At 40.4% G+C, this 522,846-nt stretch overlaps 2 protein-coding genes, 1 non-coding gene and 1 pseudogene across 12 annotated transcripts; all 4 read left to right on the top strand.

The window, feature by feature from the left end:
* The first annotated feature begins 33,872 nt into the window (after positions 1-33,872).
* On the top strand, positions 33,873-45,220 carry LOC105078487 (cleavage and polyadenylation specificity factor subunit 7 pseudogene; annotated as a pseudogene).
* Positions 45,221-87,343: 42,123 nt separating this feature from the next.
* TMX1 (thioredoxin related transmembrane protein 1) lies at positions 87,344-121,166 on the top strand. Of its 3 annotated transcripts, XR_012507528.1 has the most exons (9): positions 87,383-87,638; positions 90,409-90,524; positions 91,863-91,908; positions 93,873-94,001; positions 95,923-95,968; positions 96,068-96,169; positions 96,280-96,346; positions 102,100-106,148; positions 120,164-121,166. XR_012507528.1 is itself a non-coding variant. In XM_010966975.3 (8 exons), the coding sequence occupies exons 1-8, from the start codon at positions 87,386-87,388 to the stop codon at positions 99,129-99,131; spliced, it is 765 nt and encodes a 254-aa protein (XP_010965277.1). In that variant the 5' UTR covers positions 87,344-87,385; the 3' UTR covers positions 99,132-100,636. The 3 variants fall into 3 exon arrangements, 2 of the variants coding, with proteins under 2 accessions (XP_010965277.1, XP_010965276.1); XM_010966975.3 differs by lacking the exons at positions 102,100-106,148; positions 120,164-121,166 and adding an exon at positions 98,953-100,636 and having other exon boundaries at positions 87,344-87,465; XM_010966974.3 differs by lacking the exons at positions 102,100-106,148; positions 120,164-121,166 and adding an exon at positions 98,953-100,636.
* Positions 90,646-90,779, top strand: LOC123611855 (small nucleolar RNA SNORA70). Its single transcript, XR_006718953.1, has one exon. It is a non-coding gene; the product is annotated as a small nucleolar RNA SNORA70 (small nucleolar RNA).
* On the top strand, positions 102,195-494,507 carry FRMD6 (FERM domain containing 6). 8 transcript variants are annotated; one of them, XM_010966970.3, is made up of 19 exons: positions 102,195-102,209; positions 281,114-281,373; positions 281,633-281,700; positions 282,350-282,447; positions 409,154-409,228; positions 440,695-440,738; positions 458,928-459,173; positions 465,102-465,192; positions 467,182-467,285; positions 468,254-468,330; positions 470,534-470,720; positions 475,239-475,394; positions 478,603-478,668; positions 479,562-479,630; positions 482,044-482,218; positions 486,578-486,913; positions 487,655-487,786; positions 489,308-489,399; positions 491,524-494,507. In XM_010966970.3, exons 7-19 carry the CDS (start codon positions 459,075-459,077, stop codon positions 491,806-491,808), a joined length of 1,869 nt encoding a protein of 622 aa, XP_010965272.2. In that variant the 5' UTR covers positions 102,195-102,209; positions 281,114-281,373; positions 281,633-281,700; positions 282,350-282,447; positions 409,154-409,228; positions 440,695-440,738; positions 458,928-459,074; the 3' UTR covers positions 491,809-494,507. The 8 variants fall into 8 exon arrangements, with proteins under 8 accessions (XP_010965272.2, XP_045360233.2, XP_045360234.2 ...); XM_045504277.2 differs by lacking the exon at positions 440,695-440,738; XM_045504278.2 differs by lacking the exons at positions 102,195-102,209; positions 281,114-281,373; positions 281,633-281,700; positions 440,695-440,738 and adding an exon at positions 281,944-282,088.
* Positions 494,508-522,846: the final 28,339 nt, after the last annotated feature.

Genomic DNA, 522,846 nt, shown 5'->3' with positions numbered 1-522,846 from the left:
GTTGACTTGATGGTGGAGGACCAAAACAAACAAACCATCTTTAAGTGACATTGTGACATTCTGTAGTAACTTATTTGAAGTAGCACTTGGCTGCCTTTGGCTGAGTGATTTATGAAGTAAATGACAAAATTTCTTTCCAACTTCTAACAAGTCTTCCAATTTTCCATCCTCCAAAAAAGAGATAACTTGATTACATGCAGCTCATTTAAATCACTTTACTGTGCAGGAAAAAAGAAGGAAAAAAAAAAAAAAAAGAAAGAAAGAAAGGGGGAAAAAAAGAAAGAAAAAAGAAAGAAAGAAAAAGACTGCTTATAACCCTGCCCTTGGAGAAATAGTCCTGTAAACTAGGTTATCTTTCCAACACCTTCTTCAATTGCAATGAGAACAGCACATGATCACTGGGGGAAAAACAGTTCTCACTGTTATTTCAGGTTATGCTTATCACAAATGCTCTGTGATTTATTTTTAACATAGCTTTTAACTAGTTGAGTCCAGAGCATCCAAAGGCATATGTATTCTGTTTACAGACACTGAACTTCTTCATGTGAGTTTGGAACATTACCTGTATCTGCAGGATATCTGTAACTTATAGATCCCAAGAGAACTTGCTAATAAAAAAAGTAATTATTAATAAATTGTTAGAAAGGAGTGTCAGTAGCATCCATAATTTACAAGCCTTTAAATGACTTTTATATGTATTTGGCCAATTGTAGTAGCCTTTGGGTCAGTGCTTTGGATGTTTCAAGGTGAGCAGCTGTTACTCTTTTTATGAGTTTGAACTTTATCACAGTATACCATCTGCTATGGATTGAATGTTTATGTTTCTCCAAAGTTCCTATCTTGAAATCCTAACCCCCAAGGTGATGGTGTGGCCCTTGGCAGAGCCTTCATGAATGGGATTAATGCCCTTATAAGAGTGGACCAAGAAAGATCTCTTGCCCCCTTCCATCATGTCAGGTTACCATGTGAAAACCACCACTGTGAGGAAGCAGACCCTCACCAGATACCAGATTTACTGGCAATTTGGTTTTGTACTTCCTAGACTCCAGAACTCTGAGAGATTAATTTCTGTTGTTTATAAACTACCCAGTCTGTGGTGTTTTGTTTCAGAAGCCCGAACAGACTAAGACACTATCTAAGAGGTCTGTTTATTAGCAGGAAGCTTACGCTTAGTTCAAGTAAAATACAGTCTTAGGGAATGTCTGTGGTGTAATACCCTATTGGTTTCACAGAAAATCAATAGAATGAAGATTAGAATATAGTCAATATACAAAAATTTGATCTGTCATGAAATACATTGAGATGATTTAAGTGTTAGATCTATTTGGTCAGGAATCAGCTAAATCAATCCCAGGAGATTTAAATGACTATCATTTATTTAGTGTTCATACTATTCCAGGCAATGAGTTTATTTATTTATATACATTATCTAGTTCAATATCTATAATAATGAAAGGAGATGGGTACAATTATCTCCATTTTAAAGATGAGTAAATTGAGGATAAGTGAAGTACTGAAGGTCAAATATTAGTGAGGCTGGGATTTCTTTCTTTGTTCATTCATTCATTCATTCATTCATGCATTCAACAAATGCTGAGCTCCACTGTCAGGTTCTGTGTGTGATAAATACCAAAATGATTTTTGTTAACTTCTATGCTTATTCTGTTTACCTTCCCTGAGAGTTTATCATTTTCTTGAATTTATTTCTCTAAAATATTTTGATACTTCCCCCTCATGTTGCAGTAGTTGGCCATAACGTTCTTTAAAGCCCTCCAATAGGTTGTGTTTGAAGGGAAATAAAAATCTGAATGTAGCTGACATTACAGAAATATCACAGGGAATATCTTCTCTCTTCCAGCTGGTGATCAGCCCATGCCCTGAAGCAGGAGGATTGGTAGCCCTGGGGTGACTGCAGATGTTCTCATGTGTGTAAAGTGCCTGATTATCCCCTGAAACTTACTATTCACCCAAATGATGCTCTTTGGCAAGAAATTGAGCAAATTTAAAAGGTACTAGCAGCTTTTCCATGTTTTTTTTAAGACAAATGTTTTCCAATGAAAAATGTAGGTGTTTTCCTATTTACTTTTGACTACAGTGCTCAATTATTAACACAACAGTCTCTGATTCTAAAGAATGAACACTCAGAGAAGAAATAATTCTCTCCTTCTCCCCACATTCTCTTCTACAGCCACAAATCCTTAGTGACAGGGGGAAAAAATCAGTGAAAGGAGCTGATTATAGGCTCTGGTAAGACTCTATGACACATAGATAAAAAATATTCCGTGTTTACTTTGTAATTACTTTGTAATTAAGGATATTGCTGAATGTGGCTTGTAGAAGTTGCATTATTTGAAAGTAATGGAGGTGATGTTCTATTTCAAAAGAAATTTTGAGGAAACTTTTTTTAATGGGGTAATTTAACCCCTTAATATTTAAACTTGTAATGTTTGTACCATCCTTTAATAACCTCCATATTTATTTATTGTGAATATTCTTTTGTCTTTTTAATTATGCAATAATTAAAGTAACTTAAGTGTTTTGCCTTAAATTTAGTACTACTGGAAGATGACCTTATTCAAATTCTGTAGTATTTCTAACTAAGTTTTATATTTCTATATTTCTAAGTAATATAGAACTAATACTTTGGAAAGGGTAGACAGGAGACTCTGGGAAGATGGAAGTTTAATGAATCATATATTAAGGTAAAACAGTTGGAGGATAAATCCAGGAGACCCAACTTGTGAATAATAGGAATCCTAGAAAGAAGAAAAGGCACAGATGGAGGAAAAGTCACAACTGAAAAAATAATTTTCCTGAGTCAAATAAAGATACATGAGATTATAGATGGAAAAGATTTCAGAATTATATATGACCTTTTCTAGGAAAAAACGTTTCAGATCATTTTCTCCCCAGGGTGAATGAGAATAGGCTCTGGGGGACACAATACTTAGAGCATCCTGTACAAGTTCTTGGAATAAGCAGAAAGTCAGAACCACTTGTTACATGATGGCATCTAAATGGTATAAAATAGAGCTTACACTCATTTGGGGGAGGAAAATTGCTAAAATATGGCTGCACTACTTCTAGAGATTTTATTATTAATTCCTGTTCTTTGATATGAATTTTTACTCAAATTTCAAGCAGAAGATATCTATGCCTTAAAATAAAATACAAGTTTAATGTAATAAGCATATTGATTTAATATTTAAGCAAAGAAGAAACATAATAATACCTTTGGGATGGTACCTAATTTATCACTAATAGTTTCATGTATTAGATGTCATTTGGCTCTCATAACCCTGGTGAGTAAGTGACCATCTTTATAGAAACAAAGGTTCTTAAAAATTAAGTAATGTGCCCAGGGCCATGAAGAAGGCATTGGGCTAGAACTCAGGTCATACATAGAAATAGCCCAACCAACTTGTAAGAGAACATTTTGTTGTCATAATTTCTAATAGTAGCACTCTACTATGCAATGTTTTCGCAGCTTCAGTGACATTTATAGGGTAGTTACATAGTAAAATATGATGCCAATTTTTATGAAGTGGCTAATATTTATTGCTCCATATTTCTCTTCCTTGTTGCCACCAATGGATACTATATTAGAAAGCCTTTATGTAGATTTTGGGATAGTTTCATTTATTGCTGGTTTTTGAGCCCCAGATTTTCCAGTTTTACTAATCAACTTCTGATGAGAGACTGAATGAGCAAGATCATTTTTCTTGCCCCAAATCCGTGATTCAGATCTCTTTGAATTGCTTATAATCACCTCTTAATTGATTGGCTATTAAATTATTTTATAACACTTCACAAATTTGGATGTACATTTGGTTCTTTACTGCAACCTCCAATTATGCTGGAATAATTATTTTTGCAGTGTAGATGACAAATAATTATTTATGGGTTGAATGAAAATCCTCTTGTACATTTTTACAGATTCAGTAACTAACATGGGCTTTTATTTGAGTGGCATGTTTGTGGTTTTGAAAATAGCTGGTTCTCTAAAATGACAGTTAAAAAAAATCTGAGTAGAGATAATTATGGGTTTAATTTAAAAAAATAACGCAACCAATTAAAAATATTTATTGCTGTCTTGGTGATTATGAGAGACCAAAGGAAGATGTCCTTGCCCTCTAAGAGTGAATGTTTATTAGAGAATAATACAAAATCACTCATGATCACAGTATAAGACCATAAGTGCCAGAAAATGGTTCCACTGTGTCTTGAGGGGTCAAAGGAGGGAGGGAGCACATATGGGTGAGGTTATGAAGTCTTCATAGGTTGGATTCAGAAGAAAGGGGTGGGGAAGAATATTTAGTAGGGTACACAGTAAGCAGAGAAGTTGGAGTTTGGAGCTTTTGCAGATAAAATTTATAGTAAAGAAAATCAACCCAGTATTATTATTTTAGTGCATAGGACACAAGAACATATGGATGGAAGAAGGACCTAGATTTTTTTCCAAAAGGGCAGAAACATGTCCACAAGTCTTAGCATCCCCTAAAGACTCAGAATAATTGCTTGCTAACTGACAAAAATCTGATACTCTCCAGAGTCTAGAAAGGAAGAAGGGAATTTAACAATATATTTTTAATAAAAAAATATGTATGTTAATTATTTAAAGAATAAACAACTTAGAACCAAGAATTGAAGTACTTTTCCTTTTGGGTACTCTATGTCTTTTATTGTAGAGCTAAGGTAGGCTCTCATAGCATTTATTCAGGTTACTCAAATATTGCAATCTTCTCTTTGAGTTCCTCCATTCCAGATGCTGTGTGCAGTGAAAGAAGCATGACTATTGGGATCAGACAGAGCTGGATGTGAACCCACTTACTAGGCACAAGAACATGGGTATCAATTTCATGAAGATATTGTCTTTCTCATTGCTGTGTATCCCAAGAGTGTAGAACAGTGCCTGAATATAATGAGTGCTTCGTAAATATTTGTTCAGTGAATTAATGATCCCTTTGAACCTCAGTTTTCTCATTAATATAGTGGAAAACATAATACCTAACTCAAAAAGTTGTACTGAGAAATTAAATAAGAAAATATGCCTATGGTCCAGCAATCCCACTGCAGGGCATGTCTGGAAAAAACTAATTTGAAAAGATACATGCACCCCATTGTTCATGGCTGCACTATTTACAATAGCCAAGACATGGAAACAACCTAAATGTCCATCGATAGATGACTGGATAAAGAAGTTGTGGTATATGTATACATGGGAATACTATTCAGTCATAAAGAATAAAATAATCAAACCAAGTGAAGTAAGCCAGAAAGAGAGAAAAATATCATATAATATCACTTATATGTGGAATTAAAAAAGGACACAAATGAACTTATTTACAAAACAGAAACAGACACAGACATAGAAGACAAACTTATGGTTACTGGGGGAAAGACGGTAGGTAGGGATAAACTGGGAATTGAGATTTGCAGAATTACTAACTACTCTATACAAAATAGATAAACAACAAGGTCTTACTGTATAGCACAGGGAACTATATTCAATATCTTATATTGGCCTATAACAAAAAAATATGAAAAGGAATATGTATATGTATAAGTGAATCCTATGCCGTACACCAGAAATTTACACATATTGTAAATAGACTATACTTCAATAAAAAAAAAAATAAACATCTCTAACACAGTACCTTTCATGAACTAGGTTTCTAAAAAACATGACTTTCTTTTCATCCTCAGATTGATATGCACTAACTGAATCTTTATTAATTAATTTATTTTCTGTTTTTATGACTATACATCTGATTTTTTAATACATATGATCTAATATCTGTAGGTCCAAGGGCACCATGGAAATGTGTCTTTATGTGGATTGGGACAAAGAAACCAGTGTTGGCTGTGATACTTTTTGCTGGCTGAGCCAAAGCCTATGCTGAGAGAAATGGAGATGAGGCACAGAATGACAGTGGGGTGAATCTGATTCTCGGCTCTGTGCCTGCCTGGGAATGCCAGTGGGTTCCCCTGTTTTTGATGACATGACCAACTTAATTTAGTTTTACAAAAATGAGAGCAGGCTAGTTGATCTAGGCTTTGTCCATTAAAGCTGCTCAAGTTAGAAATAAGTCACTTAAAGGGCTAGCTCCTTTTATTTAATATAGATAAAACTCCTATCCTGATAATTCCATTGAATTTTATGAAAATTCAATACAATAAAATGTGGGCCAAAAACTGTACTAGATGTGAGGGATACAAGGGTAAATAAGTTATAAGAGTAAGTTCATTCTGTTTTTAGATTCAGGATAAGATTTGCAAGTGACAAAGAAGAAGAAATAGTGAGGCTTTCCTGTGTAGGTCGATCAACCTTTTAGAATAGCTTAGATATGCCCACAAAAGTGGCTACTCTCAGGCCCATAGCCAGATATGCCTCTGAGAAGCAGAAGTTGGCTCAACTTCAAAAATTAAAGTCTCCCACCGCCATACCTTAGATGGCCAGTCTAACCTCTGATGCTAGAGAAATGAAAAGTTCCCATGCTCATTGCAAGACCCACTTCTATTCCTATTAATAAGTGACTGGCAGTGGGCTGTCCTTTCCTGTCCCCAGGGATTGACAGGGAAATGCCCATTTCCTCTAGAGTAAATAGGTGAAAACTTTCTTCTCTTGCTACTAAGGGCAGAGATGGATCCAATATATTATTAAACTGAATACTGAGCATCTCATTTGGAAATATCTGCATTCTAGTCAATGCTCACAAGGCAGTTTCCCAGCAAACAATACATGAGTATTTGCTTAGTTTGGAGATTTTCACCAAAAAAAAAAAAAAAAAAAAAAAAAAGAAAGAAAGAAAGAAAGAAAGAAAGAAAAAGGAATCTGTTCCATTGATGTTATCACTGCTAAAGACAAAAAAAAATTCCCTTTTAAATGACACTATCTCCAATTCAAGTCTCCATCACCTGCTGCAGGAGCTGATTAAGCCTGGCATCGTAAGTACCTGTGGTTTGTTAGTGACTGCATGTCTGTGAAGGTGCAGACTTGAGTCACATTTTTTTGTGACTTCTTTGTCTCATAGTCTGTTAATGAGTATCTACTAAATGCTTATGGGGAGCATTACATTATACTTGCTGCTTTTAATTTCATTTTATTCTTTTAGTTACTATTCTAAGGGAATTCTGTAATTGAGCTGGCCATAACTGTATTGTCTGGTGCATTCTTTTGCATGTATGATGTAATAGATCTGTTTGTGAGTGCATATGAAGATTTTATCAGGTCCTGCAAAAGAGTATCTCAGGACATTCGTGGAAGCTGTCACATCCAATTCTCTCAATCCAAATTCCTCCATGAACCACTAAAAAAAAATTCAGAGGATTAGATCATTATCAGCTTTTGTCTTCTTTCATTAGTATAGCCTAAAAGAATTCAAAAAATAAAAACATACTGACTGGTTGATAGAATTGACTGACAAGTTACAATATGATGAAAGGAGAGACAGTATAGTCAAGTCAGACACAAAACCAGTGGCGTGGGGCATCACTGAATCAAAGACTGTTGGTGTGCACTTGCAAACCAAGCTTACCCATGAATAGCTAAGCCATCCTAGGGAATGAGGTCACCTGAACAGTCAGAGAAGCTTCTTGGAGACTGAAGGATATAATACAAAAGGAAATCAAGTGTGGTCCTGCCTTTCACTGTCATGTTTCAGTAAGAGATTTAAATGGAGAGTGGCTAAGCTGAATAAACCTATTTGATTCATTATGTAAGAAAGGCAGAAAACAAATATATCTTTACTAGGTTCAGCAATTTAGTGAGCAAAAATACACGTGCAATAAAGTTTCAGTTCTAGCATTTATAATAACCACAAGTCAGTCTTTCTTCTCTCTTCTGGTACATCATGGGGAGGTGTCAGGCTAACAGGAGCTGAGGGAACGTGTCACCACGATCATTTCTGTACTGACAGAGATAATGAGAAATGGTTTTCTGCAAGGCTCATGTAAACAACCACTTACAACAGAGAATTTCACTTCAATTACAAAGGAGGTTACTTCTCAAAGAGGAAATAAAAGAAGTCTAGAATGTCAAATCTTGCTGTTTTTCTTTTGTTACACTACTTCTCCAAAGATTTTAACTTATATTCATTTTGGGTTAATTCTGGATTTGAGGAGGTGCTGAATTGTCAGGCCAGTGATACACTCTTAACAGCCATGTCTAGAGGCCTGAGATGAGAAAGGGACCTGGTCCTCCCTTCTTCTCAGCCTCTCCGTTCAGGATTTCTTGAGTCTGTTGCACAATGCAATCAGCCATACTGCACAGGGAAATAGATAAGAGATAGACAGCTAATTGAGAAGGGGAGGTGTAGTGGGCTTTGGGTACCAGAGAGTAGATGAGTGGGCCTAGCAAGAGGAACGGGGAGGACAGAACAGAAGGTAGAGCTGCAGGATGGGTGACATTATGGACTCAAGAGTAATGAATGGAGGTATCTAGTGCCAGAGTTGGGACAGACGGACAAAGAAGGGATGCTCTCTGCTGCTGAGAAGGAATGGCCAGGGGTAGACTGTGCACACTGGGACTCAGAAGAAGGCCGCATCGGGTTTTATGTTTTGACGTTGTGTACCTGGCTTTTTCAACCTCAGCTTTACTTCCATTCGATAAAAGCAAGGGGAAAGCCTCAAAATATGCAGTGGATGCTAATGTGCTCACCTCTAAAATCCTAGAACCCAGAGATCCAAAGTGGCTCTGTTCCTGCTTCCTGGGGGGATGCAAAGCAACCGGACATATTTATACTGACTGTGTAGATTACCTTGTGGGAAATAGTTTTGAGTGATCTGTTTCATAGCCTTTTTTTGTATAAAACTGTGGGATAGGAGAAATGGTATACGTTTTAGTGATGTCTTCCCTTCCCATTAGGGAGTTTTGATTGCTAGAGAAACCATTTATACTAAAAAGAACTTAAACATTAAAATTCAGAATGTTTGTCTGAAATTTAATGTGCCTGACTCGAAACCATAGTTATTAGATAACTGTCCTCCCAGTCAAGACATTTACCTGAGAACCTACACTTAAGAGGCTTTCTCAGAAAATTAATTAGAAACAAGCTACTTCCTTATTCATATAAATGGTTTAATAAACTAGTGGTTTTAGCATAATCACTCATGGTTCTTTAAATTTTATTTCATTTGTTGGTGCAGACCCTTCTCACCTCTTTTATTGCAGGATAGATTTTTCTTATATCTCCCCATAATTCTTGTCTACATTTTGGAGACCAAGACCACACCTGTAGATTCTGATGCCAACTGTATGGGAATTAAGGGCCCCTTTGGAATGAGAAGTCGCCAATGTTGTGTGATCCAGTAGCAGATATGTTTTGAGTATCTATGGTGTGAAGACAAGTCATGGTACTGATTTCGTTCATCCATAACCAGTTAAAATTCTACTGTAATAGTAGTACTGATAATACTTGATGAAGTGTAAGTGCCAGGTACCATACAGACACTGTGCCAACCAATAATGTATATTGTCTCATTTAATCCTCACAATCATTTCATGAGATAGGCATTACCATCTCCATCTACGGCTGAGAAAACTGAAGCTCAGATAGTTAACTGCCTGAGGTTTCACAGCTCCTAAGTGGAAAAGTCGAGATTGTAACACAAGTTTGACCAACTCCTATACCACTTGTATTAGTCTGCTGGGGCTGCCATAACAAAATACCACACACCAGGGGGCTTAAACAAGACATTTATTGCCTCCCAGTTCTGGAGGCTGGAAGTCAAAGATCAAAGTGTCAACAGGGTTGGTTTCTTCTAAGATGTCTCTCCTTGGCTTGTAGATAGCTATCTTCTCCCTTTGTCTTCACATGGTCTTCCCTCGACTTGTCGGTGTCCTAATCTCCTCTTCTTATAAGGACACCAGTCATACTGGTTAAGGCCCACCCCAATGATGTCATATAACTTTAACTACTTCTTTAGAGACTCTATCTCCAAATACAGCCAAATTCTGAGTTACCTGGGGTTAGGACTTCAACATATAAATTCTGAGGGGAACACACTTCAACCCATAATTCTTTAATCCATAAAGAGGAAATATTAGGCCACTAGGCATTTCTATTCTGGTATAAACTAGTTTTTCTCCAACTAATTTCCTCTAGGAATATCTGGATGATGAAACTAATGGAGAAAGTTGGGGCACTAAGTCCTTTAGAGAATGACAAAAAATGAGAAGGAAAGGGGTCCTGGAGATTCTAGTAAGCTGGTATCTCCTTGTTTGCTATTTTTGGTGGGGCTAGATTTATGGATGTAAATTAAACACAAGTGTCACTTTCTATTTTTATTTCTGTATTTCATCTTTCTAGCTTCACATTTTTGTTCTGAAAGTGTCATTGCTATCCATCCAAGCCAACAGCCTCCTCAGCACTTAGAAAAACTCCTCAATAACCTCACTGTCACTTCTAAAATGGTACACACACACACACACACACGTGTGCACTCACATAGTAATAATCTGCTAGATATTCTATCGTTCAAAAATGAGTTATTAAAAATCATAGTCCTCTGTTGATATTGATTGGAATCCAAAAATTGTTAGGAGATGTTTGGAATATTTAATAAGCATTCAAAGGGAGCCAATCAGGGGGGATGATTTTTGCCTGGTGAGCACCCAATTTCCATTAGAGCTGTTTCATCTAAAGGAATATACCAGAGAGTAAATCTGAGGACTGCTCATACCCTGTCTCCCAATTGCCCTGATTTCTATAATCTCCTGGGAGCCAAGCCTAATAGGAGGAGTCAGGGCCCTCCCCTCCACCCTCATCTATCAAGAGCAGGCTCTCCCATTACTCTCTCTCCTCCCGTGCTAGTGAGTGTGTCCATGGATGTATCCTGCTGAACTTGCCACTTTTCCAGAGGCAAAATTAACTACCAATTTATTTTTGGACACCAAGCCCATAAAGTTAATAGTCCCGCTTGACAGCCAGTTAAAAGCTTCCTGAATCAGGAGGGACTCATAGGTTTCAGTCTGCACACCAACTCTGAGTGATTGATGGGTAGTGACTGTCTAGGAGAGGATGGTGTTATATGAAGGTTGTGAGGCCATTTTTAAAAAGGAAGAATGGCATAATCAATTTGTGAGGACTACCATGGGAGAGAGACTAGCGGCACAAGTATAAATTACCTTCCATCATTAATAAATTCAGAGTTCCAATTTATTGAGAGCTTACCTTGTGCCAGGCACTGGGTTCAGCCGGGCACATTCATTATCTCAGGGACTCTTCACAACTCTGCAGGGTAGGTGCTCTACATCCCCTTCGTAAGGGCAAAGAAATTTAGGCACAGTGGGATTAAATACCTAGGCCAAGATCACCCAGCTAGAAAGAGCCAGAGCAGGAATCTGAACCCTGGCAATCATGACATAGATGCCTCGAAACAATACACCAAATGTGTGGATTAGGATTAGAGCTGAGGCTGCCACAGGCAGAGCCGTGGTGCGCCAGTCACCACGAGACAATCACCACCGAGGACGAGGGAGCACCATTTCCTTAGAGACGCCCTCTATATAGTCTTTCTGGCTTGGAAACGGGAGTGGAAGTGAAGGTGGGATTTTGGGGAGGAGGACCTGTCTTTCCACAGTTAAGTCCACACGTATTTAATGAGCACCTACTCTGTGCCAAGCATCTGAGGATGCCATAGGACTTCGTGCTCTCAAGGAGTTTACGCCCAAGCTGAGGAAAACAAACAGTAAATGTAAACAAGGTAACTTCATACCCCGATAAATGTTGTGGAGATGCTTGAACAGGGTTATGAGATGGGACTGAGTGGTGGGTTACTTTAGCCAGGGATGAAGGCCTCCTGAGAAAGGACCCAAAAGATGGGAAGGAGGGAGCTCTGGGGAAATTTGGGGACAAGCACCCAGACAGAGGACACAGCAAATGCAAAGACCCTGACATACAAGGAGCTCGTTGTGTTTGAAAGAAAGAGGCTCAGATATTTGCTGTTACCTCATTCAAGACCGAAGACATGGTCATGCCCCAGGGATTGTCTGGGGTTCCCCTGCACAAAACCACTTGGTGGGGGAGGTAGAAGCAAGAGATTTTCCCTCTTTTTTTTTTTTTTTTCTTTTTTCTCCCTTCTACCCCTTAAATGTGTTATGTTGATAAATCAGTGAGGGGTCACAAATGCCAAAAGCTTCAGCTTTGGGGAGGATTGAACTCATTTGCTTGGAGAAGAATAAGAACTGCTGCATGCCGTGCAGAGTGTGTATTGCTAACATAATGGTCGCACGTTGATCAAACTAGGAGTAGAGAGAATACCTGCATTTATATATTTTTTTTTCCTTTTGGGTATAGTCGGTTTACAATGTTGTGTTAATTTACAGTGCACAGCATAGTGACCCAGTTATACTTGTATATATTCATTTTCATATTCTTTTTCATTATAGGCCATTATAAGACACTGAATACAGGCCCCTGTGCTATACAATAGGACCTTGCTGTTTATTTTATATATAATAGTGTGTATCTGCAAATAGACAATAGGTTAGAAAATTCAAGAAAAGGGGAGTCATTTTCCCTAGTCTTACTACACTAATCACGTATTTCTCATAAAGTAGACTCTCCTTGTTCTAACTATATGATCCTTTGGGACAGCTGTGGAGGGACGGACTCCTCAGGTTAAGGGTATTAGTGAAATGAAGAACCCACTTGAGTCTTCTCCAACACTGATTTGAGATTAATCTACATTTGTGTTGTTTTAAAGTACATGTATCTCATGATCATTATAAATAGGACAATTATTGGCTAAAAGCCTGAATTAACCTTCGCAAAATGGCTTACCCAAGTTTCCCCCTGAGACAAAACTTCTGGCACTGCTGTCCCACATGCTTGTGCTTATTTAAGAAGCACTTATCAGGTCCCAACTATGTACCCAGAAAGTGCCATATTCTATGAGAGATAAATTTACAAGTGGAGAAGTCATGGTTTCTTCTTTTGAGAAATTAGTGCTTAGTTGGGGGAATGGTTAGATGAGTATCTGAAACAGCTAAGGAGCAAATCTAGAGCAATTCAGGAAAAATGATAGGAACTAAGATTACACAGCACAGTATAGTTCCTAGATCATTTTCATGTACAATGTTTCACTCTGACTTTGGTGTTTTGAGATATTCTATTTACAGTATCCCCATTTCACAGATGAGGAAACTGAGGTTGAGAGAGATCAAATACTCAAGATAATTAGTAAAGGACAGAAGCAGAGAACTGTAGTAGTGAAGACCATGAGCTCTAGGGTCGGACAGATTGAGGTTTTATTTTTTGCTCCAATTCATTATGTTTGTAAACTTGGGCAAGTTGCTAACCCCTTCTAAGCCTCAGTTTCCCCATTTGGAAGGATAACAATAGTATTCACTTCCTACAGGTGTTGTATTAAATGAGAAATGTACGGAAGGTGCTTAGCACAGAGCTGGGACCATGGCACGCACCTGATGCACGTGGTCTTTGCTATGGGGAGATAGCGAGCCAGGAATCACAGCATCTCCAGCCTCTCAATACGAGGCCCTGCACGTGTGACTGTGGGCAAGTTATTTACCTGCTCTGTGTCTCTGTTTCCTCATTTGTAAAATGGGGATGATATAGTGGCTACCTCATAGGCTGGTGTGCAGATAGAGTGATTTATTATACATACAGCATTTAGAACGGTACATGGCATGTAGTAAGCTCCCTAAAGGAACATGCCGTAGAGGTTGAAAGATGGAGGTGGGGTGAGTTTAGCTAGGAAGGCTTCTCCAAGCAGCACTTGTCACTTTCATCCTGATGGAACAAATATCAGCAGGAACTGACATGGCACATCCTGCTGATCATCCACCTCGCACAGTTGGGGTGGCATCGTGGCTAGATCTGCAAACCTACCTCCACTGCCTCTCTTGCACGTGTCAAAACTGCTCAGCAACACATGAAAAATCTAATTTGCTGTGAAGTCATTATTTTTCCAAATATATCTGTCCATACTTGAAGGTGGTAAAACACATCTGAGAATCCGTAAACCCGCCTGGAGGGGATGAACTTGTCAGCTTGTTCTGTCAACAGGCTTGATGTCTGAGCATTGTTGTCATCACAGGGCGGCTTGTTATCTGCCAAGCCGGATTGTTTCTCTCTCAAGTGGGAATTCGAAGGGTCTCTAACCAGGGAAGGAAGCTTTATCAAGCCCCAGGTATAATTAAAAGCCACAGCCCTTGGCTTTGTAAAATGGAAAGTTTGGTCTCTGCATTCTCAGCAGCGTTTAGCTCCCTGGCCCCAAGGCCCCTGTCCATTACTCTCCTCCTCCCTTCACCTGTCATTCCCTTCTCCCCTTCCACATCCTGTCTAATGGGGGTGGGAATCGGATCAGCTTTGTGTGCTGCTCTGTAAATATTTTTCAAATTAAGTTCCTATCTACTGTACATCTATCAGATACTTAATACATGAACTTGTTCAGTCCTCAGACAACCCCCAAGGATTTGAACATTGGCCTGCTCGATGACAGAGCCAGAGCCAAGAATTTAAACCATGATGCTTACCCTTGAGTCTGGGCAAAGAGCTTGCCTCTCTTGCCTGTGAGTCATGGAAGTTTCGGGTTTTGTAATAGGGGGCTGTAGTTTAATTGTATATTCCATTTTGGACAATTGAGAAGGGTCAAATATAAGCAAGTTGTGGACTAACTAAAAAAGAGGAGAAAATAATCCTAGATCCAGAAATTAAATTAGATGAATTTGGCTGGCTTCTTATAAATATCATTCAGATAGATTTTATTAAAACCTGACTGGGTAGTAAGAAAGAGGTAGTTCTCTGATTTTGGGGTCAGACCCATGGGGGATCAAGTTCTGATGCCATATGTGGTCTTGGGCAAGTTATCTATTAAAGAGCTTTAATTTCATCAACTACAAAGCAGAGATGATAATACCTAACTTAGAGTGCGGTTAGAGGACTAAACAAGCTCACATATGTAAAGCACCTGGTTCATGGTTACTCCTAAATTAGTTTCTACTTCCCTTTAAATCATAGCTCTCTTTAGTGGATATGAAAGGGGGTATTTTTTAGCATCTCAAAGAACCACAACATGAATGTGATTTCATGGTAAAAGAAATGACCGTCCTTTGTCATGCCCAGATAGGTGAGAAAAAACTACTTAAGAAATGAAAAAGGAGACTAGTGAAGCAAAAAATACATACGTTCATTTTAAATAGTGGCATCTTGCCACTGATAGAGAGTTTTTTTGGCTGCTGTTATAGCCTTTTCAATTAATTTTTTGGGGAAACCATTGCTAAATAGCAAAAAAAGAGACTGAATTAAATTAATAGAATTTTCAGCTTAGAGGGAGCACTATTGGTACGCAATGTAATTGCCAGAAGTGGGTGTACGTTTTGAATGTGGGCAATGACCTTAGGAGATCCAGGCTGGACTTAGAGAAAGCAGAGTGAACTTAGGTCACTTTGCTCTGGGAGATTCCAGCTTCTTGTGATTGATGATACTCAGTGCCAAGGTGGGGGATCACAGCAAACAAATCATGCAGATGTGGGTATCTTTTTGTCGTTTTCTTAGGTATAATAAGAGCATATGGACAAGCCTTACTGGTAACCCAAGTGTCATAAAAAGTTACTTGGGAATGTTACTTTTTCCATGGACTGACTCTGGGAATAGTTATTTTGAAAACCACTCTCTTAAAGCTGTTTAATTGTAAGACAGATAGTGAATGCTAATCAACAAGCACAAGCAGCCTGGGAATACGTACATATTTTTGGAAAAGGTAAAGTGGCAAATATGTCAGTTAGCTACTGTTTATGTATAACTCCAAAACACAGTAGTTTAAAACAACAATCACTTATTATTTCTCATAAACCTACATATCGTTTGGATGGTTCTGCTGATTTCACTGGGTTTGGCTGGTGCTTTGGTTTTAGCTGGGGCTTCGTCACTGACTCGACACTTAGCTAGCAGCTGGCTGATCTATGGTGGTTTCAGCTTGGATGACTGGACTCCAGGCCACATGTCTCACTCTCCGCAGGCCAGACCACAGTTTTTTGTTTGTTGTTTTGGCAATCACAAGGGTCCAGCAGAAATGGGCAAGCTGTTTTTTTAAGCCTTTATGTGTGTTTGTGTGTTAAGTTTGCTATCTTCCTGTTGGCCTAAACAGGTGATGTGGCCAAGCCCAGATTTCAAATTGGGCCAGAACTACAGAGGTACAAGGCAGAGGGTATGCATATGGAGAGACCTCTGATTTGGACCATTAATGTAATAAATCACCAATCTGAAGGTAGTAAACGTGAGTGAAAATTGATATGGTGGGTAATATCCTAGTATCTACTAAAGAAATCATCATTAAGATATGGAGTAATCTGAGAAGGCTTCCGGAAGGAGGCAAATGAAGGGAAGCCCATTTCAGGCAGGAGGAAACTATACTGTGCGAATAAATCAGATTTAATGGAAACATAATAATCTATGTTACCGATTCCCATTTGACAGACATATAGGTTGTGATACCATTTCTCTGTTTCAATCAGTGATGCTCCTGGTTTTTTGGAGACTTCTCTTAGTTGTAAGGAAGATTTAGCTATAAGATTTTTACAATACTTTTACAATATAAATTGTCAGTTTATCTCTTTACCCATATTTATTTATTTAAATAAAAATTTAAATACATTTAAATAAAAATTAAGTCTAGCCTTTGTAATCCTTTGACTTTTAATTTAACTTGCAATGTGCTTTCTTTTAACTTTTGGCTTTTATTTGCTTTTATACTCTGCACTCTTTATCTTAACATTTTTTATCTTGACACCAAAATAATCTGTTTTTTCTGTGTATATTTCTTTATTTCATTCCTTTTAATTTTTAATTCTCTTATTTTATAATTAACCTTTTGGTTTCACCCTCTCCTTAACCTACCAGTGAACTTTACCACTGGAGTCTCAGGACAGCAGGGCAGACCGGAGGCCACCTGCACAGCTGCCCTGCCGCCCCTCTTGCCCCCTAATGAATCTCTTACCCTTTCATCTTCACCTTGGGAACCTCAGAAAACAAGACAGCTGGCCTTGCCCAGGACAACTCCTACTTTCTCCCGGACAGATGGTGCCCTTGTTTTCTTGGAATGGTGGCAGTCGATAACTTGCACTATCCAAGAACCACTTCCAAAGATTACTTCTGAGGAGAAGTACTGGGGGTTTGTGAATGAGAAAGGAGATGAGAATCTGTCCTTCGTCCTTATCCCTATCTCTACTGTTTGGAATGTTTCCATAACCGTGTAGTATTTGCATAAAATAAAGAAATTAAAAGCTAGTAAATCCTGTATTCATCAGCATTTATAGGCAATGGCCGTGGGACAAAGCATGTCACTAGCCTTCCAGAGGTAGCACAAGAAGTCTGTACTCTGCTCTGATGTTGGTGAGAAAGGTCTTGATAGAGACTCCTGGGATGCGGCACTACTGAATGTACCCAGGTGATGGACAGGGGTGGGCAGACCCTAAATTGGCCCCCAGTGATCCCTGTCTTCTGGTATTCATGCCCTGTATAATCCCCTCCCTTGGTGAATGAGACCTAGGACCTGCTTCTAACCAACACAATATGGCAACGGTGAGGGGATGTCATGCCCACGATTGTGTTACACTACATTAGGTCACACTCCTAGTTGTTGACTCTCACTCCTGCTCTCCAGCTGGCTTCATGGAAGCAAGTAAACTCTGCCTTATCTTTCACCATCCATCCTGCATCCCTGTCTCTGCACTCCCATGGTCTACAGTTTCAGGTCACTGCTCTGGCTTTCAGTGGCCTCCTTTCTGACACCAGGAGATGTCCTTATTTTGGGTATATGTTAATTTGGCTTTGCATTTGTAAGAATTTTTACTGTATTTTACAAACCCTTTCTAGAAGTTGCAGTGGAAGGGTATTCAGGTTTCTTTGCCTGCCATACTGCTGAGACGGGATCAATCAAAAGCAGATTTTTCTGAAGTTCTAAGTCATATTTCCTATCTCTGGGTGCCTTAAAATTTTGTTTGGTAACAACTACTTCAATGTATCAAAGTGTCAGGTATCACCCTGCATTCACCTTCCTCACCCAGCATCTCTAGGCTCCTGCATTTAACCACAGATCAGAAAACTCTGGACACCCCGTGGTAACGTCCCACTGCTTCCTACCCTCAGATGCAAGTCCGTATGTCAACACAAGTTTACACATGTGTATCTTTCCCCGCTGTCCACAGCGTTTCTGAGGGGACACCAGTGGGCCAGAAACCAGGCAGTAAGCTGTAGCCACAAAGAACTCTCCTTCATTCCCTGAGGGGCCATGTTCTCCTGGATGTTCTCTGAACTTACTGTTCCCTACTTGGGCTATTCTCCTTCCTCCCACCTGGCAAACTCCTGTTCATCATGCAAAGCCTGGCTCAGTCATCCCTTCTGCAAAGCTTTTCCTGCTCTTTTATTGCCTTGCATGTCCTTCTGTTATTAGATTCATCACACAACACTTTTGCATTTAAATGTCTGTCTTCCTACTAAGCTACGTGCTCTTTGTATCTCTAATGCCTGGCTCATAGTAGGCATTCAACAGATGTTTACTGGCTTTAACTTATCTGGATTTCAGTGTGACATCAGGGAAATGTATCGACAACAAGGATGGCTCTACTGGCAATCTTTCCCCAGCACCTTGAAATTTGAAAAAGTGACACAGAAGTTATAGCTTTCCAAAGGCATTAAAAGGGGGAACTTGGTAGGTATATAAAATTATATAGCCAAGAGGGGAGGGTATAGTTCAGTGGCAGAGTGCATGCTTGGCATGCACAGGGTCCTGGATTCAATCCCCAGTACTTCCACTTAAATAAATAAATAAACCTAATTACCTCTCCCCCACTTCCTCCAAAAGATTCTATTAAATTGTGGAAAACTCAAAAAAAGTTTGGTGGTTCCTCAAAAAGCTAAACAAAATTACCACATGATTCTAGTAATTCCACTTCAGGTATATGCCCAAAAGAACGGATACCAGGGAGTCAAATAGATACTCAACATCAATATTCATAGCAGCGTTATTCACAATAGCCAAAGGTAAAAACAACCCAAATGTCCATCAACAGAAGAATGGGAAAAAAACATACATACAATGTGTGTATGTTGTATATAAATACAATGGACTATTATTCAGCCTTAAAAAGGAAGGGAATTCTGATACATACAACAACATGGATGGACCTTGAAAACATACTAAGTGAAAGAAGCCACATAAAAGGACACATACTCTATGATTTCACTTATATAAGATATTTAGAGTAGGCAAATTCATTAAGACAGAAAGTAGAATGGTGGTTTCCAGGGGCTGAGGGGAGGGGATGGTGTGGAGGTATTGTTTAATGGGTACAGTTTCTATTTGGGACGATGAAAAAGTTCTGGAATTGGATAGTGGTGATGATTACACAACATAATGAGTATACCTAATGCCACTGAGTTGTATGCTTAAAAATGGTTAAAACAGTAAATTTTAAGTTACGTATATTTTACCACATTAAAAAAAAGTCATGTGGTCTCCCTGGAGTGGGGGAAGGGTAAAATTCATCTAGAGATAGACTAACATGTGAGGGTCCGGTCTCTTGTCCCAGGGAAAAGTTGACATCTGCAATCACAGCCTAAATTTGCTTTGCAAATTACTTAGGAAAAAAGAGAAAAAGAAATAACCTAACCCCTTGTTGCTTTTTTCGAAATGAATTTAGATTCAAAGAGCATTCCCCTGCACCATGTGGGTCAGCTCTTAATATTTCCAAGTAGTACTCTGGTGGTCGAGTCAACTTTGCTATTAGATCAATCACACTGCAGTTAGAAACTGGTAAATGTCACAGTGTAACTGGAAATTTCAGCCAGTCAGGCTGAGCCTAGGTCAGTGATCGGCTTATGCTGCATTTCCTGCACAAGCGGAGGATTGAAGGGCTTGCGCCTTCTTTGTTGCAAACTAACTTGAAGACCGGGTCAGAGAACGCATCACACTTGCCTCCTCAAAATTTCACCAGTTAATCATAATGCAAACTGATGGAGGGAGTTGCAAAACAGACTGTATCTGTCTTCGTTCGGCCTGTGTTAAACACAGACAGCATGTGATTATGTTATAAACTCTTGAGACAGACCTGCTTCTGGAAACCTTTCCAGTTCTGTTGCTGCTGCCATGGCAACTGCTGGAGCTTTTGGTTCTGTCTTGGCTCTTCCTCTAGCTCTTGACCGTGAAGCGTGACTTCTGTTCAGTGCTCCAGGAAAGCCCAGCTTCGTAGACTGGTGCAGTCTATGAATATTGTTAAGTGGAATTGTGTCTTCTTCTTGCTGCTCAGAGCAAAGCTGCTGTTTGGGGTCTGAACCCTCTCTCTATGGGTGCTTAGAGGATCTGGGTTGCTCTCTTGGGGTGGGCGTTTATGTAACCTGGAGGTGTGATAGGGCCTGCTGCTCTTCCATTGTGTGCCTCCCACAGTGGAAAACTAACTACAGTCGTGGCGCTGAGTAAGTAGGGGAAAAAGCAAAGAACTGAATAAAGTGCAATTACGTGCTCTGCTGGCATCATGTGACAGATAATTTGGGGAGATTTTCAAGGGGGTGATGTCATTATGGGGTTTCAGGATAGAAGCAACAGCTAACACTGAAAAATAGCAGAAAATATTGAATGAATGAAAAAAATTAGAAAACGTTAATTTCAATTTCCGGTTACATTAACATGATTTTCTAGGTTAGTGCATTAAACATAATGCACAATCAAACAAGTGGATTTAAAACATCTCTTTAGACTTTATTTTGCTACAAGACATTTACAGGTCATTGTGGCATATGACTGACAATTGTCGATGCTGAAGTACTGCTGTTCACTAACTTTTTCTGTAAAGAGAAATGTTTCTGTGAGAAATTAGGAACAAATCTTTAAAGTGGCTCCTTTCTTCAGGTTTTAATTATTTACATAATTAAAATTCACAGAAGTACATAAAAGGCACTGAGTCTAAGCATGGTCAGAGCTTAATGTAGTAAGAAGAAATCAGTTTTCTGCATTAGGAATTTGTAATTCATGGCCTTTATCACTTTGCTATGTCTCATATTTTTGCACTGCTTATCACAGTGTATTAACGAATATTCATTAAATCCCTGCGAGCAAAATCCAGTGAGTTAAAAGACTGATACCATCACTGTCTTACCTACTTTGTCAGACGAGAGAAATGAAGATGGATTGAGTTTGGTCTTTCCCTCCTAGAGGAATCTGGCTAGAATAATAATTCGCTTGCCTAAAACTGGCTGGAAAACACGGGAGGGAGGTGAAAAAGAAGCTGGAAGGGAAGGAGAAAGCATCTATATTTAAAATTTTTACATATGTTCCAACACACTGGAGAGTTGGAGGCAAGGCTCTTGGCTTCCGCTTGACTTCAGATCCTGTGGCTTCCGCTGGTGATTATGTAAATGAATTCATAACGTTGAACACATCCCAACTCACGTGTCCCTTCTGTTTTCTTCGCACCATGTTGCAGATCTGCTTGTTTGTGTTCCCTCAGTCTCTCTGAGGCATTCGCCTCAGATGCCCTAACACCAAGGAGTCCTTTTCCTTGGAAGGTGCAGCCCAGAAGCAGATATCCGGCCTGCTCGGGAAATGCTCAGCAGGGAGAATCCCAGAGCAGCTGCTCCCAGCCCACAGGTCCTACTGGGACCTGCTCCTTCCACACAAAGGATCCATCACATGACCCCCGGGAGGGAGGGATGGCAAATGCCCACAAAGCAACTGCCACTGGGGACCATGAGTTTGTCAAACTGTCTACAGTCACCGTCGCTCTTCTTGGTTGGCTTTCCTCTTTGGAGTCAACATTTTGTTGTTGCTTTTGCTTAGTAAACCTTTACTTGGTTACATTCTGTATCTGAGTAGAGTATCCCTGCTTTGAAACTGAAGTTCAATTTCACACTTTTCTTACAGCATTCATTTACACAGAAAGGATATATACAGACGCATATGCAGATGTAGCAGGAAGAAAATTTGCCATTTTGAGGTTCAACAGAGAAACTAAGAGGGTGCAGGGAAAAGAGAAGGAAGAGAGAGGTCTCTTTAGAGAGAGTGCAGAGGAGATCAGGTCTGTCAGAGATGACAGGTGACTTTAGAAACAGTGATGTCTGAGATATATATACATATATAAATAAAATTCACATGGTTCAAAAATTAAAAATTGGAATTTCTCTCCCACTCCATCCCCAATTTATCCAGACCACCTCTTCCACTTTTCCTGCCCTAGTGACAATGGTTATTTTCTTTTTTTCTTTTTTTTTTTAACATTTTTTATTGATCTATAATCATTTTACAATGTTGTGTCAAATTCCAGTGTTCAGCACAATTTTTCAGTTATTCATGGACATATACACACTCATTGTCACATTTTTTTCTCTGTGAGTTATCATAACATTTTGTGTATATTTCCCTGTGCTATACAGTGTAGTCTATTCTACAATTTTGAAATCCCAGTCTATCCCTTCCCACCCTCCACCCTCCTGGTAACCACAAGTCTGTATTCTCTGTCTGTGAGTCTATTTCTGTCCTTTATTTACGCTTTGTTTTTGTTTGTTTGTTTGTTTTTGTTTTTGTTTTTTAGATTCCACATATGAGCGATCTCATATGGTATTTTTCTTTCTCTTTCTGGCTTACTTCACTTAGAATGACATTCTCCAGGAGCATCCATGTTGCTGCAAATGGCATTATGTTGTCAGTTTTTATGGCTGAGTAGTATTCCATTGTATAAATATACCACAGCTTCTTTATCCAGTCACCTGTTGATGGACATTTAGGTTGTTTCCATGTTTTGGCTATTGTAAATAGTGCTGCTATGAACATTGGGGTGCAGGTGTCCTCCTGAAGTAGATTTCCTTCTGGATACAAGCCCAGGAGTGGGATTCCTGGGTCATATGGTAAGTCTATTCCTAGTCTTTTGAGGAATCTCCACACTGTTTTCCATAGTGGCTGCACCAAACTGCATTCCCACCAGCAGTGTAGGAGGGTTCCCCTTTCTCCACAGCCTCTCCAGCATTTGTCATTTGTGGATTTTTGAATGACGGCCATTCTGACTGGTGTGAGGTGATACCTCATTGTAGTTTTGATTTGCATTTCTCTGATAATTAGTGATATTGAGCATTTTTTCATGTGCTTTTTGATCATTTGTATGTCTTCCTTGGAGAATTGCTTGTTTAGGTCTTCTGCCCATGACAATGGTTATTTTCTCTGGAAGGTTTCCAGAGTTTCTCTGTGCATATACAAACAAATATGAATAAATGTATCGATTTATTTCTTGATTCAACAAATTATCAAGTGTTCCAGGCAAAAAAATAGACGACGATTTCTGTCCCCCAAAAGATTACACTCTAACTGGAAGACAGAGATAAAAAGCAATAGACGTAATATGTTTGGAAACAGTATTTCTCATTAGATTAGTGGGGCTGAGGAGTAATAAAATGGTAAGGAAGGAGAATCAATACAGGGAGGTGGGTTGCTGTTTTCAACATGGTAGTCAGAGGAGACCTTGTGGAAAACGTGATATTTAAGCAACGACTTGAGTTGAGAAATACCCGGGGGGGGGGGCGGGGGGAAGTTCGACACTATCCACCATGAGAAAAGGTTTTCCCCCGTTTCCTGTGTGCACAGGTGGCATTCTCAGTTATACTGGGTGGCCAGCACACACTGCCACACAGAGAGGGATGCACACATTCCCTCTCGGTCAACCCTCCTCAGGAAAACCATCTCTCTTTCACGGCATCTCATTGATGCTTACACACATTATATTGCTAATGCATAATTGTCTTCTTCTAGGAAGAAACCAGAAGCTACAGCAGTCCAGCTGCGGGGACCACATTTACGAGGTAAAGCAAAGCAAAGCTCTGTTTCTTTGCTTCCCGCAGCGGCAGACAGGGCGTGGGGAGAGTAACCCAAAGTCCTCTCCTTAGTAAGCAGTGACTACCCACCAGGCACCCTGCTAAGCACATTATCCCATCTGACTCCTACAACAGCCTTACAGGCTTGCAGAAAAGGTATTTCTATTCTATTTTTATAGATTAAATTGATTAATTTTATAGATGGATATCTTAGACTCAGACTATGGAAACCAGCCCAGGTCACAAAGATCCTAAGTGTCTAATTCTGAAGCCGGAGGTTCTGGAGTGGAATCGACTCACTGCAGTCCTTGGTTTGCAAAGCACACACCAGGCAGGGGAGTCATCTGCCTTCTGTCCTTCCTGTTTAGAGCAGCTGGGCGGTGGCTTTGAGTAGCACAGGTAAAAACGTATGCTATGTATGTCCTCTATCATTCTGGGGTTGCTTACAGAATGCATGATACTTGGCAGTTATCTTGATATTTCTTCTCTTCTGTTATAAAATACCATATCAAATCCACCCACATGAGGCCATCAAATGTCCTCATTGACTGTCAGATCTCTATGTTTACCTGTAGGTTGCTGAGGCGGTTTTAAAATGAATTGCAGGGTTCCCGTATAAAACTCACAGAGTCATTTTTTGTTACTATGATAAAATAGTACAGTTGTCATTTAAAAGTTAACAGTTTTAAGAACACATAATCTCACATAGCTTCCAGGCCACTGTGTCTCAGGTTAACAAATTCCTCAGTTTGTTGCTCACAGAGTTTGCAGGAGAGGGAACAAGTTTTCAGTCAAGTAGATATATTTTTGGAAAAAAATAGGTCCTAGTTACACTAATGTTTACATTAAAATTCTATTTCTGAAGTTCCTATCTCTATCCGAATTCTAAGTATTCATGAAGGGCAAGAAACATAACGTCTTTGTGGGGTAAAGCCCATTCCCAAGCTAATACCAGCTGCTGTATTTGAGTTACTGGAGCTGGCCTGTCAATTCTATAATTAACACATCAGTATTCAGTCCTTCAAAAATGTGGTCATTTTTCTGTTCTTCTATCATTCTCTCTGATTCTGAGAAAGCAAGATCTAAAATAAACTCAAAGTTTGTAACCCTGATAAAGAATTGACCCCAGTACTTCTTCCTGTCCCTGAAGATGTATTTTAGCGATTGTATTTAGTATTTTACAGCCTTGAAAGTACTGCATTTTGTAGAAATGAAAGGTCTGAGACGTTGCTCAGTTAGGATCCTTTTCTGTGTGACTAATTAATTAATCAAATGCATCTGTGATTTCAAAAACATGATTTTAAGAAATATGTTTAGTTATTGTTTTTCAATACACCACATAGTCACTTTTCATATTTAGATGCTTCAACCGTAAGTGATATTGATGTAGGAATGATACAGGAGGGACAGAGATAGAAAATGAGTTTTTGGTGACAGTCTGGTTTGTTTTAAAAAACTATTTAGAAGCAATATTCAGAGACATTCCCTAAATAGTTGCCAGCCCTCAGCCTGCATTTTGTAGTAAACTGCGGTTTGATGCCCAAAGATACCTCTTTACAGGAGGAAAACACGAATCGTAAGTGTGGATCTACTTGGCACTTGCTGGAAATTCTTGTAAGCTGCCAAACAGTTCTATCCTGTAGTGCAGACAACAGAACAACTGAAATCACTCATATGGTTGCAAAAGCAAAACTGTCCTTTTCTGTTTTATTCTCATCACCACTATGATCACTGACACTAAATCCAGGAAAACTGCTTTCTATTGGCTTTAGGTGTATCTTTGGTCACTGGCACATAGTAGATGATTGATCATTTTTTAAATGAATGAATGAATGAATGAATGAGTGAATGAGATGTCTATGTTTATGGCTGAAATGGGGGAGGAGTTGGAGGATCTTAAATATTTCAGAGTTGTTACATGAGTCAGCATTACAACACCCCTGCTAGAGAGAATCTTCAGAATTATCTTTTCCCAAATTATTTCTAAATCCAATCATTCTAAAGTTCTTTCAGACATAGTGGGACTCCAAAATGCCTATGATGTAAAGCTTCTGGAATGTGTGAATGTGTAGGAAGTATTTTTAAGATTTTTTTCCCCAATCATCTTGCTTTTTGGCAGATGACACAACTGAGGTGCAGTATGTAGGTGGACATTTTCTAAATTATAAAATATGGGAGGCTAGTGGGTGGCTGCAGGGGCAATGACATTCACAAAGTAGAGAAGATAAGGTTTGAGAGTTTGAAAAGGCAATAATTCTTTCACAATTAATAAAGAGTCATGAAATGTGATACTAACAGAATGGACAAAGGAACCAAAAACATACACCCAGCACTTTGCAGGAAGAAGTGTTAGAAAGGCAAAGATTATTTTATCTTTGAACCAAACCTTTCATTTTGTATGCTCTTCCACTAACCTAATTTCCCATTTTCAGATTTCACACACACACACGCACGCACACACACACCCCTACATACAATGGTACAGTGTAAGTGAATGTGATTTATGAAACAAAATTAGAGCATATAGTACCTTCTAAATAAAATAAAAATTGGAAAATACCCTCTTTGTGGAGGATTCTATATGGTGACATTGGGTAGTTCAGTCCCAAGTCACTGCACCAGGAAGCATGCCACTGTCTGAGGTTAGCAGGCATGGGAGTTTGATCGTCAGCTCTGGTGACTGACACTTGGTTTTGTTGTTATACCAGGAGTAGATCCATCTCTCCAAGGCTGACTTACCGGAGACTGATGTGTAAAATCAAAATGCCAGATTCTTACTGTGCCATGAAACATACCACTGTCACGTAGGCAGGAGTCCTCACGTCAACATGGCCAGCTCATTTTCTCCCTGTAGAAGACAAACAACAGAAGTCAGGCTGGAACCACGAGATTGTGTGATGAGCATGGACTCAGAACACAGGAAGTGAGACCAACGGAGTAGCTGAAGGTATGAAGTTAGGGGCAGCCAACATAAATGCATCCAGGGGCCAGGGAGGTATGAGAGTTGAGTGAAGGTGCCTGGCAGGGACTGTGGATGGCAGAGAGCTGTCTGCAGGTGACAGCTCTAACACAGTTCTCGCTGATTTTTGCCCCGTGGAAATGGGGGCCTTTTCAAGAAAATAAATGGAGAATCTGCTGTAAAGTCTTTTCACTTAAAAAAAAGTTTCTAGTTAATTTGAATATTAAAAGAGGACGTAACAGAGCAGACAAATCTGACTATGAGCCGGGTTAGTTGTCCAGTACTCTAGTTTCAAGCTCTGCCTCGAGTCTCCATAGCCTGAGGCATCTGGCTCACATTAGAGGTGATCTTACTTTAAGACTCAAGTCACTCAGCCACTGGCTAAAACCCCTGTCCCTGAACAATGTTGAAACACACACAGCCAACACTTGCCTTAGTGACACTTTTTTCCCTGTATTTCTATGATGGATCAACATCACCTCCTCCCATGCACTTTGGGTGAACACATCCTTAGGTTTCATAATACAGTCATTCTTTCACAGCCCAGTCTTGCTGACCTGACAGCTATTTGGTCTCTAAGCAGATGTGCATTCTCAGTTCTGATCACTATATATTGACTGCATAGTTTAATGCTCAAGTCAATCTTAATGTCCCTTATTTTCAAGTTCCAAGGGGACAAATCACTGTAATCTGCATGAACTGACAACACTGTCTGATAAAATGTACATCATTTTGTCAAAATCATAATTTATTTTTAGTTCTGCCCATTTGACCTGGGATAAATGATTTTTCCTGCCTTTTGATAAAAACAATGATCTACCAGGTGTCTTGTTTAAAACAGAACCCATCAAATGGGCCATCTGTATGATATCTGTTTTACAATTTTGAAAAGATAGAGTAATATTTGAAAACTGTTTAGGATGAAATAAACTGCAGAAATCATTATTAATGTTTTTCTGTCTACTCACAGCTGGCTCATTAGATACGCTATTCTTAAAATCAGCAGCTTGGTCATAAAAACATTTTCTTCTCAATTTGCCACACCAGTAGGCATATGGTGCTGATGCCAGCATGACAAAATTGAGGCAGTGAGCCCTTAAAAAACAACCCATATTATTATGTTTTACTTTCAGGACTAACTTGAGATTTAGCAGCTGTTCAACCAGTGTGGGAGGCATCTCAGAGACAGATTTTGGGTCTGGACCTGAAATTCTGCAGCATGGAATGGAAGGTTCCGTCCTGTAAGGTACTGATCAGGGCGACAGCTCCTGGACGGTATACTCACTGCACTGGAGCCTCTGCTCAGTCTCCAGCCCTCCACAGAGAAGCTAAAACATGTTTTATTTTGCCAGTCTGATGTGAAGGAAGTGTTGGGACATTTGGTACCCAGGGACATTTTCTCTGAAAATGACACCTAGCCCTGAAGTTCTGGTTGACTTTAACGACTGTTCCGTGGAGGGATAATCTTCAGAGCAGTTCACTGAAGAGAGAGGGAGCTGCTTGAGACATCCACACACAGAACTCGGGATCCATCTTTTTTTTTTGCTTATGGACAACTCATCCAAATCATGTCAATAAAAGAAACTTCTTGTTAACAGAAATTTTCAAACATGTGGAAGTAGAGGGAATAATATAATGACCCCCCCAGGTACTCTGCAACCAGTCTGCAACCGTTATCAACATTGGCCAATCTGTTTCATTTATAACCCTGATCTGCCATTTCTACCCCCAATGTATTATTTCAAAGTGAATCTCAAACATTATCTAACATACTTCAGCGTGTATCTTTAAATAATCACCTTTTCGCTAAAACACAAAGTAGCACTATCCCATCTGAAATTAAACAATAATTCCTAAATGTCATCAAAGATCCAGTCAGTGTTCTAATTTTCCTGATTATCTCATAAATATCTTATAATTGGTTTGTTCAAATTAGTATCCAAGCAAGGTCCACATATGTTTGATTGTTGTGTCTCCTAAAGTATCTTTCTCTCTTTTAAAACAATTAACTTTATTAGAATGTGAAAGAAAGATATAGAAAGCTACATGAAATAAATGTATGATAATTTTTATAAAAGTGAACCGCTTTGGGAGGGATGGCCAAGATGGTGGAGTAGAAGGAGGCAATGCTCACCCTCTCCCACGAATACATCAAAAACACATATGGAACAATTCACACAGAATGCCTACTGAACTTTAGGAGAATACCTCTTACATTGGAAATACACAGAGAATCCTCACAAAACCAGATAAATGACAAGTTTATACTGTATAGCCCAGGGAACTGTATTCAGTATCTTGCAGTAACCTATAATGAAAAAGAATATGAAAAGGAATATATATGTATGACTGAAATATTATGCTGTACACCAATATTGTAAACTGACTATACTTCAACATAAAAAAAAAAAGTGAACAGCTTTGTAACTACAACCCAGGTCAAAAAATAAAACTTTGCCTTCCACTTCAGAAGCCCTATCCATGAAACTCATTCTAATGATGAACACTTTCTTTCCCAATTACTTTTATAGTATTTGCTGCTTTGCAAATAGTTTTATCACCCAATTGTGATAAAATGGCCTTGGGCATTATAATTTAGTCTTTCCTATTAAAAAATGTATTTCAAATTCTAGCCTAACAATCCTTTTCTTTTCCTTACATTTATTTTATCTCTGTTCTTTGACCAGCAGAGTTTCCCACAATCTGGATTCTACTGATTGCACACGCATGGTGTAATTCAGAACATTCTCTGCCCTCTGTAATTCCTGCAAGTTGGCAGCTAGATCCAGGGACAGCATCATGTTTGATCCTTCTGGCAAGGCAAGGAGGTGTTGGACAGTTCTGTAGGAGGCACATCCAGCTGTCTCCCTTGGGGTGATGTCAGCAGCCACCGATGATCATTGTAGTATCTAGTACTTTACTTGGTTTGCAAAGTGAAGACATTCTAATTTTAATAATGTCTATTTCATTTTTAGTTGAAATACTATTATAAAGAGATATTCTCCCTAATCTGTTATTTGGTTACCCAGTGGTATAGTCAATACAGGGAAGCATAATAGGTTTGTGTTTTTTTTTCATTGTTTCCAGAATTTTTTTTCTTTTTTTTAAATGGAAGTATAGTCGATTTACAATGTTATGTTAATATTTGTACAGCATAGTGATTCTTTGTTTTTATTTAAAACATTTTTCAAGGTAATGAATCAATGCCCTATCACATTTTGAAGGTGATCAGTTCTTTTTGAGCTCACAGATTTAAACATATTTGATTTTTTTAATTTCATCAAAATTACTAGTATCATGATTGAAGCTCCAGTTGTCCCATCTTTGGCCAGTGAAATCTTCAGGTGGGCTGTGAACTTTTTTGAGTCGATCCTAACAGACTTGGATAAGCTCCTTGGTATTTGATAAACAAGATATTCCAGGCTCATCTTACTATTTTGTGTCACTGATTTGGAATCAGCCATTTTTTCCCAGAGGCTCTGGTTTCTTTTAATGAGAAATAGTATTTCAAGACCACAATTTGGGCACTAGGGATGCTCATTGCTAATAGGTCGGTCACTGTTTCTATTCTCTGTCTTTTCCTCTATATATTTATCTATATTTATATATGTATATAACTTTTATATGCTATATATAATATGTAAAAATATATACTTTTTGAATCATTTAAAAATAAGTTGCAAGCATCGTGACAGTTCACCCCAAAAGACACTCTCAATGAGTTTCCACCCCTGATATCATTTAAAAGAAATTTAAAAAGGAACTCTCCTACGCTGTTGATGGGAATGTAAATTGGTGCAACCACTACGGAAAACAGTATTGAGACTCCTTAAAAAAGTAAAAATAGAGATACCATATGATCCAGCAATTCCATTCTTGGGCATATATCTGGAAAAGACAAAAACTCTAATTTGAAAAGATACATGTACCCCAATGTTCATAGCAGCACCAATTACAATAGCCAAGACATGGAACCAACCTAAATGTTCACAAGAGATGACTGGATAAAGAAGTTGTGGTCTATTTATACAATGGAATACTACTCAGTCATAAAAAAAGAATAAAATAATGCCATTTGCAGCAACATGGATGAACTTAGAGATGATCATATTAAGTGAAGTAAGTCAGACAAAGACAAATATCATATGATATCACTTATATGTGGAATCTAAAAAAAATGATACAAATGAACTTATTTACAACACAGAAATAGACTCACAGATATAGAAAACAAACTTACGGTTTCCAAAGGAGAAAGGGGAGGAGAAGGATAAATTAGGAGTTTAGGATTAACATATATGCATGACTATATATAAAATAGATAAACAACAATATAACACAGGGAACCATATTCAATATCTTGTAATAACCTATTTGGAAAAGAATCTGAAAAAAGAACATGTACATGTATGTATATATAAAACTGAATCACATTGCTGTGCACCTGAAACATTGTAAATCAACTATACTTCAATTAAAAGATTAACATTCACTTGATTATATCAACTAATATACAGTCCATATTTGAATCTCCATTTATCCCCAAAATGGCACTTATATTTTTTTAATAGATCACAGTTTTTTTTTTAATTCTTAATGACATAAGCTAGGACATTTACATGTTTTTAAATTCAAGATGAAATCTGGATTTATGAACTATGTTTGATAATGTCTCTTTAGTAAAATAGTATCCCTTCACCTTTTCTTTTTTCTTTCCTGACATTGACATTTTGAAAACTTGGAGCTGTTGTCTTATAGAATGTACCACAATTCTGGACTGGTCCTAATGATTAGATTCAAGTTAAACATTTTTTTCAAGACTACTACATAAATGATACTGTGTATTTCCCCATGTAGCTTATGGGAAAGAGGCACAGAGTGTAAATTTGTTCCGTTATTACTGAAAAACAAAGTTTGATTACTTGGGTAAGGTGTGTCTGCCAGATATCACCACAAGTATAAATTTTTTCCTTTTTAATTAAAAAAGAATCTGTGGGGTGATAATCTGAATAATACAACTATCTTATTCCCCAACAAACTTTTACCCAATGGTTTCAGCATCCTTTGTTAATCCTTGCCTGAGTCAATTATTATATAAGGCTTACAAAATGATGATTTCTAATGAAATCATTTCTTCTTTATTTATTATTTCTCCTCTCTATATTATTTTCCTACAAAGACGATCTTTTTCTCTTTTCTCTCTCCCCACCTCCTCTCTCCCTCTCACTATGAGAATCATGGATTTTTAAATGATATTATTCAGTGTGGCCAGTGGCAACACCTTTGAGCTGGCTCCTTCAAGGAAATGCCTTGTCCACTTTAGCTTTCTTGTCACCATCAGGGCATTTTATAAAATATATGGAAATGCATAATGTAAGGTCACACACCACATATCAATTTCTAGCACAGTGACAGCATCCTGCCATAGTTGTTGAAATGAACTAAATGTGCACGCTTTTGAATCATGACCCTTCTTAGTGTAAGTCTAGCACAAAGAGCATTCATTGCAAGTAGTTATCTAATGAAAGGGAGAGGGTGATGTGGTGGTTTGGGAGTCAGGCTCAGCAGGGACTAAATTCTGTTATAGTCCATTAAAAGTTTAATAGACCATTAAGGTCTTAAGAAGTGGTTCAACCTTCCTGAATTTGTTTACCAATCTGTTTAAAAAAGAAAAAAGAAGAGAGAGAGAATAATAAGATAATAATAATAAGATCTATCTGATAGGATAGAGGTTTACAGTGTCCGGCTTGTTGCAGGCATTCAGTAAATATAGCAATTACAGGGCAACTAGAGTCTGAAAAGATTGAACAGCATGAAAATCCAATTTAATACTCTTGTTTGTTTGCTTTCTGTGCCAGATGAAAACACACATCAGAGACGGAGCCTGTGGAAGGCTGCTGTTGGGTACAAACGTGGTAGAAATCTACCTTGTTTTTATCCCATCCATGACTGAGAGAAGAGACCCTGATTTGTGGGTGAGCTTTTCTTTTCTGTCCACAAGATAAGTGCCTGTCTCCTCCCTGGTTCTTCCTCCCTCTCCTCTTCTTTCTTTTTTTCCTTCCTTCCTTTCTTTTATATTAGAGTAAAATAGATAAAGTATTAAATTTACCATTTTAATCATTTCCAAGTGTACAGCTCAGTGGTATTAAGTACATTCACACTGTTGTGCAGTCACCACCATCTACCTCCAGAACTTTCTATCTTCCCAAACTGAAACTTTATACCCATTACACACTAACTCCCCACTCTCCCCTCCCCACTGCCCCAGTAAATACCAGTCTACTTTCTGCTTCTATGAATTTGACTACTTTAGATAACTCATGTATGTGGAACCATACAATATTTGTCTTTTTATTTTTGTTTTTATTAACAGCTCACACCCCGTTTCTTATTTAAAAGTGTTTTGTTATAAAAGGAAAAAAATACAAAGCAGTATAAAAGACTGACAGCATCATCAAGTTTCTTACACGATTTTCAACCTACCAGGAAGATAAACAAATAACCAACAACAGGGGGACAAGGCCTTTTCCTTCTGTTTGCTCTCAGTAAGAAAACCCAAAACTTCTATCATTGAGTACAAACAAAATTAAGATGAGGAGAGAAAATCCTCTAGGTAAATGGCTTTTCTGGCATTCTATATTTTTCCCCTTAAACTATCACCTTATTTGGCTATTTCTACATTTTAAAAAGCTTTTGAGGATAAGCCATCACCTACCACTTGGCGGGTTGGATGGGGCGCCAGGTTCTGAAGGGAAGTGAGGATGAGGTTGGGGGACAGGGGGAAAAGGTTACAACCTATAGCCTCTGTCCCAAGGGAATGTGGCTTTTCAGCTCTGGGGAGACTCCCTCAGTGACTGATTAAGGGCTATATCAGAAATGTCCAAAGAAGAGAGGAAGAATTCAGTCCAATTCAGTCTCTCCCCTCTGAGCCAGAAGGGTCTCCAATGACCCTACCTCTCATAGGCCAAGTCTCATCTCATAGGTCCCATCTCTTCTCAGGTCAGATGCAGCTTGCCCTGCAGAGGCATGCAGAGGTACCATCACCCCACGGGCACTGTGGGGCTCTGCTGCTGTACCTCCTTCAGCAGTAACCACATCACAATTTGGATGTTATGGGAAAAACATCCCAGCCCTCAGATGGCAGAAGCAGCCATCCTGAGCCCCCTCTTCCTGTTTGTTGGAGTCATCTCCAAGCCCAGCAAGACGCCTGTGATTCTGCATACCCACAATAGTCTGAATGATAGACGAGCTGCTGTCTATGTGAGCAGCTTCTAGTGGACCAAAGACCAGCAGCTGGTCCCAGGTTATTCACTTTGTAGGAGTCCATGATGTGGTGGAGCTGAAATTTGCAGAGAATGGAGCAAAAGGCCAGTCCAAGGGGTACGCTGAGGAGGTGGCAGCCTCTGAAAACTCTGTCCACAAATTGCTGGAAACTCCTGCCAGAAAAAGTACCTAATGCAGAAAAAGGTGAGGTCAGCCACCTGGCAGAATCTGTCATAGTTTGAGTCAGAGGTTCAGAATGTGAATGTGTTTGGGTCTCATGAGTGGAAATAGCTCCATGGGACCATACCTGAGATTCTAGTGATTCTGCTGATGGATGGACCACACTCTGAGAAATTTTACCTTCATCCGTCCACATGAATAAGCCACCCAGTGCCCAACTTCAGTCGCCCTCTTCAGCCCTTCACCTGATTGGTCTGCCCCACCCCCAATTCCACTCCTACCACTTCTCTCCTCAAGCTTTGGAGTCCCTCCTTTTCCTTCTGGCACCCACCATGAGCATCTTATGCTCCTCCATTGCCTCCTTATTTAGATGTACCTCCCCCCTGGGCCATTCCACCCTCCCTTTGCCTCAATCCAGCCTTCTTTCCCCACCCAATGGTGAGGTCTCCACCAGATATTTACATGAAGGTCTTTGAACCCTCTGACCACCCTAGCAGCCAAGATTTGGGCTTTCCACACTCTATGGTGAGTGAAGCTGAGTTTGGAGTGATTATGAAGCAAAACAGAGCCATTTTCAACAGTGCCACTTCTAAAGCACTATCTGGAGCCAGTGCAGGGGATGAAAGGGCCTCGACTGGGATGCTGCTCACAGCTAATTACTGGTATCAAACAGTCTCAGGTCGTCAATGAGGAGTGTTGCTGTGTCCTCACCTCCTCTCTTAGAGCTGTCTTCATGGCACTGAAGCCAAGTCCTTCAGTGTGGGTGCCAGCAGGAGCTCTTCCAGAAAAAGACATCTGTTCTGGGAGAGATCATCTAGCTGGTCCCATGAGAGCAGCAGGAGGCACCAGAACCTGCTTATAATGAAGACCAGCATGGTCATTATTTCCAAGAAAGGAACCAGGTACACGAGAGATACCAGAGGATTGGGACTGGCACCACTGAGAAAGGAATCTGGTTGGAAGCAAATGTTTTTCAATGGACTTGCATCTCCCTACCTTCACCAGGCATGTTTTGTGGATGTACCAGAGCATTTTGAAGCCCTGAATTCCTCTGAGCAGGAAGAAGCATTTGTCCCCCCTTTGCCAGCAGATGACACAAAGGCTTCACCTGAGGCAGATATAAGCTGATATGTGTCCCTTTTAAGATCCACCCCGAGCCTGCCCTCTATTATTGTCATCAGATTTTGATAATTGGGGACAGCTCTCTGATTAGTCCAAGCAGTCCCTGCTGCGGGAACAGACAGCTTTCTTACTGGAAGAACTGCAGGAATTTACTAAAATGCACTGACAGGAACATGGAAACACGCGTAGGAGTGGATCTTGAAGGTGTTGGACAGAGGGGCATGGAGTGTTAAGGGAGGCATTGTACAGGGAGCACTTACTGGCCTGGAAGCACCCTCTCGTGACTCAGGATTTGACTTCCCAGCAAGGATACTTCATAGGTTGCTGGCTGGGTTCTTTGTTGGTTAGACATGAAAATAACTTACAATAAATGAGGCAGAAAAGCCACAACTGCCCAGGCGAAGCATGGAGAGAAGAGTCATCAGGGCATGTTACACTGGCTTATTATGTGACACTGAGAATCTAACCAGTGACTGTGTTCCCCAGGAAGAGGTCCAGAAGACAGTCCCTCCACTGAGACAAGAAGGAAGGCGCTGGTGAGGGAAGCACTGGCTGCCGTGAGATGTCAAGGACACTGTCCTCTGCAGGTCTGACCACACCACCCTGCCCCGCTCATCTGATCCCAGCGCAGACCTCAGGAGGGGACCCTGGAGCTGGGCAGCGGGCAGTTCCTGTGAACAGCCACTGTCTCGCCTTAAACACATGACTGGACATCTCTCTGCTTTCTGCCTTAGGACTTTCTCCAGTCCTCTCAGTCTGCATAGCTGTGATCTGGGAGTGCGGGGATGTTAATGCCTTAGGGGATGAATTTCTCAGTGAATGAGGAGCAAGCAGTTAGTGAACGAATCCCCCCCACCTCCCTGTCCTTCAGCGGGACAATCCTGGGACACATTCGCCACAGTCCTGGGAGGGCCTGTGGCGGGACGAGTCTCTGATGTCCACAGTGGTAGAAGCTCTCCCTGTATAGGCCTCAGGGACAGGGTGCTCGAAAAGTCAAAAAGTCTCTGTTAATTATGCTTTCTCCTCTTGTCTCCCTCTCTTAATAGCTTCACTCCTGCTCTCTGGGGTCACCTCCCAGTTCAGCTGCCACACCCCAGTCCTTGACTCACTCTTTGCTTTCAAGGGAGCCACAACTAAGGCTCATCTTCTGTGCTGGAACTTCAAGTTCCTAACATTCATGTCTGGGTAGCACCGCCTGCTGCGCACCAGTCAGCCTATTAAATATCCTCATTTGAAAACCATGTCAGCTGGCTCAGCAGTAACTGCCCCTTGGTAACATTAGCTTTCTCAGAACTACATTTCACTCTCTCTACCCCAATTCCTTATAGGGGAGAGGCAGTATTTTTCCTACAATATTTCCCCCAGCCCCTCATGAAGTCCTTGATGGCAGAGCCAGCTCACAATACAATATGTGTGAGCAAAGAGCCAGAACTAGCCAGAACTACTGTGTTTCATAAAGAGCAGTTGTTATTAAAAGCAATAAGGGGACCCAGTTAGGTCTAGTGCAATGGAAAGTAATTGCATTTTCTCATGGAAGCATTTTAGTGTGTCCAAGTGCTCAGCCTTAATTCTCCACGCTCACTCTCATTACTTGTTTGCACTGCCATTTGCTAAGACCTGTCTTTCCTACGTTATTACCCTTCCTGTTTATTCTGCAACTGACTTATTTTCAATCTGTAAAACGTGAGATGGTTCTGTCTGCACCCTTATCAGGAGAAAGAATCCTTCCTGATTTAGATCCCAGATCTTGAAGTGTTCTCTCTCTGGCAGACCCGAAGCCTTGCCACTTCATTTGAAAAGCTTCCAGAATCCCATTTCCTCCGAAGATCTTCTCTCTGAGGAGAACAATATTGTACCAGCTCCAGCCTCTTGAAACTCAGAATCTCTCACAGCCCCTGGTTCCTGACCTCCCACGAGAGGCCCTCAGCCCCCTACAACCACTGAGATTCAGACGGATTGTTTAGATGCTTCTTTGTCCTCGGTGTTATGATTTTTCAGTTAGAAATTTCTTGACATCAAACATAATGTCTTTGTAATTCAGTTTCTAGCACAAGGTCATGCACAGAGAAACACTTAATACAGTCTTTTTTATGAAGGTTGAACCAGAGGTAAATTCAGGCAACACAAAAGAAAAATTTCAAATGTCGTATGTTAACATCTAACAAGTGAACAATCTTTTGCTTGGGTTAATATTAGAACGCTCAGCGAGTAGGTTCACATAGCTACAATGTAGAAGTCAAAAGTAACTTTAAAACACACAGACAGCAGTTAGTTATATGGGTTGGTGAGAAGACATCACAGACCCAACTGTATTCTTATATACTGTTGAATGTCCTCTATGGCATAAAGATAGTGATACAGTAATATTGTAGATCTGCCATCACCAGTGGTGTTCTGTCGTGTCTATACAGACCTAAAGGGTATAAGAAAAATCATGGCCCTGGATAGGAGCTTGGTCCACTAATCGACTGTTTAAGAAATATTAAATATGAATGGAGCAATAGGAATTCTCTGATTCAACTCCCTGACTTTATACTTGGGGACTCTGAGGTAAAGAGACTTGGAAATAGTGGAATAGGGTCTTCTGATGACTAGGCCTGTATTCTTCTAACATGCTACGTGAATGTGGGGAGTGAGCTGTTAATTCTCCCCAAGCTGCAGGCTTCTCAGGAAGCCAGGAAAGATTTCTAGGGATCTATACAAAGGAAAAAAATCCCAAAATGTAGACTAAAATTTTATGAACACAGATATTCATTATAGGCTGCTTATAATAAACAGAAAATTAGAAATTACCTGAATTCTAAGAGAAGGAAATAGGTAAATAAAAGGATAATGGAATAATAGGATAATGCACAATGGAATATTATGCCAACATGAAAAAGCTTCTATAAAAAATTTAATACCATAGAGAAAACCAGGATACTAAATTTATATAGAGAATATTATCTCACTGGTATAGACATAAATACAGCATAGAAAAAATACAGACAAAAGCATACTAAAATGGTAACTATGGACATCATGTATCTTTAGGTGCTGAAACTAGTTGGTGATTTTTATTAAAAAAAAAATGTTCTGTACTTTTCATAATGATTTTCTACCAGGAAAACCTTTCTACCAGAAATGAGTAAGATCATCTAAAATGTATTAGTTAATTTAAAAAAAACTAAATTTTTACATGAAAGGTAGTTTTCAGTATCTCTGCATCAATCTTTGAATGAGACAGGGTGCATATCAGGAGAAGCCAGACTTTTTTCTCATAGTCATGTACTGATGGGGACATTTTTGACATGCAAAATACAAAGGAAGTAACATCAGAAAATATCAACTGGTTTTACTAATTTGTGACTCTGATAAGAAAACTACTAAACTTTTAGATTTTGGTTGGGTTTGGTTTTACTCCAGGCCCAGCATTATTTTTTCCACAGCTTTTCTTGATTTTGTTTTGGATGATAGTATAAAAATTATGGTCACTGTGAGTTTGGGTCCTCCAAGAAGTAGATGCCAAGATGGGGTAAGATGTGCAAGAGAGGGTAACAGGGTAAAGGGGGAGAGGTAAAGGAGGAGAGAGCGGGGAACAGCAGAAAGAGCTTTCGGATGGAAACAAAGGTCTGACTCTTGTGGAAGGAGAAGGGTAAGGAGCGTCAGGTAGTAAGAGTCTCAGACAGCAGCCTGGTTCCCAAAGAGGTTCAGCCAAGCCAATGGGTAGTGCTCGAGCTAAGTCAGCCATCGTGTTTCTCAGGAATAGGACCACATTTGTATCCTCGTCATGCTCAGTCACTGACTGGAAGCAGCCTGTGGGAATTGTGACCTTGGCACAAATGCGGTGGGGCATACACAGGGAAAGCTACGACGGCTGCAGTCAACTACGACCATCACAGCAGACATCTGAGCAGCACAAGTTCAGGGCCACCACGGTCATTAAGATGCACATTACAAGAAGATGGATAGATGGATGGTTCCCCAAGTCTTTGAAACACAGAATGAGTGACCTTGATATTTTCTTGCAGTTCATCCCTATAGACAAATGTGTCAAGAGGCAATGCCTAAAGCAACTTGGAGTGAAGCACATTTGCATTTGTGGGTTGATTGTGCGTATCACTTTCTAATTGCCTCACAGATATAGAAAGAGTTATTGTGTTCATATTTAACTTCTCCAGATGAACTTTGGCTGGGGACAGGCAGCTCATCTATTCTGCCTTCCTGTGGTTTTGTTTTTGCTAATTCTCTATTTCAGGTAAATATAGTATAGATAATAATATATTGTAAATGAGACACCAATTCAGAACATGTCACAGTATTTCCTTTACTTTTATTTTATTTCCTTTGGAAATACTGGCTCGACAGAGACTATAATTACTGGAAAGCAGAAATGCAATGCTGTCATACAAACTGAAGTGTTTCTACTATATCTCTGAGGCATTTAATCAATTCAGCCAAAGCAATCAACAAAACTGGTTGTTTATTGTTGTAATTCCAAATCACCTAATGACTAACTGGGTTTCTTCAGATTTAATTGACTAGATGTTGAACCACTGTGACAACATAAACCAGCATGCCCAAATGGCTAAGATGGCAGAAAATTCACTGTTGCTAATATTAATGAGTGAAACTCCTTTCAGTTATTTTACACTTGAAGCAAAAACACGATTGAATTGTAAAATGGTTACAACAGCCAGGAAGTGTTGATAGTACAATAAGTGTTTATTAATTTAAAAAATTCCCTTGCTATAACTGAGGGGTGACTGTATTTTAAAGCTTTGTCTCTGGAATCTTCTTCATTGGTGTACCTTTGTGTTTCTGGGGCAGAACAAACCCTGTATGCTCTGCTCATGGTATGAGTTCCATGATGAGTTCAACAGTGACTTCTTTTTTGTTTGTTTGTTTGTTTTACTTTATTGTGGTAAGAATATTTAATGTGAGATATACCACACTCCTAACAAGTTTCTAAGTGTACAAAATACTATTGTTGAAAAAAAATTTTTTTTTCAGATCTCTAGAGCTTATTCATCTTACTTAACTTTTGTTCTTTATGCCCATTGATTAGTAGGTCTTCATTTCTCCTCCCCAGTCCCTGACAATCACCATTTGGCTCTTTGATTCTATTAATATGAGTATTTTAGATACCTCATATAAGTGGATTTATATGGTACTTGTCTCCTGTGATTGGCTTATGTTACCTAGTATAATATCCTCCAGGCTCCTCCATGTTGTCACATATTGCACAATTGTCTTCTTTTTTAAGGCTGAATAACATTCAGTTGAATGTATGTACCACACTTTCTTTATCTTTCCATCTGTCAATGGACATTTAGGTTGTTTCCATATCTTGGCAACTGTGAATAGTGCTGCAATGCTCATGGGAATACTAATAGCTCTTTAAACTCCTGATTTCAATTCTTTTGGATAAATACCCAGAAATGGGATTTCTGTATTACATAGTAGTCCTATTTTTAATTTTTTGAGTCATCTCCATAAAATGGTGGCTGCACCATTTTACATTCCCACCAACAGCGTGCAAGGGTTAAAATTTCTCCACATCCTTGTCAACACTTGTCTGTTATTTTGGTAGCAGCTATCCTGACAGATGTGAGGTGATATCTCATTGTGGTTTTGATTTGCATCTCCCTGATGTATAATGTCATTGAGTACTTTTTCATATACCTGTTGGCCATTTATATGTCTTTTCTGTAGAAATGTCTATTCAAATCCTTAGCCCATTTTTTAATTGGTATATTAGTTTTTTCTGCTATTGAGTCGTAAGAATTCCTTTTATATTTTGGAGATTAACCCCTTATCACATATATGGTTTGGAAATATTTTCTTCCAGTCTGTACATTGCCTTTTCACTCTGTTGATTTTTTTTTTTTTTTTTGCAGCAGGGGGATGTGCAGAAGCTTTTCTGTTTGATGTAGTCTCATTTGTTTTTGTTGTCTGTGCTTTTGATGTCATATTCATGAAATCTTTGCATAGACCAATGTCATGAGGCTTTTCCTGTGTTCTTTTTCCTAGGAGTTTTATAGTTTCCAGTCTTACATTTAAGTCTTTATTCCAATTTGAGTTGATTTTTGTATGGTGTAAGGTAAGAGTCCATTTTCACTCTTTTGCATGTGGATATCCAGTTTTCCCAGCACCATTTATTGAAGAGACTATCCTTTCCCATTGTGTATTCTTGATGCTCTTGTTGAAGATCAATTGGCCATGTATGTGTGGGTTTATTTCTGGGCTCTCTATTCTGGTCCATCGGTCTAGAGGTCTGCTTTTATGCCAGTACCATATTGTTTTGATTATGATAGCTTTGTAATATATTTTCAAATCAGGAAGTGTGATGGCTTTGATTTTGTTCTTTCTCAAGATTGATTTGGCTATTCGTGGTCTTTTATGGCTCCATATGAGTTGGAGAACTGCTTTTCTCTTTCTGTTAAAAATCCCAGCAGAATTTTGATAGGGATTACTTTGAATTTGTAGATTGTTCTGAATAGCATGGAGATTATAATATTATTAAGTCTTCCAGTCCATGAACATGGGATGTCTTTCCATTTGTGTCTTCTTTTATTTAGTTCATCAATGTTTTGTAGTTTCAGTTATAAGACTTTCACCTCCTTCGTTACATTTATTTCTAAATACTTAATGTCTTTTTGGTGCTTTTGTAAACGGGATTTTTTTTTTCCTGATTTCCTTTTCAGATTATTTGTTGTTAGTGTATGGAAACACAATTGAATCTTGTATGTTGATTTTGTATCCTGCAATTTTGCTGAATTAGTTTATTAATTTTAACAGTGGACTCTTTAGGATTTTTTATATGTAAATACATATCATCTGCAAATAGGGACAATTTAACTTCTTTCTTTCTGATTTGTATGTCTGTTATTTCTTTTTCTTGTCTACTTGCTCTGGCTAAAACTTTTAGTACTATGTTGAATAGAAGTGTCAGGAGTGAGCATCCTTGCCTTATTCCTGATCTTAAAGGAAAAGCTTTCAGTTTTTCACCATTAAGTATGTTAGATGTGGGCTTTTCATATTTGGTCTTTATTTCAGTGACTATTTCTTGATGTGACATGTGTTACTCTAGAAAGAGAAAGAAGGAATCAGACAATTTCAGTATGTGATTCATTCTCAAAGTGTGGTTCCTGGACCCAGCAGTATCAGTATGTACCCAGGAACTTGTTAGAAATGCAAATCCTCAGGCCCACCCCAGACTTACTAAATCTGAAACTTTGGGAGTGGGGCCAGCAATCTGTGTTTCAACAAGCCATCTGCATGATTCCAATGCATGCTAGGAGGATGTCTGACTAACACTATTTCCCATGGTGTATTCTTCAGAAAAATATTCTGTGAAATATTAGCAAGTGTTATGCAACAGCAGGATTCCTTACTTGAATAAATTTGGGAAATTTGGGGCTAAAGAAGCTAAGTAGAGCCCATGGACCATGCCCCTTCACAGAGGTCCCCTACAGGTCATTTCTCCAGACCTGCCACTATATACAGGCAACTGTTTATGCCCCACGAATAGCACCTGCCATGTTCTTTCTCCAAGAGCCTGGTTCCCCATCTCTCTCAGCCATTCGGAGAAAGAGTTCCCTTTCCCTCTGTCCAAAGTCCATCTTTCTTTTTTCCACCCTAGTATGACTGACAGGGGGAAACTCAGTCTGGTCTGATGCCCCACCTCCTCCACTGCATGGCAATCACAGCAATTAATGGGCAACATATTAACCAAAGTGTAGTTTACTCAGCCCTAAATTTTGGTCTGAGGCATCTATATTTGTATTATTTCATTGGTTCGGGGGCTTTCCCCAAATTAATGTGAAATTATTTGCTTTACATCTATTGAAAGGCAAAACCTAAAAAGGGCTTGCCTGTAGAATAGATTCTGTCCCCATTTTAACATGCAGAAATTAGTGAGGTGGCCCCCAGATAGCAGGTTTTCAGTTCTGGCAACTTAAACTTCAAATTCTACCTCTAGCAGCAGGAAGAAACTGCAGGCAGCTTAAAATACAGGTTTGTCCCTGATATAAGGACTACTTAGTAAGACTTAAATGAGAGAGTCCAAATTACTTTTTCATTTCTTAAAAAAATTAAAATACTCCAATGCTTTAAAATTTTACTTTATTTCATTGTTGGTTCAACATTGTAAGCCAAAGAGCAGGAGGATGAGCGGAAAAAGCAGAAAAAGGAATTACTCCAGCTTCTAAAGAAAATAATATTGCCTCCAACAGTGTAGGACGGCTCCCTTTTCTCCACAGCCTCTCCAGCATTTATTGTTTGTGGACTTTTTAATGATAGCCATTCTGACTGGTGTGAGGTGATACCTCATTGTAGTTTTGATATGCATTTCTCTGATAATTAGAGTTATTGAGCATTTTTTTTCATGTATCTATTGGCCATTTATATGTCTTCACTGGAAAAATGTTTGTTTAGGTCTTCTGCTCATTTTGGGGGTTGGCAGGTTTTGTTTGTTTGTTTGTTTGTTATTGAGTTGTATGAGCTGTGTGTATATTCTGGAACTTAAGCCCTTGTCAGTTGCATCATTTGCAAATATTTTCTCTCATTCTGTAGGTTGTCTTTTCTTTTTCTTTTTCTTTTTCAGTTTCCTTTGCTATGCCAAAGCTTATGCTGTTTGGTGCAGCCATTAATGAAAACAGTATGAGAATCCTTTAAAAAACTAAAAATAGAAGTACCATATGATTCAGCAGTCCCAGTCCTGGGCATATATCTGGAGGAAACCCTAATTCAAAAAGATACATGCACCCCAGTGTTCATAGCAGCACTATTTACAATAGCCAACACATGGAACCAACCTAAATGTCCATCGACAGAGGATAGGATAAAGAAGTTGTGGTATATATATAATATATATGTATACCACATATGTATATAATATGTATATAATATATACATATGTGTGTGTATATATATACACACAATGGAAACTACTCAGCCTTAAAAAAAACAATGAAATAATGCCATTTGCAGCAACATCGATGGACCTGAAGATTGTCATACTAAGTGAAGCAAGCCAGAAAGAGAAAGACAAATATCATATGATATCACTTAAATGTGGAATGTGAAAATTAACACAAATGAACTTATTCAAAAAACTGAAACAGACTCACAGACATAGAAAACAAACTTATGGTTACTAGGGGGGAAACAGGGTTGAGGGGTGGTGGAGAGATAAACTGGGAGCTTGGGATTTGCAGAAACTAACTACTATATATAAAATAGATAAACAACAAGGTCCTGTACTATATAGCACAGTGAATTATATTCAATATCTTGTAATAGCCTATAATGAAAAAGAATATGAAAAGGAATACATATATATGTATAACTGAATCACTATGCTGTACCCCAGAAATTAACACAATATTGTAAACCAAGTATACTTCAATTAAAAAAATAAACCAATAAACAATAATCTTATGCCAAAAAAAAAAAAAAAGAAAGAAAACAGTATTGCATTTCTTGTCTGGCTTTGCATGGGTCAAGATATATCCTACATGATGAACTACAAATGCCTAATGACCATCTGGGGAGAAGCCTTCCAAAGTCTGGACCTTGAAAAAAGCTGATAAAATCTGGGTGACATATAACCTGGGAGATTAACTCAAGCATGACTTTAGAGTTAAAACCTCTTAAGGGAACACACCAAATCATGCCAAGTTGCTCATGCCCTGTCGTAATGAGAACAGTTCTGAAGGAGAAAGGGCATTAACTTAAAGGTTGTTGGCGTGGCAAACAATAGATGACGTCTCATCCTTTTATATCCTATAATAAGTGTGTGTCATCCCAGCCTTTCCTCTAGTTCCTCTGACTCAAATTCATGCATTGTTAACAACTTATTAAAATGCATTGAATCAGAGCACTGCAGACAACGAAAATAGAGGCAGTTTTTGACGTCAAGCCAAATAATTTTGGCTTTTCTTCCCAGTGTGCATGTAAACAAACTGTCAGACACCCATACATATGAATGGAGAATTATTCATAAAGGGGGATGATGACTGAGGTTCTCAGAAGAGATACCACAGCAGGGAATTAATTCACTTACACGTTGTCTGGGGAGGGCATTCCTTCACTTAGTGTCCTGTCTCATTAGCAGATATTTCATTTTACATTGTCCACCACTTAACACAAAACTTAGATGTAAATTACAGTAATTAAAACCCAGGTCTTTCTAAGCAAAGATATTAAGCCCTTCCCTTGTTCTGCTTCTTCTTTTTCCATGAAAAAGAGAGAGAAAGATGTGTGGAATAATTGTCTTGAAAGTTTGGAGGTCAGATTGTAGGAAATGATCATTGATAAAGCAGTCACAGCTATTAAAAAAGGGGTGTGGAGCACCAAAAACTGCCACGGGAGTGAGAAGAACCTGGATCCAGGGAGATGATAGCAGTAAAAACATAACTGGATTTTAATATCCGCTAAAGGTTTTGTTTTGATTGGATGAGGGGTTATAGATTCGAATTGATCTTCGAAGCAAATCAGAAATTCAAAGTTCTAGTTATAGCAGAGACTGCTTGATGCCTCCGAATATCTATCCTCCCCCGTCTTCCACAGTCACAGGATTTATAGCCTCCTAGTTTCTCTACATATCCCAGACTCCCTTATAAGCCAGATGTGACTTATGACAAACTTCTAATCAAAAGGATGCAGGCAGAAGTGATTTGTGCACCTTCAGGCTATGCCCTCTAAAGAAACGGGGCATGCCCTCCACTTCCCATCCCCCTAACCCCACTGGCTGAAATGTGGATGAGGATGTAGGTACAGGTGAGGGCAACACCTAGTGATAAGGACCAACAAGATAGAATCCTAGGGTCCCAAAACTCTGGTATTGCCAAACCAGCCCCTGACTGCTCATATATAAACAGAGAAATAATCTATCTTGTTTAAGTCATATTTGTCTAGATTACCCTTCATAGATGTTGAGTGTATAGTTGAATAAATGCAAGGGGTGTTTGTTAAAAATGATGGATGTAGGGGGTGGGGTATAGCTCAGTGGTAGAATATGTGCTTGGCATGCACAAGGTTTTGGGTTCAATCCCAGTACCTCTACTAACAAAAACAAACAAACATCTCAAAACAAAACCAAAAAAAAAAAAAAAAAAAAAGAAAAAGAAGGATGTAGAACTTCTAATCTTCTATGACAAGGTTTAGTAAATTATGGCCACAGGCCAAATCTGACCTGCTGCTTGTTTTGTAAATAAAGTTGTTTTTCTTTTTTGTAAACAAAGTTTTATTGAAACACAGCCATGCTCATTCCTTTGTGTACTGCGTCTGGCTGCTTCACACCATAACATCAGAACTGAGGAGTTCTGACAGAGACCGTATGGCCCACAGAGACTGAAATATCTGTTATCTGGCCCATGATAGAAAAACTGTCCCTGCTGTAGAGGGAAAGAAACAGAAAACTTCATCCAGTACAAGTTAGGAAAGAGGAGAAACAACAGTAAATAGGAAATCATGAAAAAGAGAATTTAAAATATAAAGTCAGGAATATGACTAAATATACTGGTGGTTAAAATAAATGTGAGTGGGCTAAAGTCCTCCACTAAATATGTTAACATTCGTCAGGTAAGACAATGAGTCAAGCCTAGAATTGTTCAGAAATTTGGGGCATTTTGATAAAGAGTTGGAGAATCTTAGAGGAGCAACAACAGAAGGGAGTTGGTGTGGATAGAATTTTCCCAGGAAAGGAAGAACTTTACTTTCAAGAAATTCTGTGTGCAAAATTCCAGGCAGCTGTTAGTAAGCTGACTATGAGAATCAGAAATCATTTCAGCTGAAAAGGAAGAGACTAAGGGAAAGCAGCCTTGCTCCTTCAGTGATCCAAAGGGCCCTCGGTGAACTATTCTTAGAGCAACGTGGCTGTAGGAGAGGTAGGCGTGACGTAAAAGTAGGTTCCACCAAAGAACACGTGCCAAGTTCAGCTGAATGGGGTCAAGTGCTTGTAAATCATCTGACTGGTACATACTGTTGACTCTACCATTCCCTTACATTTCATACAAAATTGTGTGCTTAAGTATCTTACGGAGCTCTTACCACTAGAGAGAAGTGATGGGTCAAAGAGAAATTCTCACTCTCTGGGGCTCCCCAAGAGCAGGAATTGTAACGAAGCTGTCAATCTTTGAGCTTCTCTGAGCTTGCTCTGCTTTCGTGCTGTGGGAAGGAGCAGGCTAGCATTCTTGTCACCCACTCCAGTCTTGGTCATGCCTTCTTTCAGAGGCACTTGGCCAGACTGCCTCTAAATGCTGGCACCTGTAATGATGTCATCTCCCCAGCCTCAACCACTTCTACCAGGGAAGATGGCACAAACTCCCCAATTATCTACGGAGCCAAAGAAGAGGATGCTGACGTGAGCTGAGCAGCTGCTGGGGCAGGCACGGTGAGGGGGATGGAGATGCGGAGATGATACTTTGCCTCCTCTCTCAAATCCCCATTAGAGAGAGTAACACTCTTTAAATCCAGTGCCGGGGAGAAGTTTTCAGGGATATTAGAGGTAATACTTTGAAGAACTGGTCTTATTATCAGTTCATTCAATAAATGTGTCTTAAGTGTCACCTGCATGTAAGCTATTGTGTTAGGCACTGAGGATACCAAGATGGATAAAATGTGTCCCCTGCCTTTGATGAATCTACATCCAATGGAGAGGGAAAAAAAAATTCAAGGATAAAGTGTATTTGATTGTAAAATGCTTTAATACCTTACATTGGTAGCCTCACTGAGTTTAAATTTGAGGTTCTAACCTAGATTTTATCAAAGGTCAATATCATAAATGGTCAGGTGAAGAATGATTTTGCATCTTTTCCTAAATTACTGTTGGAAAAAAGTTCATTCTTCTGTTTCTGACATAGAAGGGTCCCTTTTAAGAACTGAGTGTCAGAAATATGTCTCTCTCCTGACAAACTGGTGTCTTTTCTTTTAGCAGATGATTATCATACAATAAATCATAATTAAAAAATCATTTGACATTCAGAAACTTGGAGTTCAATCAATGTTTAAGCATAGTCTAGGTTTGGGCATATCTGTTATTTAATTTTCTGTGGTCTTTCTACTAATAGTCTTTGAAGAAATGTCTTTTTAATTATGGGCCACATGTTTTCCTAGAAGCAAGTGGAATATAAACTATAACTCTGATTATGATATGTTATTCCTCCCAGAAGCATATGTGCAATTTCCCAGAATCAGATAGAAACAAATAACACAAAGAGGTGGTTATTAAGATAATCTGGGACATGACACAGCCTCAGAGATTATTTTGGATGGGTGGTCTCTCAGTGTCCTGTGAATCACATTCTCAGGGCACAGCTTTTATGGGCTCACCCTCCACCCTGGCCCACAGGGACTCTGCCTGTTGGAAGCTTAGAGAGTTGGCTTGAAAGAGCTATTCGAGATGAACACGAAAAGCATGTCACTTTATAATCTAGTCGAGCCTGGAAGGTTATGCAGGAAGACCTTATGAGGGGGTGGAGGAGGAAAGAGACTTATCAACAAACTCCTCAGATATAAATATTCAAACCTAGTTTTCACTGGTCTAAATGCTATTTCTGTGTTGAAAAGGATGCCCAGTGGGGGAAAAATCAGGGCAACTAGGGCATGCCTGTGAACACCTGGGACTTTGTAAGAGTTCTAGTTCTAAGTAAACGTTCCGTTTCTTTTATTCACCAGCCCACCCACCCCCCAACCTAATTCCTGGCTGGTTCCCACTTAGAAGAAAACCTGCACTTAAAAAGCACCTTCACTATGGATCTCCATTACATGATGGAAAATGGCCTCTTTTAGAAATTAACTCTGCACAGCTGGACAAGCAAGGGGGCGATGCAGGTTGCCACAGAAACTGCTGTTGGCGCTAGGATTCTTTCTACTTTGCTCCTAAAAATAAGATGTAAAATGTACTGAGGGTGTGATTAGCGCAGCACAGAAGGGAATTTCTAAAAGGAGAGCCAAGCCTCCCGCCCCCACAGCAACGGGGGTGTTCTTCATAGCTGGAGGGCAGGACAGAAATCTGGGAGCAGATGCTCACTACGATTCCCCCCTCAAAAGGTGCAGGGAAAGACAAATGGGAAAAGTGGCTTTTGAAGCAGAAAACAGTCTTCAATCAAGCATAATTCATATACATTTCAAGGTTAAGATGTCCTGAAATTACCCAGGAAGGAAATAGAACTGTTCTCCCCAAACCACAAAAAAAGCAATAAACGTGGCCAAGAGACTGGATGAGACATTGCAGTCTGCTGTCTGGCCCGGCAGAGGATGCTGTCACGTGCGACCTACTTCATGTGGTGTCCCCAGCGGCTTGGACAGGTCCAGTGACCTTTACTTCCTCAGGAAACATCTGACAACTGGACTGCTCTCTCTAAATATTGTTAGAGTCTGTCTTTCTGTAACTCCCACCCATTTGCTTTTGTTAATCTTCTGCAGCAACCAAGAAAAGTCAATTGCCACATTATTTTTTGGTTTTCAGATGATCTACATTTCACTACCATACAGAGCAATTAGCCCAAGTGTCCACTCACAGCTCAGGGCAGCTGGCCAAGCTGACCAACCAGATCACAGATGTCAGTGGAAAATGAACTGCCATTAAAACTCTATCTGTGGTCACACACAGAAAATGTGTACATGTTTTCACATACCTATTTTGAACCAGTTGCTACTACACAAGTGCTTGAAAAACTAGAAGAAACTGCCACGGAAGCAATGTTCCATGTTTTCTCCTATGAGACAGACACAAAAGAATACTTTAAATTTGAACGCCAGCAAAGGATTAGTCCTAGGTGTGCCAGGCACTGTGCTAAGTGCATAGATTCTTTCGTTTTATCTAGTTACATGAGGTGAGTAGCTTTATCACCCCCGTTTTATAGAGGAAATTCAGTTCAGTCTGAATAGCAGCATCCTCAGGGGTGTATGCATGGAGGAGGGTGAAGGACATAGACTTTGGAGTTAGAGAGGGTTGAGCTTGAACACCAGTTCTGTCACTTGCTAAATTTATGATCTTGGATAAGTTATGTAACCTCTTTAAACTTTGAGTTTCTCATCTGTGAACTGGGATAATAAAATGTCATTGAGTTAGTAAAAGTAAAGAAAATTATATGCTTAAAATGTCAAGCACATAGTGGGTGCTCAGTAAAGCCTGGTTCTCCTCCTTCCCTTGTGATCAGGGAGATCCCTACTATTGCTGTACAGCAGAGCTGTCCATCAGAAGGCACCTGCCCTACTATTGCTGTATAGCAGAGCTGTCCATCAGAAGGCACCTGCCCTACTATTGCTGTACAGCAGAGCTGTCCATCAGAAGGCACCTGAGACCCAGATGCAATCAAACCTGGAGAAGTGACCTGCATAGGTATTAGGTCGTCAACCTGAGCAAATGAACCATTGAATGACTAAACCCTTTGCAAACGGAATATAGTGAAATGATACAAGCTGTTAACCTAAAAGAATTACCTCCCCTAAGGAGATGACAGGGAGATCTCACTATTAAAATGGAGGGAAAAAATAAATATGTACATACTATTGAGGCAAAGGCTGAAAGAGTCTTTGTGCTAGGTTTGAAAGTCCCTGTTGTGACTGTTACTTTTCAGCCTTCTGTCTTTCCCAGTCTCCACTGTGCCTCATCTGTTCTTTATCTGAAGAGGGACAGACAGCCGGTATCTGGGCTTAAAACCCCTTGGCCCGTTTGCCCTCACTTTCCTCCTTCTTGGCTGGACCTCACGGACAACCTTTTCAGTGAGATTTAGACTCCTTCTCTCATGATCACCTCCCAGGACCCCAACTCTAGAGACAAGGCCATCCACTTCCTATTCCCCTGATGACTCATTTCAGCGTTAGGAAGAGGATGAGGGGAGCCCAGAATAGAAAGGACCCCTCCCAACCTTCAAGGGAATCTAATAAATGTAAATTCTCAGGGATGACAATATCAGTTAGGAGCTTGTTATTTTCATGTAAGTGTGAAACTTGTTTAAGTAACAAAGACACTTATAGTTTGAAACTCACATATCATTCTATAGCAGATAGACCTGAGTTTAAATCCTAATTCTGACACTTTGAGTATAACCATGGGTCAATTGTTTAATCTATCTAGGCCTCAATGTCTTCATATGGAAAAAAAAAATGGGCCTAATACTAGCTAAATGTATACCGTGCTTTCGTTAAGCCAGGTACTGTTCTAAGCTCTATATAAAATACATGTATCTAATCTTTGTAGTAACTACAGTATTTAGGGTAAAAGCCAGAGTTGCTATGATAAAAGCCCCAATGATGCAGAGGCTTAAAAAATAAAGACATTGTGATGGTTAATTTTAAGTGTTGACTGGGCTAAGGGATGCCCAAATAGCTGGCAAAACATTATTCCTGGGTGTGTCTAGGAGAGTGTTTCCGAAGAGATTAACATTTGAATCCGCAGACTGAGTAAAGAAAATCTGCCCTCACTAAGACAAGGGGGCATCATCCAATCCGTTGAGGGCTTGAATAGAACAAGAAGGGGAAGGAAGAGCAAGTTCTCTCTTTCTCTTCATGAGATGATATGTCTGTCTTCTCCGGCCCTCAGACAAGCAGCTTCTGGTTCTCAGGCCTTTGGACTTACACCAGTGTAAGGGACTGGTGTAAGTCCCTCTCCCCTCTCATCTTCCCAACCGCCATCCTTAGACCTTCAGATTTGGACTGAATTACTGCATACCAGTTCTTCAGTTTGCAGACAGAGAAACTGAGCACCCCACAGGGCACTCCTAGGTACAAAAGCCCCTCTGTGTCCCGTTTCCTGTTAATAGAAAAGGGCTTTACTTTTCGAACTTGCTGATACTCAACGTAATGAATTTTATAATGAAATTAAAAATGAACTCACCTATAAATAATGATCCTGATACCTAGTAGGACACTACGCTCCCCCCTCGAACCCCCGCTGGCAACCCCTGCCTCATTTATAGAAAAGCTGAAGTCTCCCAGGCCGGACCCACTTTTTGGTGGGCTTCCTAACTTAGGGGTCTCACTATCCACTAATGATATTGGTAGTAGACAAAACTGTTGCTAGTAGTGCATGTCCTGTATGCCTTCAATGGCCCTTCAGGGGCAAGCCCTTTACATTACACATACTTATAGTCTTAACTCTCTGAGGCATCGTTGTCATACAGGATCACCTTAACTCCTCCATTTAGGAGAAAAGTCTGGAAGACACTCATTTGCTACCATAGCCCTGCTCCTCAGGGTCTTGCTAAATATTAAATAAGCAACAAACTGTTAAAAAGCCTATTAGGAATAAAAAAAAAAAGACTTTAGTCTCCTAGGCCTTCCCTGAATTCCAAAGAGCAGACTCTCAAGCAGTTACTAACAAGGGAAGTGAGGAAATGCAGAAACAAAGGAAAAGCAGTCAAGCAAGAAAAGTAATGATGAAATAGCAGTTCAGCAATAAAGCAGAATCACAGGACCCCTACTTCCTCCTAAAGGGATATATATAACAATCAGACACATATCTTCGAGCTATTCTGCAGAAGCTAAGACCACCCCCCTCCAACCCATGTGGAGGATGGTGACTACACGCTGACCACAAGCATACATACCCCAGACTGACTGGAACCAGAAGGTTAATGAATACAGTTCCTGAAACATCACTCTGTTACCTCACCACCAACAAATCAGAAGAAAATCCGTAAGCTGATCACGCACCCTGTGACCCTCACCGTTAACACTGCCTTTAAAAACTCTTCCCTGAAAGCAGTGGAGGAGTTTGGGTCTTTTGTGCATAAGCTTCCCAAGCAAACTTCCTTGCTTGGCATCTGCAATAAATACTGTACCTTCCTTCAACACAACTGGGTATTGGTAGATTGGCTTTGTGGTGTGGCAGGCGAGTAGACCCAAACTCAGTTTAGTAACAATAGCATTTCTCAGCCTCCATCATTGTGTAAGCCAAGTCCCATAAGAAATCTCCTCTCTCTCTCCTATTGGCTCTGTTTCTCTGGAGAATCCTAACACAGACACTGATTTCTCTTACAATACAGCAATAATAGGTGGGTTGTTCTGCTTCACAGGGCCATCCATGAGCCCAGGCTAGTAGGATGGCCCATCCTCAACATTAACTTTCACAATCACCATTCATCATCCATAATCACCATTGTCAAACAGTTGGGAGAGAAAGGAAGAGAGTATAAGTCAAGGATAAGGAATTTCCTTTTAACCAAGTAAAGCTAGGGTGGTACACACTGCTTCTGCTTTCATTCCACTGGTTAACACTTAGTGGCAAAACTGCATTGGTTTAGTTCTAAGGGAGGTTGAAAATATAATCTTTAGTGGATCAGCCGTGTGCCCAGAGAGGACAGAATGGATGTGAGAAACCAATCAGGACTCTCCACCATAAAACCCTGTAAGATGGTCATATTATTATTGCCATTTTACAGATTTATGAGGCACAGATCGGTTAAGTAACTTGTCCAAGGAAACAAAATTAACAATTGTGGGGCCAGAATTTGAACCGCAGGCAGTATGGCTCCAAAAGGTTTGCTCTTACCTACAATACTTTTCTACCTTCTCAGAGTTTACTGTACATTGCGATCATTTATGTTTTTTCTCTCCACTGTGCTAGCTAAACTCCTTGAGAACAAGATCCCATTCGTCTTTAAATTTCCCACACTGTAGCTTTTCATATAAACAGTGTCTCCGCTAGTTCTTAGTTGCAAGCCACGGAGTTGCAAACTCTAGCTAGTTTAAGCAAATGATTTTGGTAGTACACAGGCCCTTCCAAAAGACCAGAGAATCAGCTTTGAAGGTTATACAGCCCAGAGTAACATGCAAATCTGACCACAGGATGGCCTCGCGGAGTCACCGGGTGGAGGGAACAGCACAGCTCATTGATATCCCCCAAAACAAGCTCTACCTTGTAGTTGAACCTCTGCCCTGGCTGACACCAGAAGTCCATGTCTTTGCAAGTCACTTTCCCCAGAATGAATCTGTGTAGCACTAGCTTAGGTGGGTCACCAGTTTCTGAACCAAGGTGTTGCATAAGTGTGTCTGACTGGTGTGACCTCTGTCACGTGCTGCTGCCGAGTTGCACGGGAGGTGGGAAAGAGTTTCTGGCTTTTGTTATGGGAAGGACAGGACTCAGAAGATGGAGAATCTCCCAACATAGGAAGGGTATTCCAAGAGTAGGGCAGCCAAAAATATATCAACCGTCTACCCCATGGGGGCTTGAATAAAGTGTCTTTTTCCTCCTAACTTTCTTAAATTATTTCTTGCCTGAGAAATAGAGTGCCTGAAATATTGAGATGACTTTCCTGGGGCTACTTAAGAAGAAATGTTTAGAGTTCAAAGAAACCTCAGAACTTCCCAATTCTAGAGTTTTTAGACATTGATTTAGTAGGTCACAGACAAAGGTAACCTAGCCCATTTAGCTGCTATGGGAAGTAATTAGCAACTTAAATGATGTCAGAATGTTTAACAGACTTCATTCTCTTCTATGTCTGCCTCATCTCACTCTCTATTTCAAAGTAGTTATGTGTTTCTTCTTCTTGTTGATCTTAAGGGCCAAGTGATTGTTATTTACTGATACTAAAGTTTCACTTTTCTTATTGATATTTTTCTAATTCACAAATTCATCTAAAAGAGAAAATAGAAGTGAATGAAAGAACAGATTCAGCATTATATATATTTACATAATATTTACATTATGTATATTTACATTATTAATATTACATAAAGAATTTACATATATAAATTCTTTGAAAACTTTAAGTGATACAAACAGCAATTATTGTCATTCTGCACAATAGTACATAATAAAGTATAACAAAATGAGATTTATTAACCAAATGCTTTCTAATAATCTATTATACTGATCAGAAATTTGGAGACACAGGAGACTTCTAGAAATCTGACTGCCTCAGTTTGGGTTCCCGAGTGCAGGTAGTTGATTTGGGAGATGAAAAGAGCACTGATAAAAGAGTGAAGAGATGAGACAAAGAAGGGAAGGCAGCCAATAAAAGATGCAATCCAGCCAGCTATCCGTGTGGGAGGCTTAGCTCAACCCCACTGGAGGAACTTGAGCCAGCCTGGATCTCACTCGCACTTTGGTTATCTCACCTAAGGAGGAGGGGAATGGCTGAAGGCTGCTCCCAGGGAGAGTTAACTTTCCTGCCTGCTGACCAAAATGTGATATAACGTGATGTTTCATTTTGCCGGTTCCAGCAGCAGGAGTTCTTGTCCTCAGACGAAGACATGGAGGTGCTGGCAGGTGGAAATCCTCCCAGGGTAACCTGGGGTGGGTGGGGACGGTGGGGAGGAGTCTGCTACCATGATTTTGTAACTGATCCAAATCTCTTGAAACTCAGCTTAGATGAAATGTAGCCTAGTAGTTCATTTCTTTCTCTGTTAGGAGAAATATTTGGGTCAGATATTTTCTAAAGTTTCTGTGACACCCTTCAGTTTCCTCATCTGCTTAAACTCAGCAGCCAGAATTACATGTTTACTTGTTTTTACTATTACAATATAAATGGAATGTTAAAAGCTTCTACCATGTAGGAAAACTAGTTCTAGGATATTATTTGTAGTATGTGGAATTAAAATATCTGATTTCTTGGTAGGGTCTTCTGGCACTTTATGACTCTATTCCAGTATATTTTATTGCAATAATTTCCAAAGCCATGAATAAGAAAAGATGTTTGTTACCTACTTAGAGAGGTTCATTTTGAAGAAAGTGGATACAAGCAGATGTTACAGAAGCATTTTTCATACTAAAAAAAAAAAATTACTCCGGGCCTATGGCTTAACTATACAGCTTGTCCTTTGCGGGGCTGGGACATGAAGTTTACTAGATTCTTCATCTGATAAGCATCTCATCATGATTTGGGGGGTGGGAGATACCTTTGCTTTGGAGCTGGCGATGGAACAGCCGTGGGGTTCCCTGCTGGTGGACTCTGGCTCCAGTCCGCTTCTGCTGAGCTGGTGGAAATGGTTACCTCCTCTCCTCTGTGGTTCCAGCTTCCTCCACCAAGTAGTTTCTTTCTCTCCCCTCTGTCTTCTTCCTTTCTTGTTCTCTGTTCTCTTCCTTATATCTCCTTCTGTCTTCTTTGTTTCTCCCTCTTTCACTCCCTCTATTTCTCCTAGAGTTGGGACATTCCCCTTGTCTGTGCCTTCCATTTTTAATGGTTAATTTCAGACTTGGTAATATCTGGAAAAACTCCCAGCTTAGTGCCAGTTGTTTTTATCTGGGTTACATTCTCTTTATTGAGTAAACTCATAGAGATTGCTCCACAGCTTTAGAAAAACAGATTAGAATTTGGGGGCTTCTCTCCTCACCTAGGGTTGCCACATGTAGCAGATAAAAATACAGGACACGCCATTCGATTTAAATTTCAGATAAACAGCAAATACTTTTTAGTGTAAATTTGTCCCATGTAATATCTGGGACATACTTGTGCTAAAAGTATCCGCTGCTAATCTGAAATTCAAATGTCACTGGACAACCTGTATTTTATTTGCTGACCCTAGCCTTAACCCACTTCAAAATCTGCTCTTGCTTTTATTATGTGGCAATAAAACACCCCAAATCCCTACTGCAGGCTCTGCTTCTAGGGAACTTAACCTAGGACTGTGCCCATTCTGATTCCAGGAAGCAGGAACAATTTTTAAGTTGACTTAAATCAACTGGAAGACTAAGTCAACAGTGGGTGGATATCAGAGGGGGAAAGAATCATCTGGTATAATTAGGGGAAATTAAAAAAAAAAAACCTCCTCAAATAGAAATTTAAGATACAGAGGTATAGGTTAAGCCTGAACACTGAAGGGAAAAAAGAACTGGGTATAGTTGATCTCAAAAGCCAAACTAACTAGTGATGAATATGCTATTGTTCAAATGTTGTTAAAAACAGATACATTGGAGAAATTTAATTCTGAACAGCTAAGAATAATTATTTATTACTTATTTATTCATTATTTTCTGAATTGACTCTTTTATAAAAAAATTGGTCCCCAATATTTATCTTTTTTAAAAATTGAAGTATAGTTAGTTTACAATGTGTTAGTTTCAGGGGTACAGCAAAATGATCCACACACACACACACACACACACACACACACACACACACATATATATATATATATAAATTATTTTTCAGAATCTTTTCTATTATAGGTTATTATACAATATTGAATATAGTATCCTGCGCTATACAGTAGGACCTTGGTGTTTATCTGTTTTATGTACAGTGATGTGTATCTGTTAATCCCAAACTCCTAATTTATCCCTTTCCTCACTCTGCCTTCCCCTTTGGTAACCATAACTTTGCCTTCTATGTGAGTCTATTTCTATTTAGTAAATAAGTTCATTTGTAACATTTTTTTTAGATTCAACATGTAAGTGATACCATATGATATTTGTCTTTGTCTAACTTACTTCACTTAATATAATCATCTCTAGTTCCATCCATGCTGCTGGAAATGGCATAATTTCATTTTTTTATGACTGAATAATATGGCTGAATTTTATATATATTTATATGTATATAAATTTATATGTATATATAAAACAGCTTCTTTATCCAGTCATCTGTCAGTGGACATTTAGGTTGTTTCCATGCCTTCGCTATTGTACCAAGTGCTGCTATGAACACTGAGGTACACGTATCTTCTCAAATTAGAGTTCTCTCCAGATATATGCCCAGGAGTGGGATTGCTGGATCATATGGTAAGTCTATTTTTAGTTTTTTAAGGAAACTTCATACCGTTCTCCACAGAAGCTGCACCAATTTACACTCCCACCAACAGTGTAGGAGAGTTCCCTTTTCTCCATACCTTCTCCAGTATTCATCATTTGTAGACTTTTTAATGATGGTCACTCTGACTGGTGTGAGGTGATACCTCATTGTAGTCGGATTTGGATTTCTCTAGTAATTAGCAATATTGAGCAAGTTTTCACATACCTGTAGGCCAACTGTATGTCATCTTTGGAGAAATGTCTATTTAGATCTTCTGGTCATTTTTTGATTGGATTTTTTTTTTATATTAAACTATATGAGCTATTTATATGTTTCAGAAATTAATCCCTTGTTGGTTGCATCATTTGCAAATATTTTCTTCCATTCTACAGGTTGTCTTTTCATTTTGTTTATGGTTTCCTTTGTACTACAAAGACTTTTAAGTTTAATTAGGTCCCATTCAGTTTTGTTTTTATTTCCATTACTGTAGGAGATGGATCAAAAAAAATATTGCTGTGTTTAATGTCAAATTGTGTTCTGCCTATGTCTTCCTCTAAGAGCTTTATGGTATCCTGTCTTACATTTAGGTCTTTATTGACCTAAATGAGTTTATTTTTGTATATGGTGTTAGTTAGGTGGTGATATGGTCTAATTTTATTCTTTTACATGTAGCTGTCCAGTTTTCCCAGCAGCACTTAATGAACACACTGTCTTTTCTTCATTGTATATTTTTGCCTCCTTTGTCATAGATTAGTTGCCCATAAGAGCATGGGTTTATTTCTGGGCTTTCTATCCTGTTCCATTGATCTGTATGTCTGTTTTTGTGCCAGTAGCATACTGTTTTGACTACTGTAGTTTTAGAGTACAGTCTGGAGTCAGGGAGCATGATTCCTCTAGCTCCATTCTTCTTGTTCAAGATTGCTTTGACTATTTGGGGTTTTTTTGTGTTTCCATACAAATTAAAAATTTTTTTTGTTCTAGCTCTGTGAAAAATGACAGTGGTAATTTGATAGGGATTGCATTGAATCTGTAGATTGCCTTGGGTAGTATGGTTATCTTAACAAAACTGATTCTTCCCATCCAAGAACACAGTACATCTTTGGTCAGACTCTTAATAAAGTAGTGTGTCCTATTTGACAGCAGAGAGTGTGGGAAACTAGAGATCATGATTAAAGTGTAAATAGTAGTTTCTCTGTGTATGAAAAAGATTTTGGAGGGGAGAGTAGTGTTTTTTTCAGGGAGAAGATTTTATCACTAACATTGTTTAGAATCATTACTGATTGAATGGTGCATGATGATAACAAAAAGCAGACTGATTTTTATACAGTTTTATGATTGCTTAAAAATTGTCTACAGACAATACAACTTCCTACTGCATGCACCCAGGGGGTCTGCTCCCACCCCTCGTCCTTGGCATGACAGTGATGAACATACAGGACAAAACCCTGAGATAAAGTAACAAGGATGTTTGAGAATAGTGCTATGTAAGGAAGGCACAGACTATCACTGAGCCTTCTTTGTGACAAAGTAAGTACAAAAATCAAGAGTCTAGTTTTCAATGTTTTTTTTTTTATAGCAATTTGATTTTGCTGATATCCAGTATAATTTTCCAGTAATTCCTTTTCATTGTATTTTACAAAATGACTAGTCTGTGAAAGTGAGAAAATTTTAAAAAATCATCCTTCACCATAGATACTTTGAGAAACACTGGTTTGTAAGTCTTCTGTTGAATTACAGGATACACTCCAAAATACCTTAAACACTTTAAACAAGGTGGTGAATACATCGATGAATCTAAAAACATACCAAATGGCTGTGCTTGAGGGAAGAATGGACTAGAAGTCACCAAAGCTGATTATACTGGAACATAGGATGTTATGTTAGGAGAATTTTAAAAATCAGATTCTATCCTGGCACAAAGATAATATGGTTCTGTAACTGTAAAACTTATAAGCACAGGGAATATCAAGATGTATTTAGATGACTGGTTTCATTATTTACTTACCTGAAGGTAACAGACCAGAACCAGACAACTCCTTGGGAACAGTGCTCACCTTAAATTCTTTCATGGGGCAGAATATGGGTAATTGTAAGGCTGCTAGGAATAAAATTAGCAATATATGTTTGGCTGTGTGCAAAAATAAAGTAGGAGAGACTCAGTGTTCAGTCCTAGAGCAGTGATAACTAGGATGGCTAAGGTGGTGTATGATGGAAGACATTTCTGACTGAAATAATTACACAAGATGAATGAAAGTGTCAATCTCTTAGTGACAGGGATTTCTTTCTACCCCAGTTTTAGTTCTGATTCTCCCTTTATTCTTCTGTTGTTTGAAATCTTCTTAAAACAGTTTGGCATTTCCTTTTCAAAAATGCCACCAGTCACGATTCAAGTAGCAACTTAAATCCAAAATGTTAAGTTTCTCTATGTTAGAATACAAAGTAGAAAGAAAGAATATTTATCTCACAAAGGATTTTTAAGTCAGTGACTTTTATAACTTCTACTGTAGATATTATGAGGTATAATTATTAGCTAACTTCATTTCACATTCATCCATTCATTTCACACTTTATGATGTACTAGGAAATAATCCTCTGTCAAAGGAATGGACTAGATGAATAGAAAATAGATTGGAATAAATTTAAGTCTGAGGAATGCAAGATATTCTTGCCTATGGGAAAAGGGAGATTTTTTTTTCACTTTTGAATCTATTTTGGTTGGAAAACAGTCTGACAAATCTGTTGTTCCATATATTCCAGCAGTCAATGTAGGTATATCAGGGTCCAAATGCTTTATGTTTGGAACATCTCTTGTGAACCCAGGAATATTTTAAAGCCTTTTTGAAAAAGAAAAATGAGATATTTCTTATTTAATTATAGGCACTGTAGAAAACATTTGTGAACTGACAACTCATTATCCAGTGTTCTGCCTATAGTCAAATTGCTACTATGTCATAAAACAGACTGTCATCTTTTTAAATAAAAGTTATATTTAAAAAAAGACCTTTCCATTAGATCACTATCTCATGACCTTGTTCAACATCCAGTTTCAGTATATAATCAACCTTGCCTCCATGAAATTCTTTGCATGTTGAGCCCAAATTTCCCCAGTAATCATTGGAATCCCTATTGCATCTTTCAAGAGTTACTTCGGTAAAACATGGCTGTAGGACAATGCAGGGGACCCTCATTCACAATTATTTGATAGCTTTTCTGATTGAACTTGAAACTTGTTGGACTTTTCTTACCCATCCGTATGCTATAGGAGGCAAAGCAGCATTCTCTTGATGGAAGCAAAGCAGAACCTGTGGGAAGAAACAAGGAAATAAAGACGGTGCAGGTGGCTATGTCTCCTGGGAGTTTAGTCCCCATGGAAGGCTTTACATCTCCAAGGTTTCCTATCTGTAATCTAATACGTCCCTGGAGCTAATAATTTCTGACTATTTCTCATGTATTATTTCCAGAGGGAACATTGCCCTTAACAATAAATACCACACCATATTAAAAGAAAGACCCAGTAAAAATGACAAGTGGGTGAATGTAGAACTTACTAATTATCCCTGGTGAGGTGAAGTGTGGGTGAGCTTAATAAAGCTTTTCAAAAACTTGGGGTAACACTTTTATATAATGTTAACGTATGCTGCACCAGGGGCCACATGAGCTGGTGAAGGCAGAGGAGATGGCTGAGAGAGACAAGAGAAGATGAAGGAAGAGATGAAGGAACACACGTCCACTCTGCCCTGGAAATGTGTCATTAAAACACAGGGATGCGCTCTGCCTTTCCTGTGTTAAACACCTGACTCTCGTGCTGCCCCCAGAAGTGAGTGCCAGTACATGACACCTCCTTGATCCTAGAACCCATCTTCCAGTTTAATAAAAAATTACCATGTCCTTGAACATCAATTTAGATGACTCAAAGTTTCTAGACTTGAAGGTTCTAAATAGCTAAAAGGCCTCCTTTTAGTGGATGATTTTTCTTGGTTATTTTTACTGTTTCTCTTAAATACATTGAAAACATACAAAGACAAAATAACTAAGTTTAGGTCACTGGTGGAGTTTATGTATGTTGGAAAAATAAAAGAGTAGAGACTTACTTAGTTATAATCATCTGAATACAAAGAGCCTGAGATGAGTATCAACCTCACGGTATCTCACCTACTCATCTTAAGCTAATGTTTCAATTTATATCAGTTGGGTTCTTGAATTTTAATAGTCACAGTGTACAGCTGTTGCATTGATTGTCTCTCATTTGTTTTCCAGAAGGCATGTTTTCTTCAAAAATACCTTATAAATCACTTTTTCCCATTCTCTGTTCGGGCAGGATATGTTCTTATCTAACGATAGATGCTGTAGTACCATTTGTTCTTAATCCAAATGACATAAAATTGGCTGTAACCCACTGCTCAAATTTCTGTTTCTATATTTGCCCTGCTTTTGTAAAAGATACCTCCTTGAGCACAGCTCAGATTTCTGTTCTCCTTAGTTAGATGCATGCAGTATCTTAAACTTAATTTTCTGTTGTTCTTAGAAGTATTTTTAGTTTATCTAATTTTCATAATCCTTGCATTTCATCAGGGTGAACCAGAATTTCTGTAGAATCACATTATCTAACAAAGGAGCCCCTAACAAACCCTTAAAATGTTACTTTACTTCTTATGAGTGATAATTATCTTGAATGTTGACTGTCATCATAGGTTGATGCTGCAGGAGGAATCCCACCGATTCACTGGCAGACTGCTGCACTTTATGAAGAGCAGATTTTTTAAAATTAAAAAAAAATTGAAGTATACTTGTGTTAATTTCTGGTGTATAGCATAGTGATTCAGTTATACATACACATATTCTTTTTAATATTATTTTTCATTATAGGCCATTACAAGATATTGAATATAGTTTCCTGTTCTATACCCTAGGACCTTGTTGCTTATGTTTTATGTATAATAGTGTGTATCTACAAATCCTGAACTCCCAATTCATGCTTCCACCCTCCTCCCAACCCCCCTAAACAATAAATTTGTTTTATATGTCTGTGGGTCTGTTTCTGTTTTGTAAATAAGTTCATTTGTGTCATTTTTTAAAAAATTCCACATATAAATGATACCATATGATTAGTTTCTTTCTTTTTGGCTTACTTAGTATAGTATTTCCAGGCCCATTCATGTTGCTGCAGATGGCATTATTTTACTCTCTTTTATGGTTGAGTAGCATTCTGTTGTATAAATATATACCACAACTTCTTTATCCAGTCATCTCTCAATGGACATTAGGTTGCAGGTCTTTAGTTTGTGAGTTTGGGTTTTAGTTTATGAAGAGGAATTGCTAATGTGCCGACATGTATTCTGTAGACTTGGTGAAAATAGTGCCTCCCCTCTGGCCTGACTGCAACAACTCCCCTTCCCTCCCATCCAAGGTCAGGATGGACCTTCCCACAGAGGGAGGCTGCTCTGCCTGTGTCACTTGCCTCCTCCTCCTCTCCCTCCTCTCTCTCCACCCCAGTTTCTGCTCCCTGAAGGCCAAGACCAATTGTTTCTTGAGGCCCTGACTGATCAGATTGGAGTCCACAAAGCATTTAAATTGATGAGCAAAATACTCTTCTCAACTTCTTGGAACCCAGAGTCTGATCCCAGCTCCTGTGTCCTTTGCTAGAGAGAGAAGGAGAGCCTCAGACTACGACTTGAGTTTTAAGATGGAACTTGAAAAAAATGTTCATAAACCAACAGTCTAATCAGTGACACTTATTACAACTGACCTGCATATTTCCTATGAGATCTGGAGAGATCCAATAAAGGAAAACAGAGAAAACTCTGCTCTGTTTTCATGTGAGGCTTCCATCACAGAGAAGAGATTCTTTAACTCACTGAGAATCACCGAAAGTTGTCGATGTAGCGATCCAGTTGCTCCAAAGCTCAGTTTATATTTATCAGCCTATTTCCTATGTCTAAATGGTATTTTCCCTTAGGAAAGGAAAATTATAATCCAATTATAAGATTTTCCCCAGTAGTTGCAAAGTGTTTCCATCAGTTTCTGTCAACTGTATTTCAAGATGGTAAGAGCTACCACAGATTTGCCAGCCTGTCTGAAAGATGTAAGAGGAGTAGACAGATCACTCAGAAAACACGTAACATACTTCAAAAAGCTATATAATGGCTGCAAATGGTTCTACACCTACTCCCTTCAAAAATATGAACAAGAGCTTCTATGAGACAGAAATGTCATTCAAAGGAAGTCAAGACAAAGTAATACATTTTGGATATATACTACATTCATGAAATAGAATATTAAATTCTGATAATACTCTAAAAATTTCTAATTAGGATGGAAGAATATTTAACTAGAGAGTTATCTGATCTCTGGGAGATGTGCTTTTGAGTAGAATATTGTTTGATTGCATTATGTTTCATAGAAAAGACTATTGTACTTTTTGAAAGTTTAATGCCATTGGACCTTGTTGGTATAAAAGAAAAAGTAACAGGTTTTATAGCTTTACCAAGTAAGTGAATGGAAAGCTTATTATTTATACTCCCAAATATGATACTCTTTAAATCTCACATTAGGCTAAACCAAGCAGAACAAACAAGTTACAGATCTTTTTTTTTTTTTTTTTTTTTTTTTTAAATTCAGCTTCATACCACACCGGGCACCATTCCCTACAACCATGGTGTTAACATATTTCATGTGATGTATTAATCAGTGACACCCTGATGTGTCAGGCAGCTAGCTACACCCAGCACGTTCCCACAGCCTAGCAGATGGCCCACTATTCAAACACACTGCAACACCTGTTCTTTAGGGGACTCCTAACCTAGGCCTTCTCCCTAAACTCAAGTAAATTTTTTTCAACACTTGTGGAAGTCATTCCATCATCTATTATTACATAAAAAGACAGTTCATATTTCAGCTCTCTATTGGGGCTAGGGAGGCAGAGGTGAAAGAGAATGGTTTTGAGCCCCCAGCAGAGAGACAGGGAGAGTGTGTCATGACCTGTAAGCAGATGAAACCATGGGGTGGGCCCCGCTCTGCTCCCTGCACCATCTGCTTTGCAGCTGGGACAATACCAGGGGCTGGTTAGACAATTAACTTACCCCAGCAGAAGGCCACCTTGAACCTAAAAAGCAACTACTAAATTGCCCCAGATGGTGGCTTAATACCAAGCCATGACCTATTTAAGATGATTTGGGCAGCAAAATCATGAGATAAAGTGTTAAATTAATTTTTTAAAAACTTCAAAGTTACTGGGTCATTAAAAGAAAGATCTTATCTTAGAATTTCATTTTTTAAATCTATAATTATTGGAAGATACAAGTGTACATATTTAGATATATTAGTCCCAGTGACATAAATAAAAGAGCCAGTTACAAATCCCTGAACTATTTTGATCATAAAGGGCACTAGGAAGATCTCTGGGGATTGTGGCAAAAATCAGGCATAAAAACCCCTTGGGGAAAAAGAATCCCTTGGATAGTGCTCTAAAGTTTGGAATCCATAAACAACTCTGTTTACTAGAAGTATAATTATAGGTAGTTATACCATAGCAAATCAGTATTTTTATATGCTCAACTGCAACTCAAAATTCAGGTGTTACTGGTAGTTTGAATTAGGACAAAATGGTAATCTCTAATTTAAAATAGAACATAGCCAAGGCATGGTAAAACTAAATCTCAAAGTTCTTCATTAAAAGGCAAATTAATGAAAACTGAATTAGGCCATGGGGCAGAGGGATGTCTAATTGTAAAATGAATTAAAGCAGGTCATTAAATTGACAAACAGGATACGTATCTGATTCTTAAGGCCAGAGCCCATCTGACAACAATCACTACACAGGAAAGCTCTTGGCCAGACATACAAAAGAGGCGGAAGGGCAAAGATGAAGAACTCCCAGAACTGGGGACAAATGAAAACCTCAGTAAGTCATTATATCTGCATATTTCTTCACAGAATAGTGTACTGCTGTTTACAGCTGCTGGAGGTCATTTAATCAAATATACTCGGGAACCTTGTTTAAAACCCTTCTAGTGAATCTTGGGAGTGGTCTGGGGAGGGCAACAGTTCCTAACTGCAGCTTTGACTTTCTAGAACCAAAAGGGTCATAGGAGAGCCAGAGGGAGAAAAAGTAAGACTGCAAATGTGTGTCCTGTATGGCTTCTGCAACACTCCCCCGCCTGTCCTCAGGTGGATCTGCAGAGCAGGGGTCGTCTGAGGGCTGCTAGGTGGTAGGCTCACTGCTTGGGGGATCCAGTGTGAAGTCAGATTTACATACTCTGTGATCTGGTCGGGGCGGGGCTTAGAGTCAACAGACGTGAAAAGGAAAGAAAAGGGAAATAGAATGATTTCCAGTTATTGTCATATCTCCTACCCATACCCACTGCTTCGGGTTTAGGGGTTGGGGAAGGGAAAGAAGAGGGAAAGAAGTAGAACTCAAGGAGAAAGGGCAGAAAGTATACAGATGCAAAAAACAAAATAAACACAACTCAGAAACACTAATGGCTAACACATTTTGATAACTTAAAAGTGCAAACCATGCTATATTATTTTTATATAGGTACACACACATTTAGCATATTTACATGTTAATATACAATATATCTTTAACATTTTTAGGATGACAAATCCTAAAAACAATGTGAACAGTGACGTACTGATAAATGTTTAACAACCAACTCTCAAAACAAAACCAACCCTGATATGTAGTGTTTGCTTATTTCCATGTGTAAATACCCCTCCACGCCTCCACCATGACCAATTTCAAGCTACCAATCTGACTGATGTCACTGAATATGGGACTTGGACAGAAATTCACAGTAGCCCACATTATATGCTACATGCACCATATAAAGACATAGATGTAAATAATCTCAAAAACCATAAATGAGAGTCAAATGTAGTAAAATAATTAGGAATTGATGAGTTTTGATTATTTAGTACCTTTGATTTAATATAACTTATTAATTAAATTATATAATTTGATAATAAACAGTGTTTAACAACTTGCAAAATTCCTGAAAATTGTACAGTTGGCTTTTGCAAAAAGATACAAACCCTTACACCACTGCATGTGAATTAAGCATTCTTATTATCCCCATTTTATGTTAATAGGAAAATGAGGAAGAGAGGTTTAGTAATTTGCCCAAGTTTCCATAATTTGTGAATGGCTGAGCTGAGGTAACAAACTGAGGCTCCAAGGCTTTCCTGCTTCTCCACTGGGGAGCTATAGACAAAACAGCCCCCAGCAGCCCCAAATTCATCTCTGTTTCCATGCTAATAACTGGCAGTGGGAAAAACTATATTGTAGATCTTTAGTGAGGAGGGTAGTGTTAAGAAGGGGTGGATGATGCTCCAGTCTGGATGGTTAGAAGGCTGGTTAGAGGGACCCCTAAACAACCTAAAAAGGACTACTTTTTCCCTCTGCACCCCAGAAGGAGGCTGTGTGTGAACTCAAGCTAATATGCAGACTCTTACTGAATGTTTTAGGGGAGAATAGCAAAGTAAACTTACTTTTCATCTTAAATTAATGTAAACATATGATGTCATTTCTGGCTAAGATGAATTAATTTATAGCATTATAACAGTCATCAGGGTTAACCATGTTTTCTCCAGAATCCTCACAGAGATTTCTGAATGGGTCATAATTCTCAATGAGAAAGACATAACATTTGGGGAAAGGCGAAATACCATTCAAGCAAAGAGTTTGTTATGAGAAATAACTAAATATTGCTGGTTGTAACAATTACTAACACCAAAACGACAAGAGCAAATTACTGTCGGTCATGACTTTTGGTGATTCTCATTTTATGTACATATTTTGAAATAATAATTCTTATTCCAAAATTTAGAAGAGAATAATATATATCCTATAGAATACTAGATAATTTAGAATAGAGTATTAATATTAAGCTTGATATTATATGTAAGATTATTCATTTTAACTGCATATTTTAATGCTCTGTAATGAGAAAAGCAATTTATACCATTAAATTGCTTTTTTGCTATGACATTTTGTGATGAGCTAATTAATAACTTTAAACTCATAAAATGAATATTTCAAGGAATTAATTTTATATTTATAACCTATGCTTGTAGGCTGCATATTTATGAAACTCAAGCAAGTAAAAAAATCCATATTCATTTTTGACAAAAATGTAAATCACCTCAAACCTTTTTTGAAGTGAATAAATGTATAAAAACATTCACTTAAAGGCTAATTCATTTGCATTATGAATTTATGAAGATTGTGCCCCCTATGGTCTCCATGGTAACAACAATAAAACAAGTTAACAGAAGAGGTTTCTCTTAATCTCCATAAAAGGGGTTAAGGCCCTTTTAAGACATACTTAAATTTAAACCATAAAATCAAATTTACATTCAGTCAGCTTCAAAGATTAAAAAGGTGATGAATACACTTGAACGTAATTTTCAACATCCAAACAACCCAATTACCAAATTCAGTGCTAGGCACACGTGTCCTTCATAGAATACAGACGAAAATAATGTTGTAATCTATTTCAAATATCACTAAACTATTCACTAGTCCATTTGCTTAATGAATCAATAACCTCATTAATTCTCTCACTCGGATCTCCAGTTTTCATTCTACTAGTGACTATTGGCTACATCAATCATGAATTTTCTGGCTGCAGAGGAGGAGCCCAGGTCATACTAAAGGCAGTGGAAAATGAATTCAGAGGAGAGGCTGGAGAGGTGGCAGTAGGGCTCTCATTCTGGACCTCGGAGGACTCAGGTAAATCTGAGCCCTTGCTTCAGCTATTGCATGTCCATTTTCTGTTTCATGCCTGTCCACAACCGCTGTCCGCTCTAAAGCCTTCCAGAGATATACAACATTTGAGACCTCTCAGTCACAGAATTCACTATAGTCTACTCTAAAGGTTCAAGGATTAGACATAGTAGCAGGGCAGGGATGTGGCTTGAAAATCCTGCAGTCCCAAAGTTAAATTGCTTCTGTGTAAGGAAGATGTGAAAGAGTTGCTGAAAGTAACTTCTTTGGCAGGATTACTACTATGGGTTAGGCAAGGACTGCTACATGTTCAGCAAAACCTTTTCCTTTACCTCCTGGTCACAACAGTTGCCAGCCTCTCTTGCTGAGTTATGGCCAATGAAACAAGGACAAAACTATGTTGACCATTTTCAGATCTGTCATGCACACATCCTATTTGATCTTCGCTAGTGTCTTAGTCCCTATTTGCCAGCTGGATGCAGATGAACCAGCAGAGATCCTAGTAAGTTAGAGCCGTATGGGGGAAGCAGATCCCAAATGACCACACTGAAGGCTGTCCTCCAGCCCAGAACACTCTCATTAGATTTTACATGAGAGCAGACATAAACTTTTACTGTAATAACTGACATTTTGAGATTTGATCGTCATAGCAGGTAGCCTTACTTCCTTTAGTACAATGGAGAAGGGGAAGCAGTTTTATACAATGTGAAATTTTTTATCCTTGATGCCTTTGCCAAGGCTGCCCTCTTTTTGTTAAAACTACACTACTATTTTCAGTGGAGTGATGACCCTTGATGTTTATAAGATAGCAAAAAAGTAGCTATTTTTAGTAGGAAAACAAAAAAGTATTACAGAGGTTCAGAGAAGGGGATAAAGAGGTACAGACAAGTACACAAAACATTTGATTTTGAGTGATTTTACTGCATAACAATACATACACAAATCATGCAAAACATAAAACACACAGGCAGTAATCTCTCCCTAAACAATTAGTGGAAAATACAGAATATTATCCAACAGCTAGAGGAAATAAGTAGGCTAAAGTAACATTATACAGGAAAATTACATTCTAAATGTACAGCATTTTAAATTGTAAAATTAGCAGAGTGATCTCTTCTGACATAAGAAGTTTCAAAATTGTTATAGGCAAATATAACCTCTTTACCAAAAAAAAGGGAAAAAAAGGAGCAGGTAAACCACTTATGAAAAATCAATTAATCAATAAAGTGATAGTAAATAGCCTTAAATTGCTAATCCCTAACATACTTTGTTTATTTCTTTAGCTTAAAGAAATAATAATATTAAAAAGCTGCTTGTCAGTAAAATTTAGTCAATGTGATAGCAATTTTCTTTCCCAAATTCTCAAGAAATTGGATTCTTGAAAGTTTTACTTATATATATTTTGTTTTTAGAAAAGTTTTAAATTATACACATGCACAACTTATTGGCACATTAAAAATGTACAGTCATATTAGACATTCAAGTCTGACAACATAAAATTTAAATATTTAAAAGGAAACCAAATAAAGGAGTATTATTTTTTATTTTTCATTTGGCCTACAATAATTTGAAGATCTTTATAATGAAAAATAAAAACACTACAATCTAGTTTAAATAATACAAGTACCACATTTAACATCCAACAAACTATCAACATCCATTGCCATTCTCATCTGTCCACTTCTCTTCTTTCTCTATTTCAAAGGATAAAGTGATGGGGTTTTTTTTGAAAGTACCTTCTCAACTGTAAAGCGTAATATGAATGTAGGGTAAGATATCATCATTCAGTCTAGCTGACCGGAGGACAACGTCATAACTTAACATGTAAAGACGTGAGATGTAAGCTTTCTGTTAGGCCGCACTCGCACCTTCACATTCAGGAACGTCAAGATTTGGAGACTCTCTTATTCAACTAACATCTGTGTAGCTGTAGTCATCAGCTCACTCCTACTGCCCCCATGACTTTTTGTTTTTTCCCTCCAAAGAAAAAACTAGAAAAGAAACACAAGTATAAAGACACTCAGTACAATTTCACCAGTTAGAAGGAGGACCAGCCCTGTGAGACTTCCTATGAGGCATGTAGCCCTGTGAAATTTCTACATGATCATGGCCCCACTTCAGACTTATAAATAGTCACACACTGCCACAAAGCTTAACATTTACCAAGGGTGTCTCCATAATCTCTCACTTTTCCCATTGTATCTTTAAGACTATTATTAAGTGTTGTTTAAGAAATAAAGAAAAATGCCTCTTTGATGGATGCCTTCTGTTAGTTTGAGACTTTAGAATATGGTGTACTTTTCTGAAGATGAGCACACTGGATTGAAAAAAATAATTTTTTAACGACTGTCATTTGATTTCACTATATTTTCTACATGTGTACATTGACACCCTTCCAATATTGTTCTCATCAATTACACTGTTGCAGAGAACTTAAAAAGTTTTGTCTAGAGAAAGATCTATAAAATGCTGGGGAAAATTAGGCTTTCATTCATAAATTGCCTTTTCTTAATATACAGGCACAATGGAAAGGTTTTGAGGGAATGGATTAAACATGGGAATTGGATTCAAATGGTCACTAAGTGGGGAAAGAGATAAGAAGTTGGGCCTACACACCTGTATAGTTCTTAATAAACTCTTTTATTTCATAAGATCTATAAGGATTAAGCTCCAGGTATTAACATGATATCTAAACTATAATAAAATATCTGAAGTCAATACATGTCTAAAATTTATTACACAGAGAGTGGTTAATCCTTCCAAATACTTAAATATTCTCCCAATTCTCAGAGCCTGTGAAGTTGTTAGTCCCCCAGGCTCTAAAACCCAACAGACCTGGTTTGAATCTGGCCTTTGCTACTGATCAGTGTCTTGGGCAAACTGTTTCTTCTCTTTTAAAACTCAGGTTTCTCTCCCGCAAAAGGGAGATTAATGCTGTGAAAATTAAACAGCATAATCTGTGGACACCTCTTAGTCTGGTGCCTGGTACAAAATAATCATTCAACCAGTGACTGTAGTTTGACATTATTGTTATTGTTGTTGTTGTTACTACAACGCAGGCCAAAACGGCTAACTGCAGGGCCATGGGATACTAGCGCCACACATTAACCTGAGAAGTGTGATGCTTTTTATATTTTCCAAAACCTGTTTCTAGCTGAAATGTTTTTAATGTTTTTCCATTGTAATCAAAAGAAGCATCCTCTGCCACCTAGTGGCTCCTTATGACCAGTCAAGAAAAACATAAAGAGACACCTCCAAGTCCCAAGTCCCCCCTAAACCCACCATATTTACTTTAAACAAAGGAATCATGCTGTAAAATTTCAAAATAAGCAATACATGGTGGAAAAAAACCTGTTTAAATTTATTATTTAATAAATATTATTATTTTTCTTCATGATATTATATTAATCAAACTGCATTTCAATATTTAATTGCTAACAGCATCTCTGCAGAGTGACTAGGAACCCTTACGGCTTTTAGGCCATAATTAAGTTCCATGGTTTCTTCATGATAGAAGTGGTACATAAACATAAGGATTCCATCTTCTATGCTTCTAAAATACAAATATCACAAATGCGGATTTTTTTTTAAAAAATGTGTCTCCTATTTTTATTTCTTTTTAAAAATTATTTTATTTTTTAACTTTTTAATTTTTTTTTTGGTGGGGGGAGGTAATTAGGTTTATTTATTTTTGGAGGAGGTACTGGGGATTGAACCCAGGAACTTGTGTATGCTAAGCATGCACTTTACCACTTGAGCTATACCCTCCCATTTTTATTTCTTAACCTGAGGGTAAGAACATGTTTATTTTATTATTACTTGTTAAACTGAATATATATGTTTTACATAACAATGATAGTTCACTAGGACAAAGAAGCAAGAAGGGTCATCTAGACAGATGGGACATTGGAAGCAAAGACAGGGTGTGTGTGACAGCAAGTTCTGGAAACTGCAGGTAGTTCCACATGTTTGGGCTGTAAGGTTCACAGGGAAAGGAGTGGGTAACAAGGTAGATGGGGCCAGATTCCCCAAAGGCCTGAAATGTGGTCTATCTGGACTTTAACCTGTGGGACGTTAGATGCCATCATAGATCTTTACAATGGGAATTAGACAAAGATGACAGAAAATATTGATAAGGACAAAAGCTATCATTGAATAATTACCTCCTGTGTACCAGACCCCTTTTGTTCTAAATATTATCTCAATCCTTACCAGAAGCCTTGAAACTTTTCCCCCCTCATTGTACTTACTGGAAAACGGAGGTTCACGGAAGTTAAGTAATTTACTTGAGGTCACACAGACAATAAGTGAGGGAGCCTGAATTAAAAGATGATCTGTCTCTAAAGCATGAGTCCATTCCAGCAAACCAGAATATGCCATGGTTGCTGATAATGGTCACATTTGTTTTAGGACAATAGTGTTCTCTTAGTTTGATTGACTTTTGATACAGGAGGGAGTGCACAACCATTAAAAGAGTGAAACAGCCATTGACGGCAGGACAAATACTGGTTAGAACCAACTAGGCTCAAGATGGCAGAAGAGTTGACTTCCAGTAGACCCTGAGCCTCAGTATATGCTTACTGTAATACATTAGCATGCTAAATGACACATCCACAGGTGCCATGACAGTTCCAAGGCTGACCATAAAAGGCCAAAAAGTGGGCAGTGGCCCAGTTCCAGGAAATTCCTGCCCTTTCCCCAAAATAGTTGGAATAATCATTCCACTTGTTAGCATATGAAATTACCCAGCCCGTAAAAACTAACAATGCCATATCCTGGGGCTGCTCTCCCTTCTGAGATGGACTGCATTCTGTCTATGGAATATGCATCTCTCTAAATAAACTTGGTTTCACATTACTATGGCTTGCTCTTGAATTCTTTCCTGTGAGAAACCAATGGCAGTCCTTGGGACTCACTTGGCAGTCCTCCCAGGGGCTCACCTGAGACCTGACACATGACCATCCTCTCGTGCCCCATTTTCCTGCAACACTTTGAAGGTGAAGGTTGTCTCTTTAAATGTATTTGTCCCCCACTGTGCACAGTAAGTGTTCAAATGCTTGCTGAATGACTCGATGCAGTCTGCCAGCCTCCAGAAAGGGTGGGGAGAAGGCATCAAAAGGAAGCATTCTTAGATGCAATTACATTTTCACCCAGTTGCTCATAAATGCATAAGGAGGCACCATCTGAATCTGTCTAGGTTTTCTGGGCCACCCTATATCAATAAATAACGTGCACTGAGTATGTATTACATGTATTAACTCTCACAAAAGCCTCACAATCACCCGAGACTGAGGCACAGAGAAATTGCATAACTTGCCTAAGGTCTCAGGTCACTAAACGATAGAGGCAGGATTCAAGGCCAGGAATCTGACTTTAGAACCATCATTCTTAAGCACCTTGCTATGTAGTCCCCACTGTGCTAGACTGCCTTTCACCAAGACTTGTTCTACTCAACAGGACTCAGGAGGAAAGTCATCTCCCAGGATGACAGTGGAGATATGGGCAGCCTGTGGGCAGCAAAAAGGAAACAGAGACTTCCACTGCCTGCTGATGATCTCAAGGGCCTCCAGCCAAAGGGTGAGTGGAGCTCAAATTCATCCTGTGTTCTGCAGACAATGCCCTGTGCCCTGGCCATTGTCTCTACCAAGTTAAGTCCCCTGCAGAGCTTCCTCTGCTGGGAGAAAAGCTTTCCTTTTCCTCATTTACATGAAGGCACCATAGTGGCAAGCAGATCTACATGGGGATCTGATTTGCTAATGACAGTGGGTGCAGAAAGAGCAGATAGTAAGGGTGTGAAAGATATTACTAGCCTTAGAGGAGAATTCCAAAAGATGAAGAGTCATAAAACACGACCTTCTGTTTCAGAGTTTGATCTAGAAAGATCCAGGACACTGCTTGATCACTAAAGGCAATTTTAAAAGTCAAGTCTTAAGTGAATTTAAAATGACCAGTTTATAGTACATTCATTTGTTCTAAGAAAAGCTTGCTCATTTGGTGGGAAAAGACCAATTTTCAGGCAGGACCAATTAAAAAAAAAAGTCATTATAGGAGACAAATCCTTCCCTTGCAGTGCCCAGTTTCATTACCCGTCAAAGCATTTCAACTATAGCTACAAAATTATGGCTTTGCTTTAAAAGTATTATTACTCATTCTCTATAAATGACAAAAGAATTTGAGAACTCTAAAGTACCATAGACATGTGAGCTATTAGGGTGGTCAGGGCATGATGGGAAGGATACTGATGACAATGTGGTTGAAGTCAGCTAAGATTTATTGAACTCTTCATGATCCTGTTAGTCAAGCCATATGCTGAGAAATCTGCATGCATTATTTAATTTTTAAACAAATATTTATAGAGCACATACATAAACCAGGCATACTTCTAAACACTAAGGGTAAGGTGGTAAATGAAACAGTCCTCATGGAACCGATATACTAATGAAGGAGAACCAAAATAACGAAAATAGGCAAAGAACTATATAATATAATGTCAGGTAGCAATAAGTACTATAAACAGAAAAATAAAGAAGGATAAAGTGATCAAAGGAATGGTTAGGGAAGGTCTGAGGTGGTAACACTCAGGTAGAGACCTGAATGAAGTGGGCAAGTGACCCATGGAAACATATAGGGCAAGAATGTTCCCTAGAGGGAACAGCAAGTGCAAAGGCTCTAAGGTAGGTGACAGCTTAGCATGTTTGAGCAGAAAGGAGGCCAGCAGATGGAGTAGAGTGAGGAACAGAGACAGTAAGAAGAAACAAGATCAGAGCAGAAGCCAGGTTAGGTGGTGGTGGTGGTGGGAGCAGTAGCAGTAGTCCTAGTAGCAGTGGTGGTGGTAGTAGTAGTCGTGGCTAAGTCAGTTAGTGGCTAGAGCAGGATCTGGGAGACTGCTCAATTCTAAGTCTGATGGGGAGCCACTGGAGGATTCTGAGTTGGGAAATGACGTGATCTGACAGAAAGGATTATTCTATGTACACTAACTCATTTAATGCTTACAGCAAACCCATGAGATGGATCTTTCATTTCCAAACAACAGACGAGAAAACAGAGGATTTGGAAGAGTTGGCAGGTAGTGCAATTAAAAGTGGAATGCTTGTCTATCCAACTCCAGAACCAGGGTCTTAGTCAGCAGACCTAAACCACCATGATCATTAAAATGGAGCTGTCAGGTATGGTAGCCAGCCTCCACAGTGGCCTCCAGAGATCCCTGTCTACTTGTGTCACATTCTTGGGTGATCCTCTCCCACAATAAATAGGTCTGACCTTTAATACCAGTAGGAAATTGCAGAAATGACTGAGGGTGAGTAAACCCTGAGGCTAGGTTATAAAAGAGGTCACTGCTTCTGGCTTGCTTTCTTGGATGGCTTGCACTGGAGGCTTGAAGATATCAAGCAGTTTATGGAGAGGCCTGTGTGGAAAGGTGCTGAAGCCTCCCACCAGTCATCTCAAGCTTGCCAGCATGTAAGGGTCACTGGAGAGGTGGGTCCTCCAGCACCAGTTAACCCTTCAGATGACTAGACCATGATCAACATATTGCCAACAATCTCATGAAAGACTGAGCCGGAACCACCAGGAATTCAGCCACTTCTGAATTCTGGATACACAGAAACTGTGAGAGATCATGTTTCGTTTAAGGTACTTAACTTGAGGTAATTTGAGGCAGCAATAAGATAATATATTAGGCATTTGTAAAAAGAGATATCCTTCTGCTACTGGGTCCAAATATTACCTAGAATGGAAATATTAAAAACCAAAAGCCTACTAACTTGCTGCCTTTGATTTTTTTAAATGACTGTCGTGGGCTATTCAGGCTGCTGTAACAAAACACCACAGACTTGGTGGCTTAAACAACAGGCATTTATTTCTCATAGTTCCGGAGGCTGGGAAGTCTAAGATCTAGGTGCCAGCGGGTTTGCTTCTTGCTGATTGCCCTCTTCCTGGTTTGCAGATGGCTGCTGTGTCCTCACATGGTAGAGAAAACAAGCTCTGGTTTCTCTTCCTCTTCTTATAAGGGCACTAATCCTATCATGGGGGTTCCATCCCCACGACCTCATCTAAATCAAATTATTTCACAAAGGCCCCACCTCTTAAGACATTAGCAAGGGATGGTGGTGGTGGTGGGGTGGTTAGGGTTACAACATAATGAACTTTGGGGAGACACACTTGGTCTATAGCAATTCAGTGGTCATTTTCCATAATTACTGAATTTCAGAGAGATTCACGTGTATAAGTATGGTATATCACTGTACATATATAAAATTTGATACTTAACCTACCATTATTAATATAATAGGTAAAAGTAAGTAAAGATGCAATGTTGCTCTGTATTAACTGCCTATTCTCATGGGCAGGGAAACTGTGAGATCCATGGTGTGCTCAGATAACCATCTCTGTCCTGGTTCAGTTCAAGCATTTCTTGTCCTGACTCTGCGTCATTTATGATCCCTTCTATGCCTTGGGCCATCTGTGTGGGAAGAGCTGCTATTTGTGTCAGAGATTTTAATGCTAAGTAAACACACTTCTCTTTCTCCTCCTAAAATTGGCCAGACTTCAGAATTGAAGTCTGGTGTCTACAGCTTTAGCTTCCCTTGTGCCTTGTGGACAACTGCAATAACATATATCGAGCTAATCTTCAGCTACTGATACCCTGTAACTTGCCGAGTAATTATGTCAGTGATTAGCAACCCTTTGGATGGGCAAATCTTCATTTGTGAGCTCTCATTTAGGATTTCACATGATCGTATTCCTTTGAAAAGCCTGAATTTTCTCTAGCTAGGTTTAAACATTTTATGCACGAACAAGAACATTGTGAAATATTTCATAAGCTTCTTAAAAGTTAAATTTTAAAGCCAACCTTATAAATTTAGAATGATCCTTCCTTTTGCCTCTCTGTATCCAGATGGGAAAGGAGAATAATTAATCTCCCTAATGTTGGCTTACAGAGCTTTGAGGCCATCTGAGGATGTGATCTCTCAGATGGAGCACTTGTCAGAGAGGTTAGCTAAGCTACTCTAGGATGCTGCTGCCTCGGCGACCATTTCGTGTCTCAGTGGCCTGCAGGACCTTGAAGGAACACTCGTCCCTCCTGTGCGTGTGTGCCCCAGATAACAGCCTGCAGGATCACAAGTAAATGCAACTCCCTGATATGACTCCTTGGTGATAAACAGTCCCCCTCATCCTCTCAGGGGCCTTACTTTGTGCACCCCTTAGATAAGGCCCCGGTGAAGCTTACCAAAACCCTGTTCTTTTTGGTTAAAATTGCCCGGGAACCCCAAAGCACTACACCCACTGACCCTAATAACGGCATGTGTCCCAAGTCCTGCTTCTCTCTGCCTGCACCCTGCCTGGACCTCTGCGTGGACCCTCAAGGCATGCTGTATACTTCCTTCAGGACTGCTGAGTAATAAACTTCTCTATTTCAATTTCCCTTGTGGTGTTTTGCTGAACTGCAACTACCCCTCCGACACCCCGGGGCTCTAATAAAAAGTGTTAATTTAACACAATCACAGCAGTGGCTCTACTAATATCAGACAAAATAGACTATAAAACAAAAAAAATGTTAGATATACAGAGGGAAGTATTATAATAATAAGACGCAATCCATCAGAACTATATTACAATTATAAAGATATATACAACAAAATACATGAACTACAAACTGTCAGAATTGAAGAGAGAAATAGACAATTAAACAACAGCAGTTAGAAACTCCAATATCCCAATTTCAATAATAGAAAGAACAATTAGGCAGAAGGTCAGCAAGGAATTAAGACTCGAACAGCATTATACACCACCTAGACCTAATATCAAATCTATGCAGCACTCTGCCTAACAATAGCAAAATGCAAATTCTTCTCAAGGGCTGAAACATTCTCTGAAATAGCGTATGTAGCCCATAAACCAAGTCTCAATAAATTAGAAAGAATTGAAATCATACAGAGTATGCTCTTTGATCTCAATTGAGTAAAATTAGAAATTAATAACAGGAAGAAATTTTAGAAATTCACAAATATATGGAAATGACTTCTAAATAAACAATGGACAAAGAGGATACCAAAATGGAAATTAGTAAATACTTTGAAATGAATGAAATGATGGCACAATATAACAAAAGTTATGGGATGCAGCTAAATTAAGTGTTTAGAGGAAACAGTTTCAAAGGCTACATTCAAAAAGAATAAACAAATTAATAACCTAATCTTCCATTTTAAAATGCTTTAGGGGGAGAGGGAAAGCAAACTAAATCCAAAGCATGCAAAAGGAAGAAAATAATGAAAGAGAAAATTAAAAACATAGAGAAACCAACAAAACCAAAAGTTGGTTCTTTGAAAAGATCAACAAAATTGATAAACTTTTAGGTAAACTGACCGAGAAAAAAAGGAGAAAAAGCTCACATTACTAAAATTAAGAATGAAGGAAGAAACATTAATATTGACCTTGCAGATATAAAAAGGATTATAAGGGAACACTGTGAACAACTGTATGCCAACAAATTAGGTAACTTAGATGAAACAGACACATTCCCTAGAAAGACAGAAACTACCTAAACTGACTCAAGGAGAAACAGAAAATCTGAATAAATCTACAACCAAAGACTGGATACCCACAAAGAAAAGCACAGCCCCAGATGACTTCACTGCTGAATTCAACCAACATTTAAAGAAGACCGCATAGAATCTTCATGAACACTTCCAAAAAATTGAAAAAGGAGGGAACACTTCTCAACTCATTCTGAGGCTAGTATTATCCTAATAATAAAATGAGATAAAGAGATCATGAGAAAAGAAAACTACAGACTGGTATCTTTTATGAATATAAATACCCTCAACAAAATACTAGCAAACTAAATCCAGCAATATATAAAAAGAGGGAAATATTGTAACCAAGTGGGATTTATTTCAGAAATGCAAGGTTGGTTTAACATTCAAAAATCAACTAATAAACCATATCAATAGAATAAAGGACAGAAACCACATGATCATCTCAATAAATGCAGAAAAAGCATGTGATAAAATTCAACAGTCCTTCACGATAAAAATACACAACCACCTAGGAACAATGGAAGGAAACTTCCTCAACCTTATAAAAGGCATCTATGAAAAACTGACACACATATCATACTTAGATATTATGCAAGATACTTAAATAAAATGTTTTCCCACTAAGAACAGGAACAAGTCAAGGATGCCTACTCCTGCCAGTTCTATTCAACATTGTACTGGAGATCTAGCCGGGAAATTAGGTAAGAAATTAAATAAAAGGTATCCAGATTGGAAAGAAAGAAGTAAAACTATCTCTACTTGTAGATCATATAATCTTATATATAAAAAAACCCAAAGGAATCCACTTAAGTTTCAGAACTAATAAACAAATTCAGCAAAATTGCAGGATACAGATAAATACCAAATTCTACTATATTTCTATATAGCAGCAATGAAAAAACCAAAAATGAAATTAAGAAAACAACTCCATTCATATTAGCATCAAAAAGAATAAATACTTAAGAGTAAATTTAATAAAAAGGTACAAAACTTACAATCTGAAAACTATAAAACATTGCTGAAAAAATTAAGAGCTGAATAAATGAAAAGACTTCCCATGTTTCTGGGTTCGAGGGCTTAATACTATTAAAAGGTCAATACTCTCCAATCTGTTCTACTGATTCAATGCAGTCTCTTGCAAAATCTCAGCATGCTTTTTAAAAGGAATTAACAAGTTGAATTAAAAATGTACATGGAAATTCAATGGTCTCAGAATAGTAAAACAATCTTGAAAAATAACATAGTTGGAAGACTCACACTTCCCAATTTCAAAACTACAGTAAGGAAGACGGTATGGTAAAGAGACAGATAGGTCAATGGAATAGAACTGAACTTAGGGGAAAGTAAAGCCCCTCATACATCTATGGCCAATTGATATTTAACAAGGGTGCCAAGATCATTCAATGGTGAAAGAACAGTCTTTTCAACAAATGGTGGTGGGACAGCTGGGAATCCACACGCTACAGAATAGTTGGACCCTCATCCCACACCATATATAAAAACTAACTCAAAATGGATCAAAGACATAAATATGTGTGCTAAAATTATAAAACTCTTAGATGAAAACACAGGTTACCCTGGATTAGGCACTAGACAGTTTCCTGGCTATTGTAGCACAAGCATTTCCATTTCAAGATGTGTGCTCATGAGAAACAAGAACATTACGTCCACACAAAAACTTGTATGCGAATGTTCATAGCGCCGTTACTCATAACAGCCAAAGAGTAGAACAAATCAAATATCCATCAGCTGATGAATGGACAAACATATTCATAAAATGGAATGTGACTCAGCAACAAGCAAAACAAAGTACTGGTACATGCTACATGTATGAACTTCTGAACTTTGAATACATTATTCTAAATAAAAGAAGTTAGTCACAAAGGGCCACATATTATATTATCCTATTTATATGATATGAAGTATTCAGAGTACACAAAACCATAGAAGCAGAAAGTATACTGGTGGTTGCTTAGAGCTGAGGTAAGGAGTGGTTTGGTGGAAGTGGGGAGTGACTGCTAACGAATATGGGTTTCTGATTGGGGTGATGAATATGTTCTAAATTTGACCTGGTTGCACAACTCTGTGAATATACTAAAAACCACTGACTGTACACTTTAAATACGTGTACTGTATGGTATGTGAATTGTATATCAATAATGATGTTATAAAAAATTAAGAAATTCTGCACACTGCAGGGAAAAAGAAAGATGGTAACATATATCAAAGCTGTGACAGTATAGCACATGGAAATATATACAAGATCTAGTGGTAGCTCATAGCGAAAAAAAAATGTGACAATGTACATATGTATGTTCATGTATAAATGAAAAATTGTGTTCTACACTGGAATTTGACACAACATTGTAAGATCACTATAACTCAATTAAAAAATGTAAAATAAAATACACTTAAAACATGAAAAAAAAAGCTGTGACAGTGGGCTGAAGAGATAGATTTAAGATCAGTTTAGGAGTTAGCATGAACAGAACTTGATTTGGTTGATTAGTTAGGAGGGTTCATCTGGTTTTAATAACTCAGAGTTAACAGTATTTCCTCGAGAGCTTTCATGGAAAGATGGAGAAGGGAAGCTACATCATCAATGGCTCCTCCCCCTAAACCTAAGGAAATAAACCAAAACAATGAAAAACTAGTCCTGCAGAGGAAGAGGAGTAGCTCTAGCCCAGGAAAGTTATTTGGTTACATTGTGATAATAAAGCTGCACCAGTAAAATATTGCTGTACCTCCAAGATGCTTGGTGAATAGCTGCTGCCTGGAGTTACCAACCTCCTCTCTCAACCTCCCACCCCTCATCCCGCATCATCCTCCACAAAGCTCCCAGCTAAGGCTACTGCAGCTATCCTGGTGTCTCCCTCTGCCCTCCATCCTCTCTCTTAAGAGACCTCCTCAGCAAGTAAAGGGTTAGTTAACTGTTAGCTAGCACAGGGGCCACCAGGGCATTGCTGATGCATTATGGCCTCTACTTGTCCTAATTGGTGATATTTTGAAAACAGTAAGCTCAAAAGAAAACTGCTGTGGCCAGCTAGCCAAGGGTGGAAGTGGGATTTACCCCAGATAGGCTAACCACTATGCTACTTTCTCTACTTTCTGGAATTTTCTGAGCTTTCCTCTGTAGTCTTATATAAGTTCACTTTAGTAAAAGCACTCTAACTGACAAGAATGTATATTCTCTCTGTTATCAAAACTTAGAGTTTGATATAGGGCTATTAGATTAATGGTTTTCAACTGTATTTTTTAAACATTATTAAAATTAACTTAAATTTTTACCTTAAAAATATGGCTGTACTATATATAAAAATAGATTTTAAAAAGTTTCTTCTGTATAGCACAGGGAACTATGTTCAGTATCTTGTAATAACCTTTAATGAAAAAAATATGAAAGCAAACATATGTATGTATATGCATGACTGGGACATTATGCTGTACACCAGAAATTGACACACTGTAATTGTACTTCAATTAAAAAAAACGGCTGTAAGAAAATTAAAATTTATATACATAATTCTCATTATATTTCTATTGGAGAAAATTGCCCTATACTCTTTTATATCTTATTATTTATCAACACTTACTAGTATTTGTTAGGTGCCAGGCCCTGTGTGGCCTGGAGAGGCACTACTCAGATTACCTTCAAGAAAGTCTGCTGTGCCAGTGCATCAGCAGATTTGATGGTCCCCTACTGCTGCCACTGTGAATGCTGAGACTGTGTTCCCTTCCCTGCCCTCTCCCACCAACCACTGCTCCCAGCCAATGACTGACTGGCCAGATATACTAGAACCAGCCTTTCCTGACTAATGTGGGATTCCTCTACTAGGCAATTTGGGCTCATGACTCCCTGTAGATCTGGCTGAGCCTTCCTTAGAACTGTCCTGTGGTTGGTCTGAGGCTCTTCCCCGCCAATCCTCCTTCCCCTTTCCCCTTCACAAGTTTCAGACCAACACTGCAGTCTCAGAGTTCTCCCACCTACTCCTGCTCCTCTTCCCCTTATCCTTCCCAGAACTTTCCCCAATAAATTCCTTGTAGGTCTAATCCCCTTTTAGCATCTGTTTCTTGGAGGATTTGAACTGACTCATTCTGTTTTAAGCACTTTACAAATGTTAATTCACTTAATCCATAAAACAACTCTATGAGGTAGGACAATCATTACCCCCTTTTACAAAAACAGAAACCAAGACATAAAGAGGTTATGCAACTTGCCAGAGATCAAGGAGTACTTAAGTGGTGAAGGCAAGATTGGAACCCAATCTGGGTCCAGAGTCCATTCATTTAATCACTATACTAAGCTGCCTTTTGATCTTTCACGGGATGGCACTAGTTTCAGAAAACACTCATGATGCACGGTAGAATGTATTTTGGTTGATAGAGAGAGGAAGCATAGTGTGCTAAATAAAACTCAGTGTACCAAGAGTACACATGGTCTAGTCTGCATACAAGCTTTAATTGACTGAGAGAACAAGGTCTTATTCAGAGTATGAGAAAAAATGATATTAACAATATCAATAATATATTAAACATTATGAAATATAAAGATACCACTTGATATTATTTAATTTATGATATTGTTTAATTGTAATATTATAGTAAATTAATGGTGAATAATTATAAATGTAACAAAATATTAATACCATGATATTATATGGATATTTTCATATATTTCTTGATATTTATACTCTTAGACAAATATTTCAGAGACCAAATTAGAATTCTTTTTAATTGATATGTATGTATTGTTAAGTGAAGAAAACTAACTAGTAATTGAAATATGAGCTCACTAGTGTGTTTTTTTTAAGAGTAGTTTCTGTGCATTTAATTGTTCTGATATTATACAAAAGAAAATGTTAACAGCAGTTGCTTAAGGGGTGCAAATTCTGGCAGGAGATGGAAAAGATTTTAGAGGATATTTCTTTTCACTTTCCAACCTTTCATACTTTGTATATTTTGGTCATAAGACTGTATTTCTTTCCTAACATAAGTGAAATATTAAAATGAAATCTTAATAACAAATTATCATGAATGATTTAGTTTATAAAGAATATTCATGAACATAGTTCATTTTATCCTTTCACCAACACTGTGAGGTATAAATGGCAGATACTAATCCATATTACATATAAGAATATATTTACACTTTTTTATTGATGCACCCCATACAGTATAGTAAAAGCATGGCATCTCTATAATTATGGTTTTCCGCATTAATTCATTCATTCAACAAATATTTATCAAGCCTTTATTATGTGCCAGGTTCTAATAGTGGCTTGGCACTAAGCCTTGGAGATTATAGTAGTGAAAAAACAGAGAAGTTTCCACTGTCATGAAACATATTCTTATTGGGTGAGGAAAGAAATCAGATAATAAACCAAGGAGCATATCAGTTTAATATTATGCAGAGAATCAGCATGGACAAATATGATGGATAATATGACCTGCTAATGTGACTGGGAGGGATCCTTAGATGGGGTGGTCAGAAAATGCTTTTTGAGGTAACTTTTAAGTTGAGATTGACACAGGAAGGAAGGGGGCAGGGCACAACTGTTAAAAGAATGACACAAATGTTAAGAAAAACAGGATATGACAAAAACTGGTTAGAACCATCTAGACTCAAGATGGTGGAAGATTTGACTTCTAGTAGACCTTGAGGTTCGTTATATGCTCACTGTAATACACCAGCATGCTAAAGGACAGACCCACCAGCACCATGACAGTTCGGAAGCTGACCATAAAAGGCCAAAAAGTGGGCAGTGGCCCAATTCCTGGAACTTCCTGCCCCTTTCCCAAAACAGAATATTCCTTACCTGGCCCATAAAAACTAACCATACCCACTTGGGCCTGCTCTCACTTTCTGAGGTGGTCCGCATTCTGCCTTTGGAATATCTATCTCTCTAAATAAACTTGCTTTCACTTTACTTTGACTTTCTCTAGAATTCTTTTCCTGCTCAAAGCCAAGGACCATCACTCAGCAGTCCTCCCAGGGACTCATGAGCATCCTAGGATGTGATATTTCTCTCTCCTTCATCAAGAACAATGTCAAAAAGGAGTGTTGTGAAGATCAGCGGATAAGTAGTCCAAGCAGCAGTAACAGGAAATGCTAATTCTCTAGTGTGAGAATGAGTTTGACATGTTCAGGGACCCCCTGGAGTGTAGCAGGGTAGGGAGGAGGAGAGCTGGTACTACATGAGGTAGCAGTTAGGCAGATGTCAGATAGTAATGAGTTTAAGGAGTTTGGATTTAATGTTAAGTGCAGTGGGAACCACCTGTAAAGTTTTAGGGATACGTTGCTTGATCTAATTTAGAAGAGCAAGAGAGGACTCACGGACATCAGTTGGGAATCTATTACTGTAGTCAGGCAAGAGATGACAGAAACTTGGACTAGGGTGTTGACTATGGAGATGGAAATTAGTGCAAGCAGAGTTTATGGGACTTGCTGATAGAGAACATGAAGAGGGAGTGAAGAGAGAGAACAATAAAGAATTAAAATATAAATTGTTGTCTTGAGCCATTAAATGGAACTTAAGACTCAACTGAGATGGAAGAAACAGAGAATCAAGAGTTTTATCTTTTCATCCTGCTGTTACATTTAAGCTACCTGTTAGATATCCAAGAGATGTCAAGCAAAGAGTTGAATATTGTTAAAACAAGAAAGTCTCAAAATGGAGTCATTCTCCCCACCCCCCCAAGACTTAAAGGAGAGGCAATCTACATGATAAAACTCTTGCCAGTTCCCTTCCCCTCATAAAGACCTAGAAATAATCCTTTCTTTTCTTTTGCTAATAATTCCTTTGCCTCATCCTTCTTCCTATAAAAGACTTCCACTTTGTACAACCTCTAGGAGAGCTCTACTCATTGCTAGACAGGATGATGCCTGATTCATGAATCACCTAATAAAGACAATTAGATCATTAAATGTTTCTCGGTTGAATTTTGTTTTTTAACAATATAGATGTCTGAAGTTCCCAGAAAGGCCAGGGCTGAAATGACAGACATATTAATGACTTTTAAAGCCAGAATTGAGGTTATCTGGAGGAGTGTGTGGATATAAAGAGGAGGGGGCCCTTATAGCACCCTGGGGTAAGCCAATGTCTGGAAGTCAAGTAGAGAAGGACCCACCAAGAAGTTTCAGAAGGAGCAGCTACTGAGGAAGGAGGGGGAAAAAAAGGAAATAAGGCAGCACATTTCAAGGAGGTTGTGGTGGCAGTAGGATAATGCTGACAGTCAACTAAGATGAATGTTAACATGCAGATCACTAGTGTCCTAGAAACGGCCTAAGAAGAGGTGGGGAAATGAGCCAACTGCAATGAATCTAGGAGAGAATATGAGGTGAGGAGCTGTAATGGCAACTATTTTCAATGGACTGATTAATACTTTCTAAAGACGGTGCACATTTTGATTTGCATTTGTAATTATAAATGCTTGAGAAAAAAATCTTAAATATGTGCTACAAGCCTACATGTCTTGTTCTATTTTGAATTTCTGATCTAGCATCTCTGTAACTACTGCATTAAAAAAATTGAGGGATAACATACATCCTAAAGTGCATAAAGTGCACTAAACTTAACATGCACAGCTTAATGGCTTTTTACATAAGTGTACATCCGTGTAACCACTGTCCTGATCAAGATGTAGAATACAAAGGGAACCCGTAAGGTTCCCTTGTGCACGTTTCCAGTCTATAATCCCCCATAAGTAAACCAATATTTTGACTCATAAAAACGTCCACTGGCTTCCTACAGAAGTTTTCAAAGGAAACAACAGAAAATTCTGACGGGCATTTAAAAACTGCTTTAGTGTAAACTTACCAGCTGCCTTAAGTATACATGCCAATCATTTGGCGCCAAAATCCTGCCGCAGACTTCCCAGCGCTTGGTCTCCAACTCCCGCCCCACTTTTCTACACCACGCCCTCGGTTCACTCTTCCTCCAAAACCGTACTGGGGCAAAGCCGAAGGTGGGCAGAGACCATTTTTCTGTCATGCGCACTAGGGTATAGGCGCGCTCCCTCTTTCTCTACTCGATCAGCCCACTAGGACCTGGCTTCGTCATGCGCATTGAGAGTCTTCAAGATGCGCGCGCACGAGCGCGCGCTTCGCCGTGCTCATGCGCACTAGCAGGTCAGCCCGCGAGGGCGGAAGTGAGGCGCTGCTGCGCGGAGGTGGGGGTCGCTGCGCCTGCTGTCGGTGAGTGGGCTAGCGGCCGACATGGCGCCCTCCGGGAGTTCCGTGGTCCCAGTGGCAGTGCTGCTGCTGTTGCTTTGGGGGGTCCCCTGGACCCACGGGCGGCGGAGCGACGTGCGAGTCATCACGGACAAGAACTGGAAAGAGTTGCTGGAAGGAGAGTGGATGATAGAATTGTGAGTGCGAGGCGGTGGTCTCGGGGTCCCTTGGTGGGCCGGCGTCCTAGATCCAAGTCTGGACACCTGATTCACCCCCATTCCTCTCATGCGGGTCCCAGGTTTCCCTGGACCGCGACTCTGAGCCAAGGGGCGGGAGCCCCCGACTCCTCGCGATCCCCTGACTCCTCTTGGGATCCGCGACTGGCTTGGTCCCACCCCCTCTTCGTTTCTCACCGGGGAATACTGTGTTAAGTTTCTTCTGAAGTATGCACCTCGGTTTGGTTGCTAGGGCTGTGGTGCGCCTAAGACGTTGCGTTCAGCTCTGAATTCTCTCAACTTTTCTTCATGGCTTTGGAGGTTGAGGGGCGGGGGGTTGGTCTGACTAGTTCCTATAGTTATTTGTTTCAAAATGAGTCCTCACAGACTTCCAGACTTGCTTTCACCAAACGCTACAAAAGAGGAAATTGAGCTGAATCTCTCCTCTCCTTTTGAATTATCCTTAAAAAGTAGTCCACTTGTAGTGTTAGAATTTGAGACTCTTAAGTTTTATTTTATGGATTAGGCGTGCTTCTTTTTATCTTAGATGCCAAGTAAATTCAAGTTGGGTTATTTAAAGAAAATCTTTCGCTTTATCATTTCTAATTTTTTTGTTTTTCTCTTTGCCCACATCTCATTTTTCCTTTTGGATGTGTGTGCGTAATACTGAATTTCCTGGGTTGTTACTTGTATGCCTCTCTAAGTGGTATTGCATTAAAATATTAATATGAGTATGATTATAAACTCTTATTAAAGGTGCAGGTCATCATTTATTGTTCGAATAAAGTGCTGTGCCTGTGATGATTCCGCTATAATAATATCCCTTCTGCACCGGTAGATAATAAACTATCTGCCTTTGCTTTAGTCACTAAATTGGTAGTGGTGGCAGTATTATTGATACCATTGGTATTAGTGATACTGGTAAAAAACGCCATTATCGAATGTTAACTGTGTACTAGACGCTTTAAGCACTTTACTTACATTACCATATTTATTCTTTACAAATTCTGTAAGATAGGTGTTATTTCCTGCGTTTTACAGATAAGAGACATACCTAAGAGCCTTAATTAATCTGTCCAGGTATTGCTGTAGTGGCTTTCTTTTCATCTGCAGAGCTTACCACAGGGTAGACATGCAGATGTTGTGAGAACAACCCCCTCCTTTAACAAGATTCAGATGGGTGTTTTCCTACATGGTTAGGTTGCCAGTTAAGGGAGGTGGAGGTGGTCATCCCTAAGGGAGAACCCAGTGGGCCAGATCAGTAACTCCTGAATCATAAAATGAAATAAGGCATAGAACATTTATATGGAGGGTGAGATATAGTTTGCATATAATTTATAACTCAGTAAAATGAATTTTAAGGCACACTGAGGCTACAGAAGAGAGGAAGTATAACCAGTGACAGCATTTGGTTTTAATTGTCCTAAGTAACTTGTTTTAGGTTTTGTTCATAAAATATTCACAATTTCATAAACAAGCAATAGTGATTATGAACTAATATACAAAATAAAGTCAAGTATTATTTTAGGAGATTTTTATTAACTCATTTGATCAAACTATATCAATATAGCAGTCAAAAGTAAAGTATTAGGGGATTTGAATTAGAGCATCTGTATGAAATTAGAGTATACTATAGTATTTTTTTCATTCTTTTCCTTAGCGTACTGGATATGAGGTTAAGTCTTTAAGAAGCATCTAGGAAACAAAAGGAACTTGAAAAAAGAGTCTAGTATTCCTAACAATAGTCCGCTCTTATTACAAGTCAGTTTTAAATCCATCCTCATCAGGAGTTTTGTTAGAGATATTTTCATTGTAATACAATTTATTGTTACAAGGTTTGCCTTTTATGTATGGTACTAGTCTTGTTCCACAGTGCCTATTACTTTTAGGAGTTTTATTTTCATAAAATAAGTCAAGAAAATATAATGAAGTACAGAGTGTGTACTCTTGTGTTTAACAGGTACAGGCTTTATTCTTCCTGGTTCCATTTTAAAAAGCTGAGGTAAATTATCAGATAATGTACAATAAAAGGGAAAAGTTAAATCCTAGGAAAGATTCAGGGCCTTTAAAAGACTGATTACCAGGAAAATAATTAAAGTGCTAATATTTTTGGCCACAGATTTGCAAACCCAAGGTTGACCGAGGGCTGGCCAAAGAATTTCATTTGGCCTGTTTAGTGTTTGTGTCTGGGTTGAGTTTTGAGGTAACATTTTTACATAAAAAATGCAGATTTTTCAGCTTCTTTTGAATCAGACCAGCCTGCGGATCTGGGCCAGCAGTGCCCTTTGGCAGTCATGCTGAGTGGTGCTTCCCTCTTTAAGATGGGGTACAGGTTTCCCATTCACCACAACCCTGGCTGCTTCCTATTTTTCTCATACTAGCACTTGCTTTTTTGACTCCTGCATGTAAAATTATTAAAACAATGAACTCCAAATTTGGCTTTGAGCTTTCTGGCCATATTTTAATAGAGAAATCCAAAGGCTTTTAAAGAGCTGTTTTGCACGTGAAAAAGTCCTAGTGTCTTAAGAACTTATTCTCAGAATTACTTTTCCATGATGAGCATTATCAATTCATAGTTCTTGATTTCCATAGTGTTAGACTCACACTTAAAACTTTTTCATCTTCACGGAATTAACCACTTTACTTTCTTGTTTTTAGTATAAAATAGTTTTCACAAGTTACATATTTTAGAATTTTTATCCCAGTATGATCATAGCAGAGTGTTTAACTTTTTTAAAACTGTGTTTCTTAGTTATGCTCCGTGGTGTCCCGCTTGTCAGAATCTTCAACCAGAATGGGAAAGTTTTGCTGAATGGGGAGAAGATCTTGAGGTCAATATTGCAAAAGTAGATGTCACAGAGCAGCCAGGTACTGTAAGTCTTTGATCAGTTTTGTTTCTTTACAGTTTGGGATGGTCTCTTTATCCTGTTTTACATGATATTACATGATCTTAACTCTGCCTTTCACTAGGTTTTAAAAACATAACTGTCTTCATTTGATTAAGCTGATTCACACGCCTCTCTGATGGGTACTCAGTGTGCAGTGCCTGCAAAAAGCTGATTCCCTGGTTGTGTATGCAGCTTAATCTTTTATATATTGCTCTAAAGGACCTAGGAAACATCTCTCTCCCTCCATTCTTCCCCACATAACTGCCTCCTATCTTTTTTCCTTTGCATCTCAGGCCACAGCCTGGTATGTAAGACCTCTGTGAGAAGTCCTAGCACACTGTGGTCCACGTGGGTGTTGGCCAAGCCATTATTTGCATCCATACCAAGCTTTAGAATAAGGAGTATGTGGTTGAGAGTCTTTGTAGAGTCAAGGTCACAGTCCCTGACAAGTGATCTGAATCCCTGTAATTGGATTCCAGATTTAATCCATTAACTATGATTTGAGGACATGGGCTCTTAATTACAAAGCCCTCATGGTTTTGGCCTCCTGACTTGGCCCCCTGGACAAGTGGCAAGCCCGGCCCTTATGGATGCTTATTTCTTAGACCAGCCTCATGTTACCTGTTTTTGGTCACAATAAACCTGGATTCTTGACTCTGTCCCTATCCCAAATGGTAATGATCACTAATACTTGTTGAGCACTGATTATTACAGGTACTGCTCCAGGTTTTGCATTTATTATGTAGTCCTTATGCAACCTTGTGGAAGAGGTAATACCCCCATTTTACAGATAAGAAAACTGAGGCATTAATTAGTCCTTAGTTATTTTAGTGTTTAACACATGGTTAATAATTTTAGCTGATGTTGTTATAGTCCACTTTATGAAAGATTCATATTTTCCATTTTTAATAATATCTTAAAAACTGTTTGTTTTATGATTGTCAGATGCAAGTTCATTTGATTTTAGGCCTAAGTTATATTGTTCTGTCCCATAACTCATCACTAGTAATCTTATAGTGGTATAGTTGATCAGATGTTTTATTTATATATATTCGCTAATGTCGTCAATATTCAGACTTTACATGGTTTATAGTTGAGATAATGTATAGTAGTTTTTTTAAGTTGCTTAAGTACATAATTGGAATTTCTTTCATTGTTTATGTTACATAGCTCAACTATTTTTAGGTATAATTTCATATTCTTTGTCTATTGGTTTTTAAATCAGAATCAACTTTTAAGTAGTAAGTGATTGGCCCATATAAAACCTGTTGTGTGTTTTTTCTTCTGTTTATTTCTAATCTTTCTTTATCATTTGTAGGACTAAGTGGACGATTTATCATAACTGCTCTTCCTACTATTTATCAGTAAGTATTTGAAGATTCTGTAGGATTTCTGATGGTATAATGAGAATAGTAGGCCCCTGGCCTAGGTCGTGTTTAAAGAGCATTATTTTCAGTAAATGTATTGGAAGGCTTACTGTGCTTTTAGTGCTGTCCTAGGTGCCTTTAGATAGGTGAATGACGTGTGAAACAATCTGTGATCTCAAAGATTTGTAATTGTTTAGAAGATGATGTGCACAAGAAACAGTGTGATACCATTCAGCATAGTAAGTGATTATGAGCTCAGAGTTGTGGTAAGCACTGTAGGAAATTTGGTAAGGGAACAAAATTCAGCGCACTGGCCTGGTTCCTGGAGAATATGGGGTTAAAACTGAACCTTGGGAGTAGAATTTTCAGGAGTGCATAGTAAGCATTCCATCCTGAGGACAGTCTCATAAACAGTCATAAATAGGAACATGTTATGTTAACTAAGAAGGTGCTGTAGCTCACTCTTGGGGACAGTAGTAGGTGAAGTGGTTGTTAAGTCAGAATGAACAAGATTATATAGTCTTTAGTATCAGGTTTTTTAGCTTGTCTTTATCTTCTAAATAGGCCATAAGAAATCTTAAATCTGTGTATATACCCTGAACTTTAATGTTCATCTGGCTGGTGGGATGAATGCCAGGAGGTATTTCTCTCCTCATTTAGAGTTAAGAAAACAACACGTCGGCTGTTCTGTGTATATCTTGATTTTCTTTGTCAGGTTTTTTTCCCCATGTTTGTGTCTGTTTCCCTATACCTTTTTAATTCACCCCTACCCCCTTTGTACCTATTTACATGTATCTTCTCTGTCTCTGTAAGTGCTTTCTCCCTTTTCACGAAGTCCTTTTCTCCATGTCCCCTCTAGTTAGTCTCCCCCTTTTCTCAACATGCCTGAAATTTTCTGGGATTTCCTGCCCTTTTTCTTTTAGTCACATTGTTTGTCATGCCCATTCCCCTAATTTCTACCTGCTGAAGCTCTACCTATCCTTCAAAAACAGCTCAAATGCCATTTTCTCCACAAAACTCTGCTTTGGCTCTGGTTGAATAAAGGATCCTCTAACTATAGATAGTAGGGAGCTATTGAAAGTTTTCCTATTTAAGTGATAAAAACAGAAGTATTAATGAAGTAGAATTAGACTGGCATATTATTTAAGGTAGTTTGGAAATGATGAAGGTGTGGGAGCCGGGAGAGCATTTATGACCCTGTGACAGAGCTCTGTATGTTGGAAATGGGAAGGAGGAGGTGGATGTCAGGAAGAATGCAAAGTAGGCTGTAAAACAGAATCACTGTACCAGATGCCTCCAGCGATTTAAAGCATGATGGCTGTGGCAGGAGGGTATAGCTTAGTGGGAGAGAGATGTACTTAGCATGCACAAGGTCCTGGGTTCAATCCCCATCAGAAAAATAAGTAAACCTAATTACCTCCCCCACCAAAAATAAAAAATAAATTAAAAAAACAAAACCAAAAGAAAGTCCTAAAGCATGGAGGCTGAGATGATGTGATTATGACTGGAAATACCAGAAAAATGCCTTACATGTTTAATGTGTAAATAGCTAATAATAAATGCTAGACATGATTCTAACCACTTTTTATGAGGTTATTTCTTCAATGTGTGTGTTGTGGCTTAAAAGTGATTTTCTGAGATTTATCTCATTTCTTTTTCCTCCCCCATTTTATTGAGATATAATTGACATATAACTACTTGCTGTGTTTTATAGTCTTATTATTTGGAAGAGTAATAATAACATTCTTAAGGCTTATGATTGTTTAAAAATACAACCTCAGTGTTTAATTAAATATGGGGCTAAGATGCCAAGGGTAGGTAATTAGTATAATTTGCCACTTGTGCATTGCTGATGATTTTGAATATTAGATCGATTGTAAAATGAGTTTCTAAAAATAGTAAAACAAATACAAAATTTACTTATTTGGTACTGATTAATATTTAATTCTGATCTTCTTTAGTTGTAAGGATGGTGAATTTAGGCGCTATCAGGGCCCAAGGACTAAGAACGACTTCATAAACTTTGTGAGTGAAAAAGAGTGGAAGAGTATCGAACCTGTTTCATCATGGTTTGGTCCAGGTTCTATTTTGTAAGTATGAGGGGTTTTTCTTTTATTTACTTCAGAATTAATTGGAACACAATTATATTTCATATAAGTAAAGCATTTATGCTTAGTTTTAATTCTTGGACTCATAAGATATGTTCAGATATACTACGTGATATCTTTAGTTTGGCTTTATCTTCTAAGTGATGCACATACTTGGATCCTTGTTAAACCAGGAGGAGACAGTCTTTAAAATTAAGATGCAAGCCTTTCCAGGAGTACTTTAGCTCTGCAGGTGGGGTCTTTTGTATCATGAAAAGGTAAATAATCCCCCTAAGAATGTGAGAAATATAATGGGTACGGCTATCATTTGAGCTTAATATTTGAATGAGAAGCCTCAAACATATACTTACTCATGCTACCTTTAGATTTCAGTTCTAGATTTAATGTGATTGAATTACTCCACCTGTCTGATAACTTTTGCTGTGAGTAGTGTGGATGAGCAGTGGCATGACTGACGACTGAGCTTGATGTATAGGTAGAGGGTATATTTCTCCGTAGCAACTTGCTGTGGAGCAGTAAGGATTGAGCAGGGCAAATGGGTTTTCTGATACTGTCTCAGGGAGTAAGGCCTCACAGGTCATTTGAGAGGCTTCTGGGAATATTGAATTTTGCTGAGGTCACCATGGACTCGTCCTGGTGTGGCTAAGTTATCTCTTACTGTCCTCTCACCACACTTGCCCTTAGAGGGTGGGGAGTTGGGCACCAACGTATAGGAGATAAAAGTGCTCTGGATTCTGGGAGTGGGGGAAAGATCAGCCCTAAGCAGTACTTTGAAATTGAAGTTTATCTTTAGCACCTTTTCCTTACACCTCTGAATTGGATTGTACTTTAGCTGTCAGAATTCCCCCCGAACCATCATGCCCAACCCAGTTAAGGCAGCTGGTGTCTCCTGATGGAATCTAATTAGCACAGACCTCAGTGAGGCTGCACAATGATTTATGTTTCAATTCCTTGTTCCTATTCTTGTTTTGCATTTTAACAGCAGAAGCAACATGATTAAGGTATCTTTCTTTGTTGAACTGAAAATGTAACTGATTTTTGTTTGAAATCTCATGTCATAAATGATTCTTACCTTCTTTGGTAGAAGAAGAGGCTTGCTTGTAAGTCTTTCAGTGAATCCTCAGGCAGCAGTCTGTACCTTTTTATTGGAAGCCCGAGTAAGGGGTGCTCCCAGGGTCAGCTTGACAGGTTCACCCACCCAGCGAGTGGTGACTGGATTAGGCCATCCTGCATACGGTACTCCGGCTGATGTATGAATTGGTCTGTGTGTTAGGGGCACCACTTCTGCTGGGGAGAACCCACAAACCTAATGTTTGGAGCATGCCTTTTTCTAACTGCCTATCTAAAGGGCTTGGGTTTAAGTATGTGGAAATAATTAGTTTTAGTTACATGATGACTTAGCATTTATTTCTTAGGTAATTATTTTGCATGTCATTGAACTATATCAAACTAATGCTATTGTAAGTTCTATTTAATTTGAATATGAAAGGAGGGTAATTCTTACGTGGGAAGGATTAGCTCACCAAGTGCTCCTGGTTCTTCCTTCAGGCTCCCTTCTCTACTCATTCTTTGGAGGGTTTTAAGGGTGAATAAGAGTTGCCATTTGCTTACAGTGTGCCTGACTTTAAATCAGCTGGTTCCATAGAGCTCGTGACCTGTTAAGTGTTTTGTTTACGGGGACATCACATAGTGGCAAAAATTCAGAAACTATTAATTTTCATTAACAAGCCTTATTATGACCTTGAAATCAATGATGTAGCACTAATATTCAGTAACACCAGCAATAAAATCTGTTGTGTTGGGGAAACTAGAGAGTAAAAAAATAGAAGATAGAGATAACACACGTATTGTACTTCAAAGCTGTGTCTCTTACCTGGTTTTTCAATCATTTCTCTTATTTTAGGATGAGTAGTATGTCAGCACTCTTTCAGCTGTCTATGTGGATCAGGGTATGGGCTAAAATTTTATTTCTATTTTAAACATTTTTGATACTGTCACTTTTTAAAAAATGACCAAGTTTTTAGTTTACCTTTTTCTTTTGATTTTAGACTTGCCATAACTATTTTATTGAAGACCTTGGATTACCAGTTTGGGGATCATATACAGTGTTTGCTTTAGCAACTCTGCTTTCAGGACTATTATTAGGACTTGTAAGTACTTCATTTTCAGAATACTAGGAAGAAAAATATTTTAGAATTTGCTAGTACAATTGCACTAGCTTTATAGTATGTATTCATATTTCTTATGTTTATTTTTGCAGTGCATGATATTTGTGGCAGATTGCCTTTGTCCTTCAAAAAGGCGCAGACCTCAGCCATATCCTTCCAGTAAGTACATTTTAAAATGTTTATTTTTATTCACTATAGTCCTGTTCATATCTGTAAACACAATCACACATATAACAGGTTGCCTTTCTAGCTTAGGTTTCTAAATTTGGAGTGGTGGGGGAATTGCGGCTTATATTTCATGTAAAAATGACAGCCCAGTGTATTTAGGAAAGTAGTTTTTTCCTTGGTTTTTATAGTGTGGAGAATTTTAACACTGCATCTGACTTACAGATATTTGATAACATTGACCTGATGTCAGTTTATTTGAAAACTTCATGATATTCATGGATCCATTTGAGAACATACTTGGGTCAAAAAAAGTTGAATGCATTCCACTCTTGAAGACATTCACTGATACAGTGACCACATTTGAAGCTTTTTCTTTGTGTGCTGATGAAATCAAAATTTTTCTGTTAGGATATTGGGAAAAGCAATTCCTGTAGTTGCTTTAGGACTGGCATTGACACTGTGCTAAAAGATGAGTTTAGATAATTGGAATATTCACTGCTGTCTGTCTAAATATAATTACCTACCAATCATTTGTTTTTAATCTTGACAATTACACCCTTACGAAGGCCCTCGTATTTGCTGTTTATAGAGAACTTTCACTTTCTTTCATCCCATTTGCTTTTCAGCGACACTCTAAAGTAGACTGCATAAGTGATATTCTTCCCATTTTGTGGTTGAAGAAACTGAGGCTCAGAGAGATGAACTGTTCTTCCAAATTCACACAGAAATGACAGAGCTGAGAGTAGGACATAATTCCTGACGTTCCTGTTCTGCCTTTTGTGACTTAGGACTTATTGAGGTCAAAACTCCTGAAATGAAATCAGTAGAGATTACACCTACAATATTCCTTGTCTGTCAAAAAACTGATAGGGTTTTTAAAACATTTCTTAGATAGTTGCATTGATACTAAAAAGGACATTGGGGGAGGGAAGAATTTTATCTACCAAGGGCCTCTGACCTGTAGGGAAAAATGTAATAAGCACAGATTACTTAAAAGATGATTTAAAAGTTGGTGAATTTAAATTTTGTATTGATTTCACTTCAAAAACCTTAAAACTAACAACAGATTTATCTTTTAAGTAACCTGTGGCACAGCTGATATTAATCCATACTTTAGTGGGGTACTGCCCCTTCTATAGCAGGCTGCATGATTTGTATTTCGCTTAGATTTTGAGTTGCTGAGGAAAAAGTGAACTCAGTCTAGCTTTAAGCAGAGTAAAAATTTATTGGTTCATGTAGTGAGGAAGTCTGAGGCCAGACTTGACTGGATCCTGGGGCTCAAATGTTAAGATGTTATGTTTCTGAATTGCTCAGTTCTCTGTGACTCTGCGTGCTCCATTTTTGACTCTTTTCAGTCCTGAGCATAAAATGACTATGAAAGCTATAGCTCATAATCCCAGAGTAAGAGGAAAATACACTTCTCCCTGCACCCACCTATCTTTTGGATAAATTCTGATGTGCTCCCCTTGTTGTAAGGAGCTCACTTTTTGAAACAGTCAGTATAAACCAGGGTTTCTCAGCCTTGACACTATTGGCCTTTTAAGCTGGATAGTTCTTAATTGTGACGAACTGTCTTTTATACATTATTGAATGTTCAGCGGCATTGCACTGGTTGCTGGTAGCATCACCCCTCTCAGTTGTAACAACCAAAAATATCTCCGGACATGGCCAAGCGTTCCCTGGAGGGCAAAGTCACCCCTGGCGGAGAACCACTGCTGTAAACTGTTGTGCTCAGCACAACCACATGGGATGTGGTGTAGAAAAGGGGTTATTAACCCAACAGAAAGAGGAATGCCAGGCATACCAAACAGCAGATTGTCTACTGTGTGGTAATTCCTTCCCATAATTTTTCTGCCTTGCACCCCTGTGTTCTTCCTGCTCCACGCTGAATTGCCTAGGATTAGGAGCAGTCTGGGATCACTGAACAGTGGAAAATTCATTTACCAAATCCTGTGTTCTGTATGTCAGTAACATGGTGTAGTGTAAGCTTAAGTTAACTAGCAAAAAAAAGAGGGAGAGGTAGATGTGTGTATTTACATATTAAAAAAATGCATTGAGCTGTACGCTTAAGATACATACATTATACTAGTTGTAATTATACCTTAATGAAATTATATATATGGGAAAGAGGAAGCACATTTATGAAATAACTTGAGAAAAATATGGATAGGAAAATAACTTTCAACTGTCTGATTCCTGTTCACCTGGGAACTGAAATGAGTGGTGTTGAAGTTTGTTTCAGAATAACTTATTAGCTAGAAGATTCACTACCAAATTAATATGACAGTTGTATGTAATGCAGTGTATTTTCTTAAAACATCCATATTCACAGCATTAATTCTGCTTCATTAATTTCAGTTCAGTTTATGAACAGGTTGGTAATTAGAGTGGATTTGGTAAGTAAAATGGGTATTCCAAACCGGGTCTTTTTACAGCATCACTTATTTTTGAAGATAATGTTTTCCTTTTGGAAATCCAAATGTGATTGATAAGTAAATGCTATAGCAGTTTGTGGGCATATGAATCATTTCTTGATTCTACTCTAACACCAATCTAATATGTCAGCAAAAAATACATTTCTGGTCTTTATCTTTAAGAAAAATTATTACCAGAATCTTCTCAACCTTTGAAAAAAGTGGAGGAGGAACAAGAGGCCGATGAAGAAGATGTTTCAGAAGAGGAAGCTGAAAGCAAAGAAGGAACAGACAAAGACTTTGCACAGAATGCCATAAGACAACGTTCTGTGGGTCCTTCATTGGCCACAGATAAATCCTAGTTAATATTTGCAAATATTTTCATATGATTTTGGCAAAAACAGAAGATGATTTTCTTTTGGTTTGAAGTGAACTATGACTTGCTTATACATTACAGGATTCAGTCTAGATTGTCATCAGATTGAACAGTCTACCTATGAAAAATGGAAGTAGCACTACTAAGAAAGTTTGAAATAGGATTTAAGAACAATATGGTGGTTCAAACTGTTCTTTAATTTTTGAAAAATCTGGTGCCAAGCAATACGATTTCTGTATGTTTGTTTAGTAATAACCTTTTCAAATCTAAATTGAATAATTACCCAACTATTGCATTATTGAGATATTTAAGGAGACTAGAGAAAAAGATTTCTCATTTGATACAATTTTTTTCAGTTTCACTGTGTGAAAAAAAAGAACATATTTCCCATAAATGGGAACTTTGCCCACTGTCTCAAGAAATGTGTGTTTCAGTGACAACTCTTGTTCGTTTTAGAGTCCAAAATTTCTTCATATTTTTAGATTATGCAACTAATAAAAACTACTTTACAGTTTTCTACACATGATAATACAGGATATGTTTAGGAAATTTTTTTTAAAAGTCCATGGTATTGTCTTGATTCCTATAAAGGTTGATTGCCTTTTTTCTTCTCCTCTGTTCTTCATACCATGGGTTACATTTTTCATTTTCCAAATTGGATAATTTCCGGGGAATGTTTTTCATATTTTAATAAGTAGTAGTACTTTTTTTGTTGTTTCAAACTAAAGTTTACTGAGGGATCCTTAAAACTGAAGAGCTGTCTACTGATAATTTAAAATCTTGGCCACTTGTCTCAGATTTTACATCATTCTTGTTGAACCTCTACTTGAACTTTTTTTTCTGGACGTGAAGGTGAACATTCATTTGATTTTGTGGAAAAGCCTTGGTATTTTACATTTTGAAAGTTAACAGAAGCATTCTACTCAGGAAAAAGCATCTTGTAATATATGTTTTCAATGTATATTTGTCTTCATACAGAAAGTTCTTAATTGATTTTACAAAGTCAGTGTATGCTTGATGTTTTAAACTTGTAACAGTCTTAGGTTTTGAAAAGACAAACCGTATTCTATTATACTGTTATTGTGTGATGTCTCACAGATGGGTATCAGCAAGATGGGACATTTAATATATTTTTACTCCTTGAAGCATTAGGATAGTGTTTTTATCTTACAGCAAAAGGGAGGGGAGTGGGTGGACATGTGGGGTGGCAGTAAAGAACTGTATCAACTACGAAGGGGAAAAACCATAAATATTCAGAATAGATGACCTCTCCATTATGGTAATAGACGACTTCTGTAATGTCCCCTTTTGTCTAGATTTGCTGCTGTGTGAATCCATTAAACTTATAGTATCATAATGTACACCAGTTTTCTTTAAAGGCTTCTCCTTTAGAATATTAAATATTCTACCATTGAAGAGCTTGGATGTGTAATAATTTTGTGATGGAAATATTCTAAGCACAAAATAAACTTTTCTAAGCACTTCACTGAAGCTGAAGACAAGTGTGATTTTGGGTTGCATATTTAGAAATGCTTAATTACGTTGTATTTAACAGTGTTCAAATGAATAATTGTGTCACTCTATATGTATTTGACGTGTAATCAGAAGGGTAGAGTCATACACATCGTTCTCTGTTACTTGAGATGATAGAAAAATGCTGCTCATTATGGGTTCTGTTTTCTAATGTACTATATACATGACAAATTTTAACTTTTTAACTGATTAGAAAATATGATATATACGTAAAATTGAAAGTAGGCTGAATCTGTAGAGACTTGATATTTCAGAGAATACATGATCTTACGTGTAGACATCTGAATAATCAGTTTTCTGTCACACCAGAGGCTTGGAGAAGCCACTAGGATCATTTTACCTGTAACAGACCCCTTTTGTTTCTACATTGGTTTAGAGGGGCTCAGCATGGCAGCTTAGCCACAAGTCCTTTAGGAGGGAATAAGGTGCAGCAGCATCATCCTGGAGAACCCTACTCCCTGGCACCACCCCAGTCATTCATCTCCACTATTGAAGCACTGGAATCTCATCACTCCAACAAAAGATGCAGTGTTCTGTCTCATACTGTCTAAATACTTAAATGAGGAAGACTGACAAAAGTTTTAATGAAGATTCCATAGCTAACATTTTTCATTCATTGAGTATCTATTGGAGCTGTGCTGTTCTGAGTTAATTCATTTAGTCTAATCATAATGTGTGATAGCTGATAGCATTACACATCATTCAGGTGAACAGGCTCAGAGAGGCATGGCAGGAACAGGGACAACTTGAATCCACAAGATTTCAGATCTTGTGCTTTTGTTTTCAGCATGGGTACTGAAAAATAGCAATCTGTATGCGAAATTACAATATAAATTTAGAATTTGAGACAAAGCTGTAGTGTTGTGGGGAGACTTCTGGGCAGAAGTCAAGGGACCTGGCTTTGAATCTTGTCTCCACCCCGCCTAGGAATATGACTGCCACTTCTCTGGACTTTGATTTTCATATTTGTGAAATGAGGGTAAGTTGAGTAATGTAGTGTTCAGATAAATGACTGAGGAAATTTTTGAAATGAAAAATAAAGTTACTTGTGACTTTAGCTTCCCTGGCAAGTTTCCTAGAATATTCAAGCCAAGTAAATGAAGACAGTCCAATAGTAAAGCTGGTAATGCTGGCGGTGAGCTGTGTGTGTGTCAGTAGGCACTGACTTGTGTCCTCAGCCTTCTGAGATGGCGGAGCAGGAAAAGAAACACCCTCTCCTGCCTTCAATCTCATAGTAAGCACTGACGTCTGCTGTAACGTGTACATACTTCATGCGAGAACCCAGATTTTAAGTTCTGTTCTTTGCAGCCCTGTGCTTCAGGGAAAGCTGACTCCATCCTCACTGAATAGGGGAAAGTTTAAATCCTATTTTATTTGGATTTTGTGTTAATGAGCAAGTTCTTATGTGTCATTTTTGACAGTAACTTGAGTCTTCTATTGAGAATGGGAGCAATGTAAATTTGAAGGTGGTAAGGAAGAAAGAATTGCTTTGCCATTTTGTCCCCTTTGAGGAGGAGGAAGAAAGCACAAGGTATGTTTATGTCTTTTGAAATGTGTGGGTTTTTTTTTTTTTTTTAGTTTTTTGTTTGTTTATTGTCAAGATTAAATGAGATAATTAATGTGAAAAATGCCAGTCATAACCTAGCATATGCGAGCAGCTCAGTATGTAATGTTTCTTAATCTAATGTTTATGAAAGGGGATTCCAGTTGAAGAACCCTGCTGCTTAATACAATACATAACTTGCATTGTATTTTGAATCATTTTTGAAGTATTATTTTGCAAACCTGTAAAGAGTATGATTACTTTTTTGAATATGACTTTCGAACTCCTTGTCAATAGGTGCTGGAGAGGCCAAACTAAATAAGTTTCAGTTAGATACTGTGTGCAAAAGTTTTTTTTGTCGTGTTCAGTGTTTACGTATGAGTTCAGATTATTAAATGACCTCAACTTTCAGGCTAACTTTAAATCCGAGGATATGTAAATTGCACAAAATGGTATGTTACTTATTCTCGCCTTTGCTTTTGAGCTTACAGAGAAATTACGGTACACAATGACTGGACACTTTTTTTCATTAAATTAAGGACTATCCTTTAAGATTATATTCTTCTGCTTAATGTTTCTAAAATTAAAAATACTATATTAAAAAATAACTAGTAAATTCAAAGTTGACAATCTCTTGTGAGTATCCTAAATTTGGAGATTTTACTGGACCATAAAATTGTGATGTCTGGGAACCACTCATCTAGTCTAAGATGAATAAACTGAAGTTTCTTCATTAGGCAGCTCGTAAGAGGCCGTAGAAAGTAAGGATTCAGGTCTCCTCACATCAATGAATTTCTTCCTACTTCATGACCACTGTGAACTTAAATGCCCTGTTTGTGTTAAATAGAACCCAAGTCTGATCAAAAAGGCTGTTGGCGTATAGAGCTATCAGGTGACAGCGTGTATCACTGTGTCACTTAGGCCTGTAGTAACAGGCTGACTCTTGTTAGGGGCTAATGCAGTTGGTGACTTGAAGTTGAAGCCAGTGCTCATTTACCATTATGAAAATTTCAGGGCCTTTAAGAATTACGCTAAGTAGACATTGCCTATGCTCTGTAAATGCAACAAAAAACCTGAACAAAGCCTCATTTCTCTGTATGTCTTTGTTGGAAAGACAAAATCATCAAGGTGAAACATTATCCTTGAATTTTAGTTGCATTATTAACATTTCAGCCTCTTCATAGGGGGGAGATCAGATTGAACCTGATGCATGGTACTAAGGATGGAAAGACCAGTTGGGTACACTGAGATTCTGTTGCTTTTTTCCCCTAGTTGAAGCATCATTATAAAACTTAAGAGTACAAGAGAAGTACCCAAGTTAAGTTCATGTGGATCACATTTGTATCTTGGTGCTATGATGGCTTAATGTTTGCCAAATGTATTCATTCAGCAACGTTTACCACTAATCTTGAAGTGGACCACAAAAAAAGCTCTGATGGTGCTAGTTATCCAACTTTGCACAATACAACTTTTATTACAATATTTTCCATTTTCTGTCCCGTGACCCCCGTTGATTTACCTTATCTCTAACGAGGTATTGTTAAAAACATGTTACTGGTGTGTATTGTTTTACACTTTACAAAGGGTTCTCACAAGCTTTATCTCACTTGGCTTTCTCAGCAATCTTGATTTTAGGGCAGGTATTACTATGTTGTTACTATTTTACATATAAGAAAATTGAAACTTTAAGAGGCCAAGAGACCTGCCTGAAGTTACACAACCAATAAGTGCTGAAATTAAGACTTGAACCTAGGATCACTGACTTTAGTATAGAGTTAAATGTTTTTCAGATTATCTTGTGTAAAACTAGTCCCACAAGATGTTTTCATGCAGAAGGTCTTCATGGTGAAATGAGTTTGGGGAAAACGTCTGTGTACTGTTCTCCTGGATGTTCATAGTACATTAGTCCCTGTATCAACGAGACCAGTTTACCTTTGTTCAACCTGATATTCCCCAGATTTATTTGAATATAGAACCCCTTTTAAAATTAACAACCTCTAAACACCCCAAGGCATTAGTATTCATTAAAGTACACTTTTGGGGGAATATTCCATCTAGTAACTTCTCTTATACCATGCTATCTTAATCTTACATGGGGCTTTTTTCTTTGGTACCTTAAAATTTAAGCTTTTCCCTATTCCCTTAGAAAGAACAATATTGAAATTAGGCCAGTTAATAACCCTACAATAACTTCTAAGTGTTCCAGTGAAGAGTCACATGTCTCTCACTTTAAATCAAAAGCTAGAAATGATTAAGCTTAGTGAGGAAAGCGTGTCAAAAGCTGAAATAAGCTGAAAGCTAGGCCTCTTGCGCCAAACAGTTAACCAAGTTGTGAACGCAAAGGAAAAGTTCTTAAGGGAAATGAAAAGTGCTACTCCAGTGAACACAGGAATGATAAGAAAGCAAAACAGCTTTATTGCTTATATGGAGGAAGTTTGAGTGGTCTGGAGCGAAAATCAAACCAGCCACAGCATTCTCATGCTAAAGCCTAATCCAGAACAAGGCTCTAACTCTTTAATTCCATGAAAGTTGAGGGAGGTGAGGAAGCTACAGCAGAAAAGTTTGAAGCTAGCATGAGGTTTAAGGAAAGAAGCTGTGTTCATAACATAAAAGTTCAGGATGAAGCAGAAGTGCTGATGTAGAAGCTGCAGCAAGTTCTCCAGAAGGTCTAGCTCAGATTATTCATGAAGGTGACTTCACTAAACAACAGATTTTCAATGTAGATGAAACAGCCTTCTGTCAAAAGAAGATGCCATCTGGGACTTGGAAGGCTAGAGAGGAAAAGTCATGCCTAGTTTCAAAGCTTCAGGACAGTCTGACTCTTGTTAGGGGCTAATGCATTTGATGACTTTAAGTTGAAGCCAGTGCTTATTTACCGTTACGAAAATCTAAGGGCCCTTAAGAATTTTGCTAAGTAGACTTTGCCTGTACTCTGTAAATGAAACAACAAAGCCTGAATGACAGCACATCTGTTTACAGTGTGGTTTACTGAATATTTTAAGTCCACTGTTGAGACCTACTGTGAGAAGTTTCCCCCTTTCAAAATATTACTGCTCATTGACAATGCATCTGGTCACCTAGGAGCTCTGAGGGAGATGTACAGTGAGATCACTGTTGTTTTCATGCCTGATAACACAACATCCATTCTGCAGGCCATGGATGAAGGAGTCATTCGATTTTCAAGTCTTACTATTTAAGAAATACATTTATAAGGCCAAAGCTGCCATGGATAGTGATTTCTCTGATGGATCTGGGCTAAGTAAATTGAAAACCTTGCGGAAAGGATTCACCATTCTAGATGCCATTAAGAACATTAGTGATTCATGGGCAGAAGTCAAAATGTCACATTAACAGGAGTTTGGTAGAAGTTGATTCCAACCCTCATGGATAACTTTGAGGGGCCCAAAACTTCAGTGGAGAAAGTGACTGCAGATGTGATGGAACTTGCAAAAGAACTAGAATTAGAAGTGGAGCCTGAAGATGTGACTGCATTGCTGCAATCTCATGTTAAAGTTGAATGGATGAGGAATTGCTTACAGATGAGCAAAGAAAATGGTTTCTTGAGATGGAAACTACTCCTGGTGAAGATGCTGTGAAGATTGTTGAAGTGACAACAAAGGATCTGGAATATTACATAAACTTAGTTGATAAGGCAGTAACAGGGTATAAGAGGACTGATTCCAATTTTGAAAGAAGTTCTGCTGTGGGTAAAATGGTTATCAAATAGCATTGAGTGCTACAGAGAAATCATTCGTCACAGGAGGAGTCAATCAGTGAGGCATACTTCATTGTCTTATTTTAAGAAAATGCCACAGCCACCCCAGCCTGCAGCAACCACCACCTTGATCAGTCAGCAGCCGTCAACATGGAGGCAAGACCCTTCCCACCAAAAAGATAATGACTCACTGAAGACTCAGATAGATGATGGTTAGTATTTTTTAGTAATAAAGCATTTTGAAATTAAGGTATGTACGACTTGTTTTTAGACATAATACTATTGCACATTTAATAGACTAAAAAATAGTGTGAACATAACTTTTTTTATGTACTGGGAAACTGAAAAATTTGTGTGACTTGCTTTATTGCAAATTCGCTTTTTTGCAGTGGTCTGGAACTGAACCTGAAGTAACTCCAAGGTTTGCCTGTAACAGACTTTTTGAGTAAGTGGTAGGACTTTACAAAGCTCTTTAATAATAGTTCCAGAAAACTTGGTGCCCCTGTCACTAGAGACAGATTTGAATTTCCTAGGTTGGTACATGAAATCAGATAGTATTTCTCCTACGGTAGAGCCATACCTCTCTGGCAGAGACTTCATTCTATCCTGAGAACAAGCAAATTATGACCAGGCATATTTAAAACCCATAGCAGCGTGTACTTGTATGAAATCCACTTGGACATGATCAAAGAGGACCTGAATGTAGGGGTTTTGTCCATGTTCAACCTTTAGTTTTTCCAGGGTAATGGTAATGAAATGTGTACAAGGAAATTTAGTAGTTTCCCCACTATGATGGATAATTTTATGTGTCAACCTGACTGAGCTAAAGGATGCCCAGATTCTGGTAAACATTATTTTTGGGTGTGTCTGTGAGGGCGTTTCTGGAAGGGATTAGCATTTGAATCACTAGGCTGAATAAAGAAAATCCACCCTCACCAATTTGGACAGACAGCATTAAATAAGTTGAGGCCAACATAGAACACAAAGGCTGAAAGTTTAAGAAATCCCAGCCTTTTTTTTTTAATTGCGATATAGTTGATTTACAATGTTATATTAGTTTCAAGTGTACAACGTAGTGAATTGGTATTTTTATAGATTATACTCAATTTAAAGTTAGTATAAAATATTGGCTGTATTCCCTGTTCTGTACATTATATCTTTGTATCTTATTTTATACCTAGTAGTTTGTAACTCTTAATCCCCTTCCCCCATCTTGCCCCTTCTCTCCACCTCTCTTCCCACTGGTAACAACTAGTTTGTTCTCTGTGTCTATATATTCCTGTTCTGTTAAATTCATTTGTGTAATTTCTATTTTTCGATTCCACATACAAGTGAAATCATAGAGGGTTTGTCATTCTCTGTGTGACTTCACTAAGCATAATACCCCCCAGGTCCATCCATATTGTTGCAAATGGCAAAATTCATTCCTTTTTATGGCTGAGTAACCTATTGTGTGTAGACATACCACATTTCCTTTATCCATTCATCTGTTGATGGACACTTGGGTTGCTTACATATCTTGGCAATTGTAAATAATGTTTTCTGGTTGTTTCTGTAGTTCTGTAATAGAAATGTTAATTTCCTTTAGTCTTTTCCCTTGTGGTTTGACAGTTTTCTTTAGTGTTATGTTTCTGCTCCTTTCTCTCTAATTTTTGTGTATCTGTGGTTGGTTTTTGATTTGTGGTTACCATATGTATTGATCTATATCTACTTTTAAGCTGATAGACATTTAAGTTCAGGCACATTCAAAAAGTGCTACATTTTTTGCTACCCACCCCCACCCCCCTCCACACACACATTTTGTGTTTCTGATGTCATAGTTTACATCTTCGTGTGTATCCCTTAACTGTTTATTATAGTTACGGTAGAGTTTTGCAGTTTTTGTCTTTTAACTTTCATACTAGTTTATTTAAGTGGTTCATCTATAGCCTTTACTATATATTTGCCTTTACCAGTGGGATTTTTTTCTTCCTATAATTTCTTTTTCCTTATTGTAACCTTTTCTTTTTCACTTAAAGATGACCCTTTAACCCTTCTCGTACGGTCAGTTTAGTGTAGATGAACTCCTTTAGTTTTTGCTTGTCTGAAGAGCTCTTTATCTTTCCTTCAATTCTGAATGATAACCTCGCTGTGTAGGGTGTCTTAGGTTTTGGATTTTTTTCCTTTAGCACTTTTTTTTTTTCATGTTTTTTCCTTGTTGTTTTGCTTGAAACCTGTTCTCTGTCTGGAATGCCTATAGTGTCTTTTTAGTCCAATACATTTTGTTTCTGTAAAAAAAAAATGCTATTTTAATTTTTTCATGGTTCTAACAAGCATGTTTAACTTAACAAATTCAAAATGTAATCCATTTTGCCCATCTCCCAAATTATATGCTGTTATTTTTAAATTTTAGTTCTCTGGATTTAATCCCACAATTCCGGTATTACTATTGTTGTTGCTGCCTTGTGCAGTCATTGTTAATTTAGATTTTCCCGTATATTTTCCATTTATGTTGCTCACCATTGTTTTGTACCATAACTTTGGGCCCATTTTACTTCTTTCTGGAGTAAGTCTTGTGAATTTTTAGAAGCCGGTTATTAGACTAATTTTTTGAAGGTAACCTGTCTTTTTTCCTCTGGCTGCGTTTACATTCTGCCTTTTGTGCTGTACTTTCTAGGTGTAAATCTCTTTTAGTTCAGCTTTTTAGGACTCTTCAGGATTGTGGAATTTGAGGATTTGTACATTTAATAATTTTTGGAAAATCTTCCGCTGCTGCGTCTTTGAGTGCTGCCCCGTCCCTGTATTTCCTGTTAGCTGCTGCTTATTAGAGGTTTTCTCCCTCTGTTCTCAGTAGCTGTTAATTTCTCTCTTAAGTTTTTTTTTCTCTTTTTATTCTTTCCTTCATTCTGAATAATTTCTCCAGAACTATCTCCAATAGTAATTCTTTTTCAATCATGTCTAATCTTTTATTTCATCTTTTCATTGAGTTTCTAAATTCAATTATATATTTTTAATTTCTGGACACTCTACTTGTGAAATCTGCCTGTTCAAATTTTAAGTACTAGCTTTTTATATTTAAATGTAGTCAGCATAATTATTTCCAGTCATGAGTCTGATGTGGTAGTTTGTGTTCTGCTGAGTGTCAGTCATGTATGCTAATTTTGTTTCTTCCTGTGCCTAAGGATTTTTTATCTTAAGGTCATATTTACTTTATCTGTAAACCCTTGGAGACCTGGCTTTAAGGTTTGTTCCTTTAGGATTTGCATTTATTTCTGCCAGTCACTTTGGCGTGTTTTAAACTGAATTCTCACCATGGTGTTTTTAACACTTGATGTTGGTACAGATTTTTGTCTTTGTGAGCAGGGCCAGCTTGAGGATAGAAACTCCCAGAGAAGACTTTTCTCCCAGAGCTAAAGTAACATAGGCACGTTTTCTTACCATGTTTGTGTTCATCTTATCTCTGAGGAAGTTAATGGTAAGTCTCATCTCATGCGACCTGTCATCCTAGGCTTTTTCTCTGGTTCCCCTGTTTTCATAAAGACCAAAAAGCTGGAAATCATATCTACCAATGGTCAGCAGAAGCTCCAGTGGTAGCTGTTAGCTCCTATACTTAGCTGTCTCACAGTGTTCAAGTTATTGTCAGATATTTTTATTAAATCAGTTGGATTTGACAAATGAATGTGTGTATCTAAGTGTAGTTCCTGTGTCATTTCACTCAGGCTATGATAACTGATAGTTTCGAATAATAGATTCTACTTATTTTAGTGAAACTTTATAAAGTAGATACCACAAAGTTATTAATGTGACTTTCAATTCTGGATATACTTTCTATCATGTTAGCTCTTTACTAGATTTAGAACGCCAGAGTGACCTTTCATGGGGCAGAAGAGAAATTGCAGAGAAAATACTTGAGTTACTGTGTTAAGATCTTATTTAGATAAAAAACTATGCTTTGTAGCAGAGACAAAATATTTAATTAACTTGGTAAAGATAAATCTTTTTCCTTGAAGAAGGCACGTTTGTAATTCTGTGTCTTAGGTAGGATTGACTCAGCAATATTGTAAAATGCAGACCTTATTTATTTGGGTAGAAATGAGTAGGGCAGGGGGTTCTGAACTTGTGGTCTGGGCTTCAGCGGGTTGGGGAGGCCCTGAAGTTATGTGCAGTTTTGCATGTATATTTGTATTTGTTCGTTTTCTCAGGGCTAAACAACCTCCTCCTTGGCCCTCACATCCCGTTGGCCAGGTATATCTGTGCAGTGCACACGCTGTGTAACTTTATGTGGTTAGATTTCCTAAAAGTTTGAGAAACTGAAAAAGATAAATGAAAACAACTTGGTTTGACATATTGAGGAAAACTTGTCTCATGGGGATGGGATTTAGAAACTTAAAAGTCATCCTCATCAGGTATGTTAAATATGGAAGTAATAAGAGTGAATTCTCTGGACCAAGCATTATGTTTTATTCTTTTTATTTACACTAAACTCCTGTGTGTGTGTGTGTGTTTACGACTTGGGAGGAGCCGTTCATCCCAGAAGTAGCTCTCTTGGAAAGCTTCAAAACCTCGTAGGATTTCTTGACCAGGTTTACGGTACACTGTTTAATGATTGACTGTTTTTCCAGCTGAAATTTCAGACTGGCAAGGAACTTGGGTACTTGCTAACCACAGTCTTGGTTCACATTTCCTGTTTTTTCTTCTTAAGGGAAGTAGCTAATACATATTTTAAAGAAAACAAACAAATGTATTACCATAAAGAAAGGAAACACGGGGAGAAAAGAGCAGCAGAAGTGTTGTGTGCCAAGTATAAAGTAATGTTATTGTGGTTGGCATAACTTATTAGGTAGCTGTTTTGTTACAAATTGTTGTAAGTATCAATAAGACTGAATTTATTTTTATTAACAGGCTGAATGGAAATTTTGCTTAATTGTATTTCTTTTAGGCTCCTTTGCCTTTTTTGTTCCTGGCATAAATAAATCAAATATGTCCTATCTGGTATTGTACAAAACAAATCTCTCCCTTAAAAAAAAGTGGGACTTAAATTTTATCTAACTAAATCTGAGACACATCTTTTCCCTTCCCAGGTCAAAATTCTTTAATTTTTCATCCTTGCTGGCTAATGCTAATTAATGATGGACTTCTTTAAGAGCTCATGTACGTAAGAAGTCCTTGAACAGTGCCGATGAAGTCTTTTGACTGTCTTGTTTTTCATGTGGCAAAAAAGAAAACCCATCTTGATTTGGTTCCTGAGTTGCCCTTCCGTGAATGAGGAATGCCCTCTGCTTATCCTCTCACTCTCCTAAAGAATTATTACTCCTTCAGGGATCACTTCAGGATCTACCTCCATCTGGAACAGAGAGTTCACTGGGTAGGACTCTCATTTGTGGACATCTTTATGACTATTTTATGCACTTAGTAATATACTCCTGCTGACTGGTATCTGTTCTATATTTGTGTCTGCAATTTATATTTAAAGGTAAGCCTATATCTTTTTCTTAGTTTGGGTCACTGCTATCCCTTCCCCAACACCCTCCTCGGACCCTGCTCCCCCAGCCCCACCCCCTTCCCGCCCCCAAAAAGCAGAGCCCAGGACGAAGACTGGTGAACAGATTGTTTGGAAGTGATCCCATTGAGCAAGGAGGATGAATCGGGAACTTAACAGGGAAGGAGGGAAAACTAATACAGTGGTACATTATTAAGTTGTCCATTCCCATGGGTGAGTGGTGCACAGTCTTGATGGGATATTCTTTTAAATGTGTCTCAGAGCTGTTTTCCTGGGAAACAAAAGAGGGAAGGATTTATCCGCTGGTTTTTGCCTCCTGTTGGTTAAGGTTGTCTGTGGCAAGCATTAACTCTTAAGAGGCGGGACCAGAAGGATCTACAGCAGTGCATCAGAGGGATCCGCTAAAATTTTGTGAACTTAATAGGACCCAGCTCAATTCTGAGCACATAGTATTCATCTAGTGACTACTTCGTTATATTTCTGAAAATAGAAATGGCACATTATTATTCCTGTTTCCCTAAATCTGCTAAATAAACAAATAGGCTGTATTTTATTTTATGATGTTTTAAACGAAGTATTGTTCTGCTGATGTCTTTTCTGGTGTCCAGCATTCTTCCTACAGAGTTTACACATCAATATCTACAGAACGATTTAAGCTCAGTAATTATAAAAAGGTATTACACGTGTAATACCCTTCAGAAATGTTCACACGGACATGTTTTTATGTCACAGAACCACTTTTTAATCCTCTAAAAAGTTTTCTTTATTGAAATAAGTGTAGGTTTATAGAAAAGACTTGCAAAAATAATAGAGATTTACTGTATACCCATCATTCAGCTTTCTCTCCTGTTTACACTTATTCAATAGAATAAGGAAATTAACATTGACATTCTACAATTAACTTCTAAACTTATTTGCATTTCAACAGTTTTCCCACTAATGTTGAAGAAATCCTTCTGGTCCCGGATCTAATCCACGATCATGTGTTGCATTTAGTTGTCGTATCCCTGTAATCTCTCCAATGTTCTGTGTCTTTCATGACCTTGACACTTTAGGGGAGTACTGGTCAGTTATGTTGTAGAATATCCCTCAATTTGGGTTTGTCTGATAATTTCTTATGTGACATGATGCATTTTTTGATAAGAATACCAGAGATGTTATGTTGTGCCCTTCAGTGCATCCTGTCGGGGGTACATGGTGTCGCCCTGTCTTATTACTGGTGATGTTCACTTTGATCGCTTGATTATGATGTTGTATGCCAGGTTTCTGCACTGTAAGGTGACTGTTTTTTCTTTTGTAACTAGTAAATCTCTTGTAGGGAGATAACTTTGAGACCATGAAAATATCCTGTTTCTCGTAATACTTTTGCCTGCTAATCTTGTCATTCTTTAATGGTTCTTGTATGCAATAGTTGTTAGGTATAGTGTTTGTATAGGTATAGTATATAACACTGATTTTCTAGTTCCATCATTCCTTCTACATTTATTAATTGGAATGCTGCCTTAGCTGCTTCCAGTTGGCTTCTGTGTCCTGTTGGCATACCCCTATCATTTTTTGAGCACTTCCGTACTTGCTGGCACCAGAAGATGTTCCAGGTCCATCTTCTATTTTTCCTGCTCCAGGCTTGGAGCCTACCATTTCTCTAAGGAGCTTTGGTTCCATTTACTGGAGAATGGTATTTGGAAACCAAGATGTTGGAGCAAGATGTGCAAAATCTTGCTTCTCGTCCCTCTCAGAGAGTAGAACTAGGAAATACATGTGTGTGTGTATGTGCATTAACTCATGCACACACACATTTTTAATCTATTTTTATAGCTGTCCATCTGTACAAATACTAAAATATGTGAGTTCGTATTGACACCTCCAGTTCCAAAACCACAGGATTCATTCCAGCACCTCACCCCCTCTTCCTTATTTGTAATGTCTGTCTTTGATAATGAGAACCCTGGCTCCTGTTATCCAGAGCAGATTTTACTTGTTTGTTCACAACCAGTATTCACAAATATACTAAGAACGTAACTTTTGTGCATATTTCTATTTGTCTTTGCTTTTTTTTTGTAGTAGATTGTCAAAATACTGTTTCTTAAGATAGCTCTTGCTTTCCTACTGCCTGCCTTTGTGTGGGTATATTATTCATTTATTTGTAATCCAGTTAAGTTCATTTGTTACTGCTTATTCCATTTTGACTTCTCCACACCTCCTAGTTTATTTTAATCATTTATTTTTTTTGGTATGTAAAATGTTACATTGTTTTAAGTATTAGAATTGTTTAAAACAAAGCATACTCAGAATATTTCTGCTCTCTTTCTCTTTCCCCATTTTTTTTTCTTGCCCTGTTCCACTCATTGTAGGTAACCAATCTCATTAATTTAGGGTTTATCCTTTTGGCATTTCATTTGTTTGTTTTTATTTTGGGGGGGGTAATTAGGTTTTTATTTATGTATTTATTTATTTTAATGAAAGTACTGGGATTAAGCCCAGAGCCTTGTGCATTGGCATTTGATTTGTCTGAATGGATATATAATAGTCAATTTACTTGTTTTTTCTAGTTCTCATGTAGTTTTATTTTTTGCACTTAGATACCTGATACATTTTGAGTTTATTCTTTTGTCTGGCATGAAATACAGATCCAACTTTATTATTTTTTTCTAAATGGCTACCCTGACATCATTAATTAAAAGTCCATCTTTGCCTCAGTGAATTGAGATGTCACTTTTATCATATAAGTTGCATGGGATCACCTTTAGAAGTTCATTTTTGTTCTTTTGTACTGTGTCATGGTGTGGCATGTCTTACACTCTCTCTTTATTGCCTGTGGCCACAAATAGTGTTCCCAATTGGTGTTTGTTCTTCTGAAAGAATAGTTAATTATTGCACTAATAATCTTGAAAGCTAGAGAAATGTACCTTCTGGCTATGTATTTATAAAACACTGTTACCCAGATTGAACCCAAAGCTATGAGACGCTGCTCCTTCTGTCCAAATGTTATCAGTATCTGTTATATTGTAAAATCACTAGGCTGAAATGAAGCTTTCTGAAATTACTCTTAGTACTTACTGTTGAACCAGTCTTGCAACCTTGAAGAATAACGTCATGAGCTCAGGCTTTATTAAGGTTCATTGTCTTTGGCTCCTTGACTTGTTTTCTTAATTCAGCTGCTGGATCTAGGTAGACAAATTATAATACTGCGATTACTGCCAGAGTAGAGTCATTAGAATTACGAGGTCATTTAACTTTCATGTGCACCTGCATCTGGTATCCAAAGTTGCCTGGCAACAATGATATCCTTGTTAAAATACAGAAAACCTGGAACGAAGTCCAGACATCCTTCCAGAGTGACTTTAACATTGATGTGAGGAAGAATACCATCCTACTGTTGGACTCCTCCTGTTTTCAAAATAAACGATGAGCCATTTGGAGAAATAGGTTAGTGAAGGTTGATGCAGTATTGTACCTTTTCCCCATCTTGTAAGGCCCATCTTAGGTATTTGGTTGGCCCTGTTGGTCTGGCTTTACTTACAAAGTGCCTCAAATTCTTTCTCAAGAATTTGTGGAAAGTGCCAGAAAGCCAGAGGAATTTTAATTTATTGCCTTTGTTTTTGTCCTTTTATTTGAAAGTGAAGAATAAAGAAAGATGAAGCTGCGGCTTCTATTGTGATGCTTTTTTCCCCTCCTCTTACGGACTTGTTATTCATGATCCTGACCTCCAGAGGGAGCAAGAGGGTTATAGTTAAGTAGTCATAATTCCTGAAAAGGAACTCTTCTCTCTCCTCCCCTCCTGCCCCTCTCTCCCTCTATTCTCTTCTTTCTCTTCCACCCTACATATGGAAAAACCATGTCCTCTTTATCATTTTCTGTTTTCCTGATTTCTTTATGTGACATTCACATAGGTATCCCTGAACCCTTATTAAGCATATCTGTCTAATACTTGTCAGCCTTCCAGTCCCTTATGGTGAAGGAGGTCCCTTTCAGAAGAGTGATTCTTAAGGAACCCAGATGGGAGTGTGTTTCAGCAGGTGAGGCTATTTCTTTGGAAATAGTAGTAGACCTTTCAGCCCCATTGCTCTACTCTTCTCCCTGCCCCATTTAGTTAGAGAGGCCTATGCATTCTTCCCCCCGTTTCTGTCCAACAACAGAAATGTCTGAGTGTGTGGTGAAAAACCAGACGACAGGTCCTTTTGAGTAGTTAGAGAACCCAGCCTCTGGGTGGCTTCTGGCTGAAGAGTTGGTCCATCACCAGCTCCTTTTTGAGGAAAAAGTCAGGAGGGAGTGCTCTGTTTCTGTCTCCTGCTTGCACAGGGTGTTTTCTCCATGATGACAGATCCCGAAGAAGTATTTGTTACTTTCCCTGGGATAGAAGTCTGTGCAAAATGGATGACCTAGTTCCAACATAGACATGTTCTCTCCTCTGTGGTTATCACTAAAATCAAATGGGTTTGTGGTGCCTGCTGTCTGGGCCTTAAATGTTACACTGCATCTGAGAGCTTGCCTCGAGGTGGGTTTGGAATGGGTCAGGAGTTTTCCTCCTTGTCCTGACGTGGCGTGGCCTGCAGAAGCTTCCAGCCCTGGTTCAGTTGTGCATGGACCGGGCCTTTCTTCATCAGAGTACTGGGCTGTAGGCACCATTTGTATGCTGCTGGCTCCCAGATTTTTATCATCATCTCTGACTTCCCTTCTGAGTGGCCTATTTGACATTATTACTTGGACGTCTAAATGGAATTTCAAATTTAGTAGGTGCAAAATGGAATCCTTGACTTATCCCACCCCAAACCTGTTTCTTCCCCAGTATTCTCCTTTCAAGAAAAATGGACCACCATCAGTCTCTCAGTCACTTAGGAATCATACTGGTTTCCCATTTTCTTTACCCCCTACTCTCTAATCCATCAGCCAATTCTGTTAGTTCTACTTCTGACATATTTCCCACACCCACTTGCTTTTCTCTCCCTTTCCTACTCTGTACTCCTCTTCTGCCAGGTAGCAAGCTATACTCATCTCTCACCTGGACCATTAAGATAACTTCCTTATGATGTGAAGTGTAATGATGGCAGTGTTTTGGAAAAATTTAATGTGCTTTTCTCTTTTTCCCAAATATATCTGCCCAGAGAGAGGATAGAAGAATGCAAACTGAAAGAAAGAAAGTGAAGATTTGGCTTCTGATATTAAAAAATAGGGTTCTACAGAAAGACAGTAGGCTTGAAAGCTAGTCTTCGTAGGGAGAGAAAGGATTTTATGAATGTTTCTAGTTCTCATTTACATAGCAAGGGTCAAGACTGCAAGATTAGATTATAAATTCCTTGCATAACATATAGGATGTTTATACTCTTCATCATTAATGCTTAGTGGTAAGGCTGGAGTTCAGAAGAAGATAAGGCTGTGATAATGAAATGCGCACTTCTGTCCCACAAAGTATTTCAGAGGAGGAAGGCAGAAAGGAGACGGACAGAGGAGGTGGTTGGTCCATTAGGGATTCTGATCTTCCCTCAGGGCTGCAGCCCAGAAAGAGGAGGTCTGTTAAATTGCAGTAGGATACAGACGACAGAGGGGTCCTTCCTGGCTTGCAGTCTGGGACTCTGGGAAGAGTCACTTGGAAGCTCTGTGAGGGGTCTTCTTGATCAACCTGGAGGGTGACCACGTGAAAAGAAATCTAGAGATGTGGACAGCGAGAGTGAGGGTCTAACTGATATCCCCATCTCTTCCTCTGATCTCCCAAGGCATGAACGCAGAGTTGAGAGTCAGCAGGGCTGACGTGGGCCTGTTGAAATGGGGTCTTTGAGTCACTCAGAGGGGCCTGTAATGCCAGTGGGAGCTGAGGTGACACTGTCAGACAGGGAATCACTGAGCTGGAGGGAGGTCAGACCATGGACAGCAGCTGCAGCTCAGTTATATCCCCTAATGACACCATTGTAGGCCATTGACAGGGGGACAAGGGACATTGCTGGGGACCAGAGGACTTTACATGGTTTGGAGGACTTTCTCCCCTAAATCCACAAAATCTTGCCTACTTCTCTCCCTCCACACACTGTCCTGAGGAAGTGGCCCATTGGAATTGGCCAGTGGGGAGCACTGGCAGGAGATCAGAGAGGGGAAGGCAGGAGGTATTTTTTCTGGGTGTTTATTCCCCTGCTCCTTCCTACTTCAGTCCCTGGGGGACTAAACTATTTCTTTACCAAGGGCCACAGCTGCTGGGGGCCCTCTCCCTCTTTGGACAACTCTTCCTCCCTTTGCCTCCACAGGCCAGGAGTCTCCTGTCTGCCCCCACCTTCGGGAGCCCTGGGGTATTCATTCTCTCTTGCTAGTTTCAGTAACTGCACTTTTGTGCAGAGGCCCTTGAGGATGTCTTCTGCTTCCTGCCTGACCTCAGCTGTCACGCTGTTCCTTCTGCAGGCTCCCCTCTGGGCTCTCTGCGTTGGCTGCTTTAGATACTTCATGTAAAGATCTCCAACTCTTGTAAACTAGTTCTTTTTTATTAAAATAATTATCATAGTTTCTTTTTTCCTGATTGGACTCTGACAGAGCTCTGTAAATAATTCATTATTTAAATAATTTCCAATTAAATTCCTTAAATGTGCCCTCTGACTCCTGCTGAGATCCTGACTGATACATTATCTTGTGGGGTAGCAGGTATTAAAATAACAGTAAAGGTAAAAGCCTATTTTAAACCCGAAAGCACTATAGATTTTTAGTATTAGTACTAGTACTAATGGGACGTAATGTTCCAAATGAGGCCTCCTCTGCAGTGTCCCTTGAAGCACCAACATCCAGAGAAGGACAAACGCCGGAAAATGACTGCAGCTTCAGAGTGTCAGCAGACTTTGTGGCTGTAGGCCTGAAGGTCAGAATGAAAAGCCAAGACGGGAACTCTGTCCCCTTTCCTAAGAGAGTGTGGGGGAACATAATGAAAGTCTTATATTTATATTCACAAGTTAACATGGGGAAGCAGCCAGAGCGTCTGTGTCCTCAAGTGATACGGAGGCTCTGGCTCCAATCAAGACAAGGCTCCGATCCCAGATGTCAGTCCCCAGCGATTCAGTGACACTTCAACATCCTGACTTAAAATGAACAATCTGGTTGCTTTTCCAGAGTAGTAAATGACTGGAAAATCCCAAAACGCCAGCCAACTCACAAACGCCAGAAACTCCTTGCAGCCCTAGCCTTGGCCTGAGATTCCGCTTCAGGGTGGAGTCCCCCAACCTCTTTCAGAGGAGCCCTCTTTTCTGCGTGGGTCCTGTGGTGAAATGAGGCTTCAGCAGGCCTCCCAGGAGCTGCAGAGGGCCAGGGGGCTGGGGTAGGAGGTGTGGTGGGCAAGTCTAGCGAGGAGAGCCTTGGCTTCCCTGAAAAGTGTGCCCCGGCTGGCTGTGCATTCTAGAGAATATGGTCAACCAGGAAAGAGGGCCTCAAAACACCAAGTCTGAGGGAGGAGATTAATAGGCATTTCTGTAGCTGCTGTTAATCAGGAAAACCTGGACAACAAGGGCAGGCTCTCGCTTCCTTCTGAAACTGACTGGCAGCGTCTCTTTGTACTTGGACAGGGTGATCGTGAGAAAAAGCTCATCTGTGAGTTCTGTGGCTCCATATTATGGGACACACACATGAACTCCTCCAATGTCTATGAGCTCTATAAACCCCAAGAAATGATTTGCAAAATCGTGTGTGTGCATGGGGATTGGGGACAATTTTCTGGGGCCTGTAAATGTCATCTGATTCACAAAAAGGTCAGTGTCCCCTCCCTGCCTCTTTCCCCAACCCCAAGTTGAAAACAGTTATGAGTCACTGGAGGGCAGGACCATGGCTTTCATCCTTGAGTCTCCATCAATATCCTGCCCAGTGTGATTTGTGTGTAGTTTTTTAATGAGTAATTACTAAATTGAACATATATAAGTAGTCTTCAACTTCTAAGGAATCCACAGTCCATCATTTCCATCCTGAAAGTGGGCTTGTGATGGGAGACCCTTTCTGGGATCTCAGTCACAGTTTCTTCTATTTGTGGAGTGGCTCTTCCCACAGGAGTCTTCACATCGGGGAAGATAAACGCTGATGCAGAAGGCTGAGGGCTCGTCCTGGTTTCCCCAACCATCACTCCACGCTTTTTTTTTTTCCCTCCCACTTTCATCATCTGGAAAATCAGTCTTTTTCCATATCTCCTACTCAGTGAAGTTTTTATGGGGAATCGTGATAAAAATGAGAGGAAGGAATTTTATAATAAACTCAAAGTCATGGTACTAGCATTGAGAGATGACATAGGAGTTGGGTACTTACTTTCATTTCCAAGTTATTAGAGGAGGAAAAATAAGACACTGAGGAAGGAAAAAGATGTGAGATAATGTCATTAATATCATTGTAAGGAACATGTTGTAGTGTAGGTGAGTAGGGAGGAAAGATGGCTTTGAGTCCCTCACTTTAACACAGAACCGTAGGAATAAGTCAGAACAGTGTGATGAGTCAGAACAATGAAAAGACTATTAATTTACGCTAACCATTATCTTCTTACTTGGAATTATTTTCCTTTTTAGTTATGACTTTTGGTCTACTAGAGGCATTAAGATGGGGTGACAGGAGTAGGGCGTGGACATTATATTTCATTGATTCTGGAATGTACATTTTCCAGCTTTCAGCATCTCCAGGGATCAGTTGGTGGTGTCAGCTAGTAGGCTCAGTGGAGATGCAGTTGTAAATAGTGCTCAAATGTGGACAGAGCTGCTCATATTGCCATCTGTTTAATCAAATTAAGTGCACTGTTGTTAACTGCAGGTGTTGAGTTGTCATTCAAAAGGTCCTCAGAAAGATTACACTCTGACTTGGCATTGAAATGAAGAATTATCATGTGTGCAAAAAGGTACAGAAAGAGCAACCAGACTTTAATATGATATCGATGAAGGAGATCTGCCTGTTTGGAGGAATGAACACAAGTTCATAGTTTTTGCAAAGCAATAACTGATTGCTTTCTGGAAGCTCAGAGAGGAAGAGCCATCTCTTGAAGCAGAAGAAACTGTTACTGAGATCCACGAAAGAGTGGCCATCACAAGCCCCCAGAGAGACAGGAGAAACTGCCAATCCATCTTGGATGAAAGAAATGTCAAAGCAAGAAGAGGCTTCATGACTGGAGGACTATGGTTAAGACATTGTGTCAGTGCAGAATGGACAGTGTGTTTTCCTTCCTGTGGTACATAAGGAAAGGTGTGTTTTAGAATCAATGGAAGATGGTGCAAATGCAGGCTTATGACATTCAGGTAACCACCATCCTTTTACAGAAAAGGAAGACTGACCCAATGCCTCCTTTGCTGGTGGACTTACTCTTAGGAGGTTCGGCACAGAGTTGGCAGATAATTGGCTGGGCCCTGTGACGGCAGGAGCATCTGTATGCGGGTCGCCCAGACTAACAATCACGAGACAGAACAAGTCTCAGGAACCCGCCCTCCTCTTAGACATACAAACTTGAGATGGACAAAGGATTGAAGGAAAAAAAAGTAGTTTTTTATTTAAAGAAAATGTTTACCGTTTGGGGATACTTCTTATAAAAGTGTAAAAATTAAACCTAAATTCTTAAAAACAAGTGTTGCAGTTTCACACCCCACCACAAATATAAGATGTTTTGAAGTCAATTTGACTGGTAAATATTTAATTGTCTTGATGGTTATACTTTTATATTGACCAAGCATGATTACTTATAAGCAGATTACATTCTATATAATCAATTACTATATCCCTAAAATAACAAAATCACTTCAGATTAATAAAAGCACCAGAAAATTAAGTATTGCATGTATCTCCATTTCTGCCAAATTTCTATTTACAAACAGAACACGAATAAAAAGAAAACAGACAATTGATTTTCTTTTCCATCCCAACCATCCCTGCCTTGACTTTCCTCACGTGTGGATAAGAAACCCTGGACGTTTCCTCCATTGTGTTTATGATGGTCCGTAATCTGGGGTTCAAGGGCAGAGGTCCAGGGATGGGCTTCAGTGAGCCTCTGCACCTCTGAAATTACATGAAGAATCCTGGGTATCATGTGCCATTTGGTGGTGTTGGGGAAAGAGATTCTGGTTGTCAGTTTCTCAAAAGCATCCATTTTTTAAGAGCAGAAGAGTCCCTGAAGCCCTGGTCCGCATATACATCAGTCATGATACCTGGCCCTAGGCCCCTCCTGACCCTGGGCACTTGGGCAGGAGTTTTGTCTCAGCAGGAGGCTGGGTGAGGCCCAGAAGCCACCCAGAGGGTGACTCCTGAAAAACAAGACACCTGGGGGATGGGCTTTGTGATTCTGTCTTGGTTTTGGGATTTGGCTGCCCTAATGTCCCTGCTCTTCTTCAAAATAAACAAAGACAAACCGCTGCATTCCTGTGCCATCCAGGTTTAATCTGGCACTTTGAACTGTGTTTTTAAGTGAAAAAAGCCAGGTCCTCATCCTTTAGTTTTCCTCTCCTTCTGGCAGGTCAGAGATACTCTGACTGTGATAAGGATAAGCTTGTGGGGCCGCTGAAGGGACAGTGATCCCGGACACTTGTTACTTTTCTGCTTTAATCTGAAAATGGAAAAGGCTAGTTTGGGTGGATTCTCATTGAGTTCCATGGAATTCCTCTGTCTCCCAGGCCTGGCCTGGCTTAAATGGATGCTCAGCCCCTGAAAGTCCTAGATTAAGAGGGGACTTGAAAGCTAAGACTGCCCCACACTTAAGCAAACATCAGAATTCGTTGGAGAGCTTGTTAAAAACACTGATTTCTTGGATCACCCCCAGAGGTTCTGATTTAGTAGGTCTAGGGTGGCCTCCTGGAATTGTTGGGTTTGTTTGGTTTTTAAATCGGTATCTCCAAGTGATGTTGGGGGAGGGGCCCTAAAGAGCTATTCTTTCAGGTGTTGAGAGCTGGGATGAAGAGAAGGCCATCTGGGCCCTCAAACGTTCTGTCCTCTTTGAGTTGATTCTGTTGGGTCTGGGAGCTCACCTTGTCTTCAGAGAATGGCTTGAGAAGGGGAGCCTGGGGTCCGTTTCTGCTTCCTCCCAGACATGATGTGAAGGCCAGGATGATGTGGGTCCTGGTGCCACGACTCCCTCAGTCTTAGTGGCTGGGAATTCCTGCTCAGCCCTGCCACCTCCAGCCCCTCGGCATCTTTCCCTACCAAGAGAACGCGTCCTCTGAAAGGACACTGAGCATGGCATGAAATGTCTTGGTTATATGCCATTGTCTATCAGGAGCTGTGCTTTTCCCACCAAGCCTGTGCATTGAAGACGGAAAAAGAGAATGTCCCAAGTGGCAGTTTCTGTAGCCTTCTACCTGGGAGGAGGCAGAGGGGTAGAGTGGAAAACCACCAATCTAGGAGTACAAAGCCTTTCATTCATTCATTTATTCATTCAACAAACACTTCATTGCTTACCACGGGCTAAGGGAGCACTGTTAGGTGCTGGGATTCAAGGATGAACAAGACAGTCCATGCCTTCACGGAGCATTTACTCTAGCAGAGTCAGACACTGAAAAAACGGTTCTAAAGTTTCTACTGGGAAAGGGACAGGGCCTCCAGTCTGGTTTTAAGAGAGAAAGAGTGGCATAGAGATTTGTCTTGAAGGTGACTTTGCACTGTGAAATGACTGGTCTCCTCTCCCATGATCTGTTTATTTGGGGTCGATGGTGAGGAAAAGCTGATGGAGATCGTCAAGTGATTCCGCCCCCAGCATAACCCCCAGCCACCCATTGGTGCCAACATCAGAGAGGAAATAAGACATTGTCTAATTTATTCAATCAGTCAATCGGTGGATTAGTTCATGACAGTTGCAAGTGCTAAGAAGTGTACAGCATTGTGGGAGTTCTTAAAAAGGTAACTTCATCTAGGGTAGGGCATGAGGGAGAGATTTCTTAAACAGGCAACTTTTAACCTGAGACCAGAAATAAGAGTTAAGAAGTGGATTCGGGGTGGGTGGCTGGGGTGTAGTGCTGGGGCCTGGCAAAGATGGCTGAGGCTAAGGACACGTGAGGGAGACAGTGAGGTTAGAGAGGAACAGGGTAAGAGTCTACAGGGGCTTATGGAGTTTTCTCTTTCTGCTTGTTGGTATCTGATCTTGAGTAAGTTTCCTAACATCTCATCTGTAAAATGGGGGGCAGAACCAACCCGACCAGGCTGCAGCAAGGAGGAAGAGATGCTTTGGAAAAAGTAGCTTTACAAACACAAAATGATTGGGTGCTTGGTATCTGGTAACTCATTTTACTCACCTGAACATAACAGACTGGGCAGGAGCCCGGATGGGACCCTCCTTCACTCCGAAAGCCTTTCTGTGTAGAGGAGGGAGGCCAGTCTGCCGGTTCCCTCACCCCTGGCCCTGCTGGTCACGCCTATTCAGAATCTTCTCTGGGCTCAACCAGCAGTGGCATTTCCTCCAGTAGGCTGTCCAGCGTCTGGAAGTTTTCCTTGTTTCTGGGTGTGCCGTCACTTTCATTTACTCTTGTGATTCCTCTGACTTAATGAATTCTAGCTCATTTATTTCATTGATTTTTAAAAAGTAAATTTGGGAACAGCAACTTGTGGTTAGACAAGCATGCATTTTTTATAACTCAGTAAATCCATGTTAATGGAATCTGTGGGCGTTGACAAATCAATATGACATTTGGTGGTGGTGTCATGGAACAGGAATTGTACGTAGCATTTGTTTAAAAAATATATTAAGGACTGCATGGTACACAAATTATCAGTGGAGATTTTTTGATGAAATGAGGATCTATCTGCTCTCCCCTCTCTTCGTTGTCTCTCTCTTTAGAAGTTGGGGAAACACACATATACAGTATTTTTAGACTGAATCTGATGATCCGCCCAGAAGATATTGTCGACTTTACGAGAGTTGATATAACACCTCGCTTTCCGTGAACAGGTGCATCGTCACATTAGCACTTTTCCTTCTTTACTCCATATGTGTTTATTAAAATGTGGTCAGGAAATCAAGTTTCTCCGCCTTCATGATAAAGGAGGCATAGGAAAAAAACCTCTCTGGGCTAAGAGTCTGGAGCTCTGAGTCCTAATGTTGGCTCAGCCATTTGCAAGCTGTGGGACACTACATGGGATGGATTTGACAGCAAGTGACAGGAAACTCTACCCGTGGCATCTTACACAAAAAGAGGTTGACTTTTTTTTTTTTTTTTTTTTTTTTTTAATATAACAAGAAGGCTAAAAGTAGGAAGCTACTGACTTGATTCAGCTGCCAGCTGAATGATGTCTTCCAGGTACCCTGTGTCTTTCCCTTCCACAATCCTTAGCACGTGGCCCTTTTATCCTCATTCTTGTGGTTTTATTGTCACAGATGTCCACCCCCGCTCCAGACTCCATGGCTACTCAGGCAGAATAAACAGGGAAGGATGATACATCCACATCTGACTTAAATTCCCGAGAAAGCAGATTTCCAAGAAATTCTTGCAGTGGATGCCACCGGTCAGAACTGTCAGGCAGCCACTCAGAGCTGCAAGGCAGACTAGGGAAATATTGAGCTGTTTCACCTTGTAAAGCGCAAAGTAGCAGGGATGAGGGGGTTGGAAATGCCTATAGGCATAGTCAAGGGGCAGCATCGGCCCTGGTGTCCTTGGATGTTCTGTGTTGTTTTGGACATCAGTTTCCTCAGCTATAAAATGAGGTGGTTTAACCCAGATCGAGGTGGTCTCTGAGGCTCCTTTTAGTTCAATAGCAGGAATTCTCAAACTTTGATGTGCATAAGATCACCTGGAGATCTTGTTAAACTTCAGGTTCCAGTAGGGGTGAGGGGGCAGGGTATGGTGCCTGAGAGTCTGCATTTCTCATGGGCTCTCTTTCCGGTGATGGTGATGCTGATGCTGCTGGACCACACTCTGATTTGCAGGCTTCCATGAGTCCTTAGGCATCTTTCTGCTTTTCTCAGTAGACAGACCAGCTTAAGGCAAAGACCATGCAAATTCCTTAAGCCGCCTAGAATGTCTTTGAACTCACAGAACTGTGAGTGTCCATTCCTCCTGTTTTTCCAGCATTTCTAGATACAGAAGAAGTATAAGAGCTGAGGCCTCAGTTTGAAGGACAGTGGAAGTAGTTATAAAGAGAGCAGGGCAGAGGAAACAACTTTTCTAACTTAGTTCTCACAACGACCCTGTGAGTCCAGTGTTGTTACTTTCATCTCACAAATGAGGAATCTGAGAATCAGAGACTCAGGGCAAATTACTTTAAGGTCATGCAGCTGGTTTAGATTCTAACCCAGGTGTCTGACTGCAAGGTCCATGCTTTTGCTTTTCACCACGCAGAGTCCTGCGGAGGTGCCCGTGTGAGGGCAAGAAGAACGAACACGAGACAGCCCCCAACTGAGTGATAATTAGTTTGATCCAAACCAATTAGTCTCCATTTGCCCCGCCAGATCCGTTCTCTACCCTCCTCTGCCTTCCCTGGGAGACTGACCTGCTTGGGGCTCTGGCCTCCAGTGGGGACTGGCCGGGCAAATGGAGAGTAATCACCTCTAAGAGTCTGTGGCATGTGGAAGTGATGGACATGTTTATTCACCCCTTTCTTCATGGTTTGGTCGTTGCTGCTTCTCCACTTTAAGGCCATGACTTGGGTGCCCACTCTACGCCTCTCACTGGTTCCCAGTAAGTGCTCCCCTCTCTGGGGGCGGTAATTGCTTCCCCTCTTGATTGTCCCTGGGTCCCTCACTGTCCCTTGGTGTTTCCCTTTACCCTGCCCGCCCCTCCGTAAAGATCCTCTTTGGTTGCCTTTTTTGAGGTGCTGCCTGTCTTCTGATGAGACCATGACTCACTGACTCATTTTCTAACAGTTTTCAGATGGTGGTAGACACTGTTCAATACTACAGAAGTTGGCAGGAGATCTGGGAGGTGGCAACAGTCAGACCTTGCCAGAGCCTGGGCTTCAGCTGGATTATGATGGGGTGGGGAGGATTTGTAGAGCTGATGGAGACAGAATATTTGAGAAGAGCATCAGGCAAAGGCAAGGATAAAGAGGCATGGGGCTCCACCTGCATCTGAGAATCAATGGTAGAGTAAGTTGCCTGGGGTGCAGCCAAGTAAGGGTGGGTTCTGGCAGTAATGCTACTGCTAGGCAGAGCTAGGTGTCCTTGTGTTTAAGTGCCTTACTTTAACTCATCTCCAACAGCCTTGGATTCGCCTTATTTTTAGAAAGGAGGAGTGGACGGAGGGACAGAGAGGTTCAGAACTGGTCCCACGTCACCCAGCTCGTAAGCAGCCAGGATTCAGTCCTTGGTGGTCTGGCTGCGGGCCTGCCCTCGGAACTCCTGCGCTGCAGAGCCACAGATGGCCACTGTTTTGCAGCCAGGATGAAATCTGAAGCAAGCAGGGTCTATGAGAGGGAAACAGGGCGTGCAGGGTAGAGATAGGCGGGGAGAGCAGAGGGATCTGCCGTGCCCCTTCCCCCTCTTCCCCGCAGAGCCCTCAGTCTGGTGTCCTTCCCCCTCCCTTGGTGTGTCCAGGTCACATGTCGGAGACAGGTTGGTTTATGGTTTTCATCCTGCCCTTTTCTGGATGTGAGGACAGAAGTCTTCCTTTGCTTTTCAGATGCCCAGGTTAGGGTTCCTTTCCCTTGGTGTCAGGGAAATGGAAAGGGCCTGGAAGAAGAGGGCGCCCCAGTCCCAGCAAAGCCTTTGTCTGGTATTTAGAGAGCCCATTAGTAATTAGCCTAATTGCTTTTGTTTTTAATCTGCTCAGAGATGAATTTCTTTAGCCACCAAAATAGCTCCAATTGGCCAGTTTGTTCTCTTTTTATTTTCCATGTGGAAAAGTCAATTTAAGTGGGGTCTAATTCTCTTCGTCTGCCGTGTCACGTGAATGTGCGTGACGGGCACACGTCGCAGGGACCGTCCCACAGAAGGTGCTGGCAAATGTGAGGGAAGCATCTCCCTTCTCTGAGTCCGCCTCCGCCCCCTATTTCAAGTCATTATGAAATGATAATAAGGGTGTTGGAGGGTTGTCTTTCTCCCTTCCGTCCCTTCCTTCCTTGACGTCTCTTACTATGAAAACTTTCAAACATACCCCAAAATGGAGATAGTGAAATATACCTTCATCATCATCTAAATTTAACAGTGTTCAACAGCTTGCATATTTGGTTTAGCTACTTCACTTTTGCTTAAGTATTTTGAAAACAATCTCAAATGTCATAAATTTCACCTCAAATACATCAGTATGCATTTCTAAAAAATAGTTTCTTAACACAATGCCATTAATCCACCTCAACTTAATAGCAAATCATACCTGGATGGTGTTGAAATATCTCCAATCTTCTTGTAGTTGATTTGATTGAATCAAGATCCCAACAGGAGGAGGCGTATGGGAAAGAGAAACCAGCGACCCAGGGCTCTGTTTACAATTCTTAGAGTTGAGGAATTTCTTTGCCTTTTGCACAATGACTCAGCGTTGCCAATAAAGTGCGCCCTAACATTTGTGGTTTTGACTGTCTGGAAACAACTACAGATGTCCCTGGCTTTTAGCAATGTCTGCTGAGGTGCAAATGTGAATCCTAGACGGCTTCCGGGGCTGCGTCTGGGAGGGAGTTGTTCAGCTGGAGAGAGCGCCTAGCTGGGAGTCGGCGCTGGGATTTTCAGCGATCCTTTGTTGTTCTCTCTTCTTTTTCTTTCCTGATTCACCAAGTAAGGAAATTAAAGATTATCTCCTATCACCATTATTTCATAAAAGGAAGGAGATTTTAATACTAAATGGGCAGGACTGGTATTATTTCTGAATAAAGGGGCATCTTCTTTGGGAAAGGACAGTTGGCCCCCTGATGTTGATACATTATGTGTCCCATGGTTCTGGTTTTCTCATTTTGCCATGGAACTGGTAAGCATTTTGTCATAGTTTGGTATTTGGGAAACATTCCTCAACTCAAGATTGCTTGGATAGTAAGAACTTAGGTAGTGATAAAAATGTCAATCTTTTGAAAAATAGTCATCGAGTGGGAGCTGAAAATTCAGTAAAAGTTGAATACGAAGTTAGCTTGTGATGTGGGATGAGACACACAGGAGAGGCCCCTGTTTTGAATTGTGATTTGAGTGTAAATATTTCCATCTTCTCAGGTGTAAACATTTCCACATTCTCCTACAGGTCTGGGGTTGGATCAAGGGCTGGCCAGAATTATTTTCTTAAATTGTTAGACTTCTTCCTTTTAGCTCACAAGAATGCTTGTTGATCTTGCTCACATTTTCCAAACCAACCTTCCCATCCTTGTCCTGAACCACACACTCATTGTTCGTTGTGTGAGGCCACAGCCATTTTACCACCCACCCCGCCACGAACCTCTCCCACAGCCGAACACCAGTGCTAAGTGCATGGTGCACACATTTGGACCCCTTACCTCCTCTGCTCTGCTGAGCTTCAGACCAACATTTCCACTTGCCCTTCGTGTCAACACAGAACTCCTACTTGGTCTCCTCATTCTGCCCACCCCACCTCGCTTCCCTACTGCAGAAAGTGAAGAAGTTGCTCATGCGGGAATGTGGGAGTTCTCCCTAACACACCCATCACCCCCACAGCCACCCCATTACCTAGTCCTGAAGCATTTACTTCCGTATATATTCCCAGTCAATTCACTTCACGCCGTGACTACTGCTACCACCTCAGTCGTGGGCACTGTGACCACTGGCCTGGGTTATTGCCACAGTTCCTCTTAATCCCCATGACTACGCTAATCTCATTGATCATTCTTCACACGGCTGCTGGGATGACTTTCTTAAAACAGAAATTGTGTCGTGAGGCACCCCCTGTTCCAAACTCTGAGGACATTTGGGACAAAATGAGAAAAGCAGATTCCCTAACAGGAGCTACAAAGCCCGTTTGGTGTGGCCGTTCCCCAGCACTGACTTCATATCAAGCTACTTTCCTTTCCATTTACCATGGTTGATTGACACCTGCTGAACTTTGATTTCCTTGAACATTCGAGACCCTTGAACACATGGTGTTTCTTGTATGTAGACAGCCCCTCCAACCCTTTCCACTCTGTTGTTCCCCCTCTACACTGTAGGCTTCCAGCGGACAGACCCTCGACTGTTCCTCTCACTAATGAATAGCCAACATCTAGCATAGTCCCAGGCAGAGAGGGCTTGGTAAATCTCTGATGAATGAGTGAATGACTATTCCAATTAATACCAAAATTCTTCCCTCCCTATGAAAGGACAGAAAGGAGATGCTGAATATATTTTAAAAAGAAAAAAAGCCATATTTTTGCTAGATCAGCCAAATTGGTTTTGAGCCTTGAGTATTCAGGCCAGTGTTTATTTATTTTTATACTTACAGTAATGGACCTTTTTGTGAAATCATATTTTAAGTGAGTGCTAAGATCAGCTGCATTTTTATCTGCATTCCCCAAATTGCCAAGTTTCTTGTAAAACTTCTGTAAAGAAGGACCCCTCTGTCTTTAGTAGAGTGCTAAATCTGTCCCGTTCTGAGGGACAGAGACGTGCAATACATCCAGTTAAACAAACAAACAAAAAAAACAGTGCCTTATTAGTGCTGGTTATTGAAAAGGCTAAAATCAAATGGACTTCGAGTGGCCCCATGACTTAAGTTCACACTTCTATTACAGTTTTAAAAAAGAAGACTCAACATACTTGTAGAACTATTTTCTAGAATATTTTTCAATAAATTATAAAATTCAAAGCTTTCTTTTGTTTAATGGAAATGAGACGTTTCCTGAGAACTGTGAGTGCACGTTGGACTCTCCCTTTTCTAATTCCCTTTTAATGCCTCGTCTGACTGACTCACCTTTAGCACCATATCTTGTTTGCCAATTATCTCTACTTGCCAATTTCATTTTTTTTTTTTACCACATGCTACTTTAGTCCTTGCTTTTATTTTGTGGATATGATTTATCTCCTCAACTATACTGTGAGCTTCTTGTAAACAAAGATCAGAGTGTCTACTTCTGCATTGGCAGAATAACCGCCAGGGCAGGCTAAGTCATAGTGTGGTAACAAAACGTCCAAAATCTCAGGGGCTTGATTTCCTACTCCACCTGCACGTCTACTGTGGGCCAGCAGGGGGATGATGATCATTGGTTCTCACAGAGACCCAGGTTAAAGAAAGGCTTCATCTTGACACCCACTTCCCTGATGAAAACAGCGGTGGACAATGAGCAGAAATCATGACAAACCACACTGCTGGCTTTTAAAGCTTCTGCCAGGATGCAAGGCATATCCTTCCATATGCATGTCATTGCCTAAAGCAAGTCACGTGGTCGTGCCTAACTTCAAAAGGGGTAGGCAAGTGAAATCCTACTGTGTACCCGGGAAGGGGAGAGTCGGGGACATCAGAGGAATTATACTGATGAGTCATACTTGGTGCCCGCAGAGCCCTGCTCAATTTGGGCTCATAGTGGGTATTCCATCTTACATGCTTGACTGAAGTTTGGAAACACCAGGAGGAATACAGGTGGGTATAGGTAAAGGAGAAGGCAGTTGCTGGTCGGTTGAAAATGAAGAAAGTATTGCTGCAGTGTATTTGGTTTCTGTTTGTTTGTTTTCATATTCTTTTTCATTAAAGGTTATTACAAGATACTGAATATAGTTCCCTGTGCTATACAGAAGAAACTCATTTTTTAAAATCTATTTTTATATATAGTGGCTAAAATTTGTAAATCTCAAACTCCCAAATTTATCTTTTCCCACCCCCTTTCCCTGGTAACCATAAGATTATTTATTATGTCTGCAAGTCTATTTCTGTTTTGTAGATGAGTTCATAGGGTCCTTTTTTTTTCTTTTTTTCCCCCCACATATGAGTGATATCATATGGTATTTTTCTTTCTCTTTCTGGCTTACTTCACTTAGAATGATGATCTCCAGGTCCATCCATGTTGCTGCAAATCTCATTCTTTTTTATGGCTGAGTAGTATTCCATTGTATAAATATACCACAGCTTCTTTATCCAGTCCTCTGTCAATGGACATTTAGGTAGCTTCCATGCCTTGGCTATTGTATATAGTGCTGCTACGAACATTGGAATGCATGTATCTTTTCAAATTAGAGTTCCTTCTGTATATATGCCTAGGAGTGGGTTTGCTGGATCATATGGTAAGTCTGTTATTAGTTTTTTGAGGAATCTCCATGCTGTTTTCCATAATGGCTGCACCAAACTAAATTCCCACCAGCAATATAGGAGGGTTCCCTTTTCTCCACACTCTCTCTAGCATTTATTGTTCCTGGACTTTTGAATGATGGCCATACTGTCTGGTGTGAGGTGATATCTCATTGTAGTTTTGATTTGCATTTCTCTGATAATTAGTGATATAGAGCATTTTTTCATGTGCCTATTGGCTATTTGTATGTCTTCATTGGAGAATTGCTTGTTTAGGTCTTCTGCCCGTTTTTGGATTGGGTTTTTTTGTTGTTATTGTTATTAAGCTATATGAACTGTTTATACATTCTGGAAATTAAGCCTTTGTCAGTTGCATCATTTGCAAATATTTTCTCTCATTCCACAGGTTGTCATTTTGTTTTGCTTACGGTTTCCCTTGGTGTACAAAAACTTATAAGTTTAATTAGGTCCCATTTGTTAATTTTTGCTTTCATTTCTATTGCCTGGGTAGACTGACCTAGGAGAATATTGCTAAAATTTATGTCAGGTAATGTTTTGCCTATGTTTTCTTCTAGGAGATTTATTGCATCTTGTCTTATGTTTAAGTCTTTAAGCCATTTTGAGTTTATTTTTGTGTGTGGTGTGAAGGAGAGTTCTTACTCATTGATTTACATGTTGTTGTCCAGTTTTCCCAACACTACTTGCTGAAGAGACTGTCTTTTCTCCATTGTATAATCTCCTATGTGTATTTGCATTCTCCTAGTTTCAGCTTCTCTCCTAAAATCTGGAAATTGGAAGAGCCCTGGAGAACATCTCAAAACAAAAGACCCAAGGGAATACCTATCTTTATGCAGCCGGTAGCTGTGTCCTGACAAATGATCTGGTCTTCCCCCTGACCTAGTACACATTTCTGCCAATGGTTTGAAGGATTGAAGATGTTGATGCACAGAAAACACTTCCAGACTACATAACCTTGGGAAGGGAGTAAGTGCTTTGGATGAGAGAATTGTGATCCAAAGCTGGAATCATGGGCTGGAATAGAGGGTTCACTCTAAGGGATCATTGTGTGGTGTTTGAGATCTAAAGAACAATTGCAAAACTACAGGAGGCAGAGCTTTGAACAACAGCATGTGTGAAAAGTCTCTGCTGCTTTCTGTTGACATGAATCGTACTGTTAACCAACAGTGGGATGCAGTGGCCAACGGAGTTTCAGTTTGTTGGCATGGAATCCCCGGGACCAGGACAGCGGAGGAACTCAAGGAGTCCACTCAGGTGGAGTGTGGAGGCTTGAGCTCAGTTTGGGATGTCACCATCTGAGGGAACTTGACAGATGAGCCTGGCCAGAGGAGAGTAATGAGGTTGCCAATGGAACAGGAACACGCAAGGAGTGGATGAAGGAACTGGGCCAACTTAACCTAGAGAAAAGAGAAATTCAATTGGGAAAGTATGGGAAGGGGAGAGGCAGTCTTCACATACTCAGAGGGCTGCCACGTTTTGCTGCAGAAGAGAGAATAAGGATAGGTTATGGGCACACTGATTTGACTCATGATTGGGAAAAGAACCCCGTGAAAGTTAAGTCTCTGGTAAGTTACGTCCTCAAAGGAATTTATGAATCCAAAGAGGGGAGTGAACAACTATCCCAGTTTGCATAAAACTGAGATTTTCAGTGTTAGAATCAGAAAAATCCCAGGCAAACCTGAATGAAGGAGTCACCCTACTAAACAGGATTGCCCTTAATGTCATCTAAGATCTATTCCAACTTAGAAATCTTGCGATTTCTGAGATAGGTACTAGTTTGATTTTCCCAGAGAAATTTCAGGCAAAGCAATGATTTTTATACAGTAGTTTTGGTTTCTAATCCCTGCTTAACTTAATCATGTAGGACTTTTGCATGCTTGTTGAACAATTTTTCCACATTTGTGTTTAAGATTTAATCATTGCTGCTAGATTCATGCCCTAAAATTGTATCACATAATCCAGTGAACATTTCCTTGCAAGTTCAGAGTCATTCATTACATAAATGAACGTTTTAGAAACAAAGAGCTGCACCTTTCTTAAGAAATCACAATGGATAATTTCTTGATTGTTCAAATTGCTGTTATTCTTAGATAAAGCATTAAGGAGGTGAACAGCAGTACTGGAAGTTAAATTGTTCCATAATGATGAAATTTTACTTAGCTTATTCACAATGAAAGAGCTGTGTGTGTTCAACACATCCATGCAGAAACTTTTTTCTTTCTGTTTAATCATTTATTTTATTTATTATTCTAGCATGTTTATTCAATCAAATTGCGACCCTGCGGGTTCATTTATTCTCTGGGGTTCAGTGTTTATGCCTTTAGGACCAGGACCATTATAAAGAGGTTTTGTAGTCTTCTCCTGGCATGCTTTTGGATGTTGTGTTACCTGCCCATTCTAACTGTTTAAATTCAATAAAACCATAAGGGATAGTTACCAAGGTCAGCCAACTTTCCTAAGCCTTTTCCCTAATAACTCACTTGATAAAGCTCTGTAAATAGAACTCTTTGAGGAGAGAAGAGTAACTGGTGAATGGGCTCTAATTTTGTGTATTTAGTGATTTATGAAGAAGAGAAGGAGTCCTTTCAAGTTTTTGGCTTTGCACCCAATGCCAAGAATAGAAATCCACGGAGGTGAGAGAATCATGGGAAGACTCTTGATGTGGCTTAAGGGAAGTGGCAATTAAAAAAAGTTCTGAGTGAGAGGAGAGTAGTGGGAGACCAGCTGCTCACTGAAGCCCACTCCACCACATGCTCCCTCCTACTTTGGTTTGGCATCGTGCCTTCTGGGAATTTTCCTTGAGTATGCACCTGTCTCTTCTCTCTGCCTTGTGAGTAGAAATCACTCTTAGTTCTTAGACCTTTGCTGTTAGCTCTAGGTTTTGGTGATAGATTTACTACAGGGCCGGGGAAAAAAAATCTCGTCATTCGTGATAATAAAGCCAGTAATGGTGGGTGTGGTCTTGGATATTCTGCTCCTTTAGGTGTCATGCAGGTGAGAGGAGCATACACCGCCTCCTTGTAGCACAGTGGGTACCATGGCTGGAGGGCCTATGGAGCTCAAGTTAGTAACATAAATAATGCAGTGTAGAAGGACACTAATGCATCCCATAGAAGGCCTAATAGAGAAGAGCATTTGTTACTAGAATCTGCAACCCCGCTCACAATCTTACCAACCTGTTAAATTCTCACAAAGAGGGGGTGGGTATTACTCAGCAGTAGAGCACATGCTTAACATGCAGGAGGTCCTGGGTTCAATCCCCAGTACCTCCATTAAAATTTTTTTTTCTCACGAAGAGCATACTAGAATATCAAACTAGGCACAGAATCCTATGCTTACCTTGTGCAGCCTTTCCCACTGGTTAGTGAAGAAAATCAGGACTACGCATCTTTTCAGTGGGCACTATACTTTTGATCCAGAATCTCTCTGAACTTTTTCTAAATCAACCTAGTGGTAAATATTGGAAATCCATTGTTCAAGTTCAGAAAAAGGCTCACTAAAGGTAAATAGCATGTGTGCTCATCAAAGATAATTAGCTCTATTTAATTTTGTGAAATTCCAACCATGTTTAAACACTCAGGAGACTGTGGCCACCCTTTTCCTTGTATGTACCTGAAGTTGTCTTAATGGGATAAAGGTGGATTTTCCCCTCTTCAAATGATTGCTTACTTCTTTCTTGATCCTCATTTCCACCCCCCCTTTTTTTTTCCTCCACACATTCATGTTGAGGGAAGGTGAATTTCTCCTCCCCATTTCCCTTGATTAGGATGGAGATGACACTTGGTTGTAGAACAGAATCTACTCTTATGGTAACTGGAAGTGTGAGAAGTTGAGAGAGAGGATTGAGGAATAATTTGCTTGTGGGATGAAAGGATGTGAGAGAGACTTATGAGTGCTAGGTCTGAAAACGCAGTGTGGTGAGCATGGTGTGGATGGAGTGACTCTACATCAGTTGATGTGAGAGGAGCTGTAGGGCAGGACGGTGGTGTTGGTTCCCGTGGAGACCCCTTCGTGGACCTTCCACGGTGGACCGCCACTAGCCACCCATTTGCGATCCACACTGCTCGTGCTTGTTAATATATCTTGCTCTACTGGATATAATGTGATCTCAAATTGAGTGTGATCACACTATTCAAAGAACAGTGTTTTAAATTTATGAAATTATTATGACAGGTAATGGATTGACTTTATACCACCCATCAAGAAACTCTCCTTCACAAATATGTAGGGCATCATGGAGCTCAGTTCTCTCCGTGTCCAACTGCTTTCCACGTCTGCGGGGTCTTCCTCTAGGCTGCCCGGTCAGTGTGATGCTTGTGGCACATGGCACAAGTCACCCATCCTGTCACATTTCATTCATCCTGTGCCTGAATTGCACTCTCATATTATAAACATATCAAAAGGTTCGTGTTCTATTCAAATTGGTATCAAACCAAAATTAGCCATAAACAGCCAAGCAGTTTTGCCTTTACTCCACTTGCTTTTAAAAAACTTTGTAAAATAATAACACACATGACTTACATTTTATAAACTTAGTTATTCTAGGGGAAACAATCGCCAACAACATTTTTTTTTCAAGAGCAGAATTACTTTATTCTGATGATTTCCTTTCCCAGTTCTGGGTTCTCCAGCCCATATGGCATCATTTGGGGTTCACATGTTATTGTTTAGTTTATAACTTTTCCCCTCACAACATCAATCAGATGCCTGAAATATACAGCTAACAGCAGCACACCCTTTTATTTCCTGTGTGATTTGTCTGCCTTCCCTGTGTAATTCTCAAGTTCATGCTCCGTCTGACCTTTTCATTGAAGCCACAAAATCATGGCAGGTGGACTTTTCTCTTGTACTCTGAAATTTCAAGTGAGATTATCAGGTCCAATGTTTGAGGCAGTCAACACAACCATGATGCCTCCTTTATTTTATTATTTATTAAATTCCTACAGATTGCACAAAGATAGGTGTCTCATCTCATTTGTATGTATCATTATATACAAAGGTTTTATAGAGACAATAAGGTTTGCTTAACCCTGTCTCCTCGGTTCAGAGAATATGTAAGTGTGTGTTTTAACATAAAGAGAAAAAGTAGCATCGAGAAGAGAAATTTTTCACCAAAATCGTTTGGAAGGTAATAAGCCAGTATAACATAAAGCCAGACAATTCTGATGCAGTATGTTCCTACCACATGCGAAGATGGCTGTGTTGTAAAGCGGGATGATGGTGTATTGATTTCATTATCGCTGCTATACCCTTAGAGCAAAATCATTATCCTGATGATTAGCATTCTCTCTATATGTTTGTAGATTACAACTTTAACCCTGGACAATAAATTTCTCTGCAGACAAATTACTTTTGGGTTTACTGAAGAATTTCTTTGGATACATATTTTTAAAAATATGTTCTGCCTTCACTTTTCTTTTTAACCAACAAATGTTTATTGAGTAGTCTACTGAACATACTAGGCAGTGGGAAAGAGGAGACCCTTGTCTCCAAGGAACTTATTATTTAGCAGGAGAATCTAAAACCCATGATTTGTGATGTGCCCATTAAGGTTCCACATGAGTTCATATATGGATTAGAAGCATGAATGTGAGATTATTAAGAAAAGGCATTTTTAAACTTCTCAATGAAATGTTTCTGCTTCTTGTGAACAAGGTCAAAAACATACATTGCCAATAAATATGCCAAAAGGATACGTATTGAGTTAGATTAAGGTCATATGAAAAGTTAGGTTGTGCATATCTCTTGTCCATACATACGTGCACGTGCTTACACACACACACACACACACACACACACATTTATTTAAATCATTGGCTTTCAAACACATTTTATCTCCTAAAGTAGCCAAGACTGGCTGAAGTGAGTGGGAGGCAGGAGTCTTACCCATTTACCTCTTTATGCCACCTCCTGTCTTCATACAATACCCTCAGAGCTAAACCTGAAAAGCCCTGGTTTGGATTGTTAGATATACAAATATTTATCTTAAGCCATTAAATTATTACAACTGCAATCAATTTATATAAAGATGATTCAATATACAGACTTGAAATTGTCCTGCTGGTTGACTGCTATGTTGCTTAAGTGATCTTGTTTCTAATGCCTCTGCTGCTCCTCCCTAATTCAAGCCTTCCCCCTCATTCAGCCTATTTGGCCTTTGAATTCTGCTGTCTCTGACAGTCGATGTTTTGGGAGCGCAGCAGTAATGATGCTTTGATCTCCAGATATCTGTTAACATCTGTTGTAACCTACTCTTCTCTCTTTGATATTTGCCCTTTCTCCACGCATTCTCTTAAACTGAAAAAAAATTTTTTTTTAACTTTTGCATGGAGTAAAAAATACGTACTGTCAGAAGTAGGGTTCTTTTGTCATCCTGTTCATATTTATGAGAAAACTCTGGCAGAGAGCTTGGCACAGTGGCTAACACCTTGGCCAAATCTCATTGTAAATGGAAAGTTCTAGGTTGTAAGATGAGTAGCTTCTGTGGGACTTGGAAGGTGAGAAGAGTGGTCCACGTTTGTGAAGGGAATGAAGGTAGAATTGTTTTAGGAAAATGTATTTCATTATGAAATACTCATTGTGGAAAACTTCGAATATACAAAGAAGTAGATAAATAAATACTCATTATAAAATACTCATATAAAATACTCATTGTGGAAAACTTCGAATATACAAAGAAGTAGATTAATAAAAAGAGGTATAAAAATCGTAAGTAGTCCTGCCACATAAACAACTGCTTTTATTTAATTTAAAAAATAAATTTAAAAATTTTAAATTGAAGTACAGTTGATTTATTTTTTTAACATTTTTTATTGATTTATAATCATTTTACAATGTTGTGTCAAATTCCAGTGTTCAGCACAATTTTTCAGTCATACATGGACATATACACACTCATTGTCACATTTTTTTCTCTGTGAGCTACCATAACATTTTGTGTATATTTCCCTGTGCTATACAGTATAATCTTGTTTATCTATTCTACAATTTTGAAATCCCAGTCTATCCCTTCCCACCCTCCACCCCCCTGGCAACCACTAGTCTGTATTCTCTGTCTGTCTATTTCTGTCCTGTATTTACACTTTGTTTTTGTTTGTTTGTTTTTGTTTTTTAGATTCCACATATGAGTGATCTCATATGGTAGAAAAATACCATATGAAGTACAGTTGATTTATAATGTGTGCTTCAGGTGTACAAGAAAGTGATTCAGTTATACATATACATGTATTCTTTTTCAGATTCTTTTACATTATGTAAATAGCTACTCTTTACATTTTGGTTAGTCTTGAATGGAAGAGTAGAGGGCATGTGACAGATTAACACTGTGCAATAAAAGTTGACTTTGGTGGAGAAGGTGAGCTGCCTGTGATAGGGATCTGAGACTCTGTTCCAATAGATGACCAGGCAATGTGAGGCAAAGTTGGGAAGGAAGTTAACATTTTCATTGAGAGGATTCATGGGCTCAAGATGATACAATGAAGGGCAATGTCACCAGTGAGGCGGCTGGGATTTTAAAGGCCAGGGCACTCAATCAGAGCTGAAGGAAGAAGGAAGATTTTGAGCAGAAGAAACTGATTTAGAAACAGGTTTGGGATCCAGAACAGAAGGATATCCTCCATAGAATTTCTGTGGCCAGAAGTAGAGATATTCAAGTAAGTGTAAGACAAACAATCTGATAAAAAGGCTGATGTTGGGTCCAGAGAGAAAAAGCAGCTTTCTTCTCTGGTGACCAAAAGTATGGCCTAGGGGGTGGAAGATGATGAATTTATCTGGTGAGGAAAAGAGGAATCCAAGGAATAGTGTCTAAAGTAGGGACTTGGACTAGAAACTCAGGGAGTTGGAAGATGAGATCCCAATGATTTCTCAGCCAAATTGGGACACTCTTGAAAACAAAGGGATACTGTTAATAATGGTACCAGGATAACCAGTGAAACCCAGGGCTGTCTCAGACAAACAGGACATACAGTCACCTTAGATACCAATTTTGTCAGTGAAGTACCTCAAGTATATACAGTTTATAGCATTACTGTAGAAATTTTCTATACCCAAATTGACTGTTGGACAATACATACCTAACTTATTTTCTAATAAGTAGCTGTCCTTGGTTCAGAATCTCATCATTTTTCTTCTCAACTCTTAGGACAACCTCTAAACTGGCTTTCTCTCGCCATTCTCCCAACCGTTGTCTAAGCCATTCTCTTCTACTTTGTTACCAGAATCATTAGTCGTTTTTTGTTCCTCTCTGCTTAAAATATAGTGCTTGGCATGGTCCTTGGGGTGAAGTTCAAACATTTTCGTGTGGCACACCAGATCAGTCCAGTTTAATTCACTCAATCTCTGTCGATGTTCAGAATCCAAGAACCTTATTAGAGAACCATAGAGACTGGAGTCCTTCCTCCATCCTCCATCCTCGTCTCCTACCTCATCCCTTCCCACATGTGCAGCGATGCTTTCCAGCCTCCAGGCCTTGGTACAAGCTGTTCCCTCTGCCTGGCACAGCCTTCTGCATGCTTGGCTGCTTCTACTTTCTTTCTTTGTTTTCTTTTCCCACCAAACTCAGCTTAAGTTTCACTTCTTTTCAGAATCATTTCCTGATTGTCCCCAGACCACGAGCACTTCCTCTGTGTCCCCCTTTCCACTCAGATATGTGCCAGTGCATTTTTTTGTTAGAACTCTGTTGCACTGATTTGTAATAATTTTCTGTCCTCCTTCACAAAAATATATCTCTTTGATGGCCAGGGCTCTGTCCTGTTCATAGTTTTTTGGGTTTTTTTCCTCTGTATTATGTCATACAGCAAGATGACTCTTCTAGGTATTTTATTTTTTTTTTAAATGTGAGCTTGAACTATCTCAATATTAATGATTAATTAAATAATTAATATTGAGAACTATCTCCATATTACTCCCTGAAGGATCCCTTTTTTTATTGACTGGATGTTTGCATCCGTCCAAAATTCATATGTTGACAACCTAACCCTCAATGTGATTGATGGTATTTGGAGATGGGAACTTTGGGAGGTGATCAGGGTTAGATGAAACTATGAGGGTGGGGCCCCTATGATGGGATGGGTGCTTTCATAAGAAGAGACACCGGAGAGCTGCTCTCTCTCCAGGAGCGCTCACCAAGGAAAGGTCATGTGAGGACACAGGGAGAGGGCGGCTGTCTGCAGGCCAAGAAGAGAGAGTCCTCACCAGAACTTGTCCATGCTGACGCCTGATCTCACAGCTCTGCCTCCAGAACTGTGAGAGGATAAATTTCTCTTGTTTAAGCCACCTGGTTTATGGTGTTTGTTATGGCAACTGAGCAGACTAATATACCTTCAGAGGAAGAATTGCCTGTTTATCATTTTGTTTACTGTCTCATAGTAGAAAACATTTCTTTTAGTTCCATGGTAACTCAACATTTAAAAACACTTTTTTCTTTAATCAAAAAAATGATATATGCTCCATACACAAGATTTAGAACACACACGCACACACACACACACACACACACACACACACACACACACACACACACACACACACACACACTCTATACAAAGGAAAACTCACCCTAAATCCAGTGCGTAGAGAGAATAACTGTTAATATTTTGGTGTTTCATGAAACTCCTAGAGGATAACATAGGAACAAAGCTTCCTGACATGGGTCTTGGTAATGATTTTTGGGATATGACACCTAAAGCCACAAGCAACAAAATAAAAAATAAACAAGTGCAAATACATCAAACTGAAAAACTTCTGCACAGCATAAGAAACCATCAGCAAAGTGAAAAAACAACCTACCGAATGGAAAAAAAATGGAAATCATTTATCTGATAAGGGGTTTATATCTAAAACATGTAAGGAAATCATAAAACTCAATAGCAAAAGAACAAATAACCCAATTAAAAATAGGCAAAGAACCTTAATAGACATTTTTTCCAAAGAAAATATATGAAAGACCAACAGGTACATGAAAAGATGCTCAACATCACTAGTCATTAAAGGAATGCAAATTGATTCCACAATGAGCTATGTCTCACACCTGTTAACATCATCAAAAAGACAAGATGTAACAAATGCTCGTGAGGATGTGGAGAAAAGGGAACACTTGTGCACTGTTAGTAAACTGGTGCAGCCACTATGGAAAACAGTATGGCGGATCCTCAAAAACTTAAAAATATAACTACCATGTAATTCAGCAATTCCACTTCTGAGAATTTATCCAAAGGTAACAAAGACACTAACTCAAAAAGATATCTGCACCCCAATGTTCATACAATCATTATTTACAACAGCCAATACATGGAAACGACCTAGTATCCATTGATGGCTGAAAGGATAAAGAAGTTGTGATATATATATATATATATATATATATATATATATATATATATATATATATATATATATATATATATATATATGTATGTATATATATGTATGTATATATATGTATATGTATATACATATACATACACACACATAGACACACACAGTGGAATATTATTAACCAATAAAAAATGAGGAAGTCCTACCATTTGCAAAAACATGGATGGAACTTGAAGACATTGTGCTTAGTGAAATAAGTCAGACAGAGGAAGACAAATACTGTATAATCTCACTTATATGTGGAATCTAAGACAACAATAAAAATCAAACTCAGAGAAAAAGAGATCAGACTGTGGTTACCAGAGGTAGTGATAGAGGGTTGTTAGGGGAGAGGGAATTGGAGGAAGGTGGTCAAAAGGAAAAAAATTCCAGTCGTAAAATAAATACTAGGGATCTAATGTGTAGCATGATGATTATAGCTAACACTGCTATATGATATACAGGAAGTTGTTAAAAGAGTAAATCCTAAGAGTTTTTATCACAAGGAGAAAAGTTTTTTTCCTTTATTCTTCTTTCTTTTCTTTTTATTGGAGCTATATGGGAAGATGGATGTTAGCAGATCCTATTGCGGTAATCATTTCACAGTATATGTAAACCAAACCATCATGTTTTAAACTTATATAATTCCTAATATTCTAATACAATATAATATATATATATTATATATTATACACATGTTACACATATTCCACAAAAATGGGATCGTACTGGATTTATGGCTTTGGAAACTGCTTTTGATACATGGTACACATTTTCCTATGACAGTAATTATTCTTCTGGAATTTTATTTTGGCTATACAGTTTTCTTTTTTAATTTAATTTATTTTATTTTATTTTTTATTTTTATTTATTTATTTTTTAAAACTTTTTATTGAGTTATAGTCATTTTACAATGTCATGTCAAACTTCAGTGTACAGCACAAGTTTTCAGTTATACATGAACATGCTTATATTCATTGTCACATTTTTTTTTCACTGTGAGCTACCACAAGAACTTGTATATATTTCTCTGTGCTATATAGTATAATCTTACTTATCTGTTCTACATTTTGAAATCCCAGTCTGTCCCTTCCCACCACCCCCCGCTTGGCAACCACAGGTTTGTATTCTATGAATCTGTTTCTGTTTTGTATTTATTTATTTTTTAGATTCCACATCAGTGATCTCATATGGTATTTTTCTTTCTCTTTCTGGTTACTTCACTTAGAATGACATTCTCCAGGAGCATCCATGTTGCTGCATATGGTGTTATGTTGTCAGTTTTTATGGCTGAGTAGTATTCCATTGTATAAATATACCACATCTTCTTTATCCAGTCACCTGTTGATGGACATTTAGGCTGTTTCCATGTTTTGGCTATTGTAAATAGTGCTGCTATGAACATTGGGGTGCAGGTGTCATTTTGAAGTAGGGCTCCTTCTGGATATATGCTCAGGAGTGGGATTCCTGGGTCATTCTTAGTCTTTTGAGGAATCTCCATACTGTTTTCCACAGTGGCTGCACCAAACTGCATTCCCACCAGCAGTGTAGGAGGGTTCCCTTTTCTCCACAGCCTCTCCAGCATTTGTCATTTGTGGACTTTTGAATGATGGCCATTCTGACTGGTGTGAGGTGATACCTCATTGTAGTTTTGATTTGCATTTCTCTGATAATTAGTGATAAGAGCATTTTTTCATGTGCTTATTGATCATTTGTATTTCTTCTTTGGAGAATTGCTTGTTTAGGTCTTCTGCCCATTTTTGGATTGGGTTGTTTGCTTTTTTCTTATTGAGTCGTATGAGCTGCTTATATATTCTGGAGATCAAGCCTTTGTCGGTTTCATTTGCAAATATTTTCTCCCATTCCATAGGTTGTCTTTTTGTTTTACTTATGGTTTCCTTTGCTGTGCAGAAGCTTGTGAGTTTCATTAGGTCCCATTTGTTTATTCTTGCTTTTATTTCTATTGCTTGGGTAGACTGCCCTAGGAGAACATTTTTGAGATGTACGTCAGATAATGTTTTGCCTATATTTTTTTCTAGGAGGTTTATTGTATCTTGTATTATGTTTAAGTCTTTGATCCATTTTGAGTTTATTTTTGTGTATGATGTAAGGGAGTGTTCTAGCTTCATTGTTTTACATGCTGCTGTCCAGTTTTCCCAACAACATTTGCTGAAGAGACTGCCTTTATTCCATTGTATATTCTTGCTCCCAACACCATTTGCTGAAGAGACTGCCTTTATTCCATTGTATATTCTTGCCTCCTTTGTTGAAGATCAATTGACCAAAAGTTTGTGGGTTCATGGCTGGGCTCTCTGTTCTGTTGCATTGGTCTATATGTCTGTTTTTGTACCAATACCATGCTGCCTTGATGACTGTAGCTCTATAGTATTGTCTGAAGTCTGGGAGAGTTATTCCTCCAGCCTCTTTCTTTTTCTTCAGTAATGCTTTGGCAATTCTAGGTCTTTTGTGGCTCCATATAAATTTTATTATGATTTGTTCTCGTTCTTTGAAATATGTCCTGGGTAATTTGATAGGGATTGCATTAAATCTGTAGATTGCCTAGGGCAGTGGGACCATTTTAACAATATTGATTCTTCCAATCCAAGAGCATGGGATATCTTTCCATTTTTTAAAGTCTTCTTTTTTCCATTTTTTAAAGTCTTCTTTTATAGTTTTCTATTAGATACATGTGTAACTCAATTTTAGAAAAAATTCTTGGTCTATATTCTTCTCAGAGGTAATTAGAATTTTATTAGTTTACTAGTTTCCTCAATCCAGGGGTTTCTTTTTACTCCTACAAAGTTTATTTAGTTTCCTATGGTTCAAGTCTGGCAATTTCTAGGAAGAGTATTATGAAGAATTTTAAAAAAATCACTTGTTCATTCATTGATTAATACATTGTGTAGTAGATATTATGTATTTCTGGAGAAAAATTCAGCATTATTGTAGGAGGAACCCTAAAAATATACATGATCTTTGTTCCAGTTATTGTACTTTTAGAAGTTTATTTTAAGGCAATAATCATAGATATACAGACAAATTTATGATCATTGCAACATGGAGAGCAAAACAATGGATGTGATGTAAACTACCACTAGTGGAAAAATAGTTGAAATAAATGTGGTCCATCCATGATGAAATATTTTTCAGCCATTAAAAGTACTTTTTTCAAAGAGTATTTAAAGATGTGGCAAGTTTTTAGAAAAGTAAAAAAAAAACTTACAAAATTACATGTACAATATGTGATCAATCCCAGTTTTGCACAAAATCAAAACAAAAGTCTATTCATAGAAAATGAAACACCAAGACAGTGACAGTATTTTCTCTAATACCTGGATTCCCACTTAATTTTTTGTTTTTCCTTTATCTTTCTCTGAATTTTCCAGAGTACCTATGGAAAACATGTATTACTTTGGCAATTAAAAGTGTTTTGAGCAATGAAAAAAGACTCAGGATATTTTGTTAACTTCAGAGAAATGGAACACCTTTTCTTAGAATCATTGTTTCATTTGGTCAAATGAAATGCTTCAGAAACAAACTGAGAACTCACTTTTATGGGGACACCACAAAGCTTTTGGAGTGTTTTTGATGAAGGGAAGAACACTAAGGAACCAGGGGAGTGTTCTCTATATAATATATATATTTACATATATTTATATACTACACACTTGTCCACAAGACCCAGCTTAAAGGCCACTCTTCTGGGGAATTTTCTCCACACCCTACCCCAGCACAAACACTAATCTAGTTTAGCCACTGATCACACTGCATTGCAGTGATCTGTCTCTTTTTCCCTCCTGGAATGCTTAGAGAACCCGGTCTACAGCACTCAGTGAAATGTTATTGCATGAATGCAGAAATGAGTGACTCATCAAATGCCCATATTGTTCATTCTCTCTCTGAAACCCAATACCTGAGTGAACCAAAGCTGGTATGTTGGACTTTGCTCAGCAGAGAAGCAAGTCAAGTTAGGATGTGGGATAGGTTGTGTTATTACAAACTTGGTGAATGTATTTCATTCATTCCCCTTATCCTTGCTCCCCCTAGCTCTTCTATCACCTGGATTATTAGCCTTCACATTTCTGAAGTGATAACTGCTCAGCAGAAAGAAGGCTGCCTGCTCTGTGGGTCAGCGTCCTGCATTATTTGGTCCTGAGCCCCGTAGTAGGGCTGATGTGGGTTCACACACTCAGCTGCTGTTCCCAAGTGGGTTGGGGGAGGCTGGCAGGGTCCACTGACTTCAAAAGCCTGATAAAAAGCAGATAGTAAAGACGCTGGGGAGAGGGGCTGTTGACCAAGGTTTTTCACGTGGCAGCACAAAAAGACAGACGTATGGATGAGAAGTAGGGACCTTGTTAACAAACAACTAGCCCTCTAGGGCTCTGGCTGCTCTTGTCCTGTGAAAAACTGGAGTCAAGGAGCAGATGGCTGGAGCACAAGTCTCTTTGTGTTAATTTGAAATTCCATTCCTATGGTGTAGGACTGATTGATAGAACATGGGTCACATTCTGGCTGCCAGTGCCAAGCCCACAGCTCTTTCTGGAATCAGTGGGAATGTGGGTTCAGAGCTGAGGGCACTTTGGTTTCCTTGGGTGGAGAGAGAGAGAGAAAGACTGAATATTAGTCTTCTCCAAGAGAAAGGTCTAAAGACACCCCTGTGTGTTTGGCGAAGGCCCTCTCATTGCTGTTATGAATGGCTCTCCTAATAGAAGGAACTAACAAGTATTCCAGCTGTCGTAAATCTCATTTGGTATTCATGCCTGAAATAAACTGAGTTCTTCCCCTCATCTGGCTTGCTGACTAGTACTTCTCAGCCCCAGGGAAAGGATCATCCCAAAGGGATCTCTTCCAAATATTTGGAGAGAAGGGGTGGGGGTGGAGAAAATGAAAAGACTGACTCTGCCTTCTAAGGAGCTTAATTAATGCCACTGCCCTCTAGCCCTGAATTGCTTTGTGGCAAGTGACTCATCTTTGTTCTCTACACCTCCTGTCAACAAAGGCCATTCAAGGTCAATAAGATTGGCCTTCATTCCTCAAGGGTCTTTCCCTGCCCAGCCAGGGCAATTCTCAGTCTCTATTTTGTTTCCTGATAAGGCTGCCTTACTGCCTGGGATTCTGAAAGACTCCTATTTGAAACTGAGTTTGCAGATTATTGCCAGGAAGCTATTTACATTGTCCAGACAAAGAACTGAATACATTTTCTATTTAGGAGCTTTTCTTGAAGGGTAGCAGAGAATTCAATTTTATGATTTGGCAAAAACAATCTGACAGTAGATTTGTTATCATTACCCTTGAGCAGTGCAGGGTCTATAAAACTGGTCCAAGTGCGTCACCCCACCCACTCCCAAGATGAACCTTAGTGCCAACAACTCACTCTCTTAATTGGTATAACTTGAAAGTAAATTTTAATGTCTAAAAGGACAAATACCTACACCTTGTTATTCTTTAAAATTGTTTTAGATATTCTTGTTCCTTTGCTTTTCCATATTAATTTAAAAATAGTACTGTCAAATTCCAATTAAAATTATTTTGAGTGTTGACTGCACCTTTACCGAATTTATAGATTACTTTGGGAAGAGTTGTCCTCCATAGGATATTGAGTCCTCCTATCACATCACTCTGTTTATTTGATCTTCTTTCATATCTTTCAGGAAAAGTTAATAATTTTCTCCATGAATGTCTTGCACATATTATTAAAGTGCATAATTCAGTGCCTGGTACACAGCAGGTACTCTACATTTTTTATTGAATGTGTATATACTTTTTTTGATGCTACTGTGAATAGAATAAGAGTTAAAAACAAATTTTTTATATTGATCTTCAATCTAGGTATCTTTCTGAAGTATCTTTTTCAATTCTAATATTTACATTTTCTTGAATTTTCTATGTATATAATAATATAGTCTGAAAGTCAGAAGTTTGTTTTTTTCTTTTCAATCCTTATGCATTTAATGTTCTTCATTGACTTATTTTTCTTGGTATGACTTTTAGTACAATGCTGAATAGAAATGGTGATGGGGGAATTTGTTTTTATTTTCCTGAACTTAATGGGAAATCAAAATCTCACCATAATATGAATGCTTTTAATAGATACCCTTTATCAAATGAAGGAAGTTTCCCTTCTATTCCTAGTTTTCCAAGTGTTTTTTTCTTATTCTTAAAATCATTAGTAGGTTTTGGATTTTATTAAGTGCTTAAAAATTACTCGTTAGATATGCTAGTATATTTTTTGCATCTATGTTTATTTGGTAGTCATTCTTTAGTGAACATACTGATCACACATGCAAAAACGGGAGGAAATATAGCACAGTGGTTAAGAATGCAGACTCTGAAGTGATACTATTCTAGTTTGAATCCTTGTTTTATCACTTCCTGACTCCCAACTTGGACAAGTTACTTAAACTTTCCATGCTACCTTATCTCCAAATGGAGTTAACAACACCTAACAAATAGTTTATTATTATTTTTTGAGATATAAAATGAAATAATCTAAGTAAAGCTCTTAGAATAGTTCCCATGCTTTGTGAATATTCAGTGTATGTCAGCTGCTATACTTCTTCCTATTTGGCTATTATTTCTTAGACTCTCCTCGTGTGGTTTTCATATCAAGGTTATAATAGCACCTACAGGAAGATGGATCAATTTCTCTTTCATTTTCCAATATAATTTGTGTAAGGTTAGGATTTTATGTTCACTAAAGCTTTGGTAATACTCATTAATAAAGATCGTCTGGCCCTGGAAATTTACATGGAGATATATATTTTATATATATATACACATATACACACACATATACATACATACATATATTTACTATTAAAAAATTATAGATATATGCAATCTTTTAATTTTTTTGAGTCAATGATGACAAGTTTGTCTAAAAATTTTAAATCTAGTTCTCAAAATTGGGTTTAGAGCATTCCCTTAAGTCATTCTTGTCTCTATTTCACTTGAAATGATGATCTCTTTTCTACTCGTATTACTGCTTGATCTGTGCCATCTCTTTGTCTTAATCAGTCTTACCAGAAAATCATCTATTTGATTTGCCATTTCAGAAAAAACTTGGTTTTGTTACTCTTTTGTATCATTTCTTCCTTTTATTTTTATTATATTCATCCACTTTCTTTGAGTTTTATCACTGTTTGCTAACTTCTTATATTGCATGCTTAACTCATCTTATTTTTAGTATATAAAGATATATATATTCAAGGCTATAATTTTTCCTTTTAATGCTCCTTTAGCGGCATCCTCAAATTTTGGCATGTTGTGCTAATGATTTCTATTATGAGTTCTTTGTTAACTCACCAATTTTTTGGATTTATGGTTTTTTGTCATGTGTAATTTTTCCATTGTTTCAAAATTATGTCCTTCTGCTGCATTTTGGGAATTCATGATTCTATGTTCCCTTTGAGTCAATGTTGATAATTATAATTATTTGAATCTTTTATGTCTTGCTAATTTTTGGTTGAGGGGATTTATCACTTTCGGAGAAGGCATACTGAAATCAGCCTCTGTGATTTGTCTACTTTTTTTCCTTGTAATTTTGTAGCTTTTTGCTATATATATTTTGAGACCATATTGTTGGGCACAACAGAATCAGGCTCATTATATATCTTCCTGAAAAAAAGTTTCCTTTCACTTAGTTTAATATGAATAATTCACTTTGACTTAAATTCTATTTTGTCTGATATTAACAAGGCTCTCCTTGCTTTCTTGCATTTGCTATTTGCCTGGCATATCTTTTTTTCATCTGTCTGTTATAAATATCATACAGTTAGAATTTTAAAAGTTCTAGTCTGAGACTATATTATAACCAGTAATTTAAATTTTTTCTTACATTTTTTACTGATATATTTGGACTTATCTCTTCTAATTTTCTGTTTTTGTGTTAAATTCCTTTCTCTTTGCTATTCTTTTTGCCCTTTTTGTCCTTACTTTTGATTTTTCTTTATTTTCCCTCCTTTTTTTCTAATTTGGAAGTTAGAAGTTTTATTTCTATTAGATTTAAAATCTTTAAATTTTTGCCATCAATTCTTGACTAAGCTAAATTGAACATTTCCCAAACAATGTGAGGGCTTCCACTTTTTTTAAACCAATTTTTTAATTGTAGTAAAATTCACAGTCATACGTTTGCCATATGAACTGTTTTTAAGTCTACAGTTAAGTGGTATTAAATAGATTCATAATGTTGTGCTACCATCACCACCATCCATCTCTAGAATTCTTTCATCTTGTAAAACTGAAACTCTGGATCTATTGAACAATAACTCCCCCTTCCCTCTCTCCTCATCCCCTTCCTACTGTCTGTCTCTCTGATTTTGGCTACTCTGAGGACCTCATGTAAGTGGAATTATACAGTGTTTATTATTATGTGGCTGGCTTATTTCACTTAGCATAACAGAGAACTTCCATTTTTTAACTCAGCTCTTCCCCCATTTCCATGCTGTTGATACCTACTATTTTCTTCTCTTATTTGTAATTCCTCATTAGTTATTCATATTATTATTAAGCTTTGTTTTTAGTCAAGCTTATTTAGATTTATTACTATATATACTGATATTTGTACTCATCATTGTGTCTTGAATCTTACCCCTTGGTTTTAGAGCACATTTCCTTCTTAATGAGGTATTGTTTTTAATAGGTATTTCAGTGAGAGTCTGTAAGTGGTAATTCTCCCTGTCTTTGTCCATAAAGGTCTTCATTCTGCTCCTTCTTGAATTTTCACTTAGTCAGATATGGGATTCTAAGCTGACAATTATTTTCTCACAATAGTATGAAAACATTGTTTCATTTTCCTGTGAAATACATTGTCACTAATGGGAAGTTGACTGCCAATCTAGCTGTCATTACCTTGAGGTACTTTTTCTCATGTCTGTTTGCTTGAGAGATTTTCTATTGTTTTTGATAATCTGCAGTTTTACCACAATGTGTTTACTTGTAGATTTTTTTTATCCTCCTCAGCATTTCATTACTTTAGTAGTTTTTTTATTCTGAGGAATTATACATTCAGTTTTGGGTTAAAAAAAAAAAAACCTTAACTGTTGTCTTTTCAAATGCTACTTCACCTTCATTCTCTCCCTTCTCTCTTTCTGGAGAGATAGCTTGGACCTTCACACTCTTGCCTTCATATCACTTAACTAATTTCACATTTCCTATCTGTTTATCTCTCTGTACCATATTTTGCATGATTTCTTTAGCTCTATCTCCCATTTATCTAATACTCTCTTCAGCTCTGTTTAATCTGCCATATTTCTTGAGCTTTTAATTTTAAACGCTATATTTTTATTCCTAAAAATTCCATTTAAAAATCTATCCTTTTTCATACTTTTTATTTTTGATTTGTCTTCTTTCAAAAATATCTTAGTCATTTAAAATTTACTAATTTTTTTAGTCTATTCCAGATACTTGGAATGATTATTCCCCTGTGTATTATGTCTGCTGGCATTCCCTCTTAGTGGTTTATTCATTTCTATTGTTGATTGTAATACTTTATTTTGAGCTCACCCTCAGCAGATGTGTGTGTGTGTGTCTGTCTGTCTCTTCTTATAGGACTTCTGTGAGCCTAGATGGTTTAAGTGTCCCTAAAGGGAATAGCTAAAACATGATTTCTGCGAAGTTATATATTGCTTGAGATAGGTTACCTGGGTCTGGTTACAGCAGAGAAGATAGAACTAGCAGCAACAGAGAGACAAGCTCCAGGTGAGAGAGGACAAAATTGATAGAGCAAGATCCTGGAGAAGGTGAGAAGCTAGAAGATGAGGAGCCCAGGTACAACTTTATAAAAATGAAGAAGAATATCTCTTTTCTTTTTCTCTTTCTTTCTTTTTTTCTTTCTCTTTCTTTCTTTCTTTCTTTTTCTTTCTTTCTTTGTAACAGGTGGAAAGGTAAAACTGTGGTGGAGAATATACAGTTTGGGTTTTTTTTTTTTTTTTTTTTGGTAAAGAACTTGACAGAATCCTAAGCAATGACCCATTCTTTTCATAATGACAAAAAATGAGCTTGTCTTTATAGGTAAGGCAGTCAAACAGATAGATCTGGGGAGACTAATGCTGGTAGAAGTTGTGCAGGACAAGAGGAAAAGTTAACAAAAAGGATCGTCAGTAGGAAGTTAGACCCCCGTAAGGGCTTAGAGAAAATGGGCACATGGGATAAATTTGGTGATTTGTCCCATATGACAATGAAATAGGGGGAAAAAAGATAAGAGTGTCCCAGATCTGACAACCAACAGTATAGCCATAGGAGATAGTTTGGGAGTGAGCAATTCTAAGGTTCCGGGAAAAATCCTGTTTAAATAATTTCTAATGGAGTCCAGGCTGGGTAGGTGGCAGATAAAGCCAGAAGGACACTGATGAATGAGGACATAAGAGATGGATCTGGAGAACGGAGGCCCAGAGGAGGGGAGGACAGATTCAGCAGGAGTGAGAGAGCTGTGGGGTGAGAAGTAAAGGAGATTTAGGTCAGGAAGAGGGATTTTTCAGCTTGAGGCCTTGGTGATGCAGTAGTTCTCAGTGCTTAGCACACCAGTAATTATTTGTGCTTCTTTCATTTCCTAGATACTTGCTATCTGGAGGAAGAGCTCGTTGCTCTGAGCTGCATCGTAGGAGACTCTCAATTCCAATTTGTTCCTCTAAAATAGGTGGGAATAACCAGGCTTGCAGAACTACTATCCTGCATTTAAAAAAAAAAAAAAAAAAAGGTACACATTAGGTGCTCATTGATTTACAAAAATCTCCAAGGATTGTGTCTAAAGTCTTCATAGGCTTTGAACCTTGTCTCTTCAGTGCCCATGATTCCTGGAATCTCTGCTTTCTGGCTGAGGTCTGGGTTGCAGCAGATACTACAGCCAGTCCCTGAGAGGAGCCCCACCCCCCTCCCCTCAGCCATGACTTACATTTTCCTCAGTGAGCCCAGCTGCCGCCTCTGCAGCTGCCTTTGGCGCGTTCCTTCCGGGTGGTGACTGTCATCAGCAGCGCTGTGGCTTGGCTCTTCTCAGTGCCAAATGTGGTCACATCTGCTCTCCTTTTCCAGAAGATGTGCTGGCTGGCTGGGTGCTTTACCACATTGCAGCGGGCTCTGTGGGTCTCTGTTGGCATTTCTTTCCTTCTGCCTCTTGGCCTCAGCTGTTTCTAGGAGGGAGCCGAACTTTGTCGCTGACTCATTGCAGGCTGTGCTGCGGAAAGTCAGAAGAGCTTTTAACCTTTTCCTGTTAATTTGTGACCCCTCCTTAACCACTCCCTACCTCCCCCAGAGCTCTCAGGGGGTCTTGAGAGGGAAGATTCATAGGAAGGAATTGATTTACAGGGATAATAGCCTGGGGTGGGACATAATTCCTTCCAGTCCAGGCTTTCTGCCCACCTCACTGTGGAGAGGGGCCTGTTCACATCATTTTATTGGGACTTGCTTTGGCGTCAACCATAAACAGGCTAAATGCAGGAAATGCAAAGATGGGATTGCACTGGTTTTCGGAAAAAGTGCTTATATGTGACTGGCCTACTTAGAAAGATGGAGTGGAAAAAGAAGGAAAGTCTTGATGCAGAAAGGAAAATAAGATAATGGAAGGTAGAATTAGAGGACCACAGTGAAAGGCCACGCAGATGGGCTGTGTCAGCTCTAAAATGTCCCTGGACGGAACTCCTCCTGGCTCTGCCCTGGAGTTTCCATTCCTGCTGACATTTCCAAGTCATAAGTCAATGGGACATGTTCAAAGAGCCTTACAGTTCTGTTGGGATGTGAGTGTCCGGGAAATCCTTGGGGTGGAGCAGGCTCGGCAGTGCTGGAGGTGGGCAGGCGAGTGGAGAAGCAGGGAGGGATGTTGGACAGGATGACCACCGCTGGTGGAGTCCAAGGTCTCCCCTTTCTAAGAGAAATTTTGGGGTTTTGGCGTGAAGGACAGCCTGGTGAGTCACTTGTGCTGAGCTGGGGTGGGAAGTTGCTACATTTTGCTCTCTTAGGATTCCAAAAGTCTGTAGGAGATCTGTAACCGCAGATCTTTTGTATAAACTTAAGACTTTTTTTTTTAAACTTCACAATTAATGAAACCTTCCTCATTCTTCCCCAGTGAGGATCAAATCCTTTTTTTCTCATTTGATCCACAGTAATCCTGCACAGTGTCTAGGCATTTTTCAGGTGAGGAAGCTGTGTTTTGCCCCCAACCCTGCCCCAAATGTCAGCTTTCCCCCAGATTTAGGACCCATTGCTAATCAACTGCTTCATATTTTCAGAGCAGTTGTGGCCTCCCTTTTATATGTCCTACCATTTGACATGGACGTTTATCTAAAGGGCTTTCTCTCTGGAGCCCCTGAAGGACTATTCTTAATTACTTGATGCCACAGTGTTTGTGATGTGACTGTGTGGCATGCTAATCTCTAGATATCCATAATTTTATTTAATTTTTACATCCCTGTGAAGTATGTATTATTATTATCATCCTCATTTTATAGAGGAGTCAAATGAAGTTCAGAAGAGTCACGTAAGCCAACCCAAAGTAATGCAGTTCCGAGTGCCCAGGCAGGATTTGAACCCAGATCTGTCCTACCCCAAAGCCTAAGCTTCTAACCGGTCTTCTGGGAACCCTTAATCCGGAGTCTGTGCCTCTGTCCCTCCTAAATTCTGTATGAACTTTGGTGTATGTGTTTTTTTTCTGAGAAGAAGGATCATGGCTTATGACAGATTTTCAAAGGGCTGAGGTCCCACAAGGCACTGATCTATTAGAGTTGGTGGCTCCATTAGGATGCTTGCTCTTGGTTGCAAACAGAAGGGAACCCACCTGAAACTGGCTGTGTGTCAGTTTTCACGCACCGTTTCATTAGGATTCCCACTCAATTTCTCTGTTATGCTCTTGGCTTTGCCCTCCTTAGTGTGTTGGCTTAGTCCTCAGGCTTCCTTTATCTGCCTGCACAGTTCCAGGGGCAGTGCTGTTTGCCACTGGTCCAAAAGGGGAGCATTTCTCTCCTCTCTACCACCCAACTAAACTGAGCTTCACTCTGATTCGACCGACTGAGGTCATTCGCCCCTGTCCTGCCTGGTCACTGGGGCTGGGGGATGTCATGTACTGATTGGCTGAGGCCTGAGTTCCTAGCTGGTTCCTGCATCAGTCTCAGTTGTAAAAAGGATAAGATTACACTGAGCTCCTGAGGCCACTGGGAACCAACTACTGGGGCTGCCAAAAGTGTCATTGTTACCCAAACCGCGTTATGATCCAGGGAGGGGTGAAATGGATGACGGGGAGGCATCCAACAATACCCGATAGATAGTTACTGTTCTTCCTTTGATATCTCAAAGAAGACTTTAGAACAAACTCTCTAATCCAATGGGACAGGAGGAAAGCAGATTCAGCTTATAGTAGGAAGTGTGTTGGCATTTCATTGTTCTCTTTGATTTGAGGAGTTTAATATCCTACCTTTCTCCCATCCCCAATCAGAGTCTGTGTAGTGAGACAGGATGCCCCTACCAACTCCGAGATATTTCCTTTAGATGCAGTTCTTATTAGAGTTGCTGCTTCTGAGAAATGCTTTCATGTCCTGAGTTACAGACGCCTTTGGCATATTTTCCACTTGCTTAAGAGTGTATAGTCTCATACTCTAAAGGTGGGTGAGAAAGAGGAAGAGTATTTGCAAATGAGAATGTGAAGGAAGACAGGAGTCTTTCTATGAGAAACCAGAGTGATGACTGTGTATGTCTGAAATATAATTATCCTCTTTTGTTTGCTTGATAGAGTTTTGATAGATAGAATCTTGACAGCTCTGTTATGAAATGTTAAAATGTAATTTAGGTTAAAAAAAATCTTAATTATCTTAAATTATAGTCTGAAGTCATTTTCCAGGCTTTGATCCTTTTATCGTGTGCGACATAGCAGGGGCTGCAGGTGCAGCTAAAGCAGCTGCTGCGTTTGCATAAAAGAGTGAAAGAAATGGTGGACTGGCTCACTGGACACCCTTGGGGTGGGGTGGGGGGAAGGGATGTATGCACAGAGGGAAACCAGTGGGATCTAGCTCCTGTAAGGAAATTCCTGGATGACATTCTTAAATTTGGAGCCAAGGAGGCATCGTGGGTACTTCCATCTATTAAAGATTGAAGCCCAAACTCCTTAGAGCAACTTTCAAGCTCTTGAGGACATGGCCTCTAGCCACTTTCTCAGGCTCGGCGAGATACATGGTGCAGCCGGGAGAGTGTGGGCTTCAGAGTTAGACGGTAGACTCTTACCTCTCCCTCTGATTTGCTGAGCAATCCAGGATTTACTATTTAAGATCTCTGAGCTTGTTTCCTCAGTTCACTATGGAAGAAAAGAAGACACACTGACTTTCCTCATGGGATCAAATTATCCCAAACCCATCTGTAGTGGTCCAGGTATCCCTTTCCTCTCCCTGCCTCCCTCCCTCCCGTCAATTCCCCTATTTTTATTTCCCGTGGTCTCTCTCCCTCACTTGCCCTTGCATCAAGGAGACTGAACATTCATTAGGGGCAGGGGCTGCGTGTCTGTCCTTGCCCTCTCCTCTCTAGTCCTAGTAGAGTGCTTTGTAACATGATTCATGGTTAAGTGAGAAATACGACTTTGTTAAAACAGATGTTCACTCTTGCTTTTCATTATCCACTTGCCCTTCTTAGTAAATGTCCATAAAAATAAGTAAAAATACTTAGGGAGTCAGAAAGAGAGATGGTTGGTTACGGTGAGACATAGCTTTGTAGCGTGGGCGCTGGGGTTGAAAAGTCCTGGCTGAACTGCTGACCTTGGGCAAGTTACCATTCTGTGCCTCAGTTTCCCCTATAAAATAGAATGATAACAGGACTCAGTTCAGTGAGTTGTTGTGAGAAAAGAGCAAGGGAATAAATATGAAATAGACTGAGGCGAGTACATACTTCACATGAACTAATTATTGTTCCCCCAGTAGATTAGTTCTGCAAGGTAAGAGCTCTACTATACTGTCATGAAATTCAATGAACATCTTAAATTCTTTGGAAATGAAAATGAAAGCAAGGGTAGAGAAGGGCTTTCTCTTCACTTTGCCCAAGGTGGAGACCAAGATACGTCTCCACCGGATGTCTCCCTTAGACAATCTGAGCATTCCTGGGTGGAGTGGTGGCGGGGACAGCTGTGCCCAGCCCAATCACACTGCTACCTGTGTCACGGTGTCAGGAGAATGCTAGCTTCTGAAGCATTGTCCCTTTGAACATCTTCAGAAGACACCCATCACGAGGACTAAATCCTGCATCCCTAGTCTTTAAATAGAGTCAATAATCAATATTAATTACACACTTACTGTGTGCCTACTGAATGTTTTTACCTAGATGAGCTCATTTAATTCTCACAGCAATCCCCTAAAGTTGTTCCTGTCATTATCCCAGCCTCACAGAGGAGGAAGCTAAAGCAGAGGGCAGTCAGGTAAACTGCCTAGAGTGAGATGGTTACAGATGCTGGAGACACAATTTGCACCCAGGCTGTTCCACTCTGGCCCCTTGCTCCTCACCACTGGTCCTCCTGCCCCGTCCTCTTGTGATGCCTGCACCCCAGGAGACAGGTACCTCTGGATGGTACCCAGTCTGCTCATACCCGCCTGGCTGCCCTTTCCTAAGTGGATGCTCTTCTCCTTGGTTGATTGACTCAATCTCTGATCCTCTATTGAATGGTGATCAAAGTTACTGCATCTCTGGACTTTAATGCCTGTGGCTATTGTTTCAAATGGCAAATCATAATTTAAAAGATGCTTAGTGAAGTTTTATGAAAGGTGACTCTCCTCAGGCTTGAGATAAATTGAAAGAGAATTCAACACAAACCAATCAGCTGGACGCAAAGGCCTTGCTTAGGGCCCGAGTGAGTCCAGGGTGAGGGCAGATGAAAAGGGCCAAGCGCAGAAATGGGCAGGCACACGTTTGTTTCCCTTCTTCCATCTGGAAGGGAAGGGAAGACTCTCAGTCTTCCCAGATGCTCTTTCCACTCTCCAGCCGGCCCCCCTCTCAGAAACCCTGCACACCTGCAGGAAAGCAGGAACCAGTTTTTCCGTAAACACATTGCCCAGGCTTCTGCAAACCCCAGAGTAGAGTCAAGTTTGGAGGAAGAGAAAACAGTTGTTTACCCTACAGAGTTCTCATTTGCAAACAGGATGGGTGTTAATAATCCTGCAAAAGTTGGTGTGGAAAACCAGTTGGCTTCAGGCATCTGTGTACAATGAGCTAAGACGCCCAGAAGGTTCCTCAGCCAGGGTGCAGCAGATCCCGGGGAGCAGACACGCCCTAGCTGGCTTTGCCCTGCCTGCTCAGAAGCTTTCTCTGCTCCCTTGCTTTTGACATGTGGGGCTGTAAATTTGAGAGCTTAATGAGATGTCAGCTATGAAAAGCCAGATTCTGTGTAACGCTGGGTATGTGATATTCCAGACTCGAAGCCTTTAAAATAATTGGACATTTAAGTACTGGAAAGGCCAAAGAAGGAAAACTATGAGCTGAAGAGACTGAAACGAGACGTAACAAGCCCCATACAAGTTATTCATGAGTCCATTCTGATTCATAGCAGCTCAAACAGCCTGCGAGCCCAGGCTGCTGCTGGTTGAGTGCGAGCACTGGTGTGTTGATTTGCTTTCTCCAACGAGGGCAAAGCAAATGGAGGCCCCTGACAGGGAGATCGCTGCAGATAACAATGATCCTTCGAGGCCAAATGGTCTTTTGGCTGAAGGGCTCAGAGGTTTGGTAACCAGAGTTGGACTGAAACCAGGGAGGAGGCTGAGGAAATTCTCAGCCAGAGGCCACCTGGATAAACTTGTCGGGGGTGGTGGCCCCTCACCTGCCTTCGCCCACACACTGCAGACTGTCTCTGGAAAATGAGGTTCCGAGAGCCCAGTTTTCCTAGGAGCAGGGGAAACTGTCTACTTCAGAATTACCTCGACTGCTTATTGAAATGCACATTTCAGGCCTCACCCGAGGCCCCCTGACTCAGAAACCGGCGCTGGCGAATCTGCTTTTCTAGAAAATACTTCAGATGACGCTTTGTACTTACAAGTTTGAAAAGCGCTGCTGAAGTCCAACAGGCACATATTTTCTTGGGCTCTGGCATAATTAAACTATTTTTTAATTCAGGAAGGGAAGGATCTGTAATGGTCCAGGTTGGACCTAAATGGGTAAGAATTTGATGTACCTGAGTAGACTTACTTGATGGTTAGAAAAATGAATTAGCCAATGTTTACTAAGCACTTCTGCCATACAAAAGGTACTCGGTAGTTTGTTTGTTGATTTGTTGTGATGTCACCAGTAAGAGACACTCAGGTCCTGTGGTAGGTTCTTGCCCTCAAAAAACTTCCACTCTGGTTGAAAAGTTAAAGTCAACGCTGATGAAACATTTGTGACTCCTGTGAAGTAACGTTTAATTAAGTACTAGATTTACTGGTGTAAAAGGTAAATGGTAGGTAAAAACTGAGGCTGTAGTCAGGGAGAACTTCCTAAGAGAGAAGGGGTGTAAGCTGGACTGTGAAGATTGGTGGCTTTGGGGCTCTGAGAAAGGAAGTTCCTGGCAAAGGGAACATAATGTCTGGTGGCCAGAAGTAGAAGTGGGCTCCAGGGCTGACGGCACAGGAGGAAGACCTGGGTGACTTGAGTTGGAGGAGTGTCCTGGGAGATGCGTAGGACGGACTCTTACAAAGGGTTACAAAGGGTCTTAGAAGCAGGTAGAGGAATGTGGGTAAGTAAAGGGAGCTAAGGAAACTACTGAAGACTGTCAGGTAGCAGAGCTAACACTATTTCCTGGGCCAGGAGAGTCGTTACTGTTTCTGTGGATCCCCAAAGCTGGTGCCACTTGGCATTCATGGGGAAGGTGGTGAGAAGACAGATACAACTGGGGAGATTCAGTGTAGAGTCTGCATTGGAGTTGGACGCCTAGTGGAGATGGGGCAACAGCGGGCAGTTTGGGGCTGCTAGGCTCTGGTTGGCAGGGGAAAGAGGCACCAAATCAGCCCAAGACGGCTGGAGCCAGATTCAGAGTTGAGTCGAGGTCACGGGCTTTGGAATCTACAGTGAAATGGTCCAGGGTTTCACAGGAAGGGCAGGAGGCCAAAGCAGACATCGAAGCTAGCAAGTAAGGAAGGACTTGGCACAGCAGAATCTGTGGAATTAGTCTGATTACCCATGGTGAAATGAGGCTCCTGGGATATATTCTTTGGAAATTCCAACAAAAAGTCAGTGTCAGGTCTTAAAGGGCCATCCTCCGCTGCACGGACATGGTTGGGGCAAAGCTCCGCCCAGCTGTGGATCATAGGATTGGTTTTCCTTCACATGGCATTCTGGCAGGACCAGTCCATTGTCTGCCCAGAGCTCAGTGTTACAGGGCATTGGACTGTACGTGGCTGATTTCTAGGAAAGTCATAATGCCTCACTTCCTGGTGATGCTCTTCAGTGAGCAAACCTGTACTCTGAACTCTACATGTCATAGAAACAGACAGCGTTCCAACAATAAGGAATATTTTAGACCGTGGCTCGGAGATTGCCAAGATGTTTTGTCTCCCGTGCCCACTGCAGTGGTGTGACAGTGGCTGCGTGGATCCCACAGGAAAGAATGTTCTGCTTGATCAGGGACATTTGCCGTGGGCGTGGGAGGAGGGAGTGAACGGTGGCAGCACCACTACCTACTCGCTGTGTCTGATTTGGTTCTGACCTCCTGACCTGGTGAGTGGGAGACAGAAGCCCACAGACAGAAGTGTGTTACCCACAGCCACAGAACTCAAGGCTGGACCTGGGACTGGAGCTGGGGTTTACTGACTCCTGATCCAGTGTTTTTCCTTCTGGATCACACAGCCTTCCTTCCCTCCTCCTCACCATGGAGCTGTCACACCGACTTCATTCTCCCAGCCCCACCCTTGGCTTCTGTTAGCTTTTGCATTAGGGACTTGGCTACAGAACTGATTTGCACAAGGGCTAAACTTGTTTCACATGTGATCAGAACTCTGGGGGAGGGATTCTAGGAAGAGGAATTGCAGATTGATTCAGAATTTCCAAGTGCTGGAAAATGCTGTTAGATTGGGGATGGCGGGATTTGACTGGGAGGAGGAGAAGGACTCATGAGGAAGGGTATTCTAGGGCAGCAGCAGTGGATGGTCATTGCTGTCACACAACTGCAGATCGAACATTGAGGTTAGAGGCCCTGAGCTGCTCAAAGTAGGGGGTGTGCATGTGTAGGGAAAGCGAATCTGATGTTGACTGAACAAGGGCTGTGAGAAGTAACCCGGAGTCTTGGACAGATCTTGGGTGATGGCTCTGCTGATGTAACATAGGTGTACAGTCAATGTGAGTCAAAAAACCTAGCCGTGCTTACGGCATTTCAGCCTCACAGCCATCCTGGGAGTCGATGTGATGAGCCCAAGTTTTACGGACACAGGAAGTGAGCTGGGTCTCCAAATGGTTGACTAACTCTTCCAGGTCTGCAAGTGGCTTATCGTGTTATGGATCCCGAATCCCACCGCCTTCTCCTGGGAGTGGAAATGCCTCCTCAGGCACCCTACTCCTTAAGAGGAAGAAAAGGCTGGTCTCTTCCATTTATTATCCTGCTCTCAGGAGGGTGGGGGAGGGGAAACTGTCTGCTCCTAGTCTGTGGGACATAAGTCCAACCTTATTCCTAACTCCTATAGTGGAGACCAGGTCTGTATTGTGTTTGTTCTTGAGTTGTGCGTATCTTTTATTGAGGAATTAACTTCAGAAGAAAAGAGTACGTTTGCAACTTTCATACCTGCATCTGTCATCTCTGTTAGTGAAACTCATCTTCTCTTCCCTACGTTGGCTTTTTCCTAAAAGAATCAGTGACAAACAATTTGTTTAAAGAAATATGCAGCCAGCTAAGTCCAGACTGCCCTCAATTGCTTGTGGCATTTTGAGACATAAAATGTTATTTGAAGCTGTTCAAAGAGGCCCAGGCAGGGCCTCAGGGTGGGCAGAGCTCGGCTCGACTGCTGGCTTCACCTGCTAATAACAGAATAAAGGGCTCGTGCCTTACTACCAGCTTCAGGAATTAAACCTGCGCCCCTGGGGCCTGGCTGGAAACCACCAGCTCCTTCTCCTGCCAAGCAGGAGCTGTGTGTGCCCTCATGGGTCATCTGTAGAGGTGGTGTGGCCACTTAGCGGTGTTCAATACAACTGGTTTAAGTCAACTATTGCTGCTAGTGAGGGCTGCTGGTGGTGAAGCCAGAACCCAGAGGAGGCTGGTGAAGAGTCACCCCCCATCTCTCTGCAGTCTCGCATCTGCACTATATCTAATTTAATTTAGTCTAATGGTCTCACACACCGTGACTTGGGGAGGCTCCATCAATCTCATTTAACAGACAAGAAAACTAGGATACAGACCTATTAAGTGACCTGTCAAGGTTACATTGAAATATTAACATTTGTTTTTTGCATTTTTTTGCTTTTATATTTTATTTGTATTTTCTAGTTTTATTGAGATATAATTGACATATTGTATACGTTTAAAGTGGACAACATGATGATTTGATATATGTATATATTGCAAAATGATTATTACACTAAGTCTAGTTAACATGCCTCACCTCACGTAATTACAATCTTTTTTCCTTGTGATGAGAACTTTTAAGATCTATTCTCTTAGCAACTTTCAAATATGCAGTACAGTATTGTTAACTATAGTTACCATTACATTCCCAGGACTTGTTTATCTTACAGCTAGAAGTTTGTACCTTTTATCACCTTCTCCCATTTTGCCCACCTCCACCCCCTCACAACCACCAATCTATTCTCTGTACCTATGAGTTTGGTTTTTTATACTGTTACATATATAAGTGGGATCATACAGTATTTTCCTTTCTCTGACTTACTTCATTTAAACCCTAAACTTTGAAAATGGAAACCCACCAACCCACCTTCTACATATTTATAGAAGAGGTTCTTTAGATGAATAAAAATGATCAGATTCTATTAATTAAAATAATATTAATATTAAATAATACAAATAGTAAGATAATTGCAATGCAAATGAACAAAAAAGAAGAAATTGTAATACTTATTTTTGAGACGAGAAGAAAATGAAATCTACCAAATTAACCACATGATCTGTCAACAGTTTCTACTGTCTTGTTTTAAAGACTGTCTAAGTGTTACATATTTTCACTTTTAAAGGCTGAGTCCAAAAGTCTTTGTTATTTGGATCTTTTAAAATTTTATATATAATTTTATTAAAAAATAAGTTCACAGTAGAAAACTTGGAAGTTTCTATAAAAGGCAGAAAACAAAGGCAATCCTAAAGTAAAAACTGAGAAATAACTGTTTACATTGCTATATTTTCTTTCAGTCTATTTTTCTAGGGCCTAAATATGTTAATTTGAACAAAATTAATATTTCACTGTATACGGTTTGGAGCCCTAGTTTTTTTTCACTTCACATTACATCATCCTATTTTTGTAACATTAAGATTAAAATACATTATTTTTAGTGGCTGCATCATATTTCACCATTCCTTTCTTGAAACATTTTCATCACTGGGCTGGGACATCTCTCTCTTAGTTCTCCTAAGAATCGTCTAAATCTCTTGTGTGGAAGCTCTCCCTCTCTCCAATTTCTAACAGTGGGAGGTGCCCCAGAACTCAGTCCTAAGGCCTCAAACCTCCAGGTACATTCACTTGCCAAGAGATTCCATCAAATACCACGGCCTCAAATACCATTGGTCCACTGTCAGCTCCCAGATTCCATCTTCAACACTAGACATACATACAACTGCTTGTTTGCCACCTCCACTCAGATGACTCATGGCCATGATGAACAATATGGTCTAAAGCTAAACTCCAGTGAACCTGCACCCTAGGTTCCCCGTCTCTGCAAATGGCAACTCCATCCTTGACCTGCTCAGGCTTCAAACCGTGTCTGAGGTTTTCTTTGACTCTTTTCTCTTATATCACACATCCAGTCCTCCAGCAAATCCTACCATCACTGCGCTCATTGTGGGAATCACTTCACGGTGGATGTAAGTCAAATCATTACACTGTGCACCTTAAACTTCTACAGTGCTGTATGTCAATTATATCTTAATAAAATTGGAAGAGAAAAGAAGACCAGAGCTAGAGAAGCAGATAATGTCATACCAAGATGAGGACCACCACTAATAAATCACCTAAGGAAAAGCAGGAAAAGCAATCCTTGTGATGGGGACAGCTGTAAGAATTCAATCAGATTGCTTTTTCCTGAGAAATAACCTCTCATGTGGAAAAGTCATCTATCATTATTTCTTGATAGTAATAATCTGATTTCTTGATACTGGGATTCGTTTTCACATTTATTAGATTTTCCATGTTACATAAGCTCAAATTGTGTGGTTTTACTTACTATGACATAAATGATTGAAGTAGGCATCTTCTTTTTTTAAGTGTAAACCTTTTAGTCTATGTACATAAAAACAAACAGCAGTTACTGCTAACATTTTAAACATTCACAAAAGAAATCATTCAAAAGTAATGTTGAAAGCATTTCAGAATGTTTGTCTATTCTAAAAAAATTTCACTTCCTAGTAATACCTTTTATTTTTTTCCTGAAGTTTCATATTCATTCTCTGTCTCTCCATCTCTTTCTCTTTCTCTCTCTCCCTCCCCACCCTGTCTCTCTAGTTATTGTTTTTAATTATTAGCTGGAGTTTTAGTTCCAAGTCTCAAGATACTGTTTTCTCTTCTCCTCTGTAAGTGATCCTTTCTTTCTGACTGTGCTAGTCAGCTCGGGCTGCCATGGTTATAACCATTAACTAGTTCTTGCTTTCTTAAAGAGTAGAGCCTCCTATTAACTGGCTACCACCTACTGGACCTGAGCCAGATTCAGAAACTGAAGGGCATGCTTTGCGGGCTTGGTGTGAGGGAACTAGTCACCTTTGAGAGGTTGGAAGACATAGTATCTATTACGCCCCTCCATACCATGCAGTGCTAAATGACTCAATCAAATCCCTATTTTAAAAATATATATAAACATGGGATGATCAAAGTGAAGGCCAGTTACTCAGCTGAAGGCTATTGCCTTATCTGGAGCAATAGGAAGCAAATGGCACTAATTTTGTTTGTTTGTTTTTTGATTTTTTTAAAACTTTTTATTGAAGTATAGTCAGTTTACAATGTGTTAATTTCTGGTGTACAGCATAATGTTTCAGTCATACATATACATACATATATTCCCATCATATTCTTTTTCATCATATGTTACTGTAAGATACTGAATATAGTTACCTGTGCTATACAGAAGAAACTTGTTGTTTATCTATTTTAAATATAGTAGTTGGTATCTGTAAATCTCGAACTCCCAATTATCCCTTTCCACCCCCATTTCCCCCTGGTAACCATACGTTTGTTCTCTATGTCTGTGAGTCTATTTCTGTTTTGTAAATAAGTTTATTTGTGTCTTTTTTTTAGGTTCCACAAGTAAGTGATATCATATGGTATTTTTCTTTCTCTTTCTGGCTTACTTCACTTAGAATGACAATCTCCAGGTCCATCCATGTTGCTGCAAATGGCATTATTTTATTCTTTTTTATGGCTGAGTAGTATTCCATTGTATAAATATACCACAACTTCTTTATCCAGTCATCTGTCAATGGACATTTAGGTTGTTTTCATGTCTTGGCTATTGTAAGTAGTGCTGCTGTGAACACTGGGGCAAATGGTACTAATTATTAACGAAGCTGCACATTGCAATTGGTCCTAAGTATCCATGCTGCTAATAGATAATGCTCCCTTTTGCTGAACCTCCCCACGTTTCTCTGCAATAAACTTTGTTTTTAATTCACTGAGCCTCTCCCACATGACCTCCCTCCCTTACCTGCCCCTGATCCTACCCACCTGTGCAATAAACTTTTATATTTAATAATTGATGCACAAATCCACCTTATAACTCTGAAGGGCTTGACTAGCAAAGCCAGTACAATATCACTTTACAGAAAGGACATGCCCCTTGACAGTCTCACCAGTGGTGGTGTCTGTGGGTCACCTGGGTCACCACAACCTTACCAATTCTGGCAGTTGTCATGAAAACCTTTTTTGGGGGGTTCAGTTCAACAATCATAAAATGGTAGCTCAGGGCTGATTCAAATGATTGCTAATTTGAAAAACTCAGTGCTTAAATGGTCCTTAGTTACTGTAAACCAAGTTCACTAATAAAGAATCTGGCCCCTGGACAATAAGTTTTTAGTGTTCTGTGCTAAACAATATTCCTCATTTACTAGAAACTCATCTAATACTGATCTCAAATTATTTAATAGTGAAATCACAGAATTACTGTTGACACAAAATTCCTCAGACTTACAGAATTTGAAGATTCACATTTTCTACTTGAACCTCTCATTTGATTTCTGTTGTTGCCAGTTGCCTGAGCTATGGCCAACCTGAATGCTTTGATGTTCCCATGTAGTATTTAACAGAAGACAATGGTCATCTGTTAAATAAATAAAACAGCTAATAACAGAACACTGGAACCTGCAGTAGGCATAACTTAAAGATGAACTCCAGTGAATCACATCCTTGTGTAATTCCCTCCCTTTGAGTGCTGGTGGAGTCTGTGAATTGCTTTTGGCAAATAGAATATGGCAGAGGTGACAAAACAGTCACTCCCATGGTTATGTTATTGTTGTGCAAGCCTCCAGTGTCACAGCCTGGAGAAAGAGATTCCCTTCTGGCCGCGTAGAAGGAAGCTACCACGTGGCAATGAACCATGGGCAGCCTCGTGAGAGGCTCAGAGTGGTCCCCCACTGGGAGCCGGCAGAAAAATGGCGACCTCAGCCTTACAGCTGCAAGGGACTGAGTTCTGCCAAGAACAATGTGAATAAGGAAAAGAACCCCAAACTCCAGAAAGGGCACAGCTGAGCTGATACCTACATTGCAACCTTGAGAGACTCTGAGCACAGAACCCAGTTTAGCCATGCCTCGTCTCCTGACCTGCAGAAACTGAGATAATAAATTGGTGTTTTAAGCAACTAAGTCAGCAGTAATTTGTCATTCAGCAAGAGAAAATAATGCAGTCTCCTTAACAGAGTGGTATGTAAGAGGGTGGGTTCACATCTCAGCTTTGCTATTTATTAGCTATTCAGCCTTAGCAAATTGCTTAACCTCTCTGAGCCTCTTGCAGTAACTATGAAAATGGCACCTATTTCAGGGTGTTGAGGATTGAATGAAATAATGGATGTAAGTCGCTTAGCATGGTACCTGACATATAGTAAGTTCTCAATAAATGTTTTTTCTTGCCAGCAGGGGTTGATATTTTTAGTTTCCTAGTGCTAAATATTTTCATTCTTTCTTTCCTCCATGTACTCCATATTTTGAATATTTTTGTCCATTATATTAATTTATTAAGTAATAATTCATCTTCCCATCTATTTCTAATTAATCAGCTATATAGAGTTTCTGATCTGCTTGAGATGATCTTACTACAATCATAATTAATACCATTTGGCTGAAAGCAAAGACATTTATTGTTAGAGTTAATGCAATTTCCATTAGTTTTTGAAATATTAAGAATGAATGATTGAACCTTGTTAAACCACCAGATTTGGAACCACAGTGTAGCTGATTGATGGTAAGTAGACATTAGGTGACTTTTAGTAGCTAAGCAGGGTAATCATAATTTACCTTTGTATGCCACTGTATTTGCTCAGGTATTGTTCGGTGGGTGAGACTGGTGGGAAGAAAACTCTAAATTCAAGGGAAAGAAATAAATGCCAAGAAAGGAAAAGAAAAACTTCAGATACAATATTAAAATTATTTAGGTACTTAGTGTCTGGAAATTAACTTAAAATAATTAGCTTTAGGAATTGTGCAGTGTCAGCATGTGAGTTTTGGTAAAGTAAATAGACACATTCTACTGATGTTCTGCATTTGTATTTAAATGCTCCTATTTTATAATTTAGTTTGTGTATAGTCCTCATATTTGAGGTATGACTGCTATTTTTTCACTAGTGCTTTATTTTCTTTTTGAATATTTCTTAAAACTGCACTTCATTGTATTATTAATATCAAAGCCTAAAATATTCAGTTTTTAGCTGAACACTTTTCAAGTTGATTACAAACCTAATAGGCATTTGTAAAGAAGTTTCTTCTTTAAACTTTGAGTTAAACTTAAGTTTGTTTAGTTTGTTTTTCTTTACATTTCTGTAAGCTGCTTTTACATAAGCCTAGCTGAAATTCGGATAAACAGAAATAGCTCTAGTATAAGGAACTGTTTCATCTAGTCTAAAAGTATATTAATTTTTTTAAATGTAGAAAAAAATAAAGCATAAGTAGTACATATGAAAAGTTAAGTTTAAATACATAGGATTTTCAAGTTTATACACTATGTATTCTTGGAAAAAACACCAGTTCTGTAATATAACACACATAAGACACATGCTGCAGGTACAACATACACAACACCCACAGTGCACACATACAAGACACACCGATGGCAACCCACATTAGCATATTAAGGGCTCTGAGAAGTCCTGCAAGAGAAAACTACTGAAATCTGTTTAATCATGTTTTTCTAAATTAATCTCAGAACCAACCCTCCCTCTCCCCACAAGTAACCCTGATTCCTAATGACTTAGTGATCCCTGGAACACACTTTGTGAATGATTGCTCCATGAGATTTTTCCCCAAGAAGTTAGCTATTATATAGGATAACCATGAGATGCCCTCCAAATTTATGGGTAGAAAATACACATTAAAACAACTAACAAATGAGAAACACCACCTCCAAACTATGTAGAGAATGTTGAGGATTGTGGCAGTGTTACGAATGCACGTTCATGTGCCCGCTGAGCAAACCAAAATATCGGAATCTGGAGCAGAGAGAGGTTTATTGCAGGGCTGAGCAAAGAGGACGGGGTGGCTCACTCCCAAGGAAACCCCAAACTCCCCGAAGGGTTTCAGCAAAGCATATTTAAAGGCCAGGCAAGGGAGGGGGTTCGCAGGGTACGTGATCAGCTCGTGCACAATTCTCTGATTGCTTGATGTTGAGGGAACAGGGTGGACAACACAGTCAACCCCTGGACGCCAGAAGGTCTAGGGGCTACATGCTCTCAATCATCAGGTAGTTCATTACTTTGGTTGTGGTTTTGGCATCTGAAAAACTCAGGAAATATGCATGAGCTACTATTATCAGGGTACATCAGAGAGGAGATTCATCAGACCATATGCTGGAGGGTCTGTCCCAGGAAGGCCCCATAGGGTCCAGCTCAGTTACAGCAGGTACTGAAAACATGTTACTTCCTGAAAGAGTCCAGTTCTTTCTTTTATGAACAGATAAAGCCAGGTTTGGCTGCAGGCAGTCACCACACTGCCATTTTCCACTCACATAGACAGAGAGGTCCTGTTGGGCATCAAAGATGGGAGTCTCCCTCACTGGTTCTACTGGCAGCCTTTGTGCTGACGGCAGGACTGTGCTTTCTGCTTTCCTGACCCAGAGGGCCAAAGGCAACTCCTTATCAGCTTGTACCCCACTCTGTTTATTTCATGGAGAATGAGAGAGGAATACACTTCAACACTTCAAGAATGTACGGTAGAGCATCTGGAGAGTGCTAACTCTGGAGAGTAAAAAGGTTTTGTCTTCATAAGGAGACTTTGACATTTGCTGTCAGGATGTCAGACCACAATTCTCTATAAGCTTTCCTTCAGGTTTAACTGACAGTTGCTCAGGCACTGGGACCCTTTATTGCTGAAGTAAGAATAAAAGGTCTGCAGTGTCTAATGCATTAATATTTTATACTTTGAATAAAACCATGATTCCCATAGAGTGACTGCCACTCTGTTTTTAAAAAATCAAATATTTTGGCAACTCCTAGATAAGACTTTTATTAGTAAATCTTCTATTCATTAAGGTACAGAGCAATGAAAGAACTTGCTAAAAAAAGTATTTTGATTTCTTTCACTGAGTATTTGAACACATGCAGAGAATGTTGCTGTGCACTTTGCGTATCTGTGTGCTCCCTAAGCAGGAAGTCAGTATGTGATATCTTCATTCTTCCAAGATACTCATCGTGGGTTTTATGTGATGGTTATTTGCAGACTGAACACATACCAGAGTCAACTTGTTGTTTTTCTCGACTGTAGAACTAACCAGACTGGAAAATAGCTTTTTTTTTTTTTTTTTGCACTAAACTAGGGCAGTTTCATAGGAATTTTTAAATGTTCAAGGATGACATCTATTCAGAAATTAGTTGACGACAAAATAAAAAGTTTTCTCTATCCCTGATGCTGAGTTGACATTTTCACCAGCCTCTTCTAGCCTTTTTAGACTAGTGTTTTGAATTGCAACATCAGAGCTGGAACATTGAAACACACACATCCACCAAAAACCTGTATTGCTGATAGGATATGTCTGTCCTCTCAAAAGTTCAGAGACAGGAGCTTCCTTAGCCCTTTGGCCTGAGATTATTTCTAGAGATTTAGGTCATTTCTAGAGACCCAGTCTGGGTGCTGGGTGGGTTAATTGTCAGAGGCAGGGTTGCTAGGGTGAATTTTATATGTTAACTTGGCTAGGCCATGATACCCAGATATTTGATCAAATATTAATCTAGGCATTTCTGTGAAGGTTTTTATTTTTTTAATAGATGACAAAGCGGTTTGACTAAACTGATCATTGATAAATTTGACTAAAGCAGATTACCATCCGTAATGTGGGTGGGCCTTATCCAGTCGGTTGGAGGCCTTCATTGAAAAAGACTGACCTCCCCCGAGGGGGGTAGAATTCTGCAACACCTGCTCTTCCCTGGGTCCCCAGCCTGTCAGCTTATTCTGCAGATTTGGAGCTTACCAGCATCCATAATCTTGTGAACTAATTCCTTGAAATAAATCTCTATCTAGACACATGCTGTTAGTTCTGTTTCTTTAGAAAACCCCGACTAATATGTGGCTGGAGCTTTTAATACGCCTCCTGGTCAGACTCATGAGCTGCTTCATAAAAGCAATGTGGGATGGCAAGGGAGATGTTTGGCAGTCTGTCTTAGTCCTTAGATTTGGCTTTGCTCTTTTCCTGGACTTCAGCCTCTGGGTGCCTCTCTGAATATCCTGGGACTGACCCCCAGACAGGCCCCTTAGGTACAGCTGACTCTGCCCTTTGAGTAACAAACTAGGCTCCCTGACTCACACCTGAGTCTGAGCCTCTTGGTATTTTTCTCTAGCTAAAATTACATGTGGCATGACCCTTATTTTGTACAATTGAAGAATCTATTCAGAATTTAAACAGTAAACAAGTCTGACTTCTAATGTCATACCAGGTTAATCAGTTTATAGTTTAGGGCTCAAATAGCATTTTTCTGTACTTACCATGTCCTATCCTAATGCCATTTGATAAAATTTTTGTGGATTTCTGTTCATCGCTTTCCACTAGACCTTACTAGAGGACAGGACTGTAAACACCTAACCTACAGTGTCACTTGTGTGCATGCAATAGTATATGTAGATGAGCTAGCTCTACATGGCGGTCACACAGTTCTTATCATCATAATGCCCATTATAATGCTTACGTTTACTGAGTGCTTACTAAGCACGAAGCACTGTTTAACAGGTGCTAAGCCTTTGAACCCTCTCAACAGCCTTACCTCAGGTACTATTACTGACCCCATTTTGCAGATGAGGAAACTGAACTTCATGCAGTGAAATTATAAATAGCCTACGGCCCCATGATTGCTCCACTGTACTTGCTGGGAGGCATTCTGATGGCCTTGGGGACTTCCCCTTCCGCTCGCACCCCCAGAGGCACACAGCATAGCCATCCCCTGAGCCTGCCTTTGAGGACACTCCCCTGAGGAGCAGAGCAGATGGTGCTTTGCTGCCCACCAGAGAGCAGAGCTGTTCAGGCTAAGTCTCTTTTCCAAAATTGCCGTGGCTTCCATTCGAGAGTCTGATTCCTCATGATTCCTTTTTTTCCTACCCTGCCCCCAAGTGATGCCTATTTTGCTGGGTTTCTGTGTTCTGTCCCTTCTCCAGCGAGTCTCAGGTCCCTATGGGTTCAGCGTGCTAGGGGCTGCAGCTCTGACACAGGGCCTGTATTTCCCCTCTGCTTGTTGGTCTGACAGAGCCTACCGTGCTCTGGACAGTTGAGGTTTTCCCTCTGTACAAAGAATACTCTGCCTCCCGTGAAAAGATGCTCAACATTGCTAATTATTAGAGAAATGCAAATCAAAACTATAATGAGGTATCACCTCACACCAGTCAGAATGGCCATCATCAAAAAGTCTGCAAGTGATACATGCTGGGGAGGGTGTGGAGGAAAGGGACCCTCCAATACTGTTGGTGGGAATGTAAATTGGTGCGGCCACTATGGAAAATAGTATGGAGGTTCCTTAAAAAACTAAAAACAGACTTACCATGTGATCCAACAATCCCACTCTGGGACATATATGAAAAGACAAAAACTCTAATTTGAAAAGATACATGCACCCCAATGTTCATAGCAGCACTATTTGCAATAGCCAAGACTTGGAAATAGCCCATGTGCCCATCAGAAGATGTGGTATATCAATGGAAAAAAGAATGAAATATTATCATTTGGAGCAACATGGATAGACCTAGAGATTATTAAACTTAGTGAAATAAGTCAGATGGAGGAAGACAAATATTATATGATATCACTTATATGTGAAATCTAAAAAATAATACAAATGGATCTATATACAAAACAGAAATACACTCAAAGACATGGAAAATATTAATAGTTACCAATGGAGAAAAGGATAGAGGAGGGTAAATTAGGAATGTGGGATTAACAGATACAAACTACTATACATAGAATAGAGAAACAGCAAGGTCCTACTGTATACCACAGGGAACTATAGTCAACATCTTGTCATAACCTATAATGGAAAATAACCTGAAAAAATACATATAACAGAAATCACTTTGCTGTACACACGAAGCTAACACAATATTGTAAATCAACTATGCTTCAATAAAAAAAAAATGAAAACAAAAGGAATACACTGCCTCCTCTTTCTAACTTGCACATAAGATTATTTAGACTCTCTTTTTACATATCTTGTTCTGTAATCAAAGTTCGACGCTACTCATTTCATTTAAATGTTTCTTCACTGAACTAATTGCAGGTTCTCAGCGGTTCTGGTCAGATGCTCTCCTGACTTTGAGAGGACAACCTTCTCTTGCTGTAATACACTGAAGAACTCTTCAAGGCTAGATGTGCCCTGTCCAGGCTTTTCTCCGTGACACACACCTGCACTGCTTGTTTAGCCTATCCCTTTCCATTGAGCTGAGGCAGTTCTCTGTGTCCTTATGTCCTCTTAGACTCCAGGACTGGGGCATGATAGCTGTGAGGTAGCTTTAAAAAATGTTACCCTCCAAAAAGCAGCCGCTGCTCCCACCCCCTTGCATTAATTCCTGTTTGAATTGCCAAGTTTGGGTCCTGTGAGCTTTAGGCAGACAGGGCTCTCGCTGTCAGGAGGCAGAAGTCGTCAGGAAAGAGCTGATGGAGTTTGACACCTGAGAACAGGGCCTGGGAGTCAGACACAGAGGCAGTGGCTCCTTGTAGCCACTGACATGGAGACCGAGGAAATAATGGCCCAGTTGGAAGCAGGAGAGAGGCGGGGAGCCAGAAGCTGAGGAGGCAGGGATAGAAGCAGAAAGCTGAGGAGAGCCTGGGTTTGACTTCTAAACCAGCTTGAGAAGACAGCATGAGGACGCCCAGGGGCACTTGTGCTGATGGTTCCTCAGGGAGCAATGGCTCTTCTGAGGGGACAGGAGGACCCCCATTCTTGGAGATTAAAGGGTCTGACTGTATGGCAGCCAGGACATGGCAGCTCTTCATAGCATCAGTGATGCACCTGATAGCACATGTATGTTCTTTCCTGTAGAAGGAATTTGGATGCTCCTGGAGCTCTGAATTGAATTGATGAGTTGGGGGGGGGGGGCAGAGAGAGAGGGAGGGGTTGGGGTATAGTTGAGGCAATGTATCTCTGAGGTGCATATTGTAAAATTAAGGCATTTGTTGATCTGATTGTCTCCAATGATAACATCCCATTCAGGGAAGGAAGGGGTTCTCTTTTATGAGTCAGATATTTCAGTTTAACTATCTCATTTGTTATTCCTCTCCCAGCAGAGGAAAGCAAAGTAAATTGTATAATGGAATAATTATATTTCCTATTCTTGGGCAGCACATTTGCCAATTCTTTCTTAATAGCATTAGAACAGATTCAGTGAAAACTCTTTGTATGAGTGCAAAAGGTAGTGGCTGTTAACATCACTTACAGAGTAGATCTGAGCAGAGTAGGAAAGAAGCCAGACCTGTGCACAGATTCAGGAGATGCCTATTCAGAGAAAACGATTTTTGAGGCTTCTTTAAAGACATTACTCCAACCTAATGCATAAACATAATTATAGCATTCCCCACTTATTTTGCAGTTACTTCATCATTCCGTCCCCTCTAGAGTAGAATCAGCCCTTCAATAAAATAACTCTCATTTACCTCCAGAGTGTCTGGGATTCCCACGCACAAACCTGCATAATTAGGGCCCACAGGACATCTACATTCCTTCCCTCTGGTTGTCTCTCAGAAACTCTCCTTCATTTTCAGTTTCCCTGAATCATCACACACATTCTCACTTCCCCTTCATTCTGCTCTGGCCCCAGCGCCCCACCTCTGGGCAGCACACTTTCTAGAACTTTCCTGAGACATAGCACCTCTATCTAAATGCCTGTGGCCGGAGTTCTGGTAAACAGTGAAAGGCGTGCATGGACTTGCGGGCATGAGGAGAGCTTTGCCTTTGTGCTGTTTGTCAGTGGGAAGCCCAGGAGGCTGGCCCTGGTTCAACCTCCAGACTTTCTTTTTATGGAGATAATGGTGATCCCAGAGTCATGTCATTGGCCTCCCTGCAGACACTCAGAGGCGGCCAGCTTGATGCTCTCATGTTCCTTAGCCTTTCATTTGAAAATGACATGTAGGGGCACATAGTCTCAGTCAAGATAATCTTCAGAGAAGAATTTCTGAATTTAATTAAATAATATTTAATAATAGTATCGTTAGCTCATTTGCCCCATGCTGCCTAGTGTATTGCAGCATGCGAAGGCCTTCCACAGCTTCCACTTGACACTTTGGACCTGTCTTCAAAACCACATAGTATGAAAGCCAATCTTTTCCTCTATTTCCAGTGGGAAATGTGACAGAAACTGAATATTTGTCCTTGACTCTTTTTGCACTTGCCATCCTGTTTTCCTGTTTTCCAGTGTAGACTAAATCCTTCCTTAATCTAGTCCCCATCAAAAGCCCCCTTTACCTTTCCTTTTATATCCTAGCATTTAAAGGAAAATTAGGATTCAGAGCCATCTTCTTGTCAATATCCCTTGGATGAAGGTGTGTTTTTGGTGTGTTGGCACCTGCACAGCTCATTCTTTGTCTGGACTTGCACCTGGTGAATTCACAGAGTGAGAGCACAGAGAAGGGGGCTGGCCCACGGGCTGTTCTCTTCCCTTCTTTTCTGCAACAGCTTGCATCTCAGACAGTCCCCCAGGAGGACTATTTGATGAAATTTTGGCATTTGGAAAATATAAATGGACTGTGTAAAATGGTACAGACGAGCAGAGATTTTTTTGAACTAATACGTGAGAGAGAAAATGAATGGCATTGAAATGGGAATGGAAGAGATGCTTTCTTCTTCCCCCAAGACCTCAAAATGCTGAACAGGCTTTATGCCAATACCTCCTCAGTAGGCTCTGCTGTCGGGAGTCTAGGAAGCATAGTGAGGGACAAAATGTTCAGTTTAACAAAAAACCGTTTTTACTGACTATAACATATGTACAAAAAAGGATGTTGTGCGTGTGCGTATTTCCTAGCTCTGCTCACTGAAAAGGCTTAGAAACAATGACGAACCCAGAAGCAATGAGCATCCTTGAAAATCAGCAGGACCCTATGGGGTCCTCCCAGGTACAAAAGCCGTTTCGTGTCTCCTGTTTCATGTTTGTAGGAAAAGGCTTCCGCTTCCTAGACCTTCCCTGAGTTCCAAAGGGCAGATTCAAACAATTACCGATTAGGGAAGGGAGGGAACATAGAAATAAAGGAGGAGTAGTCAAGAAACAGTAGTGCAGGGGAAGCAGGTCCTGGTTCCTCCTCAAGGGATATACATAAATGTATGTCTGAGTTCTTCTATAGGAACTTAGGTCCCTACCCAGGTGGAGGATGGTAACTTCAGACTGAGCACAGGATTCCTGGAACACCTCTGTGAGCTCACCACCAACCAATCAGAAGAAAGCCACACACCCTGCAGTCCTCCCCCCAAATTTTGCCTATAAAAACTCTTCCCTGAAAACCATGAGGGTATTTGGGTTTTTTGACCATTGAGCCATCCATTCTCCTTGCAGTAAACTTTTTTCTGCTCCAAACTCTGCCATTTTGGTTTGTTTGGCTTCATTGTGTGTGGAACACAAACTTGGATTCTACAACATCCTTAGTGCCCAGATTGTAGTCTTGAAATGCCGTTTCCCACCAAAGGAATCTAGACAAATGGCTATTTCTAGGTTTGGGGTGGGAAATGTGGGAGGTGCATCTGGAACATTTTGTCCCACTGGAGACTTAAGAAGCTGTCAGACACCACCAGGGCCATGTCACAAACACTCAGGAGCCAGCTTGAAGAGGCTTTTATTGGCAAAAGGGGTGAAAATCTGAGCTTTAAAAAGGACAGTAATTATAATTATTTGAAACCCATCAAATAAGTTTGAATCTGTGACTTCCTAGTGATATTTTAAAAAATTGATCTCCTTCAGAGTACAGTAGGGAACCAGTTATTTTTGTGAACATTGGTAGATGAAGGAAAAGGATCATTTATTCTTCTTTTCCTGTATGAGTGGTTTCATGGGGTGACCCAATAGTAGATGAGGAAAAACATTTATAAAAGTGTTCCAAGGGATGGATTCATAAGCAGACAAGAAATGATAGAATTAGAATTTCACCATTTTGTGACCTCCTTTGAACTGACTGGTCTTGGCACCCAATACCAACAGCTGCTGTCACCACAAAGAGAGAGCCAAGCAGACGTACCACATGGCTCCTGTGAAAGAATAAATCAGCCAAATCTAGAATCTTGCCAAAAGATCAGCCCTAAGACTGACCAAGCCTCTGGATCCACCTGCCCATTGGTAGGCAATACAGAAGACAGGGGAGCATGGTGAACTGCCCCATGAGTGTGCAGTCAGCAGAGTCCCAATGGTAGGAGTTCTACAGGTCAGATTCACAGAGAAGCTGTAAGAAAAAGAGAAGGATGGAGGAGGGAACCCTGTAGAATATAAGAGACTTTAAAGACATGTCAAATTTACAAACGGGTAATGCTGTTCTGTAGTATCCAGGGATGCATACTTAGGCAATAGAGTGACAAGAGACATGAGTATAATATGATTACTTTAAAAATCAGGGTAGGCAGAGGGTATAGCTCAAGTGGTAGAGCTCATGCTCAGCAAACACAAGGTCCTGGGTTCAATCCCCAGTACCTCCTCTAAAAAAAATAAACAAATAAACATAATCCCCCCCCCCAATTTTTTAAAAAAAATCAGGATAGTGGTTGACAAATATACAGTATCAGTTATATGTGGAATCTAAAGAAATGATACAAATGAACTTTACGAAACAGACTGGCTCACAGACATAGAAAACAAATTTATGGTTACCAAAGGGGAAAGCGGGGTGGGGAAGGACAAATTGGGAGTTTGGGATTAGCAGATACAAACTACTGTATATAAATTAGATAAACAACAAGATCCTACTGTATAGCACGGGGAACTACATTCAATATCTTGTAATAACCTATAATGAAAGGAATATGAAAAAGAATATATATACATTTATATAACTGAATCACTATGCTATACACCGGAAACTAATAGAATATTGTAAATCACCTATACTTCAATTAAAAAAAGTCAGGGTAGTAGATACCCTTGCGAGGAAGAGGACACATTGACCAGGTTGGGACACCTGGAGGGGTTCTGGGGGTGGCTGGCAAGTTCTCTTTCTTAACCTGGATGGTGGTTCTTAAGATGTTCTCCTCAAACTGATTCATTCTACTATGCATTTGCTTTGTGTGGTTTTCTGAATCAGTTTTGTTTTGTAATGGAAAAGTTGAAAGAGAAGAAGGAAATAGGAATAACAATCTTTAAATTTACATTTTACGGCTGCTTTAAAGGACGTTGACAGTCTAGAGTGGTTTGTGTCAAGATGCAGTAAATGAAATGAGGAAGGGCATGGGCTCCGGAGCCACCCCTACAGGGTCTGAGCCCCAGTTTGCCCATTTAGCAGCTGGTTAACTCTGAGTAAGTTACTCAGCATCGCTGTGTCTCAGTTTTATCATCTGTAAAAGGGATGTCATCAGAGTTGGGGCTTCATAGGGTCATCACGAGGTTGAAGTGAGATGATACACATGAACGTTTAAAATATTCCCAGCCACGTAGTAAGAGCTCAATTAACTGTATTATTTCTTCCTACTTCTTCAGACTTGCCTTTCTCCCCTCTTAGTTTTCCTCACACCCTGCAGCACTGTCTTTTTCTTAAAAATGCCCGGTAGGGTGGGGGTGGGGACACCATCCCCTTGCCCTAGTCTGTGCCTCTTGTCCTTCGCTCCTCTGCTCCGCATTCTGTATTTAAAGACCCCAAAGGAGGAGCATGGCAAGGCAGGGAAGGAAGGATCCCAGGGGGGCAGAGTCAGCATCTGTTTCATGGTGAGAGAGGAGGGAACGTGTTTTTCTTCTTGCCCCTGGCTGCCCAGTGTCTAGAACAGTGTGTGCTACCCCAGAGGCAGATGACAGACATTTGTTGAAAGGATGAATGAAACAGCTTGCGGGACATTAGTGAGAAAGCCTTGTTCAAGGCTTTTTTTCATGGAGAGTCTGAGGTGGTCTACGGCTTGATTTCTGCCTCCCTCCCACCTTGCTTCTCCCCTGCTGCCTGGTTTCGGTAGTCACAGCTTTGTAGGAGTCAGTCAGTCTAAACGCATCTCTTGGCAAGTGTATCCATTGCTCTTTTTCTCTCTTCAGAAAGCCACATGCCAACCCCAGCCTGACGCCTGCTGACCAGCCTGCTGCTGCCCCTTGGAGTGCCGTCCTGCCCAGCAGACCTGCTCACCCTGTACCCTCTCCCTCTGATGTCTTTCCTGCCCTTGTTCCCATACCTGGCACCTTCCATCCTGTGGTCACAGTGTAGGCGAGTTCATCGCTGCAAAGCCTTTCTGGATCAGCCTTTCTGGGTCAATTTCTCTGTCCCTGCTTGTTCAACCTTCCTATCTTCCTTCAGAGCACTTACTGTGTGTTCTATTTGTTGAAAAGATGGAGGAGCAAATGGCCATTGCAACAAATGACTAGACACAGGTACAAGAACAGAAGGGGGTTCACTCTCACATTGTCTCTGCCATAACTTCCGTGACGTTCCTAGGACTGTTGAGCTTACTGGTTTCTCGTTCTTGGTGGGCGGGTGCTCCAAGAATACTTTGTGGATGAATGAATAAACAAGTGGATAATAGGCACAGCCTCGGGCTGGGAGTTGAGTGGATAGTTCTACAAGGTGAAGGATCAGAATCTCACTGAGGAGATAGAGCAGGGAGATGGGGAGTCCAAGGCAGGGATGCTCACAACCTTAAGGATATGTGCAGTTTTACTACAGAGAGGGGGATCCCCCTATAACTTGGTCAGCATGGACAGGAAGGCAGGACTTAGGAACTGGGGCTGAGGCCAAAGCCAGGGACTGGGACCTGAGGGTGCTAAACAGGAATGCTGGGCTTGAGGGTGCCCAGTGGGCGGTCCTTGAGATGCTGACTCCGACGGGCATTTCTCAGATTTCAAGTGACTGACGACTACATTCCACCAAGGGGTGCCAGCACGGCCTGCCTGCATCAGGCTGCTTTAGGATTTGAGGTGGCCTGTACTTGCAGACAAGGTTTGATTTTGAACTTTGGTTTTGTCACCTCATGACCGTGTGACCTTGGGCAAGTGCTCAACTCCTCAGAGACTTGGCTTCATTGTCTATCAAATGAAGATCAAAATACCCACCTTCTGTGGCCGTTTTGATGATGAAACGAGATAACGTGAAGTGCCTTGTCCAGTGTTGCTCACACCTGGACACACATCAGAATAGTCTATGGAGAGTCTTAATAAGGCACACACACCCGGGCCTGGTTGTTGGAAATTCCAACCTGTTAATTCCAGCATGACTTCCAAGCATCTGTGATTTTAGACAGCTTACAGATGATCACAAAACTCAGGCTGAGTTGAGTGGCACTGGATTGATATACTAAGGCAACAAGAAATGGTAGCTTTTTCGTTCATCTCCTCCACTGTCACCACCTTCTCATTTTTCTCATCCTTTTCTCCTTTTTCTTCTTTGTTATTGGGTGTGGGCGAAGTGGACTCAGTCATGGGGTGCTTGGGGAAGCAGAGGCATGAAAAACAAGTAAAAGTTGACAGCGTTCACATTGGACATTGATTCCAGCAAATGCTGGATGAAAGCTACAAGACTGAAGTCTTGGTGCTAATTAGTCAGCTTGAAATGTCTGGAGCAGCAAAGGTGAAGGTGTGAGAGATGGTATTGCCAGTACTTCATCTGCAGGAAATGTTTCTTACATATGCTTTTCTAGTTTTGTTGTTTTAAAAATGATTTTCTGCTAGAGAGCTTTAGACATTCTCATAGCACACTCATTTTAAAATAAAGGTTGTAGAGTGGTTTCATTTATTTGTGCAATGAAAATTTACCGAGTGCCTACTGGGTACATGACATTGAGCTCAGGACGACAGAGATATAATTTCAATCAACAAATAATTTATTGAGCACTACTCTAGGGTTTTAGTATGTGTCAGTGAAAAAAAAATTAAGAACCAGATAAAAAACCTTACCACCTTGGAACTTACATTCTAATGGGGAGAGATAGGCAATAAAAAAAGTAAATATAGTAAGTAAATCATAAAATGTTAGAATGTGATAAAATGCTATATAAGAGTATTTTTTATAAGACAGTTAAGGAGATTCATTGAACAGATACTGGAAGAAGGAGCAGGAGTTTTACTATGTGTTTATCTTGGGCAAGAACATTCTAGGCAGAAGGACCAGCCACTGCAAAGGCCCTGAGGCTCCCAGAGTATGTCTAAGAAACAGCAAAGAGGCAGGGTGGTCTCAGTGAACTGAGAGAGGCTGGTTAATGGGGGATGAGGTGGAAGAGAAAATGACCAGATTATATCAGGTCTTATAGGATTTCAGGACTTTGGCTTTTACATAGAGTGAGATAGAATGCCACTGGGGGACCAAGAGCAGAAGGGGTCTGGACCTGTATAATAACAGGATCACTCTGGTTGCAGCATTGAGAATTGATTGTAAGGGCTGCAAAAGAGGGGGCTCCTGCAGGAACCCAAGGGAGGCTCTCCATGGCTTGGACTAGGATGGCAGGAGTGGAAATGGTGAGAAGTGGATATGTTTTGGGGAAAATTCAGCAGGATTTCCTGATAGGTTGAAGTGTGTATAAGAGAAAAAGTGAAATTACTGGCTCCAGGGATTTTTGTTTTGTTTTGTTGGTTGGTTTGTTTTTTTGGTTTTGCCTGAGCAACGGAAAGGATAGAATTGCTTTCAAGATACAGGGCAGGGGGCGGTGGGGGGGACTGTGGGTGAAGACATTTGGGGAAGGAATACTAAGGTTTGCTTTTGGTCATTTGAGCCCGACCCCCAAGTGGAGATATACAGGAGGCGTTGATTGACCTCAGGGTCTGGAGTTAGGAGAAGCGCCTGGGGTGGAGGGCACATGGGGAGCCATCAGGGTGGAGATGGTGTTTAAAGCCAGGGATTGCGTGAGCTCACAGGGGAGTGCAGAGGGAGAACGGGACAAGCGCCAGGACTGAGCCCCAGGCTCCCCAAGAGGTCTGGAGGAACCAGCAAAGGAGGCTAAAGAGAAACCCCTGAAGTGGGAGGGGAAGCAGGAGAGTGTGGTGCCCTGGGAGCTGAGGGAAGCGAGCATGGTGAGGAAGGGGGTGAGAGGAACCAGGCCAAATGCTGCTGGAGGGTCAGGTTAGAGGAGGGCTGAGAAGCTACAGGTGGGTTCAGTAATGGGGAGGCCCTTGTTACCCTGAAATAAACAGAGTTTGGTGTAAAAGGTGAACGCCAGCTTGGATGAGTTTAAGAGAGAAGGGGAGGGGAGGAACTGGAGACAGAATAGAGGGGTGGGAAGTAGCTAGCAGGGGGATTGGGGGGCAAGAGACTTTTTTTTTCTAATGGAAGTGATAATGTAACAGGCTGGGACCTGGAAACTGGGGCCCTTTACTGCAGTGCTTGCACCGGGACAACTGTCTCCTCCAGCGACAGAACACAGAGAAACTATAAGGGACCAAAAATAACTGCATGCATGTGCAGTTGGTGCAAATTATGAACAACAAGATACAAAAAAACCAAAAACTCAACTGCCACTTCTGAGTTGTCGGGAGCAAATGTACTCTGTGTGATCCCTGCACACAGCACCACCAAGGGGGCGGGCAGACCACCTCAGCCACCCGTCCGGCCCCACCCACTGATCTGCCCCTACCCTCACTCCATTTAAGGGACCAGCTCAACGCCCCTTCAGGGAGTGAGCAAGGGCATCTGTTACTTGTTTTCATTCCCTCCTGCTGCAGCGCAAGTCCCAGTAAAGCTTTGCTTGAATTTCTTGTCTGGCCTCTTATCAATTTCTATTGATTACAGAGTCCAGGAACCTGGGTCAGTATTAATTATAGCATTTTTGTGTGATGATGAGAACTGAATGAGTAAAGGAGGGGTTCTTGATGATGGAGAGAGAGGGGCATTGGTGGAGCCTTGTTCTCGAGTAGGTGGGACAGGACTGACCTAGGGTACAGGGGGAGGCTGGCATTAGATGGGCACCTATGGTGTCAGGAGGAAGGCAGGACACACAGGTGCCCGTGCCTGAGCGGGGAGGGTGGGGTGAGTATCTGGATTTCTTTTCTGATGGCTTCACTTTTCTCAGTGAAATAGGAAGCAAGGCCATCATCTGAAAGTGAGGATGGCAGGGAAATACCAAAGGCCTGAGGAGAGTGGATAAGGTATTACAGGTCGGCTAGGAGCATGGGAAACAGACACGGCTGCCTGGCAGCGGAAGCCCCTCTTGGATGCCCATCATCATGAACCTGCAGTGGACCCGTGAATGCGGCTGTGGGTTCTCCCCTGGAGTGTTTAGGTGTTCGGGTGCAGGCACAGTTTGCTGGATTTAACTAGGGTGGAGGTTTTGCCAAGTGACAAAGCTAGAGGGGCAAGGGAGTCATTAAGATGATTGACCAGGTAATTTCAAGAGGCAGAAAAGAGAAGAAGACAGGGACCATGGAAGAGGATGGAGTCAATGGTTGGCAGTCCCAGAGGCTGAAGCTCTGTTGTAGTTGGTGCACGAAGTGGAGGAAACTGGAGAGCTAGGAGGTAAGGGGTCAGACACTGGGACGGATGCAAGAGTATTGGATGGTGTGGTCATTGTTCACCACCAAACGTGGCTGGACTATACGTTTTATTCCTCCTTAGAGTTAGATGTGGCCAGTGACTAGTTCTGGCAAATGGAATGTGAGTGGGAGGGCTGTGCCCTGTTTCTAGACCTGGCCCGCAAAAAATCCTCTCACACGATCCCTGATCCTCCCTCTATTCTGTTTGCCAGCTGGATACAGAAAATCCAGTCACAAGACTGTGAGGCCCCGGGGAATGGCTGTCCCTCAAGTCAGAAGGATCCCGGGTCCCTGAATCATCATGGGGACCAACCCGCCCCAATAGGGTGATGCACCATGAGCCAGAAATAAGCTTAGATTGTGCTTATTTTGTTAGATTTGGTGATATTTATAAAGCATTGATCCCACCTTGGCCAAATCAGAGATGTTGAAACTATTGATCCAGGAGGGTTTGTTCATGGGAGTGAGTGGCTGAGGGGAGATGTCAAACACCATGATCAGAGGAGAGGAGTTCAGGTGATTAAGAAGACAGGTTGTTGGATGTTCTAACTATGCGTGTGTTGAGATCACCAAGAAAAGGGAGAGAAATAGTGCAGGAGAGAGTGACAGTGAGCCAGGAGCTAAAGTAATCAAACAACATACAGGTGCAGTAGGTCATAGTGTCTAGGGGAGACAGGAGTGATGGGTGATGGCTCAAGAGAAGAAGCAGAGGGTTTCAGCAAAGGATGAGGGAGAATGGTACGGAGGCAGTGTTGGGGGGCAAGGAAGACCCCCACTCCATCTTCAGGCCCATAGGTCAGAAGAAGGAGAGGAGGAACATCACTGCTGCCTGGGAGGGCGGCAGGGGAGCAGGGCCCTCAGGATGGGCCTCAGGTGGAAGGAACATTCAGAGAAGAGGCTGAGGATGGAAGAGATGTGGCTGAAGGCCTGGGAATCCAGAGGGCACATGGCATGCTGGGGGTCTTGCAGTCTAAGGGTCTTATGATTGGAAGCTGGAGAGAGCATGAGGATGGGTGGAGCCCTATGGGAAGTAAAGAATGTGAGAAGTGGGGTGACCTGGGAGCCTGGGCATCTTGTGGCCAGTGAAACAGACAAGGATAAAAAGCATGGTGTGATTAGTCTTGGGGGAGCCAAGGCAGACAGTGGTGGCTAGAGGGCTGGAGGGCAGGGAGACTTTTGGACTCCCTGGGACTCAGTTTTGAGTCCTGTTGGATGCAAGGAGGTCTGGAGAAACATGGAGTTAGTCACACTGAAAGATCCTTCTCCAGCCCACAGGCTCTTTCCTGAGCCCCGAGGATGGAAGAAAAAATGCCCGGGGGAGTTACATCTAATGGGCATGATGAAGACATCATCCCGCTCACATGTCTAGAGAAAGGAAATAGGTGCCCATGTAATGATGCTTCAATGGACAAACCAATGAATTAGCAGACATCATTGGGAAGTCTGCTCTGTGCACATCACAGAAAGCAATGTGCTATCAACTTGTGTGTGGCTGGGCAGCTGTGCACAAGCCCCATCCACCCGGGTGAGTCTTGGCTAATTCCCTAAGCCCTAATGTTCGCCTGAACACTTGATAGAAATGCAGGGCTTGGCCGCCCCGCAGACCGACTGAATCAGCATCTGTGTTTGAACCAGATGCCCAGGTGATGTGTAGGCACAGTCAAGTCTAGAAGCACTGTGAACGTTCTTCTTGTTACTAGCAGGGACAAAGCACATGCTTCCAAGAAGAAAAAGGCAAGTGTCAGAAGCAGCCCCAGGAAAGATTACATGTTACTCATCAACCTTAAAACCCCAAGTTCAGTGCATTTTTTTCCAGCCCTGGCAGTGTGTTGGATTCATATGAGTTTCATTAAAAAATAAAACAAAGTTCTAACTTGCATGACTTGAAAAACATTTCATTGTTTCTTTAGGGAGAAACAGATCAGAACAGACAAAGCTGATTATACAGAATAAGGAAAAAAACAACTCTGAACTTTTAACCTGCATGAGTCCTCATTAGAGTCTTAGAATCATAGAATATTCTAGAATGTAGAGCAGTAGCTCTTCATGTTGGCTGTATATTAGCATCACCCTGAGAGCTTTCAAAAAACCAACCAAATGAAAAACCCCCAACGCTGAGCCCCAACCTGATATTCTGATTTAAGTGCTCTAGGCTGCTGGATATCTGGGAATATTCAGGAGCTCTGACTGATTCTAACGCAGCAAGAGGGTGAGCCTCACTGGCAGAAATGAATGCAAGGCACGTATGTGATTTTAAATGATCTGGTAGCCAAATTCAAAAAGAAGAAACAAAGTATAATTAACTTTAGGAAAATATCTTACTTAACCCAGTGTATCCAAAATATCATCCCTTTAGCATGTAATCAGTATTTTTTTTTAAAAAGACTAATAATGAGGTATTTTGTTTTTTCTTAGTAAAGCATCAAAATCTGGTGTGTCTTTTACACTTCCAGCACTTTAGCAGCATTTCAAGAACTCAGTAGACATCCGTGGCTCATGGCTGTCTTGTTGGACAGTGAGTTCATCTTCAAGAAAAAGCTGTAGTGCCAGCCTCTGAAAGATAGATTTCTGCTTCTGGAAAACAAACCAATTGTCCATTTAACAAAGAAGAGGTGGTTCAAGAGACAGTGAGGTGTAATTCTATATTATTTACTTCTTGCCAACAGCCTCTTAAAGATCACTGTGGAAGTCATCGGGGAGGTGGAATTTAGAAACTTTGCAGACGTTCTTCCAAAAACGGAAACGTTGTCTGGGATTGAAGTGATACAGACCAGTCCTATGGTGATGCTATATTAAGGGACACAAATGAATATTGTGCTGATTTCTCAACACCTGTGATACTGGGAAGTGTTGACCTCCTACTGATTTTGATCTAGGAAAAAAGGAAGAATGTAGTCATTGGCTACATTTTCTTTTTCTTTCCTGGAATCAACCAGTTTTAAATATGAGCGTCTTTTGGGATTTTGGTATTTGTATAGCTGACTCAGTGCTAGAATCAGGGACCTGGAGGGATAAGACTCTGTGGCTTGGCATTCCTGATCCAATCTTCCTTCTCTTCTTAGAAAAGTGGCCTCACTCACTGATCTCCCCAACCAGCTGCTGAATGTAATAAAGGTCTTCCTAGTATTAATATTAGATTGGATTCCTAGGACCTGATTTTTACCATGGGCTTTTTTTTTTTTCCTACAGAAATTAGAGAAATCATTTAGCCATTGGCATGTGTTAAACTGTAACCAGGTCATGTTGCTCTTGTGAGCCTGAGGCAAACAAGCAGAAAGTGTTAGTGACGTGTGCTGAGAACTAGGTTAAACACGTTTCTCAGGACAGATCCCAGTAGTTTCCTAACACTGACAGTGAAGGGCAGAGGCACTCAGGAAGGATGGTCACCCTACCTGTCCAAGTGCCTCTGTGTTAAAGCCTCTTCTCTTTTCACCAAAATGTGTTTCCACCAAAGCTACTTCTTCCCAGAGCTGACTAGAGTTTTAAAAAAGAAAACACTGAGACGAACAAAATTGATCTTTGGCCCATCTAGCCTCTCTGTTTTGTGCCCTTCTCTTCTGAAGACCCTGGAGTGTGTCTCTGCTGTCAAAACCCTTCTCAGCAAAGAGCCAAGAAGTTACTCACCCTATGGAGTGACCTGTTTACATCAAAGTGTAAATGACACATAGCTTCTCTCTCTCACAGCACTTTATCCCCAAAGGAATAAACATCGCGCATTGGCTAGGTGGTCGGGAATTTTTAAAAGATGAGTGAAAGATTAGAACTAATGATCCCCTTAATAGCATGGTGTAGGCAAGAGCGTCTCTCTAGAACTCAGGAAGGAATGAAGTTGGAGAGCCCTTAAGGGAGGATGAACCTGCAATAATGATAGGCGGCCACCAGGGGGCACGTCAGTGCCTTGATTGCGTGGCAAAACTACCAGGCTTACCGTAGAGAACATGGTAATTTTTACTTCTCTAAAAATGTACAATTTAAATAATAGTACCAAAATTAGGTTTAAAGATGACTCATATGAGTAACTTCTGAATCAAATCAAAACCCGGGAAAAAAATCTGCTACCTGCCTCGCTACTCCTAGGCGGCATTCATCATTCAGGGTAACCCTGTTTATAGCACCAGATGTCATGACTACAGCCCTTCTGACTCACACTGACTTCTTATTTGGAAACTACACTCTTTTGTGAGGACAAAGGAGAACATTTAAAGTGGATTTTTCACAGTTTCAGTAGCCCAACAGTACTCTACCTCTCTTCCTTTACGACTGCTACGTGAAATGGAAGCTTTTTGTGTTAAAATGTGGGGATTGTTTTGTAAATGTAACTGTGGAGAGCACTTACATGATCTACTATTTTTACGAGATGGAGTAATCTAACCTGATATCTGCAAGATGTTATAAGGACTTTTGCGGCCAAATTACTGTAAAGTTACCCATTAAGAAGAGTCTGACACTTATAAGACAAAATGCTTGTGACTGAATCTGTCTGAAATCCTGCAGTGGTCTCCTTTGCTTAAGATGAGGCATAAATGCTGTCTAATGTGAATGGGTGTAGGACACACATAGTCAGTTAATTTAAGTGGATGCTGAAGGATAAGGTGAAGACATATTATAAAGAAATCTTGATGTTTGGTTCAGGAGGTTGCACTTAATTTGATAGGTAGTAGGGAGCCATTGAAGGTTTTTGAATGAGAATGATGATATTCTTGGAGTGTGCTTTAACTGCAAGGAAAATGGAAAGGACGAAAAAAGCTCAAAAGCATGGTGGAAGTAGATCCTATAGGATCAGGCAACAGATCAACGTGGAGACTAAGGAAGAAGGAGAAGTTAAAGGTGCCTAGGATTTTGAGCCCAGTGGGATGACAGTGCCCTGAAAGAGCAGAGAGGCCAAAAATTGTTGGAGAGAAATTTAATTAACTTGATCTTGAACATGGAGAGTTTGAGAATCAAATAAAAAATGTATCAAAGCATATTCTCATGTACAGCACAATTTTCGCTTAATAAAACAGTAATAATGCCATTTATTAAACATGAGGCAAGTATTTAACATGGACTCTCCCAGTCACAGGCTGAGCTCTCACTATCATGAAGTGATCTTTCAGTCCAGGAGGAGAAATCTTTGGGCGGAGGGGGAATAGGTCCTGGGCTTATTCATCAGTTGAGGCAAATGAGAGGAAGCGTGTGAAGGAAGCAAAGGACACAGAAGAAGTGATGCAACAGGAGGTCACTCCAGGCAGCACAGCAGCTTGGAAATGATGACTGGGCTTTGGTGAACAAGAGAATAGATTTTCAAGCAGGACTGGCTGAGTTCAAATTTAGATTCCATATTATCTTTGGCAACTCACCCTCTGTGTGCCTCCATTTCCCCATTGTGTATAAATGGGGCTGTTAAAAGTATGTGCTCATAGGATTGTGGTGAGGATTAAGTGAGATCACGCTTGAAAGCACGAAGAACAATGCCTGGGATACAGCAGTAATTCAAAAGCTATTTATGGTGCCAAAGGCGACAGAGGACTCCAGGCTAACGGGGAGAAAACAAAGACCATTTAGTGCATTTGACAAAGGGAGGTAAGGAATGACATTCTGGAGAAAAGTTTTCATGGAGTGGTGGTGGCGGAGGGCAAAGTTTGTCTTTAGAATGTTAAATTTCAGTTACAATGTAGAGTAATAGTAACAGCAATAACAGCAGGACAACATTTATTTCTTTCAGAATGGCCTTCTCATGGAATTTGTTATACATTGGGTAATTGTTTTCAAAGTTTCTCATGCACAGGAATCGAGGCTGATAAAAGAGGAACAATATGTAAAAGAGTAGGTGTTTAATATTTATAACACTGTGTAGTATGTTTACTTTCTCTCAGAAAAAAAAAAATTAACAGTAACATTCGCCTTAAGAAAATAATCTGATTACCCAGTCTATGCTGAATAGCTTATTATCACACCTAGGAACTGCACTGCTGAACATTTTAAACTGTTTTCTCAGTGCACAACTTCTAAAACACCATGTACTCGAATATTATATTCCCTGCTATGATAGTTCCCTTAGGACTTATCCTAAGTATAGATCAGTGATTGGATTAAATTTTTCTAGCAGGTATTTTTTTAAAAAATTCTAGTTGGCTGTATATTAGTATCAAAATTTGCTTTCTTGGAATATGAATATTCACTATTACAGTTTTCTAGATTTGCTTCATTTAGAAACTGTAAAATTAGAAAAATACAGCCACATTAAAAAAAAAAATGCCTAAAAGTAGTTACACTACAGTTCAGTAAATCACTGTAAACAATTTGGAATATTTCTTTCAGACTTTTAAAAATATATTTCTTTTTACATAGTTTTGAATATCCCATATATACTATTTCAGACCTGCTCTTTAATATAAAATTATTAATAACTTTTAGTTGCCCATATAGTATCCACAACTGTGCCTTAATTATTACACAACAATTTATCAAATAAGTATACTATAATTAATTTCATTATTTTCCTCTAGCTAGACCTTAGTTTCTTGTTTCCATTTTTTTGCTGTTAAAAATAATAATATTTAACATATTTAAGGATGAAACTTTTCCATATTTAGTATTTTTCTTTTTTTGGAAGTTGAACTAAGGGTCAAAGGGCATGCACATTTATTTAGCATTTGGTATATACTGACAAATTATTCCCCAAAGGATACACACATGCATGCATGCATGTGTGTGTTGGGCAGGGTACGGTGAGCAGATATAACTTTGATAATAGGATAAGATGCCTTGTTTTAGTTGTAATTCTGATTGCTTGTAATTTTGAATTCTTTCCTGATTGCATCCTCTAATGGTATTTGCTTGTTCAACTCTTTTGTGTTGGCCTTATTTCTAGGAAAGTCATTCTTTTGTTTAAACTTGATTTAAGGTAAATGGTTACAATAAGTTAGGTTATTTATTGCTTTCTGATACTCCCTGCCTCCAGCCATCAAAGTACAGATTTCAATCTAGAGCTACGCATTTTAAGTGCAACTACAAAATCAATGAGCTTTAACAGAGCTAAATAATGTTTGTACTGAAACAGAATAAATCACCTAGAATACTCCCTTCAGAAAAAAGCTTCAGAGGTCCTTAGAAAGAAAAAGACCTTTAAGAGGCAAAGTGTGATATAGTACATGAGCCTCTCAAAGAACTTGTGTAAAACATTGGGACAATCCGAGAGCATTTATTGAAGTAATCAGGTTTTGATAGACTGAGGAACATCTAAATGCAAGATTCCTTGGCTTCTCATGCTACAAAATCAGTTTCTGTTCCTTCCATGAAAACTGCACTTTTTTTTTCCCCATTGAAAATTCAGAGAAGGAGAAAAGGAAGAGTCTGGGGAATGGAAAATGACAAGTGAGTGGGTTACATGTTCTAGTGTTTGTTCCCTGCTGGCTCTGATGCATTCACTATGTCCCTCCTGCCCTGCTGTATTAGCTGGTCTGCAAAGAGCAGGAACCAATTCTAGCAAAAGAGCAGGACAAAGGGAGAAGCGAGAAGAATTATTGGTGGTTTAGGCAGATGTCTCATGGACTCCCACGGGGAGGATGCAGTTGAGGAGGCTGGAGGGCTCTTTGGGAAAGCCTCCTTTCTCCTAATCTCTGCCTCAGCTTCTCTCTCAGTGCCACATTTATTCTTTTTCTTATGGCCTTTCATTTACGGACCCAAACCTCCTAGGGTCACTAAGCCTTATGTCCACTAAGACTAGTTGGCTAGTCTTAGTGGAGGACTCTCTTCATGCACCAGTCAACTGCAGCTGTGAGGCAGGGATTCCGGACGACAGAGACATGGCATTTCCTGCTACAGCTCTTTGGATGGTGCGTGAGTGGGTTGAAGCAGTTCCTAGAGATGAGGTGCTGGGCAAAAAGCTGAATAGCGTGCCTGGTCTACCTGCGCCCGGTTCCTTTCTGCCAGCCTTCTGCAGCCTTAGCTTTGCACAGACACTTGGTTTTCTCTGACTGGTCCATCGTCTGTTCCTCCAGGGGGCTAGATGCTGGCACTTCTGGGAACACATATGTATGCATATGACACCTGGTCTTGTTTTTGTATATTTCTGTTCACTGACAAGCAACGTATCATAAATGCCTTATTGTTTATTTCGTGTGTGTATAGATAGAAAGATAGAAGTATTTATTGCCTCAATTGTGTCTGTGAGAAATTTCTAGGAAAAAAAATGTAATGTTCTTCAGTGAAATAAGTTCTAGAAGTACTAAACAAAAATAGATAATTTCTGTATTGCATGACTTCTCAGGGTCTTCAGTGCACTACATACTTTTATAGAGGAGAAAGAGACAGAATATTAGTTTCCAAAACTTACTGGAATATACATATATATGTGTGTGTGTGTGTGTGTGTGTGTATATATTTTCAGTTTGAGGAGTAGCTGTAAATACCTTGCATATTATCTAGAACACAGTTTAGGAAGTGCTGGCTTTTGTTCTAAAATAAATATGAGTTTTCCTTTGGAAAAGGGAGGGACAAAAGAGTTTTGTGCCAAAGAGCTAATACTTTGTTAAAGTAAAAGCCCAAGGGAGGAGGCAACTGGCGGAAATAAGTACGTTTGGGAGAAACTCAACCAGAGGGGACACCTGGGTTCCAGCCCTTCATGTTTTCCACTGACTTGTAAAGACCTCAGGTGAGCTATGAGCTCTTTAGAGTAAAACCTTAGATTAAAATGTTCCTTATCTGTTCCACCAAGTGTATTTTTCATGGTGTTTGGAATGGTGTATGAAATACTCCGCCACAAAGTTTAAGCACTTTTTGGAACACGTCTCTAGATAAGCTCAAGATCCAGATATTGTTGAAAGCAGCAGTAGGTTTAGCTACTGTCCTCCATTAAAATGATTGTGTCATTATAACCGGGAACTAAATCTTTCCTTGTTTTCCTTACCTGCATCTAATTCTTTCCTTCCACATCAAGGGAAGGAGCAGCTTTCCAGAGGCTACTCTTTTGACAATAAATTCCTGACTTAAAAATTGAAACTCTTGTTTTTAACATCTTGTGAGGCTGGCTGGCAGTGGATATATATAAATTTTAGGTATCTTTATGACATCTTAAAAGTTAATCTCACCTTACATAACAATCACTCATCCAACCACTATTTGTCGTGCACGTACAGTGGGCCTGGCTTTGTCCTAAGTGCTGAGGCCATAGCAGTGAACAAGACAGATACAACTCTGCCCTTGTGAGCATCCATTTGTGTGTGTGTGTGTGTGTGTGTAGACTGAGTTCAAATCAGCAAGCACATATACAACATAATGTCAAATAGATGAGCGCTAAGAAGAAAAATAAAGCAGGGTAAAAGATAAAGTGACTGAAGGTGCTATTTGGAATAGGATGGTCAGGGAAGTTCTCTATTCAGTTACCATCTGAGCAGAGACCTGGACTAAGGGAGTCAGTCCCAAGGCCATGGAAGGGAAGAGAGTTCCAGGCATCTGGAAAAGCAAGTGCAAAGGTCCTGGGGTAGACACTGCTAAGTGTCTTCCAGGAGCCAGAAAGAGGCCACAGTGGCTGGAGCCAGGTGACCAAGGGGGAGAGAAATGGGAGTTGGGCTGTGTCTGTGTATGGGGATCTGATCAAGAAGAGCCCTGTAGATCATAGGAATACTTTTTTATTTTATTCTAAGTGTGACAGGGCATAATAACCAGGATACAAAACATTAGGAACCATATCATGCATGTTCTTTCATTACCCTTTTTTCCTTCAATCACTGTAGCCAAGAAATTCTTACATGAAAGGAAAAGAAACACATGTACTATCTGGCAAGCACATTGGGATTAGGGCCACCAGGAAATAGCAGCCCTGCGAGTGTGAGAGCCACGATGAATAGGCCCTTTCTAAAGGGATGGGCATAGCTGCTGCTTTGGGGTTCAATTTGTGGTCTATAAATATCGCTGTTAATACAACCCATTAACTTGGTGACGGGGTGAAGAAAGGCAAATAGCACCAGGCTGGAACTGCCTAATGATGAGTCAGAATTGCTCTGTTCCCACCTGCGTACCTTAAATGGATGGAGAACTGCTTGTAGGTACAGAGCGGCAGGCTGGCACAGGCTGGGAAGGACTGTGAGCCAAGTGACACTTAAGACTTACTGGGGACGGGGCAGAGAGGGCTCTTTCTGTGCCCTCAGAAACTCACTTAAGTTCTGTATCTTCCTGATAACACATCCATTGCGCTGGGTTTCAAGCTGATTGCTCAGGCCTTGCTTCTGGAAACATCTTTTTTTTTTTTTTAAATTGAAGTATAGTTGGTTTACAATGTTGTGTAAATTTCTGGTGTACAGAATAGTGATTCAGCTATATATATATATATATATATATATATTCCTTTTCATATTTTTTTCATTATTGGTTATTACAAGGTATTGAATATAGTTCCCTGTGCTATACAGCAGGACCTTGTTGCTTATCTCTTTTATATATAGTAGTGTGTATCTAACATCTTTTTCATGGCATGTAGACATGGTGATAGATTCCAGGCACCAGAGCCTGATGCTTTGGTTCACCAGTCATTCTGTACTTGGTAACCTGAAATTCGAACTCTAGCTCTGCCCCACCGAGTAGTTCTATATGCCTGAGCGAGTCCTGTTTCTTCTCCCTCCCCCTTCACCATTTCAGGTGTGGGAAAGAACCTGGTTCCAATTCCAGCTCTGTGACTTGGTCGCCATGTGTCTTGATTAGCAAGGACATAATCTTCCAGGGTCTCAGTTTCCTCCATTATAAAATAGGGTCAATAACATGTTGTGATAGGATGGAAAGTGCCTGGCAAAGAACTTGGCATTCAGAGAAAACTTGAGACATGAAACAGACCTTGGAACGCAGTGAATAGGAATTTGAGCCTCCTTGAACTATCACTTGAAGATTGGTTGACCCGGAGGATAGTTTTTACATGTTGCTAATATTTGAAAAATTGAAATTTAGCCATAAAATATATGTAGTCCCTCTTCATGCTCCAACTACACACTTCTTCCACCCTCCCCATTCCTACAGTCCTGCCCGCTCAAGGGAAAGGAGAGGGACCAAGACCTGTTAAGCACCTACTGTGGGTGAGGAGTTTTACATATATTGTCTCATTTGATCCTCACAGCATTTTAAAGTGAGCATTGTTAAAAGGAATCCTCCTACACTGTTGGTGGGAATGTAAACTGATTCAGTCACTGTGGAGGACAATATTGGAGATTCCTTAAAGAACTAAAAGAACTAAAAATCAGTTACCATATGATCCAGCAATCCCACTCCTGGGCATATATCTGGAGAGAACTCTAATTCAAAAAGGTACATGAACCCCAACATTCACAGCAGCACTATTTACAATAGCCAAGACATGGAAGCAACCTACATGCCCATTGACAGATGAGTTGATAAAGAAGATACAGTATATATATATACATATATATATATACACACATACACAATGGAATATTACTCAGCCATAAAAAAGAAGTAATAATGAAATGAAATGATGCCATTTGCAGCAATATGGATGGACATAGAATTTGTCATATTAAGTGAAGTAAGTCAGAAAGAGAAATAGAAATATCATATGATATCACTTATATGTGGAATTTAAAAAATGATGTGAATTTTTTTTTTCAAACCAGAAATAGACTCAGACATAAAAAACAAACTATGGTTACCAAAGGGGCAAGGAATGAAAGTGGGATACATTAGGACTTTGGGATTAACAGATATACATTACTATATATAAAATAGATAAACAACAAGGACTTACTATATAGCACAGGGCACTATATTCAATTTCTTATAATAAGCTATTAATGGAAAAGAATCTGAAAATACGTGTGTATATATGTATAACTGAATCACTTAGCTGTAATCTGAAATTAACATTGTAAATCAACTACACTTCAATAAAAATTTTTTTTTAATAAAATAAGCATTATTATCCTCATCCAAGAGTTGAGAAAACAAAGCTCTGAAAAACTAAGAATTAAGAATTTACCAACTGAAAAAGTGCCAGAGCTGGAGTTTCAACCCAGGTCCACTTGAACCCCAAACCTGAATTCCTTCCAGGACCCTGGGTGGACTCCTGAGAGCACATTACCATTAGCAACTCCTCAGTGTTGCACTAAAAGAATCCCCTGTAAACAAAACATGGGGATGTGGAGCCAGAGGTTTGACCCCTAGCCTCGCCTCTGAATCTCATTGGATCCTGTGAATAATTAATGTCCCAGAAATGAGGCCAGTTCTGTTGTTGATGGTTGAGTGTAAATCTGTCCTTGGGCAACACTAGAGAAAGATGCTTCTAGCCTGTTTTTTAAGTCAGCTCCCCTTCCTGGCAATCTCTTTTAGAATCTTGCACTCCTTACAGATGTCCTCATTTTGTGCCTCAATCCCCTTCACTGGGAGCATCTCTTTTGTAGAATAAATAGTCCTAGTTCTTGTGGATTTCTCATAAGACCTATTTTCTTGGTCTTTCAATAATTTTCACAACTCTTTTCTGGATGCTTTCCAGATTTTCCACTACTTGCCTAAGTTACTGAGTCCAATTGCACATTTAATTCTAATAGAGCTCTGAGAAAAATGACCTGGAAGACCCATCTCATAGCCCCGTGAGCTCTCCTCCTGCTTATGGTCTACACTTCTGCTGCAGCGCTGCTGGGTCGTGTTCCTCACTGTGAAGAAATGCCAGCTTTGGAAAAAGCAATAAATTAGGAAACTAGGGATTTTAGCAGCATCTAATAGAGCTACTGTTACTGCTATAGTAATGGTCAATCCCTATACATACCCTTTTTAGTTCTAAGAAGGAACATAAAAATGAGCAAATTTTTTCACTAGCATCAAAAACTTACGAAGGGTGTCAAACAGATGAATCAATTAAATGCACCTTGTTACTATTCCTGGCTTAAGCAGGGCAAAATTTTTAGTTAATAAAAATTGGGGAGAAACCCATAGGAAATAAACAAATAAGCTAAGAGAAAGACTTCAGAGCACAAGTTGTTTTGAAGTTTTTAAGAAAGTATCTAGTTTTGTTTTTGTTTTTTTTTTTTTAACTTTTGGAGGATTTAAAAGGGAATATTTGGAATAAAGAAAGAAGCAGTTTATTACTTTTAAAAATTCTCTCATCACAGGGAAACGTTCATAATCTGATCTTTGAAGGTTCAGGATTGGATTTGGTTAATTAGTTTGAGAGTTATCATCATTTCATTAAAAATTTTTCAATTCCACTTGGGGACTAGAATAGCTTTCAGAATTCTTACATACAATATTTTATTGCATATTTGATCAGTATTAATTTTGTTTGCAAATATATTTTACAGTTTCATAGAGTCAGTGAAAAAACAAATGCTTCCATTTACAGAAAATTGTTATCTAACAAATTGATCAAAATAAGCAGACAGATCTGACTGCAGATTCTGTGTCCCACACTGACCAGCAGCATGACCTTGAGAAGATGATGAAAACTCTTTGAGGCTTAAGTTTTTTTGTGTGAAGATACATGTACATGAAGTTCTTAATATAGGTTCGGAACATCTAACAGCTCAAAAAATAATAGTGTTCTTCTCTTTGATCATTTAACCTGAATTCTAATCCAATCCTTCAAAATATTTGTCATCCATTATCTTAACAATTTTGTCATTGAAAAAAGATAAAATATCAGTCAAATTAACAACCCTTCAAAAGCCCGGCTGAAATGTTGCTGCTCACAAAATTGAACTATTTTCTTGCTTTTGTTTTTCTGACTATACCTGAAAAGTCTTTTATTATTTCTTCATGAACCTTTATTGACTTTTGGCATTGACACCCCTGTGTCATTTGTGTACTTTATACATGGTTTTTTGGCCAGAATGCCATGATTTTCATCTGTAACATAATCATCTCCCAGTCACATGTTGTTCCAGAACAGTTTTTTATTTGTTTTTCAAATAAGAATTTCTATTTTCCTGATTTTATATACCCATAACTTTTTTTTAATTTCAGAGAGCTTTTTCCCCTGACAGTTTTCCTAAGCCATTTGAAAACTTAGGAAACATTAGTATTGTTTCTGGCTAATAAAAAACGTAGAAGTAGGCAGTTAACACCAATTTTCCATTTTTCTCTACTAATGGAAAGAAAAATGATCATACTTTGTGGTAAACTATTTCTTTGGTGGCCAACAATGAACCACAACTCCTGGTTCTGGACTTGGTCATGGAACTAACCATACAGACTCTGGACTTGGTCATGGAAATGTCTTTGGACAATGGGACATTAGCAAGTATAGTGCCAGTGAGAGCTTGATAAGTTCTTTCATACTGGGGCTTGTGTTCTCGGAATACTTGCCCTTGGAACCTAGCTGCCCAGCACCATGTTGTGAAAAAGCCCTAGAAGCCATGTGGACAGGCCTCGGGAGGGGAGGAATGAGGCCTCTGGCCAACAGCCCGAGTTGAAGTCCCAGCTGACAGCCAGCACTAACTTGACAGCCTTGTGAGTGAGTCATGTTGGAAGTGGACCATCCAGCCCCAGTTGAGCTATCCCAGCTGACACTCTATGGAGCAAACTGTCCCCACTGAATCCTGACCAAATTACAGAATTATGGGCAAATCTGTGATTGCTGTTGTTTTAGGCCTCTGTGTTTAGGGATGGTTTATATGTAGCAATAGATAACTGAAACTTACAGCCACTCTCATTCCTGACTTAAGTACGTAATCAAAGAACCTGGCAGCAAATTGACTCAATGCTACACTGATGCTCGACAAATGTTAATGTCTCCCACTGAAGGCATCATTAGATCTTGAGAACAAGCAGGAGCCTGAGGCTCAGGTGAGCATCAAAGGGCACTTTTCTAGTGGGAGCAATAGTTTCATCTCTCCTCTTCCTCCTCCTCCTTTTTTTGACACATATTCATGGAGCACTGACAGTCACTGAGATACACAGAGTTCCTGCTCTGACGGGGCTTGTTTATCCTCCTCCCACTTCAGTTCTTTTCCAGGATGTCATAGCCTTTGATGGATTGGAGTCTGACTTACTTTCCCATCCCTTACATGTACTAAATTGTTGACAAATGACTGCACGATGGCCGGCCAGCAAGAACGAACACGTCACTGGCCCATCTTCAAAGACAGTGACTGACACCGATGACGGAAGGATTGAGATCTTACATGCGTTGCGTTTGTACTTAAAAGATGATTCTTCCACGCACATGTTAACTGAGGGCGGAAAAGCTCTGCACTTCCCTTTTCTCCGTGGATGGTGTGTTTCTTGCCAGTCCTGTGACTCCAGACTTCCCTGTGGGGTGTTTCCTGGCCCCTCCTTGCCATAGGGCATGGCTGTCTTCAGTACTCACCGGTGTGTGATGCCTCTCCGGGGACTGCACACTCCTTGCTGTGGGAGAGAGTAGCTGGGCCAAGCCTGATGGGGTGAAGCAGCTTTTGGCTCCAGCTGGAGAGAGAATAAAAGAGGCCATAGGTTCCAGGTCCCTCCTGTGCTGAGCAGCCAACAAGAGGGCAAGCTTTGGAAACGCCAGAGAGACAGCAAAGAGTGGAAGAGAGTCTGTTGCACTATACATACTTTTGACTCCAAAGCAGAGGAATCACCGGGCATTTCATCAGACAATTGAAGATTAAGATGCTTTTCTTTTTAATCTGTAGGATGACAGTGCAATGTAGTAGTTGGAAGAATAGGTCGGCGCTGGGGGAAGCACCTACTTATTCTTGCAACACAGGTTCTTAGTTATCTTCCGCCATTGACAAATCCCATGACCTTGGTCAAGTTGTTTAATATCATTGAACCTCAATTGCCTTAATCTATGAAACGAGAAGAATAATACCCACCTCATGAGTTGTTGGGAAGAGCAAATGCGCATAGTAAGTGCTCAACTAACATTACCTCTTAGTGCTGGCTACTAGTCCTTTCCTCAAAACTTAGCATTTTCTTTCCATTGATTGAACATATTCTTAACTTGGCAAAGCAGAGAAGGATCACTTTGTTCTACAGACCAATTTTCTGGGATGTGTTCTGTTTTAGTTTTCTCATAAGAAACTTCTAGTTGCAGGTGTGGAAACTTCTATCTTCAGAAAAGCCTTTATTTCATCTAAAAATACACATTTTAAAGGCGTATCTCATGAGTCTTTTTATTTGTAAGCATTTAAATGATCTGTGTAGTCAAGAATTTAAAGCAGAGCATCTCTTTCACAACTCATTACAGTATGAAAGCGAGATATGTGAGGCAGCTTTGCGTCATCTCTGGCTGGGGAAGGATTTTGATCGTGTATCCTTTTTGAAGAAGTCCACCCACCAGGGAGCTCTAGGATTGCTATTATATGGAGAATCTTCAAAGAAGTTCTCTGTTAGAATCTTTATTATCAAGCCAGCCGAGTTCATCTATATGCATGCAGGCAGGTTTATTGACAGAGTTTGACAAATACTGCATTTCCCCTTCCCTTCCCTTCCCATCTCCTCTCTCCCCCTTTCCTCCCTCTCCCTCCCTCCCTTCCTCTCCTCCCCTTCCATCATCTTCTCCTTCTTTCTTCTCCTCACCGCCTTTCTCTCCTTTCTCTCTCTCTCTCTCACATGTTAAACCTTGCATTATTTTCCGCCTTACAAACTTGGGGCTGCTATTTTTGTTTTTATTTTTGTTTTTCCCCTTCCCCTAGAACAAGTGGCAATGAATGGTATCCATACACTCTTTAAACTTTATCTTGTAAAATGGAACTTGCCCCCTTCTACACTCTATTCAAACCGTGTTGTAAAGACTGTGTGTTCCACCCCCCTTTCCCTTTGGTGATTGAGGCATGGGAAGCTTGCCCTGGGAGTCCATACACGTGCATATGAGACCTGGGGACTCTGGAATCAGAAAACTATGCTCCCCTTTGATAACCACTCTTCATCAGTTACTTCCATGCCCGGTATCGACCCCGGGGGGATTTGCCTGTTAGTCCCTGGATCTTGATCTCGCTGTTTTCCAGTCCTATTACTTCTAGGAATGGGCTCAGCTTGGGTGCCAGAGAATAGCAGAGTCAGAATAACAAGAACTTGTTTTGACCAGAGATACCAGATCTTTCTGTTTATTCATAGGTCTGCCCGAGCAGCCAGTGAGGGACCTGCATCTTTCTGGTTCCCAGACTTGAGAAGCGTCCTGTTATTAGCATGAGTCTGAGTCCTGGAATTTGGAAAAAGTGCTGTAGGCCTTTACTGAACAGGTGAGGTGAGAAATGGCCAATTGATGGGAAGTTTAATTATTTTCATAATGGCTTATATCAGTCTTTAATAGCAATATGCCATGACTCATTTGATATAAGAAGCATGGTAAAATGAACTTCTTAAAAAACTCTCTAATATTCTATGCATTTTCCACCCCCAGGAAAGAGCTGTGTTTTACTCCTCCCGGTGTCCAGCCCCAGCACTTAGCACAGCATGTGGGCAGCAAACAGGCACAGAGCGAGTGCTGCTTGCCTGAATGAATGCGTGCTCCACTCAAAGCCTCCCCAATTATCATCGAATAAATGTAATCATTTTTGTGATTAAGGCTGTTAAGTTTGATGTTGACCGAGAATTTATTGCCAGGGTAAATCTTAGGATAACTAAGGTCTAAACTGACTCATCCAAGCTCTTTTCACTCTTCTAGGACCCAGTGGGATGTGGCCCTGGGATGTGGAAATCTAGCTTTCTTGGATATGAGGAATTTTGGAGGGGAGACTCAAATGGAGATCATTAGAGAGAGGTCAGGGGGCCCCCGCCTGAGTCTTCAGATCACTGCTAAATGTCTACAAAAATGCCCATCTTACCAGTCATGGTACCTACCACAGGGATGGGAATTTGGTGGAACAGAAAAAAAAAAAAGTGAGTAGAAACTTAGGCTTACGTCCCCTCTGTGACTCTGAGTTGATCCATGATTGGCATCTGTGGAAAGGAAAAGCAAAGAACCAGGAGCACTTTGAGGAAAAACAGGTGGTTTTCCGCTCCCTCTTCCCCTCTTCCTTTTGGATATGGTCTGCCCTCTCATTGTGCAGAGGAGGAAACTGAGGGTTAGAGTGGGAAGGTGACCTCGAAGTTGTCTAATCAGCGACAGAGCTGGGACTAAAATCTGGCTCTGACTCCCCACACCACCCCTGCTTCTGTCAACTTCCCACTTGATCTTTCACCTGGCCGCCTTCTCAGGGCCTCCTCTCCTGGCCCCTTACCATTATCATGACCACAAATCCATGGAGAACTCACCACGTCAGGCACTGTGCACTTTCCTCGTATTTTATTTACTCCTAACAACTTTATAAGGTTGGCGCAACTATGATCCCCGCGTCCTGGATGAGCCAGCTGCAGTTTAGAGAGGTTAAGTAGCTTACCTGGGGTTCTGTGGCTAGTGTTGATTCCAAAGCTCACACTCGGAAACACTGTGCCCCAGCATCCCCATCAGGGGCTTGATTGGTCCATGGTCCACATTCCTGTGGAATCAGCAGGGCTTGCTTTCTACCCTACTGTCATTCATTCATGTTTGAGGGTAATTAGACTGTGTGTTTGTTTGCTAGAGCTGCCATAACAAAGTACCACAAACTGGGTGGCTTAATAACAGAAATTTATTCTCTCATAATTCTGGAGGCTAGAAATTTGAGATCAAAGTGTTAGCAGGTTTGGTTTCTTCTGAGGTCTCTCTCCGTCACTTGCAGGTGGCCATCTTCTCACGTGGTCTTCCCTCTGGACATGTCTGCATCCTAATCTCTTATAATAACACCAGTCATATTGGATTAGGGCCCACACCCATGGTGTGGTTTTAACTGAATTACCTCTTTAAGGACCCAGGCTCCAAGTGCAGTCACATTCTGAAGTACCAGGGGTTGGGACTTCAACATACAAAGTTTGAGGGGACACAGTTCAGCCCATGGCAGCCTGATATGTTGTTCCCTCCCAGGATATTTTCTTCTTGAAGGAAGTCTCTTGTACCCAATAATGCTGAAGTCCAAAGCAATAACCCACGGTGAGTGTTTCAAGCCCCAGACCAATGCAGTATGCACTCTGTTTACTAAGGGGAGGTGGGAAGAACACAGGTTTTACCTTCACTTCCCACAATATTGGCCCATCCCGACTCATGGTCCCCTTGCATGTATGAATTCTCAGGTCATTTTAAGGGACTTGGATTATAAGAAGAACAATTTAAACGGATAGTGCTTATTCATCAGAACCTGAGATGACACCACACATTTCTAATGATCATTCCTTCAGGAATAATCTGTAACCCTCAGAATTTAATGTGATGAACAGCGTTTTTCAAATTCCAGAGGTGTCTCGGGTGAATTCCCAGGGTCAACCACTGACATGTCCCCAGACATTGACTGTTAGCCTGAGAGCTATTTGCTTGGCGTGCAAATAATCCCTGGCTCCCGACTGAAGAGAGGCCAATTCCTCTGCCTCAGGAAGGCCCTCAAGTTCTGTTTATAAGTCCTCTTTTGTCATATAATCCAGGCCCAGAGCGCCTCCGGTTACACTCAGTAAAATCAAGGGTGGGAGGGGAGGACAATGAATGCAACTGGACTTCAAGTGCTGCCTGCTGGAGCCCCGGGAGTCAGGAGTCAGTGAGGAAATGAGGAGGGAGCTTTGTGGCTCACAGAGTGGGGGGCCTCCCTGGCTTCTCCTTCCCTGGGTGGTGTGGAGCGTACACAGTGGCTCTATTGTTCAAAAAAGAACGAGGTGCCAGGCTCCTGTCCTGAGAGGAGTAGAAACCTCTCCCTTCTCTTCTCTCCCTGTGCCCTCCCGTCTCCAGGCACCTTGGCATCTGAACTGGTTGTTCTGGTCGAGCGAGTTGGTGCAGCTGGCATGGGATTTTATTGGATATGTCAAACTTGTGTCCAGACGGTGTCTGTTCAGTGTCATCAATGCTGACATGTTTCCCTTACCCTCACTCCCAGCCCCTACCATCCCCAAAGCCCCAGCTGTATTTCCTCTTGGAGAGTCCCGGGTTAAGGCTGCTGCCTCTGATTTGAACCAATCCCTGTGATGGCAAGACATTAAAAATAAAATGCCCATCCTTGGGCTCGAACCCCAACCCTTCTGTAACTCAGTGCGTGACCAGCACGGGTTGCTTGCCCTTTGCTGAGCCTCATGAGTCTTCCTTCCGTGACATCATCTCTACCCTTATAGCTCTGTTTCTAACAAGAAGTGAACCAAACAGCATATGGTTGATCACGGAGCTGGAGGTGCTATGAGACCCTGTGGCCCCTCGTCCCCGCTGTTTGTCAGGGACTGCTGGCTGATTCATCCTGCCTCTGGGCACGGTGAAGGGGCAGAGGTGCCCCTGGCTTGTGTGCTGGGCTCTGCCTCCCAGACAAGCCTCCTGGGACAAGTCTGGGCTTCACCCCCAGGGCTCATAAAAGCCGGTCAGAGCCTGAGATCGGGTGGGCGCAGGACAGGGAAGTCTCCCACATTTGTTTTTGATCCTCAGAACACAGGAGATGGACTTTGGATAACTTGGGATCTGTGAACATTCTTGTCAGGAGGCCAAAGAGGAGAGCGCCAGAACTGCTCTGTGGCAGGTTGTGCCGAAGGCTGACGCTCCCCCTCGGAGGCTGGGAGCCTGCGGGCCTGTGCTCTGCTCTGGGGAGAGGCAGATGCACAGAAAGCTCCAGCAGCTCCTTGCTTTGTTCACAGCTCGAAGGCACCTTGGCCAGCAAAGAACCATCCACGCCTTCCCTCCAGCTCTCTCCCTGCCCACCCTCCCTTTCTTCCTTTTCTCTTTCAAAGAAGCATTCATTTTCTCTTCTCAAAGCTATAACGAAATGTTTATTGTTGTTTCTAAATGAGAGGGTGAAACCACAATGAAAAAGTTTAGTTACTGCTTCATGGAATGTCCTTTGTCCAGAATAGTGATCTGTCTAGCATTTGAACACCCAATAATCTTAGTTGGGTCATCAGTAACTGTTTTTTTTTTTTTTTCCTTAATGGGGGAAGATAATTAGGTTTATTTACTTATTTTATTAATGGAGGTACTGAGGATTGAACCCAGGACCTCGTACATGCTAAGCAGGCACTCTACCACTGAGCTCTACCCTCCCTCTCATCAGTAACTGTTTAGTAAACATTATGCAGAAAACCTGGGACAATAAATATCTGAATGTTATATATTTTTCCATATACTTGAGAAAGATATCTCCTGGTGGAGATGTAACCAAGCAGGACCCTGTGGGACCTTCCAGGGTCAGACCCCTCCCCCACATCCTCTGCTGTAGCTCTTCTCTGAAGCACCCAGGTAATAGTATCTCATGTATATTTCTTGAGTTTTTCAGATGCTTAAAACCGCCACCAGAGGGAAGAAATTAATGACTTGATGATCGAGAGCTCCTGGCCCCAGACCTTCTGGCGCCTAGGGGTTGATAGTGTTGACCGTCCTGTTACCTCAACATCAGCCAATCAGAGAATTGTGCACAGGCTGATCACGTACCCTGCGACCCCCACCATCCCTCACCTTAAATATGCCTTGCCGAAACCCTTCCTGGCGTTCTGGGTTTTCTTAGACATGAGCCACTCCGCCCTCCTTGCTCAGCCCTGCGATAAGCCTTTCTCTGTCCAAACTCCGATGTTTCAGTTTGGCCTGATGGTGCAGCGGGCACACGAACTTGCCTTCGGTAACAGAGACATTTTTTATGGCTTTACACTCCTAGTTTGCTCCTAGTTGGTAAATAACACGAAATATTTGTCATGGAGGTGGAAGGGATTTTTACATGATTCATAACCATCTGGTTATATAGCAGGAAATGAGATGTTTGGCAAATTTTTTCTATCTTTTTTTGTTTTTTGTTTTTTTGCCAATGGATTCTATTTTTTTCCCCCCTGAAGAAATTAAACATGTGTTCCATGGCCTTCGACCTACAAGAGGTCTTGTACTAGTTCACGGTACAACCCGTGGGCTTGCGGTGCACGCGTTGCCAGGAGCCCGCCGGCCGCCGCACACAGCTGCCCCGAGTTAGTGATTCGGGAGCCGCCATCTGTGCTGAGTTCTGCCTCCACGTTCACCACGCAGACACGTCCAGAGGCCAGGGCAGTGCTCAGGCTCACACATGAACACGTTGATCAGCAGAAAACTTTCCAGGTAGAAGGTCCAGCCTTCAGAGCGTGAAAACTTCAGGTGAGTCATTAAAGCCTCACATTGGGGGAGTCTTGTTGGCCAAGTTAGTCAGCCATTCAGAGTGACACGTGAACACTAATATGTAAGTTGCCTCGCCACAGGCGCCTGACACGTCAGTGGCTCCAACAATCCTCTTTCTTACAGGCAAGTCCGATGTTCTCTTTCTAGTCGTGTTGAAGGGCCTGTCATGTATTTCTGTAGTTAAGAATGAGCCTGAAGGCACATCATGTGTTGGGTGGATGGATTCATGCTTCGCTGTGACTGCTTTTTAACTCACCCTGTGTGAATTGCCTTCTAGAAGGGGCCCGACTAGGGGCCTGGATGGGGAAGATCTGACCCTTGGGTTGGTCAGTGAGGAGCAGAGAAGGATCTGAGAGATGATATCTTACCTGCAGGAGAAGGCTGGAACACAGATGCAGGGCGGCTGCCCAGTGAGTCGTCCACCCAGAAGACCTGGGCAGATTCTAGATGTATGACATCAGGAAGGAAACTGAGACAAAAAGAGTTTCAAGCAGAAGATGGGGTGCACCCATCCTGGGTCGAGCTCCCCCGTCACAGGGCACAGCTGCAGGCCCCCTTTTATAGGATGTCTGTGGCTTATGCTGTAGGCGAGGAGGAAGTGTTAGATCAGCAAGTTAGCTCAGATGCCTCCCCTCTGACCCCACAAGATTGTACTCAGGTTCAGACCTAGAGCTTGAGACAAGAATTGGGAAGTTTTCAAAAATTTTGAAATACTGTCCGAGTACATGTTGTGTATGTGAGTAGCCATGATGATCTGTGTGGGCGAGAGACAGTTTTTACATAGTAATCTTTTCTGTCTTTCTTCAAGAGTAGGGGCGTAAATGAGTTGTACTTTGTAACCTGCTTTGCTAGTAAGTTGGTTATATTAGGTATATTTAAAAGTGTGAAGTTCCAGGAGAAAGTTTGGAAACATTTGGGCATAGTGTTTTTTCTAGGATAAAAGGGGAGAAATATCTTTAGGAGAAAGTTGTTATATATTTACACTTAGATATATAACAAGAATTCTGAAGATCAGGATTTTCTCTCCGCTTTGAAACTCATTAGATGCATATCTTGAAACTAGTCAGTGAAAGCTTTGGTCTGTTTGCTCACTTATGGTGTGGAGATGTTGGCACTTATGTTTAAATTATCGGGGCCATCCTGAGATAGGTGGAACGATCTAGCTGTACCCCTCCACCGTGGTGCCCTCCCATGAACACTGGAGAAAGCTGATGTCCATTTCAGTCCACAAGGCCCCAAGGTAGAAGTCACGGTCTGTAGACACAGTGGAACAAATTTTCTTTAGTTCTGTTCTTGGTGGTGGAATGCTTTTAGCAGCTGATTTCAGAATGATAGATATGCATTAATGGCAGTTTTTCAAAGAATATTCTCTCATTTATATATTTATATATCAAAAACATGTTAATGTCACAATGTCAATTGAAAATGGCCAATATTTATACACTGAACAAATTGTATGTTTTTTGCATATTCAGCTGTTTCACTCTAGAGGGTCTTAGGTTATGAAAAAAGCACTAAAAATCTCTCATCACTAGTCTTTTGGAACAAAGAAATAATGATAAACCTAATTTATAACTTCTCTAGATTCAAAAACTTGCATCCTGACATGCTAATAATCCTCTCTGAAGACAAGAGTGAAACTGGAAGATTGGGAATAAAAGAGACAGTGAACCCCCTTACCTCCTCATTGGTCTCCAGGTTTTCTTGACTCTAAACCGTCCTACCCACTGCTGCCTAAGAGAGTTCCCCAAACAGAGGTCTGCTCACTCCTGTACTCAAAAAATGTCAGTGGATCCCCAGTGCTTACAGAATAAAGCCAAGCTCCCTGTAACGGTCTCAAAGTATCTTCCTGGTATGACCACAGCCCAGTTCTCCAGTTCTGCTTCCCACACATTGGCCCCCACCCCAAATGGGCAAGCCCTGGACTCACAGGAAGCTGCCCACTGCTCTGAGTGAGGGTGATACCTTTAACTACTTGTGGACCATCGCTTGAGTGCTTTCCTCCACTGGGGCCCCGGCCCCAGCTGTTCTCTTGGAAGCCTTGTCCTCTCTTCATTCCAAGACAGAATTGACTGCTCCCTCACCTACCTCCTTCAGACACTGTGGAAGGGCGCCCCTCTGCTTTGTAGTAAGTCAGTCTATCTTTGTGCCTCTCCCACCCTCGTCTGTTGGGCCACTGCTTCCAGGATCCATTTGTAGCTAATCTTTCATCCCTCACAGTTACTTGGAAATAATAAATGCTCAACAAATGTTAAATCTACTACTTTCCGGTAGTAGACATTAGCCACCACCTGCATGTGCTAAATCTTCCATTATAGGTGCATGTAAGCCTAGAAGGACCTCACTAACCTGGATTAAAGTAGACCTACTAGTCTGAGTTAGAAAAGTGTCCGATCAGTAGAATATTATTTCCAAAATATAACCTCATTACTTTTGAGTACCTGCAGTTATCAGTTAGGTTGTAAAGTGTTGTTTCTCCTTGAATTGACCCTGATGAACAGTTTGAAATTATGATATTCTAATAGCCTTAACAGTGCCCACCTGTGCTCCCAGTTCAGTCAGAGGACTGATACCTAAAGCTATGCTTCCAAAACAGTTACCTAAGAGAATTTTCTTTGAATTTTTATTCTGATTCTATTTAGATTATTGATTTGACTCTCACAGAGTAAACTTTAGCCCAGCTCTTGTCAAACGAGAAATTGTTGAATCAAACAGACTTGCAGACATAGGAAACAGTCTTAGGGTTACTGGGGGAAAGAGGGTGGGAAAGGATAAATTTGGGAGTTTGAGATTTGCAAATGTTAGCCACTATATATAAAAATAGAGTTTAAATTTTTTTCTTCTGTATAGCACAGGGAACTATATATAATATCTTATAATAACCTTTAATGAAAAGGAATAAGAAATACAAAAAATTTAAGTAGAAATGAGAGGTTTTATCATATAAGGCAAAAATACAGGGGAATAAGAAAGTAAAAATTTGCGAGGGAATCCCGGCCAGAAGCACAGCTCTGCAGGCCCACGTGCATAGTCTATGCACCCAGATGGGCCACCACTATTATTGGCCTGAATTGGCATTTTTCAGCAGAGTTCGACTCCTACCTCATTCTGCACCAGTGTGTGTGGAGACAGAGAACCGCGTGGATGAACATAACAAGCCTTTTCCCTGCATAGCTGCCTGAGGAGCCCCAGGAGGGTGGCCTAGGGGTGGGAGTGTTGCAACTTCTCCACACCCCCAGGGAGGAAAATGTGAAACAGCCCCCTCCTTGGGCGTGGTTTACCCCAGGGAACAACAGAGGTTTTAAAATGAAGACTGATGCTGGAAGGCCCCAGGTCCTAGGAACAGCCTGATGGTCCTGGAACCAGGCCTTCAGTGGTGGGAGAGGAAGGGCCCTGGACAAGAAGTCAGCACCGGGTTCCTGAACTGCTGCTCTGCTTCAACTAGACCAGTCATTTACTTCTCTGGGTATCATTTTTTATCCCTTACATTTTCTAGGTTAGAGCAGAATCATAATATCTGGAGACTAAATCATACAATTCCTTCCCCAACTCCTACCCTGGTCATGATGGTGGCTTACTTAGGAAGTGGTTTCTAAACCAGAGTGAAAAACTCTCAAGTCATTCTTACATCTCTCCTGTATTCCCTGGTAGAAAATTGCCAAATCTCTTGTCTTAATGATTTAATGGTTTATGATGAATTAGAAGGAAACTGATATTTTAGTACTGAGACCAGAAACCCTGAAATTCTGCAATTATAGTTAACTCTTGGTGGTTTTCAAAGTCTGCTATGCACTACATACATGGATACATGCTTTTTAGCCATCAGTCAACTATTATTTAAAGCCCACTATTAAGCCTGAAATGACTTGAGGCACATTTCAAATAAAAAAGAATCAGTCACAACCCAGAAATGGAAATTTTGCATGCAGCAGGGGATTGTAGAGATTATATATTCTCCAGCCCCGTTCAGGATACAAAGGAGGGAACGGAAGTCCAGGGAGGTTAAATGTTCTGCATAAGATCACAGAGCAAATTGAAGTCAGGAGCAGAACTAAGTTCAGCGATGTATGACTTAGTCCTAACTCAGAGGAGATAAGGCAGCATTCACTTCATGCTTACACAATGGTGGGACAGTGATTCTCAGACACCAGCGTCTGCCAGAATCCCATAATGTGCTTGGAAAAATGCAGCTTCTCAAGCCTCCTACTCAGAATGTTGACTCAGTAGGCCTGGAGTGAGGTCCAAGAAGGGGCATTTAACAAGCTCCTCAGTTCATTCAGTGGAGGATATCAAAGGGTAACTTTCAAGAAAAATATAGAATTCAATTGGCACATTATGTCCTTAGTGAAGTTTAGAATGTGTCAGTTAAGTCCAACTGATGCCGGCTTCAGTGGGCCCCAACCGTAGACATGGGGTGACATGCCTGTCCCCTGTATTGAGGAGGAACTATGGTGCCAAACAAGAACCCCTGGCGTTGGTCAGTGACCTGGTCCAGCCTTGACAAGCCATCAGCCCAGATCTCAGGTTGCTGGGATGCACTTACTGGCTCTCCCAGACCCCGAGACGGGCACCTTCTCAGGTTTATTCCTTGTCAGATTCAAGATGAACACCCAAGAGAGAATGGACCGCTCCACTTTTGGCACAGCTTCAGTGCCCCTGAGGGTAATCAGTGAGCCCTCAGACTCATGTGTTTGCACACATGCGTCAAGAGAACCTGAACTTTAGTGTGTGCACTTGTTTGTTTTTAAAAGTGAGTCTGTTTATTAGCTGTTTGTATTAGTTAAATTCTTTGTTGCTGTAACAGAAACCAAGCTTAGGAAACTTAGCTGAAGCAGAAATGAGGAATTAATAATCTGGGTGTCTTGGAGAGCCATAGCCAGGAATGTTCCCAGGCCTCAGAAAAATACTGGAACCAGTTCGAGGCAGTGGAAATGGAAGCAGAAAGTGGATAGCAACCCCCTGCATCTCCTGTCTTGCCAGACCGCTCTGTTTTGTTCACCCCCCTCTGCGGGCTGCTGTGTAGGGTCAACGTGATACTCCATAGCCAAGCCAGAGCCTCCCATAATGCTTGCCTGGACATAACCACTGATGGCATTTTGGAATATGTCCCTTTAGGGTTTTTCTCAGGCATAAATCCATACTTTTAAACAAAGTCAAGATTCTATATTCTATATTCTTCTATAACTGATTTGTTGTACCTATCAATAAATGTGCCATAAACATTTTTCCATTTCCTCATCTATTTTTCTGCATACTCCTTTTTTTTATGTTCCAATAAAACTTTATTTATGGGCACTGAAGTCTGAATGTCACAGAATTTTCATGAGTCATGAAATATTCTCCTGTTTGTTGTTTTTTTTTCCAACCATTGAAAAATGTTAACAACAACTTAGCTTGTGGGTCACACAAAAACAGGCAGTAGTCCCAGTATGGCCCACAGGGCATATTTTGCTGGTCCCCCTGTTAGAAACTTCATGGCTGGTATTTATACTGACCTTTCAAGTTGCATAATTTCAGCAGCGCCTACAACCCCATGCCTCAATGTCCTTCTCCTTTACCCAGGAAACAGCAAGCTAAGAAAACTTGGTAATCAAGGTAGAGAACCGAAAAACAGAGACTGTGAGTTGCCCATGATCAATCTAAACTGATTATTGAAAAATAAGGCAACTCTTACCATTGGAGAACTTTTATACTATAAGAAGGTCTATTTTAATAAGGACTAACAAGAGGAAAAGTTAGTCTGAATTAAAGACTTTATTTTTAATTTTTTTTACTTTGTTTTTAAATTTTTTAAAATATACTTTTAAAGTTTACTTTACATTTACAGTTGTTACAAAATATTGGCTGTGTTCCCCACATGGTATAGGACATCCTGGAGGCTGTCTTACACCCAGTGGTTTGTGCCTCTGACTCCCCTACCCCTACATTCCCGCCCCTGCCCCCCAAAACCACTCATTTGTTCTCTATATCTGTAGGTCTGGTTCTTTTTTTGTTATATCCACTAGTTGTATTTTTTTTAGATTCTACATATAAGTGGTATCATTCAGTGTTTATCTTTCTCTGTTTGACATACTTCAGTTAGCATAGCACCCTCTAAGTCCATCCGTGGAGTTGCATACTAACTTGTAACAGCTGACTAGTATTCTGCCATATGGATGTTCAGTAATCTCACATCCAATTTGATCAGAGTAACTTAAATCTTTTATTTTAACTTACAACATCCCCCAATCCATTTATTGCAACTTAAGATATATTTACCAATCTAGAGAAAAGACTCTGGCATCATTACAGTTTTCTCCCTTAATATTTTGCAATTGTTCACTATCACCTAACTCAACAGCATTTTTTTTTTTTTTTGGTCCTCTCAACTTTATCCAGTCTTTCTAGAACATTCAATACAGCATCTTGAGAAAGAAAAATCTTTCTTCTGTCATTTCATTGGTGTACATATTATTTAGTTAAATCACATAATTACAGTAAAAACCATGGCAGCATAAACAGGTTTGGGAACAAACACAACTGATTCCTGGTGAGCATGCAACTCACGTAGTGGGAGTCCAAGTGTGTGGGGTAGCCAAAGAGAGCCTACCGGTGGTAGGGATTCGCCACGCTGGGGCATCAGACAATACGTTTATATGAAGAATAGAGAGCTTTGGTTAATCCAGGGGGCGATGTAGATTTTAAAGAATACTTTTATTATGCAGTAATTTATTTAACCAATTTCCTATGTTGGGCATCTAAAGGTTTTTTTTTTTCCCCTCTCACTGTTAAAAGTAATGCAGCACTAAATACCCACGCAGATAATTCTTTGGGGGCACTTTCATAATTATTCCCAGAATTGGAACTCCTGGGTAAAATTATACACATTTTAAAGAATTTAAATACACATTTTCAAATTGTTCCCCAGAAAGGCTTCCCTGGCCTTGATATTTTAAAACACAGTTTAAAATAATAAGAGACCTTTTACCGGGGAGTCTAATTAAACAACCAACTTCATTTTTCTGTATATGGCAGGAGTTTAAGTCTGATCTTTTCTTCTAAAACAATGACTTCACCCCCTTCCAAGACATGGCAGACAAATACCTTCCCTTTGTTTTCAGTGACAATAGCAACAGTTCCCACGGATGAAATTTATTTTTCATTTAGTAATTCAACCCATTTGGTTTTAGGATGTGGCCAGGCAAAATGAGCCAAAAATGCAAGATTAAGGCAACTTGATTTTTCAGCTGTGTGTATCGTTGAGCTTTGGATTTGGCCGACACAAACAGTTTCCATGGTTTGGGAGTTTCTGTTGTAGCAACAAGTTCCTTGGGCAGCAGTCTGTTAGATGCAAGGTCCCTCTGTGAGGAACATTCTGAACTCAGAGAGGAAGAGGACCAGATCAGGTGGTGCTTGGACAGAGGCTCTGGGGTGCCCATCCTACCCCCAGCTTAGGCCAAAAGTAACCCAGTCATCAATTTCTCTGAAGAGTTTTTCCATTGTTTGGAACTTCCCGGTGGAAGTATGCAACTTGCTAATGTCAACAGGGCTTGAATGGGGGACGCTGGCAGACGTACTGATGTGAAATTACTATATTATTTTTGAACTTGAAGCAACTGCTCTTCTCTGTCTTTGGGATGGGGAGGTGGGTGTCTGAGGGGTCCAGAATTGTTCCTCCCAAGTGTGTTTGTCATTTGAGATGGTGGGTGCATGAGGCTCAGGAATGGACTGGAGGACAGGCTGAAAGAGGGGCAGTTAGAGAGATGCTGAAGATGAGGCAGAAACATGTGGCCCAACCAGGTCGCCCATCACAAGAGCCGAGCTAATGGCAAGAACCCAGGAACTGGGTCGACATGAGGGCGTTTGAATAACCAGGAAAGTCGGTGGGCCAGTGGGATGAGGTCTGGGCGAATTCTGCTAAGACGAGTTGGCACTGCCCATTGAGGGCTTTTATACACGTTTGGCGAACATTATGTAGGTAAATGTGTTCATTTACAAAGACTGGGGTGACCTGGGCCACGATGGCCTTGAAAAGAATGGCTTCAAATGGCTGTGGGAGACTTGGGGAGTTTTTTGAACTCCAGGTTTTTAAAAAGGCGAGAGATCAGGAGAGTCAGAGGGACTTACCTTTTTTCATACCCACAGGTCACAGAGATGAGAAGGTTCTCAGAATCCCTCTTCAATCTCTTTCCCAATTTCTTATAAAAGCTTGAAATACCCTACAGAAATTCACTGTTTTGAGGAGTATGTAATATCTGAAAGTAGCTTCAAAATGAAAGTTACAAAATGGATACATAAAACATATATACGATAGAACAAACAATGATTCCGTGTACTGGTTTATGAAAAATAGTTTATCTTTGAAGTCCTTTGCCTGCTCTTCCTTCTCAGAGAAAACTGTTACCCTGATTTCACGTTGGTCATCACCTTGCTTTTGTTTAAGATTTTACCTTTCATGTTTATTTGTCTCCAAAACATATTATTTGGTTTTCCTTATATTTGAACTTTATCTAAGTGGAATCATACTGTGTTTTGCAGCCTTGAAAAATCACTGGTGTTTCTTGCTTCATTCATGTTCTTGTATCTGCCATTTATTTGTCTCATTGCTGTAATTGTACTGAATGAACATGCCACAATTTAAACTTTATTCTACAACGGATGGACATTTATATTTTTTCTAGATTTTTTACGATCCCTAAACAGTGTTCCTGAGAGTATTCTTGTGTGGGTCTTCTGGTACTTATGTGCAAGAGTTTCTGTGGGTTTATTCCTAGGAGGGAAGATGTGGAATCACAGGGCTTGTGCATCTTCAGATTTGTCAGAAAATGCCAAATTATTTTCCAAAGTGATTGCACCCATTTGAATTTCCACCAGTGGTGTGTAAGTGTTGAAATCATCACCAATACTTGCTTTTTTTCAGAATTTTTAATTTTTGCCTTTCTGGTAGGCATGAAATACTATAATTATTTTTGCATTCTTAATTTGCATTTTTCTTACTACGACTAGGTTGATATTTTCAACTTTATTGGCACATTTTCTCTTTTGTGATGTCTGTTCAAGCTTTGATTGTTTTCCTTTTTTTTTAATTTGTAGAATCTCTTTATAGATTGTGAATATTAAACTGTGGTCAGCTGTGTCTGTTGCAAATGTCTTCTCCCAGTTGGGTGGTTTGTCTTTTTATTCTCTACATGATGCCCTTCGATGTACGGAAGTACTTAATTTTAGTATCATTGGTGTTTGCCAAGTCTTTCCTTTAAGGTTTGTGCTTTTAAACCTTATTTTAAAAATTTTTTTTCCTGTGTCATGATCATAAAGATATTCTATTTTTTTTCTACAAATGTTAAAGTGTTGCCTTTCTCTCTTACATATCTAATTCACCTGGAAATTGATTTTAACGTAAGCCGTGAGGAAGAGATCCAATTTGATTGGTTTTCCTTATGGCTTTCCAATTGTTCCAGTACCATTTTTTCAAGAAGTGCATCCTTTTTTTTCTGTTCTGCAGTCTCTCTCTGCCGTAAACCACACGCGTGCTCTGTTCTGTTTTATCCGTTACTCATACACTATTGCTTTGAGGTAGCTATATAATAATTCTTGATAAAAGATTAGGAAAATTTTTCCACTCCCAATTTTTTTTACCAAGATAATCCTCACTACTTTTAGTTCTTTGTACTTCCATGTGCGTTTTAAATACAGCTTGTGTAGTTATATACCTTCCCATATGCATACAAAAGGGAAAAGTTAAAAATAAATCTCTTGGGATTTTGATTTGCCTTGCTTTGAATTTATAAATTTTAGGAGAATTGGCATCTTTACAATATTGAGTTAACCAATTCGCAACATGATCTAATGCTACATTTATTTATTTTTTATCTTTGAAATAACATTTTGTAATTTTCTCTATGAAGGCCTTGCACATTTTTTATTAGATATATAGTTCTATATTTTTAATGCTGTTATAAAACAGCACTTTTAATACTATGCTTTAGAATTCTTTGTTCATATATTATGTATCTAAAATTGTGAACCTGAAAACAGTACAGGTGAAAGATGATAATGACTTGAACTAGGGCGAGGGAGGTGAAGAGGGAGGTGGTGAAACTGCACGTATATCAAAGATCAAGTCTGCAGAACTCATTGATACTGTAATACAGTATGATATTGACATCTTCTATATATTTGTGTGTAGATGGGGATTTTTTTATTATAAGAGCTCATATTTTGAAAACTTGATCTCTGGCAATATTTTGCACCTGGGTCAGAAATGATGTCCATCAGAGAGAATTTTCTCTTGCTTCTGCCGGTCTTTTGGGCAACCACTGACCCTAAAACACTTTAAACCAAATATTCCTGTTGAGGAGTTTTTCATGACCTAGGTAGCAAGAAGCCACATGAAATCTGGCTTGTGGTTAAGGAGATTGAAGGGAGAGTTTTTCTCCCTCCCACTCTCCCCACAGTTTGAGAAGATACTCTTCCTTCCATGACCCAGGGTTGGGGACAGGCTTACATCCAGTCTGCTCTTAACTGAGCATGTAGCCGTGTGAACTCCAGCATCAGTGGGGATCTCTTATTAGACTCCCCACTGTCTGTGGGCTGTCTTTCTCCCTGAACCCGTTGCAATATGGAAACTGATACTCAGTTTTACCTGGGGTTGGCATATCCCTGAGAGCAAAAGCCAACATAAGTGCTCTGCTTAGGCTTCTGGCTTCAAATTTAGTTTGTTTTTGTTTGTTTGTTTGGTTTTCTTTTTTTCTTTTTGGCCTCAGAGAATGTCTTCCTTTCTGGACAGCTCATCAACAAATTTTAAAAGATGCTAAAATAGGCATCCAGGGTTTTTAGTTGTTTCCAGCAGTAGAATTGATAAGGGTTTCTAGCCCACCATGCTGTCAGAAATATTGACTTTACTCCTCGAAGTTGAGGCTTCCAGTCTAGTTAAAATGCAAATGTCCATGCTTGAGATGGCATGTTAAAGCAGTATTTCTCACAGTGTCATCTTAAGACTCATTCCATAAAAATTATTTGGCGTGCTTGTTAAAATGCTGATTGTGGATCACATTTCAAACTTCTGATACATGTGTCGAGATGAAAGGAGAAAGAATTTTTATTGTGTTCTAGTGCACAGTCACGTTGTTATCTCTTGCACTTTTGTAAAGATTAGCTTCAGATCCTTTTCGGGAACAAATTTTCACAACAGAAAAGCTTAGGAATACTAGATATCTGGAGGAAAAATGCTTCCTGATATTGACATGAAAAAAACTGCTTTTCTCTGCAAGGAGTCCAGCAATCCCCGATTCCACTTCCCTGACTGCTGCGGTGAGGGCACTGCCAACCATGCGTACCTATACATATACATTATTTTGTCTCAAAGCCAGTGCTTGACTTGTTTTATAGGATTTTCTTGGGACCATCCAAGAAAATGTGAAGGAGCCACATTTTCCAGTCATGTTTATAGAGAAACCATGGAGCCTCAGAAAGGTTCAATAGCTTCTCCTTTTAGAAAGAGAAAAAAAAACCTTTATACTTTCTTATAAAAATATGTTTGGGCATAACTCCAACTATTCTCCTCGGAGAAATTCTTTGAAATGGGTTTACTAGGTTCCCCAGGTATACCTATTTTAAGACTCCCCATCCCCTAATAAAAATAGCTTTATTATCCTGATTATAAAAAAAAAAACTGGTATAAGCTCAATGTTAGATATGTACAGGCACTTCAAAATGATTTAAGAAGAAATTAAAATTACCCCAACCAATCAACTAGAGAAAACCATGGCTAAACATGTTCATGTGTTCTATATCTTGTTAGATTCTTTTCTTATGCACACAAACATTTTATTTTTCAAAAAACAGAGAAAATCCAGTTTGTAATCTGATTTTTAAAATCAGCATTGTATTTTGAATCCCTTTCCATGTCTGTAGATGCGGGTTGTGGAAAACAGCTTCGTGATTTGTAGGGGTCACACACCATGTAGTTAGCATCTAGCAGAATACCTGGTCGTAGCAGTTTCCTCATTTGTTTATTCAGCAAATACTTGTAATCCGGCTTGCCATGCTGGTGACTCCTCCCGGGCAGTCAACTCACCTTTGCAGCCATTAGGCATCCACATTTTATGGATTTTATACCATTTAGTTCCTCCTCCCCTCAGTCTGTGCCTGTTGGGTGAGAGGTACATAGAGGCCCCAGAGAATCCACCGGCTGGCCAGGGACCTAAGATGTGCTCTCATAAGCAAAGGATGAGCTCACGAATGAGAGTCCATGTCTTAAGAATTTAAATTCAGAAACACTCAGAAGAGACAGCACAGCAGGAGCAGAATTGAAAAGTCCTCTTACACTGCAAGAGTAGGGAGGTCCTAAAGGACCTCGTTTAGGGCACATTCACCAAAAAGCCGAAACTGTGGGGTAAAGACAAGAGATGGAGATGGAGGAAGCCAGCTGGAGGAATGCAGGAGGAAGCAGTCAGTGGAGGGTGGCTGAGCCGGTTCATGGTGGAGCACTGGGGTGAAATCCACAGCTCAGTCTGCTGGTCCCCCCCTCCGGTTATCTCCTGCTTAGACTTCTACAGTGGGTCCTCCTGTTAGATATCTGCTAGAGCCCACCTCCCTAGTCCTCCCTGTATCCTCACAGTTCTATCCGGTAGTGCATCCACCTATAAATCAATAGTTTGATTTCTTTCTGCTCCCTGAAGCCTAGGGAATTTCAGTATCATGGTTATTTTCATCATTTAGACACAAGAGTTACATAAGGGAGTGGATTTTTGGTTTTAGGTTTATAGCTTTTTCTTATGTGTACATGTATTATGAGAATGTAAATTTTTTGTTAAGTATATTTCTTCTAACTTCATTGCAATATGATTAGGGGGTTTTCTTGGTGGCTGAGAATGGTGCACATTTCTGCACATGCTAAAGGAATGTGCATTCTCAATTTGAAGGAACAGTACTTTAACTTTATGAAATGTTTAAATACTCTGCTTCTTTATTTTTGGTTTTCTAATCTGTCAGGAACTAAAAAGTAGTCCATTAAAGTCTTCACTACTGTACTGTTTCTGACCATCTTTTTTTCTTATACCTCCAATTGTCACTTTACACAGTCTGATGCAGTAGTTCATTTCCTCCAGTGCTTTTTCTATTTAATGTCAATTGCCTTGGTACCTGTTGTCTGATGTTAATATGACCACCTTTCTTTCTCTTTGTGTGTATTTTTGGTATGTCTTTAGTCATCCTTATAATTTAAAATTTTCTATATCATATTTTTTTAAAGTTTCTCTCACTGAAAGTATAGATATTTTGTTGATCTTTTTATTTAGACCGATGTGAAAGTCTCTGGAATTAATAGAACTAGTTCAGACACAGTCTGGCCATCTCCAGGCCCATTTGGTTTTCTTCCTGGGCCCCCAGTTCCCCTTGGTGTTAAGTGTGGGTGTGTGGCAGTTCTGGCTAAAAGAATACGGTGAAAGAGAAGTCACTGATTCCTCTGCTCCTCTGGTCTGCATGGCAGCGCCCAAGGCAACTCTGTAAACCACGGGGGAAAGGGCAGAGTCTCTGCTAGTCTGAGACCTCAAATACCTGCACGAGGCAGAGCCTCTGTACTGTCAGCTGGATTATATGTAAGACAGCCATAAACTTCTATTACGTAAAGCTACCCAGTTGCTCATGGCACGGCAGCTGGTGTGAACGAATGCAAGAAACGGTCAAGAAAGTGGGTGCTATCATAACAACAAAACCACAACATATAATACTGTCTCACTAGCTGGGGAGTGGGCAGCAAGGAAACTGGTATTGAAGGCTAAAGGATGGAGACCCATGGTGTACAATGGCAAAATGTTTTGGAGAAATTTTGTCAGTGATAACTGGAAAGGCAGACAAAGTGCTGAATGAGCCCAGAGTTCTATGGGAAGAAATTGGATAAAAGAATGTCAGTGCTGTCTGCTAGTGGACGTGGCTGCATTTTGCAAGGTTTTAGGAGCAAGGGCTCAGGCAAGAACTGCCTGTCTTGAAAGCAGGAAAGAAGGAAAATAGAGTCCAGAAATTTGGGGCTTTTCAAGTAGGAAAAGTTGACTGCCTTTAGAGCTCAAAGGGCAAGAAACCAAGTTGGAAACAGATTTTGAGGAGTTAAATCCCTCGAAGACTCATTCTCAAGGCAAGGATTTATTAAGGGTGTTGTATATCCTCCCCAAATAGCCAGCATTAAATTGAGAAAGAGTAGAAAGGAGTTGAGTGCGAAAAAAGTAAATTAGATTTGAGAGTTACGTCTAACAGGAAAGAAATTTGGATGTAGTTACTGACATACAGAACTTCCTGGAAGCAAGTAAAATAGAAACTATTAAGGATTTGGAGAGAATTGTATTGTTTTTCTTTTTAATTTTTAATAGCTTTATTGAGATCTAATTCATACCTTATGCAATTCACCCATTTAAAATATACAATGCAATGATTTTTTGTATATGCACAGAATATACCAAATCATCACCACCCCAGATTTTAGAACACTTTCATCACCTTAGAAACACATACTCTTTAACTATCACCCCCACTTCCCCACTCCCTGCTTCCCAACCCCTAAGCAACCACTGATGTACTTTCTGTCTTTATGAATTTCCCTGACCTGGACTTTCATATGAATGGAATCATAGTGTGTGGCTTCTTCCACTTGGCATAATGTTTTTAAGATTCATCCGTGCTTAGCATGTATCAAACTTCATTTCCTTTACAGACAGATAATATTTCATCATATAAATATACCAGATTTTGTTTACCCATTTGTCTGCTGGGCATTTGAGTTGTTTCTCCCTTTTGGCTGTTATGAATAATGCTGACATGAACATTTGTGTACGAGTTCCCTTTGCTTATTTCTTGAAAAATCCTGTTCTTTTCAATAAGGAAGTTTCCACATTATCACCTAGGGCTTTCCTTTAATTTGCTTCCATCTTCAGTCAATTAGGAATTCCTTGAAGTCGTGGCATACTGATGGTACTTCTTCCTGGTTTCCAGGGCCAATGTGGGTTTTCCTCTACTTTAATATTCTTTTGATAATTTTAGTCATGATCTGGAAGGGAAAGATTTTTTGCTGGCTCTGCTTTCAGTACCTATTTTATCAAAGTCTATTCTTATACCCTTAATAAGAGGATATTGAATTTAAGTGAACTGTTTTTTTTAATGACCCAAATTCATCGTAAACCTAAATTATTCACTGAATTAATTAAGGATCCACTAATATGCATAATTCTGTTTATTTCATGAAATGGCAGTAGAACATATATTTTCCCCATATTATCATCATCAGCTGCAACAGTGGTAATGATTTATTGAGCACTCAGAATGACCAATTTAATGAGCCAAGGATGGCAAACAGTAGTTAGAGAATGATATTTATATATTTTAAATCTTCTATAATTAGGACAGAAATTACTCCAATTTATTGAAAAATTTTAAATAAACAAGTACATAGAAAAATGAATGATTACAAATAATGATAAATTCTATGAAGGGAATTAACAGGGTGAAGTGAGAGAGGAAGAGAGGGAGGAACCTGCTCTGTTCAAGTGTTCTGGGAAGAATTAGCCAAGGAGAATTTACCATTTAACCACTTATTGCAATACAATTGATTAGTAACATTTAGAAATGTTTTAAATCTGAATCTTTTCATTTACTATTCGGGCAATACTTCAATGATGAAGTGAAATCAAGCAGGCATCAGTTTTCAGTCAGTTTTGCACTTGTGGAGAAAACACTTTCTCCAAGCTGAATTCAGTAGATCCTGTCCTCTGGGTCAGCGGGACCCCCTGCAGTGTAGAGGGCAGTCATTAGCACTGTTCATGAATCTTTCCCTCCAGGAACATGGTGGAATTGGACTTCATTGCCCTTTTGAAGTTAAGTATGGCCACATGATCTGCCTTGACCAATGAGACTGAGTAGAAGTGATGTGCATCTCTTGCGGGAGGAAGCTTTATAAGCCGGTGTCCAGTTCCCATAGTCCCCTTCCCAGCACTGGGTGAACCAGGAGCCTTCATCAGCCTGGCTCCTTGTGAGTATAGCAAGGAGAGCCCTCTCCCAGCCTGCGTTGGACCTGCAGTGTGAGCGAACTAGAAACCCTTGTGCTGGGTCACTGAGATTCTGGAGTTGTTTATCTCTGACTGATTCAGGATGTGGTCCAGGCTCAGGATATGGTCACCTTATAAAATGGAGATAAACCAGTCCTTTCTAGGAGTTGCTTCCTTCCTACATCCTCACAGGTCTCCAAGCTTTGGGTCCTCATTGGAGCCTCTCTGGCTCTTTGCTTACCTGGGTATACAACACGGCTCTCCGCCCTATGAAGGAGCCCTATGCTGCAGCCCTCCCTGCCTGGAAGTCCACCTGCCGTGCTGGGGGCTTCATCTCACCTCTGGTGGAGCTCTTCTTGCATGTGGACCTTATGGCCCCTTTTGGTTGGCGGTGTTACTAGGACCAGAAGCATTTGCCCTGGAACAGGAACTGAGATCCCGAGATGGCCACTCTCCTCTTTTCACGTTAGAGCAGTTATCCGTCTTCTGCTCGCCCTTTAGTGGACACCCCTCTCAGGGGGTTAAACTCCCCGTCCCAGACTCTTAGAAGAGCTCATTCTACTGCATCCCCGGTCTCTTTGGAAGGTTCTGGAGTTTGTCACCACCATCTCAGTGAATCAGAGAGTGATTCAGGGCATGCCCTTTCTTCTGTATCAGCGGGTGGGTTGGAGGAGAGGCCTGCTTCACCAGTTTCACCTGTTTATCTAATTTCTTTGCCCTTTTTGTTCTCACTGGACACTTCTTGTGGTTAAGTAATGAGCTTACTCACATCTGGAGAACGGGGCTGTTAGCCTATGTAAAAATGTATCTAGCTTTCCTGTGGCTTGATACAGGAAAATTTAGAAAGCAAAATGCTTACAACCTTGCTGGAGAAAGAACCTGTATATACGAAATAATGTGTGAATGAGAGAGCATTACATGTTAGCATTATATATGTCAGTAAATTCTCTGTCATATTGCTTAGATGGTTGAAAATTTGGGCAGTAGTTGTTAGGCATGAACTGCATGGTGCTGATTTTATTGAGAAGGTGCGTAAGCCTCGCTGGGGTGTTGAAGGAAGAGACTGCTGCATTCTCTTACTCATCCTCCAGGATGTGAACGAACAATAGTTAAAGCTACTGATCAGACTTCGGGAGGAATATGGAAATAGAACATTTTGCTTCATTGGGTGACAAGATCTTCACCGAGACAAACCGCCCAAGTCCACATTTGGGTACAGACAGTCCAAGCAAGCACTTAGTGAGATTGTTTTCTCTAATTTCTGTCAGAATTACTAAGAGTATAGTGAAAGTGAAAAATGTGGCAAAATCAATCATTTAAGTTCAGATCCTTGTCCTGCATTGTATGGAAATTGTGACTCAGAGTGCGTCAATGAAAAGGCAAAGGCAGACATTTTTGAACAAAACTCGGGTCCGCTTGCACACACACAGTGAAGCCAATCTACTGACACCGCGTAGTGGGGAAGGAAAGTGCAGAGTTTATTGCAGGGCGCTAAGCAAGTGGATCCAAGTTTGGTTCAGTAACAGATGCCCAGATACATTCCAGAAAACATCCTCTCTTCTAAGGACATGTGACTTTTGGTACACCCTCCTCTTCAGGGAGCCTCATAGCATCGGGCTGTTCAACCCCTCTTCATAGCTGTCTTGTTATCAAATACTGTGTTCCAAAGAGACATTTCTCTTTCTCATTCTTGCACATTTAAAGGTTCCCATGTGTTGTATTGCTCTTTAGCAACAAACAGCAAAGCTGATGGGGAAAGAAAGTGTCTCCAAGAACTGGAAAGAAAAGTGTGAGAAAAAGCAGCTGTCATCACACTCCTAGCCTTTCTGAGCCATTAATTCAGTTGTAGATTTCTCCAGAACAACTCCCCTCTCCATCCCTGCTCTACTCACTCATGGGAGAACAAGAGGTCAGCATTTTTATGTGAACACATCATGCATTTTGACTCGGGCAGGACCAGCTTTCACACAAAACAGCTGAAGCAGGGAATTCCAGCTCGTGTTCTTCTCGGCCAGGGCCATCTGTATCCGCTTCAGCTTGGGCAGCATCGGCTCCAGCCCCTTCCCTTCCTCCTTTTGTTTCCTGAGGCTCCTCCCTTTTCTCTCGCGGGTGCCAAGCAGCACTGCCCATGCTTTTGTGCAGTGGACATGATTTTGGGTGCACTGGATGCCGCTACCTGGGCTCGTGACTGGCTGCAGCCTTGCTCCTTCTCTTTTATTTTTTATTTTATTATCTTGGCCTTTGAGAGCCCCGCATGAACTCCAATTATCAGCTCTCTCTCCACCACCTCGATTCTGCCTTTCAGTTAACAGGCTGGGCTTGTGACCCCTGAGGATTCCCAGGGCTGACTCTGTACACCCCAGAATTTTGGGGGTCCACTTTCCATGTCTTATGTGCCTGTGTATCTTCAGTCCTCTCCCCTGAGCAGTCCCCTCCAAAGTCCTGCTTCCCCGATCACCTCCATGCAGGCAATCCTTTCTTCTGAGCTCAGGTCCTGGGTTTCCAGCTACTGCTTTGATATGTCCTTCTGAGTGCCCACTGGACCCTCATCTACAATGTTTGCCAAGCTCACCTTCCCTTTTCTAACCCCTGGGTTCCATTTCAGCATCACTCCTCTTTCAGCCACATGGCTCTGTCTTCCTAGAGTGCGTTGCTCCCCACCTCCCCACCCAGCCACCTTCTAGGAGTGGTTCCTTATCATCTGGGCTCCACGTGATGTCACTGGCACAGAGAATCTGCCCCAGACCACCCTCTCTGAGTAGAGCCCTCCTCTTGTCATCTCCCTCATTGCCCTGTTAGCTTTCGGCATAGCACTTGTCACCGCTTGTGATTATTTTATCTTTTACTTGTCTGTGGTCTGATTTCCAGAAAGCAGGACCTAAGTCTGTTCTAGTCAGCATTAAATACTCCAAGAGCAATGCCTGGCACATGGCAAGATCTTAAGGATTACGTGGTAACTGGATGGATGAATTTTCCGGCCACCCAGATCCTGAACTTCAGAGACACACTGACTGTCTCCTCTCCTTGACTCTCCACATTGAATCTCAAGCCTGTTAACTCTCTTGCTCAAAACCAGGCCCTCATTTCTGGGTTATTATAATTGTCTTCTAACTAGTGGCCCATTTTCTGTGTTCCCTCTGCTGTCCTTGTGGCCCGTTACCGCCTAGTGACCTTTCTTGAATTGTTTGTTATAACTATTACTTTTTCATTTTCAACATCCTTCACTGCTGTTGTACCTTAGTCTGTCACTGATGATGTCCCAGTTTTGTTTTCCATCACATCTTCTCCTGTGCCCTCTATCCAGCCAAGCTGCATCTCAGCTGCAGTATGCCTGTGCCCACGTGTTTCTGTCACCTCTACCATCCTCCGCCCTCCCCCGTACATCTATATAAGCCGTTGCCCCCAGCTAGAGTTAGGTCGTGCTCTCTCAGAATGCTCTGAAGCTGTTAATCTATGTTCTTGCATGAAAAACGTGACTTTCTGCCTTGTACTGTGGTTGTTTACGCACTTGCTGTTTACCTGAGTGGATTACAACTCCTTGAAAAGGACTATATTTGCACTTTATTTGCTCAATGCCTAGAAATCTTGAATTCAACAAATACTTGCTGAGTGAATGAGTGGTATAATAATCTCTGAGGCAGGTAAGCTACAGAAGTAGGGTCAGAGGTGCCAGGTACTCTGAAGTGTGAGCGGAAAAAACGAATGGTCCCGGAGCGTGGGACCGTTCTAGCTCTCCTGTCAAAGAGAGCTCCTCTACTGTGGAGAACTTTCTCTTGAGGTCCAAGGGTTCTTACTTCCTTCTTCGCTGGATCTTGTACTGGCAGTGAGGCCCCCAGCTCAGAGGCCAGTGTCAGGGACGGAGTTTGACGGCTGGCTTCACGCCCGCATACTTCATCCCGCTGACTTTGCTCAGAGCCCACCAAGCCGCATTTGGCTGAGATCAGAATGACCACAGGGAAATCGGAGCTGTACTGGAATCAGCCTGACGGAAACATGGAACAGTTAACCAATTTCTCTTTATCTTCCTTCTCTTCTCTCCGTCTCAGACATTAGGGTCTAATTCCTACTCCAATTATAAAACAGAATTTTATTTTTAATTAGGAAACTTAAAATAGTTGGGTTCTGGGACCTGGTTGGTCTTTTTCCCTTGAGGTGCAGGCTCCTTTGGTAGCAGAGCTCCTAGCAGGGTGGAAGATAGGTTTTTCTCCTGTGCTAGTTCCATTTGGTTGGTAGAGGCTTCCAGGAGTGCCATTTTTCTCAAATGATGTATCGTCTAATGTCTAAGTGTCATGATTAATTACTAATGTTTGCCACGGGTGCAGTAGGAGAGAGTGGGGCACATATGTTCTGTCTGGTCAGCGTGGGATTCCTGAGCCCTTGCTCTATGCCAGACACTTCGCTGATGACCGGGGATATGGGTGCAAAAGACAAAGGAGAGATTCTGCTTCGTGCAGCTCACAGGCTTGGGAGGAAGGTGGACAATTAACCTATGCAGGTGTGGAGAGTCTTGAGTTAGGGGAAGAACATAGCACTTTGGGAGTACGTGATTAAAAGGAAGCTTAACCTGACAAAGTGGTATTATTATTATCTCCATTTTATTTATGTAAATTAACATGTCCAGGGTCACACAGCCAGTAAGTTGCAGAATTAGAATTTTTACCCAAGACAGCTTTATGTCAAAGCTCCTGTTCCTGCGTCGTTACTGGGATTTTTCACTTCATGTGAGATGTGAGGTGTGGTACACTAAAGTCAGCTGGTGCTGTCTCATGAGAGGTGATTATGTATTTTCAGAAATTTTGCTTGTTTTTTGAGGTCATGTTGAGCTGGAAATCACTCAGTGTGGGAATATTTACACCATAGAAACTGGCATCCGCAACAAATCAAGCTTTTTCCTTCCGCAAAGAGCTGGTTGTTAACCATTTATCAGTGCCCCACTGGAGGTTCAATACTACCACATTCTTCAGAAATTCACAAAATATAGCTGGATTTTTATAAAGATCTGAACTGTTAGTGGCATAGGAACCATTTGGAAATGTTTATTAAAAAGGGCTTGGGGTTTAGTAGGTCTGGAATGAGAGAAGAAATTTGCATTTAAAAAAAACAAACCCAAAACCTAGATGATTAGTTGCTGCCAGAAATGAGAACATACTTTAGGAAATATTTCAACTTTTTAAGTATTTCCCCATTTATTCACATTAAAGGTGCCATATGAACTCCCTACATCAGTGTTTCCAACTCTGGCTAAATATTAAAATCCCCTGGGGAATCAAATAAAATACCATTGCCAGGCTCCACCCCAGACCCAATTAAATCAGGGCCCTCAGCAAGGAATTAGTTACATGTGCCCAACTGTTTGTCAGAATAGCTGTGGATGAGTTACTTCTCTGTGACTCCTGTTGCCCCCTCTCCTCACTTTTGAACTTGAGAGTCTACTGCAATTATCTATGTCAATACTATAATAAGGGGCAGACAGCTTGGGTCTCTAGCTGACAGGTGTCAGATTGAGAGACTCACACTTGATTAGGCTTATCTGTACCTGGACATAATTTAGAAGATGAAATCCTGGATCTCTAAGCTGAGCCTGTTGCTATAATGAGATGAAGCTCTTGGAGGTCACGGGAGGGAAGCAGTGTATTTTGTTTACCAGAGGAATAGAAATAATTAGTGGTTAGAGGATGGACTATGGTCAATTAAAGATGCCCACAAAGTCTTTGATACTCCTCCCAGTAAGAGGTGGATCTGTTTTCCCTCTCTGTGGGTCTTGCCTGTGCTTTGACCCATAGAGAGTGGCAGAAGCACCACTGGGTCAGTTATGGGCCTGACCTTTGAAAGGAATGGCCATTTCCACCAGTTTCCTGAGCCCTGAGCCACCGTGGAAGACGTTTGCCATGTAAGAACATTGTGTCCCCAGACTCCCGTTTGTTCCCATCAATGCACCAAGCAAGTGAGAAAAGCCATCTTGCATCCTCCAAACCAGTCCAGCCGCCAGCTAAAAACCACCAAGTAATCCCAGTTGACTCCCTAGGGAGCAGAAGAATCACCTGGTTGAGCCTTACTCAAATTCTCGTCCTTCAAAATTGCAAGGTTTAATAAATCGGCTGTTGGTTTCAGCTACTAAGTTTTGTGGTAGTTTGTTACAGGGCAGAATGACAGAAACTCTCCCCTAGGTGATTCTAATGTGCATCCTGGCCATTCAGAAATAGTCTACCTGGGTAGCTACAAAGAGTCCCCCTCCCCCAGCCCCTTATCCATGTCTTACCCAACATTTACTTCATATTTCCACCTAAGTAAATTACTTTTCTGTGGCAAAGACATCCCATGCACTTTCGGGAAATAATCCATAACATTCAATAAAATGTCATGGACGTTATAGAGAACAAACACTGGAATACCAGTCAGGAAACCTTGACTTTATCCCTGGCTTTGACATCACTAGCTCTTAGGACCTTAGGCAAGTCATATATCTTCTCCCAGCCTTATTTTTGATGTCTGTAAAATGAGGAAATTAGACTACATTGTCTCTAAATTCCCTTTCACTTGTGGGCTTTTTTGACAGTGTAATGGTGTGTGGAATAGTAACTCTCAATGGAGAGAGATTATTTTCAGAAAAAAAATGCACCTCACCTATCTATTCTTGATCACCACTGACTCAGGCTAGATTTATACCTGCTACCCAGGGGTGAAAAGTTTTGTGTCTACATTACCAGCACATCTTCAGGAACTTAGCTTCCTAGTTATGCCTGCCCATTTTACATGCACAAAGTTTGAGAAGAAGGAAAGAAAGCACAGCGTCCATTCTTTCATCCTATAAAACTCTGTAGACACTTTGTGCTCAATGTGATCTTGCCGGACCAAGGACGTCCTGTGCCGTGGGCTGTTCCGGTGGAACGAGAGATACAGTAGTGAAATTCACGACATGTAAGTTTGGATTTACAACTTGGCAACAGACCCCTCTGAGTCTTTAGAACTTATCCACATCGCCTTTGTGACATGCTAAAAGCAGAAAGAAAGCGTTCTTTGTGTGAAAAGCTGAAATGTGCTCCATCTTCAGACTGTAAATACAGTCACTCACTTCCTCCAGCTCCAGTTCAGCCTCGCTGACCTTCCTCAAAGTCTTCTTTTCTGACCTCTGTTAATGGCAAAGGATCGAACCCATTGCCACTCACAATGCATATTACAGTGTCTCGAAAGCTGAGAAGTAGCAGCTCCATGCAAACGGGAATCGTTTCTTCAGTTCCTTTATTTTTAAAGTTTGGACATAACCTTGGTTGGAAGTTCACATATTCCTGGTAGTTAAAAAGAAAGTCACACTTTTTACGTACCACAGGGAATCCTCAAAAGAACTTGTGCCCTGCCCCTCATTCCCAGTAAATCAAACCGAAAGGACTCCCCAATAAGAATATTTCTCTCATCTTTCCCTCTGCGTGAAAAGCAGCCGTACAAAACATGAACTGCACAGCGTTTGCTCCCCTTGGGTGGCAGCTGCTAGGATGCAGCATTGCCACTGGTCTTCAAGGGACCTTTTATCCCCAGCTGCGTGAGCCAAGCCACAGGACTGGCAAGAATGCTTGGGATGCTTCCTGTGAACTTGGGACACAAAGACTCTGTGGTGTGGCTCTGAAATAGGAACCCCTAAAGAGAGAGGAGCTGAAAGGGACTTTTATTACACTTGTAAGGCCATTGCTGTCCACGTGAGGAGTATGTATGAGTGCGGAAGACAGCTCATGTGTGTGTTTATGAGGGTATCTACGTAGATATATATAGATAAATACATACTGACTTTTAAATATCTTTTTTTTTTGAGACAATTTAAGTTATTGTTTTCAACATCTAACCCAGAAGAGTGTCGGAATGACTCAGTGGGCACGGAGCCACCAGACCTGTGATTGACCAAGTTCAACAAGGGAATTTCAGCATTGAAGAAGGAGCCTGTGTTTTTCTTATTAATGGTTAAGCCATGGCCCTGATAAGAGATTTTCAAAGCTAACAAAGAGGAAAATGGTACTCCAGCTAGAAAGTGTTCCAAAATAGATTCCTTGTTTCACTCAATATTGAGCAATTTTGGTATGCTGGGGGCCCTGACAGCTGTTTTCCATGAAACATTCAAATTGATCTGCTTCCAATTCATTCGATCTCTTTTCAAAGGGCCTTGAAAAAGTCACCAGTAATGCCACCTGGTACAGAAAGTGAAAGGTTTGAAACATTTTTGTTTACATCAAAGTCAGAGAAACCCTCATGCATGGCAAAGGTCTTTGAGATGATTAATACCTGCAATTATAGCCTCTCTTTCTTAATCAAAGTTGCAGTGGAAAGTGAACTTGAGTTTATAGTTCATGGTCCTTAACTGAAACATCCTAGATTTAGGTGCTCAGAAATACAGCTATAATACAAACAAGGCCTTGAATTTCACGTGTAGTCAATGATAGACTCTGTTAGCTATTTTTCCACTTATCCATTTTTTCCCGAAATTATAGATGGATTTATGAGCAGTTTAAGGGAAAGGGGACCCTGAGGATAGATGAGTTTTCGTCAGTGTCATCTACCTAAAAAATTGGGGTCATTTGCAAGCAGAATGGTTTTTAGGTGTCAGGCTAGAGTTCCTGGTGAGATTGCTTACGTGGAGAGGAGATGCCTCTTAAACGCACCCACTGTGTGAGGGTGCCGTTACGCTACGTGATCGGAATAAGGCTTGTACGGCATGATTCCCTTTGCAGCCCTGGATACTCTCAGCAAAGTAAGATATTTCCTTGTGTAATTGATAATGGTGCTAAATGAGTAGTAACAACAACAATCTCTTTTGATTCAGAGACTCTAAAGAAGACAAGAAAGTTGCAGGGAAGGGTTGAGATTAAGACACAGTGATGGCACTGTTATTCACATGGACCCAGTTCTTACTGATCCAGTATTGAAAAGAATAGTGGAAATGTTGCCTTTCGTGAAGGTTTAGCTTCAGTGGATAAACCCAGCTCCCTTTCCAGCCTGACCACACACTAGAGACGATGCCTCAGGTGTGTATTTCCAGGCAGTTAAAGAAAACCTGGGATTCGTAAGGTGGCTTTTTTTTTTTTCCTGAAAAGCTGCTCAACATGATTAATTCAAATGAAACTCAGGAAAATTCCCTTTTCCTTTTGCAAACAGAAAGGCAGAGGAATTTAGAGTGATCTGGAACACAGAATCATCAGTCATGGGGTCATTCCCCTGTGTAGACCTTTGCCAGGGATGAGTTGAATGACCTTTAGCAGCAGGAGACATGAGAACTAAAGCCTGGATCTCAAGCTTCAAGACACCCCGGGCTCATGTTAATTGTTAACTTCATGATTTCCACACCAAACACAGAGATTGCTCTTAAGCATCCCCCAAAACAGTTTTTATTGACACAAGAAAGGTAAAAATAGCCATAGCCTTGAATACCCAGATGATTGAGCTTGGTCAGGGCACCAACTGAAATGCAGGATCAAGGACTCAGTCTCTGGGAGGAACTGGATTCTGTCTGCCCAGTTTGCTGGGGGTATGGGGAATGCCGAGGGAGCAGTCAAGTCACAGGTCTCCATCTGGAGCTCAACCAGCAGGGCAGGGCCCATCCCAGCAGCCAGATCTGAAAGTCTGTGGCCATGTCTGCTGCTGGCTTTTTCATGCAGGAACAGAGAGGTCACAAGAAAAAGATATAAGATGGCCTTTAAACACATGAAAATGGTCACATTTGCTAATAATTGGGGGAATACAATGTAAACACTGAGATACCATTTCTTGCTTATTGGATTAGCTGAAATTAATAAATTTGACAGCATATTCTGTTGGTGAAGCAGTGAGAAAATAGGCATTCTCATATATTACTTGTTTCAAAAAAAACCTGGTACAGCCTTTCTATAGTGAGATTTGGCAATGCCTTGCAAAACCACATATGTGCTTACTGTTTGACCCAGCAATTTCCCTTTTAGAAATCTAACCCCAAGTACGTGTCTAATGATATGAAAATACATGTGTACAAGGTTGTTCACTGAAGCATCATTTGTAATTGAACAGTATTAGAAATCATCTAAATGCCCATACAGTGGAAAGTGATGGAATAATCTGTGAGTCATCCACACATGGAGTACTATGTATCTATAAAAAGGAGTAAATCAAATCTATGAAATGATAGGGAGTGATTCCTAAATGAAAAAAGTGAAGTGCAGAGAGTCTCTATTCTTAATTAAAGAAAAAATGGGACATTAAAAACACGTCCATATATCTGCTCATTTGTACATAACTAATAAAGAAAGAATAAACCAGAAGGGAATGAGATTGGTTAAGATTAAGCCAGGGAAAATATAAGAAAGTCTAGGACATCTTGTGGGGCCAGAAAATAAGGAAGTACTCAAAAACTGACAGGGACATGCTGAAAGGATACAAACCAACTTGAAAGAGCTCTAGGTGGTAAAAATTGGGACAATTTGAGCAATAAAATAATGATAGTAATGGATTATACCCCATAAAATAAACATATCTTTGAGTCCAAACTGATGTAAATAGTAGAATGAATAATTAAATAGGTGTGAAAGGACCACTCTTCCTTACAGTAGGATTCCGATTAATAAAGGTAGATGAAATGATAGAAATAAAAATCACCATTAAAAAAACAGTAATAACTGTTGCAGGCAAAAACCATCACTGTGTGCTAAAATTACTGAGAAAAATACAATTAAAAAAATAAGGATTATTTGCATAGTTTCAAAGTTTCTCTCCTAGAGATTCCAAAGGGAAAAATAATGTCTTTATAGTGGGAAACCTGACAGATGTCATCATAACCAAATCATCAAAGTTAACATCAGCAGTAATAAGGCATGGATATTGTCTACCCCTTGAAATGGTACAGCATGGAGACAGGCACAGCATAATCTCTATGATATATTTGCAAATATATATATAATAACGAGAAATCATCAGACAAACCAAAACGGAGGGGCATTCCACAAAAGAAGTGGCTAGCACACTTCAAAAACGTCAGGACGACGGAAGACAAGAAATGGCTAAGGAACTGTCACAAATCAGAGGACACATCGAGGTGACAAATATGCAATACATGTAGAATCCTGGATTGGATCCTGAACCAGGTCTTATTTGCATTTTGCCAGTTTCCCCACTGGTCTATAGATTAGTTAGTAGCATTGTGTGAATGTTAGTTTCCCGGTTTTGATCCTTGCAGTATGGTGATGTGAGATGTTAGTGTCAGAGAAGCCGGGTGAGAGATATCAGGAAACTGTGAACTCTTTTTGCAACTTTTCTGTAGGTACAAATTATTTAAAAATAAAAAATTAAAAAGAAATGACTGGTAAAGAAGAACAAAGTGAGACACAAATACCTTTTGCCTTTTATTAGAAACCTTAAAAGGCCAAGTCTTAAATTTTTACAACTGAAAAGAGTACCCATCACATATAGTCATGTTTACCTTAAAATAAATCATATTCAAAACTGTTCATACTAAGGGAATGCTCTTAAAAAATGACCCTAACGAGTCAACTAGTTTTTTCTCACCTAAATAAGAGATAAACCAGAGACATTTTATGCTCATGTCTCAGATTCTGTGCACCGAAGTGCATTCCTATGCTTTACTCCCTTAGTCTTTGTTCAGAGCCCACTCATTCTTACCTCATACAAAGCTCTATCAAGTTTGCCTCTCTGGTTTTCTAGCTCATAGTGGGGGAGAAGGGGGTAGTCCTGCGTCAGATCACTACAGAGGCACATGCACAGCAAGAAACCCTAGTAATGTGTTCACCAGGTCATCAGGTTTCTAAAATTTGCAAAGGTAAGATGTTTGAGCCACGGTTGGGACTGCCTGTTGCCACTCTGACTTCCCCTCCCGTCAGATAGCACTGGAGTGGCCACAGGCATTTTTGAGCTCCAGCTCAGTGAGGTCGATTAGGGTTTATTAGAATATGTTTGTATATTTTACAGTCACTCCTGTGTATTGTTAAATCACTGTTAGCTGTCACAGAGTGGGAGTGTCTTTCAGAAATACTCCCACTGTCCAATTTGCTGTTTAATTGTGTATTTAGCATTTTGTATTCTTTTTCTTAAAGGGCTCCTCTCCTCTCCCTGCTCAACAGTATAGGCTTCAGACCCCTAAACGTTTGACTCCACCCTCGGCAATGACACGAATGTTTCAGGGGAGAGCTAGACAGATATGTTATCACTTGGAATTGAGTAGAGGAAAAAAACCCTATTTATTTCATGCAAGCAAAAGATCAAAAAATGTAGTGCTCTGGGGCTGTTTAGAGTGTGAATTAAGATCCAGCAAACTTCAGTAGACCATCACTGTACTGAAGCATAGATGATCATTGATGTTAGTTGTAACGATCATGAAGTGACACTTAAGCCGTTGAATATACGATGGTTAGGGGAAAAAACAGAAAAGTATATAATTCATTTAAGGAATACTTCCTTTTTAAATGTTTAAAATTAAAATGTTGATGGTTATGCATCTAAATCTTCAATGATCCAGGAGAGACATCTAAAAATCATTATTTATCCCATAGTTTAGATGGCATGAGTGTCACTCTGATTTGGTTAGGTAAAGCTGAATTGATGGGTTATAATCTTTATTCTAAAAATCAAGTAGTATGTTAGATCAGTCAGTTGGATCAGAAATCCCATGATCATGACCTGAATCTCTCCTGCATGCATTGTTAGCTCTTTTCTCATGGAAGAGTTGCGAGTGAGGTAAGCCAGTCGTAGAAAGCCCTGGAGAGCTAAGATTTTTGCTAAAGATGCATGGTGGAGGCAGAGTGGTGTCAAAGAAAGGATACAGACCATACAGCCAAACAGATGCAACCTAACTTGTAAAAAAAAAAAAAAGCCAAACAAAATAGGACAAATACGGTATGATATCACTTGAGGTACCTAGAATAGTCAAATTCTAGAGACAGAGAGTGGTTGCCAGGGTCTGAGGGAATGGGGGGTTACTGTCTAATGGGTACAGAATTTCACTTTGGGAAGATGGAAAATTCTGGAGGCAGATGGTGGTGTTGACTGTGCAACCATGTGAATATACTTAATGCCACAAAACTGTACACTTAACATGGTTAACATGGTAAATTTTATGTTATGTATATTTTACCACAATAAACAAGTAAAAAGATAAAGCAGAAATTATATTGACTGCATACAATGTGTCAAGCACTGTGCTGAACAGTACTTCACGTATTACGTGTATTGGATTTAGCCAGTGCAATAACTCCATAAATTAGATATTAATTAGTCCCATTCTTCAGACGAGCAAACTAAGGCTCAGAAAGGTTAAGTAACCTGGTCAAGGTCAGAGAACAAGTGGTAGGACCAGGACCCCACCCTAGGCAGTGGGTGCCATATTCTAAAACTTCAAGATCGGCCAGACCTAGGTTTGACCACCAGCTCTTTACTTGGCATGTAGTAGATATCTAATAAATGTTTTAAAATATATATATTATCATCATTATTATGTAAACTGTGCATGGGGTTTTGGTTTTTTATCTTTGCTAACGCTAACCCTAAAACTCAGTGATTTTTCCTCCAGTGTAATTGAGGTGCAAAAAGCACGATAGAGAATCAGCGTAGAACCATGCCTGTAATTCAGGCAACACAGGAAAGAGCTGGGTTTTGGTGATAACTCAAATGAAAAGGCAACTTTTTTTTTTTTTTTCCCAGTTAGTGGGCTTCTGACTGGAGTCACCTGAATTGGCTCTTAGAGCCTTTTGAGCTGGGTTCAGCCAGGCCTCCACACATATTTGGACAGCATTTTGATGACTCAAGTTTACTGGAAAGTTCTTCGAGGCCATTAAAAAGGACCCTCTTGAACCACAGAGTTGATTTAAGGCATTCCAGTGCAGAAAAGCACAGCTGTGAAGCCAGCTCCCAAGTCCCGCCCTACTCTGCTGCCTCCAAAGTTGGGGAGACAGGCCCCTCAGATCCCTGGACTGGCAGAGGAGCTTTGACCTGACAAACTACAGGTGCAGCCACCCTCGCCATAGCCAGGAGCTCACCAAACGGCTGCCCTTCCTAAAAATCTGTTTCCCTTGGCTAACCGTGTGGATGGTCTCTTATAAGGATAAACCTTAGACTTAAAGCTAGTTATTTTCTCAAACGGCTGCTATGAAGTCTTTTAAAGTATTTCAACCCCTGTCTTTCAAATTTGAAACTTCATGCTATAAACCAATAGCCGTCAACTTTTTTGCATGCTGATTTCCTTATGATTATTACTTAATTTTGAATGGCGGCTTTTCTTTCTTTTATGTATATATGTATAGTCAGTTTACAATGTTGTGTACAGCATAATGCTTCAGTCATACATGAACATACATATATTCATTTTCATATTCTTTTCACCATAAGTTATTACAAGATATTGAACATAGTTCCCTGTGCTATATGGTATAAACTTGTTTATATATTTTATATACATTAGTTAGTATCTGCAAATCTCAAACTCCCAATTTATCTCTTCCCAGCCACTTCCCCCCTGGTAACCATAAGTTTGTTTTCTATGTCTGTGAGTCTCTTTCTATTTTGTAAATAAGTTCATTTGTCTTTTTTTTTACATTCCACATGTAAGTGATATGATATGGTATTTTTCTTTCTCTTTCTGGCTTACTTCACTTAGAATGACAATCTCCAGATCCATCCATGTTGCTGCAAATTGCATTATTTTATTATTTTTATGGCTGAGTAATATTCCATTGTATAAATATACCTCAGCTTCTTTATCCAGTCCTCTGTCAATGGACATTTAGGTTGTTTTCCTGTCTTTGCTATTGTAAATAGTGCTGCTATGAGTATTGGGGTGCATGTGCCTTTTTGAATTAAGGTTCCCTCTGGATATATGCCCAGAAATGGGGTTGCTGGATTATCTATTTTTAGTCTTTTGAGGAATCTCCATACTGTTTTCCATAACAGCTGCACCAAACTACATTCCCGCCAACAGTGTAGGAGGGCTCCCTTTTCTCCACAGCCTCTCCAGCATTTGTCGTTTGTGGACTTTTGAATGATGGCCATTCTGACTGGTGTGAAGTGATACCTCATTGTAATTTTGATTTGCATTTCTCTGATAGTTAGCGATATTGAGCATCTTTTTATGTACCTATTGGCCATTTGTATGTCTTCATTAGAGAATTGCTTGTTTAGGTCTTCTGCCCATTTTTGGATTGCATTGTTTGGTTTTATTATTAAGTTGTATGAACTGTTCATATATTCTGGAAATTAAGGCCATGTCAGTCTTATCTTTTGCAAATATTGAATGGCAGCCGGTCAGTTACTGAAGAATTCTTAAGTTATGGTGATGGAAAGTGGGGTTGGGTAGCAACAGCTTCCTTTTAAATACCATGTTTCAAAGACTTTCCCATCCAGTTCACTGAGTCATGAGAACATCCCCAGGGCAGGTCTCTGCTCTGGGAGCCAACTCGCTGGTCACGCCCCTTTTGGAGAACTCTGTGTCCGTCCGCGATCTGTGGGGGGTCTATGTCTATCCTTCTGTCTTCCCTCTTGCAGGTCCCAGTTTCACTCCTTTTGGCATCCATTCCTCAAAGACTGAGGTTTGGAGTTGTGGTTAGCTCCAAGATTCATTCAAGATGGAGTTTGGTTTTTTTTCTCTTTCCTGTTTTTTTAAAATTTAATTGGCCTTAGGGAAAGGAGTTGAATTGAAATATCTTTATTCTGTGATCTTCATGTGGAGGCTTTGATCTAGTTTTACTTTCTGTGTCATAATACTCTGAGAGATCGAGAGACAGAGAATACAAACGTCTAAATTTAAGCACTTAGAGTTCTGAGGCTATCTGCCCCTCCTATATTAAGGGTAGAATTAAGCTAAAGAAGGTGCATTGAGCTCCTCATGGAACTACTGAATTTCAGAAAAAACATATAAAAATCTTAGTGGTGGGAATAATATAAGATAATGATGTAAAATTGCTTTAGAAAATTGCCATAAATACACAGTACATAAAATGTGCCTGGTAATTATATGCTACTTAATGACATAATTAATCTTTGCGATCTCTATCGACTCTGATAAATACAGAAACAAGCTCTGTTCTGTATCTGAGCACCTGAAAAGTCAAGGTTCTCAAGGCCCCTCCTGGCGGCAGGCTCGCTGTCCTCTGTTTGTGTGTGTGCCGAAAACTGAGGAGTCCCACAGGTCCAGGTGCAAGGGTCCTTTTCATTTGGCTGCTTCTGTGAAGCACATTAAATCTTCTCAGACATTTGGATAACTTGAAAGCATGTGTGGATGACAGTGGCTACAATAATTCTGATGTTGGTAGGAAGTGCTTAGTGGTTTCCGGTGGGGGGGTGGGGGGGTGGGGGGGTGACCTAAGTTGGGTCCCTCTCTCTCCTCCTTTACACTCTTGTTCTATCTTTCCCTCCCCAGACTTCCCTTCCTCTCTTTTCCCCTCCTCTTCCCTCCTTTCCTTTCTCTCTCTCTCTCTCTCTGATACACACATGCTTTTTTCTAAGCCCTATCAAGAGTTTCCATACCATAAGAAATAGTAATTTTAGAACGTATGTTACAGTGCTAATTAAATTAGACGTCCAGAAAGAAGACTAATCTTGAGCCTTGCAGCTAATAGACTAAATAGCCTCATACGTTGCTTCGATCCCGGATTTCACTCTGGCAAACTCCTGGAGAGCCTCTGGTTTTGCTTGCCTCCAGTTTTACTCTGTTCTAATTGCTGAATATTTATCTCTTACCTTCCCCTTCCACCCCAACAAACATTATAAGCTTCCCGGGGCAGGAATTATGCCTCTCACATTTATAGGGTTCTTAAGAAATACTTGTTTACATACTTGACATGTTGACTCTCCCGGGTCACCTGACGTCCACGGCTTGGAACTAAACATTTCTGGTCAGTTCTCCCTCCTCTGGGGCAGACTCCTTCTGGGTAACTATATGCCAGGCTTCTTTAGTGTAATCATTTTGGTATAAAGCATGTTGAAACTCTATGTTTCACCTCAGAAGAACAGCAAGAAAAGCCAACAAAGGCATATGCATCATTTCGTCAGGAAGCCACAGAGAGCAGAATAGAGGGATTCAACAACGTCTGGCCTCGTGCCCTGCTGTTTTCTGAGCTCGGATTCCTGGTGCAGGAATTGCCGTATGAATCTGGCTTCCCTCTACTTAATGAGGTCTAGAAGGCACCAGAGTGGGACTAGCCCCATAGGACTTCAGTCTGATGCCCACAGTCCATAAGGATCTCTCTGTTCACCCCACCCTTGGCCTAGGAAACACACATTCCACCTCATTCTAAGAAATACAGAATGTTTATTCTCTGTCTTTCAACCAAGCTCGCCCAATCTAATGTATCCAAGATCTTCACTAGTTTGAACAAAGGCTCTTCTTCCTGACTTTGTTTTATCACAGCCAGGACCGCAAAGGAAAACAGCACATCCTAGCAAGAACTTGGAAAAGTCCAAGATACAGATTTCGGATTTCTTCTCCCCAAATCTTTCCTATTTATATTCTCTGAGTGTCAGATTGGATGTGACTCAGCTGTGACACACCAAAAGACTGGGCAGCGTGTTATTCAACCCTCACTCTCTCTCAGCATATGGTAAGGTTCGTGCTGCCAAAAATTACGCAGACTCTTGTCTCCAAAAACATATTTAAAAAAAAAACCTGTGTTTCATAAAACCAAATGCTATACCTTCACCGGTGTGCACTGCATCTGTGGTCCTTCTGGGCCTGATTGGGCTGCAACTCCAATTGGCTTACAGGACCAGTAATTGGCTTTCCCATGTGGGCCTCATGCCACACCCTTCTCTCCAGAAGCCCGACTGTCTACAGCCTCTGTCTCCAACTTTCAAGGGAAAGGGTACAAAACTCTCTGTCCTCAGGTCCCTTTGAAGCAGTGTCCCCCTTACAGAAAGAATAAGTAGGGAAGTGTTTCCTCTGCATTTGGGGATGCTGGAACCTGTCTTGTCTCCCAGTAGCAGAGAAGTAGCAAAGATGATTGCTTTTGTAAATAGAATGTGTAAATAGAATTTGCATCATTTTTTTTAGATTCCACGTATAAGTGATATCATATGGTATTTGTCTTTCTCTGTCTGACTTAATTTCACTCAATATAATAATCTCTACATCCAAAAACAGACTCAAACAGAAAACAAACTATGATTACCTAAGGGGAAAGAGCGAGGAAGGATAAATTAGGGGTTAGGGATTAAGAGACACACATTACTGTATATAAAATAAACAACAAGGGTAGACAGCATAGCCCAGGGAACCATATTCAATTTCTTGTAAAACATATAATGGAAAAGAATCTGAAAAGAAAAAATATATATGTATGTATGTGTATAACTGAATCACTTTGCTGTACACCTAAAATTAACGTCGTAAATCAACTACACTTCAATAAATCTTTTTTTATATTAAAGAAAAAAAGAGAATGTGGGGGGAAAAGGATGATTGCTTTTGTGGAGAAAACTCTGTGGGTGAATATTTTGGGCAAAGGGGGACGGGAAACCCCTTCAAGCTGACCGGTTTTTTTTTTTTTTTTTCCATAAGTTGTGAGTTTCTGTCTGATAGAATGTTTTTCCCGGTGGGTCTGGCCCCACTGTCAAGAGATTTGATGATAATTTGGGGGAACATCAGACCCTCTCAAGAGTCCCCTTGAGGGCTGCCTGAGCCAGGAAGGCAGGGGCAGGTTCCCACGTCGGCCCACCAAGGGTTGCTTGTGCAGAGTCGCCAGAAAGTGAAATGGGGTTGATGCTTCAATTCCGTTTTTCCTCTCCTGTTTTCTCTGTACCGTCAGTCGCAATTCAATTGTTAGCAGTATAGGAGGTCAATCGATTTGTAAAATGCCGGCCCTCGTGGGGCTGATGACGAATGGGAGGGAGCCCGGGAGTTTGGATTCATGGCCCATCTTTCGTTCCGTGGTTCCAAAGGCCCTTTCTGCCCCGAGGGTGATGGCGCAGGTGAGGAGGAGAGCCAACTCCTTCCTGGCCTTGGCAAGGAGTGGCTGAGCCCTTAGGGTTTCGTTCTCCAGATTTCTAAACGGCTTTTTAAATGGCTTTGGCGAATAATGCCCATGCCACTGGCACGGTGTGGAAGCGTCTGTGTGCCTGAGAGGTCTTGGATATCAATGTCGACTTTCAGGGAACCCACAACCTGATCCATTCCCTTCTAGCCTGGGGTGCAGCACCTGCTTAGAGATGTTCCTTTTAAATGTTTCTTCCCTCCCTCCTAACGTAATGTGCTTGAAAACTTCAGCAATACTGAAACGACCATTAAGACACTGCAGGGGCCGGGAGATGGCTTGATTTTGACGGACTATTTGTTTTTCTGTTTGTTTAATGGACCCAGGGAGACAGTGAGGGTCTGTGGCCATCCAAGTGACCATCCAGGCCTCAGGAAATCTCTGCATAGCTTTGCTCCCTGCTGGGAAAAGCTGGATTATTCTGGAAGACAGCAAGAGGCTGAACGGTCCTTCCTTAGAGCCCAGCATGAAAGCATCTCTTGGCTCCTGATCAGATCACTGTGCCCCCACAATCAGCCTGATTTGGGTGGGGGCTGCTGCTGGGCTCCCCCATAGAGACCTCAAGCCAGCAGCCTCCTGGACAGTTCCGTACCCACTTCCCAGGTCCGCAGAGAACTCTGCCCCCTCTGTCCTGTTGTCATCAAAGCCAGGGGCTGTGTCTGAGTTGAGAGGTTTGGGCTCCTCTTCTTTTGTGACCTCAAAACTGAGTTTCCTGTGGGCTTCCCTGGTCCATCAGAAGAAGAGTAGGGGGAAAAAAGCTGCTGCAATAGAAGTGAGAGTTTTACAAACAACCAAATCCCCATGATTCTAAAACTATACACTGTTAGTGCTAGAAGGATTAAAGGTTAAGTAGCCAAACCCTCTGGCTTTGAAGTAGAGGAAACTGAGACCCAAAAGATTAAGGGACTTAATGAAAGAAGATTTTTTTTGATACCTGCTGACTATCACTTTATTAGAGACACCTTATAGCAACACAGATTATAGGGGAAAGGCACAAAAAGAATATTTTCCAAAAAAAAAAAAATCTGTGGTGCTTTTCATCTTTGTACCCTCAGCAGGTTGCACACAGAAGACCCTGTAAATGCTCTGTGTTGATGTGAAAAAGTATGTACCTATCAAAGCATTGTCCAGTACTGTGTGGTTTTGCATTTGCCAATACTTAGTAAATATTTGTGAAATCATGGTTATTATACTAGCTAACAGTTCCTGCATTTACTACATACTGGGTATTTTTAACTCATTATCTCATTTAATTATCACAGCAGCCCTCAGTGGTAGGTAACGTCACTACCTCTGTTTGAGAGGTCAGGGGGCAAAGGCATGGAGAGGGTTGGAACTCGCCCTCTGCCATGAGCTGAGAAGTCACAGAGTTAAGTTCCAGACTCAGGGTGACAGGTTGCAGAACCCACCCTTAACTTCCATGCTACCTCACAGAAATCAGTTGTGTGCCTCACACTGTGCTGGCACTTGTGGAAGACGTTCAGTTTTCTTGAGAAGTTGTTGTTTTCTGGGGGGAAAAAAAAACCCCAGCATCTGTGCAGCAGGGGGGATCTGAGTTGGGGCAATGGTAGAGGAAGGGACCAGAGGCATGAATGGGATGTGTTCCCAGTGCTCTTGCTTCTCATTTTCAATCTTTGGGAAAATTCACCCTATAAATGAGGAGAAAGTGGACAGGCTGGAAGATTGATAAGAGGCTGTTGCTGCCCAAAGAGAGAATATGAAGGAGCAAAGAATGAAAATGCTGAAGCCACAGACTGGGGCAGTGTTTCTCTCTTGTGTACACATGTACTCAGAAGTTGGGGCTGCCTTAGGAGTTCTGGTCTTCATGTTTTTCGAGTCTGTAGCACATCCAGAGTAGCAAGGATGCATTGGATGATCTGGAAAGCATGCAATATGGTTATAACTTTACTTATTCTTTCAGACATAATTCAGTGAGTGTCTATCAGATATCCAGGAGTACCCAAGACCCTGAGGATAGTGTCAATGATCAATAAGCAATGGTCTTCACCCTCAAGCGAAGGCTCTAGTGAAGGGGATTACAGTACAGGAAGATGGCACCTGTGACTGGGACGAGTGCAGGCACTATGCCAAATCCTAACAGTATTAATGTGGTTATGGGGTATTCTTTTCCTTAAGGAAAAGACAGAGGCTCTTTGTCTGGGAGAAGACAGACATAGGGAAGAAACAATGGCTGACATCTTGGAGAGAAGGGCCATCACAGGAAATAAGCCACCAGCCTGTTGTTCCAGGAGAGCTTGGGCAGAGGGGAAGGGGCACTGGTCATCACTGCTGTCCAGGAAATTCCACACTGTCTGGAAGGGAGTACTGGAAAAGGTTACTTGTTCCTTCAAAGTACAATGATTCTTTATCCTCATACAAGGAGGTAAATGGGGTCAGAGATCCAGGACTTAACAAGGAGGGTGAGAAGGAATCCTTTGAAGCTTCTAACTCCTGCATATCTCATGGTATGAAGTGGAGAAGTGTGAATGAACAGAGGCCCACAAGGGCTGTAGGGAGCAACAGCAAGGCCACAGTTAGGCATGGGGAGAAGCAGAGGAAATTGAAAACCGTGATTGACCTCCTTAGGTTTGGAATCTTAATAGGTCCCTGGTGCCCTTGGAAGTCACATAGATTGTCTTCTAGAAGGGCTGCATCAACCTGGATGTTCCTACTTCGCTTTCTTATTTCTCTGCCTCTCCTGCTCATAGAAACGCCTGTTCTCCTACATGGTCCAGTGCCCAAGCCTGAGCACCAGGGAGAAGACATTCTTACCAGATGTAGATACCAGTTTTCCATTGCCTGAAATTACCAGAACCTCCACATGTGCCTCTAGGCCTTGGCTGAGGCTTCTCTCTTGGGAGCACCTCTGTGCAGGGCAGCAAGATACCTATGTTCAGATGATGCCCTGTGTAGGGACACCGGCCTGAGGAATCAAGGCAGGGCTGGCATCTTGCTCACAGCCTCCACTCTGGGCACCTTGGGTGGAGCCGCACTGACTTAGAGGTAGGGCCTTTTCCTCACTTGAACAAAGGCTACTGTAGCTAGCTGCCCTGCATCCCTGCTCCCCCAGCTGCCTAAATCCTGCTCATCTGTCAGGATCCAAATCTAGTTCTGTGCCACGTGTCCCATTCACCACCCCTCAATGCTACCATCATGCAGAATCAGCTGTTCCTCCCTTAGCTTTCTAGGAGCTCCTAATTTACAACTGGATTACAATTCTTATCACAGCCTCAATTGTTTTAGATGCTTTGAGGACATATAATTTGAGGTTGACAGTTATACACTACTTGAAGGTATATTTCCATCTTTTCTGGCTTCCAGTGTTGTTGTGGAGAGGCTAACATCATTCTAATTGCTGTTTCTTCACCAATAATGTGTCTTTTCTCTCAAGATGCTTTTAAGATTCTCTCTCCATTTTGGTGTTCATAGTTTCACTTTGATGGGGTTATTTGCGATTTCCTTTCATTTATTTGATTTTTTTTAAAAATCCTGGTGTTTGGGAAATCCTTAGCTAGTGATCAATAAGAGTTTGCTGAAGTGAATTGGTTGACATGTCTAAGGGGTAATTGTCGGCTGATCTTCCTGTTCATTGCAAGGTATTAATTCATGATGAAATGCAAATTGGTTATCTGTTGACAAAGAACGAGGGGCCTGGGAGCTCACTGCTTGTGATGGTGACATACAGAGCAGGTTGGACCGCACTGCTCTGTCTGTAGTTCAAGGGCAGGTTCGGCCACGCAGGAGCACGTGGAAGGCTTGCCTCCCAACCGTGGCTAAGCCAACCTCTCTTTTTCAAACAAACCTCCCAAATATCATCCTGCTTATGCAATAAGATTGGGGCAGGCGATGAGACCTAATGCCAAGTTACAGACCTAGGGAAAAGCCACTTTCAACGGGGTTACCTCACCCAGTTTGATGTAGGTTTGATCTTGACCTTCTCTCTCACTTAGAAATACACGGAGGAAGGTTGCCGTCAAGATAAAGGAGTTCAGTCAGTCTCAGAAGGCTTGTTCAGACTAGTTGTGGTATCTCATCCCAGGCACTGGGTAAACGGGCGAGGTAGGCAAACAGTGTATGTAGTCCAGTCCCAGAAATACCCATAGCAGCCCATCTTTCCAGTCTCATTAAAATGAAGATTCGGCCCTGCCGTCTCCATGGAGCAGATGTTTGCCCCTCAATTGCTGTGCCCAGCTGCTGGTGGCCGCAGTCATGCCCAGACAGGGTCACAGTCCAGAAAAGAGATGTATGACTTCAGAGGGAGTTTCCCACAGTGTTCTTGGCAAGGGGGGCAGGGATGGTGGGAAGGGTGAGTCTCTCCCTGTGGCATTCGGCGTCTGGCAGCTGGCCATTCTTAGGTGGGAGGTTCTTGGGGAGAAACACAGAAGTCAGTCTTCAGGGCAGTTCCACAGAAGGACCTGCAGTATCTGCTGCTGATTTTGAGATTCCATCCCATGCAAAAGGAATCTCAGAATACAATGAATTTTCCCCGCGTGGCGTGTTGATGATCAGGCTCAGCAGTGTCTTCTGTTTGTCAGAGCTGCTGTAGAACAGTTTCGCAGCCACAGGGAGATGGCTGGCCCACTGTTCCAGAGAGGCCACCTGAGACAGAAGGAGGCCCTGCAGTCAGGAATCTGAAGTCCTGACTTGGGCATGCTTGGTAATATCCACAGCGATCCCAAAGAATGTGATCAAATGATCCTAATTAGGCTAAGTTGAATTAACTTTGTTATTGTTGATAAATATGTACTAAAAAGCACAGAGTAGAGGTGTCTGATAGAGGCAAACATCACAGGATTAACGAACGGTCAAAGCCTGGAAGTCACGGACAGTGACTGAATTCAATCCCAGTAGAACATAAACCCACAGCTGGATGATTCCCCAGGTCCCACAGGGGCTGCCAGCTCTCGGGTCAGCACAGAGGAACAGATGGCAGAATTGGTTGGTCCAATCCTGACTTCCTCTGCCTGGAAATCTGCTTTATCTCAGCTGGGGACTTCAGCTCTTCCTGACAGCAGCCATTTCCATCTGGGCCTGTGGTGAAAAATAAACTTCTTTTGAACCATTGAAATTTATAAAGCTGTGAGCAGTTGAGATGTAAAAAGCTCTCGAGGTGTCTCTGTGCACGTGATTGTTGTCTGTTTTGCATGAAAACAATCACACCTGTGGTGAAAGTTCAATAGACTTACGAAATTGAATCTCTCACTCCAAGACCCTGTGACTGACTTACTGTCCTAGAGATGCGGTAAGAATTAAATGAGATAGCAACAGTGAAAGGGCTGGTTTGAAGATGGTAATGTTGATAATATCACTAGCATCTTCTCATACGGTTTTCTCTAGGGAAAGATATAGAAGGAAATTGGCAATAAAGTTCTTTGAGTTTCAAAAATTGAGCTAGCAATGACAGTATGATGGTTTCAATATTAGACAGAAGTCTAGAAAGGCAGAACACAAGAGCAGAAGTCACTGGCCAGGATGGACTTCTTGCTCACCGTAAATGTTCCAGGCCCACCAAGGTGGTCTCTGACTATTTCTTTACTCTCTAAGGAAAAGCAATCCACCTGCTTTGGACAGCATCTGGCAGCTCCCCCAAGTGAAACTCAACCAAAAAAATTCCTCCAGATATCTCTTTGAGAACAGAGTAGAGCAGACATGAGGAACCCGTCCCTTAGGCCCAGGAGTGATGGAGGCTGAGAGTGAACTGTGCAGATGGGGAGCAAGTGTCCTTTCTAATGAGGTCAATACCACAGAAAAATATGAACCTACTATTTTCAGGTATTTCAACTTCTCAAGAGATCCCCAAACTGTCGATTTTTAGATGAGCTCTCCTGATTTTTAAACATTGATGCTATAAAAGAAATCATGCTGGCCAAATAAACCATGACCATGGGCTGGGTCTGACCTGCTGGCCCCCAGTTTGCATTCCAAGTACATACGTTCCATGAATGTTTGCTGAGGTCTGCCTGTACCAGGCGTCATCCTAGATGTCATCAAGGAGGCACCTGTATCTGCTCCTGGGAAGTTCGCGATCCAGAAGGGAAGAAAGATTGACTGGCAAATAGATCACCTGAGTGCACTGTGGGGAGAGGTGCAGAGAAGGGGCAGCCAGTGCACCTGTGGAGTGTACATGTTGTGGAAGGCCACCCAGAGGCAATGATGCTGGAGGGGTTGAGCCTTGAACCTGAGTTGACCAGGTGAAGAAGGTAGGTAGAGTAGAGAGAAAAGGACATGGCAGGGTAAAGTCTCAGCAAAAACTGAGAATGAGCAGAGTCTGGACTGTTGAGACACCTACACAGCTCAATGAGTGACACAAGGGGAGGCTGGGGCTGGAGGGACCAAGGAGGGCTTTTCCACATTAACTCATCTGGGCTTTATCCCAAGGGCAATGGGGAGCCTGTGGAATGTTTAAGCAGGGCAAAGATGTGAGATTTCTGTTTGGAAACTGTTTCTTCAGCAGCTGTGTGGAGCATGAATCTAAAGGGGAATAAGACTGGCATCAGAGACATACTTTAGGAAGCTAGGGTGCTAAAACAGGCAAGAGATGGTGAGGACATGAGCTAGGGGTGGAGAGGAGAGCAGGAGTTTGATAACTGTTTAGGAAATTAAATTGGAAAGACATGGAGAATGAAGGAGGGAAAAAATGGAATATGTATATATATATATATTAAAAAAGGGAAGACAGTCAAAGATGACTCTCATATTCTAGACCCCATGATGAGTGGGTGGTGCTTAGGGTTGACCACTCCTGTTTGCCTAGGACTGTCTTATTAAGACTGAGAGTCCCACGTGCTGCAAAGCCCCTTAGTCCAGGGAAAATAGGTATAGTTGGTTACTTTGGTGATGATTCTCCAACTAACAGGGGAAATAGTAAAAGATATAAGTTTGGGAGATTGGGAGATAATGAGTTGATTTGGAACATATTGAATTTGATGTGCCACTGGATATCCAGATGTGGGTATCTGGCAGGCACTTGGGGTATGAGTCTGTAGCTCAAGAATGGGAGAATTTTGACCCAGAGAGAGTGGATTTAGGGGCTATCAGCATAAATAGTGTTTGTTTAGGACCATGAAGTTCGGTTAAATCATCCAGGGAGTCTCTGTTGAATAAAAAGTGAAGAGGATCGAGAATAAAACACTGGAGAATGAAACATGGAAACTTCAATGTTTAAGGGGCATATAGAGAAAGAAGAGCCTACAAACAAAACTGAGAAGGAACCGGAGTCTTGAAACAGTGAGTAGGGTGTGTCTCAAGGCATAAGCCATCATCATGGTCAAAGTCAAGACAAAACAAAGGGCTGTGGTTAATGTCAGCAGGAAAAGAGTAAAAAAAAAAAAGAAATATTGGAAGAAAGGATGGACCTGTTGAAGATGTACCTCAGCCACTACTTTTAAGAATGAATATAGTCTAAAGACTCAGAGTATTTTCAAATAACAGTGAACATACAATTCTTTTTGGAAAACTTCGGTAAAAAGATATTCCAGAGCTGACTAAATGCACACTATTTGATTGAGAGAATTATCCAATTATTTCCTTTAGAATTAAAGGATCTGAGTCAGATTCAAGTAGCATGTGTGCACAGTGCTAGAGACTGAATGTTTGTGTCCTCCCAAAGTTTATATGTTGAAACCTAATTCCCAGTGTGATGATATTTGGAGGTGGGGCCTTTGGGATATGTTTAGGTCATGAGGGTGGATTCCTCATGAATGGGATTAGTGCCCTTTTAGGAAAAGACCACAGAGAGCTCCCTCGTCCCTTTTGCCGTGTGAAGTCACAGCAAAAAGATAGCTGTCTAGGAAGTGGGCCCTCATCAGACACCAAATCTGCTGGAGCCATGATCTGGACTTCCCAGTTTCCAGAACTGTGAGAAATAAATTTCTTTGTTTATAGGCCACCCAATGTATGGTATTTTTTGTTATAGCAGCAAAGGCACACACATACACATACAAACACACACTTATACACACACACAAATGCACCTTGTACATAAACAATTTACCACTTGCTTGAACTCCAAAATGGAGATTAAACCTCTAAAAATATTATTTTCAGAAATAGTTGGGCTGAAGAGAAGTTTTTGCTAGGTGGGAGGTTGGTGCATAAGTACAGAAAGGCAAAGTAAACATTGTTTTCCACTTAAACTTGTGTATTCAGTTAGGCTCAGTTTAGAAATTATTGAGGAGCCATTCAAAGCCTATCTCAAGACACACACTTTAAGAGGAAATTACTTAAGGCAATGAAGCAGGGCTCTACTCCCCACCAGTCTGTGGGTGAAGCCACAGCGGCATGAAGCCCGTCAGCGGGAGCCGACGCCCCTGCCGCAGTCAGCAGGGCAGTCCCCGCGCTGCCGCGGTGAGTCATCCTTGCTCACAGCCTGGCGTCTCCCCCAGGGAAGTGTCACAGGGAGATGCCGTGACATTTCCCCAGTTCTACTTATTCTGATCAACGACCGGGAGCCATGTGGTTGATGCTTTCCAGGGTATGGACTTTACCTTCTGCTGCTGCTGCTTTTTTTTTTTTCATCTTAAAAATAGTTTTTTTTTTCGCCTGCCATATAAGCAATATATGCGCTTTGTAGACATTTTGGTCAATGCAGAAAAACAGAACTGAGACCAAAATATCACCTCTATGTCAAGCAGTGGTCATATTTTGGCATATTTCCTTCTCGTCTTTCCATTGTGGTTTCCAGGATAAAGAGGACTGGAGTCCATCTCTCTGCGAAAAGGAGGTAATTCCAGGACAAGAAAATCTTCCTGGCAGAGACACCAAGAGACCCGAGTTCTAATCCCAGCTCCACCACAGTGGTGCTTGTGGCCAGGGGCGCTGCCCACCCTCCTGAAGCCACCCCTAGGATTAGCCCAGTAGTCGGATGTTGTGGGCCTGGGATGTTCTGACTCCCTGCAAAGGTGTGCTTTTGGACACGAATTCTCCCCGAGCAGCTATAGCTCCCCCTCTGGAGTCCAGAGTATGCCCAAGCTGTGACTGATGGATTTCAAAGGAAAGCATTTTGAAGTGATGTGACTACTCTCCTATTCTTTTATGAAATCCTGGAAATTAAAAAAAAAAAAAAAGGCACTGAATGAGGGTGCATTTCAATGCAGGGCATACATCAGAGACTCTCGAATGACACAAGGTTTATGATCATCCAGTGAACTGTGTAAAGCCAGGGGCCTGCTTCATTCTAGCTAGTAATTGAATTAAAAAGTCAGGAGTTAAATAAACCTATTAACTAAATCTGGCTCAGAATTTCATAGTGTTTTCAGAACAAAGAAGTATTCTCTAGAAGAAGAGAGTAGTGGTCAAGTAAGTTTAGGAAAGATTAGTATTAATCAAATGTAATGGGCTTCTTTACTATACAACTTTTTAGAACTTGAAATATGCTTAGATGCATTGTGACTACCGAGGAGGAGGTTAGCACCCTAAGCTAACCTGGTCATGCCACTGCTTTGTCAAGGCACGCTAGTCAATCCCAAGACTATTAGGATCCCATAGAACACAGTTTAAGCAATACTGTTCTAGCTCCTTCTCCCCATTCCGAAAGAAGTGTCTTTTTAAGGCACCATTATTTTTAATATTTTTAAAAATTGATGTATGGTTGATTTACAGTGTTGTGTTAGTTTCCAGTGTACAGCATAGTGATTCAGTTTTATATATATATATATTCAGTTTTATATATACATATATTCAGTTTTATATATATGTACATATATATGAATATATATATTCTTTTTCATTATAAATTATTACAAGATATTGAATATAGTTCCTATACTGTATAATAGGACCTTGATGTTTATCTGTTTTATGTATAGTGATCATATCTGTTAATCCCAAACTCCTAATTTATTCCTCCCCACCTTTCCTCTTTGGTAACCCTAAGTTTATTTTTTATGTCTGTGAGTTTGTTTTTATGTCTATTTCTGTTTTGTAAATAAGTTCATTTGTATCATTTTTTAGATTCAACATATAAGTAATGTCATATGGTATTTGTCTCTTTCTGTCTGACTTCACTTAGTATGATAATCTAGGTCCATCTACGTTGCTGCAAATGGCATTATTTGACTCTTTTTTATGGCTGAGTAGTATTCCTGTGTGTGTGTGTGTGTGTACCACAATTTCTTCATCTAATCATCTGTTGATGGACATTTAGATTGTTTCCATGTCTTGGCTATGTATATAGTGCTGCTGTGAATATTGGGGTACATGTATCTTTTTGAATTAAAGTTTTCTCCAGATATATGCCAAGGAGTGTGATTGCTGTATCATATGGTAGGTCTATTTTTAGTTTTTAAAGAAATCTCCATACTATTTTTCATAGTGGCTGCACCAAATTACATTCCCACCAACAGTGTAGAAGGGTTCCCTTTTCTCCATACCTTCTCCAGCATTTTTCATTTGTGGACTTTTAAATGATGCCATCCTGACCTGTGTGTGGTAATACCTCATTCTAGTTCTGATTTGCATTTCTCTGATAATTAGCAGTACTGAGCATCTTTTCATGAGCCTCTTGGCCATCTGGATGTCTTCTTTGGGGAAATGTCTATTTAAATCTTCTACCCATTTTTTGAGTGGGTTGTTTGTTTCTTGTTATTGAATTATACAAGTTGTTTGTATATTATAGAGATTAAGCCCTTGTCAGTTGCATCATTTGCAAATATTTTCTCCCAGTCTGTAGGTTGTCCTTTCATTATGTTTATGGTTTCCTTTGCTGTGCAAAAGCTTATAAGTTTGATCAGGTCCCATTTGTTTATTTTTGCTTTTATTTCTATTGTAAGGCACTACTACTGATCTTTCAATAATTCTGACTGCTCTGGTCATTGAGCTGACTTTTTAAAATCCATAACTTCCTTGACCTTTTATACTTTATTTTATACTGTGTTTTATAAATTTTTGTGTCTGTAGGACAATTTTAACTTCCTCAAATGTTTATTTATCAACTGAGTGCTAGCCTGTGCCTGACACTATACCAGCATTCATAGCTCTGAGTTTTGTTTTTATCCATCTGGATGATCTTGGATGAGTCATTCAACTTCTTTAAATAGGGTCAGATGACTTAGTCTGGGGTCCAGGAGCTGGGAACACTGGGCAGGGGACTGCTTCAGAGATTGGCAAGCTCAGCATTAAGAGTCTCAGGATTTGGGGGAATTAAAGGAAAAGCACAGGTCTGGGAATCCCACTGGGGGGGAGAATGTCAGGGAGAGGTACAGGAATCTGAGCTCTCTCATCCATCCTCAAGGTCGGGCCTCTTTGTCAGAGCCAGGTCAACGCAAAGATGTGAAAGGCCCACAGAGGCCTTGTCTTCAGGGGGAGGATAGGGCTGAAAACTCAGGCGAGGTCTCAGGCTGGGGCCTGATGGACCTGTCAATTTCCAGAACAGCAGGGAACAGGCTGATGCCTGGTCGGGCTGTGTCTGCAGACATGTAAGCTAGGGAGTCAAGGAGGGAAGCCGTTTCTTGATAAAAAGCCTTTGGAAGCACTAGATTTGAGGGGGCTCTGTGTGGGTGTTTATTTCGGCCCAGCTCACCATCCTATGAGAGTATTTACAGATTGCATAAGCCATTTCTGGATGAGGCCCGAGGCCAGCCTGAAGTGGAATAAATGCTACTATCAATGTGACGCAGTTAACAACAACATATATTTTTTAATCAAAAGTGTTTTATTTTGGGGATATGGTGGTAGAAAAAGGAGGCTTCCATAGATAATCAGTACAAATAAAAATTATTCTTGACTCTCCCTCCACCTCTTCCAGCCTCTCCTGTCCTGTTGTCTCCTTCCTGCCTTTGGCCGTGAACTCGCCTCCCACTTTTCTAACTCTGGGGAGAAGTGTGTGCTGTTTCCCAGGGGTCTTGATTCGCTTTCATGCTGTTTTTGCTGTTATCCTGACTTTTGGATCACAGCCCCTAAATAACCAGACTCTCTGGCTTGGGTTCCTGAACCCTCTCCATCCCTCTCCTCTTGCCCCCAGTACCTGAAGACCTGCTGTGAGCTGGGCACGGGGGCCCAAGTGAGCAGGGCAGACACGGTCCCTGACTCCAGGCATATATCCTCTGCCTCCTGTTCCCCAGGCTCCTGGAGTCATGGGGTGTGTCCCAGGTGACCTGACTCCCCTGAACGCTGGCCTCTGGCCTGCCTTGATTCAGCCAGTCTGTCCTGTCTTTCCTTCTTTATTTCTCTCCTGACTATGCCTTAGGGCACCTGCTACTTCTTTCCCTTCCCACCAGGGTCCCTCCTTTCTCCTCCTCCACCTCCCGTGGCTCTCATCTTCGCCTCTCTGCAGGCTGACTATATTCTGGAATTCCAGCTCATCCTACTCTCCAGGGCCCTGCTGGGCCTCTGCCAGCCTCACAAGTCCTGCTGCAGGAGACTCATGATTGGGCCTCACTCCTGGAGGGAGGGGGACTGTCTGCTGAAAGGATGCCCGGGACGCTTTCTGTCCTGCTCTAAGGAATAGCACAGCGATAAACTGACTGGCTTTATCGAAGGAGGTCAGTTTCTAGAGGGACCACAAATTCAGATACAAATGCACAGAAAGCTTCACTAATTCCAATTAATGAGGAAAAAAAAAAAAGGTCTGAACTGAAGCATCAAAATGCCTCAATTAAAAATTTGTAAATAAACTTCATATATATAAACATAATTCAAACTTAATAAATGAGTATAAAACACTAGAAATATAGTTGAAATAGAAAGCAATCTGGACATGGGATCTGGAGAGCTGACTTCCTAGGCCCCACTCTGCCTCTAACATGCTGTGTGATCTGAGGCAAGTCGCTTGACTTCTCTGGACTGCAGTTTCCCAGATTCCTCTCCCACAGTGAAAAGATCCATACAGACTATGTATATAACATTCATCCACTTGATAATAGCAGTTGCCTGTCAAAACTGCAAAAATGAACAAGCTAAACCCCTTTGGAACCTTCACAAATAGACAAGTGGTGTACCATAAGAGTTCTGACTATAATAATAATTGAAAGCCTACAGAGGCAATTTTTTAAAAAGGCTGTAAATCTTGAAGTGTATGATGACTAGGGAAAAACATGACAGAAAGGCGGGTGCTGTGGTTGACAAAGTACACAGATGTGACAAGTTACAGTCCCTGTGACTTCAGGCCTTTGCTTTGTACTATGTTTATTAAGGCACTTTGGGAACCTTATATTTTCCACTTGAAGCTAATGATGTGGCAAAGAGTAGAAAAAAAAATGTTCCCCAATTTCTACCCTGCAGATGGGCTTCCTGAACATCCATCATTCTTCAATATCACAACTGAATTGTGCTTTATAAGATGCCTGGTTGTAGAGTAGGCTCCAGGTGTTAGGAACTGGGCAGGTAGCCCCTTGCTGTAATGGGATGAAGGCCCCAGTCTGTGGGTAAAACAATATTCCTTACGGGAGCTGTTGACAGGGCAAAATGGCTGAGTTATAAACAGCATGAATGCTTTAACATGGAACAGATGCTTATTGATGTTTATTGACAAACGGACGAAATAGTGAATGCTTATAAATCATGGACTCATGTAGCCACAGAGGGCCTTGAAAGTTCGGTCTGGGCTTGTTCTGAGATATGCTTGGGTTCTGACATGATTGTTTGTTTACTGACCTTTCCAAGGTGCCTTGGAATGTGGGCCAGATAAAGTGGGTAAAAAGCAGACTTGCACTCCATATGAATAAATTGATTCCTTTGTTTCCAAAATTCAGCTGCTCACTCTTTGACCTGTTTTGCTTCCTATGTTGTAATTTTTAATAATTTTTGAAGAGTAGAAGAGAGCTGTGTTGGTATAATCAATACGGGTAACTCATTGGCCTTCTTTCTTGCATGGCCCATTTCCCACCCTCCCACTCCGACTCTAATCTCTTATCTGTCCAGGGAAATGTTTGCCAAATGACTGATTAGATTTCCACAGTAAACTGCATTTTCTGGAGATGATCCTGATAGCATTTTCACAGCTTTCATGGAAGGTTCTGAGATTATGCATCTTATCTGCAAGCTTTTAGTATCTTCAGTCTAAACTGCCTGGTATCTCGAGGGTTTTTTTTTTTTTTTTTTCTGGTGTGTTTTAAATGGACAAGTCCTTTGAAGATAGGGAGACAGTTCTTCCTTGGTCTTTCTAAACTCAGTCAATACCACAATATTATCTTTCCAAACCATTAGTGATGCAAGTCCAGAACCAATTGGATGATTGATTATTTATAATTAGGAAACCTAGAAGATAAGCAATTAAAAAAAAACACAGAAGAAGAACTGAAAGGGAGCCTGGACTGTGTTCTAGTCTACGTACTGATTCCTTCACTTGAACTGGTGTGGAGGTGAGCAAAGGGTGAGTCACATAGTGTCCAGTTGTGCCCAGAGCAACCACCCCCAGTATGAATTTTGATTCACAAGCCATTATGTGTTCTTGTTTTTTTCTTAAGATGTCTGCAGCAGTTTTAAGCTGCACAGAGGACTGGTGATGGAAATGAAGAGGTGTGCTACTGAAACGCTCAAGCTCAGTGGTTCTGAGACCATGGTTGTGGCTTTGTAGCTAGGGCTGCCAGAGAGAATGAAAGAGCTTCCTTAAATTAGCAAGGATGGCAGAGGTCTTCTGATAAACACCTCACACCAGCCCTTCTTCATCATCTCTGCAGGTCACAGAGCATCTGAGGTGCACAAGGCAATGTAGGGAAGTATTGACTGGTGCTGGTAACAGGTTAAATTCTTCCCTCCCTTACACTGACACTTGTATCTATTTATTTATACCTGAAATCTATTGGTTTTGCTTCGGTTCTCTGTGGCAACAGAAAACAAACATTTCTTTCTCTGACAATTCCTTACCCTCCTCAGTCTTCCGTTATTATTTTTCTTTTGTTTTTCAGTTTTTTTAATTGTATTATAGTCAGTTAACAATGTTGTGCCAATTTCTGGTGTACAGCATAATGTTTCAGTCATACATATACATACATATATTCATTTTCATATTCTTTTTCATTACAGGTTACTATAGGATATTGAATATAGTTCCCTGTGCTATACAGAAGAAACTTGTTTATCTGTTTTATATATAGTAGTTAATATTTGCAGATATCTAACTCCCCATTTATCCCTTCCCACCCCCCCATTATTATTTTTCTGCTTCTTGAAATCTCTCAAAGATGACTGTCCTTAATTCTGAGATCCTTGAGGCCCTGGAATCCAGTTCATGCAGGCGTGGATTCTTGAGGCCACTGGCAGTGATGGGGCCGTCTCTCGCTAGCTCCCTGGGCCAGGGCCGGTCTGGAAGTGACGGCCCCTCTTGGCACTGCTTGCTCTGCCCTCTTCAGACTGAACGCGGGGCTCCCTTGTGAACTAGCACACAAGGAGGAAAGTCACTGGGCCCTTCTGTTTTCTCTCTTCCCTCCGTTATCACTACACCAACTTTCCCAAGCAGAGTTCTTTGCTTTCCTCCTTGTTTCAAACACACCTTAAAAAAGCAATGGCTGACGCTAATGTTTTCTCACAAGTCTCAGATAATGCTGATCTTTAGCTTTTCTGACACAATTCTAACAAGTTCTTGCCAACCAGCATAAGAGGGTACCTAAGAAGACCTTAGGTAGCTTACATACTCTTGTATGTCTGTTAATACAATCTGACATCCTAGCTTTTTCACTCAGTCTTGTATCATGAGAATCTTGTCCTGTCATCAGAATTTATTCACACATCTTGTGTTCACTCATTCAATAAATATTTATTGAACAGCTACTATGTGCCAGAAACTATCACATGTGTTGGGGATGCGTTGGAGAAAACAATAGGGCTTAGTACTAGAAGTCACTAAATAATTACACAGATGTTTAATTAATTATAATAGTGCCACGAAGGAAATAGAATAGGGATCACGAGGCGGGATACACAGGGAGCTCGACGTGGTCTGACATGTAGGAGAAGCTTCTCTGGGCAGCATGGAACATAATTTGCTTCACAGTTCCCCCATTTCGGGGTTTTATGCTGTTCCCAATCTTGGCTCTATTCAATAAAACTGCAATTAACACCTCTCTGCATAAGTGATACTATTTCCTTAGGGTAGATTCATAGACGTGTAATTTCTGGGTCAAGAATGAATATTTTGTGGTTCTTGATACACATTGTTAAAAAGCTTTCTAGAAGAAGCAATGCAGGGTTTTAAAGCTGGTGAAGGATGTTGGACCACCATATATCCACCTACTTTTAGGGAAACAATGGGTTGATTTCAAGAAGTCAGTAAATTTAGAAGTAAGAGCAATATCCTGAACATGTTCTAACTGGTACTATTCAAAGTGTAGTCCTCTGACCAATGCAGGCCCAGGAGGTGTGGATTAGCAGTCTGTGATAAGTACAGAAATTGAGAATTAAACATTTAAAAACCTTTATGGCAATATGATAAAGTGATTATATTTTTAAAAAACTGTGCTATGTATATTGTCTGTTACTTTTTCATTTTGTTTTTCTAGTAATTCATTGTTTTAAAAAATTTTTAATTGAAGTATAGTCAGTTTACAATGTTGTGCCAATTTCTGGTGTACAGCATCATGTTTCAGTCATACATGTACATACATATATTCTTTTTCATTATAGTTTACTACAAGGTATTGAATATAGTTCCCTGTGCTATACAGTATGAACTTGTTGTTTATCTATTTTATATGTAGTACTTAGTATCTGCAAATCTTGAACTCCCAATTTACCCCTTCTAACCCCTTTCCCCTTCCGGTAACCATAAGTTTGTTTTCCATGTCTGTGATTCTGTTTACCCAGAAAGAGAAAGAAAAATACCATATGATATCACTTATATGTGGAATCTTAAAAAAAAATGACACAAATGAACTTATTTACAAAACATTAACTTATTTTTAACAGTAAAAGTATTTGTTCATGATATATTGGGAGGAAAAAACAAATCCTTCCCCAGACATAGTTTGCATGAAAGTTAGTGGAACCCCCTTGGTCAAATTTCTTTAACAGGACCAAAGTTCCCTAATGCTATATAATGATTTTTTCCCTCTTTCTCATGGGAAACCAATGGGATTGGCAAATTTTGACAACAGACATGTGTATTTAAGTTAAGCCACACAAGATCTGTGCATTCCTTTCCCAGAAAGATAAAGCACACCTATTGCAACAATTGGGACTTGCATTGTTTAAAGAATTTCTGTGAGAAATCTCTCAGTCCAGGAATTACAGTTGCTTGCTGTCTTATTTTTGCTTTTAGAATATAGCAGGATACTTGACTATGGACCTTGCCTGCATTGAGACGATGGAATTGTGATTAGATGAATTATGGTGAGATGCTGCCTCTGGAGGAAGTAATAAAAGATGTCAAAAAACTTCCCGCTCCGAAACCTTTTGCCAGCTGTGTCCGTAGAGCTCAGCTGTGGGTCAAAGGCTATTTCCTTTGTGTTCATATCCCCATCATAGAGACCAGCACTGCTCAGACATTTCATATGATGAAGAAATCTCACCAGTCAAGCACTGAAGCCAGTGTGGGTAGTGTCTACATGTCATTTAGTGCTGTACTAGATGAGAAATCAAAGGAACTACAAAATCATTTTTTCCCCCTGATTTGTCACAAAAAGTGAAATCTAGATCTAGCTCAAAGAAAGGGCTCATCCATAATATTGGTGAGGCCTCCAGCAGATGAGAACTGAGTTTTCCTAAAAACTCTGCCTATCACAAATTGCTGGTCAATATAAAAATCAAGCTTTTTTTTTTTCTTTCTCATTTTGCATTAAAGGAAAGCAAGGTAGTGATGAGTTGAGAAGTGTCAACTCCCAAGTCAGACTGCCTGGGTTTAAATCCTAGACTTTACATCTTACTAGCTGGTGACCTAGTTTGAGTCACTTCCCTTTCAGCGTCTAAGTCTTCTCATCTACATTTTTGAGATGATAATAGTAAGGAGCAAATCCATGTAAGGTGCCTAACATACACAGCTCCTGAACACAGCAAACATATTAGCTGTTCTTCTTATGATAAAACTCATCAGAAGAAATTCTTTTGAAAAGACTAGAAGGAAGGAAGGAAGTGATGGAGGTGGGGAAGGAGGAAGGGGAAGACGAAGGAAGGCAGGAAGGAAGGGAGGGAGGAAGGAAGGTAGGGAACATCACAAACCAATGGAACAGATGTCACAGACCTCTCCCCATGGGGTGTTGGAGAAGCACATGGGATTTGAGTCCAGATGACTTGGGCTCTGGGCCTGGCCCTGCCATTCACTAAGTATGTGATCAAAACAGTCATGTGACATCACTGAGCCTCAGGGTCCTCTTCTCTTCTCTAAAGGGTTTGGTGTTAGTGATACCTGCCTCTCAGGGTTGTTGTGAGTGCAAATGAGCTAACGTATGAGTAGGACCCTTGTCAGCAATAAGAATGATAAGAGTGTGGATTATCTCACTAAGCAGCTCTACCTTTGGTGTGGATTTTCCCAGGCATGTGCCTGCTTAAACTGGCTTCTGGAGGAGGTGAATTCTTCCTGAATTTGGGGCTTTGGGCTGGGGCTTTCCCCTTCTGCTGGGCTTTTGTGCGGCAATTTTTCATTGAGATCAAATGGGTAGAACCCACCTACCTGGTTCCTGGTAACTGAAAGGTGAGGGTTACTGCTGTATATCAGTGTGTGTGTTTTCTGAATGGCTTCATCAGAACAATGTGCCTATAGATGAGGAAAAGCTTGGTCTTGGGCCATTCTGTATTTCGTTTATCAGTGTAACCTTCTTTGGTCTCTTTACAAGAAATAGAAAGAATGACTCAGAGGTGAAGAAACAAGCTGAAAACACAGAGGCCAAGAGTTCCAGTCCTATCTCTGCCGTGACTTGTTGTGTGACATTGGGCAAGTAGCTTAATCACTCAGTGGCTTCATTTCCTTGTGCATAATATGTGGTCTGACAGTACTAAACCACCTTGTTAGGTGGTTATAAAAATGAAGCTAGTATTGCCATGTCTACATACTTTTCCTACTGCATTTCAAGCAGATTCACTAGAATATTTTACTCTCTTCTCCATGAATTTTCTCAATTCCATTCTGTTAGCTGTTTACTAAATAATAACACTGCAGTATTGACTGGCAGTATTTCTTCTGCCTCTAAAGGCCATGCAGTTTCCACATTAAAAATAAATGCCCAGAATGAAACCACAGGAAAGATCTCGGGAGTCTCTAGGGAAACCTTGAAACAGGACGTGCTGTTGACAGTGCCAGAAACTCTTAAGAATGGCCTCAAAGCAGGTATTCGTGAGGAGTCCCAGTGGGCACACTGTGTGGAGACAGGCTTCTGGGCTGTTAGCACCTAGTGCCCCGCCGGACACATGGGAGGCCTTCGTGGAGGATGTATGGATTCATTGCCTGTAATAACCTTTTGTACTTCAATATTAAAATGCAGTTATCATTTTTCCCTTGGGGTTTTAGAACAATTTTACTCTTCATATTTATCTCTGCTCCAACCAAAAACCTCAACTTTAATGACAGTGAAGGAATCAAATGTTTCTAAACCCAGTACAATGACAACAGGAAAAGAAAAAACAGTACAGGAGATACATTTTTGGATGACAGAAAACAGGTGAAGTGGTATCTAGCTTGGAACAGAGAAAGCAGAACGTGTCCTGAAAGCCGGATAATTTATGCTAGAGAATTTCAGGAAGGCTACTGCATAGCACAGCAGTATATTCAATTTCTTGTAATGAGCTGTAATGGAAAAGGATCTGGAAAAAAAAAGGAATATATATGTATGTATATGTATAACTGAATCGCTTTGCTGTACACCTGAAACTAACATTGTAAATTGACTGCACTTCAAAAAAAAAAAAAGGATTAAAAAAAGAAAAGCTAGAGATTGAAGAGTCAGGTTTATCTGAAGGCAGGGATGGGGGTAGAGCTGGAATGTATTACCAAAAACTACCCCTCCCTTAGCCGGTGCACCTAGCCTTCCACGTCATAGTCATAGGTGGGGATCCTACCTCAAGAGGTGTTATCTGAGGGGCTCTGAACTTGGGGTCTTCAGACAGAACCCAGTGGTAGTGAGGTAGGGGGTCTGTAAATAAGAAGAAAGAACAGCAAGAGATCTTACCATCTTACCCAGCTTGGCCCCAGAATGCTTACATCCCTGAGCAGGATGCTGGAGGAATCCTCTGCCGGGAAACAGACAAGGCCAAGAGAAATGGCCTGCAGAAACTGAAATTTAGGAGTCCACCAACAAAAAAGCTAGATCTTTGCTGGATCATCCAATGATGAAATCTATCCGTGACCAAGCTCATCCCCTGCCACACACATAAAGCTTCCAATCAACCAAGAACCACCTGAAATTAAAAGAATGACTCAATATTAAAAAAAAAAAAAAAAAGAAAGAAATGGAAATAAACAAAAAGAAAAAAAAAACCTGAAGGAAAGAAGACAATGTAAGGAACAGATGGAAAAAAGGAAGAAAAATGCAATTAACATTCTTAGAGAATTAAGATGTTGTCATGTGGTGAAAAAGAAAAAAATGCTATTTTTATTTTTTGACCCACCAGAATGGTTGTTTCTGGTTGTGGTTCTGTTTTGTTATAAATTTATTGAACTATGACTGATGAACAATCAGTACACATATTTAAAATGTACAATTTGATTTGTTTTGAAATTTGTATGTCATGACATACATGTCATGACAATCAAGAAAATGTGTATATTCTATCAGTCCTGAATGTTTCTTCTTACTCTTTTGTAATTCCATTCCTCTTTCTACCTCCATCTTCAGGTAACTATGGTTATTTTTACTGAAACTATAAGTTAACTTGCACTTTCTAGAATTCTAAGTAAATGGAGTCATACAAGCACTCTTTTTTGGTCTGGCTTCTTTCACTCAGTATGATAATTTTAGAGTCATTGGTGATGTTGCATGGATATTATGTGGATATCCACAATTTGTTTACCTAGTCACATGTCAGTGGACACTTGGGTTCTTTCTAGTTTGGAGCAATTACCAAAAAAAGTTGCAATGAATATGTATAAGCCTTTGTATAGATGCATGTTTTTGAAATATCAAAGAGTGGGATGGCTGGTTGTATGATAGGTGTATGTTTAACTTTCCAAGAAATGATCAAACTGTTTTCCAGAATAGTTGTACCATTTTACATTCCACCAGCAGTGTAAGAGTTCCAGGAGTTCCACTAGATATGGTCAGCCTTTTTAATTTCATTCATTCTAATGGGATATATAAAACTTCATTGTAGTTCTGATTTTCATTTTCCTGATGAATAATGATGTTGAGCAGTTTTCCATGTGCTTACTGGGTATTTGAATATCATTTTCAGTGAAATGTTTGTTCAAATCTTTTACCCACTTTTAAAAGTAGGTTCTCTTACTATTGATTTATAAGAATTCTTTATATTTTGGATACAAGTCTTTTATATGGGTTGTAAATATTTTCTTGCATGTGGGTATTTTAATTGTTTTTTTTTCAAAGAGCAGAAATTTTTAATTTGGTCTATGTGTCTGTCTTTTTGCCAGTATAAGACTGTTACTACTACTGTAGCTCTGTAGTAATTCTTAAAATTAAGAAAGCTATATACTCCAACTTTGTTCTTCTTTTCTAAAAATTGCTTTGGTTATTCTAGATTCTTTGCAATTCTATGTAAATGTTACAATTGGTTTGGCAATTTCTGCAAAATAGCTTGCTGGGATTTTGATAAGGATTTCATTGAATCTAAAAATGAATTTGGGGATAAATGCTGCCATAATAACCATGTTCAATCTTCAAATCCATGAATATCATATATACTCTCTATTTCAGTCTTCTTTAATTGTTGTCAGCAATGATTTTATAGTTTCAGTGTAAAGGTCTTAGAAATATTTTGGTAGATTTACTCCAATTTTGTTTATTTGGTGCTACTAAAAATTCAATTTTTTAAAAGTTTATTTTTAAATCATTAGCTATCAGTATATAAATACAGATGTTTGTATGTCAACATTGTATCCTATGACTTTGCTAAATTCACTTACTGATTTTAATAGGCATTTTGTAGATTCTCTGGGATTTTCTATGTAAATCATCACATCAGCTGAAAACAAGGACAGTTTTACTTCTTTTATAATTTCTCTCTCTCTTTTTTTTTATTTTGGCCCTATTTCTAGAACCTCTAGTACAATGTTGAATAGAAGTGATGTATTCTTGCTTTGTTCCCAAACCTAGGGTGGAACAACTCAATCTTTTACTATTAAGTATGATGTTAGCTGTAGGGGGTTTTTTTTTAGATGATCTTTATCAGTTTGAGGAAATTCTCTACCTGTCAGTTTGCAGTAAGTTTACTTTCTTCTGCCTTTAATCATGAATAGGTGTTGAGTTTTGCACATACTTTTTCTGCAGTTATTGAAATGACCATGTGGTTTTTCTCCTTTTTTTCCCCTGCTAATAGGGGTGAATTACTTTTGTTTTTTCATTTTTTTTTTAAACGTTAAACCAACCTTGCATTTCTGAGATAAAATCTACTTGGTCATGATTTAGTATTCTTTTTAAATATTGCTGGATTTAATTTGCTAATAGTTTGTAAAGAAGTTTTTGTCTGTACACATGAGGGATAGTGCTCTTATTTATTTATTTTTGGTGAGTTTTTAAAAATCAGATTTTGGTATTAGGGTCATTCTGTCCTCACAGAATGAATCGGGCAATATTCTCTTCTCATCTGTGGTCTGAAAATGTTTGTGTAAGGTTGGTATTACTTCTTTCATAAATGTTTTATTGAATTCACTACTAAAGTCACCTGCACCTAGAGTTTTATTTTGGGGAAAAGTTTTGTAACAAATTCATTTTTGTATAGATAAAATACTACTCAGATGTTCTGTTTTTTTAGTACCAATTTTGGTAAATTTCATCTTTTGAGAATTTTTATTTAATCTAAATAGTTGAATTTGTTGGTATTAAGTTTTGCATATTATTCTTTTTATCATTAAACATCTGTAGGATCTGTAGTGATGTCTCCCTTTTTAATCTTCATATTGTTGATTTGCATTCTCTCTCTCTCAATCAGTCTAGCTTGAGGTTGTCCATTTTATTGATATTTTTAAAAACTGTCTTTTAGCCTTGATAATTTTCTGTTTTATCTATTTTCTAGTTTACTAATTTCTGTCCTTATCTTTATCATTCTCTGATTTTTAAATTTTTTCTCATTTTATAATATATGCATTTTAAAGCTATTTTAGCTGAATTCATTTTCATCCAGCTCAAAATGTTTCCTAATTTCCCTTGTGATTTTGTTTTTGACTTTTGAATTATTTAGGAGGGTGTTTACTTAATATCTAGATATTTGGGGTTTTCCTAGAGACCATATTGTTATAGATTTCTTACTGAATTCCACTGTGGCCAGAAAATACACTCTGCCTATTTCCATCCTTTAAAATATCCTGACCAGTTTTATTGTCCAGCATATGGCCTTTCTTTGTGAAGGTGCTCTGTGCACTTGACAAGAATACATATTCTACAGTCTTTGGATTTTGTGTTTCAGAAATGCCATTTGGGTGGTGACTGATAGTGTTGTTCACACCTTCTATGTCTATGCAGATGTTTTATCTCGTTTTTCTCTGAATTGCTTGCTGATGGATGCTAAAGTCTCTGGATATAATTGTGGAACAATTCCTCTCCTTAATTCTGTCAACTTTGTCATGTATCATGAGACTCTACTATTAAACGCATACACATTTGTAGCTGTTATGTCTTCCTAACAAATTAGTCCTATTATCATTATAAAATCCCCACTACTTTTTAAAAGAAACATTTGGAGCTCTTGGAAAATGACAATATGATGCCTGAAATTTTAAAATATATATATATGTTGAAAGAAGATTCGAAGACAAAGTTGTAGAAACCTCCCAGTAAGTGAAACAACAACAATGAACACAACAGGGATGAAAAAAGGCAGCTAAATAATAAGAACCTGAGAGAGTTGCTCCAGGAGATCCCTCATGCAAACAATAAAGGTTAAAAAAAAAAACAGTAAAGGTGGAAATTACCCAAGAATAATATAAGAATGTTTCCCGTAAGTGAAGGACACAGTTTACCAGATGCAAAAGGCCTTCCTTGGATCCAGCAGAGTATAGGCTGAAGAGCTGCACCAAGGCTCTTGTGACATGTCAGAGTATCTGGGTGTTCTGGGGATCCCATTCCTTTGTTCAACTGCTGAAGGAATGGTTTCAGCCATGAGAGAAGTATTTGTCCAAGGAGAATGAGCAGGGGCCCTCCTTTTCAGTTCCTGAGCCTTGTCCTCAGCTCACCTGAACTCCCACTCACAACGGAAGCAGCCCTGCCAAGAATTCATGGCAGCCCGGTTCCCCTCACCCAGGTTTCTGGTTTGACTTGAGTCGTGTGAATCTCTGAAATGTTCTTGGGACTCAAGCACTCAGGCGCCAAGAGTCTTTGTTTAACCACTTTAGCATGTTAATCCCCAGACTGGGCTTTAAGTCTGTTACCAGATTCAATTAAGAATGATGGACTGTATGCCTCCTCAGGAGAAATGTTTGCCCATACATGTGATAAGACCTAATGGCTACCCCTAGAACACTTATTAGTTGATACCCTTGAGCAGTTTGGGACATAATTTTCAAATGAAGAATAATGAGCTAAATCATTTTGGAGGCTATCCAAATGAGGGCACCTAGGCCAACGGTAAAGGCGCTGGGAAGAAGTTGGGGCCTGAGATCATGCCCCTGCCGGTCCTTCTGCTGCTTATGCTCCAGGATAATTCTTTTCAACCACAGTCTTCTGGGGCCATACTCCTAGGGACACTCGGGACTTAGCCTTAAGTCACACTCCTATGTGGCTCTCAGCCACCTACCTCCCAGTTCTACTTTGGTTCGACTTCATACCCCAGCTCATATTAAAAGGTGGTAAAGGGCCACCTTGACCCAGCCAGTGGTCAGTTTCTACTGCAGTTTCCAACTCTGACCCCATGTGGCCACCATCCCTGCTGCTTCTCTGTGGCCCGAGCTGACTCTGAACTTGACAGGTCACCTCCAGTGATCAGAGCTTCTGACCACCTGGAGTGGTCTGGCCAGTGAGTGAGCACCATGTCCACACTTGCAGAGGGAGTCTTGTTTTTCCTGTTTCATACACCCTCAGTTGAGGAAATGCGAACAGGTTGGGACCAGTCCTCACTTCATTAGAAGACACTGTCTGGAGTCTCAGCAACCACCTCCTCGGCTGGTTGTGGACTGATGCCCCAGGTCAGAGCACCGGCTTTGGGCTCTATCGCAGGGAATTTTCTACTTTCCTAGAGCAATGTCCTCTCTCTTTATTCTCTCTCTTGCTCCCACCACTCACATTGAAGTGAAAGCATTTTTATCTCCCTCTTACTACTAAGGACTGATAGTCCTGGTTTGGAGGCTAATATTAATGCTTTCATTACTTTTTTTTTTAATCCCAGTAAGCCTTAAGATCTTATGCAACAAAATTTCTCTTGTCCTAGAGCTCTCCCAGAGTTCTCAAGGGAGTGACACAGATAAAGACGTCCCTTGGAACTCTTCTTACTAATCATAAGTTAGCATTTATCCAGCACCTACTGTGTGTGTTAAACATGTCACTTACATGATCTCTTTTAACCTTACCCAAAGCCCTATGAACTACCAGTTTTACAGATGAGAAAACTGTGGTTTAGGGAATCTAAGAAGCTTGCCCTAAGTATGCAGAGAAAAAAAAAGAGATTTGAACTCAGAGACTCTCTGACCCCAGAACCCACACTGAACCATTTGTTTTCACATAGGAGAGATCTACAGTACCAACCAACTCTCTGCAAAGAGACGCACAGCAGACCACATCCAGGTCCGGGCAGTAACACTGTGGACTGGCTGAAATTTCATTTTGTTCAGGAAAATGCTTGGGTGCTTAATTGTTATCATCACTGTGATCAGTGCAGTGAAGGTAGAGAGGGGAGTTCAGATATTTCTCTGCCCTTAGAAATATGAGACACTAGTCATATATATAAGCAATTAAACATTATGTAATGAAATTTCTTTAAGCTTAGATAACAGAGAAGAAGATGGATAGTGACAGTGTCAGCGGGAACCTACAATGGCAATTTAGGACTGGCAGGAAAGAGTTAAGCCTCAAAATGCTAAGCAGTGCATCTGAAATGGAGAAATCAGTAGGTCTAGTGTAGCTGGAGAAGTTTTCATGAAGAAGGGTGGGCTTAAACTTATCCTGAACCAATGAGATTCGGGTTGGTGGAGAGGAAGTAAGAGGGCATTCCAAATAAGAGAGAGGGTGATCAAAGGCAGGGAAGAAGGAATGGATGTGGGTGTTTGGGAAGCCATCAAGATGGGCCAGTCTGGAAAGTAGCTCCCATTGGGGAATGGTGGGTGACACATTTGAGAGGCATCTTGAGAATTATATTCAAATGCTTGGAATTAAGTTTGAAGGCAACGGGAGATCACAGAAGGCATTTGGAAATAGGAAAGACAGGCCAAAAAACAAACAAAAAAAAAGCATACAAAATGTTATTTTCATGGCATGGGTCATTTCTTCATATCAAATGACTGTAGCTGGAGTCAAGATGTTAACACTGAACTCCAGGCTTAGGGTCTATTTTCCATTCAGCATTAGAGCCACATTCTTCCTACCCAGATTTTTTCCTCTAAACTGAGGGAAAGCCTCATGTAGAAAGTGAGAGCTTGCTCACTGGCTCAGAATAAAGGATCTCGATGATCTTAGAAATAGAGTCATCAGTTATGAGAGTCCCCACTTCCAACATGGGAACATACCTGCCAAAAGGGTGACAATGCTTGTCCAGCTAGTCAGACGATGCTCTCTCTCTTAGGGTTAGAGACTCACTGCAGATTCCCGTTCTCTGCTTCCCCTTTTCCTAGATTCCAAGCCGACTATCTGTTTTTCATTATTCCCTCAGTCAGGAGGCTACACAGTTTACCTGGTTATAAATTGATTTACAGTAATAATAGTCAAATCCTAAGGATGTGTGTGGGTCAACCCGGCTTTTTCTTGGATATGAGAAATAACTTTATTTGTCTTGGTTCAGTTGGATGAACAAGCTATTCTCTCTGCTGCAGACTTGGGAAACGCTGTAATCTCACTAACTTTCCTGGGGGTGCTGATTTCACCCATTCTAAATTCATAGTACTGTCACCTTCAGAGCATATTCTTACCCCCAGGTTCTGGGAGGGTTGTGGCTGCTTTGAATCTTGTTGCTTTCTTTCCCTCTCTGCCTAAAGCATGAGCCGTTATGATGCTATTAGCATAATTCATGATTCCTCTGTCCTTTGATTGAATGGGTGGCATGAGAAAAATCTCTGTTTTTCCCTTGTGTTGCATTCATGGGCTATTATGGATTACCTGGACTAGTGTAGCTAGAAAGATTTGCAATTTTTATTTATAAACTTCTCTGGTTATCATAGGAGGAGACAAGTAATATCTGAGATGTTTCATCCCAAAATACCCATGAAACTACACAAAAAGAATGAAAAAAGCAGGAAAATAAGTGTAAATTTAAGATGGAGAAAGGCCAGATGCTGAAGTTCATAGAGTATGTCTACTAATGTAATTGTCAGTGGGATAAATTAAGAAGCATATTCTCAAGATTACTAACTATGCTCCCCATGCAATGAACCAGGTAAGCCCAGCTGGTGCTGAAAGAGAATAGAAAGTGAATGTATCTTGCCTCCATCATTTGCTCCCAACTATTTCAGGACCTTGGAGGTGCACTGGCCAGAGAAGCAAATGGTCCAACTGGGAAGAAACTGTCCTCTGAGCCAGTCAGAGTCACATCCAGAGTCACACCTCCCACCCATCCCATCAATTTCTCTCTTTCCACATGTATTCGGAGACTGTGGCTCACAGACCACCGACAGGCAGGAGGCTGATGGAGATAAGCTGAGATGTGTTGTGTCCTGGAATAGCTAGTTGTGTAATAAAAAGTCCCAAAATAGGGAGAGAGACAAGAAGACGGCAGGAGGCAATGCATGCTCGGAGGGCGTGTGATCTTTTAAGTGCTACCCTCTAAAACAGAACAGCAATCTCTGTCACCTCTCAGTCTCTCTTCCTAGTCTGAGATCACAGGAATTAGAGCAGGAGGGGCCCCAGCCTAGTGCCCAGAGACTGGCAATAGATGAATATCTGAGAAGTCCTGAAAATTGGGGTTGGCACTACATGAGTCAGTGTACCCTCCAGATCTTCTTTGCTTCTGCCCAAGAAGAAAGTGAGAGAATATGAAGATTTCACCAATACTGTCTACTGGCAAGTGCCAGGCTGGAACATACTGTCCTCTTTTTCAGAGGGGACAGAAAATGCCCAAAGGGGCCCAAGGAAAGAATCCTGCAAGATAAAGGAAAGGAAGCTTTTCAGTTAAAACTTGAAGCAAGATCATACATCTGAAAATAAATGTCTCCAGAGGAGAGAAAAACATTTTAGCAGACATATTTTTGGTAGTCTCAAAAAGATGCAAGAAGGCATCGCCACTGTGAGATAGGAGTCAGGGGCCAACTGGAGAAAACAGATTGGGATGAAGGAAGATTTGCAAAGGTTGAAACAAGAAATGAGGGCAAATATGCCAAAAGTATGATAGAATTAACCCCCTGTACTAAAAAGGGTCAATACAGAGAAGACTCACCGGAAATCAAATCAATAAAATGAAAACAAAGGAAGATACAAAGGGACCAGATAAAAAGACAGCAAACCCAGATCTAAGCTGAGAATTCCATTTATTCCCAGTGAAGAAGTGTAACAAGATACTGGAAACAATGGCCAAGAACTTGAAGAAAACTCTCCTGAGCTGGAGAAGATCTGAGATAAAATTGCAGTTACCAGACCCATATAGCGACATATTTTTAAAATTTTTTTAAATTAAAAAAAAATTGGGGGTGGGAAGGGATAGACTGGGATTTCAAAATTGTAGAATAGATAAACAAGATTACACTGTATAGCACAGGGAAATATACACAAAATGTTATGATAACTCACAGAGAAAAAAATGTGCCAATGAGTGTGTATATGTCCATGAATGTCTGAAAAATTGTGCTGAACACTGGAATTTGACACAACATTGTAAGATGATTATAAATCAATAAAAAATGTTTAAAAAAATTGGGGTGAGGGGAAGGTAATTAGGTTTATTTATTTTTATGATTTATTTTAATGGAGGTACTGAGGATTGAACCTAGGATCTCATGCATTCTAAGCACACACTCGACCACTGAGTTATACCTTCCCCCGAGACATATTTTTTAAGATACTTGAGTTTCCAAGTTGAAGAAAGACTCTTTCAGGCATTTAGATAGAAGTGATCAGGTTACTAATGAAACAAACATCAAGCTGGGTTTACACCCCTCAATCCTGAAGAGTGTTCCAGAAGACAAGGTTGTGTCTTAGGAATTCCATATTCAGCCCACAGGATGATTATGTGCGAAGGCTGTAGGAATTCATTTTCAGATTTACAAAGGAGGCAGAAAATAAATCTCAAAGGTTGATAAAAGAGGAAGGAGAAATATGTTCCAAGTTATCCACAGTGTGCTGATGGGTTTTGGGGGGTGGGGGGTGGTTGTAATTAGGGGGAAAGAGATAAAATGTTGTAATTTAATGTGAAATAATGTTTCCTCTGACTAAGTAGTTTTAGTTTGAAAACTGACTTCTCCAAGAGAATGCTTTTTGCCAGTTTATCTCTCAAACTGGAATTATTATAGGATCAGATGGGCCATGTTTCTGGCTTCAGTTGGCAATGAAGGAAATCCTGATAAGCTGAGGTTTTAAGAAATTACATAAAGAGACAAGACATATAAATGGTTTTCTTTCTTCTCATCTGATTTTTTTTTTCAAGTGAAGAAAAGAGCTGGCATCAGTGACAGTGAGCAGTAGTCAGTGGAAACTTAACTAGAATGACTTTGATTAGATAAGTTTTCTCATTTGATATGTTGGTAGAAAATATTTGTTACCTTTATAGCTTATGAGAGTTTGCTCAGGAATTCATGAATTGCACTTGAGCCAATGTTAGAATTTTGAAATAAATTTTTTTTCTCTATGGTTTTGGCTTTTGAGTTCAAGCTTTGATTTGAAGTGAGAGAAAAGAGGAATCTCAGGAATTCTTACATGTGGTGTTCTTCATAGAGTGGGTGTGAAAATTCAAAATTGGAATTTATGCCTATGCAAAATGTAAGAAACAATTGTGACTTTTGAAAAATATGAATGCTTTAATCTAAGACATAATCTTTCCCCATCTTTACTGGGATGTTTATCTTTGCTGAATTTATGTCTATATCAACTGTAGTTGTTAAAAGAAAAAAAGTATTGGAAAAGATTTGGAGAAACTCTGTCATATTGTGGTGCAAGTATTTAGTTACTTGGGGAAATCTTGCCGCCACCTGATTTTTAATAAAACCAGAAGACCCAATTCTTGGCCAGGATGGAATTAGCAACCTCCCCTGCCCTGTAGCCCTTCAAACATTCTGATTATTTTGTCATTGACTGCTGACAGCTCACCTGCGTTTCCAACCTTTAATACGTTCCAAGCGTGTAGAGGATGGATGCGGTGAAAGTAAGTTAGAGAGACTCACTTAGGGCCGTTTGTAGACTGAATTGTCCAAAACCATTCATGGTTGAGTTCAAAAGTGTTGCTTAGCATTTACTTACACGTTGTCCAAACATGGTGGCACTTTTACAGGGTAGGAATTTTAAAAGTTGTGTAACATCAATGTGTACAACCAACTAACCAACCGTACGGGTAACTTCCAGTACACACAAACTCCACTAATTGGGTGGGAGACGTGGCATAAATATGAGTCTTAGTCTCTGCTCTCAGCAAAGCTGAAAGCTGGTTAGGAAGACCAGGGTGACGCAAGTGAAATCATTAGCAAATAATCAAGTGTCAAGCTGAGTTGTCTGCCCAGGGCTTGTGTTCCTTCATATGTAAGATAAAAAAACCCACTTATTCCAACAGGACCTGGTGCATAGTAAGTGCCGAACAGAGATTAGCCCACCATGAGCCAATGTTAGAATTTTGTCTATCAATTTGTCAAAGTATTTAAATTACTATCAATTTGTCAAAGTAGTAGAAGGTAAGAGAAAAAATTGATTAGTGTGTGCTGCAGTGGTGGAGAACATTTCATTAGTAATTGAGATTTGAGCTGGGCCTTTGAATGATGGGTAAAATTTAGCTAGCTGGTGACCTAAGCAATGGGAGGGGGCGTCATACGAGGTGGGAAAATAGTAGTTGTCGAAGCCTGTGGGTTGCTGCCTCTACAGTTAGGATAACAGCCTGACTGATTCAGTGGGTGTGTATTGGACTTTGTGGGAAAGAAAATTGAATAGACAGGGTGGGGTTGAGATTATGGAGGCTTTACAAGTCAGGCAAAGGAGTTAGGATTTTCATAGGCTTAGCAATGAGTTGTCTACACTTGAGTCGAAGGAGTAATTTAACAAAGAGTCTGGGAGTGGGAGGCAGGGTGGTTGGAAGGAGTGGACCGCTGAAGTCAAGGGAGGGCAGGGAGAAGGCTGTGACCACTGCCCTGCTGAGCCATAATCAGGACTTGGTTGGCAGAATGGAGAGTAAGAATTAGAGCCAAGGAACTGTGAGGAAGGAAGTGACAAGCTGGGGAAAAACAGCAGAGCAATAGAAGACAGGGCAGTTATGTTTCGAGATCTAGTGCCACATTTTCTGAGCCCAACTTCAGGAGACAAGGTGGACAAATAAATGTGCGGTTGGGGAACAGTTGAGGCTGAATAATTGAAGATGTTGCTGAAAATGAGACTTCTGAGGACCAAAGTACATGGCCAGGCAGGGAACAAAGACTAATAATAAATTGGGAAAGAATATGAAGAGGGAGGGATCTACTCCAATGTTTTTTAGCTTGTATCTATGACGTATCTGTATTCCTGCTGTGTAGAAAACATTTGCTAGGAAGGCAAACATTGGTTGAAAAATCCAGGACTGTAATGATCTGTTTTCATGTGTGTATTGTCCAGGGGTCAATTGATGCCTGAAGGTAAAGTTGCATCATATTTATATATAGTGAGTAGTCTGGTGTCTTATCCAGGTTCAAACCCTAATACCACCATATCTAACTGTGTACCTCTAAGTGAGTTACTAACTCTTTCCATGCTTTAGTTTCCTCATGGGTAAAATGGAATAATAGGAGTATCTACCCCCTAATGATAATGATGTTATCTGGGAGGAGTGGTAATAGCGGTGGTCGTGGTGGCGGGTCATGGTGCAGTGGCGAGGAGACGTGGTGTACTTCACCCCACTGAATGTAAACACCGGAACCTGTTGTGCAGGAAATGCATTTCCAACCACTATGCTGAAAGCATAGTTAACAAAGGAAATTCTTGTGAAACTACATGTGAAAGACCAAGTAAAGAGGAGATAATTAGGGAGTGAGTAATCTCTTCAGGCCAAAACCTCTGGTTTTAGGGGGTGTCATCTTGGTCCATCTGTTATGCAAAGATCACTTAATTAAAACAATAATCTGCAGGTTGCATTCTTGTAGGTATGGCACTTGAGCGGTAAGAGTGAAAACACGAGGTGTCTACTGTTTGCAGATATACAAGGTGTAAAAGACACAAACTCTTTATGAGTTAAAATCAGCTGGATTCCAGGTTGATATCCCCTAGGTTATGTTTTCTCTGATCATTCAAGTTGGCTTTAAAAAAACCCCTTAAATAACTTTATTGGTATTTTGTACAGCAAGGTACACATATTTCAGATGTACAATCTGATGAATTTTGGTAGATGTAAATACCTATGAAACCACACTATAGTCAAGATACCTAACATTTCCATCACTCCCCAAGAGGTGCAAATTTTGAACTCCCAATTTATCTCTTCCCACCCCCTTTACCCCTGGTAGCTGTAAGTTTGTTCTCTATGTCTGTGAACCTGTTTCTGTTTTGTAAATAAGCTGGCTTTTATTGTAGCTCTTACACTGCAGACAGGTTATTTCCTGGGTCTTGAAAAATGGCCAGTTTACAATAAGTGTGTGCTGTCAAAGGAATACTCCCAGTCACTTGACTGAAATCTGGAAAGCATGAGAATGCTTTCTGGCACATGGGCTCTGCCAAATGCTTTCTGGAGTGGGCCATTCAGTCAATAAATCAGAAACAGAGATTAGGGCATATGCAGAACAGGCCCTTTTGTTTTTTCAGGAACTGGCCTCAATTAGTATTATGTTTTATTTTGTCTGTTCAAATCATGCTTATAATTGCAGTCTCCCCTGGGTATACCAGAAGGCATGCAGTATGGTGATGGGAAACTCAGCTCTTGCCATTTTTCGAAGAAGGTGGAGGTTTCAGGGACTGGAGAGTGCGGGATCATTTCAGTAGAGAAAAGGAAAACCTGTCTAGCCAAGGATGACCATCTGACTTTGATTAGTGCTTTCCCTGACATGAAAGAGATGCTGCCCCTGGTAGAATTACCTAGCTTTACCTACTTTGGGCTCAAATCCAGATGTTCCCTAGAGCTGTTTGCTGACCACCTGAAATGCTGACTAGGGCTTATATCATGGCATGTGGGCAGGAGGTAGGCCCTCTGTCTGGAGCCAGCCCGAGCACATGGTGTCATGGAGATGGTTGAAGCCCACACCCCTGTTTGGCTGAAGGCCACATACTCCCTCCAGAGCCAGTGGAGGGGCTCCTCAATGCATGTTCTAGAGCAAACCTTTAACTGCTGCAGAGCAGGCCAGAAGAAGGGCTCTGTTGGTGTTCCCATGCCTCGTGTTTACCAGACAGTCAGAACTGTCTGGTGTCTTCAGCTCCATCTCGGCTCATTGAGAATCCCTGGGAAGAGTAAACTTAAGAAATGCGACAAAAATTTTTACAAAGTGGGACAATCTGTCTGCATAATACAACCATCTCTAGGAACTTGTTAGGGGCTTGTTAAAACCTTGTTGGCTTGCAACGAGTTTGAGTTTTTTCCTAAGTACCAAGAGAAACCATTAGAGGATTTTAATCAGGGAGGTGACAAAATTTGGTTTGAAAATGACAAGCAAATACTACTGAAGGTGACTCAAAATGTATTTTTAAATCAATATTTCATTTTTATGTTTTAGGAAAAAGGAAGAGAATTAAGGTTTATTGAGCACCTCTTATGAACGACATATTGTTTTGGATACTTCTATATTTTGGGTAACTTTTAGAATAATCCTAGAGGTAATTCTTAGTATCTGTATTCATCCTGATGATAAAACTAAAGCTTGGAGAGATTAAGTAACTTGCCAAAGGCCACATGGTTTGGGCAAAGCCAAACATCAACTCCTCCTGAGGAGTGTACGCTGTCTGTTATGCCATGTTGTCTTAGCACATGGGTGTCTAGCACAGTGCCTTGAACGTAGAAAATGTTCAATAAATCTCTGTTAAACGTATGTACAGAGCAAACATTTCCATTTAAAATTTCTATCTTTATTTTTAACACTGCATCCCAAAACAATGCCCTAGGGTAAGAAGTAAATAAAAACAACAACATTAGCCCTACTTTAATGAGAGTCTGAAAACTTTGAGAAACAATCTAGAAAAACTTAGGACTCGTTTCAATTAGGGGGTCTAGGTCAGGGTTCAGTCATGGGAAATGTAATCCATTTCTCATTCTTAAGCAGAAAGAAATTTAATACAGGAATTGAGGACGTTAAGAATTTTTGGAGGGTGAAACCTGACCTCCTGAGGACCGCGACTGAAGTGTGGGGCGGCCTGGTGGCTGAGTTATCTGAGAAATTTCTGGAGAGTGACATCAGCAAGATGGTGAACTAGGTGGCTCCCAACTTCCGTCTTCATCACAGAAATAGCGACTAGGGGCTATCTGTAGACAAGACACCGTTGTGAAGATCTCAGAATTGCTGGGAAAGCTGGGAGAGGGCGTGCTAGGCAGGGACTCCAGGATGACTCCCAGAATAAATGACCATCTGACCTGCCAGGGGAAGTGTCCTCTGCCTCCTGCTGCTGCAGTTAGGAGCGGTGTGTAGCTCAGGAGTTCATTGATTGAACTGCTGACTCCACAAACACATCACCTTAGCTGAATGACACAATCAGGAAAGCTCCCCTGCCGCCAGCTGAACTGTCCCTCAGCGGGCACGCTGCTGGAGACTGGACCCTGGACCACTGCTGCAGAAAAGCTCCTGCCTGTGCAAACCCATCTGCCAACAGCAAGAGTAGAAGCAGCAGGAGGAACAGCCCCCCCCTCATGTCCATCCTCCAAATCTCCCACACATGCCTCTAATTGGCAGAACTGATTTGCAAACCAAACCTAGGCTGCAAGGAGCCTGGGAAATATAGCTTTTAGCTTTCCAACCTCTGCACAGTCGAAGGCAAGTGGAATGGATGATGGATACCAAGTTCTCACATCCCCCATAGCCCTCCCCTTCCTGCCCAAGTGCAATGTCTGCCCCTTGACAAAGCCGTTGTGAAATTCTTCAGCAATGCAGCCAACGAGGGAGCATTTGGGTTGACGTTAGTCAGATGTTGCTACCCTCTGAGCGATGAAGGTCTGTGATAGCATCTTGCTGTGTGAGAAGCAGACTTCTTGGACCCGTGTTTGTCCCATGATACTTTTGTCCTCAAAGAGAAATAAACAGGATTTAGAGTATGCTCTGGAAGGTCCTCAGAAGAACACAGTGTGATTACGGCTCACATGATGTCTCGATAATCTTGCCAAGTGTTTAACCAAGCTCATAAGCATCTGTGTATGGTAGGCTTTTAAGAAGCCTGAGACTGTGGGCCTTAGCGGGCCTCTCACCAACCACCAGCTTTGAGAAGATGGAAGATGCCTTTCCTATGAATCACATTCTCTTATATGAGAAGTTTATTTTCAGAGTTGACTTGCCATGAAGTCTGAGCTGAGAAATTTGAGAGCCGTCCATGCCAGTTGAGGACACAACCCTTCTCCCTGAGTCCTCAAGGAAAGACCCTGGCTTGGCTTGGCTTTAAACGTGGAAGTGTATTAATTAGATTCTCATTCAACAGGCGTATATTTCAGGGATGCAGTCGTCAGCATTCTAGTGTCCTCAGGTTTCTTGATAAGGAAGAGTCCAGAAGATTGCTAAACCACAGATTCCCTCATCTTTGACATGGGGATTAAACCTCTTAACATCACAGGGAGGACGGAAGCCTGCATGAGAGCACACATCAAAGCATTTAGCACGTTTCCTGCCATGTGTTAAGCAACTCAAAAAACTGACTTCTCACCCACGTGATTCTCCTGTCACAGGCTAGAGTGGCGGCAAATCTCCACGGGCCACCAAATGTGCTGCCTCAGTTGACACCTGCACTTTCTGCCCATTTGTTTTGAGGAATGAAAGCAGTTTAACAAAGATATTAACATGATTCATGTCCATGCCAGTGGGAGGAGATTAAAGCACGTTTTTATAATTTGTTTGGAAGGCAGGATTTCCACATGAAGTGGTTAAAATGGAGACCAGTATTTACAGGAATCCTTTTAGTTGTATGGAGAATTTGTGCTCTGTGACAATAGCTGATATCTTTTTTCTTTCTTGTCTTCAGTCCAAGATGATGCCCTAGAGACAGCATGGTAGAGGCCACAGGGTCCCATGGAAAATCCCTAGACTAGGAGTACGGAAATCTGATTTCTACATGTGCCTCCAACCTTGGTTAACTGTGTAACCTTCACACAGTTGCTTAACATCTGTAAACTTCAGTTTCTTTACTTGTAAGGTGATGATAACAATACCATTTTTCCTGTTGCCAAGAACCCTGGTGAGTGCCAGGGCACCCAATGCCCCTGCTTTCCAGACTCAGTCTGCTCTGAGACCCCACCTAGGCCTGTTTCCCCAGCAGCATCCCCCCCGTCTTCAGACTTGACTTGATTCATCTTTCAACCCACAGGGCCTTGCTCTGGAGTAGAGTGAATCATATAAACATGTGAGAATTTTCCTGGCTTGATACAGCCTCCCCCCCACCTGCCCCAACTTGACAGAGATCTAAACCCTCCTAAAAAACTGAGTAATATTGCAATTTCAGGAAATTTTGAGCCAAAAGGGTCTCAGGGACTCAGGGTTAGTTCTCTAAGGCTGCCACAACAAAGTAGCTCAAACTGAGTAGCTCAAAACAACAGAATGTTGCTCTCTTAGAGATCTGGAGGCCAAAAGTCTGAGATCAAGGTGTTGGCAGGGCCATGATCGTTCTGAAGGCTCGAGGGCAGAATCCCTCCTTGCCTTGTCCTAGATTCTGGTGGCTCATGGCTGTCCTTGGTGTTCCTTTGCTTGTAGCCTCATCACTCCAATCTGTGCAGGGCTCTTACCTGGCCTTTTCTGTGCCCTCTCCTTTTTCTTCTAAGAGCAGTGGTGGTTGGCTTTAGGACTCACCCATATCTAGTAGGACCTCATCCTAAGTACATCTGCAAGACCCTACTTCCAAATAAGGGCCTATTCTGAGGTTCTGGGTGGACATGTATTTTGGGGAGACAGTACCCAGCCTACTACAGGGGCCCTTTAAATTGTGCACTCTGTGGGCAGATGTATGTTTTTTCGGTAAGACAAACCCAAGATCCAGCACACACTTTGAGGAACAATGCCGCTTACCATCTCTTCATCCCATTCTCACCCTCCGACTCAATCCTGTTCAAAATTCTTTGTCCCTATATTGTCCCTCTCGACCCTAACCATAAACCTGGGTGTCCCCTTGGACTCATTCCTTGCCCTCACTGTTACTCCCCAACCTCCCCATTCCAACCAGTCATCAAAGCCCGTGCAGTCTCTCTCCAAGTTCCAGTTGAATCTCTCCCCTCGTCTCCATCTCCCACAGCCAGTGCTGGCTTCTGCACTGCTGCCTGAGATGCTGTATGAGCCTCAAAGCTAAGTCCCCTGGCTCTGGTCTTCTTCTCCTGTTCCCATCTCCCTATTGTTTCCTGAGTCTTTAGAAAAGCAAATATGGTCAGCTCACATCCCTGCTGACAGTCCTGTGGGGACTCCATCTAACGTCTGCCTCATCTCCCCTTTCAGGTCCTCACATATATGCTCCCCTCCAGCCACACCAAACGCTGTGTGGCTTCCTGAGCTTGCCATGCTCTTCCTCGCCTCTGCTCTCCGGCACAACGTGCTCATGGAGCCTGCCTGACTCAGCTCTGTTCATCCTTGCAGACCTATCTCAAGCTCATTTTCATTTCTGAAGCCAACTCTGTTGACTCCCCAGCTGGGTTAGGCATACACTTCTGTATGCCTCTTACCCCCCTCATCTGTATGCACAGGTGCTTAATTCTTGATTTTCTTGTCTGTCTCTCACACTAGATCCCTTCATGGTACGTACCTTTCTTCTCTGTATTCCAGACATCTCTGTCCTCCAGACATCTCTGTCCCAGACAGCAAACATGGTACCAGGCACATAGTAGGTGTATTAAGTACTTGCTGAGTGAACGAAATGAGGTCTTCCTGGCAGAGTTTAAAACTAGGAATTGGCCATATCAGAGCCAATGTGTGGCGGTTCTCATGTAACATGCGGCCCTTTGAGATTTCTAATTTCTATATTAGAATATTCAACATGTGATTCTCTAGGCCTGCTGGGGTCATGTCATCCCTTTGTGAAGGTGATTACATATGTGGCTACAGAAGCACAGGTGAAGCTCAGCTGAGGATTATATATGTCTCTCTCTCTTTCCATACACACACACACACACACACACACACACACACACATAAAATCTTCATGTTTTATTTATATGGCTGTATTTTTCTAACTGAGCAGAAAACCTCCTGACGGGTTAACTTTCCTGAGGGGAGAAGTCTGAGCCCAGGGCATCTTCACAATGGGAGACATCCAGAAAGTACCACCAGTCAAGCAAAGGATGGCTAAGAAGCATGTCAGTGTAGTTCTCAGAAATACATCAGAATTATGGCTCTGAGTTTACCGGACTGCCCCCTTGACCTTCCAGTCACGTCGGCAAGCTGTATCACTTTCTTTCCGGGAGTCTGAATGGACTCAGAAGGCATATCTGACCACTGAGATCCAGCAGTGAGCTGTATGGTGTGGCAGGAGGATTCCGTACCTAGGATTCTGTAGGGAATTCCTCTGTGACTTGCATGCACGGGCACTTTCATTCACAGACTCTACAGCACGTATGAGCTCCTCACTGTATACCTGTTACCATAACTGATGCTGTGGGTGTAGAGAAAAAGACCGGACCGGCTCCCAGGGGAACCAGATTTTACACCTGTGTCTTCAGTGGCACTTGCTCAGTGCTGATCACTTTCCTGGTCCATCCAGAGCCTTTCTTATCTGTAGACTCAAACCCCAGGCACTTATTTAGCATTGAAAGTGATGAGTCCAGTGGTGGGGATGCTCGTCCTTACGTGGAAGATTCCCTTCTTTGTCATTTAGTCTATATTACCGTATCAGCTAAAAATCTCTGACCTTGCAGTCCTTAAAAAGAAAGATGTAATGGATGGATGACGGTAGAAGGATGATCCAGATACAGTATTAAGGGAAAAAAAGCAAGGTTCAGTATAGTATATATAGTATGTATATGTATATAGTGTAAAACCATTTTTATTTTTATTTTTTTAATTTTATTTTTCTTTTTTATTGTAAAGTTACAGTGTGTCAATTTCTGGTGTACAGCATAATGTCCCAGTCATGCATATATATACATATATTCGTTTTCATATTCTTTTTTATTAAAGGTTGTTACAAGATACTGAATATAGTTCCCTGTGCCATTTTTATTTTTGAAACACTGGTGGAATGTTGTTCTGGGACCAGCAGTATCAGCATTGCCCAGGAACTTGATGGAAAAGCAGATTCCATCCCCACCCTACCATCCTCCTGAATCAGAAACTGCACGTGGGGCCGACCTCCAGATGGTTCTGATGCACCCTCAAGTTGGAGAACCACGGCTCTAGAGTGTCCTGTCCTGGGATAGTTTGCTACTATGAGTAGTGTTCTAGGATCTGTATGTAACACCTTCATAATTTGCATATGGTCCCTGTAAATGGTTTACTTATGTTTGTAAAGGATTTTGATTACATCGTACTTCTGTATCAGAAATATGGGCAATGTATTCATATTTGTCTTTTCTTTACAAAATCAGTCAAACAAAAAGCCCACAAATTATATGCACCCCAAAATGCTGACGACTACAATAAAAAAATATCTGGAGGACGATACATTAAGCCAGTGCTTTTCAGACTTTGATGCTCGTACAGATTGCGTCCAGGCCTTGTTAAAATGCAAGACAGCATTGAAGCCTGAGGTTCTGTATTTGGAACCAGCTCCAGGCCAAGGCTGCTGGTCTGTGGATCACATTTTGAATAGCAAGCCACTAAAATGTTATCCATGGTCATTTCTGGAAGGTAAAATTATGGGAGATTTTCACTTTCTGCATTTCACCGTTGTGCATTATTTGAGTGCTGTTTTTTTTACAAAGAGCTGTATTCAGAAAGAATAGAGAGTTTTTAAATCTTTCACCAGAATTTGCCTTACTTCTCTATTTCTCTGCTATGCAGGCTTAGCCTTTAAAAATAAAATTTCCAAGAGTGCATCAAAAGGAAACTAATTTATTGGCCTTATGCATCACCATGCCACCTGAATCATTGTGGACATAATGTTAAAAATCAGTAATGTTAATATTTTATAACTATACCCTAACCTTTAAAAATTGTGAATCACTATATTGTATACCTGTAACATGTAATATTAGACATCAACTATACTTCAGTTTAAAAAATATGATATTGTAAAATAGACACATAAATAAAGTTTAAAAAAGCAGTAGTGTTAGATGGTAGAGGGCAGTTGGAAGGGATTCAAATTAGCTGGAATTTTTTCAGTGGCAGGCATCAAAAACGTAATTGAAATAGGCTTAAGGAACTAAAGGAAATTTTTAACAAATCCAAAGGAAATGATGGTTTCAGTCAGGGCTGAACCTAAGTTTTCAAATGACATTCTTAGGAATTGGTCCCTTGCCATCTCTCGGCTCTGCTTTCCTCTGCCATGGCTTTGTCTTCACGCATCCCTCTTTCCCTAGGAGGCCACCAGAAGCACGAGACTCTGTTTTATCAGAGTATTGGCCACAGCAAGATGAGAACTCCTCTTCCCAGCAAGTCCTGGAAATGACTCCTGTTGGCACCAGCCCATCTTTGAATCTCCCAGTGACTCCGACCGGCCAGCCGTGGCCACAGGCACGTTTCTGAAGAAGCCTGGCAGCGGCACCAATCCCATCCAAACCAGCTGAGAGGAAGGAGTGATTTCCCCAGAGGAAAACCAAAGTGTTTTCACAAGAATAAGGTAGAATAGATGGAAAGCTTGAGAAATGGTGTTCTGTTGTGCAGATCATGCAGCCCTGTCTTCTCATTTTACTTATTTGGAAACCAAGTTAAGTCACGATAGTAAATGGCGGAGCCAAGATTTCCCAATTTCTGCTCCATTGCTCTATCCTCTCTACTGTACAACCTCCACCTTCTTGTAAACTAGAAATGAAATCAAGCATGAAGCCTCTAGGACACCTGCTTATCACTGAAATGTCTTCTTAAATGCTGTATTTCAGATATGAAGCTTAAAGGAGCTGTGGTTGCACATCGATCATCTTTGACTCTCTTGCATTGACTGCTCAGAGTAAGCAAGAAAACCACATTCCTTCTGTGATAGTAATCCTTGCTCCTCCTTTCCTCTTTGGGGAAACAAGCTGAAGCTTGACAAAGTGTAGCTGCTGATCTACTTGGAAAAAGTTTGAGCCCTAACCAGGTGATCCCTTAAGGGAGGCTGATGCCCTATGGATGGAGGGGCTCACACCAGCCTCTGATCCTCTCTTGTGATATATTTTATCCCAAGAACACGATTAACAGTCTAGACTGAGTCCTCCCTTTGGGCGGGCTTGTTGCCCTCCCAGTTTTCCCAGGAACAGAGATATCCTTGCAGACAGGTACAGGCATGCATCAGAAATCTGGAGGCTCGCCCCAAAAGTATGCCTGCCGTTCGTGAAGGGGCAATGCAGTAATTACCTGTGAGTAATGCCGTGGCAGAACTTCTATGAGAAATTAAAGCTGAAAAAGAGGGCTTTCCTTTCCTTGAAGGAAGGGTATTGGGTGAACTCATTCTTGCCTTGGGAACCCACTCTTCTCTTTCCCCCAAAGTCTATCCCTTTCTCCCTAGATATCTTCCCTTAAGCACCCTACTCTGGCACTCAGCAAGCCATAGGAATGAGAAAGGATGGGCGGGAAGTAAACAGTCTGTTTGCTCATAGCAATTGAAAGTTTTCTTTCAGTGGTTCTGGTTCTGGAGGAGGGAGCTGAAGATGAGTAAATCCTGACATTTGCCCTATTCGGAGAGCAGCACCCGGGCTTCTGGTGGCTACAGCAGCAGGTAGGAAAAGAATGGTTGTTCTTACCTTTTGTTTTTCATAAAAGACAATTTGAAGGCAAATTTAATGTTAAGTGTCAGTCTGTTGGTCCCAGAACCAACAAAGGATTTAAATAATATGATTTCTGTCTGTAAACCATCCTAGACTAATAGAGGATTGGTTCTACTGTTGGAGAACGTGTCTTGTGATTTCCTTTTTGGAGAGGGGGTGCCTTGGGTTGTCCGGTATAATAGCCATTGCATCAGTGCCAGGAAGAAATTCATGTCTTGAGTTAGGCAGGGTCGTGTTCTCTGGATTTTCACTTCTGTTGTGCGTGTTTACATACGTGTGTGTCTCACACACCAGACACACAGTCACCTTTGTTAAAACACTCAGAAAAGCACAGATGATGATCTGACCAGAAGACAGGCTCCCTTTGATGCACTGTTTTATTCGAAGTCTTTCAAGAGCCCATCAATTGACTTCTTTGTAAGACACCACCATAATTTTTTTTTTAAAAAAAGAAGTCATTATGAGGCAGAAATATTAAGTAAGTGTCAGTCACATTCATATCCATTACACGCTCACTCTCTGGGTTGCAAAAGGAGACTTTTATGTACTGTGGGGTCATGTACTTCTGTATAAGGGATATAATTTAGTGAAACTAGATGAGAGACTGTAGAGTGAATATGATGAGCCGTTACAGGGTTTGTCATAACCAGATCCCAAGTGTTGTAAAAGTAACATATGATGCGTGCATGATGGAAGGAAGTAATAAAGGGAATATGGAAAAAGATGAAATGGAGTTCCAGGAGAATTTTTAGATCTACTTTTTAAAAGCAAACTAAGGTTTTGAGCGAGCAACTTACTGAATCAATTCTCAGAGAAAATATTTGTGAATTGTGTCATGACTTTATTAAATGACCAAACATTGAGGTTTTCTGTTGTTTACCATTGTGTGTGTGTGTGTGAGAGAGAGAGAGAGAGAGAGAAAGAGAGAGAAAGCGGAGACACTCTCTTGGTGACACACTGTGATACAGACAGAAGCTGGCTTATTTTAAAATGCACTTCAGTAAACACTGATTCTGCAAACATTAATCAGCACCTCTGTGTTGTAGGCCCTGTCCTAGAATGAACCTGACAGCCACAGAGATTTAGTGCAGTTACTGCAATGGGGCTCCTAAGGTGGCCTGGTTACCAGAACTACTGGTATACCATCCTCCTAGAAAAGTGTATCTTGTCTCCCAGTTGGAAGTGACATCCTGTTGAAAAGAAACAGCACCCCCCAAGCTTCCTAAATACCCAGAGCTCTGAGGCCAAGGAACAGCAGGGCAGCACTCTTAAATTTGGGTGCTGTTGTGAGCCCTGAGGTCCCTGGGTGGGAGCGAGGTGCTGGTCCCTGACCGGATGCCTGGCCTAGAGCCACACGGGCTCTCAGACCAGGGCAACGCCTTCCCTGCCCTGCGTTCTCCCCCAGACCTGTGGGAGTGAGGGGGGTTGGCTGGAACCCCTTCCTCTATGGAGGAGTCTTCTCTGGGTGTCTCCCAGGGGACCCTCTTCTCCATTTTGTACCACGTGTGAATGGCCCCTGAGCCCTCAGCAAACATGAGTGAAGCTCCTTGCAGACCAGCCCTGGTCCCTCTCCTGCCCTTAGAAGCCGCTCCTCAGCTGACCAGAGGCAGACCCAGAAGCCAGGCTGGCAGATGCACACGTTGCCTCATTACCAGCGCACGGCCGTCCTCTTCACTTCTTCCCCACAGCTCCTGCTGCTTCTCTTGGATGCTGTCAGTAATACCAGTCCCCACTCTGGAAAGTGTCTGAGTGTCATTGATGGTCCCTTGGCTTGGCATGTCTCCCAGTTCTAGTGAGAAATGCTACCGTGAGTGAAATGAAAAAACAGCAACAAAACAAAGATAATAATAACCCCTACCCATTGTAAACATTGGCTCTGTGGCAGGCCCCGTGCTAAAAGCTTTACATCTGGTGCTCATTTATTTTTTACAGCCACCTATGAGGTAGGGACTACTGGTAACCCCATTATACAGACAAATAAATTGAGGCTTAGCTATTTACCTGTTGTTGGGAGGTTCACATCTAACTGCCTGACTCGGAAGCATTCAACACAGCTGTGATGAGAATGACGATCAAGTTTAGCATGAACACTGGCCAAGAGAAGACAGCACAGACCTGTGAGAGGGTGCTTGGACAGATGCCCTTCTGGCCCCCTTAGCTTCCCTGCTCTTCCGTGATGCCTCTGGAAAGGTCTGCCAGAGACCACCAGGGAGACCAGAGGGCTCACTCTGCTGCCTGTGGCTTCTCCCTGCAGGTGGCCTGTCACACTTCCCTTTGAGGTCTGGCAGCCGACATTTATCTTGGTCTTTGTTTACAAACAAGGGCCATGCATCCTGTTCTTTCCTTGCTATTTGGGGCTGACTTTAATCCCAAAAGAGCGTATGTTTTACTTCCACTGTGCTGGACACAGACCCCAGCCTTAAGAGGAGACTGGGAGTGTCCATAACCTGTTCTTTCCCTTCCCTTGACTTTCAGCTACTATGTTCCCCAGAACCTCCCTGGAACCTAGCGTTCTCCTTTAGGGATGGTTTTTGTTTCATCAACTACCCCTCCTGGTACTCCTGAAACTCCTCTGGGGGAGCATTTGTAAAGTCTCCAGGCTGTTTACCCTGGGACTTCACAATTCACAGGTCATGTCATATAGTCATTTCTGAGGGATCCTCTCACGTCTTGAACCCCTTTCTGTTTTCAACCTGTAGGCAAACTCTTCCGTAATGTGGATCTTGTCTTATAAGCCCAGACATCCCAGGGAAGGGCTCAGAGCAGCCCCCACAGTAAGACCACTGGATGGCCCTTTGTTAACCCAGTGATCTTAACATCAAGACCCCATCCCCTGAGATTTCTTACAAACAATTTTTATTGTGTGACTTGGCAATGAACTAGTGAAGTATCACCTTCTATGAAATTTGGCCTTAACTTGCTTATTTCCAGTTTCAAAGGATTTCTCTATTCTTTCATTTTTATTTCAAGAGAATAAAAGAGTTGAAGATTTGAGGCCACAAAAAGGAAGGGGGCTAATATTAACTGAGCACCTACTATGTGCCAGGTACTCCACTAGCTTCTTTACATATGATACAACATTTAACCCTGAGAGAACCTGGTAAGGTAGGAAGGCCCATTTCTAGTTGAAAAGACTAAGGATCGGAAAGAGTAAAGCCGCTACGTGGGTGGAGATGGAGCACAAACATGCGGCAGGATGCAAAGCCCAGCTTGCTTCCTACCCCACGCTGCCTCCACCTTGATTATAAACCCCTTCCCAGTGGGCAGGAGGGACTCAGATGGCGCATCTCAATTAATCTTTACAGTCCTGGGATTTAGGTATGTGGTGCCTGTTTGGTGGATGAGGAAACCAAGACTTAGGGGGTGCTGCTTGGGTAATGGGCATCAGCTGCTGTTAAGGCTTGACAGTTTCCTAGTCATCTCAGAGGCAGATGCCTTCCCGAGGAAGTGGTGTTCACGTGAAGAACTTAACTCCCAAGATTCTAAGCAACAGTAATCTACTTGTATCACTTTTGATTTTCCAAACCTTGATCTTTGCCATCTGTATTTACTTACACAAGCCCTACTTTGTGTTTCTCACAGTTTTATTTCAAAGACACGGGTCAGTATCTATGAAATGACATGCTTGAATACTATTCTGTTGTTACTCGGGCCAATTCCTCGTTACTGAGCATTTGAGGTGGTTCAAAGAATTCAGCTGCACTTCTTCCATTTGTTGTTGTTGTTGGAGGGTGTGTTTCCCAAAGAGGACGTCAGTGAGTCAAATAGTATGACAGCATTTATAGCTGTCATAACAAATAGCCAGTGGCTTACCTCGGAAGCCTCACCTTGTCACCAGCCACAAATGCAGAGACTGGTTTCCTTACAACTCCAGGCTGCCCTGCTCTTTCCTGAGCTTTGTTCACTTGTAGTTCTCCTGTGCAGAAGTCCTGGGGGTAGTGATGTTAGAGGGCCTTTCCTCCCATCACTGCGCCTTCCAGCTGAGGGCCAGGCTGAGCCGGCCACCTGCAGCAGCTGCCTCCCATCAGAGTGAGGAAGACCTGAAATGACATGTCCCATGGCCTGATGAGGTTGGAGACAGGGGTAACAGGTATGGGACAAGTGGGGAAGTAAACAGAAATGGGTGAAGCCCATGATAAATAGATAGGTCAGAGGAGAAATAGAGGATATGGGAAAATTAGCTTCTGAGATTCTTGAAATGGAGAGTAGGATGTGAAATATATTTATTCATTTACTGGTTTATGTTGTAGGCCAGCCTCCAAGATGGCCCCAATGGCCCTGTCCCCCTGGCGTTAGTGCCCTATGTGGTCCCCTCCCACATTCCGTCAGGCTTGGTCTGTGAGCCCAGTAGCATATGGGAGAAGTGACAATGTGTCACTTCTGATATTAGATTATAAGAGATGAGGCTTCCATTTTGGTTACTTTCTTCCTCTCCTGAGTCACTCACTCTGGGCCAAGCCAGCTGCCTTGTTGTGAGCAGTGCTTTGGAGCGGACTGTGTGACGAAGAACGTGGCGGTAACAGCATTCTAGCTACAGTAGAATCTAAGTCACGCCTTTGCCAGAAAGCCTGTCCCATCTGCTCAACTCTGTTCCCCGTTGGACCATGAATAGACGTTAGTTACCTGTTGCCACAGAACAAACCACCTCACAATAGCAGCTGAAAACAATGATTAATTATTCCTCACAGCTCTTTGGTTAATTGAGTAGTTCTTATGCTGGCTTTTCCTGGGCTTACTCGTGTGACTGCAGTCAGCTACAGATTAAGAGGGTGACACTCTCATGTGTGGGGCCTCAAATACAAAAGATGGAACAGCTGGGGTGGCCTTTCATTGTGGGCTTTGTCACAGTGGGGTGTTCTCAGTACCAAGAGGACCAGAATTGACAGTGCAAGGCCTCGTGAGGTCTGAACTTGGATGCTACACAATATCACTGCTGCCACATTCTATTAGACAAAGCAAATAAAAAGCCAACCCAGATTCAAAGGGTGGGAGGAATAATCTCTACCTCTCAATTAGAAGATTCGTAAATAATGTGTGGTCATTTCTAATCCATCAAGTCCACCCTCTGGACACAATTATTTAAATGCCCCCCCATAGGAAAAATAGACTCCACTCTCCCAAGACCCCTGAGATCTCACCCAATGAACACGTTAGGCTCTAAGTCCATGCTCTCGTGATCTGAATCTGTTGCAAACCTAGCTAAGATTCCTCGTACATAGCTCCTCTTCCACCAGAGATAAGGCTTGCCTTCCAGCCTAACAAGTCCTGCGCTCTGTTTATTTCCTCTAAATTCTGCTTGTAAACTAAACCATACACCCAATATAGGATGTTGAAAGGGGAACATGGTAACCCCAGCAGATATTTCCATTCAGAAACAGAGTAACAGGAGGCAATGGCAGTAATAGGTCCACAGCACTTCTGAAGTCTACTGGGGCACGTATTTTCAGGTTTTCCTACTCAAGCAGGCAGAGTTCCTTGGTTATGGCTTGGGTCTGCTCTAGACTCAACCCTCTGGGTTCTTGGCTCCATCTTCTGAGATGTCTTTTCCTTGTTTTAATATAAATAGCCTATGTTTGCAGCTTAGTAACGTTCTCAGCCTGCATCCTGACTGTGGAAAGTTGGGGATCTAGAGGTCTCATATCATTTTAAATTCTTACTCCAATCTGATAGAATTTCTTTAAAAACCTTACAGGTTTTCTGTGACTCTCATTGTTCATTTCATTAGACAAAATCTATACCTACAGTTTTTGGGGACAGGCCTCCACACTAGTGCTGTCTAATAGAAATATGATGCAAGCCACAAATGTGAACCATATGTATATATTTTAATATTCTAAGAGCCACAATTTAAATAATAATAAAAAGAAACTGGTGAAAGTAACTTTAGTAGTATATTTTATTTAGCACACAATATCCAAAATATTATCATTTCAACATGTAAGCAATATAAAAATTATTAATAAGATAGTTTACATTTTTTTCATGCTAAGTTTTTAAAATCCAGGGTGTATTTTGTTTTATTTTATTTACTCATTTTTTAATTTTTTCATTGAAGTATAGTTGATTTCGAATGTTGTGTTAATTCAGGGTGTATTTTACACTAATAGTACCTCTCAATTTGGACCGGCTACACTTCAAGTGCCCAATAGTTACATGTGGTTTGTCGCTACTGTGTTGGGCAGCCCGGCTCCAGATTACTCAGAGCTGTTTTGGGATTAGGCTTCTATGAATCTTAGAAGTGCTTTTGTCCGGCTGAGAAGGTCTGCTAAGCATTTCCTAAAGTCTTTTAGAGATTTTGATAATGGGGCCGCTCCTTACAGCCGTATCCTTGATTAATCTTTACTGTGAGACCATTTCATCCTTTGTGAATCCTTTGCCAGCTGGCGAGGATGGAAATGAGGAAACGTGTTACTTCCCAAAGCAGCAGGTCCCAGGCCTTCTTTATTTCCTCTAAATTTTGCTTGCAATCTCAATGATTCCTTCTTTAACTCAATCTTCTCTCTTCCTGTACCATATTCTGCAAAGCTAAAAAAAAAAAATCTATTGATACTTCTAGCATTCTGCCTGGAAATTGCTTTAGCCCAGACCCACAAGTTTATTAGATATGAATTTTTTACCTTACAAATGACTACAGATGACTGTTCAGCTGATTGTTTCAGCAATACGGGTGGCCCTTTCGCCAGCCTCCAGGGAGAATTTCCTAACTGCCCTTTCAGCCTCTGCCAGCCATCTGGTCCCAAAGCCCTTGCCTCATGTCTTCAGTTTGTGTCGGGGCAGCACCCTACTCACCAATTTCTGTTTTAGTTACTCATGGCAGCGTAACAAACAACCCTAAAACTTGGTGACTTGACAACAATTTATTATTTCTCATGATTTTGTGAGTTGACTGGCTGTTTTAACTGCTGGTGTTCCCTGGGCTTATTCATGCAGCCGTCTTCAACTGGAAGGTCACCTGGGGTGGAGATGGGCTGGGCCTCCCTCTCCATGTGCTCTTTCGTCCTGAAGAAGGCTGGCCTTTCTGACATGGGGGAGCCTCTAACCTCATACCTGTCGATCCCATTGGCCAAAGTAAGCACACGTCCGAGCTCAGGGTCAGTATGCGAGGAAACCACACAAAGGTTCGGGTCCTGGGAGGAATGATTAGTTGAGGAATAACTAGTATAAATCTCCTATCGGTATCTTACAGATTACATGAGATGATTTATACATAAAGCACTTTTTAGCCTAGTATTACTGCTCTGAATCTGCCCGAAGTCCCACAGGCAGATACTGGAATTTCGTTCCAAAGCTGATTTTACTTTATGTTTAGAAAGATCCATCCATGTTTGCACTAGTCATGGGCTACCAAGCAGCAAGGGGTTGGGTGGAGGGGACAGGTTATAGTGTCAGACATTGTGCAAAAGCATCAGCTATGTTACCTCGTTTCATCTTCAAAGCAGGCCATTTTACAGATGGAGAAATGAGGCACAGAGAAATGAGTTAAGGGCCCAGGGTCACAGAAGGTATGAGGTGGAGCCTGGGCCTGGGCCCAGGCAGCCTGGCTCTGAGGGCTGGTCTTGTCATCACTTGTCATCACTGTCCCACAGCTGTGTACACACAGAGAAGGCAGGAGAAACCACGAAGGTGGGGGCAAACAAAGCCTGGGGTGCAGAAGAGATCAGGGCAGCATCCCAGAGTCTGTGTGTACGTTCTTTTCAGGTGTCTGACCCTTTGGGTTTTCTGTAGAAACTGTCCTTCTAGAACCCTGACTTTCCTAAGGCAATCAGCTTCCCCCATCAGGACAAATGTATAGGGCGGGGTCTTTCTTCTAGTTAATCTCACTTTGATTCTCACATCTGAACTGAGCTTGTTAAGTTGAAAATATTCTTTCTGATGCATTGTGAAAATAATGGCTCGGTGGCGCTGGACGCTGACCAGAGAGCGTGCTGTGTCTTAGAAGACTGGGACAGGGCTCCTGCCATCCCAGTGGAGAACACACAGGTCCCAACAGAAAACAGTCACTCTGGTTCTGCCACTGCCACGTCAAGATTTCGGATACGTGAAAGTGCCAAGTTTGCAGGATGACATCTTCACAATCATGTCTCTTAAAATCTGCCCAGATGTCACTGCGAGTTGCACTTTCAAGGGTTTTGGGAGTTACACATTTGGGGAAATAATGGGGAAACGTTAAAGAAATAAACCAAGCTGGAAGGAGTCTAATGCAATGTGCGTGTAAAGAGAAAAGTTTTGAGTCAAGTACGATCTGTGCTACTCAACTCTTTTTTGGTTAGTTTTTGTTTAAGTGAGCACAGAAAGGCCTGGGTGATGAGTGTGTCTTCAGTTAACAGAGGAAGAAGATTTATGACGGTGCAGAAACATGGAGGCCACAGAAGGTGCTGCATCCACATAGGTGGGTGCAAGTCGCCTGCCTTCAGCGCCCTGCACTTGGAAGCCCACACAGCGAGCGGTGGAGTGAGCCGTTTCCAGGTTAATTTCTATTGCAAGTGTCAACAATCTCCAAAGTGTTGGCCTAAATTAGGAAGCCGTTTTGATCTTTGATACTGCAGGGATTTTTGCCATGAATACTTGCAGGAAGCTTGCCAGCTTCTCAGGGTGGCCTGTCATTAAGGAAGCTGGGGCTGCCGAGAGCTTGCCTCTTCCTTTGTTGCAGAAATCTTTTCCTCTGCCCAGAAACTCTAGCAGTTTGGGTGTAGAATTGTCCTATGTACTGAAAAAGAGATTGGAATCTCTCCATGCCTGCTCTCTCCTGCCTTGCCTCCTCATTTGAGGTGTTTATGTCATTTTAAATAAACATCTTCAGGATATTTCCAGCAAGAAACATTCTAGAGCATTCGTTATGATTTATCTTGTGTAATTTCAGCCCTTGATGGGAGCCATTTATTCCCATGTTCTGCATCATTGGTTCCCTGACCAAGTACGGGGGACTGGGTATGTTCTCTGTGCCACTGCTCTATACCTCAGATGGCTAGCTTGTTTATGAAACCTTTCATTGTTTGACTAATAGTTAATTATATCCATATTTGTAAAGGGGAAAGGCATGCAGCCTGCTGAAGCGGTACATATATCATGGAGCAAAATATTGTTCCAGAGTTGTATCCTTTCAGCGAAGTCCTTATTACTGAAATAATGGAAATTGTGTTTGTTCGTTCAATGGTTTTGGTAAGCGAGGTGTGTCCATTGCAGACTCATTCTGATGTGCGTGAAATGATGTTCATTGAAGCAGCAGACAAGGTAGATGGTTCCTTTCTGAGTCTCTGAGCCCAGCCAGAGCTGTGTTACCAGACGTGGTTTGAGGGGAGCCAATGAGAAAAATAGAAAGGATTAAAGGAAAAAAATAGCAATTCCTGGTCAGGTCAGAGTAAGGTTTTCCCCAGTCTAGAGACAAGCTGGACCGTCAGCTACTGAAAAATGATGCTGAGAGCTGACACTCACTCACATTTCCCTCCCAGCAGGACTCTCAAAAGCACTTTTTGTTTTTCTAGATAAAGATTTATTAAGATGCTGAAGAGAACAGAGTAGGCTAAAACTACCCAGATTTGTTTCACTGTGTTTCTATTTAAATTTAGACAGCCGCTGCCTGTCCTTTTAATCGAGTTGCTCAAACCAGAGCTGAGAAGCCACCCAGCCGATGGCACAGTGCCACATCCTCTGTTCCTCTTCAGGTCCCATGGCTTAAACCTGTCTCAGGTTTTCAGGTCTCAGGTTGCAGAGCTTGGTCTTAAGGCAAACTCGAATTATGAACACTTCCTTCAGAGGCCCATAGTGCCTTTGCATTTTGAACCTCTAGCAGGGAAGCAGAGCCCCCAGCCCAGGGTAGGGTTGGATGGTGCTTTATCAACATGACTCAAGAGAGCTCAGAAAGATTTTTGTCTCCCAGATAATCTCCTGCTCATTTGCCACACCATTAAGGAGCCTTTAAAGAAAAATGTGTATTTATTTATTTATTTTATTGAAGTATAGTTGATTTACAATGTTGTGTTAATTTCTGGTGTACAGCATAGTGATTCAGTTATATATATATATATATATATATATATATATATATATATATATTCTTTTTCATATTCTTTTTCATTTTAGGTTATTACAAGATGTTGAATGTTAATTCCCTGTGCTATACAATAGGACCTTGTTGGTTATCTATTTTGTATATAGGAGTGTGTATCTGTTAATCCCAAACTCCTAATTTATCTCTTCTCCCCCTTTCCCTTTTGGTAACCACAAATTTGTTTTCTATGTCTATGAGTCTGTTTCTGTTTTGTAAATAAGTTCATTTGTATCACTTTTTAAGATTCCTCATATAAGTGATATCATATGATATTTGTTTTTCTGTGTCTGACTTATTTCAGTTAGTATGACATCCAAGACCTTAGTATGATCTCCAGGTCCACCCATGTTGCTGCAAATGGCATTTTAATTCTTTTTTATGGCCGAGTGGTATTCCATTGTGTGTATGTATGTGTGTGTGTGTGTGATCTGTTGGTGGACATTTAGATTGCTTCAATGTCTTGGCTATTGTAAATAGTGCTGCTGTGAACATTGGGGTGCATGTATCTTTTCAAATTAGAGTTTTCTTCAGATGTATGCCCAGGAGTGGGATTGCTGGATCATATACTAAGTCTGTTTTTAATTTTTTAAATAATCAAGGAGTCATTTCTTTGTGTTTACAAATATCTTTGGAAAATGCTTATTGTTTGCAGCATAAGGTAAATAGCTTATTTTCCCAAATTGTATATGAATTGGCTATGTTAGATCCATTCTTTCTCATTACAAATTGAACACCTCTGAGAGAAGGGAAAGGGGCTCACAGGTTGGGGACAAGGACAGAGGAGTCATCTAGATGTCATGCCTGGATGAGGAGCTGAGGAAGGGCTCCTGGCAATCAGCGTGTGGATTCTGAGTGCCAGTGATTCCCAAATCTGCACCCATGGCCACAGCCTCGCTCCAGAGTCCCAAATCCATCCTTACAAGTTCCCTGTGGCTGTATCTATCTAAAGTCCAGTGGGCCCCCAAAGTGTAGCCTATTCAAAACTGAATCCATCTTTTCTTCTTTTTTGCCCAAATCTTCTGGAACTTTGGCCCCACTTCCCATACCCAGTCACCGGTCCTGAAACTGGATCTCACTCATTTCTCTGCTCCTTACCTGACACCCCTGACTTCTTTCTTTTTTTTCTAAGCATCTTCATACTGACTATTGCAACAGCCTTTTGATTGGTCTGCCTGTTTCCATCACCTGCTCCCACTTCATTTCCTCTTTCACACCACAGCCAAAATAAACACAGATCTGACCACTACTCTCCTCTAAAACCCTTCCTTTAATTCTGCCATCTCTACAGAATAGTCTAAAGTCCATCGTCCAGCACACAGAGCCCATCTCAGTCTGGCCATGCCCCCCATCCCACCTCCTGGCCACACTGGAACACAAGCCTTAGTGACTTTACTTATGCTCTTTCCCCTGCATTAAATGACCTTTTCCTCTCCATCCTGCTCTCATCAAACCTAGAGTAAATCTCCACTCCTCTGTGAAGCTCTCTTCAGCTCCCCAGGCCGTCCCTCCACTCCTGGACCCCTTGAGATGGTGCTGCTCCTGCAGTGCTGATGCTCAGTGTGGTGCCCACACACAGGAAGTGCTCCACTGATGCTCCTCATTGAAGGAGGGGGATGCTCATGGAGAAGGAGCTCCCAGAGATGACAGAGGTGCAGAGGGAGAAGAGGAAACACTGAATGCGAGATTCAAACAGCAAACGAGATCTGTCATTTAGAACCATCAGACTAGAAAAGATGAAAAAGACACAACACCGAGGGTTGAGGGTTAGGGAGAAAAATGAGTGGGTACGCTTGCTCTTGGAAGGATGGAAAACTGGTAGAGATTTGCTTGCTATGAAACATTTTTAGAGGGTGAATCAATGGCTTTAAAAAGATGACAGGAGTTGACCCAGCAATTCCATGTTACAGAATTTATCTTAAGGGAATGATCTGAGAGGGATTCAGTGATGTTTAGATAGAGATCCTTGTTTCCAACAGCAACAATCTAGTGACAACTGAAATGATGTAACATTTCAGTTGATTAAAAGAGATCTCAGCGCATTTTCATCCTGGATTATTAGACAGCCATTAAAAATGATAATATAGTTCTGTACTTATGAACGTGCAAGGCTAATATTTGCGATACATTGTAGAGTGAAAGAGTTGGTTATAAAAATATATGCATCTTATAACCTCCCTTCAAAATATTAGCCTAGAAAAAATCATGAGGAATGTGTGTTATCATCTCAATTGTGCCGATTCCCAGCTGGTGGCATTCTTTACATTTTTCTGTATTTTCTGAATTTTTGGAAATGATCAGGAATGGGTTGTATAATCTGACACACACACACACACACACACACATACACACACACACACACACAGGGGCTATTCTATTAGGGGAAAGAGCAGAGAAAGCAGAAGACAGCGGGCCAGCTCACTCACCTTGACCACCAGCTCTCAGATTCACAGTAGCCTCGGGGCAGCCTGGCTGGTGGACACTTAAGGCAGCAGAGAGACAAATGTGTCTCATACCTTCTCTGTTACTATTCAAGCTCACCAAGAATCCATCTGAGGGTATCTGGGAGACACTGGGGGCTAAATCAGCTAGTGACCCTGAATAATTCATGGCCACAGACCTTTCCAAAATTCTCCTATAGGGGAAAGTCATTTTTAAAAAAATTTTCCCTATCATGGGTTCCAGTCTGGCTGAGCTAAACCTAGCAGGGAAACTGGCAGTAGCTTCAGAAGCTCATAGCCTTGGTCCCCTTCCCCTTCTCCTTTCCCCACTGACACATCACAGTTCATAGTGTGCTGCCTGATTTCCGGTTCAGTTAGAAGGACTCCAGAGTGAGTGTTTGTTGGAAACACTCCCCTGAGAAAGCTGAGAGGGGTAGGCTGGGCACTGCTGTGGTGACAATGCTGGATCCCGGGAGCGTGGCAGCCACCTTTGCCTCTGGCTCATTCCTCAAGCCCACACGAGGGCCTACTCAGACCCCTGGCCAGGCGGGAAGTCAGGAGATGCTATTTGCTTGGTGCTGGAGAACAGGGTTACTCTGTCCGCCAGCTGCTCTGTGCAGCTTGAAACGGCCAGTGCCCTTGGCCAGCCCACTGGGTCCACCCCATCTTCACTGCCTTGTGACCGCTCAGGCTCCTCCGTCTTGGCCCCCGGAGCCAGCTTCTCCCCTTGCCAGCCCCTCAGCCCCTCCACAGCGGTTTCAGCAGCCAGAAGCCCTGGCAGTGAGGCAGGCAAGAGGGCACCGGTGCTGGCCCTGCCTGGTGCTGCTTGCTGAGTCCTCCCCCACCTCTTGCCTCTTTCGTGCTCCCTCCCCTCCCTGTTGCTGCCCCAACTCATCAATCTAGAGGCCCCTGAGGCCACCACTGGCAGCAGTTTAGCCAGAGTCTGTCCCCAGAGCAAATTGTCTGGGAGCTCTGCCAGCTTCTGAAGAAAATCTGCTTTGTGAACAGGGGAAGAAGCCTCTTTTATACTTTCTGCTAATCACGTTATTCACATAAGAGAGCGCCGCGTGTTTCCTTCCTTTCCCACAAGTCCTCCTCCTCAAGCCCTGGCTTGTCCGGGAGCCTCGAGGAGACAAGAGCAAAGAAATGAACAGATGGCGAACGATCATCCAAAAGACGACGGAAGAGACAAAATAAATATTCTTAAAAAAGATTCAGTTTCAAAAGGCTAAGGTATTTTACTAAACACTTTTTCCCAGAGCAGAAGGGAAAAAAATGATCTAGCCTTGGTTTATTGCAGCCCATTACAAGCGTTCTCCTCCCTCCCACAAAGCAAATAGTAGTATGAGTTATGTCTTAAAAAGCAAACGGTAATTAAGGTCTCTTGTCTACAAGGTTGATTCCTCTGTGATGTCTTTAAAGCTGGTTTGATTTCCTCTGCCTCGACTTGTCCTTTCACTTTGGGCTTTTCTCTTTCTCCCCATACTTTTCTTTCTATCTTTGGTCTTTCCTTCTTTCTTTCCTCCCGTGTGTTCCTGATTTCAAAAGGGAATAGAGACCAACAGGGCAAGTATGACAATGAAAGAATGAGACTTTTAAGTATGACTTACAGACACAGAAAACAAACTTAGAGGGGTAGGTGTGGCTGGAGGGATAAATTGGGAGTTTGGGATTTGCAGATACAAACTACTATACAAAATAGGTAAACAACAATGTCCTACTGTATATTCAGTATTTTGTAATAACCTATAATGAAAAAGAATGTGAAATGGAATATATATAAAATTGAAACATTATGCTGTACACCAGAAATTAACACAACATGGTAAACCGACTATACTTCAATACAAAAAAATATATATTTAAAAGAAAAAAAGAGACTTTTACGTTGAAAAAGATCATATTTTAAAAGTCAAGCTTAGACGTGGGACACCCTTCAAGTAATGACTTCAGAAGGGTATGCCCTTAACATCACTGTCCACATTATTTGAAATGTGTATACAAGTCTTCACTTGGAATTGCCTTTGGGGATGGTTTGCAAGGCACACACACACAAACATCACTCTCAATACTTTAATTTTATCCCCTCTTGATTATGTTTCTTCTTCATCAGAGTTCTCTAAATGACAAATTCTAAGTGACAAAAAAAAAGGGCCATTCTAGAAGGACCAAGATTTGCCACCAATAACAATACACCTACGTGTGTGTATTTTACATAAGCCCTGAGGACATTCCCAACGAAATGGTCCAAAATTATTTTGTGAAAATAGAGCACTGGAGTCAGACGCAGCAACCAGAGAGAACATTTTGGAAGAGCACTTCAGTTCAATATGTCAGTTCAGAGACGTTGAACGTTGTTTATTTTTTCTGCTTTTCTTTTTTAATTGAAGTAGAGTCAGTTACCATGTGTCAATTTCTGGTGTACAGCATAAAGAAGACACTAATGAACTCATCTACAAAACAGTAACAGACTCGCAGACATAGTTGCCAGTGGAAAGGAGATGGGAAGGGATAAATTTTGGAGTTCGAGATTTGCAAATATTAACCACTATATAAAAACAGATAAAGAACAAATTTCTTCTGTATAGCACAAGGAACTATATTCAATATCTTGTAGTAACCCATGATGAAAAATAACATGAAAATGAATATCCATACACATATATATGAATGTTGTTTATTTTTAGTCAGTCTTGTGTTGGGAGGCTGCTGGACGTGTGATGTGCGTTAACATTTACTGCGTGTGTTCTATGACGTGCCGGACTCTGTGCTGAGCCTGTTATGTGCAGGGTCTCATTTAATTCTCCCAGCACCCATGGGAGAAATCTGAGGTTTTAGAGGTGGGGAACTGACCAAGGTCACACAGCTAGGGAGTAGCAGACCCAGGACTTGGACTCGTTTTGCTGGCTCCAGGGCCCACTTTACCAACTCAGGAACCTGAGACAGGTCACTTGTTTTCTTCGTGGTCATAACACATTCAATTGCTTAGAGCCCAGAATAAGACACTACATGAAAGCATATCATAAACTGCTCAATGTTAGATCAATGTTCATGCCTTCCTTGTGTGGCTGTTTCTCCTTAACTCACAGTATTCCCATTACTGTGGGAGTATATATATATATATATATATATATATATATATATATATATATATTAAATATATAAAAAATATATATAAATATATAAAATATATAAAAAATATGTATTTTCCAGGAACTTGTTTTTCTGTTTTTTCTTGGTCTATTAATGATTTCTAAAAGAAATCCAAGAATATTTTCTTCCTAGAGATTTTTGCTCTGGCTGTTGGCTGGCTTTGTAGATGTTTCTCGCTTGCCTTATAAAAGAGGTCTCTGTAGAAGTATTCACTGCTGATGTACTATAAGTAGCACACATTAGTTTCTTTTAAACACTATTAAAAAATCTCAGTATCTAAACATTAGCTCATGTGTTCACCACTCCATCAAACATGCCTGGCAGTTGGTCTCCTCACCTTGAACTTGGAAATCTGCCTTTCCCTTGGAAAGTAAACCTCCACGGCTAACACCTGACGGAAACACTCTGCTGCCTTCTTCAGCTTCCTCGTTTCCCCACAGGTCTTTGCGGTGACAGCATCATGTCTGACCTTACTGTGTGGCGCCCCTCTCTGTTGGCTTGTCTTCAGGTCCTTCTGGATCATCTCTTTCCTTTGGCCCCCTCCGTGGCCTGCAGCTCAGAGTGAGCCTGGAGGACTGCTTGGCAAAGGCTGTTAACATAGCAGCTTAATCACCTGCAACTCTGTCCCAGGTCCCTCTAAGCAGAAACTGATGTTCCTCAAACAGAACAGAGGCAGGGATAGATTTTAGAATCACCAACAGTTTTCAGTCTTGACTACAGTTTTTACTTAGAACCTTGGCAGTGGGTTTAATACCAGCTTTCCAAAAAAGAAAGGATGGCAGCTGATTCAGATAAGATAATATCATACAAGCCAGTGGCCATGAACTAACATGAAGAGGAAGGAAATCCTGATAATATGAATAACAGCTTTGATCATGAAAATTCTTCAGGGTTAAGTTATATATTAGGATAATCTGTTTCAGATTGTAAGGGTATGCCATTTTACAGGGAAACAAGAACCCCTTTCACAGGTCAGAGAACTCTCCATTTGACAAGCCATCAGTGCTTATGATAGAGTAATATAAGAGATTATGGAACCCCATTATTTCACCACTTTATAGATAGGAAAACGGAAGCAGAAAGAGGTTAAGTTTCTTGGGAGGGACAGGATTCGTAAATTGATTAGGATTAATTGAGTAGTTTCTTTAATTAAATGATAAATTCAATATGCATATTTTATTCTTTTCTTCTACTAATAGTACTTCCTGGAGTATATATGTATAGGCATCTCATGATCCTTTCCATCATGCTGTTCCTTCTCGAGACAAGACTAGAGATGAAGGACAATGAGTTTGGGGTTTGCCTCTAGGATGAGCTCAGCCACTGAAGTCTAGTCAGGCGATCTTCCAAGTTTCTCATCTCTAAGGGGTTGGCATGGAGCTGGGGGTGGTGGATGGATAGTAATTATGCATCCTAAGGTGTTGTGGCAATTTAATTAATATTTTAAAGCACTTGGAGATCCTCAGATGAAAGGTGCTTATCCAAAGGACAATTATCTTATGATCCCTCCCATGTTCCAGCTCCGAATTTGGGGGCCAAAGTGAAAGGCAACCGCCTAGATCTGGGAAGCTCTGCTACCAGAATGATGACGGAGGGTGCGGACAGTGAGCTCGGCCCCCTTGGGCAGACCGGTGGTGTCTTCTGGGTTGCTGCAATGCTGCTGCCAATCACTGTGTCCCCAGGAGACAGTGTCCTAGCATCCATCAGGCCTGCCACTGGGCAATTTTCTGCCTCAGCGACTCCTTGTCCTTGATGCTGGTCCACCCAAGGAAGGAAGTCCAGCCTCCTTCTGATGGCGGACTTAGTATTTCCTTTTTTTTGAGATGGATTAAAAATAGCTATAGTCTTCAGGATGCAGCCCAAATTGGTGGATTCTAGTAACCGTGGAGGAGAGACATTGGGAGAAAGAACAGGCTGTGAGTTTCCTCCTTTGTCCCTCATTTCTGAAACCCACTCAGCTCTAGTCCTGTGGCGAGAATGGAAGAAAAGGAAGGGTTAGGGCTCAGCGGTGGGGCATCGGTAGCCGGCGTCGAGAGTCCCTCCCCTGCTGCCGCCGCGGCTCCTGGGCGGCCGGCCCACAGCGCCGACCGCGGAGACCCAGCGCGGGGCGTTGGCGTGTGCAGGAAAACCAGCTACTGGAAGTTAGAGGGGGGGGCTTTCTTCCTGTGCTCTCTCGAGCTGAGGAGCGTCCAACATCGATTCCACCCGCAGGGAAGGTCGGTGGTGCGGTGAGGGTGGGGGTGAGGGCGGGGAGCGGAGCTCTGCGCTGGGCGCTCCCGAAGTGTCCCGACAGGGCCGTCTGCATCAGGGTCACCCCAAGAACATCCTGGGACTCTGCACTTTCGCATGCTCCCCAGATTTCTCTGAACTGGCACAGCCCCTTGACCACCCCTTGTGGAGACCAGTCTTGACCGGAAGTTCGATCTCCATGGCCAAACGGGCTGGATATTCCGATTTCCTTAGAAGAGGGGAGCCGTCCCTATCAGCTGGCACGCTAGGTGGATGCTGCTTCGTTGGCGAAAATGTTGTCAACTCCTCACCGGAGAGTACTGAGGAGCTGCTTCTGTTGCCGTCCCTCTCAGCCCCGATCCACAGTTCTGTCAGGTACTAAACACCTACTAGGAATACCGTGTGTCAGGCCTTACTTTGTCACGGCTCCTTTGGCTTTGCAATGTCAAGTCTGGATGGGTGGCAGAGACTCCCGCAAAAGGTTTTATGTTCCAACAGGAAATTGGTACTCATTTCATCAGTGTGCATAGACGCCCTAAATGTGTGTTTTTACACTAACGAGGGTTCATCTATCAGTAAGAGCTTCTCTAATTACCCAGAGTGAGGTCTGAGTACCCGTCAGTTAAAATTCCTAAGTGGTTTAAGTGAAATAAGTCTGACCGATAAAGACAAATACTGTATGATATCACCTATATGTGGAATCTAAAAAATACAACACACTAGTGAATAAAATACAAAAGAAGCAGACTCACAGACAGAGAACAAACTAGCGGTTACCAGTGGAAGGAGGGCAACGTAGGGCTGGGGGAGTGGGAGGTACAAACTGTTGGGTGTAAGATAGGCTGTCCGTACAGTACGGGACATTGCGCCAATATTTTGTAACACCTGTAAATGGAAAGTACCCTTTAAAAATTGTATAGGAAAATAGTTTAGTGTTGACCTAGGATCAGCCTGTCTGAAGTTCTAGAGCATCACCCTTTCATTTATCCCCTGCCTTTCTCACTTATTCACATCAGGGCCCTGGCATCTCTCCAGCTGAGGCCCATCTCTCCTCTGCAGTCCTGATAGAAGACAAGAGGTGTGTAAGCTTTCCCAGTTTCCATGACGGGGGGCAGGCAGCTTAGGCGGATGGAACACTAATCAGCTGTGGAATGTCAGGGAAGTTACACAACCTCTCTGAGCCTTAGTGGCTTTATTTGTGTACATGAGAAGGATGATTCTTACCTTGCCAGGGTTAAATTAGATAATGTATGTTGAGTGTCCTACTTTGTACCTGGCACATGGAAGGGCATGAGTACGTGGTATAAGGTCGCTGTTATCATCTCTGGGTTCTTGGACAGGCTCTCCCATGTGTCTCTCCCTGCTCATCGAACCCTGGATGCAGCCAATACTGATAACAGACTCCCAAACAGAAAGTAGCCAGGCAGACGGAGGGAAATGGTTCTCAAAGCTCTCCCCTACCCCAGCATATTCTTCAAAAGTAATCCCGCTCAACAATTTTTAAGATATTAATAAGAGCAGTTAAGATTATAATGACAAGAAGAGGGAGGAAGCAGTAGGAGGTGCAGGACAGGTAGAGAAGGTAGTTGTGGGGGTTGCTTTTTTTTTTTTTTTTTTTTAACTGTTTTCTCTCCTATCAAACAGTAGCAGAGTTTCTGTGCAAACTGAGTTTCTGACCTCTGGCTCAGCTGTGGTGGTGTCTCCTCCCTCATCCTACAGCCTTCTTATGCCTCGTTAGTTGTGCTATAAGATAGAAGTAGACCCACATCACCTGCCCCCATTCAGCTCCATCCATCAATGGTCCAGGTCTGATAATGAAGCTCTGCTGCTTGCTCCCAAATTCCCAGGAACTCCGCCGCACCCCTACTCCCCAAACCCAGGTCTTAGCAATGCCTTCCCTGTTTCTGAGTGCTGGTTCCCCTTCTACCGCTCAGACCTGCCTAACTCTAACTAGTCTGTTTGCCGGGTAGCAGGGCCCTTATCCCCCACCTTGTGAGGCACCACTGCCTAACTTCCTGAACTTCAGCATATACGCTGCCCACATTTCTCACGGCTGGGCTCCACATTGGACCCCTACTTTTAAACAGCTGGTAGCCCCCTTTGTCAGAACCTTGTACAGAGCTATCCATGCTCCCTGCCAGTGTCTTGGTCTGGCAGAATCTCCACTGTCATCTGGGTCTACCTCCCACCACCTGTCTTGCCCTTTGATCATGGATTTGCTGCTCGTTACTCATGGTCCTCCTAGGGTCCAGCTCTAGTCAGGCCAGCAGCTGCTTGTAATAGGCAGCCAGTGGCATAGAGAGATCATCATTAGGAGACAGAGTAATGGAGCTGCTGTTGCTGTTTCCAAGGAGACCTATCCACTGGCTTATTGGATAGCTGTTTTGAGGAGAACCATCAGGGAGGCTGAATTTTTACCACTAAAAAGCATAAAATCTCTTTACCTAGAGCCTAGCCAGCAAAGTTTGAATCCAGAAAAAAAAAAAAAAAGCTAGCTGCTAATACAAATAGAACATGAGCAGCTTTTTAAAAAGCAGAGCTTTAAGCACTTGGAGGCTGAGATGCTGCAAAATAGTTACTATAGTAATTCAGAGGAATATTGCAGGCTGGGAGGGGGCACTTTCTAACCCTCTGGGAGTTTGCCGTGCTGATCACCACTCCTAAACATCAGGACAGGTTGGCTGTGGTGCTTCTTAATTTCATCTCCTGGCCCTGGGCAGGCCTGTGCTGAGAACAGGAGAAAGTGCCTCTCCATGACATGTGGGAGAGAGAACAGGGACGTTTCTCCTCCTGCCAAAGATCTGTTCACTGGTCAGCCTTATACCTTGTGTTCCCCCAACAAAAGACTGAATGCAGCGTTTATGTATCCCAAGACACCCTCTTAAAAAGTGAAATGTGCTCCACTTGAGCTGAATAATGGATCCTCCATGTGCGAGGAGAGACTGGTTTTTAAGTTAGCTCTTTGCCATCCAGGCGATGAGACATAGGTCAGGTCCATTTGCATTGGGGACCAGTGGGAGGAAAGAGTGCAGTCATGCATTGATTCAAGTGTCCACTAGGGAATACAGCTCCAGAGTAGAAGACACCAGAGACAGGGAGGGAGCTGAGGCAGTCTGAAGCCAACACACAAACAAAACAGCACCTCCAGATGCCTGCAGAAAGGAGCAGGGTAAGCGTGGGTGTGCGCATGCATGTGTCTTGTTGAGAGTGGGGTAGATGAAGTGAAATACTAATGTCCATTTGTCTATATTTACAACCCTTTTGAGCTTTAGAGCCAGATCATCTTGGATGTGTAAACAAAATGGGAAAGCGCTTGCCCTCTCAAAATATAGGCAAAGTGGATTGCTTTTTAGTCTCAGATAAATATGAAAAGCTGTGGGCTTGGACCTTGGTATGTTTACTTTTTGATGGCATTTACAATAAAATGTTCCAAATTTAACATTTAAAAGGGAACAAAGTAACCCATTATGCAAATGGTATCATGGGATGGAGAGTCCCAGGGCAAGAGATTAATGTATTCATAATTGCGTTTTAATCTTCTCCACTGGAAACAATTCCTTGTCTAACCCGATGCCAATCTTTAAGTCAAGAGATGGTGACTTTAATCTAGAACTTGGTCAAGATGATTATCAATTGCCTGACTGTAAAGGATCTTGTAATTTTACCTTCAATTTCTAATGTCATTTACAATTCCTGTTGTTACAGAAATACATTGCTATAAAAGACCAACTGATGAGCTTTGTTGCCTACTTTAATTATTATTTTTGTTATGAAAAATACTTAAAATCTGAAACTGGGAAATAACAGGGACAATTAAGAAAACAATCTGTGATTGATATACTTCTCCCTCTAAATTACATTTTCCAGTGGCTTATTTAGAAAAGTTGACCAATCCGGTTTGAGTGCTTCCGTACATACAAGGCCATATTTCTCCCCTGAGGAGTTTTCTGGCAGTCAGGCCAAGAGCAGTAATGAGTTTCCCAATCCAGACCAGCTGGAATCAAGGCTCCAAGTACTTTATTCTGTGCAAAGAATGCATCACTTGTCACATAGACATAAAAATTCTTAATGAAGCATTAATAAAAAGAGCTATTTATCCTTTATGAGCTATTAGAGGAACCAATAAGAAGGTGGAAATATAGCTATTTGAGAAAGAGGAATTAATTGAATTTTTCTCAGTCAGAGTTCTCAGCTGTTGGTGGGAATAACAGAATCTCAAATTTGTTTAATTACCCAGCCCCGATCCTGAACACAGTTGAGTTTTCCTTCCTTGGGACCCAATTACAAAGCGTACAATTACACCATTGTCATCAAGGCAGAGGCAAACACACTTCATCTTTTGCAAAGCAATGGCGTAAAATGTAATCTCACTACAAGATTAATGTCAAGCTACAGTTATTTCAATGATGGCCATGCTTGCAATTGAAGATCATTCTCCAAATGCGAGCGGTTCTCCAGTATGTCCTGATGTGGGAGCTCACAGCCAGCACTGCCTCGCTTTGCTCCTTGGAGGGTTGAAAAGGGGTGATTAGTAGCTCTAAGTTCCTTCCTCCCAAGTTCCTCTCTACAGTTATGCAGCCAAGGCAATAAAATTCCTGAACAGATGCTCTAAGCTAAGGAGTTCTTCTTGGCCAAGTATAACATAAAAACAATTAAGGAAATTTCATTTGTTTAAGAGAAAACAATCATCTCAGCATGTTCCTGTTAACTCCTTATGGAAAAGGGTTTGCATAGAAAAGGGAACTTGAAGGTTCACAGAGCTGTGGCTTCCATGGGGCTCATCCCTGTGAAATTAGTTGAAGCATTGTGTCAAAGCTTTATTTGACAATGGAGTTTTCTTTAATAGTTTACAGAGTGTACCATAAAGATACATTCTGGTAAGGATGATTTATCTCATTTCATGACACAGCAAAGGATTATTTAAAAATCAAGAGGAAGAGAGAAATGTAGACTTAGATGTAGACTACCATCTGACACCCTGTCCATAAGAGGAGTGTCCTCCAAGGGCAGTGAAAAAAGAATTCTGGAGTTCAGCAAGTCTGTTTTGCTGTTAAGTTGCTGTAAAATCTTGGGCAAGGCACTTTCCTTCTCTGGACCTCATTTCTAGCAGTATATAATGGGGATAAGTGTATGAATATGACCTGTGTCTATTTCCCAGGGGTGTTGTAAGGAGCCAGTGAGAAATGCACATGAAACTTTTTTATTCAGCATACTAAACATTATTTGTCAGAGTGGTGGTCAATCTTCTTTTTATTATTGATCTTACCTCTGATATAATCTAAGAAGAAAGTAATTTCCTTGTGACCCTCCTCATTTCTGAGGTCCTGTGCATTCTTTCCCACTTTGGGACTTTTTAACCATTAGGAACCAAAATGATATAAGCCATACTCCATGTATTAATTGGCTTTCTGACTGGGATGTTGCTAGGAGATCTGGATTTTTTTATTGCTACCAGAGCATTGTTTTCTCTCGAGTGGTTGTGGCTATCTGGTTATAGTTCTCCCATCATAAAAATACACTCCCATCATGGAAAATACAGAATACTTAAGCAAGGCAACTCCTTCTGACACTGTTCATGCATGCATGCATACAATCTTTCATAAATTAACTACATTTAATAAGAACCTATCTGCCAATACTGAGCACATGAGAATGAATAAGATTTCTGTCCTCAAGATTCTCCCTGTTTCATTAACAATGAGCTAAAAGATTTGATACGTGGCACCCTAGACATTCCTTGCTTTTCTAACATGATGCTGGGGATATGGTACATTTTAACAAATATTTGTTGGAAGAAATGAATAAAACACAGGCCACCAGTTTTCTTAGAAGAAAGGACAAAATCACTGGGTTCCAATTTTGAAAGACAAGAGGAGTCTTGAGTTTTCTGGGTCTATCTTTTAGAGATTTCTATTCCTGAAATCTAGAACAAAACCTAACTTTTAAATTACTTTTCCCAGTGCAACCAGGAGGTCACGGTGACCCTCACATTGCAATAAAATAGTATTTGTACTCATTGCTGACTCATCCTGCGTAATGAAGAAGACTTTCTGCGGAGATAGATTGGAGAGAAAGGAAAGAAACGAAGGTGGTCATTGAGACAGGAACTCCCAGTAGCACAAAGTTTGGGCAGATGTATCACTGATGAGCCTGGGCTTGATAAGCCTTGGGACTCTTTGCCACAGATACATGATCAGTCATTGTGAAACAGGCAGCATATCTGCCTTGGCATCGGATTTTAAGAGCTACTCACTGCACCCATTAGCAAAGCTTACTTGTAAACAGCAGTGCCTACTGCCCACTATGTCCTAAGGAATGCCGTTGTTAAAAACTTATGCTCTTTGAAAGACAGTAGTAAAAAAATGAAAAGGCAAACCACAGAATGGGAAAAAATATTCACAATACACGTATCTGTCAAAGAATTTTTCTTCAGCTATATGAATAACTTTTATAACTAAATAACAGAAAGACAAACAACCTAATTTAAAAACAGACAAGTGATTTGAACAAATACTTGGCTGAAGAGATGTACAAATGACCAGTAAACCCATGAAAAAATGTTCAACCTCATTAGTCATGAGGGAAATACAAATTATCTGTCATAGTGAAAGATCACTCTACACCCACCGGAATGGCTAACATCTGAAAAGGTGTGGAGCAGCGAGCGCTCTCACAACGTGGCTGATGGGAGTGTAAAACGGTGCAACCTCTTTGGAAAAGTTAGGCAGATTCTCAGGAAGTTAATCACATGGTCCTCTATGGCCCAAGAATTCCAGTCTTCGGTGTTTTACTCAGTATAAATGAAAATATCTGTCTACACAAATATTTGTACGTGAATGTTCCCAGCAGTTTTTCCCATGATAGGCAAAAACTAGAAACACCCCGAATGTCCCTCCATAGGTAAATTAAGAGACAAAGTGTGACAGATCCACATAATGGACTGAGCACTTGAAAGGAATGAACTGTTCATCTGTGCAACAACAGGGCTAAATCTCCAAGACATTATGCTGATCAAAAAAGATAAACACAGAGGAGTGCATGTTATATGATGCCAAAAGGACATATCTAATCTGTAGGAAAAGAAAGCAGGTCAGTGGTCGTCTGGGGCTGGAGATGAGGAGGATGTTCTTGCGAAGGGATCTGAAGAATTTTTGGAAGTGATGGAAATGTTCTATATCTTGATTGTGGGGTTAGTTACACAGGATTACATTTGGCCAATGTAAATGGTACACTAATATAGGTACATTTTGTTATAGATAAGTTAGGGGTTCATAAGGTTGATTTTAAAAGCTGACATCATAAAATGACATACATAAATGTACTCAAGTAGGACTAAGAGTCAAAGTGTTTGTATTATGTATAATTTGTAGGCAAGTAAGTATTTTGGGTATAGTAGAATGTAAAGAGCTAAAATAAGACTGGGGTACAAAATTTGGAAGAGGTATTAGGTCCATATTCTTTCAGCAATCACACTGCGGTATGTCTCAGAGTATATGAAACACAAGGCACTCGAATCTTCAGGAAATATTTGCATATTTATGTCTTTTATCTTCCAAGAGAGAATATATAGCCTTAAAGGCAGGGACTGGCGTCATCTTTATCTAAATCCATGGAAGAGAAGCATTGATTTGTTGATAGAGGTGGGCAGGTTAAGAAACTTAAGTGCAAAAACCCTGGCCAAGAAGTAGGTCTTAATCTCAACCAAAAGAAGAAGAAAAAAAAAGAAAGAAAGGAGCCTTGCAGGGACCCAGTGTTCTGAGATGATGAATTTTCACTAAAGAGTTGCTGTAATATGATGAATTAGTCTCCTCAGGATGCCAAATTCAACAAATGGTTCTGTGTTCTTTGTAGACACAGATTTCAGGCTTGGCCCCGTCTATTTCTTTTCTTTTCCCTGGAATACATCTTGGGTCCAAGCCTCACATCTAGTCTATAGAAGACACTGAGACTCTGCTCAAACACAAGCCAGTCCAAGATAGAGACCGGCAGCCTACCATCCTTTCTCACAGGGCTCCTGGCATTGGAACTGGCATGTGGGGAGCTTAATTTATCCTGTGAAATGATCAGGTCTTATTTCATCCCTAAAATCCTATTGCTTTACTGTGCTTTAACTCACCAAGACAAATTAGTGAAGAGCAGAAGTGATGTTTAGGAACCACAAATGCTTATCTTTGGACAAATCATGTTTTTGGTTGCATCTGGTTTAAACCTACTTACGTAGACCTTTCTCCGAGCAGTGCTGAGAACTCACTTAATACGCAGCTGAAATGTGGAGTGTAGAATGAACATTTTTAAATGTAATAATCATTTAAAATGTACCAGGATTAAAGGTCATTTATATGACTCATCTCTGGAAATATAAAGTGAAAAGATGACATTCTTAATTTAGCTGTTCCTTAGATTTGTTCTTTAGCAGAATTTTTAAAGTGGCTTAAACACACCTCATACTGATTTATCCAAGACCACTCATCAAATCAAAAATGGGTTCTTATATAAAATGTCTTATTTCTGAATGCCAGAAAATAATCTGGCCTTAACCTAGAAAATTTTAGGTTGTGAATGACATACAAACAGTATCATTTTAGTTGCATATTTTATTTGTGACTATTTTCATGTGAAGACATAAATCCAGAGAGCAGAGGCAGGAGTTAAACAGCAAAATAATGGGCAATTTAAACTTAGCCTTTGCAAACAGGCTTTACATGTTTCAATTAGCTTTGTTGTTTAGGTGTCTGTCCATCATATTGCTGTGATAAAATCCTGCAGCACCAGGTTGCAGACTAGTAGCACCATAATGAGAATGCCTGTTTTCCCTTCTACTTTTTTAGAAAGAGCTCTAGGAAATGGAGCATGAATTTAAAATTCAGTCACATGTATCTGCACTTCAGCATCATCATGGATTTGACAAATTTGCATAAGTGCACCCATTTGGGGATTTAGATAGAGAATGCTGCACATCCCCTTGGACTGAAAATACTTCCTGTGCCAGAAATTTCTCCAGCAACTACAGCAAATTAGATTTGGCCTGGAGGACTCAGACCAAAAAGAAATCCTGCTGTGGGCAAAGTTGAAATATAATAGAAATTGAAAATGCAATATGTAATATAGAATTTTATGTACGATATTGTAGCACCCTGTGTACTCAGATTGGACCAATACGATATTAGCATGGCACCTGTGCAAAGATGGCATGCAAATTCTCATTTTATAAAATTGTGCATTTTAGACATGATCCACATAGAATAAAAACTATACAGAAATACAGCACAATGTAAACAGTAATTATCTTGGGGAACTAGGACCACAATCTTGAAACCTCTCTGTACTTTAAAAATTCTCAACAGTAGGGGTATATAAATATGTAATCAGAAAAAAATAAAATAAGCATTTAAATATAAAATGATATGTTAATTCAAGCTGTATGACTACCTGAAGATAAAAGCAGAATTTACCAAAAGTGAATAAAAAATGTTTTTTTGCTTTAAGCAAACCTAATACCTTAAGGAAATGCCTTCCAAGCTGTTTTGAAGAGTGGAAGCTTCTGTAAATATAAAATGTTATGCTGATGCCCGGCGTATGAAACAGGCAGGAGAGGAGCTGCTCTGGTGGGGCAGGGTAGGAAAGGAGGACCAGCAGAACCATCCCTTCCGCCTCCTGTAGCCCTGGAAGGCACCTGCCCAGAGCCTGGGGCACTCAGAATACAGCTGCAGAACCACTGGCTGTGGCCATGGCTTGTGAGCTTGTGAACTAGGCGGTTAACAGAACCCACGCACTTGACGTCTTTGGCATCTAACACAATTCTCTTGACATGGCTGGTCTTCAATAAATGTTTATTGCATGGCTGCCTGGCCAGCTTATTTTCATTGGCCACCTGCTCTTGGTGATGCAGAATCAAATGATGACAACCTCAAGGTCCTTCCTAAATTCTTTGCCTTAAAACATCCCTAGCAACTGATAACTCCTGCATGGATCCAGGAGGCATGTACAGACTTAAGTCTTGTTTATGAAGTGACCCACTGAACACATGCACACCTGTGATTTAGGCTCCACCTGAGTGTAAAACAGACTTACTAAAATTGCCTGTATTCAGTGTTTACAGTCTGGAAGTATGTTACATAACCATGCTGTTGAAGAAATTGTGCACAATAAAATGCATATGGTGGGAAGCAGAAGGGTGTTACAAAGATGATGTAAATGTGTTTTGCAGATGATTTTGTGCCGACAAAGTCAAGGGTGAAGGCTCCAGAAAGATGCCAAGTAGGAAAAAGGGCCCAGCTACTTAGACCATGCATGCTTCTTGCTGTTTTATAGTGGACTGTTTTTGTACACACACATATGCACACACACACACACACACACACACACACACACACATACCAAAATATACAAATCAACACACATGGTTTGCATACACAGTATAGTGGTTAAGAGTCTGGACTCTGCATTCAGACTTCTTGAGTTCAAACGTTGCCTCCCCCTCTGACTAGGCACATGAGTGTAATGTGATACTTTGGGCAAGCTCTGTGCCTTTGTCTTTTTGTTCTGTAAATTGGGGATAAGCATGTAACTATTTATGTTACAAGGATTAAAAAATATACTATATGTTAAGGTCTTAGATATAGTGCCAGATACACAGTAATCACTTAATAAATGTTATCTGCTGTCATTTTATCAGTGTACTTATTTTCTGGAAGGAATTATACAGAACTTCGACTGATGTTTCTTGTGGGAGAGGGTCTGCTGTGGGCATGGAGAGGTCCTTTCCACTCTGTACTGTTCTCTGCCATTGGATTTGCTTATCTTTTATATGGATTATTTTATTTTTATGTCAGCAGGGGTTATGGTACAGGAAGATTATCCCTTTTTTTTCTTTACACCCCTCTGTTAAAGGACACACAATCTAGGATAGATAGAACAATACATAGCTAGATTGATAAAAAACAGTTTTTTAAGAAAGTAAAATTGGAAGGGAAAAGGAGTCAGGCTTCTTTTTGCATATATATATATGTGTATGTTTATTGAAGTCTAGTCAGTTAACAATGTTGTGTCAGTTTCTGGTGTACAGCACAATGCTTCAGTCATACATGAACATACATATATTCATTTTCATATTCTTTTCACCATAAGTTACTACAAGATATTGAATATAGTTCCCTGAGCTACACACTGTAAACTTGTTTATTTTTTTTATGTATTAGTTAGTATCTACAAATCTCAAACTCCCAATTTATCCCTTCCCACCCTTTTCCCCCCATTTACCGTAAGTTTGTTTTCTGTATCTGTGAATCTTTTTCTGTCTTGTAAATATATTTGTTTGTCTATTTTTTGAGATTCCACATATAAGTGATATCAATATGGTATTTTTCTTTCTCTTTCTGGCTTACTTCACTTAGAATGACAATCTCCAGGTCCATCCATGTTGCTGCAAATGGCATTATTTTATTATTTTTTATGAGTACTATTCCATTGTATAAATATACCACAGCTTCTTTATTCAGTCATCTGTTGATGGACATTTAGGTTGTTCCCATGTCTTGGCTATTGTAGATAGTGCTGCTATGAACATTAGGGTGCATGTGCCTTTTTGAATTAAGGCTCCCTCTGGTTATATGCCCAGAAGTGGGATTGCTGGATCGTATCGTGAGTCTATTTTTAGTCTTTTGAGGAATCTCCATACTGTTTTCCATAACGGCTATACCAAACTACATTCCCACCAACAGTGTAGGAAGGTTTATTTTTCTCCACTCCCTCTCCAGCATTTATCATTTGTGGACAGGCTTGTCTTTAAAGACCCTTCTTTCTTCACATGATGTTATACTTTTCACTGCTTGATTTTAACCGCTAGTACACATCATTCCGGTGGACCTCACTTCCTTCTGTCTCCTTTTGTGCTCATTGCATTAGGACCGCCGACCTCATGACTCATCTTATGTTTCTTCTGGAGCATGGTGCACATTCCCCTGCTCCCATACGCTCGCTCTCAGGGGAAAGTAGTAAAACAGAAAAGATATATAATTTTTGCTCCTTTAAAAGGAGGTCACATGCATCACTTGAAAGTTTCTCTGTTAGGCACGACTCTGCCTTCAGGAAGTTGAGTCTCTTGAAGGAGAAGGATGAGTAAATACAAAAGTTCAAGTAGATGTTACAACCACCAGGAAAGGCGTGAGCTGTGAGTTCTGCGGGGGGACCAGGAGGGTCAAGGCAAAGGCCAAGGAGGAGACACCTATTCTGAGATGTGAAGGGCAAGAGGGGAGAGCTGGGTCTTTTGTACAGTTATGAGTAGTAAGTCATTACTTGGTTTTTCCTTCTTAACCCATCCTCCCCCACAGGGTTGTCCCTGCACTTATTAACAGTGACTGTCCTCTACCAACTGAAATCTACGGCTAAATAGCTATCTCTAAGCCAGAGAGTCAAGGGGATGCTCTAGAGAATAGAGCACTTTTCATTCCAGTGGTGATTTTCTTTAAAAGGTGGAGCAGTCACTGTGGCCCCCGGGTACCCCTTACCCTTATCCCTAAGTGCGCACGAGACTTAACAACTGCCACCACCTCTTTATTCAAAGACTCTCTGGTGTCTGCATCCCACTTTGCCGTATACTCCACAGGCAAGAGTTACTGTCCCCAGGGGCAGTCCCCCTTCAGTAGCTGGTAGGAGTTGGGATATTAACACTCCAGCTATCTTGCCCCTTGAGGGGATGGCTCTGAGGTGTGTGCGTCTCCCCAGAAACAAGTCCTGGTTACCCACAATGACAGCTGCCTCCTCTTCCCTGTCTCACTTTCCCGTCACCCAGGGGTGCTTTCTTACCTGCTAAATAAACCTCTTTATAAACCTCAAATCCTTGCCACGACATCTGCTTCTGAGGGAACCTAAATTAAGACTCATGAACAAGGCACATTTACCAACAAACAGAACATTGCTTCTTATGTTGTCCCTACACTCCCTTTACTCTCTGTTGGATCCTCTCCTCCCGTTTGCACGCGTGGCCCTATCTCAGCGTCAGATCACACATGCTCGCTCCTCCGCCTCTCTCTGAATCATAAGGGCTTTGAGAACATGGATTATGTCTCTCATCTTTTTATCTCCAGGACTCAATAAATGCTTGCTAAGTGAATTTCCTGTGGGCTCTTTAATCCTCCTCCAGGGAGACTGCCTCAGCGGAGGATGTTTTACAAAATTCCCAGCAAGAGGAACAAGGTATATAAGTCTGGGGAACGGTGTCCCGGAAGAGATGCAACACTGATAACTTTTCCACAGTAAAATTTAACCCCTGCCCATGGGTAAAGCACAAACATTACGGTGCTTCAACTTCTCAGTCTCTCAAGTGAGGATTAAATAGCACTTGCCATGATTTAGTGTCGGAAAAGTGCTTTGAAACTTCTGTGAGGCTCTGTGTGATTAAAATAGTAGCCACTGTTCCATCATTTAAATAATCTCATTGGCAAAGACCATGCATTAATCATCACAGCTGAGTATTTTTATATTCACCAAGCATCTTTCATCTGAGAACATCACCATGGTTTATAAACATTAATTCAGTGTAGTCCTCATGACAACACCCAGACTGATCCTTTATGTGAATTAATAAACCAGAGCTTGAGATAGTTAAACAGCCTATTCCAAAACATCCAGAGTCTGGGGCAAGAAACAGGTTACCGCTAGGCAAGTTAGTAATCACGAGAGAGCCCTATGTAAATATTTGGGGGATGAGATAAATAGATCAGATAGGCAGACCCAGAAGGAGAGTAGCCCTGTCTTCTTTCTCTGCTCCTGATACAAGCAATCTGGGGTTCCCAATGGGGTCTCGAGAAAAACCTCTATGAATAACAGGTTTCATGAATTATGAAAGCCTTACAAAATATTTAACAGTAGCTTTGTGCTGAGCAGCTACTCTCTGCATTCCAAAAAAGCCTGTTCAAGCGGCTCTATATATTTTATGCTCCTGACAATAAAAATAACTGTATCTTCCCGCCAGATAAAGAGGGAAGCCTGCTGCACCTTTATGGACGACAGATGGGCGAGGCAGACATCAAAACGGCTTCCATTACCGTAAAATATGACTCCTTGTCTCAGCACCTGTTCTGCAGACAGAATGGGAACCTTTCATCAGGGCTCGGTGGCAGAGCCACACTGGTCAGCAATTGCCAGTTTCTCCTGTTTATACCCTGGGATTGGCGGGTGAATTCCCACTTTGACCAGTGGGTCACCAGCTGAGAGATGTGAGTGACTTCTTGGCTCACAGACACCTGTGTTGTCTCTCCCCGGCTGGTCCCCAGAGAGCAGCAATGTCAGTAACACCAGGATGTGAGACACAAGGCACTAGGAGCACTGGGAACTGGCAGATTCTCAGCCGGGTTGTGCCTGCTGTGTGGCTTTGGGAAAATCACCTTCCCTTTCTGTTTCTCAGGTCTTCAGCTATAAGATGAGGCATTTAAAACAGAGCTTGTAATTTTCCATCTGGACGATGAAACCCCTGCACTCTAGGAGATGTTTCAGGAGCCACTGAATATATCCCCAAAGGCAGAGCACCACCTGAGGCCTCAAAACAGTGACAACCAGCTGCCTTGCTTTTTTTCTCTCTTTTAGATATTGGACTTCAGTGTAAAATTGCATATGGGGGAAAAAAAAAAAACCTCAAAAGGCTTCTTACTCCCCTCACAAAAAGTTTAAAAGCCAGTGGTCCTAGTACCTACTTTGAAAACGTAAATGAAGTCATTTGATTGTTCTGATATGCTCCGATTCCTTCATATCAGAGTAGAATGGAACTGCATCATGTCAGTGCGGAGAGACCTTCCAGCAGAACTAGTCAGTCAGTGGAGGAGCAACCAGGAAGCCTTGTGGATTCAGCGCTCACATGGCCATCAGTCCTCACTTGCCGTGAAGGGCTAGCAGAGAGCTTTCCCTGCAAAGGGCACTGCTCTCTCGGTCAGCTTCACTCTAAGGGCTCTTCCTGTCCAGAACCCCCACGCCTCATGTTCAGAAACTCACTGTAACCATCACAAGCCATTCCTTCTGAAACACACAGGTTCAATAGTCTGCTTTGTGGGACGTGCTGGCAGGACAGCCGTCAACCTCAAAATATGGTGTTTTGTGTTTCCTTTTCATGCCTTTTCTCTAAATGAAGAAGAAAAGTAACACATTATAATGTCTGGAAACACATCTTAATTATGGTGGTAGACAACCTGGCTTCTCTAATCCTGGCTACTACACTTCCTAGCAGCTTTCTGGCCTTGGGCAAGTTATGTAACTTCCCTATGCCTTAGTTTATGTGGCGATTAAAAGAGGGTAATAATAACAACAATAATAATACTGCAGGATTCTTATGACAGTTAAATGAGTTAATACATGTTAATGCATGTAAAGTACTACCATTTAGTAAGCATTACAGAAGTACCTGCTACTTAAAAAAATACACACATGCATATGCATTCATACGTATGTGTGTCGTATATATATATACACACACACATATACATAAAAGGGTGACTGCTGCTTTGTCCACAGACTGGACTAGGCATTTTATCAGTATTGCTTGTATCTGTCTATTTATTCTATACCCACCAGCTATCATCTCACCCTTAAGGATGTGGAAAAAAGAACTGAAATTTCTCCCCAAGCAAGTAATAAGTATAAAATCGGGGTTTTGTCTCCTAGTCCCAACATCTCAGCACAGACCCCTGTACGCTGAGAGACACATCTTAAATATCTCATCTGGCAGAGGCACCTGGCATATCTTGTAATGAAGAGCCCACACAATTGTTTTTACTCTTTCTTCAAGTTAAAGCACACATTTCCTCTGGCTGGAACAAATGCCAGACCCCAAGGATCTAAGAGAGATTTTACTGCTCACTCCCAGCCTGGCGACAGGATGCCCTGGGTGGGCCACCTGCTTCCAGGCAGTGTTGCCTGCAGCGGGGTCTGGAGTCGCTCCTACTGGGTCATGAGAGCCAACTGTGACGTTTTCAGGGATTTGGGGAGGCTGTTGTTAAACACAGCCACTGTTAAAAATTAAATTATATAAACTCACCAGTAAATTGTATTCTAAACGAAGCTAATAAGTACTCATCACAGGCTACTTACTGCATGACGTTTTGCCATTACCTGTGCTCTGGAGGTTATGAACATCTCCTGCAGGAATGACAGGCCTCCTGTACACTGATGTGCTGCTGGGTACCTCTTCCCAGCTCCACTTTCAGGGGTCACACTGGAAGCTTGATATTGGCCATCGTGGGAGAATTGACACCACGGAAACTGGCAAATGCTACAATTTGATTTGATTTATTGTTTTGTTGATTCTGTAGAGGTAGTTATGGGAAAATGCTAATAATGTAGATTCAACTTAAAAATGTCTTGCATCTCCTCCGTTGATTTTTGTAAATTTGCAGTGTAGAGACCTAGTCAACATCACCTTAACAAAATGATCAAGGTTAACATCACCGGTAATAAGGTAAATGGATATTATGTACTTCTGACGTCCTCAGTCTGACCCAAGCTACTTTTCGAGGCATAAGAGCCACCATTTGCATCCTCATCCCCTTTGTCATGGCTAGTCTGCTGGCTCCCTGTTGCCTAGACCCATTTTTGACCTTCCTGCCTTTTACGCCTAGCCATCACTCCCCTCCTGCCTGGAATAACTTCTCCCTTCATCTCTGCTCGGAAAAATCCTGCCCCATATTTACCAGGTACAATGTCAGTTCTTTCTTCCTCTTACATGGGACTCTCCATGAAAATTTCTGCAGTCTTCCTCCTTGCAGCTCCAGTATTACTTCTTGTATTATCACTTCCAGCAGTGCCTTTCATTTGGAGATTACATGATATTTTGGATTGTTGGATTGTGTTTGTGTGTGTTTATGCGAAACCCTCCAACATGACTTTAAGCCCCTAATGGCAGAGACTAACTGCTTTGTATGTGTCTATAAATCATGTCAGAAACTTAGTATGTATTCAGTAAATATTTGTTGACTGGTTTTAAAAACAAATGACAGATACTGCAGCTGAAGTTCTGGATTTTATTACTTTCTTCAACATTAAACCTTTAATCTTTAAGCAAATTGCTTGTCTCTAGGAACTTTTTACTTCTGAGTCTTTCAGATACAAGGATCAACATCATTCTACCATATCTGTATAGAACCTGTCATCAACTGGTTTCAGTACTGAAAACCGCAATTAACCTTCTAACAGTGACAGCAGTAAAAAGACAGAACTTGGTCTTTGGTTACCCTAAAGCCCATTCATTTTGTGATCTTTGTCAACCCAGTGCCGGGCCATCAGCAAATGTTGTAAACATTCAGCCCTTTGAGGTCACTGAAGAATGTTCCCCTAAAACAGTTTGGAAAGTGGTGTGTCCTATAAACACGACGTCTGCGTCTTCCATGTTTGCCAGTGCTTGGGGCGCACAACCCTGGTCGCTCTCTCAATTTTACCTCGGTGTAACCCAGTGACAAGGGGCACACCATTCAGGGGGATCGCAATGGCATGTGAACAAAGCCAAGACCCACTTAGGTTCTTGTGCTTCGAGAAGAGCCTAAAGTTCTTTCTGGGAAAGGGCAAGTTGATGGTGGGGAATTGCTCTACTGAAGGGCCTTTGGCAATTCTTCGGCAGTGTTTACAGGATTCATTTCTCAGGGTGGTTTGATTTACAGAAAAGCTGCCTTAGGGAAAACAAACAAAAAAAAGCTGGATAAAAACAGGTTCCACGTTGCATTTGTATGAGTCGTCCTGAATAGCATTAATTATTTTTCCCGAGGCTATTAGCTCAGAGAAGGAGTAAGACGCCAAATGCAGGGAGCTCACGGCTGCCTCTCTGTCTACATCCTACCAGACCTATACCAGACCTACTACTGACTCTCACCAAACGTGGATGATCTTTAACCCATTCACCACCTTGGAAAGCCTGAAATAATCATCTTCAGATATTTCTACCTGGTTTGTCAGAACATCCTCTTGACCTCTATTAGTAAATGTCCTGGCCTCAAAATGAGGACATTCCCAGGTCCTCAGGGCCAAGTTTCCTGGCCATTCCTAGGATGCCATCCATCTCCTCTACTCCGCACTCAGAGAGCATCTGTGGGTCCTGCTGAGGTTGTGCCTCATGTCACTGTACACTGGTCGGCTCCCCTCATTTTCGGTCTTCACTGCAGGTGAGTTTCCTCAGTGCAGATCCCTTTATCTCAATGGTAGTGAGACCAATAGTGTTACCAAGTCCAAGCTCGTATGCTCACCGTATGACAGGCCAGTAAATCGAGACATGAGTTGTTGGAGCAAGGAACAGCCACTTTATTCAGAAAGCCTGCAGACTGAGGAGATGATGGACTAGTAGACAAAGAACCATCTCACCGAAGTCAGAGTTCAGGCTCTTTTTATACTAAAAAAGGGGAGCGGCTGTGATGGGTTGTTGCAGACTTTCTAGGTGTTGGAGTCCTTTATTCTTGCAGCCGTCCACGTGGGTCAGGTCATGATGTTCCTGTAAGCCTCCAACGAGACAAATGTTATTCTCTGTTCTGCAACTTTTTATCTCTGTGTGAACGGAAAAGCGTTAAACCTTAAAGGTCAGAGTGTTGAGAGTGGGTGATCCTGTATATTTCAGGCTATGGGCAACATTCTTTTACAAAAGGTCCAGAACCAGCATGACTAAGCCCAGGAAACAGCACAGGTTTAGAGCTAAAGGAACAGATTTAATATGGAGTCAGATTTGTTCCTCCCTATTACAAAAGGAGGAGAATGTTATGAGGGCCAGCAGAATTGCCACTCCCAGGTGGGTGGGGAGAGAACTGACCTTGCAGCCTTGGGTTGCCTGGTGTTGTGCTGGGGTGAGGCAACTCTGCCAGCTCCTTGCACAACCAAGGAGGCAAATCACTGGAGGGTGGGGGCACACAGAAAACTCACCCAGTTCCTGTCTGCCTGCACAGACTTGTTCACACAGTTCAAATGGCTTGAGATCAGTTCATTCCAAAGGCTACCAACTGGTTATTTTATTCCTGAACCATATGCTAAAACCAACTTCCTCCACATAAGCAGCATTTTCACATTCAATATCACCGCTGAGGAAAGGGGGGACTTTCTCACCCTACCCATGGCAGCGTGTGATTTAGTCACCAGCACTTGAAGGTCAGTCATGACAGTGCTGGATGATTAGACAATGAGTTGTTCCTTGTGATGGTTGGATTTTTATTGGAAAAGTACCTAGAGACTGGCTTCAGGGAATTCATTCCTTGGAGGACCATCTGAGATGCTTGCTTTTTAAAATCTTTCTACTTTTCCTATTTTGAATACCTGTCAGGTCTATGTAAATCTCTCTCTCTCTCTCTCTCTCTTTCTCTCTCTCTCTCTCTTTTTCTCTCTCTCCTCTGCCCAGACAGCAGTCACTTTATTTAGCTTTTCCTTCTGTAGCATTTTACTTAAAGGAGTTGTCAGGATCATGATGCTTCCCCTAAAACTGGGGATTAAAATTCTCAGCCTCCCAGACGGCTGAATACTCACTTTGTCATGAGAAAAATCAATATCTGCTGCCACAGGAAGTGGGACAGGGAGCAGCTGGACAAAGACCTGCACTGCAGCTGAGCAGCAGGGTCATTGGTGTGACCCAAAAGGGCATGCTTTCCTGCTTGTTTTACAAAAAACTGATGAGCTGGATGGAGGAACAGGAGCCCAGATAAGATGAGAAGGTTGTGCCAGGTACTCTCCAGTAGAGAACACAGCCCTGGGAGCAGCAGGTCAGGAAATAAAGATCCCACTTCCGGGGAAGGGAAGAGCAGTGGACAGTGCATCCACAGTCAGTGGAAAGCCAGCCGTTCATCCCCCACTGCACGTGAACTATGCAGTTTAGATGTGCTGGATAGTTTTCTCTTCCAAGGCTCAGGGAGCTACAGGGACATTTTGAGCCTGTTCAGTCATCTTCTGGTTAAGGCAGGGGAATTCAGTACTTCTGAGCCTCACAGTGCCTGCCAAGTCTAGTATCTGCCAACCTTTCTAAACCCCCTTAAAAAAAACTGAGATAAAATTTACATACATAAAATTCATCCCTTTAAAGCATGTCTTCTCAAATTCTTGTCCATATTTCTTTTAAGTTTTTTGGAAATATTCTAGTTTCTAGTTTTGATCACTCATAAGCCAGCCTAGCAGTTTCAGGGAGAACATTTTGCATCGTGGAGTGATGTAGGTAATGGAATTTCTTATTTGAGTGGGTTTTTTAAACACAGACTTTAATTTTTTTAAAGCAGTTTTAAGTTCACAGCAAAATTGAGTGGAATGTACGTAGAGTTTCTGTGTACCTCTTGCTTCTACACATGCACAGCCTATCTCACAATTCTCCAACTTCTACCTCCCTTCTAACCTGTGGAAACTACAGAACTTTTTACTGTCTCTAGTTTTGCCCTTTCCAGAACGTCATATCGTTGGAATCATGCAATATGTAGCCTTTTCCAGATTGGCTTCTTTCACTTTCTTTCATTTAAGTTTCCACCACATCTTTCCATGGCTTGATAGCTCATTTCATGCTGACTAATATTCCATTGTATGGATGTACCTCAGTATATTTGTCTATTACTTAGTGAAGGACAGTGAAGTTCCTGTTGCTCTGAAACCTTGCCTGCATTCAGTATTGTCAGTGTTTTGGATGTTGGCCATTCTATTAGGTGTGCAGTGGTATCTCATTGTTATCTGAGTTCACAGTTCCCTAATGACTTACAATGTTGAGCATCTTTTCATATGCTTATTTGCCATCTGTGTACTTTCTTTGGTAAATTATCTGTTCAGGTCTTTTTTTCAGTTTTTATTTGATTTTTTTTTTTGAGTTTTGGAGTACTTTATGTATTTTAGAGAACAGTCTAAGTATCAGGTATGTCATCTGCAAATATTTTCTCCCAATCTATGACTTGTCTTCTCTTTTTCTTGACAGTGTCTTTTGCAAAGCAGACACTTAATTTTAATGACATTCAGTTTATCAATTATTTCTTTTACGGTTTATGCCTTTGGTGTTATATCTAAAATGTCATCGCCACACCTAAGAATTTCTCCTCTGGTATCTTCCAGAAGTTTTATACTTTTGCATTTACTTTAGGTGTATGACCCATTTTGAGTTAATTTTTGTAACGTGTATAAAGTTTGTGTCTAGATTCTTTTTTTTTTTTTGAGTGTGGACGGTGCGTATTTTTAATTGGATTGTTTGTCTTTTCTTATTGTTGAGTAAAAGAGTATTTTATATATTTAGCTATAAGTCCCTCATCTGATACATGATTTGAGAATATTTTCTCCTAATCTGTAACTTGTCCTTTTACTTTCTTGATGATGTACTTTGGAGCACAGAAGTTTGTAATTTTGACAAAGTCCAATTTCTCTCTTTTTGCTTTTGTCACCTGTCAATTTGTTGTCATATTAAGAAACCGTCGTCGAATCCAAGGTTAAAAAGATTTACTCCCATGTTTTCTTCTCCTAATTTTACAGTTTTAGCTCTTTTATTTAGGTTAATTTTTGTATATGGTGTGAGGTAGAAGACCAGCTTCATTCTTTTGCATATGAATGTCCATTTGCTATGGCAGAATTTATTGAAAAGACTGTTTTTTCCTATTAATTGTCTTGGTACCCTTGTCAAAATCAATTAACCAGAAAGGTAAGAGGATTTATTTCTGGACTCTCAATTCTATTTCATTGATCTATATGTCTGTCTTTGTACCAGTACCACACCATCTTGATTATTGTAGCTTCATAGCAAGTTTTGAAATTGAAGAGTATGTGTCTCTCAACTTGTTTTTCTTTTCAGTTGTTTTGGCTTTTCTGAGTTCCTTGATTTTCTGTATGAATCTTAGGATCAGCTGGTTAATTTCTGTGACTAAATCATCTAGAATATTGATAGGGATTTTGTTGAATCTGTAGATCAGTTTGGAGAGTACCACCATCTTAACAATATTAGCTCTTCCAATTCATGAACATGGGATGACTTTCTGTTTACCAGGGTCTTCTTCAATTTCTTTCAACAATGTTCTGTAGTTTTCAATGTACAAGTCTTGCACTTGTTTTGTTAAATTTATTCCAAAGTATTTTATTCTCTTTGATGTTATTGTAAATGGAATTGTTTTCTTAGTTTAATTTTCATATTGTTCATTGCTAGTGTGTAGACATACAATTGACTTTCAGACATTGATCTTGTAGCCTGAAACCTGGCTGAACTCACCTATGAGTTCTAATAGGTCTCTTTTTTGGTAGCTCTAGCTCCACTTTCCATTACTCTCCCCCTTATCCTCTGAATTCTACCCTCTCTGATCTTCTTTCAGTTTTTCTAATGTTATAGTCTCCCTCTTATCACAGGGCCTCAGTGCATGCTGTTCCCTGTGCCTAGCTCTCACCATTCTGCATATTTTCACCTGGTTGACTCATCCTTTAGCTCTATCTCCTTGAGCTGCCCCCACCTCGGTCCCTGTCTGGTCCTTTTATGTACGCCTTCCTCATACTGTGTTTTTCCTTGACCAACACAGCTTATGCTCTCATTTGTGTTACACCTTGACCAATGTCATCCTTTCCCAACAGACTATAAACCCCTGTCCAATTTTTCTCACTGTTTTAATTCTCATCACTATGCCTGGCATGCAGTGGATGTTAACAAGTACATGTTGAATGGAAAAAAAAAATGAATGAATGGTTAGCATTGGAGAAATGTAGCCATCATTAAGAACTCTGGGCTGGGTGAAGGGGGTGGGTGGAGGAACAAATTGAAGGTGGGGCACATACCATCTGTATAACCAATCTGTCCTCCATCTGGGGAATTAAGTTCTGGAATGGAATTTGGAATTTGGAGAGCAGAGGCACTGAGTGTGTAGCCGGTAACATGGATTTTGTTTTCTTTTTCCCCCCATTAATCTCCTTACATGGTGGTGGGAAACCCAGAAAGGAAGACCCAGTCATCTGAGTCATTTGTAGATGAATAACCAGTCTGGCTTCTTGTTTGCTTTTTACCTTTCCTGAGGTACAGCTGACTTGCTGGGGGGAGGGGGAGAGGAGGGTTTTAAAGATTCATCTGTTTTTCTTGCCAGATTAATTCAGTCTAATGAAAATAGGGAAATCCCCAACCAGCTGTTCCAGTGACTAGCGAGAAAAGTATTTCCTTGGAACACTGCAACCGAGAACACACTTTGTGCTCTGGCCTCCTGAAAGAGTGCTCCAGAGCCTTCCGATTGCTGCCCACTCTGAGTGCTTCATAGATATCACTGACAATAGTTATCACATGGTTTTGTTCCTTAACTGGAATTCTTTTGGAAGTCTGGGGTTCAACCCTGGTGTTTCAGGTGCAAGTATTAAGGTTAAGGGTAACAGAGAACACAGGGAAGAGGAGCTAAGGGGTCTGGAAGATGATGCGAAGGTGAGGTGGTCCTGCAGCTCTGTTTGTGTGTGATGACCTTTCTGCTCTATTCTTGAAATCCATGTTCCAGTTGTCAGGCCAAACAGAAGGAAAATGTTTGCCTGCAGTGAATGAAGGTTGAGGAGTAGAGATTTTTCACTTTGAGCTGTATTCTGGATGATCCCTACACATCTGAAAAAGGGTTTTATTCCAGGAGTTTCGAGATCTTTCAGATATAGTGAAACATTACCTTATGAGGCTGCAAGACCATCATGGTAGGGAACACCTTGCTTTGTCTTTTTATCTCCACCATCTAGCACAAAACCTGGCTGAGAGTGTGAGGCTCAGTGAAAATTAGATCGTCTTAAGAAGACAATGCAAGCCAAGTCAATTTTGCAAATTAGATTTTACAGTGAACTAAGCTCATGTGTCACGTTTTTTATTTCATCCTGATTCTCATACCTCCATTCTGTCTCCTATGCCACAGGGTGCAAATATTTAGAATATTTATTTTAAGTTGTTTAAGATAGATAATTAATTAATTATGGATAAGTGTCATAAGTAAATCATTGTTTTACTGTCAACAAAATAATATTTAAAGGAAAATGATTCAAAAGTGAAAAATATATCTTAATAGCTGTGGTTTTAAAAAAAAAAACCTTCTCAAAGGAAATTTTAAAATACTAGGCATTTACATTGAAACAAAAATGGAAGAGGAAGTTTATAAAAGCACAACACTCAAATGCATTTACATACTTCCTTAGGCTGATAGGTTAAGGTAAACACCATGCAAAAGCCCACACTCTCTTATCTTCTTTCCTATGTCCGATTACCTCTCATAAAAGAACTAAGTCACAATTTGGAGTCCTTTCTTTTGAACTCTTTCAATCTCTGTCTGCAGATTAGATGCAAGTGTTTCATACCAGAGGTTTTTTTGAATGTTCATGGGCAAGTTTCCAGTTGCTACATAACAAAATTCCCTGGGACAAGATGGTGGCAGACCTCCAAATCAGGATGACTTTACTTGAGTTTGCTAATTTGCAAACTGTTGCATCTCTAAATGGGTCAAGACCATTGAACTTAGATTTTTTTCCCTTAGATTTCCTCTACTCTCAAAGCTTTGCCTATCATTTATATACTGTTTCGCATCATAAATATTCATTGAGCATCAATTAAGGTACACTTCTAGATTCAAGGAAAAGAACGGTATTCACTCTTTTGTTTTGTTTTAATTTAAGGCACAGAAGTCCTGTTCTCATGGAGCCTATATCCTGGTAGAGTTTATTATAATCTTGATCTGCTTAGGAGCTTGGGATCTAGAGATTGAGGTTGCTTTTTTTTCCTTTACCATTTGCTAGTTGTATGACCTTGAATAAGTCACTTAAACATCCTAAGACTTCTCATCTTCATAGCAGTATGGAATAAAAATGGTACAGATCTCCTGCGGTTTTTCCAAGGATTAAATCAGGATGGGGTAGGGAGGTGGAATGCAGAGGAAGTGGAGAGAGAAGGCACCCACTGGCTTTTCAAGGCTCTTGGCTCAGTACAGATTTGAGCAGAGGTCAAGGGAGATCCCTTGTTAGGATACAGAAATGTGTGCATGGTTTTAGGCTGTGAGGAGGGAAACAGTAGAAAGAAAAAAAGTTTTGAAAACAAGAGAGAGGGAAAGGATATCGGAGCTTAGGAGAGATGAGCGTTGATTATGTAACAGGACTGTGGCCCCAGATGTCCTGGGAAATTTTGAGTGGGGCGAAGGTACGCATGCTTATGTAAGCCAGCCCTAGAGAAGTATCATTAAAGTTGCTGTTTCCCATCTTAAGAAGTAAGAACTTTTGGAGAGTTATAAGTGATGTCTCAGACATTCCTGGTGCTAAATTATATGGTATGAGGCTTTTATCATGAAGTAATGAAATAACTGTAGAAATAGTATATCAATGTTCCTCAAAGTGCCATTGGCCACCGGTACCAGATCACCTGGGTCCTTATCTACATACACCCAAGCCCCATCCATATAAGGAGCCCCAGAATAGAATATCTAGAAGTTGGACCAGGAACACATCATTCTTTACTTTGGTAAAATACACATAACATAAACTTTACCATTTAACCATCTAAAAGTGTAACTTCAGTAACACTTAGTACATTCACCGTGTTGTACAGTCACCACTACTGTCTATTTCCAAAACATTTTTATCACTCCAAAAGGAAACCCCATACCCATGACACAGTCACTGCAAATCCCCTCAGCTTCTGACAACCACTGATCTGCTTTCTGTTTCTATGGATTTGCCTATTCTGGATATTTCCTACAGATAGTATCATACACTGTGTGACCTTTTATATCTGGCTTTTTACACTCAGCATGTTTTCAGGGTACATCCATGACGTAGTGTGTATCAGTGCTTCATTTCTTTTCATGGCTGAATAATATTCCATTGTATGACATACCACATTTTTTTATCCAGTCATTAGTTGATAGACATTTGGGTGTTTCTTCCTTTGTCTATTATGAATAACATCTCTATGAACATTTGTGTAAAGGTTTTTGTTTGAATACTTATTTACAATTATTTGGGGTATATACCTAGAAATGGAACTACTAGGTCATGTGCTAATTCTGTGTTAACTCATTATGGAACTGCCAAACTCTTGTGCACAGTGGTTGCACCATTTTACACTCCTACCTGCAACATGTGTATGTTCTAATTTCTCCACATCCTCATCAACCCTTGTTATATCATTGCTCTTGTGTTTATTATAGCCTTGCTAGTGGGTGTGAAGTGATATTTCCTTGTGGTTTTGATTTGCATTTCTTTGGTGACTAATGACTTTGAGCATTTTTTTCATGTATTTGCTGGCCATTCGTATGTCTCTTTTGGAGAAAAGTCTATTCAGGTCCTGTGCTGATTTTTCAACTGGGTCATTTGCCTTTTTGTTGTTGGGTTGTAGAAGTTCTTTATATTTTCTACGTGCTAGACCCTTGTCAGAAACAGGATTTGCAAATAGTTTCTCTTATTCTTTGAGCTGTCTTTTTACTCTCTTGATAGTATCACTGAATGAACAAAAGTGTTTAAATTTTAATGAAATCCAATTTATCTATTTCTCTCCTTCTCTTTTTTTTTTTTTTTTTTTTTGCTTGTGGGAAAGCACGTGAGTTGATTATGATTATTCACTGAAGCAATTCACTCTTGTACTGAGAGAACTGCTAGATAGCATTACTATCTGTTGAGGATAGTCTCTTCCTAGTAGTTGAATTATTTCAGCTGTGTGTATCTAAAAGTAGCAACGAAATTAAACATTTTATGAACCTGTGCTTTTTTCAGTTTAAAGATACTTAAATAACTTTTGTAAAAGTATTGTTTTACCTTTAATTTTGATTATAAATCACTTTCATGCATTATTTAGAAGAGTTAGAGAAAAAAATACAACAAGCATCTAACTACTAAGTGTCTAGTCATCATTACTTACCTATTTTGGTTCCATTGTTTTAAACATTTACTTTGATATAATCTATTTGTATTTCACATTCATTTCATTCACCAAGAATCTATTGAGCATCTTACCATATGCCAGATAATGTGCCAAACACTGAAGATAGGAAGATAAGATGTGTTCTCGGTCCCTGTGGATCAGTGTCTTGCAGGAGACAAAAACGTGAGAGCAGAAAAAGGTCCTACCACACAGCAAGTTTCTATAAGAGAATTAAGAGCAAAGTGTGGTGAGGTTACAAAAGAATAACTGACTGTACATGTAGGCAATGGGGCCTCAAAAGAGGTCTTTTGAGGAAGGGTGTTTCACAAACAAATTTAATTACTAGAAATATAATTCTAGCAGCAATATGAGAGTGGATTGGACTAGAATGGGCAAAAACCCGTCAGTCAGGTCAGTAAAAATGGATATTTTGGCAGTGAATTCTTCTCCTATCGTTTTATTCAGCCCACAGAACATTCTGCAGTGTTTCAAATATTGATATGAGGTGAGTTTTCTTAAACACTTATTGTGGAAAGCGTCAAACATACAGCAACTCTTTGACTAGCAAACAAACCCCATGTGCCCATCAGCACAGATTCAACTTCTGTCAGCCCATGGCTATCTCATTTTATCCATGCCCTCTATCCACATCTCCCTTCCCAGATATTTTGAAGCAAATTTCAGACACCATATTATTTCATCTCTAAATATTTTATTATGTAACTCCCAAAAGATAAGAACTCTTTCTAAAATACAATCTCAATATGATTATCTTACCTAAATAAAGCTAACAATTTTTTAATGGTATGAGGTTTTTATAACTCAAGAAATGACATAAATATTCACATATAAAATTCTATCTTACTTCCTACAGAGAATTTTTTTCTTAATACATTTGGTAGGGAATAGAGGTATGATCAAATTTCCTAAAAGCTAAAATGATGCTTCTTAAATTACACAGAAAATATATAGATCCTAGAGCTACATTTGGTTATCAGTTCTTCTATTATATGTATTTAGTAGGGAAGTTTCTACTTTGCTATAAATCTGTTGAGCTGTTGAGAAATTTACCTTTGAGATTTTGTTTTTTACTCAATACTAATTCCTCACATTTGTACACTGCCTTGAATTTTCCGAAGTGCCTTCATGCCTGTTATCCAGTGAACTCTAATAGCTCTGCTGTGCAATGATGTCAATTATCTAATGTTTACAATTGCTGTCAATTTGACTTTGTTGTGGCTTTCAGATTTAGATTGAAATAATAAACAATATATGCAGGATCCTTTACTTGTGAGCCAAGAAAGACTTTGTAGTCAGGCCTGCATGGGTGATGAAAGGGAATTTCTGTGGGTAACATCTTATCAGTTATAATTTACTTAATTTTCCATAGTATGGGAATATTTGCTACTAATGCACACACACACATGCACATACAGACACATACACACACGTACGATGACTTTAAATCCCCTGGTTATAACTCAGTTTTCATGGGCTCAAAATCCACACATAAATTGTCTGAAAACATCTTGAAAAGGCTTATAGTAAGATTAAGAAACATGGCAACACTTGAATAGGACAATGTTTAGGGCTGAAACATGCTGATAAATCATCCTTAATTGCTACTCTGTTCTTTTTAAATCATTTCTTCAGTTTTCATTAACATTCCCAGACATATTAGACATAGAAAGATTATCTTCAAAACATTCTGTAGCTGAAGGGCTTGGTGGCTGTTCCTCAGTGGTTAACACAAATGTCATATTTAATATAGATTCTTGCTCTTGAATCCATAAAATATAGAATATTCAAATGGTCTTTCAATAGCCCCACTAAATATAATTTATCTAAATGCAAAGTACATTTGAAATGTTTTTGCATTCCCATATACTTTCCTCAAATAAACAGTGAAAACCTGCCCCATTAGAAAGGGGTGCAGAGACTGAATGTGGGCTCTGGAGTAGGACAAACCTCAGTTTACAAACTGCTGGTTTAGGTAAGCTGGTTCCACCACTCCTGTGTTAGACTCTGATAGACTGGCTGCTAAAGGCTAATTGTTAAGGATGAAAGAATTTCAAGCCAACGTTTAAATCATTGGCTACTTGAAACCAGCCATGGTGGGAGTATCTATACCACAGAAATTGGCGAACTCTGTAAATCAGGTTTCCCTCCCTAAATTAGGTTCCTGGACCCAATTTCCATGTGTGTGTGGTGGGAAGGGGTTTCCCTCATACTGATAAGCAATGCTTTGGACACCAGCTGGGGATTCTGTGATTCAACTCGATTCTTACACTATCTACATGAGATTCCACAGGTTAAGGGTTTAGTCCTAAAAGACTGCCCCCACCCCGATATCTGGAGTGACTCACAGAACTCAGAGAAACATTTTACTTACTGGATTACTGTTTTATTATGAAATAATATAACTCAGGAACAGCAGGATGGAAGAGACACACAGGGCAAGGTGTGTGGGACGGGTAGGGGTGTGGAGCGTTCATGCCCTCTCGAGAATACCATTCTCCCCAAATCTCCATGTGATCACCAACCTGGAAGCTCTCTGAACCCAGTCCTCGTAGGTTTTTTATGGAGACTTTATTACAAAGCCGTGGTTGATTAAATCATTGGCCATTGGTGATTGATTCAACTTCCAGGCCCTCCCCATTTCCCCAGAGGACAGGGAGACGGGAGTGGAAGTTCCAACCCTCTAATCAAGTGGCTGGTTCCTCTGCTGGCCAGACCTCATCCTTGGGTGACAAGAGCATTCCAAAAGTCACCTCATTAACATAACTAAAGACGCCTTTGTCACTCTCAGCACTTAAAGTCCAAGGGTTTTAGGAGCTCTGTACTAGAAACAAGGGCAAGACCAAATATATGTTTCATATTATAAATTAAAATATCACTCACCATCCCCTAGAATTGATTTGCCAGCACACCACTGCCTCCCAGATAGATTGAAGGATAAAATGAGTTAATGTCAACCACTTTGCATCATGTTCCCCATACAGAAAGCATTCAAGAAAGGCTAGCTATTATTATTTTTATTATGATCATCATCTGTTTTTAAAAATGATTGCAACCAAGTCTCAATTGTTTATTTATCAAATCAATAAATCATCTATGTTCTATGTTTTTCCTTTTGCCCCAATTTGACAATTTTATTAGCAGCACACCAGAGACTAAGCTCAGACAGGAAAAAAAAAAAGGCAATGAAAACCTAACCAACTCATTCCAAGTGCTTATTAGCATTTTAATCCTGACAAAATATTAGATGAGAGAGAAAAAGAAAAGAATGAAAGTCATGAAAAAATGAAAACAGGGGATTATACCTAAACTCCAAGTGTTGACCCCCTCCTTTGTCTTCCTTGAGACAGCTTGTGGAAATTTCATTATAAATAGCAAGTGACACAATAATGGACAATTTTTCACACTTGGTAGAAAAATCTGACAATTTTGTATTTCTGTAACAAATCATAGAATTCCTGATTGAAAGTATCTTAAGCCAAAAAGTGAATTATTAGTTCCAGAAGTAAAAATCCTGGGAGAGGTCTGTTTTCAAACACAGCTTGCTGCAGGACTCTTTTGATGCTGAATTTCTCTGCCTTCTGCTGTGTTAACCTCTTTCCAGGCTCCATGGGGCAGCCCCAGCAGATCCAAATGCTACCTTTCAAGTGGAAAGTCTTTCCAAAATCATGCCCACCAGGACATGATTTTTCTTACAGTTGCTGCAAAACTCCTGAAGTTCACACTGATTGAACACACCTGGTTGTAGTTTGAGACCTGCCCCTCAACAGATTGTCCCTAATAGGGTGGAGATAATTCACCCTCCAAAAAATTGGGGTGCTATCACACTAGGAAGATGAGATGGATGTTCACAACCACAAAACAATTGTCCACCATAAAACATCTTTATTATAGTTGAACAGATATTGACAATAACTCATGTACACGTGTAGAGAATATCACACTGTTTGACAAAAACCTTCTCAGGCTGGGTTTCAGCCTAGAGTTATCTCTGATGCCATTAAAGACCTTAGTTATCAAGAAGCATAAATAGGGATAGGATCTCTAGAGGGAATTGATTTTGAGAAACCCAGGTAAAGGAGTGTTTCAAAGCAAATGCTGACAAAAATTTGTCTAACACCTCTTGCAGGCAGATTTCTAATTGACATTCAGGTAATAGGTGAGTCTTCCTAGTATGTTTTTGATGCCTTCCTTGTTAACTGAGAACCAGAAACCCTTAGCTCTTAGAGGTCTGGGAAGCAGTAACAGTGAAAACTGAGAGAGATAAAAGCTTTGGGTTTCCATAAGGGAAACAAACCTACAGCATGTCGAAATTCCGCAGACTGGCTGTCAATTAGTTTTAGAATTTCATTCCAGGAAAGTAAATTGTAATTCAAATGTTATAGAGAAGTTTAAATATTTACACCAGGGGAAAAAAAAAAGGCATAATCCCCTCTAGCCCAAAGTATCCACCACGGACAGATTTCATAATTCTAGCATCTAAGGGAGTGTATGAGGCCCTGGGCATCATGTGTTTCTGCTGGGGAGCTGCTGTTTCTGTTTCTCTTGGCTGCAAGTTTGTTCAGCCCAATGTCATCCTGATTCCTAACCAACTGTTGAAGCCACAGGCTATTACGCATGAGTCACAGAGGTTAAAACACAGCCTTTTCTGGTTTATAGCGTATGCACATTCTGTAATAGTCTTGGAGTGGCAGCCCATGATTCACATCCTAGCCTGGCGTGCCCTTGCCAAATGAATCTTCTGACGCTGGATATTGAGAGCCCTGCAGTGCTTATTACTATGGACTGATTTAAGTAAACCATTTTTCTATATCCTCTGAGAACTTTCTTTCTTACGGCGTCTGACCCAAATGTGATTTGTTTTTAGTCATTGTGAGGCTCATCTTTATCATCACCATTAAGTATGATGTAATAATCTTGTGATGGTGCTAAGGAAACACCAAATAGAGGAGTTCATTTTACCAAAAAGAGGCACATCTGTAAGCATTTTGGAGTGTGGGCATATTTCCCAAAGATTTTGAGATTGGACTGCACTCTGGGTGGCCCTGAAAAAAAATATCTTTGAGTCTTTTGTGATTGAACTAGAAACTGTGTACCGATCCAGGATTGGTAAATAATGTCCTGTAATATACATTTTGAAATGTACAGCATGTTAATGAGGTGTGGCTGTGAAATCATCTTTTACTGAAAAATAAAACGTGTGCCCAACATCAAATAGTGGAAATCATTACCAGTTTCTTTTCTCCTAGGAAAGCATGACACCCAAAGATTTCTGGGTCTTAGAGAGAAAAGAATTCTCGTTATTTGCAAAAGTAGCACTAAGGCTGTCCAACCACGGCCCCAAAGGACAAGTGCCACTTAAAAATATGAAAAAATTAAAAAGAGGCATTGCCGGAAAGTCAATGAAAGTGCTCACAATGGCTAACAATGAAAGTGCTCACAAGCCCTATAAGTAATGTAAACATGTCTGGCATCTGTCCCCACTTTTCTTCCTGGGACCTTTTCAATGAAAGATTCATAATTCATTCTTAATCACCCACAAGTTGTTAGGTACCCTGTGGCTTGTAGCCATCGGAATTAATTGCAGGTGCCTCTGCGGGTCCGCAGTACAAGGCAAACGTGGTCATGATGGATTCCTAATGCAACCTGCAGGCTTAGGGTAATTAGCTCTGGAGCCCCGCCCCTTGTTAGAAGTGCTTCTCATCCTCAATGGATTTCTGAAGCCACAGTTTGCCTCTCTTGAGAGAAAACTGACGAAGCTGTATGAAACAGAAAAAAAAAAAAAAAATTTTAACTGAACTCCTAAGTTTTGGAAGGGGAAGCGTGGGGGAGATAGGGGAGATACAAGTTAATGCCAAAACCACTTCTGTGAAGACATTTCCCTGAAGCAGGAAAAGAAAAGTGCATTTGGTTGTGGTATATTTACTTTGGAATGTATGAAGATCGACTCTTTCTGGTGTTCAGAAGTCCAGGCTTCCATGTCATCTTGATGTACTATAAAACCTTGGCTTTTGAAGTGTGGTCCAAGGACTGGCAACAGCAGCGTCACTGGGAGCTAATTAGAAATAGGGAATCTGGCCACCCAGACCTGAATCAGAATCTGCAGTTTAATAAGATAACCCAGGTGATTTGTATTGACATTAACATTTGAGAATTGCTGATGTAATGCAGGCTTGTGACATTTAATCCATTTAAAGAGCTTATCATTGTGTCTAGGAGGTGTTTATATTCTGGGTCTGATTGCCAGAGGAAGGTGCTCTGAAGACAGAGGCCATGCCCCCATGGTCTTTGGATTCCTGGCACCTAGCTCAGTGTATGACATATTGAGGTGGATGGTTGGTTGGGTGGATGGGTTAGTAGACGGATGGAAGGGTGGATGAGTGGATAGAAGGATGAATGGATGGATGGAGAGATGGAAGGATGGATGGATGAAAAGCATAATTCCCCCTAGAAAATCTTGAAAGAAAAAGTGAACATAAAAAATCAAATCAAAGCAGCATTTGGCTTTTGTTATTACTTAGGAAAGGTTTGCTTAACACTATGATCACAATATAACACAATGGCACTCTTGCCACGTCCACTAATGAGGAGAGCCATGTGGTGACAGGAGGGCACCCACTCAACAAGGAACAGCCTGTCCTCCCCTTCGCATCCTTGAAGTCCCCTGTTCATGGATACTGTTTCTTTTGGAAGTGGGAATCGTGCCCTTTTAAACTGGTTCATTTTGTTTCTTTCAAAAAATTGTTAGGAGTTCGAGCCAGCAAAATGGTAGAAATAGTGGGTGGTTCCTGCTTCTCTGACACAAGATGAAGATGGCATTTGTGCCTGTGTGTGGACGCTGCTCTCAAAGTGTTCTCTCTGAGCTACCTTGTCAGTGCTGGCCTCGCCAAAGAGCAGCTAAGGAGGCAGCATCCCTGATTCCCAGCTTGAGCGGGCTCCTGAGACACGGCTGGGGGCGTGGAGGTAGGAGCAGGGCAGCAGAGTGAGTGTGAGAAGCCCTGGACGTGAAGTCAGATAACCTGGGTTTGAATTTCAGCTCTCCCGCTTACTGCTGGTGTGACCTTGGGCGGTTTTCATAACGTCTGTGAGAGCACCTGGTACGACGCCTCACAGGCAGGCTGTGTTCACCAAATGCTAGCTTTCTGTGCCTCCCTAAGGCTCAGTTTCCTCATGGAACTGCAGGTTGCCTTCCTTAGTACTCAGCACATTGAACATGCAGAATGGATGCTTTGAATTCCTTCCCGGTTTGCTGGGCCCAGGTTCCACCCACACCATTTGGCACTCCTTTGCTGGACCTCTTTGGAGTCACGTGTTCTGTTGGATGACTTCCATGTGTCCCTCATTGAAATGGTCTGAAATTATGGTCTACATTCCATATATGAAATAAATGAGCAAACATATCCTATGTATTTTTTGTGTAAATTTTGAGTTTTCTATGTTGGATTTTCCTTAACTGAGGGAAGTTTATTGATAAACTGTCACACACAAAAAAAGTTTACGTGAAGGAAAAACCTTGTTCTTTACTAAGGTGGACCACCAGTAAAGGTGGGTCTTTACTAACATGAATTGGTGACTCCTGTCTGTCATAACCTTTCATTCCAGAACTGCACACAGACTTAGAATTCATATCCTGTTTGGACAAGCTCAGCACTGTAAATCTAAAAGCTGCTTTGTCTCTGGGGGCTTTAAGTGCAATGTTTTCAGAGACTGGGCAAAGAGGTTACAAGGGTAATGAGTGTTACTTGGATCCTCTGCCATTAGGCACAAACTCTGATGCCTCTAGGGACCTGGTGGGGATTTTACAGGAGAAATGGACTGGACTGGACATGATGCAGATGTAAACCCGCTGGAGTCTCTCTGCCAGACTGGAGTGTCCTCTCCCTTCCAAAGGGCAGTCACTGCAGAGCCCCACTCATACCGATAGGAAACCCAGTGGTGCCAGAGCTTCTGATTTTTTCAAAGGAAGCCCCAGATTTGAATATTTATGTGATGTTCCTAATTCTAAAATAGTGGAAACTCATTTAATTTACATTTATTTTTTAAACTCCTTTATTGAGGTATGATGGACATACAAAAAGTTGTACAGATTTAATGGGTACTGCATGATGAGTTTGGAGATAATATGTTTCCATGAAACTATCACCATAATCTATGTCATAAACATATCTAAAACTCCAAAAGTTTCTTCCCATCCTTTTTTGTTAATATTATTACTATTATTTTATGTGTAGTAAAAACACTTAACTTATACAAGTCAATCAGTAGTCACCTGGGAGCTGTAAGCTGCAGGATCAGGCAAGGGAGCTGTTTCAGTTACCTGAAAGACCTTAGATGCTTGAATGCCAGGTGTATGACTGCTTCCAAAGACTGGCTGTACCTGCCAGCATCAAGGGGAACAACCTGTGAACCTTGTAAACTGGACCCAGCTTCCCAGTGGCTCCTGCAGGAAGTCATGGTGGATGGGAGGAATCCACAGGTGTCAGTTCTGCTGGGCAATTACGGTAGGTAATGTCAGTCCAAATAGAGGAGCCTGCCAACATTTTTGACTGGCTCAGTGACTTGGCAAGGGGATCAGAGAGAGGTCTTAATGTATTGTGTATAAGCTCTTCTCATTTTGAAAGAGATCCCTGGGACTACATTATAAACAATGCTCAGATTTACCTTCTCTTGGAGGTCTGCTAGAGCTTACAGTCTATATACAGCATTTTAAAAAGGAAGCAAATGTCAAAAACAGACAAATCACCGCTGAGTGATGGGAAATGCCATTTCAGGGTAATAGCCTTAATAGCATTTGCACAATGGTCATTAAAATATATTCCTTCCTATAAATGCCCTTAACTCTGCAGGATGGAGACATGGCTTTAATCAGACAGGTTCTTAGATCAGGTTACGTCAAGATACAAGCAGAGGATTATGTGCCGCCTGATCAATGTGGGAAAGAAATCCAGAACATTTTCTTTTACAGTTAAAATGTTTTATGAAGGAAATGGATAGTGAGTTATCTTTCTTATACAGCATCTCCAGGTATTAGAGTTGGTTGAAGAATGGAGGTTGACATAGTCAGTATCCTGGAAACTTTGAATTAACTTCAAGGGACAAAGGGTCGTAAATCCACAAGTATAAGAAAGGAGGCACAAGAAAGATGCAAAGTAAAGTGATACTCCATGGAGTGGCCGCTTTTGGGGCAATGAGGACACCTGACTCTGCTCCCAGTCCCAGTCCATTCTAGATTCTTGGGGTTCGGGTCCGATCAGGTGACCACTTCATGCACCATAGTCCATGGCTCCTCCGTGGGGCCAGGTCAGAACTAGACTGATCCAGAAGAACCAAGGAAAACTCAGAAACTGACCTTTTGGATATATGAGAGATGCTAGGAGTTACTCCATAGGAAATATACCTGAAAGAGAGCTCCTGTGGGGCTTCCAGAAACCCACAGAGTCACGCTGAGGGGGGCAGGAAAGGCTGCCCTCCCTTAGGTGTTCTCCCATCCAAGCACTAGCTAGGCTCTGCAGTGCATTCCTTCTGACCTAGCCCATAAACCCAGGGAGTCCCAGATGACTGGGTCCTGTACTGGGGGATGTTGGGCTGGCTTTTAGTCTATTCTTGGACTCTTCCTTTTTGAAATGATGAATCTGGCAATTGGATTACTTTTTCCTTCATTTTTTGACGTCCCTCTGTCTGTCTATTCATTCGATATGCTTTTAGTGATTGCCTCCGATACTCCAGGCACTGTGCTGGGTGACAGGGATAGAAAAAGTAATCCAGATCCATGCAACTCCTGTCCTCACAGAGCTGCAGTCTAGTGGAGGAGATGTATTAAATATTCCTGCAGACGGTGAATGATTATAATCAGGATCAATGCTATGCCTCCAACTCTTCTCTTGCACCTCTTTTTCACATCCTCTCAGCCCAAACTCTTATCCATCCTTTGCTGTGGCAACAAATTCCAGACACTCTTTGGCCAACTTTACAGAGCTATAATTTGACAGTCTCTGCCCTCGGCCAATGGTTACTTCCTGCTTCTTACCCTTCGGCTTCTCTGACACTAAAGTGTGAGAACCGGCTCAGAAGTCACAATTATCCAGCCTAGGGTGGGCGAAAGTTAACACCCATGGGGCTGCCTTTAATCAACGGGAGACTAAGGCTAATAAATTAATGCCTTCCCTTTTTATCCCATTTATGGGCAGTTCTGAGATGTTTTTCATAAAGCTCCTCAAAATGTTTCAGCAGGATTAAGTATCAGTTGCCCACAGCGGTGGCCAAATCAATAATATATTCTTGTGCTGGTTTCTCTCTCTTCCTGTTTCATGCCCCTAGTCCCTCACTTCTGCTTTCTAAGATAAGCCTCCAATTAAACTACCTTCACGAGCTCTGCCTTCAAGATTGACATGCTATGAAGAAATATAATGACTCTGAGAGTATGTGTTGGTATATGTCTGTATATATATCAAGGGAATTTATCCTGGATTATAAGGGAATATAATAATGCTTTCCCTGCTCTACTACTACACATTTGTGGCTGCCTACCCAATGGTCATCTTCTTCCCTGCTAATAGAACCTCAATTTTACTTAGATATCTACCCCCCGCCCCACCCAGGGAAGCCCAAGGATATTTTCTATTTGGTCTAAGCTTATTATGATAATCCCATTTAAATTACCAGTGGCTCATCTAGAGAGGAACATGCAATCCAATTTGGGCTTGTGAGACATAAGAAATCTGCTGGGGGCTTCTAGGAAATTTGTTTTCATACTTCAAAGGCAAGAGGTAGACTCACTCTGTATCTAGATGTTCCACTTAGACCTGTGGGAAGCATCTTGGGGTCATGAGGGCATATAAGCCTAAGGACAAGGACAAAGCACGGCAGAAAGTTCGGAAGATCTTGGATCTTTGACGACATTATTGGATCACTGAACTAGCTAACAATTTTCTTATTGTTTTAGCTATTTTAAGCCGAGTTTTCTGTTAGTAAGAAAAGATTACCTTTCCTAGGAGGTAGATACCTGATGTAGCCAAAAGCCTAGAACTGAAACACCTGCCTATGGTAGAAGAATGTTTCTTATTTTCTCTATGGATACTTACTAACTACTTCGAAGAGATACAAAAATCTCCAAAAGATACCTTTTTCCTAGTGGCTCTTTCTAATGTTACTTTTAAATGTTACTGCCCTGAAGGAGTTGCTGTTAATGAATAACTAAAAGAAGAAACTGAGTGAGGTTTGCCAAAAGGAAGAGGGTCAGGTTATGAACTTGGAGAGTGGGGAAGGAGAGGTGGGATTACGAGAACCTCTAGGAAATTAAGGGCAAGTTTCCCCTGAAACATCAAAATGGCACCCATTAATAGCCATTAGCAGCAAGCACACCTAGTGCCCAGATGTTGGGTTCTAAACCCATTCTCCAATAAAAGGTACTAGGGATTCTTGGAGAAATGGATAATTCTAGGACTGTGGCAAAAAATATACAAGAATTGCCTAAGCATCTTATAGAGCCAGGAAGTAGGGACGTGCTAAAATAAAATAAAAAACAATGATTAGAGTAGATGAAAAGAGCAGAGAAGCAAACTGAAAGAGTTCCCAATGACCAAAGCTGGAACAATTTGACAACAAAGTAAATAAAGTAGTATTTAAATCATAACCCCAAATATAAAATAAATATCCATGAATCCATACTGATATAAATAAATGATTGAATAGATAAATAAGTAGGAGAGAAGAAAGTTTCCCATGCTGCAAAATTCCATGCAGTTTATGTAAATACCCCAGCTTCATGGAGGTGGCACGTAATTCCCCAATTCCTAAGCAGGGGCTCTGTGAAGTGACTTCTTTCCAAAAAGTACAGTATGAAAAGAAGGGAAAAGAGTAACTTTACCATGGAGAGACTTTACAAACACTACCCCAGCCAAGTGATCAAGATCAACATCGCAGTGATAAGTCACATTGATACTATGTATCCTTGATACGATGTGATGAAAATGGCACCACATTTTTGGTGTTCTTCCCCAAAACCCACGACCACAGCCTAATCACGGGAAAAACATCAGACCAAATCCAGTAAAGGGGCATTCTACAAAATGACTGTCAAAGTCATTAGAAATAAGGAAACTCTAAGAAACTGCCACACCCAGAGGAGCCTTAGGAGACATGACAACTAAATGCAATGTGGTGTCCAGGATGGGATCCTGGAACAAATAAAGAACATTAAGTTAAAAATTAAGGAAATCTGAATAAAATATGGAATTTAGTTAATAAAAATGATTATATATCAATATGGGCTTATTAATGGTGATAAATATACCATATTAATGTAAGCTAGTAACAGTAGGGGAAACTGGACATTGGATATATGGGAACTCTTACTATTTTCACAATTTTTTTCTAAATCTAAAACTATTCTAAAATTAACATTTATTTTTAAAAATAGCACCCTGGATTGCACTAGAAAACACTAACACTTTCTAGACCATATACTGTAGATTCTTCTCTCTGGTGCAAGATTTCTCAAGTAACTTCCTTGGTAAAAAAAAGGCAGTGATGTGAAAACTTAGGCATCGTTTTACCTGAGGGCCACCAGAAGGCTGTCATCCTGCAAAGGCCCATTCCCTTATTCCCTTGACTATATTCTAGTTGAGTACATGATCTTCAGATACATGTAGGAGAGCATTTAACCTCCAAGGAAGAGTTCTACTGATTATGTCTATCTAAAGGATGTGATAAATTTAACAGTTTCAAGTGATAACAATTGGTGCACATCACAAATGTACAGTGCAGGTAGTTCATAGCAAATTTAAACCAAATTTTATCTTCTAAACATTTTTCATTCAACAGGTAAGTAATGATTGCCTACCATATGCCTGGCAATATTAATATATATAAATATATAATTATAAATAAACAGTATAGATACAAATACACAAATAATTATATTGTATAATTATATATTATTGTATTTATTTATTATGCATAAATGTATAAACATAAATAAATATTTTTGTATGTGTATATAAATCATATGCCTTTGATTCTTACAACTAGGTCATGTAAAAATTGCCTTTGGAACTGATTCATTCCAAACACTTAAAATTGTGTAGCTTTCATTAGATACTGGTGGGGTCTGCCCCTGGTTGTAAAGGCAGCTGATAAATTATAGTGATATATTAAAGAAGAGATAGTACTGTTGGTGTTGCTGTTAACTCAGTCACATGCTGGGTTCAGTTTACTCACTATGTTAAGGTCCAAAATTCTTTGGATGATTTGTTCGAAGATTGGACAAGAGAAAGCCACTTTATAATCACCCCTTGCCTTCTGATGTAGTCATTTGTACCTACCTCGGCTACTCATAAGCCCCTTCCAAGCCCGGACTAAACATTATCCACCTTTGTATCTGCCACTTAACTACCAAAGGGTCTTGTGTATAGTAGATATTCCATACGTTTTGGTGAATAAACACATTTTACCTTTACTGCTCCTATGATTTAGCTGGAGACTTGATGGGGGAAATCTCAGCAAACTTGGAATACACCACCTTGATTACCACATCACACTCACAAACGTCAATGGTAAAATTTAGAAAGCTTTTGTTTGCTTGGCTTAGTGGATTGATGCATCTTAATGTACTAGGCATTTTGTCTTTTAATGTGCTTTATTCATTATTCACTGAATATTTAGAAGGTATGTCTTTTTCTTAACAAGCATCAAAATATTTCATAGCTCCAGTATCTTGTAAAATTTTACATCATGATTAGGTGAGAGCCCTAATGATCAGAGTCAAAAGGGAAGCACTGAAATTTGCTCTGTGGTGATACTTGCTTAATTGTTTTACCAGATGGAGCCTCAGTCAAGCTTGTCTTTCTCAGCAACTCTTATTTTTGATCTTATTATGCAATTAGACCAAATCCTTGTTCTTATGTTCCAAAGGAGACTTAGTCCCTAATTATGTCCAAATTTCCCGAGTCATAGTTCATCCTAGTTGTTACAAGGATTAACGAGCATCTTGTATGTAACATAGTCATGCTGTATTTATCCTTGGAGAGCGAGGTCACTCCTGAGCTCTGTCCTAAGCTGCCCTGTGCCCTTCTCTCCCCTCCTCTCTGTACTCACAGGGCTTCAACTGAAACTTCTACACAAGTGGCTCTAAATCCACATCTAGATCTCTGACCTTCATTCTAAACTCCTAACGCTTGCATTTCCAGACTCTCACCTTTGGCTTTTTGAAGGACCATTTTCTTTTCTCCTGGCACTTAGTGTGATGCCCTGCCTGCTCTAAGGAAAGTAATTAATGAGCAAATGAATAAATGAAAACATAATATGGAAAACCAAAGCTGACTTTCTGATCCGCTAAACATTTTAGCCATTTTAAATTGGAAACCCTCAAAGATGTCATAATTCCATGCCTTTTTCAATAAAATATTCTGAACATAAGTTAGCCTTTTTTTTTTTTTTTCCACTTAGAGGTCATCATTATGAGTACCAGTTGCTGTAACATACATGAGCACAGTGGCCCTTCAGTGTTATTCATCATTTGAGGGAGTTTGCCTCTCCTCTAAGGGAATCCTGTCTGCGTCTCCTAATCTTCACCATTAGAAGGTCAGTCATCGTCCCTTGCTGCCACCTGTATCTGTGCCTCCAGCATCTCTCCCCACTCCAGGGCTCCCTACTGCACCTTTCCTTGCCAAATTTTATGATTTAAATTTCTATGAGTTAAGAAACCCAATAGCTAAGTTTTTAGACATTTCTAAATCAAAACTAAACAGGCTCGAAACAAGGGAGTTATTTTATTAGAGCCGTGTGTGGATTTGCTTAAGTCTGTTTTGTCCACTCTGCAGCATTTTTTTTCTGCCCCATTTCTTAGCTTAACTGTGTTCTAGATAAACAAGTTTGCTAGATAAGAGACAGTTGCTTAATAAATAAATACGGCAGAGCAAGTAAGACTTCATTTGGTTTGGTACTTACTATCTGATCCTAGAGAAGATGCCAACCTGCCCTCAAAAGAGAAACAAGATCTATAAATTCACCAAGAAATATTATTTGTCCCCTGTTTCTTTTTCTGTTTAGCGGTTATGATCTTTTGCCTTCTTCTGCAAGACTTTAACAATCATTCTTTTCAGCATCTCTCAAAATGTGGTCCTAACTAGGACTGACTGTGTCAGAAACTCTCAGATTGCATGTTATTATGTAAATTCTTAGGCTCTAGTCCCCACCAATCCATTCAAAATCACTGGCAGTGGGTTCCAAGTATTTGCTTTAAAAACAAACAACAACAAAAACAAACAAAACAAAACAAAACAAAAAACAAAAAACAAAAAAAAAGAAAAGAAAGAAAAAGAGAAGAAAAAAATAACAAAACACGTTCCCCTGGTGATTGATTCTCAGACATACTAGCGTTTACAGTTGGAGCTACTGTCTCCTCTGTCATGTTCCCACCAACCTTCCTCCTGCCTCTGTGCTTTCTTTCCTGTTTCACACATTTTGCTTATCCACCTTATCTTGAATTTTCTGCCCTCCAGTCCCTCCCATTTCAATTCCCTCAAGTACCTTACTTTGAACACTCCCCATCTCCTTCATTCATCTCTCTCTAATCAAGGATAATTAAGATAACCATTTTCTTCCTGCACATAGAATTCCTGCCATCTGCTTGACCACTTTCCTGCGCCTGCCTGTGTAAATGGCTTATGCAAAGTGTTGGAAACACTTTCTCTGGAAGTTTTTAAGAAGTGAGTTTAAGCAAATTCATGTTCACATCTAGAAGGAAGCAAGCTTATCTGTAGCCTTTTCATTACAAATAGTAATTTATTATTTTTCTGTCCTCTCCCCTTTATGACATTCCTGCTAGTCTCTTGTCTTTATCTTTTGAAGTTCTTTTATCTTAGGACTATATTTCATAATCCTTTTGTGTCTCACATTAGAGTGGACACCAACAATCTGCAATACTTTTATTGACATGGGGTAAATATATGTCGACTTATATTTTGCGTCATTCTTTTCTATATCCTAATTTAGGTGTGAGGAAACAGAGACTCACCTATTGCAGTGAAATGGGCATAACTCAACACAAAAACAAGTGTAATCCTGTACTTTAAATATTCTCTGATAAGAAACTCTTAAAACTTTCATATCAGTGTCCTATATATTTGTATAGCAAACTACATATTGAATGGAGCAGTGATAGTCTGAAATGTGGTAACGTTGATGTAGACAGGCAACAGTGTGTTAGAAGCAGCATGGGAGAGTTTCAACCCTGATGGGCTTGGTGTGATGGTCAGTTAGGCAGGTGACCTCTGATGAATCCTACTGCTTTGCCTTGATTCCTCTTTTCTGTAGGTATCCAGAGTCTTCCAGAGGGAGTTGTGCTCATAACCTACCCTAACTTGTCCTCCCCTGAATTTCTCCAAACTCCAAATACTCTTGGTCCCTCCTTAAGAAAAGCTTCCAATCCATCATGTTGGTATTGGGGAGAAAATAACCTGATGTTTGCCCTTTAAAAACAAAGTTAATTGAATGAAATTAATCTTGGGCCATTGGCATCTATGAAGGGTGTAAGCCCCTTTCTCCACCATTGGAAGACTATTTGCCATCCCACTTGGAAATGTCATAGTTTGGAGGAAGATTGAGCTAAATTCTGAGCGCAGAATATTTTCCCTCTCAATCTAAATAATTCCTTTCAGATAAAGTCCTTCTGCAAGAGCCATTTACACCAGCTGCCTTCCAAGGGTAAGTCAGGAGGCTTCAGATGAATCTAACTAGCCATGCATGACTACAGAGGAAAGAAATTAATGTGACTGTGATTCCTTTATATAAATGACAGCATAAGTTTCTCAGGCTATCAATATGGTCTTTCTTTTGTGGCCTCTGACCCTAACCCTATTACAAAGAAGGCATGTTTTATCATTGAGGGCTAGACTATGAAATTGAGTGAAAGCAAACCATTTAATTTGAAGGTCCCTTCAGCACTGGAAGGGACCGCCTTTTTACTAGAGCCTGCTATGGCCCTGAGCTAGAAATGTGTTGTAAACCACCAGTGCTTAGAGGATCGGGGGAAAAAGTATCTCTGTAGACAACAGTCTGAAGCTGTGAATCATGCATTTAAGTAACAAATAGCAGTAGACTTGTAAGGAAAGATAATGTTGAATTTGACATGGCTTGGGTGGTTTTTTAATGACTTCAAACTAAAGTTGACCTGATGAGCTTCAGAAAAATAGTCTTGAACTGAAGAGCACTCACTTCCCAGGAGGGAGGTTTTCCACGTTAATGGATATGCCAACTTCATTTAGTGAAAATGAAGGTCCAAGGCTTCTGAACGATGCCTATGATCTTTTCAGGCTGTTTTAATTGAGCTGTTCAGTATCATGATTCATTGAAAAGGAAAAGGAAGAAACCAACATAGACTCATTGTTAACCTTATCTCCGTTGAAAAAAAATTCACAGTATGTTCAGTTCATCCTTTCTGGGAAATCTGATCTTGTAGGAGAATCCTGCTGTTCAACCATTCTATAAATCTATGTTTCCAGCATTACCGATTCACTTTATTTTCCTATTCTGTAGAATTTGACCACAATCAAAGCTTCTCACTTTGGTCTGTTTTATTGGCCAGGACCCAAACCTGGCTCCGGTTGCTCCTTCTGTTTCAAGATGAGCTGAGAAATGACAATTTGAGAAGCAAAGGCCGCTACAAAGTAAATACCCATCACCCGCTTGCACATCTCTAACCTGCCCCATCCCCACGTCCACAGGTCCCCTGATCTAAAAGTCAGTATCTTGCTTTCTTGATCAGAATGTAATTATTCATCAGCAGTTTCCTGGATCTGGGGACTAAGTAAGTCAGGAGATTAGACTGAACCCTCAGCCAAGTGGACAACAACCTCTCTGTCCAGGAGTCACGCATGTGCCATTTATCAGATAGTGGAGGATGACAGGAGCATTGTTCAGGCCACATGGTGCCCTGGGATCTTCAAGCTGGCCCAGGTCTATACACACTGGAGACATAATTTCATAAAAACCCTGGTGCCAAAGTAGTTCCGAATAAGTAGGAGTGCAAGTCAGTTGTGCATGGTGACTGTGTGAGACCCCTGAAGTGTTAGCCTAGATGAACCTTATCCATTTTACTTTTTACAAAAGATTGTTCGACTCATTCTCTCTCTCTCTCTCACCCACATGCAATTACTGTACAGTGGCTAAATCATACTGGGTTGGGAAAACATATGACAAAGATTGGAGTCAGTACAGGTTTTCTTCCAGCATTAGGTTTTATAACCTGAATTGAATTAAACATGGTGGATGAATTAAGAAGCACAGTGAATATGGATTGTTCTAGTTACTATTGCTGCATCACAAAACAACCCCAAATCTTGGTGGCATAAAACAACCATTTATTGCGCTCTTGGATTCTGTAGGTCAGGAATTCAGACGGGATGCAGTAAGGATGGATAGCTTGTCTTTTCCCGCAATGTCTGGGACCTCAGCTAGGAGACTCAAGAGTTGGGCGTGATTTTATGACTCGGTCTGAAATGATCCTGAGGCTTCTTTCTGACACGTCTGGTAGTTGATGTTGACTGTAGGCTGGGAGCTCAGTGGGGCTGCTAACTGAAGGGCCAATAAGTGGCCCCTCTGGCATGACAGTCTCAGAACAGCCAGACTTCTGACATGGTGGCCAGCTCCACCGGGAGTGAGTGTCCTGGAGAGCCAGGGGAAGCTGCCTGGCCTTTCCTGATGCAGCCTACGCAGCATCTATTCCATTAGTGATGGGATTATCGCTTACAGCCCAGACCCAAGGGGCGGAGCCAAAGACCCCACCTCTCAATGTGTCAAAGAAATTTAGATATGTTTTAATGTTTCTAAATCACTTCCTTCATATCAATCATAACTATCAAGAACTAGTGTTATAGTAGGAAAAACTATAGTGGTTGCAATGTGACTTTGTTCAAAAACGTGTTTCAGTAGCGATGCGTGATAAGGAGGATGAAGGTGAGGAAAGTAGATGAGAAGGTCTGTGATAATACTGATGGTCACTGAAAACACTTGGTGGAATCAGGCTTGGACAGGTCCAGGTTTGTTCACCGATATTAAGGTTTTATAACTATACACTTAGATATTTTAAAACAATGCTCTTTCAGAACCTACAAGATAAATAACTCACAATTGCAAGTGATAAACTTTCTGGGTTCCAATTGCCTTTACCTCTTGACAACCATTGTTTTTTACCCGATTTTTAAACTTTTGACTGGAAAATTTCTTCTTGGAATGCGCCCGTTACCGATTGCATTATCAGAGCTCTGTTGACTGTCTGCACTACTTACTCAGTATTACCTCACAGTCCACAGAATGGCCCCCATTTCTCTACAAGCCTTATTTGGTCATGTTCAGGTTTTACACTCGGTTTTATTGCGCCTCTCTCTGCGCTGTACTCATATTTGTCGTCACTTTTAAACATTTAAATTCCTAAGTCTGGACAGTCTTTCCATTAGAGCGAGAGGAAGTGCGTTCGTGTTGGTGTCTTTGATCTCTGAGGCACTACATGATTTCAGGTTGTCTCAGATCCTCAGTTTGCTCTCTGTGATAATGAATTTGGGAAGAAACCCGTATAACTTTGTTTTAGACAAAAAAATTCTTTCTTAGAGTTTTCAAATGATAAGATGAAAAAGAAATTGGGCCCTCTGAGAAAAGAGGAGGTGAAATGGAGTTACCTGCAGGGCCCTGGGGAGCTTAAGCCGCCTCCATTTTGAGCGTAGAGCTCTGGGGTCCGAGGGAGAGCTGACCAGGAACAAGGCCGACTTGGACAGACAGATTATGAACTGCACTAGCTCGGAATAAAAGGTGGTTTAAAGGATCTAATTAACAACCTTCCTCTGAAGAGCAGGACAACAGCCTTAGAAAGAGGGGTCAAGGGCCCTTTTGAAAAGGCTTCAGGACAACAGCCTTCTTCCAAGCATAAGACAAAGCAAATGTTTAGATAAGCAGTTCACCTGCTAGTTACAGGGTGACTTCACTTACATGCAGGAGTTTGTATCTCCTAAATCAGGTACCATGCCACTCACAGAAAGAAGCTTACCAGCATGCGTGATACTTCCCAAATTAAGACTATGGGGAAATGTGTCTGTCCTCTATGTGTGTATTTGTAGGGAATAAAAAACACAGGGAAATTATCTTTCCTAGGGAGAATAGTTGCAGACCTGTTCCTGCCACTTAACTTCCGATGGCATACTCCCCAGCTTGGACTCCTTCCCGTTTATAAAGTCAATAAAAGCCTTGAGTGAAAGCTTCCGTGGAAGAGCTTTTACAATTGAAAAGTTATCATTCATTCAAAACCCAGACCTCTGTTTGGCTCCTTGGATGGCACTGCCTCAAGGCCTCCTCCCTTTGTTCTGCTCTGCACACAGAGAGAGGAGGTGGAGCCAAGGAAGATGAAAGTTTTTGACACTAATGCCCGGCAGGGCAAGTCTGGCAACTTTCAGAACAATGCAAATTAAATGGCCAAATTACTCATTTTTCCCAAACTGAGATGACTTCTTCACCAGAAGTCCTTATACTTGGTGTGAGCTTGCCAAGCACCACTGTAACCCATGGAGGGGGCTTGTCATTCAGCTCTAGTAAGTTTCAAGGTACAGCTGGGGCAGATGAGCCCTCCAGGTTTAAGAATGGATGGTGTGGGATATCCTGGGACGCTTCTGGCTCAAAGGTAGTTTGGGGTTTATTTTTAAATGCTTAAAAAGAAACACCCCTTTTTGTCTTTTGTCTTCCAAAATGGACAGATTTTCTCGATGGTAGTGGTAGGCATAGTGGTGGGATGATTGTCCTTGTTTTGTTTGGCTGGATCACTGAGAACCAGAGAATGCCATGGCAGGAAGGCACCCTGAGGACAGAGCCCAGCCCTACACGTTAACAATGAAGGGAAAAGCCTGGGGAGCAGCAGCGGCACTGGAAGGAGCCAGGCCTTAGATGGGAGTCATGAGGGAGGCACATTTTATTAGTATGTCTGACATGACTAGTTTTTCTGTGTTGTATTCTTTTTTATGATAGACTTTTTAAAAAATAAGCAAAATCTTAGCTTGTATTTCTACAGTAGCCAGGAGAAATCAGGTTTTCACTTGACCTTGGTTACTGTTAAGGTTTAATTCCTGAATTTTGGTCATGTGTATAAACAAGCAATTATGTGTGATCATCAAATGTTGGAAGTATCATTGACTTCCAGTTGGTTGAATTTACTTGTCATCCAGTTGGTCTGAAAATCACTCATTCCTGGTTTGTCACAGATGTTGCTGTGAGGCTATCATATATGAATTTTATATTTTCATCTAAAATGCTGATTCCTGCCTTGTCTCAGACCATCTGTAACTCAGAGACTCCCCAACACCCTTGCTTTTCTGACCTAGAACCTTGGGTTGGCTGCCCCGTATCATGGAAAGCAGTCCGTTTTTGTTTCTCCTGCCTTGTGGAATTCTGCCAGCAGCTTGAAAAAAAACTTTCTCCCCAACTACATTACACTGGAAATAGGGGGAAAAAGTCTAAATGTCCTATTATAAGGGATTGGTTAAGTCAATTATTATATGCCAATACAATGGAGAATTCTATAGTTACTACAAATTATCTGAACTTCCATATTTACTAGAGTAGAAAAATGTTTATAACATACTAAGTGAAATAAGGAGTTTATAAATGACATATATGTGATATATGTGTATGTGTGTGTGTACCTATACAGTACATATATGTGTGTATACAGTGTATGATATATATGTGTATATAGTATGCATATGATATGCTTATATGATATATATGTGTATATTTTTGTATATTTATGAATAGTTATGGTGTAAACCCATTTTAATTATAATTTTTATTGAAGTATAGTTGATGTACAATATTATATAAGTTATAGGTATATAATATAGTGATTTATAAATTTTAAAGGTTATACTTCATTTATAGTTATTATAAAATATTGGCTACATTCCCTGTGTTGTACAATATATCCTTGTAGTTTATTTTATACATATAATTTGTACCTCTTAATCCCCTACTCATATATTGTCCCCTTTACCATTTTTTTATAATCCCTTTTTTTAAACTGTACATAATATACATGTTTATATTTGCTGGAAGTATATATATCAAAACGTTAACTGGTAGGTAGAAATTTGGAGAATTTATTTACATTTTGAATATATTACAACTATAACTGAATATATTTATTTATGTTTTGAACATATTATAATCTATTACTTTTGGGGAAAAAAAGAGTAAAAGGAAAAGTCTGTGGGGCCAGGTAGGCTAGCACAGCCAACAGCTGCCCAGGGCCTTCCAGGGACTGACTTCTGCTCTAAATAATAGGCCCTTATTCAGCTAAAAAAAAACAAAAACAAAAAACCTCTCCTTTCATGCTCTCTTCCCCCAATACAATTTTATAATAGATCTCCCTCTGTGCTCTGTTAAGACAAGGTAAACTTTGAAAAGAGGAAAAAAAAAAAAGAAAAAGCACAGAACTTCCTTTCCTGTTTTTTAAAACAGTGAGCAACTCAAATATCATGCAATATTTTCTTTTAAGGGGTATTACAAGTTGGCCCCTGTTCTTTCAATCTCCCAGAACAGAGACTGTGAAATCTCAGCCTCTAAGCTGGAGGGGGAAATTAGAACTAAAAAGAGAATGACAGCTTCTTAGGGGATCATGAGCAGAGATGACGAAGTATTTAACAGCCATGGGAATCTACCGATGGACCACAGGACCAGTCAGAAGGGAAAGTGTGTGTGGAAAACCAGAGTAGTGTTACTGGTGGCTGCAAGCTGAATGTCAGGCCAGCACTGGTGTGCACATTGAATGTCCAAAGTCAAAGCCCTGCAGGTCAATCTCAAAGTCAGAACGAATGGTCTCCCTTTATCCTAGGCACCTTATCTCAAACCTTGGACTGTTTCATCTGTAGGAAACTTAGAGATAATTTAATATGATGTCTTCATTTGAAGAACCAAAACCAGCAGAGGTGAATGGATCTACCCAAGTTCACAGAGCTGGTTAACAGAAGGGCCAAGACAAAGCCCATTGGGCTAAATAAATGAACGAATGAATGACTGTTCCAATACCAGCATGAAACTCATTCCAAGTCTAACAGGCTGGTCATTTGGATGCTCCATGCACTTCCTCAGTCATGCAGTAGGAACTGATTGTCCACAATAAATATTCACACAGATGTGCCTCACTTTATAGGACATACAAGGCTAATTTACATGTAGATTTGACTAGATTTCAAATATATAAGAACAACTCTTTTACATAAAGTAGGTAAATTTTCTGAAAAATAGAATAATCCAATTTATCTACTACAGCAATCCAAATTTTCATACGTAAAATTTGCTTCACATGGATGTTCCTGCATTAAGTGAACTGAAAGAGTTAATGAGGCACCCGTCCTTCCTATGCAAACACAGCCTGGCAATCCCCGCTGTGGAATGTGCATTTTGAGTCTTGATCTCCAATGTACTTGCAGAACCAAAGCCCGACTCTTTGTATGTGTTGTCCAGGATATTTTTCTCTCTAGACTGAGAATAATGTTTTAGAAGGTATCCTTCTGTGTGTAAGTTGCTTTGCCTTGCAAGGCTGAGAGGGCAGGATCACTTGTTTTGATTGAATTGGTTGGAGTTGAGCATTTGTCACAGCCCCCTGTGCAGGAGGCCCTGATAATGTATAGCAGGGTCCACAAGCTCAAATGCCCACAGGCGCCAAGTAGGTGATACCCATGAGCAAAAGCAGGTTAGTTGGGAGAAGCAATAGGGATCGGTCTGCACGGTGGAGACTGGACAGGGCTAGTGCCCCGTGCAGTGTGGGTGGGTGTCACTCAGCTCTAGTTCATAGTTACCATGCAGAAATGTAGGCCAGGTTCTGATAGACTCTCCAGTTTTTTTTAAGGGAGAATATAAATGATACATTTTAATGTAAAATCTTCCAGCTTATCAATGTTGGCAGCTAATTCACATGTTTTAAAACACTGCAAATGTTGGTAGAATGAAAAAGTTATTTGGCCCATTGGTTACCAGTTTGAGACTTCCAGACCCTTACAGTGATATTTAGTGAGTGGTATTGTGTAAACTAGCGCATTTATTTTATAAATAAAAGACCACCCATCTTTTTATACAAATCATATGCATCCTTTAATCTTTATCTTAATCACTTCTTTCCTAAAGCTGTCCCCAGCTCTCTGACATCATACATCTGCACAGTCTGCACTGCACAGTTCTTGCTTAATTCTACTCATTTTTTCAGTGTTTCTAATATCTCATGTGCAGACTTCATTCTTGCATTTAAATTTCATTATAAACATTTCCAGGGCAAGAATCATTTCTTGTACCTCTTTTATGCCAAACTCAAAGCTCAGTAAATGTAGTTGAGATTTTTTTCAATAAAGGAAAAAGAGAATAATCTTTGCTGACACACAAATACATAGCTTTACTAGAAATGAGCTTAGTGTCTTGAAGTTCCTGAATTTCTAGCCTAGGCAGGCTGACAAGTTCGAGTCTGTGGGCACCCTGCCCTGCTGAGCTGAGAGGCAGTGGCTTGCCATAAGTGTTTAAGAAGAAAGCACTTGGCAAAGTGGCTATGAGTTCATCATGTCTCTTCTGGAATAAAAATATTGTAGGATGTGTCCTAATCCAATGGAGGTGATGTGGTCCTTTACAAGTCTTGACTTTGAATGCAACACTTTCTGAGCCATCTCTCATCTGCAGGAAAACTTCCCTCAATTTAGGCATTCAGATAATGGTAGGCTAGTTAAAGAAGGTCAAACCAGGTGGAGGGTAATAGCTCAGTGGCAGAGTGCATGCTTAGCATGCACAAAGTCCTGGACTCAATCCTCAGTACCTCCATTAGGAAAAAAAAAAAAGGTCAAGTCATGTTTTGCATGCACAAGTCAGAACTCTCTGAGCCATCAGAGTGATTTGGAGGGGCAGAGGCATGAGCTATAATCAGCCTTCATCCAGAAATGGATGTGGGGGGGGGGGAGTGGAGCAAGTATCGAAGCTCCAGGAATGACTGACCACTACCTTTGCACCAAATGGAAGTGAGATGGGGTGGCTGAGAAATAGCACCGCAGGCAATGTTTTGCATTGTCCTAGACATTCAAGTTATCTCTACGCTGCCAAGAGCAGGCTACAAAGCCAGAAGAGCCAGACCCGTGTGCGAGGATGCCCATCAGTGTGTCTGGGAGTAGGGGTAGAGTTTAGTTAGAATTGGCCAGCACACTTGTAAGTGAAGAAGATGGAGAAGCATGGGTCCCCTATGGATCCCTAAGTAACCTTGAGCTTGGTATGATGGGGAATACAAAGGCAGAGGTGCAGAGACCAGCTCTCGTGCGAACTGACTCCCTGACCAAAGAAAAACATTGTATTTGCTCCCTTACTTGTGGAAATAGTGGTAAAATTCTTTAAAAGTGTTTTTACTGGAAAATTCCCTTTCCATATGCCTTATCCTCACAAACACCACACACGCATGCCTCTCAGACACATCTTTACAGTGCTTATAATTACCTCATATTTTTTGGTAATCCAAAAATAGAAATAAATCATCAAATAAACATACCACTTCATTGCATTAGGAAACAGAGTTTAGAATGCAAAAAAAAAAAAAAAAAGAAAAGAAAATAATGCTTTGGCTACTAAAATTAGTGCCTTATCTTAAACAATACTTGGGTCAAAATGAACATTAATTAACATTGTTTAGGATGTTTAGTTCTAACTCTGATATTGTCACCTTCTATTCAATAGAATTTATTGCTGAATCATGAAATTTCCATCTTTACTAGTCACTGTACTGATATATTTGTGTCTTCTTCATCTGCAAATTTAAGTTGCTAATAAAAAGTGATATAGAAAATACAACTCATATATCTTTGGGATAATGGTATTTACTCTGTGCAAAGTGAATATTAATTATAATGATAGAGTAATTTTTATTTCCTTTCTTTGTTGTAAAAAGTTTTGGGGGGGAGGTAATTAGGTTTAGTTATTTATTTGATGGAGATACTGGGGTTTGAACCCAGGACCTCGTGCATGCTAAGCATGCGCTCTAGCACTGAGCTGTACCCTCCCCGCGTATTTCCTTTCTTGATTGCCTCTTACCCTTCTCTCAAAAGCCTTCCCATCCACTTTTATTTTTTTCTCATAAAGCTGCTTCTGGTTGGCAATTTACCAAATTTCATCAAGTAAGAAGTACTAAGTGTGAACCTGTAAAGCTCATTTCAGAAGAATCCAAGTTTAGAAAATCCAAACATAGTGTCAGCTTTGGACAAGTATCTGCAATGTAAACTGGGAAGAGTCCAACAGGCTCGCCAGCCATTGCAGAGCAGTGGTCTGAGAGTGTGGTTCCCAGACCAACAGCGTCAGCACACCTGGGGAACTTGTTAGCAGGATAAATTCTCAGGCCGTTTCTGAGGCTTTAACAAACCTTGCAGGTGATTCTGATGCACAAGCTTGAGAACTACTGTTTTAGAGAAGCTTCATGAACCAAAGGAACAGAAGCTGTCTCCTCTGGATGGATGGAATCTGATGGATTTGATATCTCTTCTTCCTTTCTTTTCTCCATTGCCTTTTCTTCCTTCCTGCAGGTTTGTTCATTCTTCATTCAGCAAGCCAAAGTCTGCTTCACAAAATCATACTTCATTACAAACATACGGTCTTTATGACAACTTAAAGGGGACTCCATCAAAACTAAGTATTCAGTAGAAGTTGTCAATTGAGTAATTGATTTAACTCCTTTCTTAACTTTGAGGAGGAAAGCTTCTGTAAGTCACAGAAGACACAGCTATAAAAGGGTGCCCATTTTCTGTGATGGTTGCTTTTTATACCTGAAATCCATAGGACGTTCTCTTTACTAGGAGTGTTAACATTTTCGTGTGGGCTGAAAGTGTTAACTTGTCACCCCTGGAGTCATTTGCAAAGGGTTGTGTTGTCCAAAAGGAGTTCATGTCCTCTGTAGTTTAGAATATGTTTGAGGTCTATACATTATCCATTATCTCTAGATAGCTGTCCAGCAGCCATTTCATGTCCAGCCTTCATGTAATTTGGTGTTTTGGGAATACTTATGAATTATCCACTAAACCTAAAAAGAATATGTCTGAGGTTGCTGTCATTCTGAAATAATTGCCAACTGCTACCCCCATAATGCGTTTGTTTAAGATACCCCTCATCTGCAAAGATATGCATGATTTCTTCTCTATAGCATGCATGTTTCTTCCGTAAGTAGGCATCGGAGTCTAAGGCTCAGTTTCCTCATTTGTAAAATGGAGATAATAGCATCTACTTATTACTATAGTTGTAATGATAATGAAGATCATCCAGCAGCAATTAGCAGAGGGCCTGGCTCAATAAATCTCAGCCAGGATTAAAGGTAATTTTATTAATAGAATTGTAAATTCACAAATGTCACCTCAGACCTCCTCCTATTAAAAGTAGGCACACAGGGAAGAGAGCAAGTGTCTCTCGCTTGCCTGATTTCACCACAACTAGGTTATATTTTCTGTGAAGATGTATTGTTATGGTTGTCTGCTCCCCGTTCTCTGTTCTAGTTCCTTGGCCAGTGCTGGGACTCTAGCATGGGACCAGGTAGAATTAGGGACACGATTAAGTGTGGAAATCCATCATTCCATAGCCCACCTGTAGGGCTAGGAGAGCACAGAATAGCTTCTGCTATTCCTCTAATGCCCACCAGCCCTTGGAGCAAAACCACAAATCCAGCTGAAGGACCCAAGTGCAGGCATCAGAAGATCAAAGGACCTGAAGAAGACCTTGAATGTGATTTACCTCCCTAAGCTCTATTCAACTTATAAAGCAAAGCCTGTGTCCAATCTTTGAAGATTTCAGGAAAGGGAATTTTCCTAACTTTTCATTAAATGCTAACATAAACAGATAAAAGTAATATATGATTATAAAATCTTATTTGGGCATAAGTTTAAATATTTCTTAGAGAGAATATGCTAGAAGGGTCCAGTTCCATCTATGACAAATTACCCCATAGATGGCTTTGGCAAGAGAAAGGATACAGAAATAGGAGAGGAGATTCTTGGAAGAGAGGTATGTGAAACATTGGGATTACGTAAATGTCCAATAAACAAGAGATTTCTGAGTTTGAATTAGTGACACGGAGAAATGAGAAACATCTGGAATCTGTACTTATTTTGCTGGTCAGAAGCACAGTTTTGAGGTCCTTTGTTGAATTGTTTACTTTGCAAAGACTTATTGAAAACAAATGCCCAAGGTGGTTGAGACGAGAACGAAGTTGAATTCAGAACACAAAGTCCTTAAAGGGAACACTTTGATTTCAAAGAGTTTTTACTTTCCATGGACTAGGTAAACTAAATGCTGTCTCCCTCAGACGAGTCCTTTTGTTCTGTTTCAATACACACTTGAAGAGTCAAAGGCTTATAGACCCATTTGAAATGTAGTAGTAAATTTTTGGGAGAGAGAAAGGAGGCTCATTTTCTTTATATTCTTAAATTATTTCATATGATTCTTCCATAGCCACACCTCTGTCCCCCTCCCTCCTCCCCCGCCGCACACACAAATAATTATCTAAGAAAAGAAACTCTACCTGGACGCTGGCCCTTACTTTTATTATGGACACAGATGGAATTTACAAATAAGGTTGTTTCCCTCTTTTGTGTCTGAGGAAGATTTGTTTTATGGAGAGGCTTCTAGCCGAGACAGACAGGGAGTCCAGAGAGAGGGTTCCGGGCTACTTAAACCCCACTGTGTTCTCAGTGGCTGCTTCAGGTGCCCTTGCTGGTAACCAGGCACTCACTAGGGGGAAAGCAGGCGTTAGAGGCCAGTGAGGGGACCCCCTCTCAGAATCATCTCATGCTGATGCCCTGCTGAGCCTTTTGTCACCCCTTCTGCCTGTGGGGTGGGGGGACAGTGGGGAAAAGGGGTAGAGGAAGTGTCTTGAGGTGAAGTAGATATTACAGGAATACTCGCCTCCCTCATCCATTTGCTACTTTTCTCAAGGACTTTACAAAAAAGGAAACCCTGTGAGGCGCCAGATCTCAGGGAGGCCATAGACCAGAACTGTGCATCAGGCGTCTCAAGCTGTGTTAATGAAATTCTCGTGGCGTCCCGCATTCCCGTGAGGGTTCGGCTGAGCCAGCCTCACGCTGCTCTTTTGTATTCAGGTTACAGTGATGACCCCCATGTCTCCTATTTTTTATATCCAAGTTATTAAATTCAGGAGTGTGGACCCCCTTGCTTTACAGGAGGCAAGGTGGAGGGCGGATGAGCGCATCCCTCTCATAAAGAAGCAAAGAGCCGCCATTTACGGATCAGACCTCAGGCTGGCTATCTCTCTAATCAAGCACCTGGCTCTAAAATCACAACTAGGTACAGTTTGTGTGTGTGTGTGTGTGTGTGTGTGTGTGTGTGTGTGTGTTAGAGGGCAGGGGGTGGAGAAGATAAGGTTGCTTTCTGTGAGACATTCCCAGAATCCCACAATATTTATTTATTGTTAAATTCCTCAATCTTTTCAACCTATTCTTTTTCTAATTGGAACATCTCTTTGGATGACAGTTTCCATGGAATTACTAGCCACTGTGTGACTTCATGGTTTATTTTATTTATACAAAAGCTACCTTTGACTAATCTTGAGGAAGGTCCTGGTGTGCCTGCCCTGCCCTGTCCTTTATGGTTTTGTAAACACCAGTCCTTTCTGCTTTCGGCCTCCGTCTTGTCAGACTCAGAGGTGCAGTAGGCTCTTCCTCGCTGCAAGGCCACTCTAGTTCCTTCTGAACGTGCCCTGGAGTCTACTGGCTCGAAGTATTCTAGGCACAGAACAGTGTATATGTGAAAATAGAACGCAAATATTCACAGAGCCTTTTAAAAATACCCTAGAAAAAGGTCTCTTTTTTTAGATCTATACGCATTTTGTATTACTAAAATAAAATGTAAACCTGTTGCTTTTATGCAAGACCAATTTGGAGTTTTTTGGTCACAGTATGGAGCATATAAAAATAACTCTGTTAGGCCTTGAGAGATGATACCCCATCCGTCACCCCAAATGGCTACTGGGAACGTTTTGATTAGTTCTACTTTATTGCTGAGAATGGCTTAAATTTTAATGTTTAAGATTTGATTTATTATTTAATTTTAAAATATGGCTTACATTTTAATTGTAAGATCCAGAGACAGTCTAAAGTAAAAATTTGGAGGAACAGAATTAAGGCTAAATGATTCAACCTTATCTAACGAGATGAAATGATTTTTTGAGACTGGCTCTGACTCTAAAGGCAGCTTTGTCTGCACTCCTCAGGCATTAGGACTTCTGGTCTTGCATTACCTGGGGGAGCCCGCCTGGCTTGGACTTTCTACCGCAGGCGATCCCTGGCTGAGGCTGAGGGGAGTGGAATTTTCCTTCTGGGGCCTCCCGAGGTGAGGGCTGTAGGAAGATGTCCTTCATGGACTTGCTGGGGGCCCATCAAACTCTCAGTTTTCAGCAGATTTACAGAACTTTGGGTCACAGAGTGTTTTCTTTATGAAACCTTCAGAGATTTGTGTTCCCTCTTCACCACAATGGCAGGAATACAGAGCTTTCTCATGATTTTTTAAATGGGATTCAGCTGCCCAATCTGCTGTGCCTTTAGCTGTACTTGGGAATTCACTATGTTTTGGCCTCATTTTTCATTTGAAGGTGCTGGGCACTAATGCTCTCTCCTTCTCTCTCTCTCTCTCTCTCTCTGTCTCTCTCTCTGTCTGTCTCTCTCTCTCTTTGTTACAACCAGTAAGAGCTCATGGACATGAGCTGCATCTTTGTGACCATGAACCTATCAGTGGTTATTCCCAAATGGAGCAAATGCTACCTTACTTCAGACTGTTTCTGGTCTGGTTACACATTCTATAAGAAAGTAGATGTTCATTGGAGACCCCTGTCAGCACCAGGCAACTGGCAACAAGCGGATGTGGCCATGACCCAGAGCAAGTCCAGCCTGAGCCCTGTGGTCAGCAGTGGGGAGAGGAGCAGTCCACAGACTGGAGACAAGGGGGAGTCAGAACACACCAAAGATCAGGGCAAGCCTGGCATCAAGACACAGGAGAATAGTTCGTAGGAACAGTATCCAAGACCAGGGCTTGCAGAGTCTGCAAGAGCCAGAGGAACAAGGGATATGGAAACACATATCTAGTTTATGTGCCAACATCAAAGATGACTTTCAAATCACTTCCTGATTGTGGATTTCTCCACCTTTCTGTAGTACGGACAGCAAACCTAGTACAGGTGGAAACAGGGAACTGAGATGGGGAGCACAGGCATAGGAATCAGATGTATCTCTTAGTGAGATCATGACAGCATAGAGAAAGAAGGGTTCTTTAAAACACATACATGAACACGAATGTAGTTTGCCAAGACCGTTCACATCAACTGAAAATTCCTCTGTCTTCTAGCCTCACACATGACTATTGCATCTCTTTCTTTGAAATATTTTTATCCTTTAAAATTCAGCACATGACCTCCTTCTGTGACAGGAGCTTTTGCGGTCTCCATAAGTGTGTGCCATCCAGTACGCCCTTCCAGCCCTAAACTCATGTCCTCCATCTTCTCTTTGACCCTCAACAGATTGTCCCTTGGCCCAGTCCTCAGGGTTTCCATTTTCCATCAGCTACAAAAGCCTTCCCTGTCTTCATAACCCTTTCCTGTCTTCATTGTCTGGATCTGGGCACTGCAGACAGGAACCTCCCATACTGAATAGTGACTCTGACCATCCTGTCTGGCATGTTGTGTACATGTCGTATGGAAAACAGGTCCTCATCCTGACTCCATCTGTCACTGGCTATGTACGTTAGGCAAGTCTCTTCCTTCCTCTGAGCTTCTCCTGCCTACTCCTTTGAGCTGTTGTAAGATTTAGATGAAATAATGGAAGGGGGAGGATTATTCACTTTAAGCACCACAGAAGGCACTCTTATGGATCCTTGGCTCATGTTGGGGTGGAGCTGAGCATCCTTCAGTCGTTCTTTTGGCTTGTTTTGTAAGCTCTGCTGAAATACTAACAATTGTTGTTAAGTAGCCTAGGTTTCAGCACAGCCTTTGTTTCTTCTGTGGCTTTCACAGATCATATCTGCCATGAACCAATACTTCTCAGAAGGTATGGGTTGGAAAGACATGTTGCTAAAAAATATTTGTGGCCTCTGGTTTAATGAGGCATCTTAGATCGGAGTCACTTTAGCTACTCCAGCCCAGAAAAGAACAACAAATAATACAAAACCCCTGGCAGAGACAGTCAATAGCTTAGCACTGTGGTTCTTATCATTTGAAATTTCCATTCATCTGTGTTCCATCTCTCATAGCCACTCTCATCATGAACATCAAATTTAACTGAGGTCCTACTAGTTCAATTAAATCTCAGCACATATTTTTGTCTATCAAATATGTGCCAAGCCCTATGCTAAGTATATAACAGTGAGTAACTTGCAGATTCTTCCTGAAGGAACTCACATACAGATAAATACACATATAGAACAATAATGTTCATCATGATCATTGCTATAGGGGAGGTATATTCAAAGTGCTGTGGGAGTCTGGAAGATGGAGTAACTCAACTAATTCTGTGTGGAAGGTTGCAGAGTAGGTAACACGTGAGCTGGGCCTTCGAGGATGAATGGAAGTTGGTCAGAGTGAGCACAGGGCCGTGGTTTAGTACATGTGCCATGGGGCCAGCCCAACTGGCTCGGATCCTGACTCTGCCGCTTCCCAACTATGTAACTTGGCTTAGATACGTACCTTTTGATGCCTCAAGTTTCCTCAGCTCTACAATAGGTATGATACTAACAGAGCCTACCTCGAGGGTTATCACAAGTGAAATCAAGCAAGGCATATGGAGCCCTCAGAGCAAATTCTGTCATGTGGTTAATCACTGAATCAAATAGTAATAGTAGCCACTATTATTGCTACTATTGCTCTTCACTAAGTCAACAAACAGGAAAGAGATTCCTGGAACTCTTAGAGATTTAGTCTCTTAATTTAAAACAGTTATAAAATCATCATTATCACTGTTAATAGTACATATGCCATACCCTAGGTTTTACATTTGTAGCTTGCTTTAATTCTTGTAATAATCCTGAGACTCAATACATTTACACTGAAATATCAGTCACACCATGGAGAATGTGAAGTAAGTGAAAAATAAGTTCACATAGGATGGATGAAAAAGAATTTCCTAGGGATGGATATTTACAACCAAACATGAGGAGGCAAAAGTCAGCGGGATCCCCAGGTGGTGAGCTTAAGCCAAATGAGGACTCTGGCATGGATTTGTGTTTGTTTTCATTTCTGTTTTGGGTTTTCATTTTTGTCTCTTTGCATGTTCGTTGCCTCTAAGCCGGGCGTGCCCTTTCCAATGTGCTCCAGGTCTCACCACTCATCTCATGCCCAGCCCTGAAAACTTTGGAGTATTGACATTTGTGACATGTGGACGAGGATCTAGAACTTGAGTTTGGCAATTGCTCATGTTTGTTTAATGATGTTTTTTGTTGTTGTTTTTAACTGAAGTATGGTCGGTTACAATGTATCAGTTTCTGGTGTACAGCATAACCTTTCGTGTTTCTTGTACATATGTATTCATTTTCATTTTCTTTTTCATTATAAGTTACTACAAGATATTGAATATGTTTTCCTGCCAGGCGCTGTGCTAGGTACTTTCAGACACATCACCTGTATAACCTCCTACATAAGGTATTATTGTCCCCGGTTTATGGGGGAGGAAATTGAGTCTAAGAGAGCTTAAGCCTTTAAAGGACAGATCAGAGGTATTAAAGCATGTTCTGAGACTTGTTTGGCTGGAAGGGAGGATCCACGCAGGGGAGTAGTATGAGTTTAGGTGGAAGAGGTTAGATGACCTTGAAGGCCAGGCTGAGGAATTTGCACGTGGCTCCAGGATGCTAATAAATGATAGGTTTCTTTTTCTTCTTTACAGCTTTATGAAACCTCACCCATAGCAAGCATACAGGCTGCCCCAGGGTTGGCTCTAATGCAGAAGGGGAGCTAGGAAGGCCTGAAGATATTCTGTTCTCTTTGGAAAATGCCCCATTCTAGGCAGGGACAGTCCTTCACCTCTTGTGACAACATAAGGGAGGAGAGACCTTCCAATTAATATGCTCAGTTGAATTTTCTTCATATATTTATATCATTTGAAAAAAAACGACCACCCAGTTCCCCTCCCTGGGCTAGTCCTTGAGATCTAATGGTTAAGCCTTACACCACAGAGTACCCTCAAAGTCAAGAACAGATTTCTTTACCTTTGGTCCTAAGAAGTTCTTCATGGTATTACCCCTGAACACCTCTCCACCCGCATCTCGCTCCACTCCCGTGGCATAGCCCAACCATCAAGTCTTCTGCAAAAATAAATCATTAGACCACATCTCAACCCCCAACTTTCATAATGCCTTGCACTCCCAGGGTACAACTTCTCACTAGAATGTGTTTTTTTGTCTACATTAGACCATAAGCTCCATGAAGGTAAGGACCCTGATCTCCACTGGTTCCCTGCATCTGTCACATCCGATCACATAGTCGTTGCTCAACAACAATTTGTCAATAAATGAGTAAGTGATTAAATGAGAGAATAGGTGTTATAATTCTCTGATCTTTACTCTTTGTTGGACTCTGGCCTTCAACTTGCTAGTGGGTTTTCCCTCTCTAATTCCTACCTGTCCCTAGACCCCCAACAGCAGCTTGACTATTGATTTCCACGTCACTGTCCACAACACATGCCCCTTCCCTTTTACAGTCTGGCAGTGCACACACTTACCACCAAGAATGACAGCAAAACTGGTCCTCTGTCTCCTTTCTGGTGGTCATCCTTTGCCAGAAACCGTTTTACCTGTCAGAATTCTGTTCCCCATGAGCTGTCCCTAGGTCTCAGTTCCCATTTCCCTCTCAAATCCAACAGTAAGTGATTAAATGAGAGAATAGGTTTCAATGGACTCAAATGGAAAAAGAGACAGGGAAGGGAACCCTAACAACATCTTGATGCTATAGCATTGTTGTTGGCAGCTCCTGGAGCAGAGGGGTTGTGTGTGTGCTGAGAATGTGTGTATGTGTTTGTGATGTAACAACCCCCATCTTGGGATGGTCTGGTTAACTCTTAGGGAATGAGCAGCCTGGGAAGAATGTGAGTATCTCTGCCTGCCCTTTGGAAAGGGACAGGCCACAGGTGGGCAGTCCTAGCTGTCGAGACTCAGGAATTCTACTCAGCAGACCAAGCCTGGTAGTCCAGTACTAACGATAATAATGATTTCAGCAGCCGAATTGCTGTCACCTGCGAGCACTCCCTATGTTCCAATCACTGTGCTAAATTCTTTACACAGATTAAATTATTTCTTAATTTAATCAGCTCTATAAGGTGGGAGCTCTTATTACTCCTGTTTTACAGGTAAGGAAACTGAGGCACAGAGAAGCTAAGCAGCCTGCATAAGATCACACAGTAAGTGACAGAACCAGGATCAGAGCCCAAACATTCCACCACCAGAACTCCTTTCAGTATGAAAGGGTTCAAAGCCAGTACCCTTTGATCACTGAGAGTTAGAATGTGGAGGCAACACACACACACACACACACACACACACACACACACACACACACACACAGTTTGTTTTTACAATATAACTCTCACAACCAGGGAAAATGGAAGACTCAGAAGGTCTTAAAGAATATGTAATGAGCAAAGAGAAAAGATACTTAAAACTATGTCTCTTTTAACAGGCTTCATTTCTCAGCATGTTCATAAATTTGTAAATGTATTTCATCATTCATACAGGAGATCAAGGAAGCACAGGGCTGTGGCACATTGTACTGCATGGGGAGGATGCTTTCTGGAATTGTGCAGTGCACAGACTTCTCAGCCTTCCATGGTGGACCCCTGAAACTGGCTTCTTTACCCATAAATTGATATAGGGGCCAGATGGAAACCTATTATGGGGCTTGAGCTAGCATGGCCTTGAGAAACTAAACAGAACAAAATGTGGAAAAGATAAACCAGTTGTCACAGTACCAGGAAAAGCAGATGTCTATCCCATCGTGGCTGCAGAGTTTCTGCCACCATGCCTATCCATTCAACTACACTGCCAGTGAGCCTGCCACTATGCCTTCCCCAACAACTTCCCATACTTCCCAGGCTGTATAAATGCTTCTCCCTCCTCCTCCACCTCTCCTCCATCTCTGCTTACTACCTCCTTCTTCAAGACCCAGACGTTCATCCATCCATCATTCATTCATTCAACAAACATTTTTGGAGCACCTCCCATCCCCTAGTGACAAAGATGAGCAAGGCATCCTTTCCTTCAAGTTGCTCACAGTCTAGAAGGGGAATTAAACAAATAGGGCAAGTTCTCTCCAGGAAGTTTTATAATCATTCTCCTTTGTGCCCCAGCTAGAGAAGTTCTCATGTTTTGGAAGTATTGACCGTGTATATCCTTTTGGAGGAAGTAACAATTTGAAACACTTAAAGCAAAATAAACACATTGAAGAGAAACAGAAAATACCTTGAAAGCTGTAAATCAGTAAGTTTATATGGGTCTTTATGTCTTCTGGGTTCATTTTGTGAGGAGGCAATAAAATGCTAAGTTAAAGCTCAATTGATTTTCCCCAGATACTTGCCAAATTCTTGACCTCACATTCTACTGTGTTTCCAGAATTCAGGGAGTCTCCATAGTGCTCGTGAAAAGTTCAGTTGAACGAAAGAAAGTTATACTTCATTCTAGCCTGGAAATGATTTCTCTTTTTTTCATTAAATGTGTGAGGAGGTTTGAACCAGACAGCTCTACATAGTGTGAAAATAATTTCATCTCCAAAGACATAAAGTAAAAATGATCTACAGGAACCACAGCAGGTGAAAGACGTCTCCAGAAATCATCTGCTGTGAATATGCAACCCCAGCTGGCCACGCGGGTTCTGTTTGAGACGGGAAGACTTGACTTAGTAGACTGTAAGTTCTTTAGAGCTGTGTTTCAGTTTTTCGTCCAGCCAGGCATTCAACATAAGCCTCAGTAAGTATTTGTGAATATGTTATACTACTGATCAAAGTCATGCTCTCATGTCTTGTCATACTCCCTAATATTCTGGAGAAAGTGACATTAGCATTTGTTTCTGTTTGGCTTTTTTAAGGAGGGGCGTGGCAGGGCAGGAGGGGACTTGTTTTGCTTTATTATTGAGATAAGTCATAATTCAGTAGAGACCAGGATGAAATCAATGACATTATCCATCAAGATAGCTTATTCAATATCTTGTAGTAACCTATAATGAAAAAGAATATATGTATGGCTGAAACATTATGCTGTACAGTGGAAATTGACACATTGTAAACTGACTATGCTTCAATAATAATAATAATAATAAAAAGCTTATATATGGACCCACTGATCATCTCATTTGATGAGTAGGATCATTAGATGATCTTATCTTCTCTGTGATCAGTACTCAAGAAAATAATTGCATTCCCAACTTCAGTACACTTATTACTTTAAAGTTTCGCCATGCTTTCACCTCAGGAATTGTAACCGACCCCTTTATGGCTCTAGACCTCACGTCTCTTCTGAAGGCTGTACAAAAGCACGAGGAAGCCTTCCAGGCAGCCCGTGCTACTGCAGCAGGATGCTTTGGTCTGCGTCTCCTGTGAAATGGACCTACAAACAGGAAGTGGTTTGTGAAGCCGTGCTTGGTCTGGCAAACACAATATACCTGTCATCTCACCTTCAGTGGAATGTCACACTTAATGTCAGAACCCTCTTCCTGTCCAACTTGACATCGGGAATTTGTTTGACTTGGTGGTGAGCAAGGTAACAAAACTAGATGAATTTTTCCTTCCAGAGCACTTCTGAAGGGAGCTCACTTGCTCTACAGGAAATTCGTATTGCTTAGCATTCGAGAAACACCCCTTCCGTCCATCAGTGAGAAGGTTCAAGGCAAAATGAACACATTTCACTTTAATCATGTTTAGAACTCCCAATAAAAAGAAGGAAAAAGATAAGTTGATGAAATAAGGAAATTTTTATTGTTTTATTCTACACACATTTTTCACTTTCTCCCCTTTCCTGTGATAACTTTTTGTCAACATATGGCCTTCATATACGTTTTCAGAGGATTTTCATCTTATTATGTATTAAGTTACATACTGCCAGGAAATCCATTAGAGGTTCTCATTCCCAGCTCTTACAATTTGGCTATAAAGATTGAGAAAAAAATCAAGACATTAGGGACAAGCCAGTGACTACAGCTGCAGAATCTTTATGTTTGGTTATGTCAGAAACTTCGTTTGCCAAACCAAAATGGTTTAAAGTCTCGGTGTATCACATAGGTCCTCGCTGACCGCCTCCAGATGCATGTCTGGAAGAAGAACTTGGTGGCAATGCTCTGAGTTCCCTTCCCCACCCTGGCACCAAATGCTCCGAGCTTCACCCTGTCACCCACTGGTGCGGGTACGGCTGCTACATCAACACCACACTGACATTCTTCTAATGACACAGTGACGAAAGGGCCCTACTAATCTGAAACAGACTCCTCAGCGTTAAAATTAGGCATTTGGTGGTAAAAGGAAAGCGTTTTTTAAAAAAGAATTGTGTTCTTAAAGATGTATGTTAGATACTAAAGAGCTGTAGTTTTTCAATTCCTGCTTATGCATCATTGTTGCTGTTTCCCTATTTTTTTGGTTCATCACAAGGGATAAATGTGGTTCTTCTTCCTAAATAGCTGAAGAAATATGCTGTCCATTCTGAGAGTCATGGATAGATGCCTCCTGTGAACCCACTCTTCCTAACACTCAGAAATACCCATAGATATAGAACTGGTATTAGATTGATTTTTGTTCTCCTTTTGTTTTTCCTGATCTTGTTTCCTCCTGCAAAATAAGTTACCGTAAGATAGATGCTAAGTAAACTGGCATGCGGTATATGAAAGAAGTCAGGTATATTTGGGCTCATCCCCCCAGAATTATGTAAAATTGATCTTTATATCTTTCTCCCTCCTGTTAAGGCTAAATGGTAACATTCATTTTTTTCCATCATTTACTTAATTCATACATTCATTCAAAGTACTACTTAAGGTCCAATTGTTTGCCAGGACATGAAAAAAATAGGAAATAGTGAAGATCCTTGCTGTTTACTTGGGGAGGCAATATCTACATGCATGAAACAATTTAATTCTAAGATTTATTTAAAGTTTGTGAAATTTAGTTGTAATAATTATAATGGGTGGCATTTGTAGAATATTTACTACATGCCTGAAACTCTTTGTGTCTTACGTATACTAACACATATATTAATCCTCACAACAATCTTACTAAGTAGCTTCTATTATGATCCCATTTTACACGTGGTGAAGCGGAGGCATAGAGAGGTTAACTAGCAGCTAGTAAACAGCAGAGCCAGGATCTGAATCCAGGCAGTCTGCCTCCAGAGTCCAGGCTCTTTGGCTGCTGCCTACCACGAACATACATTTTTTTTTCCCTTTGAAATAGGAACAACTCATTATTTAATCATGTTTGAAACATTTTTCTGAATCATCAACAGGGAGGCGTTGAGAATATTTTAAAATTCCTCCTAAAGGATGTATCAGTTTACATGATGTTATTCATGAATTTTTAGTTTTTAAACTTCTAGATAAGGCTGTTTTCACATTTTATTGTGATTAACATTTGTGGAAAAATAATGATAAAATACACAATGCTCAGGATCTACATGAAATGTATGCAAATTAAGTCATCACCATTTTACTAAATTTTTTTTTTGCCTCTGTTTTAGCCTAGAGTCCATCACTGTTACATAAATCACATTTTTATTTAGAGAGAACCATGCACATACATTTTATGGAGAATTGCATTGTTGCAGCCAGAGGTCACTCAGGGAAGCTGTCAGTGGAAAATATGGTTCTTGAGCAGAACCTTAGTGATGGTCTAAGGTTTAGGCTACAAAGAAGATGGAATTGGACTTTCTGGGAAGCAAGAACAGCAGGAAGAAAAGCTGGGATTTGGAAATGAATATGGCATGACTCTCTTGCACCGTGGTGTGAGAAAACTTATATGGGGCTTTGAGCATCAGGCTTAAACGTTCAAACAAAAATCTACAGGCAAGTATAAAAGCAAAGAATTGAGTCATTCATGCCTTCATATAATTACAGCACTGGAAGGGACCTTGGAGAGCATCGACTCCAACTTCTTCTTTGATGATTGTAGAATCTAAAGACCCAGAGGTCACCCCCAGTGTCACTTACCTAGTGGCAGAGCTAGAACAGCACAGCTATCATGGTTCCTTGTTTAACATCAGTTCCAATATTTCAGGCCATTCTGGGAGGTTCATCTGGCAGAGGAATTTGGTTCAGGTTAGAAAGGAGAGACAAAGTCAAGGTGACCTGGGAGGCATTGTTGCAAAATTCAGATGAAGCCCATAAAACTCAGTGGAGATGGTAAAACTTCTGAGAAGGGATTTAGAGAACTTAATTAATCACTAATAAAGGGATGGAAAGTGACTCCAAGTTGATGTGGCTTTGACAAGAAAGAGGGAAATTGGCAGAGATGTCACTTGGGCATAGTAGCCATGAGTTCAGAGTTAGTACCTGTGAGAGCCAGGTGACCTATTATACCCAGTTCGTGTTTTATCTTCTGTAACATGATGATCAGATTCCATTGTCCTCTGCAATTTTTCCAGTAAGCAGTTGCCACAGTCATTAGTGTGTGAGCTAGTCCTTGCCAAGACGGTGAGATGACATTGAACTCGGTTTTGCTTTAATATCTGTTGTCTGCTTTAGCGTGGTCTTCTATTTGGTTGTGTCATCTACTACCAGTCAGCCTCATGTGTGTTCATTTCCTCCAGAGGCTGAACGATAGAGTGGAAAAGGGGGTGAGCTCTGAAGGCAAAGGGCTTGAACTTGAATCCTGCTCTGCAACTCTCCTTGTGTGATTTGGGCAAATTGCTTAACTTCTTTGTGATTCCTCATCTATAAAAGGACACTGCAATCAGTACTTACTTTCTAGCAATGGAAGTTTTCTTTCTTTCTTTTTTTATTGAAATGTAGTCAGTTTACAATGTTGTGTCAACTTCTGGTGTACAACATAATGTTTCAGTCACACACATGTATGTACATATATTCATTTTCATATTCCTTTTCATTATAGGTTCAATACATTGAATGTAGTTTCCTGTGCTATACAGTAGAAACTTGTTGTGTATTTTATATATAGTAGTTAGTATCTGCAAATACAGAACTCCCAATCTATCTCTTCCCACTCCCTCTCCCCCTTGGTAACCATAAGTTTGTTTTCTATATCTGTGAGTCTCTTTCTGTTTTATAAATAAGTTCATTTGTGTCTTTTTCTTAGATCTCATATACAAGTGATGCCATAGTTTTCTTTTTCTTTCTGGCTTACTTCACTTAGAATGATGATCTCCAGGTCCATCCATGTTGCTGCAGATGACATTATTTTATTCTTTTTTATGGCTGAGTAGTATTACATTGTGTGTGTGTTATACATATATTTATCCAGTCATCTGTTGATGGACATTTAGGTTGATTCCATATCTTGGCTATTATAAACAGTGCTGCTTTGAACACTGGGGCACAGGTGTCTTTTTGAATTAGAGATTCCTCAGGATATATGCTCAGGAGTGGGATTGCTGGATCATAGGGTAAGTCTATTTGTAGTTTTTAAAGGAATCGCCACACTGTTTTCCATAATGGCTGCACGCAACTCCATTCCCACCAATGGTGTAGGAAGGTAGCAATGTAAGTATTAAGTGAATTAATACATGTCAAGCAATTAGAATAGAACTTACATGCAGCAAACACTTAATAAATAGTAGCTATAATTGTTGCCATTCCATGATTTCACTCTGCCCCATTATAGTTCCAGGAGGTTTTTTCTCTACAACAGCCTAGAAAGCTGGAGTTCTTCCTTCTCTCCTGGTACCCTGTTTCCTGTGGCTGCTGTTGCAACATCAGCAGGTTTCGTTCACCATAGGAATCCCCCACTGCTTCTCCAGCAAAGGTCACCCTAGGCCCCCTGGATCCTTCCCACATTTGAGTCCCCCACCCAGTAAACCACCTTTTACCCTCACACCTATACAACTCAAGTTTGTTCCAGGAAGAGGGAAAGGGTGGGAATAACCTCTTTCTCATTTTCATGCAGTCTCATAATGTAAAATTATAATGAGGCCATCCAGCTTTTGCCAAAGAACTCTCAGATTAAGCAAATCACCCTGTTCTAGAGTTCATGTAGCTAATGGTTCAAAAGTAAATTCTGTGCCCCTGAAGCAGGGGTGAGAAGGAATTAAAAGCAGAGAGAGGCGCCACTGGACTGAGATTCAAATCCAGGTAACTCCATGATTTTGGATCATACAACACCTCTGAGTCTGGGATTCCTCATTTATAAACATAGGAATATTAATATCTGTCTTGCATGTTGCAAGGCTTAAAGGTTAGAAACCTTTGGAAAACTTTTGGTACCTGTCACTTAATAAATGCTCAATAAACTCTGACTCTTGTTATTACTGTTATTGTTATTATTATTGCTGCCATGACTCCGTAATTCCCCAATTACAAGTATACCAAATGTTTGAAAAATGTAAAGATCTTTAAACAAAGTGAGATCTTGTTTGGGGCTTTAATAGCTCAGCTGAGTTGTTGCTGGTGGTGACAGGCAATGTCCAACCTTAGAAGCCATCAAAGTAGAGTGGCAGCCAAACCATAATCTCATTGTTTTGATTTCATCTCGGGTGTTGGCTCCTTAGGCTGGAGGTGGCCAATGGCAGGGTCACTGGCCAAGAATTTCAGTCATCTCTGTAAGGCTGGAGAACTTCCGTGCCATGGGGTGCTGAGCTAAAGCAGAAGGAGCTGTTTGAGGCGACTCACCGCTACTCTAATGTCTCAAGTCAATATGTTGAGGCTTCCACCTGCTGTATTTTTCCAGAGTCTTTATAAAGATATCATAAACCACGTAGCAGTTTTAAGCTTTTTTTGATAGCTCCCTGAGGTACATGAATAAGCCAGACGTGAACGTTTACAGCTGTTGGTTTCATCTGCCACTAGATTTTAAAAGTAGAGTGAGGTGACTTCTCTAGAAATACAGATGAGGTGGCAGCAACACCCCCAAATTCCTAAGGGGCCCTGCATAAATGACACCAAATTCCTGCCTGTCCCTGTCCATGAAGATAACCTTGAGGGCCCTTCTCACCACTTTGACCTGCACCGCTTTCCTCTCTGCAGTCAACAGCAAAAGGCAAGGCTGAAGTCTGCAGTAAAATGGAAGTTAACTCCCTTGGTCCCCACTAGTCAAGGGCTGTTTGGGTTAGAATTCTAGCAGACTATTTTTCATGGGTATTATCTTTCTTTTTTATTGTGTTCTCTGGCATTCTCGCTGCCTATGTGAGTCTGTTCTCATCTAATTTGATCTTAGACATTTTAAAAAATGAGATAGCATTAGATCCTAATGAAACTAAGCACAGGGAGATGTTCAAAATAAAAAGAGATGTTCTACAGGTCTCTACCTGATAATGTAACAAAAATTATGAATTATTACTACAGAGGGCAGAAAAAACCGTCCTCTGATGAAATATCTTCTAGAATCTGCAGGAATAGGACCCAGATAGGGATTCTAGTTCACCCAGTCCCTTTAAGTCAAATGTTAGTGATGAGCCTTAGTTCTGCTCAAACTACTACTACCCCAGCCTGCCACCACCCCACCCCCCGTGCCTACTCTCTGATATGCCACGTCTGTGCCTGTCACAGCTCTCACTTGAAAGGGCTCTGACTAACGTAAGCTGTAAAGAGCTAAGCAGAAGGGTATAGAGGAGCTCACAGACTCTATGGGAAGCCCAGAGAACCAGACTCAGAACCCAGATGGGGAACAAAGGAAGTTCACAGCCCAACTCTCAGGTCACACAAACAGCTTGGCTCAGGCAGCACCATTTCTAGGGACTGCCTGCCGTAGCTGGTACCACTGCTGCTGAACAGAATCTGCCCAGCCTCCTCTGTGCCACTCACTCCAGTACTGAAGACCTCAATGGGGACACCCAGTTGGCCTCCAACCAAATACTCAGTGATTATGTCCCCAAACACAGGGAGGACATTCAGCTGATGGACAAACAAAAAGTGATGTTCACTTTTCTTTCCATACTCCTCTACCTGCTCCATTCTACCTTAAATTTAGCATCTGGTTTTTTTTTTTTTTCAAAAGTCTTTTTTTAATCCTCCTGACATTCCCATTCCTATTTCGCAGACAGGAAAACCAAGCATCTTAATTTGGGCTGCTGTAACAAAATGCCATAAACTGGGTGGCTTAAACAGAAAGCATTTATTTCTCACAGATTTGGAGGCTGGCAAGTCCAAGAGCAAGGTGCCAGAAAATTTGGCATCTAGTGAGGGCCCAGTTCCTGGTTTACAGATGACCTCCTTCTTGGTATGTCCTCACAAGGCAGAGAGAGCTCTGGTCTCTTCATCTTGTTATAAGGGCACTAATCCCATGGGCTCCACCCTCACGACCTCATCTAAATCTAATTATCTCCCAAAGGACCCACCTCCAAGTACTGTCCCCTTGGGAACTAGTGCTTCAAGTATGTTTTTTGTTTGTTTGTTTGTTTTGGATTTTGAGGGAAGTTCATAGTACCAATTCTCAGAGAGGTTAAGTGAATGTAGAAGTTCATAGAAAGTATTTATCACTTCTAGATTTTTGCTCCATGTATGGATTTTAAAACACTACTCCCCTTTTGGATTTGTCTTTTATTGTTGGTTTAAAAATTGTTCTGTGTTTCTGTTTTGCCAAAGGAAACTTTTAAAAATTTTTCTAATGAAACCTTAAAGAAATCTCCATTCCTAGAGCAGATAAAAGCACAGTTGCTCGGGTTGAAGGGGAAGGGAGGGAGTTTCCAAGACAGCAGAGAAGAAGGACATGTAAGTCTCCCTCTCCCACGAATATACCAAAAATTTACATCTAAAAATGGATTAATTCACACAGAATACCTACTGAACTTGGCAGAATATCATCTCTCCCTTCAGAAATACAAGAAAATCCTCACAAAACCAGATAAAACAAGTTTCTTCTGTATAGCACAGGGGACTATATTCAATATCTTGTAGTAACCTATAATGAAAAAGAATATGAAAACAAATATATGTATGTACATGTATGACTGAAACATTATGCTGTACACCAGAAATTGACACAACATTGAACTGACTATACTTCAATTGGAAAAAAAAAAAAAAAAAAAAGAGCAGGGGAGAACAGAAGCCGATCTGCTCAGCCCCACACACAAAGCACCATGAGGTTTGAAAACTGCTATTCTTCCCTCAGCAGGAGAGGTCTGTCATTCCTGGTCCATTTCCTGTTACTGCCCCTCCAGCCCTGGACTCAGAGACAGGAAATAGCTCTGAGTTTAAAGAGAGAAGTAACTGTTCATACCCAAATTTGTCCATGGCCGTGGTCCAGCATTTCTCAAAACACGTCCCAAAGAACTCTTGTTCATTGGGATAATAATAATTGAAAAAAATAAAAATGTTTTGTTGATGTTGAATTTCTCGCCTTAGCTAAATATATGGAAGACACTGGCTTTGTAAAAATTTAAAACATTCCTTACCTACAACGAAGGACTCTCAGAGAGATTTATAACACTCTGAACAAGAGGTATAGTGTCTAGAATTTTCCAGACATTAGACTAGGAACCTATTTTTTGAATCGCATTTCTCAGGCCAGTCTCTGGGATTATTTTTTTATTTTTTATTTTTTTTAATTTTTTAATTTTTTTTGCTTTTTAATGCCTACTAACCATTTGGCTATTCTTGGAAGTAGGATGACTTGGTTCTTACCGAGACATTTTTCTTTCAAGGATTCTTGTGCAGTTTGTAATTCCCAGAGGAACTGCTAGATTCACTCAGGAAAGGTAGACCCCTATGGGTCCCTTATGTAAAAATGCAACAGCATTTTTCTGTAAGGTTAAGGATATAACCAGTGGCTCAGAAATACTCAGAAAAATCCTCGGCCTGGATATTCCCACGATAGTAACAGCAGTTATTACAGTTCTCTAGTTAAAAGAGGTCGATAAAGTGCAGTTATGAAAGGCAGTGAGATGAAGGGAAATGGGCTTTCAGATTCACTCTTTTTATATCTTGGTGACTATTTACTGCGCCAGGGAAGTGAAGGTGTCTCCAAAGGTCTGATCCAAATGCAAGAAGGAACCGGAATTCTGGAAAAGAAATGATTTAGCTGGGTGGAAGGCGTCCAGCTAGCTGCCCAGGGGAATCTGCTCCAGGTGGATGTCCGTGACTTACCATTTTACTCTGCTGAAGTCAGATGTGTAGCCTGATTTATAAATGTCTACAGTCCCCTATTGCCTTTTGCTGCAGATGAAATCTGCTCAGCCTGGAATCTAATCCCTTCCTCAACTACATCTTTACCTCACCAGTTCATTTCTCTCCTTAGATCAATCATTTGCCCAGTGTGAGCCTCGGGGTTTTATTTTTAGTATAAAATGGGAGTAATCCTAACTGTTCTGTCAACTGTCAGTTCTGAGGTTATGCTGAGAATCAGTCATGTTGATCAGGACCAAGACTAGCCTATATTGCACCTTTGTGCTCATTAGAAAAAGGCATCCCTCCTGGACGTATGCAGTCTGCTGGCTCAAACTTAGCTAGTGGCATAGGCTAGACTTCAGCGCACCTTGGAAATCTTGTACAACTTGCCCAATTGCACATCTTTTATCAATAGATGCAAAAGAATTATGTAAACTGAAAAGTGCTTTAGTTGGGCAGTGTTATAGAGCAGTCAGGGGCAGGACGATATGGATCTGGGTTCACTGCTGGCTCTGTCACAACAGCTGTGTGACCTGGACAAACTCAGTGACCTCTCTGAGCTCCAGTGTCCTCATATGTAAGAATGGGAATGGCAGCATCTAAGATTTGAAGAGTAGGCGAGATAATGCTTAAAAGTACCATGAATATACTAAGCATTCAATAAATGCTAGCTGTTACTATTATTTTTTAAATGGACTTTTGGACATTATTGTTATTTTTATCCTAACATAGATCCTACATTCTAGCCAATTTAATCTTCTTCTCAATGTAACAAAAACATTGGCCAATCTGCACCTTTCCCTTTGCTGCTTCTCACTGGGAAGCTAGTCACTCTGCCAATCCATAGCTCTCCTTTTACCATTCCCTTGGTATTTTCCCAATCACATACGTTACTCTACAATATTATTAGAGACTAGTTAATATCTTATGATATAATGCTAAATTGAAAAAAGCAAGGTGCAAGATTATATATTCATAACCTCAATTTTATAAAAAAAATAATTTAAAAAATACACACACAGGCAGCACATGCTTTACACAAGCTTAACATACATGAATTTCAGTTACCATGGGTTAGTTAAATAACTAACAATCTATCAACAAAGTTAGATTTTGGTTACGCCAACATATTACCTGTGAGTACTTGCATAAAGTAAAATTTTACTGTTAGCAATTTAGTCAACAGATCACTGTGTAAATGACAGAAGCATTTCATGATCAGTAACCAATCATATCACTTCTTTCCAAGTCTGTCCATCATTGGCCATTGCACATCTGTTATTCAGTTCGTGTACAGACAGCAAAGTGTGTGGTTGTATTGCCTCCTTGTCTCCTAGTGATAAACTCATATGGCATTTCAAAAAATGAACATTTCAACATTAACAATGATGCAAGTGCAGCACCAAAATGAAAAGTGGTAACGATGGAAATAAAATTTGAATCAATGTAACTGGAATTATAGAAGAACTATTTAACCATGGGATGTTGACACTGCTACTGTTAAGGAGACTCTAGATATGGAGCCGGAGGAACTTAGGGAAGGCAAAACTGACAACAATGAGAAAGTAGGAGGAAAATGATGGAAATGTCCCAGAGGAAGTGATGCTGGCAAAAAAACGAAACAAAACAAAACAAAAAAACCCACAAACAAACAAACAAAACCCTCTACATTAAAGGAATCCCCAAAGATCTTTATTTCACATCATTGAAAATGCAAAAAATAAAATGTTGGAAGCTGACCTAAATTTAGAAAGGAGGATTATAATTTGCCAAGTCACAGAAAAAAATGATTGTTCTGTATCATAACTTACACCGTGAAAAATAGGCAAGCACTACTCCAACTACTTTTGCAAAGAAATGAAACACTTTAATTCTCAGTGTTTCTAATACTTCAAATTAGAGTACTAAATATGAATTTTTTCTATTTCCCTGGACATTTGTAACCAACAGTAAGAGAATTTTTAATGTTCTGACAAAAATTGCTAAAGGTCACAAAACATTTGGATTTTCCCCATTGATTGTTTAAATGCCTTTGCATTGTTTCAGCTTGCATGGTGACCTTTACAGTCACATGCTATCATGTGACAACTGCTAGTACTTATATCTCCATAGGAAAAAAAATAGCTAGATGAAAGTACACCAAAAAGTAAACATTGGTATTCGACCTATGACAGATTTTAGCTTTCTCCTCTGAAATTTTCAATATTTTCAAATTGTTCTACAATTAGCACCTATTACTTTTATAATCAGAGCAGAAGTTGTTATTTACAAAAAATTTTGGTTTCAAATTCAGCTTCACTGGGAGACTCAGGCACCCTTGATTGGCCCTCTCTGCTCTTGGCTCAGGCCCCTCAACCAAAGTATAAGTACGATGCCTTGTTGCTGATTGATTCTGTAAAGGTATCTGGGTTATTGTCCATGACTTTTTAATGATCTCAAGGAGAAAGACATTTCTTGTGTGTAGAGACAGTATGTGTAAGGTGTTACCCTCCATCCCCTGCAGCCCTGAACAGAGGTCTGAATATATAATAGATGTTCAGTCGTATTTTTAACCCATCTCTCAAAAACCTGCCAGCAGTTCCTGGGGAAAATTACCCAAAAAGCACCAAGGAACATGTTAGGTAATATTTAAACACGTTTGAAGAACCTTCTTATCAAAGACTTCAGGTGTTCTGCTCATTTAATTAAAAATTAGATTTTTCTTTTCCGAACAACACAATGGTTGAGAATCTAGAGGGCTCTGAATCACAATGGTTACATTTTTGGTTTCCATAGTAACTTTAATTCAGCTTCAGAGTCTTGACACATTTCTCTGGACTACAGCAAATGGGGTTAAATTTTTAAAAATCTGTGTATACATAGAAAAGCAAAGTTATAATTGTTATGGAAACCATAATTTCTATTTCTTAAATATTATTCATTGAAAATTAACACACTGTCTCACAGATGATTTTTTTGATGTATGTCCTCTATAAATATATAAAGTACATGAAAGACAAGATTTGTGCCTTCCTGCTTGCAGCCCCTGACTTATTTTTTAAGGATTCACTCTCCAAGTCAGCTTAGGCTCTGGCATGGGAGCCGAGGGATGCAGGCAGAGACCACAGGTGTATCATGCCTTTTTTGTCACTCACTTTAGTATACAGTGCATTTTGTAGTCTGTGCCTAAACCACCTTTTCATTTTTCATGGTATCCTGATAAATGGAATTTCACTGCATTGCCCTCAACTTGGTGAAGCATCACTGAGGCCTGTGTCACCACACCTGCGCCTCCAGCAGGAGGCGAACTGGGCAGAGGAGAGCAGGCAGAGGGGCTCTAATGTGCTACCAGCAAACCGCTCCAGATTTTCCCTTCTGACAAAGAGGGTTTTGTAGGTTAGCCTCTCACCTGGCCAAGGAAAGTCTGTCTGCCTTCTGAGACTTTATCATTCACCTTTTCCTAAAGAATGTGAACAAATGAAAGCAAAGACTAATCAATTCTAATTTCAAAATATATCTAAAATGTTTAGCTTGCCCCACCCCCAGCCTTTTAAATAAACACCCCCTCTTTGCAGGCTTACTGAATTGTGCCTGTCATTCTTCAGAACTGAATGTTTGCGGGCCGGACTGTGTCAGTAACAGCTGGCAGTTAGCTGCTGCACATAAATTCCAGTGCCCCCAAGGGTCTTTCTTCAGGTCCCTGCCCTCAGTCCTGGGGGACTCTCATCAGTACACAGATGAGCCAGGCAGGGCGAACTCCTGCTTTCCAATGGCAAATCCAGTCGATTCTGTCTGCCCTGCTGGAGCATACGGGCTTCATTCCCAAAGAGAATAATCTCAGTGAAGCCTGACTTCTGGGTACCAGAACACTTACTGGATATTTGAAGTACAAAATGAAGATGGCAATTTGAAATGAGTTTCACATCCATTTATGAAGCCCACCTCTCCACTGCTGTGAAATTTCCATTCCTCCTTCCCAGGAATAGAATCCCCATTCTTTCCAAACCAAAGATAGGGCCAAATAGCCTGGGGTAAGCAGGTGTACTTTGGGAGACAGCGAAATATGGTGTGTGAGGTGGAAATACTGGACTGAATTATTGATGGAACCTAGATGAACCCAGGGCATTTCTTGTACCTCTTCCAGAGACTTAGTAAGAACAGGAAGTGAGTACACATCTTACCCCTCTTCCACAGCAGGAATCCAACTCCTCATTACACTTGGAAATGAAAAATAGGTTGGGAAGGACCCCTGCTATTTACAGGTGACAGGGCTTGGGTCAGAGCTTTAAGCAAAAGACAGGTTGACTGCTTTGATTTTTTATTCCTTGCATTGGAGAAGGTGCTGTCAGAAAACTTCCAGAACTCATGTAGAGGAGAAAGAACTGAGTGGTACACTGTTGTGTTAACTCTGGATAACCCAGCCTCAACAGAAGAAGGTGACCTGAACTGTGCTGGAAATGGAAAGAGGGAGTGGGGGGTTGTTCTTGCAGCCTCAGTATCCCCATTCCCATCTTATCCCTGGAGTCTGCCCACGTGGACCAGTGAAACAGGGTTCTTGGAATAGACAGACTGGGTAGATGCTTATAAAGTATGGTGTGAGAGTTTCTGAAAGACCTAGCTTGCCAAAGCTACATCAGTCCTCTCACTCTGAGGGCCTGAAATGCTGCCTTTTAGAGTTCCAGTTTTAGGCTCAGGAATTTTTGCTCAGAGCCTTTTGACCTCAAATTTGTTCCCTATGAACATAATATATATTATTAGCTCCATTGCTCCAGATTAGTTAAAAAAAAAAAACACTTTAATTTTCCCTTAACAGAGACTAGAGGGTAAGACACTCTGGAATAATGGAACCGAAGACCAGTAAATTTCAATTATGTTAGAAAGGATGAGAAGAAAATCAGCTTCCAGAGTGAAATATGAAAATATCTTTAACAGTGTGAAGATTTACCCCTGGAGTTAGGTGTCAGAAAGAAAAAGAATACTTAGAGAAGAGAGAAAAGGGGGAACCCTGATAGCATCAAATCCAGCTGTATCTGCCAAATCATAGAAGGCAAGAGGAAGGCTCTCTGTCTCATAAAATAGGCAGTTGATCAGGGTGAGTTGAAGATAACACTTGTTACTTGTCTTTTTGATGATGGCCATTCTGACAGATGTGAGGTGATATCTCATTGTGGTTTTGATTTGCATTTCCCTGATGACTAGTGATGTTGAGCATCTTTTCATGTACTTGTTGGCCATTTGTGTGTCTTCTTTGAGAAAATATCTATTCAGAGCTTCTGCTCATTTTTCAATTGAGTTGTTTGGTTTTTTGATGTTGAGTTGTATTAGTTCTTTGTTTATTTTGTATACTAACCCTTTATTGAATATATCATTTGCAAATATCTTATCCCACTCAATAGGGGGCCTTTTCCTTTCCATTTTGCTGATGTTTCCTTCCTCTTGCAAAAGCTTTTCAGTTTGATGTAGTCCCATTTATTTATGTTTGGTTTGTTTCCCTTGCCTGAGGAGACATAGACAAACAGAATATTGCTAAGACTGATGTCAAAGAGCATACTGCCTACATTTTCTTCTAGAATTTTTGTGGTTTCACTTCTTACATCTAAGTCTTTAATCCATTTTGAATTTATTTTTGTGCATGGTGTGAGAGAGTAGTCCAGTTTGATTCTTTTGCATGTAACTGTCCAGTTCCTAATCTTAGAGAAAATGCTTTTAACTTTTCACCATTGAGTATGATGCTAGATGTGAGCTTGTCATATATGGTCTTTATTATGTTGAGGTGTATTCCCCCATACCCACTTTATTGAGAGTTTTTATCATGATGGATGTTGAATTTTGTCAAAAGCTTTTTCTGCATTTGAGATGATGATATGATTTTTATTCTTCAGTTTATTAATATGATGTATCACAATGATTGATTTTTGGACATCGAACCATCCTTGCATCTCTGGGATAAGTCCCACTTGATCATGGGGTATGATCTTTTTAATGTGTTGTTGGATTTGGGTGAATTACTAATGTTTTGTTGAGGATTTTTGCATCTATATTTATCAGTGATATCGGCCTATAATTTCCCTTTTATTTTTGTGGTATCTTTGGTGTTAGTGTCAGGGTGATTCTGGCCTCATAGAAGGAGTTCAGAAGTATTCTTCTGTAATTTTTGGAATATTTGGTAAGGACAGGTATTAACTCTTCTCTAAATGTTGGATGAAATCCACCTATGAAGCTGTCTGGTCCAGGACTTCTGTTTATTGGGAGTTTTTAAAGTACTGATTCAATTTCACTACTGGTAATTGGTCTATTCATATTCTGTATTTCTTCCTGGTTCAGTCTTGGGAGATTGCACATTTCTAGGAACATTCTGATTTTATTTTAATACTGAAGTATGACCAACAATTAATTAATGGTTTTTGAATGTGAATGAAATATGAGCTCCCAATCTTGAATTTTATCATTTTTTTTAGACTTTGCAAGGTTTTTTATGTATTTTGGTTTGATTTGTACTTGTGAAAAATGTTTTGATTCTACTAGTGTTGAAATCATGGCCACCTGCTGTTTTCTGTAGCTAGAAATATTATGTCTTGCCGCTTGCAGAACTAATGTTCTTACTGATTTTCCTTCCTCACCCTTTTGATTAAAAAGTAGCAACAGCAAGAGACAAGTCTGGGACTGAGAGTTGCCTATTAATTTTATGTCTTCTCTTGTCACAGTAATTTCTCAACCCAGACTTCACATCAGACTGAACTATGCAGCTTTTTTAAATTGTGGTATTTCCAGAGGGAGAGTCTGCCTGGTGTGTGTGTGTGTGTGTGTGTGTGTGTGTGTGTGTTTTAAATTCCACAGAGAATCTGATGCTTAGCCAGAATCAAGAACTCTCACTTTATTGACGTCAGTGAATATTTGCAAACAGTTTAAGTCCGGGTTTAGGAGTTGATTTAAACCTCTGTTTTAAAGTGATACTTACTGTGTAAGAGCCTGCCAGATTATCAGATCAAAATATTTTGTATAGACTTCTTTCTTTGCCTGATTGTTTTTCCTGTTGCTTGCATGAAAATTAGGAGATTTAAACTCCTTCATAAATTACCCATGTGGTTGAAGGTATAATACATGTCATCGAGAATGACTTCTTAAATGTACCACTGTGTACAAGGGAGGAATTGTTTTGCACCCTGAGGCTGGTGGCCGGAGCTGTGGCTGAGCCCCAAGGCTCACAGTTAAGCAGTGACGCTTCTGTGGCCTGTAAACATGGCTTGCCGTGTGTGGGCACATTGGTGGATGACAGAGTTGCCCTTAGTAAAGCCCCACTGCCCTGGTTCAAAAGTTCATGGGCCCAGAAAGGGTGGTGGTAGAGGCCAGACAGAAATGCTTTCTTTCAGACAAGGGAATGCAGAGAAGCATTCTCTGGCTCATGTGGGCAGATAGCGCCCTGCGTTTATACCCGGGGGTCCTTGGATTTCCGGCTCTGTTGGTGCAGGTTTATACACTACGCAAAGCCTTTCCCCATCAGAAAAAAATTGTATGGCATTTGACAGACATTGTAAATATGCATTAATATATCCAATGAGCCTAATTGCAGTATATTAAAGAGGGCATCAGTTCACGAAGTGACATAACATAGTGTGCATATTCATCCAGGCATTTTTTTCCTGACGTGATAAATACTGCAGCAGGTATGTCTATGTGGCAAGGCAGGAGCTAGGGGATGTGGGAGCGCAGAGATAAATCAGATACGCATCATACCTTAGAGGGCTTACCTTATGTTTTTAAAGATAAAAGGTGCAAATAAAGGGCAGAATATGGCACAGGGCACAATTAAAGTTCTTCGCTGTTGCAGAATAAGGAGATTGGCTCTAGCTGGAGGCAATTAGGAGGGGCTCTCTGGAGGAGACAGCGTGTGCCCTGGACCATGAGGGGTAGGTGGGATTTGAATAATTCTGAGCTTGGAGGAGGGGCAGCTTTCCAAGCAAAGGGAACAGGAGTGAGCAAAGACGTGAAACAGAAGATCTAGGGCATATCCAACAAATTTGGCTTGAATGTGGACTGTGTAAAAAGGCACCTCTGACACCTTCTAGATGGCCATCATAAGTTCCTGAGCGTCTTAGTGCCCAGTTTCCTCATCTGTAAAATGGGTGATAATAGTGCCTTGTTCATAAGGCTGTATGAGAAACAAATGAGTGAATATAAATTAAACACTTAGAACATCCCTCAATACACAGTAAGTGTTCTATAAATGTTAGATCTGAGTTATTATTAATGTGAGGGGTGAAGAGATTCCATGGTCAGATGAGCTCTAAGATCCTTGTAATTCCAAGGACCCAGCACACAAACCCACTAAGAGTTTTGAGTGGCCTCCTGATGGAGGAGACCAGTCTCCCAAGGCCATTGTGCCACTAAACCCAGGGACAATTCTAGACAGCAGTGGAAAGAGACAAGGCCTGGAAATAGAGAATTTCTGAAAACAGATGGCTGCTGCCCCTAACTTTTTCTGCTAATACTAATGTGGAGTTAGAAGAAATGGAAAGAAGCCCTGTTACGTCATTCCCTTCTCTCCAGCTAGAAAATTTCCTGCTTGAAATTGCCTTCAGCTCTTCTTTGGTGTCATCTTGGGCAAATAAAGGATTGGGGGAGAGAGAGCTAGAGAGAGAAAGAGAGAGAGAGAGAAATAGCTTTGCCATAGAGAGGAGAAAAAGTTGCAAGAAAGCCCACCAAACCAAAACAAAAAGAACCCCAAAACAAACAGAAATCATCGTGGTAATCTGCAGTCACAGACACAGAAAGTGTCCCCAAGAGCTAAACCATCCACCCCCTTAGAAGCCCGCGAAGTCTGACTGAGACCTAATGAGACAGGTTGTCAGGATGCAGGTGGGAGGCTGTCTCCCCTCCCTCACTTGTTATAGCTCATTGCTTTTCCAAGGAAGCAGGCAGAAGCTTTCTCAGTTGCTCTTGGTGTTTCTTCAAGCTTGGGAGTCAGGTTTTAAATGATAAATGATCTCCCAGGTAAAATTCTATTTGTTAAATGCAGAAAGACATGCCCTTGAGACCCTCCTGCTTCACTGTGCACGATTCCCTGTGGAGTCTGACCTGCACTCTGAGTGACTACTGGGTCCTCAGGCTTCGGAGAGGGACCCAGGAGTTCTGGTCTCCATTTCACTCCCCAGTGCCAGCCGGACCTCCCTCACACAGATTCCTGACTATTCTCACCTGAAAACAACAACAAAAAAGTTGTCAGAAGACTTGAAATCCCAAATCTGAAAACTCCTTACACTTTACAAAGACAAGGTGACATTGCTACCATTCTTTTTTTTTTTTTTTAACTACAGCACTCTCACTTTTCCCCAGGAAAGGTATCTACAAAGGGGCAATTTGGTTTGTGTTTCTCCCCATCCTTACCTCAAGCTTTCCTTTAAATTGTCAAAGGGAATGAGTTACTTGAATAGAGACACAGAGTTATTACAGTGGATAGCCAAATAAGATATGCTGGAGCTCAGGGGCTTAATTTCTTGCTTCATTCAGTAACATATTTCAGAAGAGCACCAGGGATTGGGGCATAATTTATTTATTAATGGGGATCTGAACTACTCCCTTGTAGTTGGTTTCTGAAACCCACTTGACTCTTGCAGAGTGCTATAACCAAGGTGAGAGAGGCTAGAGACAGACACAGAATTACTATTACCAAAGGGAGAAGAGTTCACCGTGGATATTTATCCACACTGGCATCAGGCCACCAGATTCTGGGCCTTTCTTCACAGCTCCCGACACATGCATTTGTAAAGCAGGTTAATAATAGCATTGTACCTACACCCCCACAGTTACAGCTAAATAACAATTTCCATGGTAAGCCTTTATTTTTCTGCAATTTAGAATTTAAAACAGCAATTTTATCTACAATATCTTAAGCTCAGAATTTATTTTTGGCTTTCTCAAAGAAAGTGGTACCCAATGAACGTAGCCTGACATGAGAGAAAAATGTTTTTTAAAACTACAGAGTTTAATTAGCTAGGCAATTTGCTGTTCTCTGAACCATCAAACCCTGGCCAAGGCAGGGAGCCAGATGAAGAACCAGGGTCAGATTCAGGAAGGCATTGTCAAGGGCTTTCAGGGAGCTCCAGTTACCAATACCCTGGGTTAATAATATGCATATTTTAATGACCTATTAGCGCTTGTCACTGAAATGAAAATTGGGTGATTTTAAAAAAGGGTATCTGGGCAGCAATTTTTAGAACATGGAGGGGAGATGTCGTTTCCACCATTTGTCTTCAGGTACAGTCTGGCGCCCAGATGTTGACCCTCTAGCTGCCTCTCCTAGCCCTGGGTCTTCTTCTGGTGTTTCCTGGGTGGACCCTTCCCCAGCTTCCCCTGTGCTGGGGTGGACCTGAACTCCAGTGTGTGAACCCCATGGCTGGGCTTGGGGTTGGACGGACGTCAGGCAAACATCACTGCAAGGGAAGCCACTGGTGAACAGCCCCTCAGTCCCAGCTGGCTTTTGTGTCTCAAGGGCCCCTTTCTGCTCCTCCTTTTTTGTGATACCTCTGAGGAGGCTTTCAGTGCCCTGGAGTTTAGGATGCATCTTTCAGGAAAGAAGGTTTCTTGTGATTTCAGTCTAAGTCAACCTACCTTCCTCCGTCTCATTAGTGAGAGGAGACCTTTGCCGGAGACGTTTTCACACCCACGCGCGTTGTCCTGTTTCCCGCTGCTTGTCCAATGGTTGCCTTAGAGTTAGTGGTGAACTCCCTGGCCCAGCCACCAAAGGACTGGTGAAGTCATCTTATTTGGTGTTTTAACGAATCTCTGGCTATTTCACGGAAGGCTCAAGAAGTGCCTCGAAGCTTGGGTTGCTGCTGAATACAATAGCACAAGTAAAACCATAAAGTAAGGACTGTAGCTGGATAAAAGCCTAGAGCCCTGAGGATATTGTGAAGACATTCTCCACAAAAGGCAAAGAGTAAGGCCCTGTGTCTACCAGTATATGAAGAAGTGACCTCAAATGCCTGGGTTTGATGCCTTTGGGCAATTATTTAATAGTCTCCATCAGAGCTTGGAGGTTTAATTTATTTATTCCTTTCTTGACAGTTGATAGCCCCTGGTTTGAATGTTTAATTTTTCTAAGTTTTTTTGTCCTGCTCCCCTAATTACAGTTGACCCATGAACAACTAGGGGTGGGGAATGGGGCGCCAACCTTAGATTCAGCCTCCATATCCACCTGCCGCACTCACGGTTCTCCGTAGTCCTGGTTCCATCCTCGGAGTCAACCAGCTGTGGACTGTGTAGTACTCTAGCATTTACTAAGGAAAAGAATCCACATGTCAGTGGACCTGCGCAGTTCAGACCCGTGCTGTTCCAGGTCAACTGTAGATAGCAAGTACCCATTAGACTAGTCATCTTAGCCTTCGTGACCAGCTTCATGACACCAAAACAACCTCCTGAATAAAGAACTGGATATCCTGCTACTCAAAAATGTCTTCCCTGGTATCCAGTTACCTACATCGGTCTATTTTCTCTTAAATGAAAATTCCCCGAGGGAGGCACTGCCTGCAACCATTTCATCATGTGAACCACTTTGGTCAGATCATCAAATGCTCCCAAAAAGATAATTGGGGAAAATGTAAGTAATTTTTGAGCCTATGGAACTCGGGGAGAAGGTGGCCAGCCTGTGAAGGAAGGACTTTGGGGCAACCAACTGTGTGTGTGTATGTGTGTGTGTGTGTGAGAGAGAGGGAGAGGGAGAGAAAGAAAGAGAGAGAGAATATCCAGGAAAAGGAAGGGTTGGAAAGACAATTCTCATTGATTCTGTAACTTGATCTGTGGGTCTAGTGATGGGCTCCAAGCATGAATGGATGGTTTTGAGCAAGGGTGGGTGAACTGCAGCCAATCACCTGTTTTTGTACAGCTCACAGGCTCAGAGTAGTTTTTACATTTTTAAATGATTTTTTAAAAAAATCGAAAGAGGAATACTGTTTTGTGACACGTGAAAATTATACAAAATTCACATTTTAGCGTCTAGAGTTTGGTGGACACACAGCTACACTGATTCATTTACGTATGGTCTGTGGCTGCTTTTGTGCTGTCATGGCAGAGGTGACTGCTTCCAGCAGAGACCACATGGCCCACAAAGCTATTTACTACCTGAACTTTTACAAGCAAAGTCTGGCCACTCTTGATTTAGATAAAGTTTTCTTGTTTGTTCCTGTTTAGCTTTAATGCTTTGGGGTGGCAGCCTTTCATCATTTATGAAATGAGCAAACAATATTTCTTCCTTTTCAGGGCTAACCATTTGGTATTGGTTTAAGTGTGGTGCATCTACACAATCGAATGTGGTAGAACCACTTATTGGCATCAAATTAAGTGTCCAACGTTAACTCTTTGTACGGCATGAACCCATAAAAAGTGTTCTAATCAAATATATCTTCAGAGATCCATACCAAAATTTAGGCGTGTTTTATTTGAGTAGTGGGGTACAAGTGATTTTTTTTTCTTCTTTTTGCTTCACTGTGTTTCCTATGTGATTTTCTGCAAACAAGTAATTAGTTTTATAAAAAGGAAAAATGTATAATGAAAAACCCTTTTTCCTCTGATGGATGGAAAAATAGAACAAAATTATAATACCTTAGGTATTTTTCATCCTTTCCTATGGGGAACAAAATGAATTTTCCTGGGAGATAGTCGAACAAGGGCCTTGGCATCAAACCCCCACTGGGGTTTGGGAACCAAGTCTGCCTGTCACTAGTTCTACAATCTGGAAGGGACTCCTCACTCCCTTTGAGCCTCAGTTTTTCAGTTCTCCAGTAAGGAAAAAGAAAAAATCCTCTGAGGACTTTTTCAAGCGTTAAATAAGATAATGCTTTCAAAACAACTAACAACTCATATAGAGACAGGCACATAAGCATTAAATATCTGCCAGTTTCCAGCATGTTTTATGAAGAATATTTGCTATAAAGATGTCCTGCCTTCTGCAGTGAAGGCAAGTCCCTAAAGTGAGTTGTCTGGAGGGAGGAGCAGAGGAGGGGAGGCGTGAGCAGGTGGGCAGTGAGGGCAGGAGAACACCGGCTCTTCTGAGGACACGGGACGTGGGACACGGGATGCAGAGTGGCTCACAAGAGCCCTTGGTTTTGTCCTTTGGTCAGGCAGCTTGCATTAAGACCCGCAGCCTTGCAGACAGCTAGACGTAGCCAGGATGTGCTCATGCGCATGATGGTGCGGTCTCGGAGGGAAATTGTTCTGATGGTTCACAGTTGAGCTCAACAGCTTGGCGTGTCTATTAGGACACAAGTGCTAGGCATCCCAAGGTGCCTAGAACTCAGCTCTGAGCAAGCTACAGAACCTCATGGTGGGTTGAGAGAGGTGACTTCGGGGAGAGGCGTTGGGCGATTGATCACTTATGCATCCAGCATATTTTCCAGTTCAGGTAAATAGCCTAACAAGGAATGCTGGCCCACTCAGCCTTAGCACAAACAAAGATCATTCTACAGTATTCTTAAAATAACCTTGTTTCAAGGAAATGATTGAGCCAGGGATAAAAAAACACTTAAAAATCTGAAGACACAAATGAACTTACTTACAAAACAGATTCAGACGTAGAAAAGAAACTTACGGTTGGTGGGGAGGGAGGAGCTGGGAAAGGATAAACTGGGAGTTCAGGATCTGCAGATACTACTATTATAAATAAAACAGGTAAACAGCAAGTTTCTACTGTATAGCACAGGAACTATATTCAATATCTTGTAGTAACCTATAATGAAAAAGAATATGGAAAGGAATATGTATGTACCTGTATGACTGAAACATTATGCTGTACACCAGAAATTGACACACTGTAAACTGACTATACTTCAATTTACAAAAAAAAAAAAAGTAGAAAAAACCCCCAAAAACCCAAAAAACAAAAACCAAAAAACTAAAGATAAGTTAAGGGGCTAGACACAATGAGCTTGAGAGAATCGGGAAAGGTGAAGAGAAGATTCTATGGCCCACTGTATTTCTTTCAACAAACACCAAGGGAGCAGCCCTTGGGTGGGATGATGCCACAAGGAAACTCTGCAGTGTGTCATGTTCTTTGCATCCTCCTTGTCCTTCTTGTTTTCCAGGGAAAAGTTCACTTTCCACCTTGACTCTCTCCCAGACCCTCTCCATATCCGTTCATTCCCAACCCCCTAGACTATTGCTTACTATTAACACTAGCCTGTGAATATGGCCCAATCCTTGAGATTATATCCTTAAATTGCCTGTATGAGCTACATAAGGAGTGGAAAAAAAAAAAAAAACAGCCAAAAACACAACCTTTTTTTTATAAAGTTCACTATATCTCTACCCCCGCCCTGCCTGGCTACTCATCTAACGCATTACACAGTCCTTATTTTTTCTATGCTGTTTACATCTCTGCAGATTTCTTTACATGTATTTGCATTATGTTATTTATTCCATTTGCAGGATGGGTCTGCACAGGCAGGCCTTTGTTATGTTAAACAAGAGAAATAAATCATCCTCTCTTAACGTGTTCATGCCCAAAGTATTTAGAGTCTGTATAATTACATTGCTCATGTCTTACTCCAAAAGATGTATGTTCTATTTAAATCTATATTCTCTCTCTGCATCTCTTGAGGATGCAGAGAGAGAACATATATCATACTGTAAAAGGCACTCCAGTGAGGCACCATACCCCAACCCGCAGGAAAGACATCCAGGAGACCAAGACTGTGTTAGGATTTATTTTCTGTAGGATCTGGGAGAGGGTTCTTTCTATAGCTGGGCCCCCTCTATGATTAGAGGTGGTATGTGGACTTTGCAAGGATTGATAATGTGATGTGGGTTATATTATATAATCTGAAACCTATTGAAAAGGAGTACCTAGAGTCACAAAATAGTTTGTTCATCTGTAAAGGGGATTACTGCCGGCGTGTCTGGAGGAGCTGGAAACTCTGAGTGCCGGAACTTGTGTCCTCCCTACTGCTGAAGCTGGATGTTCTGAGGCACTCCAGGGGGACTGTTAACACGCTGATTGCCCACTGTGGATCGGGTGTCCCCAAGGAAACAAAACCATCACCCAGATTTGGGTGATGTGGTAATCAATGTGTTAATTACCCATTTTCCACGCTGTTGTCTCCAGAGGGCCAGAGAAAGTGGTGCGTTGATTGAAAATTGACAATATAGCCAAAACTGAGATGAGTCAGTTTCCAGAGGCAGGGAAAGTGTGTTCCCTCCAAGATAAGGTAAAGATTATCTTTTGCCCCATCCTTGAGTTCCAGTGGGGTACCAAGAAGTCCTCTGAGGAGTCAAGAATGTGTCATTAGGTCTTCGAGCACCTTGCAACATCTTCTTGGGCTTCTGGTTTAAGGAAAGAAAGCTCCTCCGTTCCACACATATACTCACACTCACACACACATACACATACATTCAGTAATACACACAAAAACATTCACAAATGCACACATACACACAACCACCCACCCACATGTGTGCACACACACTCAAATGCACACATATTTATGCACACCTATGCAGACACCAGCTGGGGACTGGGCAGACCTTTTCCAAAGAACTATTTCTAGGCCCTCAAGCCCTCACCCACCACCTCTGCCCTAATGAGACACTGGCCTTGAGCTACTGTCCAAGTGACCCTGGCTCTCCTGGGCTCATTCATGAATTATCCATATCTCAGTAGCCCTAGGGTTGAGTCTCTGAAACCAATGATGAAAAGTGGGGAAAATGAGGAGGGCAGAGAAAGGCAATGACCTCCCTTCCTTCATCTACAAAAAGGCTGGACCCCATGGTCTCTCCAGTCTCTTCTGGCTCAGGACAGACTATACAGCTACCGGTGTTTGCTAGGCACCTGGTGGTGGGAAGTGAATTATGCATCTAGTTTAAAATTCAGGGGGCCACTGGGGGGTTTGTCACGATGATCAAAGAAGAAATTGTCACTGAGGCACCAATTCTAATCCTGACTGACAAAGAGACAACAGGGGTTGTCTTTCACTTTGTTTTTCTCTTTTTAAAACCAATTTATTTTTATTTGTTTCATTGCTCAGTGATACATGATTATCATAGTCCTGTGAAATTTGCAAAAAAAAAGATATGGATTAAGCCAATGTCTCTCCCATCTGGCCCCCTCCTCTGAGACAGCCCCTGTTAGCAGACAGGGAATGGTCGTCCAGACTGTAGACTGTCTCGTGGCGTTTTTCCCTGACACAAGTAGTACCCACTACGTGAATTGTGCTACAACTTGTCATTTTTCCCACTTAATTATACGTCTTGAAGGTCTTTTTATTAAGCGATTTTTGTTTATATGAGCAAGTCAGTGAACTTCAAGGTTGGGATAGGGGAGGCCTTTCCCCATTTCTGCCAAGTGCCACGTGGTACTCGCGGTTCTGTCCGAAATTCCCAATCCGGGCCCCTGCCTTTTCCCATCTGACGGTTGCAGCACTCACTTTGCAGTGTCTCTGGGCTCCTGCCTGTCTGCTGTGGCCAAGTGAAGGAAGCAGAGTCGTCTTACTGTAATTATTTGAGGTTCTGGGCAATTTTCTGTGCATCAAATCCAGTAACACAAAACAGAAGCAAACCATTATGCCCCAAACCCAGCTATTTACTCTCTCCCACACAGCATTTTCTGGGAAAGGGAGACTGCAGTAATCTGGGAAAGGGCTCGGCCGCCATCCTCAGATGGGTCCCAGAGCCGTGGTACCCAGCGAGCACTCTGGGCCCCCAGCGGGGCCAACCCCCAACAGATGGGACTGTTTTCCAGGAACACCAGCCCCGTGATTGGAACATGATCAGACATTTTCCCCCTCAGATCTCAGTTCCATCACTTGCTAGTTCTAGAACTTTGGGTTAGATACTTACCCGTATGCCTTATCCTTTTCATATAGAAAATGGATGTAGTAAAAATGATAGCTATTTGGTGGGGGTTTTCTTTAAGTGAGGGAATGCAGGAAAAGCTCTTAATGCAGGGTCTGGCGTCTAGTAATTTCTCACCAACTATTAACTGCTGGCTGAGCTCTCCCCTCCCCTTCTTTCTCTGCCAGTTCTCGGCACTTCTACCCCTTGTGTCTGCCCAGCTCTCCCTTCCCCTGTTCATGCAAGCTCCCAATAGCTGGGGACAAGCCTGAGCCCCAGCCCGGCCCTTCTCCAGGGGGGATGCCCCTGGGATTTGCCATCATCAGCTTTACCCCAGCCTCAGAGCTGGTTACAACAGAGCCTCCCCTCAACTCTGAGCCCAGCTACAGCTTGTCTTCACTCCCTTACGTGTTCATCATTCAGTCTTTCAATACATGTGTATGTTAGCACCCACCACGTACCACGCACTATGAGAGGTGATGGGGTAGAAAGAGACACAGTCCCAGCTCCTGAGGAAGCCCGGTCTCTTGGGGGTAACAGACCAATCAGCTGGCCATTGCAATGCAGGGTGGCAAGTACATGCTCCTGTGGGAAGGTGTGTCCAGGATGCCTTAAGGAGAGACATGCACACCAGCCTTCCCTGCCTTCTCTACCAACATTTCTGTAACTCTCCCTTCCAAAGACTCCTGAAATTTTTTATGTCAGCAATTCCATTTTTAATTTCCAAGTCTCCTTACTTGTTCTGATTATTCGTTTTCCATAGTGGTTCTGGAAAAGTGTATAGGAATCAGCCAGAAATGTACATTTGGGCCAGGACAGATTCTAACAACCTCAGCAGAAACCTGGTTATGAATATTTCAGCCTCCCAAGGTCAGGTTCTCTATTAGATCCAAGGAGACGAGTGGCCAAGCTGATAAATGTGGTCATCCATTCCTTCATTCATTCAACCCAGTCAGTTTGCTGCATCAATATTATTGTCTGCTGTCGCAGGTTATGGTTTGGGGTGGTGAGGGTGTAGTCTGTGACTTCAAGTGTTCCCTGATGAGTGGAAGAGACTAGCACATGAAGTTAAAACACCCAGGGGTAAGCACCACGTTCATCGCCATGTGGATAGATCAGGAAACCACTGGGGAAGAGCCTGCAAAGGAGGAAAGAGAAGGGGGCACAGCAGAAGAGATGATTTTATTGCTGAGTCTTAAAGGATAAGAGGTAATTCACCAGGCAGAGAAGGGGCGGAGGAGGTGGCAAAGGGGGAATAGCATTCCTGGCAGAGAGAAAGGCATGTGTTAGATCAAAGAGGTGTTAAAGGGCTTATGGCCTGTTTGAGATTGGTGAGAAGTTCTATGAGTGGAACTTAGTGTTCACTGAGCTGGGGAGGATGGAGAGAGGCCACTGGCAGGAGGTGAGGCTCCAGAGAGAGATCGGTTAGTCTGGACTGTGCCTAACCTGCCATCTGTGCGTCACATAACTTGCCATGCTCAGGACTGGGGCTTTTGGTTTGTGGTTCTTTTTTTTTTTTTTTAACAGTTAAAAAAAACTTGGATTTATTTCCATTAGTCTTTAGATTTTTTTTCCTTTTCATATTCTTTTTCATTATAGGCTATTACAAGGTATTGAATGCAGTTCCCTGTGCTGTACAGTAGGACCTTGTTTATCTATTCTGTACATAGTAGTTTGTATCTGCAACTCCTGAACTCCCAATTTATCCCTCCACCCCTCTTTTCCCCTGGTATCTATAAGTTTGTTTTCTATGTCTGTGAGTCTCTTTCTGTTTTGTAGATAAGTTCATTTGTCTTTTTTTTTTTTTTTAGACTTCACATATAAGTGATATCATATGGTATTTTTCTTTCTCTTTCTGGCTTACTTCACTTAGTATGATGATCTCCAGGTCCATCCATGTTGCTGCAAATGACATTATTTTATTCCTTTTTATGGCTGAGTAGTATTCAATTGTATAAACAGACTGCAACTTCTTTATCTAGTCATCTGTTGGTGGACGTTTAGGTTGGTTCTATGTCTTGGCTATTGTAAATAGTGCTGCTATGAACATTAGGGTGCATTTATCTTTTCAAATTAGAGTTCCCTCCAGATATATGTCCAGGAGTGGGATTGCTGGATCATAGAGTAAGTCTGTTTTCAGTTTTTGAAGGAATCTCCATACTGTTTTCCATAACGGCTACACCAAACTACATTCCCACCAACAGTGTAGGAGGGTTGCCTTTTCTCCACACCCTCTCCAGCATTTGTCATTTGTGGACTTTTTAATGATTGGTTTGTGGTTCTTAAACACTTATCATGGACCTTTTTGAAAATATGATGAAAACTACAGACCTTCTCACCCCCTAAAATGCACATCACACAGAGTTTCAGGGCTTAAAGGATCTGAAGCCCACTCCTGTCCCTCAGCCTAGGCAGCGGGGAAGTCCATGGCAATTTTAAGCAGGAATGTCATGTTCAGATGTAGAACTGAGTTCTGGCTCTTTCTCTTCCATATGTGGCTGTAGCGCCGCTTCTGGTGCCAGCCTTACATCCCTGCAGCCCACCTCAGACCACAGTGGCAGCTGAAATGGTTCTGAGCAACTCAGATGTGTCCTCATGTTGGCAGTTGCTCCTCTTGTGACCTATGCAAAGCCTCAGTCACAGAGCAGCTCCCCACCTAGGGACCTAGGGGAATGGGGTGTTGGGGTTTCCCGGTCACCATCCTTCGAACCACTTTCTCTCTTCCAGACAATTTCAAAATATCTCATAAGCTGATGATTTGATGACCTGATACACCCATCCCATTCTCTTTTTAGACCCTAAAAAAATCTTGAATCTGTTGTGATTATCAAGAAGAAAAAGAAGTAAATGCTTATACTCAGTTGGCAATGACCAGTGAGATACCTATTTAAAAGTTTTTGTACTTTTTAAGAGTAAAGAGTTTAAAATGTAAGTTTTTAAAATAAATGTTTAAATTTAAGACAGATATAAAATTGGAGTTAAACACTGAAATCAATTAGAACCAGGATGGTTGAAGTCCGTAACACTGGGAGTAAAGGTTAAAAAATTTGAAAATCATTTTTAGTTGACCAAGTGTCATGCCATGTGCCCAGTGTTCCATTATAACATTCTCGACAAAAGTCAAAATATTCGGAGTACAGGTTATGATCCCAGTTTTTGTAAAAAGGGAAACAGTGCTGAGTCCTAGGTTTTAAAAAAGTGTATCCTCCTCCTGGTCCCAGAGTTCAATGTGGGTCAATGCTCTGCAGGGCTAGGAGGCCACAGGCTTCCCAGTTAACGCAAGTGTTTGTTTTTTAAGTGGTCAATTCATTGAAGAGAAAATTGAGAAAACCAGTTCATGACTGTGACCTTGACTTTTCTGTCAACCTATGGTTGTGGCATTGCCTAGACAGAACTGGAGCTTCCAAATCCACCGGCTTGCCTAAACACAGGAGTATAGGAGAAACTGGATTTGGAGCTTGAAAGTAGGAGAATGTGCCGGTACAAATATAATTACTGAGAAGAAATCAAGTAGTCTTTCTACTGCTTCTTTGCTCTGTGATATAGGAAACTCACTCTTTTTGTGGTCTCTGAGCCTGATCTCCAGAGAGAATCAAGTCCAGGAATCCCTGGGTGGGGTGGGGAGGGAGAAGGAGGCTAGGAGGGGCAAAAAAGGAAAACACAAACGGAAAGTTTTAAGAATTTTTGCAATTTAAATTAAAAGCATTGTGAGGTCTTATTTTGTTTCCACTGTTGTGTTGTTTTGTTTTGCATTGTCTTGTTTTACCAGAATTTCCCATTGAAATGTATAGAGGGACCTTGTGAAAAGCACTGGAGCACTAGGGAGAGCGGGATGCTTAAACATCTCATCCGTTTACGGTCAGCCGGGTCTCAGGGCCTCCTTCTATGGCTTTCAAGCACACTGGAATCGCCAGGGTCACTTTAAGAAAGACTGAGGCTTGGGTCCCCCTCCTAGAGATTCTCATATTGTCTCCAGTGTAACCTGGACATCAGGATTTTGAAGATCTTTCCAAATGATTCAAAAGTGCAGCCAAGCTTGAGAACTACTGTTTTTAGTTACTCCCTCTTACATAGTATGTGAACAGAAATCAACTGGTTATTTAGTTAAAATGCAGATTTGAATTCAGTAGTTCTGGGGTAGGGGCCAAGAGGCTGCAATGCTGACAAGCTCCCAGGTGATGTAGGTGCTGCTGATCTGAGGACAACACTTCAAGAAACAGTGGACTAGAGAGCTTGGAGGTTCTTGTCAGTTGTTAATGCTATCATTCTACCAAGTTGCTGGATTTCATGCTTTTAAATATCATTCTATTAGGAATCCAGCCACTCTGAGCATTATGGTATGAGTAGTTGTTGGACTATTATGCAGCCATGAAAAGTTATGCTTCTGAAGATTATATAGTAATAATGGAAGAATGTTTTCCATTGTCACAATGGAAAATGAAAAAAAATGGTGGCAGATTTAAATTTTATATGATCACAAATATGTCAAACAAGTTAAAAAATTCATAGGAAAAAACTGGGACGAATTATATCAAATGTTAATAGCGATCTTGGTGGTGATATTTTTCTCCTATTTATTTTTGTAGTTTTTGAGTATTCCATCATGAGCATGGAGTACTTTCATTATGAACAGAATAGTTTTAAAAGAAATGCCTAAGTACCTGCAAGTTGAAATCATAGAGTACATTAACTACTGTAGTATATCTAAATTTATGTTTATATCTAATTTTATTTTCTCCAGCTTTATTGTAATATAATTGACCTATAACATTGTGTAAGTTTAACGTATACAACGGGACGATTTGAGACAGATATATTGCAAAATGATTACCACAATAAGGTTAACTAACATCTCCACCTTCTCACGTAATTACCTTTGTGTGTGTGTGTGTGGTGAGAACACTTACGATGTACTCTTTTAGCAACTTTCAAGTATAAAGTGCAATATTGTCAGCCATAGTCACCATGCTGTGCATTATAGCCCCAGAATTTATTCATCTTAGAACTAGAAGTTTGTACTCTTTGGCCAGCATCTCTCCATTTCCCCCACCTCTCAGGTACTGGCAACCATCATTCTCCTCTATTAGTTCAGCCTTTTTAGATTCTACATATAAATGAGATCATACAATATTTGTCTTTCTCTGGCTTATTTCACTTAGTATAATACCCTCAACATCCATCTTTGCTGTTGCAAATAGCAAAATTTCCTTTTTTCAATGGCTGAATAATATTCTACCGTACGGATCCCATTTCCTTTATCCATTTATTCAGCAATGGACATGTAGGTTATTTCCATGGTATTTTATGTTAAAAGTGGGTACAGCTAGTGTAAATTCTCTTTATTTAATAGATAAGAAAATGCTAGACAAAACTGAACCTAAAACTAGTCTCACTGTCATAATGTGGTTATTTCCACTAAAACATTATATTTCTCTGTGTAAAGTATCATCTTTGTGTTCGTTGAATAACTCAGGGGGCACCTCAGATCGTGAGTAGTCATGTGAGACAAGGTGAAAGTTGACCAGGGCAAATCCAAGGACACCTGAATTCTGTCTAATCTCACCCGGTAACTAGCTATGTGACCTTGGGCACATTGCTTACACACACACGGAGACCTCATTTTTCTCTTTTATGAAGTAGGTACTGATAGAAATGCCTACTTCATGGGACATCATGAGGATGAAACGTGACAGTAGGCACTCAGTAAGGGAGGACTCCTGTAAGCTCTGAGGGTCTTGATTGCTCATCAGCGAATGAGAGAGTTGACTCAGAGATCTCTAAGTTTCCTCCAACTCTACTTTGTGAGGCTGGAGAGCTTGACTTTTGGAAGATTTATAAAAATAAGATTCCTTGGAATTTCTCTTACACTTCTTAGCACTGTACTAGACAGCTAAGATAAAAAGTAAATAACTCAGAGAAGCTCACAAACGATTCAATATAATATGATGTGTGCCATGATGGAAACAATGCAAAGTGTTTTGAGAGTCTCAAAGTGGATGTAGTAGAGGTGGTGATAACACGGGTCTTGAAAGGGAAGAGGAGGAAAGGCATTCAGGCAGAGGGAAGTGCCTGTGCCAAGGCTTGGAGGCATGAAAGAAGACTGTGTCTGGTGTAGCTAGAGTGGATGTGTGTGATAGAGGAGGGTGGGGAGAAATGAAGATGAAACCTGGATTGAGACAGTTTATGGCAGAGCTTTGGGCTACAGTGAGGAGTTTATGACATACTCTTTGAACTAGGGGATAATATAAACTGATTTGTGATTTTAAAATGGACTCTAACAGCAGTGAGGAAGATAATCTTGAAAAAAGGAGGCAAGGTGGGAGGTTAGGATGATAATCCAGGCAGTGGTGACAAAGAAGCACAAAAGGGTGTATTAGAAAGACTAATAGGCCTTAATGATTGTTTGCATGTGCTGGCGTGGGCAGGAAATGAGGCAAAGAGGAATTCAAAGATGCCCGTGACCCAGATAGAAGATCAGGAGGGATGGTGTGAGAAGTGCTAATAAGTTCCATTTTTACATGGAGAATCCAGGAAGACAGTGCAGATTTGTGGATACGCATACCTCTGAGGCTGGAGGGAGTGTAGAATCTGTGTGCCAGTGGTGAAGGTGGGTCAGTGTTTGTCCCTGAAAACACCGGGAATGTTAAAGGTTTCCAAGGCAGTGTGTCTCCAGTTGTGGGCCACAGGCAGCCTTGCCAGCACCAGAGCTCCCTGGTGCTGGGCTCTATCAAGGCCACTGAGACAAAAATCTGCAGGATGAGAGAGGAGCATTGACATCTCAGCAAGTTCCTCTTTGCTCTAAGAAAAAGAGCCCTTTAGAAACTGATAAACGCTATATACTAAGTCTCATTCAATAGAAATATACTGTGAGCTGGGTGTGTGTTCTTAGTCTTTTTAGTAACCATATTTTAAAAAAATTAAAAGAAACAGGTGAGATTAATTTTAACAATATATTTTATTTAGTCTAACAGATACAAAATATAATTTCAATATTAATCATTATAATAATTATTAATGAGATTTTTTACATTCTTTTTATCACTCTAAGTCTTCCAGTGGGAATTATAACACAGCATATCTCAGCTGAAGCTACAATATATCAAGTGCAGTATGGCCGTGCAGTAGTGGCTACTGCACTAGACTGTGTAGCTACAGATACACCCACCCCCCTCACTCCCCTGCCCTGAAAAATACACATACATGCAAATTTTTTCTAGAATTTCTGGGGATGCTCATAGCTCCTTAAGCATATCCATGTTTGGCTAAGAACTCTTGCTTTTAGGGTCTTAGGGTTTTTTGAGACTGATTCTGAAAATAGATGGCTTTCTTCAATAGCATGGGGTTAATTTTAAATATTCTAGTCACGTAGACTACAAAGTAAGGTCTACTGAAGAGTAATGAGAATTCACACTTGTACCTAAAAGAAAAGATTAAACAAAGCTTTTTGTTTTATAATTCTGCAGTGGACTGTTGACGCCAAAGGGTGGATTTTTACATTTTCACAGAACACACTATTGGTTGCAGACTTGGTTTATTAATTCTGTAGGTATTCTTCCTAGGCCAGATAGAAACAAAGAGTTATACACAACATTTCCCATGTGAATAATTTTAAACACAATTTTTAATTCAGTGAATTTAAAAAATTGGTTTAGATGGTTTCCTTTCTCCTTGTCGTGGTTATGGCCTGAGGTGCCACTCCTTTTCCAAACTCCTATATGTCGTTGCTTTAAGGCAGCACCCTTATAAAGTATACTTCTTTCTGACTCCCAGGCAGAAGTATTTTTAGAGAAAGCATCATGTTGTATTTGAAAGAAGGACCCTTCCTGTAATTGGCCTGTTGGGTTGATGTGGTTGTGGTCTCACATAATTACAGATCCATGCCAACCGTCTGAGGGCCATCAGAGTATTTCCAAGGCCTCTAACTCAAGGGTATTTGGTTAATTGCTCACAGGTGTTTTCCTGTGCTTCTGAATACATGCCGTCTATGAATTTTATGAAACTTGGTGGAAGGAAGGGCTAGGCAGCTGAGGAATTTCTTAGATTGACTCAGCTAATTAGTCAACCAGGGTAGGGATTTGGCTACTTGGTTGAGGCAGCTATGCGTTTGGAGTATGACTGAGGAGTAACTTGTGCTTTTTGAAGGAGAGTTTAAGAGGAAAACAAAAGGAAACAGAGAAACTTCAGTAAGCTGCTGCCTATTCTGGCTGCTTTGCAGAGCTGGATCAGCTCTGCCTCTGCAGAGAAAGGGTGCAGGATTCTATAATAAAGTGACTGTGTCAGGGAATGAATTTTAATTTTTCTTTTTTTTTAAGTTTTATTTATTTATTTTAACATTTTTTATTGACTTATAATCATTTTACAATGTTGTGTCAAATTCAAGTGTAGAGCACATTTTTTCAGTTATATATGAATATATATATATATTCATTGTCACATTTTTTTCTCTGTGAGCTACCATAAGATCTTGTATATATTTCCCTGTGCTATGCAGTATAATCTTGTTTATCTATTCTACATTTTGAAATCCCAATCTGTCCCTTCCCACCCCCTGCTCCCTTGGCAACCACAAGTTTGTATTCTATGTCTATGAGTCTGTTTCTGATCTGTATTTATGTTTTGTTTTTGTTTTTTAGATTCCACATATGAGTGATCTCATATGGTATTTTTCTTTCTCTTTCTGGCTTATTTCATTTAGAATGACATTCTCCAGGAACATCCATCTTGCTGCAAATGATGTTATGTTGTCAGTTTTTGTGGCTGAATAGTATTCCATTGTATAAATATACCACATCTTCTTTATCCAGTCATCTGTTGATGGACATTTAGGCTGTCTCCATGTCTTGGCTATTGTAAATAGTGCTGCTATGAACATTGGGGTGCAGGTGTCATTTGAACAGTATCAGAAGTACAAGCCGCACTGTCTGTCCTTCTTTCTTCTGATTCCTAATGATCATTCTTGTCGGGGCAGTGGCCTTGGAAAGTGTGGAGATGCTGAGAAGGGGATTCCTATACTGGATTTGGTTAGAAATTCATCCTAAACAAATAAATATGACATTATTCTGTGCACAATAGGAAATCCAAAAGAATGTCTCAATAATTGCCCTCAAGTCCTTTCTACAATAGTTATTCATATGGAAAAAAAGCATGGGGGCCTGGTTAAATGAAATTCACCTACAGCTGGTCAGACCACATCATTCTGCCCAAGAAACTACGTAGAAGACTGTTTTGCAATTCATTTCAACAAGCATAGGTGAATTCCTACAAAAAACCAGGTGCCAACATAAACAAAGATGAAGTGACATGGTTTCTGTCCTCAAGGAGCTTATATTGGAGGGAGGAGGAGAGAAAAATAAATAGAGAATGTCAATTGAATATACTACAATCTATAGAAGACTCTTGGTCCAGCCAGCAAGTCTGGGACCCTTTCGTGGAGGGTGTAGTAACTGACCCGAATTTTGAAAGATATAGTAAGAATCCAGCTAAGAAAGCATTCTATTTACGGAGAATATGACCAGAATACGAAGACCTAAGTGGAGAGTGGATAGAGGTGAGGCTGGAGACGGAGAGATGACAGCTCCAGGGATACCTTTTCAAAGATAAGGCAGACAATCTTGTTTACAATCTGAAGCGGAAGACCCAGTAGAGGGGAAGAGATTGGAGAGACAAGTAGATCTTGAGCGATCGTGGAAATATGGGTGTAAAGGACAGAGTTGTCCTGAAATAGAGGGATGCCTCAACCGCTGAGACCAGAGGGAAGGACAATGGATTGGATGTGCATGTAGAAAAGCTTGTGAGCAGATAGGAATTTGAGATGTTGGTGCTTTACCACCTCACATTGTCTGATGAAGTAGGAGAGGAAGTTACCTGCTTCAGATCAATGGTTCTACTGCTTGGCTGTACACTGGAATCATCGGGGGAGGTTTAAAAAAGACTGATGCTTGGATCCACTGCCAGAAAATCTAATATAATTAGCCTGGGACACAGCCGAGGCATTGTGATTTTTTAAAAGTCCTGGGGTGATTTTAACAAGTTGCCAAAAGTTGAGAACTCCTGGCTGTGACTAGAGTAAGGGGGCTGAGGAAAGGAGTGGAGCAGTCTGGAACAGCCGCTGAGGGGAATGGAAAAGGAAGCTGAAAAAAGCAAAATAATTGAGACCGTCTTAAAGCCAGTGAGTCTTAAGATCGTAAATGTATGAGAGCCCCAGTCTGCAAGGGCCGATTTCTTCCTGCCAGCAGCAGTGCTGTGCCAGCAAAGGAGGCTGGTTTCAGGACTGTCCAGAGGTGGGCTTTACACTGGCTGGAGGAAACCCGAGCATGAGAAAGGGGTCAGGTCATTTCCATGCAGTCTAGGCTGGGCTTGGAAGCAAGGGAGGGAAGGAACAGCCCAATCCACCAGGATTCTATATTTCTGCTAGTGGAAGTTCTTATCAGCAGGAATTTGGACCAAAACAGACAAGTAAACCACTTGGGAGAAGCCAGGGGACCAGACACTCCAGCACTTGTATAACTAGTTGCTGGATAACCTAGAGTTGACTGTACACACTTACTATAAACAAGTCAAGAACTCATTTCCCGCCCAGCCCTATTTGAAAATCACCTTTCGTGCCCAGGAAATAAAAAGCCAGGACAAGGTTAATGGTGGGTGTGGCTCTCCCATTTTTTCATAGAAAGCTTGTCCCAGGTCACAGGAGTGCCGTGTGGTCTCCCCCTTATTTCCCCTAGGGATGGGCAGCATTGCCCTTGCTAAGTGACCCATTATTGAACCGTTTTGCATGTACACAGTGAGTCATTGTTCTGGCCAAATTTTCCTGCTCTCTGCACACATTTTTACCCACCTTTGGAATGTAGGAACACTGACCATGTATATAATAGTCTGGCAGAAAAGTGGCTCTGTCAGAGGTTTTCCTACTGAGCAGCCTCAGGGAAAGCCAGGAACAGGAGAAGGGAAGGGCAGAGGGAGGGTAGGGAGAGTAGGGGCAAGGGGCATATAGGGGCAGGAAATGATGACCAAGAGGAACCGGAAATCGTGCTACCTGCAGGGTTCTTCAGTATGGGAAACCTGACTGGCTAAAACTCAATATGACAGCACAATAACTAACATGAATTCATGCCTATTATGTCAAAAACGTTTAATGCGATGTGTGTATGTACATGTTCGAGACCCTGGGCAAGTTCCCTAACCTCCATTTCCTTAAAAAAAAAAAAGAATATTACCAACTCATAGGGTTGTTACAGGAATTAAATGAGTGGAACACTCCTGGAACATCAGAAGAGAGGAGTAAATGTTCGTCTTTGTTGTTATTATTATTATTTTTCTGTTTTCGGCAGCTCTGAACTTGAGGACATTAAATCGCCTTTCCTAGCTTGTTTTTCTTCTTTAAATCAGTCTTAATATCCATAAATTGGGGGAGAAAATCAACTAGTCAATAGGTACATAAATTTAAAGGAATTAGAACATTCATGTACCTTAAACTAAAATAAAACACACAGTGTAGTGGGGCGGGTATAGCTCAGTGGTCGAGCACATGCTTAGCATCCACGAGGTCCTGGGTTCAATTCCCAGTGCTTCCATTAAAAAATAAATTAATTAAATAAATAAGTAAACCTAATTACCCCCCCAAAATTAAAAAAAAAAACCCGTAGGGTACGCAGGCATTACAATGATGATCCATTTATCCACAAATAGTTATTGAACATTTATTATATGCCTATTCCGAGCCAGGACATGCATGGTGTCTGTCCTCATAGGGCTTATAGTCTGCAAGAGAAGTTAGGCATTATATGTACTAGAATAATACAATATGCATATTATAACACAAATATAAAAATTTACAATTGTGGTGAAGGTTTTGAAAGAGAAGAACCAGTTGGTATGTTTGAGAGTCACAGTGAGAACGACGTTAGTCGGGGTACAAAACTTTCCTGAGGACTGATAGTCAGTTAAGACCTGCCTTAGGATGAAAAGAAAGTCGTTTGTGTCTGGAGTAGTAGGGTGGGGATGGAGGGGAGGAGGAGGAAATGTTCCAGATCAGTTTACATACCAAAAGAAGGTCAAAGGCAGCTAGGGATTAGGGAGCCGAGGGAAAAGAGGCAAGAGAGACCTACATTAAGGAATTTGGAACAAGAGCACAACTTGGTCATGTTTACTTCTCTAAAAGGTCACCCTGGTTGTTGTGAGCAGAACAGATTGGAGAGGCAAGGGCGGAAGATGAGAGACGAGGTAGGAAGCAGAGAAATGGTGCTGGCCTGGGAGGACTGGGGTACGTGGAGGTGGGAAGCAGAATAGACAGAGTCCAAATATATCATGGAAGTGAAATTGGCAGGACTTGGTGATGTATGGAGTGTGAAGGGTGAGGGCTGAGAGGTGCTGAGAATGGCTCCCAGGTTTCTAGCCTGAGATGTCGGGGAGGTGGTACAGCCACCGATGGAAATGAGGAAGCCTGTTGCAGGAACAGGTTTGGTGGGGAAGATGACTAGTACTTGTGATTTGTTTTTGTAATCATTTCAGTGAAATGCAAATTATTTCAATCCATTGCTATCAGTAATTATTATAATACAATGATAAATGTACATTTTATGAAGAACTGACAAAGTTTCATCTGATACATACATATATATATATATATATATATATATATATATATATATATATATATATATATATAAAGTTGTAATATTTAGGAAATCTGGGTGATCCTTGGACTCCCTATGTTTAAAGAATTTCAAGTAATTGGTTGTGAGGCAAAAAATACAGTCTGTCATCTGGTAATCAGTCAATCACCCCTTGACTGTAATTTTGGTATCATTTAAACTTAAGCATAAAAGATTACAGCTCTGCACACAAAACAGAAATTTCTCATGACAGAAGTTCTATGCTAAAACTTCCTGGTCTTAATTATCTATAAAATGAAGAGTTGTCTTGTATTTATATTAAATGATGAATATTCATAGTATCTATATGAAAGTTGAGTGACACCAAGGAACACTTACCTTTCATATGTGCCCAGGAGGCCAGGGTTCAACAAGTGACCACCTGATACAGTATCCCTTCCACAAGCTGTTACTGTGGGTGACTGTTTATTCAACAGCACAGTGGAGCTTTGAGGTGTGAAGAAGAGGAAGGAGGAGGAGGAAGAGAAAAGAAAGAGGAAAATGAAGAAGAAAGGGAGAGAAGGGGGAGGGAGGGAGGGAAGAAGGAAGGAAAGGAGACGGGAAAGGAAAAGGAAAGAAAAGAAAAATAAAGAAAGGGAGAGAGAAAATCCTGATTCTCACTTCTAATAAATCTGAAGCCAATGCATTTGCAAGAAAAACTACCATTTAGAAGAGGTGTCATAAAAATGACAAGAAAGATTCCTTCCCCAAACCCCCATAAAACAAACCTCCCAGCAGTCACTACCTTCCCTAACTACTCTGAAAGTGCCAGAGATGGATGGAGAGTCAGAATATTCCAGACTCAGAGGATAAAGGCTTATAGCTAGCAGACAGTCTGATCAGAACCTAGGACGCAGAGCAGTCCAGATGCTTGGGGAGCTTCCTCCTTTCCAACAGCTGCTCCCCTGACCTACCAAAATTATGTCAGCACCTTTGCTTTTTGGAATATCTGAAATATCTCATCAGCTAGATTCTACATGGTCTCTTTAGAGATATAGTATTACTCCGTGAACACAGGTGAGAAGGTGAAAAGAAAGATGAACTTGAGAAAAATAGACAAGGCTTTTGCTTATGAGAACTGTATTTAATCTGTCCTGGAAGACAAGCAGGTATTTGCCCTGTAGTCAATCATGTGGCCCATATGCTTTTCACTTTCAGTGTGACCAGTAAATAGCTGTGTGATGGAGCAAGTTAATTCACCTTTATGAGCCCCAGGTCCCTCGTTGTAAAATAAAGCGACAGAACTAAATGGTGTCCGTGAGATTTCTTCCAGGTCTGCCACTAGATTTTGACTTGCCTCCCTGGGAACGCTGTGTTTCAGCCCCATGGGAATTGGCTTGACTCGGTCTGTGGAGGTCATCCAAACCTGATTTCCACTCAGCTTGTCCTGAGAATTCTACTTTTCCACTGGCCTGGGAACTTCTCTGAAATTTACAACTGGATGAAATACATCCATCAAGGGCAGCTAATTAGCACGAATATAGTTGCCAGCACTAACTTATGAAGGAAGTTCTGTGAGGATAAAGGGAAATGATTCTCCCCAGACACAAAAGTATTCCATCAGTTTGGCACACAGTTGGGGATTGGGCGCCAGAACATAGGGCAGAGGGGTTAGCAGGGCTTTTTCCAGGAGACAGGTAAGATTCCAAAGAGGAAATGGATGAAAGAGCTCGTGTGTCCTTGTATTTGGGATGAAGTTAGACTTTACCAGTCAGACATGTGCCTGGGCCCGTGAAGGCAGGGCTTCTACAGCCAGCACCTGAGAGCCGTCATCTTCATGCCTAGGGTTGTCACCTCTCCCAGGAAGCCTTGCCCACACCACCAGCCTTTCTCCGGCTGGATCGCTCCAGCTTGCTGAACCCCCGTAGGATCTGGCAAGACAGGGTGAGACACAGACCCAGGCCACTATCACTCGCATCAGCCTCAGCTGTTTTCCAAGGGCTCCTACTGAACATGGGCGACCACAGCTGCTCTGGACCAACATCCACAAGCTGTGTTCCAGACATGGTTGGTTGCAAGCTGGCCCCAGCCTTAGAGAGCTGGGCAGCACACCCCCACTTGCCCTCAAGTTCTGACTTTCCCAGAGACCGTTCCCAATTAGGAAGTAGTAAATTCTGGGAAAAGCAGGATCCGGGCCAGCTGACGTGCCAGAGTTTGCTGATAGAATCAACTTTGCTGCAATGCGCTTTCACATCACCACATTCCAGCGCTGTCATATAATTACTTTAAACACAGAGTGGCATCGAACCACGCCACTGTTTATGTGCCCGAATCAGCGCTCGGAAGAAACTTTTTGATGTTGCCTCGACATTGCATGTGACTTTGGCAGGAAAAATAAGCCCGGTTATTTGCGCTTGATGTGTGACTCAAAGGCTCTGAAATGCTGTGTTGGATCTGGTAGCCTGCCCACAACGGAGCTGTGTTGTTGTCCTCAACTGGTCCAGCGTGTAAACCAGCTTCATATGGGGGTGGAGCTTTTCTGCCTCGCTTTCCTGCTTGTCTGTCTCTTACAGTGATGCATGGACACATTGTGACCCACCAAGTCCAAGCTGTTGTCCAGATAACACTTCCTTAGCTCCACCAGCACATTCAGATGCGATGTTTCATCCAAAGGACAGACACCCAGCTGATCTTTTAAACTAGGCCTGAATGTCCCACTGCTCCACCCTGTTGGTAGTTCAGAGATGGGTGGATCATCATGAAAGCACAACAGAGAGGACTGAAGCTACTGGATTAGATGGTATTACTGATGGATTCTTGGATGTCTAAATGAAAGAGCCCCTATACAACTTTGACAAAAAAATTTTTTTAAGTCCTAATTTATGTAATACCAAAACAACGACTTTTAAGAAGATAGCAAAACACAAAACAGGAACCTCCTTGCAACTCACAATAAGTAGGTGACTGTGGTTACCCCCACTTTAAGACTGGGAAACAGAGATTCTAACAGGCCTACTCGGGGCAGGCAGGCAAAGAAAATGCTAAAGTTAGAATGGAAAAGCTCCCACCTAGGACCAGCTTGTGTAGTCACAGAGGTGTCCAGCATAAATAGGGTAACCATACAATTTATCAGACAAACCAGGACTGCTTTTTCAGAATGAAAAGGAAATTACTAAAATTTAAACATGGACCCATATCTTACACCACTCACAAAAATTAACTCGAAATGGATTCAAGACTTAAATGTAATACCTGAAACCATGAAACTCCTAGAAGAAAACATAGGAACAAAGTCCTTGACATAGGTCTTGGTAATGATTTTTTTTTTTTTTTTTGATTTGACACCTAAAGCACAAGCAACCAAGTAAAAAAATAAACAAATGGGACCACACCAAACTAAAAAGCTTCTGCACAGCAAAGGAAACTATCAACAGAATAAAAAGACAGCCTAGAAAATGGGAAAAGTGTTTGTAAACCATAAATCTGATAAGGTGGTAATATCCAAAACGTAAAAAGAGCCCATACAACTCAATTGCAACACCCCAAATAAGCTAATTTTAAAATGGGTAAAGGACTTGAATAGACATTTCTCCAAAGAAGATATATGAAAGGTTAACAGGTGCATGAAAAGATGCTCAACATCACTAGTCATCAGAGAAATGCAAATTAAAACCACTATGAGATAACACCTCACACCTGCTAGAATGGCCATCATCAAAAAGATAAGACTTAAGGAATGCCAGTGTGGATGTGGAGAAAAGGAAACCCTTGTGCACTGTTGATGCAAATTGTAAATTGGTGCAGCCACTGGGGAAAACAGTATGGAGGATTCTCAAAAAATTAGATAGAACTACCATATATGATTCAGCAATTCCCCTTCTGGGATATATTCAAAGATAACTAAAACACTAACTCAAAAAGATATCTGCACCCCCATGTTCATAGCAACATTATTTACAATAGCCAAGACATGGAAACAACCTAAGTGTCCATCAATGGATGAATGGATAAAGAAGTTAGAGCACAGACACACACATACTCTATATATATATATATATATATATATATATATATATATATATATATATATATATATATATATATATATGTATATAACTATATATATATGTAAATTGAAGAAATCCAAATATATTTGACAACATGGAAGGACCTTGAAGGCATTATGTTAAAGAGAAAGACAAACACTGTATGATCTCACTTATATGTGGAATCTGAAGAAAACAACAACAATAACAAATCAAACTCATAGAAAAAAGAGATCAGACTTATGGTTACTAGAGGTGGAGGAGAGAGGAGAGAGGAAGAACTGGAGGAAGGTGGTCAAAAGATACAAAGTTCCAGTTATAAGATAAAGTACTGAGAATGTAATGGACACATAATGACTATAGCTTCCACTGCTGCATGTTACATGGAAAAGTTTTTACAAGAAGATCCTGAGTTCTCATGGAAAAAGAAACTTTCCCCCTTTGTTCTTTTCTTCCTTCTTTTCTTTTTATCGTAGCTAGGTGAGAAGACGGATATTAGCTGAACGTATTGGGGCAATTATTTCACAATATATGTAAATCAAACCGTCACGTTGTACGCCTTAAACTTATCCAGTGATGTATGTTAATTATTTCTCAATAAAACTGGAAAAAAATTTAAACAAGAATAACAGGCATAACCTGGGACTTTCTGGCAAACCAAAATGCACATCCAAGTCATTCTCCTGCAGCCTCTATCAGTGGTACCACATCTGGGTGAACCACGAAACCAGTGAACCATAAGCTTCGGGTTCCTCACTCGCAGCATGAGTGCCAGGAAGGGACCGGACTTGCAGAGTGTTGTAGGTGTGGAGGGAAAGCCAGACCTCAATCAGGAAGCATCTCTATGTAAGCTGGTAACTACCCTAAAGAGATTTTAAGTCCCGAATCTCCAAAGCTTCAGTTACCTGTTGTCATCCCTTTCCTAAATAATTCTTCATTTTTGTACTCAATTTTGCATGCATAATTTCTTTTTCTTAAAAGATATCCCCCTTTCCACACCCTGACCCCTGCCCAAGTTGTCTAAGCCTCAGGTTCCATACCTTGTGCTAAGGACACCTGCTTAGGTGGGGCAATCTGGGGAGAGAAATAGGGGTCAGCATCATCCCACAGGGTGCAAATCAGGCTATTTCTTGCCCCTACTCTCATTCCTGACTTTTAATATTGCTGCCTTCCTCAAAGCAAGATGAATTTGTAGGGTGAGGCTGTATGGGTATATTATCCCATGGTGGAATCTGCCTGAATCATTCTCCTTAGAACTAACTTCATTCTATTCTCCTTTTCTCTGTACTGAATTGTGAGCTCCTGGAGAGCAAGGTCCATGTTTCACTTGGAAGGATTGTCATCTCCTATGCTCACATCAGGCATTAAAGAGGCAACTTATGAACGGTTGTTCAAGCAGCCAAAAAAAAAAAAAAAATCTGCTCCTCAGTGGTTCTCCAAGGCTTGGGGAAGAGTGAGGGAGCATGATGGGAAAAAGTACATGAATTTCGAGAAGTTTTAAATCTCCCTCAGTTCCAGTTTTTTCTTTGTAAATAGGAATAAGAAGACCCAACTTGCCAAATTATCAAGATTAGAAATAATGTGAGAAGCCAGTACAGTGCCTTTCACCTAGGAGGCTCTCAGTAAATGGAAGCTGTTATTGATTATGTACTAAGACCTGGAAAATAATGACTCTATTTTGTGTCCGTTTGCCAAACAAAGTAGAGTTGTGAGATTTCTCTTATTGAGGGAAAATAAAAATTACTGAGTAACATTATTTGAACTTGTAATTGGAGAAGTCTAGAGGGAAAATGAGAGAAGTTGCAGCATATTACAGGCTGTATGAATGTTTCTTTACTTATCAACATCAGGCTGGGGACGGGGGTTTTCTGCCCAGTGAATGTAGTGGCAGTCACATCTTTGCAATGAAAGATTTTAAAGCATATTCCTCTGCAAATCATTCACTCTGTTCTCAGGATTGTCAGTCTTCTCTGCTACTCTTTCCTGATGTCAGATTAAGAAGATAAACAACTCTGAACCATACCAAAGGGAGATATTATAGGAATTTGATATGTAATGATTTATCTTTAGTCAAATGACTAGCTTTAGTTACTCAAAATACATGCATATATCTACCATGTGATAATGCTCTTGATCCATAATCTCCTCTGTTTTTTCCTCAGTGGAACGAATGCCAGAATCTTTGCATTAAATGTAAACTGAACAAAATTGCTAGTTAATTAGCTCTAATGATCTGGTAGCCTGAACACAAAATGGTCTTTTTATTTTCAGCCACTCCAGTGATTTCCAGCAAATGAAGCGTCTGAAATGCTTTGGCTGTCTGGAGAATCTGTAGCTGAAATTCAGGTGAGTCCCCTGTGAAAAAAAGAGAGTCCTCTTCAAGAGGGTGTTAGAGCCTGGTGAACAATTTATAAAGCTCTGAAGAGGTGGCCCAGGGCTCGAGGACAGAAATCTACAAAGACCTGACTTGATGCCTGTTCTTGAGTGGGTCATAAGCCCTTGTTCCCTTGTAACTTCCCTAGTTGTAAAAAAAAAAAAAATTACAAGATATTATCATGAGATCTATTTAGATACATGGTGCAGTGACTGAAGACACTGGCTGTGAAGTCATAAAGACCTGGACTTGAATCCTAACTGCTGCTTATTAACTCTCACTTTGAGCAGAGAACCTCTTTACGTCTAACTTTCTTCATTTGTAAAATTGGGGTAATTATTGTTCCTATCTCATAGGGTCATTGTGAAGATTCAATAAGGTGCCTGGAACATCACAATAATGCAATAATTAACTATTCTTTGTAAAGTACTCTAAGCTTCTTGTAGAAGAAAAACCCACACAGTACAAAATCCAAGTTATTCAACTGGCAGATAGGTTTGGGAGGGCATTTTCAGTTTTAAGTAGATTTTAAATAGGCTTCCACTTTAAATAAGCACTGCAAGCCAAATTAGCTCATATTTTGTGTGTGAAATTCACACCATTTCTGGTTATTTTTTATATGCCTGCAGAATTACAACCATCAGGATTAGGAAAGTATCACATTTATCTGTGCAATAACATTGCTCCCTCTCTCTTGATAACTTTCCCGTGAAATATTGGATGAAGTAAAAGGGAGAATTATTAACTTACCAAGCTCTGGATTGTCAATCTTCACTATTCTTTGAGATTCTCACCCACATTTGTTTTCTTCAATAATGTAAACTGCAAATTAATCATCTTAGCTTCTTAGGTATATGTTTATGAATGAGACCTAGAAAGAAGTTTTATAACTGAAAAATAAATAATTGAAAGATAGGGTTTTCCTTGGTTTGAACTGTTACATACAGGGGTGAAGACACTTCAGAAGGTCTAGTCAGATATGACATCCTGGAGCACAGATGACTGAAGAGCTAGAAAGACAGCCCAGAGGAAGATGGAAATCAAGAAAAAGCAGGAGTAGAAGAGGGAAGGGCAAAAAGAGACTGCTGGCCAAGACAGGACGTGGCAGATGGGCATTTAGGGTCCTGGTTTGCAGAAGATCAGTCCATGCAGGTGTGTGTGGCCATCTCCACTGGTGACATCAGTGCACAGAAGTAACTGGTCAGCTCTTCTGCTCACCATGCCCTCTCTTCTGTGGCTGACATCACCCAATCCCACTTCCCTCCTCCACTCATGGCTCCATGCCTTACCCAATTGGAAAGCTGGAGCACTGGGATTATTTACTGTCAAAGTCACAGAATAGTGAACATTTGAGCCAAAAGACAGATGTGCACCTATTTCCAGGAACATACCCTGATTATCATATTCTTCACAACCTCTGAATGCTACTTTTGATAAAGAGATCATCTCATGATTGCATAACAGTAGGCATTCTTTTTAATCAGCCTTATTGAAGTCTAATTGACATATCATAAATTCTATTTTAAATCTACAATTTAATGACTTTTTAATAAATTCATTGAGTTATGTAATCATCACTACAATCCAGTTTGAGAACATTTCCAACATCCTCAGAAAGATCTCATTCCTGTTTTCAATTAATCCCCATTTCTACGTCCAATACCAGGTGACCACCAATTTGCTGTCTCTGTAGATGTTCCTTCTTTAGACATGTATGTGAAATTATCCAGTGTGTCTTCTGCATCTGGCTTCTTTCACTTACCATAATGTTTCTGCGTTTCCTCCTTGTTTGTAGCACTCATCAGTAGTTTGTTCCTTTTTATGTTGAATAGTATTCCATTGTCCATACACAACTGATAGACATTTGAATTGTTTCCAGTCTTATGCTATTATAAATTATGCTGCTGTGAACATTCACATATATGTCTGTGATACATGTTTTCATTTCTCTTAGGTAGATTCCTAAGAGCAAAATTGCTGGATAAGATGGTAGGTTTCACTTCTTAAGAAACTGCCAAATAATTTTTCAAAGTGAACAAGTATATTTTACATTCCCACCAGCAATATAAGATGGTTCCAGTTTCTCCACAGCCTTGCCAACGCTTACTATTGTTTGTCTTTTTAATTTTACCCATCCAGGAGGATCAAAGCATCCTAAAATGACCAGAATTCACTTATCAACTTGAGACAGTTGACATCTGTACAAGCAGAAAAGGAATGCTTATTTGCTATTTTCTTGTTTTGGCCAAGCAATTCAGTAAGTTAAACACATACACACACTCCAGCACTTGATGTGGGCAGGCACTGGTAGTGGCTTGCTGCTCACCGTCTCCTACTTCTGGCCAATAAGCCAGCTGTTTCTCCTATATAACTCTTCTCCTTCAGCAAATTGAAGCACATCCCTTTATGGTAAGCCCCTCATAGCCCACTGGTGTTATTTCAAAGAAAACTAGCAAACAAGCAAATTCCGGGAGGTCATTTATTCTTGATTTTCTTCCCCAAATGATGGGAATTGAGTGACAAATAATGCAAGCAGAGAAGAAGAGGACAAAACAAAGAGCCCAACATTTGTCAACTGTCCATGTACAGGATATGGGAGAGGCATTTTCATATTTTTCATATTATGAAATTCTCATAATCCTTGAGATAAATTTATAATCACCATTTCACAGGTGAAGAAGTGAAAGCTCAGAGAGGTTAGATAAATTGTGTAAGGTCACACAGTAAGCGCAGCTGGGATTCCAGCCCAGGTCACCTAGTTCCAAGCCAATTTTATTTCACTCTGCCAACTGAGAAGAAATAAACAAAGGGAGCAAACTGTAAGAAACAGAGAGAAAAAAGTTCATGTAAATGTTAACGAGTGAAAAATATAACAATGACAATTACAGTGGTCAATTATAATACCTAAATTATACAGCCAACAATTATCTTGTGGTGCAGGATTTCTGTTATTCCCACACTTTGGTTCCTGTGCATATACAGAGTTCAAACCCGGGCGACTAGGAGTCAAACTTGAGGCCTCAGAAAGGATGCGGAGGAGTGGTATTCTTGCTTATTCGATTTTCCCGCAGCTGAGAAAAGATTGTTCATTCTGAACACTTGCCCAGATAGCACAGAGAAAATCCAGAGATGTTTTTAACCACCCAGGGTGAGAAACTGAGAATTCTAGAATTAAATTGGTACATTTTTTGAGTAAGAGTTCTGTTTCCCTCGGGTACGTGGAATCTTTACTGATGTCATTGCCACCCACCACCACCTGGCATCTCCGCGTGGTGGTGGTCACAGCTGTAGGTAAATGGAGTGGAGCATTTAGAAGAACGTACAGAGTACTTGGAGGAACTGTCTCAAAGAAACACACTTACAGATTCTACAGTGGAGTTCTCCTTAATCTCCATCTTTAAGAATATTTGATTTTATGTGTCTCTTACTCTGGTTTTTCCCATAAATGTTTATATGGTCATCATGAAAGGAAAAGTGGTAACCCATCTTTAGGATGCCTCATTTCTAGGGAAATGGTACTGCCTCCCTTTAGTTCTGTTCCTTAGAGCATCAAGTTAGGGGCTGTCCATGCCTATGGTGGGAATGTGGTAGGAGGGACCAGGGATGAGAGACAAGAATATGAGTAATAGTCTGTGAAATTACTTTTTCTCTAACAGCCAACACAAACTCTAGGATTTGGGGATTATTTGGATTTTTACCAATTAAGTCTTCACATTTTCGGGCTTTAAATGAAATCCTGACTCTGGCAGCGACTTGTTCCTCAGCTCATATCCTGTACTTAGTAGCTCTTATCTTTGAATGGGAATAGAAAGACCAGTTTACACCACAGGATCCCTGAGTGAGGAAAAACCAGCAAAAGTGATTACAAGGGGCTTTGCCAGAACAAATGTCTATTGATGTACCTAATAAAAGCAGTAATAGTTATGGCATAGATGAATACCCTTCCCAAACTTTCATCCAAAAAAATGTTAACAGGTGCTCTGTGGGGGGAAAAAAACCCAACTCCACAATCAAGTACATTTGGGGAACATGGAGTGAAATTTGTGCAGCACCAAAAGGACTTGAATATATTAAATGTGCATTATCAGCCTCCAAGACGGGGATGCTGTACAGGGATTTCCTGACCTGCTTGATAAGGAGAACTTTCAATCACAAGAAAATTTTATAAAACATTTTGGGAAAAGATGATGCAGAAAATTTGCAGTTGCTTTAGGAGTATAGTTTCTTATCTTATCCCAAGTTCACATATCCAGGCAACTCTTCGCATTTTATCCACATTCTGTCTGATATCTCCAATGAGGACCCAGACTAGTAAACCACAGAGCATAGAAAGATATGGAGAGAGGAATGGTAACTATGACCCTTTCTAACTCTGGATTATTTTCTAAAACCCTAGAGAGCCAGCCTGATTGAGGCCCTGGTTAATGGTGGTTTCATGTGAAGGGGAAATTCTTCGTTTAAAAAACAAAACTGAAAACAAACTAGCAAAAACTGACTTGTATAATAACTACATGCAGAGTTTGAACCTCGATTCTAACAAACCAACTGTAAGAAGACATTTGGGGGAGAAGTGGAAAGTTTGAAGGCTAAGGAATTATTACTCATTTTGTTAGGTATGTGATGGTATCTGAGTATACAAGGACATATACTCAAGTGCTGAGTATGAAATACCATGACATTTAGGATTTGCTTTAAAATGCTTCAAAAATAGAGGAGCAAATATGGAAAAATATTAGTAAGTGTTCCATCTAAGTAGTGGGATACATGGAGGTTTTGTTTACAATATTTTTCTGGAGGCTTGAATTTTTTGATGATGAAAAGTTTTTTGAAATGCAGATTTGTCAGTCCCGGATCCACTAACTCAAACTCTCTGGAGATTGGACCTGAAAGTCTGCTACCATTTCCTTTCTCCTCTTACTCTCTTTTTTAAATCATATGTAGTATCAGGGTTTTTAGTTGGAAAATTGAGATATTAGCTTCCCCTGTTATAGCCTTTGCACTTTGTCCTGTCCTTCACAGCTTTTTTTAAGAGCTTACAAAGCAGTGTTATAGATGTATGAGGTAGTTTTAATGTAGAAGAAACCCTATTGCCCAGATATGTAGTTGAGGCTACTGATGCTAACTCAATGCTCAACCATCTCATTAAACAAGTAAGTTTAACATGACTTGTTTTTACTGATTAGTTTTGATGTTTACTGCTTGTAATACAAACACGGTTGCACATCCTTGAATTAAAGATGAAAAAGTAAATAATCATTTGCCATAATTAGAAAGGAATGACAAACATATAATTAATAAGGAATGTTCTATTTACAAATAGAATATTTTTAAAGCCAACAACAGAAATAATAACCCTAATCAATTCCTAACATGTGTACCTGAAAATAAGTTCCTTAGAAAGAATGGCTACTCTACGTGATTAGCATAATAAAGTTATGTATTATATACTTCACATCCTAAATGATTGTCAACCTTTCAAAGTGACATTTTGATAGCTCTTTTAAAAGAACACAGTGATGAGCACAGAAATTCAGTACACAGAATCCATGCTATTCATCCATATCATCTTGTACTTTCAAAAAAACCATATTGTCATATTTTCTAAATGTTATGGCAGAAGATTTACAGAACGTGCCTGAACGTCATGCTGTGGTGCATATGGTCTGTAGAAAGTAGATCACTGGCATGATTAGCCATGTCCTGAGTCATAACGCCATTTAATACAGGTTTGTGAGCTGCTTTCATTTTTCTAAAATACATAGAAATAGACACACAACTTTTTTTTTTAACACTTATCTGTTACCATCTAAAATCACGTGACATACCACAAGTAGTATTCTTAATACACCATGGGAAACACCATCCCAATTTAAAAGCAGCAGGACTATATCAGATCCTTTGCCGATAGGAAAGAAATGGAAATATTATTCCTAAAGGAGAAGAAGTATGTCGTAATTATATCTGTATGACTTGTCTCTAGCACAGTGCCTAAAACATAATAGGTAGGCGATACATGTCAGCTTGAGTAAATGAATGAATGCTTGTCATATCTCCACATTATCTCTATCCTCTATTCTCAAAACCAATTATTTGTCAAGGTAAAGGCTTTAATCAGAGCTCTTTGCCCATGAAAATTAAATTGCTGAGCCTGGCCCCTTTGTAGGAAATGTAAAACTCATGAAATTCAAATACTCTGGGGAAATTCAAACACATTTTCATTTACCAATGCATATAATAGAGGCAAAAATAAATTTAGATAAATCTATTTAAATACACGGCTATTAGCTTTTGACATTTCCTAAAACACTGGAAAAAGAGGCAGAAAGTTCTCTCTCATAGATTTGGAGGCAGCTGAGTATAACGAACAATGACGACACAAAGGGGCTTGAATCCTGGCTCTGCTACCAGTTAGCTAAATGTAACCTGATCAAGTCACATAATCTCTCGCAGCCTCAGTGCTCTCATTTACAAAATGGAAAGGTGAGATTAAATCATTTATAAATTTATTTCCAGCTCTAAAATTGTATTTTCCAAGTCTTCTTCTCCCAGAGACTCCTGAGCAGTGCTTGGTGTTAAGCTGCAGGTCTTTTTCAGTCCTGAGTAAGCCGTTTCTGGCATGGTCCAGTGTGTGAACCCGAGACATTCTGAATTACGTGAGCCCAGGTACTGGCGAACAAAACCATTGGCATGTAAATAAAGGCTCTTGATTGTTCAATTTTTAAACAAGTACATTTGGAAAACAATTTAAAATGCTCTCATTTCCTGTAATATTTTAACTAATATTTTATCTCAAGGCAGCATATTTAGCTGTTAAGAACATATTCTCTGTAGTCAGATTTTTGGGATTTGAATCCTGGCTTTAGAACTTGGACAAGAATAGATATGCTAACTCATCTTATTGTGGTAGTCATTTCAAAATATACATGTGTATCAAATCATCACACCGTACACTGTAAACTTATACAAGGCTCTATGTCAGTTACATCTCAACAAAACTGGGGAAAAAAGATCTTAGGACAAGGGACTGCTCCATGATTCAATTACCTCATCTTCTTTAAGTGATTACAAAAGAAAAGAAAGGAAAAGAAAAGAAAAGGAAAGAACGAAAGAAATGCTATCTACTTCACAGGTTTGTGGGAGGTATAAGAATTAAATGAAAAAAAAAAAAGAACTTGCAAAGCACTTAGGAGAATGCCTGTCATGTAGTCATCGCTTAATAAAGCAGCTATGATCGGTCTTTCCCAAATATCTTTTATCTAGGAAACAATTTTCCTACTAAAGAACACAATAAAAGAGTTCATTTGGTATATACCCACCCCTTCACTCTGACCTACTTACGTTCACATCTGTAGAATAAGTGAGGAAGACAGGCGGGATCATTGCCTGACTGCTCCTGCCCCCACTCCGACCCCAGGGCTCTATTCCTCTCTGCAACTAACTAAATCGCATTGGTCAATTCATTAAATTTGCCTCAAGTTGACTATTTATCTGTCTGGCTACGTGCTATTGGCCCATTCTGGGCAGCTCTGGAGAAGTTGCCACGTGAAAAGCTGACTTGTGTTAAAAATGATGGTTCAGAAAGTCCCTGTCCTTGTTTTTGTGAGGCGAGTGGGATAATGCCTGTGGTTTAAACGCTGCACAATGCTGTTCAAATGCCGCTTATTATACGTAGGGTCCAATTTGAAGATAAAATCTGGAGGGAAAAGGCCAGAATGTGGGATGTGACCTCTGGAAGGTCTCTCATTATTACAAGGTACAGTGCTCATTTCCTGTGGGTCATGGAGTGGTTGTTTCTGTGTCCTGATTCTGCACGATGAGAGGAATGACCTGAGGGGAGAGAGGCGAGACCCACCCTCTAAGAGGGCTGAGAAAGGAAGGACCGAGGCAACTGGAGGGAAGACAAGGCCAGATTCATTTGGAACTATTTCCTTACATTCCTCAGCATTTTAAGTAAACAGTAATTGTATTTTCCATTTAAAAAAGAAAATTTTCTTTTTCTTTAAAATAACTGGCAGGAAATTTTATTTGTATGACTAGTTCTCCTACTGAAGGGAAAGAAGAAACATTGGAAAGAACAACCATTAAGTCAAAACCCTTTAAAAACTGATTTTATTTTATAATTGACATGTCCCCATTTAGTAGGTAAATAGGAATGATGTTAAATGTATGTGTCATTTCTTTATTTTAGAAACACATTTTTGCAATTTTTTTTGGGGGGGAAGCATAATACATAAGAGTGATACCACTGGCCAGAAATAGTTGCTGGGGGAAAAAACTGACATCAAGCAAATGGCATGTCATCAGCACAGAAGACTACAGTTAGCAACAACATTCTGCCCTACCAGACACACTTGCAATGCCCTGTGTCTAAAAACAAGCTTCAAGGGAGTGGAGAACAAGGAAAACATTTTTTTCTTGTAAATTAGCATATCAAGTCACAAAGCTAAAGGGATTTTTTTTTTTTAAGTAGGAATGACAAATAATAGGGACAATCTCAAAAACTGAGGATAAAGATAAAATTCACAAGTTCATATCGTTATAGCTTCATGAAGGTAATCCACAAATCCATCTAAAACCATTTTTAACTCCAATTTAACTCATCTCTCCCCAAATCCCCCAAAGGATTTTAACAGCTGGCTTTTCTTGAAACTCAAGGACTTTGACTTCTCCAGGCTGCAAAGAGTAATAGGGACATCTTTGATTTGAGAAAGAGATAGTTTGCCAGATTCTTTCCATGGGTTTTGAGCGAGATAGGATAGCGTGGTGACCAGTCCTCAACGTCAGTGGGAACAGTAGGGTCCCTACCACCCGTTCAGACTGGGAGCCTCCAGCTGTGGGTGGTTCTGCATTGTTGGGATTCCTCCTGGGACTGACAGTCACTCTGGGAGCCACAGCTGACAGAGGAGTCTCCTGTCACATGCTACGTTTTACAACTCAGCTCTAGCTATGATAAACAAAACCAGAGAGACTAAAGGCAGAGGTGATTCCAGGGACTGCCATCAGTTCCCCACATGTCCCGTTAATAGTCCAACTCTCTCCTTTATGCTGTGTCCATGGCTCAAATGAAGTAACTGGAAACTTGAAGGGGAAAAGCTAAGTGGCTGATAGAATGCAGAGGGAGTGGCACTTTACCTGGGGGCTCTGGTCATTCTTCCTTCAGTTCATCAATTTAAAACCCAGGCAGAATTAAGCTACTGGAGTGGAAGGGGTGCTATTAAGCAATGCCCTGTTGATGCCTTCTTGCCAAATGATATATAATTCTTTATAAATTCATATAATTCTTTATAATTATTTTTAAATAGATCTACCCACTGGAAACAGGGCTGAGAATTTTGTTTCCAGTCCTTCCTGTCCCACATACGAATCTGGGTTTGCATCCCTTTGAGTGGGCAAGATCTTGGGTACTTCTTGAAGTTTTCTGATACCAAAACTTGCTGTCTGAAAATCAAACACTGCTAAGAAAGTGGACACTGCAGGTGTCAGGTTTTTAAAATTTTATTAAATGTAGGTGTTGCCATTATTTTCACATGACTTTTCCTACTTTGCTTAAAAATATTATTTAGAAACTCCAGTACTAAAAAGTGCTATTTAAATTTGGGTATGTTATCTGTGCCCTGTTTTCCTTATTTGGAAAATAGGATTTATGATGGTACCTGTCTCATAGGGTGACTTATGATTAAGTAAAATAATAAACTTAAAACACTTGGCACAGTACCTGCAACACAGTAGTCAATAAAAAAAATCAACTGTCATTATTATCTTGAATGCACTGCATTCCTACAAACCACTCTTTTGAAGTCACTTGTCATTCATAGAACAAAATAGTATCTTTCCATGCAGCCTTGTACTTATCTATCCAAAGCCCTGAGAGGGTCACTGCAGTGAGGATGAAATATATAAACGTTTATTAGGCAGCATTAAAAGAGGAAAGCTATGACGTGGGAAGAAGTAAAAACCAGGATATTTATATATTCTGTTCAGTCTATATTCCATTTTCTCAGAGCAGTCCATTAGCATATTTATGAAAATATTAAATAAGACTCTGATTCACTTACACACTATTAGATACATGTGGAAATTTCTGGGGACTTTGTGTTGTGATGTTTCTGGGGATGTGTTATTCGTGCTATTCACAAAGACTAATAGGCTCTGTTGCTTTATCTTATGTTGAATGGCTTTGTGAAAATTAATAAACAGAAACCTCAATTAAAATAGACTCAAGCTAAGATGCCCTACAAAGATAGCAGAGCCCAACAGGAAGAAAAAAAGACGTCCTTTTCTTGCTTGGCAAGAGCTCAGCCAATGAAAAGCTACTAAGCTTTGAACTCTCAATTCCTTCAAAGGACTCTGCTGTAACCCTCCCAACTTCCTTTGCCCCTTTATAAAAGAGATCCCATTTCTCTGTTGTGTGGGACAGGCAAGTGGCTCACTATGGTTGCAGATTCCAAATTGCTGTTCTTTGCTGGTCCTGAGTAAACCCATTTTTGCTAGAGAAATAACTGGCAGTCTGTTTAAGGTCAGCAGCTTTGTATTGACTAAATTAACAATTACAGTTTTTTGCTCCATTCATATCACAGAAAAATAAAAATAGGCAACCCTTCCCGAATTTGATTTGGAGGCACTGATGTCAGTGTCCTTGCTGTGATAAAAAGATTACCTACGCGTCTTAACTCATCTCCACCCCTCACACACATATTTATTCATTGGAAGGGGATGGTAGGGTAGCAGTACCTAAAGTATTTTGGTGATTTCAAATTAAACTTTTTAAATGTATCTCTAACCTGGCCCCTTCATTTATTTTTTTAAATTTTTAAAATTGAAATATACTTGATTTACAATGTTGTGTTAGTTTCTTGTGTGCAGCATAGTGATTCAGTTATACATATGTATGTTCTTTTTCATTATAGGTTATTACAAGTTATTGAATATAGTTTCCTGGGCTATGCCTTAGGACCTTGTTGTTTATCTATTTTATATATAGTAGTTTGTTTCTGCTATTCCCAAACTCCTAATTTAACCCTCCTCCTCTGGTAACCAAGCATAAGTTTGTTTTCTGTGTCTGTGAGTCTGTTTCTGTTTTGTAAATAAGTTCACTTGTATCATTTTTTTCTTTTTCAGATTTCACATATAACTGATATGGTATTTGTCTTTCTCTTTCTGATTTACTTCACTTAGTATGTTAATCTCTAGGTCCATCTATGTTGCTGCAAATGGCATTATTTCATTCTTTTTAATGGCTGAGTAGTATTCCATTTTATACACATACTACAACTTCTTTATCCAGTCATCTGTTGATGGACATTTAGGTTCTCTGGCCTCTTCATTTAAATCTTACTTTAGCATCAGCATTAACAGAGCAACTACCCATATAGTCACAAATGGGTGTCAGAATCATTTGGAGAGTTTGTTGCTTTTTTTTTTTTTTTTTTTTGAGATCCCTAGCCCTGTCATCAGCTCTTAAATGGTTCTGCTATATTTACAAATTTGGAAACCACTATCTAAAAAAATCACCTAATAAGTCTAAGTGAAAATCAGGCAATATTTGTGAAAGGTGCTTAATAATGTCTTTTTATAGCTGTTCTTCTTGGGTTTTTGCTTTCATGAGAATTTGAATATATTTAAATAATACATATATATTCTTTATTATAAATGCTAGTTATATGAAAAATAATGGAAGGAAGTACAGAGATAAAGAAGTTTCCCCTTGTTCAACTCAAACCACTCTGTGCCCAAGGGCATCTCATCAGAATGTTTTATTGGCGAGGAATTAAATAACTGATTAACTGCTCTAGTAAAATCCCTCCAAGATGCTTCTAAATATCTCAAAAGGGTATAGAGTGAATAGTTAAAGGTAGGGAAGGGGAAGGCTCAAACAGAAACAAAATATATATTAAGGAATATCAGTAGATATAGAACATTGATCATTATATCATATATTTATACTTTAAATATAAACATTAGGTGAACTAGCTGGTGTATGATTGTCCCATTCAAATCAACCAAAAATCTTCTTAAGGGATTGATCCCTTCTTATCATTACCTGGGATACCTGTCCAAGAACCATCTCAAAACATGTTAATCCTCTCCCCTTCTCTCTCAGTGCCTTTTCCCTTTTCTCCACCTCACTCTCAAGGTACCTGTGTGCTCACGCACACACACACACACACACCCTCCCTACACATAATTTATGGGATTCATGCATTTCAAGAAAGTATCAGACACTTCTAGATGCTGGGGCCACGGCAGTTAATAGAGGTTAGGTCCTTGCTCACATGAAGCTTAAATTCTAAAGGAAGAGACAATTGACAGACAAGTGAACATATTCATAAATAATTTTAGATAGTGAAAATGCTATGAAAAAAAACTGAGTGATGTGATCATAAAATATTTTATACTCATTTGTATATTAAGTCAGTATGTATATAAAATGATCATATATTAGGTATATATCCCCATTATCCTTTAAGAAATTGGGATGAAAGTGACAGAAACTATTATCCAATATAGAACTCTTGGCGGAAGAGAAAGTCACTAATTTACTGATTCTGTTTTTTTCTGCTTAAGAAATGACACAGAATGTTTGTCTTAATCATATGTGAATCACAAATACTTTATTACAAATTTTAAAAGAAAACATGTCTAAGAAAGCCTATCTCCACCGCCCCACCCCACCCCCCAGCAAGGGTCTTAACCTTCGAAGCTAGACCTCATTAAGAGTGCGATCACCCAGCACTTTTTCCTCCAGGCCTGTCAGAGCAAAACAGGGTCCAAGTCTGAGGTCCTTTGAGAACAATCTCACAAGCCTTGATTCACACTCCACAGTCTAATTATCATTGTTCCTTCTTCAAAGCACTAGACCATAAGAATTCTGTTTAGGCTAATAGAATTAGGCTACCCTTGAAAAAGAAAGATGGAAGGACTGCCTTGCCTATAGAAGAATTTCTTAAGATTTTGTTGTGATTGGGTTCCACATCCAAACTGAGTAAGAGTGAATGTAGATTTTGTTTCTAAACTAGGAACAGATGAAAGGAAGACAGGGATCTAATGTGGGTCTTCACAAATAACTTTTTTCCCTTTATGCTCCCAGTTAATATAACGAGCATACCAGGACCTTGTGTTATAACCCAAATTCCACCACTGCAGATGGTAGTGTGTCTTTTGGAGTCCCCACCAACAGAGTCCTTTAGCCTCAGTGAATCTCCTGAGAAATTCCAGAGCTAGCAAGTCTTATTTGCACTTTTTCCCATCATTCTTTTTTAAAGCAACTAAAAACAAGCTTAAAGGCATGCTTGTTGTGCTTACAACCTACTCAAGGTAACCAAATTCAAACAGAATGGACAGATTTCATAAACCTTCTTCATAAATGGGATTTCCCTCAAGAAAGCCAGAATCAGCCAGGCTGTAAACCTGTTTTCGGGGAGATGGATGTTCACATCTCCCTGTGTTCTAGTTCAGTATGTATTATCTGTCTCAGGCACAAATTGATTAGATGGCAGTAAATACTGATCAGAGTTTCACAGTTAACATTTGTGTTTGAAAGTGACTCCACCTAGAACACTACCCCAGATAAAGACTGTCAGAATGTGCCTGAGGCATAACTCAGAGTAACCAGTCTCTCACCAGTTCTACTTCCTTTCCTTTCTCATCTGTCTCCCTCCTTGGGGAATGGAGGGTGTTGCCTCCCATCTCTGGGGGTAGGAATGTTTTCTTACAGCTTTTCAGAGAGTAATCAAGGAATCAGAGCTGAAAAACTGCTCTGGGACCTTGAAGATCCATTGTATAAACACAGAAATGGCATACAGGAGGAAGTTTTATGCTGTAGGGAGTCTACCCCTTGTCTCGTCCCTTCAACTAGCCATTTTTCTGTACAAGAAACCCTTCAAACTGTCCTCCATCTTCTCTGGAATGTGAAGCCCCATGCATAAGGCAGCAGTACTATTTTCACACTTAATTCCTCACTACATTTTGGTGGGCAGTGGTAACCCTCAACATAGCACTGCCTCTGTCACTGTTACCGGAGAGTAGTTTCTTGTCTCATCACAGAAAGAATTCAGAATCAAGCCATGGAGGTCAAGAAAGCAAAGCGAGGATTTATTAAGCAATAGTATGCTCTCAAGGGGAGAGAAGACAAATTCATGTGAATAGCTGCACTGAGTTTCTTTGGCAAGTTGGTTACATGAAGTATAAAAATGAATGGGCAGAATATTCAATGGGGAGGGAGGGGTTTGGGGTCTTATTTCCTAATTTGTATCTCAGCTTCACCTTCCTGAGGGGAGGAGAGATTTTTGTCCTTATTTAGTCTTGATCGAAAGTGTTATGGTATTGGTACACGATGGGTACTTCTTATCTGTAAGGCTAACTTTATTGTAATGAGTGTATAATGAGGCTCAAGGTCTACTGGAAGTTGAATCTTCCACCATCTTGGACCTAGTTGGTTCTAACCAGTTTATGCCCTATCCTTAATGGCTGTGTCATTCTTTTAATGGATGTGCCCTGCCCCCTTTCCTCCTGTCTCACTACTATGCCTTTCAACTCCAAGACCTCAGTGCAATTCTCTGTGCCGGGTTATCCTACTTTGGGTAGCTAATACCTTCATTGCAATTAGAACAGCCTCTCCTCAAGAGTGAAGAGTCTGGCCTGGTCTTCCTAGCCTTATAGAAACTTTTGTCTGGAGTATTCAAGTATTCAAGCCCTCAAGGACCTGGAATGTGATGTTTGTGGTAAAACTAAAACCATAATGGAATAGAAAGAAAGCAGCTATTCAAATATATCTCTTGTAAATTTTTACGTGCTGTATTAAATCCAAACTTTGTCCCAGGAGTATTGAGTTAAACTATTGTAAAATATTTTCTCAAACTTTGATGGCCCAGAGGACAGAATTTTGTGAATTTAATTTTTTCAACTCTGTATCTCTAAATTGGGTAAAGGTAAATCTTCCCGAGTTAGACTGGTACATAATATTAATCCCAGTGTTGCGCTGCCTCTGCAAAATACAGTTGAACAACGAAAGGGTGCCCACCCTCCCCTTCATGCAGTTGAAAATCTGACTATAACTTATAGTTGTCCCTCTGTATATATTCACTGCCTCCATATGCATTGTTCCTCTGTGTCTGCAGATTCAATCAACAGTGGATCATGTAGTATTGTTGTATTTACTATTGAAGAAAAAATCCATGTGTAAGTGGACTTGCACAGTCCAAACTTGTGCTGTTCAAGGGTCACCTGTAATTCTTTCTATTCCTGGTTAGGTACTCCTGATGCATAATAATGAGATAGCTAGATTAAATGACTTATAATCAGTTCTGACTTTTTTGAGAATTAAAATCTCTTTCAGTGGTTTTATTTTACAGAACACAAATAATATACTAATTGAGAATAATAAAAAGGGCACTTTAAGTTTTAGTCAGTGAAAACCAGGACTACCTCACTGCACTATTTAAGTTTCTACATGAGATTATTTTGTCTTTCAAAGTAATATATGTTAACTAAAGGGCCATTTAAGATCTTAGAGTAGGACTTACTTAAGTTTATTTTGCTTTAAAATGCATTTTGTTTTACTTTTTAAATGAACTTCAGTAATTACCAAAAAGAAAAATGAACCTAATTTCTTTATTATGACCTTCAGCCAGGATGATGAGCCATATTTAATTTGGGGAAAGTATACTTTAAAAGCTAGTATGTTAAATTATTGACTTCTCCCCTTGACTAGAATTTATATTTCAGCATTAAAACATACTATAAGTCCCAAATACCCTTGAGTTATATATAAAAGATGAAAAGAACTAAATTTTTTCCTTCTCATACACTGAAATGATCTTAATTTTCAACATACTATTCTGGTGTTTGGAAAATACTTGTAAAGGAATGTAAATTATAGCCATTCATATCTCTTTGTTTTCTATATAATTGTGTTCCTTACACCAAAATGTGTAACTATCACCCACCAAAGCTTAAGCTTCTTCCATTACAAAATGAGGTGATGGCTGTTGTCCTTTAAAAACACACCTCCATGCACTTGCTCATTCTGTCCCCTCTTCCTGAGATACTTTAACCCGTAGTCCCCAAGTGTCTCCACTTAGAATGATCTGGGGACCATGAAAACATTCCCAAGCCCAAGCCACATCCCAGACCAATTAAAACACATGTCTGCCACACAGGCATCAGTACTTTCTGAAAGTTCCCCAGGTGGTTGCAATGGGCTACCAAGTTCGAGAACCACAACCTCAACCAACTCGTTCCCACTTTTGTTCATCCTTCCCATCTGAGTGGACAGAGTGCTCCTCCATTATTCCTCTTGCATGTCTCTACCATAGCAAGAATTATTAAAGTATATTGTAAACATTTACATGCTCACCTGTTCCCTCAAACTATTATAGGATTCAGAAATATTTTTGCATAAGAATCCCAGAGTCTAACCCTGTGGCTGGTGTATGGGAGTACTCAATAAATTCATGGAATAACTTCTTCCTAATAAAACTAAAGCAAAAACATAGTTATATTAATATTTATATGCTGTGGAAAAAATATTACCTTAAGGTGTGTTTAGGATGTTTCACTTGATGGGCAATGTCTCATTTTTAGGAAAACACCTCATCATATTAATGGAAATATATCTATATCTCAACATTAAAAAGAATCATAAAATATAACTTTGATTACCTACAAAAATGCATTCTTTATTGTAATAAGCACAGAAAAACATTTCCTTTGATAAGAAACATCTAAAACAAGCCATCCCTTCCCAGTTCCACTTCCATCTTGAGTGGAGTATGTGTTGTTTTCCAAAGCAATCCTTTCAGAAGTTTATGTTTCAGGGGGTTATAAAACTGATTTTAAGAGTTTTAAAGTACTTAGTTTACAAAAATGTATCATATCAGAGTCTATGTTTATTGTGGTATTCGCACTAAAATGATCATTATGATTCAAAAAATACTCATGTAAGAAATTTTGCTATAGTCAAATTCTAGACAATAGACCTAATCTTAAATGTACGTTTTTAAAAAGCTGTTTAAAATATTTTGCACCTTGGGTTACCTAATCACTTCATATTGCAGCAATGTTTTACAATCTAACAAGATTTTTTTTTATCTGCTTGATTTTTATGCTTGAAGCCCAAAAAGAAATCAGATTTAGGAACTGCTTTCCAATATATTCCTCACTTATCTCATTTATTTCACATATGAAATGCTGGATTATCTCATTAGATATCACATTAATTTAAGACCTTACCAACTACTGTTCAATATGCACTCATTCTGAATGCATATTACAGACAAAAATGTGTGAAAAATTGTAATCTTCCACTTTTAAACGCCAGCATTGTAATCACTCAACCAATTTTTAAATTTAGCCTATTAATTAAATACAGCTAATTTAAAAGGCAGTCATTGGAACATAGTTCTTGTCCTCCTTCCCATAATGGAGTCATGACTTTAAATCATGAGTGCAATATCCTTAGAAACTGCTCTGCTTTATCAGAAATAAGCTCGGAATGTATCATCAATTGTAGAAAAACAAAAACCATCGTTCCTAATATTCACTTCTAATGTTACGGTTGGCAAAATGTAAAAGCTGTCAATGAGACAACTATTCCAATTAAGCTTCAGCTGTGATGAACAGTAAGTTGAGTTTCGTCATGCATACTTTCACACAGGCATGCTTTCAAACAGTAACAGCTAGCTTTATATATTTATGTTTGAATCAAAAGAGTAGGGCAATTTTAAAGTTGGCTTTCTCAGCACAAATCTGACTTGGGGTAGTGTCCTTTCTTAGGTCCTCTGATTCCTTGTCTCCTTGTCATATCCAGACACACCCCATCACTCCTTTAGTAAGGGGTCCTGTGGGGCGTTACTGCCAGTGTCACTGGATCAGCAGTCAACAGAAGACCTAGGACGGTAAAGCCCAGGAGGTTGGCGCTCTGTGGGTCGCAGGCCTGAGGGACAGGTGGAGGCTGGTTCTCTCTTGTCTCCAGTCCCCAGAAGCTGGTCCCAGTGGGCGCAGGGTGAGTGGAGAGGCGTAGCTTACCCCTTTCCTAGACCCAACAACCAAAATTGACAAAGAGATCTCCGTCTCCTGACTTGAGTCTTAGTGCCATAAAAAGATCTTCCACTAGCCCTTTGCATCACCCGCCGCCCCCCCGGTACCATCGAGAGCGGGCAAATATAATTTCTAAGGGGTCTCTGGCACTAAAACCACAGCAGAAAGAGGCTGTGTCTACCTGAAGAACTGGAGAGGCAGAATTGGTGGGGGAGGCTTGGCTTCCTCGGCGACGCTCCCTAGATCCAGTATAAAACCCAGGAAGGAGAGGCGTCCCGAATGGTGGGTGGGCAGGTGTTTGCGGGACTGGAGGACGGGAGGGAAGGAAGGAATCACGAAGCCTCCTCCGCTGGGACCGCCCCCTCTCTCGGTGGCCGTACCTCCGTGGTTCCGAATTCTTAAGACGGAACTCCGGCCAAACCGCCGCCCCCGGATAACCCGACTGGGCTCCGAAGGGAGAGGTCCCGGGGGCCGGCGGCCGAGCGTCGGAGAGGGCCAATAATTAGGCCAGAAGGGGGGAAGCTGACAGTTGTCCCCTCGAGCCTCGGTCTCGGTTGGGCGGAGAGAGACCTAGATCGCCACAGTCATAACACAGCATCCTTGTGCAGCTCGTCTGCCTCCCCAGTTCCCCGGGGGCGTGGTTCCCTCAGCTTTCTCCCGCCCCCAACTCGCAGCACCCCCCTCCGCGGGACGCTTGGTTGGGCCCGGGGCGGGGCTTGCAGGCGCTCCACGTGCGGCTGCAAGCTCCGCGCTGGGCTCCCGCGGCTCAGCAGCGTGCCCCTCCACCGTCGGGCTGCGGGGGGCGGAGCCTCAGGGGGCGGGGCGAGGCGGAGGCGTGGGCGGGGGGGCGGGGCGGACGTGGAGCGCTCGTCTGGCTGCCCAGGCCCACGGTCTGAGAGGAGTGGGGCAGGCGCGGCGCCGGCTGGAAGACAAGGAGAGCTGACGGGAGTCCGACGCTTGGTGCTCCGGACTTTCTCCGAGGTATGGGCAGGAACCCGGCACCTGGGGTCCCTCGAGGCCGCCCCCTAGCTCGGCCACCGCGCCCCGGCCGCTCACTGTGCCCCCTGCCGGCCGGGCGGCGGCAGTGGCGACTGGACGGGGCTTCGGGAGGGTTTCTGGAAGTCGCGAGTCCCAGCCCAGGCAATGTTCACTTCTCCCCGTCTTTCTTCGCTTTCTCCTTGCACCCTCGGCTCTGGGGCGTCGGGCCCCGGGCGGGAAAGTCTCTTCTTCGCGAGTCGGAGCTCGCCCACGCCGGGGCGGGAGGACGGGGCCCCGGGGCAGCCGAGCCGGGCAGCGGAGGAGGCGCGGAGCTCCGAGGCCGCCTCTGCGGCGAGGGCGGGAGGCCGGCCGGCGCTGCCGGCTGCGCCCCGGGCTCGGTGCCCGCGCTCGGCTCCCCGGTGGTCGGCGGCGCCCTGTGCTGGGGGCGCCTGCCCGTCGCGCCCCGTCGCTGTGACCCGGCGCCGGGGCCAGCCCCTGAGCCCGCGCGGTTCCTAGGTACTGCGCGGTGCCGCCTGTTGTGTGCGCGCCTGGCCGGACAGCCCGGCTGCGGGAAGGGACCCGAGCGCGGCGTTTGCTCCACCGTCCCCGTAAGTGCCTAGTCGGGGGAGCCGGAGACTGAGCTCGGGCTCGGCGACGCCGGAAGGGGGCCTTGGTGGGATGCGAGTTGGGGGGGGGGGCGCGGCCTGTAGAGTGGGTTCCTGGAGGAGCTGGCGGAGCGCAGGCCCGGCCCCGGGCGGAGGAGACCCCCAGCCGCTGCTGGGGAGGGGGCAAGGCCAGGACCTGTCAGGGATGGACAGCTGGGGGCCACCCGGGTGAGGTCGGTAGGGATTATCGCAGCACCGGGAGTCCCGGGACAGCATAACCTTATGGTGAGGGCGTCCTCTTGAAGGCATGAAGAAATGGAAAGCTGTCAAAATAAGCATAATTTAAAGTTGAAATGAAAGTTGGCAGATTTTCAGCCCGTGCAGTTGTGTAGCTAGTGTCCAAAGAAATGTTAACTCCTTGACACCCTTTTCGTTTGGATTTCTTAGCAAAAATCTATTTGGTTAGTATTTCCCCCCAGGAGTTGTGCGTTGCCCGCAGCGGGGTAAGGAAAACTTCAGCAAGCGTTCTCGGGTTGCCTTTGACTTTAAGCCTGTGCTCTCCAGCTTTTTTGAATGTGCAGTAAAAGTACCTCTAGCTAGATTTTCCGTGTAGGATACCGTCTCTTCTTCCCTGGCATCCGACGATGTTTGTTTATTGGTTTTATAAGCATCTATTTAAATTTAGTAGTTGAACGAAATACTCCCCGTTGCCACAGGGTGTAGTTTAGGGATTAGAGAATACTGTTGGAGAAAGCTGCCAGTGGCTTCATTTTCCAAGAATGTAAGTCATTTCCTTTCTGTGATTTCAGAGAGTTGATATTTCACAGCATCACAACTTTGTGGGGAAAATTTTCCGTAATGCATCTGTCATTAAAAAGGCTTTTGACTTTTGGATTTTTCTTCTTAGAGCAGGGCATAAACTTAGACTCAGCAATGTTAAAGAATAAGAAGTTTTTTAGAATCTACAACATTATTTCTACAGCCTACTGTAGAAAGTAATTTTAACAACCACCAAGACCTACAAACTGCCTGCAGGGTTGAGTGGGGGAGGGGAGAAGACCAGCCGAGAGAGGCAGGAAAACAGATGCCTGTGCTGTTGTCCTTTGTAGTATAAAACTTCTAGCACTTAATCATTTTCCTTGGGTGTGGTTTTGAGAAATAAAAGTATTATGTTAAAAATGAATAGTCCACAGTATGAGACAGCTGACATTTGAATGCTCTTTCAGTATGTTTGTAAACATATTGGATTTATATTTCATATTAAAATGGACTTCTGGAGTTATTAGATGAGAACGGTCCCCCAGGGGATATCTACTATCGAGTTATCTGTGGGATATCTTTTCCAGAAAGCAGACTGGCTGTAATATGAACTAATTCTGCCCCCTTTGAATTGCTTGTAAGATTGCCTGAGATCTGACACTGATGGACCACAGTAATCAGCAGTTCTTGCAGCGCTCCAGACATTTTAAGGGACAGGAAATCTTTCTCTGTTTCTACCCACTCCTTTTCGGGGGGTGACAGGGGTAAGCTGCCAGCTTCAAATACATAATTTGAACTTGCAGATTTAAGATGCTCTTGGATCTACAAGAAAACATTATGGGCCAGGATGAAGACCGCTGCTTTCGAAAGTGAAATGTCGATGTTCTGGGTAATAATTTTGAGCTACAAATTCTTTAAAAACTCATTCACCTATGCTCGCTGAGTTAGGAGGTGGGGGTTGTTGTAGAGCTTCTTCTAGTTTCTGAACTCTGTTTCCACTTTTAACTACTCTTACAAAGCTTTTGGCTTTCAGAACGTATGACATAGTAGACTGTGTAGTCTTTTGAGGCGGATGCTTGAAATGAGAGTGTCAAACAATTGTTTTTGACTGAGCTGTCAGATTCAGAATTTAGTGTAAATGAGTCCCATCTAACAACTAACTTTTTTGATAAAGGAATTCTTTGTAGTTTTCAACTTGGATGTTGCACATTTTGATTTCTAAGGCTATGGGTTTAAAAAAATAAAATCTGCAAACAATTATTTTATTACATGAAAGCCAGTACCAAGAAAAGATTAATTCAGTCCAGATGTAAAAATGTATGCGAATTTTAGATTTGGATGATCTCAACAAATTTTCCCTTTTGTTGAGGAGGCTGCCTGGATCCCAGATGGCATTCACAAATTATCCCTTAGGTGGTTTTCTGAGATCAGAACTAAATTTCACCAGCCTTCTCTATAAAGTCATTTTAATGCTGTCTTAAGTCTTCTAAAGGGTAGAAAGTTTTCTGCATTTATACAGGGATGGATTTTTTTCCTGTTACTCATTAATACCAACCTCATAAATGCCCTGGTTTGATAGATGAAGCCTATGGGAAAACTGGAGTTATTCAGTATTGTGTATCCTTTTTTTTTTTTTTTTTTTTTTTTTTGATGAAGAGGTACAAACCTCCAGTTAAAAGTATCCTATATCCTTATGGGCGAAGCACAGAAGCTTTGGCCTATGTTCATACAATTCAAGCTTTTTTCTTTTAAAGAAAAGAAAGTTTTAAATGTGTTTACAGTCTTCAGTAGAATCCGGTTGTAACACAGTTTGTGGTGATAACAGCAATTGGTCCTCTACAGTGATGATCCTCTACTCTCCTTACTGAGAAACAAGAAACACAACTTATAAGAAACATCCAACATATTTTTAAAACCTGTACTCCCAGTACCAGAGTTATAAAGGGTGTGTGTTACACGCTTAAAATGATATATTTTAGGAAACTTTTGTATGATTTTATAATTACATATTTTGGATACTTGATGACATTGTGATTGTGTATAAAACAATCCAGTGTAAGAGTAGGGAAAGGAAAGATTTAGAAAAGGAATTTATGAGTGGTGAAACTTCAGTTAAAATGTATCTTTCCTGAGACCCAAACAGGAAAAATGGTATTGTTGGCCTCTGTAGTTAAACTTGGATATAGAGATAGCTGAGAGGGCTTTTTGAATTGTGCATTATCCTGAGGAAGAGGCTTTGGGGGCCTATAAAAATAAGTAGAAACAAGTTAAAAAAATAGTTTGAGAGGAAGGAAGAAATAGAGTACTGGACACTGAATTGCAAGGAAAATATAAACTTAGAAAGATGAGTATTGGGAACAAGGCTGATGTAGGGAGAGCTTTCTATTTAAAAGTAGAAATTAAAGAGTAAGATCTTTTTAGCTGAGGAAAAAGAATTGGAATTAATGTGCCCTATAAGGTCTTCATACAATATGAAATAGTGCTAAGTGATATTTATCCTGGAAACCTTGCATTGAATCACTAATTTGGTGTTAAAGAATGTTCAGGGACTTGATGCTTATTACTTTCCTTACCACCCCTGCCCCCGCCACTTCCCATTTCAAAGACTGGAAACATTTTTTTGTTGAAGCTCTGTTGATTTGAGAAATATTTAATTAGTCCCCCAGCGTTTGGGAGAACTGCTAATGCCTGCTTACCATGCTGTGGGACCAGAGGGGCTGAAGTTATCATAGAGTTTTGAGTAAAAACAAACAATCTGTGCTTCCAGTTATCTTGTATGACTTAGTGGTGTAATTACTTCTGATGCAGGTTTGTCTGCTATCACTTTTCATATGTATCAAATGGAGCAGTTGTGCACTCTATCATAGTGATCAAAGAGGGACCATAGCATACTGGGGAGGGGAAAGAAATCACTGATCTGAGAGCTGGTTGTATAATCTAAGGAGGAGAAAAATGTGATGCTGAAACAAATTCACAGCTGAACCAAATATAGGACAAACAAGAAGGCAGTGTTTACTGGGGCTTCCTTGGAGTTGTCTGTAGCACAGCATTTTCTGGAATGTCTTTCCCCACCTGTATGACCTTACCTAGCAGAGCTTAAGCTTTATAGAAAGAAACTAGGTAGAGATTTCATCATTATCCAGGTCATTCCATTAATGTGATAATGGGGATAATTCTGACCAAAAGTGCCTATTTAGAGGCACTCAGTATTCCAAATAGAGTATCCTGGGATATTTTCAGGTGTTTTCTAATAACTTTGCCTTTGTACATATATGTTATAGAACTTTGAGCAGTAATTTTTTACTGACATAAAAAGACAGAAAAGCAGTATTTTATACTAACATAGCTGCAGTTTCACATGAGGGAGGAAATCATTATAAAAATCAAGCAAATTCTGAATGAAGAATTTAGGAAATTAATGAAGTTTCTCTCTTAGCTTCTCAGGCAGTTCTTTGTCTGATTCATATTAAATGAAATGTAATTAACTTTCTCCCTACAGGTAGCAGCACTTGTGCTGTCCAGTTCGGGTAGATGGCTTTGGTTTGGAGAGGGTGGGTATCCCTGTGGCTTTATTTCTTTGAACTTGTTACCAAATAATTATATAAACTAGAAAAATGCACAGATCAGAAGTTTATAGCACGAAGTTGATTATATCTAGGCAACTAGCACCGAAGTCAAGAAACAGAACATTGTCAGCCCCCCACCCCTGGACCCTTCTCCCCCACCAAGCTTCTCCCTGCAGTCGTAATCCCTGCCGCCAGAATGACCACCTATTCTTTTACTGCCATGGGTTAGTTTGAACCTGTTCTTGGACTGCACTTAAATGCAGTCAAATATAAGCTCCTTTCTGTATCTTCTTTAACTCAAAGTGGTATCATGTCCGCATTGATTCAGGTAGTGATACTTCTTTTTTCCTTAATTTCTGTGAATGAATATACCCAGTTTATTTATCCATTCTGTTGATGGACATTTGAGTGGTTTGGGGCTGATTGTGGCTTTTGATGGCTCAAGAAAAATTGAGCAGTTTGAAATTGAAAGGAGAATAATCTTAAGGTTAAAAGGAAAAATACACCAGAAATGTGAGAGAAAAAAAATGCAATATTATAGAAACACTAAAGGCACAACTTAGTCCACAGAATCCTAGTGTTTCAGGGACATAGTTTGGAACATACCAACCGGATATTGCAAAATTTCAGTTGAGAATCAGGAAGAGGAAAGGGACCTTCAGTCATAGCTAGCCCCTTAAGTTTTTAGAGGTGAGGGGACTGAAGATCCTTAAGGTAAGGTGACTCAATCTCACAGCTAATGACAGGACCAAGAGTAGGAGCTGCTTCTGACTTTGTTTGGTCTAGACTAGCACCCTCTAAGGATTGAAACTCAATCCTCTGCTGTGTAGTCCAAGCAATGAGTCCACAGTATTGGTGGACGGGGTGCCCTTTTCTGATCCACACAGAGATGTCCTGTGGCTCTGTTAAGGTAGAAGCAGACCTGCCCAGTGAGGCAGAATTATACTTCCTCATCCCTGTTCTACCTCTGCGCCTCCCCACCGCCATCCCCATAAGGAGCCCTTGGAATTTCTCTGTAACCCTTTTTTCCTATCTCCTATTAGGGCTCTCTGGTGAGACTTTGGATTACAAGTGTCAAGTAGGTGGTATCTTGAGTCCTTCCTGACTCATTGTTTTATTCGTCCATAAATGATCTAAGATGGACCCTAATTTCAAAAGCCCGCTTTCTAAATATTTTCAAAATATTTTATTCTTAAGAATAAGATATGTATTTTGCCTCTTCCTGCCATTATGCCTCCCTTCCCTTGCTATACCCTTTTTTCCTCCTCTTGTCCCCACTCCCTTCAAGTTATCTTTTCTTAACTATCCCTGGAAACATCCAGTCTTTGGTATCAGTGCCTAAAACAACAGTGAAATTCTGGTGCTGAAATCTGTTGCCATCCCCCAGAAGCACTTATTGTAAAATGTAGGATTATGAGAAATCTAATAGATAAAGCAAAGTGCTTGCAAAGGAAGACTATTGATATAGACATTTTCTTTCATGTTTCCCTAAAAAGAAAAAGGACATTTTCATGATTCAAGAAAAGACTCAGAATTTAAACTTATGTTCATTAGGAAGGTAAGAAAAAAAAAGTTAAAAAAAACCCAGAAATTTTACAAATGGGTAGTAAATAATATATCTTGCTCAAATGAGATACTGCTTAAACAGCAAAAACTTATCATGTATAATCTTAGAAAATGAAAAAAATGTGCTCACCATAATGCCATGACCTTGATAAAATTGCTCACTGAAATTACTACAAAAAAGAGTAGTGAGTTTTGAAGACAAAATGGAAGAGAGGCAATAAAGCATAAATGTCAGGAACAAAATTTTTGAGATTGGTTCCCTGGGGTCCAAACTCAGGTTCCACTGTTCTCCAGTGTGTCACCTTGGGGGAAGTTACTTAACTTTTTGAACCTCTTTTTCCTCATCTGTAAACTGAGGATAATGATAGCAACTGTCCCATAATGTTTTGATTATTAAGCGAAATAGCATAGTAAAGCAAGTGGCATGGTGTGATGTGTGGTAAACAGTCAAGTAAAGTTAGCTCTTGTTACTGAATACAGAAAGAAATGATGTATAGAAAGGTTTATAGTTCTTGGAAGTCCCTAAGCTTTTGTTTACAAGCAGTTGTTCACAAGATTTTATTTCGTTGCTTGATGGCATTAAGCATTAAATTGTAGTGTTTCTCAGTCACAGACACTGGGCAGTCTGTGTGGCTGCACTAAGAACAGCTGCCATGTGCCACTGATCACTAATTGATCGAGTTTTTTCCCTAATTCTCCTATTTCCAGCATTCTCATTCCCCTAGCTTCTGCCTGCTTGATAATTATTTCTTTCCAGCTGCCGGAAAGTAAATTCATAGGTTTAAGAAATTGCCTTTATGATGAATAATATTGTACAAAGTACTTTTAAAGAGTACCAGTGGCCTATGTATATTGATCTTGTACCAGGTAGATTTCATATGAGTCCTTTTAAAGAAAGCCACTATTATTGGAATAAAGCAATTGTTTATTTCTTCCAGCCCCACCCCCCACCATTGGCACAGTTTATAAAATGTGGGTCAGACCCCTTTATGATTTATAAGGCCCAGGGCTTAAGAGTTTTAAACCATTCATTCTAAGAAAATTAATAGTCTAAAAGTTTCAAAGGGAGTGTTTAAGAAAAACAAACTTAAGCACATTGGAAAGACACATTTACATCTAAATAGCATAATTACAAGCCCAGTAAAAATAGACCCGGGACCCTTCAGAATAATCATGAAGTATCATTCTGCTCTGGTCATTGAAAGGGGGGCCCACCCCAGATAACTCTGTGCTCTCTTATGCATTGTGTAATATCTTGAACTTAGGAAACATTTTTGCCAAAGTGTTCCTTGTCTAGGTGGGGGAACAAAATATGTGTATGGAGAGGTATTAGATGTTTCCCAGGAAGTGCTCAGTGGAATCCTGGAGCAGAATCAATGAAGGCCAAGGGTAGGATGGCCCTAGCTTCCCTGGGGCTGCTGGGTTCCTGTTGGGCCATGAGGCCAGGCTGGGATCTTTGTATTCTTCAAGTACAAAGGAGCTTTTCTGAGAGCAGCAAAAATGTTCAGGATCTGATAAAAGTCTCAGATATTAAAAGAAAACTGTGAAGTTGAAATTGCTAAATGTTTAATTAAATTCATTCCTTCATTCAACATAATGCATGCCTGCTGTGTGCCAGGCACTGTTCTAGGCCCCAGAGATATGTCAGTGAGCAAAATAAGGGAGAAAGTCCTGCCTTCATGGAGCTTCTGTCCTGTTACGAAAGAAAAGTACTAAACACAGCAAAGTAAATTTTACAGTATTTTAGAAAGTAGTAAGTGTGATTGGGAAAAGAAAAAGCAGAGCAAGGTAAGGGACATTAGGAGTGCTGAGAGAGGGAAGTGAGGCCTTTGGCAATTTGAAATAATGTACTCAAAGTTGGACATACTGAGAAGATGACTTGAGGGAGGAAGCTGGCCACACAGAGGTTCCTAGGGGAAAAGTGTTCCAGCAGAGGGTCCAGCGAAGGCCTCAGGCAGAAGTGTGCCTGGGTGTCCCAGAACCAGTGAGAAGGCCACAGAGTGGTAGTAGATGAGATTATAGAAGTTTAGGAGCACATCGTGTAGAGCCTACCTGGTGGAGCATTTTAAGAACTTTGGCTTTTACCCTGAGAGAGATGGGAGATCGTTGGAGAGTTTTGAGCAGAGCAGTAAGGTGACTTGACCTGCATTTTAATAGAATCACTGCACTGTGTTGAGATAGAAAAACGGAGTAGGGTAGTCAAGGGTGGAAGCAGAAATACAAGTTAGCAGCCTTTGGCAATAATCCAGTTGAGAGATGCCAGTAACAGAGGAGGAGGTGGTGAGAAATGACCAAGATTTACTTTATGGGTCAAACCAATAGGATTTCCTGGCCAGCTGTTTGCGGAATATGAAAAAGAGAGATCAGAGGAAGGATAACACCAAGGCTTTTTGCATAATTGTGGAATTGCCATGAACTGAGGTGGGGATCTGATGGAAGAGCTGGTTTGGGAAAGATAACCAAGAGCTGTTTTGAACATGTTATGTTCAACTTCCAAGTGGAGAAGTTGAACTGGTTGTTGGATTTAGGCATCTGGAGTTTAAGGAAGAAGTGCAGGCTAGAGAGAAATTTGGAAGTCACACAAGTCTTTGGATGAGATAATATAGGGAACATATGTAGACAGGGAAAGCAGTCCATGGACCAAGCCTTGGGTCATATTAGTATTTACAGTTTGTGGAAAAGGGAAGATATCTCATAAAAAAGTATCTTAAGCCAAAGGAATGATGCACATATTTCCAACATAGTGGACCTAATTAAATGTTTCCTTTCCCTAAGTAGCCGTATTATTAGTAGTAGATACTAATTCTATTGACCTACACCATGGGAAGAAGGAGCTATGAGTTACTTTTTCTGTGATGAGGTACTTGGGCTGAGCTTGAGTTGATAAGGAGGAACCAGTAAAGAAAACTGAGAAGGTGCAGTCAGAAGGATAGGTGGGAAATTAAAAGAATATACCTGAAATCTGGTAAAGAGAGCATCTCAGGTAGGAGAGAGTGAATCAGCGGTGTCACGTACTGCTGAGAAGTCAAGTAGGATGAAGACTGAGAATTGCTCATTGGATTTGGCAATCTTGAGGTCACTGGTGACTTTGGCAAGAGCCGTATTAGTGGAGGGGTGGGGACAAAAACTACAGTGGAGTGGGCTCAAGAATGAAAAGCTTATGAAAGATAATTCTTATTTTCAGTAGAGTTTCTTTATTATAAATATTCAGTATCATGTGTATACGTTTTAGTATGTCTGATAAAATCTGGGGTAGGACTTTGGAATGCTGAGGGCAGTGAGGGTCTTCAGCAGGTTCTGAAAGGGATGGGGAGCCTTTGAGTTTCCCCCTAGTTATTATTGGTAAGGCTTTAGTATGTAAAGTGTATATAGCCTGTTTATTTTGAGATAGAAAAACAATTCTAATGCAGCTTCTTTTTTCTTTATTGCATCTCTTTGGAAGAGGACTATATCCTGGAAGCACTGTCACTTTTGTGTTAGGATTTTGTTTTGTTTTCTAAGTGAAGTCATATTCTTGATTCAACCCATTGACCCTTTTGTATGAAAAGAATACAGCAGAGCCCCAGTGAGACATGTGCTTTGAGGTGGCTTCTTTTCAGTAGTGGTGACAGGTTTGAGCTGACCAGCCCACAAATCATGGTACCCCACTGGGCTGGAAGCCTTCATTCATGGAGTAGATGGCTCAGGTCAGGGGTTCCCAGAAGCCAGAGCAAACTGAGTAATAGAAACATTGCTTGTTTAATGTTTGTTTTATACTTTGATGACTTTCATTGTGAAAATTATCTCAAGGCCTGTGATTAAGCAGTTTTCATAGTTCTATATTTTATATCATAATTATGCACCAAGAATTTTCTCATCTTGGAATTACCTTTGAATTACAATGTTAACTTTCTCTAATGCTGTCATCAAAACGAATCGAGTCTCTGATACTAATTATCTTTTCTTTCTCTAAGCTTATTTAAAATGCTAAAACAGAGACCTTTAATGCTTAAATATTATTTTTGGATAGTTAAAAGCTTATAGTGATTTGTAGAATTAAAACATTGTTACATGTATTTGAGTGCTGTTTGGTAATAAAAGAAAGTACTGTATAGTAATAGTCTTTAGAAAGTTACTAATTATGGGAAAATGCTGGAAAGAGTAAGGACTTTTCTTTTGTAGTGGATTATGGCACATGTTTTTTGAGAGGTGGAACTCCAGTGATTATATGTGTGTTTCTGGTGGGTTGTGGTATCCACATATAATGTCAGCATTCTCTTAGGTACTGCTCTGTCAACACTGTTTTATTAGTATCAGCTTGTATGTTATTTCAGCTGAAACTTATAAGTCACTCTTCGGTTAGTTAAATGAACGAATTGGCCTGTAACAGAAATACTTACACCAGGCCAATGTGAAATAATTTGGCAGTGCTGAGTGTTTTACATGGTAAATACTGGAGTATGCAGAGGTATAAAACTAAGCAAATTATGAAATACATGTTAAGTCTCTTAAGTCAGTGACTGCAGGATGAAGTCCAGATCTCTTAGCATGGAGTCCAGCGTGCCAAACCAGAGTTGCGAGTCTGCGGCGCACCAGCAAGATTGGCTGCAGACGTGTTTTGGTTTTTAACGCAGTGTTGAAAATATTTATTTTCCAATATTTAAAAATTGAGAAATTTTAAGTTTAAAAAAATGGAATATTACACCTTTTCTTAAAAAAAACTGGAAAGTGTGGCAGTGATCTGTTGGAGCAGCGTAACAGCTTCCCATTTTATACGGGGTGTGTGCTCTGCCATCCGCCATAGTCCCCAGCAGAGATCTCTCTGGCCTCCAACATTGAGACCACGTGGCTATTGGCATTTTTCATCCTGCAGCCTTCACTCCTCTGTTAACTGCCCTGGTAGGCAGGTCAGCTTGCCATCCTCGTGTTGTAGATACTTACTGTCCAGTGTCATCTCAAAGCTCCTTAAGTCTAGCCAAATTGTTCTCCCCATTGTCCTGTCAAACATATTGACTTAGTCTGGGTCACGCTTCCTCTTCTCCTTCCACTAAACTGAGCTGTTTATGGCCTGTGTCACTTCATGGGAACCCAGCACACACTACTTTATAAAGTCATCCTTTCATATATATTTCCTAGCTCCCCAACTGTATTAGGAGTTTCTTGAGGGCAACGACCCTATCTTGTAATTGACTAGTGCCTATCAGATTTGTTTTAGATTTAATAGACTATTGTTTAGGGTTAGCTTCCAGTGAATGGTAATCTATGATTTTTATGAGGCTGTGAAAGGATTAGAAAATATCAAAATCGTGTATAAAATCTATTTCCTCAAATAAACTCCTAGAAAACTACTGGCCTAACAGTATGACAGCTTTATTCTTTCTGATCTACATAAGGTGAGAGAACTGTCATGTATATTTAAACCTTCAGCAAGTCAGGGAGGCATTTGATCCATTAAAAAAGTAGCAGAAATGTATTTATGAAAGCCCATTTGCCTATCTCCTATGTCTGGCATATAAGTGAAATATAACTTCTCTAACAGTGATAGGTATTCAGATTTAATGTTGGCATTGAACAATATACATATTATTGATTAAATTTTCAAAAGGCTATGAAAAATACAAATTTTGTTCCTTAAACTTTCAAAAGACCATAAGTAAAGATTGGTTTTTTTTTTTAAATTAACAATAGAATGCAGCAATAGAAATTATCTGTGATTTCTTCATCCAAAAAAGGTTATGCAAGGTCTTTTTTGAAATGCCTTAGTTTTCAGTTTCTTCCCAGCCTGCAAGGTTTCTCATTTCCTCATGCCATCCATTTTCTGGGAGCATAAGGAGGGTAGACTGTGCACAGATTTCCTCTGCTTTCCTGGGGTTGGCCAAGGCATAAGCTTAATCCACTGGACACATCCATTTAACCATTGCTGCAGTTTTTTTCTGCTTGGCTTGACAGGTGGTGCTGTCCACTCCTGTGGTGATCAAGTTGTTCATGAGGAGGTAAGCTTAACTTGACGTGCACGTCCGGTCATCTGAGCTGATATGTCCCTGTGGCCCAGGAATGAGATGATAGTGGATGTCATGTTTTCTTATTAAAGAGTTTATATTGGTCTTACCTTTCTTGAAGACTGGGGGGGAAACAAATCGTTGGGATTACCTACCATGAAAACTTCTGTGTTGCTGTGCCGCCCATCGTCTCTGCTGTTGCCTTGACCTCCTTGAGATAGGAGCTTCAGCTTCCCCTGACTTCTGTTTCTTCAGCCCCCTTCTGTTTTCTGTTCCTGCTTCATCTCTTGAAAAAGTTACGTAGCTTGTATGATTTGACACCTTTACCTGATACAGTTTGTGACAAAACCGGCACATGATACTCTTCTTCTAACTCTGAGACCTGTGCTTTGTCTCTTGCCACCTCAGTCACAGTCACTCTGTTTATAAAACATCTTTAGAGTGTTTGCAAAATATGGTGCAACATTTTGATTTCTTTTTTAAAGAAACTTTTGAATTCAATTTAATTTCTGCCATACACTAAAGCAACTTGTGTTCCTTAATTAGCTTAGATTGATTTTGCTGTAGAGAATTTTTGTGTCAGTCTGAACTAGATAGGATAATTTTTCAAACATATTCTACTTTCCATGATAATGCATTTAACTTGGTACAAAATTCCAGGTCATTGGATTTTGTCTGAAGAAAGCAAGGTATGCATAAAATTTCACACTATCAATCCTTTGTTCAGAGCAGCTGTTACTTTGAAACAAATCTCTTATTAATTTGTAGGATTGGTTAGTAAAAGAAAAAGTTTTTTAAAAAAAAGATTGCATATTATATATTTAAAGGTGAGACGTTACGTACAGTTGCTTGATTTCTCTTTAGAACTTTGTTATCTTTGAATTGAAGTAAAGAAGGCTGTGAAACTTCAATGAAATAGCGCTAGTGTTTGTGGAAGTATATCTACCATACACTTTTCTGTAGGAAACCTTACTTTCCAGATGAAACATAATTTACCACGAGAACATCTGAATTTCGTTATTTCATTCAAATGTGCCAAGCATTTTGCTGGAAATTCAGTGATTGAACAAGGCATAGACCTATCCTCTGGAAGGTAGAACTTAAGTGATGAGGGGAGACAGACAAATAAATGAACAATTATACCATCTGACAAGTGAAATACTACCTATTAAAAACGCTGCAGTTGCAGTTTTTGTTTAACAGGGAATTTTCTTTTGTCTCTCCAGAATTTTTGCTAGGTGATACCTTTGATAAACATAAAAGGCCAACCTTAGTATCCTTCAAAATTACAGTCTTTTCTAATCACCATGACTTCCAACATTTTAATCTTAAGGTTTGCTTTAAACTTCTTGAAGCCATGGATTTGGCCGATTTACCTAATGTATTGTATCACTTTTGTTTATACCCCTGCGTCATGCAGCAAAGGGTTTGAGGTAATGTATTACTTAACACGTAAGGCACTTTAATGAATGTGTAGATTCATTAAATTTTTTTTAATTAGCTTTTTTATGATATAAATTACATACAGTAGAAGTAAAGTTCACAAGTTTTAAGTAGATTATTTAGTGACTTTTGACAGATTTATATAATCATGTGACCTGTGTCACAATCAAGATAACAATAATTTTTATTACCCTTTTTAGCTTCTCCCCCACCACCACTTCCTCTCTTCTCTGCCTTTTCCTCTCACCTCCCCATCCCTGACAACTACTCAATTTTAGTTTTACTTTTATAGAATTTCATGTAAGTAGAATCACAGTGCGTGTAGTTTTTTCTGCTTTGCTTACGTATCTGGCTTCTTTTACTTAGCGAAATGCTTTTTGGATTCATGCATTTTGTTGCTTATGTCAGTAGTTTCTTTTTATTGTTGGGTAGCATTCAGCTGTCACAATATGTGCATTCATTCATGTTATTAATGGATATTTGGATTGTTTCCAGTTTGGAACTATTATGAATGAAGTTACTATGAACATTCATGTGTAAGTCTTTGGTAGACATATCTTTTCATTTCTCTGGGGCAAATACTTAAGAATGAGAAATTTGAGTTGCATGGTAAATGAATTTAATTTTATAAGAAATTATCAAATTGTTTTTCAGGGTGACTGTACCATTTCACATTCCCACCAGCAGTGTCTGAGAGTTCTAGGTGCTCCAAATTCTCATCAAGACTTTGTATTCAGTCTTAATTTTAACCATTCTTGTGTGTGGTCTGTGTGTGTAGTGGTATCGCACTGTGGCTTTTGTTTACATTTTTCTAATGACTAATAATATGGAGTATCATTTAAAATGCTTATTTGGCACTTGTATATCTTCTTAGATTAAGTGGCTATTTAAGTCATGTTTTTAAGACAGTTGTCTTCTCTTAGTTGTAAGAGCTGTTTATCTATTCTGAATTTAAGTCTTTAATCAGAGAAATGTTTTAAAAATATTTTTCTCACTCTGAGGATTGCCTTGTCATTTTTAAGTGACTTTCAAAGAGTAGAATTTTTAATTTTAAAGAAGTTCAATTTATCCTTTTTTTGTTAATGTTTCACGGTTTTTTTTTTGTGCCCTAAGAAACCCAAGATCACAAAGATCTTATGACTGAAGTTTCTATAAGTTTTATAGTTGTAGCTTTTACATTTGGACCTGTAATTCATTTCATAGTAATTTTGTGTATGGATTGAAGTCAGTTTTTTCTGTAAGAATCTCTAATTACTCCAGCACCATGTATTGAAAGTTTATCCCTTCTTGGAATTTCCTGGGCACGTTTGTCAAAAATTAAATGTCTTTTTATGTATGGCTCAATTTCTGGACTATTTATCCTATTCTATTGATCTGTATGTCTCTCTTTAGGCCAATAATATACTGTATTTTGATTACTGTTGTATCCTGTATAATAAGGCCGACAATCAGATAGTAAGTCCTCCAACTTTAAATATGAGTAATGAGAGCAAACATCTTCGCTTCATTTCCAGTGCTAGGGGAAAACCATTCAATCTTTCACCATTAAGTGTAATATTAGCTGTAGATTTTTTTTTTCATAAATTGTCATGACTTCTTATACTCTTAGAGCAAATAATTTCCAAATCATAGATGAATTCAATTGGAAGATGTTATTGAAAGACTCTCTAGAGGAACTTTCAGGATTTTATCTCCTGAATTTCTTGATGTTTTTACTGAAGATGCAAAGCCAGTAGATAACTTACAACTTTCCAACCCTTCTATCTGAAAAAAAATTCTCATCCAGCTTTCCCTAGAAAGCCCACAACTAGGACCAAACCATGTTTTCTTAATTCACTTGTCCAAATGAGAAAGTTACGAACAAAAAAAGGCACTTCTCTCTTAATGAGTATTTTTTGGACACTTGAATAGTCTTTTGCCTCTGGATCTAAAATGAGATGATTCCAAGGCAGTTACTGGCAAAATATAGCCTTTTCTTGGTAGGATTAAAGGAGAAAGGTGGCAGCGATGCAGTCACTGTTGGTGGTGGGCCGTTGTCCTGCCATGAGTGATGACTGACCTTGTCATAGGCTGCTCGTCTGGTTTCTCCAGGATGAAAATCTGTAGGTCAGTCTCAGGAGTAGTTGTCTTTCCAGCATGATTAGAGCCGTATTAAAAAAGCAGTACTGAGCAGAGGTAGGGTGGTTTCTGGTTTTTGTTTGATTGGTTTGCTTGTTTGTTTTTAGCTTTAACCTTCAAGACTGAGCTATGGTTCCATTTTTCATGGAGGATTAACCCTGTTAGTGTAGGGTAAGGTGTAATTCTGATTTCCTTCCTCCACACCCTTTAAAACCAAACTTTAAGTCTCTCTCAAAGCATTAGAGGATGATTGCTATAAGAAGGAATGCTCTCTTTTGGCAATATGCAGGGGGGATGCACAGCATAGAACCAGAAAAGCCAATGAACATGTAGGTGAAATGGAGGCAACTTGACTGGGCTATTTAGTGACTCACTATTGGATTGTGTTGACTTCAAACACCAGGGAACCCAGAGGTTCCCTGCTAAGTGGCTTTTATTTCTATTTCCTTTGGAATATATGGATAATAATTGAGTTGACCTTGGTTTGTGTCTAATTTCAAAATCCTACTTGAGAAGAGAAAGATGCCTATGAATTGGTATATGGGAAATAGAAATGTTACTACATAGGTAAGTACCACTGGAAAATAAGATATCATCCTTGATGGAACTGGCAAATTCATTTTAGTTATCTTCTAGAAGCCAAGGAAATTAAACACTGGATGGCGGGTAGAGGAGAGCCAGCTTCTTATTGAAGGTTCCCTTGGGAAAAACCTAAGGCTGCGGCCCTGGCTCCCAGTGAAGCAGTCTTAACAGTCTTGGATTCATGTTTCTCCAGAATAACACCAGCCACCTCAGTCTCCTTAGGCTAGATTGGCTAATGATTTGATGATGCCCCAGGGGAATGGGGAATGGGAGTAGAGTGAGGGTGGGAGGGAGGATGTTCTTAAAGTTTAGATTGTTGGTCTCTGGTTAATGGTTAGCCGGAAGCTTTGTTAGGATTCAGTGTCTTTTAATGTGTTGGAGGTGAATCCCTACGTGACAATAGCAATGGTAAATATTTTTGTGAAGCTATAATAAAGAAGCCATACATGTATCCGGAAAAGACAAAGACTCTAATTCAAAAAGATACATACACCCCAATGTCCATAGCAGCAGTATTTATAATAGCCAAGACATGGAAGCAACCTAAACATCCATCAGCAGACGAATGGATAAAGAAGGTGTGTGTGTGTGTGTGTGTGTGTGTGTGTGTGTGTGAAATGGAATATTACTCAGCCATAAAAAAGAATGAAATATTGCCATTTGCAGTAACATGGATGGACCTAGAGATTATCACACTAAGTGAAAAAAGTTAGATACCTGTATATGTATATATCTGAATCACTTTGCTGTACATCTGACACTAACACAATATTGTAAATCAACTACACTTCAATAGAAAAAGAAACTACAAAACAAAACATTTATCATTTCTCTTAAGGGCTTTTCAAACTGTAAATCAGAGTTCTAGGGTTTTTAGTGATTAAAATAATCATTGTTTTTTTTCTGAATTTTAAATTGATATTTTTAGATGTCTTTATACATTTATGTGAAAATTTTGTTTCTAACTTATGAATTTGCAGCAAAAACCCCAAAGGGATGTTAAATAAGACTTTTGTAGCACTGTGAAACCTTGTTAGAATGTCCAGAGGAATCTTTTGCTTTGAAGTCTGTAGACTGTGCTTTTGATCTTTCACTGTAGAGAGTGCCTGGCCCCGTGAGTCTCACTTCACACCATTCTGCGCGTTTGGCATGTGGACAGTATGTGTGCGTGTGTGCTGCCCTGGTATTGCTGCTCATTTGGGTGTGTCTGGTTAAAATAATTTCAGCCCATAATTTATATGTATAAGGGTAAAAATTGGATTCTTGGCATTTCAAAGTCTTTTTCTGGCTTCATAAACTTTTTTTTACATATAATTCTTAACTATTTTAGAGTAAAAGGCAGATTTTACTAGCATTTGGGTATGTTTACTTTAGTAAATTATTTTAACATGTTTCTTAACTTTCTACTTAAATATATAAAATATGAGCTCTCTGAAAAGAGACTAGTTTAAATTGTTTCCTACCCATGGGAGTCTTTGAATAGAACTTAGAGAAGAAAAATCCTGGCAGGAAAATCGCACCAATTGCCTTAAACTACCTGGTGTCATCTTGTCCCAGTCATTCTCTCAAAGTGTCAGTTTCTTAACCTGTAAAATTAAGAGGTTGGATTAGGTAGGCCATCTCTAATATCTGATTCAGTGGTAAGGTTTTCATTTGGTTGTACTCTATTGCATTACTTTTTCATTTAATAGTAGATAGAAACCCATGCACATATCACTGTTGACTTAAACAAAAAAACACCACAGCCTGAGAGTTGTGGCTTTAAGTTTTATTCAGGTTCTCACTGAGGACCATAGCCCAGAAAACAACTGCTCAGTAGCTCTGAGTAAATGCCTCCAAAGAGGCAGGGGAGAAGCCAGTATATATATATGAATTTGGGGGCTACGAAATACAGGTAGTCAGGTATACATCTTGGTAAAAGATTACTGCTAATCATGAAGAGCAGATATCTCAAATTAATGAGTCTAGTGTTTTTCTATGTATGGGAAGATGCAAGAATCTGGGGTCATTGAAATTCTTCCTGAGATATGCATCTAACTATTTAGGAGCTTGTTTATCTAAAACACAGTGTGCCTGTCCTGTTTTTTCGTCCTGAATTCCTTTCTCGATGCATTGTTGGTCAGTGACTACAGTGGGTTGTGACTTAACCCTTGTATAACTGGTTCTTATATATCTTTTTAAAGTTTAATCAGCAGTATGTGATTATTCACAGCATTTTAACATCAGTACCTATGACTTATTTTACTTTTCTAAATTGTGAAATATTTGAAACATATTTGAAGTCCCTGCTTTTCTTTCTTGCTTGCTTGCTTGCTTGCTTTCTTGCTTTCTTTTCCTTCCTTCTTTCCTTCCTTCCTTTCTTCCTTCCTTCCTTTCTTCTATACTTCATGGAAAAAATTTGGCAGTCATGAGGCTAAGTCAAGCCCTTTGGAAACCGTCCCTGCCCCTTTCTGAAGACATTCCCTACCCCAGCCTCCCCCCGCCCCTCAGCACCACTATTACGGTTTTGAGGTTAATCATTCCTTTGCCTTTCTTTATAGTCTTACCACATATATATGTATAATGAATCATTGCTTGGTTGCCTGTTTTTGAGCTTTCTATTCATGGAAAAGAATCATAGCATATATTCTGCAACTTGGCTTTTTTTGTTCAGCACTGATTTTGAGATTCATACTTGTTAATATGTAGCTGCAGTCCATTAATGTTTGCTGCTGAATTGTTTTAATGTACCATAATTTATTTATCTAGTCTACTGCCAATAGACTTTTGCATTTCCAGTTTGTACATTTATTTTACTCTTGTTATTAAGAATTATTTCATAACATGGAAACTCCTTTTGCAGTGTTATAAGAAAGCTAGCAACTTCCCAAATGCTTAATTCAGTCTTTAAAGAGCACCATATATTACCACCAGATAATGAGAATTTCACAGCAAAATTATTATCTAAAAAGCTGCAGTTCCTGTGTCAGAGGGAATTGAGTGTAAGTCCCATGAATGAAGGAATCAAAGATTTCATTGTAGAAATTAGAAGCAGATGCTTCTAAGTTGGAGGATTTTCCCTGAGAACAGCACTTTTTGTTGGCGATGTCATGCTAGAAATTCGTCTTGGTTGAAAGGAATTTTTGCGCCTGGTTGCTAAACCTGATATGACTTCTGAATACAGATGGGTATGAAAAAATCAAGTTTCTTTGGTTTAAAATTCATGAATTTTACTATTGCCTTTGTTCTTCTTGCTGGCTGCTTATCTAGCATCTCCCCTCATCTCCCAACTTCCCAAAGGTACCCAGGTTTTTGTTTTAATGTCTGTGTACTTCAGGGGAAGTTGATCCTACTAGCTGGAGGTGGGTCCTGAGTGGCTTCAACGAATCGAACTATTCCATGCCCCTGCCCAGTGACAGGGTGCTTATAACCGAAGACATCCAGTCAGGATGAGTATCAGCACTCTTGTTTGCCTCTGCATTCTTGTTTATTTGGCTACTATGAGAGATGTCAGCTTTAAGGTGTGGTGATTCCAAGGTACCAGGAAGAAACTAGATCCTGGATGACATGTCAAACTGCAAGCTCACTCATCCTACTTCTAGGCTTTAGATTATTTAAAGTTCTATGTATGTGAACCTGTTTCTGTTTTGCAATAAGCTAATATGTGCCCCTTTTTTTTCAGATTCTGCTAGGGAATTCATTCACATTTCTGGTAAATTTCTAAGTAATCTATTCAGCACACCTTACTGGGTGCCTGTTACAGACCCAGTCCTACTCCAGGCATTAGAATCGTAGAGATGCTGGCAGATCCTAGCCTTGAGGAGATTCCAGTCCTCTTTGAGGAGACAGACTTCCTAACAAGTACCAGGGGAAGAGAGTGCAGGAGGAACGCCCCTCAGCCGCCTGCTGATGTAGAGACGTGCTGCACAGACCAGTGTCTTGTGTTTTCCAGGGAGAACGAAAATATTTTACTTTTCTTTCTTGGAGGTGGGTGTTGGATAGAATAATGTGCAAGGGAGGATATTATAGGCGGAGGAAACACCATGGTCCAAAGTATGGAAATACGAGAGCAAGACTTGTTCAGGGAACCATGAGGAAAAGAACTGCAGTAATATAAAACGTGAGTTGGAGAACAGTCACACTGAGAAGGAGGGAACCTGATTGTGAGAGATTGCTGTGCTGTAGAGTTGAGGTGTTATCCTGTGGAGGTGCTGTAGCACTGAAGAATGTGAGCGGGGGTGTGAGATGCAAGATCAAGTGTACAGTTTAGTGAGGTCACCCTGGCAGCATTGTGGGGGTGGCAGATTTAAAGAATGAGACAAGCAGAACATTTAGAAATCCAGGAGAGAACGGTGAGGAGGTATGGCAGAGGAGAAGGCCGCTCGAACAATGGATGAGATGGAAGGGGTTTTTTTCTTACTCAGATTATTTTTAAATGTATATATAGCGACTAAATCTACCCCAACCTTTCGACCACTGAGGATCATTTTTGTTATTCTTCCTCTCCCCGACCTTCCTTGGGTCTTATATTTGGAAAGATTGTCTATCAAAATAAATTAAGTCAGTTGTTTTCTTTTTTTTTTTAATCTGGCAGGTAAAACTGTGCTATCAAAATAAGCACTTAAAAATGATACTGAAATTACTTGAGTGATCTTTTAATTTCCCTTGAGATATTATATGCTAATTTTATCAGACTTTTTGAAATATTTAAAATAACTGAAGATTCCCCACTACTTCTTTTATGAATTCCAGGAGGGAGGCCAGTGTAATTGTTGATTAACAGAATTATGTTTACTACTGTTCTGCTTAGGGAGCGTATAACCAGAATGGTGCTTTGCAGAAATATGTTCTTAATATCAAGCATTAAAAAAAGTGGTGGTTTCATTTCCTTGAGTACCACTGCTATCATTACTCTTTACTTTATGTCTGTAATTGAGTCAATAAAGTGAGTACTAGTTGGTTTATGCTTGTTCATTGACTAACAAAATACTTGTGATCTTTTTATTTTCTTTCTTTCTTCCCCCTTTACCTCTTTTATTTAGGGGCTTTCTTTACTTCTTTATTCTTGTAAATTCTGTTCTAAAAACATACAATGAAACAGGATAATTTTTGGCTCTGGAGGTATTTGTGATTTGGGGGAGTGTGCTCAGTAAATGGTGTTTTTTATTATTGATATTATTTTTGATATACTGTAATTTTCTAATCCATTCCTGTTGTTAGACTATTTAGATTTTTCCCCCCCAGTTCTTACTCTGATGGATAATGGTTCATTATTACTTTTGATCAAAAATGTGATTGCTTTGGTTGAATTATATTCCTTCTTATACATTCCCTGCAGTTGGTTTACTGAATCAAAAGGTGTAAGCATTTTTATGATTCTTACTACAGAGTCATGTTGGTTGCAGTGATTTACACTGCTAACTACATTTTATATGTACATCGATTTCACCAGTTTTTCTCCATATTGCAATATAAAGCTTCTTTGCCTGTCTTTCTTATATTATCCCTTTTCTCCGTTTTCTTGGCTATATAGCTAGCCAAGGACTAGCTATAGAATTTTATTCATTAGAGTATGATGAGCATTACTTGGTACCAATTCATGTGCACTTTAGTTGGAAGGTTCTTTTCCATTCCCAGCTTCAAAGTGCCGCAAATCTCATTAGTTAAATACAAAAATGAAACAATCCAATAGCTACTAATAGGAGAAAAACACTGTTTCTTGTAGAACTCAAGATACGATTAATGACAATACGTAGGTTATGGCCACCATATATTACCAGAAAGCAGTCCTTTCACTTGCTTTCCATGATAGGAAGTCAGTATTGTGACCTGGTAGTAAACGAGTAACCCATTTAATAATCTTTGCAACAATTCCATTTCAGAGATGAAAAAATGGACACAAGGATGTAAGGAGACTTGCCCAAGGGCACCCAAATGGCAAGTGTCAGTGCTGGGATCCGAATCAGAGCAGCCTGGCTGCAGAGCCCAAGCTTAAGCAGCACGTTATAGTGCCTCTTTCCAAATTTAACCTTCCAACCGATTCAATAATTACATTTCAAGTGTAATTATTACTTATATTATATGTACATATTTTATATAATATGCTGTATATGTAAAATATATACATATACTTACATATTTAAAATAGATAAATATATATTTACATATTTGCACACTTTACATGCAATTACTATATATTACAATAACTGCGTTTTGTGTGACATACACAGCTACTTATAGCTGTATGGTGTAATGATGTTATAGTCAGGTATAGTCCATATTAGATTGCATTCGATAATTAGCTTAATGATTTTCCCCTTACCTAATTTACGAATAGGACCCAAATTAGAGGTATTTTTACTAAAATTGCTACTACTATACTGTAAACTGACCAATTCCTAAATTATATATCATTGATGCTTTCTAGCTATTTTGTTTGCAGAAAAAGCATTGTTTTTCAGCTACTGTAATTTATTACAAATGAACAACACAATAAAAGCATATTCGGCACAATTCAGTAAAGAAAACATAGTAGTCTTTAATAAGAGACAACTATTCACCTACAGATTAATATTCAAGATGAGATATTCCTGAAAATTACTGTTATGAATTAATTGCCCTGCGTACTATGTTTACCTTAAATGAATTTGTGCATTATATACCTATAAATCACTTGCTGTATATAGTGTTCTTAGAGAACGGTAGTGTCTGAACAGCAACTCAACCACCTGAACTTTTCAGTTGCTCAGATTTTTTTTTTTTACCTTTCAGGTCTTTGCTAATGGTGAATATTCATCATAGAAAATGTTCTCCTTTGTTGTAGAATGGAGAGAAACTTTAAAACTTAGAGCTATGTTTTTTCTCAAATAAATACTAATGTTGGTAGCTAGTGATAGTAGACAGTCGGTGAATTAATGAATGAATGTATCAGGCAGTAAATCAGCTTGTTCAGATGGGCTGTGTTAGAAAGGACTCATTCAGTTGCAAGTGGCAGAATTAGCTGAAGAGAAAAGCTAGTTTATTCACTCACTGTGTGGGAATTCTTAGGAACAGTCTCTGGCTTCAGATGCAGCTAGATGTGGTGGTTCAAATGATGTAATCAGGATGCTTTCTGAGCTTCTCTTTCCTCTGTGATGACTTCCTTCTTCAGGAAAGTTCTTACCATGTAAAGGTGATTACCAGCAATAACAGGCTCATATCATTCTCACAAATAGTAATCCAAAGAGATGAGCAGCCCTCTCCATATCAGCATTTGTATAATAGATCTCATGGAGGGATTCTAGCCTTGCTTGTGTTATATGTTCATCCTGTAGACCAAGCACTGTGACTGGAGAATGGCATACTCTGGTCAGTCTTGAGTCACAGCCCTACCCTCCATCATCTCTTCACCCTTCCAGAGTAGGGGACACACTGTGATTGATAGCCCCACTAGAAATACCAGATGGGAGAGGGGCACTCCCCAGTGGGGAGATGGTACCAAGCAGATGAAAACAGATGTTTCTTACATTCCATCATTTGGTCAACAAGCACACATTTGAACCTATGTACTCTTTCACACTTCCTCTTTTTCAATACGTAAGATTTTAAAGGCGTCCCCACATAATACAGTGCAGCTGTCCCACTTACAAGCAACAATATACTTAACTTCCCCTCCTCAATGTAGACATCCCAGAGTTTAGCCCAGTTGCTGTATCTGGCTCTAAATTCTTGATCTCTATGTGATATGTATTTTTTGGCAGTCAGTGGTAGATGTGTCTTCTCATGACCTGGCAACTCATGACTGTTATTTTAATGAACATCCCCCCACCAACAACTTGATATCTAATGCTTTATATCTATTGTCTCACTTAATTTGACCAATAATCCTAGTAGGCCAATAGTACAGATTTTACAGAAGAGGAGTCAGACTCAGAGATTAGGTTCCTTGCCCACATACAGCTCATATTGTAGAATCTAGAGTAGGATTCAGGTTTGACTGATTGGGCACATTAAATCTATCTTCTTAATCAGTATTCTGTCCATATTGTCTCTAAACATCTGAGGTTCAACCATATAGGAGGTGATGTTAAGCTTTTCACAGTCCCTCATTTATCTATGTAACAATGGTCAGAGGTAGGAGAGAGCAGCAAAGAATCTGATGTTCTTTCCAGAGGGTTTGGCTTCAGATAGTTGATAGATGTCAGCTACTTTCTTCTTTAGCTAAAACAATAACTGCAAAACTGGCCATGAACTAGAAAGTGTTCAATTTACTTACTCTTCAAATTAAATGAGGAAAATAATTCTGTGGTTCCAAAATGAGTCTTTAAGCAAATGACCCTTAAGAAAAAAAATCCTCATAATACAGTGCATACAGAAAAATTGAAAATCAGGTATCATTTGTTTCCAGGTCAGTGTTTATATTTCTAGGTACTAGGATCAAAATACAGGACTCTCCAGTAACAAGTACCTAGTAATAACAGAAGTCTACTTACATGAGAAGTTTGGCAGTACACTCCAATAAAAATTGAAGTTTCAAGAAGGCTAAACTTCAAAGCTGTTGTGAAGATAGAGGTCATTAGACATTCAAGAGGTTGAAACTTTTCACTTAAAGGTTCAAGCCAGATTTCTGAGTTTGGAACTCAATTGCTAACCTCTAGTGGGAAAGTGTGTGTTTAGTAAGAGTTGTACTACTACTTAAAAAACAGCTGGATGGTAAAAAGTAGCCCATAGTGACTCTATAAGGAAACTTGTTCTCAGCAGTTGGTTCTCAGTGGTGGGTGATTTTGCCCCCAAGTTGACATTTGGCAATGTTCAAAGATGTTTTGGGTTGTCACAACTGGGAGGTGAAGGGATTCTCCTGTCATCTAGTGGGTAGAGACCAGGGATGCTGCTGAACACCCTACAGTGCTCAGGACAGCCCCTTTCTACAAAGAATATCTGGCCCATAATGTCAATAGTGCCAAGGTTAAGAAACCCCGCTGTAGAATCTTCCTTGTCCAAGGACATGTGTGTAGTAAGCCAAACAACCCACTTTTAATGAACATATGTGCCTGCCATTAGAGATTAAAAATACACACTGACACATGCGTGCACACACATTCACACACATAACCCACATAGCTAGTGACCCTGCTCTAAGAAGATCTGAATAAAGGAGATAGACAAGAAAAATAACAACTGCAAGCTACTGAGCTGAGCGTTAGTGTAGAGGTAGTGCTTCAGAATAACAGACACATTGTTTGCACAAGTGAGTTGTCCGTGAGGCAGAATTTCTGACTGAGCATTAGCTGGTCACAGGGCCAGCCCAGATTCAAGGGAAAAGGAATAGATTCTGCCTCTCAATGGGAAGCATGGCAAAGAGTCGGTGATATGCTTTAATATACCATGAGTACCTAACATCAGCCCTTGGCACACAGTAAGTATGATAGCGCTGCTATCTTGCCTCTTCTGAAGAGTATGTGAGCCTTGGCATTTGTTGTCCCCTCTACTTGGAAACCTCTTCCCTTGGGTGGATGGATGGCTAGAGGGAAGGAAGGAAGGAAATAAATTACATGCCTCTCTTAATTCTGGTATCTGCTCAAATGTCGGCTTACCAGAAGTGCTTCCCATGACGACCCTTCATGAAATAGCATCCACACTACCATCTTATCGTCATCAACTCTCTCACCTGCTCTGGGTGTATTTTTCTTCGTAGTGCATCTCACCATCTACATTATATATTGTCTGTGTATCTCCATTAGAGTAGGATATTTGTTCTGTTCGGTGCTCTGTACTCAACACTTACAACAACCCTTGGCACATAGGTGTTTAAGGCATATATGCTGAATGAATGAGTGAACAACATCAAAAAAAAAAAAAAGCTAATTTTACCAAGGGCATTTTGATGTCACTTTTAGGACACCATACATTAAAACACTATATACTGTTTATTACAAAATGATCTTAGCCACAGTATTCACATACCTAATAGTGTCATTTATTATTCTTCCTTAAGAATTGCCCATCAAAGTCTTTGCTCTTGGGAAGCAGGGACAGTATCATCATCTTAAGCGTCTTAGCAGTGTTATATCCCTAACTAGATGGTGAATTCCTGGGTATAGGGGGCACATCTTCTATTGCTTTTGTATTCTGCTTTTCAGCAAGTAAGTATTCCAGTACTGTGTGTGTAACTTGAGCTTCATAAATATGCAGTGATTAAGTTAGAAGACAGGGATCTCTGCAGTCCAGTTTTTCAGGGTAATTTTTGCCTTGTCTTTGCTAGGTACTAAAGATACTTCATTGACTGTTGATATATGCCTAATAACTATGCTTGCATTATAGTGAATTTTTTTTTATCAGATTACCCCCCTTTCACTTTTTTTAAGGTGACAATCTCATAATTGAGAATTCACCTTTGCCTCCATTAAAAGTGAGACTGTACACGTTACGTGGGTAGGAAGTTTCTGGTGCCCTTGGTTGTTTTTTCCTTTAATAAACTTTTTGACTTTAGAATACTTTCAAATATACAGAAGTTGCAAAGATAGCACAGAGTTCCTCCATACCACACAGGTACCTACTTTCCCTCTTGAGGCATCTTCCATGAGCATGTCACAACTAATGAACCAGTATTGATACATTATAATGAACTAAGGTTTGTCCTTTTATTCCAAGGTGACCCAGTTTTAAAGGTTATATTGAATAATTTCTATAAAAATAGAAGTAAGTATTGAGTATCCATACTGGGTGGTGGCTAACTGATTCTTAAAAGAAATGAAGTAACCTTGTAAACAACGGGGTTGATCAGGAAATAAGGGATTTACAATAATGTGGCTTTAAAATTCAGGTGGGGAAGTCTCATAGTTTAACGTTTTGTTTGTATGCTGTGTATTCGTAAAGATGGCAGGATGGGGTTTGATCACTATATAAGTGTTTTGTTGTCTGGAAGATATGATACTACGACATGATTTGTTCTTCGTAGATATCTATGCCAGGATCATTGAATAGACAAGGGCTGCCCTGGAGCAGGGAATGTGCCTTCCTGGGACTGAGTTGGGACTTAGCTTTGGACACAGAATAAGTAGCCAGTGGCTCACAGGCTAAATTCTACAATTAAAATTGGTATAAATTTAGTCTAATTCTCTCTCCCAGGACTCTCCAATTTAAGATTAAATTTTATACTGAAGCACATTAGAGATACGTGTATTTTGCTGTTTTAGTGGAACTTCTTAATCAGCTTAAAGGCAGGCCTGGGTAAAGTAAAATCCTAATACTCTCTCTCTCAGGGCTTTTCTGGTTTGCTATCCTCAAAGCAGAAAAAGCAACAATGAAGCAGTACTACTTCTTAAAGATATTACTTTTATTAAATATTCTTCAGTAATCCTCTGCTATCCTTTTTTATGCTGCATTATCTAAACTATGAATAAACCAATAAATAAAAATTTCACTCAGTGTAACTTTAAAATTATTGCAATGATGCTCTGGAAACATCCCAAACCTCAGAAGATATTTTTTCTCTAGTTTATTTTTTAAAGTCTAGAAAGTAGGTCAGTAGAAATACCCCTCTTTAGTTGGTTTAATTAGAAATGGAAAATTATATGAGTAATTCAATTTGAAATGTAGGTTTAAATAATTATATTGGAATTAATATAATTTTAGAGTTTGAATTTAAATAAGATGCACTTAATCATAGCTTATAATTTTTTGAAAAGATTTTAATATCAGAGAGGAGGCCTGAGTGTTGGAATATATCAATTCATAGGGACAAATTTACCATGAAATATATTTGACAATGAAATAGTTTTAAGACTGTATTTCTCAAATAGTATGCCTAAGAATATTATTCTATAGAAACTTAGTAAAGATACCTTGTGAGGAGAGGGGAAATATTCTGTGCCCAAATAAGATTGAGAAATATTAAGTTAAACAAATTTAAGAAGTTGCCTGCAGGACTTCTCAGAGCCTTTAATGCTTTCTGAATTTCTAAGAGAGGGTATGTATAGGATATCTTGCTTTTCCAACTTATTTATCCCTAGATCACCTAGTAGCATTTTTCAGGAAAATGTTCTGAGTACACAAATTTGACCTGTTTTAGGAATTTACACCTTTGAAAATGTTGAGGACTTTCTTTTTTTCAGTTACAGTGATGATGTGTGCTGTCTTTCACATATGTTGCTTATCCCTCAAGATGTTTTCCCAGTGTATACTATCAAGGTATCATATCAAACCCTCAGCTCAACACCTTCCTTCTGTTAACTAAAGTGTGATTTCCGTGTGTGACTGCATGTCAGAGATACTTGGGAAGCTTTTTTAAAAGATTGAGATTCCCAGGTCCTGACTCTGGAGATTACAAGCAAGTAGCAATGTCACTGTGCTCAGGATTCTGTATTTATTACAAACACCCAGGTAATACTGATGCACCCAACTCTGGTCCTCCAACTGGTGCTTTGGTACTGTTAAACTAAAAGTGTGCATTCTTCAAATGGGTGACTGGATTTTGTGTGCAGTTAGTTTGTGGTAATAGAACAGGTAGGCTGATCATCCCATACTGGGGAGAACTGTAGCACTGACCTCTGGTGACACTCTGGGGTGATGTGAAACAGTTGCTATTATGTTATAAGAAGAGCAGAATATTCCTAAAGGGGCTTTTGGTCACCTTCCTAGTAAGGAAATAGTGTATATAAGATTATCATTTGTTTTTACTTAGTTTGAGTAGATCCCTTGTGGGTGGCATTTTATTTATGCTTTAAAAAGAAATACTAGTTTATATTTACTCATGGTGCCATCTAAGAATATATTCTCACCCATCTTCTTGCCGATAACAGATGGACATTGAACCTTAAGCAAATAGGCCAGGATTCTGTCTGATTTATGCTTTGATATATGTGAGTAATAGCTTTTCTATTAAAACTGTACGGTTATACTTTCTGCCTGGTAAGACAATTCCATATTCCTAGAAATTCCTACATATTCCACAAATACACCTGGAAAGAAACAATGTAAATAATTACTAATGGTTTGACAAGCAAGTAGTCTTAATATACTTTGGTTGAATAGTGTTATATTAGCAATAATATATGAAACGCTGGACACATTCATTAAAAGTAGGAAATATCCACCACTGTTTTAAAATTATTCTAAAAAAATAAATAAAATTATTCTGCAAGGTCTTGCAACACAATGAGACATGAAAGAGGAATAAAAGGCATGATTATTGAGAATTGGAGATAAAAATCTTCATTACTTACAAACATAATTGTATACACTGAAAATCTGAGAGAAGTTAAAAAATAAAATTACATAGTTTAATAAACTGATTAAATATGAGCAGTATCCAGAATCCATAGTATACAAATATAGTTTGATATATGCAGTCTCGTTATTTCTATGTGTTAGTTGATTGGTGAAATCAAATAGAAAAATTAAGTTTACATTGACAGGTTAGAGAATCAGGAGAGAGAGCAGTACCATAAAATCTCAGGGAGAAAAAAGTTGCAAGGAGGGCTTAACAGCCTTGGTAAGTGTCGTCCATAGAGAGATCAGCCAAAGTGAATCCTGTGGATTCTGCTGATGGTCTAGAGATCACTGGCTTCCTGTGGCAAAGCCATGCTGGTGAAGAGAAGCAAGTGGAAGCCAGGCCACAGTGGTTGAAGAAAGAGTATAATGTAAGAGCCAAGGCATTTATTTGTTTGATTGTAATGGACGGAAAAAGAGAGGGATTGAGAATTTTGTTGTCGGTGTTGTTTTGTCATTTTGTATGTTTATTTCAGAACCCTTCCTTGTCTTCCATGTGAGACTGGACACTTTTCAAAGGCAGGCCTCTGCTTCTGTGAGCCCTTCAGTGTATGGTACTGCCTTGAATGTATGAGGCACTCATTGGCTCCATGTTTGATACATGACTGTGAATGAAAGTTCTGAAACAGTTGATAGTGGGCAAAGTACAGAGTACGTTTCGGTCCCTTCTCGTTGATGAAACTAGGCAGCCCTCACTGTGAGACAGGCTGTGCCTGTGCCAACAGGAGCAGTTGTACTGCTGCCCTCTCCCCGTCTCTCTCCTCACCAGGCTCACCGCCTTCATTCACGGCCTCCTTTCGGGCTTTTTTACAGCTATGAAACCTACGTAGTGGAAGATCGTGATGCTTTTCCTGTAAGGGCGTGTGATGACGAGCAGAGTTTGGCTTTGGAGTGCTCGGAACCAGAGGAATTGCCGAGGACTCGGAGCCCAGCCCTGACCACCAGAGAGCCCACAACACAATGAACAAACTGAACTTCCATAACAACAGAGTCATGCAAGACCGTAGGAGTGTGTGTATTTTCCTTCCCAATGATGAATCTCTGAACATCATCATAAATGTGAGTAGATCCTACTTGAGAAATGTTTAAATAGTGATGTTCCCACCGGTGACCATGTTCAAGTTACGACTTGGCTAAGGGCAAAATCTTGACAGAATGAGACCATTAATAATGTGGCAGAATTAGGGAATTAAAGTCATCTACACAGGTATAAACTTTGAATTATGGCTAAAGTGCAGCTGCCTCCAACATTCTCTCACCAGTAAAATTATTTTGGTTACTATATTATAGAAAACTGTGGACACTTTGCTATTTTTAAATTTTTTTTATTGAACTATAATTTTTATTGATATATGTGTTTGCTTTTTAAATACTTTTGAGTTGTCACCTACACAAATGACATGGTAATATACAATTGCTAGCTTTTTAATATGCATTTTGATCATTGTTTTAATAGTGGCCTGTAGCCTAAGTCTAGCCAATTTCAAGAATAGGCTCTATGTTTGAACACTCAGCTGTTCCTTATGGTTTATGAGTCAGAGTTAACTCTCTTATTTAACTTGAACATTGAGGAATATGATACTTCATTTTTTTACTTTTAAAATTAAATTACAATTTATGTACAGCAAAGTATAGGAATCTTAAGTGTGCATCTCAGTGAATTTTCAAAAGTGTATATACATCCATGTAACCATCATCCAGTTTGAGATATAGTAGATTTCTAGCACCCCAGAAAGATCTTTTGTGATCCCTCCTAGTTAACAGTCTCTACCCAAAAGGTAATAACTATTCCCACCTCTGTCACCATAGAGTAACTTTCTTGTTTCTGAAGTTCATGCAGCTGAAATAATGTGGTGTGCTTACTTTTGCATCTGGCTTCTTTCATTCTGCATTTAGCCTGTGAAATTCATCCATGCTCTGCATGTGACAGTTATTCTTTCTTTTTCATTATTGTATAACATTTCATTGTATGAGTATGCCCAGTTTCTTTATCCAGCTTTTATTTATGGATATGGGATTATTTTAAGTTTGGGGCTATTTATGGACAAAACTGTTATGAATATTTTATGTGTATGCACATATGTATTCATTTCTGGGCTTATACCTGAGAGTGGGTTGTGAATCATCAAGTATACGTATGTTTAGCTTTGGTAGAGACTTCCAAACAATTTATGGGCATCACAGTCATGCCTAGCATTTTTCAGCCCCTCTCCTATTATCAGCTTTCATATTCTTTCTTTCACTGATTGTATTCTAATGGAATTAAGGAAAAAATTGCCTTAGTGCATGCCTTGAATTAGTTTCCTTTGCTATATGCTACTATATTTTTAACCCAGTTTCTGTACAAAAGAATATTTCTAAATGGTACACTGAATCTGCATGACATTTAAATAGCTCCGTTAAAAGTTTATATAGGAAAAGGTGCTGCTTATTACCATTATTATTTTGGTTTTATTCTGACAGTCACCAGAGTTTCTTGAGTTACTGATATAACCTTGTTTTTGCTCACAGGAATTGTCTGACCATCAAACCTGCCTATTGAATGAACATTATCAATTTGTTGGGCAGAATTTCTATTGAATAGGTACATTCCTATTCAGGGTACTCAAAGTTGTTTTTGGACGTGTAAAGTGATAGACTATTATTTCCGCAGCATTTGGTTTTTGAAGCCTAATTAAAATTGGCAATGTTTTGCCAGTATGGGCACTGACAAAATATATTAAAATGTAATTTACATATATATATGAATATGCTTTTTGAGTTCTTTTATACAGTTATATAAAAAAGATACCAACTAAATTTTAAGAATGTATGTAAACATATAGCATGAGCACTTAAGAAGCTACTCTCCATTCCATTCCTGTCTTTCCACCTGGTAGAGTATGTGTGCACGTGTTCATGTGTGTGTCTATATACACGTAAAGGATATGGAGCAAAACCTTACTGACCTCAGGTAACTGGAAGGAAGACTAACTGAGTGAGGAAGAGTAGGAGCTGATTAATTCGTACTAAAATCTCAGCTGAGGAAGAGAATTATGGAGAATTATTATCAGCAGATAGCCAGTCCATTTGTTCCTGTGGATCAGTGGTTTTAAAACTTGATATACATCAGAATTATTTGGAGAGCTTGTTAAATACTCAGACTATGGGACTCTACTCCTTGGAGATGCTGATCTAATAAGTCTAGGACGTAGGCATCTGCGTTTGACAATATCCCCTGAACGGGTGCTGTAGATACTTTAAAGTCTTGAGCCAGGCAGGCAGAGACATGTAGACTAGCACCACTTACTTTCTTTCACTCTACAGAACTGTTTAATGGACCGCATTTTGGACATCATCTTAGCGGCCTAAGCCTTAGAACAGTACATGACACATGGTAAAGACAAAGTAAATGTTGGTGGTTGTTAGTGATGATGATACAACTGTCATCATTATTTCTGAGAAATGTTATAAGATTATTTATATTTTGACTTGTACAATTTACTGGTTTTGTGACCTTTAAACAAGTTGTTTAAACTCACTCATCTTCCTCATTTGTAAAAGCAAATTGCCCGGTACCTAGCACATAGTAGGTATTTGATTTGTATTAGCTCCCTTTCTGCTTTATGAGGAATAATTAAGGGGCAGTATGCTAATGAGAAAACATGAGTGGACTTAAAAGACACAGACCAGAATTCAAATGCCATGTCTGAGTGACTTTTGGAAAATTCATTAAACCTCCTCCCTCAGCTTTAACATCTTCGCCTGTGAAATGGGAATAATACCTATGGTACAAGGTCATTGTGAGAGTTAAGGGTTAGCAAATAGCATAATTTCTAGCACATAGATAGTAGCTGCTGTTATCATTGTAATTCCCTATAAGAGATTAATTTTACACTTCAATTATCTTCTTTTGCAAAATTAGTATAAGAATTTCTACAGGATAGTCAGGACTATAATCATGGGCTGTAAGGCCATATATCATCACGATTAAGGAGGGCTTTAGAGTCACAGGGAACTACTCCACAACTTACTCTGCAGCTTTGGGCAAGTTAGTTTTTTTGCTTCAGTTTCCTCTTTGATGAAGTGGAGGTAATCTTACTCTTCTCACAGGGACACTGCGAGCATATAAAGATATAACGGGCATAAAGTGCTTATTGCAGTGTCTGGGACGTGGGTATTGCTCAGTAAGTGAGCACTTAATAGAGTAGCACTTGTTTTAATTTCTTTGAGTTGTTTGCTCATTTTATTAGGGCACTCTGTTAATTAAACTCTGCTGGAGTGTCTGAACTCCATGTAGATCTGTTCTTATTCCAGGGTATGTAGATGGTCCTCCCATGTCCAGACTCCTCTTTAGCAAGCTGTTGGACCAAAGGAGGGAGGAGGGACTGGGTTAAGTAGTATGGAGCCCCCTTCACTGCTAGAAAACCAAATCAGGACTGTCAAAGGACTGTTGTTTTCCACAAAGTGTTATTTTTGTCTTCAGAAAGTAGCAGTTGATGTTTGTAGAGTTGTGGTGGAACAAATTAATTATAACAAAAACTATTTCATTAATGCTTTCTTTTTTAAAAAATCATTTCTAAATATTTTTTTTAAACAAAGAAAGTTTCTTCCCTGACAAGTATAGTTGATGGAATGTTGCCTTCCTGCGTGTGGGGTAAATTTAGTGTTTTCAGTATTTTTAATTCCCCATTAGTTAAATTAATGGGGACTGTTCTAAGTGATTTTAATCATTAGATAAGTATTAAATGTGGAAACTTGGAAATTTTCGGAAATAAAATGATGGTAAATGTAAGAGCCACAAAATATTTTAGTGATGTAAATTGTGGCTAAGAGCTTATACTTCACTGAAACAAGAGTGAACAATTTTTTTTTCTGGAGTTTATTTTAAACCTTCTTGCTCAGTAACAAACCATTGACATTTAGAATCAAATGCTGTTCTTATTAAAAAGTTCCATATAGAGTATATTTTTAGATAAGGTTTTAATTCTTATTCTTAATACCTCATACTCTATAGCACTTTTTAAAGTTCCCTTTGCTCCTGAAGATTAAAGAACTTGAAAAATTTGACAGTCAGCTAAAATGTAGCCTTAAAGACTCATAATATGCAAATACAAAAAACTTAAATTTGTTTTCACAGCAGGTACAACTTCAGAGCCACAGCCTTACTTAATTACAGTTCTTGAACAAGAACATTGTATTTCCTTGATAGATGTTAAAGAGCTTTATCAGTAGGCTCCAAGTACTTGATTTAAACTAGAGGAAGAAGAATAATTATATGAGATGCATGGAGGAAATGTACAGCATTATCTGAACAACAGTTACACAAAGTTACAACAGTGTTTATTTTATATACAGTGTGGGGTTTGAAATTTTTCTTTTAACTCTTTATCACATATTATCTAGAGCACTTTGTATATGATATTTTAAAATACAGTCAAAACCAAGGATTAAAGAACTCCTAGACTGTATGAGATTTTAAGTCTCAAAAATTTGTAGTATATAGTTCAGTTTTATGTAACATTTGACACTTTTTCCTTTACTTTATCATTTTCTTTATTTAAGCTTATCTGTAAAGTGGAATCACAGTAACATAGAAACTCAAATCCAAAGTCTTTTTGAGTGAATGAAGATGATCCTGATTTCCTCCTGGCAAATGTATCCTCCCAGTGGTGTTGGCTTTGCATTGATACATTTCCCCTAAATTCTTGAATGGCACGTTTATTAAATGATCTGCTTAGTGGGTCAGAGAGTAGTCTGTAGTCATGGAACAGAAGGAAGGTGAGGGGCCCACAGGGGAATCAGGCCTCTGGCTTTCATTCATCAGACATTTACTGAGTGCCTGCTATTTATCCTGAATATAAAATGAGTCACTGTCCCAGCTTCACTGAGTCCCTGGTGCTCCTGAGCAGATCTCAGCATTTTTTAATTTTCTGAATCTGGGCTGTATTTTAAGGTATGATTAAAAAGTCATTAATTCAGAGTTTACTAATTTAGAATTTGTAATAGTTAAAACTTACTGGCATCATAATTGAAGAAAGAAGTTGCAAGTTAATAGTACAGATGTGAGAGGAAATGCCACCCATAATATATGTACCTAAAATGATAAACTGATATGTTGCACATATTTTAATAATGTACACATAAAAATAATATACAAATTAGCAAAGTTGTGGGTTGCTGTCTCTGCCACTACTAGCTGCATATACTTCAAGCTTTCTGGTTTTATTTTTCCCCTACCTCTGTAAAATGAAGAAATTGCCCTGGATGGTCCTTAATGTCAATCTCAACACTCTTAAGCTTTAGTGATTCTGAATTCAACAAGGCAGACTTATTAGAATTACTATCCCCCAAAATACTTCATCGAACATTTGAAAAGTCGTTAAAACTTTTAAAGACTTTAAAAACCTTTTAAAGACTGTTTTATCATTCAACATGTATCTTTTCAGAATAACTTAACCCCAGAGTTTCAAATTAATATGGTTTTATTATGTTTGAGTTATACTAGGACCCAGAAAAAAACACTGGTTTGGGTACTTAAAAGATATATCAATAAAAGTGATTAATTAAGATAAATAAAAGCAAGGTATTCACTCATTGTGCAGTATATGAGCATTTTGCTTAGACCATCAAGAGGAAAACTTTCCTTGTAGAGATACTTGCCAAATTAATCATTTTGATAAACTGATTAGGCTGTTTTGGGTTCCTTCTGAAACACATATTTATTGTGCACCCAAGGCCTTGTCCATGTATCGTAAGATTTATGAGTCTTGTACAAGATTGCATTGATACTTCATTACCACGTTGTAGACATTTGTATTGTAATAATCGTTAGTGAAACACAGCTGCAGATTAAAGTGATTTCCAACTGTTGTTTTGCTAGTGTCAGCTTGTCCTTTCAAGGCGTATATTTAGGATGCATTGCGTTGCCTGATTGTGGCTCAGTGTGTGGACTTGGTTGAATTATTATCTTAAGTTGTGGGGTTTTTGTTTTTGTTTTTCCTACAGGTTAAAATTCTGTGTCACCAGTTGCTGGTCCAGGTGTGTGACCTACTCAGGCTAAAGGACTGTCACCTCTTTGGACTCAGTGTTATACAAAGTAAGTCTCAGTCCCATTTCTGGTGGATTTAGCCAACTCTCCCTGAGGAAATGATATTTTATAGCTGTAACTTAAATTGGGCATATTGTTACATAATTGTGATTTTCAAAATACCCATGAACTGATTATCATTTTTAATCTAGTATTCATTATTTAAACCTAATTCTTCTGTATGTCTTATAAGATATAGAATTTTAGGTCATGTATTTATTATGATTTGAACATAAAAATTGGTTCCTTTTTAAGAGTTTGGATTTTCTGTGTTTGCTCTTTTACGTTTTAATGAACCAAGCTTGATTTTTGTTTCTTTGCAATCAGGGAGCAGCTGGAGCTAGTAGGAAAACATCTTGGATGGTTTTGTAATTTAATTTGTTTTATAATTTTTGACATTAAAAGGCATTTAGATACAGTGAAACTGACTTTTCTCTATTCAAATTCTCTTGCTGTTGAATATATAGTATAACAGAGATCTCTTAATTTACTCTTATTTTTTTTCTCCCTCCTTACCCCTTCTCTTTTTTCCAGTCAGAACATGTGACTTGGGGATGTGGGATCAGTTTCTTCTGTATACTTTATGTAGAGACAATTCAAGTAAAGGGCTTCATATAAGCTTTCTCTCCCAATAGCACCTTAGTTAGAGTTAAGTTCACAGAGCTAAGTGCAGCCATTCCTTAAAACTTTCTTCTTTCAAGTCGTATTTTAAGATTTCTCTAATTTAGTCTTCTAGATACCAAAAACCTTTCAAACCTTTGCTCAGTTTTTTGTGTGTGTGAAATATATTTATGTTTTATAATTGGAATGAATTATTTTCTACTGCTGGCATTGGTTTAAATTTAAAGGCTTACGAAATCTTGAGGATCTGGTTAGTATCATAAAATGCTTAGATCTGGCAGATTGGAAAGTGTATCATGATCAATGGATCAACCAGTTCTGTTCTAAAATGTGAACTGTTTTAGTCTAAAAAGACAGCTCTGGAGAGGCCAGAGAGCTTGGATCAGGGAGCACATCAGGAAGTGAGGAGTCAACCATTTGCTCTTCAGGTCTTCCTGTGGCAGTGAAAGCAGTAAAAACACGAATGCTCAGCTCTGTCCTTATGTTAGTACAGCCCTAAGTCATTCTTTCAGGGAAGAGCCAAGAAGGAATAAGATGCCGTACAGATTCTAAATTACTTTACTTTCATTTTGTACTCAAAGTTAATTCTTCTTATTCCAGCTACAGCCAGGCTGTTTATCTTTGTTGTTCAACAAGTCAATCTAATAAAACCAGTTTACAACTTCCTTAGGTTTCAGAATAAGAGTTTTTTAAGATGTCCTTTTTTAAAAAGAGGTTGTAGTATGGGGAAAGAACATGGGAACAGGAGTCAGATGACCTGGTTCTGATTCTGGTTCTACCACAGGCTAGCCATGTGGCTTTAGACATGTCCCTTGACTTCTCTCAGTTTCAGCTTTGTCTCATGTCAGATGGAAATCACTGCTCTACCTGCTTTACAGGATTGATGTGTGCTTGCGAATTCCTAAAGTGTAAAGCTCTGGTTGAACCGGCAGATGGTAGAGACACAGTGGTAGTGTGTTAAAAAAAATGTATATATATATAGAGAGAGAGAGAGAGAGAAAGAGAGAGAGCTTGTTTTTCTAAGATCAAGTAACACCCACAGTGTTGGAAATTAGACTGTAAGTTATAATGACCCTAGAAACTAAGTAAAAGCAAGTGTTGGAATATTACTAACACTTCTTGTAAATGTTACACGTTTTTAATTGTGTGTGTTCTGTGTTGCAAAAGCAAGATAATTCATGAAGAATCTCATTAATATCTACCCCACAGACCGTTTTATTCTTCAGTATCTTGTTGAGTTTTCTTGATAATACGTGAATTCAGAGTACATTCATAAATCTTGAGGCTTTTTGAAAAAAATTTCTTTGTATATTCTTTTCTTTTAAAAAATTTAGCCTTTCTTTATCACTTTGTCTCCTTTTTTTTTTTAATGTGCAGACAATGAACATGTGTATATGGAGTTGTCACAAAAGCTTTATAAGTATTGTCCAAAAGAATGGAAGAAAGAGGCCAGCAAGGTACGACAATACGAAGTCACTTGGGTGAGATTACATTTATGAGCAAAATTATTTTGACTTTTTAAAGGGTTTATTTTAGCTATTATATATTAGAAAAATATCTTAACACTTTATACAGTAAAGAATGGGAAAGAGAAATGAATTTTAAGTTCTAAAATGTCACATTAATGAAGTATTAATAGCTTATAGCATATAACGATAGATTTTGGATGTCTGCTAAAATAATACTGGTAATAACTTTTTAGTAATCTTGGGATAATGTTTTGAAATGAAAGCGTGGAAAAAGTACTTGTTCCTCTTCTTTGGCCAAGTTAGTTGTCAAAACCGATGTTCTAGAAATTATTAGTCATTTTACAATCTAGTTTTGCTATTCTTACATTTGATATTTTGTTACTTCATAGAACTGGTGCTTTCCATTTACACGGGGGAGCATTCCGTGGGAATTTACCTAGTGTTTCCAGGATCACCCTTGAAAATCAGGAATAATCCCCAGTTTCTAATCCTAGATCCTCCAGTTTGTATTTAAGAATTCTTGGAGTAAACTGGAAGGCTACATCAAAGCCAACTACAAAATAGGAACATGAATGTCTAAATAAACAAACAGCATGTTAGAATTTGGTATGTGGAATGTCAGAGGAACAAGAGAACATTTGTAATGAGGAGCAAATGGTCACCACAGGGGACAGAGCTGAGAGAGGAGCTGGATCTCAGCTAGAAATTTCCACTGGCATTTATTTTTATCTTCCCTTATGTTGTCATTGGTATTACAGTGAATGCGTATCAGCTACAGTGATGAGACTTTATAGCTTCCCGTTTTTGCATACTCCTGGTATCCCTGTGGGACCACTGTCTACCCACTGCAAGCCCCCACTCATTAGAAGTAGTTAAAACTGTTCAATGTAGTATCTTGTAAATAATGGTATTTTGTTGTTTTTGAAACCTACTTTCAAAGTGACTAAACATAGCTTGCTTTTTATGTGTGCCTGTTTTAGGGTATTGACCAATTTGGACCGCCTATGATCATCCACTTCCGCGTGCAGTACTACGTGGAGAACGGCCGACTGATCAGGTGTGAGGACAGGCAGAGATTCCGCACCTTTATTTTTACATAGCTCTCATCTTCTGACGTTCTACATAAAGTGCCCATGTTTATTGTTTGTCTCCACCTGCTAGAATATGAGGTCCATAAGAGCAGGAATTTTAAAAAAATCTTTGTGCACACACATGTATCTTCAGTTCCTAAAATAGAGGTACAGTGGACACTCAAATATTTGTTGAATGAATGAATGATAATGTTAGACTGTCAGTGAAAATGTTAACAATATCACTGGCTCACATTTTCTCTACTCCACGCTTTCCATAACAAATCAGTCACCAAAAAGATACTTCATTTAAGAAAGAACTAACACTTTTGTGAAAAGTGGAGAAGTTAGTTAGTGGATTATGTTTTCTGGTGGTGGGGTGGGGAGTGGGGCAGCAGCAGGAACTCTGTTCTGTAAAAATGCAGGGTGTTTATACAGCCTGGTTTTCTTTTCACCTTTGGGATCTTGCTTCTGTTCTTGGCAGTAGCTTTAAAGCTAAGGTTATGCCCAATGGAGCTACCCTCTGAGAATCTTAGGTGCGGTTTGGCAGGGGAAGGTAGTTCTTTTTCTGGAGGTGGGTGCGTGAATAATACTATGCTTATGATACAGACTCAGAATTCACCAGTTCAGAAGCTCAGTTAATCACTGGTATAGGAGGGTGCAGTGCTGGAATATTTTCAGAGGTGATTTTGTTGGCTGATAGAAAATAGCAGAAATGTGAACTCTGTTTTTTACTTGTTTATTTTTAAATTTTGAGAAGCTCCATGTAAAAGAGACAGACACATTTGGCTAATGAGTTATATCTGAGATTTGCTTTTAATGTTCATATTATTGCCAAATGCAAATTATGAAGTAAAATACATTAATTGGCCCATGAAGAATTTTTTTAAAGGCAGAGAAACTTTTTTAGTTATTCTCAGTTTATATAAAATTTTTACTCAATTTACTTAATGAGAATGGAATGGAATGTGCTGGAAAGAAAGAAAATACATTATTTAGCCACTGATTAGCTCCCTGGGACTAATAAATGCTTAATTCAGCCCTGTACTTCTGCCCCTTTCCCCAGTGTTGAGCTAGTCCAAATAATGTGGATAATCAGCATTATAAAAAGAAGTACTCAGAAAGCACTCTGTCCCAAGGGGAAAAAAAGTACATAAATGCTTTATTTTTAAACTCTTCATTCTTAAACATGATCTTGGTTAAAATAAACTCATACATTTTTATTATTATCAATTAATGAGCTATGAATCTCAGATAAACATTCAACCAAAAATAAGAGTGGGGCAAATACGCATTAAATACATACACACACATTTTTTTTTCTTGCATTTTTACTTTGATGACAGAGGCATTCTTTTTGCCTGTGACATATTTTGGAGCTTGACCGTGTTTTTCCCCAGTCAGCACTTCTTACTCAATGTATTTAATGGGGACTGTATTTATTTCTGACCTCAATGGATTGTAATGAGTGCACTATTACATTTCCATTTGTGAGGACCGTTGTGATTGTTTCAACATGTGCCTGTGAAAGCACACTCATAACATAACATCCACTTAATTAAAAGAAAACGATTTAAGGAAAGTTTTCAGTTCATTCATTCTGAGAGGAAAAAACCCCACTATTTATAGTTAAGCAAATTTTTTTCTAGTAGGGCAGATAAACTGAGATATTTTTGAAAGGGCCTTAGAGTATTTGTAATGTGCTCAGATGAAAAACAAAACCAAAAGGGGCCTCATAACATTAAAACCATGATTGTCCCCTCAGATTTATCCTCATTTATATCATGTGTGCAGTACTGTAGCAAAATTATTTTAATACAGACGACAAATGCCTGGGCTTCTATTATAAAACTTGTTCTGTGTAGTATTTACCACATTGGAGTGGAATAATTCGGATCTTTTGTCCATTCTCTGAATAAGTCAAGTGTTACAGGCCTTAGGGATTGTTATCTTTGCAGTCTGGGTCATCTGACTTGGGGTCCCTGTTCCCTGCGACCTCCGTGAGGCCGCAATCAGGGGAGATCAACTATTAGCTGCAGCTTCCCCCTTTCCAGTGAGTGGGGATGGCGGGAGGAGGGAGCAGTAACAGAAGAGCCTTGTCACCAGATGGATAGCAGGATTTGGGTTCTGTTTACATGCCTTTAGTTTGTTCCATCAAAATGTGCGTTCTGTTTTCTTTTATTTTCCTAGTGACAGAGCAGCAAGATACTATTATTACTGGCACCTGAGAAAACAAGTTCTTCATTCCCAGTGTGTGCTCCGAGAGGAGGCCTACTTCCTGCTGGCAGCCTTCGCCCTGCAGGCTGACCTGGGGAACTTCAAAAGGAATAAACACTATGGAAAATACTTTGAGCCCGAGGCTTACTTCCCATCTTGGGTAGGCACTGTTTCCAAATTCTAAAGAGTTTTCTTTAGCAGGTTTCTAGTCAGTTGTGTCATTACTCATGATGATTCAAGAAATGGGAACCCAGATGATTTATGGCCAGTAAAACCCTCTGTCATGCCCAGATACACATTTCACCCCTTAGAACAGGGTACACACAGTCTCTCCGTGTACTCGATAGGCCTGCTTACAGGTAAGGAGGAAGACGATTGCTCTCCATCCTAAAGATGGTGAAACTTGAAATTTGCCAGCCTTCTTTTGGCATTTACATGGCCTTGACCTTCTCATTTACTCTTAATTCTAGCAGCATTTTTCCCCTTCAAAGGGAAAAAAAATTACTGTTTTTTTTTTCATTTTTATTTTTTTTTTGGTTTTGTTTTTTTTTAACTTTTTTTATTGAGTTATAGTCATTTTACAATGTTGTGCCAAATTCCAGTGTAGAGCACAATTTTTCAGTTATACATGAACATGCATATATTCATTGTCACATTTTTTTTTGCTGTGAGCTACCACAAGATCTTGTATATATTTCCCTGTGCTATACAGTATAATCTTGTTTATCTATTCTGCATATGCCTGTCAGTATTGACAAAGTTTGAACTCCTAGTCTGTCCCTTCCCACCCCCCTCCCCTTTGGCAACCATGTTTGTATTCTATATCTATGAGTCTGTTTCTGTTTTGTATTTATGTTCTTTTTTTTTTTTTTTAGATTCCACATATGAGTGATCTCATATGGTATTTTTCTTTCTCTTTCTGGCTTACTTCACTTAGAATGACATTCTTCAGGGACATCCATGTTGCTGCAAATGGCATTATGTTGTCATTTTATGGCTGAATAGTATTCCATTGTATAAATATACCACAGCTTCTTTACCCAGTCATCTGCTGATGGACATTTAGTCTGTTTCCATGTCTTGGCTATTGTAAATAGTGCTGCTATGAACATTGGGGTGCAGGTGTCATTTTGAAGTAGTGTTTCTTCTGGATATATGCCCAGGAGCAGGATTCCTGGGTCATATGGTAAGTCTATTCCTAGTCTTTTGAGGAATCTCCATACTGTTTTCTACAGTGGCTGCACCTGCATTCCCACCAACAATGTAGGAGGGTTCCCTTTTCTCCACAGTCTCTCCAGCATTTGTCATTTGTGGACTTTTGAATGATGGCCATTCATTTTGAATGGTGTGAGGTGATAACCTCATTGTAGTTTTGATTTGCATTTCTCTGATATTGAGCATTTTTTCATGTGCCTATTGAACATTTGTATTTCTTCCTTGAAGAATTGCTTGTTTAGGTCTTCTGCCTATTTTTAGATTGGGTTGTTTGTTTTTTTCTTATTAAGTCGTATGAGCTGCTTATGTATTCTGGAGAGCAAGCCTCTGTCCGTTTCATCATTTGCAAAAATTTTCTCCCATTCCGTAGGCTGTCATTTTGTTTTACTTATGGTTTCCTTTGCTGTGCAGAAGCTTGTAAGTTTAATTAGATCCCATTTGTTTATTCTTACTTTTATTTCTATTGCTTGAGTAGACTGCCCTAGGAGAACATTTTTGAGGTGTATGTCAGATAATGTTTTGCCTGTATTTTCTTCTAGGAGGTTTATTGTATCTTGTCTTATGTTTAAGTCTTGGATCCATTTTGAGTTTATTTTTGTGTATGGTGTAAGGGAGTGTTCTAGCTTCATTACTTTACATGCTGCTGTGCTGTTACTCTTTAAAAGGTGAGATAATTCACAGCTTTTCCTGTGTTGAAGAAACGAATATAAGTCAACTCCTTGTTCTGACTGTCATCTCCTTCACTCTCAAGAGAGGAGCCACCCCCTTAACTTCAGCAAGAAAACAGGTTATTCGAGCACCAACAATCTCAGCTGTCCTCTCTCCACCCCACCCTGTTGATAGGACTTCCCATTCTTCCTCCAGGTCTCTGCTGAGATGTCTCTCTTCTGTATCTTTAGTCTCTGCTCAAATGAACTCTGCTTCAGTTGGAACAGACTTTGGTTCACACCTCCCCATCCTCAGGGCAGAGAGAGAGGGAGGGACATAAGAGCTACCGTTCTCACCTTCCGTCCTCAGTAAAACTTCTTGTAAAAGTGATGTATATTTGATTTTTTAGCTTCTTTACTCTGACATGTACTCCTCAACCCACACCCATCTGCCTTCTTTCCTCACCGCTCCCTCCACTCATGGTGCTGTCTCTAAGGTCACCAGTGACCTTAAAATTGCCTAATCCAGTGGATACGTCTCACTTCTTTTCCTGAATTTCTCTACTACATTTGACACTTAATCACTCACATCCCAGGAGATCTCATCCAAATTAGTGCTTTCTAACAACTACCTATGTGCTAGCACCTCCCAAATCCATTTCTCTGCCCTGTGCCTGTGAGGTGGCTGTTTACCCACAGGCACCTCAAACTAAAAATGTCCCAAATCAGGTTCATCTTCCCACCTCAGTTCTGTGCATTTCCAACCTCAGCTAGAGGCACTGCTGTCCACCCGATTACCCAGAAGAGTCACACAGGACCTTCCTCGTCACCCTTCTTTCTCCCTGCCACATCCAGTCCACCAGAACATCCTCTAACAGAAACACTCGGTTCCTCATCCCCCAGCTTAAGAAGTAAAATTCCCTTGTGTTTTGGTTGCTGTTAACTTCCTAAATGCTTAGCGTTCTCTCCCTCTCGTTGCTCCTCATTTCTGGGTTCCAATTCCCATCAGCACTCCTGTGGAGAGTTGCCCCTGCTTCAGTCTTCACTCCATAGCTTGCAGAGGGGTTGATTTTGCCTCTGATTTAACCTTCACCTGCGGAGTGAAGCCCAGGCTCCCAAGCATGACCTTGGAACTTCCCAGGATGTGGTCCCAGCTAGCCTTTCCAGCTTCCTTTCTGGTTGTCCCGCACCTTGAACATTATGCTCTAGAAACATCTAGCAGTTCCTGCTTCTCTACACCTACTGAGGTGTTTCACACTTTGGGCCTTTCTTCCTGCAGCTCCTTCAGCTAGTGAAGCCACCTCCTGTTTTACCTGGCTTACTCTTGCTCGTCCTCTGAGACTCTGTTCAGGTGTGGTTCCCAGGGCAGACTGTCTGGGTGCCCAGTGCCCCTCCCCTGGGTTCTATCAGACCCTGAACATAAGTATTTTATTTTCAAGTGCTCTGTTGTCTCTTGCCCCCAGTAAACTAAATGTTTCTTAGCATATTCTAGAGGACAGGCATAAACTTAGACTTTTCTGTTTCTTCAGCATTTCACATCACGGTGCTCAATATAAATTTTTTTCACTGATTGACAGTGCTTCAGTTGTTGAAGAGAAACCACGAAATGTGTTAAGCTATTACATATCAATGACTGTTGGACCAAAATTAGCCTGCATTTACATTCCTAGTTATCATCTGGTGCTCACTGACTCTTGGTCATTTGAATCAGAGCTTCCCAATTAGTGTGTCATGGCATCTGGGTTGCTGAGATGCTAGCTTCTTTGACCCTTGCCATCACCAAAACCATCTACTTTATTGCCCTTACAAGTATTATTTTCTATGGGTTCTTTGACCTGAAAAAGGTTGATAAGCACTGATTTAAATGATCTCCATGTGAACGGAGTCTAGAAAGAAACATCTGTGACTTGAGTTCTCAGCAAAACTTGATTATTATCTAATACTTCATCATGTTTAATTCTCCTTTAAACATTCATGGGAAGAAACAAAGTATCAATGTCTGTAAAAACATTGCTAAAAAACTAAAAATTCTCTAATTTTAAAATTCTGATCCTTTTAAGCACTAAAATGCTTTTTGTTTACTTTGTATAGTTCTTTCCTTATTTTATGATCTTAATGAAATCATCTAAGACTTTTAACTTATCAACACCTTTCTTTTAGCCTGCAGCTACTGGATGCTATATTTCTTGATATCTAAAATCTTAGACTGCTTCCCGGTGAAAACTGACGTCACAGTGAATTGTAATGGATATTTGGGTGAAATTCTTTTCTCATAGTATTCAGAGTGTTCGTATCAGCCTCTTATGCAAAAAACGGAAGTGTTTCTGAGAATTCCTCTCAGTCCGCTGCCTTCTTTGGATTAACATTTAGAACCTCCCACTCTGTGGCTGTAATTTTAGAAGAGTCAAGTAGGATCCAGAACCTGAAGACGTGCTGACAGTGGTTGTATTTCATGACACTAGTAATTTTGCAAGTATAAACAATGGTGTGTACCAAATTTTGCAAGTTGATCTGTTTTTTTTGTTGTTGTTCATGATTTTAAAACCAAGAAAACATACTTTTCCCATTCCTTGTGGTTTTTCTTCTTAGATATGGAGTATTATAGCTAAATTGACTCTAACTTCTAGTATTAGCTGATTCAGCCTGGTAACCTAACACATGGTCCGAAAAAGAATAAGCGTGGGAATTTTCTAATGGAGATTAGCCAGTTTACATGGCCTATTTTTGGTTCTCGTCCTTTCATCATTTTGGTATAGAGGGTGGTACTTGCATCCCTCCAACAAATGTTGCATTGCACTCCTATTGTATTCCAACAGGTTGTTTCCAAGAGAGGGAAGGACTACATCCTGAAGCACATTCCAAACATGCACAAAGATCAGTTTGCACTGACAGCTTCCGAGGCTCATCTTAAATATATCAAAGAGGCTGTCCGGCTGGACGACGTCGCCGTTCATTACTACAGATTGTATAAGGTACAAAACTGCAGTAAGTCTGCAGCTATACCTTCTTGATCAGGAAAAGCTTTTATTTACTGTTGTCTTTTCTTTTTTCTTTTTTTTTTTTTTTTTAATGGGCTTTTAAAAGAGTTTCATTTGAACTGCTCTTTGTCACCATAGGTCAATCTTGGAGTCTCAGTGATGCTTCTCCTCAGGCCTAGGAGTGGGATGGAGTCTTCTTAATGGTTCTAATATTGAGATAACAAGTGGCTGTAAATTGTGCATCTGATTATGAAATAGTTATTTTCCTCCTTCCCAAATCTGCATTTCTGCCTTGGGGAGTAACAGTTGCAACTTGTTTGGTCAGTAAGTTTTAATACTCCTAGAAATGAAGCCATACCTGCATTATATCCATTAGTAATAAGAACATCATCGCAGCAACTAGTGTTTATTGAGTATTGTGTTTCTGGGGCAAGTTTACCCTTTTTAAAAAAATTCTCATGACTCTCTAGGATAGGAACTATAATGTTCATTTTACAGACCAGGATACGCACCAAAGATCACAACACTAGTAAGAGCCAGGGTTCTACTCGGGTCAACTTGATGAGAGGCTGTGTGCTTACACTGCTGAACTCCGTGCTTCCCAGACTCTCTCAAGTTTGTCACTGTCGTTGTCCTGTGTCCTTGTGTTTTGTGTTTTTGTGTCTAGCCTCATTTTTCTGTGCTGGATCAGAGGTCACATACCCAATAATAACTGGGGCCAGGTTCTTCAGGGTGGCACTTACAATACTGTTTATCATGTCCTGTCTTCTCCCCCCGCCCCCCACTCCTCTCCCTGTTTCACAAGTATCACTTCTGTGGCAAGAACTCTTGAATTCCCACTTAAGTACTCAAAAGTATACGTATTCTCAAACCAAATAGGATGAGGTGGTTCAGAATGGGCTATTGTACCTAACTTGCTGGGATTAAATCCTAGCTTCTCCTCTTATTCTGTAACCTTAGGCATGTGACTTTGCCTTTCTGTGCTTTAGTTTCCCCATAGATGAGTGGGGATGTTCCATTACCAGCCTCGGAGGTTTATTGAAGACTAGCGGAATTAATGGGTGAAAAGTGCTTAAAACAGTGCCCAGCACCTGTTAAGCAAGATGTTAAACTTGTTGCTGTGTTACCATTATCGTGGTTGTTAGTAGGTTTGTTATCTCTCCTACACCCTTTGTGATAAGATTAGCATAACTAGACCATTAGAGACTGGACTGTAGTTTGGCTATATTGCTGGGTAATTTTCCTGACTGGTTCAAAAAACTTAATAAGAGAGCAAAGGATGTTATTTCTTCTCTCTTCCATACCCAAGAGATGCATTGATAATGCCCTGTCATTTTTGAAAGGCATAGAGTTCAGTAAGATCTCTTCACCTAAATTCCTAGAAAACTGAGTTCTTTTTTCTTTTAAGAGAGTTCACTGTGACACCTCAATTTATATGAGAAAATGCAAATAAATGACTTTTTTACCATTAGTTTATATTTGGAAATGTATTAGAAGTATGAATGATACATTGGAATCAGGTATCAGTTAGAAACGTTGCATCCGTGCTCACCATTGCTGCGACCCGAGGCTACTGTGACCACCCCTGGGCACCTGTTCAGTGGGAATGAGCCTGTATCTGTGGGTTGGGAAGATTCCACAAGATGATGAATCTGAAATAACCAGGTGGGGTGCTTGGCACAGTAGAGAATACTCAGTAAATGTTAGTTGCTTTTTATTTGCTAGAGAAGCTTGGTATTTTAAGGAATCTCATTAAGAATCCTTTAGTGAGGTAGGTATCTGCAGTTTATCTTTTGTGTAAAAATGAATCTTTCAAATTTGCTTCAAGTGTGTTACTTTTACATGGCATAGAGAATTACTCTCGAGTGCTTAAAACAAGGTGGTCAATAATAATGAACTGAGTGAGGTGGGCAAATAAATATATTGTTTCCTTATGGGCAGAATTTTCATTCTTTGAAGAAATCAAGTGGCAGCCATTAAAACTGCTTCCTTTAAGGCCTGCTTATAAAATGCCTGCTTATAAAATGGAGATAGGAAGACAGAAGACAGGAAACATAAGAAAATAAAACTTCTGTGCCTCTTTCCCAGTAATACAGCTCAGACACACACAACAGCATTTTTATGAGCACAGTCTTATTTCATGAAGTAATCAGAACAGCCTAGAAAGGGAAATTGGCCTAAATTCATAGTGATGGATTGGTTTCTTCTGTTAAACCTGTACTGTATGTACCTTTATTGATGTAAAGAATATTAGAAAACAGCCTGAATAGTGAAAATAGGCTATGTCTTCTCTTGACCATGCCAGGTGAGGATGTATTTTCTAAGAAATACTTCTTTCCATATTCATGCAAAGACTGGCACTAAGTGTAATAAAGATCTGCACATACTCATATATTATTTTTATTGAGAAATCTCATAATGAAAGTATTTTAGTTACTTAGTAATTTTATTTATTTTCTATTTTGAACTTTAACCTTATATCCACCTATTACAGATGAGCACTTAAAAGATGTGGCCAAGTTCAGAATGCCTTTTTAATTGTACAGTTTTTTTCCTTATGTTCATTGTAGTATATTTTTTTAGTTTATGGTTTAGCTGGTAGAATGTATATCATATTGGCAAGTGATAATTGAACTTCTAAAACATAAGTATTTTTGTTCCAAACCAACTGAATATAATACTTTATTAGCTATCTTCATGAGAGAGCATTAACTGTTTAGGCTTGCCTCTAACTTCGGTTTCAGAGTTGGGAGGTTTACCCAATTTTAAACCATAACGTCTAGTACATCTCAGAATATAACTATGACATTATGCTCAAGATTCTAACATATGAGAAAAGATTAAGCGTAAGATAGAAGGTTAAAAAAATGGTGTAAAAGCACAAAGTAGTCTTATTGGAATTCTCAATAATGCAAATATTTAACATATTGTCAGATATGAAAAGTGTATATAATATAGTGAGAACACTAATATTTTGAAATTTCAGAGATTTAAAAAGTAGAAAATAACCATTATTGATTTAATATGTGCCCAGGATTTTCTTAAATCTTATAGAAAAAAGAGGGATACAGAAAGACAAGCAAAGTCATTTTAAGTCAAAAGCTTTCTAATCCTAAAATTTATCTTTCTATCTCTTTTCTTGGTGCTGAGTTGTTCATTATGGAAGAAAAATATACTTTCTCATACAATTTTATTCCTACAGGATAAAAGGGAAATTGAAGCTTCTCTGACCCTTGGTTTGACCATGCGGGGAATACAGATTTTTCAGGTTAGTTAATGAGAAGTAAGTGTCAAATGGCACCCACTCCGCCCTACTTTGACAGTGTGTCTGTCTGGTTCTGCAGTAGGTTCACTGGCCCACTTCCAACCATGGATTGGTCATTGCTTTCTATTTGTCTAGCACAGACATGGATGATGTGGGACAGATGAAGTGGAGCAGTCAGGTCCTTGATGCTAATAAGTCCTCCAGAACAGGAAACAGCAAGCCAAAGATTGGCCCACATTCATCACTAACAGATCATTAATATCCAAATATTTTTCTTTGCATGTCATTGATTTCTAATAATCCTTTTTATCATCTGGCACATCTATAACTGTGGAAAGAAAAAAGACTTTCTAATACAATGCCCAACCAGACATTCTAATTTCCGTTATACTTTTCCAGTAAAACTTGTTCCTTGAATATGTAGTAGCTGTCATTCTTTTGCGAGTGGGATGGTGTTACCCACAGTCATAAACAGGGAAGAGAGCATGCCTCTCTCTGTGAGACCTAGGAGAATATAAGGATGTCTTATCTTTGACATAGGCAAAATATCCAATTACGAAAGTCTGAGTGCCTTATCTCATCTCTTGAATGCCTGAGTCTTCTGGACTTTTTTAATTTAAATTTAGGGCTAGGCCAAACGGGAAAAGATTGCCGTGCAAGGGCCAGTTAATGCAGTCACTCAGGAACCAAAAGCGACAGAATTGTCTTGCTTCTCTTTTAATTACTGTCTGCATGTCTCCAAAGAGAATTGGGGACCTCTTTCAGATTTTAATTACTATATTTTAGTTTTCTGGGAAAGAAGTTAGAGCTATTTTAGAATGTCTGTCAGTTTCCTCAGTAACTCTACGTGCATTACTTACAAGAGTTGTAAGTAACTCTCATAATTCTTTCCACAGAATTTAGATGAAGAGAAACAGTTACTTTATGATTTCCCTTGGACCAATGTTGGAAAGTTGGTATTTGTGGTAAGTTTAAAATAACTTACTAAAATACTCAGTTGTTTGTTTTTGTGGGATTTTATTGTTTTGTTTTTTTAAATCAATATTATTTCAGGCACCAAAGTTGATGTTTTTTTCAAAATTGAAGATGAAGATAGTTAGCTTTCTTATGTTCTTATGCATGTGCTGTAATTATAATCCTTGCCACTTATCAGTAGTGACCCTAAAATCAAAGAGTCTTTTATTTAACAGAAGAAATGACTAATTTTAATTTGTATCTGGTCTCCACCACTCTACCCTAAGTTATTCTATTTGCAGAAGAAATGTGATGAGAAAAGTTTATGATGAATTCACCAAACAGAATTGTTTTGAAAAGCCTGTAACAAAGGAATTAGGAAACAGAAAGCTGTACTCAGAGGGTAAATTACTAGTAGCATGGGAGTTGTCCAGTTCTTTCAGAAGTTAACTTTTGATCAAAGAATAAAGAATGATATAAAAAGATGTTTCTATTGATGTCTATTTGAGACTCACTATTATAAAGAAAAGGCTGCAGTTCATAACAAGAAGAGTCTTAGATTATTGAGAATGATATACTTCCTTTTTTTGGAGCACATTCTTGATTTTTCCCAGCTATTTGTCTACTTTGGTAGCTGTATCCATTTTGGGGGAGTGTTCAAAGAATTACAGTTAATAGTATGTATATCAAGTGATCAGTAAAACCCATAATTTCAGTTTGTTCAGAAATTATGGGAAAAAATACACAAAGAAAGGAGGAAGGTAAGGATTAGGACACATGTGCTTCTCTGTTTCAGGAAGATGGCCTATATAAATAAAGGGCTCTGTTGCCAAAGAGCATCCACACTGCCCTGTGAGTCAAAAGACCTGTTTCTGTCTTGACATTACTTTAATTACTTGGGCACAGTTCAGTCTGATTTCACTTTACTCATACATTAAATGGTGCCTGACCTGCCTCCTCCTCACTCTCGTTCAAGCTATTTGTGAAAGGGTTGGAGCTATTTGAAAATGAGCTAATTATTACCTGACTTGCCCCGTTCATGTCCCCAGTTAAGTGGTGATAAAATGCATTTAATAGAAATTGACTTTTTTAAGGGTCTTGGACCCAGTGGTTCCTAAATCTGCTTGTGCATCAGCCTCATCTGAGGAACTTGTTTAAGATACAGATTTCTGGGCCTTATCCTCCTCCCCCAAGAGATTTATGATTCAGTCGGCCTGGGGTGGAGACCAGGAGTCTATTTCAGCAGACATCCCAGATGATTCTTCTTACAGCCTCGCCTAGCTGTGTGACCTTGGGCAAATTACTTAACCTCTCTGTGTCTTGGTCTCTTCTTTCCAAAATGGGGATAATTGACCATGCCCCCAGAGACTTGTAAGGATTAAATGAGTTAATACATGCTTAGTGCTCATTAAGTGTAAGTTATAACCATTCTAGCATTGAGAGCCCCTAGGGGTTCCTTTTACAATAGAAAACCCAGAGTGAAAAATTCCATCCCTGTCTGAATTACACAAACCCATATTGCTCTGTACTGACTGGTAGTGTGTAGTTAAAATACGCCTCCCTCTTTGCTCTGCCTCTCCTCTCTGGCTGAGACTATTCCCTTCTGTAGTGCTGCTGCCCTATTTGTTATCAGGAAAATTAAAGGAATTTGTCATATTCCATAACTGTAAGGAACTTTGCTGAATCCTCACCCTCAACTTAGCGCCTTAGGTCAGTGATCCCAGACCTAAGGAATGAGATTCCTTATACCTCTACTGATGGAGAGATACTTCTTCTACTTAACATCTCTTCTTCTTCCCACCTGTCTCCTCCTTCCAACCGGCCCTCTGGCTTCCAGTTCCCTCTTTTATCCAACTGGAGAGCTTTTTGTTTTTCCTAAACACTAAATAGGTATCCTGTATTGTTCACTGCCATAACTCCTTACTTATTTCCTTCCCACAATTTATCGTAAACAATTATTATTGTACATGCTTTTTACCATCCCTCCCACCAAAATATCACAACACTAGGGTAGGAACTTTGTCTTATGTGCTGTTATTTTCTCAGGGCCTTGCACAACATTTGGTATCTTGTAAGTGTTGAACAAATATTTGAGTGCATTACCCTTCTAGAATGAGTCGTCTTGTTTGCTGAGTTAGGGTGTTGGGATTACATCTGAGGATGCTTTCCTGACGGGCCCTTCTCTTCTCCATTATGTAAATGGCTTGGCCAGCCAGTGAAACCAAAGATGGAACCAGCAGACCCTGGCTTGGCACTTCCCTGAGTTTTTGGTAACCCTTTGACATTTTTGAAAGGGAAAACAGTAATTTATCCCTCAGAGAATTTTGCTTGGAGCTTTACACACTTATTTCTGAATCTGTAGTTTTTCCTTACTAACTAGAAAATGAAGGGGACCTTGGCAAATCAGAGACTTTTCTTCCACAGGGTAAGAAATTTGAGATTTTGCCAGATGGCTTGCCCTCAGCCAGGAAGCTCATATACTACACGGGGTGCCCCATGCGCTCCAGACACCTCCTGCAACTCCTGAGCAACAGCCACCGCCTCTACATGAATCTGCAGCCTGTCCTGCGCCACATTCGGAAGCTGGAGGAAAACGAAGGTACTGCAGGGTCTCGGGCTGGGAAGCAAATGGTGCTTTTGCCATGAGGGGCCCCTTCCTCTACAGCTGCCAGGAACTGGGGCTTTAGTCTCCTGAGGAGTGGGACTTGGGGACTGGGCCTCTCCAGATTCCCAGCAGCATTCCTATTTACATCCCAACGCTGTCCTGTAAGACAGGGGAAGGCCTGAAGGCCCACCTCCCACAGCACCTGGTCCTAATGTCTGAGGTTATCCCTGTCATTTGGCAGCCTCTTGAGGACAGTCTCTTTAAATTTGTCCATACTTGCCTTGAAAATCCTTACAAAAAGCCACTGTAGGAAGGTGCAGGCCAAGGTTTATCTGCATATCAGCTTTTATCTGCATCTCAGAGCTTTGTTTATTCCCTGTTCCACCTTGTGCTGTTATCCACAGGCTATCTGGAATTCCTCCCAGTGTGATTATTCCTTAGGTTAGAGTGACCATAAAGGTGGGTCACAGAATGTCTCCAGCCTCTCATTGACTGCTGCAGGCCCCCACGTCTGGCTCAACACGGATGACAAACAAAGGAGAGAGAAGTTTACAATTAAGGATTTTGTCAGATAGTCCTGTGGGAGTTTTGCTGAGACACAGAATAGAGCAGTGCATTTGGGGCTTCAGAAAAGGGGGGCATGATAAAGCAGAGGAAGACAGGGATGGGGGCTTCTAACAGCAGACTTCAATTTTACAGTATTAACCTAATGATTAGCCCTTTATCTTGAGTTTTAGTGCCCTTTGGATATTCCATTGAACACATTCCAACTTCTGACTCCCCAAAATGCTACTTTGCACATTTGGGGAGGGGGGGTTGTCTTCATTTTTTTGTTGTTGTTGCAAATTTACGTTGTAATTTTTGGTAATTCAAATAGATTTGATTTGGGATATTTGCATGCACATTAGGATGCAGATTCATATCTTAGGTCCTTGTCAGAAACAAATTTTGGCCTCTCAGACCTCACTTTTCCTATAGATACAAGACAAATACCTGTCCTCTCTTAACAAGTAAAAACCCTTATAGAAATTTGTGTCTGACTGAGTTCTCTCAAAAGCTGTCTCTCAATCTAAATGAGACCCAGTTTGGAGATGCCACTGTAACTTAAGCAGCTATTAGAACATGAATCATTTTCTGCTGTTTGCCACCAATGTGCGTCTGTCTTAGGAGAGAATTGGTCTGTCAGGTGTGTGGGCTTCCTCTGCTGACAGACTGCCAGTTCTCCTCAGGATGACTCATCAGGGTAACAAATGCATATATCTCTCTGACGCCGACGTGAATAGTAAGAATTCAAACAGGACAGAAGTGCCAAGGAATTTTGTGAGAATAGGTGACTTGGGCACAGAGCCCATCATCTGCCAAGGTGGCTTCATTTCTGAGTGGCCGACTTGGCACCTTGAGAAGTTCATTTATTCCAGAAGCTCTCTGCCAACAGCATTTTAGTAAATTCTTGTTTAGGTGACCTTAACGGGAGCCCTTTAGACCCTGAAAGAATGAATGAAACTCCTCTATATGTTTTAAAGCAAAGTTAAAAAGAACGTTGAGTTCTTAAGAGGGGAGTGTCGTGCATTTAGGGGCGTGTGTGAGTAAGAGCATTGCAGGAATGACACAGGTGTACATGGATCATTTACGTGGATGTGTGTAGGTAGATTTGGGGTGGCTGGCCTTTTTCCTCCTTCCACATCCTTAGTTTCTTCTACTGAGAGGTCCCTCCACATCTAAAGAAAGCCTGAAACTAAGTTTCTCTGGGCTAACCTTGGCCTGAATCCAGTTATCTCACCCACACGTAAGGACTACATCACTTTAACAACAACAACAACAAAAAATTTTCTCAAAATTAGCCAAAAAAACAGCATGAAAAGAATCTTTATTTTTAATTAAGTTTCATTTAGAGTCACCTTGACTGAAATGTTTTTCACATTTTATAATAAAAAATGATTGCAAGAATCCTACAGGGTTAAGGAGAGATGGATAAAAAATGCTTTGTGTCATTAAAAAATTTCTTTAACCCAGCTTTGTTCAATAGCTGGGGCTTCTTCTTAGGTCATATGTCACGAGGTCACATTGATGCATTATATTCCAAAATAGCATGTGAAAAGCCTGGTAGTCTGGGCTTTCACAACAAAGGAAGTACAGCAGTAGTGCGCTGATGATCTACACCATTGACACCAGTGGTTACTAGGGGGTGAGAGGTTGCATTTTGCATTTCTTAGAATAAATTTCAGAATTATTTCATTGTTTCTCTTATTTTGTAACTGAGTGATGTGAAGCTTCTTAAATGTTTGCAGAGGATCTAAGTGATTAAGCACTCGGGTGGGGACAGAAGCGAGCACGTGGAACACCAAGGCTGCACTGCCCCGTGGATAGGATGTAATTCACACTAGGCTCCTATTAGGTAGAAAACAAGTTGGCAGAATCTTCTAGTGAGAATGCTTGTGAGTTTAGAATAACTATAATTGACTTCAAATCTATCAGGAATTTGGGGGTAAAAGGGCTATTTGTAAAGAGGTAGAAAAGCTTTTAAATCATTAGATTCACATTTCCCAGTTGTCTTAGATCTCCAACACTCTTTAAGACTTTTTTTTTTTTTTTTTTACTTTTTCTCCTCACTTCCCATCCTTCCAAGGACCACGTGGCTTGTGTATGGACACTACGGTGAATAGAAAGTGTGAGGATTTTGCAGACCCCTTTAGCACTTCATCTTCATCTCAGCTCCTGTTGTCTTCAGAAAACAGGAATCATTAGAACCCAGTCTAGCCCTCAAATATTGGATGTAGTTGGATGCACTTTTGTTGCAGTGATGAGTGTTAGGCTCTGGTGTCTGATTCCAGCTTGCTTTTGTGTGGCTACGCACACTGTCCTTTGTATTTTGGCCTGATTCCTTAGAATTGACACGAGTAGGCTGGAGCTCAGAAACCTGCACACAACCTCCTCCAAGCACTTTTTCCATTTTGCATCCTGGAATGCGTGTCTTCTCTTTCTGCTGGTATTCCTTGCCTCTCTGGGGAAGCCTGTGGTGATGATCCTTCAGAGCTGGATTCAGACATTGAGAGTGCAAGTATTTTTACTTAACCAAGAGACAAGACAGTTAAATCCATTAGCAGGCCCTTGAAGCGGGGTGCGTATAGCTCTGTGCTAGAGTGCCTGCTCAGCATGTACAAGGTCCTGAGTTCAATCCCCAGTACCCATTAAAAATAAATACATAAATAAACCCAGTTACCTCCCCTCCCCCCAAAATAAATAAATTGTGAGTATATAAGCAAAGAACCCCTAAAAAAAGACCCTTGAGAACTTAATTAGTCCAATAGTTAGCAGTTCCTGAAATAGTATCAATTTAACATTCTGTAAACACAGTCTCAATTTTTAACATTTTTCTAGTGTGTTATTTCTCATCAGTATTAAAAATATAAGGCAACTAAACCATTTCTTTGTTTTAAATTTCTGACCTAAAGCACAAAAATGTGATTTTTGTGTCAGTTGTACAGCTGCAGCCCAACTGTAACCTCACGCCTTTATGTATTAGTTTAGCAGTTGAAAAAAAGGGTCTTTCCAACACTGTGTCATTGACTGCGGGTTAGAGCTGCACTGACACTGACATGTTAAATCAGAGAACAGTTATCAATCAGAGGCTACATGGGTATAAATCATCAAACCAGTAGTGATTACTATGTTTTCTTAATAGATGATAAAATCTAATTCAGCCTAAATGGAGAAAAGCAATCTTCATCCATGAAAATCTAAATTTTAGAGTGTTTTGGAAGAAATTCTCAGAAGAATAATTTATTTTAAATTGTATTCTACAGTTAGAGCTAACAACAGGCCAAATTGAACAGATGAACAAATAAAATGAATAACAATTAGCATAAGTATATTTATTAAACCATTTCTCTAGCAGTGCTTTTGAAATTATCTGTAGGGAAAGATTAGATTTTTTATACTGATACTTATGCAAAGTTCAGAATCACATTAGTGTGTGTCTTGGCAATGTCAGATTGCTCTGAAAGTATCTAAATGGTTATTCTCAACTCCTGAACTTATTCCACTGTGGACCAATAACAGTTTGCAGACAAGAAGTGGTCTGCCATCTTACACTTTGAGTAGCACTCTTCTGTAGTGTTTGAAGCTTTAAAAGTCTTTGAGTACTTTAAACCTCCCCCCACCCTGCTGAGATCGATTTTACTGGCTTTTATGCAGTCTTAAATTGAGCTCCTATCAGAATTATCAGCACTTTACAGTCACTCAATTCTGAGTGTGAAATTGTACTTGTTCTTGGTCTGAGGACTCCCCTAAGCTAACCGACTGTTCCTTCTGCCTTGGTTGAGTATAATGATGAGCCGTGTTCCTCACGTACAGAGAAGAAGCAATACCGGGAGTCCTACATCAGCGACAACCTAGACCTGGACATGGACCAGCTGGAGAAGCGGTCCCGGGCCAGCGGGAGCAGCGCGGGCAGCGTGAAGCACAAGCGCCTGTCCCGTCACTCCACCGCCAGCCACAGCAGCTCCCACACCTCGGGCATCGAGGCCGACACCAAGCCCCGGGACGCAGGTCCGGAGGATGCATACTCTGGCAGCGCCATCCACCGCAAGCTGAAGACCTGCAGCTCCATGACCAGCCACGGCAGCTCCCACACCTCCGGTGTGGAGAGTGGTGGCAAGGACCGGCTGGAGGAGGATTCTCAGGACGATGGTAGCCTACCCCTAGGCCCGCTGAGCTAACAGCACTCACCCGTCATCACGGGGGCTCTGCTTTTTCTCTCTTAGCTTTTTTTCCAGTATTGGTTCAGGAGAATTGATGTAATAGGGAAGAAGGAAATACAGCATTTGGCTGGAGATAAAACAAGACCTACAGCCTATATCAGCCAAACTTAGTATTTGTGTGCACCTTTTTTATTGTTTTTCATCTCAAATAATTCTGTAGCATTCAGGTTTGGGGAAAAGATATATTGACTCCATTAAGGAAAATTGCAGAACATATGTGTGGTTACTATAGAATTCATGTGGCTCTCAAATCGAGTCACTAAACGCTTGGAGAGGACGCAGACGTGGGCAGTGGGGAGCTTCATGAGCTTCACTGCTCAGTCTGTCTGTGTCAGCGGTCTGCTTTGGCATTAGGCAGACGACCCATTAGTCTCAGTTTGCCCTTTGTCATCACAGCAATGCTAGGACAGCTTTTCTTTTTTCCTTAAAGAATAATTGACAGTCAAATCATGGCGCTAGCAGACATGGAGATATCACAACCATATTATGAAAAACGAGAAAAGGTAGCATCTAGTTGGGAATTATTCCTAGAGCTTCCTGTTGTAGTGTCTCATGAGCAAAGTTATTTTTAAATATAAAACATGACATAGCCTCCTTCAAGGTGTGGCTACGAATTTTGGTGGCCATTTCCCCATATGTCACTAAATGTCTTTTCTTTCTTCTTTGTCAGAAATAGAGATGTTGGTTGACGACCCCAGGGACCTGGAGCAGATGAACGAAGAATCTCTGGAAGTCAGCCCAGACATGTGCATCTACATCACGGAGGACATGCTCCTGTCGCGGAAGCTGAACGGACACTCCGGTGAGCTCCTGTGGGAAGGGTCTCTCCCTCGGAAGTGGGCTGTCCTGGACTGAGAAGCAGGTGCCCCGGGAAGTGGAAGGGGCAGGGCGGGGGCTCCAGATCAGAGACAGGACTGCGTCAGTGTCGCGAACTGCAGGATCCAGTGCCTTCCGTGGAAGAGAGGGAAAGTGGAGAGGGGAAGCACTCAGGATTGGAATTAGCATCTTCTACCTCATGTGTGATAGGGTTTTGCCTTTTTTTTTTTTTTTTGCTATTTTAAATGATAATCAGAGAATTATATAATACATCTGGAAGGGGCTTGGAGCCCCTTCAGGCTGAGCTCCTCCTTTCTATAGATGAGAAAATTCATAGTTTGGAGAGGATAAATGCTGTGTGGCTAGAAATGGAAGTCGGGTCTCCAGGTTTGTTTTGTTTTGTTTTCCCCCACTATATCATACAGGGTATAGGAGGAGTCTGTAGGAAAAAGTGTCCTAAAAGGTCGACATAAAAAAGATTCTTAAATTTCGTATTTGATGAATTATTCTAGAAAATATGTATTCACCATAACCCTTTTATGGGGTTATATAATATTATATGATATATATTTCTAACAAATGAAAGATGTTATCTTAAAAAAACTAACAGCAGTATGGGTTTTATTTTTAAACCTTAGATTTGTAATTGCTTTTGTCATATGTCATGAGTTAGTCTCTGTTCTTTAGAGGAATACGCTTTAGGAACCAGCACTGTCAAAGTGACCTCGGTGTGTATTGTTCTGACGTTTAGAGCACTGACTGAGTGGAAGACCCTGTGACGACTGGAGTGCCCTGTCTTTGCCCTGTCGAGGCGCACAGTCTCTGATCGTGAGCCTCTGCCGTGTGCCAGGGCAGGGAATCAGGGATGAATAAGTTAACACGCACAACCCCCGTCATCCTGGCAGTGCTCTGCAGGTGTACGAGGGACTTTCTACTGCAGAATTGCATTTGCTAATGGAGCAGAAACCATGGCCTTCAGAGGCTCGGCCAGAAGCAGACCTGCCCATGGTAGCAGAGAATCACTCTGACCAACAGGGACTCAGCAGGCTGGTTGCTGTAGTCATGCTTAGAGTTCTCAGACCAAACATTGCCCTTTCTTGTCCAATTACTTTATCATACACGTTTCAACATATATTTCTATACATGCATGTTATAGCTGCACAGAGAACAGGCTCTCACTCCCTGAGTGTGTGTGCACCCACAGTCTTTGTTTTTATTCCTGACTTCATCATAAACAGCTTAATTAAAAGTTTATTTTTAATAATTCAGTTTCTACACTCCATCCTCTAACCCCACATGTATCTCACTGCTCCCTGTTTACTGTAAGACAAGAAAGAGAATGTGTCCCACCCTGGTTGTCTGCCACTGAAGGGTCACAGTGAGGTTTTCCAGGAATGGGTGATACTTACTTGCCCTTTGGTTCTTGGCAGTAGTGTATGTTAGATATGCGGCAGGGAGTATGAATAATTTGATATTTTCATTGGTTTTCCTCTGTGTTTTACTCTAGGGTTGATTGTGAAAGAAATCGGTTCTTCCACCTCCAGTTCCTCGGAAACGGTTGTCAAACTTCGTGGCCAGAGTACTGATTCTCTTCCACAGGTATGGAAGGGATTGAAGAATTTAAATCAAGAGGTGAAGTTATAGAGAATTTTAAATAGGAGCTTACAGTTATATTATAAACGAGCAAAAATTAAAAACCTTAACAAAATGATTCTTACTAGATACATAAATTCTAGTTTTAGTCTAAATTTGTGTCCATTTATTTGCTAGTTCCATTTATCTTGGAGGCTTTTTTTTTCTTTTTCAAGAATTCTCTTACACCTTCTCTGTTTGTTCTGTAAATAGTTGCTGAAGTTGAGTTGGTTTTTATTTGGATAAATAATGTACTTTGTTTCATACTTTATATAGATGGAAAGTCTCTGGTCTTCAGGCTTCAGGGTAACTGTGTGTGTGTGTGTGTGTGTGTCTGTCTGTCTGTCTGTCTGTCTGTTTGTTTTGATTGACCTCAACAGCTGGGAGAGTGGTTTTCTTGTTAGGTGTGTTATGGCAGGAATGTATGATTGTTCCATTCAGACTAAATTTTCAAACTGTGCTAAGGTAGAGCATTTGATAACCTGTGATCACTGGTTAGACTATTAAACTGTCAGAAGATATAGATAAATTAAAATACTCTGAAACTCGTGGTCGCAGTGTTTGGATATAATCTGCAACTGATGTTCATCTCTGTCTTCTGAGCACATGCTCTCTCTCCTGTGCCTCTTTCTTGGGCTCCCTCCATGTCTTTTTTTTTTTTTTTCCTTCTACATGTGTTCCTTTGTTTTCTTTCTTTTGCATTCTGACAGTCTTTGCCTCCCTCCTGTATTTTTCTCTCTCTCTTCCCCTTTTTCTCATTTGTCCTGTTTTCCTCTTCCATTTAAGTAGCCATAACGTGAAACGAATATAACATTCTATTAAATATTGGAAACTCCAGTGAGGAATCTTTACAGCACTACATGTGGCATGATGATCCAGGGTCATCCTGCCTGGGTTTGCATCCCTGCCCTGCCATTGTTGGCTCTTACTGTATATAAACATTTGTAGGACACAGCTGAGGGTCAGATTCCACACCTATGAAGTGGGGAGAGCATTGTGTGCCCACCTTGAGGATTTGTGGCGATGACCTAATGAATGCTGTGTGTGCAACTGTGGTGGTGCCTTGGAAGACAGCATCAGTACAAGAGGCCGTCATCTTCAGGGGTGCTCAGACATGACACCTCCTAGTGAAAAGTTGGACTCACTCTTTCCTCCCAGTACTTTTGCCTCCAGCAAAAGTGGTATCTTATTCTAACAAGGCTGGCTTTTGTGGAGTTCAGCAACAAAAATAGATTAGAGATGTACTGCCTCGTTTTCATAAATAACCCATCAAGTGTCTTCCATTCATGTCATTGTCGGAGCCGTTTTTCTAACCTACTTATATTTTCAGCCAGTACTGCCTCTTGAGGTAATGAGTTCTAGAAGTCCGCTACCTGCTGGGTGAAGTATTTGGCAGAATACGACCCTTGCAGTGTTGAGGAGCTGCCTCTTAATCCTGGGGCATGCCTCCCAACCTTTTCTGTACCAAGAACGCTTCGTATTATTTTTCTACCCAAGAATTCTGGCTTTTCAAAAAATAGTTCTTTAAACTGTGTTTCTTGAGTGATAATTGGTTTGTTATTCTTATTAATAAGAAACACTCCATTTTTTTTTAAAATAATAACAGACCACAGTGTGAGAGTGTTGCTGTGCTGAATTGCCACGCCTTCATGGAAAAACAAAGAAACAGTATCTCTACCTGTGAAGTATCTCTACCTATTTTAGGGTGACTGCTTGACTCCTGAGCTGCTGGAGACAGTTGAATTCCTCTTGCAGTTACTTGTCTGTGCTTTGGGCTGTTCATCTGTAGAGAATGATAGCACCTGTCTCACAGGGCGGATGGGGAGATGAAATGAGTCGCTGGGGCCTAGCACATAATAAGGGCTCAGTAAATACTGGCTGCTGTTGCTCGTGGTGGTGGTGGTGGCGGCGGCATTTCCCCCCACAGGGCCTCAGGGCCCAGAAACCACAGGCTGGAAACCACTTTCTAACGTGCAAGGATTCCTTAACCTTTCATGATTTTGCAGCTTCTCTGTGTACAGGGCAATATCACTATACTTTCACTTTAGCCTGTACTCTTAAAAGTTGTTTCAACCTTCCCTCATCTTGCAGACTATATGTCGAAAACCAAAGACCTCCACCGATCGACACAGCTTGAGCCTCGACGACATCAGACTGTACCAGAAAGACTTCTTGCGCATTGCGGGCCTGTGTCAGGACACGGCTCAGAGTTACACCTTTGGGTGTGGCCATGAACTGGATGAGGAAGGCCTCTACTGCAGCAGCTGCCTGGCTCAGCAGTGTGTCAACATCCAAGATGCTTTTCCAGTCAAAAGAACCAGCAAGTACTTTTCCCTGGATCTCACCCACGATGAAGTTCCAGAGTTTGTTGTATAAAGTACGCCTCTGTGCAGCATGCGGACCGCCTGCTGCTTGCTAGAGGCTGTGAAAGCCGTGGGTTCTTTCTTTACTTATTACTTGTGCCATATTTTCTTTACCCCAAACTTAGCTCTTTCTTTATAATATCTGCGATGGAAATAAAAGCCCCGGGACAGTTGCACTTTAAGTATTACACAGGAGTAAAAGAACTGCAGAGAATGTACAGCAAGACAAGTGCCCAGACGTTCCCTGATCCTTTGGAAGGAAGTGTGCTTTACTGGTTACCAAGCCTTCACAATATTGAACTGTGGTGCATTTCTTCATTGTTTTGTTTTTTAGTTCAGTTACATGTAACATCATGTTTTTTAATCACATGAAAGGCATTGTTAGGTGTATTTGTTTGCTTGTAAATTTTTTTTTTTTTTACCACTCCCCCCTGAAATGCTGGTGTTTTGAGGGAGGAGAGAGAGAAGAGGCTCTCTTCTTTTAACAGAGGGACCTTTGCCAGTGCGTAACCATCGCCACCTCACTGGGGCTGTCCCAAAGTGAACACGGATGAAGCGGTCAAAAGCATGTGGTTCTAGCTCGCCAAAGATGTGGCCAGCACAGAAGTGCAGCCCAGGGTCAAGAAGATGTGAATTAAGCAATAACCAAAAGTGTGATGCCTTGTGACTCCTTCATGCCTGGTCCGTGCCATGTCCTCCTCCTGCTCTTCCAGAAAGCTCTAGTCTGGACTCTGTGGAGTCCCTCATCCAGCAACGGATCAGTTGTGTTCCTGTCATCATGAATTTCCAAACCAGTATCTCTTAAAACTATGGAAACGTCTTAGAATATATTCGTGCTTGGTGGTTTTTGTTTTGTTTTATTTTTTTAAATCAAGAACAAATTATGGTAATCCCGGTTTCTGCTTAACCAAAATACCCTGACTATACGTGACATATATAAATACATGAGACTGCATGTTTATATGTGTTTAAAGCTTACCAACTAACTTTTCATCTCGGCTTCCATGACTGTCTTGTATACATCGTCTTTCTTGTTTAACACAGAGGATATGTCATTGAATGAATGATACCTACAGACAATCAACTGATAGATAATAGAGTTAAGAACAACTGTTTTCTCATGTCTTTTGCCGTAGTTCTCAACTCTGGTTGCATAATAGAATTATCTGGGGAGCCTTAAAAAAAATGGCAATTGTAAGGATCCGACCTTAGATGAATTAAATCAGTCTCTCGTGGTAAGACCCAGGGGGAATTGCCTTTTCTTTTAAAGTTCTCCAGATGGAGCTAGTATGTATTGGGGTTGTAAACCACCGACCCAGGGGATGTCTTTTCATTAATTTTGAAGAAAATGTTAGTGTTTGAGAATGGGCCATTTTTAAGAGAGTTACAGCCACTGCTGTCAGGATAGATAGGGAAGCCCAGTCAGGGCTGAGCTCACTAACCTTTAGACGTCCAGTAACAGCGTGGCTCGTGCTTCAGGAAAGTACTTTAGCACAATGTCTTTCTAGGAGATGTTTTTAATGATTTCATATTTTACAATATTTGTTTAACATATTTTGATATACCATTTTTTCTACCTACCAGGTTTTATTAAAAAATACTATATTATTTTCTAAAGAAGCAGTCATATTTTTATACAAAGTTAAGTTTTCAGGTAACAGAGAAGTAGATTTAGGGTCCAGCAGAACCTGCAGTGTTCCCCGTGGGTGGGAGTCAGTGTTATAAACACAGGGAGAACGTGAGCAGGCTCCCCGTGCTGCCATCGCATGTCCATGTCCCCACGTGGGTGTGACGGGACAGCGTGTATACACAAGCCTAGTCAGATTGGTTTAACTTGACACTTTAAAAGGAAAAAAGTTCTATAGAATTCTATAGTTGTGAAATGATTTTGCTTTTATCCAGTGTTTTAAAAAGAACCAAAGTTTCAGATCTCAGAATGTATAAAACTGTCTCAATCTTTGTGTAAAAGATGTAAGTATGAAAGGATCATCTAATGACTGTTTTACTGATAAGTCATTAAATAATCCGCCATGTCTTATAGATGCTTAGGAGACAAATCCTGATGAAGTTTGTCTGCAAAGAGCACAGGCCGTAATGTGGTGCATTTCCTTAGCTCTTAGTGTTTCTTGTTTAAACATCAAGGAAAAAAGAACAACGTATTTAATTAAGTACATAGTGCTTTATACTTTGTTTTCTCTCTACTTCAAACAGAATCAGGCCTTTAGGATTTTGCCAGCATTGTTGGTGGTTTTGCACACCCTCTTTCTAATTGGATTTATGAAAAGTCTCATGGATTTTCAAAACTGAAACATGCTAAGGACATTTTTGCTTTTTTTTGACCCACTGTTTGCAACAGAATTATATATATGTATATGAAAATCCATTTTGAATATCGACGTTTTTGTATTTCGAAATTGTTTTAAAAAATAAAAAAAGGAAAAGAAAAGTATAAAGCTGTTATTTATTTCTGCACTTGTTAATATCCATTGCTAGTCAGTATACCAATTTGGTATATGTTGCCTCTACACATCTACATTTGTATTTGCAACAATGAACTTTATAACTGCATAAACTGTACATAATCCTTTCTGTGAAAGGATCATCATATCAAGATGATACCAAAAGTGTGTTAAAAAATGCATTATTTTGTAATTATTCTTATAGGAATTTCATGGTAAGATTAGCAGTCAATAAAGTTACTTTTTATTTGTCTTTGAAGTGCCTTTTTTATTATTAGACTTCTCAGTAAAGCAAGAAGTGTTAGAGTGAATGTTTTCTCTGTGTTCTTCTTTCCTATGGTAGAGCACATTAAAGGACAAGCTGTTAGAGTTCTGAGCAAAACAGCCCTTGTGGTGATGATGCTAATAGCTGACGCTGAGCCCTGCCCTGTGCCAGACCTGCTCTACATGGGTTAGAAGTTCATGTGTTAACTCACATAAGTCTCACGTTCCCATAAGGCAGGAACTAGTCTTCTCAAGTTAGAGATGCAGGGACCAAAGCTCCCAGAGGCTAAGTCTGAGGGTGTGGCAGTCAGCCACCATTCAGTCCCAAAGTGTGGGGCGGAAAGGACTCTCTACTTCTTAAAACAGAATAATAGTTTTCGTTTTTTTTTTAATTAAAATAGCTATTTTAAATTTTGCACATTAAACAGTCATTATTGGAAAGTTGGTTCTAATTTCAGAAAAACAAGTGGTTGCATTTAAAAGTGTGCATTCACAGGACCGTCGGTGAGGGCGACAAGGCATGAAGCAGAGCCCAGAGCTCAGAGTCAATGTCAGGATCCTGAGAAGCCGGCTCCCCTCCTGAAAGAAAACTCAGTACCGTGTCTTTGCTCCAGCTGTTTTGGCTGTAAAGCAGGAATCATTCAAAGGACTGCTGGGGATTAAATAAGGTAATGGGTATAATATGCCCCTGACGACTAGGGTGGGAGAGGGGAGGGTTTTCAAATCTTCTAACATTGAACTTTTATAGGATTGAGTTCTTTGGGCATTTGGAAGCATACAATACAAAACAAAAGCTTTCTAGTGGGGGTGTTATTCATGAATTTTGCAGAGTATCTGGTAAATTGTGAGTTGGAGGCAAGGGGAGAAAATATCTGGTCCCATACTCTGTGTCTCTGATATTACATCACAACCCTTCAAGGTGTCATCACCCACCTTTTGCAGCTGAGAAAACAGTTCAATTTGCCTAAGATCCTGTAGCTAGTAAGTGACAGAGGGGAGTTTTCAACCTAAATTCATCTCCAAAAGCTGCTTTTTTTCTACTACATACACCATGTTACCCACTGTTTTTAGAGAAAGCTCAGAATCTAATAGGAAAGACAGACTTGCAACTTTGATAGCATAATAAATGGAACTTTTTGTTTTCACACTTTTTTTGGCGCACCTGCTATCTGCTAGACACGCACAAGGATTCATCAGATGTTGCTTTGGCACAGGCAGTGAAGACCTGGGAGGTGGGGATGGGAGGTGGAAAGATCAGAGAAGGTTTTATTCCAAAGAGCCTTAAATGGGGACTTGTAGCAGAAGAGGGTGAGGTACATGCTGTCCAGGCAGGGGCTGAAAACCAGAGATGACAATGCTTATTCAGGGCCCTGCAAGGGACCCTTTGGCTTGAGTAATGACTCCCCAGCCTACTTGTGAGAGACTTTGGGGGCCCAGATGAAGACACTGAGAGTCTGGACAGCAAGGAGCCACTGAAGGGGATTATACGAGCAAAGAGCTGTGTTTGATGTTTGAGAGAAATAATGGAAACAGTGCAGATAGAGGTGGGCAGGGAGCAGCAAGACTAGACAGACGATGAGGATTTGAACTAAAGATGTGGCAGCAGAGAGAAAAAGGGAAAGATTCAAAAGCTATATGGGAAGCAGAGTGATGGGATTGTCACACACACACACACACACACACACACTCTTACACCCACGGTCATCCCCTCCAAAGCTAAAAACTGGAGAAGTAGGCAGTTTTGCCATACTTAGCAGTGTCCCTGGGAGGAATGAAGGGTTAATTATGGCTTTATATTATGAATTAAAATCTCTGCATGAATACCTTGAAAATCGGCACAGTGGCCTCAACCACTCTAGTCTGTAGCAGTGGTTCTCAGCCCTGGCTGCACATTAGAATGACCTGGAGAAAAATGCCTGGGGCCCAGCCTAGAGATTCTGATTTATCTGGACTTGGTTGGGCATGGTGCTGCTAAAAGTCCTGCCAGTGATGTTCCTATGCATCAGGATTGCAACCCAGTGGTCTATAGGTGAGCCCAAGCAATTTAGACCAATCAGTTATCTCCTCTTGAACTGGCATAATCCACATTTGGGATGGCTTGAGTCCCAAGAGTGTCCAGGTATATTGCATTTTGTGAGAGTGACATTGTTTCCTTTTTGCCAACCTGGCTGTCAAGAGGGTGAACCAATGTTCAAGCGAGGCACAGAACTCAGACTCAGAAAGTCTGAACACACCCATATTCTAGAGACTTGGGTGTTATATACTTATGACTGTTCGGCTCAATATGAGGTGGGAGTTATGTGAGTGCCAGTAAAATATTTTGAAATCTCCTATCATTGTTTTATTTGCCTTGTCATTTCTCTGATGCTTTATACAAGTTGATCCCACACAGAGGTGTAATGAAAATAGTAAACTAAATTCCACCCAACCCTTTAACTCTTAAGGTATGTATTTTGAGTTAATGGAGGAGCCTTAACTCTGAAAAGTCCTGCTAAGATGCTGTGAGCCATTGTAGGTGATAGAGTTATATATTCTCAAGAGATTAACAAGTCTATAAACATGGCACCGCTATAATTAACCAACTCATTACTTAGGGTGGGTGTTTATCCATCTGGTATCAACTGTAGTCAGTTAAGGTCTCCTTAGTTTATCAGTGTCATTATGGCAAGAGATGGATTTCAGACAGTTCCCAGCTTAGGAAGGAATTATGTTCCAAGTTTGCTTCTAAATTGGTTGTTTGATATTTAGAATACTTAACACCAACTTCCCTAACTAGCCCTCAAATGTCTGTTTATCCCAGAGATATTCTTAGAGATTTTTTTTCTGTGCATTAGTAACCATCTGTCAGAGAAGAGGCCTAGCATACACATAAGGTAGGTAGAGTGACCCCCAAAACCAGGTAGAGATGATAGTACCCCCAACAGAGCAGTAGTTCAGTCTTCAGATCTTACTTCTCAGAGTGCCCAACTATATGTAAAAGTAGAATCAAGCTTCAGAGCAGCCAGGCCAAAATGAAGTGTCTCTAAGCCAGTTTCTATCTTGGGGTTCTGTGCGAGGTGCTGCTAGTGTTTTCTCATCCACACCCGGGCCCCAGTCCAGAGCTGCTCAGCCCTGCTCTGCCATTATGGAAGAGTCAGCTGGGACAAAGCCAACCCCTAAGATCAGGCCGCCTTCTTCTGACCCACAGAGGTCAGGGAAGACGATCAATATAGGAGCTTCTCAGCAAAGCAGAAGCCCCAGGGTCCTCTTAGACTCTATCCCTGAATTGCTACAGGATATAAATAGGATGCTATAAGAGAGAAGGTAAGGAGCCTATTTGGGGGCCTTTAAATGCAACATCAATATAAATGTGGAAGACCATAAAATCCACTGGAGCAATTAAAAGGAGGCCTAAGTAAGTTAATATACCATGTTCCTAAAAGGAAACACTCGATGTAAATGTCAAATTTTCCCATCAATTCCAATCAAAATCCCAAATGTAATAGTCTAACCATGAAGGAGTAATTAGAACCAGTTTTACCCTCTCACCTTAAACAGCTAAAAACAAAACAAAGCAAACAACTCATTAAAATGGTTTTTAGACATTCAGCAACAGGTAGTGCAGTGGAGTAAGCCCCAAAAGGAGAAAAACAAGATGGGCCTTATCTGGCCTGGAGAGCATTTCTAGGCCACAGTGAAGGAGGGGTGATCTCCCTGAATTGAGAAGGCAGAGTGGAGGATTGGGGGAGGCCAAGATAACTAGAGTCCAGGGGACAGAGTACCAGAGAAGAGAGAGATGCAAAGAGCAGGAGGAAGACAGAGGGAGAGATGGAGGGAACACACTCTGGAGATCTGCGGAAGGGTCCCCTCAAGTCTTCAGCTGAGTGCTGATTAGCACATATAAGTGAGGAAAGCACCTGAGTTTGGGGAGAGAACCACAAGAAAGGGGCAAAACCACCCCTGGAACTTATAAAGGGCTGGAAATAGTTTGTGTTCCTACCAGCTAGAGTGAAAAAAACTTTGTAGTACATGGAACATCTCATAAGCTACTCAGAAGGGTATTCTCCAAGATGAAAGGTTGTTCTGGTCCTGCCTAGTGTAAAAAGCAAGCCTTTTTAAATTTTGAAAGAAAAGTGCTGTCAACTTAGAATTGTATACCCAGCAAAAGTCTCTTTCAAAAACAAAGATGAAATAAAACCTTTTTCAGACCTACAGAAGCTGAAAGAATTCAACACCAGCAGATCTGCACAAGAAATGTCAATAGAAGTTTTTCAGGCAAAAAGAAAATATCAGATGAAAAACTTTATCCACACAAAGAATTAAGAACCCCAGAAATGGTAAATATGTGGGTAAATATAAAATACAATTTTTTTCATATTTTAGATCTCTTTAAAAAATAATTGACCATCTAAAGCAAAGGTAAAGACAGTATATTATGGAGTTTGTAACATATATAAAAAATAAAGTGAATGACCACAACAGCAAAAAGACCAGGAAAGAAAGATAAAAGTATACTGTTAGAAGTTTCTTATACTATATTTGAAGTGTTGAATATTACTTGAAGGTGGATTATGATAGCCTAGAGGCATAGCCTATGAACTCTAAAGCCACCACTAAAAATAAAAGCATAAGAGAGAAAATAGAATAATAAAAATTACTAAACCCAAAAGAAGGCAAAGAGGGAAAAGGAACAAAGAACAAATAGGACAACTAAAAAACAAATAGAAAGTTAGTACATTTAAACCCTACCATATCAATAATCAATTAAATGTAAAGTTCACCCAAAGACAATTATAAAGACTAGCCAAGATTGTTTTTTTTAATTCAGACCTAGTGAGAACATACTTACTTTTCCAGCTGCAAAACACACTACAGAGTTCTTGATTTGATAATACTGATGCAAAGATTGGCAGATTTTTTCTACAATAGTGAATATTTTAGGGATTGTGGGCCTTATGGTCTCTGTTGCAACTACTCAACTTTGCCATTGTAGTATGAAAGCAGCCATAGACAATATGTAAACAAATGCACTTGGCTGTATTCCAATAAAACTTTATTTACAAAACAGGCAGCAGGTTGAATTTAGCCCACAGGCTATGGTTTGCCAATTCCTGATTTAGAATAGTGTAATAGGCCAGAAGTGGACCAATATACAAAAAGGAACTTAGTATATGAAATAGGTGGCATTTCAAATCACAGGGGAAGGATGGGATTATTCAGAGGTTAGTGCCAGAAAAACTAGCTGTTTCTTTTGAAACATAAAATTAGGTATCAACTTTGTATAACTCATAAAAATAGATTAATTAAAGAGATAAACATTTAAAAATTAAACTGTAAAAATAGGGGACAGGACAGAAAAATATATTTTCCAACTTGGGGTAGGAGAAGCTTTCCCCAAATAAACACAGTACTCACAAGTCACCAAAAACAAAGTCGATAAATTTGAGTACAAAAAAATTCTTTTAACTTTCTTATATACTACCTAAAAATGAATGTCACCTAAAGATGGGAGAGATGTGGGGAGAAAATATGTGCAATTTTTAAAACAAACAAATAATTGGCATCTATTATATATAAGAGCTTGTATAAATCAATAAAAGAAATATAACCAACACAGTAGAAATATGGGAGAAAATATTATTGAGCAATTCACAGAAGAAAAATTTTAAAACAGCTAATAAGTACATGAAAAACTGTTCAACTTTACCAATAACAGAGTAACCAAACATTAATATACTGTTAAGATTTTTTTTTTGCCTGTTGGCAAATTGGCCAACCAAATTGGCAAAAGTTAAAACAATTGCTAATATCCAGTGTTTGTAAAAGTGTGAAGAAATAGATTCTTTCATAATTTTTATAGGAGTATAAATTAGTACAGCACTATAGGACAATTCTGAATGAAGTTAACTTACAGCTCATTTATTTCTAGAGAAATAAAAATATATTTAAAAAAGACTTAACAGTGTTGGTTTGAGAAGAGAAGTATGTAATATTATCTAAATGTCAAAAAAAAATACTGGCGCAATCTTGTGGTATAGTATTTAGCAGTTAAAAATAACAAGCAGTTTAGGTGTATAGACATTAAAAGATCTTCAGCATATGTTAAATATGAAAACAAAGGCACAATGGAGTATTAGTGTAGCATGAAAGATAAGATATGTAATTACCTTGTATGTACAGGGTTTTTTTGTTTTTAATTTTTTTATTGAAGTTTATTTGATTTACAATGTTATATTAGTTTCTGGTGAACAGCATAGTGATTCAGTTATATATATGTGTGTGTGTATATATATATATATATATATTCTTTTTCATTATCAGTTATTACAAGCTATTGAGTATTGTTCCCTGTGCTATACATTAGGACCTTGTTGTTTATCTGCTCTGTATATAGTAGTTTGTATTTGCTAATCCCAAATTCCCAGTTTATCCCTCCCCCACTTTTCCTTTTTGGTAACCATAAGTTTGGTTTCTATGTCTGTGAGTCTGTGTCTGTTTTGTAAATAAGTTCATTTGTGTCATTTTTTAAGATTCCACATATATGATATCACATGGTATTTGTCTTTCTCTGACTTACTTCACTTAGTGTGATAGAGGCTTTGTAGTACATTCAACTGTCAAATTATGTAGATGTATTACTTTTTAAAAAATGTAAAACTTTTTTTTAAGCAGATAAAACTAATTTCAGTCACTAGCATAGCACCCTGGGTTCCCAGAGACCCTAAAGAGAACAGGCCCAGAAAACGGACGCCAGCGGGTTGGGGATCAATCTTTGTTTGCAGGAGTGGGCTGTTCAGTTTGTCTCCAATGAACAGAGTCCATGGGCACCAAGCCCAGGAGGCAGGATGGGAGGAGGGGGCTGTTCTCTGGACGTGGGCTCTGCCTGACAACGCATGCAGGCTATTCTGGGAAGTGTTGGGATATTAATGAAAAGGGCTTGGGGGAGTCACACGGGAATTGTTTGTAGTGAAGTAGCCAGAAGGCAGCTGGATCTCCCTTCCTCCCTGCATGCTGGGAAGCGTGTAGTGGATGCCCAGTGAAAGCGATCTGGCTCCCATTTCCTTGGTGAGGACAGCCAGCAGATGGGTGTCTGGTAACCCAAAGCCTTTACTAAACCGGCCCAAGTCAATTACTCCACCTGGCAGGGGGCTGGGGCTGACTCAGGTTTCAGCCACAGGCCCCTGGGGGCTAATGTCCCAAAGTGGGGCGGCAGATTGGACCGGTGTTGAGGGAGGGGGTGGAGACACAGAGGATGTCAGGATGGGAAGAGAGCTACCTCGGAGACTGCTGATCAGTCTGTCCCCCAGTTCAAGGGCTCACACAGCTGAGTGTTTCTCAGAAAGACTCAAAGAAGCTTTTTTAAAAGATAGATTTATTTCCAGGCCTCTCACCACACCTACTGATTAGAACCTCCAAGAGTAAGGCCAGGATTCTGATGCCCTCATCCATTCCTCCAACCACTCCCAGAAGCCCCTGTGCCAGCCCATTCCAGACCACTCCAGCCTGTAACTCCAAGGCAGTCTTCTCTCTATTTGAGCTGTTTCTCTTCCTTCTTTACCAGCAGTTCAGATGCAAAAGAAACTCTTCTGAAACCTGAAGGGGGTAAATCTGCTTTTTTGCATGGGTTTGACAGCATCTGTCAGTTGTGAATTTATGCTACAGGAGAAGCAGGCCTTTCCTGGGAGGCGCAGGAGCACAGCTCTCCTTTAGACTCTTGCAATTTCTATTCCCATCATTCATCCTCAGTGAGAGCCTCTGAAAAGCAACTGAGAGGTTCAAAGACAAGTCTTTCTTTCACCTTTGACAGCCTCGAAGGTCTGAGAAGTACGGGCAGGAGGCCTCCAGAGGCTAGGATTTTGCTCAGCCCCATGAAGGAGCACCAAAAATGACAATACCTGAATGGGCTGACTTCAGTTATGGAAGATGCAGGTTCTGCTTTCGGAGCCCATGTCTCCTCATCCAGATCACGCAGCCCTGGGGTGGTATGAGGAAATGCTGAGAGCAGAGAACCAAAAGGGGACAGGGAACAGTGGCCGGATTTATTTTCTCTATCTGAGCCGCTAGATGCTGTGTTCAGGCTCTTTGTGGTTTTCCCATTGGGTTCTAGTGTTTGTGGTCACAAAGCCCTCCCCATCAAGGCCATCCTCATCCAAAATCTGAAACAGATTTTCTACGATGAATATAAATGGTAAATTTAGAAATTGATGGTCAGCTGAAACTTAGCTTTAAAAAGTGCACCAGGTTATAAACTTCCTGAGGGCAGAAACCACGTTTCTTGCTTACAAGTGCCTCTTGAGGAGCTGGCATCACCTGGCACAGAAAAGGTGCTCCGTCACTGTTGAGTTAAGCGATGAGTGAAAGTTGTGCAGCCATGGGCCAACGTACCAGGTGAGCTTGCTGGAAACCACGTGGAAGTCCTCTCCACCTGGGATGCTCTTCCTCTGGTCTTTCTCTTCATTCCAACCTCAGCTTCGTGACCCCTTCTCAGAAATGGTCCCTGAACACCCCATCTGAAATCGGCCTCTCCATCACGTCTCTACCATGTGACCCTATTTAGTTCTCTAATAGCCCGTCATGATCTCCAACTCTCTGATTCCCTAATTCATTTATTATTATTATTATTTGATTACCTGCCTCCTACTCTGTAATGTCAGCCCTGCTTAATAACCTCTACCCTCATCACCTGGAACAGGTTGGCCCACAGGCACTTGATGAATTCGAGTTGATTGAACCAAGTAGTATTAGATTATGAGAACAAGAGAGACACTTTCCTCAACTGTAGAACACACATTTTGTTGACTCTGGAACTGGGCTGCATCTTAACAGTGGATGTGCATATTTGATGTTGTGTTTCACTCCCATTCCTCCCTGAAAAGTTGTTAAAGCATCAGGGTGCTCATGCTGTAAACCGTGTCTGTCTTAGCACCAATGAAGGGCAACAAACATTCTAAGCAGAGGGCGTAGCTGCTTCCAAATCCAGGATGCTTTTTTCCTGAGCAACGAGGAGGAGGGAGGCACATCAAAGGGGATAAAATAAGGAAACCAGTGCCCAGAAATAGAGGAATGAGGAGCACAAAGGGCATCAGGAAAGGGCAGGGCTGGCTGGCAGGGGTCTTCTTTGATCCCTGGGCAGCAAGAATCTTCCTTCTTTTCCAGCCCCCTTCATTCCACCTTGGGTGTTTATTAATGTGGCCAGGAGTAAATGTGTCACCTCAGGTGTGCCAGAGACCATGCATCTGATGGCTGACAGCCCTGGGGTGGCAGGGCACATGGGACCCCTCTGCTTGGGGACTGCCTTGGGTTGGAACAACAGCTTAAAGCATTCTCTCCAAGTGTGTTTCTGCATCACCTGTGTCAGAGCCAACCAAAGAGCTTGCATAAAATACAGATTCTTGGGCACAACCCCTCCACCCTAGAATCAGCCTCCATGAGCAAAGGCCCAGAATCTGCTTTTTAATAAGCTCCCCCCTGCCCTGCTCCCTCCCTCAAAACACAAGATTCTTAGGTGAGTAGTTCTCAAACTTAACAAATGGAAACGAGGGAATGAGATGATTCACTAGGAGACCTATCTCAGCTCCAGGCAGCTTCCTTTCCCACTGCTGGATGCCTTCGACTGAGTCTGGGTGAGCTCCCGGGCAGGCAGGGCGGGGCAGGGCCTCGGGGGGAACAGAATGGAGTGCCACTCTGCGGGGTGGCTGCTGGTTCCTGGCTGCAGCCTGACCCCTGGTGGTCAGAAGTGAGTGGTTGGTAGGAAGGACCCAGAGCGTTTGGCTGTTTGCAATGCAGGGAAAAGTTAGAATGAACTCTGCCTACGTGAGCAGAGGTTTTATTGCCAAGACTGGGACGATTTGAGGAGGGGGTGGTTTGCAGGTCATGGTTTTTCCAAAGTCCTTGTATTGCCTCCATCACTGACTCATTTTGTCAGTGTCCCTCCCCAAACACCTCTAGGTGGCATTTTAACTGCATTTCTGCATCTCATCCGAGACAGACAGACAAGGAAAAAAAGTTGGGTGTTTTCAGAATACAGGTTTTTTTTTTTTTTTTTTAAGGCTGGGGGTGTGGCCAAGCTTAACAAGCTGGCATCCAGACCCAGGTGTGCCTGTGGCTTTCATCACTCGTGCCGCTGCCTTTTCCTCAGTAGCCCAGATCCCACTCTACTCTGAGGTTGGAGCCAGCCGGCTGCGCCGCTGAAACAGCCCTTCCTCTGTCCCTCAGGGTCAAGGTGTGACTCACTCAGCCTCCAGACACTGAACCTGTCAACTTGCTGAAGCTCAGTCCCTCCCAGGAAGCAAGTGGTCATAAAAACAGGTAATTTAAAGAAGTCTCTCCAGTAATATATCACCGTCTCCTTTTCCTTTTTAGTTCTTGGGCATTTATAACCAACAGAAATAGAGCACCTGGCTTTAATAATGAGTCATAACGTGCTTTCGCAGTTCCAGAACGAAACTATAGAGCCCAAATCAGGGAGTTATGATTCTTTCATCTAGTGACTGCAAAGAAAGAGGAGTTGATGTAAGGAGGGTAGCAAATGCAGAGAAAGGAAAGCTCGACCCAGAGTCAGTGGAAGGGACGTGCAGCTTGAGACCTGTGTGAGGAAGGCATTGAGCTGGATGCTGGGAAGACAAAGAAAAGTAAAACATCTGGCTCCTACCCTTAAGGTATTTTCAGCCATGAGGGAGGCAGTGGAAAGACATATGAGCCAAAAATGATCAAATTATTTCAGCTATGAATTTATCTGGAATGTTTAGCTCTTTGATTTGCTACATGGTTATCATCATCGTCACTCTCACTCACCGAGCTCATAGAATTTTATTTAATTCGCACAATAATCCTACAGCGATCCATTATTATCCCCATTTTGTAAATGAGGAAAGTGAGTCCTTAGATCAAATAGTGTGCCCAAGGTCAAATAGCTGGGAGGCGAGGGAACTGGCATCCACCTGACTCCAGAGCCTGCTGTCACCCTCCAGGCGACAGTGTCCTCCAGAGCCTCCTCCTCTAATCTTGTTTCTGCTGCTCTCCTGCTGGAGTCAACTTCTCACCCTCTCACTTATCTCTCCCCACTCACCCATCCTAAGATCCTTTCCTTCCGTTTCTGAAGACAACTGCGCAGCCGTCAAAGTTCATTCATCACTCCACCCCTGCTCCTCTGGCTCTTAGGACTCGGTGCACCCACCTCCTTTCTCCTGGACCCTCACTTCATCACCTCTGCTCGTTCCCTCCCCTCAGCCTATGAACATGCCAAAGGCTCTGCTTTGCTAAATGAGCCCACAAACAAAGGAAACAGACCACAACCAAAGCCTCCTATATCATCCCCCTATTAGAACAGCTCAAATAGAAAATAGTGACAATACCAAATGCTGGTGAGAATATGGAAAAGCTGGATCTCTTGTAAATTGCTGTTGGGAATGAAAAATGGTACAGTCTTCTGGAAAATAGTTTGGTAGTTTCTTAGAAAGCTAAACATACATTTACCATGTGATACAGCAAATGCACTCCTAGCCATATACGTCAGAGAAATGTAAACCTATGTCACAAAAACATCTACACAATGTTCCTAGCAGCTTTATTGCTAAAAGCCCCATACTAGAAACAAACCAGAAGTCTTTGGGTGGGGCATGAGGGGAACAGCTAAACTAACTGTGGTATATCCATATCATGGAGTACTACTCAGTAATAAAAAGAAACAAACTCTTGATACTTACAACAATGTTTTGGATTTCAGTGGCATTATGTTGAGTGGAAAAAAAAAAAGCCAATAGTGAAATGTTACTGACTATATGGTACCATTTATAGAATATTTTCAAAGTGATAAAAATCATAGGGATGATGAACAGATGCATGGTCGCCAGGGGTTAGGGCAATTTGAGGAAGTTCTTTGTGGTGATGGAACAGTTCTGTATTTGTGGTGGTGGTGGTTACACAAATCTATGTAAATAATTGTGTAGAATTATTCATATACACACAAATAAGTGCATGTAAAAACTGCTGAAATTTGAATAAGCTCTGTAAATTGTAGCAATGTCAATTTCCTAGTTTTGAAAATGTATACTACAGTAATCTAAGATGTTATTATTGGGGGAAGCTAGGTGATGGATACATGGGACCTCTGTACTGTTTTTGCAACTTTCAGTGAATCTATAAAATTAAATGTATTTTAAAAGTACGTGTACTTAACGGGAAAGGGTATAGCTCAGTAGTAGAGTGCATTCTTAGCACAGACAAGGTCCTGGGTTCAGTCCTCAGTACTTCTACTAAAGATAGATAAGTTAAAAAGTAAACCAATTACCCCCCCCCAATATTTTTTTAAAGAACATGTACTTAACCAAACAAAACCCAAAAGGTTCCTTTACCCTCTATCCATTTCAGCCCTGCCGAGTCCCTAGCCCACCACCCCATCTCCCTCCTCCCCTTCTCATCCAGTGCCCTCCAGAAGGTAACCTGCCCTCACTGTCTCCACTTCCTCAGCTTCCATTCACTTGCCAGTCTCCTGCCATCTTTCTTCTGCAACCTTCTCATTGCCAAATACCGTGGAGAGTTTGCAGTGTTTATCTTGTAGGCCTTTCTGCCGCCTTTGAAACCATTGAATCCTTCCTCCCTGGGGGTCCCTAATCATTTGGAGTCCAGGGCAGTGCACTTGTCTGCTTTTACTTAGGCCTGACTGTTATTTCTTCTCTGTCTCCTTTGTGGATTTCTCTTTCTAATAGCTTTTCTTCTGCTACTTATCCCTTAAACACTGATGTTAAGGGATCAACAATGAACCCCTCCTTGACCCACTGTTTTTCTTCCTCTCACTCTATTCCAGAACAGCCTCACCCACTCTCCTGGTTTTCGCTGCACTTACCTGTAGCTGTCTCCCAAATCAGTATCACTAGCCTAGGCCCTCCTTCAAGCTTGGACTAGGTCTACCCACCTGCCTGTGGTCATCTTACCTGGATGTCCTCTGAGCTACTTCAGACTTGTCATGCACAAAACCAGTTTGATCACCTTCCTTCTAAATTAACTCTTCCTCCTATAAGCTGGAAGCTTAGAAGTTATCCGTGATCCCACATATTCAGAGGATTGATGGGGTCCTCTTGAGAGGGCCGAAATGCTCATCTCTATACCTTAGACCACTGTCCTGGTTCCGGTCACCATCATCTCTTGCTGAATTACTGCTATAGCATACTAACTATATATAGGAATATCCTTCCTAAGTCTTTCCTCCACCTTAGAGGTAGAGCAATCTATTTAAAATATGAACTGTCATCATCAAACTCTCTAGTGGTTCATTCCATCACTTTGAGTCAGAACCCCACCCTTTTGATATGGCACACAAGGCCCCAATATCTAGCAATTGCCTATTTCAGGGGCTGTTTATCAATGCACTTCACTCTCTAGCACAACAGACCTGCCTGTGATGGTTGCTTGCATTTTGCTGTTCCTCACTCCCTTCCACCCTGCAGTGCTGTCTGAGGGGAACACCTTTCCTCATCCCAGCCGCAGCCCCTCCTCCCACCTAGGCTTAGCTATCTCCTGCACAGTCTTTGAGAATCATCTCTAATCTACCTTCTCCGTCCCCTCATGTTTATATTGCAATTGTTTGTCTCTGTGTCTGTAGCATGGTTCCTCAAAATTTAATAGGAAAGAGAATGATACCAGAGTTAAGTGCAGGCCTTATAATTACTTTAAGCAATCAAAATATTCTTTTGCTTGCAGAGTGTGATTTATAAGCTACTGAGGAGATATTACAAGGCTTAGGTTCGATAACATGCCTTTCATAAGCTGTTAGAGGAGGAAGGACGGGGAAAGATGATTACCCCCTGACCAGAGGGCTTCATGGAGCCGCCACCCAGAGGGATATAGGACCACGCAGCCCAGGCCAGTTGCACCCAAGGTGAGATGGAGATTAAAATCCACTCCCATAACCCTATACCAGCATAACCACAATAAATAATGTCTGAAGTGGAGGACAGGCAGCAACAGAGAGCATGGGAGAAAATGTAAAAAACATGCTCCTGTCATTATGAGAAACAAGATAAGAAACACATTCATATCTTCATGGGAGTAGAAGAGGAATTCAGGAATTTTAAAGTCTAGTTAAGGTTCAAATATACCCTCGATCAAGAGCGGAGACCCCAAATGTAGCTCATTTTGGGGTTATGAGCTCCACAAGAATATGGACAAAGAGGGAGCTAATAAGACCAAATGCAAACACCAGGGAGGCTAGTCCTCCATCTTCCGAGGACTAGGTTTTCCTGGGTCTCCCACTGCCATCTCCCCTTCTGCCATCATCTCTCGTACCTTAGCAGAATCTCCTTTCCTGCTTTTTGGTTTGCCCTTACCATTTCAGAGTGAGGGAGGCAACTTTCTAAAATGAATGTGTTTTATCTGATTTGAAACATGCCTAGTCTCAGATGTCCACTGCTTTCCTGGCTCTTCTCTTCTGGAAGAAGAGTTGTGTGCCATCTTGTGGTGGAGGGCTGCCACAACAATAATTATGCACCCAGAGCATCCTGCCCAGGCCAGCACCAGGGTTACCAGATTTACGGCCCTGGAAAGGTTCCTGGGTCAGAGGCAGTAGCTGTCAGAGAGTACACCAATGGAGAGACGCTGGGAACGGAACTGGCAGTTAATAGCACCAGAGTAGGGTCCAGTGGGATTTTTCCTGATCTCAATCAGTATGATTTTATTTCTAGGTACCATTTTCCCTAGTTAAATGAGTGAATTCCGATTCTTGGTGTTTTTTTGTTTTTTGTTTTTTTTTTTTAATGCTCTTGCACAGCAGCAAGAACACCAGACTGAGAGCTAAGGCACCTGGTGTCTAATTACCCTGCTGCCACGGACTTTCCAGCCAACAGAACAGTGGAAAGGAAATTGAACTGGGGCCAGGAGCTTCCCACTCAGGCTCTACCACAATCTAGTGTCTTACCTTAGGGAAACTGTCCTGCTGAGCACCTGCCCCCAAGTGCTGCCCAAGGTGCTTTTCCTGTTTCTTCCTCATGGCCATCCTATGGGATGGTGGGTCTACAGGTGAGGAAACTGAGGCTCAGCAAGAGGGAGTCAAAGTCACAGGCCCAATGAGTGATGAATTAGTGTGACTCCAAAGCATGTGGTCTTTATTTTTTTTAATTTATTTACTTTTTATAATTTGTGTCATGTGAATGGGGGTGGAGGGGCACACATAGGCTGGATGGCTTGAACTTACGTGCTTTGATGACTGGGGAAGCCTAATTTGTACCTGAGTGCTCAACAAAGCTGCAGATGCTGGACTGTTGTTTTTAATCCCCCATGTGTTCTCATTTCTCCCTATCTGACTTTGTTTACAAAGGCATTTTAAGAGATTGAACCACAAATTGTTGCCGAGTCCAAACTCATTCTGCTCGCCACACAACAGGCCAATAAATCGGGAGACGAGGTGTTGGGGCAAGGAATAGCGACTTTATTCAGAAAGCCGGCAGACCAAGGGGATGGCAGACTAATGTATTGGAGAACCATCCTACTCTAGTCAGAATACAGGCTCCTTTTATACAAAAAATCAAGGTAGGGGGTGTGGTTGGTTGTTGCAGACTTCTTGCTGCAGGCATTCTATGTTCTTGCAGCCATCCCTGTGGGCCAGGTCATGGTGTCCCGGTAAACTTACAACAAAACAAAGGTTATTCTTTATTACAGCTTCAAAAATCACATCCTTCGATTTCTAAATATGAAAGATACAACATATCTGAGAGAGAACACTGTCTGCAAGATTAATAGGAAAATGAAGTCTTTTACAGAGAGGACACGATGCTCTCCCGGCCTGATGTACTTACTGCTTCTCTAAGGGCTGTCGCTACAGGGTCTCACCCAATACAATTCCTTGTGGTTGTGAGAGGCTTGTTGTTAGAGTCTCTATTTGACCCCTGAGGGAGCTCGGGTTCAGAGAGGTGAAGAAATGAGTTCGAGATCATTCAACTATGACTGGAACACAGGCTTTGAAAAAAAACAACTTTATTGAAGTATAATTGACCTACAATAGACTGCATATATTTAAAGTAAAATTTAGTATGTTTTGATGTGTATGAAATGGTGAGACCATCACCACAATCAAGATAATGAACGTATTCATTATCTCCATTAATTCCCTCAGGCTTCTTTGGAATCCCTCCCGCTTCCCCAACCCCACACTGCCTTCCCCAGACAACGTGCCTTCTGTCACTCTAGTTTTCATTTTATACAGATTTTTATATAAATGGAAACATACAATATGCATTCATTTTTGTCTCACTTTGTTCTTGCCATGTATTTATCTTGAGATTCATTCATGTTGTTGTATGTGTCAGTAGTTCATTCTTTTTTTATTGTTGAGGAATAGTCCCTTATATGGATATACTACAATTTAACCATTCCCTTGGTGATGGAAATTTGGATATTTCTATTTTGGGGCTATTATGAATAACACTGCTGTGAAACTGATGTGCCAGTCCTTGTAGTGGATGTAGGCTTTCATTGCTTTTAGGTAAAGATCTAGAAGTGGAATATCTGGGTTCTATGATAGGTATATGTCTAACTTTAAGTAGCTAAACTTGCTGCCGAGTCCAAACTTGTTCTGCTCACCGCATGACAGGCCAATAAATCGGGGGATAAGGCGTTGGGGCAAGGAATAGTGACTTTATTCGGAAAGCCGGCAGATGAGAGGATGGCAGGCAAACGTCTTGGAGAACCATTCTGCTCTAGTCAGAATACAGGCTACTTTTATACAAAAAATAAGGGAGGGGGTGTGGTTGATTGTTGTAATCCTCTTGCTGCAGGCATTCTTTGTTCTTGCAGCCATCCCCGTGGGCCAGGTCATGGTGTCCCTGTAAACCTCCAACAAAACAAAGGTTATTCTCTACTATAATTCCCCACTGTCAATGTCCATTCCACAGTCTTGTGGGAAAAGGGGCGACGACCCCTCCGGCTACTTCCTGCTGAAAAGGGGCAATGAGGGGATGATTATGGAATGGAATTGATCAGCCTTGGTCAGGGAACATTCCTGGGCATCTTTAGTCAGTAGTATAATCTCTTTTTTTCTCTTTCTCTTTACTTGTAACTATTTGATTTCGATAAAACTCCTTGGTACTTTGTTGGACTTGGAGTTTTGGTTCTAGTTCTCCATACATATCTATTAATGTTAATTTTTCCCACTGTACCATAATTACACTAGATCCTTGTGCTATTTAGTTCATCAGAAGACTTAGAATGGCGTCATGATGCCTCCAGGTGACCAGTTTTATAGAGGCTAGCGGTTGTCACTCTTTCCATCTCCATCTCTTTATCATATAAGCACCCAAGGTGTGGCCTTCTTGGTAATTCAGGCTATTTTGTAAGGTTAAAGTCCTGTGACCTTCTCCCTGGAGATCGACTCAGAGACCAAGCATGAGTATAGCTTTTGATTACTGGAATAAAGTAGAAACAGTAAGATCAATAGCTTTAGTTTTAACAATGGACCTGGAGCTGTGAGTAGCAACCAGTCAGTCAGGCCAGTTGACCTTTTTAAGGGCTATCATAAGAATAAGCAATCTGTTAGCATAAGTGCAGCCATTTTATTAATCCTCCTTCAAAATCCCCACTGTCAGTTTCTCTTATTCTGTTTCTATGGAAATAGGGAGATGGGTGTCGTGTTCCTGCTGAATGAGGGTGTCGTTTCGGGGCTCTTGAAATGGAATGAGTGAACCTGATCTTGCCATGTGGCTGGGTGTTCAGAAGAGCCTTAGCTGCTCATTTCCCACACATTACACAATGGAAAACAGCCTAAATATTAGATATATACCAACTCCTGTTAACAGAAGTGATAACAGAAACTGTAGAATTTCATTCCCATAAGAATGGATTTGAGACCTTGGGGTACCCATGAAAATAGACCAGAAAACCAGGTATTAACTTGGGTTGGAACTTTTCGCACATATGCTTCTGAATCCCCTACATTATATATTTGTTGTTTAATGTCCTCCAGGGCAGTTATGATGTTCCTGGATGCATCTGGAAGAGAAGTACAGCAGGCAGTATGAATCCAGAAACTCATTAACTACAAGAGGAGAACTTAAACCTATAAGGTTGTAGCTACAAGTTGCCAGCAGACACTGCTTTGAGAATGGCTGGTGGCATTCTAATTTTGACACCGCTCAGAACACTCAAGTTCTCAGCTACACAGAAACTCGTCTGAAGTCACATCTACATTGGTTACCTAATTTTACCTTGGATGTCTGAACTACAGTTATTCCATCTTGATTTTCAAATGCATTTTTCTCCTTAATGGCCAAAGTAGATGTTACCATTAATGATTTTAGTGCTTTTCTAGATATGAGGTGATGCAAGAATTTGGGCTCATAAAATCTTTTCCTGAAAATATCTAACTATCTGAAGGTCTGTTCAGCCAATTTTCCCAGAGCACAGAGCACCTCATTCCTGATCTCCACCCTGAACTCCTTTCAGGGAGGGTTGGAGGTCAGCCGCTGCAGCGGCTTGTGATTTAATCCAAGCAAAGGTAGATGGCAAGTGCCAACGGGATCCAGTCCTTGTAGAGGCAGATGGCGAGTGCCCTCATGATCAGAAATTTGACCATGGTTTGACATGACCATTTTGTCCCACGGTGCTAGGAATGCTTATTCTTAGGTCAGGCGAGGATTTTTATTGATAGGCCACTCAATGTGCTATTATGGGACTAGACCTTATTAACGGTAGTAAAAAGTCTCTGGACCACCTGTCTTACTAGTCTGTTATGGTCCAGGAGAATATTTCTTCTTGTTGCTTTTTCCCATACCTAGAGTCACACTATTACAATCATTGGTCTCATACAGAAGTATGTATCTGATCTGCTGTTTTAAGTTACCTAGTCACTCAGTCACACAATTGGTAATAAAAGAAACAACAATTTTGTGAAACAGGCAAAATACAAATAATGTAGTTAGTAGTATTAGTAAGATCATAAATGAGAATTTGAGCCAAGAACTTTCATTAGGTGCTTACAAAGGTATAATTTACCAAACTGCTATAAGTCATAATTAGCTTGAGAAGAAGGACTTCTTTATATCTGGAGAACTCAGATTAAAAGCCAGCTATATTTCAGACAAAATCAAAAATTATAACCATATCCATCAGTTTACTCAGTCCCATGTAATTAATCCTTTTTTTTGTTAACAGTTTTATGAAAGCAGAGTTTCCATCAGACTTTTAAAACTTCTTACCCAATTTAGTTCAGTGCTATAGTTTGAAATTAGAAACCAGTAAATCTCCTTGAAGAGAAAGCATTTCGCAAAAGCATCAGAATAAAACAGTAACTGTCTATAAATGACAAAAGACTTAAAAGCAGGGTTAAGCACCTAGTTACACTGTAATCGATAAAGAGACCTGGTCACAATAACCAGAATTATGATTGGTAACATTTCAGACATACCAGATTTTTAAGGATTCTATATAATTTCTAGAATATCTATATTAATAATATTTTTCAAACAATGTAACCTATGGAGATTTATTATTCATTTGACAATACTTCCCATGCTGTTTAACATACCAAATGAAACTTACTAGTTTAAAATCTCTCTTTGGGATATTTCAGGGACCCTCTGAAGCATCCCAGATTGAGCTGGAGGCCAAAAGAATTCTGATTAAAATTTTTATATTTGGGAAGCTTGTTAAAAAGTTTCAAAATACTTGGTCAGATAAAAGTATAGGTCACTGTGAAATAGTACGTATTCATTAATAATAAAAGTATTTCAAGGGTAAATACAGAACAGATCACTTAAGGGGTAAAAGAAACTTTACAAACTGTTACTAAAAGAAGATTAACATTTTAAGATAACTTTGTTCTCTGAGAACCAAATCTAGTCATCTTGTACCAGCTTGCTTTTAAGATTTATTTAATCAACTAAATTTACTTTAAACTTAGCCAATCCCGACCATGTACAAAATTCTTTTTTTCAGAGTTTCTCTTTCACAAACCTTTTTACAATTTTCTCTATCTATATTATTTTGTCTCTTATTTTCTTTTTCATTCAGAAGCAACTAGCTTTAGGACAGTCACTCTTTTTTTCATTAACAAAATATAATTCTATTCCTTATACCTTCTTTCACTGAAAACATTCACTTTTCTTTCCTAGCATACTGAGATGTTTCCCTTAGTAGTAAAGAATATTTTAGGGTGGCACCAAACATTTGTTAATATTTATTTCTAAATATCTTTAGTTTATCTGTAAGAGGAAGTCAATATTCAGCAATTAATGTTTTGATATTTTATCTGAAAATGACTTAGCTATTTAATAAACTTCCATAATTGAACTTAATTTAGCAAAACTCTAAAATTTTAAGTTACCAAATATCTGGGGAGATCATTTGAGTGGACATTCCTGAAATAATCATTCCTTAAAAGTTTACCCAAAAGCTTTCTCATTTGCATTTAAGTTACTTACAAGAATATTATTCCAAGTTGTTTTTCTTGCTCACAAATTTGTAACAGATGTGACAATGTCTTATTGGACTTCTATTAAACCTAAGTACAATAGAAGTTTTATGCTTAACATTAATGAATCTTGAGACATGTCTATATTAATTAAACCAATAGGCTTAAGCTAGCTTCAAATACCAGGTATCAGTTCAGTGCTGAATAATTTTTTGATCACATGAACCCAATTTTCATTCTGGCCAGCTTCTTTTATATTTCTGAGTATTTATATAAGCATTTAATTTTCTTTAAGCCAATTAACCAGAGTTCTTTTGCAAATTAATTTTGGCAATACCACATATCTACAACACACACATAGGTATGTACAAACACACAAACACAGAGACCTCATAGTTCCCATTTTAAACTTTTAGCTATGAGTCAGATACAACAGTGTAAGACTCATCAGTTACAAGACGTTGGATTCAAATTGGGTTTTTGGCAGATAGAACAAATTAAAGTTGCCTGACTAGATAGCTAAACATTTTTAATAACTTCTGTGGAAGACATTTAAGAATTCTGTTTGTTTCCAAATTACTCCCTTTTTCAAAATTTGCATTCTTGAGGTCATAACAGCTGTTGAGTCCTTGGTACTGGGATAAAAGTTTAGAAGTTACAAAGTCTACTAGTTGAGACCCCACTGTCAGTGGTAACTAAGGCTCTTGGGTGGCAATTGTTATAGGGGTCTTTAAAATGGCTAAGAGCCCCGGGCCCTGTCAGTCATTACCTTCCTCATTATGGGAATTCGTAAAGGCTTGTATATATGGTATTTCTTCCTGTTACCTTTTCTCTGGCAAAACAGTTCTAGCTGGAGAATGGTTTAGTAATTTCCAGGCCAGCGTTCCTCAGAGCTTAAAGTGTACACCACTCAAGCAGTATTACAGTAAAATGCCATCTTTTTCTTAGTCAGAGGCTCACAGCTATATTTTCCCATTTATTTGAGACACGCCCCAAAGGGCTTTCCTTAGGGACAGATGGAATATTTCCCATATCTATAAGTTTAAGAACAATAAGACATAAAAGGCGCAAACAAACCCCAATACCAAAAACACAAACAAAGTATAACATGACTAAACACAAAACTGAAGTCATCCTTCCCTTAGACATGGGTTCATAGCTGCATGTAATCAGACCACTTATTCAAAATGTGCCTCAAAGAACCTTCTTTAGGGATAGTTGAAATGTTCCCTATCTTCTTTTTTTTTAATACAAGAATACAAGACAAACAAAACACAAATGTTAGCATCCGAAGAAACAAATGAACCGGTTCCAAATTGGGTAAAAGTCCAACAACTATTTCCACTCACCATCAGGGTACTCCTCTAAAACAAATCGGCTCATTCCAGAGAAAAAGCCCAAATGGAGAGGAGAAAAGTTCCTGGCTGTACACACCATTGACTTACCCTACTATATGGAGTCTGTCCGCCCCCAAATGTCGATTCCTTGCTCCAACTGCCAAGCGCTGGGGCAGCAGGTGCCACTTGAGGGAATTTTGAGGGGAAGATCCTCAGGACAAGTGGTCCTGGCAGCTGCTAGGGCCTCACCTGAAAATTCCCCAAATGGGCCTGGTTGGCCACGAGCAGCAAGGCTCCTGGCTGGCTTTGCCAAAATTGTTGCCGAGTCCAAACTTGTCCTACTCACCGCACGACAGGCCAATAAATCGGGAGACAGGGTGTTGGGGCAAGGAATAGTGACTTTATTCGGAGAGCCGGCAGATGGAGAGGATGGCAGACTAAAGTCTTGGAGAACCATCCTGCCCTAGTCAGAATACAGGCTCCTTTTATATAAGAAATAAGGGAGGGGGTGTGGCTGATTGTTGTAGTCCCCTTGCTGCAGGCATTCTTTGTTCTTGCAGCATGGGCTATCCCCATGGGCTAGGTCATAGTGTCCCAAACAAAACAAAGGTTATTCTCTACTGCAAACTGTTTTCTAGAGTAGTTGTTCATTTTACAGATCAACACTTGGTATGGTCAGTCTTCCTCATTTTATACATTCTGTTAAGTAAGTAGCAATATCTCATTGTGGTTTTAATTTGCATTTCCTTGGTGATTAATGATGATAAGTGTCTTTTCCTGTGCTCATTAGCCATTCATATATCTTCCTTAGTGAAATGCCTGTTCAAATCTTTTGCCCATTTTTAAAATTGGGTTCGTGTCTCAAGAGTCACAATTCTTTTTTGTTTCCTAATGCTTATAGTTTGAAAAACATTGTTTCATTTTTTCCTAGTTTCTTTTTATTGTTTTAGGCAGGAATTGTAAATCTAGACCCTGTATTTCATTCTGACTGGCAATGGCAGACTAACAAACCCAGGCCTTTGACCCCAAAAGCTGTGCTCTTTCCTTAAGAAGCCTCATGTAAGAAAGCGTGGGTATAGTTTCCCCTTAAAAAAAGGATTCTGTAAAAGTTAAGTTTTATTCCCTGTTACTGCCTTCAGTAAATGCTTAATACCCTGTCCCCTACTCGCTGATGAGAGGTTACCACACATCAGCTTTTTAATTCCCAAGTTTTGATTCTCATACATTGTATCTATGGCTTTTGTTCAGTTCTTCATCGTGGAAAGTCACAAAAAACCTGATCTTCTGTCAAGCTTACTCATTTGGAGGAGATGGAGAAGGTGCTGTTTCCTCTGAGGTTCTGATAGTTCAATAATTTCCTAATATAGAGGATGTAGCCATTTAGTGTGAAAGGGACTAATTTTTCTGATAAATCTCATCTCATCCCCAAACAGAAAGTAGAATCCAGGACTGTGGGATATTGGTGGTTCTAAGCAGAAACCCTAATGATTTACCATATATACTTAGCTTGACTTCATTAACTTTTTGGAAATGAACCTGTTGGGAAAGCTAATCCAAGTCATCCATTAAATAAGAAAAATAGAAATTCGGTCTTTAAAGCAAATGTGGTTGGTGCCAAGGTGACCATAATGAAAAATGCTTTATTACTCTTCCTTATTTCAAAGCAGCTCTTTAATTAAGGTTTCTTCCTCCAGCAAAACTAATTTCATAAGTTTATACAGCCAGCATATTTCAATTTACACTTCCAGAACGTGGTCCTTTTGCAAGATAGGGAATTTACATTTATTATCCAGGAAGGAAATGAGGCCTATAGGCAGGGGAGACACATCAGTGTGGTGGGGTGATGATGGTCCTGCCCATCTAGGACAGAGTGAACAGTAACATTTTCAGTTCCTTGGACCAAATTAAGTCTTATTTTTCACATCAACAGCAAGTCTAAGAACTATGACTGGCAGTATCAGGCTGGCTCTAAATTTTATCCCTCCTTGAATGTATTGATCAAAGTAGAAGCCTAAATACCAGTAGCATTTCCGGTTGCCAGCTTTCATGAAGATGGGGCAGCCTAAATTCGATAACTGTTCAGAATATTAATTTAAGCTTCTACCTGGCAGCCAGCGATCACTAGAACATGGAGTACTGACCCAGCTGCTCAGCAGTCCTAGAAATGACTTAATTACGCAGTTGGAACAGCTGCTGGAGCCAGCCAAAGACACAGGGGAAAAAAACAGTTACAGGAGAAACAAGGCAGGATTAATTTGTGGTCTAACTCGTTAAGACTCCTGCTGTCATCCTTTGCCAAGCCACTGATCCTTCACGTTTTAGAAAATGATCACATACCTCCGGCTACACTTATTCGTTCCCATGATTTTGCAGAAATCATAACACACACCCCAGCCCAGGACTCATTAAAAGTTCTTGGAGCATGTAGTTTCCCACTTGGAGCAAAGTGGGAAAAGCCTTCCCAGGGATGGTCCACAGGGCTTTGGCCCTTCTCTCTGGTGGTGGTAAATCCCTCCCTTAAAAGTGGCTACACATGCCTGGCTACCTGTCACATTCCTCTCATCCTCCCCTCCCCTTTCTCGTCTTCTTTCTTCTCTCCTCTTTCCAGCTTTCCTTCTCTCTTTCCTGGTCACCCTCTGGCTGCAGAAGTGAGGCTGAAGATGGGGTGTCCAAGACGTAGCCAGATCTGAAGCTGCTGTCAACACAGTTACTGAGTGATCTGTATCCATCTGTCATTTAATCCTTACAATAGCCTTGAGAGGTTAATCCTTCACATAGAGGAATTGAGGCTTTGAGAGGTATGTCATTTACGTAAGGCCATTGTACTGGTGGTTAGACAATTCCTTTCTGTTTCAAAACTTCCTCTGCTCTGCTGTGCGATGCTCAGGCTGGCACTGTGCAAGCCATGTTTCCTTTGTCCGTGGCTCTTGGTGGGCATGTTAGAAGGAGACTCTAAGGCTGGATGAGGGAGAAGGGACCAGTAATGGCTTTTCACCTCAGTAGCAGAAGTTTTCCACATTCCTAGAACCAGCCCCTCAGAAATACCAGCATCAAGGGGCACCTCCTTCCCAGAGACCCAGGTCCCAGTTATAAAGGGCCCTACTCTGGGTGCCCAGGTTCTCATAACCTCATCCTCTTCTCTCTGTTCTGGGGGCAGGTGCTGCTTTCTCAAGTTACTATGTCTCTGGTGCCCCAGTGTTTCCTCTTTACCTTTTCAGGTCTCTGAGACCCTTTTAATCAATTGCCTCTATTAAAGTCTTTTCTGTTAAAATGACTGGTTTGGTTTCTAACACTCATAGGAGCAATAGGATTCAAGACGAGATATGTATGACTCCAAGTCCAGGCCCTTGATTCCTATTCTGTTCTATTTCCCCCACCCTCACCCCCATTTGCAACCTGGTGACAAAGATTCTTTGCTTGACCAAACTTTACTCAAGCTCCTGAAACTTCCCCGAGGCCATTTGTGCACTGCCTTGTAAAATCTAGTTTTACAGAGAACCCTGCTGAATCAGTTTAACCAGACCCTACCCCCAACCCTTGCTAACTAACTGACCACCTTGGATATTGGATCAGGTCCCTCATCCTCCACCATCCCACAGGTGACATCTGATCACCCTGGCCTGCTCTCAGGAAGAATCCTGTTAGGTCAGTGTAGCCAGAACCCCCTTTATCCCTAGTGTTTCCTCTTAGTAATTTTCCATCGGCTGACCCCTCCCACCCTGCTCCTTGACTATAAATTCCCACTTGCCTCAAGCCCAGTTTCTCTCCCCGACTGTAAAATCCCTTTGCAGTGATCCCTGTGGCCTCACGATGGTTTGAATCTTTAATAAGTGTCTTAAATATTTTTTTCATTAACAATGACACTCAAAAATCACTTTGAACGAAGTGTAGTTAGGAATCAAATTACAGACCTTGGGTACCTTTTGGGGGGAAAGTCTTAAACATTGTGTCATCTTGATGATTAAAGATGCTACCCACTGTTAAATGGTTTGGAAAGCACCTGGCATGCCATAAGTGAACATAATAGCCTCTGCTAAGTGAGATGGAGCTCTGATTAATATGTTCCTAAAAAGATTGCAGAATTGACACATTTGCAAGTCATAGCAGTAATGGGAACTTACCAGCCCTCTGAATTTCAACTGGAAATCTCATTTGTATAAAAGCAGAACATATGGTATATTTTTTACCTTGTCTTGCTGATAATTGCATTTTGCAGAGGAAGAGGAAGAAACAAAAGGAACTTTTCTCCTAGATTTAATTCTGGCCTCCCAGGAAGAAGTGGTTATTAAAGCAGTACAGGAGCCTCGGGGGCTGGGTGTGTCTTTCACATAGGGGATTAAAATGCCCAAGAAAAGCAATTCTGGAGAGGCTCTGATATGAACCCTAAATGAGAGTACACAGCTCTCAGAAACTCAGAGGAAAGTGCAGTCTAATTCTGTTACCAGACAATCAGAAAGAGAAAACAGTAGAAGAGGAATGGCAGGATCTCAAAACTGAAATTCTGAGGATATGAGTGTGGCTCGTGATAAGGAGTGAAAGGGAGTGGCCTCCAAAAATGACAGTGTGATTGCACAGAGAGCAGTTTATTGAGCTTAACGTATCAAAGGGCAGAAGAGGGAAGAAGTGTACAGTGCGTGATGTGCAAACACCTCTTTGTTTCAGGTGCTGTCTAGAGGTGAACAGTCCAAGTTACTGCCTTCCAGATAACTTATACTCCCAGGGAAGAGAGACAATAAGCCAATAAATAAACAATAAGCCTGTAAATGTATGAAGGATGACAGGTAAGTACAATAATGTTTTCTGTGTACATTGAACCAATTGAAGTTGACATTATTCTACCCTTTTTGACCTTCGAGGGTGGCGATTTCATATGGTGCATATGGAGGGTGAGATTCTACCCAAGGCTGTGAGAAAAGGCCTCTCAGGGAAGCTGGCCTAGGAGCAGAGACCTGGAACACAGTGAGGGAATAAGGCACCTAAGAACCATGGGAAGAGTGTTCCAGACTTGAGGGAAAGCAAGTTACAAGATTTTGAGGTGGGAGTGCTGGATGTGTGAGGCACATCCAGAAGCCCAGTGTGGGTGCAACAGGGGTGTATGGGCAAAAAACAGTAAGAGATAAGATGAGACTGGCAGCCAGAGACGGAGACAGATCACCTAGGGCCTTATATGACCTACAGGTCATGACCAAGACATGAGTCTTACAAAAAGGGAAATGGACCGACGATGGCAGTAGACATGCTGGGAATAAAATGAGAAGTCCTTAGAAGTATGAGAACAGAAGTGACAGGGTATGACTAACATTTTTAAAATATCGATCCTGGGGACCCGATGGAGATTAGGCTGTAGAGGGCCAAGGATGGAAGGAGAGTGACCAGTTAGGAAGCCATTGCAGGAACCCAGGAAGGAGCTGGTGGTGACCAGGGAAGGTTGTCAGCAGTGGAGGAGGTGAGGAGGGTTAGCTTTATGGCTGTATTTTAAAGGTAGAGTGGCAGGATTTACAGATTAAATCAGATGTAACAGTTGAGAGTGAGGAGTCAAAGATTACAGTAAGAATTTTAGCCTGAGCTACAGGATAAATGATGGAGCCATTTACTGGACTAGGAAAGAGAGAAGGTGAACATTTACTTGGGTGGGAAAGATAAAGAGTTTGATTTCAGATATATTCAGTGCCACATTCTTCTCAGACATCCAATTTGAGATACTATACAGCAGTTGGATCAACAAATGTAGAGTTTTAGGACGAGGACAAGATTGGAGACACACACTGGAGTGTTATCAGCCTGCAGGTTTCTTTAATGCCAGGGACTAGTAGGAATTTCCTAGGGAATGAACGTGAGTAGAGCAGGTCTGAGAGTTCCAGGCTCTCCCACCATTCAGGGGCTGTGAGGAAGGGGGATCCAGCTCAGAATCCACGGCTATATTTGGAAGAAGGACTTTTCAGAAAGCAAAGGGGAAGCTAGAGAAGGATCCATAGAAAAATACTCAGGTTCTAATAGTACAAATAAATACGGGTGCTCAGCTCCAGAGAGCCACTCCCTCCCTTGATAGAACCCCTGCCCCACCTCCACCTCTCCCCAAAGGCAGCGACAAAAGTCAGTTCTCCATGAGCTGACTTGAACATGAGCAAGTCTGTCAGCCCAGATAGTTCAGGTATAAAAAACCTTCTTGCCCTTCCAAAGGTCACAATAATTACAACTAACAAAATACTGATCAAAATGCAGATCACCTTCTGGAAGTTTTTCAGAAAGCAACTTCCTGCCTGGGGTGTGGATGGTCTGGGTACAAGGAAACCCAGTGGACAAATTCTTGGACAAGTATTGGCCAAAATACTAAAGGACAAATGATTATATTGATTAGAAGACTAGAGGGGGAAAAACAGGAGAAATCAACTAGATTGTCAAATATGAAGTAAATTGCAAATAAAAAGCCATTCTGGGCAGTGCTGTTTGGGGACCACCTTTAGAAGATAGTTACAAGCCTGCAGAAAAGCCCTCTGGAAGAGACCAGATCTCTGTCACTTAGGCTAATTAGGTGTGTCACCAGGACGTGTCCCTCTGGCTACAGAGCTGAAGGGATGAGATTTCTGCCCCTACTGACCTGCCTCTCGCAAGAGTAA

Source organism: Camelus bactrianus, chromosome 6 (assembly GCF_048773025.1).
Source record: "Camelus bactrianus isolate YW-2024 breed Bactrian camel chromosome 6, ASM4877302v1, whole genome shotgun sequence".
Taxonomy (NCBI): domain Eukaryota; kingdom Metazoa; phylum Chordata; class Mammalia; order Artiodactyla; family Camelidae; genus Camelus; species Camelus bactrianus.
Note: the sequence above shows the minus strand (reverse complement) of the source record. Positions and strands in the feature narration are given on the sequence as shown.

Excerpts from the sequence above, each read along its gene's own strand:
- TMX1 (XM_010966974.3), top strand. The coding sequence starts at position 87,487 with ATGGCGCCCTCCGGGAGTTCCGTGGTCCCAGTGGCAGTGCTGCTGCTG. Across the intron at positions 87,639-90,408 it reads GGAGAGTGGATGATAGAATT|TTATGCTCCGTGGTGTCCCG; the intron begins GTGAGTGCGAGG and ends TGTGTTTCTTAG. Across the intron at positions 96,347-98,952 it reads ACCTCAGCCATATCCTTCCA|AAAAATTATTACCAGAATCT; the intron begins GTAAGTACATTT and ends TTTATCTTTAAG.
- FRMD6 (XM_045504277.2), top strand. The coding sequence starts at position 459,075 with ATGAACAAACTGAACTTCCATAACAACAGAGTCATGCAAGACCGTAGG. Across the intron at positions 465,193-467,181 it reads TGGACTCAGTGTTATACAAA|ACAATGAACATGTGTATATG; the intron begins GTAAGTCTCAGT and ends TTTAATGTGCAG. Across the intron at positions 478,669-479,561 it reads GGGGAATACAGATTTTTCAG|AATTTAGATGAAGAGAAACA; the intron begins GTTAGTTAATGA and ends TTCTTTCCACAG.